Source organism: Bos indicus, chromosome 20 (genome assembly GCF_029378745.1).
Source record: "Bos indicus isolate NIAB-ARS_2022 breed Sahiwal x Tharparkar chromosome 20, NIAB-ARS_B.indTharparkar_mat_pri_1.0, whole genome shotgun sequence".
NCBI classification, from domain to species: domain Eukaryota; kingdom Metazoa; phylum Chordata; class Mammalia; order Artiodactyla; family Bovidae; genus Bos; species Bos indicus.
In genome coordinates this window covers 14,950,138-15,526,853 of record NC_091779.1, presented here as the reverse complement: position 1 = coordinate 15,526,853, position 576,716 = coordinate 14,950,138, and the positions used below count along the sequence as shown (strand labels likewise).

Below are 576,716 nucleotides of genomic sequence, written 5' to 3'. Positions count from 1 at the left end.
CCAGTGGTTAAGACTGTGCTTCCAATGCAGGGGTGTGTTCGATTCTGGGTTGAAGAACAAGGATCCCACATACTGAGAGCTGTGGCTGAGGAATAAATAAATAAGTAAAATAAAACAATTTGGAGATAATTTTTACACTTTCAAAAATAACAAATTCAGAGTTTCAACTGAGGATCTATGTGGACCATATTTAACTTTTACTCCAGCTGCAAGTTTGATGGTAGAATTCCACCTGAGTCTAGAGGCAGGGGACAGGTAAACTGGAGGAAAGAAACAGTGGGAGACAACATAAGAGACCCTCTCCCGAGAAGATTTTTGCCTGCTTAGAAGAGGTAGAAGCAAAATTACACAGACACACATACAAAAAAAAAAAAAATAGTCTTTAATCCTAAGGGAAAATACTATAATTCCCTGCCCTACTCCACCTCAGGCATATAGAGAAGGTTCAGAATTGGAGGCTGCTGAAGCTGGGACTCAGGGGTGGCATCTCTTCTCACTTGGGAGGGAAAAACAAAGACCCAAGAGAGGCCTTGGGATAAGACTTGAAGGATGAACTCCTCTGGGAGTCTGTTCCCTGTTCTGTTACATCTTCACGAAAGTGCTAGGATTCCTTTGACATTGTTGCTAGATTAGCCATCCCAACAGCTAACACAACACATGCCTTGCTTTAAACAAGCTTATTGATCCACTGCAATTACTATGCCAAAGGGATACAGCCAGCCCAAAGCCACCACACCCACAGGAAACCAAGAGAAAAGCCATACCCCTATCATACTCTGCTCTCTTTCCCTCTGATGCTCTGCCAGGGCCCCCCATTGACAGACCTAGAGGGTAAGGGTCTCCGTGATGGGGTTCATACCTGTCAGATTCTTGGAGACAGAGAGCAGGATGGCAAAGGAGGTGATCCAGCTGGAGACAGATGGAGGCTAGGTAGTATATTTACTTTGAACTGAAAATCTCTGGCCCTTTCTACAGTGAGTGCCATAGGACTGTGCTCTTAGAGGTCTTTACACACTTACAATCTGAGTATGAAACTAGATTATGTCATTGATCATCCATATAGTCCTAAGCAAATTGTTATCTTCCCAAGCCTATTTCCTCATCTGAAAAATGAAGAAAATAATTGTTAATTTTCACTGTGTGTCTCATATATGCCAGGCACAGTTCTGAGAGTTTTAAATATTTATATATTAAATCAGTTCATCTTCACAACAACACTGTTATTATTATTCCCTTGGCTTCCCCAGTAGCTCAGCTGGTAAAGAATCTGCCTGCAATGTGGGATACCTTGGTTCAATCCCTGGGTTGAGAAGATTCCCTGGAAAAGGGAACGGCTACCCACCTCCCTGGGGAAGGGAACAGCTACCCACCCCAGTATTCCTGCCTGGAGAATTCCATGAACAGAGGAGCCTGGCAGGCTACAGTTCACAGGGTCACAAAGAGCAACATGACTGAGCAACTTTCACTTTGACCTTCCTTTTTGACAAATAAGAAAATTAGGCAAAGAAAGATTAGGGAAAATGCCCCCCCACACAGCTAATCTTATAAATGACATAACCAGAAGGCAAACTCAAGAAGGTGAGCCCTAAAGTTCATTCTTTTTTTTTTTTCTAATTTTATTTTATTTTTAAACTTTACATAATTGTATTAGTTTTGCCAAATATCAAAATGAATCCGCCACAGGTATACATGTGTTCCTCATCCCGAACCCTCCTCCCTCCTCCCTCCCTATACCATCCCTCTGGGCCGTCCCAGTGCACCAGCCCCAAGCATCCAGCGTCGTGCATCGAACCTGGACTGGTAACTCGTTTCCTACATGATATTTTACATGTTTCATTGCCATTCTCCCAAATCTTCCCACCCTCTCCCTCTCCCACAGAGTCCATAAGCCTGTTCTATACATCAGTGTCTCTTTTGCTGTCTCGTACACAGGGTTATTGTTACCATCTTTCTAAATTCCATATATATGCATTAGTATACTGTATTTATGTTTTTCCTTCTGGCTTACTTCACTCTGTATAATAGGCTCTAGTTTCATCCACCTCATTAGAACTGATTCAAATGTATTCTTTTTAATGGCTGAGTAATACTCCATTGTGTATATGTACCACAGCTTTCTTATCCATTCATCTGCTGATGGACATCTAGGTTGCTTCCATGTCTTGGCTATTATAAACAGTGCTGCGATGAACATTGGGGTACACGTGTCTCTTTCCCTTCTGGTTTCCTCAGTGTGTATGCCCAGCAGTGGGATTGCTGGATCATAAGGCAGTTCTATTTCTAGTTTTTTAAGGAATCTCCACACTGTTCTCCATAGTGGCTGTACTAGTTTGCATTCTTTTAAGCATCATGCCATGTTGCATCACAGTAATGCTGCTGCTGCTGCTAAGTAGCTTCAGTCGTGTCCGACTCTGTGCAACCTCATGGACTGCAGCCCATCAGGCTCCTCCGTCCATGGGATTTTCCAGGCAAGAGTACTGGAGTGGGGTGCCATTGCCTTCTCCGACAGTAATGCTAATATACCTGTTTATTTATTTATTTATTTATTACATTTTGTTTGTTTGCCTTTTTTTTTTAATTGGAGGCTAATTATTTACCTGTTTAATGAGTGAATGAGTGAGTGAAATTGCTCAGTCACGTCCAACTCTTTGTGACTCACATGGACTGTAACCTGCCAGGCTCCTCTGTCCATGGGATTCTCCAGGCAAGAAAACTGGAGTGGGTAGCCATTTCCTTCTCCAGGGGATCTTCCCGACTAAGGGATAGAAACTGGGTCTCCCGCATTGCAGGCAGACTCTACTGTCTGAGCCACCAGGGAATTCAAACAGTTCAAAAAATAAATATGTGAGAGCAATTGGTGCTTGACAGGTAGGGGGCTCACAAGAGATACTACCTAAAAGTAACCCTATCATTTTTGTAATTTCCCAAGGTTTATTTTTCAATAGCTAGTCATAGTAGACAATGTTTAAAAGATCCCCCAAATCAGATTGCATCACCTTGGGGAAACGGCAGGAAGGAAAACAGTCTGGGAAACAAAAACATGAAGGTGTTCTTTCATATGTAAAAATATACTGAGACTTAATATAAACACCTAGAAGCCAGCTTAAGTCTGCTTTCTTTCCCAGGATGTGTCAGGACCAAGATTAAGAAAGTTACTGGCTCAAAAATGCTCATAGAGGGTTTAGTAGAGGAAAACAATTACACTTCTGGGTTTCTAGGAAATGTAGTTCCCCCTTTTTGCTTCTGTAACTTGTGTTTCTGAAAGAATTCCCACCTTCTTTCTGAGTTCATCTTCTTGGCTTTTATTCCTGTCATGTTACTGATGCATGAGACAAACCCAGGCTTCCTCCTATTCGAGAGGGAGCATCCTCCTTCTCATCGCTCCTCTTCCTCCTCTTGACTAGGAGGAAAGAAGATAGCTGCCAGAGAAAAAAGTTAAGGAGTTGCCTCTCAGAACTTGCTCTATCATAAGTCACAGGAGAAAAGGAAAAGGAAATTCTAAGAACTCCCAATGATTTCAACCCAGTTCCCTTAAAAACTTGGGGCCAAAAGCTAGCAACAAAGACTAAGCACTTACATCTCTGAATCCTCTATGCTTAATATCTTCTTTGGGAGCTCTTCAGAGGTTTAACTGTGGCTGGTCAAGATCTGGGGATCTGGGGACTGAATTCAGTTATCTAATCGCATCTAAAAATGATTTACAACACACCATTCAAACCTCCCTCATTCTAAATGCCCACATAGAATATTAACACTTAAAACACTTTGATCTATTGACCTAGAATAGACTGCCAGGTATTTCCCCAGCAAAGATGGGTTTATTCAGGATCAGCAGAGAAATTTCAATTCAGAATCTGTGGCCACAGTGAGCAAAATGCAAGTGCCCACCCAACAAGGAAAGGAGGTCTTTATACAGAAGAAAAAGAAGTTGGGAGGGTTGGAGTAAGAGGGTCCCTGGCTTATCTTGCCAGGAAAGAAGTCTTTTCTTTTTCTTGTTGTGTTTATTTATGATTCCAGGCTGTGAGGTTGTTTCCCTATTTTGACTATTATAAATAATGTTGCTATGAACATTGGGGTGCATGTATCTTTTTGAATTAGGGTTTTCTTTTTTTTTTTTTGGATTTATAACTAGAAATGAAATTTTTGCTGGGTCACATGGTAGCTCTATTTTTAGTTTTTTTGAGAAACCTCAATACCGGTTTCCACAGAGGCTGCATCAAATTAAATTCCCACCAGCAGTGCATTAACATTCTCTTTCTCCACACCCACATCAGCATATGTTATTTGTGGTCTTTTGGATCACAACCATTCTGATAGGTGTGAGATAATCTCTCACACATTTCTCTGATGATTAGTGATACTGAGCATCTTTTCATGTGCACAGATTCACTTTCACAATAATATAGCTTACTCCATTTCACCCAAAAGAACACTTCCAATCAAGAAAGCCTCCAGTAGTAATGACCTGTTTGTTTCCTATCTTTGCTCTCAGTTCAGTTCAATTCAGGTCAGTCGCTCAGTCATGTCCAACTCTTTGTGACCCCATGAATTGCAGCACTCCAGGCCTCCCTGTCCATCACCAACTCCCGGAGTTTACTCAAACTCATGTCCATTGAGTCGGTGATGCCATCCAGCCATCTCATCCTCTTCTCATCCTCGTCCCCTTCTCCTCCTGCCCCCAATCCCTCACAGCATCAGAGTCTTTTCAAATGAGTCAACTCTTCGCATGAGGTTGCCAAAGTATTGGAGTTTCAGCTTTACATCAGTCCTTCAAATGAACACCCAGGACTGATCTCTTTAGAATGGACTGGTTGGATCTCCTTGCAGTCCAAGGGACTCTCAAGAGTCTTCTCCAACACCACAGTTCAAAAGCATCAATTCTTTGGCACTCAGATTTCTTCACAGTCCAACTGTCACATCCATACATGACCACTGGAAAAACCATAGCCTTGACTAGATGGACCTTTGTTGGCAAAGTAATGTCTCTGCTTTTCAATATGCTATCTAGGTTGATCATAACTTTCCTTCCAGGAGTAAGCATCTTTTAATTTCATGGCTGCAGTCACCATCTGCAGTGATTTTGGAGCCCAGAAAAATAAAGTCTGACACTGTTTTCACTGTTTCCCCATCTATTTCCCAGGAAGTGATGGGACCAGATGCCATGATCTTCGTTTTCTGAATGTTGAGCTTTAAGCCAACTTTTTCACTCTCCTCTTTCACTTTCATCAAGAGGCTTTTGAGTTCCTCTTCACTTTCTGCCATAAGGGTGGTGTCATCTGCATATCTGAGGTTATTGATATTTCTCTCTGCAATCTTGATTCCAGCTTGTGCTTCTTCCAGTCCAGCGTTTCTCATGATGTACTCTGCATATAAGTTAAATAAGCAGGGTAACAATATACAGCCTTGATATACTCCTTTTCCTATTTGGAACCAGTCTGTTGTTCCATGTCCAGTTCTACTGTTGCTTCCTGACCTGCATATAGGTTTTTCAAGAGGCAGGTCAGGTGGTCTGGTATTCCCATCTCTTTCAGAATTTTCCACAGTTTCTTGTGATCCACACAGTCAAAGGCTTTGGCATAGTCAATAAAGCAGAAATATATGTTTTTCTGGAACTCTTTTGCTTTTTCTATGATCCAGCGGATGTTGGCAATTTGATTTCTGGTTCCTCTGCCTTTTCTAAAACCAGCTTGAACATCTGGAAGTTCACGGTTCATGTATTGCTGAAGCCTGGCTTGGAGAATTTTCAGCATTACTTTACTAGCATGTGAGATGAGTGCAATTGTGCAGTAGTTTGAGCATTCTTTGGCATTGCCTTTCTTTGGGATTGGAATGAAAACTGACCCTTTCCAGTCCTGTGGCCACTGCTGAGTTTTCCAAATTTGCTGGCATATTGAGTGCAGCACTTTCACAGCATCATCTTTCAGGATTTGGAATAGCTCAACTGGAATTCCATCACCTCCACTAGCTTTGTTCATAGTGATGCTTTCTAAGGCCCACTTGACTTCACATTCCAGGATGTCTGGCTCTAGGTCAGTGATCACACCATCGTGATTATCTGGGTCATGAAGACCTTTTTTGTACAGTTCTTCTGTGTATTCTTGCCACCTCTTCTTAATGTCTTCTGCTTCTGTTAGGTCCATACCATTTCTGTCCTTTATCGAGCCCATCTTTGCATGAAATATTCCCTTGATATCTCTAATTTTCTTGAAGAGATCTCTAGTCTTTCCCATTCTGTTGTTTTCCTCTATTTCTTTGCATTGATCACTGAGGAAGGTTTTCTTATCTCTCCTTGCTATTCTTTGGAACTCTGCATTCAGATGCTTATATCTTTCTTTTCTCCTTTGCTTTTCATTTCTCTTCTTTTCACAGCTATTTGTAAGGCCTCCCCAGACAGCCATTTTGCTTTTTTGCATTTCTTTTCCATGGGGATGGTCTTGATCCCTGTCTCCTGTATAATGTCATGAACCTCTGTCCATAGTTCATCAGGCACTCTATCAGATCTAGTCCCTTAAATCTATTTCTCACTTCCACTGTATAATCATAAGGGATTTGATTTAGGTCATACCTGAATGGTCTAGTGGTTTTCCCTACTTTCTTCAATTTAAGTCTGAAATTTTCCAATAAGGAGTTCATGATCTGAGCCATAGTCAGCTCCTGGTCTTGTTTTTGTTGACTGTATAGAGCTTCTCCATCTTTGGCTGCAAAGAACATAATCAATCTGATTTCGGTGTTGACCATCTGGTGATGTCCATGTGTAGAGTCTTCTCTTGTGTTGTTGGAAGAGGGTGTTTGCTATGACCAGTGCGTTCTCTTGGCAAAACTCTATTAGCCTTTGCCCTGCTTCATGCCGTATTCCAAGGCCAAATTTGCCTGTTACCCCGGGTGTTTCTTGACTTCCTACTTTTGCATTCCAGTCTCCTATAATGAAAAGGAAATCTTTTTTGGGTGTTAGTTCTAAAAGGTCTTGTGGGTCTTCATAGAACTGTTCAAATCAGCTTCTTCAGTGTTACTGGTTGGGGCATAGGCTTGGATTACTGTGATATTGAATGGTTTGCCTTGGAAACAAACAGAGATCATTCTGTCGTTTTTGAGATTGCATCCAACTACTGCATTTCAGACTCCTTTGTTGACCATGATGGCTACTCCATTTCTTCTGAGGGATTCCTGCCTGCAGTAGTAGATATAATGGTCATCTGAGTTAAATTCACCCATTCCAGTCCATTTTAGTTCACTGATTCCTAGAATGTCAACATTCACTCTTGCCTTCTCCTGTTTCACCACTTCCAATTTTCCTTGATTCATGGACCTAACATTCGAGGTTCCTATACAATATTGCTCTTTACAGCATCGGACCTTGCTTCTATCACCAGTCATATCCACAACGGGGTATTGTTTTTGCTTTGGCTCCATCCCTTCATTCTTTCTGGAGTTATTTCTCCACTGATCTCCAGTAGCATATTGGGCACCTACCAACCTGGGGAGTTCTTCTTTCAGTATCCTATCATTTTGCCTTTTTATACTGTTCATGGGGTTCTCAAGGCAAGAATACTGAAGTGGTTTGCCATTCCCTTCTCCAGTGGACCACATTCTGTTAGACCTCTCCACCCATCTTGGGTGGCCCCACACGGCATGGCTTAGTTTCATTGATTTAGACAACTCTGTGGTCCCTGTGATCAGATTGACTAGTTTTCTGCAATTGCGGTTTCAGTGTATCTGCCCTCTGAAGCCCTCTCGCAACACCTACTGTCTTACTTGGGTTTCTCTTACCTTGGACAAGGGGTATCTCCTCATGGCCACCCCTCCTGACCTTGAACGTGGAGTAGCTCCTCTCTTCCACACAGAGAAGCAGACTTAGAAATAACTTTAAATAATCAAGCATTGGCACGTCCACTTCAGGAATGACCAAATGATCTGGAGGCCCCCTGTGATGCCAAACTTGACCTTCTCCTGGTTGAAATGGGAGGGGTTGGCAGGCTATTTGAGCATATTGGCACTCATAACCCTTGGTTCAGATGGTAAAGAATATGCCTACAATGCAGGAGACCCAGGTTCGATTCCTGGGCCGGAAAGATCCCCTGGATAAGGGAATGGCTACCCACTCCAGTATTCTCTCCTGGAGAATTCCACAGACAGAGGAGCCTGGGAGGCTACAGTCCAGGGGGTCGCAAAGAGTCAGATGCAACTAAGTGACTAACACGGCTATCTACACTATTATCAGACAAGGCAAGTTAGAGGTTCTGCTCAAAGGATATTCAAATTACTGAGACTGAGGACCCAGAAATCTGCTGGCTTTTTATTTCTTCTCTCCTAGTGGTATCTCCTGGTGGTAGTATTACAGTTCTAAGTATTGAATTAAGACCTGATATGTTTGAGTTCTGAGTCAAACACTCAGCTACATGTATGTAAGGATTAAGTCAGAAAGGGAAAGAAATCATATCACAGGCTAAACTCTATGTCAGTTAAAATTATGCCAGGAGATTCTCAGCTTCAGATGCACATGGTAAGTTTTAAGGAACTTCATAAAAATACAAACACCCAACCCCCATCCAAGCCTACTAAAGCTTGACCTTCAAGGATATTACCAGGCAGACATTAAGTCTTTAAAGAAATAATAATAAGGTGAAAAGCCACTCGACATATAATTCCCAAGTACAGCCATAGTTAGGAGCCACTAATGTAGCCAAAATTTCTAAGTGTACACACACCTCCCTGTCTCCTCATTTCATCAGTATTATCAAAATGTTGGAAATCAAAATGTCCCCTGTACTTAGTAACTACAACTTAGGCAGTGACTCATGATTAAAGCTTTTTCCAGTCCTAACAAAAAATAAATAAATAAACGAACAAAAGTACACAGAATTTTATCATACTGCTGGCTGCAATATACTTTATTACTATGTCGTGTGAATTTCATGTCTTTGGGGTTCGATATTCATGTCTAATTATTTTTGCAATCGTTTTACATCTAGACAGAATGAAAGCATCATTATTTTTGGTATCCTGGTCATGTCTCATAGCCCTGAGTAGAGCAGATGTTTGTAAGAACAAATAATGAGAATGGTCTGTGGAGGGAAAATGCAGTGAAAAAAATGCTGCTAACTTTTCCCTTATGCAAGGGAAATATAAAGACACCATAAGTATGTAAGTGCTGCTTTATTAAACTCCGGGAATTGAAATCCATTTTTTTTTTTTTTTTTTTGCCTTGAAGGCTTAACTGTTTCTCTTTAGACTTGTGAGTGTACCTCTTGTAAAATGTAAAATCTGAAGACTTGAATATTTCACATGAAAGTATGAAACAAATAAATTACACAGTTAAATGAATCATTCAGAACTTTTCATCTCTCACTGGCCTTCTAAATTTAATCTCCAGTTGGATGTTGAACTCATAAATTCTGCAAAACCTGACAATAAAACTATTTAGCCATTTATCAGCTACTTATTCATGACTTTCCTCCTCTTACACTTTTGAGAATCAAATATTTAAAACTTTAAAAACCTACCAGTTTGAAATTTGAATTTTAATTAAGTCTAAAGGTTCTGAATGTTTTACCTTCCACAAAATATTCTTTAGAATATGTGTTGAATAATTGTTTGAAATATGAAAAAGTGTAATTGTATATGTAAGTTGGTTAATGGGCTTCCCTTCGTGGTGGTAAAGAATCTGCCTATGATGCAGGAGACATAGGTTCAATCCCTGGGTTGGGACGATCCCCTGGAGAAGAGAATGGCAACCCACTCCAGTATTTTTGCCTGGAGAACTCCATGGACAGAGGCACATGGGGGACTAAAGACCATGCTCCTAAGTAACAAGTTGGTTTAATATTTAATAAATTCTACTACCATATTAAAAAAAAATGAAGATTACATCCAAATCTCTGGTCAATGTGTTACCAAACCCAGGTCCAGCTGCTTGTTGCTCAAAGACCTTTAAACAGGCCAACCTGGTGGTAAGGAAATTTTGCTTTATTTTGGATGCTAGCAAATGAGGGTGAGGGAAGAGGGCAGACACCAGTTCAAAGGTCAACTCTTCCCTACTGACAATTAGTGGATAAGAGCATTTATAGACAGGGGTTGGGGGGCTACATGCAGAAACAGCACAGTCAGCTCTTACAAGCATCTTGAAGTTAGTCATAGGTGGTCAGACCAGTGTCATCTTGATTGTTTCAAGTACAGTTAGTCTTCAGATCCAGGATTGGTTTGTTCCCAATTGAAGCCAATTCTTGGAATTATGGCAATTTATGCCATGGCTACAGTCTGTTCATCATGTTGTCAACTTCTTCCACCTGGTGGGAGTTTCCGTATCTATAAAACAGCTTATAGGATATGGCTCAGAACATTATCTATAACACTTCAGGAGGAACTAAAGGTCCTTGACTATGCTTAATGACTGCATAATTATTATTTGGTTTCCTTTGACTGTTTTCCTTTGTTTCTGCATGTTCTCATTTCTCTGATTAAACTTGCTTGCATGCTAACTTGCTTTGCTGCTGCTAAGTCACTTCAGTCGTGTCCGACTCTGTGCGACCCCATAGACGGGAGCCCACCAGGCTCCCCCATCACTGGGATTCTCCAGGCAAGAACACTGGAGTGGGTTGCCATTTCCTTCTCCAATGCATGAAAGTGGAAAGTGGAAAGTGAAAAGTGAAAGTGAAGTCGCTCAGTCGTGTCCGACTCTTAGCGACCCCATGGACTGCAGCCCACCAGCCTCCTCCGCCCATGGGATTTTCCAGGCAAGAGTACTGGAGTGGGGTGCCATTAACTTGCTTTAGCTGTGTCCAGCTCTTTTGGACCCCATGGAATGTAGCCTGCCAGGCTCCTCTGTGCATGGGGATTCTCCAGGCAGGAATACTGGAGTGGGTTACCATGCTCTCCTCCAGGGGATCTGCCAAACCAGGGATTGAATCATTGTCTTTTATGTCTTCTGCTTTGGCAGGCAGGTTCTTTACCACTAGTACCACCTGGGGAGAACCTGATGAAACGTACTCTCTGGCAAAAGTTTTTCCTACAGACAAAAGGCAAGCTGAGGACATGGGGGTGGGGCAAGGACCACGAATTCTGCACTGTTTCAAGCCCGCATTTTGCATTAGCCCCAAGAATTTCCTTCTAAATTTCCTTCTCCATCTAATTAACCCAGTGCCCATTAATGACACTTCTCAATTAGAATAGAACACCTGACATTTGCAAAAACCTGCCTTATATGGTCCAGATCAAATCACATAAATCACTTTGAATGAACCAAGCAAAGGAGGAGCAATCTTATTGTGGCAGACAACCATTATTTTTAACTATGTAACCATGCAAAATAATCAATGATTTTAACATTTCACATCTTGACCAGTGCTATATTTTGATTTTTTGTTTGTTTGTTTCTTTGACACTTGGTAGGCATAAAAAATTCTCACAGAAAACATGTTAAAAAATATTCATTTCAGAGGCAAGAGTATACAATGGAGAAAAGACAATCTCTTTAACAAGTGATTCTGGGAAAACTGGTCAACCACTTGTAAAAGAAAGAAACTAGAACACTTTCTAATACCATACACAAAAATGAACTCAAAAAGGATAAAAGATCTAAATGTATGACCAGAAACTATAAAAACTCCTAGAGGAAAACATAGGCAAAATACTGTCCGACACAAATCACAGCAGGATCCTCTATGACCCACCTCCCAGAGTAATGGAAATAAAAGCAAAAATAAACAAATGGGACCTAATTAAACTTAAAAGCTTTTGCACAACGAAGGAAACTATAAGCAAGGTGAAAAGACAGCCTTCAGAATGGGAGAAAATAATAGCAAATGAAGAAACAGACAAATAATTAATCTCAAAAATATATAAGCAGCTCATACAGTTCACTACCACAAAAATGAATGAATCAAAAAATGGGCCAAAGAACTAAACAGACATTTCTCCAAAGAAGACATACAGATGGCTAACAAACACATGAAAAGACGTTCAATATAACTCATTATCAGAGAAATGCAAATCAAAACCATTATGAGGTACCATCTCACACTAGTCAGAATGGCGGCTATCCAAAAGTCTACAAATGATAAATGCTGGGGAGGGTGTGGAGAAAAGGGAACCCTCTTACACTGTTGGTGGGAATACAAACTAGTACAGCCACTATGGAGAACAGTGTGGAGATTCCTTAAAAAACCGGAAATAGAACTGCCATACAACCCAGCAATCCCATTGCTGGGCATACACACCAAGGAAACCAGAATTGAAAGAGACACGTGTACCCCAGTGTTCATCACAGCACTGTTTACTATATCTAGGATATGGAAGCAACTTAGATGTCCATCAGGAGGCAAATGGATAAGAAAGCTATGGTCAGATCAGATCAGTCGCTCAGTCGTATCCGACTCTTTGCGACCCCATGAATTGCAGCACGCCAGGCCTCCCTGTGCATCACCAACTCCGGGAGTTCACCCAGACTCGTGTCCATCGAGTCAGTGATGCCATCCAGCCATCTCATCCTCTCTCGTCCCCTTCTCCTCCTGCCCTCAATCCCTCCCAGCATAAGAGTCTTTTCCAATGAGTCAACTCTTCGCATGAGGCGAAAGCTTTAGCATCATTCCTTCCAAAGAAATCCCAGGGCTGATCTCCTTCAGAATGGACTGGTTGGATCTCCTTGCAGTCCAAGGGACTCTCAAGAGTCTTCTCCAACACCACAGTTCAAAAGCATCAATTCTTCGGCCCTCAGCCTTCTTCACAGTCCAACTGTCACATCCATACATGACCACAGGAAAAACCATAACCTTGACTAGACGAACCTTTGTTGGCAAAGTAATGTCTCTGCTTTTGAATATGCTATCTAGGTTGGTCATAACTTTCCTTCCAAGGAGTAAGCGTCTTTTAATTTCATGGCTGCAGACACCATCTGCAGTGATTTCGGAGCCCAGAAAAATAAAGTCTGACACTGTTTTCACTGTTTCCCTATCTATTTCCCATGAAGTGATGGGACCAGATGCCATGATCTTCGTTTTCTGAATGTTGAGCTTTAAACCAACTTTTTCACTCTCCTCTTTCACTTTCATCAAGAGGCTTTTGAGTTCCTCCTCACTTTCTGCCATAAGGGTGGTGTCATCTGCATATCTGAGGTTATTGATATTTCTTCTGGCAATCTTGATTCCAACTTGTGTTTCTTCCAGTCCAGCGTTTCTCATGATGTACTCTGCATATAAGTTAAATAAACTCCTTTTCCTATTTGGAACCAGTCTGTTGTTCCATGTCTAGTTCTAACTGTTGCTTCCTGATCTGCATACAGATTTCTCAAGAGGCAGATCAGGTGGTCTGTTATTCCCATCTCTTTCAGAATTTTCCAGTTTGTTGTGGTCTACACAGTCAAGTGCTTTGGCATAGTCAATAAAGCAGAAATAGATGTTTTTCTGGAACTCTGTAGCTTTTTCAATGATCCAGCAGATGTTGGCAATTTGATCTCTTGTTCCTCTGCCTTTTCTAAAACCAGCTTGAACATCAGGAAGTTCACGGTTCACATATTGCTGAAGCCTGGCTTGGAGAATTTTGAGCATTACTTTACTAGCGTGTGAGATGAGTGCAATTGTACGGTAGTTTGAGCATTCTTTGGCATTGCCTTTCTTTGGGATTGGAATGAAAACTGACCTTTTCCAGTCCTGTGGCCACTGCTGAGTTTTCCAAATTTGCTGGCATATTGAGTGCAGCACTTTCACAGCATCATCTTTCAGGATTTTATACACAATGGAACATTACTCAGCTATTAAAAAGAATGCATTTGAATCAGTTCTAATGAAGTGAACAAAACTGGAGCCTATTATACAGAGTGAAGAAAGTCATAAAGAAAAACACCAATATAGTATATTAACGGATATATATGGAATTTAGAAGGAAGGTAACAATGACCCTATATGCAAGACAGCAAAAGAGACACTGAGATAAAGAACAGACTTTTGGACTCTGTGGGAGAAGGCGAGGGTGGGATGATTTGAAAAAATAGCATTGAAACATGTTTATTCAGTTCAGTTCAGTTCAGTTCAGTGGCTCAGTCATGTCTGACTCTTTGTGACCCCATGAATTGCAGCACGCCAGGCCTCCCTGTCCATCACCAACTCCTGGAGTTCACTCAAACTCATGTCCATCGAGTCAGTGATGCCATCCAGCCATCTCATCCTCATGTTTATTACCATATGTGAAATAGATCGCCCATCCAGGTTAGATGCATGAGCCAAGGCACTCAGGGACAGTGGGCTGGGATGACCCTGAGGGATGGGATTGGGAGGGAGGTAGGAGGGGAGTTCAAGATGGAGAACACATATACACCCATGGCTGATTCATGTCAATGTATGGCAAAAACCGGTATAATATTTCAAAGTAATTAGCCTCCAATTAAAATAAATAAATTAATTTTAAAAATATTCCTTTCTGGCTTGTTTAGTTTGTTTATTTACATCCTTACTATGCTGATAAATAATTTATGAACTAGAGACTAGAAAGCTGTTCAAGAAAATTAGAGATACCAAGGGAACATTTCATGAAAACATGGGCTCAATAAAGGACAGAAATCATATGGATCAAATAGAAGCAGAAGATATTAAGAAGAGGTGGCAAGAATACACAGAAGACCTATACAAAAAAGATCTTCATGACCCAGATAACCATGATGGTGTGATCACTTACCTAGAGCCAGACATCCTGGAATGCAAAGTCATAGGGGCCTTAGGAAACATCACTATGAACAAAACTAGTGGAGGTGGTGGAATTCCAGTTGAGCTATTTCAAATCCTAAAAGATAATGCTGGTAAGGCTTCCCTGGTGGCTCAGATGGTAAAAGTGTCTGCTTGCAATGTGGGAGACCCGGGTTCAATCCCTGGGTCAGGAAGATCCCCTGGAGAATGAAATGGCAACCCACTCCAGTACTCTTGCTTTGAAAATTCCTTGGATGGAGGAGCCTCATAGGCTACAGTCCATGGGGTCACAAAGAGTTGGACACAACTGAGTGACTTCATTTTTTCACTAATGCTGTTAAAGCGCTGCACTCAATATGTCAGCAAATTTGGAAAACACAGCAGTGGCCACAGGACTGGAAAAGGTCAGTTTCCATTCCAATCCCAAAGAAGGGCAATGCCAAAAATTGTTCAAACTACTGTACAATTCCACTCATCTCACACCCTAGCAAAGTAATGCTCAAAATTCTCCAACTGAGGCTTCAACAGTATGTGAACTGAGAACATCCAGATGTTCAAGCTGGATTTAGAAAAGGGAGAGGAACCAGAGATCAAATTGCCAACATATGTTAGATCATGGAAAAAGCAAGAGAGTTCCAGAAAAACATCTACTTCTGCTTTATTGATTACGCCAAAGCCTTTGACTGTGCAGATCACCACAAACTGTGGAAAATTCTTAAAAAGATGGGAATACGAGACCACCTGACCTGCCTCCTGAGAAATCTGTATGCAGGTCAAGATGTAATAGTTAGAACCTGACATGGAAAAAAGGACTGGTTCCAAATTGGGAAAGGAGCACGTCAAGGCTGTATATTGTCACCCTGCTTATTTAACTTATATGCAGAGTACATCATGCGAAATGCCAGGCTGGATGAAGCACAAGCTGGAATCAAGATTGCTAGGAGAAATATCAATAACCTCAGATATGCCGATGACACCACCCTTATGGCAGAAAGTGAAGAGGAACTAAAGAGCCTCTTGGTGAAAGTGAAAAAGGAGAGTGAAAAAGCTCGCTTAAAACTTAATATTCAAAAAACTAAGATCATGGCATCTGGTCCCATCACTTCATGGCAAATAGATGGGGAAACTATGGAAACACTGACAGACTTTATTTTTTTGGACTCCAAAAAATATGGACACCATCACTGCAGATGGTGACTGAAGCCATGAAATTAAGACGCTTGCTCCTTGGAATAAAAGCTATGGCAAACCTAGACAGCATATTAAAAAGCAGAGACATTATTTGGCCAACAAATATCCATCTAGTCAAAGCTATGGTTTTTCCAGTAGTCATGTATGGATGTGAGAGTTGGACCATAGAGAAAGCTGAGTGCTGAAGAATTGATTCTTTTGAACCATGGTGTTGGAGAAGACTCTTGAGAGTCCCTTGGACTGCAAGGAGATCAAACCAGTCCATCCTAAAGGAAATCAGTCCTGAATATTCATTGGAAGGACTGATGCTGAAGCTATAGCTCCAATACTTTGGCCACCTTATGGGAAGAACTGACTCCTTGGAAAAGACCCTGATGCTGGAAAAGATTGAAGGCAGAAGGAATAGGGGACAACAGAGGATGAGATGATTGGATGGCATCACTGATTCTATGGACATGAGTTTGAGCAAGTTCTGGGAGTTGGTGATGGACAGGCAAGCCTGGGGTGCTGCAGTCCATCGGGTGTCAAAGAGTTGGACACCACTGAGTGGCTGAACTGAACTGAACTGAACTATATTCATAAATAATTTAAGGTAGCTTTTAAAAATACATACAATAGAATTTTTTTAAAAAAGGTCTGGAAAAGAGATAATAACATCAAGATGGTATGTTAGAATAGAATAGAAACTCTATTGCTTAGAGATAGACCAGGAACTAGCTCTGAACTTTCTAGCAGCCAAAACAAGGAGAAAAAGTATAAGTTATGTGACCCCCCGCCCCCCGCAGTATGTTATGTGACCCCATAAAATAAAAACACATTAGTTGAGTCACATATTATGTGACATAAAAGCAAGCCTACTATGGCAATTATATTGCAATATGAATGTATCAACTCAACACATTGTACAGCTTAAACTTACAGTGTTGTTCTTTAGTCACTAAGCCATGTCCAAATCTTTGTGACCCCATGGGTCATAGCCTGTGGGGCTCCTCTGTCCATGGGATTTCCCAGGCAAGAATACCGGAGTAGGTTGCCACTTCCTTCTCCTGGGGATCTCCCCGATACAGGGATTGAATACACATCTTCTGCTTGGCAGATGAATTCTTTACCACTGAGCCACCTGAGAAGCAACTTACACAATATCTTATGTCAAATACAGCTCAATTAAACAAACAAACAAACAAACACCAATTGCTTAAAAAAAAAAAATTATTCCTAAAACTAAGTCCTGTGAGACAGTCGTGCCATGAGTCCTTATGTAAAAAATTGTATGAAATGTAAATAACAGGATTCCCAACAACAATCCTGCAGTAAATGCAAAATAAGACACTCAGGACCTTCTAACAAAGTCCCTCAAGGCAGGCCAACAAAAACGCAAGGCAAAAACAAAACCCAGTTGATTAAGAGCACTTGGTAAGAAAGGGGTATTAAAATGATGCAATACAAGCAAGTAGCCCTCTCTTGTCTACCAACTCATCAATTCATTTTGTAGGATCTAGCAGTTCTAATGAGGTGGATGAAACTGGAGCCGATTATACAGAGTGAAGTAAGCCAGAAAGAAAAACACCAATACAGTATACTAACGCATATATATGGAATTTAGAAAGATGGTAATAATAACCCTGTATGCAAGACAGCAAAAGAGACACTGATGTATAGAACAGCCTTTTGGACTCTGTGGGAGAGGGAGAGGGTAGGATGATTTGGGAGAATGGCATTGTAACATGTATAATATCATATAAGAAATGAATCGCCAGTCCAGGTTCGATGCAGGATACAGGATGCTTGGGGCTGGTGCACTGGGATGACCCAGAGGAATGGTACGGGGAGGGAGGTGGGAGGAGTATTCAGGATTGGGAACATGTGTATACCCGTGGTAGATTCATGTTGATGTATGGCAAAACCAATACAATATTGTAAAGTAATTAGCCACCAATTAAAATAAATAAATTTAAATTAAAAAGAAAAGAAAAGTAGTTGGACTGTATCCTTCAAGAAACACTCCATAAATTTGTGAGTGGTTGTGAATTGAAGACATTATTTTCTAACAAGTAAAGTGAAAGTCGCTCAGTCCTGTTGGACTCTTTTCGACCCCATGGACTATATAGTTCATAGAATTCTCCAAGCCAGAATACTGGAGTGGGTAGCCATTCCCTTCTCCAGGGGATTTTCCCAACCTCGGGATTGAACCCAGGTCTCCAACGTTGCAGTTCTTTACCAGCTGAGCCACAAGGGAAACCTATAAATATTGGAATGGGTAGACTATCTCTTCTCCAGGGTATCTTCCTGATCCAAGAATTAAACTGGGGTCTCCTATATTGCAGGCAGATTCTTTACCAAGTGAGATATCAGGGTAGCCCTCTAACAAGTAAAAAGAAAAAATTTTTTTTCTAACAAGTAAAAATATAAGTAAATGATTCAAAGTTTCTCAACAGATCTTTATCTAGATTTCATTCAAAGTTCCTTTTATCTGAAAGTTCCCTTTAGGTAAAATATCAGAAGTAACTAATATTTTTACCAGAGCGAAACCTTCAGATGCACCTCTTTGCCACATTCAGCTCACTCCAGACATGTGAAATGACATGGTACTTGATCCTCACCTGTTCTTTTACCCATCCTTTACATTAAGAGCAAAGATGTGCATGCGTGCATGCTCAGTCGCTTCAGTCATAGTCAACTCTTTGTAACCCTGTGGACTGTAGCCTGCCAGGCTCCTCTGTCCATGGGATTCTCCAGACAAGAATACTGGAGTGGGCTGCCATTTCCTTCTCCAGGGGATCTTCCTGACCCAGAGATTGAACTCTCTGTCTCCCACATCTCCTGCATTACAGATGGATTCTTTACCTGTTGAGCCACCTGTGAAGCCTCCAAGAGGAAAGACAGATTATTTGAAACATTAACACATAAGGAAAAAGATCCAACACCCCACTTACCCTCATTTTTCATTTGGAATTAATTTAAAAAGTAACAGGAAAGCAGCACCATAGATGCCACTGTTCTTACCTCTCTGGGCTATTTGGTGCCAAACCAGTCATGTGTAGCCATTCACAAAGCTCTAGGACCAGATGGTAAGGGCACAGCTTGCTTTGCAAAGCACTAGAAAGTATTATCACAGCCTTGTGGTCCATGGGCTGCCCGACATTTGTCCTGCCTACAAATAAACACAAGTACAAGCCCTACTCATCAACCGCTCCTACAATGGACCACTATCTTTTGTTGGCTCTCCCTCAGGCCCAAGTCTAGATCCTGATTTGTCTCAGAACAAATAATTATGCCTAAGCTTACTAGGTAAGCACTACTTTCACAATAAGCCAAAGGTAGAAGGGAGATTTGATTGAGTCAGTTTTGGTAATCTATATTTTTTTTTTACTGAAACTTGCCTTTCTTCCAGCCCAAGGCAACTGGGCTCAACAACTTAAGCTTTACTTTGAAATGGGATGCTGGTTGATTCCAAAAAGTTATTATAAAATTACCACTTACTGCCCAGGAAGCAATCTGAAAGAGTTGTAAACTCAGGGTAATTCCAAAATTCAATATTTCCAACTCATCAGCCCAGTGTTAGGAGTGCTTTCTCACTCGGTGTCTTGGAAGGAAATATAGATGCATTCAGCAGGAATTTTGAAGGAATTATTTATTCACAGAAGTGAGGCGAGGGTTAAGAACACACAAGGAACTCTGAGAGCACTAAGGGATTAAAATAGCAGAAAATTATCTCCACCTTCAGGCCCCAAAAGAGGGTAGAGAAGAAAACCAGTGTAACCAAAGACACATCAGAACTGCAGGACTTGTCATCTCAGAAGGAAATCTCCATTGCTGGAATAGATAGAGCTGAAAGGAGGGGGTGGTGACAAAGAAACATAGACATTGTGACCTCTTTCCCCTGTGACTCTATGTCTGCTGGGGAAACTGCCTGTTGCCATAACTTAACTAAAAGTTAAGGGCAGGGAGCTTACTAACACAGCCTAGAAGAGAACAAGCAAAAAAAAAAAAAATGGGCAGAGGGTGGAGAAGCTTAAAGACCTTGCAAATCAATGTCATTTCTTAGGCTTCCATGTAGAGATAAGGACTGCCTTGGAAGTCCTGTGGATGTAATTGGTATAAGGTCAAAGGCACCCAGATAATCAACACTGTGTCTAAAATTCCTAACTGTTCTTGGTCTCCTTCTCCCTCAAGGGGAAAAAACACCTTTACAGTATGAAACAGAATTTTTCACTGATGGTTCTGAAATTACTTGCTGATATCATAAACTGATTTCTAAAGGGAAACATTTTTATATCTCTCCTGGAATGGCAGAGCACTACTTGAGAATACTAGAAATGTGAGGGTGGCCAGCAATGCACCCCTCAATTCCATGCTAATGAAAAAGGGAGAAAGATTATTCAATCCAGCTGTACCCTGATCCTTATTATAGACTCGAGTTTCAATTCCTTTTAATTGATGATGCACAGAGAACCTCATTTAATTATTTGGGAGGATAAAGGAGTAAAAACAAGGGAGAGAAGATTGATGGAAGGATGTTAGCAAAGATTCTTCACCTGCATACCACCATTTTAACATCCGAAATGTAATTTGCACATATTCAACAAGGAAACATGTTTCAGAAAGTAATTTAAATTTAAGCTAAACAGCTGGTCTGCAACAAAAGCTATCCTCCAAGCATTTTTTTTAAATGTTAAATATAAGCTTGGAAGAACAGTTCCTAAAACATCCCACAGCATACACTGTTAATGAAAATTATATGTTGCGGTGGGTGTGGTGATATATACTCACCCAATATTGCTCCATATAAAGAAAAAGGAAACCAAGGTCAACAATAATAATTTAAAAACATTAAAACATAAGAATTAGTCCAGAAACCTATGAATACCCAGGCTAAAATTTGGACAGTAAATGGGAGTATTCCTTTTACCAGCAGATAAGAATACCCTAGAAATTTCTAGAATACCCTAGAAATCTATATTAGAAGCCCCTAACTGTGAGAGGTCGTGACTAGGAAAACAAAAATTACAATTATATGAGGTATGAATTGCCCTGAGATGTGTAAGGTATGTGTTATATCATAATTCCTTAAATGTTTCAAGTGAATTAGAAAAAGATCAATTCGCTACTCACTCAGATTAGCAGGAAGACGTATCAGTCATTTTGGGCTTTCTGCACCCTGTTAAGATTGCCAGAATATTTCGATAGATAAAAAACTGACCTTCCAGCCTACTAGCGTTTTGAGCTGAAAAACGCCTCGGTCTGTGGCTGCCACAATCGCCATTCATTCTTTGGGGACACATGCTACTGTAAAGCTCTAGTTTCTCACTGCTTGTCCAAGCTGTCATGCCATCTGTGACCCGAGCCAACAAGCTCCATTTGTGGATGGGCAGCTTCACTCACTTTCAGGCCCAGACTGGCCACAGGGGGGCTTTGCCTGCCCCTAAGGGCATGGCTCAGAATTCACAGCGTTCCCCTCAGATTCCTGACCCTCGGAGTTACCGCATCTAAATGGGTTCAGGACTTTCTACCTCCCAAGAGAACTATGATCTTTTCCTCATCTTACTCCTGGGGACAAACCCAGGCAGACTTTTTTTTTTCTCCTTTTGACACTATAAATTTAGATTGATTTGTTCTCCTCCCTTTTTGTAAAAATTCCCTGGTGGCTCAGATGGTAAAGAGTCTGCCTGCAGTGTGGTTCAATCACTGGGTTAGGAAGATCCCCTGGAGAAGGAAATGGCAATCCAGTCCAGTATTCTTGCCTGGAAAATCCCATGGACGGAGGAGCCTGGCAGGCTCCATGGAGTCACAACAGTCAAACATGACTGAGCAAATTCACTTTCCTTCTTTCTTCTTTTTTGAAAAATTAGACCTAATTAATTTAATTGCCTTAAACACACACACATATAAACGCACATGATACAAGTCTTCTTAATGGCTTTTATTTCCCCAGAAGGGTCTGCACTAGCCTGCTTGCCACCATCACCAAAGGGGAAGAGCTCTGTGGGTAAGGAAAAGTCAAGCGTTAGAAGTCCAAAGATTCCTGGGGGAGAAAAATGTAATCTTCCTTCCTCCCTGATGAGACTGCTCAAGAGAAAATGAAGCACATAATTTTTCTGAAGTCACCCTGCTCTATAAATTATATCTATTTGTTCATTCACTTATTCAAAAGTATTTACTGAGCTCCAGCAGCAACTATGCTTTAAGCAGTGTGAAATGTAGGTGGAATAGTGAAAAAATAAAATTTGTTCCTGCTCTTATGGAGTCTATAGGTTCATGTTACAATATACAAACTGATAGAATCCTTTCTGGAGAAACAGAAGCAGTGCAAGACACGAGCCCCGTGTTGGAAGCTCGAGTAGGATCTGTACATAAAACCATATGTACTGAAAATCAAAAGTTTGTACAGTAGATTCCACACACAATTCTCAGAGTGCCTGAACAATTGCAGGATTTGAGGGAATCAGAAATGATTTCAGGAGGGATAGACATTTGAGTCAGAATCTGAGGAGCATGAAGAACCTTGAAAAATGGGGAAAAAAAGAGAGAGAGAGAGAGAGAGAGAGAAAGAGAAGAGGAAACTCCCAAACTCCATAAAAAGTGAGAAAGTGCCTGAAAATTCAAGATATTCAAAGAAATTTTAAGGGGAACAGAAAGCATGTTCTTGAATTTTGTTTTTAAAGGAATGTTTAAAATACACAAACTCAAATTTTATCTACCATTTCACTCTTTAGGGAGCTGCTCTTAGCTATGTTTTCAACCAGGAAGTATTAGAGGAACCCACAATCCACAAAACTATCCCTAATATTTTCCTTTGTCAAGAAAAATTATGCTTCTTTCTGCTTCTCCTCATCTGGAAAAATTAGGTAGAAAAACTCCTCCACCTTTCCAAAAACAAATCTTTCCTACAATTCTAGTGGAAGAGTAAATTGGCTTGATCTTTATGAAAGATAATTTGGCAGTTAGCATTGAATGTTTAAAAATGGTCAAACCATCTGGACTGATAAATCTACTTTTAAGAATTTATCTTGAGAAATAGTAAAAATATTCACAAAGATTTTGGAGAAGGATATTTACTGTAATGGTATTTGCAAAAATAAAATAAGTTTAAGACAATTTAAATATCAAAAGTCACAGATAAGGCTAAATATAATATAGTCATATGAAAGAGTGATCTTGAAATATTTAAGAATATAATAAAATGCTCACAAGGTGAAAAAATCAGGTTATAAATTATTATCTAAAGTATTTAAAATATTATGTGTATCTAATATATACAAATGGAAAGAAAAAATATCAAAAAAAAATGAGAAGTTACCTACTGCTGATAGCATTATGAGTGAAGTGTATTTCCTCCTTGTACTTTCTTGTATTATTTCAAATTTTCTATAATACATATTTATTGGGAAAGACAGTCTTGTGATATAGTCTTTTGACCGCCATTTAGCCGCCAAGAATGAAAGCAGGCCTTGGACCTGGAACACCTCCTTGCCAAGACACAGTGTCCTCTCAGGCTGTGCTGGACTGAGTGGCTTGTGTGAGAGTATCTTTCCCTGTTTCAGACCCAGTCTATACTCTTTTGTTTAGCATAAGCTTGTCTATCATATGGCACCTGGCAAACCGCACTGCAATATCTATTCTCTGGGGAGAAAGCACGGTCCATCATTCTGCCACACAAGGGGGATATGAGCAAATCAACTGCCTTGCATCAGTCATACTGGTATACACATAAATATCAATGGTCTAAATACATCAAGGGGCTTCCCTGGCGGCTCAGTCAGTAAAGAACCTACCGGCAGTACAGGAGATCTTTGTTCCATCCCTGGGTGGGGAAAATCCCCTGGAGAGGGGAAAGGCACCTCACTCCAGTATTTTTGCCTGGGAAATCCAATGGACACATAAGTCTGGTGGGCTACAATCCATGGAATCGCAAGAGTTGGTCATGACTTAGAGACTAAACCATCGCCATAATACATCAATTAAAAGAAATTTTGAGATTAATAAAAAAACAAGATCCAATTCTATGCTATCTATAAGAAATCTACTTTAAATATAAAGACACAGATAAATTAACAGCAAAAGAGAAAATTATATGCTTTCTTATCACTACCCAAATAAGGCTGCAGTAGCTATATTAATATCAGATATAGAGAATGAGATATATGATCATGAGTAAAGACAAGAGACACAAGAGATATGGGTTTGATCTCTGGGTTGGGAAGATTCCCCTGGAGAAGGGTGGCAACCTGTTCCAGTGTTCTTGTCTGAAAATCTCCATGGACAGAGGAGACTGGCGGGCTACAGTCCATGGGGTGGCAAAGGTCAGACATAACAGACCACAGGGACAGGGACAGCTGAAGCCATCTATCCAGAATGGAGACACAGCACTTTTGGTCACAGCAGCTAAATGTATAGCTCAGTATGTAATCTTGACCATGGAAACTGAGGGCCAAGTTACAGATAAACATCAAAGAATCAGTAGCACGTGTTCCCCATCCTGAACCCCCCTCCCACCTCCCTCCCCTCCCTCTGGGTTGTGTACACCCATGGTGGATGCATGTTGGTGTATGACAAAACCAATATAATATTGTAAAGTAAAAAAAATAAATAAAAATTAATATAAACATAAAAAAAAAGTGAATGGCATAGTAAAAAAAAAAAATCAGTAGCTAATTTCATGGCCCATGTAAACAAAGCCTGGTGTATGAAATAAGGGACAGTTAAAGATGTGTCATGATTTAGTTCAGAAACACAAAACACACGAATGTGTCCTTTCACATGGTGTTCAGCAAGTGCCTCACAGGCAACCAAACGGGATTAACGGACCACATTAACAGCAGAAGCCTGAACTACATAGCTAATCAGAAAACTGTAGGTTTTATTCCTTCTTATCCTGTGGGAAGGGCCACTATTTCTCTTCAAGCTTCATCTCACTCTTTCTCTAGGCGAATTTTGCATTACCTCATTTTTCCAGTTTGAAAAAGGACTCACTCCTGTCCCTTGGCTTCAGTAAGTTGCTGAGGCTTCCCTGAAGGGTCTCATAGCCACCATTCTGACAGACCCTGTATCTAACCCAGTAAATTTAGGTCAGTAATTTTGTCACTACTCTCTTGGTCAAGGGTTTCTCCCTTTAATCCCTGGTGTTGTTCTGTGTCAGCTGCTCAGTTGTGTCCAATTCTTTGCAACCCCAAGCACTCATCTGGGGAGGAGGCACCTCTGCCCATGGGATTCTACAGGCAAGAATACTGGAGTGGGCTGCCATGCTCTCCTCTGGGGAATCTTCCCAACCCACAGATCGAACCCGGGTCTCTGTATTGCAGGCAGATTCTTCACCATTTGAGCCACCAGGGATTCCTAATCCCTGTTGCATAGAATAAAGTAAAAGGCACACATCTCTCTACCATTCAAGAGGCCAGGATAATTTCTTGGCATGAAGATGATGGATTCATAATGAAATTTATAAATTCTTCTTCCTAGCTTACCATACATCTTATGACTTTATTCTTTCAAATACGCAAACAAGGTCTAACTATACCAACTGCTTTACCTCTCCGTTCATAAATCACTAATCTCTGCATCCAAGTGACTCCTCGTATCCACTGAATCCAATCCTATCAGCTTAAAAAGCCATGCTCATCTCACTTCATGCAGAAGGTGGAATGAGTTGATTCCCTGGGTCCCTTTAGATTCGTCTGTACTGATCTTCTGATGCAAATTGTGTCACCTACATCACTTAACATTGTGTTATTTATTTCATTTCATTCTGTCTAATTGTTTCTTGTGTGTACTCTTGTCTCCATAACTAAAATATTATGGAAATAAAATTTTAATGGGTTATAACTACATATACAATACATCCCACATGACAAAACATATTTGCTTTGGAGTCTCAAAAGTTATAACAAACATAATACAAATTTTCTATAAATACAAAGTATTTCCTACCACTAATTAAATTTATTTTTTTATCTATGTTATAAAAAGTCATGACAGAAAAAATTTTAATCATCCTCAGTCCTACCACAGAAAGTTAAACATTGTTAGCATGTAGATATATATCCAAGACTTTTTGTTATTCATATGCATAAATATTTCTTCATGTACAATATTTTGTAACTTGCTTTCCTCATTAACAACAGATTGCTAATATCATTCAAAACCAATACATATGTGCTTATGCATTCTTTTTCAATTACTTCATAGTATTTCATTGTATGGGTTACCCTAATGAATTCACTCAAACCCCTATTATTGAACATTTAACCTCTGTCCAGTTCATCAGCAATATTAACAATGCTATAAGAACCATCTCTATAAATGCATGCTTCATCAGTGGTCTGATTATTTCCACAGAAGATTTTACTAAAAATGGAATTAATGAAACAAAAATGACACACATTGAAAGGTTTGTGATGCATAGCACCAATTTCGCTTCAGAAAAATGTGTGCCAATTGACATTTTATTAACTGTACATATGAATGTTGTCACCACATTTTCACTAATAATGAATGTTATTCTTTTAAAAACATCTCATTAGCCTTTTATGTAATGATTTGGTTCAGTAGTATGCATTTCTCAAAGTCATTATTAGGATTAAGATTTTGCTTCTAGTCACTACCCACTTCCCACCCATGCCTTCAACTTGAACTTGGAAGGATATTTTTTAGAGATTTTATTCAGATGATTTTACACAGACCCCCTTCCCACCATCTCCTCTGCAGCCTCACTGTTCCAAGCCACCATCTCCTAAGCCCTTGGGACAACTCTGTAAAAAGCCTCCTAAGGGACCTTGCTTTATATTCCTACCTACCTATGTGGTCCATCCACTGGAGAGCTGCCACAGAAATCCTTCTATAATACATGGCACATACCAGTCATAGCATTGTAGTTCCTGCCCCAAACCTTCCAAGACTCCCCAGATCAACAACAAAAAAAGCTAGATGCCCTTTCCAGAGCCTATAAATTCTTCCTTGTTGATCCTGAACCTCTGATTCAGGAGCGAATCCAAACTTTAAGGAACCTCAAGTTTATGCAATCTGATGGGTTCAAGTCAAGAAAAATAATACAAAATTCAGTTCGAGGTCTTACAAGAACCGATGCAAATGTGGGGCCCTGCAGCTTACAGTTTACACCTTAGCAGTAAAGTTGCACCTACTTTGACTTCACGTCTTGTAACTCTCTCCTTCACTCCTCTTCAGCCACGCTGGACCATTTTGGCTCTTCTTAGCCCTTGCATTTGTTACTGCATCTGCCCGAAAGGCTGTTCCTCTGAATCTTCTTATGGCCGATTCCTTCCTATTATTCAGATCTCAGCACTACTGTCCTGTCTTCAGGGAGGTCTTCCTGACACACAATAAAATAGAGATTCGTACTACCGCTGCTAGTGCTGCCCCCCAGGAATCCTCCTTGTTATAGTATTCTATTTTGCTTTTTGTAGTACTGAAAGTACCTTGTTTGTTTATTCATTGACTTCTGGACAATGTCTCCCCTCACTAGACCTCATGAGAGCAAAGATTGTGTTAATACTATTGCCTTTGTGATCTTTGAAGCTGAGTGTGCATGCTCAGTCTTGTCCGATTCTGCAACCTCATGGACTGGAGCTCACCAGGCTCCTCTGTCCATGGAATTCTCCAAACAAGAATACTTGAGTGGGTTGACATTTCCTACTTCAGGGGATCTTCCCAATCCAAGGATCAAACCTGTGTCTCTTGCACTTCCTGCCCTGCAGGCAGATTATTTACCCCTGGGCCACCAAGGAAGCTTTAATGTCTCAAAAATATGAGACACATTATATACACTCAATAAATATTTGTAAACTAAGTGAGTAAAAGAATGGATGGATGGATGGAAGAATTAATTACATTCTAGGCATGTAGAAACCTCCCTCAGATCTGGTACTATTTCTATTACATCTTTCAGAAATTTCTCAAAATATCTAGTTCATTGATGGTCAGTTTTACCTCTTCATCCCCACTGATATAATCTATGTGGGTATTTTTTTCTCTTTTTCTATGTCATGTTGATTGTGTTAAGAATTCAGGAAAGGTGAGAATTAAATGTGGGGATGAAAATGACTATCGTTAACTAGAAAATTCTTGTACAATTTTAAAGTTTTCCATTTTTAACTTTAACAAATTAGATTGCAGCCTTGATGGGAACAATCAATCTATAAACACAATTTAATAGCGAATTTATTAGAATGGTTATACTTCAACAACATTAACATCTATCATGATATAGTACTTGTTCTAATCATCTAATTCCTTCAAAATTAGTCCTTAATTTTCCTCAGAGAATTTATTTTTGTCAAATAATTTGTATTTATAAGTATGTCCTCTTAAAATAATGGCAGATTAAATAAATTGTTTCACCTAGGTTAGTGCACATCTCTGGACTTAGTGCTTAAATTCATCTCTAGTGCACTGAGTGTATCTCTAGTGCTTAAATTCAAATTTAAGAACAGTAGGACCAAATTTAAGGACCAAAGATATAGGACATCAGGAGGTCAAAACTATTCGCCAAAAGGACCACTGACCTACATCCCTGCTCCTTGTTAATATTTCCTGTTTATTCTTGAGTTATTACATGGATCAATCACCTTCCTCATTCCACAACTCCAGGAATGTGATTTATCATGAGCAAACTTAAATTTACAGCCTTAAAGATTTGTCTATAAAGGTCATTTTGCAAAAGGTACATATATATCTCCTTCACGACCCTGGGCAGTAAATATTCTCTCAATGACAGGGCCTCATTCTGGTTAACAGAGGATGTCATTAACCTTTTCAGCTCTGGCAGTCATTTTTAACTTCACAAGATCTAAAATCGATACATTTGTATAATGTAGATATCCTAAATATTAATCACTTTTTAAAAGTCCATTTACAGCTAGTTTCTGTTTATGCTGAGTTCTAAATTGTTTGCTATATTGTTGGTTCCCAGAAAGCTTCTTATCATAATAAGCAGGAGACCAAGAGCAAAGTTTTATTGGCCTTTTCTCATTTTTTTCTCAAAGGCAGAAGATAGCCCCAAATATCATATTTCTCTGTTATAAAGTCTCAGACTCATAAAGTTAACATCATCATGAAGCACACAACACATCTTTATATATGAAGAGTTTTCTGATATGCCCTTAAATATTTTCTAACCTCTTTGTATCCATTTTCTGTATTTTAAAATCACCCAAGGAGGTTTTGTTGTTGTTGTTAATAGTGATTTCTCAGGCTTAACTCCAGACTCAATGAATCAGAATCTCCAGGTGGTAGTAAGTCATTCATATATTTAAAAACTCCCCAATAATTCAAATTAGCCAGAATTAAGAACAACCATTATAGTATAAGCATTTACAAACAACTCTGCCCACTTCAACATGCTACTTCAGTAAATGGTATGGGGAGTCTGGGTCACAACTCATTTCCTCACCATCCAACTACATAAATAGCTTGAAAATACTGCTGTGTGTCACTTCATCCCCTGATTTTCCTTGTCTTCCTACATTTCAGTGTTTTGCCCACCGTTCACTACGTGGCCAATTCCTAGGAATGTCTCCTTTATGCTGGGATATGGACAGCCCCCACTCTTGTCAGCCATTTCTCTCTGCGGCTAGGCTACCCTTTCTCCTTATGGGTACTCCAGAATTTACCCCAGTCTACAGCCTAGATAATAAGCGTTTAATTGCAGGAAATGTGTATGAAAACTGTGTGCCTCTTTAGAGCATCCGCAGTATTGGAAACCTGGCAGAAGCTCTGTAAAAATATTGAAAACAAATCCTTACTCCAGTTTGTAGACCCTAAATTTCAGGAAACTTTTGACTGACAAATAGTTAATCAGATGAAAGGCTTTGTAACTTTTCTCTGTGCCTTCATTTTCAAAGGTTTGCACAAGTTGTTGGAACATATTTAAATATAATTTACTCTGAATAATCAATATTCCTACAAAGTTTACATTACAGCCCTGCTTGAATTAAAATTACTTACCTCAGCTATACAAACAAGGTGTTATCTCATAATGTTAACGGTTTCCTAGTTAAAGCATGAAGATTTAGCTCCTGGCCAAAATAAGACAGTAGAAGCAACTTTGAGATGAAAATGACAGTGGATTCCTCCTGTAGGTTAAATATTCTGAAAACCACTGACACCATTATCCAGGGTTAACATCACAGTTACTAGGCATCAATGCTTTTTCCATTTCTCACTTAAATCTGTACTCTGACTGATGGCACTCTGTGATAAATGCAATCATTATTCAATAGCTGAAAGAGGAGTCATAACTTAGAACCTGAAGAGGAAAAACGTGGAAAGGCCATATTGCTTGAGCTGTCCCATTTTAGCATGGCTACATTAGCCGAATTTATAGGATTAATTTGGGATTAACTTTCCTTGAATGCCGTGATTAATGCTAAATGTGAACTTCAAGTTAACACAAGTGAATTTAATTCTACATCAATAAAGAGGTATGTTTTAATTCAAATTATTATCTGAGATAATTCATTGTTAACTATTAAATAGATGGTGACCTTATTCTCCTTGGGTTTTTCATTTAATTGAGGAGACAGGAGAAGCTGAGAGAAGACAGAGCAGGCTTTTTTTGCACACTAGCACTGCTAGCCTGTTTTCTTTCTAAGGACTTAAAAGGTCTGCCTCTTAATCCTCTCCTTCATTAGATTGGTAGATATGCTCATTTCTTGGGGGGTTCAGTGTTCTGTGGACAGAGAACTAGACTCTCTAATCAGCCATGTAAACTTAGGATAATCACTTAAATTCTCTGTACCTGTTTTGAATCTGTAGAAAGGCAGATTTATTTGGAAACTCTTCCACTTATATATCCCAGGGATGATATAAGACTTATATAACATTCTAATGGTGAAAGCTCCTCGATCAACTAACAAGTATTACAAAAGAAAGGTGGAGTCTATGGCATTTTTATTCTTAGACTCTTCCTCAATACATGCAGTACCTCTTTGGTAGCCATCAAAGTACTGCCAATATTTTTTTTCTAAAACATGAGAACACATACCCATCCACCTAGATCAAAGCTACTCCACCCTGGTACTATATGCATGCATGTGTGTTCAGTCACTTCAGTCATGTCCGACTCTTTGTGACACTATGGATTGTAGCCCACCAGGATCCTCTGTCTGGGATTCTCCAGGCAAGAGTACTGGAGTGGGTTGCCATGGCCTCATTCTGAGGATCTTCCTGACCCAGGAATCTAACCAGTGTCTCCTGTGTCTCCTGCATTGCAGGCAGATTCTTTACTGCTAAGTCACTGGGGAAGCCCAAGTTTATATAAGTCCAAGCCTATATATATATATATATATATATACACATACATATACACACACACACACATATATATATATATATATATATGTTAAAGTGAAGGTCACTCAGCCATGTCTGACTCTTTGCGACCCCATGGACTATACAGTCCATGGAATTCTCCAGGCCAGAATACTAGAGTGGGTACCCTTTCCCTTATCCAGGGGATCTTCCCGACCCAGAGATCAAACTCAGGTCTCCTGCATTGTAAGCGGATTCTTTACTAGCTGAGCCACAAGGGAAGCCCAAGAATACTGGAGTGGGTAGCCCATCCCTTTTACAGTTGATCTTCCCAACCGCATTGCAGGTGGATTCTTTACCAACTGAGCTATGAGGGAAGCCCATATATATGTATGTATATATATATATCAGTTCAGTTCAGTCGCTCAGCCATGTTTGACTCTGTGACCCCATGAATCACAGCAGGCCAGGCCCCCCTGTCCATCAGCAACTCCCAAAGTTCACTCAAACTCATGTGCATCGAGTCAGTGATGCCATCCAGCCATCTCATCCTCTGTCGTCCCCTTCTCCTCCTGTCCCCAATCCCTCCCAGCATCAGGGTCTTTTCCAATGAGATATAAACATTTATAAAAAAATCAGTAATGGTGCTGTCAAACCCATTATTACCACACTGCTGCTGCTGCTGTTAAGTCGCTTTGGTTGTGTCAGACTCTGTGCGGCCCCAGAGACTGCAGCCCACCAGATTATCAAACTATGACTTAAGGGTAAGAGGTATAGTAAACCAAGTAATATGAAAATTTACACAAAAAACTATCAAGCAAGGTAAGAGCACATTTGAAATTCATACCAACTGAATGCTCAAATATGATTAGATACCACTTCCAGCCTGAGAAAGTACTCCGATGCATTGACTCCTCAATTTTGGATCATGCCAAATGTAGTGGAGAAGTAAGAAAAAGAGACAGGCTAGGAGGAGCAGAAAAAATGCTCTCATGTGCTGTAGCTTAAAGGTCAGCACAAACTCAGAGGCAACGTTCGCCAAGCACTGCCGCAGCCTCCAACTCCACTCAGCTTTATCTGGCATTCTATCTGGCTCCCAGATAACAGATGTCCTTGCATTTTGATTGTTCACCGGGGGCATCCATCTAAATGTGTAACTCTGGAATGAAACTACACAGCTTCTTCCTTCCTCCCCAAAGCTGGATTATATCTCTACTTTTTCACACATTCTCCCTTTACCTCCTATATCACAGAGTATCTCCATCTCAAAATGAAACCCTTCAGCCTCCTGCCTTCGTCAAGACTTCACTCCAATTACTCCTTCTTTCTCCAGAATATTTTCTTCCTGCCTTCAATCTTCCCTCTTTGTTATTTCCATTTCCTTAGTCACTATTGGCATGCACTGGTTTCCTTTTATCGAAAAGAAAAAAGAAATGTTTATTTCATGTAATCCTTCCCTTTAGTTCTTATAACAGCATAACCTCTCCTGGTAGTGTTCCACATGCAGTGACCTCTTGACCGCTCTGTGCCCCCTTATCTCTTATCAGTTTTGCTGGTTTCTTATTCTTTCCTGTTACTCAAATTGAATTCTGTAAATTTATCAAAGACCTATTTCTTCTCTCCCAGAGTAGTACCTTCTGCTTGTTATTTCCCTATTTCTAGTCTATTCCACTCTCTAAAATCTCTAAATGTGCTTTTTTCTTCTTTTTTCTTTTTCCTTTGGCCTGTTTCAGACCCAATCCATCTCTAAGACCTCTCAGCTCTTTCTTTGCAGACCTCTATTATTAATCACTCCCTTATCAGTCTTTCCTCCATAATGCTAGTCTAAGCCATTCCAGCTGCAATAGCCACCTAAGTATACTAAAGAACTCTTGAAAAATCTCATGTAGTAATACAGGAAAGGTTCTTGGCCACTTGCATTTTATTTTCATCTACCTACATGTATAAGCACATGGGCTGCTATTAGAAACTGCTATTAGAAAAATGCAGTATACCTAGGATCAGATGGTTTCATTTCCCTGGAGATAATGTTTATGTGTTATAACCATGGAAATATACCATATCACAAGATATTCTACAGTATTTTTATTTTTGCATACTGTCATTATTATTAGCAGTGTCTTTATTAAAGAATATGGAATGCCTCCTCTCTCAGCTGTCCAAAGGATAAAAAAAATAAGTTGTCATTGTTCACCATCATTGCCAGTCAACTTAGTCAATTTTGTTTTTCTTCTGGACTGGCCTGCTCCTCGGCTACCTTTGGTATGATCTAAAATTAAGAGAATGGGGAATAAAAATGGCCTGTAGGAGACTTTAGATGTATGACAGGCGGTGCAGGTTTTGAGAGGCTAATGGGGAAAGCACAATGGAAGAAAAAGCCGCCTGAAAGAAAAGAAAAGGCATTGAAAATCAATGTTCCTACTTTATAATTTTCCCCAAAACCCAAGAAATAGCCAAGCTGTTTCCCAGGGGCCTACCTATAAAGGCTGTCTATAAAACTAAAGCCAGAGAAAAACTGTCTCTGGGCTTAGGCACCAGAGATGGACTCCAGCTCCTCTTGGATGCCCAGCACTATTCAGAACATACACTGCGTGTGTGTCATCCTGACTTACGTCCATTCCTTCCCAGCAGGTTAGCGACCTTGCCCAGAATGGAAAGAAGTTGGCAGTCAGTCACTTCAGTTATCTGGAGCAACCTTCCTGACAAAGTCACTGACAGGATTGCAAATTTTTCGCTCAGTGTATTACTTATGGATATTTTATATTGATCAGAATAGACTGTTCTATAAACAATCCCCAAAATTTCAGTTTAATTAAGTCAAACTCAGGTTTTATTTCTGTTCATATCACAATCAAAGGTTGCATGGGGTGTGAAGAGGAGAAGAATCTGGTCTACATAAAGAAGGTATCCAGGGGCCCTTGTACCTATGGTTCCATCCTCCTCCAGGTGCAGAGAATCCTCTCCAGCTACCGAATGGGAAGAGAAGATCACTCTGGAGGTATTTACAGTCCAACCTTCAAAGGAAAGATATTAATTCTGTATGTATTATTTTAGCCTAACATCAGCCTCATTAGAAAGGAGGTTGAGAAATGTAATCTAGGACTATACCCAGGAAGAAAAAGTCTTGGATACTGGTGAGCATAATCACCACCATCTAAAACATCTTTAATCCATAACAGGATGTTTTAACCAAACAGAAACTATTAACACTGGTGTCAATGTCATTAATGATCATTAAGGTTATTTCTAGAATTGTGGATACCCACCCAGATTCTTTACAGGAACTAAAGTGCATTAGGGGCTCTCTAACACCCTAATGCATGGTCAATCCCTCCTAAACCTTGAAAGCCCTGTGCATGTTCATAAATAGATCACCATTACACAACTGCATTGTGATATGCATAGAGCATGTTTAGTCATTATTAAAAATGATGTATCTATACAATACAGTATACACTCTCAAACACTACATTGTCAATATTTACAACTAGACTCCTGTTTCTATTAATACTGTTCTTTTAAAATTAAAACTAGCTTTCAAAATTTCCTTTCTCTCTTTTTAATTCTTGCAAAGACAGACTAATTGCTTCCAGGAACCATGAAGCACACTATATTTCATAGAATGCTTCCCCTGCAAGGACTTTGGAGAAGTTTCAAAACTTCCTCATCAATCTCCACAGCCAGCCAAATAACAAGATAGGTGAGTCCTGTTGCCTCCTCTTTTCTTCCCCATTTCTTCTTCTCCCAAACTACTTCTTTTTCTTTCTTCAAAGATGAAACCATATGAGACACAAAAGGACCACTTGCCAAAGCAAGACAGCTCCTTGAAATTTTGTCCTGGCAAATTTTGTGGCAGTCTGAGCAATTGTTCAGGATTACAGACAGGGAGCCTGGAAATACCTGAGATAGGATTAGATTTGGAATTACCTGTGGATCCGACTCATTTCCCCATCCTTGCCTTTGCAAAGTGATTTATTTGGAAAACAAAATTCACTGGATACTTCAGTCTCATGGATCTAGATTTTCTAGAAAGATCTAGTTCAAGGATAAAATAGGTCTGCTTTGATTCTTAATAAGTGGACTTGAAGAACAAACTGGATTGCTCTCTTCTTCACTTGGTCAATTGTGCAAAACCAGTCTTCTGGGTTTCAAATATCCCTGCCTAACATCTGAGATTGGGACACTCTTCTTGAAAGGCTGCTATAGTCCCTTGGAATTGTGCTCTCTCCAAAAAAACAATGAACATATTCTACTTTTAAAAAATGCATCAATAATCAGTACAACCATTGATCTAGGAGGTGACATTCTTCACATAATCATCCAAATGACAGATTGTTCAAATGCCATACCATGTGTATCACTACCATTATCAGCAGTTCCCTGCCATCTGGGCTGGGAATGCTTTTTAGTAGAGAACAAAGCTTTTTCACATTTATAGATAAAGCTGAAAAAACAAAGACCCATAGGAAAAGCAATTCCTGACTTTCCTTCTTCTGTTATTTGCTCAAATCTCCTTGGCTCAAAACCTCATCAGCAGACTTTCCTGATGGTAGAGTGGGTGAGAATCCACCTGCCTGTGCAGGGCACATGGATTGGATCCCCGGTCCAGGAGGATCCAACACGCCTCAGAGCAACTAAGCCCATGCACCACAGCTACTGAGCCTGTGCTCTGAGAAGCCACCACAATAAGAAGCCCACTTACCACCACGAAGAGTAGCCCATGCTCCTCACATCTAGAGAAAGCCCTCATGCAGCAATGGAGGCTCAGCACAGCCAAAAATAAATAAGCCAATTAATTAACAAAAGATTAGAAGAATCTATAAAACAAACAAACAAAAAAACCTCATCAGCATCTCCAGCTCCCTCTCTCCTCACATCCAGGCACCAAGTCTTGCCAGTTCTTTCTCTGATGTATCTTTCAGTCTTACCAGCATCCCACATTCAGGCGTTTATTGTTTCACACCTGCATCATTGAAATTACCTGCAAACAGTACACATCTTTCATTAATAGTGGTCCCCATGAATGAAAACCATAGGTCGAGTTTTCAACCTGGTATTATAATGATTCCATATATGATCTCAAGCATTACTGAATGTACCCATTAGTGTAGGAATCTTCTGCTTTGGCTAAAATGGTCTAATTAGTATTTCCAGAAGGATCTGCTATCTCAAATTTATATGTTTCTTATGGGTAAAAGTTGCTCAGCCATATCAAACTCTTTACAACCCCACTGATCCTCTGTCTATGGAATTCTCCAGGTAAGAAAACTAGAGTGGGTTGCCATTCCATTCTCCAGGGGATCTTCCCGGCAAGGGATCAAACTTGGGTCTCCTGCATTGCAGCAGATTTTTTACCGTCCAAGCCACCATGGCCACCCACCTAAAAATTCTTGAGGCTTCCCTTGTGCATCAGACAGTAAAGAATCTGCCTGCCATTGGGAGACTCAGGTTTGACCCCTGGGTCGGGAATACCCACTGGAGAAGGGAATAACTATGCACTGAAGTATTCATGCCTGGAGAATTCCATGCACAGAGGAACCTGTGGGCTATAGTCCATAGGGTTGCAAAGAGTTGGACATGACTCACTGACAAACACTTCCACTTTATATGTGAAAACCACTGGGCAAAATCACAAACATTACATAAATATGAGTTATTATCTTGTACCTACCCCTGGTCGCCCTGTTATCACTCTTAAATGATTTGATGAATTTCTTCTTATTCATGCACTCTGCCTCTTACTCTGCTCAGAACATTCTTCCTCTATCTAGCTACCCTAATCCCCATTCCTTTGATTTTAGATTCATCTTCTCTCTCTTCCCAGATTCTTCATGTTGTTATAACTCATGGGAAGTTTTGAGTCTGCATCTTTCTCTAGAATCACTACCTTCATAATCAATCCAGACTGATGCATGTAAGGAATCCAGATAAAAATTTCATTACAAGCCCTCACTTGATATAGGGAATTGGGCTGTCTTTGTCACCTCGTGAAGAACATCTGCCCTTTTCTATCACTCCTCATGTGCTCAGAGCTCAATCCTGGATGCTCTACGCAGTTTTCTTTACCCAATCTTCCCTACCATCCCCCAGCCCACAATGGTCATTGTCCTCCAAATTCTTAGAACCACTCCTGTATTTAGATAATAACTATGTTCTGCTGAGTGTTTACTTATTAGCCTTAGTAGTATATTCTTGAATACCCAAGTAGGTTGAAAACAGGGTGTCTATAGCAGCTTATATTATAGTCCCATATTTCAACATTATCCAAAAGAGCCTGACACGTGACAGTTGCTAATTGTTTATCTGGGCTTGTTAGTCACACTGGAAGCGACTGATTACAACACTCTCTTTCTTAATTGGAGTGTTAACACGGGCTCAAGAAGCCCTGTAGAAAACAGAAAGCCACCATCTCCTTGGAGGAAAAGATGACAGAGCATAAAGCAAAGGCCAAGAAGGGCGATATCCACTATCTGGAAGACAAATGCATCATTTTACTCAAGGTCAGGGATGTCCTCATGTAATACTTTTCAAATGAAAAACTCCAGACAGTTCTTGTTATCTCGATTCCTATCTTGACTTTTCATTATCAGAATATGTATGTACATACATTGCCTAAATTAGGCTTCACAGTGTCCTCTTCTCTGGCCATAATAGCTCTGACTTTGTTTCCCCCTTGAGGCTTACTTGGGTTTACCTTGCCCTACAACTATCATTCTGACACCAGAAAACAGTGAAATTAACAAACATAACATGGGAAACAAGAGGCCTTACTGATGATTCCACAGGGAAAAGAGAGCATTTGAATCAATCTTAATGTAGTAATAGATCTTCCATTAAAAAATCCCACTATCAAGTGAGACCCAGCCAGAAAGGAAAATGCCCCTTCACTTTTAATTAAGTGACAAACCTCAAAACAATGTGTTGCTTCATTTGAAACCAGGGAGGCTATTTTCTTCCAGCTGGACATTGTGGGGAAGACAGGGAAGGGGGCTTATCACTGTCAACTGTGCTAAAAAGGCAACACAGGCCCCTGGCTCTTCTACTAGAATCTGCATTTCTCTTCTGCAAGTCCCCCACCTTGTCCATATTAATTAGACAGACGTCTAAATCTTCACTGTAGATGTCAGTCAGGGAAAATGTATGGTTTCAAGGTTAAAAGATGAAATGCCACGTTCTCTTTCCAGAGACAGGAATTTTTAAAAAAGAAACTAGCATGAGTTTCTGTGCTAAAACAAAATTTATTTCTCTAGGTGTCAGATCCCTGATGTGTATAGCAGGATCTTCTCCTGATAACAGTATTTTTTTTTTAACTTCCACTTTAAAATTATACAAATAAATACAAGCAGACAGTGCTTATGATTAAAATAAAGATGTATATGTTACTGATATCAGTTTATTGTAGCATGACCATTATTAAAGTTCTTTATTGTCACAGGGAAGAGTGAAGGCCAACTTTGATGCATATATACTTTACCTTAATGCAATAATTTAAAAGAAAAAAAAAGCATCAGGGGCTCTTTAGTGCTATGTAGCTCTTTTGCACTTATTCCTCAAATCTCGCTATGGTTTCGGCAATTATACTCTAATTAAATGTTCCTTCCCCATTCCTGTGTAAATCCTCCAAGGCAGGAAGAACAGAGGTCCCAAAGCCATTGACAAAGTTCTGCAAAAGACACAAATAAATAGAAGTCTCAAGACTCCAAATGCTGATCAAGGTAAAATTTGGATGAGCAATTTAGGACTTGAATTATTTTATCTAGAGAATTTGTCCTTAAAATATAGGAAGACATACAGCAAAGATTGGTTTTTCATATAGCTCTACTTAAATTACTGTGAGCAAAAAAAAAATAAAATAAAAAAGAATTTTCAAATAAATAAGTGATGGACTGGAAAAATCTCTCTCATTTTATCCACCATAGCCCCTTTTAAGCATTATTTATGCCAAGCTTCCCTGGCAGGTTCAGTGGTTAGGACTTCCCCTTCCAATGCTGGGGGTGCGTGTTTGATCTCTGGTGGTAAAGCTAAGAATCCCACATGCCTCCAGCCCCCCCAAAAAACAAAACATAAAACAGAAACATACTGTAACAAATTCAATAAAGACTTTAAAAAATGGGCCACATTAAAAAAAAAAAAAAAACACCTTAAAAAAAAAGAAGCATTACTTATGCATAGAAAAATCATCCACTGAGTTCCCAGAGCACTTACAGTTTCTCTCTTTTAAGGGGATGTGATGCTTACTCTTGGTTTAGGTCTGAGAAAAAGATACCAAACAGAGGTTCCGTTTGACAAACAATAAAAGGGCTACAAGTGATAGAGTTGTCTTTTCACTTTCTTCATTTTAAAACAAGAGAACTTTTTTCATTGGCAACTTTTTTTAACACAATTCTCAAAATAGCCCAAGGAATCATTCCTAAGGTAAGCATGAATGGAGAAGGGAGTAAGAATCATTAACTTTGTGCAATTAATGGAAAAGAAACCATCATTCAACAGAAAATTAGAGGCTAGCTCTAATTATAACAAACTTCTTGATCCTGGTCACATGGATGGAAACTTACATTCAAATGGAGCTGAAAATCTTCCCTCCAGGGGGCAGTAAAGATAACCGGTTTTTCAGCAGGAGTGGCAAGGCTGAAAGGACTTTTTAAGAAGAAAGCTTGGAGTGCTCCATACATTACAATGACAAGAGGCCGGTTTCTGGGCAAACCTGTGTTGCAGGACAGTCAGGGCAAGGAGCTGTGTACAGGAGTCCCCTGGACTCCGCAGAGAAAGCACCCCTAGTGAGTCCTTTATTGTTCGGTCGCTAAATCGTGTCCTACCTACTGTTTGCGACCCCATGGACTGCAGCATGCCAGGCTTCCCTGTCCTTCACCATCTCCCAGAGTTTTCTCAAACTCCTGCCCATTGAGTCAGTGATGCTATCTAACCAACTCATCCTCTGCCGCCCTAGGGCCTCTATTTAACATGAGCACTTCTGAGGTCACAGATAGTGCTAAACCTGTGGGGGCCCATTCTACTGAAAGCCCCGATTTCCCTTTTGGAAACAAAATCTTGGTAACCAAGTGTCCTGGACATTCTGCAGAACAAATCTTGTTCAGTGTCAGGGTGCGCAAAACAGATTTATTTCCCATTCGGAAAAGGAGGAGAGAGTGAATTAGGAGGGGAAAAAATCTGCTTGCACTGGATAAACTTCTCCTTTCAGATTCCAAGGGAGGGCCAGCCAGAGCTCGGGCCCACCTGGACAATGGCACCCTTGGGACTTCTTAGTCTTTCTAGTCCCTAGAGCTGCTCTGGAAGCTGTGGCTTCCATTAACTTTAACTGTTGGGCGTCCCTGGTGGCTCAGACAGTAAGAATCCGCCTCCAGTGTAGGAGACCTGGGTTTGATCCCTGCGTCGGGAAGATGCCCTGGAGAAGGGAATGGCAACCCACTCCAGTATTCTTGCCAGGAAAATCGCAAGGATAGAGGAGCCTGGCGGGCTACAGTCCATGAGGTCCGAAAAACCGGACTGAGCGACCAAGCCCACACACCCTCGCTTGAGTAAGTCCTGGGGCGTAGGCGGGATGGCTCCAGTTGGGATTAGTTTTCAGTGCACCCGCCCAGCACAAACCAGACCTCAGACAGTCGCGAAGGTGCGCGGATCCTCGGCACTCGGCGCCCCCGCCCGGCTCACACAACGTGGCCGGCTGGCGCCACCCACAGTAGGTAAGTGGCGATGCCAGCTCGTAGACTCGCGGGCCACCTGTCCGAATAAATCCGCTCTCCCTTCCCAATGAATGTCAGTTTCTTTGGTGAGTGCTGACAAGGCAGGCAAGGATAAATTCGTTCCGCTCTCCTTCTCTCTCCCTTTGGCCCAGCCTTGTACTTACTGATCCACTCAGACAACCTCTAGCCACTTGTTTTGAATCCAAGAAAACAAAGCATGGGGCTGTTTTCGGGAGAGTTACTCTGGGAGCCCACGCCAGCAGGCGGAGACTCCCCGGGACACCTTAGGCACCAGGAAAAGCAGACCCTCCCAGCTTTTCCGACTAGCAAATTAGTGTTTTAGGACTGGCGAGGGCATAAAGGGAAGATGGGGAAGGAAGGATGAGATGACAGCGGGACGGGGCGGGGGTGGGAAATGAAGCGAAGTCCTGAACCTTAAGTTCAAGGTGTAGCAGTGAGGCGATCGCGTGGGAGAGCCTTTTCTGGGCGCAGCGGCTGGGTGTACAGGTTCTTTTTTCGTGTGGATTTTTTTTTTTTTTTTTTTTTTGCCTTTAACGGCTGAAGCTTAAAGTTCCGCCGCGAAGATTACGGGGCAGAAGAAGCAGGAGGCAATTGCTGGAATCAAACGGATTCTGAAGCCAGTTTGAGCCAAGGTCTCCTCTCACAGAGCGGAGGAGTTTCTCTCTTGCCCAGAGGCTAGAGCCTCTTTACGAAGAGCGCCATCCTTCCCCGCTGGGGACTGAGGCTTGGGAGAGGCTTGGGTGGATGAGGTCTGGAAGCAGCGCGCCTAGCAGCTGTGAATGTCAGAGGGAAAGTAGCAAAGGCTTTGATTCCAGAGGACTAGGGGAGGCAGAATGAATGGGATGGGCCTACTCGCCGCTACTCCATCATCATCGGCGGCAGAACTTGCACTTGATGATCTTCTTAAACGCGTTTTGGAAGTCCTTGTTGAAGTAGGCGTAAATGACAGGGTTAAGCAGAGAGTTGGAGTAGCCCAGCCAGTTGATTATGGCCCCCAACAGGGTAGGCATGTGGCAGCTGCTTTCGCAGAAGGGCAGGACTAGGGCCACGATGAAGAAGGGCAACCAGCAGAGGATGAAGGTGCCCATGATGATGCCCAGAGTCTTCACCGTCTTCCTCTCGCGGGCCAGGGCCATCTTGCGCTTGGCCTCGGCGTTGCGCTCATTTTTCTTCTCGAAGGAGGCGGGGACGTAGGGGACAGCACCGCCTTCGCTGGGTAGCGGAAGGTGCTCTTTGGAGTTGCCCACCCGGTGCACTTCGATCACCTCCAGGGCGGCGCCTTCTTCGCCCTGCCTCACGGCTCCATTGGCGCACGGAGCCCCTGTTACCTTGTTCTCCGTGCCCTGCCTCCAGTCTCTGCTATCCGACTCACCACTCACGCTCTTTCTGGGCTGCGGGGCCGGCGATGCCGCAAGACGGTGGTTGGCTGCCTTCTTGTCCACCTTCTTAACTGTCTTGCGAATGCGGAATCGCGCGGCTCGAAAGATGCGCCCGTAGAGAACCAGCATGAGCAGCAGAGGGATGTAGAAAGCGCCGAAGGTGGAGTAAATAGTGTAGCCGTGGTCCTTGCTGATAGTGCACGCGTCCGGGTCCGAGCGGTCTTCCGGGGTGCGCCAGCCCAGCATGGGCGGGATGGAGATGAGGAAGCCAATGAGCCAGGTGAGCGAGATAAGCGCAGCGGCGCGCCGGGGCGTCCTCTTGTTCACGTAGTCGATGGGGTCGGTGATGGCCCAGTATCTATCCAGAGCGATAGCGCACAGGTGCAGAATGGACGAGGTGCAGCACAGTACGTCGAGGGCGATGAACAGGTCACAGGTGACCTGTCCCAGAGTCCACTTGTTGAGCACCTGGTACAACGCGGCCATGGGCAGAACCAGCACCGACACCATGAGGTCGGTGATGGCCAGCGAGCCTATGAGATAGTTCGCCACGTTCTGCAGGGAGCGCTCCAGGGCGATGGCCGCCACTACACACGCATTGCCCAGCACCGCGCAGAAGATGAGCGTGCCCAGCACTAGAGAGGTGATTACTTGATAGCTGAAGGTCACGTCGGAGATGCCAGTAGCGTTGCCGCGTGTCCCGAAGGGACCCTGGGACGACGTGGTGTTATTGCCCTGTCCGGGGCTGAGCACATCCATGCTTGCGCGCCGGGCAGGGGAGGGGGAGGGGAGAAAGAGCTGCTTCTGGTTCCCCCTCGCCCCTCCCCCTGGGGTCTCCCGCCCCTGTTTCCTGGGGAGTTTCAGCTAAGAGAGGATGCAGGGACTCAGGCAGGAAGTTCTTACTGCTCAGGCGAAGGCATCTTGCAGAAGCAGCTAGCTTCTAGGCGCTCCCTGGGCTCTGGTAGTGCAGCGCGCTCAGAGACTCCAGCTGGGAAACGAATTGGCTGGAGAAACAGCTCCGGGATCTCCGGGCGGCGGAAAGGTGTCTGGAACGTCTGTCTCTTGCTGTCCATTATACTTTGCCGCTGCCTAACTGGCTGCCATACCACCCAGAGTCTCCCCACCAGCAAAGAGTCTCCAATCTTAAAAGTATCTGGAATAGAGAAACACCATCTTCCACAGTCACTCTGTAACCCTCCTCTTCCTTGCTTCTCTCCCTCCTCTCCTACTCTTTCCTCTACTCTCTTCTCTTTTTCTTAAGCCTCCTCCGTCTCCCTGTTTCTCCCACTAGTCATCCCCTCTGTCTCCCTCTCTTCTCACTCTCCTTTATCTCTCCGGTGTTGCTCCGACAGCCAGACTCCCTCCCTCCTACACTAACCCTCCGTTCCTAACACTTCTCCAACCCTGAGTGCCTCTTTCCCCTGGTTCCCCGCCCTCCTCTCCCTCTAGCTCTGCCTCTCTGCGTTCAAGTCCCTTTTTGTCGACCGAGACTCAGAACTCACTTACACACACTCGATCTGCCGATCAGACCAACATTACAACAAATAACTCCGCCTCCCACCCAGCCAAACTCGAGAGAAAAAAAAAAAAATCTAACTACATACATTGCTTCATATTTGTCAAATTCCTTAGTAGACTCAGCATCACTGAGTGGTAACAGGACAAGAGAAGAGGAGGCATAAGGAGCCTGAATGGGGACGTGGACAGTCCTGGGTCAGTCTGTAAATTATTACTAATAGATGGAAAGAAGATGGAATGTGTCTTAGCTTTTTAAAAATCACCCCCTTTTGTCAACTCACAGTCCAGCTTGTCTCCTTTGCCTCTGACTTTTTTTTCTAACCTTGAGAAATTGGGTGAGAAAGCAATTAAAAAGGACACGTCAAAGGAGAGGTGAAAAACTGCATTTCAAAGTGAAGAAAACCCAATTCGGTATGTGTTCTACACACACACACACACACACACACACACACTTGCCTTTCCATTCAGTTCAGTTCAGTCGCTCAGCCGGATCTGACTCTTTGCGACCCCGTGGACTGCAGCACTCCAGGTTTCCCTGTCCATTACCACATTCCAGAGCTTGGCTTTCCATAACCATTGCCTTTTTAATTTCAATGAACATTGTCATCTTGCACAGCTTTGTATCAAGTAAATTTAGGGGAGAGAATTTGTTTGACTTTGTGTTATAAATGAGGTTGGGCATTTTTTTAACGGCCCTTTCCTACCGGTTTTCCAGCATCTACGGAGAACTTGGTGGAATTCCTGGTCGCTGGTTGCTTCTTTGGGCTCAGAAACTGGGTTCAGCACCTGGGACAGCTCTAGGCAATAAGGACTTATGTCGCCACCTACCGGCAAATGCTTTAGAGCTCCATCTAGAAACCCTTGTCTTGCAGAAAATAGCATGTATTGAGGAAATCCCACAGCTTCAATAAAGAAAGGTTATTAAAAGAAAAGTAACTTTGAGTTTTCTATTTTTTCTATTTTATTCAAATGTTTCTTTTAGTATCATCTGTTGCTTTTAATCGTCTCTATCAAGTCCATTATGTTTTCTGGCTTTTTTTGAAAGCCTGCAACATGTCATTCACAAGTTCTGTCTAGAAATGCGATTTCAATAGACCTAGGAGAACACCTTCACTTGTGCTGATTTTGTGCTAACATATGCTGAATTTTGGAACTCATACATTTGCACACATTCATCAATGGGGAAAAAGCATTACTGGATTTTCCGAATGGGGATTACTTAACATAGAAGATAAAGACTGCTATGTGCTGGTTATCTAAGCTGTTTCCTTTACCAAGGAAACCAAATTTAATCCCATTTGCACCTAGGTAAAGAATGGGATTTCTACTCCACTAGAATAACATATAACAAAATTCACTTATACATTCTGATTTCAGGACTGAAGTAAAGTACAGAATGCAGTCCCAAAAGTAGATAACTCTAGATAACATGCACAGATTTACTACAGAATAGCAATAGTCTTAATATTGTGTTCAAATTTGAGGTCTAAATGCTCCAAGACCAAACAAAAGAGCAATCATAAAAGTGTCAGAGAAAATCTTGTTGTACAGGACGATGTATTTGGAGATGGATTGTTTTACAATGCCGGGCTGGGCACAGTTCCCACTCAATCATTTCAGCATGCCACAACAATGAACCTGACATTTATAATGACTCATGGCATTGAAAAGAAAGAGATAAGTACATATGGTGATACTGGCTACAGACTCTGAAGAAGTCTTTTTAAAATTTGTCTGGGTACTCATTCTCCCCTTTAAAATCTCCTCACAAATACAAAGCTAAATAACTTTATTAAAATACAGTTGCAGTTCCAGTAAAATTTAATAGAAAAATACTTATAATCTAGATTCTCCAAAAAGAAAACTTGGGAAAGTTAGCTGATAACATAAAGAGTAAAATTAAAAAAATTGAATTAGAAAATATTAACATGTTAAGTACAAACTTGAATAAAAATTTTGTCAAACTTAGCACATGTCAACATAGGGTAAGTCAGTAAATGTGTTGGTCAGCAACTGTGCATTCATTATTACTAAACACAAGTTGTTTAATAACTGACAAATTTATTTTTCTGAAAGCTAAAATGCTGTTAATTTAACGTTAATATTTCTGAGATCTGGCACTTGCTATTCTGCCTTAATATTTTACAGCACAGCTTGTTCTTTATTCAAGTTGAAAAATCTCTCAAGTAGCTCGTTTTTCTTAGAAATAGTGTATATAATATCACAAACATTTCATTTCAGTGAGAATATATAGAAAGTTTATAAACACTAGGAAGAAAATAGAAGTATAAAGGACAGGCAGCCCTGACTATGGTCCTACAACCTTCATATGACTAAAATAGATAATTATGTAAAACTTTTATTAAACTAAAAATATTGTGATATATGTTAAAAGCACAATGATATTGCATTTTCCTTATGTTCACACTTTACCAGTTCTTCTACATTTAACTCTTAATGATACAGAATCCCAGATATTCCAGAAGAGATGGTACAAACAGAAGATCCTAAAAAAGAGTTAGGCTGTTATTCTTTGAGGACTGAAATTAGCCTAAAGAAACACTAGCTTGAGAGCGAATATTATTGATGACATCATTTGAAAACAAAACTTCTAGTCATTCTGCTTTTATGGATCTAGGGTTTGATGCATCATCTATTATGTGACATTTCTCTAAAATAGGTTATGGGAGATAAAGATTTTTAACATCTTCACAGGAAATTTGATACAAGCCAAGCATTTCAATGTAGTTCTTTAACCAGGGACATAAGATTAAAAAGATGTTAGGCTGGAGTTTTTCTGTAAATCTGACTGCCTCATCATTACCAAAAGTTCAGTAGTGGTTGGGTCTTCTCAATAATTGGTACGTTCATCCATAATCCTCAAATTGTGGCTGATTTTTCTATCAGTGAGGGAATAACCTATAGAAGAAATAATTGAAAATTGGCTTAAATTACAAAAATAAATTTTTGAACTATTTTAAAGCATTTTTATATTTTAAAATAATTACATAATAAAACTAAGATTATTTTTTGTTTTTTAATTTTTACAATGTCATGTTGGTCTCTGCCATACACAGCTGGAATCAGCCATAATTATACATACATCCCCTCCCTCTGAGCCTCCCTCCCTTCCCCCATCCCACCTCTCTAGGTCATCACAGAGCACCAGACTAGGCCGCACCAGCTATCCATTTTACACTCCATAGTGTAGATATGTTGACGCTACTTTCTCTATTCATTCCACTAGGATAGATTATTTTTTAATTAAAAATATCATTCTGAATTTAATTCACCCCAATCTTCAAATACTAAAGCAGCAAGGCAATTGTAGTTTTTCCAGAACTGTGAATTTTTTTTTTTTTTTACTGGAATTTGTTAGGGATTAAAAAAAAAAAACTTCAAAGAGAAATTTTGTTTAGATAATTTAGGAAATGTGGTCTTCTGATTATCAGCGAGGATTAACTGGCCCTTTATAAGAAATGCAACCAAAATGCAAGAGAAAAAATTCTTTAAAACTAAGCCCAATTTTTTTGTGTGTGTATATAATTCTCACCGTGCACCCTCCTCAGATGGTAGCATTCCTTAGCTGCTATTTCTATATGCCGGACACTTGTGCAATACCCAGAACCACACTAGGTTTTTAGTGGGAAAACACAAATGATGGAAGCCTCAGTCTCTGCCTCAGTAACTGTAAGGTTGATTTGGTTCATTTAACACAATGTTGAAAACACAGCATGTAGAGAGGGAAAAAAAAAAAGTAATTCCTATTCATTTAGTGTGTGACTTTGGGCAAATTAATTAACTCTTGTTTTCTCAGTAGTAAAATGAGTGCAAAATAGATTTGTGAAAAAGTGATTTTGCTGGCCCATAAAAAAACACCCAGTAAAGGTCAAGCAATAATAGTAGTAATAGTGTTGCAAAGTAATAATATTAATTCTCTCTCTCTCTACTGATAATTGCTGAGAAGTGCAGAGAAAGAGAATTAGGTAGGTTCAGTGAAAAAGCAAGTGCTTGAATAAATAAATAAATAAGGCCCATTTAGGTGAGGATTTATTTTGAAAACAATTTTCATGTGGATGAGTTACCAAACCAAACTTGGGTCTGCTAGCCCGCTATGTGCAGCAAAGCCAATCTACTTACACCAAGTTGTGGTGAAAGAAAGTAGAGCCCCTTATTGCGAGTTGCCCAATGTGAGGCTGAGCAAGGAGACCCAGCAGCTCATGCTCAAAGTACCTGAACTCTTTGATGGCTCTCAGGGAAGGATTTTTAAAGACAGTGTGAGGGAGAGGGTTGCAGGGTGACTGATCAATTGGAAAACATTCTTCTAGTTTATTGGTGGTGAGGGAACTGCACGGCATTTCTGGAGTCAACATCATCCCTTCTAGTCCCAACTGGTCTGGGGGTCTTTTTATGGGCCAGCAAAATCACTTTTTCACAAATCTATTTTGCACTCATTTTACTACTGAGAAAACAGAGTTAATTAACTTGCCCAAAGTCACACACTAAATGAATAGGAATTACTTTTTTTTTTTTTTTCTCTACATTCTGTGTTTCAACATTGTGTTAAATGAACCAAATCAACCTTACAGTTACTGAGGCAGAGACTGAGGCTTCCATCATTTGTGTTTTCCCACTAAAGACCTAGTGTGGTTCTGGGTATTGCACAAGTGTCAATAGTTAACTTTTTCCACCTGCTGGGGCTTTTAGTATCTGCAAAACAACTCAAGGATATGACCCAAGGTATTATCTACAGCCCTTACAGAGAAATTAAAGGCCTTTGACTTTGTTTCATGGCTAAACTATTATTATTTTGTCTGTTTTACTGTTTACCTTTGCTTCTGCATTTTCTTAGTTCTGTGATTAAATTTGTTCATTGCAACTCGTGAAGGTCTAAGACCCTAAAGCTTTTCTACAAACAAGAGACAGGGACACCACCGGGGTCTGTCCCTTGGATGGCCCGGCAGGGTCCTGCTCAGTTTCAAATGTGACATTCTCTCTATTCTTCAAATTATTTGGTAATCTTCCAATTCTTTAGGAAACTCTGAGTACAAATGAAGAAAGATGTGCCCTCTGCATTCTGGAACTTCTTGACTTAAAAATTATTGGGAATTCCCTGGTGGTACAGGGTTAGGACTCCATGCTTTCACTGCCAAGGACCCGGGTTCAGTCCCCAGCGGGGGAACTAAAATCCCACAAGCCACAGAGTATGGCCACAATAAAAAAGAAAAGTTATTGGGGGGTGGTGATGAACATATCAACAAAAATTCAGTAATCACTGAGGAAAAGGGGTCTGCTCTTCTCTGGGAGTTCAACCATTTGTTCAAAAGTATAAATAAATAATTGAAAATCATAGATCTCAATAAAATGCTTAAAAGTGCAGCAAAACCCAAAAGGCAGTAGTTTTCATCAGGTTAGCATGACAGGTGTTAGTAAATGTGCTTTCCTGAGTTCACCTCCTCTACATTGCTCTCTTTCTGACAATATTTTCATGGCTCATTTCTGAAAGGATAAGTTGAGATGAGAAAAATCTTTGGAATGCTAACTCAATATTTTCTGTTAATCAAAGGATAGTTGAAAATTAAATTTAGTATAATATTTATTTGAAACAAGATTTAATTACTGTATTTAACAATAATTGGGGGGTAAAGACCTAAGTATTATTTTGCTTTGGCAAGTAACCTTTTTTGTTATAAAATTAAAACCAATGCCAAATGAGTCATTTTAATCTTGTTTTAAAACATGCTACATATAAAAGCAACTATTGTGAGTGCAAAATATGAGTCTGTAACTGTGCCCTTAGGCCTGTTGAGATAGTAATTTGTTAGGTGGGTATAGCAGCTCAGGGCCACAGTTTTGGATTCAAATGGCTATGCTGCCATATACTAGCCTTGAATTTTTCTTATTTCTTTCCATTGTATTATGCAGATGTAGTATAAATATTAATATATGAAATACTTACATACTTAAGAAAACTCATGAGAAAGAACAGTATGATTCCATTGAAGCTCTCTTTACTCTTGAATTTAGGGGTTTTCATTCCCATGAATGATACATGTCACTAAGCAATACAGAAATGGTATCATTCTCTCTGTAATTTTATGCAAATTCCTTTTCTTGCTTGACATTATCTTTGTGAAATTCACTTGCATTGATAAAAGCACCACTAGTTCATTTATTTTCACTGTAGATTTAAATTATATAACTAATGCCACAACTTATATATCCATTCTCTGATTATTGAATGTTTAAGTCTTTTTCAAACATTTGCTTTTATAAATAATACTGCTATGAGTGTTAATGTTTATATCTCTTTTTAAAAAAATCTGTGTAACTTAGAATAGACTAGTGTTTTTCAAACAAAGCACATGGGGATTTTGTTTAAAATACAGATTTTAACACCACAGGTATGGAGTAGAGCCCAAGACTGCATGTCTGCCGCGTTCCCGTGACAGTGATACTGCTGATTCATAGACAATACTTAGAGTAGCAAAATTTAAGCATCCAGAAATGAAATTATGGGATCCTTTGATATACCCAGATTCAATCTTTGTAGATATGGCCTAATTCTTCTCCAAACTGGTTGTGTAAAATTTCATAACCACTTTTGTAGGTTGAATTATGTCACCCAAAAGGATAAAGGATTCAGTCTCTGGGACTGTGACCTTATTTGGAACTAGGATCTTTGCAGATGTAATTAAGTTGAAAGGAGGTCATACAAGATTAGGGCAAGCCCTAATCAAATGACTAATGTTCATATAAGTTGAGGTGAATTTGGACAGACACACAGGGAAGGACCCCAACTGAAGACACAGAAATTGGCATTATACTGCCGCAATCCAAGTAACGCCAAGGACTGCTGCCAGTCACCAGAAGCTTAAACAAACACGTGGGATGGACTCTCCCCTAGAGCCAGCAGAGTGTTTGTGCTGGGCCAACACTTTAATTCAGATGTCTCCCTTCCAGAATTCTGAGACAATACACTTCTGCTGAGTTAAGTCACCAGGTTGGGGCACTTTATTTTGGCCCCCTGGGGAAACTAACACAGTCACTAATAATGTGTAGGTTCCCATTGCTTCATCAAGGTTGAGTGTTGTTTCATTTTTCTTAACTGTGAATTACTTATTCTTATCTTTTGCTTACCTTTAAATTGGGTTCTTTGTGTATGTGTGTTGTGGTTTTTTGTTATTTTGAACATACCCTGTGACAACTGGGATCTTAGTTCCCTGACCAGGGATGGATCCGGATCCCCCTGTATTGGAAGCATAGAGTTTTAACCAGTGCATCACTAGGGAAGTCCAATTTGTTTTTTTGTTTTTTGTTTTTAATAATTATTACTAATCTTTAATGTCCATTATCTACTATAGATGTTAATCTTTTGTCCTTTGTATTATTGAAAATATTTTTTCTCAATCATTGGCTCAAATTTTTACCTTATAAAGGTGGTTTTTAATGAATTTACATTTTTCAGTTCAATGTAAATATTTCTCTTTGTTCTGTGCATTTTCTGTCTTGTCTACTTAAAAGTTGTAATGATATCAATCAACATTCCTTTGAGTTTTATATTCAGTTCATCAGTTCTAGACTTGAGTTTTGAGTATATTGTGTGAGACAGGAATCCAGGTTAAATGTTACTGTCAGAAAAATTATCTAATACCATTCATTTTATAGTCTATTCTTTCACCCCCTGACATACAGTCTCTTCTGACATACATCTTGTTTTCACGTACACGTGAGTTTGCTTTTGGGTTCTCTATTCTCTTGGTCTATTTGTCTATTTCTGTTCCAAAAGTTACAATGCCCTAATTTTTGCAACAAATGTGCTGTGTGCTAGGTCATCCCCTACTTTATTCTTCCTTAAAAATCTCTTGACCATACTTGGCCTTTTACTGTTACATATTAACTTTGAATCAACTTTTCCATCTTGTACACATATCTATATCCAAAATTATTATGGAATTTTATTGGAATTGTATTGAAATTATAATTTCAAAAGAACAAACATCTTTATGTTACTCATCTTTTTTAACCATCATGAATATGATGTAACTTTCCATTTATTTAGATCTTACTTGCCTTTTAATAAAATTCTTAATTTTCTCTATTAATGACATAAACAACTTGTGGTAGATTTTTTTCCATAGGTGCCTTACTTTGTTCCTATTGTAGTGCTTTTATGGATGGTAGCTAATGTGAATGGCATATTTTTAAATTGTGTTTTCAATTTTTGCAGGTGTATAAGAATGTCATTAAGTTATTTAACTGCTTTTACTTCTGTGTACTTGATTAATGTTAATAATATGTAGATTTTCTTTGTTTTTCTATGTTGACAACTAAATTATCTGCAAATATTACAACAAAACTTACTAAATTTTTTGCACTTAATTACCTTTTTATTTACCAATGAACTGGCTAAAATTATAGTATAATATTTCAGAGATGAGGAAATAGAGTATATACTCATCTCATTCATGATTTTAGAGAGAATACTTCTAACGCTACACCACATAGTGTATTTCTGAAAGGTATGCTTGATCAGCCTAAAGAAATTCTACTTCCTACTCTATTCCTTTCTTATACTTTGTTTTAGGTTTAAGTTACTAATGCTAAGTTGCTTCAGTTGATCCGACTCTCTGAGGTGCTATGGACTGTAGCCCACCAGGATCTTCTGTCTGTGGGATTCTCCAATCAAGAATATTGGAATGTGTTGTCATGCCCTTCTCTAGATCTTCCCAACCCAGGGATCGAACCTGCCTCTCTTACGTCTCCTGCATTGGCAAGTGGGTTCTATACCTGTAGCGCCACATGGAGAGCCTAAGTTACTAATACTTTGTTTTAGGTTTTGCATCTAAATCCTTGAGTGAAATTTGTCTACACATTTTCTTTCTTGTGCTGTCTCACTCTGATATCAGTGCCAAAAGTTATCAGCACAGTTTAGTTCAGTTGCTCAGTCATGTCCGACTCTTTGAGACCCCATGGACTGCAGCACGCCAGACTTCCCTGTCCATCACCAACTCCCAGAGCCTACTCACTAATGTCCATCGAGTCAGTGATGCCATCCAACCATCTAATCCTCTGTCGTCCCCTTCTCCTCCTGCCTTCAATCTACCAACCTCATAAAAATGAAATATGGCCTATTACCTAGTTTTCTATTCTCTGGAATAGATTTTAGAAGATTCAATTATCTGTTCTTTGACTGTTTATAAAATTTATCTGTAAAACATGGAACTTGGTTTTTCTTGATGGGTATGTGTTTAATTCTTGATGTAATTCATTTAGTAACTATAGAATAATTCAGGCTTTCTAATACTTCTAGAATCAATGTTGTTATAATTTTCTTTTAAAAGTGTTCCATTTTTTAAGTTGTTTAAAGTAATTAACTTTCCAATTATCTGCAGTAAATGTCTTGTTTTGATCTTTATGAATTATTTGTGTGAGTCTTTTTCCTCTTATTCTTAGTCAGTAAAATCAAAGGTTACTTATACTTAAAATTCCATTTTATACTTTCTATTGTGATTTCCAAATTGTGTAATTTGGAAGCATTCTTCTTGGTACCAATTAAGTGAAGTTCTTCTTAGTTATCTTTTATTATTATTTATAACTTAATTTCATTGTTCTCAAAGAATGTGAAGTAAAATACACCAGTTCTTTTACAACTTGAGATTGCTCTTATTGCCGAGTACTGCCTTTCCCTCCTTCATTCTTTTCTCTCCTAAAATTCTAAATACACTAAAAGAACTTTCTCCTATCCTCTGTATCTCATAATTTCTCGGTCATATTTTTTATTTTTCCTCCTGTGCTTTATCGTGGTTAATTTATTCATATCTATCTTCTAGGCTATCAGTTCTCTTTTAGGTTTTGTCTGATATGCCAAACGATTGGTTAAATCCTTGTTCTTGCATTTCAACTACATATTTTCCTTTCATGAGTTTTGCTTTATTCTTCCATTGTAGCTAATTATATTAGTACATCTTTGTTTCTTGCTCAAGTTTATAATTTTATTATTTCTGTTAACATTTTAAGCATGTTTGCTTTATATTCTGTCTCTGATTATTCCACTATCTGTAACCCCTGTTTTCTAATTCTCTTTCTTGCTGAGTCTCACCCACGCTAGCTTGGTTGCTCTTGTGATTGGTGGTTTTATACTGTGAGTTTATATTTGACCAATCTCTGTTTATGGGAATCCTGAGAATCTTGGTTCAATGGACATTATTCCAGGAATATTTGTATTTCCTTCTGTTATATACAATAGTAGGTTTACTATCCTATGTGAGGGGATCGTTTATGGCTAAATATTATCAGAGGAACCTTTATTCCTGTGTACAGTTCAAACATGGCAGACACATTGTTTTTTTCCCTGAAGCTCTTTGAAGATTCTAGCTTTCTGTAGCTGTCTGCATTCCAACCTCCTCCCCATCACCACCACCACACCATCTTTTATATGCCTTAGGAGTTGTTCTGTTTCATTGAAGAGATAGTGAAATTTCAGGATTTAGGTACCATCGATTAGCAAATGTCTCTAAAGTATCTGACTGCTGCTGCTGCGTTGCTTCAGTCGTGTCCGACTCTGTGCGACCCCATAAACCGCAGCCCACCAGGCTGCCCCGTCCCTGGTATTCTCCAGGCAAGAACACTGGAGTGGGTTACCATTTCCTTCTCCAATGCATGAAAGAGAAAAGTGAAAGTGAAGTCGCTCAGTCGTGTCTGACTCTGAGCGACCCCATGGACTGCAGCCTACCAGGCTTCTCTGTCCATGGGATTTTCCAGGCAAAGTACTGGAGTGGGGTGCCATCGCCTTCTCCGATCTGACTGCAGTGCTGGCTTATTACTCTGGCTTTTGTTCCTGTCATCTTGGGGTTCTGAAGATTCTCCTGAATTTCTTGAGAGCTCAGCTGTCCCTGTTAGTTGTAACTTATCCATCATTCTTTAATGTTTTGCAATGAGAAAAAGTTTTGAATACAGAATCTATTAGATTTATCAGAACATAGAAAAATTTCTACTTTATTAGGTTGCATCAGTATTAAATAAGAAAATGCAACTAAAGAACTTATATCTTATAAGTTCCTTATATCTTAGGGTGCAATCAATGTTAGTAAAAATAAAATTTTAATTAACTTTCCAAAATATTTTCTATCTTGGGCCTTCTTCCTCTTTTCCACTTATATGAAATATACCTATCCTCCAAAAAGAAAAGAAATGTAATTTAATATGACTAAATAATAACTAGAATTTTTATGTTTTATATTTTGTATTTTGACAGAAATACATAGCTTATTTAATGTAAAATAAATATAGAGAAATTATACTAGATCACATTACTTGAGTTTATAGTCAATGACTTAAAAATTCTATGGAAAAGAACTTCTTTAAACTAAACTAAAATCAGTCAAAAATTTCTATTAATGTTTTATCAAAAGCCATTTCTTATTTTAAATTATCAAAGAACTAACATTTTGAAAATTTAGAGCTCATTGTCAGTGTGTTTATTTTTAAGTAAATGATATCTCTCTTCTAAAGTTATTATATTTTCAGTTTCCAATTCCACCTTGAAAACTAGAACTAAACAGTATTTTTAAGCATGAGCCACATCTTTCAATAATTTTTATTATGAATGAGAAAGCATTTATCCCAGACTCATCACTTAATGGGAAACAACACAAAAACAAACAAAACAATGATTCTTGAAAGACATAAGTGTTCAAAATATCTACTTTTGTTACATGAAGGAGATGAGTTAGCCATAGTATCTGATTGTTACTAAATGTAGTGTTGAGATAGTTTTAATGTCAAACATTGTAATATCAATGTTTTTCTGTAAGAAATATATAATTGAAATTTGCTTCTAGACTGAGTATCTCCTTGTTTTGGTTTATTTTTGGATTTTGCAGCTTTTCCAAATTGTTGGGGAAACACAGCTGGGTTTATTAATATACTGAAGCTTTTCAATTGGAGAAGAGGAGCCTCATGGTGTGCAGCTCTGGATCTCTTCCCATGGACTTCATAGCCAACTACTCTATCTTCCCTAGAAAGAAATGGAATCAAATGCCAGTATTTAGGATTAAATATTTTGTTTTCTACCTCATGACTTGGATAATATAATAATAGTGGTAGCCAGCATGATTGTTTATCATATGCCTAACTCTATACTAGGCCCATCCCATGAAATATTTTATTTAATGTTCACAACAGCTTAAGCCTGTTCAGCTTTCCAAATAAGTAAATAGAGGCCTGGAAAGGCCATCTGCTTGTTTGTTTCTAAAATGCTTGAGGACAATGAGAAAATATAATTTTTTACTACTTCCACCTGCAGCTGCCTGACCTTAGCAACAGTTGTTGCTCATTTATTCACGATCACTAGCTGGTGAGAAGGTACTGCTCAGCAGTAGGGGGACAAAGAGAGAGGAAAACATAGGTGTCCTAATAAGCAGAAAGTCCAGCCGCCCTGAAAACACACCCTGAGGACTGCCTGGATCATTGCTAGTCATCCAACATGTTTTCAAAAAGCAGCCTCTGGTCTCCCTTGGACGATCCTGGCTGCCACTGGATTTTCTGGTTGATTAGTTCCTTAACATTTCCTCTCTGACTTTCTGTCAATTTAAATAGCAGATTTCACAATGGTCAGGGACTTCAGAACTCACCAGACTCAAACTTCATTTGCGGAAAAACTGAGGGTTCTCATAGTTAAGTTTTTGCCCTAGATCACAGAATGGATTCCTCGTATTAGCCTGACTGCATCAGTTAAAATACTCCCAACATTATTATCCCAGGTTTCAGACTAAATTGCTACCACCTCCAGTTGAAGATTTCCAAAACTTGAAACAAACCAAATAAGTTTAAACTTATGTTCAATTATCTCTATATTCCTTCCTTTTCTCCTTCCTTCCTTCTTCTCTTCATTCAGTCACACAAGTATTTATTGTATGTATGCTATGAGGCAGTACATCATTCACTAAGACTATAAAGCTAAAAAGATAGAGTCTTTGCCTTAATTCATCCACTGAAGCATGTTCCCCAGCCACACTAAATGAAGCCTCATCTAGGAATGGGGATTATTCAGTCCTAGTCACAGTTTTCCCACCAATCTGGTGTGTTTATTGAGTACTTACCATTTCTAGGCTTTTTGTGCATAATGATTAAGAAGCCCTACAAGTATTCCTGTACTCGGTCACTTTATACTGAAAATAGTAGAAACAAACTATAAACAGGTAAAGAAATAAAATAAGGAATAATTGCAAGATTATTACTATAAATGTTATGAGAAAGATAAAATTGAGTAGGTATGGTAGAGTGGCTGAAGGGGGTTACACTCATGGGGTTGGTGAAGTGAGCTGCTCTGAAGCATTCACATATATAAGTTGAGACTCAAAGGGGACAGTTATTCAAAGATCTCATTGAGGGTATATTGCAAGAAACATTGACCATTTCAGCCTTGGGGCAGCAGGGCAGAGCCTTGGGATAGAAAAGCCCCTGACCCCCTCTAGTGGTCAACAGCCTCCTCTGTTTACTCCAGTGTGTTGTAAAAATACTACCATTTTCTGTGTGTTGCATGATATGAAGAGCCTGGGGAAACATTCTGGTGGAAGAGAAAATCCAAGTAGAAGAAAAGCAAGGGAAACTAAGAATGGTGTGCAGGTAACAGAAGGAGAAGAGTGCATGAAAGAGAGACGGGGAATGAGTCAGATCCTTTGGATCCTTGTAGCCTTGATATGCGGAGAAGGCAATGGCTCCCGACTCCAGCACTCTTGCCTGGAAAATCCCATGGATGGAGGAGCCTGGTAGGCTGTAGTTCATGGGGTCGTGAAGAGTCGGACACGACTGAGTGACTTCACTTTCACTTTTCACTTTCATGCATTGGAGAAGGAAATGGCAACCCACTCCAGTGTTCTTGCTTGGAGAATCCCAGGGATAGGGGAGCCTGGTGGGTTGCCGTCTATGGGGTCGCACAGAGTCAGACACGACTGAAGCGACTTAGTAGCAGCAGCAGCAGCAGCCTTGATATGGTTATAAGGATGGATGTAAGAGTTATAGTCATCTATTTTGAAAAAGGAATTAAATATATTACTATGTTAAAGTGAAAGTCCCCGAGTCGTGTCTGACTTGCGACCCATGGCCTATAACCCACCAGACTCCTCTGTCTGTGGAATTTTCCAGGCAAGAATACTGGAGTGGGTTGCCATTTCCTACTTCAATGTTAAAGTACATATTAAATAGGATAATAAAAATATGTATTTTAAAAAATATTAAAAATGATACAAAGAGTGGAGAGAGGAAATTTTACCTGGAGCCTGATGTGAATACTAAAATGAACTAAAATTCAAATGACTTAAAATGAACACCGAGAATGAGCACTAGTAGCCAAAGTCTAAAGTGCAACATTTTGGACCATGTAATTTTCTTTGTCTCATTAAAGGAAACATGAACTTGCATTAGGACACACAGACTTTTTCTTGATACCCAAGAGGAAGAAATGTATTCCAAGGTTTATTACCAAATGGTTTAGTAAATTATATATTCCCTGCCATTTTTGCATACATTTAGGAATATTTCTAGATGTCATCATGAAAGCTAAAAACTAAAATTTTACTTTAGTGAAGGTCTTTTATCAGATCTGAGTTTTTGATAGATATAGATATCTCCATGTACATTGTTTTCTGGTGATGAAACCTGATTAAAGTTGCATCTTTTTGCCTTCTAGACCTCTCTATGCCCATGCCTCTGCATCACTGCTTACAGTTCTCTCAAGCTGGCATATTCATTCCCATCTTTTGCACCAAAGAAATTCCTACTTCTGATGCAAAACAATGCTCAACCCCAAACCCTTGGTAAGTATATGGTAGTTCTCTAGTTTGAAGTTCCCCAAACCAGAGCACTCAGATGGCTCAGAGTTTTCAGTTCAAACTAGAGAACTCAGATGGCTCAGATAACTCGGAACTACTAGTTCAGATAGTAAAGAATCTGCCTGCAATGCAGAAGACCTGGGTTTGATCCCTAGGTTGGGAAGATCCCCTGGAGAAAGGAATGGCTACCCGCTCCAGTATTCTGGCCTGGAGAATTCCATGGACTGTACAGTCCATGGGGTGGCAAAGAGTTGGACACAACTGAGTGACTTTCACTAAGGTAGCTTTTGGGGCTTCTCAGGCAGGGCAGTGGTAAAGGATCCACCTGCCAATGCAGGAGATGCAGGAGACTCAGGTTCAATCCCTGGGTCAGGAAGATACCCTGAAGGAGGACATGGCAACCCACTCCAGTATTCTTGCCTGGAAAATTCCATGGACAGAGGAGCCTGGAGGCCTATGGTCCATGGGGTTACAAATGAGTCGGACATGCCTGGGCATGTATCCATTCCAGGTAGCTTTAAAAATAGACAGATACCACCCTAAACCAATTGAATCAGAATTCCTGGAGAGGAGGGCCTGTGTGCTGACACCTTTTAAGCTCTCCAGGTTTGAGTGAGACAGGGTTAAGATTTATTGAGCTTAGTTAGCCCTCCCCCTACTTAAAGTGAGCTCCAAATAGAATGAGGAGTTTCACCCTTTCTTCTTGGGTTTGATGGATTTCTCTTCCCAGAGATGGAAAAAAAAGATCACTAACCAGCTACAACAGAGTATGCCACAAACAACAAAGTCTTTGTGGTCAGCTACCATGGAAGGTAAGTGAGCAATTACCTCCTTGACCTTGTAATTTAATGAGAAAGGCTCCATAGAAAATCTGCTTTGGTTCTGGCTTCATTCAAAAGCTGTATGGGAGTAGATATTTCATTGAGTCCTTTTCACCTTCTCATTGAGAAAAGAGGAGAAAACGTTATAGAAAGCTTCTAGAAGGGAACAAATGAAAAGTGACTCTTAAACTTGAGTGTGTATAAAAACCACTTGAAAAGCAGACTTCCCTACCATGCCCCAAACATTGCTAATTCTTAGAGTAGTTCTGGTGTTGGTCCCAGGGATCTGTGTATTTAACAAGTCCTCTAAATCAGGGGTCCCCAACCTCTGGATCTAATGCCTGATGATCTGAGGTGGAGGTGATGTAATAATAATAGAAATAAAATGCCCAGTAAATGTAGTGCGCTTGAATCATCCTGAAATCACCCTCCCCTCCAACCCTTCCAACTCTGGTTTAAGGAAAAACTGTCTTCCACAAAACTGGTCCCCGGTGCCAAAAAACTTGGGAACCACTGCCCTAATACACAGACCAATGCAAAACAGGAGTTTACAAAAAGCTACCCCTTTTTGATAATGTATAAATATTCCTTCTTGACTCTCATGCAAACCCAAGGGCCCTTTCACCACTATTGAAAGGAAATAGAATTAAGAAAATATAAGTTTGCAGGCAAATTTTAAAGACCACAACAGAGTCATGCCAGTTGGAGTAAAAGGACAGGAGAGAGAAAAGGAGCCCAGGCAGCAAATGGAGACAGCTGGGGAGAGGGCTCTGACTTGAGGAACGTACCCAGGTATGGAGGCCAGATCCAGGCTGAAGAAAAGAGTCATGCTGTCAACTGGAGCAGATTCTCTGCAGTGAGCAGGCTGGAGAATAATGTTCCAGCTGCTGTTCTGGTAAGTCAGATGTAATAATCCTGCCCTTCTTAGAGGCAAACTCTTCTAATCAAGCTGTGAAAAATATACTAACTTTGGTTTGCTATTGTTGGCCACAGGCTAATTTAGTCGCATCCCAGGGCTTCAATTCTCACATCCCTATCAGAAAAAAACTGCCTTGAGTTTAGGAAATGTGCGTGTCAGGAAGTTCACTTTGAAACACACACTGGCCTCTCTGTGAGGCAGAGAAAGAAAGGGGAGCAACCAGCAGTCCAGCTTCTCTCGTGAAGCCATAAGATAGATCGTGGGTTTCCAGCATACAGTCCCTGGAGTCAATGAAAAGTAACAGAATGCAAAGTGCAGTAAACCATAGCATGCCAAGTACATAATAACTATTCCTTCACTCATTGCCCCATTTGTTTATCCATCATTTATTCTTTCATTCCAAAAAAAATGTTTAAACACTATGTGTTTTCCCTTAAAAGCAGAATCTGAGACAAAGAATTGGATAAAAGTAATGTCAATTCCTGGGTCGGGAAGATCCCCTGGAGAAGGGATAGGCAACCCACTCCAGTGTTCATGGGCTTCTCTCGGGGCTCAGATGGTAAAGAACTCACCTGCAATGTGGGAGACCTGGGTTCGATCCCTGGATTGGGAAGATCCCCTGGAGGAGGACATCACAACCTGCTCCAGTGTTCTTGCCTGGAGAATCCCCATGGGCAGAGGAGCCTGGCGGGCTACAGTCCACACAGCATCAGACGCGACTGAGAGACTAAGAACAGCACAATGTCTTTGGGAGGTGACACCAAGGAATGGAAGTGAGAAAATGGAAAGAAAGGGAAAGGAAAAGGAAAACCAATGAATGTAAGGGCCTACTATGGAAGGCATCACTGTGAACCATGAAATTCAGTCCTACTGGGACTCTTTTCTGAAATTATCCTCTAAAGCAGGGGGCTCCAAACTCCAGGCCACTGACTGGTACCTCATGTCAGATCAGCAGCAGCCGTAGATTAGAAATAAAGCGTGCAATAAATGTAATGCACTTGAATCACCCCAAAACCATGATCTCCACCCTCCTGGTCCATGGAAAAATTGTCTTCCATGAAATCAGTCCCTGGTGCCAACAAGGTTGGAGACTTACGTTCTAAAGGATGGTAGGATGGATCAAGTGATTTGCGGAGCCCTGTCTCTGGAAGATTCTAAGTCTTGCCATAGTAAATTAGTTGCTAAAAGAGGAAAGTACACCAAAATAATATAATACCTGACATCTATAAGCTTGTGTGCACGCTCTCTCCCTTCTCTCTCACTCTCATTCTGTCAGAAATCCAAAATATCATTTTTGAGTCTAAGGCATGATTTTGATTATCTATACATCTTCCATTTAGGCTCTGCCCCTCAGACCAAACAACTTCTCCCTGCCAGGGCCTTGGTGCCCAGTACAGCAAAATATATTCAGTGCCACCTAGATCAAGGTCCTAGATATCATGCCCAGGCCCTCTTCCTCAACCACTGCCCCCATGAGCTTCTCTAACTCTGCTCCATTTCCAGAGAAGCTGGCTTCCTAGAAATCAGACAAAGTTTGAATGATTTAAAACATCTGTCCTAGCCGCCACCTCTGCATAAATAAATCTCCAAAATCATCGATAATAATAACTGAGTAAATACCACGCACCAAGGACTAAGTGCATGAATGTACATGAATTATTTTTTCTACTTTCACCATCTTTTAGGAGGTAGGTAGTATGTTGTTATGGGGCTTCCCTGGTGGCTCAGTAGTAAAGAACCTGCCTGTAATGCAGGAGACACGGGTTTGATCCCTAGGTCAGCAAGATCCCTTGAAGGAGGGCATGGCAACCCACTCCAGTATTCTTGCCTGAAGAATCCCATGGACAGAGGAGCATGGTGGGCTGTAGTCCACAAGGTTGCAAAGAATTGGACATGACTGAAGCAACTAAGCACAGCACAGCACAGGATTTTCTTATACTCATTGCAAAAAGGAGAAAACTGAAGCAGTAAGTAACAAGGTCACACATCTAATAAGCAGTGGAACAATACTTAAGACCCAGAAAGCATGTCTAGAGGCTATATTCTTTATTTCTCTGCTCTGCTGGCTCTCAGGTTTCCATCTCAGGTCAATCCCTCTTGTCAGTTTCTGTTTGATACTCTGTAAGGTACATCTTGTAAGTTAAATAAGCAAGGTGACAATATACAGCCTTGACGTACTCCTTTTCCTATTTGGAACCAGTCTGTTGCTCCATGTCCAGTTCTAACTGTTGCTTCCTGACCTGCATACAAATTTCTCAAGAGGCAAATCAGGTGGTCTTGTATTTCCATCTTTTTAAGAATTTTCCACAGTTTATTGTGATCCACACAGTCAAAGGCTTTGGCATAGTCAATAAAGCAGATTTCTGGAACTCTCTTGCTTTTTCCATGATCCAGTGGATGGTGGCAATTTGATCTCTGGTTCCTCTGCCTTTTCTAAAACAAGCTTGAGCATCTGGAAGTTTGCGGTTCACGTATTGCTGAAGCCTGGCTTGGAGAATTTTCAGCATTACTTTACTAGCATGTGAGATGGGTGCAATTGTGCAGTAGTTTGAGCATTCTTTGGCATTGCCTTTCTTTGGGACTGGAATGAAAACTGACCTTTTCCAGTCCTGTGGCCATTGCAGAGTTTTTCAAATTTGCTGGCATATTGAGTGCAGGACTTTCATAGCATCATCTTTCAGGATTTGAAATAGGTCAACTGGAATTCCATCACCCCCACTAACTTTATTCATAGTGATGCTTTCTAAGTCCCACTTGACTTCACATTCCAGGATGTCTGGCTCTAGGTGAGTGATCACACCATTGTGATTATCTTGGTCATGAAGCTCTTTTTTGCACAGTTCTTCTGTGTATTCTTGCCACCTCTTCTTAATATCTTCTGCTTCTGTTAGGTCCATCCCATTTCTGTCCTTTATCGAGCCCATCTTTGCATGAAATGTTCCCTCGGTATCTCTAATTTTCTTGAAGAGATCTCTAGTCTTTCCCATTCTGTTGTTTTCCTCTATTTCTTTGCATTGATCGCCAAGGAAGGCTTTCTTATCTCTCCTTGCTATTCTTTGAAACTCTGCATTCAGGTGCTTATATCTTTCCTTTTCTCCTTTGCTTTTCGCTTCTCTTCTTTTCACAGCTATTTGTAAGACCTCCTCATGAGAGGGTAACAGGCAGGAAGGCCAGGGGTCTCCAAACAGAGGAAATAGCCTGCAAGTGTCAGACATTTTATCTCTCTTAAGCGCCAGGAGGAAACAAACTAGCGATATTTTTTCCTTCTCTATACAAACTTAAAAGGAGGTTTCTCTTAAAATACTGTGTTGCCATAAGGACACCTGGTTTCACTTGAAGTTAACTATTCTCAAACCTAGAGATAACCAATGCCTTTTTCTTATGGAAATGTTTGTCTTAAGCTATGCTAATGTACTATGCATTTACCCCAAACTCTGTCTTCAAGTTCCGCCTCTTGGCTCAGAACCTACTTGACAAACCAGTATGTTATACTCAGATATTGTTCCCCTAATCTATGTAAATGAAACTATTTGTATGGTGGTCTGCCCTTCTTCAAGATTCAAGTTAATTATTTTATGGCCCAGGATAAACCATTTGGTGCCAAGATTATCCCAAAATGCATCTTATGGGTGAGGGACCTGGTGCCATTCTGAATTTTAAGACATTCCTTTCTTTCATTAACAGACTGCTAGTGATTATATAACATCCAGCTGAAGACTAGCAGGGCGGTACTCTTTCTGCCCCCTTTTGATGCTATGTCAGAAGCTTTCTCTCTCTCCTTTATACTTTAATAAAACTTAATGACACAAAAGCTCTGAGCGATCAAGCCTCGTCTCTGGCCCCAGATTGAATTCTTCTCCTCCAGGGGTCAAGAATCCCAGCGTCTGTGTGTGATTCAACAACAACCTTTCACTCAGACAGCTATTTTGCTTTTTTGCATTTCTTTTACATGGGGATGGTCTTGATCCCTGTCTCCTGTACAATGTCACAAACCTCCATCTATAGTTCATCAGGCCCTCTGTATATTGTCACCCTGCTTTTTAAACTTATACGCAGAGTACATCATGAGAAACGCTGGGCTGGAAGAAGCACAAGCTGGAATCCAGATTGCCAGGAGAAATATCAATAACCTCAGATATGCAGATGACACCACCCTTATGGCAGAAAGTGAAGAGGAACTAAAAAGCCTCTTGATGAAAGTGAAAGAGGAGAGTAGAAAAGTTGGCTTAAAGCTCAACATTCAGAAAACTAAGATCATGGCATCTGGTCCCATCACTCCATGGGAAATAGATGGGGAAAGAGTGGAAGCAGTGTCAGACTTTATTTTTCTGGGCTCCAAAATCACTGCAGATGGTGACTGCAGCCATGAAATTAAAAGACGCTTACTCCTTGGAAGGAAAGTTATGACCAACTTAGATAACATGTTGAAAAGCAGAGACATTACTTTGCCAACAAAGGTCTGTCTAGTCAGGGCTATGGTTTTTCCAGTGGTCATGTATGGATGCGAGAGTTGGACTGTGAAGAAAGCTGAGGGCCGAAGAATTGATGCTTTTGAACTGTGGTGTTGGAGAAGACTCTTGTGAGTCCCTTGGACTGCAAGGAGATCCAACCAGTCCATTCTGAAGGAGATCAGCCCTGGGATTTCTTTGGAAGGAATGATGCTAAAGCTGAAACTCCAGTACTTTGGCCACCTCATGTGAAGAGTTGACTCATTGGAAGAAACCCTGATGCTGGGAGGGATTGGGGGCAGGAGGAGAAGGGGACGACAGAGGATGAGATGGCTTGATGGCATCACCGACTCAATAGACATGAGTTTGAGTGAACTCCGGGAGTTGGTGATGGACAGGGAGGCCTAGCGTGCTGCGATTCATGGGGTCACAAAGAGTCGGACATGCCTGAGCAACTGAACTGAACTGAAGGTACATCTATCTCATTGGAGCTTCCAGATTCAAAATCACCCTTTCATCTTCTTTCTCTTACCAGAGCTAAATCTACTTCCTTTGAGACTTTTTCACAAGAAGATATTTCCATTCATCTGGAAATGTTACTGATTAATGTATTGCCAAGAACCAAGTCATAATTATACTTTTAGCAGTCCATATGACAGTTCTCTGCATTTATTCACCTTGGCACTACCCCTTGATCCAAGCCACTTAACAATATTCAACTGTGGTCTGTATTCTACTCACCCCAATAATGCTTTCCTCCCAAGGCAACAATCTTCCAGACTGGAATTTTGAACACAGCATAATCACTGAACCACGGTCTTTAACTGAGTTGAATTGATCAGGCATCATTTCATTTCTCTTTCACCACCATTTGGTTGTTAACTAGTCTGTCACAGCTAAAGTGAAAGTGAAGTCGCTCAGTCGTGTCCGACTCTTAGCGACCCCATGGACTGCAGCCTACCAGGCTCCTCCATCCATGGTATTTTCCAGGCAAGAGTACAGTGTCAAATAGCTCTCAGATTTTCTACTTTACCTTTAAAGGTAACCACTGTATCCCCCTGACTCCTTTGCCTCAAACTGATACTTTCATTTTATACTTACATAAGAGAAATATTAAGTATTTTCAATATTTGGAAAAATTTCAGTGCTTACTGGAACTTGTCTTTTTGAAGGAAAATTAGTCAATAACTGTGACAAAAGTACATTTTTTTTTTCCAAACCTCCGCATATGGAGGGCTAACAAAGAATTTTTTTTCCTCTCAATACTAACAAAAATCACTAACATTTATTGCTGCTCATTACATACCAGGCACTGCCAAGTGCTTTTCATACACTGTTTTATTTTAGGGTTGAGGAAACTGAGGTTTAGAAAAGTTAAATACCTTGTTCAATCAACATAACAGCTGGTCATTATTCCAGAGTCTCTGCCTTAAGCAAGTTCAAGGGACTCTACTAATCTCCTTCCTCCATTACTACTTCAATATATATTGAACATGAGAAAATATCTTGAAAAAGAAAAGGTAACCATTTTCATAAGTTTTTAAATGTGATCTTATATCTGTGGAATTTTACAGTTGTATTTCATAGATATTCTTGTTCCATGTCAGCTGGTGGAGTAAATCTGTTTTTTGAATGTTATCAGCTTCCCTGGTGGCTCTAGTGGTAAAGAATCCACCTGCCAAGGCAGGAGACGCCAGAGATATGGGTACGATCCTTGGGTCCAGGAGATCCCCTGGAGGAGGAAATGGCAACCCACTCCAGTATTCTTGCCTGGGGACTTGCATGGACAGGGGAGCCTGCAAGCTATGGTCCGTAGAGTCCTAGAGAGTTGGACACTGCAGAGCACACATGCCTAGCCTAGCCTGTTGAGGTCTAACACCCTTTAGCTTTGAGCTGCAAGTGATATATAATTAAAGCTAAAACTAATTTAAAAGATCCAGGAACTTAAGGGACATTTTTACTTTCAGTGTGCTTTTGGTTCCTCATTTTATTAGCTATTCCTCAGAATTGCTTCCTTTAGAACCTGGGGCAAATAACTTCCTTTTTCATACCCAACAGCAAAATAAAATGGAATAGAATAAAACAAAGCAAAATAAAATACTTCAAATATGGCTAACATCTTTTCCTTTAGCTCAGTGGGCCAGCCTTAGTTATATGCCCACCCTTAGAAAAAAAACAGTGTATGATCTCAATCAATCCCTGCAAAAGAAAAAAATATCATGATAACATCCAGTACTTGTTTTTTGTATAAAACAATATATTCAGACTTCAATCATAGAAAGCACTTTCTTTGCCTGATAAAAATTAATCTAGTCTTAATTTATAGCCATAACCAATAACAATTCTTACTGGTGAAACTTCAGGAACATTCTCAGTAAAGTCAATCATATACTAAAAACCCTAAGCAGTACAAAAAGATAAGCAAAGAAATAAAAGCCATAGTAATTGAAAAGTTAAAGACAATAGTAACATTTGCAAATAAATATCATCTACACAGAAAGTAAAAAGCATCTATTAAACCATTAATTGGAAAAGGAAATGGCAACCCACTCCAGTATTCTTGCCTGGGAAATCCCATGGTCAGATGAACCTGGTGGGCTATAGTCCTTGGAGTTGCAAGAGTTGGACATAACTTAGCAACTAAACAACAACAAATCACCTATACAGAAAGTAAAAGAACATCTATAAAGCATTAGTGCTAATGAGACAGTTCCAAACAGTTATGAATTTTCACTGACACATAAAAAAGAACATTCATATATACCAGGAATCAATAAGAAATGTAATAGAAAATATTCATAGTAATAATAAATATATAATGTACTCATGAATAACTTTAACAAATGAGATGAGAAAGCAAGTTCAGAGTAGTATTATGGAAGAACATAAAAATGACCTAAATGAATGAAGATACAGATATTTACATGATGTTAGATGGAAAAGTCAGGATATTAAAGATATCAGTATTATTGAAGTTTTGGTCAGAATGGCCATGATTAAAGTCTACAAATAACAAATCCTGGAGAGGATGTGGAGAAAAGGGAACTCTCCTACCCTGCCAGTAGGAATGTAAATTGGTACAGACACCATGGAAAACAGTATAAAGGTTCCTTAAAAATCTAAAAATAGAGTTGCCATATGATCCAGAAATTCTCCTTCCAGGCATACATCCAAAGAAAACTCTAATTTGAAAATGTGCATGAACTTGAGTGTTTCATAGCAGCACTATTTACAATATATATGGAAGCAACCTAAATGTCCATTGATGAATGGATAAAGATGATGTGGTATATATATATACACAATGGAATCCTGCTGCTGCTGCTGCTAAGTCGCTTCAGTCGTGTCCGACTCTGTGCGACCCCATAGATAGCAGCCCACCAGGCTCCACCCTCCCTGGGATTCTCCTACTCAGCCATAAAAAAGAATGAAACAATGTTATTTGTAACAACATGGATGGACCTAGAGATGATCATTCTAAGTGAAGTAAGTCTGAAAGACAAATACCATATTATATCACTTATTTGTGGAATCTAAAATGACCAAATGAACTTATTTACAAAACAAAAACAGACCTACAGAAGTAGAAAACAAACTTATAGATACCAAAAGGGAAAGAGGATAGGGGAAGGATGAATTAGGAGTTTGGGAGTAGCAGATACAGATGACTATATACAAAAAAGTTAAATAACAAAGTCCTTAACTATATTCAACACCCAGTAATAAACCATAATGGCAAAGAATATGAAAAAATATGTATATATATATGTACAACTGAATCACATTTCTGAATCACCAGAAATTAATGCAACATTGTAAATCAACTATATATCAATTAAAAAAACATTGTTATAAATTCAATGTAAAACAATTTTAAAATTTCAGCAAACTTTAACATAAACTATTGGAATTTGCATAAAACATGTGACAAGAGTAAAAACTTTTTAACCTAATGAAAGTAATATATTTGGTATGAGATATATATATATATATATGTTGTTCAGTTGTTCAGTCATGTCCAACTCTTTGTGACCACATGGACTACAACACAACAGGTTTCTCTGTCCTTTACTATCTCCCGGAGTTTGCTCATATTCATGACCATTGAGTCAATAATGCCATCCAACCATCTCATCCTCTTTATCCTCCTTCTTCTCCTACCCTCAAGCTTTCCCAGCGTCAGGAATTTTTAATATTCTAAATGTGAAAGAAATCCAGTAAGTCAATCATAAAAAAAAAACCCTTAACCCCCTGGAAAATAGACAAAGAATATAAATAGGCAATGCACAGGTTAGGAAATCTAACTGAATAATATATGGAACATGTTCAACTTCTTAAATGATCAAGGAAATGCAAAATTAAAACAGTAGTGAGACCGTGTCACATCCATCAGATTGGCAAAATGTAAAGTTTGACAACGCCAAATATTGGCAGGTTTCTAAGGAAACGGGGACTCATAAATCACAGATAAGATATATTTACATAGCTACTTTGAAGAGCAACAATATTTAGCAAACATGCCAAGTCTGCTTTTAGGCATACACTGCAGATAGATAAACATGTATTCCCACAGGCATGTATAAAATTGCTAATTACAGCATTAATTATAATAAAAAATAAAATGGGGTACACTATAATAATTTATGGGCTTCCCTTGTGGCTCAGCTGGTAAAAAGTCCACCTGCAATGCGGGAGCTGGGTTCAATCCCTGGGTTGGGGAGATCCCCTGGAAAACAGAACAGCTACTCACTCCAGTATGCTGGCCTAGAGAATTCCATGGACTGTAGTCCATGGGGTCACAAAGAGTCAGACATGACTGAGTGACTTTCATTTTCACTTTCATAATACTCTATAGCAGTTAAAATGAAATAACCAAATTTAAATATGGCTACTAAACAGATCTCTAAACAATATTACTGAAAAATATAACTAACATGACAAAATTTATAGAATTTTGAATACCCACATACCAAAAACATACATTATTGATGGATAAATGTATGTGATAAACATGAGCTTGAAGAACACATACTAAATTCAGGATAGTACTTGTGGGAGAAGAGTGAGAAGTAGGACTACAAAGGAATAAATGCAATCAATTCTAATATTGTTTCTTTTATTAAGAATATATCTGAAGGAAAAATGGAAGTTTAATATTAATTGCTTTGAATGGTAGAATCATGAAAACCTGTTAATTTAGCTTCTGTACTTTTCCATATCTTTAAAGCCTTCCAAAAATGTTTAAAAAGTGCTAAATATCAATATTTTTAAAGTGACAGTAATTATAGTTTCAAGAAAAAAAATAAAAGCCCATAAAACCATTTTTTACATTCATTTTCCACCTCCACAGATAAATGAATGAAGTAATTGTTTAAACAGTTTGGACTTAATCTCACCTTGAATCTAGAGGCTTATAAGCATATTTGCACCTATCATATATGGCTTGATTATTTCCAAGATCAATGAAAAGGAAAGTATCCCTAACAAAGTAAGCAAGCTGCCTGAGAACCATTTCTTTACAAACTATTACTTCCAAGAGCTGTTACCTCTGCTTTTGTTCAATTTACCATTGAGGTTGAGTTTTATGATGCAGTAGAAATGTACTTGCTAATTTAAAAAACTCCAGGACATCTGAGTTTTTGGAGGGAAAGCTTGTATTTAGCATATGGAAATTAAAATATATCAGTGTCTCAGAAAACCCTTCAAAGCATCTATGTCCAAAGAAACCCTTGCCCTCTGAACTTTTACTCCCAATTTCACTTTATCCAAGATTCTTTCCAGGAAAGGCAAGTCACTTAGATGGAATTTGAAGGTGCATTTTCTCTCTAAGAATAACACTACTTTAAACTCGGTGGTATTTGCAGCCAGTCACATCCCAATAACCAGGGCAGAGCAAGTCCTTAGGATTCCCCCAGAAAAAATAAAATTTATGACCCAGCAAAGCATGCAAAAGCATACTTAAATTTTTCTAGTGGATACAGATGCCTCACTTAATCTGTATCCCTCCCCTAAATATTTTTTTTGGTAATTTTTAAACTTTGAATAATTTCAGACTTATAGAAAGTTGTAACAATAGGATGAAGAACCCCTGGATATATTACCACACACAGGCACACACTATTACAATTTTTCAGGGCCATTTGACAGTAAGTTGCAGATATGTTGCTGTTTAACCGTAAATATATCAGTGTGCATTTCCTAAGAAAAAGGACATTCATTTACATAATCACACTGAAATATCAGTATTAGGAAATTAGTGATGTTATACTACTATTTGATTTGTTAATATTTTGCCAGTTACTACAATAATGACCTCCATAGCTATATATATATATATATATATATATATATATATATATATATAGAAAGAGAGAGAGAGAGAGAGGAAGAAGATAGCAGAGTTCAATTCAGGATCACACATTCCATTTAGTAATCAGGTCTCCTTGTGGTGGTTTAGTCACTCAGTTGTATCCAACTCTTTGTGACTTCATGGACTGTAGCCCAGTAGGCTCCTCTTTCCATGGCATTTCCCAGGGAAGAATACTGAAATGGGTGGCCATTTCTTTCTCCAGGGGATCTTCCCAACCTGGGGATTCAGCCCAGATCTCCTGCGTTGCAGGTGGATCCTTTACCACCAGTGCCACCTGGAAGCCCACAGTCTACCTTAATCTGAACAGTTCCTGTCTGTCTGTGCTTTTCATTCCCCTGACAATTTTTGAAAAGTTTGAAAAATAAAGGGCAATTATTTCATAAAAAATCTTTCTCGGTTTGAATTTAATGTTTCCTTGTGATTACATTGAAGTCATGCATCTCCAGCAGGATATCAGCATTTTAACCCCTGCTTTTTCAGTTTCTTTTTTCCTGTTTGTGCTCATCCCTTTATTTTCAGCCTTTCTGAATCACTTTGGGTTAGATGCACCTCTTTTATTTATTTTTAAAAAAATCTTTATTGAAGTATAGTTGATTTATAATATTGTGTTAGTTTCAAGTACATAGCAAAGTGAGTCAGTTATACATATACATAGATTCACTTTTTAGTTTCTTTTCCTATAAGGTCAGTACCCAATACTGAGTAGAGTTCCCTGTACTAGACAGCAGGTTCTTATTAGTTACCTAGTTTATACATAGCAGTGTGTATGTGTCAATTCCAATCTCCCAGTTTATCCCTCCCCTCCTGAGCCCCTCCTAACCATAGTTTGTTTTCTGCCTCCATGACTCTACTTCTGTTCTGAATAAGTTCATTTCTGCCCTTTTTTTGATTCCACATATAAGCGGTATCATATGATTTTAGTGTTTCTGTGTCTGACTTGCTTCACTCAGCGTGACAGTCACTAGGTCAGTCCATGCTGCTGCAAATGGCTTTGCTTTGTTCTTTTTATGGACAGTATTCCACTGTTTATACAGCACATCTTCTTTATCCATTCCTCTGTTGATAGGAATTTAGGTTTCTTCCCTGGGCTGGCTTTTGCAAATAGTGGTGCAATGAGCATAGGGTGCATGTGCCTTTTCCAATTATAATTTTCTTCAGATATATGCCCAGAAGTGAGATTGCTGTATCATATGGTGGCTCTATTTTCAGTTTTTTAAAGAATCTCCATACTTTTCTCCAAAGTGGCTTTACCAATTTAAATTCTCACCAACAATGTAGGAGGTTTCCCTTTTCTCCATATCCTCCCCAGCATTTATTGTTTGTAGACTTTTTGAGGATGGCCATTCTGACTAGTTTAAGGTGATACTCACTGTGGTCTTGATTTGCATTTCTCTAGTAATTAGTGAGGCTGAGAATCCTTTTTATGTACTTTTTGGCCATCTGTCTTCTTCAGGGAAATGTCTATTTAAATCTTTCATCCATATTTTGATTATTTTTATATTAAATTTCATGAGGTGTTTGTATGTTTTAGAGATTAATCTCTTGTCAGCTGTTTCATTTGCAAATATTTTCTCCCATTCTAAAGGTTGCTTTTTTTTTGTTCCCATAGTTTGCTTTGCTGTGCAGAAGCTTTTAAGTTTAATGAGATTCCATTTGTTTATTTTATTTTCATTACTCTAGGAGGTAAATCAAAAAAGATTTTGCTGTGATTTATGTCAAAGAATGTTCTGCCTACGTATTCCTCTAATAGCTTTATAGTGTCTGGACTTGCATTTAGGTCTTTAATCCATTTTGAGTTTATAAATGTGCATGTTTTACAAAGTATATATATGAACTTCCCTTTGTGAGTCAAATTGTAAATAATTTTTCCTCCAATAAATGAATTTAGCTTCATTCATATTTATTGATATGGCTGATATATTTGATCTCAATTCTGTCCTTTTAATTTCATGTCATAAATTCTACATATACAGTGTTTGCTGTGTATTTTCTCAGCATTTTCTCAGAACCTCTTGAGTTCTTACAGGTTTAAAATGGAATTTTTCAGTCTTGATATTTGAAGGACATCTTGGCAGAATATAAAATCTTTGGATCATAATTCACTTCTTGAGTTTTTTGAAAATGCTCCTTCATCATTGTTTTTCTCGAAGTTTCTTGCTCTTAGAACTCACTAGATCGTTTTGACTGAAAACACTGGAAAGTATTTGGACTTTAAACCTCCAGGAGTCTTCACTGTGTATCCCTTAGATTCGATCATGCTATGTCCGTTTTCTTAGGTACCTAGTGGACCCTTTCAATGCATGGACGCAGGTTTTCTTTTGTTTCTGGAAAACTGCTGTAGATTATTGTTCTAAATACTACTTCTGTTCCATTGTTTTGCTTTTCTCCTTTGAGGACTTCGATTATTCATGTATTGGATATTCTCTTTCTGTTTTCCATTCTAATTACTTTCTTCCTGGCCTTTTTCTTTCTTTCATTATATAATTTGTATTCTCTTGATTATTGTTCTCTTCTTCATTGACACTTATTAATTTTATTTAGTTTATTCATCATGGAGCAACTTGTAGTTTAGAACCTTTTCTTTGTATTTCTTTCCTGAATGTAAGAAATATGTACTCATTTGTTTATCCTCTCCTTGTTTCTATTTCTGCTCTTAGAAAAGTGATTCAAAATAATTTTTTCATATTGCCAAATATTCATTTGAGGATGTTTATTTTATAGAATTATATGGCAGTTTATTTGCATTTGTGGTTGACTTTTAGAGACAACTGTTATCAGGTGAAATGTTTGATTTTAATTCTCTGTTTTCTTCTCAGCATAAATGGAGACTGCTTACATCTCCATATTCAGTAACTAGGGATGAAAAACTAGGAGATTTACAAGATCCCTAGTTTTACCTCACCCTCTTCTGTCAGTGTAGCAAAGCAAATGGTCTTTTAGTGTGGGTGCAAAGTGGAGGAAAATGTCTTATGATATTTTTTACTTGTATTTATCTTACAAAATCCTAAATTTTCTGATCTTGCTGCTTTTTACTCTTATTATACAACTTCCACAGAAGTTCTTTTCCCTTGCCCTATTCCCTCTTCTGCAAAGTTTTCAATACTTTTCTCGCTGGAAATCTTGGGGTGAGGAGTTGGCAAATAGCTTCACTAGAAATTGGTTGTTGTTTGTTCATTTGTTTATTGACTGAAAGATTCTTTAAATTCTATAGTGCTTTACAATTTTCAAAAGTTTCACACACATGATTTAATATAATCTCATAACAATCCTTTTTAATCCTCGACGTCTATATTGTGCCCCCTACCCACTATTTTTTTCTCTATATCTGTGGGTCTGCTTCGTTCCTGTTTTGTTCACTAGTTTGTTGTATTGCTTAGATTCCACATATAAATGATATTATACAGTATTTTTTTTTCTGTTGACTTATTTCACTTAGCATAATTCCTTCCAAGTCCATCCATGTTGCTGCAAATGACAAAGTTTCTTTGTCTGAGTAGTAATCCACTGTATATACCACATCCTCTTTACCATTCATCTATTGATGGAAATTTAGATTGCTTTTGTGTCTTGGCAATTGTAAATTATGTCGCTATGAACATTGGGGTGAATGTATCTTTTTCGAATTAGTGTTTTTGCTTTTTTTGGATATATACCCAGGAGTAGAATCACTGGGTCATAGACAAAATATGTGTGTGTGTGTGTGTGTGTATATATATATATATATATATATACTGGAGGATGTGAAGAGAAGGGAAACTTTGAACACTGTTGTGGGAATGTGAATTGGTACAGCCACCATGAGAAACAGTATGGAGGTTTCTCTGAAAACTGAAAATGGAACCTGGTTTTCATTTTTCTACTTGCAGGTAAATTGGGCAGTATAGTTTACTCGTACTTATAGTCATTCTGAGGGTCTTCCCAGTTGTCTGAGTGGTAAAGAATCTGCCTGCCAATGCAGGAGATGTGGGTTTGATCCCTGAGTCAGGAAGAGCCCATGGAGTAGGAAACGGCAACTCACTTCAGTATTCTTGCCTGGAAAATCCACAGACAGAGGAACCTGGTGGGCTACAGTCCATGAGGTCACAAAGAGTCGAACACAACTGAACCCACATGAATGAGCACGCATAGTCATTCTGAAGAATGGGATTTCTGTAGGTTGACATTTTACTTTTGTTGATTTGCACAGCTTGTACAGAATGTATTGGAACATTCAGATTTATGTAGCCACCATTTCTTGACCTCTCTCTCTCCTAATTCTTGATTCCTTCAAATTCCCATATTGATAGCAAAAATAATGTTTTGAGATATTAACCATCCCAACTTATTTCTTTAAATATTAATCTGTATTCAATTTTACAGGCATTTAACATTTTATTGTTAATCTTTATTCAGGTATATATGATCTGATGTTACTAAAATACTCAGTAATGTTCACTTGTCACTGTCAATCTCTGTAAATATCCCTCTCTCTGCTCCCAACCACACCCCTTATGACCTTTCCCTACCCAGATATAAGATGTCTCTTAAACAAGAAACTTTGCATAATATTCTTGCCAAAAGTTTGCTATGAATGTTTGGGGAACATCCTCAAAAACTTCCATAGGAAGTCCACAGAATCTCAATCTCTAAAATAAGCTAGTTCTGTTCACTGAACACCATTAAGCACAGAGAATGGGGTGGTGGAGGATGAGATGGTTAGATAGCATCACTGACTCAATGAACATGAATTTGAGCAAACTCCAGGAGATAGTGGAGGACAGAGGAGCCTGGCGTGCTGCAATCCATGGGGTCATGAAGAGTCAGACATGACTTAGAGACTGAACAGCAGCAACAACATAAGCTGAGAGAAATACCAGAAGATTCAAAATGCATTTTACTGATCCATTTTAGCTTATCTGCCTCACCCCCCATTCCCACTACTGTTCATTTCCCATTTATAGCAGACAATTTTCATATACCTCCATATTCCCTCAACATTCATCATTCCAACACATGCTAATGGTTCTTACTGCAATTATTCACAATCATTTTATTTATAGCTTTCTATGGCCATAGGAACCATAGTTTATCTCTTTCCTAGGGCAGATCCAAAATGTCTACCCAGGAGAAACTCTCAATCAATGATGTATGGGAGCTAGCAGAAATATTCTAGTTTCCTGGACGCATAACAACTCCAAGGAATATTCTACACAGCATCTCAGAGTCCTGCATCAGGCATTGAGCCCCCATCTACAGTGATAATATATCCTTTCTTGGCTCACATCTCCTTGCCCAGGTAGTGCTTCATGTCTTACAGAAATCGTTTTCACTCAAATCCTTTTCTCAGGACCTGCTTATGGTAGAGCCACCACAGTTTAGAAACCAGCCAGTGAAAATTAAAGTATAGCCTTAAACTGTGGTGGCTCATACAGAACTAAACTACTCTCTGCGACTTCCTTAATGGTCCAGTGGTTAAGACTCCACAGTCTCAACGCAGGAGGCATTGGTTCAATCCCTGATCAGGGAACTCGACCCTAGTCAAAATCCAATATGCCATGTGGTACAGCCAAAAAAAAAAAAAAAAGAAGAAGAAGAAAGAAACAGAAACAGAACTTAAAAATCAAAAGCAAAACAGAACAAAAAACTAAAACACTCTCTCCATCATTAAGCAGTAATTTTAGGTATTCTTTCCACTGAGCTATCCAGAACCATTTTGGTATTCAGTAATTTCTGAAAACATGAAGAGATTGCATAGATAAGCTATCCATTTTGATTAGCCTAAATTCATGGGCCAAATCTTCTCTAGTTACATAACAGATGCTGCATGGAGGAATGAGCTTGTCAGTGATAATTAAACTTCCTTTCTGAACTGAGAAACTGGGCTTTGAAACCAGTTTCTCTTGAGTCGAAAATATTGATTCAAGGGAGAATCTAACATAGAATGAAGAGAAAAGAATCAAAGTATGCTAGTGGAAAGAAAAGGAGTTAAATGTGTAAATATGGCAGAGTGTGGGCACGCTAGATCTTGAGAAGAAATAGAGGCAAACAAGAATAGCAAAGGCAGGAGAGTGGAACGGTTTGCATTCTTTTAACCATAAGAGTGAAAATAGCTAACAGCATAGCAGAAAGCAGACCAAATAAGAGATCAAACAGCACCATACTCTCTCCACTCACATTTGAAACCTCACCTTATGTGATAGGTTAAAAAGAAGAAAATTACATGGAACATAGCCAAGAGCAATTCTTAGTGAGCTCCTCCTGGAGGAAAGTCTGGAGAAGTTTGGGGAGGAGTTTGTAATGTAGAACAAGGAGGGTGCAGTGAGCGGGTGGACTACAACATTTGAAATCTCTCATTCAAAAAGAGAAAGGGACCTTCTATGACTTCTGCTGATCAAACTGGTGTTAGGTAATAGCAGCATCTTTGCTATCTACACTGTCTTAACTTGGTCTACTCATCTACTTGCTTCTTGGAAAGAAATATCAGAAATCAGGAACTCTGGGTAAGAAAAGACAAATGGCATTCTCCACATGGAAAGGCTCAGGGCAATCTTGGTCTACTGCCAAGGTCATTTTCTAAACTTGGCTTCATCCCAGAGGCTAGGCCAGGTGAGTTAATACAGTGAGTGAACAATTGAAAAGAATAAGCTAAGAATAAAATTTATTCATCTTTAGACTCAATAGGATAAGAAGCAGGTCTAAAAGGCAAAAGGTGAATTGATCTTGGTCAGATTGGAGTAGCTCTCCCAGTTTTCTGCGGCAGCTCATAATTCTCAGGGCTACTTGGCTACAGAGAACCACTTGAGCAGTCATGACTGGCCTGAGTGATGTATTCAATCCACCGAAGGGGCCTGCTGGTTGATTTGGCTGGTTATATGCAGAGACACTGCCAGCATCTGCACAAACAGAAAAGGAAAAATAAAACTGATAAAGGAAATCAGGATCTAGGTTGAAATCAGCTTTCCAATTTACCAGAAAATTTGTTCCATTTCATTTTACTTGTGCATATAAAGCCTGGCAGATGCAATCTTTGAACAAGTTGATAGCTGATGAGAGTCATCTTGGTGCAGTAGCTAAAGCATAGATTTGAAAAATCAAACAGATCTGCATTTAAAATTGAGTTCAGTCACTTACTAGCTATGTGATCACTGACAAGTTATTGAATTTCTCTGAGCCTTGACTTCATTTCCATATATAATGAGTAAAATAATTTTTCCCTTGAAGGGCTTGATAAGGGGATGAGCTTAAAGCATCTAGTGTACGAGTTCATTAAATGGCCCCAGTGGTGGTAGCAGGAATGACACTTATGAATGGATGTATAATGTTGGTAATTATTGTTTTTAGTTCTACTCTTTTAAAGATGTCATTTTTACATTTTTGTAATGAATGTATTACCTCTTTCATGGATTTAAAGACAATTCTGATATTTTTATTGATTTTCTTCCTGCCTCAGTGGAGTGGGAAGGAAAAGGATGATACCAAAAATCCAACATTTCCAGGATTCTCAGTAAATAGTTACCTTGTTATCTTACTTTGGATGTGGACACTTAAGCATTTGAGGCTGCAAATTTCCCCAGCCAAGTTCACACTCCATGCTAGTAGAATGAGAGATGATGAGAGAATATAGTGGTCTTTTACTATGGGTCCTGAAACAATCAAACAAAAAATACAATATAGTTTTATTGTGCTCCAAATTATAATAACTGTTGAGTACTTACAGAATAAGTTAAAATTTCATTTAATGACAGTATTAGCTTACACAGTTAAGTAAAGCTGGTGCCTTACCTCAGCCTAACAGTGAAATGCAGGGTGAGAAGCAGGAGTAAACAGAATACTGGCCTCAAAGTGGCTGACAAATAGGAAACAATCCACAAAAGGATGATGATAATTTAAGTTTCATTCCAGGAGGATAGAAAATCAAATAAAGTGGCCCTAAATGAAAAGACTGGGTCATGGAGCCCTCTTTGGCAAGAACAATGGGAACATCACTTGAGAGTTGGATGATCCAAGGGAATTTGTCTGTAAATAAGGAAAGAATTGATATTGAGCCTGATCATTGGTTTACAAGACTGAATGTAATAAAACTGACAAGGCCTCATTGTGCTGGAGAGAATACAGTGATGGGCTGAAAACTCAGAGCCGGCAATGGAATGTGTTACTCTGTACCAGCAAGGACCGTGGGGGTGTTGCCCAGAGAGTTGTAAAACCATAGAGACTTGCAGTCTCAGGGCAGGAGCAGAAAAACATGATGCACTAAGATGCCCAGTCTCTGATTCCAAAAAACAAAAAAGATGGCATGATGCACAGCTAGCTGAACACTCAACACAAACAGTTGAGATATGGCTAGGCCAGGGCAGAGATCCACATTGAGCTAAACATGACTCATTTGTGCATTCAGGTGCATCTTATACTTTTTCATTTTGATTGATCTATAATGGTGAGAAGAAGGAAATGCTTACTCTTCAATGATATCTAGAATCTAGAACATTAGGCTGGATAGTTTGTGTTGACTTATGAGTCTGTTTGGTTGCTATTTGGCTAGTCATGGTGGAAAAGAACATTTCAAACCCACAGTATCAACTCAATGTCTTCCAAATACACTAAAAAGAAAAATCATCATAGCCTAACTGGGGCATGCCCTTACCAGTGTTGAGCAACTGGAAAGATATTTAAGGGCTCAAAATGGAAAGGAAATTTTCCTTGCCTTTGTAAAAAGGTATCACTCCAACTTCACTGCCATTTCAGAGAAATATTAAAAGGAGATACTAATTGTAAAAACTGAACTTTAATAAACATTAGAATTTTTATATCTAAATGAATGTCTGCTTCTCCAAAGCAGTTATTTTGGGAAACTCTATGTTAATTTCAGAGGTGTCAGTCACTTCCTCCCATTTACAACTCTTCTCAGAGAACCTGTATCATGAACAATCTGGGAAGATGCAGCCTTATTCGCTCAGTAACTTCACTCAGTTCCCTGGTTCTACGGGTCTGGCTGGAGTTGAGATGTGGCAAGACAAAGCCACTCCATCTCGGAATTTACTTACTAGGGAATCCAAACTATGATATAGGAATTTAGAACAAACCTTTTGGACCTGGAGCTCATATTACTTTGGTTTGCAAGTTTTTATATCATAGAATCCCAATGGCAAAGTATAGTTCTATTGTAAGCAAAACAATCTATAGTCTTTTTGTTTTCTTTAAAAAAAAAAATACTTGAATTTTGTACTGTATTAACATATATTCAGTTGCTGTAATATTGCATGATACTTTCAATAATATCACTATTAGCTTTCTCCCCAAAATCTTGAAGTAAAATCAAAAGCATTCCCACTCCCAGGAAAACTTGTCCTGAGGTTCCTCAAACCTTTTCTCTACTGTGTATTTCCCAGAAAAATTATTTGAAGATTTTTGGCAATACTGAAGGAGGAGGAGCAAGGAAAATGTAGAAAATGAGAGGAAGGTAGTGAAAGAAAGAAAGAAGGTAGTGCAGAAAGAAATCACAAATTGACCTTGTAAGACTGGACCACATGGTCATCATTTTCTGATATGTTCTCAAGTTAAGCTGAAATTACTTCAACTCAAAGCACAAGGGGATAGCATGTTCTTGACTTTTGTTTCTTCTGTAGTCTCTGTGTGCTGTAGGTGGAAGGAAGGGAACACGATCTACATTGTCAATTTCAGGAAATCTCACTCTAACAATCAAAAAGCTCAAACCTCTCTGTTGGTATCAAGCCAAATCAATCAGCGTTACCTTATTCTTCTATTCATTCTAGGAAGGCTACCCTGGAAATGAAAGAAACTGAGATAAAATCTTTAGTGCAAAAAAAAAAAAAAATTCTAAAGGGAGGGCCAAGTCAAGATAAAAAAGCAAAAAGTGGTAATGCTTCTGCATTTTAAATAACCTTAACACTTTATATCAGAGGATGATGTAGAAAAAGTGACAGCTCCTAGCTCCTAGAACTGTTCTTGAAAGTGCTTCATTTTAGAAACAGTCAATCAACTAAGTCTTAATTAATAAAATATTTGAATAATAACTTCTCTTTGGCTTTCTATTGTCCAGTGTCAATCACATTTGCAATGATTTTGAATATTAAGCCCTGAAGCAATGTTAGATTTTCCAGAGTGTCTTTTGTAGCCCTTAAAATAATCATGAAGAAAAATTTCCAATTATAATCTACAGTTATGAGAAGACTGGAACAATGATAATATTCTTTAAAAGACTACAAAAGATACTTCAGAGTAGATAGAAACAGGGGTACTATAACCAATTATTAACAATTCACTTTATAGTATACATTCAGTTCAGTTCAGTTCAGTTCAGTCACTCAGCCGTGTCTGATTCTTTGCGACCCCGTGAATCGCAGCACGCCAGGGCCCCCTGTCCATCACCAACTCCCGGAGTTCGTCCAAACTCATGTGCATCGAGTCGATAATGCCATCCAGCCATCTCATCCACTGTTGTCCCCTTCTCCTCCTGCCCCCAATTCCTCCCAACATCAGGGTCTTTTCCAATGAGGCAACTCTTCATATGTGGTGGCCAAAGTATTGGAGTTTCAGCCTCAGCAGCAGTCCTTCCAATGAACGCTCAGTACTGATTTCCTTTAGGATGGACTGGTTGGATCTCCTTGCAGTTCAAGGGACTCGCAAGAGTCTTCTCCAACACCACAGTTCAAAAGCATCAATTCTTCGGCACTCAGCTTTCTTCACAGTCCAACTCTCACATTCATACATGACCACTGGAAAAACCATAGCCTTGACTAGATGGACCTTTGTTGGCAAAGTAATGTCTCTACTTTTTAATATGCTATCTAAGTTGGTCATAACTCCTTCCAATGAGTAAGCGTCTTTTAATTTCATGGCTGCAATCACCATCTGCAGTGATTTTGGAGCCCCAAAAAATAAAGTCTGACATTATTTCCCTGTTTCCCCATCTATTTCCCATGCAGTGATGGGACCAGATGCCATGATCTTAGTTTTCTGAATGTTGAACTTTAAGCAAAATTTTTCACTCTCCTCTTTCACTTTCATCAAGAGGCTTTTTAGTTCCTCTTCACTTTCTGCCATAAGGGTGGTGCCATCTGTATTTCTGAGGTTATTGATATTTCTCCCAGCAATCCTGATTCCAGCTTGTGCTTCTTCCAGCCCAGCGTTTCTCATGATGTACTTTGCATATAAGTTAAATAAGCAGGGTGACAGTATACAGCCTTGATGTACTCCTTTTCCTATTTTGAACCAGTCTGTTGTTCCGTGTCCCGTTCTAACTGTTGCTTCCTGACCTGCATATAGGTTTCTCAAGAGGCAGGTCAGGTGGTCTGGTATTCCCATCTCTTTCAGAGTTTTCCACAGTTTATTGTGATGCACACAGTCAAAGGCTTTGGCATAGTCAATAAAGCAGAAATAGATGTTTTTCTGGAACTCTTGCTTTTTCCATGATCCAGTGGATGTTGGCAATGTGATCTCTGGTTCCTCTGCCTTTTCTAAAACCAGCTTGAACATCTGGAAGTTCACGGTTTGCGTATTGCTGAAGCCTGACTTGGAGAATTTTGAGCATTACTTTACTAGCATGTGAAATAAGTGCAATTGTGCAGTAGTTCGAGCATTCTTTGGCATTGCCTTTCTTTGGGATTAGAATGAAAACTGACCTTTTCCAGTCCTGTGGCCGCTGCTGAGTTTTCCAAATCTGCTGGCATATTGAGTGCAGCACTTTCACAGCATCATCTTTCAGGATTTGGAATAGCTCAACTGGAATTCCATCACCTCCACTAGCTTTGTTCGTAGTGATGCTTTCAAGGCCCACTTGACTTCAGATTTCATGATGTCTGGCTCTAGGTGAGTGATCGCACCATTGTGATTATCTGGGTCATGAACATCTTTTTTGTAAGGTTCTTCTGTGTATTCTTGTCACCTCTTCTTAATATCTTCTGCTTCTGTTAGGTCCATCCCATTTCTGTCCTTTATCAAGCCCATCTTTGCATGAAATGTTCCCTTGGTATCTCTAATTTTCTCAAAGAGATCTCTAGTTTTTCCCATTCTGTTGTTTTCCTCTATTTCTTTGCATTGATCACTGAGGAGGGCTATCTTTTTTTTTTAATTTAAATTTTATTTTATTTTTACACTTTACAATATTGTATTAGTTTTGCCAAACATCGAAATGAATCCGCCACAGGTATACCCATGCTCCCCATCCTGAACCCTCCTCCCTCCTCCCTCCCTATACCCTCCCTCTGGGTCGTCCCAGTGTACCAGCCCCAAGCATCCAGTATCGTGCATCAAACCTGGACTGGCGATTTGTTTCATACATGATATTATAAATGTTTCAATGCCATTCTCCCAAATCTCCCCACCCTCTCCCTCTCCCACAGAGTACATAAGACTGATCTATACGTCAGTGTCTCTTTTGCTGTCTCATACACAGGGTTATTGTTACCATTTTTCTAAATTCCATATATATGTGTTAGTATACTGTATTGGTGTTTTTCTTTCTGGCTTACTTCACTCTGTATAATAGGTTCCAGTTTCATCCACCTCGTTAGAACTGATTCAAATGTATTCTTTTTAATGGCTGAGTAATACTCCATTGTGTATATGTACCACAGCTTTCTTATCCATTCATTTGCTGATGGGCATCTAGGTTGCTTCCATGTCCTGGCTATTATAAACAGTGCTGCGATGAACATTGGGGTACACATGTCTCTTTCCTTTCTGGTTTCCTCAGTGTGCATGCCCAGCAGTGGGATTGCTGGATCATAAGGCAGTTCTATTTCCAGTTTTAGGCAAAACACTCTCCGACATACATCACAGCAGGATCCTCTATGACCCACCTCCCAGAATATTGGAAATAAAAGCAAAAATAAACAAATGGGACCTAATTAAACTTAAAAGCTTCTGCACAACAAAGGAAACTATTAGCAAGGTGAAAAGGTAGCCTTCAGAATGTGAGAAAATAATAGCAAATGAAGCAACTGACAAACAACTAATCTCAAAAATATATAAGCAACTCCTACAGCTCAACTCCAAAAAAATAAATGACCCAATCAAAAAATGGGCCAAAGAACTAAATAGACATTTCTCCAAAGAAGACATACAGATGGCTAACAAACACATGAAAAGATACTCAACATCACTCATTATCAGAGAAATGCAAATCAAAACCACTATGAGGTACCATTTCACGCCAGTCAGAATGACTGCGATCCAAAAGTCTACAAGCAATAAATGCTGGAGAGGGTGTGGAGAAAAGGGAACCCTCTTACACTGTTGGTGGGAATGCAAACTAGTACAGCCACTATGGAGAACAGTTTGGAGATTCCTTAAAAAAATGAGGAAGGCTATCTTATCTCTCCCTGCTATTCTTTGGAACTCTGTGTTCAAATGGTAATATCTTTCCTTTTCTCCTTTGCTTTTCACTTCTTTTCCTTTCACAGCTATTTGTAAGGCCTCCTCAGACAGCCATTTTGCTTTTTTACATTAAAAAAATACATTTGCATTTATCATTTTATAATTACAACTTTGCTGATCATACTAATTGAGAAGGAAATGGCAACCCACTCCAGTATTCTTGCCTGGATAATTCCATGGACAGGGGAGCCTAGTATGTTCCTACTACCCCTAGTAGCCCATGGGGCCTCAGAGAGTCAGACACAACTGAACAACGATCACTCACTCCTCACTGATCATACTAATGAGTTGTGGTTCTGTTCATCAGTCAGGCCATCATATTTGACTGAAAAAACTAGTTTATCTTAGAGGCTTATTTGGCAATTGTATAACCTTCAGTCAGTCAGTTCAGTCACTCAGTTGTGTCTGACTCTTTGAGACCCCATGGATCGCAGCACACCAGGCCTCCCTGTCCATCACCAACTCCTGAAGTTTACTCAAACTCATGACCATAGAGTCGGTGAAGCCATCCAGCCATCTCATCCTCTGTCATCCCCTTCTCCTCCTTGGGTGGGTACTAAATCCTAAGCAATTCTTGTTCTTAGCAAAATATACAACTCTTAAGAGAGGATCAGCCCCTCTGATGGCAGAAATCTACTTACCCTTTTCTAACCTGGCACAGCTTGAATGCCTCACAAGGACTTATTAATTCAAAAACCTTCTCTCCAAAGGATTCTTGGGCCTTGAAGTTCTCACAATAATCAAATCCATCTAGAAGCATTACTAATTTTAAGAAAATTTACTGCACACTATTCTTGTTATAAATTTATAGAATTTATAAAGCATAATTTTAAGGGCCACACTTTTGAGTAAGTAGAGTAGCTTTCTACCTCCCTGGCTTTTAACAGGAAGGGAAGAGAAAAGATGTTCAGAATCACCCTATAAGTTTTTAAATGTGTTCATGCCAAGACAACCAAAGGCAATGAGTGATATATGATTGCATCAGAGCATAAAACAAACAAACAGGAAATAAATATGAAGACTATTTTAGGGACAAATAAGAAATTTGAATATGGGATGCATATTAGAAAGTGATTTAACAATGTCAAATTCCTTAAGTGTGATAATTGTATTCTAGTAATGTGGGATAACAGTCTTGGGTGATACAGGTTTAATTACTTTGGAGGGGAAGGTAAACTGTCTTGATATCTACCATTTACATTTCAGTGATTTTTCTTGTAATTTCATCAAGACAGGAAATACTCCCAAAGGCTCAGGCATTTTGATTCTTTAAAAGAAACTGAAATCTGATACCAAGAGCAATGTAAGAGCAGTGGAGAAATTTGAGAGAAATAGTGAAAATAAAAAACAAAGAAAAGAGTCCTGGCACTAACATTTTGAATTCATGGTAGAGGAAAAATAATGCAGAGAGAGAAGTCAGTCCAGGGGAAGTGGCAATAGAGTCTGCTTATGAGATGCTTCAAATATACCCTTGAGCTTTGATCCTGAAGAATGTAAATGACTCTTGGAAAGATTGGGGAAGAAGAGACAAAAATCAGTGATCATTACATTTCTGTTGAAAGGGAAAACGGAGATTTAAAGGAGTCTCTGAGACCCTTTAAACAAGGACCAAGAAAGTGAACTTTAAGATCACTTAAGAAACAGAAAATTGTAGCATTTTTTTGCCAACTGTAAAATTGTTGATGTCTCCCCAAACGACCTAGTTCTCTTTCTGTTTCAGTTAACTGGCTCCAAATACTTGTATTTCATTGCCTCATGTTATATAAGAAAAAAAAAGTGTGTACCTACCAAGCTTTATCAACATAGACCAGGAAGACAGTCACTTTCACATGCCTAACCGTATGCCATGTTCTGCCCCAGATCCCATTTTCTGCCTGTTTCTTTCATTCATTTTGAGTAATAATACTATATTTACTGCAATTCCATTCTCTCAGTCACAGTGCTAGACACTGTATATATATCTTATGAATAATTATCCTATGAAGTATCATTACTATCCCACTTATTATGCTGAAGGAAACAAAATTAGAGATGAAGCAATGCGCCTAGTTCAGCCTTAGAAATGCTAGGGCTAGGATTCTAAACTCAGCTGACATCTCTGCTCTGACTGCTTCCTGTGTGAACAAAGTCCCCTATGTTCCTGCCTTTCTGGTCTGCCTGTCTGGTAGCAGACATCAATCCTGCCTGGAACACCCTACTTGCCCTGTGTCATAGCTGCACAGCATCACTGACAGACCCTAGAGAAACTCCCCCTTCTTAGAGACAGTACTCAGGATATAGAACAGACTTGCTCCTGTCCCTGGAGGACACAAGAGGTTGTGAAAATCAATGTCTTATTACTGACTGCCCTTCTCCTGATCTGCTTGCCCATATCTGGTTCTATTAATCTTTTCTACATAATCATATCCAATATGTTTTTCTGCTTTTTTCAATAAAGGAGTCTTAATCAATGATAATTATAATTCTCTAATTAGTTTCTTAATAACATTTTTTGTAGAAGAGTACAGAATTCTGGAAACACTTTTCAGCAGTTAGAAATATTTTTGCAAAAAAAAGAAAAAAAGCTCAAAGCATCTTACTTGCCGTTTTATATTCATACAGTATATTTTTAGTATTAATTGAGTTGGCAGATCAAGTTTATCCACACTTTCCACGCTCTTTAAGTTTCGTTAATGTCTTACCATCCTTTAGCATATATTTCTCTGCAACCTCTCACACCTGATTAGGTTCAATCAGTTGTCTCTGAATATTTAATACTACTCTGTTACTTCGTAGTGCTTAGTTCTCTTTTTAAAATATTATTGACCTATGCGTGCATGGCCAGTGAATTGACAAATTTTTACCCAAATTTTTAGAGTTAATTGTGTTAGACATGCTTGGGGGAATATGCTGAATGTCTGCCTTTTTCTCTGAAAGTTGTCTTTGTTTCCTCTGCTGAAGTGATGAGCTTGGGAAGTCGTGAACTGCCACAGGAGCCCTTGCTTTGAGCATTCCTGATTGGATCAGGAGTCGGACACTTCTTCTGGTGGGAACCAATCCATAGGCCAGTCTATGGTAGACAAAAGTGATGAAGGGCAACACTAACAGGCTTGTGGAGAAAGCTAGTCCAGAAAAAACAAAAATGTTGCAGACATGGAGTGAAGGGGAAATGATGAACTGTGTGGTCACCCTAAGAGAAAAATATTATCTCATCACTTTCCTGGTTCTATGAGGCTTAGCTCTACTTCTAGTAGGTGGATGCTTTGTGAGTTTCTTTTGTCCTGTTTTTAGCCCTCCTTTCTTTACTGATAATCAGAATGATTATCATCAGTACTAGGGATACAATACAGCATCCCTGGACAGTAAGTAGAAGAGAACAAAAGTGGTTTCAAGAATCTAGATGTGGCCACAGCCAGGAAATCAATCACTCTCGGCATAGGAAATATATGTTTTTAATTTAAGAATGGGAAGTGAAGCAGAGACTGGGGTTCAAGGAATCAGCATGAATATAAAGAAAGAGTGTATAAAGAAGGTACTAGCATGCAAGCCATGCCATGAAATATTGATTAAAATAGGTTAAGCCTCAAGCCAGAAGCTTAAGCAACACAAAAACATGAGGAAATTCTAACTACATGGCAGCCAGAGAGCATTGCATGAAAGGGGTCGCTTAAATAAGTTATTAAGGAGGTAGATGTCCCAGGAAGCTGAAATAGCAGTCAAAATCATCTTAAAACCAAGGCCTGTAAGAGAATACCACTAGAATTATAAACTAAGGACAGAAGTCACAGGTAGGGGTGAGTATTCATGCTTCCATACATTAGAGTCTGGAATAGGGATCCAGGCAGATCCTAAGATTTGAGGAGATATTTTGACTTTTCTATAAATATGAACATATAGCACACCTTGAGTGACTCAGGCTCCAGATATAATAGGTCATTTGGTCACTGTCAATGGAATCTGAGCCTGGAAAATGCAACTCAAGACAGAATGAAAGCTCAGTCCTTATTCTGAAAGTCAGTATCTCTCTCATGAACAATCAGTTGGGCAGGTGAGATATGGCAGGAAAATCTGACAGTGTCTGTGGTCAGGGGCCAGATATGGAGTAGCTGGCTTCTGTTTTGTGTGGCAGATCTTAGTTATTGAGGGGAGACACCTAGTCAAACCAAGACAGGATTCTATAGTACCAGTCACCTGTCTGGACAGGTGCAGAAAGGAGCTCCATCCAAGAAGTTGAAGTAGCACAATCAACCAAAATTAGTGTTGAGGGGACATTTCAGCCGGTGTCATGAACATGAACCAGGCACGGGAAAGAGGACGAAGAAAGGGAGTGATGGATCTCAGAGGCAATGTGGGAACCAAGCTGACTCTTTCTGAAGGAACATATGTGTTCTATGCTTCCAAACAACTGGCTCCCAGCCTCTATCCCCTGTTTCTTTCAGAAAAAGACAGACAAATGCAGGCAGGTCTCCTACATTCCACACCAGAGTCGAAGTAAGGGATTGTTGCTGTTGTTTAGTTGCTCAGTCGCGTCTGACTCTTTTGCCGCTTCATGGACTGTAGCCTGCCAGGCTCCTCTGTCTACGGGATTTCCTAGGCAAGAATACTGGAGTGGGTTGGCATTTCCTTCTCCAGGGGATCTTTCCAACCCAGGAATTGAACCCACATCTTCCGCATTGGCAGGTGGACTCTTTACCATTGAGCCAGGGAAGCTCAGGAGGAGTAAGAGTTAGGGGCTGAAAATTGGAGAGCTGGTGAGACTTTTCCTGATGTGTATAATGTGAACAAGCAAAAAGAAGTTCACTGTACTGATTTTCTCTGGGGTAAGTGGTAAGGAGACCTGTTTTCTTCAAGGATCTTCATGCTTAAGGATATTCTATTTCCCAAAGTACAGAACACGTTGTAAGTTTCAATACTGACATTCAATTTCCCAGAGGCAGTTTTGACCACCTCTTAGAGTTTTAAATGCAAATTAATTCAGCTGGATAACAGACATGCAGTTATTTATGGTGTATTCACACCTACACAAATTGCCCCTCTCCTAGCCAGTAAAGGGCGTCAGTCCCTTAGGCTTTTCATACTTTGTCACCTTCAATTAACATCAAGTTCCTCCATGAAATGATGCCTCTGATCTCTGGCTCAAATTCTTCACCATGTTACAGACTATATTTTATTCAGCCTTTTAGACTATGCTGTGTAAGCCACAAAGGGGAGACCTCCTTACTTAATGTCTTACATTCTGACAAAAATCAAGAATGTGACTACTTAAACTTCTTCTCTCCAAACACCCACCCACACACACAAAATCGTCACCATTTTAGAAACATCTAGTGGGCTTATCTTCCCTGGTCTTGCTAAGACTGTGCATTGCTACCATATATGCGATTGAATAATGACTAATCTTGAAGGAGGTATTTTCTGATTACAGTAGTCCCCCTTATCCACTGTTATACTTTCCTTATTTTCAGCTACCTGCAGTCAATCTTGGGCCAAGAGTATTAAATAGAAAATTCTAGAAATAAGCAATTCTTTTTTATCATATAAATATTTTTAATCAAAATATAGTTGATTTACAATATTTTGTTAGTTTCAGGTGTATGGCAAAGCCATTCAGTTTTATATATACATATTGATTATTTTCCAGTATAGGTTATTATAAGATTTTAAAAAGAGTTCTATCTCTGTGCTGTACGGTAAATTCGTGTCGCTTATCTGTCTTACATAAGGCAGTTTGCATCTGTTAATCCTACACTGCTCAAACCTCCCTTCTGTTTCCCGTTTGGAAACCGTAAGTTTATTTTCTATGTCTATGAGTCTGTATCATGTTGTTGTCATTGTTCAAGTCACTAAGTTGTGTCTGACTCTTTGTGACCCCATGGACTGCAGCATGGACAGTTACCCATCTATCACACTCTCCTGGAGTTTACTCAAATTCATGTCCATTGGTGATGTTATGCCAATTGGATGGCATATCCAATTGTTATGCCATAACAATTGCCATTGTTATGGCAGTCTCATCTTCTGCTGCTCCCTTCTCCTTTTGCATTCAATCTTACCCAGCATCAGGGTCTTTTCCAATGTTTCAGCTCTTTGCAACAGGTGGCCAAATAGTGGAGCATCAGCTTCATCATCAGTCCTTCCAATGAATATTCAGGGTTGATTTCCTTCAGGATTGACTGGTTTGATCACCTTGCAGTCCAACGGACTCTCAGGAGTCTTCTTCAGGACTGTAATTCAGAAGCATCAGTTCTTCAGCATTCAGCCTTCTTTATGGTCCAACATTAAATGGCAACTCACTCCAGCATTTTTGCCTGGAGAACCCCATAGACAGAGGAGCCTGGCGAGCTACAGTCCATAGGGCTGCAAAGAGTCAGACACAACTGAAGCAACTTAGCATGCATGCATGTTCACATCCATACATGACTACTGGAAAAACCATAGCTTTGAGGATTCAGACCTTTGTCGGGAAAGTGATGTCTTTCTTTTTTTAATATGCTGTCTAGGTTTGTCAAAGCTTTCCTTCAAAGGAGCAAGCATCTTTTAATTTTATGGCTACAGTCCACAGTGACTTCAGAGCCCAAGAAAATAAAATCTGACACTACTTCCACTTTTTCCCCTTCTCTTTGCCATAAAGTGGTGGGACTGGATTCCATGATCTTAGTTTTTTTGAGTGTTGAGTTTCAAACCGGCTTTTTCACTCTCCTCTTTCACCCTCATTGGGGGCGGCTTTACTTTGTCTTCATCTTCTGCCGTTAGAGTGGTGTCATCTGCGTATTTGAAGTTGCTGGTATTCCTCCTGGCAGTCTTGATTCTAGTTTGTGATTTATCCAGCCCAGCCTTTCACATCATGTACTCTGCATATAGGTTAAATAAGCAGGGTGACAATATACAGTCTTGTCATATTCCTTTCCCAATTTTGAACCAGTCCATTGTTCCATGTCTGATTCTAACTGTTGATTCTTGAGCAGCATATGGGTTTCTCAGGAGACAAGTAAGGTGGTCTGATTTTCCCATCTCTCTTTCTAAAATTTTCCACAGTTTGTTGTGATCCACACAATCAAAGGCTTTAGCATAGTCAATGAAACTGAAGTAGATATTTTCCTGGAATTCCCTTGGTTTTTCTATGATCCAACAAATGTTGACAATTTGATCTCTGGTTCTTCTGCTTTTTCTAAATCCAGCTTGTATATCTGAAAGTTCTTGGTTCACATACTGCTGAAGCCTAGCTTGAAGAATTTTGAGCATAACCTTACTAGCATGTGAAATGAGTGCAACTGTATGGTAGTTTGAACATTCTTTGGCATTACCCTTCTTTGGTATTGGAATGAAAACTGATCTTTTCCAGTCCTGTGGCCACTGCTAAGTCTTCCAGATTTACTGACATATCAATCCTTATTGAGCAATAGGAAAGATGTGAGGAATGGAAGACAAGGAAATCTGTGCTTCTTACTGCTTCTAGTGAAAACAAAAATAGAATTTTAAAGCTCTATAATGATATAAATTTATGATAAAATTATAAAGGAATAGAGAAAGAAAACAAGACAACCAACACAGGGAAAAAAGAAACTATGCCATGTGATTATTTTTTCCAAAGTACAAAAGATTATCTGTCTAAAAAGTTATTTTCTATAAAAATTCCCTGTCTATAAAATTATGCTAGAGTCATATCATCTCTAGCAATAGGGGTAAAAATAATCAGAGAAAAATCATAAGCAACTCATGAGACTTATAGCAAGGCAGTGTGTTGATCAACAGCAAGGACATTATTACGATCTACAGGAAGGCACCCTCTGGAGTCCTGTAACAAGGTGGCCTAGCAAGAGACCAAATAAAAGAAATAGAGTAGGCTTCTCTGTCAACAAGCTTTCTGAATGACAATATTAAAAAAAGATAATATTAAGAATTATATGTACCAGTAGCAGATAATGTGTACCATTAATTCTTTTATTTTATTTTATTTTATTTTATTTTTAAACTTTACATAATTGTATTAGTTTTGCCAAATATCAAAATGAATCTATAAGCAGTAAGTTCTTTTATAATTGTGCGACTTCTCCAAGGTTTATTTTCAGTGACTGGAAAACATTACCCATGTTATGAAAACAACTATAAATAGAGAAAAGTAAAAATTGTGTCCTACTCTTTGCAACCACATAGACTGCAGCCCGCCAGGCCCCCTCTGTCCATGGAATTCTCCAGGCAAGCATACTGGAGTGGGTAACCATTGCTTTCTCCATGAGATATTTCTGACCCAGGTCTCCTGCACTGCAAGCAGATTCTTTACTGTCTGAGCCACCAGGGAAGCCCATAAGTAGAGAGAATGTAAATAAATCTCACAAGTCACAGGGAGGGCTACTAACTCCAAAACCAGATCCACGATCACTCCCAAACATTCAGGGATTTGGACTAAACCAATGGTCAAACCCAATGGAGCCATCTGTTGGGGTTGTTTCATTTTAGGTGGGAGCTCTGTGGCACCTGAACTCCCTAGGCAGTTTCAACCACTTAGATAATACTTCTCAAGTCTTCAGCAGCGCTCTCAGTTTATGGGATAGAGGATGGCTGTTACATTTCACAAATCTCATGGTAACTAAATGATCAGCTTAATTCAAATTAGTTTAGACGTGAGCAAGATCCTAAATACCAAAGATAGCCTGCAGCATTGGGGAAAAACTTCTGAAATGGAAATACACTGAGTTACAAAGAGGATTCTAATGTGTAAATACTCAAATTTTATTTAACAACTTCACTGGAGAACCATAAGCAAGAATAAAAATTAAGGTTATAGAAATGCAGAGGAGAAGGTACATTTGAAGTCACTAAATTACAAAAAAAAAGCATTATGAGAGAATTTCCAGAAAGGAAATCTCCAGAAACAAGAAATAAAATTAGATTCGAAAAGGTATGGTATAAACACGTGAGTTTAAGAGAAAGTAAATTTTTGATACAAAAGTCTTGAAACAGGTGTGTCTGAACAGTCCTAGCAAGAGAATCACAGATTAATTTGCAACATGATCATGGTACCCACGCCCAGTGTTGTCTGGGTTGCTGAAGAGGAAGTGACCTGTTCTGTCCAGGAGAAGAGCCAGTTAAGTCATGAGGCTGTGATACTTCTACTCTGTCTGTCTGCACTTGTGGCTCCCTCCTCTTCTACCATGGCTGACAGAGAGGGTCACGTAAGACCAAGACCAGCCCTTCCAGTCCTGAGAGGAGATCAATGGCAGCTGAGATTGTGAACTTGGGATGCAAACACAAGCGGATTCATCTCTTGTGCTTTCCTTGAAGCTGCTTCTGTGAATATGTTGCTTTTGCTTCTTTGGCTTGCTCTGCTGCATCAGGACTGCAATTAAAAAATACTTGAGATATGGTACTTTAATCCAAAGTAAGGCAATTTCAATGGTAGAATTTCAGATGCTATGACAGATCGATGGGAGTAATATACTTGGGTGAAGGAGACTGGCATGCCTAGAAACTTGCCCAGAAATAATTGTCTTCCTTGCTATGCAGAAGCCTGCTGCCTAGATGCTAGGACAGAATAGTAAGCAATTGTCAAGTTGGAAAAATAAAGCTTTGTTCTCTTTTTCTTTCTATGTTACTTGTTCTACTTGGTTAGAACCTGTACATCATTAGTCTTGACTATATACTTCCCATGCAAAATTTGGTGCCTAAAATAATCCTTTTCCATACCCCTTGCCAAACTGCCATTTGTATCTCAGCAAGATTAGAAAAGGAAACTGGGAGGGAACAAGGATGAGAGATGCAAGATTTTGGAGCCTGTGACCCTGTCCTCCAAAGGGATGTCACTGGGAAACTTTGTACCCTCAGTGGGTATCACAAAGACCAGGTCTCCCAAGGAAGCCCCAAGAAGGGGATTGTTCTACCAGAAAAAGGAGTGGAGAAGGTGCTATCGGAAAGGTTGACCTTCTCTACAGCTGTGTGTTGAAGGGAGTTCACACCCTTGAGATCTCAGGTTCCCCTAGCTTCCTAAGAGCCAATCTTATCTTCTAGTTATTTTCAGTCATAGAAAATATATACTTCAGGACTTACTAGTTTAATCCTTATCAAGTTCTACATGCCCAGTCTGCCTACCTGAGTTGGTAACTTCAACTGATAAATACTTTCATTTATGAAATGCAGCTGTGTTCTTTTAACTCCAAATAATGTAATTATCGTTTACAAAACAATTTTCCTGCAAATCCACACACTCTTTAGGGCCATATAGTTCTTTGATTGCTTTTGATTCATTTCAGTTTTCAAGCTCCTCCCCTCCTCTTCAAGGGTCAGTACTTCCAAGGCCATTGTGATGAAATGAAGGCAATCCTACAGCTCGCTGGTGTCATTTGTTGAGGGGAGGGCAGGGGCCAGCCTATGAAGTTGCCAGAATAGAGGTACTCACAGATTCTCTGTCTTAGACATGGAATACTCTGTTCCATCCCTTATTTAGTGTTCCATTTTCCAAATCATCTGATTCTTACTTTTCTCTGGGTTGGCTGTACCTATCTATCCAGCTTCACTATCATCCCAGACCTACATCCCTATGATTGCCTGCATCCCTATCTTCTCATTAAGTCTTTCAACAGCCCTCCCAGTGACACACACTTTAGTTGGTTGTAGCCCCAAGATTGCTCATATTACCCACATCACAGTGACTCAAAGGGCCCTGCTAAAGCCAGATGTGCTCCCTGATAGTGAGAAAGTTATGCCATCCATGTGGAAGGTGAAAGTGGGCTCTGCTGGCAGGACACAGTCCACATGTGTGCACACAAACAGGCACACACACACACACAGAGTCTAAATGTAATACACGTTCAGCACAAAATATATACCATGTCCTGGCCTTACAGCTATTTACAGCATTATGTATAATATGCATAGGTGTATGTTTATATAAGCAGGGTTACCAGACTAGGGAGGAAAATCAACTGTTTGTACCCTCACTTTGACTCTTCTATGTACTTCCATTTTCCTTTCTGGATGACTACTGTAATGAGGGACTTAATTTGAGTACCACGTCTGCCGCTGCTGCTGCTGCTAAGTCGCTTCGGTCGTGTCCGACTCTGTGTGACCCCATAGATGGCAGCCTACCAGGCTCCTCCATCCATGGGATTTTCCAGGCAAGAGTACTGGAGTGGGGTGCCATTGCCTTCTCCAGGTACTACATCTAGCCCTTCCTATTTAGCCTGATGCTGCATGGTACGTTGGGAGAACTGGAAATGTACAAAACGTAATACCTAACTTTCAGAAGGTTATTTTCCATTAGGAAAATACAGAAAATAAAGACTTCCTTGGGCTTCTGATTTAGAAAAAACTTCTGGGGCAAGCAAATTTGGGGGTTCTTATTTCAAGGAGAGGGTTAGAGGTGTCGAATAAATGTAAAAAGATTGGTAACTTGCAGGCTGTTAGAGAAAGGTCATCTCAAGGCAGGAGAAGAACTGAAATTGTTGCCTCAAAGAATAATAAATAATGCAGTTAGACTGCAGGTGGGACCAGGCTCCCAGGTTTCATTTGTATTGTCAGTTTTCACAGAAAAATATAGTTCTTCAGGGTTTTAGCTTTTAATAGTTTAATGTCGTTTCAAAACACAAACAACAGATTATTGCTAGTGAGGTAGAGAAAAGACAGACAATAAAACAATTACAGGGAAAACAGACAACAGCAATTATCATTTAAAGCAGCCAAACAGCCTTGTGAAACTGTTCTTGTTGACTGGGGCAGTATGAACTCAAGCATGGAAAAAGAACAAAGTAAAATACACCTGTTTCTTCAGTGATAGCATTATACTTTATTTGGCAGTGGTACACACAATTTCTCATCAAGTAACAGTCTTGTCAGAGATATCTGTGGCCCAAATGACTATGAAGTCCCTAATTTCTATCATTTAGGGCCTTTTATCCTCTTTGCGGCCTCACTGTTAACAAAGTACATGCTCACCACAGGTTTTTGCTCAGTGGAAAATGGGTAGAAAATGGGTCAATAGTACCATCTCAGGTTTCTGACTAAATTTAGCAAAGTCTCAGAATCCTGAGATCAGCTCAATTTTCACTACCAGGAAAGAAACACAGATTTTGTAACTGGTCCAGAACAGACTGATCTCACTGAGGTCATGGTGTCTTTTATGTGTAGAAGTCAATGGCTCTGTCTAAGGTGTGATGTGAAGAAACCTAAAAGTTAATTCTGCCTCCCCAGTCAATCCTCCACAGTAACTCAAATTCCCACCATGAGAGGGACTTATTTCAGTAAATACTATGCTTCTCCAACATATGACCCAAGAGAGGTGATATATTATACACATATCACACTCTTGAAAGTGAAAGTGTTAGTCGCTCAGTCGTGTGTAATTCTTTGCCACCCCATGAACTATAGCCTGCCAGGATCCTCTGTCCATGGGACTCTCCAGGCAAGAATATTGGAGTAGGTTGCCATTCCCTTTTCTAGATGATCTTCTGAATTCAGGGATCGAACCTGGGTCTCCGGCATTGCCAGCAGATTCTTTACTATCTGAGCCATGAGGGAAGCCTTATTATACTCTTATGTGAGCATTATTGAGTTTATAGGATGGGAGAGTCAGTCATCCAGAAGAACCCCAGTGGATAGGGATACAGCTCTCTCATCTAAACTAAATTATCTACCATATCTGTGACTCAGTTTCCTTATCTAGAAAGAAGGGATCCCTATGTTTGTTTATTTATTTTAATTTTATTAGAGTATAGTTGATTTACAATGTCATGTTAGTTTCAGATGTACAGCAGTTATTCAGTTATACATATATTCATTTTCAGATTCTTTCCCCATGTGAGTTATCACAAAATATTGAACAGAGTTCCCTGTGCTATAGAGTAGGTCCTTGTTGGTTATCTTATGTATAGTAGTGTGTGTTGTTAATCCCAAGCTCCTGATTTATCCCTCCCCCACACGTTTCCCCTCTGATAACATGTTTTCTCTGATAATGGTAAGTCTGTTCCTGTTTTATAAATAAGTACATTTGTGTCTTTTAAAATTAGATTCCATGTATGAATGATATCTATGATATTTGTCTTTCTCTGTCTGACTTACTTCACTTAATGTGATAATCTCTAGGTCCATTCATGTTGCTACAAATGGCATTATTTCAGTCTTTTTTATGGATAAATAATAGTCCATTGTATATATGTACCATATTTTTTTATCTATTTCTCTGTTGATGGACATGTAAGTTGCTTCTATGTCTTAACTATTGTAAATAGTGCTGCAATGAACATTAGGGTGCATGTATATTTTTGAATTATAATAATCTCCAAATATATGCCCAGGAGTGGGATTGCTGGATCATATGGTAGTTCTACTTTTAGTTTTTAAGAAACCTGCATACTGTTCTCCATAGTGTTTGTACCAACTTACATTCCCACCAAAAGTGTGGGAGGGCTCCCTTCTCCCCACACCCTCTCCAGCATTTATTATTTTTAGACTTTTTGATGATGCCCATCCTGACTGGTGTGAGGTGATACATCATTGTAGTTTTGATTTGCATTTCTCTAATAGTGATGTTGAGCATCTTTTCATATGCTTTTTGGCCATCTGTATATCTTCTTTGGAGAAATGTCTATTTAGATCTTTTACCCATACTTTTTTATTGTGTTGCTTGTTTTTTTTATATAGAGCTGCATGAGCCTTTTGTGTATTTTGGATTAATCTCTTGTTGGTCACTTCATTTGCAAATATTTTCTCCCATTCGATGGGTTGTCTTTTTGGTCTTTTTTATTGTTTCCATTGCTATGCAGAAGCTTTAAAGTTTAATTAGGTCTAATTTGTTTATTTTTTCATATTATTTTCTTTGGGGGGTTGATCAAAGATGATCTTGCTGTGATTTATGCCACAGTAGTCTCCCTATGTTTTTCTCTAAAAGTTTTATACTGTGCAGACTTACATTTAGGTGTTTGATCCATTTTGAGTTTCATTTTTGTATATGGTGTTAGGAAATACTCTTAATTCATTCTTTTACATGCAGCTATCCAGTTTTGGCTCAGACAGTAAAGCATCTGCCCGCAATGCAGGAGACATGGGTTCAATCCCTGAGTCAGGAGGATCTCCTGGAGAAGGAAATGGCAACCCACTCCAGTACTCTTGCCTAGAAAATTCCATGGATGGAGGAGCCTGGTGGGCTACATCCATGGGGTCACAAAGAGTCAGACATAACTGAGCGACTTCACTTATAACTTCACTTATCCAGTTTTCCCAGAACCTCTTATTGATGATACTGTCTTGTCTCTATTGTATAGTTTTTCTATTGTATATTCTTGCTTCCTTTGTCATACATTAATTTACACTAGGTGCAGGGGCTTATTTCTGAACTTTCTATCCTGTTCTAATGATCTTTATTTCTGTTTCTGTGCCAGTACCATACTGCTTTAATTACTGTAGCTTTGTAGTATAGTCTGAAGTCAGGGAGTCTAATTCCTCCCACTCTATTTTTCATTCCTAGGATTGCTGTGGCTATTTGGGGTCTTTTGTGTCTCCATGAAAATTTTTAAATTTTTTGTTCTAGTTCTGTGAAAAATACCATTGGAAATTTGATAGAGATTGCATAGAATCTGTAGATTGCCTAGTGTAGTATATTTTCTTGGACAATATTGATTCTTCCAATCCAAGAAAGAAGGGGTCCTTTTAAAATGACAACTTTGGCAACCTTTTAAAACTTTAAAATCTAATTCTATTAAAAACAAATAAACTGTTGCTATTTTTCTCCTGTACTTTGGTTTTATCTTCTAATCCCAATACTCTGTCAGGTTCTTAAACTTTTGAGTGCAACAGAATCACCTGGAGGATTGTTAATATTTCTGGACCCCAACTCCAGAATTACTGATATAGTAGATATGAAGAGGATCTACATTTCTAATAAGCTTCCAGGAGAAACTGATGCTGCTGGTCCAGGGACTAGACTTTGAGAACAATTGCTCTAAATGTTAAGAATGGATTTCCTGTGTCATACTTCACAGTGAAGCACTGGAAAAAAAAAGTCATATTCCCAATTATCCCAGACACTTACATCATAATTCTTACAAAATTACTCCATAAACATTTATATATTTTTTTACTTTTGTTCAAAAAGCATTATTGTTTCCATTTGGTCCAAGGCTTGAGAAAGAGCTCCAAGGTGTTAAAAAGCTGCCTAGTGCTTGCAGAGAGGGGCTTCAGGCAGCCCTAATGTCATGGGGTTCCTCAATGGCCACTGGTCTTCAGAGGCTCCTTGTTGTGCTTAAGGGTGAGCCTTTGGAAAGATATTTGTCCAACCCAGCCTGGGGACCAGCCAGCCTGCAGAGGTTGGTCAGGTAGTCACCCATCTTCTTGATGAGTTTTACCTCCTCATCTAGGAAGTGGTTCTCCAGGAAGTCACAAATGTGGGGGTCTGCATGGGTAGAACCCAGGTCATGCACCCAGAAGAACCTGGCTCAGGTTCTTCTCTATGAGAAGGGTGGCTTCCAGAGCATCCTGGGTTTTACCCACTCATCTTGAGATGGCTTCTGCACATCCAGGAAGAGGGCACAGCCACCATTCTGGCTTTGCATTTTCAAGAGACTCTGCACTCTTGTGTTTCTCCTTGGCCAATTCCCAAAAAAAGTGGCCCACATACTCCAGAGCCACATTGTCATGCTCAAAAGAAGCCCAGAGAGAGCTAGGTATAGGAGGCCCCAGAGGCATGTTAACCAGGTGGCTGACAATGGCCTCCATCTTGGTGGAATAACTCTGATGAATCTGGGAGCTCATGGTTGATGATAATAAGGAATTAAGCTCAAAAAATGGTGGCTGCTTCTGGTGATTGTGGACAGCTGAGTGGCTGATTTTGAAGGTTGTGACTGGAGAAAATGTTGGAGGGTGGTCAGAGGCTATAGCAAGGGGTCTCCCTGCGTCTGTTCAATCCAACCACTTTTGAAGTAAAAGACCTATCCAAGGGACTGCCAAGCACACTTTCACTCCATAAACTTTTCACATATCAGCAAAGCCCAGGGTAATTTATCAGCAGGAATGGTGCCCAGTCATAAATCTATCCCAGAGAGCCTGGGCCACAGAGCTGACTAGAGGTTATATACGTGCTGATTTTTCACAATGATTATTGTGAAAGAGGCCCAAAGATTAATTTATAATGCTGTGAAATCTGCCATAGCTCAGGCATAAGGATTATATAATAAAAAATGCCACAAATGGGTTCATTATTCACTCATGCATTCCTTCCTCAAAACCTTTTTGAACACCTACTTTATGCCAAGTATTAAGATAGATGCTAGGGGAAACTGAAAATCTTTCAATCTAATTTGAGAGGAAAGTCAAATAATTACAAAACAAAGTTGGTACAATAATAAACATTTGTTTAAATATTAAAGTATATAAAGCATTTTCATATTTTATCTCTTGTGATTCTCTGTGGATATCTGGGAGGTAAGTAATATTCCTGACTTTTGTGAAATTAGGAACTCAAGGCTCTGAAACAGTAAGTGGCTTTTTCATTGTCATTTGACTGCTAAGGGAGAGTCAGTGTGCAACCAAGACCTCAAGATCCCAAAGAACATGGTCTTTGCCTGGCACTGCACTGAAGTTCAGATCCTACAAGATGCATCACAAGGGTGCTAAAGAACTAAGGATGAGAAGGCCTTCCTCCCAGGAATCTGACCTGTGGGAGAAATCAAAGTCAGTGATTATGGGAATTGATAGAAGAAAACCTCCATGGCCAGAAAAGAAATGGCTGAAACGCTCCCTTTTACAGTTCCTTGAGCCATGTTTCTTGATCAAATATTACATTAAGTTTTTTCTTGCAAATTCCCTATGTGTTTTAGCTCATAAAATTCATTCAACTGTGTCACCAACATTTTTTGCCAGTTATATTATTTTCAGCATAATAAGCAGAGAGAATCAGAGATTAAATCCACTGCATCATGTTACAGAGTCCAAACTCACTTTTGCTCACCACATGACAGGCCAATAAATCCTAGAGACAAGGTACTGAGGCGAGGAATAAGATTCTATTTGGAAAGCCAGCAGACTGGGGAGATAGCAGACTAATGTCTCAAATTAACCATCTTATTAGGGTCTGAATGCCACCAGGTTCTTTTTCTAATCAGAGATGGAGGAGGTGAGGAAACAAAGTAAAAAGGCCATCGATCCTGCAAATATCTCCTAGAATGGCAAGCTTCAGGCAGGGCATGTGCTAAATTCTTCCTTCCTGCCATCTTCAGGTAGACAGGGTCCTGAACAAAGGAACTTTAGTTTAATAGTCAGGAAGAGGGTCAGGATTCTCTGAGGCAGGCCATTATGTATGATTACAATAACAAAAGCAAGTCAAGGAAATGGTTCCAATATTGAGTCAAAATTGCCTTTCCCTGCAACAATCAGAGGATTCTATATAGGAGCTGTACCTTCCTGAACAAAATAAAGAGCATTTAATAGTACATGCCGCCTCTTTTTCTGGCCTTCTAGTCTTTTTCCTATGGAAAAATAAAATTGCACCTGTTTTCCCCTTGGATGGCATTATCTCATTCCTTCAAAGAGAAAACAAATGTTGCTTTAAATGACCCCATACTACTCTGCCTTTCATGGAAAGGCCACAACTCTATGGAGTTCCTAAAAATAATGAAGCTGATTCTCTCCTATGCACGAAGCTGAAAAAAAACAAGCATTCTTCTGATTGCCAAGGAGCATTCTTAGGTTAGTGAGAAGCCTGAGGAAAAATGCCATTTAGCTGACTTTGATGCTGCTAGGATAACTTTCTGCAACCACCAGGCAGGAAGCCAAGAGTTCTCAAAAGATTACAACTCTGGAACTCAGGTCTTTTCAAACCTGTCTAGTAGAGTAGACATTCCTCATCACTTGAAATCCTTTATTTAAATCCAAAGATTATAATACTATCAGATCAGATCAGTCACTCAGTTGTGTCCAACTCTTTGTGACCCCATGAATCGCAACATGCCAGGCCTCCCTGTCCATCACCAACTCCCAGAGTTCACTCAGACTCACGTCCATCGAGTCAGTGATGCCATCCAGCCATCTCATCCTCTGTCGTCCCCTTCTCCTCTTGCCCCCAATCCCCCCCAGCATCAGAGTCTTTTCCAATGAGTCAACTCTTCACATGAGGTGGCCAAAGTACTGGAGTTTCAGCTTTAGCATCATTCCTTCCAAAGAAATCCCAGGGCTGATCTCCTTCAGAATGAATTGGTTGGATCTCCTTGCAGTCCAAGGGACTCACAAGAGTCTTCTCCAACACCACAGTTCAAAAGCATCAATTCTTCAGCACTCAGCCTTCTTCACAGTCCAACTCTCGTATCCATACATGACCACTGGAAAAACCATAGCCTTGACTAGACAGACCTTTGTTGGCAAAGTAATGTCTCTGCTTTTGAATATGCTATCTAGGTTGGTCATAACTTTCCTTCCAAGGAGTAAGTGTCTTTTAATTTCATGGCTGCAGTCACCATCTGTAGTGATTTTGGAGCCCAGAAAAATAAAGTCTGACACTGTTTCCACTGTTTCCCCATCTATTTCCCATGAAGTGATGGGACCAGATGCCATGATCTTCGTTTTCTGAATGTTGAGCTATAAGCCAACTTTTTCACTCTCCTCTTTCACTTTCATCAAGAGGCTTTTTAGTTCCTCTTCACTTTCTGCCATAAGGGTGGTGTCATCTGCATATCTGAGGTTATTGATATTTCTCCTGGCAATCTTGATTTCAGCTTGTGTTTCTTCCAGTCCAGCGTTTCTCATGATGTACTCTGCATAGAAGTTAAATAAACAGGGTGACAATATACAGCCTTGACAAACTCCTTTTCCTATTTGGAACCAGTCTGTTGTTCCATGTCCAGTTCTAACTGTTGCTTCCTGACCTGCATACAAATTTCTCAAGAGGCAGATCAGGTGGTCTGGTATTCCCATCTCTTTCAGAATTTTCCACAGTTTCTTGTGATCCACACAGTCAAAGGCTTTGGCATAGTCAATAAAGCAGAAATAGATGTTTTTCTGGAACTCTCTTGCTTTTTCCATGATCCAGCAGATGTTGGCAATTTGATCTCTGGTTCCTCTGCCTTTTCTAAAACCAGCTTGAACATCTACAAGTTCATGGTTCACGTATTGCTGAAGTCTGGCTTGGAGAATTTTGAGCATTATTTTACTAGTGTGTGTGAGATGAGCGCAATTGTGTGGTAGTTTGAGCATTCTTTGGCATTGCCTTTCTTTGGGGTTGGAATTAAAACTGACCTTTTCCAGTCCTGTGGCCACTGCTGAGTTTTCCAAATTTGCTGGCATATTGAGTACAGCACTTTCACAGCATCATCTTTCAGGATTTGGAATAGCTCAACTGGAATTCCATCACCTCCACTAGCTTTGTTTGTAGTGATGCTTTCTAAGGCCCACTTGACTTCACATTCCAGGATGTCTGGCTCTAGGTGAGTGATCCCACCATCGTGATTATCTGGGTCGTGAAGATCTTTTTTGTACAGTACTTCTGTGTATTCTTGCCATCTCTTCTTAATATCTTCTGCTTCTGTTAGGTCCATACCATTTCTGTCCCTTATTGAGCCCATCTTTGTATGAAATGTTCCTTTGGTATCTCTGATTTTCTTGAAGAGATCCCTAGTCTTACCCATTCTGTTGTTTCCCTCTATTTCTTTCCATTGATCGCTGAAGAAGGCTTTCTTATCTCTTCTTGCTATTCATTGGAACTCTGCATTCAGATGTTTATGTCTTTCCTTTTCTCCTTTGCTTTTCACTTCTCTTCTTTTCACAGCTATTTGTAAGGCCTCCCCAGACAGCCATTTTGCTTTTTTGCATTTCTTTTCCTTGGGGATGGTCTTGATCCCTGTCTCCTGTACAATGTCACAAACCTCATTCCATAGCTCATCAGGCACTCTATCTATCAGATCTAGGCCCTTAAATCTATTTCTCACTTCCACTGTATAATCATAAGGGATTTGATTTAGGTCATACCTGAATGGTCTAGTGGTTTTCCCTACTTTCTTCAATTTAAGCCAAATTTAAGAATTTGGCATTAAGGAGTTCATTGTCCGAGCCACAGTCAGCTCCCAGTCTTGTTTTTGCTGACTGTATAGAGCTTCTCCATCTTTTGCTGCAAAGAATATAATCAATCTGATTTCGGTGTTGACCATCTGGTGAAGTCCATGTATAGAGTCTTCTCTTGTGTTGTTGGAAGAGGGTGTTTGTTATGACCAGTGCATTTTCTTGGCAAAACTCTATTAGTCTTTGCCCTGCTTAATTCCGTATTCCAAGGCCAAATTTGCCTGTTACTCCAGGTGTTTCTTGACTTCCTACTTTTGCATTCCAGTCCCCTATAATGAAAAGGACATCTTTTTTGGCTGTTAGTTCTAAAAGGTCTTGTAGGTCTTCATAGAACCGTTCAACTTCAGCTTCTTCAGGATGTTGCAATATCAGAGAGGTGATACAGAGATAGTGAATTATGTATTGACCCAGTAACAAATGTGCTCGTACTTAGTAGTTGTGCTTAATTGTTGAGTCATATCCGACTCTTTGTGACCCCATGTACTACAGCCCACCAGGCTTCTCTGTTCACGGGGTTTCCCAGGCAGGAATACTGGAGTGGATTACTGTTTCCTTCTCCAGGGATCTTCCTGACCCGGGGATGAATCTGAGTCTACTGCACTGCAGGCTGTTTCTTTACCACTGAGTCACCAGGGAAGCCATAGTACAAACTGATTAAGCAAACAAAACTGGCTAATATTGTTATCCTCGCTTTACAGCTGAACAAAAATATCTAGGGAGATTAAGGTGCATGTTCAAATGATTTATTGAGGAGTTAAATGCAGACTAGAGATGTTTCCATTAAGGAGGAAGAAGAGGAAGACAAGTTGAGTGGTGAACCAACAGAACAAGGACTCTTGGAAAGCTCATTGGTGTCATATATGTTTCAATTTTTTTTCATTGTATTACCATGCTTAAGTGTGAGAATGAATTTGAAACAGGTAAAATTGCTTTTTTTTCTGAACACCTCTAATAAATTCATTTGAATTAACTTTGTATTGTTTATGCACTAAAATGAAGTAACATTTCTCTGGTTCAGCTTAGGGTCAGTTCAACCTGGGATGGATCTGGAGTTGTTTGGCAGATGCAGGCTCCAGAGAGTCAGAAACTGGAGCAAATAAAGAGCAAATGCCAATGGGCTTTAGTTTTCTTATGTCATGCTAAAGGAGGAATTTGGACATGTTATTATCCAATAAACTGAGATCTTTACAGCAGTCTTTTTAGAACTATCAAAGATGGTTTCTCATTAAAAGAACATATATATTAGAAGTGGAATATACATTAGAAGTGAAAACATCACTCAAACCAGAGATAAATTTGTGTATAATAAAGTAGAAATGGATGGGTTCATAAGTTTTATATTTTCTAAGGAATTTCTTGTATTAAACACTGTTGGTTTCTCAGCTTTATAAAGCAAGACTAGCAACTGAAAAGATTTTTGAACACATCTCTTCTGCTGTGCATTAGTTAACCACTGCTGCCTAACCAATCACCACAAAATTTAGATTTATAAAGCAATGATATTAATTTCTTGAGTCAGGAATTTTTGGATCAGTTTAACCAAGTGTTTTTGGCTTGGTAACTCTAATGAAGTTACTGTCAGATGGTGGCTTGGACTAGGGTCCTCCAAGACTTCTTCATTTGGGTATCTGGGGCCTCAGTTCAGAAGGACTGGGCAGGGCCTGGAAGAAATAGGACTTCTTAGGTATCTCTGTCTCTTTGTGGTCCTTCCTCATGTTTTTTCTAGTGACTTTGCAGTAGCCAGGACTCTTCCATAGCCTCTCAGGGATACAAAGGAGCGTGTGACCTGGGTCATATCACATTCTATAAAAAAATCTCAGAAGTCACACAGGAAACCTTCCTCCACATTCTATTGATCAAGGAGAAGAAGGGAACTGATTAACTTGTCAGAAAAGTTGTAATATCACATTGGAAGGATAACCTGTGAAATTTTCCATCTTTGTAAAGTATACACTGCATAAGGATTCTGGTAGATGCATTTTTGATGCATTTGTGGGGGGAGGTGATCTTCATGTCGTCTTACTCTACCATCTTAATCCCCCAGTGCCTGTGTATCTTAGTGTGCTAAGTTGCTTTGCATTGCTCATTATATTTATGGTAGTCCCCAGCATCTGATACAGGGCTTTATTCAGAGTGCTTGCTTGATAAGTGTCTATGGGCCTAGTCGTGATGTGTTCCAGGGGAGAAAGAACAGTCACAGATGGGTTCTAATTTTTATCCAACACAAGTTATTGTGTGAACAGATTTGATCTCTCTGTGCTTTTACTAATTTGTAGCATGAAGATCATGTTAACTTCCCTTTCTATGTCATATATTTTATGAGAATAATCCATGTATTCGCAATCCACACAAATTTAAGAATAAAATAGGAAACCTAAAATGGTAGCTTGTTCCTTGAAAGATGCTTGTTCCTTGGAAGAAAAGCCAGTACAAACCTAGATAGCATATTAAAAAGCAGAGACATCATTTTGCTGACAAATGTCCATATAGTCAAGGCTATGGTTTATCCGGTAGTCATGTAGGGATGTGAGAGTTGGACCATAAAGAAGGCTGAGTGCCAAAGAATTGATGCTTTTGAATTGTGGTATTGGAGAAGACTCTTGAGAGTCCCTTTTATAGCAGGGAGATCAAACAATTCTATCCTAAAGGAAATCAACCCTGAATATTCATTGGAAGGACCAATGCTGAAGCTTAAGCACCAATACTTTGGCCACCTGATGTGAAGAGTCAGTTTATTGGGAAAGATCCTGATGCTGGGAAAGATTGAGGGCAGGAGAAGAAGGGAATGACAGAGGATGAGATGGTTGGATGGCATCACTGACTCAGTGGACATGAATTTGAACAGACTGCAGGAGATAGTGAAGAACAGAGAAGCCTGGCATGCTGCAGTCCAGAGAATTGCAAAGATCAACCGTAACTTAGCGACTGAACAGAATGGTAGCAGAACCATATTTTCATAGAATTCAGAAACTCCATCCCTATTCAAATTACTCCTAGTTTGGAAAGTTCCAGAGGGATGATTGGCATACACTGTACTGTTTTCTTCTCTACAGTTTCCAAATGTGAAATATTAGGATTTCATTCTTATGCTCCAGTGGGAACACCATTAGCCATTTCTGTCAGCGTAGCTTACTCATAAAGAATGTTTCCTTATGCTTCTTAGGATTCAGCTATGGGGCTGTGGCAAAAATAAATAGGGCCTAGCAAATGCCACCCTGCTTTCAAAACCACTTTTTCACTTTAACAATTCTTGTCCTGCAATCAAGTTGCTGTATATTAACCCCTCTTACTTTTGGAAGAGCTCCTTTCCAATAAGCTCTTTACTCCTCCATATAAGTAGAAACCAGCTGACCTGCCTCATGGGCACTCCAAGCATGGCTAGACTCTCTACATCTCCAGATTAGTTTAGGCTTTGCTGATTTCACCTGCTGCCAATTCCAGCTGGTTAGGCATAGTGAAATGGAATAACCTAGAGGAGAATATATGGTCAGGAGAAACAGTGCCTTGAACAATTAATATCATATGCCAAAGGCACAAGAGGAAGGAAATAATAGCAAGAAGCCTCAGTGTCCCTAAAGCTATGTGTGATCCAAGGGAAACTGTGTAGGATTCTTACACTGCTAGTTAAGACAACTGGAGATAATAAGGTGAGAGAGTCACCAAGACAGTCTGAATGGTATCTAGGATCATGATCTGGGGATGAGAAGATCAAAATAGAAAATACTATGTTATCCATGAAAATAATAAAATTATTTTCAAATAAGTTATTTTTCCTGATTACAAAATTATATGCTTAATATAAAAAACTAGAGGAAAAATATTTCTAAAATTATAATTTCATACAACTCCCCCATCCCATCCATTGTTGATATTTACATGCACTCCTTTCCAGTCTTTTTCTATGCATACGCCTAAAGTGTGTGTGTTAAACTGAAGTCACAACCTAAGGCATTGTTAACATTTGAAATAGTCAGGAGTCCACTCTCAGGACTGGAGCTATGAAAGAGTCTTCAGATATCAATATCTGAATCTTCACTAGAAGGTTCATATATTATTACAAAGAACTTTGGAAGTAAATTTTCACTGGTGAAATAGTATTGTTCAACATACGTCTTGGCTAGGAAAATTTTACAGGCACCTCTGTCCTTGTGTGGATGAAGTCTAAAATTCTGCTGAGCCCAGTAGGCTACCACTTTCAAAGTAACCCCCATGGTCTCAGACTCTATTTCATCCTGTGTCCATCCATTTAATGCTGATTCTGTTTCCTAATCCAACTGGGCTAGCTAACGCTGCTGACAGAATATTGTATTTTCACAAAATGAATGATTCATGTAAGGTCCTTGTCAGAGTTCCTAAAAGGACAAGAAGCAGAGGTTTCAGAGTGTTTGTAGGAAAAAGGTGTTTTGTGCCTGCTGACTAAAGTAATATACTATTTTGCTGGATAAACTGATTTTCATTCCAACAGTTTATGTAATCGCGGCATTGTACAGAAGTCATATGGTTCCCAGATCTCTTTAACTGTCAGACATCCACTTTACCAGAGTAACCTGACGATTGTAAATAGTCAGTTGGCCAAATCAATCTACAAGTCAAGTACAGCACAAGACTACTGATTAATAAAATGCAATATGGAATTTATCAGTTTCTCTATAAAACTTTATCAAGTGACAAATTTGGCTAAATAGGAATCTCATTTATAGTATTTAGAGACACTTACCTGTTTTGGTGCATCTACTTTCAGACATCTGCAATCTCTCTCAGATATTCTAGAGATTTACAATTCTGAAGTACCAGTACTTCTAAGATTTTAATCATTGTAATTAAAAATGTACACCACCACAAGAATGTCTTTTTTCCCTCTGTGTTTGGTGTGTGATTATAATAAAAATGGGACACCTTCCTAAGCCTCAATTTTCTCATGGTTGAAATGAAGAATTAAACTAATTTCTATGTTTCATACCATTTCTTGTCATTTATAAATGTATTCATTACAGAACCATTTATTGAAGACCTATCCACTTGAGTTAATACACTAGGCAAGAGGTAAATCAGGGTGGGAGAAATATAAGAGTAAAGACAGAGAGATCCTGAGTCCAAGAAGTCTATGATGTAGCATATGAAAAGTCATGAAACAGATGAAACCAACATTTGGAAAACTAGGAGGTAGATTGTATTACTGTCAATTTCTCCCTTTACTATTTGCTTTATGTATTTAGGTGTTTTTGTATTGGGGGCATATAGATTAACTATAAGTGTGATATCCTCTCCTTGTATTGATTCCGTTATCAATATATAATGCCCTTCTTTGTCTTTCATTACAGCCTTTGTTTTAAAGTCTATTTTGTCTGATATGAGTATTGATATCCCTGCTTTCTTGTCATTTCTGTTTGCATGGAACATCTTTTTCTACATCCTCACTTTCAGTCTCTGTGTGTCTTTAGCCCTGAAGTGACTCTATTGTAGGCAGTATATTGAAGGGTCTTGCTTTGTTTTGTTTTTATCCAGTCAGCTACCCTATGCCTTTTGGTCAGGGGATTTAGTCCATTGACATTTAAAGTAATAACTTTAGGCATGTACTTACTTCCATTTTACTACTGGTTTTCTGGTTGTTTTGGTAGTTTTTCTCTTTGTTTTTTTCTTTCCTTGTTTTTTGTTTGTTTGTTTCTTCCCTTGTGGTTTGATGACTTTATTTATTAGTAAGCTTTTGTTCCTTTCTTTTATGTGTCTGTGTGTACGTATTGTAGGCTTCTGATTTGCAGTTACCATGGGATTCATGCGTTAATCCATAATTATATATACTTGCTTTAGTAGATCAATTTATTCTAAAGGAGGCTTTCAAAGATTTTGAAAGGAATGGACAATTAGATTGAAAAATCTTCAAGGAAATATAGAATTTTAATAGATGCAAATGGAAACAGGAAAAAAAATGCTTATTAAGCACATGCAGCCCATATGTGAGTGCATATAGCAAAGAAACATATCTCCTTCCCATTCATCCCCTGGCCTTTTCTTGAAAATTCATGTTACTATTTTTATTTGTGAATGTGGTTACAGATTTATTCATGGAACCTTTGTAAAATTTTAAAGTCAACTATGAAAATCTTACTATTAAGAAAAAGAAAGAGCAGAGGTAATCATGGCCTTAGACATCAATATATCAGTTTATTATTGTATTGATTTTCCCTCCTGAGACAGTTTCAGATGAGATCCAGGACTGTCAGTATTTCTCAGCAGATAGTGACTCAAGAAAAAGGGAGGAAAGGAGGGAAAATGTTGCTAACATTTTATATAAGGAAAAGCATATGCTACTCAAAAATGAAAAATCTAAAAAAAATACTTTTCTTTTTCTACTTTACAAGAATGACCCAGAATTCACTACATTATATTATGTGTAGAAAATATAGAGTGTCATGGGCCATCTCTGCATGTGTGATAGTGAAACCAAGCAGATTCATTTTAAATAAATTACTTTTCTTAACTTTATTTATTTTAAATAAATAAATTAGAGTGATCCCTACACACACACACACACACACACACACACACACAGAGCTATATGTATATGTCCTATTTTAAGTGTTTAAAATGTACTAACTATGTTCATCCTCCTACAACTTTATAAGGTAGTGATTATTATCAGCCCCTTTTATTGATGAGGAAATTAAAGCACAGTAAGATTAAATAATTTTTCTATGGTTATTATTAAAAAATCGGAGACCAAGGTTTCAAACCCATGGCTGTCTGGTTCTAGAATATGCTCTCAATGCCCCTACACATGATTGCTTCTTAATATTTCCCTAATTAACAGAAACAGATGCCAAGTTCTATACCTGTTCTATCACACATATAAAGACAGCATCAAGCAAACAGAAGGGTGAGATGTACACATAATAGTTTCTTCTCCTGAGATTCAGTAGCTCTGGTGCAAATAATCAGAAAATGTATTTAACATTCCAAGAGATTTCAACAAAAAGCTGAGTGGCAAGCTGCAGATATAAATCAGGTAAAACTTGATTCTTATAGGAGCCATATAAGTATTTCTGAACCTGAAAATGTTAATGCTAGCAAAGAGATTGAGACAAACAAGATGGTAATTTTAAACATACTGCAGAGAGACTAAATTAAGAAAAGTAAAAGCTGGCATCTAGAAAATACACATAGTGTTAATTTTAAAAGTCTGAGACTATTAAATACAATTTTCAAAAACTAAATCTTTGTTGAAAAAAAGGAAATAACAGGATTTTGGCACACAGAAAGTCATAAAAATAACAAAAGTGCTTGGAAAGTGTTATGGTTGTGAAATCTTCCAAGAATTCAATAGTTGAAATAAAACTGATAAAGACTTAGTATATAAGAAACTGTCAGAATGAATAAATTCTCTGCCTAGTATTATAAAATCAGAAGAGTTGATGAGGGTGTTTACTGATTCTTTCAGGTCATACATAAAAAAATACTGAAAGATTAACAATTTGATACTAAAATACTTAAGAAAAAAGACTGACATTTTGTGGAAATATTAGATAATAAAAACATGAATTGTAGTTCTATGACTTTCCATGTAAAAAAATATTTCCTGTGATAAATAAAAAGCAACACTAATACAAACAACATTCTCAAAGTTATGCTATTTCTATCTACTATTAGAAGCATCCTCATAATAGTTGGGAAAAGATGATTTTAAAAGCAATAATTATGCATATAATTATAACACAATGCTCCAAAAAGAAGTTGTATCAAGACTTCTGGACAGCCGATTGAGTATATAATTATCATTTAATCTTAAATTTAAAAAATAACCTATAGAAGCTATGAAGACTATCATTGAAAAATATATATTAAGGTAGGAAAAAAATCATCTATATTACACATTAAAAAGGAAAGACAGTAGTGTCCCTAAATATAATGGACACTGAGCACACTTTTAAGATAGAGTGAGACTGATTTTTAAACGCATAGCTGATGAGATTGATGTTTTGCATGCCTAAAGCAAACCTCTACTGTGTCCAGCTAGTGACTTAAAACTCTAAACCTCATTTTAATTGTCTGTAAAAAAGGAAATAATACCATGCAGAAAAAAAATTAAAGGACAATATCAAGGGCTTCCCATAATACTGGGGACATAGTGTTAAATAAATACTAACTAGTTCTCTTCCTCCCATTCTGTTCAAAGTTATCTCCTCTGGAAAATAAAATTAATAAAATTTTAGCTTTCAAGGAACTTGCGATGTTGTTAGAATGATGATTCTTAAACTCAGGAATCAGTTCAAAAATAGAAGCAACATATGTATAAAAATGAGAAGTATAAACACGTTTCAAAAAGGAAAGAAATCAAAGAAAGCATAAATTATTGTCACCCGTAAGGCTTCAAGGAAGAAATAGGACCTAAAGAAGATTCTGAAACACAGGTGAAGGTGAAATCGCTCAGTCGTGTCTGACTCTTTGAGACCCCATGGACTATAGCCCACCAGGCTCCTCCGTCCATGGGATTCTCCAGGCAAGAGTACTGGAGTGGGGTGCCATTTCCTTCTCCAGGGGATCTTCCCGACCCAGGGATCGAACTCAGGTCTCCCACATTCCAGGCAGACGCTTTAACCGCTGAGCCACCAGGGAAGCCCCAATACACAGGTAGGATTAGATAAATGGATGGGCAAGAGGGACCATTTACAAACCAGTTGGAGCAACAAGATCTGGAAATTGGCCCTGGGTCTTCATGGGATAGGGAAATGACTTATCCAGGCAACACAAAGCTTAACCTGAGGGAGCAGCAGTACCAGACACCATCTGCTTGCCAGTTACTCAACTAGCACATCAGTGGAAATCAGACATATGAATAGATCTGGACAGTAGAGTATATGTAAGAGCTGCATTCAACAACATGTGGTTATAGGAGCTGAAGAAAATCTTAGGCCAGAACCATCTGTGTATGTCATTAATTGATCCATGAGCATCCCCAAATACTGAAAATTTATTCAGAATTTTTCTGCAGAATGTGACCTATAGGGCTGAAATTACCAAGTTTTTCTTTCCAAGTGAAAAAGGGATGCATTCAATCTGTTCACTTTCTGAAACAGGATTATACATGGCAACAGACATCTCAAAATTATGGCTTCAGTCACACAAAGATTAGTCTTATGCACAATGTGGAAATGTCAGTTGATTCTGGATCAGAGATTCAACAACAGCCACACATAGTTATTGGACGAGGAATGTCAAAATGCTGATCGTGACAGGTAAGTGTTTATGAAATGAGAGGTCCCTCCCTTTGCATGCAATTGTACACAGCAAGCAAAGGTGAAGAGCGATGTTATATATAGCTCAGGCTCACTAATATGCATACCAAGTGTCATGTTTCAATCCTAAAATGAATGCAAATTGCTCTGAGTACTTTTTAGACTAAAAATAGATGTAAAAATATGGTAATGAATGTCATTTCTTTCATTTGTAAACATATTACTGCTGACCCAGCATTAGGAGGGCACACACTTGAGGTCAGTCCACACAGTGTTGGGTAGTGATGGATTTGCAGGCTGTCTGTGACCAAATAGCACACGTTTTTGATGTGACTGGACAAGGAAACAGAGCAGAGCAAATCAACCTGAGCAGAAATGGCGAGTATGCCTTTGGCCTCATCAGAGCTTGTATTGGTACTTCAAGGTTATGGTGAGACTCTACCAACTACTTCATAACCCTGACCTCACCTCCAGCCCATCAAAACCCCCAATGCTTGGAAATAAGGGAAATAACATTGCCTTCTGAGTGTTCAGCTCTAATACTAACATTTATTAATGACAGCCTTGAGTCAGGAGATGCCAAGTTACTTTGGAGGTAGAATGGCCTCTGGGTCTGTAGGGTTTAAGTGCTAGATTTTTCTGACTTAGGAATGTTTTCAGTCTTCCAAACAAGAGATTTTTAGTTTTCTAGCTCACCTTCCCCATTGCTTCCCACATGTATTCACTTCCTATGGGAGCAGACCAGTCCTAGGCTTTTAGTATTACAGGAAAGGGAGAATGGTAAGAGAGAACCAACCTGGAAAGCCAGGGAAGGATTTTCACTTGCAGGGTGAATACCAAGGTTCCTAGGCTCCCTTTCTTATGGGGAAACTGACAATGGGTCCAAATATTGGAAAACATTTTTTTTTCTCAAGAAATAAGTACAGATCTGAGAATAGGGCAAAAAGTCAGATGGAAGAAAGGAGGTTTCTTTCGTGAGCCTCTGGATGAGTTTGGAAGAAAAGAGAGATTTAGAAGTGTTATATAACTTTTGGATTGGGTCCCAGTTAATGCTGTGTGGTTTTCCCAGGTGGCGCTAGTGGTAAAGAACCCATCTGCCTATGCAGGATACATAAGAGACACGGGTTCAGTCCCTGGGTGAGGAAGATCCATCCCCTGGAGGAGGAAATGAAATGGCAAGCCACTCCAGTATTCTTGCCTGGAGAATCCTCATGAACAGAGGAGCCAGGTGGGCTACAGTCCATGGGGTCGCAAAGAATCAGACATGACTGAAGTGACTTAGCACAGCACACACTGTTGTGTGAGAAATGAATAAAAGAAGGGAATTCATTTTTAAATCATTTCTAGTAACTGAAGATTTCATTAAAGATAACTGTATGTGCAGAATAAGCCACTTGAGGCCAAAGGCTGTTTCATTCTGAGCACATTTGAGGCTGTGCGCTCCACTGTACATGTTCAGTAGAAGAGAACATACTTCTGTTCTAGCATTCCTAGAAGAAACCCAAAGATACACCCTAAGAAGACTGCTTAAATAAGAAAGTCACACACACACACACACATATATACACAGCCTATATTGTGGATATGTGTGTGTGTACTTGTTTATTTATTGTAAGGAATTTGCTCTGTAGTTATGGAGGCTGGAAGCTGAGAAGTCCCAAGATCTTTAGTCAGCAATCTGGAGGTCCAGGAGAGCTAACTAGTATAGTCCCCAGTCTGAGTTCAAAGTCCTAAGAGCCAATGATATGTTTCAGTTCAATACAAGTTCAAATACACAAGAAGATACTCTGTCAGCTTGAAAAGTCACACAGTGAATTCTCTCTTACTCTGCCTTTTGTCTTTTTCCTCCATTTAAGCTTTGAAGGTATCATCTGAGGCCCTTCCTCACTGGGGACAGCAACCTGCTCTATTCAGTCTGTAGATTCCACCATCACTTGCCTGCAAGCTCAATCGCTAAGTGGTGTCTGACTGCAATCCCATGGACTGCAGCCTGCCAGACTCCTCTGTCCATGGGATATCTTTGGCAAGAATACTGGAATGGGTTGCCATTTCCTTCTCCAGGTGATCTTCTTGACCCAGAGATAGAACCCATGTCTCCTGGGTCTCCTGCAGTCACACTGGCAGGCAGATTCCTTACCATTGTGTCACCTGGGAAGCCCATATTCCACTGTTAATTTCATTAAAAAAAAAAAAAAAACACCCTCACAGACACACCAATAATAATGTGTAACCATATACTCGAGCACCCCATGGCCCAGTTAAGTTGACACAAAGAATTAACCCTCATAGTTGCTATGTTAGCAATTAAAATTTTTCAATAGTTATGAACAATTATATTTCTGGTAGAATTTTAAAACACTGGTTTTCTGCTTTATAAATGTTGTTCAGCTGCTAAGTCATTTCTGACTCTTTGCGACCCATGGACTGCAGCATGCCAGGCTTCCCTGTCCTTCAATATCTCCCAGGGTTTGTTTAATCTCATGTCCACTGAGTTGGTGATGCCATTCAACCATCTTATCCACTGTCACCCCTTTCTCCTCTTCAGTTCAGTTCAGTCACTCAGTCATGTCTGACTCTTCGTGACCCCCATGGACCACAGCACTCCAGGGCCCCCTATCCATCACCAACTCCCAGAGTCTACTCAAACTCATCTCCATGGAGTCAGTGATGTCCAACCATCTCATCCTCTGTCATCCCCTTCTCCTCCAGCCCTCAGTTTTTCCCAGCATCAGGATCTTTTCAAATGAGTCAGCTTTTTGCATAAGTTGGCCAAAGTACAGGAGTTTCAGCTTAACATTACTCCTTCCAATGAACACTCAGTACTGATTTCCTTTAGGATGGACTGGTTGGATCTCCTTGCAGTCCAAAGAACTCTCAAGAGTCTTCTCCAACACCACAGTTAAAAAGCATCAATTCTTCCACACTCAGCTTTCTTTATAGTCAAACTCTCACATCCATACATGACCACTGGAAAAACCATAGCCTTGACTAGATGGACCTTTGTTGGCAAAGTAATGTCTCTGCTTTTGAATATGCTGTCCAAGTTGGTCATAACTTTCCTTCCAAGGAGTAAGCGTCTTTTAATTTCATGGCTGCAGTCACCATCTGCAGTGATTTTGGAGCCCCCAAAAATAAAGTCTTCCACTGTTTCCACTGTTTCTCCATCTATTTGCCATGAAGTGATGGGACCACATGCTATGATTTCAGTTTTCTGAATGTTGAGCTTTAAGCCAAATTTTTCACTTTCACTCCTTTTCACTTTCATCAAGAGGCTCTTTAGTTCTTCTTCTCTTTCTGCCATAAGGGTGATGTCATCTGCATATCTGAGGTTATTGATATTTCTCCTGGCAATCTTGATTCCAGCTTGTGCTTCATCCAGCCCAGGGTTTCTTATGATGTACTCTGCATATAAGTAAAATAAGCAGGGTGACAATATACAGCCTTGACGGACTCCTTTTCCTATTTGGAACTAGTCTGTTGTTCCATGGCCAGTTCTAACTGTTGCTTCCTACCTGCATACAGATTTCTCAAGAGGCAGGTCAGGTGATCTGGTATTCCCATCTCTTTCAGAATTTTCCACAGTTTATTGTGATCCACACAGTCAAAGGCTTTGGTATAGTCAATGAAACAGAAATAGATATTTTTCTGGAAATCTCTTGCTTTTTTAATGATCCAGCAGGTGTTGGCAATTTGATCTCTGATTCCTCTGTCTTTTCTAAAACCAGCTTGAACATCTGGAAGTTCACAGTTCATGTATTGCTGAAGCCTGGCTTGGAGAATTTTGAGCATTACTTTACTAGTGTGTGAGATGAGTGTAATTGTGTGGTAGTTTGAGCATTCTTTGGCATTGCCTTTCTTTGGAATTGGAATGAAAACTGACCTTTTCCAGTCCTGTTGCCATTGCAGAGTTTTCCAAATTTGCTGGCATATTGAGTGCAGCACTTTCATAGCATCATCTTTTAGGATTTGAAATAGCTCAACTGGAATTCCATCACCTCCACTCAATCTTTCCCAACATCAAGGTCTTTTCCAGTGATTCAGTTCTTCCTGTCAGGGGGGCAAAGCGGAACCATTTACCACAGATTGGAACTTGAGCCCATGTGCTAGGATTCAAACCCAGCCAATACCTAGTTTGGAACTTGAACCCACAGGGCCAGGACTCCAACCCAGCCAAAACCCCACTTGGAACTCAAACCCATATGACTGGGATTGGAATCAGGCCAAAATCCTGCTTGGGACTTGAACCCATGACCTTTTCATTAGAATCACTTATCTGGTGTCTGGATTTACTGAGGCTCAGATTCTGTCTCAGCACAGAAAAAACTCAGTGAAAGGCAAAGTGATAGGTAAGAAGTGGATTTATTTCCGAGAAAAACACATGCCACAAAGTGTGGGCCGTTGCAGAGAGCAAGTGAAGACTCAAAATATGGTGTGGTTAGCTTTTATGGACTGGGTAATTTCATAGGCTAATGAGTGGGTGGATTATTCTAACTATCTTGGGGAAGAGGTGGGGATTTCCAGGGGTTGGGCCAAGCCACCCTTTTATGTTGATTGACCTTGGAACTGTCATGGCATCTCTGGGTATGTTATTTAGCTTGCTGATGTGTTACAATGAGCTTATAGTGAGGAGCAAGTTCTGTTCGAGTTGGCTTGTCTGTCATCTTGGACCCATTTTGTTCTAATCAGTTTCTATTGTGCCTTCAAGCTATGTCATTCTTTCAGAAGTTTTGTTCTGTCCCTTTCCCTCCTGTTTCAAAAGGATTGGAACTTCAACTTCATCATCAGTCCTTCCAATGAATATTCAGAGTTGATTTCCTTTAGGATTGACTGGTTTGATCTCCTTGCTGCCCAAGGGACTCTCAAGAGTCTTCTCTAGCACCGCAGTTTGAAAGTATCAATTCTTCAGTGCTCAGCCTGCTTCATGGTCCAACTCTCACATCCATACATGACTACTGGAAAAACCATTGACAAGACGGACCTTTGCCACAAAGTGATATCTCTGCTTTTTAATACTCTGTCTTTGTCATAGCTCCAATATGCATGCATCTTCTAATTTCATGACTGCAGTCACCATCTACAATGATTTTGGAGCCCAGGAAGATAAAATCTATCAGTGTTTCTACTTTTTTCCCATCTACTTGCCATGAAGTGATGGGACCTAATGCCATGATCTTAGTTTTTTGAATGTTGAGTTTTAAGCCAGCTTTTTACATTCTCCCCAAAAGGTTCTTTAGTTCCACCTCACTTTTTAGAGTGGTATCATCTGCATATCTGAGGTTGTTGATATTTCTCCCAACAGTCTTGATTTCAGCTTGTTATTCATCCAGTCTGGTATTTTGCATGATGTGCTCTGCATATAAGTTAAATAAGCAGCATGACAATATACAGCCTTGATGTATTCCTTCCCCAATTTGGAACCAATTTGTTGTCTCATGTGTGGTTCTAACTGCTGCTTCTTGTCCTGCATACAGGTTTCTCAGAGGACAGGTAAGGTGGTCTGGTATTCCCGTCTCTTGAAGAACTTTACATTTTGTTGTGATCCACACAGTCCAAAGCTTTAGCATAGTCAATAAAGCAGAAGTAGATGCTTTTTTTTTTCTGGAATTCCCTTGTTTTCTCTATGATCCGCAGATGTTGGCAATTTGATCTCTTATGCTGTGTGCTTAGTTGCTCAGCTGTGTCTGACTCTGCATGTGAAATGAATGCGATTTGTGGTAGTTTGAGCATTCTTTGGCATTGCCTTTCTTTGGGATTGGAATGAAAACTGACCTTTTCCAGTCCTGTAGCCACTGTTGAGTTTTCCAAATTTGCTGACATATTGAGTGAAACACTTTAACAGCATCATATTTTAGGGTTTGAAATAGCTCAGCTGGAATTCCATCACCTCCACTATCTTTGTTTGTAGTGATGCTTCCTAAGGCCTACTTTACTTCACACTGCAGGATGTCTGGCTCTGGGTGAGTGACCACACCATTATGGTTACCAGGTCATCAGGACCTTTTTCTGTAAATTTCTTCTCTGCATGCTTGCCACCTCTTATTAACCTCTTCTGGTTCCATTAGGTCTTTGCTGTTTCTGTCATTTATTGAGGCCCATCTTTACACGAAATATTCCCCTGGTATTTCAATTTTTCTTGAAGAGATCTCTAGTGTTTTCCATCCTATTGTTTTCCTCTATTTCTATTTTATCCACTGTTTTAATTTATTAATTGAGGTATTATTGCTTTACAGAATTTTGTTGTTTTCTGTCAAACCTCAACATTAATCAGCCATAGGTACACATATATCCCCTCCCTTTCGAACTTCCCTCCCATCTCCCTCCCCATCCCACCCCTCTAGGTTGATACAGAGCATCTGTTTGAGTTTCCTGAGCCATATAGCAAATTCCCATTGGCTATCTCTTTTACATATGGTAATATGTTTCCATGTTACTCTTTCCATATATCTCACCTTCTCCTCTCGTCTCCCCGTGTCTATAAGTCTATTCTCTATGTCTGTTTCTCCACTGCTGCCCTGTAAATAAATTCTTCAGTACCATTTTTCTAGATTCCATATATATGTGTTAGGAAACAATATTTATCTTTCTCTTTCTGACTTACTTCACTCTGTATAATAGGTTTGAGGTTCATCCACTTCATTAGAACTGACTCAAATGCATTCATTTTTATGGCTGAGTAATATTGCCTTGTGTATATGTACTACTACTTTATCCATTCATGAGTGAGATTGCTGGGTCATATGGTGGTTTTATTCCTAGTTTTTTAAGGAATCTCCATACCATCTTCCATAGTGGCTGTATCAATTTACATTCCCACCATCAGTGCAAGAGTGATCCCTTTTCTCCACACCCTCTCCAGCATTTATTGTGTGTAGGCTTTTTAATGATGGCCATCTGACTGCTGTGACCTCATTGTAGTTTTGATTTGCCTTTCTCTGATAATGAGCAATGCTGAGCATCTTTTCATGTGTTTGTTAGCCATCTGTATGTCTTCTTCGGAGAAATGTCTGTTTAGGTCTTTTTCCCACTTTTTAATGAGTGGTTTGTTTCTTGGTATTAGGTTGTATGAGCTGCTTGTATATTTTAGAAATTAATCCTTTGTCAGTTGTTTCATTTGCTGTTATTTTCTCCCATTCTGAGGGTTGTCTTTTCACCTTGCTTATAGTTTTCCTTTGCTGTGCAAAAGCTTTTAAGTTTAATCAGGTCCCACTTGTTTAGTTTTGTTTTTATTTCTGTTACTCTAGGAGGTGGGTCATAGAGGATCTTGCTTTGATTTATGTCATTGAGTGTTCTGCCTATGTTTTCCTCTAAGAGTTTTATAGTTTCTGGTATATTTCTTTTTACTGTTCACTTAAGATGACTTTCTTGTCTCTTCTTGCTATTCTCTAGAATTCTTCATTCAGGGCATATCTTTCCCTTTCTCCTTTGTCTTCTGCTCCTCAGCTATTTGTAAAGGCCTCCCCAGACAATCACATTTGCTTTCTTGCATTTATATATGTGAATTGCTGTTAATGTGATTAATGTAAAACAGTACCTGAAAAGTAAATTTGTTTTCAGTGTGCTGATGATTATAGAACCTGAGTCTCTAAGACTTGTGTTTAGCTATGAATGCATTCATGAAGATAAAGAAAGTTGCCTAGAAGATAACCAGCTGGCCTTTCTCTGAGGAGTGTAACTTCCCTGCTGTACATTGTCTTTATTAATATGCAGACTAGCTTAAAAGACAAATTCAAAATGAAGCAATGGATTAAGCAACTATCCAGTAAAATTTGAAGGAAATAGTCACTCAATATTTTAAGTGCTATACCCAAAAAACAGTTAACTCTTAGTGTAGAAAAAAAAAAAAGGAAATTAAATGTAACAGAAAGAATGCCACAAATATTTTAGATCTTGTAAACCAAATGGTTCGTTGATATTATCCTTAAAGAACAGTTGTTGTTGTTATCCTTTATTTGCTAAGTTGTGTCCAACTCTTCTGTGACCCCATGGACTATAGCCTGGCAGGCTCCTCTGTCCATGAAATTTCCCAGGCAAGAATACTGGAGTGATTTGCCATTTCCTTCTCCAGGGGATCTTTCTGAACTAGGAATCGAACCCATGTCTCCTGCTTAGCAGGTGGATACATTGTCACTGAGCCACCTGAATAGCCTAAGAAAATAATGTTTTTGTTCAGTCGCTCAGTCATGTCTGACTTTTTTGTGACCCCATGGACCATAGCATGCCAGCTTTCCTGTCCTTCATATTCTCCCAGAGTTTGCTCAAACTCATGTCCAACAACACATCCTATTAAAATTATATCATACTTCTGTCAGAGGGGGAAAAGTAGATAAATTATGAATTATTCAGAACCTTGAATAAAATTTTAATACTCTTTGGTGTTGAGCTTTGACACATACTTTTTCATCTTTAAGACAAAAGATCTTAAAATTTAATGGTCAGGTATAAATTATTACATCTTGCATTCAGAATAATTAGAAGAGATGCTGAACTTCAGTTCTCTCAGGATAAAAATACATGCGTACGACAACTGGCTCTTCATCTCCCTTTAGTTCCAATACTTGGAGTTAGGAAACTTCCTTTTATTTATTATAGATTGATATACTCAGCAACCTATGCTAGAAACAGAACCACAGTGACTCTGTAAATACCCTTTTCCCTCATAAACTTGCTCTTCACTTAACGATTTCCATCCTCTCCATGTTGTCCTAACTGGTCTGTGACTTCATCTTTATTCCCTTGAGTGGCCTTGTTTATCTATGCTGAACTGCAGAAGCCTAGATTTCTCAATGAAGGGCGTTATTATAAGAGCTTGAGGTGTCTCTGGAGCCTGGGATTGTGTATGAACATAAAGGTTGATACCAGTTTATCACTTAGAGAACACAATGGCATAGAGGTTGACCAGTTTGGCCTCTCAGTGGAAAAACAGAGAGAGCATTGGTATGAAATCTTGAACCGTGATTATTATTTGCTATAGCAATAATGTGTGGTAGATACATACCATGGGATATTACTCTGCCACAAAAAACGAAATAATGCCATTTGCAGCAACATGGACGGACTAGAGATTGTCGTACTGAGTGAAGTCAGATAGAGAAGGACAAATATTGTGTTATATTGCTTACATGTGGAATCCAAAAAATGGTACCAATAAGCTTATTTTAAAAACATAAATAGAGTTACAGATGTAGAAAACAGTCTTATGTTTATCAGAGGTTAAGGGGGAGAGGGAAAAATTGGGAGATCAGGTTGACACATATACACTAGTATATAGAAAACAGATAACTAATAAGGACTTACTATATAGCACAGGTAACTCTACTCAATACTATGTAATGATCTATATGGGAAAATAATCTAAAAAAGAATGAAGTGAAGTGTTAGTCACTCAGTCGTGTCCAACTCTTTATGACCCCATGGACTGTAGTCCACCAGGCTCCTCTCTCCATGGAATTTTCCAGGCAAGAAGACTGGAGTGAGTTGCCATTTCCTTCTCCAGGGGACCTTCCTGACCCAGGAATTGAACCCAGGTCTCCCGCATTGCAGTCAGACTCTTTACCAACTGAGCCACCAGGGCATATTTACAACCGATTCACTGTGCTATACAGAAGAAAGTAACACAACACTGCAAATCGACTGTGTGCTTGCTGCATGCTAAGTCACTTTAGTCATATCCAACTGTTTGTGACCCTATGGACTGGAGCCTGCCAGGTTCATCTGTCCATGAGATTCTCCAGGCAAGAATACTGGAATGGGTTGCCTACACTCCCATTTAAAAAAAAAAAAAAGAATGTATGAGTTTTCTGTGGCCCAATTAGAGGCTATACAGAGTAGGTAGGCTCACGTTATTTTGAAATGATTCTGCCCAAGAGGGCAGCTAACCAGGCAAGAGAGCTTTAGAGTGAGAGGTAATAGAATTCATAACAAAGGAGAATCAGAGAGGGTTTAGCTGTAAGAGTTCCAAACTGCTTGTATCAAGGAACTATATAGCATGAGCATTTTTCAGAACAGCCAAAGAATTCATGTTTCTATCCAATTAAAGAGTCAGACTTTGGATGCCCGCCACACAGACAGATTATAACCACACTGGGGACAGAGACAGTTACTCTTGTCCCTCTAACGCCCTTTCCCCCTGCCCCGCCCTAAGGGAACCAGAAAAAGCAAAGAAGGAATATGAGGAAGTGTAAAAAAACAAACCACACTTCCTTGGTATGAACTTAAAGTTTCCATTTAGAATGCACAGGCCCTCTCAATGCCTGAAAATGCAATGTAATTATGGAGACCATGTTCATAATGGAAAACATCAAAAAAAGCTAAGGTGTTTTTCCAACATATCACAAAGGGAATAGAAGGGAGATTCAACAGAATACATTTGAAGGCAGTAGCTGTTTAAAAATAGTCATTTTCTGTTTGAACCCCATCAATTTCAGATTATTCCATTAAAAATGATTCTATATGCACATACACACATAGAACATGGGCTAGATTCTTTTTTCAGTTAATACTATGTAATGAATATTTCTCATGACATTAAATGCTCTTCTATATCCTTTTCCTGGCTTTATAATATTCCTTTTAATAAACATACTATAATATATTTAATTGATTCGCTATTATTAGACATTTAGATTATTTCCTTCATTTTGATATTATAACCAATGCAGTAATTAATAACTTTATATATTAAGCTTTTCCCATAACTGTGATTAATTTGGGGGAGAAATCTCTAGAAGTAGAATTACTAGACCCATAATTATACACATGTTTAAAGCTTTGGATATATATTGCCAAATTTCAAAATGGATAATCTATTAATGAATGCATCTTTAATTAATATTCATATAAATAACTCCTCAAAATCTTACAGTGTTTATATGAATTTTATTTACCAAAACTGAAAATTAAAAATTAAACATCCTAGGTACCAAAAATTATGTTGTATATCACTTAGGTAGTAAAAGATATTCAGTACTAAATTAAACCTCTAAATTTTTATTAAATTGATTTTATTAAAATCAACATTTCAATGAATGTTTAAACAATTCAAATCAAACTACAGTCTACCATCACCTTCATAATAAAAATCCATCACATATTCATTTAATTTCTGGGCTGTCAGGTAATATTTTTTTTAATAACTACACTTGATATATATTTGAAATGTCCTCCCCAAAAAACCTATAGAAAAGGGTCTTTCTTCTATGTCTAGGGGCTTTTGGGGTATTAGTTAGATTTCATGAATACTTGGGTTAAAAATCAGAGCTCGATCCAAATAACAAAAATTATAAGACTTCAGTACCCTCATCCTGTGCTTTCTGGGAAAAGATAAAAACAAAGTTAACTGACACTTAACATGATTAAACCGGCTAACTACCAAATACGTAAAGCGTCATCATATCTTCTGAACTTAGAAGAGTTCAGTGGTCATAATTATTGGCCTGTGAGTGATAATAACAAATCTATTTGACTTAATGTTTATAAGGAGTGCATAAAGCCTTTGCACATGTCCCGTCTCATTTGAATCTCTTAACACCCATGCAAGATAGATTTTCTTATTTCATATGTGAGGACACTACAGCTCAAAATATTAGTTGGCTTACTCATTGGCATACAGATCTAGTACAAACATAGGTAGGAGTCACAACTGTACCTTAATTTTAAATCCAAAATTTTTCTACCATGCCACCCTGCCTCTTGGTTTGTTTGTTTATCAATACTTTGAACATCAATACATACCAGGAACCATTCTAAATACAGTAATAAAACTGGTGGGGATTGGTAAAATTCTACCCTCTCATATCTTGGGAGAGTTGGGGTGGTGGAGTGTGACAGGAAGGCAATAATTAAAAATTAATTTGTGATATCTCAGGGAAAGGTTGGAGAAGGCGATGGCACCCCACTCCAGTACTCTTGCCTGGAAAATCCCATGGATGGAGGAGCCTGGTAGGCTGCAGTCCTGGGATCGCGAAGAGTCGGACATGACTGAGCGACTTCACTTTCACTTTCCACTTTCATGCATTGGAGAAGGAAATGGCAACCCACTCCAGTGTTCTTGCCTGGAGAATCCCAGGGATGGGGAGCCTGGTGGGCTGCCGTCTATGGGGTCGCACAGAGTTGGACACGACTGAAGCAACTTAGCAGCAGCAGCAGGGAAAGGTAAGTGTTGTCAAAATGATTTAGGGTTAGGGGAGAGAGAATGATGAAATATACTACTTAAGATTATGTTCTCAAGGAAAGTTGCTGGAAAAAGTTTCACTGTTAAGTAGTTTGCATGCATGATAAGTTGCTTCAGTCGTGTCTGACTCTTTATGACCTTATGAACTGTAGCCTGCCAGGCGTCTCGGTCCATGGGATTCTCCAGGCAAGAATACTGGAGTGGATTAGCCATGCCCTCCTCCAGGGGATCTTCCTGACCCAGGTATTGAACCTGCATCTCCTATGTCTCCTGCATTGGCAGGCAGGTTCTTTACCACTAGAGCCACCTGGAAAGGTCCCTTCACTATTGAGTAGAGACTTGAGTTAAATGAAGGGTCCAGCTTTACAGACAACAAGGGTGGGAGAATTCCAAGAAAAACTTGGGAACCTAGGCCGTAGTTGCTATCCTCACAGAATAACTCATGTCAGCTTTGCATTCTATTAAGATAATTCCAGTTGCAGGGAAAATTCATTTTCCTTAAATAAATAAGACCCCTATGAAGAGAGGCAAAGACCAAATAGCATAATCACAGCACAGAAGCAAGAAAACGACAGCTGCTCAGATTTCTACCTCTAACTGACCTGGCTTTTCAATATTCATAGCTTTCTTCACAGGACAGCACTGGGGACATAGCCTTTTGTTTCATTCTTTGAAAATAAAATCTTGAAAATTCGTCATAGAATCAGATCACATAAACTGCATTCACAAATTTGCAAATACTTTTTGACAACATTTACTAAGAGAAGGGAGTTCAAAATTTTATACTTGTGTTAATTTTTATTGACATTCTAGAAAAGGATTTTAACCATTTTCCACCAGCTGTCTTTAAATCTTTAGCACCAATCAAGGGGGTATAATATTGCCCACTTGCCTCTTTAGTATGAGATACTAGAGATTTTAATCATCTAATTATTTAGAGAAATCAAATATGTTAAGGAAAAATTCTAATAACTTAGGAAAGGCCTCATAGAAATTCTTATTTCAGATACTAAGTGAAAGAATCATCAAGAGATGCCAAAGCCTTAATTTTATTATATGTATGACCTTATGACATAGAGTGTGTAATTGCTAAAATCTACCACCCTGATGATTACTATCATTTCTCAGTCTCTTTCTGTGTGGCAGAGCACGTTCTAGGCACTTCACATGCACTGTGGTAAAACCATCTGAAGCATTTTTCCAAAGAAGACATACAGATGGCTAACAAACACATGAAAAGATGTTCAACATCACTCATTATCAGAGAAATACAAATCAAAACCATTATGAGGTGCCATCTCACACTGGTCAGAATGGCTGCTATCAAAAAGTCTTCAAACAATAAATGCTGGAGAGGGTGCAGAGAAAAGGGAACCCTCTTACGCTGTTGGTGGGAATGCAAATTAGTACAGCCACTATGGAGAACAGTGTGGAGATTCCTTAAAAAACTGGAACTAGAACTGCCATACGACCCAGCAATCCCACTGCTGGGCATACACACCGAGGAAACCAGTATTGAAAGAGACACGTGAGGGGAGGAGCCAAGATGGCAGAGGAGTAGGACGGGGAGAACACTTTCTCCCCAACAAATTCATCAAAAGAGCATTTAAACGTCGAGTAAATTCCACAAAACAACTTCTGAATGCCGGCAGAGGACATCAGGCACCCAGAAAAGCAATCCAACTCTTCGAAAGGAGGTAGGAAAAAATATAAAAGACAAAAAAAGAGACAAAAGAGGGAGGGACGGAGTTCCGTCCCGGGAAGGGAGTCTTAAAAAGAGAGGTTTCCAAACACCAGGGAACCTTCTCACTGCCGAATCTGTGCCGAGCTTTGGAAGCACAGAGGGCAACATAACAGGAAGTAAAAATAAATAAACAATTAAAACTCGAAGATTGCGAGTCCTACGGTAACTCCCCCAGCGGAGAAGCCCCGCAGACGCCTGCATGCGCCATTAGCAAGCGGGGGCTGGGCAGGGAGGCGCAGCGCGGGCTGCATCGCTTAGAGTAAGAATCTGGCCTGAATACCCTGAGCACTATCTGAGCGAAATAATTTGGGCTAGCAAACCAGACTGTGGGATATCTACCACGCGAAAAGCCAGCCCTAACCTAAGACACCGCCAGGCCCGCGCACGGAACAAAGAATTGAACAGAGATAGCCGGCTGCAGACCTTCCCCCTCCGGTGACAGGCAGCCAGAGCCGGAAGGGGGCAATCGCAGCCCCAGAGAGACATTATCTATAAAACTGTAAGCAGGCTTCTTTGCTAACTAAAACTTCTTGGGGTCTGGACTGAGAAGGTGCGCCGGTTTTACGCCCAGATAACCGAGTGGCGGGGAGGCGATAAGTCGCAGCATTGGCGCTCGCCGAACACCTCATCACTTGAGCTGCTCGGACCTGGGAAGAGCACAAAACTCAGGCCCAACTGAGTCTGAGGCTCTAAGGACTACCCGAGTGCCTGAACCTGAGCGGCTTGGACCTGGGAGGTGCATGCAACCCAGGGCCAGCCTCGGATTGTTCCCGGCGGAACAACCTAGAGCCCGAGCAGTGTGGGCAGGGAGGCTACACCCGCCGTGAGCGGGGGCAGACCCAGTGTGGCTGAGGCACTGCGAGCGCACGCCAGTGTTATTTGTTTGCAGCATCCCTCCCTCCCTCCCTCCCCACAGCGCGACTGAACAAAGAGAAGAAATACAACTCCACCCATCAGAACACCGACACAAGCTTCCCTAACCAGGAAACCTTGACAAGCCACCTGTACAAACCCACACACAGCGAGGAAAAGCCACAATAAAGAGAACTCCACAAACTGCCAGAATACAGAAAGAACACCCCAAACTCAGCAATTTAAACAAGATGAAGAGACAGAGGAATAGCCAGCAGATAAAGGAACAAGATAAATGCCCACCAAACCAAACAAAAGAGGAAGAGATAGGGAATCTACCTGATAAAGAATTCCGAATAATGATAGTGAAATTGATCCAAAATCTTGAAATTAAAATGGAATCACAGATAAATAGCTTGGAGACAAGGATTGAGAAGATGCAAGAAAGGTTTAACAAGGACCTAGAAGAAATAAAAAAGAGTCAATATATAATGAATAATGCAATAAATGAAATTAAAAACACTCTGGAGGCAACAAATAGTAGAATAACAGAGGCAGAAGATAGGATTAGTGAATTAGAAGATAGAATGGTAGAAATAAATGAATCAGAGAGAATAAAAGAAAAACGAATTAAAAGAAATGAGGACAATCTCAGAGACCTCCAGGACAATATTAAACACTATAACATTCGAATCATAGGGGTTCCAGAAGAAGAAGACAAAAAGAAAGACCATGAGAAAATACTTGAGGAGATAATAGTTGAAAACTTCCCTAAACTGGGGAAGGAAATAATCACCCAAGTCCAAGAAACCCAGAGAATCCCAATCAGGATAAACCCAAGGCGAAACACCCCAAGACACATATTAATCAAATTAACAAAGATCAAACACAAAGAACAAATATTAAAAGCAGCAAGGGAAAAACAACAAATAACACACAAGGGAATTCCCATAAGGATAACAGCTGATCTTTCAATAGAAACTCTTCAAGCCAGGAGGGAATGGCAAGACATACTTAAAATGATGAAAGAAAATAACCTACAGCCCAGATTATTGTACCCAGCAAGGATTTCATTCAAGTATGAAGGAGAAATCAAAAGCTTCTCAGACAAGCAAAAGCTGAGAGAATTCTGCACCACCAAACCAGCTCTCCAACAAATACTAAAGGATATTCTCTAGACAGGAAACACAAAAATGGTGTATAAATTCGAATCCCAAACAATAAAGTAAATGGCAACGGGATCATACTTATCAGTAATTACCTTAAACGTAAATGGGTTGAATGCCCCAACCAAAAGACAAAGACTGGCTGAATGGATACAAAAACAAGACCCCTATATATGTTGTCTACAGGAGACCCACCTCAAAACAGGGGACATATACAGACTGAAAGTGAAGGGCTGGAAAAAGATTTTCCATGCAAATAGGGACCAAAAGAAAGCAGGAGTAGCAATACTCATATCAGATAAAATAGACTTTAAAACAAAGGCTGTGAAAAGAGACAAAGAAGGTCACTACATAATGATCAAAGGATCAATCCAAGAAGAAGATATAACAATTATAAATATATATGCACCCAACACGGGAGCACCGCAGTATGTAAGACAAATGCTAACAAGTATGAAAGGAGAAATTAACAATAACACAACAATAGTGGGAGACTTTAATACCCCACTCACACCTATGGATAGATCAACTAAACAGAAAATTAACAAGGAAACAGAAACGTTAAACGATACAATAGACCAGTTAGACCTAATTGATATCTATAGGACATTTCATCCCAAAACAATGAATTACACCTTTTTCTCAAGCGCACATGGAACCTTCTCCAGGATAGATCACATCCTGGGCCATAAAGCTAGCCTTGGTAAATTCAAAAAAATAGAAATCATTCCAAGCATCTTTTCTGACCACAATGCAGTAAGATTAGATCTCAATTACAGGAGAAAAACTATTAAAAATTCCAACATATGGAGGCTGAACAACACCCTGCTGAATAACCAACAAATCACAGAAGAAATCAAAAAAGAAATCAAAATTTGCATAGAAACGAATGAAAATGAAAACACAACAACCCAAAACCTGTGGGACACAGTAAAAGCAGTCCTAAGGGGAAAGTTCATAGCAATACAGGCACACCTCAAGAAACAAGAAAAAAGTCAAATAAATAATCTAACTCTACACCTAAAGCAACTAGAAAAGGAAGAAATGAAGAACCCCAGGGTTAGTAGAAGGAAAGAAATCTTAAAAATTAGAGCAGAAATAAATGCAAAAGAAACAAAAGAGACCATAGCAAAAATCAACAAAGCCAAAAGCTGGTTCTTTGAAAGGATAAATAAAATTGACAAACCATTAGCCAGACTCATCAAGAAACAAAGGGAGAAAAATCAAATCAATAAAATTAGAAACGAAAATGGAGAGATCACAACAGACAACACAGAAATACAAAGGATCATAAGAGACTATTATCAACAATTATATGCCAATAAAATGGACAACGAGGAAGAAATGGACAAATTCTTAGAAAAGTACAACTTTCCAAAACTCGACCAGGAAGAAATAGAAAACCTTAACAGACCCATCACAAGCACGGAAATTGAAACTGTAATCAAAAATCTTCCAGCAAACAAAAGCCCAGGTCCAGACGGCTTCACAGCTGAATTCTACCAAAAATTTAGAGAACAGCTAACACCTATCCTGCTCAAACTCTTCCAGAAAATTGCAGAGGAAGGTAAACTTCCAAACTCATTCTATGAAGCCACCATCACCCTAATACCAAAACCTGACAAAGATCCCATAAAAAAAGAAAACTACAGGCCAATATCACTGATGAACATAGATGCAAAAATCCTTAACAAAATTCTAGCAATCAGAATCCAACAACACATTAAAAAGATCATACACCATGACCAAGTGGGCTTTATCCCAGGGATGCAAGGATTCTTCAATATCCGCAAATCAATCAATGTAATACACCACATTAACAAATTGAAAAACAAAAACCATATGATTATCTCAATAGATGCAGAGAAAGCCTTTGACAAAATTCAACATCCATTTATGATAAGAACTCTCCAGAAAGCAGGAATAGAAGGAACATACCTCAACATAATAAGAGCTATATATGACAAACCCACAGCAAACATTATCCTCAATGGTGAAAAATTGAAAGCATTTCCTCTAAAGTCAGGAACAAGACAAGGGTGCCCACTTTCACCATTACTATTCAACATAGTTTTGGAAGTTTTGGCCACAGCAATCAGAGCAGAAAAAGAAATAAAAGGAATCCAAATTGGAAAAGAAGAAGTAAAACTCTCACTATTTGCAGATGACATGATCCTCTACATAGAAAACCCTAAAGACTCCACCAGAAAATTACTAGAACTAATCAATGATTATAGTAAAGTTGCAGGATATAAAATCAACACACAGAAATCCCTTGCATTCCTATACACTAATAATGAGAAAACAGAAAGAGAAATTAAGGAAACAATTCCATTCACCATTGCAACGAAAAGAATAAAATACTTAGGAATATATCTACCTAAAGAAACTAAAGACCTATATATAGAAAACTATAAAACACTGGTGAAAGAAATCAAAGAGGACACTAATAGATGGAGAAATATACCATGTTCATGGATTGGAAGAATCAATATAGTGAAAATGAGTAAACTACGCAAAGCAATTTATAGATTCAATGCAATCCCTATCAAGCTACCAACAGTATTCTTCACAGAGCTAGAACAAATAATTTCACAATTTGTATGGAAATACAAAAAACCTCAAATAGCCAAAGCGATCTTGAGAAAGAAAAATGGAACTGGAGGAATCAACCTACCTGACTTCAGGCTCTACTACAAAGCCACAGTTATCAAGACAGTATGGTACTGGCACAAAGACAGAAATATAGATCAATGGAACAAAATAGAAAGCCCAGAGATAAATCCACGCACCTATGGACACCTTATCTTTGACAAAGGAGGCAAGAATATACAATGGATTAAAGACAATCTCTTTAACAAGTGGTGCTGGGAAATCTGGTCAACCACTTGTAAAAGAATGAAACTAGAACACTTTCTAACACCATATACAAAAATAAACTCAAAATGGATTAAAGATCTCAACGTAAGACCAGAAACTATAAAACTCCTAGAGGAGAACATAGGCAAACCACTCTCTGACATACATCACAGCAGGATCCTCTATGACCCACCTCCCAGAATATTGGAAATAAAAGCAAAAATAAACAAATGGGACCTAATTAAACTTAAAAGCTTCTGCACATCAAAGGAAACTATTAGCAAGGTGAAAAGACAGCCTTCAGAATGGGAGAAAATAATAGCAAATGAAGCAACCGACAAACAACTAATCTCAAAAATATACAAGCAACTCCTACAGCTCAACTCCAGAAAAATAAATGACCCAATCAAAAAATGGGCCAAAGATCTAAATAGACATTTCTCCAAAGAAGACATACAGATGGCTAACAAACACATGAAAAGATGCTCAACATCACTCATTATCAGAGAAATGCAAATCAAAACCACTATGAGGTACCATTTCACACCAGTCAGAATGGCTGCGATCCAAAAGTCTACAAATAATAAATGCTGGAGAGGGTGTGGAGAAAAGGGAACCCTCTTACACTGTTGGTGGGAATGCAAACTAGTACAGCCACTATGGAGAACAGTGTGGAGATTCCTTAAAAAACTGGAAATAGAACTGCCTTATGATCCAGCAATCCCACTGCTGGGCGTACACACTGAGGAAACCAGAAGGGAAAGAGACACGTGTACCCTAATGTTCATCGCAGCACTGTTTATAATAGCCAGGACATGGAAGCAACCTAGATGTCCATCAGCAGATGAATGGATAAGAAAGCTGTGGTACATATACACAATGGACTATTACTCAGCCATTAAAAAGAATACATTTGAATCAGTTCTAATGAGGTGGATGAAACTGGAGCCTATTATACAGAGTGAAGTAAGCCAGAAGGAAAAACACCAATACAGTATACTAACGCATATATATGGAATTTAGAAAGATGGTAACGATAACCCTGTATACGAGACAGCAAAAGAGACACTGATGTATAGAACAGTCTTATGGACTCTGTGGGAGAGGGAGAGGGTGGGAAGATTTGGGAGAATGGCATTGAAACATGTGAAATGTCATGTATGAAACGAGATGCCAGTCCAGGTTCAATGCACGATGCTGGATGCTTGGGGCTGGTGCACTGGGGACGGCCCAGAGGGATGGTATGGGGAGGGAGGAGGGAGGAGGGTTCAGGATGGGGAACACATGTATACCTGTGGCGGATTCATTTTGATATTTGGCAAAACTAATACAATTATGTAAGGTTTAAAAATAAAATAAAATTAATTAAAAAAAAAAAAAAGAAAGAGACATGTGTACCCCAATGTTCATCGCAGCACTGTTTATAACAGCCAGGACATGGAAGCAACCTAGATGTCCATCAGCAGACAAATGGATAGGAAAGCTGTGGTACATATACACAATGGAATATTACTCAGTCATTAAAAAGAACACATTTGAATCAGTTCTAATGAGGTGGATGAAATTGGAGCCTATTATACAGAATGAAGTAAGTCAGAAAGAAAAACACCAATACAGTGTATTAATGCATTTATATGGAATTTAGAAAGATGGTAACAATGACCCTATATGCAAGACAGCAAAAGAGACACAGATGTAAAGAACAGACTTTTGGACTCTGAGGGAGAAAGTGAGGGTGGGATGATTTGAGAGAATAGCATTGAAACATGTATATTACCATATGTTAAATAGATCCCCAGTCCAGGTTCAATGCATGAGACAGGGTGCTCAGGGCTGGTGCACTGGGACGACTCTGAGGGATGAGATGAGGAGGGAGGTGGGAAGGGGGTACAGGATGGGGGACACATGTACACCCATGGCTGATTCATGTCAATGTAATGCAAAAACCACTACAATATTGTAAAGTAATTAGCCTCCAATTAAAGTAAATTAATTAATTAAAAAGCAAACAAATGAAAATCCATCTGAAGATCTTATGAAAACCTTCACTGTAATAATTTTACTGTGTAATAACTGTGTAATAATCTTAAGATCTTTACTGTAATAATTTTACTGTATAATGACTGAACAATAACTACGGTAATAATTTTCATTGTACTGGTAAGGAGGGGTTAAAGAAGTCTACCCAAGGTCTTTTAACTGGTAAATAGCACAGACAGGATTTGAACTCACTGTAAGAGCCAAGGCTCTTAGACATTCGCTAAAGTGACATCCTGCCAGATTCTAGATAGTACACCTGGTCTCTCTGCTGAGTTCCAACAACTTTGGATGCTGATTAAACACAGCATGAGATTTAATAGCCATGCATAATCCAGTCCCTTCGATTCCAAATTTGAGGGTATCTCAAGCAGTTCAGTGCATGAGAATTGGAAAAAGAGATATAGGATCAGCTCCCTTTGGAAGTGAGTGAGATGTGCTGAGCTCCTCTGAAGTAGGAGCTGCAAACTAGAGCAGATTTATAAAAGACACAGCCCCTGCCCTTCTACTTGATGCTAAGCTGTGTCACTCTGACTGTGTCTTTCACCAAGTGCAACGTGATGCCTGGGGTACTCAATAGCCAGCCCTCATCGGCTGACAAGGAAAGGAAGGGACAGAGGACAGAAGCTCCTGTGGAGAAGACAAAGCCTACACAGAGAATAAGACTTCAGTTCTCTTGTGCAGGATGCCATCACCCAGTGCAAACTGGCACAGGCTATCTTTGCATCCTCAGGAGCTGGCCCGAACTCAGAGGCAGTCATTAGCGCCAGCAGGTAATCTCTGACTGCTGAGAGTCAACCCAGAGCAGGTCCGTTCTGGCACAGCTTTTCTAGCTCCCTGCTTCCTTATCAGTACAGGGCCTGCCAGCATCTCCTCCAGGGTCTGGGGAAGTGTTCTGACATGTTTTTATTGTCTATTAATTATTGTCTTCTCCCTGAAGAGAAATATTTTTTTGACAAGTTAAAAACCTCTCTCTGCAATAAAAATGCCTTCAGGCTTTCTGAGCAATCTCTGCATTTGAAGAATATCTCTGGGAAAGATGCTACAGTGGAATCTTCCAGTCGTTTGTCAGACCAGTATCTGTCCATCAACCAGGAGCAGCAGTTTTTACTTAAGGCTCAAAGTGGGATATAAGCGTAACCCTTGGCAACCGTGAAAGAGTCTCAGTTGCTCCTGTCCTGGGTTCCTGGGCTGACAGTACACAATTCTAGGAGAGAAATTTCAGGAGAGAGAAGGGTCTCACATGTAAGTTTGTGTGCTTGTGTCTTGTTGGTGTGTCTTCACCCCAAATTTTTCCTTCTACCCCAGGTATCCTGAGGACAGTGGCAGCTATGTTATAAAGCTTGTATAGCCATATTACCAAGTATTAAAACAGGTCCAGAGAGGTGTGAGTAATGAATAGGGATGAAGACTCTAAAGGGGCAATAGTGTCTGCAGAAAAGAAAAGGGTAGGAGTGGAGGGGCATAACATGGTCTGTTTTCTGAAGATAATGAACTTCAAAGAGGGTTAGTAAAAAATAAACATCATGCGAAACAAACATGGTGAGAAATAAACCAAAGGGAAACAACAACTGAATGCAATGAGTAAAACCTAAGCAGATCCTGAAATTAAAAAAAAAAATTAATATATTTGGGAGATTATTGGTGAAATTTAAAATTTTGAGAGTATTCCACCATGGTGCTAAATCAAAGAAAAAATTTGATTCAAAAATCCAATATAATTGCTTAAACAGAAAAAAGTAAAAATGTTGGAATGTTTCAGCATTAAATACTATTCTACTCTTTGTAAATCACTTCTCAGAGTAGCGCTAAACCTGTATTGTCCATCCCACTCCATGTGAATCATAGCTCATCATTGGAACTCAGCCTATTGGGGTTGGGAAGGGAAGAGCAGAACGGAGGTCTGTCAAAGCAAGAGTGAGGCACAAAGGCTAGAGAGAGGAAGATCTAAATGACCAGGTAAAAGTCAGTCAAGACAAGCCCAGAAGGAACAAACCAACTTCTGTTCCCAGCAGTGCACTGCAAGGAGCCATGGTCCCCTGAACCAGCCATGGGATGCATTGTTAGAGCTAGCTGAATCTACAAGTAGTGATTATAACATCATAAGTTCAAAACAATAAATCCATTGTTCATGATGATAACAGAGAAATGGAAGGGGTGGTTGTTTTAAAGGAAAAAAACAGTAATGATCTAGATGATAGATCTACATCTAATAATGATCTCCCTACCCCACCCAGCCCTGATTCTGGCCAGCCTGGCCCTAGCTGGGATTGAGTCTGCAGGTGCGAAGGAAACTGGGCGCACATTTGTCAGAAGAAGAGGAAAGTGACGACAGGGAATCTGGTAAGAACTGAAACATTGAAGAAGCATAAACTTCCTTCTCTGTCCTTCATCCTCTGATATTTTTACTCAAGGAACTAAATGCCCAGGATGATTTGTGAGCCATGATGGCCCATTCCCAAGTCTGTGCCCACAGGATGTAGGAAGGAGAGTTCCTGGAAAACAAAACATTGAACATAAGTAGATAGAAACTCCAACAGCTTATTAGGGAGATCCTGTTACCTGCAAACTAAAAAGCAAAACATATGACTTCTATATATAGCACTAATTATGATGGTAAATGTTGCACACATAAACAGCATCAATATCAGCAGGAGGGAGGTTTCCTCATGAGCTAGTGGGGAGAGGAAAGCAGCAAATATTTCATTTACCACTGAGGTTGGTATTACAGGCAGACTTGGTCTGTGCCAGGAGATTTCTACCAAGAGTAACGAAGTATATGATGCATATGTAAGACCAAGGCTAAGACTTTACAGACAGCAAAGGGCCCAGATGTCTCTGTGATATCATAAGGCACAGTCTTGTAGAGTCTGCTGCTACTGCTACTGCTAAGTTGCTTCAGTTATGTCTGACTCTGTGAGACCCCATAGACAGCAGCCCACCAGGCTCCCCCATTCCTGGATTCTCCAGGCAAGAACACTGGAGTGGGTTGCCATTTCCTTCTCCAATGCATGAAAGTGAAAAGTGAAAGTGAAGTGTGTCTGACCCTCAGCGACCCCATGGACTGCAGCCTACCAGGCTCCTCCATCCATGGGATTTTCCAGGCAAGAGTACTCAGTGACTATTATTTGGGCACCTCTATTTACCAATGGAGAAGGCAATGGCACCCCACTCCAGTACTCTTGCCTGGAAAATCCCATGGATGGAGGAACCTAGTAGGCTGCAGTCCATGGAGTCACTAAGAGTCAGACACGACTGAGCGACTTTACTTTCACTTTTCACTTTCATGCACTGGAGAAGGAAATGGCAACCCACTCCAGTGTTCTTGCCTGGAGAATCCCAGGGACGGGAGAGCCTGGTGGGCTGCCGTCTGTGGGGTCGCACAGAGTCGGACACGACTGAAGTGACTTAGCAGCAGCAGTGACTTCTCCCCTGGAGAAGGAAATGACAACCCACCCCAATATCCTTACCTGGAGAATCCCATGGACGGAGGAAACTGATAGGCTATAGTCCACGGGGTCGCAAAGAGTTGGACACGACTGAGTGACTTTTTACTTTTACTTTACTTTACTATTTACCAAACCCTGTGCTCATTGCTAGGATGATACTTTTTCTTCAGAAATTCATGGAATTTGTCCAAGTTCCTTATCACAAAGTCTCTTTACCATACTGAGTGTCTCCTGGCAAGAAAATAATATGAGCAAATGAACAGTTTGGGGGAACATGCATTAAGATTCAGTGGTCTTCCATATACACACACACACACACACACATGCAGACACATATACACTTTTTCTTTAACCAGAGGCACTCTTTTGTCAAGCAAAACATACATGTAACTCAAAAATAACAAGTCCCCGCAATATCTTTGCAAGTTTTAAGTTTGGTTTGAGCTCCTTAACTTCCTACTTGTGGCAGGGCAAAGCCCTTGTGCAGACACCTGCGACCTCCTGGGGGCTAGGTCATGCACAGTCTGCTTTGCTTGAAGACTCCTCTGTCAAACAAGCTGCTCCTATTCTCTGTGATGTTGATGTGAAAACATTCCCATCAAGATTTTCACCACTAAGCACATTCACACAGATCATTTGGGGTTATTTTCTAGTTACTGGTGAAACATAATGATGCATATTTTTCTTACTGAAATACAGTCGCTTTACAATTTTGTGTTAATTTCAAGTGTATAGCAATCAAGTGTATAGATAATTTCAAGTGTTATACATAGAGATGTGTCTATTATTTTTTAATTTCTTTTATAGGTTATTGCAAAATATTGAGAATAGTTCCCTGTGGTATATAGTAGGCCCTTATTTATTGTCAATTTTATATATAGTAATGTGTATATGTTAATACCAAGCTCCTAATTTATGCCTCTCCCCCACTTACCCTCTGGTAATCATGAGTTTATTTTCTATGTCTGTTAGTCTATTTCTATTTTCTGAATAAGTTCATTTGTAGAATTATTTTTATATTCCTTATACCACTTTTAAAAGTGATATATCATAGTTGTCTTTCTTACTTCACTTCGTATGATAATCCATTCTTGTTGCTGCAGATGGCATTATTTCATTCTTTTTCATGGCTGAGTAATATTCCATGCTGTGTGTATGTGAGTGTGTGTGTGTGTGTATGCGTGTGTATATACACATGTCTTCACTGATACCTCTGTTGATAGACATTGTTTGCATCCATGTTTCAGCCATTATAAATAGTGCTGCAATGAACATCGGGGTGCGTGTACTTTTTCAAATTATAGTTTTCTCCATATATATGCCCAAAAGTGCACTTGCTGGATCATATGGCACTTTTATTTTTAGTTTCTCCATAGTGGCTGTACCAACTTACATTCCTACCAACAAATGTAGAATTCCCTTTTCTCCACACCCTCTCCAGCATTTAATTTTTCTAGATGTTTATGATGTTGGCCATCCTGACTGGTAGGAGATGATACCTCATTGTAGTTTTTATTTGCATTTCTCTCATAATTAGCAATGTTGAGTCTTTTTTTTTTTTGTATTGAGCTGTATGAGCTGTTTGTATATTTGGAAAATTAATCCCTTGTCGGTAACATTGTTTGCAAATATTTTCTCCCATTCTGTAGGTTGCCTTTTAGTTTTGTTCATGGTTTCCTTTGCTGTGCAAAAGCTTTTAAGTTTAACTAGGACGTGTTTACATGCTAAATGGCTTCAGTTGTGTCTGACTCTGTGAGACACTGTGGACTGTAGCCTGCCAGGCTCCTCTGTCTATGAGATTCTCCAAATAAGAATACTGGAGTGAGTTGCCATGCCCTCCTCCAGAGGATCTTCCCAACCCAGGGATCAAACCCGTACCTCTTAAATCTCACACTGACAGGTGGGTTCTTTACCATTAGGACAGCCTGGGAAGCCCTCTTAATTAGGACACATTTGTTTATTTTTGTCTTTATTTCCATTACTCTAGAAGGTGAATCCAAAAAGATATTGCTACTATTTATGTCAAAGAGTGTTTTGCCTACATTTTCCTCTAAGAGTTTCATAGTGTCTGCCTTGCATTCAGGTCTTTAAACCATTTTGAGTTTATTTTCATGTTGTATACGGCGTTAGGTAGTGCTCTAATTTCATTCTTGTACATGTAGCTGTCCCAGCACCACTTATTAAAGAGGTTGTCTTTTCTTCACTGTATAGATATGTATGCCTCTTTTATCATAGATTAGGTGACCCTATGTGCATGAGTTTATCTCTGGCTTTTTATCCTTTTTATCCTGATGTAACAGGTCTAAATTTTAGTGCCAGTACCATACTGTCTTGATTATTCTAACTTTTATATGGTCTGAAAGAGAGTCTGATTCTTTCAGCTCCATTTTTCTCTCTCAAGATTGCTTTGGCTATTCACAGTCTTTTGTGCTTCTACACAAATTTTAAACATTTTTGTACTAGTTCTATGAAAAATGCCATTGGTAATTTGATAGGGATTGCACTGCATCTGTGGATTGCTTTGGGTAATCTAGTCATCTTGACAATATTGATTCTTCCAATCTAGTAACAAGGTATATCTTTCTGTATCATCATCAATTTCTTTCATTAGTATCTCATAGTTTTTGGAGTATAGCTTTTTTAATTTGTTGGGTATGTTTATTCCTAGTTTTTTTTGTTTTTTTTTTGTTTTCTTTTTTATGTGATGGCAAGTGAGACTGCTTCCTTCATTTCTCTTTCTGATCTTTCATTGTTAGGGTATAGAAATGCAATAGATTTAGGTGTATTTTTATCCTGCAAGTTTTCCTAATTAATTGGTGAGCTCCAGTAGTTTTCTGATAGAATCTTTAGGATTTTCTATATATAGTATCATGTCATCTACAAACAGTGAAAGTTTTAATTCATCTTTTCTAATTTAGATTCCTTTATTTCTTTTTTTACCTGTTTGTTGTGGCTGACTTCCAAAACTATGTGAAATAAAAGTGTTGAGAGTGGGGATCCTTGTCCTGTTCCTGATCTTAGAGGAAATGCTTTCAGCTTTTCACCTTAGCATGGGATGTTAGCTATGAGTTTGTCATAAATGGCCCTTATTATGTCAGTTGTGTTCCCTCTGTGCCCACTTTCTAGAAAGTTTTCTATTGTAAATAGGAGTTGATATTTAAATCAAAAGGTTTTTAGGCATCTATTGAGATGATCATATGGTTTTTATGCTTTAACTTGATGAAGTTTTTTAAGCTTTTTGTTGTTCATTCACTGTCATGTCCAACTCTTTGTGACCACATGAACTGCAGCATGCCAGGCTTCCTTGTCCTTCACTATCTCCTGAAGTTTGCTCAAATTCATGTAATTTTTTTTTTTTTTCCTCTGAACCCTCCTCCCTCCTCCCTCTCCACACCATCCCTCTGGGTCGTCCCAGTGCACCAGCCCCAAGCATCCAGCATCGTGCATTGAACCTGGACTGGCATCTCATTTCATACATGACGTTTCACATGTTTCAATGCCATTCTCCCAAATCTTCCCACCCTCTCCCTCTCCCACAGAGTCCATAAGACTGTTCTATACATCAGTGTCTCTTTTGCTGTCTCATATACAGGGTTATCGTTACCATCTTTCTAAATTCCATATATATGCGTTAGTATACTGTATTGGTGTTTTTCCTTCTGGCTTACTTCACTCTGTATAATAGGCTCCAGTTTCATCCACATCATTAGAACTGATTCAAATGTATTCTTTTTAATGGCTGAGTAATACTCCATTGTGTATATGTACCACAGCTTTCTTACCCATTCATCTGCTGATGGACATCTAGGTTGCTTCCATGTCCTGGCTATTATAAACAGTGCTGCGATGAACATTGGGGTACACGTGTCTCTTTCCCTTCTGGTTTCCTCAGTGTGTATGCCCAGCAGTGGGATTGCTGGATCATAAGGCAGTTCTATTTCCAGTTTTTTAAGGAATCTCCACACTGTTCTCCATAGTGGCTGTACTAGTTTGCATTCCCACCAACAGTGTAAGAGGGTTCCCTTTTCTCCACACCCTCTCCAGCATTTATTATTTGTAGACTTTTGGATCGCAGCCATTCTGACTGGTGTGAAATGGTACCTCATAGTGGTTTTGATTTGCATTTCTCTGATAATGAGTGATGTTGAGCATCTTTTCATGTGTTTGTTAGCCATCTGTATGTCTTCTTTGGAGAAATGTCTATTTAGATCTTTGGCCCATTTTTTGATTGGGTCTTTTATTTTTCTGGAGTTGAGCTGTAGGAGTTGCTTGTATATTTTTGAGATTAGTTGTTTGTCGGTTGCTTCATTTGCTATTATTTTCTCCCATTCTGAAGGCTGTCTTTTCACGTTTCTAATAGTTTCCTTTGATGTGCAGAAGCTTTTAAGTTTAATTAGGTCCCATTTGTTTATTTTTGCTTTTATTTCCAATATTCTGGGAGGTGGGTCATAGAGGATCCTGCTGTGATGTATGTCAGAGAGTGGTTTGCCTATGTTCTCCTCTAGGAGTTTTATAGTTTCTGGTCTTACGTTGAGATCTTTAATCCATTTTGAGTTTATTTTTGTATATGGTGTTAGAAAGTGTTCTAGTTTCATTCTTTTACAAGTGGTTGACCAGATTTCCCAGCACCACTTGTTAAAGAGATTGCCTTTAATCCATTGTATATTCTTGCCTCCTTTGTCAAAGATAAGGTGTCCATATGTGCGTGGATTTATCTCTGGGCTTTCTATTTTGTTCCATTGATCTATATTTCTGTCTTTGTGCCAGTACCATACTGTCTTGATGACTGTGGCTTTGTAGTAGAGCCTGAAGTCAGGTAGGTTGATTCCTCCAGTTCCATTTTTCTTTCTCAAGATCGCTTTGGCTATTCGAGGTTTTTTGTATTTCCATACAAATTGTGAAATTATTTGTTCTAGCTCTGTGAAGAATACTGTTGGTAGTTTGATAGGGATTGCATTGAATCTATAAATTGCTTTGGGTAGTATACTCATTTTCACTATATTGATTCTTCCAATCCATGAACATGGTATATTTCTCCATCTATGACATGGTAAAAGCAGTCCTAAGGGGAAAGTTCATAGCAATACAGGCACACCTCAAGAAACAAGAAAAAAGTCAAATAAATAACCTAACTCTACACCTAAAGCAACTAGAAAAGGAAGAAATGAAGAACCCCAGGGTTAGTAGAAGGAAAGAAATCTTAAAAATTAGAGCAGAAATAAATGCAAAAGAAACAAAACAGACCATAGCAAAAATCAACAAAGCCAAAAGCTGGTTCTTTGAAAGGATAAATAAAATTGACAAACCATTAGCCAGACTCATCAAGAAACAAAGGGAGAAAAATCAAATCAATAAAATTAGAAACGAAAATGGAGAGATCACAACAGACAACACAGAAATACAAAGGATCATAAGAGACTATTATCAACAATTATATGCCAATAAAATGGACAACGAGGAAGAAATGGACAAATTCTTAGAAAAGTACAACTTTCCAAAACTCGACCAGGAAGAAATAGAAAACCCTAACAGACCCATCACAAGCACGGAAATTGAAACTGTAATCAAAAATCTTCCAGCAAACAAAAGCCCAGGTCCAGACGGCTTCACAGCTGAATTCTACCAAAAATTTAGAGAAGAGCTAACACCTATCCTGCTCAAACTCTTCCAGAAAATTGCAGAGGAAGGTAAACTTCCAAACTCATTCTATGAGGCCACCATCACCCTAATACCAAAACCTGACAAAGATCCCACAAAAAAAGAAAACTACAGGCCAATATCACTGATGAACATAGATGCAAAAATCCTTAACAAAATTCTAGCAATCAGAATCCAACAACACATTAAAAAGATCATACACCATGACCAAGTGGGCTTTATCCCAGGGATGCAAGGATTCTTCAATATCCGCAAATCAATCAATGTAATACACCACATTAGCAAATTGAAAAACAAAAACCATATGATTATCTCAATAGATGCAGAGAAAGCCTTTGACAAAATTCAACACCCATTTAGATAAAAACTCTCCAGAAAGCAGGAATAGAAGGAACATACCTCAACATAATAAAAGCTATATATGACAAACCCACAGCAAACATTATCCTCAATGGTGAAAAATTGAAAGCATTTCCTCTAAAGTCAGGAACAAGACAAGGGTGCCCACTTTCACCATTACTATTCAACATAGTTTTGGAAGTTTTGGCCACAGCAATCAGAGCAGAAAAAGAAATAAAAGGAATCCAAATTGGAAAAGAAGAAGTAAAACTCTCACTATTTGCAGATGACATGATCCTCTACATAGAAAACCCTAAAGACTCCACCAGAAAATTACTAGAACTAATCAATGACTATAGTAAAGTTGCAGGATATAAAATCAACACACAGAAATCCCTTGCATTCCTATACACTAATAATGAGAAAACAGAAAGAGAAATTAAGGAAACAATTCCATTCACCATTGCAACGAAAAGAATAAAATACTTAGGAATATATCTACCTAAAGAAACTAAAGACCTATATATAGAAAACTACAAATTCATGTAATTTTTAATTTTTAAGCTTATTGTGGTCTATATTAGATCATGCCACTTGTATGTGATGGTCAAAGCCTTTTATTGAAATATAGTTGATGTACAATATTGTGTTAGTTTCAAGGACACAGCAAAGTAATTCAGTGTTACATGTACATATACATATATATACACATATATATAGAATAGGCATATATAGCAAAGCATTTTGGACTATAATGCAAGATGTATCAATGTGCAATAGAAAAAAACAGTTGGCGAAATATTTGTGTAGCATTTACACTTTTTGTACTCTTATGATCAAAAATAATAAGGATAAAAATAGAATAAAATAATATATTGAAAGAGACAAAATGGCCCTAGCTTCATCAGAAGAATTTTGGACTTTTTGTTTGTTTTAGTTTTTGCATTTTTCTTCTAACATTTGTCATAACCAAAGATACCGTAAACGCTCTTCCCCAGAGTCTCATTTGAATCTAATCTATAGACTGTATTACTATACTCACATAGATTACTCAAATCTTGACTTAAACATCCAGAGGCAGCCTAAAATAGCAGAGACAACATAGTGTATGGTCTGGGAGCATGGACTCTGGAACTAGACAGCCTGGGTTTGATTTCCGTTTCTACCACTTACAAGCTGTGTGACCTTAGACAAGTTACTTAATTTCTCTGTGCTTTTGTTTTCTCATGTTTAAAGATACTACTGACCTGGAGAGATTATTCTGATAACTAAATGAGTTCATACTTGTAAAGTGTTGAGATCAGTATTTGGCAAACAGTAATTGGTCAGTCAGTCAGTTCATTCACTCAGTCGTGTCCAACTCTTTGCAATCCCATGGACTGCAGCACACCAGGCTTCCCTGTCCATCACCAACTCCCAGAGCTTGCTCAAACTCATATCCATCAAGTTGGTGATGCCACCCAAATATCTCGTCTTCTGTCGTCCCCTTCTCCTTCTGCCTTTAATCTTTCCCAACACCAGGGTCTTTTCCAATGAGTCAGCTCTTTGTATCAGATGGCCAAAGTATTGGAGTTTCAGCTTCAGCATCAGTCCTTCCAATGAATATTCAGGACTGATTTCCTTTAGGATTAACTTGTTTGATCTCCTTGCAGACCAAGGGACTCTCAAGAATCTTCTCAAACTCAATTCAAAAGCATCAGTTCTTCAGTGCTCAGCTTTCTTTATAGTCCAACTCACATCCATACATGACTACTGGAAAAACCATAGCTTTGACTAGATGGACCTTTGTCAGCAAAGTAATGTCTCTGCTTTTTAATATGCTGTCTAGGTTGGTCAGAACTTTTCTTCCAAGGAGCAAGTGTCTTTTAGTTTCATGGCTGCAGTCCCCATCTGCAGTGATTTTGGAGCCCAAGAAAGTAAAGTCTGTCCCTGTTTCCATTGTTTCCCCATCTATTTGCCATGGCAAATTTGGAAAACTCAGAGGTGGCCACAGGACTGGAAAAGGTTAGTTTTCATTCCAATCCCAAAGAAAGGCAATACTCAAAACAAAGAATGCTCAAACTACCGCACAATTGCACTCATCTCACACGCTAATAAAGTAATGCTCAAAATTCTCCAAGCCAGGAGAATTCTTCAGCAATATGTCAACCATGAACTTCCTGATGTTCAAGCTGGTTTTAGATAAGGCAGAGGAACCAGAGATCAAATTGTCAACATCCGCTGGATCATCGAAAAAGCAAGAGAGTTCCAGAAAAGCATCTATTTCTGCTTTATTGACTACGCCAAAGCCTTTGACTGTGTGGATCACAATAAACTGTGGAAAATTCTGAAAGAGATGGGAATACCAGACCACCTGACCTGCCTCTTGAGAAACTTGCATGCAGGTCAGGAAGCAACAGTTAGAACTGGACATGGAACAACAGACTGGTTCCAAATAGAAAAAGGAGTATGTCAAGACTGTATATTGTCACCCTGCTTATTTAACTTATATGCAGAGTACATCATGAGAAATGCTTGACTGGAAGAAACACAAGCTGGAATCATGATTGCCGGGAGAAATATCAATAACCTCAGATATGCAGATGACACCACCCTTATGGCAGAAAGTGATGAGGAACTAAAAAGCCTATTGATGAAAGTGAAAGTGGAGAGTGAAAAAGTTGGCTTAAAGCTCAACATTCAGAAAACGAAGATCATGGCATCCAGCCCCATCACTTCATGGGAAATAGATGGGGAAACAGTGGAAACAGTGAGAGACTTTATTTTTCTGGGCTCCAAAATCACTGCAGATTGTGACTGCAGCCATGAAATTAAAAGACGCTTACTCCTTGGAAGGAAAGTTATGACCAACCTAGATAGCATATTGAAAAGCAGAGACATTACTTTGCCAACAAAGGTCCGTCTAGTCAAGGCTATGGTTTTTCCTGTGGTCGTGTATGGATGTGAGAGTTGGACTGTGAAGAAGGCTGAGCGCCGAAGAATTGATGCTTTTTAACTGTGGTGTTGGGGAAGACTCTTGAGAGTCCCTTGGACTGCAAGGAGATCCAACCAGTCCATTCTGAAGGAGATCAGCCCTGGGATTTCTTTGGAAGGAATGATGCTAAAGCTGAAACTCCAGTACTTTGGCCACCTCATGTGAAGAGTTGACTCATTGGAAAAGACTCTGATGCTGGGAGGTATTGGGGGCAGGAGGAGAAGGGAACGACAGAGGATGAGATGGCTGGATGGCATCACTGACTTGATGGACGTGAGTCTGAGTGAACTCCGGGAGTTGGTGATGGACAGGGAGGCCTGGCGTGCTGCGATTCATGGGGTTGCAAAGAGTCGGACACAACTGAGCGACTGAACTGAACTGAACATTAGTGTTCATGTGCAGGGCATTATGTTCGCTGTTGAAAAATGGTAGCTTTTTTCATGGAGCTAACATTTTAATGGTGTTCAGCAGTCTACAAATAACTAACTATAGGAAGAGCTCAGTTTCCCAGGATAATTGGGACCAGGTAAGGCCTTTTAATGCAGGGAACAGAAATTCATAGTAACTACAGTTTTTAAAAATGTCTTTAAAAAATGAAACTCAGAACTCAAAGTCATGTAAAAAAAATCCATTCTAGTTTATGTTTAATAAAATATAGGATATAATTGCAACAAAGAATAACTCATGTGTTAGGTTTTAGTGTGTGACTTTTTTCTGCAAAACGTTTGTTCTACAACCTTCACTTCCGATTTGAATTTTTATAACACTATCTTAAAGAGAATCTCCTTTGTAAAAATATTAACCAGCTTCATCTATTTTCCTGATGTTTGGGTGTGAAAATTATTCTCCTTTGATGATTTTGTTATCATCCTTGTCAATTTTCTCTGCTTTTCAATCCAGTCAATAGTTTTGTGAGTGATTTAAGCATTTACCAGGACTTCCTCATTTCCAGTATTTTTTGTAGTTCTTGAAATTTCACAGCAATGTATTCACATTACATCTGAATTGTATTATGAGATATTTACAACATTAAGGAACCAGAGAAAGTGTAAAGATATTATGGTAATGAATAGATATCACTTACAATAAATGAAGAGAAGAGTTGGGATTCATATTATAAATTGTCAGCTAATTAGAGGCTATTTATATGTCTCAAATTTGCTTTTTCATACAGACTCAAAACTTTAGAGATTAAGTTAATTAATAATAGTACTTTCTGTATTAATATAAGTCAGAAAAAATAAATATAACAACCATAGTATACACCAGGTTCAATAGGAATAAGCAAGAAAGAACAGTCAGGAAATGGCGTGAGCTACAGAAGAAAATAACTCTGGTTTCAGTGTGAAGATTGAACTAGAAAGATTAAATATTGGAGGCAAGAAGTCATATTAGGAAGCTATTTTAAATCGCCTTATCATATCTGAACCAGGCTTACCTTAGAATTCTATTTATTCTTTCTTTCTTCTTGGCTCTGCTTCTCTCTTCCCCCATCTCTATTCCTTTATTTCTTCCCCACATCCATGCTACCCCTTACTTCTGTAAATAATTCTGAGTGTTTTAGCCCTAAATATCCAGTAGGTAAATAAGGCCCAGAGAACGGTAAGAAAATGCGGGGAAAGGCCACTAATGACCTCTGAGCCAGCATTTTAAGGAAAAGGGAAGCAATGATTTCAAGGTGCTTACACATACCAAACTCTAAGCTGACACTTGACAAATCTTATTTCACTGAATCTTAAAAGTCTCTGAGTTAGGAACCCTTGATTTCATTTTTTTAGGTGAATAAACTGTAACATAGTTGGAAACCAAAAATTCACATCCAATTCCACTTGACACCAATCTGTGCTGTTTCTAACATATCCGTCCTAAGTAGTGAAGGAGGAATGGGCAAAATGAGACTCTGATATGAAAATAACAGTTGGAAAGAGAGATCCAAGCATTAAAAGATACATTAATATTCTAAGTCACAAAGTCCTTACTAGTTTTGTTGTTGTCACTACAGTTGACCTTTGCTTTTATCTTTTTCCCAAGACACATGGTAGGATATTAGTCTGGGTCAGGTATCTGAGTCAAGTCCCTACTGGAACTTTTTCAAGAAACTGCATCCAAAGTCCTATGTTGAAGGCATTACCTCTTGCCCATTCCTTACTTATCCCAGGCTTACACTGTTTTAAAAGTTACCTAATTTCCTCAAGGGCTTCCCAGGTGGTGCTAGTGGTAAAGAACCTACCTGCCAATGCAGGCAGACATAGGTGATGAGGGTTCGATCCCTGGGATGCGAAGATCCCTTGGAGGAGAGCACAGAAACCCTCTCCAGGATTCTTGCCTAGAGAATCCCATGGACACAGGAGCCTGGTAGACTGCAGTCCATAGGGTGGCACAGAGGTGGACACAACTGAAGTGACTTAGCACGCACACATAATTTCCTCAAGAAGCAGACATCCTGGATTAAGTTCCCGGAGTGAAAATTTTGGAAGAAGGTCAGAAAAATGCAGAGGGAATATATTATATTTAATTTTGTTAATTAATTTATTCAAGGAATATTTTGAGAGCCTAAAATAGATCAGGCATGACATTAAGCTCAGGGGATAGAATGATGATAAAACAGTTGGAATTCCTTTATTTGTGGCATTTATGTTTTAGTAGAGGAGCCAGTAGAAGAGTCACATCTCTAGGAAATAAAGTAGCTTCTTCCCACTACCATCCCATTGCAGCCGAGGAGCACCAGCTGGAGAGACTCTAAGAAATATTAGTGAGGACACAGGAAGAGCAGCTGTCCCTCTTAAAGAAAGAATGTTAGCAGGCAGACTCTTCTTCCCCTGTCTCCTGCTTTTCATTTCAAGCACATCCTCCTCAAGCATTCATATATTATAGGAACTTCCTTTAAAAGTCACCGTCTATTTGGTCTTCAAGTTAAATGAAGGATTTGGTCAAGGAAAATCAGGCCATCCATACTCACGATTGAGTAAATTCCTTTCAATATCATTTAATTTGAAAGCTCACTGTGCAAGTGACTTCAAACATGGAAATAAGATTAAGTTAGTCAAAGCCATAATCCTTAAATCTCAGGGAGTTATTTGACATTTCAATAGTATGTCCAAAGAGGTAACACAATGTTGGAATAGTAACAGCTTCTTGTATAGTAATTCTAAGAAGGTAGCAGGAAAGGGTTTCTGCTTTGTGGACATGAAACAAATAGCAGAGAAGCAAGTAAATTATAAAAGCTCAGGAATTAATCTCTATCAGAAATTTTTGACACAGCACCAAGCAAACTTTGGTGTATCCTGTGGTCAAGAAACTGAAAGTGTTAGTCGTTCAGTTGCATCCAACTCTTTGCAATCCGTTGGACTGTAGCCCACCAGGTACCTCTGTCTATGGAATTTTCCAGGCAAGAATACTGGAGTGGATAGCCATTCCCTTCTCCAGGGGATCTTCCCAACCCAGGGATCAAACTTGGGTCTCCCACATTGCAGGCCGATTCTTTACTGTCTGAGCTACAGGGAAGCCCCTGTAATCTAAGAGGAAGAATATTTCTTAACTCCAGATACCCAGGAAATGTTTCTAGCATTTTTGAAAGTAGAAATTGAATTCTTTATTTCCCCCCTAGATAGTGTTTTTCTTGAATAGAAGAAAAGAGTCTCAGCTTTCACCTCTAAGGCCCAACATAAGGTTCCCTCAATCAACTGCCATCATTGCTTCACACTCTACTCTTATTCTCCTTGTTTTCTAAGCTCCAGCCCCTGACTCATCTTCACTGTTACTCAAATACACCCGTTCGTGCTCCTGCCTCAGGCTTTCTTTCCACTTGCTGTTCCCTTGACCAGGTGTAACTCCCCTCTAGTTATCCACATGACTTTCTCACTCCTGTCAGGTCTTTGTGCAAGTCTCAGTGCCTCACTGCCCCCATTATAGACTGCAGTCCCTTTTCCAACACTTCCTCCCTAACATTTGATCAGGATTTAACATGCTATTCAATATTTGCTTTGTTTATTGACTGAAAAAAATAGGCTCCAAAAAGGCAGGGATTTTTGCCTGTTTTGTTCACTGCTGCATCCTCAGAAGCCAGAATTGAGTTGGGCACATAGCATGTACTCAGTAACTATTTGCTGAGTGAATGAATAAATACCATGGTAAGCCATGGCTGGAGAAGCCATGATGGAAGCACTTCCACCTTCTGGAAATTATGGCTTCAAGAACCCTGGACACCTCCTTGAAAAAGAACCACTGGCCTCCTCACCATTCTTCAAACACACCAGAAGGTAAAATATTTTTGAAACCAGCCTAGGATGTCAATACATTTATATTCAGTTTGCACCTCTAAACAGTCTTTATTAGGAAGAATACCTATGTGAGAACATGAGTATTTGCCCATCCAGTTCAAAATAAAACTATACTACACAGCCATCAAATTTTGACTGGCATGAAACACAAATCACCTAGTGAGTTCATAAGAGTCCAATGAGCTCCAGACATCAGGGTGGGTATTCTTTATGAGCAATCTCAATAGCATGTTTACAGGGAAACATTAAATTAGCCATAAAGTACAACTATAAACAAAGATGGCTACGGCACCTCTTGGTGAACTAAAACTATACAGTTATCATGAATACAGCTTTTCAGTGAAAATGACAACCATTCTCATAAACATTTTATTTACACTGTTAAGAGCAAACACATCAATGGAAAACATATATGACTTTAGAATTGACTTATATATCAAATAAAAAGGTGATGTTCAATATTCAATGCCCATTGAGGGCTCTGGGCTCCCCTATGGCTAGTTTAAAAATCACAGCATGAGGTTAAAAGGCCCTTACACTTAAGAAAGTACAAATGCAATGATATTTCCAGATGTAAGTTGTCTTGACTTTGAATTAGTATAAGTAGGGCAGAATATAGTCAATCTACTAGGTTGTCCCCAAAATAACTGCTCCATTTATTAGGTTTCTAAAACCCTTATTGGGTATAAATGCCATTTACAGAGGCAGATTTTTCTCACACAGTTATGTATAAAGTTTCTCAGCAAATATTTTGAGAAGGGTAACTGCTGCTAAGTCACTTCAGTCGTGTCCAACTCTGTGCGACCCCATAGACGGCAGTCCATCAGGTTCCACCATCCATTTCCTTCTCCAATGCATGAAAGTGAAAAGTGAAAGTGAAGTCGCTCAGTCGTGTCCAACTCTTAGCAACCCCATGGACTGCAGCCTACCAGGCTCCTCCATCCATGGGATGTTCCAGACAAGAGTACTGGAGTGGGATGCCATTGCCTTCTCCGAGAAGGGTAACATGTTAACTTAAATTCACTAAAGTGATGTCTGGTCTCAAACCTTTTCCTTAGAACCTGTTTTGATAGTAAAGAGAATACAAGGTGTTCTTTCTCTCTTCTTTCTTTTACTCTCTTTTAATGTCTTGTTTTTTGGTGGTGGTGTTGTTAGAGAAATAAGAATACAGTTTGTTCTGTTGCCAAGAGAAGCTGAAAAATAAAATCAACGACTGTGAACATATCAGATGTGTAATCCTGGCTACTGGTGGAAGAGAATTAATAAAAGATAAGAAATAGGAGAAAAATCACACAAAACAATGAATGTCAGAATATTTTATAAAGTATAAATACAAATTTAATGGAATGTTATTTAAGAAGAGACTTGGAAAGGTAAACTTCATTAATTTCACTTATTCTTAAAATATAATTGTTCCTTTGTCTGAGGGCCTTAAAACTTCTTAGTTCCTGTATGGTGAGTAGATTGTATCTGGAGTGATAAATTGGCTTTTCAGACATACTTTCGGTTCTTAAGGTTGTTTTTTTTCCCCCCCCTTGAAAAATGTATAAACAACCTGGCCACACAGATAAACTACTCTGTCTTCAAAACACCTTCCGCAGAGTAAAGGACTGAGTCATCTGAGATGCTTGCTAAAATGGAAAGGAGCTCACATTTCTTCTCATCTGTCCTTTTGTCTCCTCCTCTACTGTCTAAGACCATCAGCTGTGTCTGTTCCTAAATGATTTCACTGCTCCAATGTGGCTGTTTAGGAAGAATAGTATGTGAGTCTGGGTCCCAGCCTCACCCCTGTGTAATGGTGCCACCAAGGTTATTTGTCCTTCCCCAGTCTCAATGTCTCATCCAAAAGGTAGAAGTTTTCCTTCCTACCACCTATCAGAAAGAAAAATTACCAACTGCCCTATAGCCACTGCTTGTTTGTAATAGGAAACTTTCAGCTGTCCAGGAATGGGTCTGGGATTTTAAGAAATCATTTTTCAAAAACTCGTCTCATTTTCAGTTTTCCTAAGGCAACTCTAAGAAGCAAACCAATACAAGAAACCTATACATGTAGAACTGAGCCTGTCCCCATTTACATGGTTTAAATGATCTATTCCGAGAAGGAGAATATAAACTTCTAAGGGTTATCACTTTATTTTTCTTTAAAAGGACACTGTGACCCACATTAAGAAAGTGACTGAGATAAAATAATACGTGGCCAAAAAAATGTTATTAACTTTAAATCAGTGCTAATAAAATTCATAGGACATTGAATGTTTTAACTGGGGGCTGAGGAATGAGAGTGTTTAACTATGAGGCATTCAGGGAAGAGGGAGTATTTGATGCACATCTGACTGTCTTCCTCAAAAGGAAGGTTTTATATAACACAAAGACCAGAATAATTTCCTGTAATCTTTAGAGTAGAGTAGCCATGGGAAATAGTGAGAGAGATGGGGCAGCAGAAGAGAAAAGTGGTGAGGGGGAAAAAAAAGGATTTTGTGGTTCCTTTGGATCATTCAGCTGGTAGGTGGCTATGAGTCCTGACAGATGGGAGCTGTGTGTCTTTCTATAGATGCTTGTGTATTGCTCTGAGACGCTAAGCCCAGTGGATCTGAAGTATGCCTATCCTGGTGGGTACAAGTGTTCTCTGGCTCAGGGTATAGAGATACACACCCCTACCTGGGTCACAGATTGGCTGAGACACCCTGCCTTGGTAGGGAAGGTTCTTTTTCCATTGGGATTCACACAGTCAAAAACAAAACCAAAGCTGAGATCAAAGCAGCACAAGCTTTATTCAATGAGCAGAGACTAGAATAGAGAAAACTTAGTTCCCAAGTCAACTTCTGGGTCTCATCATGGGAAGGATTTACTTTTAAGGAGTAAGGACAATGCAGGGAGGAGTAAGACTGGTGGTGGAGACGCATATGCCTGAGTTTTCTGGCAAAGAGACAAAGATTTCCTGGAAGTGGGGTGCAACACCTTTTCTACCCTTTTTTGGCCTATGACTTCTGGGCTTGGGTAAATGTGTCATTTCCTACAATAATGTAGTAAAATCAACATAGAAAGAGACTCAAGATCTGTTAGAGGCCGGATTCATTGCCATCTTGGTTTCATCTGGTTCTATCGCAATTTTTTTTTTTTTCTTCTCATAAATTCCTTTGTGTCCAGACCCTGTGACTTAAAGATATAGATTAGTTCCGATTTAAGGGAGGGATTGGCAGGTTTTGAGCAAGGGTCTGGTGGCAATTCTGGTAACAGAAAGGACTGAAAGTTGCTTTTTTCCCACATAAACTCCTCACTCAAACATCATTTTCCTGTCTCTAGAAACCCTGCCAGCCTAAGCTACTTTCAGATAGGTAACAAAAGTTAAAACTTACTGAAGAAAACAAAATTAAGTGGAGGAAATCTATCAATGATCTGAATGTTTGTGACCCCCTCCAAAATTCATGTGTTGGATATTAACTCCCAGAAGTGATGGTATGAAGTGGTGGGACCTTTGAGAGGTGTGCGGGGTGCTTAGGTCATGTGGGTGAAACTTTCGTGAATGGAACAAATGCTCTTATGAAAGGGATTCCAAAGCGATTCCTAGCCCCTTCTACCATGTGAGGATGCAGTGAGAAGACACTGGCTATGAACCCAGAAGAGGGCCCTCACCAGAATGAGACCAGGCTGCTGCCTTGATCTCAAATTTCCAGCTTCCAGAACTCTGAGAAGCTTCTGCGGTTTATAGCATACCAAGTCTGTGGTGTTTTGTTACAGCAGCCTAAACAGGCTAAAGCTAAGACCAAGTTAAATATCTAGAGGAGATGAATCTCTCTGAGAAAGAACTGTTAGGAAAGACACTTGAGAACTTTCATTAGAAACAAAAAATAAATAAGAGCGCTCAAAAGATTAATTTAGAACACAAGATGATTTTCTACAAATTAAAATTATGATTTTTAAACTTTAAAAGTAAATAGAACAGTATTTACTTTTAGAAAGTAAAGCAGAAGAACATCTATTGGTAAGAACCAAATTTGTATCCAGGAAAACAAAGTGGGGGAAAAAAAACCTTCCAATATATAATAAACACAAAAGTATTTAAATTATGCAGGAAGATACATGACACTGGAAAGTCAGATGAAATAGTGATGGAAGATCCAGATGGCGAAAAGAGAGGAGATGGGAATGTGATAATTAAGCCAAAAGGCACATAAACAGTTCAAGGCCTGAGAGGACTCTGACAGAGGCTAGGATCCCCTTCCATCGTGATGAAGGACTTCAATGTGGAGGTGCTATACCATGCTAGGGTGGAGTAAGCAAACCACCCTCTCCTTCCCAATGAATACAAGTAGAAATCTTTTGCCTAGAAAATCCCATGGACGGAGGAGCCTGGTAGGCTGCAGTCCAGGGGGTCACTAGAGTCGGACACGACTGAGTGACTTCACTTTCACTTTTCACTTTCATGCATTGGAGAAGGAAATGGCAACCCACTCCAGTGTTCTTGCCTGGAGAATCCCAGGGACAGGGAAGCCTGGTGGGCTGCCGTCTATGGGGTCGCACAGAGTCGGACACGATTGAAGCGACTTAGCAGCAGCAGCAGCAGAAATCCTGAACAGCAGGCAGAAAGCAACTCTGTGAGGATTCTGAAAAGTAAATAAGAACGAGCAGATAAGGGAGAAAAATCAAAATACAAAGAATACCAATGTGTGTGTGTGTGTGTGTGTGTGTGTGTGTGTGTGCCTTTGTAGCACAGATTTCTCTCTGCCTTTTTTGAACCCTCCTATGCCTCCAGGCATAGACTCTAGAGCAGCTAGAATTCTGAAACTACAGAGGGTGTAAATAGAAAAATCTGGAGAAAAATTTTCTGGCCTGAGGAGCTCAGGGAAGTAGGTTGAGCAGAGGGGTTACTGCAAGGAGACTCCAGGCACATTCCTGGGTTGCCCCCTGCATTTTTATTATCCAATCTTTCCCACAGGCAAGTCTCAGTTAGGAAGGTACTTGCAGCAGCTCTGCCACAGAAATACCTAAATATCTAAGAGAAAATTCTGAGAACAAAGAAAAGGAGTCACTGCTATTCAGAGTATGGGGAGTAGGAAATGCTCATTATTTTTCTCACCCCCTTTTCTCTAGCAGCATCATGTGAAGGCAGGGCCAGTCAAAGGAAACCCCTGACAATCCATGTGGCTAAAACCCCAGCTTTTTAGCCAGAGGACCAGAAAAAGGGGTTGTTGAGTGTTAGGGGGAATCAAAGTGTGAAGAGAAGTAGGCAAGGAAGAGACCTAACATAAAGTCCTAAGCTCACTCCAGAGCTAACATTTGAAATGAAGAATAAAGCAGACAATAATGGTGGCAAAACAAAAGGCTTGTTTCCAGACAATAATGACAACAATATTTTTATTATTACCTCAACCACACACTAAGTGGATTAATGACTTACTTGTGAAAAGAAAAACTAACAATTTTAAAAGATTATTACCTCAGAGTTAAAAACAACACAAAAAATTTTTTTAAAAAGAAAAAGAATACTACATTGGCCACATTTAAACTACAACTTCCACAAAGCAAAAACCACCACAAATAAATGAAAAGACAAGTTGCTAACCAGCAGAAGGTATTTGCATCATACACAGTCAACAATGGCTTTCCAGGTGGCTTCCCAAGTGGCTCAGTGGTAAATCAACTGCCTGCCAATGCAGGAGATGCGAGTTAGCTCGTGGGTCAGGAAGATCCCCTGGAGTAGGAAATGGCAACCTACTCCAATATTCTTGTCTGGAGAATTCCATAGACAGAGGAGCCTGGTGGGATACAGTCCACGGGGTCTCAGAGTTGGACAGCAGTGAGCATGCACACAAGCATGCACAAAATCAATCAAAACTATTATGCAGAATTTTAAAAATAACTTCAAATCAATAACAAAAAGAGAAGCAACACAATAGAAAAAGTAAATAGGAATGGAAAATGCACAGAAGAGGAAGTCTAAACACAACCTCCAGAGCAGTCAGGATAATGCAATTTAAAACTGCTATTGGATGTTCTTTTTGACTGATAAAAATTAAAGGAGCTGAAATATCAGATATGGAGCAACAGGAACCCTCATATATTGCTGTGCTACTGGTGGAAATATATATTCTTAAATCAATTTCTATAGCAATTGAGAAATTTCCTGTAAAGTAGATGAGATACACCCTACAGCCTAGCAATTCTACTTTCCATAATACACACCCAAAAATAGGCTCAAACTTGTGGAAAAAAGAAAGAGCATGAGCAATAATGTACTTTACCACATTATTTGTAATGGTGAAAAATAGGACACCACATAAACATCCATCAGGAGCACATTGGAAACCCTAACAATGATGTCATCAACATGGCAGATGACCATCTTTCTCCAAACAAACACCAATTTTGACAATCACCAATTGATAAGAGGCTTGTGGAAGCTTCCTAATGGGCAGGACTGGCTGTAGGGGAATCTGGGTCTTGCTCCGATGGGCTGGGCCATGCTCAGGAAATCTTTAATCCAGTTTTCTGTTGATGGGAGGTGGGGAGCCGGGGTGTTCCCTCCCTGTGGTTTGGCCTGAGGCAAAACTATGGTAGGGGTAATGGAGGTAATGACAACCTCCTTCAAAAGGACTTATGCCCAGGCTGTTGTATTCAGTGCAGCCAACAACACAGCATGCCACTGTTGACCCAAGCCTCCACCACAGACTCCTTAGACACTCACAGGCAAGTCTGGCTCAGTCTCTTGTGGGATCACCGCTCCTTTCTCCTGGGTCCTGGTATGCACAAGGTTTTATTTGTGGCCTCCAAGAGTCTGTTTCCCCAGTTCTGTGGAAGTTCCATAATCAAATCCCACTGGCCTTCAAAGTAAAATTCCCTGGGGGTTCTCAGTCCCTTTACCAGATCTCTAGATTGGTAAATCTATTGTGGGCCCTAGAACTTCCCTAACTGTGAGAACGTCTTTGATATAATTGTTCTCCAGTTTGTGGGTCATCTGCTCAGTGGCTCTACGGTGGGGCTAATGGTGATGTCCTCCAAGAGGACTTATGCCACATGCCTCGCCTCCCAGGTCTGCTGCAGCCAGAGCCTCTGTCCCCCTGGAAGGCCACTGCTGACCTGTGCATCTGCAGAAGACACTCAGACACTCAAAGGCAGGTATGGCTCAGACTCTGTGGGGTCTCTGGGTCCTGGTGTGCACAAGGTTTTGCATCTCTAAGCATCTCTGGTGGGTATGGGGTTTTATTCTAAACACAATTTTGCCCCTCCTACCATCTTGCTGGGGCTTATCCTTTGCCCTTGGACAAGGGGTATCTTTTTTGGTGGGATCCAACATTCTCTTCTTGATGGTTGTTCAGCAGCAAGTTGCAATACTGAAGTTCTCACAGGAGAAGATGAGCACATGTCCTTCTACTAAGATCGTGGCATCTGATCCATCACTACATGGCAAATAGATGGGAAAACAATGGAAATAGTGATAGACTTTATTTTCTTGGGCTCAAAAATCACTGCAGATTGTGACTGCAGCCATGAAATTAAAAGACACTTGCTCCTTGGAAGAAAAGCTATGACCAACCTAGATAGAATATTAAAGTGGAGACATTACTTTGCTGACAAAGGTGTGTCTAGTCAAAGCTATGGTTTTTCCAGTAGTCATATGTGGATGTGAGATTTGGACTATAAAGAAAGCTGAGCACTGAAGAATTACAGCACATCTCCCTTCCCAGTGGACAGCATAGCCTAATGTCAGGAGAGACCTCTGCCCACTATTTCTCCCATAAGGAAAGTGAGAAAGTGTAAGGGCCCTCTGACTTCTTCAGCTGCACAGGATGCTCCCTATGAGGCCCATTTCTCTTTAGCCCCATCCAGCATACTTGGCCATGAACTGCATGGCCAGGGGACAGTAAGTGACTGGTAGACTAGTAGTCCGAACTGAGAACCTTATGCCTCAAGTGGACAAAAATCATACAAGCTGTTCCATCATGGATCTCTGGGGCCACCAACCTGAGAATCCCTCCCTCCTCACCCATAGGCACCCTCACTGCCCTGTGTTATTCACCTGCACCCCAGCTCCCCAGGCTCACCCTTAAGAATAGTGAGAATGAGCCTTTACAGACAGCCAGTGAGAACTGCAGAAGCCAGACCAGCTCTGCAGGACTGAGAGAATACACAACCCTATGTGTATGTATAGCCTCACTCTCAGGAAAGCAAATGCAGGGTTGTCAGCACCTGGCCAGGCTTTGCAGACATATGATCTTGAGAATTTCCTCTCAAGGGGAAGTAAGAAATATGGAACAAGCATATCCATAGAAAGGAACTGAGAAAACCACACAATCCCCAAAAAGGCTAATAATGTACATTTTCTTATCTCTTTCAGATAGGCGTTACCAAGTGACTAAGATCTGATCAGTAAAATGTGTTTATAAACTGTTGAGTGGGACTTTTATAGGTTTCTTTAAGTGGAGACAGATAGCTGAGGGTGATGATCCCTTTTCTCCATACTCCTTTCTTTTGGGCATGAACCATTAGGAAGTCATGGAGCTACCTTATTAGCTTTGGAGTATCTACTCTAGAATTCTTTTAGATGAAAGAGAAGATCTCTACGGGGAAGAAGAAACTCCAATCAAAACTAGAGGTCGTGGAAATGAAAATTAAAGAAATTAGATATATTTTTTTACCCTCCCTCTCCCTAGGATTAGCCCAAATTAAAGCCTGCAAAATCACTTGATGTTGTTGAGGCAATAGAGATTCTCAAAATTTCTGGTGGAGGTGAAATGCTACATTTCTTCTTTTTGAAATACAATCTTGAAAATTCCATTAAAATTTAATGCATATAAACTATTTGATCAAGCTTGCCCACTTTTAGGAAATTCTATTATTTAAAACATCAGTATAAGGATATGTTTTTGAAGATAATACATATCAATGCAGTGTTAGTCATAGTGGCAAAAACTAGAAATAATGTGAATTTTAATAGAGAAATGGTTAAATAAATTTCAAGACCTGCATATTATAGAATACCATGCAACAGCTAAATAGTGTATTAGATTAGGGGAAAAAGTGGTCAAGCTTCATAGTAAGATTTAAAGAGTGTTCTCAGTGTGTGTGTGTGTGTTTAAAAAAAAAAAAAAAAAAAAGGGAAGAAAAATTCCAGCCTCTAGAACTGTGAGAAATAATGTATACTTTGTGGTAGCTTGTTTTTGGCAGTCCTAAGAAACTAATACAATGGCTGAAACTTTCTTTCTGATTCATGCAATTAGCAGCATCTTTAAATGCATATAGGATGCTTTTTTTTTTCTTGTTTATATTCCAGAAAAATAAGTTGTTTTGGTGGCTTGCTTTGAAAGTTCTTATAAGAAACTCTATATGAGATATTTCTTTGTAAGCCTTCGTTTCTATGTCTATATAAGAAAAAGAAGAGATCCTCAAGAAAATAAATTCCAAAAGATGGATTCTAATGTTCAGCATCATAGAAAGTTATAGAAAGTTAAAATTACCTTTTTGTTGTTGTTTGGTGACTCAGTCATCTGACTATTTTCAACCCCATGGACTGCAGCACACCAAGCTTCCCTGTCCTTCACTGTCTCCCAGAGTTTGCTAGAACACATGTCCATTGAGCCAAGGATGCCATCCAACCATCTCATCCTCTGTCACCCCTCTTCTCCTCAAAATTACCTTAAAGATTATTTTCTGATTTAGTTCAGTTGGATACAGCTATTGAATGTGTGCCCCCTCTATGCCAGGCACTGTGCTTGGGAGTGGGGATATAAGAAGACTCAGTCCCTGCTCTTAAGGAGCTTACAGCCCAGTGGAGAACACAGCCAGTGCTATGACAAGGATAAAAATACAGAAAATTTCCCTTATCCCTGGCTTCACTTTTCATGGCTTCAGTTACCTGACGTTAACTTCAGTCTGAAAAATATTAAATGGAAAATTCCAGAAAAAAAAAAGTTTAAAAGTATATGCCATTCTGAGGGGCATAATGAAATCTCAAGACATACACTCCATCCAGCCCTGGACATGAAACATCTCATTGTGCAGCATTTCCCACTGGTTTAGTCACCTAGCAGCCATCTTGGTTATCAGATCTATTATTAAGTCAAGAAACCCTTATTTAACTGCATGGTGGCCCTGAAACATTAGAGCAGTGATGCTGGCAATTTGGATATGCTGAAGAGAAGCCATAAATTCCTTCTCTTATGTGAAAAAGTGAAAGTTCTTGGTTTAATAGGGAAAGAAAAAAATCATATGCTGACGTTGCAAAGATCTATGGTAAGAAAGAATCTTTTATTTGTGAAATTGTGAAGAAGTAAAAAAGAAGTGTGTGCTAGTTTTGGTGCCACTACCCACACCACAGAAGTTATGACCACAATGCATGACTGCATAATAAGCTCTTAGTTAAGATGAAAAAATAATTAAACCTGTACAATAAGCTATTTTTGAGAGAGATCATATTCATATAACTTTGATCATGAACTCCTTATTGCCAAATTCAGAATTAAATTGAAGAAAGTAGGGAAAACCACTAGACCATTCAGGTATGACCTAAATCAAATCCCTTATGATTATACAGTGGAAGTGAGAAATAGATTTAAGGGCCTAGATCTGATAGATAGAGTGCCTGATGAACTATGGAATGAGGTTCATGACATTGTATAGGAGACAAGGATCAACATCATCCCCATGGAAAAGAAATGCAATAAAGCAAAATGGCTGTCTGGGGAGGCCTTACAAATAGCTGTGGAAAGAAGAGAAGCAAAAAGCAAAGGAGAAAAGGAAAGATATAAGCATCTGAATGCAGAGTTCCAAAGAATAGCAGGGAGAGATAAGAAAGCCTTCTTCAGTGATCAATGCAAAGAAATAGAGGGAAACAACAGAATGGGAAAGACTAAAGATCTCTTCAAGAAAATTAGAGATACCAAAGGAACATTTCATGCAAAGATGGGCTCGATAAAGGACAGAAATGGTATGGACCTAACAGAAGCAGAAGATATTAAGAAGACATGGCAAGAATATACAGAAGAACTGTACAAAAAAGATCTTCATGACCCAGATAATCACGATGGTGTGATCACTGACCTAGAGTCAGACATCCTGGAATGTGAAGTCAAGTGGGCCTTAGAAAGCATCACTACAAACAAAGCTAGTGGAGGTGATGGAATTCCAGTTGAGCTATTCCAAATCCTGAAAGATGATGCTGTGAAAGTGCTGCACTCAATATGCCAGCAAATTTGGAAAACTCAGCAGTGGCCACAGGACTGGAAAAGGTCAGTTTTCATTCCAATCCCAAAGAAAGGCAATGCCAAAGAATGCTCAAACTACCGCACAATTGCACTCACCTCACACGCTAATAAAGTAATGCTCAAAATTCTCCAAGCCAGGCTTCAGCAATATGTGAACCGTGAAATTCCTGATGTTCAAGCTGGTTTTAGAAAAGGCAGAGGAACCAGAGATCAAATTGCCAACATCCACTGGATCATTGAAAAAGCAAGAGAGTTCCAGAAAAGCATCTATTTCTGCTTTATTGACTATGCCAAAACCTTTGACTGTGTGGATCACAAGAAACTGTGGAAAATTCTGAAAGAGATGGGAATACCAGACCACCTGACCTGCCTCTTGAGAAATTTGTATGCAGATCAGGAAGCAACAGTTAGAACTGGACATGGAACAACAGACTGGTTACAAATAGGAAAGGGAGTATGTCAAGGCTGTATATTGTCACCCTGCTTATATGCAGAGTGCATCATGAGAAACACTGGACTGGAAGAAACACAAGCTGGAATCAAGATTGCTGGGAGAAATATCAATAACCTCAGATATGCAGATGACACCACCCTTATGGCAGAAAGTGATGAGGAACTAAAAAGCCTCTTGATGAAAGTGAAGAAGTGGAGAGTGCAAAAGTTGGCTTAAAGCTCAACATTCAGAAAACAAAGATCATGGCATCCGGTCCCATCACTTCATGGGAAATAGATGGGGAAACAGTGGAAACAGTGAGAGACTTTATTTTTCTGGGCTCCAAAATCACTACAGATGGTGACTGCAGCCATGAAATTAAAAGATGCTTACTCCTTGGAAGGAAAGTTATGACCAACCTAGATAGCATATTGAAAAGCAGAGACGTTACTTTGCCAACAAAGGTTCATCTAGTCAAGGCTATGGTTTTTCCTGTGGTCATGTATGGATGTGAGAGTTGGACTGTGAAGAAGGCTGAGTGCCGAAGAATTGATGCTTTTGAACTGTGGTGTTGGAGAAGACTCTTGAGAGTCCCTTGGACTGCAAGGAGATCCAACCAGTCCATTCTGAAGGAGATCAGCCCTGGGATTTCTTTGGAAGGAATGATGCTAAAGCTGAAACTCCAGTACTTCGGCCACCTCATGCAAAGAGTTGACTCATTGGAAAAGACTCTGATGCTGGGAGGGATTGCGGGCAGGAGGAGAAGGGGACGACAGAGGATGAGATGGCTGTATGGCATCACTGACTCGATAGATGTGAGTCTGGGTGAACTCTGGGAGTTGGTGATGGACAGGAAGGCCTGGTGTGCTGCGCTTCATGGGGTAGCAAAGAGTTGGACACGACTGAGTGACTGAACTGAACTGAACTGATGCACTATTTGTATAATTGTCCTATTTTATTATCTATTACCGGTAATCTTTTGCTGTGCCTAATTTATAAATTAAATTTTTATCTTGTTATTTTTCAGTCACCAGTCATGTCCGACTCTTTGTGACCCCATGGACAGCAGCACGCCAAGCCTCGCTGTCTCTCACCATCTCCAAGAGTTTGCCCAAGTTCATGTTCATTGCATCAGTGATGGGATCCAGCCATCTCATATTCTGATACCCTCTTCTTCTTCTGCCCTCGATCTTTCCCAGCATCAGGGATTTTTCCAATGAGTCATTTGTTCACATCAGATATCCAAAATACTGGAGCTTCAGCATCAGTCCTTCCAGTGAATATTCAGGGTTGATCTCCCTTAAGATTGACTGGTTCGATCTCCTTACTGTCGAGGGACTCTCAGGAGTCTTCTCCAGCACCACAGTTTGAAGGCACCAATTCTCTGGAGTTCTGCCTTCTTTATGGTTCAGCTCTCATAACCATATGTGACCTCTGGTAAGACCACAGCCTTGACTATGCGGACCTTTGTCAGCAGAGAAATGTCTTTGCTTTTCAACACACTGTCTAGATTTGTCATCGCTTTCATGCCAAGAAGTAGTCATCTTCTGATTTCATGGCTGCAGTCACCATCCGCAGTGATTTTGGAGCCCAAGAAGAGGATAACCATCACTACTTATACCTTTTCCCCTTCTATTTGCTATGCAGTAATGGGATCAGATGCCGTAATCTTAGTTTTTTTGAATATTTAGTCTTAAGCCAACTCTTTCACTCTCCTCCTTCACCCTCATCAAGAGTCTCTTGAGTTCCTCATAGCTTTCTGCCATTAGAGTGGTATCATCTGCATATCTGAGGTTGTTGATATTTCTCCCACATGTCTTGATTCCAGCCTGGCATAACTAATCCAACCTGGCATTTCTCATGATGCGATCAGCATATAGGTTAAATAAGCAGAGTGACAGCAGACAGCCCTGAGCAACTCCTTTCTCAATCTTAAACCTATCAATTGTTCCATACAGGGTTCTAACTGTTTTGACTAGAATACCAGTTTCTCAGGAGACAGGTAAGATGGTCTAGTATACCCATTTCTTTAAGAGCTTTCCACAGTTTGTTATGATCCACACAGTCAAAGGCTTTAGCGTATTTGATGAAAGAGAGGTAGATGTCTTGCTGGAATTCCCTAGTTTTCTCTGCAATCCAGCAAATGTTAGCAATTTGATCTCTGGTTCCTCTTCCTTTTGTAAACCAGCTTGGACATCTGGAAGTTCTTGGTTCGCATAATGCTGAAGCCTAGCAGGCAAGATTTTAAGCATGACCTTTACTAGCATGGAAGATGAGTGCAACTGTCCAATGGTTAGCACATTCTTCAGTACCTCCTGATCCACTGGAGAAGGGAATGGCAAACCACCCCAGTGTATTTGCCATGAAAACCTCATGAACTGCATAAATGGCCAAAAGGATATGAAACTTTATTATAAGTGTGTGTGTGTGTGTATATGTGTATATATATATAGTGGTTGGCAGACTTATTTTTGGGGGCTCCAAAATCACTGCAGATGATGACTTCAGCCATGAAATTAAAAGATGCTTGCTGCTTGGAAGAAAAATTATGACCAACCTAGATAGCATATTAAAAAGCAGGGACATTACTTTGCCAACAAAGGTCCATCTAGTCAAGACTATGGTTTTTCCAGTAGTCATATATGGATGTGAGAGTTGGACTATAAAGAAAGCTGAGCGCGGAAGGATTGATGCTTTTGAACTTAGTGTTGGAGGAGACTCTTGAGAGTCCCTTGGACTGCAAGGAGATCCAACCAGTCCATCCTAAAGGAAATCAGTCCTGAATATTCATTGGAAGGACTGATGCTGATGCTGAAAGTCCAATACTTTGGCCACCTGATGTGAAGAATTGACTCATTTGAAAAGACCCTGATGCTGGGAAAGATTGAAGGCAGGCAGAGAAGGGGATGACAGAGGATGAGATGGTTGGATGGCATCACTGACTCAATGGACATGAGTTCGAGTAAACTCCAGGAGTTGGTGATGGACGGGGGGCTTGGTGTGCTGCAGTCCATGGGGTCACAAAGAGTCAGACACGACTGAGAGACTGAACTGAACTGAACTGAACTGTAGTTTCAGCATCCACTGGCAGTCTGAGGTCATCTCCTGCAGGTAAGGCAAATGACTGTAGTAAGAGGTGGGAGAAGAGCCATGGCAGGGAGAGGAGCTGGGGTTTTTAGGAAAGGTCTCCCCTGAAGGAAGTAATGTCAAGTTTGACCCTCAAAAATAAAGAGTTGATGAGCAAGTGAATGGAGACACATTGAGGGCAAAGGTATTCTGGAGGCAGGGTTGGCATGTGCAATTTCTAGATATTCCAGGGCATAACCTTTTCACAGTACGGTAGGAACACAGGATGTGCTGGAAGAATTGATGAGTTAAAGCTAGAGAGTAAGCAGAAATTTGCAAACTATGTTAAGGATTTTAGACTTTATTCTAAGGCAGCATAAAGCTTTAAATGGATCTTAAATGTGGTGGTGACATAGTCATATTTTGCCTATAGAAAATAACCCTCAATGGTGTTGAGATGGATTAGAAGAAACAATTCGATAAACAGCAATCTGGACAAAAAGAGGATGAAGCTGGAAAGAGGAAGATGGAGTGAGGACAAGAAAGATGGGATGGACTGGAGACTGAAAACAGAATTGATTTGGTAATTGGCTGAATGGGAGAACATGCAAAATAGGGTCAAGTTTCTGACTTGGGCATCTGCATGCAGAGTGAAATCATTCGCTGAGATGAGGCATGCAGAAGAAAGTTTAGAAAAGAAATAATCTGTTCCATTTTGGGTGTGGTGAATTTGATTTCCCTTTGAGACAGATAAGTGAAAATGTCTGATACAACAATGTCTGATTCAAGGAAAGGAAAATGTGTATAACTCTCAAAGAAAAACTGGGTTACAGATTCAGTTTAGAAATCATCAGTATACAAAAGCCTGGTAGGAAATGATGTTTCCCAGGAAAAATGCATAAAGTGCTGGGGTTGATGGATGGGGTCAGAAGGTACAGGAAATGACCCTCAGGAACACCTGGCCAGGAAGAGATTGGGAAGACATGAAGAAAGGAGGCCAGGGAGGCCAGAGGAAAACCAGGAGAGTACTGCTCTGTGAAGAGACAAGTGTTCTCAGGAAGGAGGAAATAGACCACAGTACAGACTGGTTCCAGGAGGTCACCTTAAATGAGAGTTGAATAGTACTTATTGGATTTAGCAAGAAGGCATGCAGGGTTTCCCAGGTGGCTCAGATGGTAAAGTACCTGCCTGCTAATGCAGGAGATCAGAAGATGCAGGTTTGATCCCTGGGTTGGGAAGATCCACTGGAGAAGGAAATGGCAACCCACTCCAGTATTCTTGCCGGGAGAATCCCCTGGACAGAGGAGCCTAATGGGCTACAGTCCATGGGATCACAGAGAGTGATCAGACACAGCTGAATGACTAAGACTTTCATTTTCATTGCCTCGATGCCCTGACAAGAGCAGGTTTAGAGAAGAGCTAGGGACACAAAGCAGATTGCTGTGTAATGAGCAGTGAAAGAGGGGAAACCAAGAGGCAGCAGGTTCAGCATTAACAAGGGCGAAGGGCAGCTTGGTGCTGATTGTAGAGGCCAGAGAAGTTTGTAGTTTTGCTGGTAGATCCAGTTGGCAGCTGCATTTATACATGAGAAAGCCAAGTCACAGTGAAGTGATGGGGAATATTCAACTCAAAGGAGGCATGTTAAGTATTGCATTGCATTAAAATATTAATGTTCCCTTTGTGTTGCTTAAAATACCATTTTTTGAACCAGTGAGTCAGTCAAGATTGTTAAGCACAAGAAAAAGTACATATTTTCTTTCAAGGAGCTTCAATTCAAGGGAAAGAGAGAATGCAAAATTTTGAGAATTCAAAGATGACAGAAACAGGTCTACAAACTTTTAGAGGGAAGATGATATTAAACTATGCAGAAAATAAGAATGAGGATGATCAGATTTCAATAATGGTTGGTGTGTGTTACCTGGAATCAAGTAGACACAGTCTGCAAACAATTTATATTAATAATTGTGAAAATACAACATGGTGCTTCAGAGATTCTCAGGGGACAATATCCCAAAGGGCCCACAGGTGGAGATAATATGACAAAAGATGTCTGTCAGACTAGTGGCTTGTCATGATCACCAACATATGTGAGTGACATAATAAAATATTAGCTGTATGGGAGTGTACCAATAAGTGTGTTTCTGAAAAAAGGTGACACCCTCACTTTCCAGCAGGTTTCCTTTTCTTTTCTTTTTTGAAATAAATGATACACTTGTTGTTTTGAACTGAATAATTATGAATGTTTGCTTTTTTAATTTATCCCGAATTTTTGAAATGTGGCTACACTGTTTTTCTAATTAACAATAAGTGTATACATTTTAAAAGGTGGAAACGCAATGAGGCATGTCCCCAACACACTCTATTTCTAGGGATTAATTCAGGATTAAAATGTGGTATTAAGATATGTTTATATTGAAACTGTAAAATTTCTAGAAGAAAGCACAGCTGATAAACACCTTGCCATTGGTCTTAGTGGTAGTTTTTAATTTGACTCCAAAAGAAGGGCAAAAAGAAACAAGTGAGACTACACTGAACTAAAAAGCTTCTGCACAGCAGAGGAAATCGTCAACAAAATGAAAAGGCAACCTACTGAATGGGAGAGAATATTTACAAATCATATATCCTATAAGGAACTAAAAATATATAAAGAATTCATGCAACTTAATAACAAAAAAATAAGCATTTTGATTAAATGACGGACAAAGGCTCTGAATAGACATTTTTCAAAAAGAAGACAGAGGTGGCCAACAAGCACGTGACAAGATGCTCAACTTCACTAGTCACTAGGAAATCCACAGCAAATCAAAACCACAGTCAGGTATCACCTCACACCTGCCAGAATGGTTACTATCAAGAAGAGAAGAAGGGACAGGAATTAACAAAGATGTGGAGAAAAGGGGACCCTTGTGCACTGTTGGTGGGAATGTAAATTAATCCAGGACCTATGGAAAAACACAGCAGTTCCTTAGAAAACTAAAGATAGAACTACTTTATGGCTCAGAAATGCTACTGCTGGGCATTTATCTGAAGAAAACAAAAACACTAATTTGAAAAGATATGCAATCACTTGTTCATTTACAGCATTATTCCCAATAGTCCAGATACAGAATCAAACTAAGTGTCCATCTGTGGATGAATGGATAAAGAATATGTAGTATATACACATGATGGAAAACTGCTCAGCCATAAAAATAATAATAATAATGAAGTGCTGCCATTTGCAAAAAGTGGATGGGCCTAGAGGGTATTATGCTAAATGAAATGTCAGACAAAGACAGATACCATATGATTTCACTTACATATGCAATCTAGACAAGAAAACAAACAAAGCAAACTCATAATACAGAGAATAGAATGACGGCTGCCAGAGGGGAGGGGTGTTGGAGGGGTGAGCAAAATCGGTGAAGGGGACCAGGGTACAAGCTTTTAGTCATAAAATAAGCCATGGGATTGTAATGTATAGCATGGTGACTATAGTCAGTAATATTGTATTGTATATTTGTAACTTTGTATGGTGATAGAGGGAAACTAGACTTATTGTGATGATCATTTTGCAGTGCATACAAATACCAAATCATTATACCATACATCTGAAATTAATATGTCAATTCTACCTCAATTAAAAGAAATGATATACTATGTCAAAAAAGATTTTTTTTATAAATGTATGTGCTCAGTAGTTCAGTGGGATCTGACTCTTCACGACCGCACAGACTGCAGCCCACCAGGTTCCTCTGTCCATGGGCTTCTCTAGGCAAGAATACTGGAGTCGGTGACCATTTCCTCCTTCAGGGGATCTTCACAACCCAAGAATCAAACTCATGTCTCCTGCATTGGCAGGTGGATTCTTTGCTACTTAGCCACCTGGGAAGCCCTTATAAATGTATGTATGGCCTTTATAAATTTGTTAGATACTTAAATTATATTTGCCAAGCAATGAAAAATTTGTCTATTACAATTACTGGAACACACATACTCAAAGCAGTTTTGTGTTGAATTTTGCATAAAATTTAGTGAACTTTTAAAAAACTTTTTTTCTTTGATTTTTGGAAAAAAACAATAGAAACAAACTTCTTTAGGAGTATGTGTCCTGTGTGTCTCTGCCAATGAATAGTTACACTATAGTGCTGTTACCAGCTAGTAATGCCTGGGACACTTACCTAGATCCAAACTACCTGTGGCAAGGCCCCATAGATATTGCCTGCTCTGGAGCCAGTGTTGTGGCTGGACCAGTCTTACTGGTTCTTATTATAATTGCAAGGTGGACTTCAACATAAACCACCAGGGAACTATGAGAGGCGGCTTATTACACACAGGTACTAGAAGATACCCAGCACAACTCAAGGCCATACAGTGAGATCAAGGGGAGAGAGAGGGGGAAGTTTGTGGACCTGGGGCTCTGCTTTTATTGGAGTACAAGGGTGGGATGCCTAGGGTTTTCATGATTTCATTCTTTATTGGTTAATTTAAAACCTAAGGGTGAGAATTAGGGAATGGGAAGGGAAAAGTGGAATCAATCAAGTGGTCAGTTATCCAAGTTACCCAGGGTTTTCTAGAAAGGCAACTTCTTGGGTGGAGGCAGCCTGGTTCCTTGTCTAGTTGTTTTACTAGTAGCTGTGACATATAGCTGGCAATGTTTATTCCAGACAGATGTCTTTGAAATGGATGCCTTGATAATCAACAGCTTCATGTCAGGGATTTACACTATAGGGTATTTGTTCAACAGGATTTTTTTTTTTTTTTTTTTTGGTCTATTTAGTTTTATTTTGTTACTTGTTTCTTTCTTTATCTAAATAGTTTTCATACAATTTAGTATTAGGTAGGTATAACTGTGAATGGCCTTATAAATGCGTGAAAAGTTGATGAATGTAAATGTACTTTTATCGGTTTGTTGGTTGGTTGGATGAATGGGTGTTTGGGGGCCGGTATGTTGATTTTGCCTGAAATTGGTTTTTAGGTTTGCAGGAATATCTTAAATGAGCCACTTGTATCAACCATTTGAAGAATTTCAAGAGCTATCCTAATTTAATGCTAAAAGAGTCAGACAAATTATTGCCTGAATGATGTTATGAGTGAAAAAGTAACTTATCAACAAAAGCACTCCAAAAAGAGATAACATTATTTTAGGATAAAATAACTTTTATGGATTAAACTTCCAGTATCCCCTTTGTTTGGAGGAGCAATACACATCTCTTGTTTAATATTTCTAAATGTGGACTTCTTGAGAATCTTCTCATTAGAAGTTTTCCCATGAAAAGTAGATCCAGGGCAAGTTCTGGGAAAAGAGACAAAAGATTTCACTCAAACATTGGAATCTATTCTAGAAAATATATTTCTTTAACTAAATCTCTTCATTAAGAGCAATTCCAAGGACTAAAAGTTACAATTGTAAGAAGTCTTCCTAACCATGCTGTTGTTATTCAGTCGCTCAGTCGTGTCTGACTCTTTGGGCTTCCCTCTCCTTCACTGTCTCCCTGAGTTTACTCAAACTCATGTCCATTGAGTCAGTGATGACATCCAACCATCTCATCTTCTGTTGCCCCCTTCTCCTCCTGCCTTCAATATTTCCAACATCCGTGTCTTTCCCAATGAGTCAGCTCTTCACGTCAGCTTCAGCATCAGTCCTTCCAATGAATATTCAGGACTAATTTCATTTAGGATGAACTGGTTTGATCTTCTTGCAGTCCAAGGGACTCTCAAGAGTCTTTTCCAGCACCACAGTTTGAAAGCACCAGTTCTTCAGTGCTCAGCCTTCTTTATGGTCCAACTCTCACATCCATACATGACTACTGGAAAAACCATAGTTTTGATTATCCAGATCTTTATCAGCAGAATGATGTCTCTGCTTCCTAATACACTATCTAGGTTTGTCATAGCTTTTCTTCCAAGGAGCAAGCATCTTTTAATTTCATGATTGCAATCACTGTCCACAGTGATTTTGGAGCCCCCCAAAATAAAATCTGTCACTATTTCCACTTTTTCCCCATCTATCTGCCTTGAAGTGATGGCTTCGGATGCCTTGATCTTAGTTTTCGGAATGTTGATTTTTAAGCCAGCTTTTTCACTCTCCTCTTTCACCTTCATCAAGAGGCTGTTCAGTTCCTCTTCATATTCTGCCATAACAGTGGTGTCATCTGCCTATCTGAGGTTGTTATTTCTCCTGCCAATCTTGATTTCAGCTTGTAGCTCATCCAGAAAGAAATTTCACATGATGTACTCTGCATGTAAGTTAAATAAGCAGGGTGACAATATACAACTTTGATGTACTCCTTTCCAAATTTGGAACCAATCCATTGTTTCATATCTGGTTTCATTGTTGCCTTCGTAACCTGCATACAGGTTTCTCAGGGGACAGGTAAGATGGTCTTTTATTCCCATCTCTTTAAGAATTTTCCACAGTTTTCTGTGATCCACTTAGTCAAAGACTTTAGCATAGTCAATGAAGCAGAAATAGATTTTTCTTTTGAGTTCCCTTGTTTTTTCTATGATCCAACAGATGTTGGCAATTTGATCTCTGGTTCCCCTGCCTTGTGTAAGTCCAGCTACAGAAAAGGTCTTAATGACCCAGATAACCACGATGGTGAGAGCCAGACATCCTGGAGTGTGAAGTGGGCCTTAGGAAGCATTACCACAAACAAAGCTGGTGGAGGTGATGGAATTCCAGCTGAGCTATTTCAAATCCTAAAAGATGATGCTATTATCTGTGCTCGGTGGGCCAGCAAATTTGGAAATCCCAGCAGTGGCCACAAGACTGGAAAAGGTCAGTTTTCATTCCAATCCCAAAGAAGGGCAATGCCAAAGAATGTTCAAATTATGGTACAGTTGCTAACCTTACCTCTTGACAAAGTCTTCCATATCATGCATGCGTGCATGTGCATGAGGTTGTGTTTGACTATTTGCAACCCCATGGACTGTATCCCACCAGTCTCCTCTTTATGTGGGATTTTCCAGGCAAAAATACTGGAGTGGGTTGCCATTTCCTACTCAGTTGCATATCTAATGTGGTGTCTAACTTCAAAAGCTCTTTGACTACTATGAAAGGAAAATAAAAGTGACATTAATATTGCTAAGAAAGCTTTCTAAAATGGATCCAGGAGGCCCTTGATGAAGTGTGGCTTACACACATCTCAGGCCAGACAAAATCTGAAATTTGACCACTTATTTTCTTAACACTGGCATTTAGAACCTCTGCCCAATGTTCCAGAAACTCAAGATACTTATTGGCCCTTTACCCTAAAATAACTCATAATGGCCTACCTACTGATTGGATTTTACCTTAAATAACTAATGATAGCCTATACCCTAAGGAAAAATATTTCTTTCCTGCATCAGAGTCAATCAGAATCTTTGCCAGATACCTTTAACAACCTTATGGTTTTTGTCATTATAAGCCCCTGACTCCTCTTTCCCAGAATACTCTTCTAGTTTTACCTATATATATACATATATATATATATATATGTGTGTGTGTATATATATGTGTGTGTGTGTGTGTGTGTCTTTAGAATTGCCCTTCTTAACGTCCCAAATACAGCTCTTTGTTCTTTGCAGCCTCACAAGATTGCAGTAACGGATTACTGTTCAACACTGTAAATATAGTATGAAATGCCATGTTCTATGCAGTGGAAGGGAAAAAAGAAAATTCGTACCTTGTAAACTTTTTTTAGCTAAAATGGGAGCACAGACTAATATCTGGATCAGCTGTTAGTTCAGCTCTGCTTGATCAAACACAGTAATTATGTGGAATTGGGGTAATGAAGCTGCTGCTGCTAAGTCGCTTCAGTCGTGCCCAACTCTTAGCGCCCCCATGGACTGTAGCCCACCAGGCTCCTCCATCCATGGGATTCTCCAGGCAAGAGTACTGGAGTGGGGTGCCATTGCCTTCTCCAATGCATGAAAGTGGAAAGTGAAAGGGAAGTCGCTCAGTCGTATCCGAATCCCAGCGACCCCATGGACTGCAGCCTACCAGGCTCCTCCATCCATGGGATTTTCCAGGCAAGAGTACTGGAGTGGGGTGCCATTGCCTTCTCAGGTACTGAAGCTACTGCCAGCCAACTGGTGGACATTACGTTACATCTAGTTGCTAAGGAAAGTGGAATTATTATACCAAACCACATTCAAGTTAGAGTGTGGCTTTGTTTTTCCTAATTTAATGAATTACTTTAGTCCTTAGTTTCCTGTGGTCTTTTTTTGTTAAGTGTCCTGTGATCTTAATTCTGAGCTACCGTCTTCCCTGTAAGAATGTCCTGGGACGGAATATTGTCATCTTTGAAATCACTACAAAAACAGATAAGACCCAAGAAATCATGTTCAACTGACTCCCACTGTCAATGATAGGTTAGAACAGTTATCTTCAACCCTCTAATTTTACCATTTACATTTCAGTTGTCAGCATCTGTCAGTGGATATTTTCTTCTCAAGCCAGAGGGGTAAAAACCAAAATTCTTTTTAAGAATAAACTACCCCAGTATTCAGTATCATCGCCACCATTAATGTTTGGTTTCTATTTGTTGCTTGAAGAAGGTAACTCTCTGTTATTTTCATCCTACTATTTAGCTGAAATATTGGCACCTCTGCACTGTGTAGATGAAGCAATTCCCCAAAAAATTCAGGAAAAAGAGTATTTTTGTTTCATTGGATGAATGCTTTGGGCTATGGATTTTGAGGATATTAACACAAAACCTGTTTCTAAACCACCCCATGTTTTGTTTAAACGTACTTTAAATGTTATATTCTGTGGAAGCTTAAGATCTCTTGAGGGAAGGCAACAATCAAAGCAGTCTAATTCTATACCATTTGATCAAGGGATTAATTACTTGCATTAAAATTCTCGATAATTGAATGGCAAGGAAAACTTGCAGCCATTTAGAAGTCAGCTGGCAGGGAAGCACAGATGGGGAATTTGCAGTGTCACGAGGTTTCAGGAGTAGAAACAGCTGCAATGCCTTTTTAATAGTGGAGCTGAATAATACCAGAAGAGTCTCATTCTATGAAATGTGAGGTATAATTCCAAAATTCTGAAATATAATCCATGCTTTGAACATTTGTGCAGAACCACTAATAGGACATTAGATGAATGGCACATTAGAACTAACAACATGAATTATAACAATAATTTCTAATGCTTATTTAGTACTGACAATTTTTAGGTGCTATTGTAAGGTTGTCCTCACTCTCTCCCCTCTCTTTCTCTTTCTCTTCTTCTCTCTCCCTCCCTCTCCCCCTCTTCTCCTCTACCTCTATATTTCAGATCAGATCAGATCAGTCGCTCAGTCCTGTCCGACTCTTTGAGACCCCATGAATCGCAGCACGCCAGGCCTCCCTGTCCATCACCAACTCCCAGAGTTCACCGAGACTCACGTCCATCAAGTCAGTGATGCCATCCAGCCATCTCATCCTCTGTCATCCCCTTCTCCTCCTGCCCCCAACCCCTCCCAGCAACAGAGTCTTTTCCAATGAGTCAACTCTTCACATGAGGTGGCCAAAGTACTGGAGTTTCAGCTTTAGCATCATTCCTTCCAAAGAAATCCCAGGGCTGATCTCCTTCAGAATGAACTGGTTGGATCTCCTTGCAATCCAAGGGACTCTCAAGAGTCTTCTCCAACACCACAGTTCAAAAGCATCAATTCTTCGGCCCTCAGCCTTCTTCACAGTCCAACTCTCACATCCATACATGACCTCTATATATACGTACTCCATTTCCACAACACCCTTATAAAGCAGTTACTAGTATTACATCTGTTTCTTTTCTTTTTCCATTTAAAGTATAACATGCATAAAGAAAAATTAGTTTATGGGACCTCCCTGGCAGTCTAATGGTTAAGACTTCGCTTTCCAATGCAGTTGGTGAGTGTTTGATCCCTGCTGGGGGTGCTAAGATCCCACATGCCTTGTGGCCAAAAAACCAAATGGTAAAACAGGAGCAACATTGTAACAAATTCAGTGAAGACTTTTAAAAAGGTCACATAAAAAAAACTTTAAATAAAAGCAAAATGAGTTTAGACAGATGTGTGCAAGATACAAAAGAGTCCATCATCCCAAAACTTTCCCTGATGCCCTCTTTGAAAAAGTCCTCTTTTCCTGAACCATCTCCAGAATCAGCCACTCTTCTGACTTCTATCACCATTCTTTAGTTAACCCTGTTCTAGAACTACTTATAAATGGAGTGATATGATATGTGTTCTTTTGTGTCTGGCTTCTTTTGCTCAGAGTAATGGTTTTGAGATTCATCCATTTAGTAACATACATAAACAGTGAATTGTCATGTGAATATACCACGATTTGTTTTCCAGTTTTCTTATTGATAGACATTTGTGATATTTCCAGTTGTGAGTTACTGTGAACAAAACTGCTGTCAATAATCTTGTACAGATCTTTTCATGAACATATGATTTCAGTTCTCTTGCAATGAAATTAGAATTGTTGGGCCATAGGTTAGGTGTTTGTTTTACTTTATAGGAACTACCAAATATTTTCCCAAAGTGATTGTATCATTTAACATTCCCACCAATATTGTATTTTGCAGTTGTCGCATAGCCTCATCAATATTTGGTTTTGTTACCCTTTAAAATGTAACCATGCTTATAGGTATGCAGTGATACCACATTTTGCTTTCAATTTTTATTTCCCTGGTAAATAGTGATATGGAACATATTTTCATTTGCTTACTAGTCATTTGTCTTCTTCCACTGTGAAGTGCCTGTTCTTTGTCTGTTTATAATTGAGGTTGTTTGTATTATTATTATTGAATGGTGGGAATTACTTCATATCATAAATACAAGCCCTTGGCCAGTGGGATGTGTGTCAATAATTTCTTCCTGTGTGTGTTTAGCTATTCACTATGTTAATGAAGGGTTTTAATGAGTAAAAGTTTTGTGTTTTGAGGAGGCCTAACTAGTCTTTTAGGAGAAGGCAATGGCAACCCACTCCAGTGTTCTTTCCTGGAGAATCCCAGGGACGGGGGAGCCTGGTGGGCTGCCGTCTATGGGGTCGAACAGAGTCGGATACGACTGAAGTGACTTAGCAGCAGCAGCAGTAGCAACTTGTCTTTTATCTTTCAGGGTGAATGCTTGTGGTATTCTGTATAAGACTTTTCTTACACCAAGGTAAGGAAGATATTCTCCTATTTTATTCTAGAAAGTTTATAGATTTAACTTTTATGTTTTGGTTTATGATTCATCTTGACTTATTTTTTTTTTTCTTTTTTAAGTATGTTGCAAGGCAGGTGTCAAAGTTTATCTAATTTTTTTATATAGAGATTCAGTGATTCAATTGTCATTTAGCAAAAAAAAAAAAAAAAAAAAAAACCTTCCCTTGCCTCAATTGCTTTCATGTCTTATTCCAAAACTAACAACGGAAACAATTTAGCTGTGGTATGGGTTCTATTACAAGATTTCCTATTCTGTTCCATTGATCTATCTGTCTATCCATGTTGATGGTTTTCTTTTAGGACTTTAACAATGTAGATGCAATGTCTTCTGGCTTGCATTATTTCTAATAAAAAGTACAGATTATTCTCATTGTTCATATATATATGTACACAATCTTCACAATCTCTTGTTCTAGTTTTTTTAAAAAGATTTTCCCCTTTATCTGTGAATTTTACCAAATTGACTATAATGAGCCTAGATATGGTTTTCTTTGTGTTTAACCTTAAATTCTTGGGATTAAATTAAGTGTCTTCGCTGTGGGTTGATAATATTTTTTATCAAATTTGGGGAACTTTAATCATTATTTTTTCAAATTCTTTTTCAGGAAAATTTTCATTTCAGATGTTATATTTTTTCTTTCAAAAATGTCTGTTTTTTTTTAAATAGTTTTCATTTCTCTGTTGAGATTCCCTATGTAAATATTATGACTATTTTCTTTTAAATCCTCAGATATATTTGAACAGCAGTTTTAAAGTGCTCATATACTAATTTCAACACATGTCTCACCTCTGGATCTCTATTAATTATTCTCCTGGTTATAAATTACATGTCCTTGATTTTTCTATGTGCCAAACATTTTGAATGATACAGTTTGGGGAGCTTGAATTTGTCTTACTTTACACACTGTCGAGATTTATTCTGTCAAGCAGTTAATATATAGATGCAACAACATGATGCTTTTGAAACTTTTTCTTTTAGTCTTTGTAAGAGCATCTAGACTCTCCCTTACCATAAGACTAGATAAGCCCTACTCCTAAGTGTTTTTTCTGTGATATCAATGGAATCTCCAGGGTTTTCAGTGAAGTGTCTATACTAACTCCAATCCCAGTGTCTCCCAGAACAGGGTAATATATTCAGCTCACATAAAATCATATTTGGCTCACAGTTCCCTGATAGCTGCTCTTTTCTAGGTCTTGCTCTAATCTTATACATCTGAATATTCAGTCAAATATTCAAGGAGATCCATATGCATATTTATATATCTTATTGTGTGCATAACCCCTTCTAATCTTCTTCCTTACAAATTTCACTCACCTCAGCACTCTCAAATCCTCTCCTTGTTTCTTTGGCACAGCTAAATGTGTCGGTCTCTGTTGAATTCCTCTTATGAGAACCACAGTTTGGAAAGTTTCTACCCCAAACAGAAAGCTATGTTTTCCTCCACTCAAGGACCACAGCTTCTCTTGTCTATTGTCCAGTACCCCTAAACAGATGCTTCATACATGTTTACAGTATTATAGTTGTTTCTTGCAAGAGAATTTGCCTAATACCATTTTAGATCATATTGGAAAGCAAGTTTTTTTACTTCATCTTTTAAAGTTGAATAAGCTGAGACAAAAAGAAGTTAAATAATTTGTCACATCTCCCACAGGTTAGCAGAACTGGATCTGATTCATTCTGGCTCCAGACTGTGGTCTAATAGAGAGCGTGGCAATAATGTTTGGGGATTTTTTTTCATGACCACAGTTTCCTGAAGTTAAAAATGAAAGAAAAAATAGTGTAATGTGGTAGGACGTGAATAAGTATATTGAATGCCTGGTGACTAAGAAATAGAACATGATGCTATATAACCAAGGTGACAGCAAGTAATAATTTTAGTCTTTTCCCCAGCCAAAAAATAAAAAAGCTACAGTAGAGTTTCTTTGCTTTCCTAACCTTTGGATTGCTCAGTCTATGTATCCTTCTATGCATATTGAATGTCAGTTACTTCCATGAAAAACCAGACATGCAAGTAACTGCATCAACTCGATCATTTGTATCCTTAATGTCATTTATCTCGTTTACTGGCCCAGAAATAAACCACAGTGAAAGCAACTTCAGACAACCTGATGTTGTCAGTTTTGTCAGTCTTTTATCCTGGACCAGTCCTTCATGATTTTGTTTAATACACTTAGCCTCTAACTTGTATTATCAATCTTTTTGTAATAAATTTCTCTATAAACTTCAAATTAATTAGAATTCTAGAACTTAAGCAACCTAAGAGATACTTTCCACAATGCTACCAGGCTCACAAACATTTCTAGTTGCACTGCTGACAAGAACATTTATGTTCTTCTTAATGAAATACCACAGATAACACAAACTTTCCCTGCAATGGGAAATTAAGATTTTTGCTTCGGCATTATGTTTTTAGACTCTGTGAACTCAGATTTTTATTGCTAAGTTAAAAGTCCTTTCCTTGATTTACTAGTTATAGATCAATATGTATTTGAAGGAAATATTATGTGTCCCAGAAATTACCATCAGAAAGCAGAAAAATACATCCACTTAGTCATCAAGATAGCCCAAGATGACAGGCATTACATCAGTTCTTCCTTGTGCATGCATGCTAAGTCACTTCAGACATGTCCAACTCTTTGTGACCCTACGGACTATAGCCCACCAGGCTCCCCTGTCCATGGCATTCTCTAGGTGAGAGCACTGGAGTGGGTTACCATGCCACCCACCAGGGGATCTTCCCAACCCAGGGATCAAACCTTCATCTTCTGTGACTCTTGCATTGGCAGATGGGTTCTTTACCACTAGCACCACCTGGGAAGGCCCAGTCCTTCCTCAAGGACTGCCCCCTCACCCCCAAACCCCACCTCCCACTCCTGGCCTTGTTGTGCTCAGTCATGTCCAACTCTTTGCAATGACATGGACTGTGGCCTGCCAGACTCCTCTGTCCATGGAATTTCCCAAGCAAGAGTACTGGAATGGGTTGCCATGTCCTTTTCCAGGGGATCTTCCTGACCCAGGGATTGCACTGAAGTCTCCTGTGGCTCCTGCATTGCAGGCAGATTCTTTACCCACTGAGCCATCTGGGAAGCAGTCTTTCTTCAAGGGAAATCAAATAAACAACCTTGGTATAACCCCAGCTATGAACAGATATTATTCCTAGCTTTATGGAAGTAACTGTAGAAAAATTACGATTATAAACTCACAAAGGACAAATTTTTTTCAGTTCAGTTCAGTTCAGTCGCTCAGTCGTGTCCGACGCTTTGTGACCCCATGAATTGCAGCACATTAGGCTTCCCTGTCCATCACCATCCCCCGGAGTTTGCTCAAACTCATGTCCATCGAGTCAGTGATGCCATCCAGCCATCTCATCCTCTGTCGTCCCCTTTTCCTCCTGCCCCCAATCTCTCCCAGCATCAGTCTTTTCCAATGAGTCAACTCTTTGCATGAGGTGGCCAAAGTACTGGAGTTTCAGCTTTAGCATCATTCCTTCCAAAGAAATCCCAGGGCTGATCTTTAGAATGGACTGGTTGGATCTCCTTGCAGTCCAAGGGACTCTCAAGAGTCTTCTCCAACACCACAGTTTAAAAGCATCAATTCTTTGGCGCTCAGCTTTCTTCACAGTCCAAATCTCACATCCATACGTGACCACTGGAAAAACCATAGCCTTGACTAGACGGACCTTTGTTGGCAAAGTAATGTCTCTGCTTTTCAATATGCTATCTAGGTTGGTCATAACTTTACCTCCAAGGAGTAAGTGTCTTTTAATTTCATGGCTGCAGTCACCATCTGCAGTGATTTTGTTACTTTCAACAATATTTGTGAAAAGTCTTTTCGATATATGAGATTGTACTCACTGTATTCATTTACTCTCATGAAAGGAGGCAATATGTAACGCTTTGAAGCTAAATAGTGATAAACCTTGGTCAAGGGCACAAACCTAACTGGACTCATCCTTCAGGTAAAGGAACGAAAGTGCTAGGTATGATTAAATATAAGAGACGTGTAGAGGCGTCTGCCTCCCTGTTGCCTTCTTCTCTGAGAGCTACCTGGTTCTAGTTGCAGACCATCGCAGCTGAGTTCGTACCCTGTGACCTCAACACCACAGCTCATTGAACTAGGAGTGTGCTTTAAGTATCAGACTCTAAGTATCCAATCCTCTAACCAGCTAGTAATCAAACATATTCTCTATACTTATTTTACACTAAGAAGTGGTATGGGGAAATACAGTGATATGTGCAACCTCAATAGACATAGAGGCTGGCCTGAGGCAGTCATTTTTAGCTCTATGCTTGCTGACAATTAAGCAGAGAAAGGAGATCTGTAGTAGTGAGAAGCAAAAAGGAATGAGTAAGCACTTAGACACAAGCAGAAGCAAAAACCAAACTCCGTAACAGGTAGATGAAAAAGCCATGATTTCTTTCCAATTCCTGGTTTTACAAGCCTACAAGCATTTCAGATTTTAGACCCTTGAGGTTGCCTGTGCAATCTGTAAAATTAATCTCTTCAGTGGAACTAACTTGAATAGCTTCCTTGCAGTGAATATTCCCTGACTACGATGCTCAACCATATAGACCTGATTGTCTTTTTTAAAAAACTCAGAACAAAGTGGCTTATATTTTAAAACCTTCTTTGGAAATAATTATCCTCAAAAGCAAAGAGGTGGCCCATCCACCTATCTAAACAAGCTCTGTGGTCCCTTCTAAAATAAATGAGGCAACATAATTAACCATGTATAAGAAATAAACAGCTATTTTGCATTACTTTGGCAATTAAGAAATCGAGGCCAAGAGACTGACAATACAAGCACCTATTGGTGCTTGAGAATCAGCACAATAAAATCAGACTCGATAAAGTAAATGGAGGTGGGATCTGCTATTTGGATTTTAGGAATCACACATTTTAGGAATCACATATTAACTTTTCATCCTGTCAGGCCAAGAGCTATATTAAAATATATATATTAAAATCAGGTTTATATGGTTGAGCATCGTAGTCAGGGAATATTCCCTGCAAGGAAGCTATTGAAGTTAGTTCCACTGAAGAGAGATTAATTTTACAGATTGCACGGGCAACCTCAAGGGTCTAAAAACTGAAATGCTTGTAGGCTTGTAAAACCAGGAATTGGAAAGAAATCACGGCTTTTTCATCCACCTGTTACGGAGTTTGGTCTTTTGCTTCTGCTTGTGTTTAAGTGCTTACTCATATATTAAAATAGCAATAGTTCAGTTCTTCTGTCTTCTATTCCTGTTGTGACATGTATATAATCTTCACTAACAGAGCTTTCTATGTTTACTCAAGTGACTTCATTAGGTTTAGATATTGTCAAGTGTTGATGTACCAAAACAGAGTTTTAAATAATTTATTTCCTTTACTTTATTGCATTTTCAAGCATTAGGAACAATCAGTGTAATTGCCTATTTGCAAGAACAAGACATCTTCTGATAGTATCACTTCAACTGGTTCTAAATCTAATAATACCTATTGTTTGCCCAGCATTTTAAAGTTTTCCAAGCACTACCCCATGTGATGTCTCCTTTTGTTCTCTGTAGGAAAGGAAGATGGAATTATTCCTACTTTGCAAAAAAGGTGATAAAGGCCAGCAAAGTCCAGTGTACTTGTTGTCTCTGAGCTATGTAACAAAGTACCACAACTTCCGTGGTGTAAACAATATAAATTTATTTTTCTATATTTCTGGGGGTCACAAGTCCAACACAGTCCCACCAGAATAAAATCAAGGTATTACCAGAGCTGCATTCCCTTGTGGAGAGTCAAAAAGCAAGCAGCTCTGTTTTAATTTCTGGGGTTGTGCCTACAACTCTCCTACTAGGACTTTTCTAGTGGCCTCCTTTTCGACCACAGGTACTTCTAATACGCTCATGCCTATGACTCCAGTGTCAGGGCTGCTTGTATTTCAGCCCCAGTCTGCGGCGGGCTTTTCCTGTCTTCGACCCCACTCAAAATTAGCAGACATTCACTTCACGCATACAGTGGTCATAGCAGAATTCTCAAGTGCTACCCCAAACACCAAAGAGGATTACCAAACATTTGGCTTCTCTCTTAATGGTAGGAGGCACGGGGTACAACATCCTGTCCTTTACTTCTGAGAGGATGTCTTAGGATACTTCAGCTTCCATGCCATGTGCTCAGTCTCTTCAGTCGTGTCCAACTCTTTGCAGTCTTTGAGTGTGGTGCTAAATCTCTATAATCTTCCCTGGAATGAGTTGGGTTTTATTGGCATTTCATTTGCTTGGTGATTTTTTGTTTGTTTGTTTTTTAAATTTTTATCAGAGTATGGTTGCTTTACAATGTTTTGTTAGTGGAATAAATGGTGATTTGACTCACTGTGTTGGTAAAGGTAGGCTGGGGATACTTTTAGGGCTTCTACTTGGCCTTTCCTGGTACAATAAGTTGGATTTAATGGGACAAAGAACACACTTTGAGGGCTCCATTATGAATACACACTTAGAAACCAGAGACATGGCCACCAGGTGTGTCCGTGGACCTAACGGACCCTCCTTGAGATAGATGTGGGCTAGAGCGCCATTTATTTCTGGGCCCTGATAGGTCTCTATTCTAACAGGAAGTCAATGATGGCACTTTGAGTACCCTTCCATATGTTAATTCGGTCCCTGTATCAAGACCCATCAAAAGGTATGGTATTCTCTTTTCTCTGGTTTATTTTCACCTTGTAAATAAATGGTTGCTAGTGTCATTTGGTGGAGAAGGCAATGGCACCCCACTCTAGTACTCTTGCCTGGAAAATCCCAAGGATGGAGGAGCCTGGAGGGCTGTAGTCCATGGGGTTGCTAAGAGTTGGACACGACTGAATGACTTCACTTTCACTTTTCACTTTCATGCATTGGAGAAGGAAATGGCAACCCACTCCAGTGTTCTTGCCTGGAGAATCCCAGGGACGGGGGAGCCTGGTGGGCTGCCGTCTATGGGGTTGCACAGAGTCGGACACTACTGAAGTGACTTAGCAGCAGCAGCAGCAATGTCATTTGGCAGAGGATTGGGAGAATCAAATGACTACATCACTGCACACTCCTGCCATAGTATTGTAAGGTCCTTCCTCATGGGGATGGAGCCTCTTCTTTAGCTGATGGATTCTGGGTGCAGGTGGGTTCAGACACTGAAACTGTCTAAAAAGTCATGACTCTCCATTGCACAGCTGTCCTGAGCCTTTTAATCATCAAGTCTTGACTTCTTCAGCATATATGTGGTCTCAAACAGAATCTAGCCTTGGCCTGACCCATGTACCTCTGAAGGCTCTAGACCAGTGTGACCCAATAGGAATATAATATTGGCCACATGTGCAAAAAGAAACAAGTGAAACTATCTTTAATATATTTTATTTACCCCAAAATATATGAAGGGGAGATAGGTGTGAAACTTCCTAGATGTCTCCGGGAGAAGTGGCTCTCACTAGTCAAAGGCAATTCTCTGAAGAAGGTAACGGCCATAAGTCGTTATCCACAGCATGCGTGCATGCATGTATACATGCTATGTCGCTTCAGTCTTATCTGACTCTGTGCAAGCCCATGGACTGTAGTCTCCCAGGCTGCTCTACCCATGGGATTCTCTAGGCAAGAAGACTGGAATGGGTTGCCATGTCTTTCTCTAGGGGACCTTCCCAAACCAGGGATGGAACCTGCATCTTTTACCTATCCTGCATTAGTGGGTGGGTTATTTACCTCTAGATTATCCACAGCATTTGCAGCTATTATAGAACAAGTTCATTGGCTGGAAGAGGGAATCTGGCTGGAAGCTCCATGGTATCCACTACACTAAGTTAACTAAAATCCTTTCTATTACTTGTATCCAAAATCTTAACTTGCAACAGAATACCTGAAGTGTGACTCTTTATCTCATGCTCTTATTTTTAAGAAGTCTTCTTAATGTGAGCTACTCCCCAAAGCTGCAAGTGCTGGGCAGTTTAAAATGAAAAAGGGAACAGGGCAAACCTAATATATCCAACTGGGAAAGTCTGCCAAGTAAAAACAGAGCCTGAAGTTAAAGCAGGGCCTTTCAGAATTTGCTCCCAGCATCACCTGGGAATTCATCAGAAACGCAAATTCAGAAGCTCCTGGGTGGTGGTTGGTGGGGGGGGCAGGGAGGGGGGGCAAGAATCCCTGCCCCACCTCCAACCCTGGGATAAGCAGCCCTCCCGGTTATCCTGATGGACACTCTAGACGGAGAACCATGGAGTTAAATGCCTGCTTCCTTTAGGAAGGCAGCCTCAGCCCTAGCACAGCAAAGGGAGACTCATCAAATACCCATGTTCCTGACCCCGTTAAGGAAAGCAGACCAGCTGCCTAGATGAACAACCCTAATGCTGCGTGTAAGCTCTATGAGAGACCTGGGAAGAGAGAAAGGCCTTCATACCTGATGCATTCATAATTAAGATAGTACAACTTCCTGCTTCTGTATGGTAGAGCGCTCTATTTTCAGAGTTTATAGCACAGGACTTCTGAATTTCTACCTGATGTATTTCTGTGGGAAAGTGCAGCCCAGTATGACACCTACTGGTATAACAGACCTAACGCAATGTGACAGAGATACAGAGATGACAGCCAGGTAGCCAGGCCTAAACCCTCTGCCAAGACGCCCTAGATTTGCTAAAATTCAGGGCCAGGAAAATCTGGGGAGCTCACAAACCGCTAATCAGTTTTCTGTCTAGGGAAGCAAGCCTCCCAGTCAAGTTACAGAGAACAAACTAGTGGTCAGGAGATAAAATAAGTTCAATCAGAGGCCAGACACAGAAAAGTCATCAAAATAGCGCCAAGGGACAAAATACATTGAAGATTGTCCCTAACTTCAAATAAAGAACTTTTTTATTTAGTTGGTAGTTTTAGTCACTTAAAGATTAATCATCAGACCTTCCTTATAAAAATAGGACAAAACCATGCTAGTGTTTCAGCACAACGTTTAATTAGTATAATGCACATTCCTGTTCCCACAGTTACCATCCATGCTATTTCGTTTCCATTCTAACCAATCGTGAAACTCTGCGAAAGTTGTTGCAAATATTTGTAAATATTTCTACTCTAAATATTTAATAAAGTATTAATTAAGCACCGATATTAAAATACACTTCTCCATGTAATCCATCATGATAAGCCTTTCAGTACAGTGGTTCACTGAGCATTGATACATAGAGATTGTCCCACACACTGTGGCTTGTTAAACAATTTTAATAGATTACCCTACTAAAATGTGTAACATTTAAAAGCCAAACTGAATAAGGCAGATGTGTATATATGCGTATGTGTGAGAGAGCATTTCAGGTACCAGTATTACTAGATTATGACCATGGCCATTTTCTGTGATTGTACTGTGTATGTGTCTTTGTGCCTATTAGCAGAGATTACATTGGGATAGATTGGAATCCTTTTACCTCCTTTTGCCAGTTGCATGGCTTTGAGCAAGCTATCTAACTTCTTTATGCCTCAGTTTTCTGCTCCATGAAATAGTGATAATAATCATACCTACTCATACACAATAAAACAATTTGAACAGTATCTCAGATAGGATAAGCACTCTATGTCCATGGAATTCTCCAGGCAAGAATACCGGAGTGAGTAGCTGTCCCCTTCTTCAGGAGATCTTTCTGAGCCAAGAATTGAACTAGTCTCCCACACTGCAGGCAGATACTTTACTGTCTGAGCCACCAGGAAAGCCCCATATGAATGTTAGGTACAATTATTAATAAAATGCTAGAACATACAGTTCACCCTATATTTTTTCTATAGAGATGTATAGGCAAACCTGAAACCAATTATTTTATAGTCTCTTAAGATATTATTTTGGATAAGATGGAAAAATAAGACTAGATGGCAGTTCAATTAAGTGAAATCACTAAAAAACTAAATCATAAGCATTTTTGGTTAGTGAACCGATATTGGTGATTTGGGAAATCTCTAGTGAAATTTTCAGAATTCTCCATCTGCCCTTGGTGTGTCCAATATATTATTGATGATCTGAATAAAATGGAAGAGTATGCTTATCAAATTTGCAAGTAAAATTGAAAGAATCTATAATACAGTGTCTATAACAGAATCAATAATAACAATAATAGTAGCAGTTACTCATATTGAATATACTATGATGGGTAATTTACATGTATTATCTGTAACCCATAGGACAATCCTAAATTAGGGATTATAGTTCCCATAGAAGGACATTTGTGATTACCTACCTTTCCCTTCTTAATAACAAATCCCTAAGGGAAACTACCTGCCCTATATGGGCCCCAGCCTCAATTTCTATCCCAGGGCTAAGGTTTTCCTAAGCCAGTAAGTAGTTCCTTAACTGTGGTCTCAACCAACAACATCAGTGTCATCTGAGAATTTGTTAGAAAAGGAAATTGTGTGGCCTTACATCAGACCTGGGCTTCCCTGGATTCTCCACTTGCCAATGCAAGAGACATGGGTTTGAACCCCGGGTTGGGAAGATCCCCTGGAGAAGGAAATGGCAACCCACTCCAGTATTCTTGCCTAGGAAATCCCATAGACAGAGGAGCATGGCAGACTACAGTCCATGGCATCACAAAGAGTCAGACAAAACTTAGTGACTAAACAACAGCATCCGACCTACTGAATCAGAAACTGTAGGGTTAGAATCAATAAATCTGTGTTTTAACAAGTCCTACAAGTGATTCTGATACATAACTAGTTTGAGAGCACTGGTCTTAACCAATCTGATTACCCCTTGTCAGGGACTGACTTAAATAAGGTCATGATAGACTCCTGGAAAATGAAATGTGAGAGGAAATCTGAGGGCCTTCTAGAAAATGTTTACTTTTTTTTTTTTTTTGAAAGAACCTTTTGAGAAGGAGTCCCTCTTTTGCCGGTGGACATTTTCATGTCTATCTGTGATGCCTGGAGCAGTGTCAGCCATCCTGAAACCATGAAGATTGGAATTAGCCAGAGGAGAACACACTGCATGTAGCAAGATGGAAGGATAGAAGGAGCATGGATCTTGATGACAGCACTTAGCCACCAAATTTACCAAAACTAAAATTGTATTACCTTCAGACTTATTATTTTAATATATCCTCATTAATTAGCCATTTTGATTGGGAGTTTCTAATATCTATAATAAAAAGTGTCCTAAGCAATACCACAGTTTTGCAGTAAAGAACACCAAAGCTCTGAGAGAATGAGTTACTTTCTCAAGCTCAAAATTCAAAACTCTTTCATGATGACCTGGAGGGATGGGATGGGAGGGAGAGGAGGGAGGCTAGGGAGGGAGGGAATATAGAAATAATCAAGGCTGGTTCACATTGTTGTATGGCTGAAACGATTACAACACTGTAAAAATTATAAATAGGCACATTGGGAATAAAAAGATTCTACTAGGATCCTCGGTTTGAGGCTCTCTATTGGAAAAAATTTCAAAACTCTTTCAATAGACCAGATAAGTCTGTGTGCTTAGGAAAGGACTAGAAGTAAAGGTAGAGAGGTGAAGAGGTGAGGCATAGCCTCATAAGTTCATTTTAGAAAGCCCTAAGAAATTCAGATGTTGCATAAACCAGTAGGATGGCAAAGTACAAAAAGGGAGGAAAGAGGTTTAAAGCAATGTAGGGTTCAATCAGTGAAAATTGACCAGGGGAGAATAAACAAGGAAGGGAAAGGTTACACCACATTGCACACTAGTACATTGTAATCTCATCTGAAGTACTATGCTCAGTTCTAGGTACCTCAACTGTTTCCATGGAAACAGTTGAGAACAAACAGATCATAATATGACTAGGAGAGGAAAAGGTCAGAGAATCAAGCTGTAGATTTTTAGCTAAGAAAAGGTAAGACTTACAAAACTGTAACTGCATTATTTAAGTCTCTTTGGGAACAACTAAGGGAAACTCAACTCAGACTGACTTACATACAATCTTTTGGCTCGTGTATCTAAAACTTCAGGAAGTACAGCATAAGGTGTGGGCTGAGTCCACGTGCTCTGACAATGTATGTGGTAGGGCTTTGTTTTATTTTCAAGGCACTGTTTTCTTGGGTTACCTTCATCCTCAGACAGGATCTCTCCCCATGTCCCAACCTCATATTCCAGTATTTTAGCAATTCTGTAAGATGGAGAGCTTCTCTTCTCCAGTATTTTTCATAGAAGTCCCAGTATAGCATCCTACTGAATCCATTTGGATGACTAGCCTGAAAGTGAAAGTCGCTCAGTTGTATCCAACTCTTTGTGACTCCATGGACTATACAGTCCATGGAATTCTCCCAGGCCAGAATACTGGAGTGGATATCCTTTCCCTTCTCCAGGGGATCTTCCCAACCCAGGGATTGAACCTAGGTCTCCTGCATTGCAGGCAGATTCTTTACCGATGGAGCTATCAGGAACTAGGACTAGTTGATTAGCCTAGGACGGAAATAATCACTGTGGCCAGGGAAATTGAATATGCTAAATGAGAAGATCTCCATTATGTGCACATCCTAAAGGGTATGGATAAGAAAGCGTTCATTCCTTGGTAAATTCCATCAGTGGAAAATAGGATGGAGATAAATTTACCATTGGAAAATTGATTATTCTGAGAAGAAAGGAAAATGGATCCTGGAAAGGCTAAAATAGAGATGACCACTTCAATAACACCTGTCTTTAAATATTTGAATGTCTGATAAATGAATAGATTCAGCTTATTTTATCAAGTTTTACTTGATATAATAAGAACTAATACATAGAAGTTACTGGGAAGCACATTTCTAATCTACACAGGAAAGAATGTTATCTTTACATCTCTCAACAGTGAACAGGCTGCACCAGAAACAAGGATGTCTATCATGAGAAGTTTGCAGGCCAAGGCCAGATGACCATCTTAGAATGATGTAAGTTCAGTTCAGTTCACTTCGGTTTAGTTGCTCAGTTGTGTCCAGCTCTTTGTGGCTCCATAGACTGCAGCATGCCAGGCTTCCCTGTCCTTCACCAAATCCCAGAGTTTGCTCAAACTCATGTCCATCAAGTTGGTGATGCCATCCAATTATCTCATCCTCTCTCATCTTCTTCTCCTCCTGCCTTCAATATTTCCCAACCTCAGGGTTCTTTCTAAGGAGTTGGCTCTTCCCATCAGGTCACCAAAGAATTGCAGTGTCAGCTTCAGCATCAATCCTTTCAATGAATATTCAGGACTGGTTTCCTTTAGGGTTGACTGGTTTGATTTCCTTGCAGTCCGAGGAACTCTCAAGAGTCTTCTCCAACACTACACTTCAAAAGCATCAATTCTTCAGTGCTCAAATTTCTTTATGTTTCAACACTCACATTCATACATGACTACTGGAAAAACCATAGCTTTGACTAGACAGACCTTTGTCAGCAAAGTAATGCCTCTGCTTTTTAATCCACTATCTAGGTTGTTCATAGCTTTTCTTCCGAAGAGCAAGCGTCCTAATTTCATGTTTGCAGTCACCATCTGCAGTGATTTTGGAGCCCAAGAAAATAAAGTCTGTCACTGTTTCCATTGTCTCCCCATCTATTTGCGATGAAGTGATGGGACCAGATGCCATGATCTTCGTTTTTTGAATGTTGAGCTTTAAGTTAGATTTCTCACTCTCCTCTTTCCCTTTCATCAAGAGGCTTTTTAGTTTCTCTTCACTTTCTGCTATAAGGGTGGTGTCATGTATTTCCTGAATTGTTATAAAGGAGGAGTAGATGAAATCTAAGGTCCTTTCCATTTCTAAGTCTATATAATATACTCACTCTATAAGCAATCTGGCTAAAGATCATCTATTGCTGTTGTTTTTCCCATAAATGACTCTTCTAAACTGTACTGGTATTTCTGGAATACCTCTGTCTGATACAAACAGACTGAATGATGAATTTTTGACCAACTTTTATATTGTTATGCTAACTAAAGAAAGGGGCATAGCAAAAAGGGCTGGCTGGTGATCCTAATCTTAAATAGTAATGGCTGCAAATGATGAGGGGACTCATAGTATGTAATAACAATACTAAAAAGTGTGGTCAGCTCATCACTTGAAGAGTAAGAATCAAGATGGGATATCTAATCACAATGATATATTGTGATTATATAGAATGACATATATAGAATGACAGAAATATCAAACATGCATGCTAACCTAAACATAAGAAAGAAAGATTAAAGAACAATGAATAGATCCTGGTGCAAGATGTGGTTCAGGGTCATAAAAGGGACTTGATTTGAATCAGTAACTTAATGATTCATAAATGGTATATATTTCCAACTAACTGAATTGGAATCAAGATTGCCAGGAGAAATATCAATAACCTCAGATATGCAGCTAACACCACCCTAAGCCTCTTGATGAAGATTAAAGAGGAGAGTGCAAAAGCTGGCTTTTTTTTTTAAATTTTATTTTATTTTTAAACTTTACATAATTATATTAGTTTTGCCAAATATCAAAATGAATCCATCACAGGTAAACATGTGCTCCCCATCCTGAACCCTCCTCCCTCCTCCCTCCCCATACCATCCCTCTGGGTCGTCCCAGTGCACTAGCCCCAAGCATCCAGTATCGTGCATTGAACCTGGACTGGCATCTCGTTTCATACATGATATTTTACATGTTTCAATGCCATTCTCCCAAATCTCCCCACTCTCTCCCTCTCCCACAGAGTCCATGAGACTGTTCCATACATCAGTGTCTCTTTTGCTGTCTCGTACACAGGGTTATTGTTATCATCTTTCTAAATTCCATATATATGCGTTAGTATACTGTATTGGTGTTTTTCCTTCTGGCTTACTTCACTCTGTATAATAGGCTCCAGTTTCATCCACCTCATTAGAACTGGCTTAAAACTCAGCATTCGAAAAACTAAGATCATGGCATCCAGTTCCATCACTTCATGGCAAATATATGGGGGAAAAAATGAAAACAGTGACAGACTTCATTTTCTTGGGCTCCCAAATCACTGCAGACGGTGATTGCAGCCATGAAATTAAAAGATGCTTGCTCCTTGGAAGAAAAGCTATGACAAACCGAGACAGCATATTAAAAAGCAGAGATATTACTTGGCTGATATAGGTGCATACACTCAAAGCTGTGGGTTTTCCAGTCGTCATATATGGATGTGAGAGTTGGATCATAAAGAAAGCTGAGCACTGAAGAATTGATGCTTTTGAAGTGTAATGGTGGAAAAGAGTCTTGAGAGTCCTTTGGACTGCAAGGAGATCAAACCAGTCAATCATAAAGGAAATCAATCCTGAATATTCATTGGAAGGATTGATGCTGAAGCTCCAATACTTTGGCCACCTGATGTGAAGAGCCAACTCATTAGAAAAGACCCTGATGCTGGGAAAGAGTGAAGGCAGGAGGAGAAGTGGATGACAGAGCACAAGATGGTTGGATGGCATCACCAACTCGATGGACATGAGTTTGAGCAAGCTCCAGGAGATGGTGAAGGACAGGGAACCCTGGTGTGCTGTAATCCATGAGGTCACAAAGAGTCGGACGTGACTGAGTGACTGAACAACAACAACAACTGAATATTTTAGTGAATTAAATGTAACATCAGGAATGATTTGAAACACAAGTGTGATGCTACTTGAATAGAGGTTGAGCCCCTCCCACGTGTACAGTCTTGGGATTAAGCAGTGGGGAGGGTACTCAGTCTGCCTAAGTCAAACAAAACATATTGACCAAGACAAAATACAGTGAGCTCTAATCAGTTGTCTAAACGGTTCAAAATTTATCTGGATGAGAGAAAAGATTAATTTTTAACTTAGTGAAAACTGAAATTAAACTCACTTTAGCATAATTGTTTATAAACTCTCCTTTGAATGAACCTTTTTCCACATGCTTAACTGTTTTCTGAACACAAAATAATTGCACTAGATTTGAAACTCTTTCATGACTGAGTAGAGGGATCTCTGAACTTTCTAAAATTGTATATGAAATTGATGTCTATTCACTTTGTTCAGAGATGTTCCATAGCTCCTATCAGATTTTTAAAGAAACCGTCACCCATCACAAACCCTAATTGAATCCCTCTGACACAAAATTAGCTTCAGAAATGTATTCCCTGAATTTTTTGAGAACTCCAATATTTCTGTAACACATATAAGAAAAGGGAAAAGTAATTAAAGCAAATTGCTACAGTGAGCTAAGGAGTAGTGCACGGATTATAACACGTTTTCACAGAGTTCCAGCTGGCATAGACAAATTAGAGCAGCCTTCCCTCTTAGACTTAGCACACAGAGAAGACTTGAATCGCTACTGGACCAACACTCACCGTTAGGGGACACTCCAAGCGTCTTGAAGTTTGAAAACATATTTCTGAACTAACTCAAAAAGGCATAGAGCTAAGTAAATGCATTTTCATTACACAAATTACTAAAAATAATGTAGGATATACCTCTGAGTTAGAAGTTTTCTGCAGATTTATTCAGCCTACAGGATTTCAGAAGAGTAGATAGATGCATTGTAATTAGAGGTAGGATTACATACAATAATGGAAATAAGAAACCATTAAAAAATTATAGATTCTGAAATTTTAGGCTTCTTGCTAAGCTCTCTGAAGCTGCAGCTGTCTTTTTTAAAAATTACATCAATGCTTCTGTTTAGGAAAATGGCTGGGAATGAAAATAAATCTTTGTGTCACTAAGTAAGATATTAAAAAATCACAGAAAAAATGGTTGTTCCTGATGCATATAGTTACTGAGCACATGTGATTTGAAAATAAGATATTCATTTCTGCATGGCTCAGCAACACAAATGCGATTTCAAAAGAGTAACCTGTGAACAGAAATTTCTGGTATGTCATCTGACTGCCTTCACCAAAATATTTTCCAGTGAATTATAAAATGTAAATTACCCTTATGCCTTCAGCCGTGCATGAACTGAATCTCATTCTAGATGTGTGTCTATTGCTGAAATCCTAAGCTCTATTGCTCCATTAGTTCTATTGCTCCAAAACTTGTTTTCTTTTTCTCTGTGGCCATTTTTGTACTCCTCTTGCTCCCTAAGTCATAAAGTCCTGACATTCTGCAGCTGTCTGGAGCCTCTTGCTTCCCCACAATACACCAATGACTGCCATTGCTACCTTTAGTCCCAAAGCAGGTGCGCTTTCTCTCACTTTCCATTCTAAGACCATTAGACCTCTTCCCAGGTCACTATACTTCTGTCTCCACTCCAGATGCCCTCTGTAGTGACTCCATCACTGTTTAACATTGCATTCTCTGGATGAACAGTTCCAACTACTTTCATTTTTACTATTCTTTCTTTCTACTTTTAGGACTTCCCTGATAGCTCAGTTGGTAAAGAATCCGTCTGCGATGCCAGAGACCCTGGTTCTATTCCTAGGTCAGAAAGATCTGCTGGAGAAGGGACAGGCTACCCACTGCAGTATTCTTGGGCTTCCCTTGTGGCTTAACTGGTAGAGAGTCTGCCTGCAATGCAGGAGGCCTGGGTTCGATCCCTGGGTGGGGAAGATCTCCCGGAGAAGGGAAGGGCTACCAACTCTAGTATCCTGGACTGGAGAATTCCATGAACTGTATCGTCCATGGGGTCACAAAGAGTCAGACACGACTGAGCAACTTTCACTTCACTTTCTACTTTTACCAAAATATCCATCTGCAAATGCTAACCATTAACATTTGCTCTGCCTGATCAGTAAAACCATTATGGTAAGGTGTGTTTTCAGGCTTCAGTGGTAGCTCAGCTGGTAAAGAATCCATCTGCAATGCAGGAGACCCCCGTTCGATTCCTGAGTCAGGAAGATACCCTGGAGCAGGGATAGGCTACCCACTCCAGTATTCTCAGGATTTCCTGGAGATTCAGATGGCAAAGAATCCACAGGAGGCCTGGGTTCGATTCCTGGGTTGGGAAGATCCCCTGGAGGAAGGCATGGCAACCCATTCCAGTATTCTTGCCTGGAGAATCCCCAGGGACAGAGGAGCCTGGTCTACAGTCCATAAGGTCGCAAAGAGTTGGACACGACTGAGCGACTAAGCACACAGCACACACAAGGTGTGTTTTCAGGTCCTTCAATCTATACCATTGCTGATACACGTGGTTTCTAAATGAAACACTAAAATATTTAAAATCATCCAAGGCCATTGGCCTTTTTACAATATTATTAGTCCCAGCAATTAGTTTTCATCTTGTATCTAACTATTCCTTTTGTTTTGTTCTTAAATTTAAAACCTTGGTTTGTCCTTGAGGAATATTTATTAAGTTAACCTTTTCATTTAGCTACAAAAATTTTTTGGAGGACGGAGGAAAAGAAAATAATGCCTTCTTTGCCATGTATCCTCTCCTATCTCTATTTGCACCTCTATATTTTCTTCCTTTTTCTATTCCCATTTAATAGCAGTTGTTGATTTGAGTACAAGGATAGTGAAACTGTTGGTATGAGAATATCATATAACTTTTTGAAATATTTTTCTATACTTGGCCATAGACCATTTTCAGTGGTGATTATAAGACCCTTCTGGTTTACTTGAACAAGACGAATTTTGTTTCGATGTAATGTTTGTTCACAGACTTCTGATATGAACTGGTCTCTATCTACTCCAGTGATGTTTCATACCTCTTCTCAGATTTACACTGGAGGGAAGGATGATGTGCACCCCTCCCAGAGGAGCTCTCAGCTTCTTGCTTGCGGGCTTTCCCTTAGTTCACCTCTGCTTTCCTGAAGCAGCATCACTGCCTACCCTCACTGCCCCAGCTTGGGTTACTCTGAACATCAACCTCAAACTCAGCCTCTCCTGCCTCACCTGTTGCCCAAAGCATTTTACTTAGTAATACACTGCCCAAGGGCAATGCACCCCTACCAGTATTTAACCACTTCCCCTTTCCATGAATTGGCCAGTCATTTTCGGCTGGAAATATTCTTGATAGGAATAGTAATTTGGTAGAAAGAAATGGTATTTGAAGGTGGCATGTTGGACAAGGTGGCATGCAATTCAGTGTCTTTGGGTTAGGGAGACAGCTGAGTGATTCAGATCCTGGGGCTCTGGGTTTGGGAAAACAAGAGCAATGGTTGGAAGTAAGAAGGGTCTTATTACTTTTTTTTCTTGGTGTACTGTAGTTTATGAATCAGAGCCTTTATAGGCCATGAGAAAGACTCCTAATACTGTACCCCCTCATTGGTCTCAGTTCTTGGAAGTGATGGGAGTTTACCCATTTTCTTGTCTCTTTCTTTTAGTGGAAAGTTAGAAAAAAAATGGAGAGTGGCTGTAACTGAAGTGCTAGATAAAACGCTGTATTAAATGAGGAGGCTTTCCTTAGGAGCTTATCTTCTCAAAGTGCCTTTGAATTATAATCCCTTTTATTCAGGCACAAATAATTTTTTCTGAATTTGGTGTTATTTATGAACCTGATTACTATGCATAGCAGATCATATTTTCCAAAGATGGCCACAAAAATATCTTGGCATCTCCCAAGCTCTCTTGCAACACGACCTTGACATTCCCTCATCAAGAAGGAGAGTTGATTTCTCCACCCCCTTGAATCTGGGTAAGACTTGTCCTTCTTGATGGATTATAGCAGAATAACACTGTTAAGGTATAGCCTTTCCTGACCTGTCATTTTTTTCTTCTTGTTTTTTGAAAACTTTCTCTAGGAATGTTCACACTGAGCCTAGCTGCTACTCTATGAGAAACCCAAGCTACAAGGAAAAACTACATGTGGTTGTCCCAGAGCACCAGGGAGCGAGTTAGGATCAGCTGTCACCATGAGAATGAGTCATCTGAAATATCCAGTCCAGTGGAACTTTCAGATCATGATGCCCTGGCAGCCATGTGATTTCAATTAATATGAGAGTCCCAAAGTAAGACCCACCCAACTGAGCTCAGTCAATTCACAGAACTATGAGAGAAAATAATTTTATTCTAAGCTGCTAAGGTTTGGCATGATTTCTTAAGCAGTAAGAAGTAACCAGAATACTATATTAAATGGAACCAGATCCTGTGAAACATCATCTGTTACAGTCAGCTTAAACTTACCTACAGTTATTTCAATGGTAATTTTTTGGAAAACATCCTGCAGGTTCAACGTAACTTTAAGATTAAGGGAGATTGAACTAACAATATTAATACTACATGCATGTATGCATGTGTGCTCAATTGTGACCGACTCCTTGCAACCCCATGGACTGCAGCCCGCCAGGCTCCTCTGTCTATGGGATTTTCCAGGCAAGAGTACTAGAATGGGTTGACATTTCCTCCTCTAAAGGATCTTCTCGATCCAAATAGTGTGTAAAAGTGTATGTGGGCTGCCATAACAAATTCCCACAAACCTGGTGGCTTAAAATAACAGAAATATATCCTCTCATGGTTCTGGAGTTTGTAAGTCTGCAATCAAAGTGTGTCAACAGGAACATGATTCCTCTAAAACTTCTAGGGGAGAACTCTTCCTTGCCTCTTCCAGCTTCTAATGGCTCCTGGCATCCCTTGGCCTCCTTGACTTAGGCTGTGTCACTGCAATCTCTGCATCTGTCAGACTGCCTTCTCTGTGTGTGTGTCTTTCCTGTCTCTCTCTAATCAGATAATACAGGATTATCTCCTCATTTCAAGATTTTAACCTAAACATATCTGCAAAGACCTTTTCCTCAAATAAGATAACATTCTTAGTTTCCAAGGATTTGACATGGATATTTTGGGGGAGTCATTTTTTGGTCTATTGTGATTGGCATGGGAACAGGAGCAGTAGAAATAAGTCCCTATCACCCTAATGTTACAGGGTAGGTAAATAAAGCTGGTAATTCTCAAGCAAGTGAGTCAGTTCTTTGCACAGTTTCTAAAACAGATGGTAGTTTATGCTGTGGTGTGAATTCCTTCCATAAGATTGATGACCAAGCTCAGGTTACTCTCTGTATTTGCCTTCTGTTCAGTTATTGTGATCACTAATTACATATATTAGTATGAAAGAAATGTAGCAAAATTAAGTATTTGTAAATGTATTCAGATCAAGCTCAGTTAAGAATAATATGGATACTAAGAAGGTTAACTTTGTCTAACAATGAAGGACGACTTTTTGTTAAACTACTTTGGAATTTCCCTGGCAACCTGCTTACACTGACCACATAGTAGTTGGTGTTAGCCATTCCCCAACTTTTAATCATCTCCTTAATTACCACAAATGTATTGCATATTTCCTTCAATTGAATTCTGATTTTTTCTTTCCTCTGCATCATTCCAGCACTATCCTGGTACTAGAAACAATCTAAGCTTCTTACTCAGTTTATAGTCTCTAAAGGAGAACGTTTCATAGGAAAAACTCAGCTAATATTCTCACACTAGATATAAGGACTAGTTAAGTGAGATACCAACCAACCTGCCAATTGGCAGGTAGTATGATGTCTGCTGGAAAATAACACTGAAATACTCAGGTCAATTAACATTGGCAATTATGTTGCTGTCATGTTATAACTCTTAAATTTAATCACCATTGATTGAAATCATTCAATATCTGAGTTAAGAATAAAAATATAATTAACTCCATCTGTGGAGCCATCTATATAATCCATTAAATACTTTCACTGGTCAAAAAAGTTGATTTTAAAATATAGATATTCTAATATGTAAACTCTCTTCTCTCTCACACACACACACACACATGCGCACACACAGTGGAAGAGAGAGTAGGCTATTACGTATACCTCTTTGCATGTCTTTGAGTGACAAACAGATGATCAGAGAGATAGATGTTAATAGCCATGATGTCTACTGGAAAATGCACTGAAACATCTGTTCATTTAGTATGAAAATCTCCAGGTCCATCCGTGTTGCTGCAAAGGGCATTATTCATTAGTCTTTATGGCTGAATACTATTCCACTGTATAGATACATAGATATACCACATCCTTATCCATTCCTCTTTAGATGGACATTTAGGTTCCTTCCATGTCTTGGCTATTATAAATAGTGCTACTATAACCATAGAGGTTCATGTATCTTTTCTAATTATACTTTTCTCCAGATATATGCCCAAGAGTAGAATTGCAGGATCATAGGGCAACTCTATTTTTAGTTTTTTAAGAAATATCCCTACTGTTCTCCCATAGTGACTACACCAATTTACATTGCCCACCAACAGTGTGGGAAGGTGCCTTTTTCTCTACACCCTCTCCAGAATTCATTTGCAAACATTTTTGAGATGGCCATTTTGACTGGTATGAAGTGATAACTCATTGTAGTTCTGATTTGCATTTCTGTAGTAATCAGCAATATTAAGAATTTTCTCATGTGCTTTTTGTCCATCTCTTCTTTGGAGAAATGTCTGTTTAGATCTTCTGCCCATTTTTTATTGGGTTATTTTTTTATATATATATTGAGCTGTATAAGCTGTTTGTGTATTTTGAAAATTAATCTTTTGTCAGTTGCATGGTTTGCAAATATTTTCTTTCATTCTGTAGATTGTCTTTTCAGTTTACTTATGGTTTCCTTCACTGTACAAAAGTTTTTAAGTTTAATTAGGTCCTATAAGTTTATTTTTGTTTTTCTTCTCATTTCTCTAGGAGATGGATCCAAAAAGATATTGCTGTAGTTTATGTCAAAGAGTGTTCTGCCTATGTTTTCCTCTAGGAGTTTTATAGTATCTGATCTTACATTTTGGTCTTTAATCAACTTTGAGTTTATTTTTTTGTAGGGTTAGAGAATGTCCTAATTTCATTCTTTCACACATAGCTGTTCAGCTTTCCCAGCACCACTTTTTAAAGAGATTGTATTTTCTCCATTGTATATTTTTGCCTCCTTTGTTGTAGATTAATTGGTCATATGTGCCTGAGCTTATTTCTGGGATTTATATCCTGTTCCATTGATGTATGAGTCTGTTTTTGTGCCAGTATCTTACTGTTTTGCTTATTACATCTTTGTGCTTAGTTACTCAGTCATGTCCGACTCTTTGCATCCCCATGGACTTCAGCCCACCAGGTTCCTCTGTCCATGGAATTCTCCAGGCAAGAGTACTGGAGTGGGTTGCCATGCCCTCCTCTAGTGGATCTTTCCAACCCAGGTATCAAACCCAGGTCTTCCACATCGCAGGTGGATTCTTTAATGACTGAGCCACCAGAGAAGCCTTTCCCTCAAATAGTTGAAATAATCCTTCCATTCATTAGCCTATGAAATTACCCAGCCCATAAACACTTACCACTGCGTATCCGGGGCTGTTCTTGAGAGGGAATCAGAGTTCTTGTCTGTGGAGCCAAAGAATGGAATCCACAAACACAGACACTCACGGTAGAAAGTGAATAGGATTTATTAAAGAGGAGGAAAGTACAAAGCTCTCAGCATATACACTTGAGAGGGGGTAAAGAGTGCCATCATAGCTTTGTAGTATAGTCTGAAGTCAGGGAGCTGATTCCTCCAGCTCCAGTTTTCTTTCTCAAGACTGTTTTGGCTATTTGAGGTGTTTTGTTTTACCATACAAATTAAAAGAATATTTTGTTCTATTGTGAAAAATTTCATTGGTAATTTGATAAGGGTTGCACAGACACACAGAGAAGGCAATGGCACCCCACTCCAGTACTCTTGCCTGGAAAATCCCATGGACGGAGGAGCATGGTGGGCTGCAGTCCATGGGGTCGCTAAGAGTCGGACACGACTGAGTGACTTCACTTTCACTTTTCACTTTCATGCATTGGAGAAGGAAATGGCAACCCACTCCAGTATTCTTGGTGGAGAATCCCAGGGACAGAGGAGCCTGATGGGCTGCCATCTATGGGGTCTCACAGAGTCGGACACGACTGAAGCGACTTAGCAGCAGCAGCAGCACAGACACAACTTGGTGGCTGAACAACAACAAGCATTGAATCTGTAGATTGCCTGGGGTAGTATAGTCATTTGGACCATATTGATTCTTCCAATCCAAGAATGGAAACATGGTTTGTATATCTTGAAAATTAATTCTTTGTCAGTTGCCTGGTTTGCAAATATTTTCTCCCATTCTGTAGACTGTCTTTTCAGTTTGTTTATGGTTTCCTTTGCTGTGCAAAACTTTTAAGTTGAGGAAAGCAGTTCAGGCCATAACACCCTCCTCTCCCTTATTTTTAGTGAGCAAAGAGGAAATTCCACATCATCCCTCATCATTTGATAGGGTGGAGATGTTAGTCTCAGCTCCAGTTTGGTAGATTCATAGATGAAGCCTGGTAGCTCCTTTGCACTTAGCACCCTGACCTTGGAACCAAGACAGAACTAAACTGTACCCAAATGACCAAGAATTAAACAGGGGACCAGTGATCTCCCAACTGAAAATAGAAAATGGGTACTCAGGAATTAAAATAACACCTGCCAACTACATCTACATTTAAGAAACTACAGAGTAAGACATTAATACATAAACAGCTATTAATGTTATGTCTATCTGTCTCTCTCTCTGTCCCTCTGTTTCTCAGTATCTATCTATGGGTTGGCCAAAACTTTATTTGAGATTTTCTGTAACACCTTATAGAAAAACCTAAATGAACGTTTTGGCTAACCCAATATCATTCTATCTATCTATGTACCTACCTACGTAGCAGCTTACAAATCTATCTATCTACAAATAGACACACAACACAAACACAAATAGTGGTGTGACGGTCAATGTTTAACTGGATCTATAGGGAAATTATTAAAAGCTTTTGTTTATAGTGTTTTCCAATTTCAATAATGCAAGTGCTCCACCGCAGCTGAAGTCTGACTACCAACATGATGTCACTGAGTGTGGAACTGGTGTGAGGTGCATGCTCACAGTCAGCTCTTATCAGCCAGTATGAACTGTCTCCAGCATACCACTGTAATAGTTAGAGAAAAACAGGGAGAAGTCACTTCCATTTGAGGTAATCAGAGGAGGCATAATGTAGAAGGTGGTATATGATCTGACCTTTATAAGATGAGTAGGAAAAACAAAAAGATGAGTAGGATATTTGCAAGTTTATTGAACATGTGACAGAATAAAAAAGTAAATAAAGGTTTACTTTGATCTTAAAGGGGCTTCCCTAGTGGCTTAGATGGTAAAGACTCTTCCTGCAATGCAGGAGACCTGGGTTCAACCCCCAGGTCAAGAGGATCCCCTGGAGAAGGGAATGGCAACTCACTCCAGTTTTCTTGCCTGGAGAATCCCATGGACAGAGGAGCTTGGTGGGCTACAGTCCATGGGCTGACAAAGAGTCAGACACAACTGAGCAACATTTCCTCTTCCTCCTCCTTGATCTCAAAGAATTAGAGTTGGAAAAGTGAGACATTTCAGGAAACTAACATGAGTGTGTTTTTAAATGTTTAGATTATATCAGCTTGAGCCTCATATCAAGGTAACCTTGACATATTTCACAAGGGAGGAGTGGTTGTAGTGGGGAAGAAGACTTCTTTATCCTCAGGGTCCCATCAGTAGAATTTAGAATTCATGCTAATGCTCTATCTTCTAAAGTCATCTTGTTTGAGTATTTCAACTCCTCTAATGTCAGACCTGATTTATGTACAAATGTGAACATAACTACAGTCACTTCAATTAAAAAACACATAGTCGTGTTGCCTAGAGAAATGTACTAGGAAAAATAACATGAAATGAAATAAATTTGCATAAAGAAGACTTTCAGTTTCAGCTCTGACATACAAAGAATTTGGAAATCATCACTCCCATCCTTACAACAAGAAACAGCTGAATAAATTGAAAATCAATGACTTTTCTTGGACCCTCCCTATCAGAGAACAGAGGTTACAGGGCAAACTAACACCCCAAAATTTGGAGAGAAAAATGAGTCCAGAGAGCCGCAGTCACTATGTGATTACCTGGACAAATGCCACTAGATCCATAAACTGGTCGAAACACTGTGATCATTTTGATGCCTTGTTGGAGGCTCAATATGGACAAGCATGAGTAAGAGAAACTTCTTGAGGTCACCATTGTGGAGATCACCCATACATGCATGAGTTTACCTCCAGGAATTCCACTGTAAATTCTCACAGTAAAGATCTGAGAAAGATTAATCAATACGAGTTGGGTCCAAAGCATTCTCACAAGAAGAGCCTACTCAGTAAGGAAAAGACTTTACAGAGCTTGAACCCAGCTGAGAAGGATATTCCCCACCTTCTGCCTACTCTATTGTCTCATCTAAGGAGGAGGATAAAGGCTATACCATGGGAAAATAATTGTGAAGATCACAGACCTAACACACAAGTCCTCTGATCATATTATATTAATAGAATGCTTCACCTCTCTTACATTTTACCACCATACTGAGAGAGTTCCAATGTAACTATTGTGGATTATAGCTCAAACAACTGAAAAACGCTGACTCTCTCTGAGGAGGATTGCTTTTTGCTGTGCTTAGTCATTCCGTCATGGCCCACTCTTCATGACCCCATGGACTGTAGCCCACCAGGCTCCTCTGTCTGTGGGGATTCTCCAGGCAAGAATACTGGAGTGGGTTGCCATGTCCTCCTCCAGAGAAACTTCCTGACCCAGGAATCGAACCTGGGTCTTCTGCACTACAGGCAAATTCTTTAACAGTTCAGCTACCCAGGAATACCAAGGAGGAATGCTGAGGGAAGCCTAACATCAAGAGAAGACAAAACAAGGACATTCGAGGAAATTCAGGACACTGCACCTGCAGCTGTAACAAACATTAAACATAGTTCAGTTCCTAGCCAGCTCATCATTAATCTTCACATTAAAGGCCTATTTACCTCATTTTCTATTTCCTATACAAACGACTCTGACCTTCAACAAAAAAGTTACATAGCATGACAAAATACAAGGAAAAAACTCAAACTGAGGAAACAGTGATCACAAAAATCCAACTCTAATATGACAAAGATGTTAAAATTATCAAAAAGAGAATTTAAAATAAGTATGATTAATATGCTAAGAACTCTAATGGAAAGAGTAGACAATATGCAAGAACAGAAGGGTAATATAAGCAGAGAGGTGGAAACCCTAAGACAAAATCAAAAGGGAATTCTAGAAGTTAAAAACACAAATGAATACTTCAGAACAAAAATGATGACTGCCTTTGCCTTTGATACAATCACTAGTAGACAACATGGCCAAAGAAAGAATTTGTGAACATGAAGATAGGTCAAGAAGTAATACACTCAGAGTGAGGTTTAAGCAATGGATAGTTCAACTTTTATTGAGAACTCAAGAAGACATCCCTTAAACCCAGTACTTTCAAGAACCAATTCTAATGAAAAGTGATAGTGGACTGGAATAAGCAGAGTTGAATTTGACTTTTTTCCTACCCCTACTGTACTCCACCAGGATCTTCAAGCTCCCTCCCCTTCCAATCATTATTTAGCATGATCTCTGAGTCTTAAGGGCTTCCCTGATAGCTCAGTTGGTGAATAATCTGCCTACAATGCAGAAGACCCCAGTTCTATTCCTAGGTCGGGAAGATGCACTGGAGAAGGGATAGGCTACCCACTCTAGTGTTCTTGGGTTTCCTTGGTGGCTCAGCTGGTACAGAATCTGCCTGCAATCCAAGAGACCTGGGTTCAATCCCTAGGTTGGGACGATCCCCTGAGAAGGGAAAGGTTACCGACTCCAGTATTCTGGCCTGGAGAATTCCATGGACTGATAGTCCATGGGGTCACAAAGAGCTGGACATGATTGAGTGACTTTCACTTCACTGAGTCTTGTATTAGGTTTTTATAATTTTATGTGAATAAACTTAATTTATGTTCTTATCTCTCTTGAAATATATTTCAATAAACATTTTATATAACTGTGCATCTAAGGCCTTGCCTCCTAAAAGAGCAGACTCCAGAGAGTAAATAAGCAATAGAGGAGCTTCTTATAAACCCTGGAATCAAATTTCTGTCCCTACTCACAAGGGGGCCCTTGCTGGAGATTGTTATGTGCACTGCTCTCCAGACACAGATGAGCATAGAGTAACAGGATTAGGAGGGTGAGCAGTGGGATGCTGCAGGATAATGGGCAGGTGCAGCCTGGAGACTGAAGAGCCAGAGCTCCTATAGTATCAGGACAACCTCACTGAGTTATTACATCCAAGGGCAGGAGGAGTCTGGAAACAACTTCAGGGAGATCATGGAGGTGAGAAAATCAAGCCCTATGTGAAAAGGTTACATAAACTTGGATTGGTCAGCTGAGAAAAGAGACAGCAGTAAAGACTTTTAACACAATAAAAAAAGAAGAAAATGATAATCAGCCTTTTTCAGAGACCAGAACTAAGAAGCAGGCTTTAGAGCATAGTGGGGTAGATTCAGAGCATATACTGTTACATGTTGAAATGGGCTACCTAAAGGATTATGGAAACAATCAATTCTTATAAACTGTGGAAGGTTTTGACCTTTTTTGAAGGCCAGAGGAGAGAAACCAGATTCCAGACATTGATTAGAAGATGTGTACTGGTGTACATTGTGCTAACAATCTACTTTCATTTCATCAAGAAATTTTGGCAACTAATTTTTTCATCTGTCAAATGCAAATAGAATGAAATCTCTTTCCAGAACCATTCATTACTGAGTAATTTTCCTAAAGAAGTCAGTCTGTCTTATACCCCATTCAAAGAGTGCTTACTTACTGTCTAGTCAATAGAATCACATTGTAAGAGATTCTTATCTATAAAGCAACCAATGGTACACAGGGCTTCCCAGGTGGCTCAATGGAAAAGAATCCACCTGCCAAGCAGGAGATATGGGTTTGATCCCTGGGTCAGGAAAATCCCCTGGAGAAGGAAATGGCAATCCACTCCAGTATTCTTGACTGGGAAATCTCATGGACAGAAGAGCCTGACAGGCTACAGTCCATAGGGTCACAAAGAGATGGACACAACTTAGCAACTAAACAACAGCAACAATGGTACACAACTCAGGGATGATACTAGTGTTCTTCCACTGGAAACATCTTGCTGTTGCAAATAGAATCACTACTAGGAAGTGCTGCCAAGATCTTCGAAAGGGAAAATGATTCTTACCAGATAACCAGACCCTATTTCACAGCTTTCATCTGTGAAAGCTTCAGACGTAATACCGCCTTAATGTATTCAGGGGACCTTCAAGCATTTATCCAGTAACCCTTGAGGATAATTCTGTTTCTTACATCATTTATTTTTTAAAAAAAGAATATAATAGCTTTCTAGGTTTCAGTCAGTGGCTTGGTTTCATGGGAAATTGTTCATCTTGTTTCATTACCCTTCTAAAATTGTTGAAATTGGAAGACACATTTTAGTCAACTATTTCATGCAGAAGCATGAAAGAACTTTTCAAACTTAAAGGTGTTTTTTTTAAATATTGTCTCAAACAAAAATGTTATTTACCTCAAATCCATATCTATTTCATAAATATGTATCTCTCAAGACTCCTAGCCAGATTTTTAATCAAAAATTCTGATGAAAAAAGAAAACGATAAGTTTTAGAAATCTTAGACTTGGTTCAAAAAAATCTCTTCAACCCTCACCTTCTGTCCTAATGAGAATAATATATCAAATGGACAGTATAGAAGAAAGAAGATCATTAAACCTTAACATGAAGCAAAAGGTATGAAGTATGAACTATTCTTAATCACAACAAGGAGCATTGACTGATGGGAACAAAAGATGAGTGATATCTAAAACAAATGTTGCAGAAATAATCCAAGATAATTAACTGAATGATGGCTACCCATTGCCATTGGTGGATGTTTTATTTATCATCTCCTTAAAGATAGGCTCAAAGAGATGCCAGAACATTCGCTGTCCATAATAGATTGGCCATGCTTTAAGAATACATAAGGACAGAGATTTGTGTTATATTTGTTCAAAGTTTCTGAATAGGAGTTTTCTCTTATTTGATAGAAGAAATGTGGTAGATGTAACCAATATAAGCAATATTACCAGACACTAGATTAGGACTTAAAATCTACATCTACCTGGAATAAAAGAAAACAAGCATGTTTATTCAAAGTTGCCTTAAATTCTGTTTTGAAAATAGATGTAATAGAAAAACAAATTAAAAACTAGCAAAACATAACAGAAAGTAATCACATAAACTAATTCTTCGAAAGTCTGCACTGAGCAACATGAAGCAGTGGGGCGAGCGCAGTGGACAGGGCACATAGTGCTCATCTCACCGTGCCGCTCTGGACCTTAGTTCATGCCCATTATCAGGGAGTTGTTCTAAAGCTCTAAAATTGTGACCGTGGACACTGCTATACTAAAATACTACATTTGTGCAGAGTTTTATCATTTACTCTGACTCTTTACAACAACCCTGTGAGAAAAAAAGGTATCCTCTCTAATGTAAGTACTAATGAAGAAATGAAATTGAGTAAAATAACTTGAGGACGATGACCAGATATTCTTCAGAGCAGAGATGAAGAAACTTGAACTCAAGCCAACTAATGTCAAATCCCATGTTCTTCTCACTGCATCATTCTGCATACCAGGCATCTCTTAATAACATAGGGTGCTACTTTGAAGCCCCAAAGTGATCCCTACATGCAAACAAACAGAAAGAGGGTTTCTAGGACCTTCAGAGTTAGCATATTGATTGAGCCTTCAGCTTTACTAAAAGAGTATAAAATTTTGAACATTTTGCTTATCAAACTTACAAATTTACCTTGGGTGATAATAGTAATAGAGGAGCTGTCTCAACCTTTTAAGTTCATTCCTACTGTAAAGCTTTGGACTCCTTCACTTCCTGCTCTCTGGAGAAATTTACAATCGACTATCACTTCTCCTCTTTATATATTCATCCTCTCTTTCTCAACAGTCTTTCTCATCAGTTTTTAGACACAATAACATCCCTAATACATGTAAAACCCTAATTTGTCTATACTCCCCATTTCAGAAAGCCCCCTAACATTCTCTTTTCTTTCACATTCTCATTTCTCAAGATGTTTGACAAAACTCCCCAGTTCCACTTGCTCACTTTCCACTTGTTAGTCCATTACAATCTGGCTTCCATCTCCACTAATCCAATAAGACTTGTCTCATAAAAATCACCTTTGAGCAGATGATACAGATTTTTATATTCTTGCCTGACCTCTCTCTGACTGACTACTAACCTTGACATTGCCTCAACTTTCTGATCTCCATAACCTTTCTCCCCAAACCTGGTCTTCTTTCTATATACCCCAAATAAATGACTGAACACATTGCTTATGTTAACCAAAAGCCTTGGAGTCATCTTTGACCTCTCCTTCTTACCCCTCCTAATCAATAATCTCCAAATCCTAAAAATCTCCTCATGAACCTGTCCTTTTCTTTCCATTTCTACTGCCAACAGCATGAGAAGTCCCAGCTAGGGTCTTCTCTTTCTTGCATCACTGCAATGGTTACCTGAGTGGTTACCTAACATCTGCTCTTGCAAGCCTCAGCCACTTGTTAAATTGAATCTATTAATATGCAAATCTTACTCTGTTTATTGTTTTCCCAAAATGTAACCATATTTTCCTGGGTCTTAGGATAAAGAAAAACCTCCCTATTGTTTCCCATAATGCTGCAGGTTTGGTCCCTACCTGTATCTCCAGCCTCACTTGGTACCACTCTGCTCCCTCTCCTTCTCTCCACTCCAGCTACACAGGCCTTCTTCAGCCCCTCGTTTGTACCACATTCCCTCTCAGCACGGGACCTTCGCCTAAGCGGTTTTCTCACTGTTTCTCTTTTGTCCACCTTCAACTAGGTAATGCCTGTATGTTTCAATCTCTCAGTGATGCCATGTGTATAGAATAACATGAAAACAATAAAGTAGACATAGAACCTATCCTGGAAAGGAGTCAAAGAAGCCTTCCTAAAAATCTCAGACCTCTAGTCTAATTCATAAAGAAGCCAAGTCAGCTGAAGAGGGAAGAAAGAGCATTCCTTGTAGAGAAACAACAGAGGCAATGGAACAGAGATTGACACCGATGGAGGAAACACGGAGGAAGCAGTGGAAATTAGTAGAAGTAGAGGGGATCTGTTTACACAGGTCTGGGAGCTTTAAACTGTGTTCTGCTGTCTATAGGGGAGCAGTAGAGAGTGTTAGGAAACAAAAAAGAATAATAGACTTGCTTTAAGTGAGCTGCCAATAGTAACAATTTAGTTACAGAATCTTAACTAAGACCTCAGTTTCCTGACACTCAGACCAAATGTCATTCTACAAGCCTACCACATCAGAATAACCTGAGGGCTTATTAAAACACAGACTGCCAGACCCCACCAACAGAGTCTCACCAGATTTGGGGTGGGCTTGTGAATTAGCGATTCTATTAAGTTTCCAGGTGCTACTGATGCTGCTATCCAGTGACTACTCTTTGAGAATCACTGAACTATACCATATTTCTCAGTAAATTAAAAAGAGAACCATTCAAAAAGATTAAGCTCTAAAAAGTATAAGAAAGAAAACTGGAGGCATAAGAACACCAAAAAGATGGAATCATTTGTATTTAGTTTGGGAGCATTTTTTTCTCTTAGCAGCAAATATAATCTTGAGTCACAAATTAATTAATTTCCTTGTGTCTTATTTCCTCGCCTGTAAAATAAAGTCATTGAACCAGAATAACTCTAATGTGTCCTCCTGTTCTAAACTTTTATAACCTTACAATTTATCTTCTTAATTATATTTTGTTAAGGTTCTTGTTAAATTACTTTTTACTCCATAAATACACATTTGGATACAAATTAGGAGAGGAGAACAGTCTAAGAGATCCTTAGGAAATGGGTAAGAGTTAAGACAGAAGTCTTACTGATAGCCAGCAAAAAGAGGTTGGACTATCACAATGAACACACATACCTATAAAAGATGGTCATCAATAAAATCAAGAAAAAAGTGTATACTTTGTTAACATTTCTAAACTGAAATGTTTAATAACTCAAATGTTTGCGGCATCCTTCTAAATGTTTGTCTTTATTTGAAAGATAATTCAAATGTTATTGTCCTTTATCAAACATCCTGAACAAGATTTCGTTACCAGAAATGCTATCTTATTAGCTGATTCCCATGGTGAGACAAATTTTAAAGTATCACACAAATAATAAACAATGTCCAGAGCCTATGTAATATTTATGAATGGGTCATTTTCCTTCCAAAGCAACATCAAAATACTTTAATATGATTTTATATAATTTCAATTTTCTTACTTTCTTTTGCTTTAGACTATTTTTAAATTGCTTAAGATCACCAGATTATTTCTTTGTTATATTTTTATTTCTTATTGATTAGGTATTGAGAATTAAATAATATTCAATATTTTCACTGTGGGTATTGATTTTCTGTCACATTAATACCCTATACATAATCATGTGTTAATTCACATTAAATATTACAGCTGGATTTTAAACAGATGATATTAACTTTGTCACAGACCTAAAATTGTACATAATTAATAATGATCTGGGGGCAAGTTTGGAGGGTGGCAAAAGATGGATAGCAGTGACTCAGGAAATACAGCACATTCAGTTCAGTTCAGTCGCTCAGTCGTGTCCAACTCTTTGTGACCCCATGGATTGCAGCACGCCAGGCCTCCCTGTCCATCACCAACTCCTGGAATTTACTCAAACTCATGTCCCTTGAGTCGGTGATGCCATCCAACCATCTCATCCTCTGTTGTCCCCTTCTCCTCCCGCTTTCAGTCTTTCCCAGCATCAGAGTCTTTTCAAATGAGTCAAATACAGCACATTATTGAGAATAAAACTCATAACTTCAGGAGGAATTTATTTTTCCATCAGTGAAATAGATTTATTGATTAATATCTTCTGTCTGTTATGTGTACCCATCTTAGACTCCTTTATAACAAGAATGAATTCTTTGTTCTTTTTAAATGCTTTTCCCCAGTGTACTCCCCTCCTTCCCCTTTGGCCCTGAATGACTTTCTTTTTCAAAATTACACCCTCTAAAGGGTCTCTGATGCTGAGGGTAAAATTCAAATATGTGGAGGTTATTACAGATGAAAAATGATAGAAGCCTAGTTTGAACCAAGTTATGCAAAATAATTTATTGAAAGGCTATCAGGATAACTTCCAGAAATGAAGGAAGAACTGTAGGACTAAGGAAACCCAGATTAATTTTTTGGCTAGACCAGAGTCCTAAGTAATACCACTTCTCTCTTCCCTCTCCTCTCTGGGTTCTTCTTTGCACAGTTTTGTAGCTCAGCTGGTAAAGAATCTGCCTGCAATGCAGGAGACCCCAGTTCGATTCCTGGGTTGGGAAGATCCCCTGGAGAAGGGTTAGGCTAACCACTCCAATATTCTTGGGCTTCCCTGGTGACTCAGTTGGTAAAGAATCCACCTGCAATGCAGGAGACCTGGGTTTGATCTCTGAGTTGGAAAGATCTCATGGAGGAGACTGTGACAACCCACTCGAGTATTCTTACCTGGAGAATCCCTATGGACAGAGGTACCTGGTGGGGCTACCAGGGCCTCCAGATGGCCACTCTGAGGAACCGAAGCTCCTGTTGATATTTCTGACTCTCTGCTCTCCAAGGACTGTTTCCCGTTCCCTCCACAGTTGTATAGCTCAGTTTTTTCTGTGAAAACTCCAGAGGGAGTTCACCATAGAACTGTGCTGTGCTGGCAGTAACAAAGCTCCATAATTCTTCCAAGGAACTTCCCTGAAGTGCCCAATAATTGCATTAGGAAAGACAGCCCTTGAAAGGCATTAACACCTGGTGCTGTAACTTCACTGTCTCCTTGGCAGCCTTTTACACCCCCTTCAGGGGAACACAGATTCAGGACCCTGGGCTCAGGGAGCAGCTTCATAATCCCTAAATGCACCCCAAAGGCTGGGGCATGGAAAGTTCTGCTGCAGCAGAAAGAATGTTTTCTGCATCCAAGTTTGTAGAAGACTCTTCAAGAGCCAAATTTAGGCTTCATTTGTCTCCACACAGGAAAGCAAATTATATTTTCCCAACCCCAGATTAGCATTTGATATATTTCTGAAAGAGTATGTTAGAAATTTATGCCATTCTAAAAATTCCAGAATAGTTTTAAACACACTATATTCCTCAATATGTAAACACTTTAATAAAGTGTAGCAACATAAGTGCAGATCTACTGCCTCAATTTATAGCCAAAGTTTTTTATTTTTAAGTCGAAACTGCAAAAGCTATTTGCTGCTGTTAATAAAAACAATAACAAAGAAAAACAAAGAGGAGAACATTGAGGGAATTGATGACTATGTTAGGAGGTGTTGACAGACTATGCTTAACCCAAGGACAGTGAAGGCCGCTGTACATTCATTTCTTTGACATGTTCAACAATGAGGTCAGATAGTCAATTATTAACAGTAGTACTGACACCAAAGGCTGTAAAATACCTTTATGGTTACTTTTATTTGGTGTTCTTCTCTCTCAAAGTGCTTTTGTGTTATTAGCTTGTGATCTCCCTATTCCTTCCCTATTACTCCCTATTACTATCCCTATTACCTATTACTCCCTATTGCTTCCCTTGTAGCTCACACAGTAAAGAATCTGCCTGCAATGCATGAGATCCAGGTTCAGTCCCTGGGTGAGGAAGATCCCCTGGAGAATGGAATGGTAATCCACTCCAGAATGCTTGCCTGGAGAATCCCATGGATGGAAGAGCCTGACAGGCTACAGTCCACAGCGTCACAAAGAGTCAGACACGACTGAGCGACTAACACTTTCACTTTTCCCTATTACTGTTCTGGGTATGCTAAACATCCACACATTTCCAAAGAATTATTTCTTGATCAACAGAATTACAGAAAATTTATTCAAGTGCCTCTGTAAACATAATTTTCTTTCTAGTTTATGTAACTGATATTAACAGATCACCCTATAAAAATATAAATCACTCCAATCTACCTTTTAATGATCCAAAATGAAGAACTGCCTGTTAGTCTGCTAAAGACTTGCTCTCATTTCCCCAGCATTTTGATAGCAATCAGATTATGTCATTAATACTCTATCATATTAAAACAGTTAAAATAGCCTATCTTAATCTTCATTCTTTAGCATGCATTTAGTATACTCCATACCTCAATAAAGTCTCAAGCAGTGATCTGATTTTTACACTTACTGTCATTTGGTGCTATTTCATTAGGACGGAACACAATATTGGAACAGTGGAAAGTACATTGGCCCTGGTAGCAAATGATTCTCTTTCAAGTCTTACCTTGCTCACATGCTATATGCCCTAAGAAAAAGCAGATTAGTGCCAAATCAGTGACTTCTAAACTTTGCTGTACATTACAATCACCTAGAGAGGTTTTTAAAATTCCAACCACTAGATCATGGCCATATCAATTCCGTCAGACTGTCTGGGAGTGGAGTCAGAGTGTACCAATGTTTGGGAAACTTGGGACCACCTTACTAGAATTCTGTGTCTCTACAGCTTATCATATGAGTCTGAATATTTAGTAAAAAGAATATTTAACAAGGAGAAAGAAGGGAATTAATGCCTTCCTCACTAAGTTTAATCATTCTAGCTTTTGATTTAAAGTGAGAGACATGTGACTCTTGCTTTCTACATGAATACTTAGTGGCTATTGTAAGGCTATTAATTGGCCTAATTTCAATATTGTTGTGTCTCAGGGTTTAGGGAGGCTCAAGGGGAGGAAGATATCAGGGAACAGCCAATAGGTGAAGCAGTCACAACACAACTTTCATCGACTAAATTCACTATCTTACATGGTTGCAGTTTGTGGCACCCAAAAATAATTACAATAGTAACATCAAATACCATTGATAATAGAACACCATAACAAATATAATCTTAGTGAAACTGTCTGAAACGTTGCAACTACCAAAATACGGCACAGAGACAGGAAGTGAGCAAATATCGTTAGAAACACGGCACTGAGAAACTCGGTCAGTACAGGGTTACCATGAAACTTCAATTTGTAAAACATGCAGTATCTGTAAGATGCAATCAAGTAAGGCATAATAAAACAACAGTATGCCTATATACTTCTTTTTGTCCAAGTCTTCTAAAATTCCTCTCAGCAATGATATATAAAGTTCAGTGTACAGGTCATTGATATGTTTTATCAGAGTTGTATTTCGCATATTTTGAAGCTGTTATGAATGGTACCGATCTTTTAAACTTCATTGAACTAATTTACGACAGTGAAGTGTTAGTCCCTCAGTGGTGTCTGACTCTTTGTGACCCCAGGGACTGTAGCTCACCAGGCTCCTCTGTCCAGGGAATTTTCCAGGCAAGAATATTGGAATCGGTTGCCATTTCCTTCTCCAGGATCTTTCTGACCCAGGGACTGAACCTGGGTCTCCTGCATTGCAGGCAGATTCTTTACCACTGAGTAAACAGGAAAATCCACACAGTGTAGTTTTTATATCACAAAACTGTTGCCACCCCTTAGGCCTGAAGGGGCAAGGTAGTGGTCATTGTTACCAGACGTGGCAAGAGCTGGACCCACAGATGTGCTATCTGACGGGAGCTGTGGCTGTAGAGGAATGTAGGACCATCCTGCTGGTTAAAGAGTGAGAGAGGGGATTAAACATCTAAACCTATTTTTCACCCTACCCTCTGATGGCCTGCCAATGCTTTCACAGACTGACCGGAAGCCATAAGATTGGGAGCACAGATAACAATCTGATAATGATATACTATGAAGCAAAGGGGTATATTTGTTTATTTCTTATTATCTATCTTCTATCTACTAGAAAGCGTGTGCTAAGACAGCAAGGAACTTTATTGTATTCACTACTGTGTCTCTACCATGCAAAATAATTCCTGGCATATGGGAAGCATTCAATAGGTATTTGTTTAAAGATTGTTTGCCTGGGTACAAGTTTGAATGGCTGCTGTTTTCCATATAAACTTCTTGTAATAAAGAGGCTTTAAAGCACGTTCCTAAATTTAAACAATTATTTAACAGCTGCATAGAGACTTGAAAAATAATGGGAACAGAACTTAAACTGGATTAAAACAAACACATAGAGGCCCAAAACTTCTGAGCCAGTGATTGTCTCGGAATACGTGTGGGGTGAAACAAGGAAAACAACAGCAATAATTCATGGTGAAAGATTTAGCCAACATCAGGGAACCACACAATTAATCTCCCGAATGTATCCTTTTCCCAAACTAATACAAGGAACCAGAAAGCCTCAACATGAATAAACTTCCAACAGTCCTTTGATGTGAGGCTTGCAAAAGAGCAGCAGTGAACGATGAAGTCTGACAGCTTTTCAGGCAAAATCTACTTTGGCCAACATAATTAATGTCAAACAAAATAAAAAGCCAGGCAACTACTCACACAGCTCAGAGAGGAATAAAGAACTCTTTTTCCTCCTTTATTTAAAGACACCTACATATAAAATAGCTTTTAAAATGATATGATTTTTTTGGGGGGGAGCCATTCCATGAGGCTTGTGGAATCTTATTTCCCCAACCAGGGACTGAACTTGGGCCCTCAGCAGTGAAAGCACTAAGTCCCAAGTGCTGGACCACAAGGGAATTCCCTGAACATATAAGGTTGTAATTTATTCGATGTAAAAGTGACTGAAATAAAAGGCCCATCATTTTATTTCATGTAAATTATATTATTTACTCATTTAATATTTACTGAGCACTCACAATAACTGTCACCAAGCACACAGAGGTGAGTAACATACAGTCCCTGCCATGTAGGGCATGAAGATCATACGATAGAAAGAATATGAAAGCTGATGATCAGCTACATGACAAGGGCTATATGCGAGGCAAACAGGGGCATCATGAAAACACAGAAAAGGGAGTACTTGGCATTGCCCAGAGACATCAAGAAGGGCTTTTAGGGAGGAGGGGAAACATAAACTGAATCTTAAAGGCTATATACAAATTTTCTAGCTGAATAGGAGGTGGTGGCTCAGAAGGTAAAGATTCTGCCTTCAGTGAAGAAGACCCAGATTTGATCCCTGGGTGGAGAAGATCCCCTGGAGAAGGAAATGGCTACCCACTCCAGTATCCTTGCCTGGCGAATTCCATGGACAGAGGAGCCTGGAGAGCTACAGTCCACTGGTTACAAAGAGTCAGACACGACTGAGCAACTAACAGCACACAGGGATGGGGAAGGCGTGGCAGGCACTCTGTAACACCTATTACTACTAGCAGATATGTACATCATGAGAAACGCCGGGCTGGAAGAAGCACAAACTGGAATCAAGATTGCCGGGAGAAATATCAATAACCTCAGATATGCAGATGACACCACCCTTATGGCAGAAAGTGAAGAGGAACTCAAAAGCCTCTTAATGAAAGTGAAAGAGGAGAGTGAAAAAGATGGCTTAAAGCTCAACATTCAGAAAATGAAGATCATGGCATCTGGTCCCATCACTTCATGGGAAATAGATGGGGAAACAGTGGAAACAGTGTCAGATTTTATTTTTTTAGGCTTCAAAATCACTGCAGATGGTGATTTCAGCCATGAAATTAAAAGACGCTTACTCCTTGGAAGGAAAGTTATGACCAACCTAGATAGCATATTCAAAAGCAGAGACATTTCTTTGCCAACAAAGGTTCGTCTAGTCAAGGCTATGGTTTTTGCAGTGGTCATGTATGGATGTGAGAGTTGAACTGTGAAGAAAGCTGAGCACCGAAGAATTGATGCTTTTGAACTGTGGTGTTGGAGAAGACTCTTGAGAGTCCCTTGGACTGCAAGGAGATCCAACCAGTCCATTCTAAAGGAGATCAGCCCTGGGTGTTCTTTGGAAGGAATGATGCTAAAGCTGAAACTCCAGTACTTTGGCCACCTCATGTGAAGAGTTGACTCATTGGAAAAGACTCTTATGCTGGGAGGGGTTGGGGGCAGGAGGAGAAGGGGACGACAGAGGATGAGATGGCTGGATGGCATCACCGACTCGATGGACATGAGTTTGAGTGAACTCTGGGAGTTGGTGATGGACAGGGAGGCCTGGCGTGCTGCGATTCATGGGGTGGCAGAGTTGGACCTGACTGAGCGACTGATCTGAAGGAGAAAAAGTCAAAAACGGAATGAACAGAAAAGGATACAGTCATGCCACTTGAAGACCAGATCATTACAGAGGGAGCTATATGAACGACACTTTCACAGTAGTTCAAATAGAGAAAGTATTAGGGATTCCCAGGGGGCTCAGTGGTAAAGAACGCACCTGCCAATACAGGAGATGAGAGAGTTTAATGCCTGGGTTGGGATGATCCCCTGCAGAAGGAAATGGGAACCCACTGCAGTATTGTTGCCTGGGAAACCCCATGGACAGAGGAGCCTGGAGACTACAGTCCAGGGGGTCAGAAAAAAGTCAGACATGACTTAGAAACTAAACAATAACAAATAAGAGAATAAAGTAATCATATTTACATTACATGGCAAATGGGCACTTAAATATCAAAGCTGCAACAAAGTCAGAAGCTATAGAATATCACTTATAGTGATATTCAGTTTTAGCAACAACTGCTGCCACATTGAATTAATGTTCTTAATTTGATCTCATCTTGTGTTGTAGCTCTAAATATCACCTATAGAGTATATCTCTAAAGATTTTATCACTATCCTAGATTTCTCCTCTCATCTCCAGTTTGGTATATGCTCAGTAGGCATCTCAAATATTTCCAGATAACAACTCAATCTCCTCTGTACCTTTATTCTTCCAACCTGCTCTTCCCCCAGACTTCTCCATTTCAATAACTGCCCATCCTGTTTGTTCAGCCATCCAGTCACCCTAAAGCCCTCTGTTCTCATCCCTCGTTCAAACCATCGGCAAATTCTCTACTTTCGAAATATACCTAGAACCTGACCATATCTGACTACCTCTGTCTGCCATGCTGGTCCAAGTGGTTGTCACTCCTTGCTGCCTAACAAGTGTCCCCTCTTGTCTCTTGCAACACCTCCTGTCTGTTCATCATATAATCTTCAGAGTGATCTATTTAAATATATCATCAGATTTCCCCTTTATTCAAAACTCTATTAGCTCCCAAGCTGTTTCAGATATGTGTGTGTGTGTGTGTGTATAATTGCCTACAGTTCAGTCGCTCAGTCGTATCTGACCCTTTGTGACCTCATGGACTGCAACACACCATGCTTTCCTGTCCATCGCCAACTCCTGGAGCTTGCTCAAACTCAAGTCCATTGACTACAAGGCCTTGTGTAATCTGCTTCCACCTGCCCTTCCACACTTAGCTCTCTAACATGCACCATACTTCTTCCCCCATAGTCACTCTGCTCCAGTGCTTCAGCCACACTGGCCTCTTGATGTACTTCAAACATACCAGGCAACCTCTGGCTTCAGTGTTTATTGGTCTTTCTCTGTTCCACAAGGCCGCATATTTATGCCTGTTTCATTCACTGCTATATCTCCAGTGCCCAATGTCTCTAGCACACAGAAACTGCTCAATAAACAGTAGTTAATTGTTTGAAAATGATGCTTTTTTATTACACACTGCTTTTGACAAAAAAATGCAATTATGATGTTTTCTGAATTCGTTAACAAGTAGTATTTTGTTCAAACCAGAAGGGGGCAGCAAAGCTTCACTAGCTCAGCAAATGGACAGCGATGCAGAGGGAACAGCTAACCAGATAAAAAGGATCAAGCTGGCCCCAGAAGCGTGAGCTGAAGAGGATGAGTCATTGAGCTGGTTAGGACCCTGTCCTCACCAAGAAGCAGGGAAAGAGGCAGGAAGAGGAGACAAGGCTTGTCCAGAAGAATGTGCCCTACACTGGGGGCCCATGGAGTGAACACATGGGTTGTTAGGGAACCTAATCAAAGAATTAGGCAAATTATCCCCAAGTCAGGAAACCTCTTGATAGTACCACAGCAGGGGGGGCACTTCTCTCAAATGACAAGGTTTTTAATCTTTGTAGCCAGAACCAGGAATCCAAATATACCTATCTCTAAGAAGACTGTCCTTTATTGTGCCCACCTTTGCATGAAAAGTTCCCTTGGTATCTCTAATTTTCTTGAAGAGATCTCTAGTCTTTCCCATTCTACTGTTTTCCTCTATTTCTTTGCATTGATCACTGAGGAAGGCTTTCTTACTTCCCCTTGCTATTCTTTGGAATTCTGTTTTCAAATGGGTATATCTTTCCTTTTCTCCTTTACCTTTCATTTCTCTTCTTTTCATAGCTGTTTGTAAAGCCTCCTCAGACAACCATTTTGCCTTTTTGCATTTCTTTTTCTTGGGGATGGTCTTGATCACTGCCTCCTGTACAATGTCAAGGACCTCCATCCATAGTTCTTCAGGCACTCTGCCTATTAGATCTAATCCCTTTAATCTATTTGTCACTTCCACTATATAATCATAAGGGATTTGATTTAGGTCATACCCGAATGGTCTAATGGTTTTCTCTACTTTCTACAATTTAAGTTTGAATTTGGCAATAAGGAGTTCATGATCTGAGCCACAGTCAGCTCTTGGTCCTGTTTTTGCCGACTGTATAGAGCTTCTCCATCTTTGGCTGCAAAGAATATAATCAATCTGATTTCAGTGTTGACCATCTGGTGATGTCCATGTGTAGAGTCTTCTCTTGTGTTGTTGGAAGCGGCTGTTTACTATGACCAGTGCATTCTCTTGACAAAACTCTGTTAGCCTTTGCCCTGCTTCATTCTGTACTCCAAGGCTAAATTTGCCTGTTACTCCAGGTATTTCTTGACTTCCTATTTTTGCATTGCAGTCCCCTATAATGAAAAGGACATCTTTTTTGGATGTTAGTTCTAGAAGGTCTTTTAGGTCTTCATAGAACTGTTCAACTTCAGCTTCTTCAGCTAATAACCTAGATAGGTTATTAAAAAGCAGAGACGTTACTTTGCCAACAAAGGTCCATCTAGTCAAAGCTATGGTTTTTCCAGTAGTCGTGTATGGATGTGAGAGTTGGACTATAAGGAAAGCTGAACACCAAAGAATTTATGCTTTTGAACTGTGGTGTTGGAGAAGACTCTTGAGAGTCCCTTGGACACAGGAGTCCCTTGTTGCAAGGAGCAACCAGTCCATCCTAAAGGAAATCAGTCCTGAATATTCATTGGAAAGACTGATACTGAAGCTGAAACTCCAGTACTTTGGCCACCTGATGCAAAGAGCTGACTCATTGGAAAAGACCCTGATGCTGGGAAAGATTGAAGGCAGGAGAAGAGGATGACAGATGAGATGGGTGGATGGCATTACTGACTCGATGGACATGAATTTGAGCAAGCTCCGGGAGTTGGAGATGGACAGGCAGGCCTGGCGTGCTGCAGTCCATGGGGCTGCAAAGAGTTGGGCACAACTGAGGGACTGAGCTGAACTGGCTACATGTGGTGTTTTAGCACTGAAATGTGATGAATGTAATTGACAAACTGATTTTTACAAATTCATTCAGTTTTAATTAGTTTACATTTAAAAGCTCATACTTCACTTTTGGGGAAAGTTTAAGTATGTCTAGAATAAAATTGAGTGCACAAATCTACTTTCTACTGTAAATTTTATAAAATACACATATGTGTGTATTTCTGATGAAAAGTTCAGTTCAGTCACTCAGTTTGTGTCCAACTCTTTGCGACTCCATGAATCGTAGCATCTGAATTAAGATATTCCTCAAGTATAAAATATACACTGGATTTTGAAGACAGTACAAAAATACGTAAAATATCTAATTTACAATTCTTATATAGATTGTACATTGAAGTGACAGCATTTTGGATATAATGGTCAGCTGAACTATATTATAAAATTAACTTTATTCATTTCTTACTTTAATGTGGCTGCTAGCTAGAAAAAATTTAAATCACACAATTGTCTTTATGTTTCTCTTGCACACTCTAGTCTAAAGGCTTGCTATTCAAATTTTAGTCTGTGCATCAACCGGCAGGATGTCACTTGGGAACTTCTTGGAAATAGAGAATCAGAATCTGCATTTTGAAAAACCCCTGAGCAACTTGTTTGACCATTAAAGCTTGAGATGCGGTAATCTACACCGTGACCATCATCATCATCCACCCACTTTTTTCTCTGTATCTCTCATATACAGAAGTTGCTCAATCAACAGCATTTAATTTGAAAACGATTTTGCAGCTTATTACACATTTGCCGTTGCCCTCAACTGGCTGCCGTGCTAGACCCTGGCCAAGCTATCTGCTGAACAGCACTGGTCTAGGGAGCTTGCTGTTCCCATCTTCCCTGGTCTTCCCTGCCCTTTAATTCCCCATAAACAAATCCTAGCTCTACATTTACATATTATAATCAAAGACTTATAGAATGCAGACAATGGTTATCACAGGATTCTTGTCCTGGACGCAGAGCCTGAGACAGGGTTTTCTATTCAAGTGAGTTTTCAGGGAGAGATCTCAGAAAAGATGAGTGAAGGAAGTAGAATGGGTACGGAGAAAGCACAAAGCAAGGACGGAATCCCCACTTTACCCTGATTCTGCAGAGATGGTCTGGAGCCCAAGTTGTGCTACAGTGTTGTTCTCGCCTTGAGGCAAGGGTGGTCCTTTTGGTACTTTCAGGCTAGTCAGTCAGTGGCTAACATCGGAGGATTAATGCATGACCTCCATGCTAAGCGGCTCCCTTTAAACTAAATTGTTATGGAAGTGGACAGTTGTCAGTTGTTACCAGCTAACTACTTCCCGGGTGGCTCAGACAGTTCCCTGCCAATGCAGGAAACTCAGGATTGATTCCTGGGTCAGAAAGATCCCCGGGAGAAGGAAATGGCAACACTCCAATATTCTTGTCTGAGAAATCCCATGGACAGAGGAGCCTGGCAGGCTACAGTCCATGGGGTCTGAAAGAGTTGGACACAACTTAGACACACACACACACACCAGCTAACTCTCAGTGGCTGGGCAGAGGGTGCATCAGCCTTTAAAGGGAATTGGATTAAGCACTGATAATCAACTATAGTCAACTCCGATTAGACAGGTCCAATTCACTAGCTGTTCACATTAACTTTACTCCTTCTAAGCACAGCTTCTCCAGGATTCTGGCGGGACACAATTTCTGAGCAATCATACAAAAAGAGGATTCTAAAGTGAAATATAGTCCCAACTGTTATTGGGTCTTGAAGCCAAAACTCATACCTCCTTTCAAGACCATTCTAGAATCCCCTTCTGAGCTTCCCTGGTGACCCAGTGGTTAAGCCTCTGTGCTTCTACTGCAAGGAGCACAGTTTCAATCCCTGGCTGGGGAACTAAGAGCCCACATACCGTGAGGCTAAAAATAAACAAAAATTAAAAAGTACTTAGAATCCTCTTCTTCTGCCCCAACGGACTTGCCTAGACGCTTGGCCCAGAGCCTCGCTGCTGAGGGGGCTGGGCTCCTGGTTTTCATGCAGTTGTCAGGCTGTGATTTCTGTGTTGCTTATGTATAAGTACAACTGGGCACAAGTATAGCAAAAGAAGCCCCATTAAGCCGCCAAAACACCAAATATTCTCCATCCTATTCCCATTAGGTAGCAGCATCTCTACCTCCTCAAGATGGTTGGGATCAATTACCCTTATGATGCAGGGAGTACTTTCTTCATTTCCTGTCTACTGTCAAGGGAATCCCAATGTGACAGAACCATAAATTTAGTTTGGTGGGATGTTTACTGTGAGCCCTATGAACTAGGACCACTAAAACCCCACAAGTCCAAAGTTAATACCCCAAGTGAGTGGCTTGGAGTGACTTCTACCTTAACACTTTGATTTCTGGATGCATACACTCTACCTGTTGGAGACGCCTTTGATGGAATATATAAACTGCCTTCTGAGGACTGTGCATCATCCTGCATGGCATCATTCCCAAGCTGGAACCTCAGCAGTGCCTTCAAGAAACCATTTCTTTGCTTTATCCTGAATCAGAAATGAGAGACCCTAAAAATGTCATGGTTCTGGGAGGCCCGAATCTCTGTATAGTTTATCTCCCACCCTCACGAGAACATATATTAAGATACATGCTATCCACTTGCGTCATGTTTACCAGGTCCAATGAACACATCAGTGTTGTGGGCTAATTTGAAATTCAGTGGGATGATCAGATGGATAAGATCCCTGCAACCTGTATTACGACAGAGAGCAGAAGGATTAACATAGCCTTGAGACAAGACCATGCATGTGCACTGTGGCCCATCCGCTGTGAACACAAACTGCTTCTGATCCTGTTTCTGACATGTGCCCTCCCAAAGGACATGGTCTGTTGTTGGCTTTTCCATCTTTAAAAAATATTAGAACCAGACAAGCATTCCCACGTCTGCAAGCCTTTTGTTTTCTTCCTCAACAATTTGCCACAGCAGGTCTGGCATCTCAGCATCACTTAATGTAGGCCGTCACCCTTTCCAAATGTCTGAGAGTCATTCCAGAAATGTTCTAGAATCACTCAGTACTATTGCCAGGGGTTTAAATTGTGTATCACAGGTGCTCCCTTATCATCAAGCTGTCCCATATCCAGCCCTCTGTTCCTCCCCTCTTGATTCAGCATCCTCGGGATTCTCAGTCAGACGCTCCTGGTTTCTACTGGTATGTGTGGGCCAGGAGCTACAGCAACTGTGGCACAAACCCCTCTCCTCTCTTTACCTTACTCAGCATCTCCCCAGTCAGGATTTGCTGAGATCTGATTTTCTGCTGGTCAGTATAAGAGCTAGGGAAGATTCAGAGGAGAGTGGAGGTTATTATGTTAGGCATCCACTTTATTTGAAACTTCTGCATAGGCTTTAAGCAAATAGACAGGGATCTCCCAACAAGGAGAGTAGGCCAATTCTGCAGGTGTTGAGCATTGAAGGGAACGCAGGAGTTCAAGTTTCTCAAAGGGTCTCATGTGAGTTACCCACAGGGCCCCCTCCCAAGTCTCAAGGTCCCACTCTTATCAGGGGACTGACGTTAAGACCCTTGCCAGGGATGAGAATTCATTCTTCTCTGAGATTCTGCTCTTCTTGCAATTAGGTCCTGAGCCTCACCTCCAGTGTATGTCCTCTGTCTGAAGAAAATACGGGTTTCTTTAAACGTTGCCAAAGAGTGCCTCACCCTCACTCTTCTCACTCTTTGCTTCCTATTGCTGATAGGTCATCTCTCAAACAGATTAATGGCACATAGCAAGAGCCACTCAGCATGAGCCCTTATAGTTATTTCCCTGCATTGCTCAATCCCACTGGACGTTACACCAGCTAGTAGATTCCTTCTCATCTATATCCCATCTCAGTTCTGCGAGCGACTGTTCGACTGCAGCATGCCAGGGACTATCAAATTCCACTTATCATCAGTGAGAGCATCCTCACTGTTAGCCACTTTCAGAATAATCCGGGATGAATGAACTAACCACAGTAAGACGTCCTTAGAGTCTGCAGAAGATGAGAATTCAAAGATGCCTCTCTTAATCCATTTCCCTGGAAACAGAACCTGAGGCAAGAATTCCTGTTCAAGTGATTATAGGTGAGGGCTATGAGAAGAAGAGGGAAATGAGATAAACTTGGGAGCCGGGGAAGGGGAGAAAGGGAGCTATTAGAGATTCACTTCTGATCCCACAGGGAACTTCTAGAGCTCAGATTGCACCCCAAAATTGATTCCAGCTTGAGGTAAGGAGCTGGCTGGCCTTTGTACCACATGCCAATTAGTCATTGGTTGACCCTGTCTTGCATTGGGGATTTGGGTTGGTGATGTGCTTGGTCTCTCAGACATGGTGGCTATGATTTCCTTGAAGGATTTCATTTAGAGAAGAGGGCATCTGAGAGTTCTATTTATGAACACTGACAGCAGCTGAGAGATGAGTGAACTGACCAGTAAAGGGAATCTGACACAGTTAATCTAAGGCCTTAAAAATTAGCTAACCCAGTGATTTAATTTTTTTCCCCTTTTGTATCACACTTCTTTGAGAAGTCATTGAAACTCGTGAATTTGCTCCACAAAAAAAATACACACACATAAAGATAAATGTTTATGCTAAGAAAAGTTTGACAGATGAGATTATGAAGCTTCAAATAATTTATATGACTTGCTCAAAGTTACGCTGTAAGTTAAAGCAGAATGAGATGGCTAAACAACCAGTTCTAAACACCAAAATATTTTGATGGAAAAAAATTTTATAATTTTATAATCACAATACACATACTTGAGGTATTGAACCAATGTGAGGTATTGAACCACTTGAGGTATTAAACCAACAACCAGTTCTAAACACCAAAATGTTTTGATGAAAAAAAATTCTATAATTTTATAATCACAATACACATACTTGAAGTATTGAACCAACTAGGTATCTGAAACATTTTCCATCACATAAATTCACAGATATGTTAAAGTCATACATGTGATTGTCAAAATATTCTTTGTATTTAAATATTGCTGCTTGAAACTTTAAAGCAATCATTAATTTCTACTTAGAGAGGGTGTTTTATGCTACTGGGAGTAGAGGAAAGGATAAACAGTCAAATATAACCAGGGCCCAGAAATGTCTTGTTCTTAACAAAAGTGCAAACCTTGATGTTTTTTGCTTTAATTTTATTAAGAATGTCTAAAGAATGAACTAAAGTTTGCAAGTTCCAAATATTTTTAAGAATGTAAGTTTTAAATTATGTCTTCTCATTAGTGATATTCTCTATAATACAGGTACTGTTATAAGACAAGGAGGCTTTGGTTTTTAAAAATACTTTAAATAGATATTTTTCTATGTTATATTTTTTTTCTAATTTTTATTACTTAATTTTATTTTTATTACTTTATTGCATTGATTAAAACTTAAAAGATCACATATTATCAAATTTTGTAATCATGATGATACCAAAAGTGTCAAAAAGTTTAGTATAATTGGTCTAATATTATCTTAGGTAAATAGTTTTAGAGGGAGAAATGTATTTTTAGTGTGTTTTTTAGTCTTTTTATTGTTTTTTTTTCTAATTTTATTTTATTTTTAAACTTTACATAATTGTATTAGTTTTGCCAAATATCAAAATGAATCCACCACAGGTATACATGTGTTCCCCATCCTGAACCCTCCTCCCTCCTCCCTCCCCATACCATCTCTCTGGGTCGTCCCAGTGCACTAGCCCCAAGCATCCAGTATTGTGCATTGAACCTGGACTGGCAACTCGTTTCTTACATGATATTTTACGTTTCAATGCCATATTTTTATAATGAATAATTATTGACTATTCCTTTTTAAATGGCATTTGAATGTTAACTTGCAACTTTGGAAGTCATGAGGGGAAAATAGGGAAAAATACAATTTTTTTTAAACAAATAACTAATTTCACTGACAATTTGAGCCCTTTGGGATCTTAACCATTTTTGTTTGACATTTGACCTCAAAGTAAAATAATTGTCTGTTTTTCATAGATAGTATGGATCTGTGAATGGAAGTGGGGGTTGTGGTTTCACAGTAATTTGAGACCCAGGAAAAATGGCTCTAGTTCCAGAATTTGAAATGATAAACTTTATCTAAAGATGATATGCATGCTTTCATGCATATCATGTATACAACACTCAACTCATTTTCCGTAGCCTTCTGTACCTCAGCACACCTAATGAAAAGTGCTTGTGTTTCACACATGTGGCAGGGTGAGTTTTCACACTGTTAGCTTCCCTGGTAAAGATTCTAGTACCCACTTCTGACGTGAGGATAGGTGGTTTTCCCACATGACTAGGCAATTATCAGATACCAACTGGCCATCTTACAATTCAACTCAATACTGGCGCTACCTACCCAGAGGTAGCATCAGATCCCATGGGTTAAGGACTCAGTCCCACTGTCCTCCGCTTCAGGTGCCAAGAGAAAGCTGAGTCTGTTACCTGTGCTTCTTACAAACAGGCTCTAGATTAAAGGTTCCCATGTGTCCTCCTTGGGTATAATTTGTCCAATTATAATTAGTATTAATTTGTACCACTAGCATCATCCACAGCTAAAATCTCCGTGGGAAACAGCTGCTCCATCTGGAGGGGCTCTGTGTTCGCTTACTTTCTTCTATATCCTTTTCTACATAAAAACACATGCATCCTCTAAATGTGCCCATTTTCTCTTTCCACCATTCATAGCACTATCCACTATGAAGACCTTGTGTGTGTAATAATCAAGTCATACTTCCTAAAAATTGAGTGGAGGAGTAAGGAGTTGAAAAATAAGGTATTATTTGTTAAAAGGGCCTAGCACATGGTGGGGAAGGCAATGGCACCCCACTCCAGTACTCTTGCCTGGAAAATCCCATGGACGGAGGAGCCTGGTGGGCTGCAGGCCATGGGGTCGCTGAGAGTCGGACACAACTGAGCAACTTCACTTTCACTTTTCACTTTCATGCACTGGAGAAGGAAATGGCAACCCACTCCAGTGTTCTTGCCTGGAGAATCCCAGGGATGGGGGAGCCTGGTGGGCTGCCGTCTCTGGGGTCGCACAGAGTTGGACATGACAGAAGTGACTTAGCAACAGCAGCAGCAGCACATGTTAATACTTAATAAATATGTGTTATTTTACCTTCTATCAGAGAAAGCATTTTTTTCATTCTTTTCCTATACTGGAAAACATTTGAAATCACTTAATTTACATTTTCAAAATTATGATTTTATTACACTTAGACCAAGAGAAGAACTTTGCACTAGGGATTAATTCATTTCAGCATTCTGACCTTGATCATGTCTTTTGTCTCCAGTTCCTATCATATTTGATTTCTTTGGGAAATATATTCTATTTCATCTCTTTTATTTCTATTTCTTTGTTCTTAACTCCTCCTTGGGCTCTTTCTCAATTGCAATAAAAATCCAGAAATACAGGACTACTGTCCTAGAAACACACACAGCATTTATAAGCAAATTTTTCCTTGTATCCCTTGCCTTAAGCTATAACACCTGTAAAAAATTAATGTGAAACCAAAAAATATATATTTTGCCATATTTTTAAAAGGCTCAGTCCAAATTCTGATTTCATTTAAAATTAAAGCTCAATAGAATTATTTATAATTGCCTTATTTGCTAAAAAGCCTTCAAATGAGTGAATAGTATCAATAAGCAAATAATGTAATAAGAATTTTTATTGCTGAAAATTATTCTAGTTTAACATAAAACTACTACTGTTCACTAAATGTAATTATATGTTTTGAGAGTTGGTTTATAATTCTGGATTTAATAACTGACCACTGAAAGATGTTGATTATAAATATTGTAACCTAAATGTTGAGAACAGTCCTAAGGCAATTTGATCATTCCTAATTATTAGGTGGGGCTTCCCAGGACGCTCACTGGTAAAGAATCTACCTGCTAATTAATGCAGGACATGTGGGTTCATCTCTGAGTTGGGAAGATCCTCTGGAGAAGGAAATGGCAACCCACTCCAGTATTGTTGCCTGGGAAATCTCATGGACAGGGCAGCCTGGTGGGCTACAGTCCATGCAGTCACAAAAGACTTGGACATGACTTGGCAACTAAACAACAATTATTAGGTACTTTTGGTAAAATACAATAACCCGGTTCAAAAAGATACGTAAGGATACCAGGTGTCCTCCACCAAAGCCTTACAATGGACTATTACAGTGAAAGCAAGTCTCAGAGCAAAATTCGCCACAGCTACAAATACTGGAAAATGAGTAGACAAAAAAAGAAAACAAGACAGAGAGAGAGAAAGAGATAGAAACAAGTGACAAGACTATGCAGTCTTTAAAAGGAAGGAAATTCTGATACATGATTGAACTTGAAGGAAGCTTGAGGACATTATGCTAACTGAAATAAGGCAGTCACAAAAAGACCAGTACTGTATGATTCCACTTACATGAGGTACTTAAAGTATATAAAATCCTAGAGACAGAAAATAGAATGTTGATGGTAAGCGGCTGAGAGGAGGGAATAACTATTGTTTAGGGGTAGAGAGTTTCAGTTTATAACATAAAAGAGTTCTGGAGATACATGATGGTGGTGGTAGCACATTATGAATATATTTGGTATCACTGAACTATACATTGAAAAATGGTTTACATGGTAAATTTTATGTTATGTGTATTTTACCACAACACAAAAAAATAGGAAAGAAACAAAGGTAATTAACCTATTCTGTAAATTCAGTGCCATTCCGGACCTCTGTTCTTTCAAGCACTTTTCAAGAAAGATTCACTCACAGCAGATGCAATAATATTCTGCACTCAATATGCCAGAAAATTTGGAAAACTCAGCAGTGGCCACAGAGCTGGAAAAGGTCAGTTTTCATTCCAATCCCAAAGAAGGGCAATGTTAAAGAATGTTCAAACTACTGCACAATTGCATTCATTTCACATGCTAGCAAGGTAATGATCTAAATCCTTCAAGCTAGGCTTCAACAGTAGTGAACCAACAACTTCCAGAGGTACAAGTTGAATTTAGAAAAGGCAGAGGAACCAGAGATCAAATTGCCAGCATCAGTTGGATAATAGGAAAAGCAAGAGAATTCCAGAAAAACACCTACTTCTGCTTCATTGACTACACTGAAGCCTTTGACTATGTGTATCACAACAAACTGGAAAATTCTTAAAGAGATGGGAATACCAGATACCTCACCTGTCTCCTGAGAAACCTGTATGCAGGCCAAGAAGCAACAGTTAAAACCAGACATAGAAGAAGGAACGGGTTCAAAATTGGGAAAGGAGTATGTTAAGGCCTTGTCACTCTGCCTATTTAACTTATATGCAGAGTACCACATGGGAAAATGCTGGGCTAGATGAAGCTCAAGCTGGAAACAAGATTGCTGGGAAAAGTATCAATAACTTCATATATGCAGATGACATCACTGCAATGGCAGAAAGTGAAGAAGATCTAAAGAATCTCTTGAGGAAGGTGAAAGAGGAGAGTAGAAAAGCTGGCTTAAAACTCAACCTTCAAAACCCTAAGATCATAGCATCCGATCCCATCACTTCATGGCAAATAGAGGGGGGGAAATGGAAACAGTGACAGACTTTATTTTCTTGGGCTCCAAAATCACTGTAGACAGTGGCTGCAGCCATGAAATTAAAAGACACTTGCTCCTTGGAAGTAAAGTTATGACAAACCTAGACAGTGTATTAAAAAGCAGACACATTACTTTGCCAACAAAGGTCCATCTAGTCAAAGCTATGGTTTTTCCAGTTGTCATGTATGGATGTGAGAGTTTGACCATAAAGAAGGCTGAGTGCCAAAAATTGATGCTTTCAAATTGTAGTGCTAGAGAAGACTCTTGAGAGTCCCTTGGACTGCAAAGAGATCAAATCAGTCAATCCTAAAGGAAATCAACCCTGAATAATCATTGCAAGGACTGATGCTGAAGCTCCAATACTTTTGCCACCTGATGCAAAGAACTGACTCATTGGAAAAGACCCTGATCCCTGATCCTGGGAAAGATTGAGGGCAGGAGAGGAAGGGGGCGACAGAGGATGAGATGGTTGGATGGCATCATCGACTCAACAGACATAAGTTTGAGCAAACTCTGGGAGATAGTGAAGGACAGGGAAGTGCTGAAATCCATGAGATCACAAAGAGTCGGATATGACTGAGCACCTAAACAACAAAAAGGATTCTGCCAACCTCCTGGTAAGATCAGATGATGGATGCCTCCAAAAATGTCCAGACATTTGACTCAGTGAGTCTTTAGGCATGGAGTCAAGTTGTTCTCAACAGCACACCCTCTTGGCATTGCTAGAATCTTGTTTCCTATTCATGCAAATGTAGAGGTAACTGTGAAGTTCTTTTTGCCAATCTGTATACTTTGAATACTAATGACCACGTGAATGAAGAATCATTTCTACCATCCATATACTAATTATCAAATCTTTTCATGTGGATCAACGATAATGCTGGTCATTCTGGTTAGTCTTTCAAACACTACCTAAACACCTCTGGGATATGTATTCTTTATTATTTCAATTATTAACTCTGGAGTATCGACTAAAACTAATATGCATATCACACTATTTCTCTACCCACAGACCAATAGCCCTTATTAATTTCTGGATTGTTGTTGCTTAGTTGCTAAGTCATATCCTACTCTTTGCAACCCTGTGGACTGTAGCCCACCAGGCTCCTCTGTCCATGGGATTTTCCAGGCAAGAATACTGGAGTGCATTGCCATTTCCTTCTCTAGGGGATCTTCCCAACCCAGGGATCAAACCCACGTCTCCTGCACTGGGGGACAGATTCTTTACCACTGAGGCATGAGGGAAGCCCAGTTAGTTACTGGATTACCCTTCATTAACTGTTTTCAAATAACATATAGGTTATTATGTAAGCATTTTAGGGGCAGAAAATGTCTATCTTTGTTACAAACTCTCCAACTAATTCATCTCCTCCACTCCTCTTATTTTTTCAACTTTATTCATTTCCCCCTTCAACCTGATCTTTCAGTATTTCAGGGATCATATACATATTAAGCCCAATTTTATACCATTCTCTTCTTTGCAGTGGCACTGAGACACTGAGAAAATAGGCTGATTTTCCATCTATGTGTAAGGAATGAGAGAATGTTGCAAATATTTTACAATAAAAATATTCATTATGGGGACTTCCCTCATGGTCTAGGGGTTAAGACTCCAGGCTTCCAATGCAAGGAGTTCAGCTTCAGTTCCTGGTTGGGGAACTAAGATCCCACATGCCGTGCTTCACAGTATATATACATATATATATATATATATATATATATATATATATATATATATATATATTCATTATGTATTTCATTCTAAATTCATCGTAAATTTATAATCTCTCACTGCCCTACAAGAACAGTTGCTGATACCTGGAGGATCCTTTGTTGGTGAGCTCTGTGAGGTATGAAAGTTCAGCAATACAAATTGGAAAAAAGTAAGTTGCTCTGTAGAAGGAAAAGAGGGAGGGCGGAGGGAGGGAGATGGAGAGAGAGGGGGAGGAGATTGAAATACCTAAGGAAAGAAGGGCTAGGAAAACAGCAATCATGGGGAGGTGAGTTGAGACCTGTGAAGTGGTAGGCGCAGAAAGAGGAATCCAGTGATTGTGAAGCTGGGGGCAAAGACTCAGGAAGGGACAGCCAAGTGAGCTTTTAAAAGTGATATGCCTTGTGAGGTGCAACGTGATCCCTCTGGGATCCACAAAACTACAAAGACTGCAGTGTACTTGGTTTGGTTGAATTTCTTGTGGAAACAGAGATAAGAGCTGACTGAGAAGAAGAGGGACAGTTGAACTGTAGGTTATATAGAGATTAATAAGATGCCTTAGAACCCAGCTCTGAGTATGAGTGACTGTGTTTGGAACATTGTATAGGACAATGGAGGAGATGCAGCCACGTTCTGCATACACCAGGGATATAGCAGCTGACTGTTCTGGTGTCTTTATACTGGGTACCAGAGAAGATGTACTGTAAAGCAGTAACAGGACTTTCCTAGATTTACCAAAGAGCAATAATCATGTAGCATTGGCGCACAGCATTCTCTGCTTAGTGCTTTTGCAAGTAAACATTTAAAGCATTTGGTACCTTAAAAATCTGTTATTTCTTCACTTTTATCTACTTTTTCAGCTGCCCAATTCTATCTTCTAGGTCTATCCCACCAAAAGCACACAGCAGAAATAGTAAAGACACATATACCAAGAATAAAGAAAATAGGAAGGCATAATAAGGGCAGCCAAAAATATAAAATATATGCTAAGAGTTCAGAGAACAGTCCCCGCTTGGAACGTGCTGTGCCAAATTACAGTCAGTATCCATTTATTATTTGAGGTTTCCAAACTGAGCACCTGATTAGGATTTAGCACCATCTAGTTTAATGGTCACCAGTTTGGATGAATACACAGAAAGCACATCATCAAGTTTCAGAGAGCTCAGAAGTAAAAACAGTTACTGTAACTCCAAATAATAGAATCAGTGTTTTTGATACAGGGGTAGATTTGTATCATTAAACAAAACCAATATGATAGTTATCAGCCATGTGGGTTGCCAGTTACATAGAGTTGTGTCTTTCTGAGCTGCAGGCTTATGTTTCCGTCTACCTCGTTGACCTCTTTTCTTGGAATATCTTATGCAGATCTTAAGTTTTATATATTCAGAACCAAATTCTTGCTCTTCCTCTCTAACGTATGTTTCTCTTCCAATGTTGTCTATGTTATTTGAGTGTTGCATCCAGTTAATGATGCAAATAAGAAATATAGTGCAGTCATCACAGATACCAACTTCCCTTTTCTGCCCATTTCACCTCAAGATCTCTCAACTATGAAGGTTACTCTAGTTCTACCTATAATTCCAACATTTCTCAGTAGCTTCCTAATTGGTCTTCTTGGGTTGATTCTTAACTTCTTCTAATTCATTCTCCACACCATGGCTAGATTGATATTTCCAAAACACAAATCTGACCAATTCACCCAGTTATTTGAGCTCTTCAATGGATTCTCACTGATTTGGGAACAAAGAATAAAATGGTTATCATATCCAGTGAATCTCTGTGTGATATAACGCTTTTTTATCTTGCTAGCCCAATTTTATATAACATTGTGTTATATGTGTACTCTGTACACATATATATGTGTGTATATGTGTGTTATATGTGCTCTCTGTGTACTAGTCCCAACAGTTTCTTTCTGAACTGACAAGTCACAGAGCTTTTCACAGACTTATTTGTGTGATTATTTAGTTGTCTTCTATATGAGGCTGGACCTCCCAAAAGGGTAGAAACCATTTTTGTTTGATTTACTATTAGACTCCCAGTAAGTAGCACAATATTTGACACATAGTAGATACCTATAACAGAGAAGGCAATGGCACCCCACTCCAGTACTCTAGCCTGGAAAATCCCATGGACGGAGGAGCCTGGTGGGCTGCAGCCCATGGGGTTGCTGAGGGTCGGACACGACTGAGTGACTTCAGTTTCACTTTTCACTTTCATGCATTGGAGAAGGAAATGGCAACCCACTCCAGTGTTCTTGCCTGGAGAATCCCAGGGACAGGATACCTATAAAGTATTTGTTTATGGTAAAAAAAAAAAAGATAAAAGTTAAAGGAAATACATGTTAAGGTTCTGTATTTTGCTGCAACATTAATGAGTTAGAAGAATTTGACTTTATGACAAGCTCAGTATAAACAGAGTGTTACTGTCACTAGAAAGCTACTGCAATCTTTGACTACACTAATGGACATATGTATAATGAGGTGGTCAAGGAAGATCCCCTGGAGAAGGAAATGGCAACCCACTCCAGTATTCTTGCCTGGAGATTTCTATGGATAGAGGAGACTAATGGACTACAGTCCATGGGATCGCAAAGAGTTGGACACGACTGAGTGGCTAACAAAACAAGGGAGATGAAAGCTCCTCTGTGCTCTATACTACCAGACTGTGTCTGCAGCAATATGTCTGCACTTGCTGCTCTTGCAATACTCATGTTTTCATGAGTATTACCCTTATCCTTATCCACATAATTTACCCTTATCTCTTTCAAATATCACTGCATTTCTCAGTGTTCCAACAGGAAACAGCATACTTTAAATAGAATAATGTCAAAGAAGACTCATGAACAAAGGGACTGTTTTCAAAAGTGTGGACATAAAGGAATGACAAAGGAAAGTCCAATAACCTAGAGCCCACCATGCCTAGGCCTAAAGGGACAAAAAAGGGAGTGGTTACCAGAGACAGAAGAAGAGAGAATCTTGCAAAGCCAACATCCTTGAGAGGAATCAAACTTCCAGGAGAGGGACACAGTTAACCAGAAAGTCCTCGCTAAGTGATGGCCAAGGAATAAACATCTTGACCTCACTGTCCTCCTTCCCTCTGATATCTCACTAGGATTCACAACAGTGAATCCAAACAGGGAGCCAAGAGGCAGGGAGACTGCTGATTGACTGCATATATCAGCCTCCTGAGATGGAGACTAGGTGGGATACGAGAAGAGAGCAGAACTAGGGGGTCACCAGAAGATGAGGGGCAGTCACCTCACAGTGACTCCCTGATCACTATTTTACATTGTAAACCCCCCAACCTCACCCTCAGAGTGTTCTATATCCCTTCACTGCTCTGCTTTTTTTTTTTTTCCTATAGCATGTATTACTTTCTAATATACTCTACATTTTACTTTTTTATTTGTTGTCTTTCCCAATAAGAATATAAGTTCCACAGGGCAAGGACTTATATCTGTTTTGTTCACTGCTATATCTTACGCTTAGAGACAGGTCGTGTGTTCAATGAAAAACATCTTGAGTGAATGAAAATACTAAGTCCTGGGTTCTCATTTTAAAGTCTCCTACATCTTTAAGGGGAACATCAAGTATTAGAAAAGAACACTAGGATAGTGAGAGGTGTGGTCTGCATGTGCCATAAATGGTTGAAGAGCCTGATCACACTTGGCCTAGAAAAGACATGGCAAAGGGTTGACTTCAAATCTGTAGAGTGCTAGACTTCAAAGGTTGTGCTATTAATATGTTACATCAGAGAACAGAATTTAGGGCACTGGATGAAATTTTATTAGGCAAGAAGATTTCAGGTCAACATAATAAAACATATTTGGTTAATTAGAGCTTTTTACTAACAAGGGCTTCCCTGGTGACTCAGATGGTAAAGAATCTGCCTGCAGTGCAGGAGACCTGAGTTCTGTCCCTGGGTTGGGAAGATACCCTGGAGAAGGGAATGGCTACCCATCCACTATTCTAGCCTGGAGAATTCCATGGACAGAGGAGCCTGGTGAGCTACAGTCCATGGGTTTGTATCACAGCTACTAAATTGCTCATGTGGGCACTACAGGGCACGTTTGCGATACTAAATGCTGACCTGCATTTGAAGTTGTTTGAGAGGCAAGCTCTGTTTTGGCTGGTTTTGCCAATACTGGATACTACAGTTATATTATTAATCTTTCCTTCGTTTCTAATAGTCAACAGCCAAAGTTATACCCTCTAACTTGCCTAACTTATTCCCTGTTAACTCTGAAAGATTCTATTATTGGAGATGTATGCAATTTCAATAATATACTTAAACACTAAAGCCTCATGCCCTGACTGAGCAAAACACTCTCATACAGACTTAATTTACTTGCCCTTACTTTTTTTTTCTTTCTTTCATGTTCTCATTCATTCACATAGTCACTTGAGAGAATTCTTTTCCTTAAACTGTGGATCTATTAACATATCAAAATAATATTTATTAACCGATTTTCAAAATAAACCGAGATGTCTCTATATTATCAGAAATGACACTCTAGTCAGTACTTGACATTTTGGGCCTCCAAAGACTGAGGCCAAAGTTAAAGATGGATTCTGCCTCAAGACTGATTGCATAAGACTGTGCTGAACTTTCAGGCATCTCTGATTTTTAGGGTGCCTTCCAGTCCTAAAATTCTATTATTCTGTTACTTTTCAGATAAGGAAACTGAAGTTAAGGCAGGTTAAGTCGTTTGACCAGAAATAGCACATAGCTAATGAGAGAGCCAGGCTTGGGGCTTTCATTAAAGTAACGTTTATTTGCACCATTATACATATTACAAAGGATAAAGCTATTAAATATATAGTTAAGATATCTAATATAACGGATGCAATGTGTCTAGAACTTTGTTGTATAACTGTCAAGGCAAGTCTTAAATCAAATTTTTTTTTTTGAATTATAGACATGGGCTTCTTTACTTACAGAGTACTGACAGAAAAGTTAGCAAATGAAGCTAATGGACTGCAGATGGTGATCCTTTCAGTAAAAGACAGAAGTGACAGCCACTCTGATCATGACAAAATAGGCACAGAGAAATATATAAAATAATATTCACGAGTATGAATGATGTTATTTTGGTAAATTGGTGAATTCCATGCCCACAATGCCCAAGGCTATAAAATTAAATATTAAAGTGCACTGCAGGTTTGACCTTTTGCAGGCAAGTAATAAGCTGTCTGACAGATTGAGACCTTGCTGTTGCCAAAGAGTAAGCTGGAGTGAGAAGTGTCACAATATTAAAAGGTTCTATTTGTTTGGATTCCTTTGGGAAGACAGTACATATAAATCACAAATTTTTTCTCTCCTTTCTTTTTATTCAGTTTAGTTCAGTCACTCAGTCATGTCTGACTCTTTGTAACCCCATGGACTGCAGCATGCCAGGCCTCCCTATCACAAACTCCCAGAGTTTACTCAAACTCATGTCCATTGAGTCGGTGATGCCATCCAAGCATCTCATCCTCCGTCGTCCCCTTCTCCTCTCTCAACCTTTCCTGGCATCAGGGTCTTTTCAAATAAATCAGTTCTTCGAATTAGGTGGTCAAAGTATTGGAGTTTCAGCTTCAGCATCACTCCTTCCAATGAATATTCAGGACTGATTTCCTTTAGGATGGACTGGTTGGATCTCCTTTCTGTCCAAGGGACTCTCAAGAGTCTCCTCCAACACCACAGTTCAAAAGCATCAGTTCTTCGGCATTCAGCGCTCTGTATAGTCCAATTCTCACATCCATACCTGACTACTGGAAAAACCATAGTTTTGACTAGATGGACATTTGTTGGCAAAGTAAAGTCTCTGGTTTTTAATATGCTGTCTAGGTTGGTTATAACTTTTCTTCCAATGAGCAAACGTCTTTTAATTTCATGGCTGCAATCACCATCTGTAGTGATTTTGGAGCCCAAGAAAATAAAGTCTGTCACTGTTTCCACTGTTTCCCCATCTATTTGCCATGAAGTGGTGGGACTGGATGCCATGATCTTAGTTTTCTGAATGTTGAGTTTTAAGCCAACTTTTTCACTCTCCTCTTTTACTTTCATCAAGAGGCTCTTTAGTTTTTCTTCGCTTTCTGCCATAAGGGTGGTGTCATCTGCATATCTGGGGTTACTGATTTTCTCCTGGTACACTTGATCCCAGCTTGTGCTTCATCCAGCCCAGTGTTTCTAATAATGTACTCTGTATATACGTTGAATAAGCAGAGTGACAATATACACCCTTGACGTACTCCTTTCCCTATTTGGAACCAATCTGTTGTTCCATGTCCAGTTCTAACTGTTTCTTCTTGACCTGCATACAGATTTCTCAAGAGGCAGGTCAGGAGGTCTGGTATTCCCCTCTCTTTCAGAATTTTCCACAGTTTGTTGTGATTCACATAATCAAAGGCTTTGGCATAGTCAATAAAGCAGAAATAAATGTTTTTCTGGAACTCTTTTGATTTTTTGAATATCCAACGGATGTTGGCAATTTGATCTCTGGTTCCTTTCCCTTTGCTAAAACCAGCTTGAACATCTGGAAGTCCATGGTTTACCTACGGTTGAAGCCTGGCTTGGAGAATTTTGAGTGTTACTTTCCTAGAGTGTGAGATGAGTGCAATTGTGTGGTAGTTTGAGAATTCTTTGGCATTGCCTTTCTTAGGGATTGGAATGAAAACTGACCTTTTCCAGTCCTGTGGCCACTGCTGAGTTTTCCAAATTTGCTGGCATATTGAGTGCAGCCCTTTCACAGCATTATCTTTTAGGATTGGAAATATCTCAACTGGAATTCCATCACCTCCACTAGCTTTGTTTGTAGTGATGCTTTCTAAGGCCCACTTGACTTCACATTCCAGGATGTCTGGCTCTAGGTGAGTGATCACACCATCATGGTTATCTGTGACATGAAGATTTTTTTTGCATAGTTCTTCTGTGTATATTTGCCACCTATTCTTAATATCTTCTGCTTCTGTTAGGTCCATACCATTTCTGTTCTTTATTGTGCCCATCTTTGCATGAAATGTTCCTTTGATATCTCTAATATTCTTGAAGATATCTCTAGTCTTTCCCATTCTACTGTCTTCCTCTCTTTCTTTGCATTGATCACTGAGGAAGGCTTTCTTATCTCTCCTTGTTATTCTTTGGAATTCTGCATTCAGATGGATATATCTTTCCTTTTCTGCTTTGCCTTTTGCTTCTCTTCTTTTCACAGCTACTTGTACTTCTTTTGATTACTCCCTGCTGCTGCTGCTAAGTCGCTTCAGTCATGTCCGACTCTGTGCAATCCCATAGATGGCAGCCCACCAGGCTCCTCCATCCATGGGATTTTCCAGGCAAGAGTACTAGAGTGGGCTGCCATTGCCTTCTCCTTATTACTCCTTAAAAAATAACAATTGTCTTCACAGCCAATTTCATTGAAATGATTAATCCAAACAACTAACATTTGGAATGAGTCCCATAACAACATCTGTAAATGGAATGTGTATGTAACCTCTTTGACTAGTAATATTCTCAATGTTAGATTAATTAACTGATTGTACAAAATTTCTTTGAATCATTAACTTAGAAAAGATAACTCTAACGGAAGGGACAGCCAACTCAAATTCATTGGGAAATTACTTCAATAATCTGAAAGGAACTACTTAAATGAAAAGCTAGTGTTAAAATATGTGTGAGTGTGCTTAGTCACTTAGTCATATTCAACTCTTTGTGACCACATGGACTGCACCCACCTGGTTCCTCTGTCCATGGAATTTTCCATGTAAGAATACTGGAGTGGGTAGCCATTTCCTTCTCCAGGAGATCTTCCTGACCCAGGGATCAAACCTGTGTCTCCTGCATTGTGGGCAGCTTCTTTACCATCTTGAGTCACCAGAAAAGTTAAAATGTGTATTTTAGCTTCAGCATAAGAAGCATCAGAAGAAAAGAGAAAGACAAAAGAGAAAGGGAAATATATAGCCAACTGAATGCAGAGTTCCAGAGAACAACAAGGAGAGATAAGAAAGCCTTCTTAAGTGAACAGTGCAAAGAAATAGAGGAAAACAATAGAATGGGAAAGATTAGAGATTTCTTCAAGAAAATTAGATACCAAGGGAATATTTCATACAAAAATGAGCACAATGAAGGATTGAAACAGCAAGGACCTAACAGAAGCAGAAGAAATTAAGAAGAGGTGGTGAGAATACACAGAAGAACTATCCAAAAAAAGCTCTTAATGACCAGCATGACCATGATGTTGTGGTCATTCATCTAGAGCCAGGCATTTGGCTTTAGAAACTATTACTACAAACAAAGCTAGTGGAAGTAATAGAATTCCAAGTGAGCTATTTAAAATACTAAAAGATGATGCTGTTTAAGTGTTGCATCAATATATCATCAAATTTGGAAAACTCGGCCATGGCCACTGGATTGGAAAAGGTCAGTTTTCATTGCAATCCCACAGAAAGACAATGCCAAAGAATGTTCAAACTACTATACAAGTGTGCTCATCTTCACATGTTAGGAAGGTAACACTCAAAGTCCTTCAAACTGGGCTTCAGCAGTATGTGAACCAAGAACTTCCAGATTTTATTATTTCTCTTGATAATCGTAACAACTGACTAAGACATATCATTTAAGATAAACCACTTGTGTAGTTGGTCACCACTTTTATGACTCTGCTTTAAAGTCATATCTTGCCCAAGATCATGCAGTTGAAAAATCATGAATCTCAAATCTTCTGTAATATTTTCATAACATCATGATTTTCTTTGAACAGTCTTTCCTCTTAGGTGTTTTATAAATTGGAAAATTACCATAACTGGTAGAATATATTCTGCCTTGATTTTTATTAATACTAACATTAATCATTTCATTAGGTATTTTATTATGACATATATTTATATAACTTATTATATAGCCATATTACATATACTTATAACTAATAATAATAATAAATCAGTAAACTCCTGAACTGGTGCAGTGAAAGTGCTGCACTCAATATGCCAGCAAATTTGGAAAACTCAGCAGTGGCCACAGGACTGGAAGAGGTCAGTTTTCATTCCAATCCCTAAGAAAGGCAATGCCAAAGAATGCTCAAACTACTGCACAATTGCACTCATCTCACACGCTAGCAAAGTAATGTTCAAAATTCTCCAAGCCAGGCTACAACAATATGTGAACTGCGAACTTCCAGATGTTCAAGCTGGATTTAGAAAAGGCAGAGGAACCAGAGATCAAATTGCCAACATCCGTTGGATATTCAAAAAAGCAAGAGAGTTCCAGAAAAACATCTATTTCTGCTTTACTATGCCAAAGCCTTTGACTGTGTGGATCACAATAAACTGTGGAAAATTCTTCAAGAGATGGGAATACCAGACCTCCTGACCTGTCTCTTGAGAAATGCAGGTCAGGAAGCAACAGTTAGAACTGGCATGGAACAACAAACTGGTTCCAAATAGGAAAAGGAGTACATCAAGGCTGTATATTGTCACTCTGCTTATTTAACTTATATGCAGAGTACATCATGAGAAATGCTGGGCTGGATGAAGCACAAGCTGGAATCAAAATTGCTGGGAGAAATATTAATAACCTCAGATATGCAGATGATACCACCCTTATGGCAGAAAGTGAAGAGGAACTAAAAAGCCTCTTGATGAAAGTGAAAGAGGAGAGTGAAAAAGTTGGCTTAAAATCAACATTCAGAAAACGAAGATCATGGCATCCGGTCCCATCACTTCATGGCAAATAGATGGGGAAACAATGGAAACAGTGGCTGACTTTATTTTTTGGGGCTCCAAAATCACTGCAGATGGTGACTGCAGCCATGAAATAAAAAGATGCTCACTCCTTGGAAGAAAAGTTATGGCCAACCTAGATAGCATATTAAAAAGCAGAGATATTACTTTACCAACAAAGGTCCATCTCATCAAGGCTATGGTTTTTTCCAATAGTCATGTATGGCTGTGAGAGTTGGACTGTGAAGAAAGCTGAGCACTGAAGAATTGATGCTTTTGAACTGTGGTGTTGGGGAAGACTCTTGAGAGTCCCTTGGACTGCAAGGAGATAAAATCAGTCCCTCCTAAAGGAAATCAGTCCTGAATATTCATTGGAAGGAGTGACGATGAAGCTGAAACTCTAACACTTTGGCCACCTGATATGAAGAGCTGACTCATTTGAAAAGACCCTGATGCTGGGAAAGATTGAGGGCAGGAGAAGGGGATGACAGAAGATGAGATGGTTGGATGGCATCACCGACTCAATGGACATGAGTTTGCGTAAACTGGAGTTGGTGATGGACAGGGAGGCCTGGCATGCTGCAGTCCTTGAGGTCACAAAGAGTCAGACATGACTGAGTGACTGAACTGAACTGAATATTTGTATAATTTATTATATAGCCATATTACATATACTTATAACTAATAATAATAAACCAGTAAACTCCTGCACTTCACTGCTCTTACTTACTAATCTCTAGAAACACTGCCCTTCTCAATGACTCTAGCACTAATCTCATAACTTGACTAGTGCAGGAACATTCACAGACATACTTTACTTTTCTGGTCTTATTGCATCTCTGCCCAATCTGGCCCCAAGAATTGACATTTCTACCATTCTTTTATGATTCTTTCTTTCCTTTAATCCTTCTCCTTTAGTCATGTTCATTTTCCCAAACCAGAACCTCACATAAATTACATTATTGCACATCATTTGTTCTTCTTCCTGGGGTGCTAAACATCCCACAGAAACTACATACAGATTTCTACCATCATTCAAGGCTCAGCTGGGGTTTCTCTGAGGTTCAGTAATCGTTCACTCTGTGTTTGATTAACTACACTCATCACTTATAATGTACATCTTTTATTTTTGTCTGCCCAAATATCCATTTCTGTGTTCTGATAACAGCACATGACATTCTTTTGAGGAACTATGCCTTTCCCACTTTCAGTCTATGTGGTCTGAGTAAGAAAATTGATTCCCCCCAACAACACATCCCAACACACACACACAGAGTTTTATGGGTGAACAAATAGTAGTCAATTGGCCAATCTGCTTGTTATCTCCTTCTAGCCACAGTAATTAATGGGGATGGGCATGCAATCCAGGTCTTTATGTGCTAAGTCACTTCAGTTGTGTCCGACTCTTTTTGACCCTATGGACTTTGGCCCGCTAGTCTCCTCTGTCTATGGGATTCTACAGGCAAGAATACTGGAGTGGGTTGTCATGCCCTCCTCCAATCCAGGTCTATATACTAAGACTCAGTTCCAGAATCTTGCTGCAACTCTTGGGAAAGAAGTGTTCCTTTTCCACCGTGTTTGCTAACTTTGTAACTGCTAACAGTTACAGTTGAATTTAATCCTAGCATCCCTGGTGGCCAATCTTGTTATGATATAGACTGTTCTTGCCTAAAAATAAAGCCAACACAGAACCAAAAATAGAGGCCAAAGATGGAGATATTCTGCCCGTAGAATCATTTGATCAGTTAGATCCGAATGTGTGTGCTCAGTTGTTCATTTGTGTCTGACTCTTTGTGACCCCATATAAGCAGTAGCCTGCAGGCTCCTCTGTCCATGGGATTCTCCAGGCAAGAATACTGGAATGGATTGCCATTTCCTCCTCCAGAGGATATTCTCCAACTAGGGATTGAATGTGAATCTCTTGCGTCTACTGCAGGCAAATTCTCTACCACTGAGCCCCATGGGAATCCCAGAGGTACATAAAACTATAATAGACTTATTCTTATGAAATAGTGAATATTTCCCCAGGGCCAACTAGAGTTGGATTTCTGTCATTTCACTGAAATGAGTCCTAACTAATTATTACTCTACAGAAACTATTTTCTTAAATGTTGTCAAATAATAATAACTGTTATTTATTATTAACTATGTGCCATATATTTTAAGCACTTTAATGGGTAAAAGCAGAAAAATCTCCTACTTCTATAATCTTATTATCTTCTACTTAGAGATAAAGAAACTAAGACACAGAAAGAAAGAAAATTTTCCTAAGGTTTTATGATTATAAGCAATAGAGTTGGGAATCAAGCCAGGGCACTATGATTCCTGAGCCCCACATCTGAGCTATTATATTATGTTGCCTAGTGGGTCAGCTAACCCAGTCAAACTCCTTAGATTCTGCTACATTTGGCACTATCTGTTTTCTTCACGCTGTCATGGAAAGCAAAGGCTTTTAGAATAGGTTAGGTCTACCAGGATAATCCAGGATAGCCTCCATATTTGCGGTCATAACTCTGTATCAGCAAAGTCTCTTTTACTGTGAAATGCAAGGCTTCAGGGATAGGATGTGGATTTTTTCTGGTGGCCATTCCAACCAAGTTGTCTTGGGTGTAACCTTCATCTGTCTCCTCTAACAGACCACTTACCTCACCTCTTTGTAGTGGAGGGGCAAGTTTTTCAATTGTTTTCTGAGAAAGAATGCATGAAAAGAATGCTTAAAACTTTGCATACTGAAAATGTCTTTTTTTTATAACCTTAATTAACTTCTGGATTGGAAATAAGTTTCTCTCAGAATTTGTCTTTACTTATGCTTCTTCAAAAATTCCAATGCCATTCTGATTTCTAAATCTCTGTAAATGATCTCTTTTTTTCCTCCCTCAGTTCAGTTCAGTTCAGTTCAGTCGCTCAGTCGTGTCTGACTGTTTGCGACCCCATGAATCGCAGCACGCCAGGCCTCCTTGTCCATCAACAACTCCTGGAGTTCACTCAGACTCACGTCCATCAAGTCAGTGATGCCATCCAGCCATTTCATCCTCTGTCATCCCCTTCTCCTCTTGCCCCCAATCCCCCCCAGCATCAGAGTCTTTTCCAATGAGTCAACTCTTCGCATGAGGTGGCCAAAGTACTGGAGTTTCAGCTTTAGCATCATTCCTTCCAAAGAAATCCCAGGGCTGATCTCCTTCAGAATGGACTGGTTGGATCTCCTTGCAGTCCAAGGGACTCTCAAGAGTCTTCTCCAACACCACAGTTCAAAAGCATCGATTCTTCGGCACTCAGCCTTCTTCACAGTCCAACTCTCACATCCATACATGACCACTGGAAAAACCATAGCCTTGACTAGACAGGCCTTTGTTGGCAAAGTAACGTCTCTGCTTTTCAATGTGCTATCTAGGTTGGTCATAACTTTCCTTCCAAGGAGTAAGCGTCTTTTAATTTCATGGCTGCAGTCACCATCTGTAGTGATTTTGGAGCCCAGAAAAATAAAGTCTGACACTGTTTCCACTGTTTCCCCATCTATTTCCCATGAAGTGGTGGGACCGGATGCCATGATCTTCGTTTTCTGAATGATGAGCCTTAAGCCAACTTTTTCACTTTCCTCTTTCACTTTCATCAAGAGGCTTTTTAGTTCCTCTTCACTTTCTGCCATAAGGTTGGTGTCATCTGCATATCTGAAGTTATTGATATTTCTCCTGGCAATCTTGATTCCAGCTTGTGTTTCTTCCAGTCCAGTGTTTCTCATGATGTACTCTGCATATAAGTTAAATAAGCAGGGTGACAATATACAGCCTTGACGTACTCCTTTTCCTATTTGGAACCAGTCTGTTGTTCCATGTCCAGTTCTAACTGTTGCTTCCTGACCTGCACACAGATTTCTCAAGAGGCAGGTCAGGTGGTCTGGTATTCCCATCTCTTGAAGAATTTTCCACAGTTTATTGTGATCCACACAGTCAAAGGCTTTGGCATAGTCAATAAAGCAGAAATAGATGTTTTTCTGGAACTCTCTTGCTTTTTCCATGATCCAGCAGATGTTGGCAATTTGATCTCTGGTTCCTCTGCCTTTTCTAAATCCAGCTTGAACATCAGGAAGTTCACGGTTCACATATTGCTGAAGCCTGGCTTGGAGAATTTTGAGCATTACTTTACTAGAATGTGAGATGAGTGCAATTGTGCGGTAGTTTGAGCATTCTTTGGCATTGCCTTTCTTTGGGATTGGAATGAAAACTGACCTTTTCCAGCCCTGTGGCACTGTGGAGTTTTCCAAATTTGCTGGCAGATTGAGTGCGGCACTTTCACAGCATCATCTTTCAGGATTTGAAGTAGCTCTACTGGAATTCCATCACCTCCACTAGCTTTGTTCGTAATGATGCTTCCTAAGGCCCACTTGACTTCACATTCCAGGATGTCTGGCTCTAGATGAGTGATCACACCATCATGATTATCTGGGTCGTGAAGATCTTTCTTGTACAGTTCTGTGTATTCTTGCCACCTCTTCTTAATATCTTCTGCTTCTGTTAGGTCCATACCATTTCTATCCTTTATCGAGCCCATCTTTGCATGAAATGTTCCCTTGGTATCTCTTTTCCTCCCTGGAACCTATTAAAATCTTTTCCCAGAACCATGTCCTTTGAAATTTCATAATAGTACACTTTGACATAGGTAATTTTTATTTATTAATCTGAGAACTTTTGTCCTATTGCCTCTCAGTGCTAAAAACTATTGTCCTGATTTTCTTCAAAAATTATTTCTTTTGTTTGCTTTATTTCTATAAGATATCTGACCTTTCCTTGCTTACTTGCTCTGCTCAGAACCTGTAGTACAATGTCCAATAAAAGTAGCAAGAGTGGACACATTTTTTCCTATCCTTGATCTTATGTGAAATTATTCATTCTTTTACCAGTGATTATGATGTTAGCTTCCTTTTTTTTTTTTTAATTTTAAAAATCAGATTGTGGATGTCCTTTATCAGATTGAGGGTGTTCTCCTCCTACCTAGTTGAGTGTTTTTAGTCATGAAAAAGAGCTAGGTTTTGTCAAGTGCTTTTTCTTCAACTATTGAGATGATCCTGTGGTTTTTGTCCCTTTTTTTAAAAAAAAAGAAAGTGTATTACATCCATAATTCATTTTATGCTAAACCACCCTTGCACTTACTAGCCAAATCCCTCTTGTTCATGTTGTAAAATGCTTTTTCTACGTTGCTGGATTTGGTTTGCTAGGTTTTTTGTTGTAGATTTCTGTATTAATATTCAAAAGGTCTGTAGTTTACTTTTCCTATCATGTGTTTGTGTGGTTTTGTTGTTTATTATCGGAGAAGGCAAATGGCACCCCACTCCAGCACTCTTGCCTGGAAAATCCCATGGATGGAGGAGCCTGATGCGCTGCAGTCCATGGGGTCGCTAAGGGTCATTTCATTTCATCAGAGTTTCACTTGGGAAATCACTGCATATTGTGTAAGTCAGTAGAGTGCTTGCCTACTAAGAAGTAGGAGATGCGGGTTCCATCCCTGAGTTGGGAAAATCCCCTGGAGAACAAAATGGCAACCCACTCACTCCAGTATTCTTGCCTGAAATTGTAGCCTGGCAGGCTACAGTCCAAGGAGTCGCAAAGAGATGAATGGGATTGAGCGTGCACGAAATTCTTGGAACAAGACTCTAAAGAAACCACATGGGCAAATGGCGATTTCTGTATCTAGCAGAGAAAGCTGTGCAGTCTTTTGAGGTCCTCCCACTCAGCTTCCTTCCCCTTCCTGAAGCAACCTAATAAAACTTGCTTTTTTATATTCCAAACCTTACTCACAGTCTTTTGATCACCTATTTTCATTGCTCTGAATCCAGAGTTCACAACCTGCTGACAAGTCCACCTTTACCAAGCGAGTCCTCCAGTTCCCTGACTAAGCACTTTTGATTTACCTCCTGTCATCAACTCACCTACCAGCTGTAATTCATCAAGAAAGGAATCAAAAACCCTTTGGTAGTTAATCCCAGGTGTACTCCGACGGCACCTTCGGCATAAGGTAAGCAACTAGGACAGTGACATCAGAAGGGAAAAGTAAACTCAGAGTGGCGGTGCCTTAGAGTCTAGGTGTGGAGAAGCATCTGGGGATATGAGTGGATCTCAGCTGGTAATGAGCCCAGCAGGTGGGCTCAGAGCTCCGAACTGTGGGTGAGGCCGCGGCAGAAGCAGGCACGGCAACTTCTGATGCTCTGGTAAAGGGATGACCAGAAAGCCCAACTTTCCCACGGTGCCGCCGGACGGGCGCAGCTGGCGCTGCTCGCCAGGCTGCGCGGGGTCAGGACGGGGCGCCGCCCACGCGCCGCTCGGGCCGGAACCCGCCGAGGTGGGTGCGCCGAGCCGGAGGCAGCGGGGAGCGCTGGGGCGCCGATACCGAGGCCGCGGGCTCCGGGCCGCCGGCGCAGCTCGAGCGCTTTCCGCGGGGTTTGGCTCCTGTCGCTTCCCGTCTCGCCGAACCGGCATCGCCGCCGCGGGAGCCGCCGCCGAGAGTCCTCAGAACCGGGCTGCGGGCGGCCGGGCGCCCCGGGAAGCGGACGCAGGTGAGGGTCGGCGGTTGGGAGCCCGGCGGGGCGCGGCCGCCCGAGGGGCCGGCGTCGGCCCGACCGGGCGCGGCCCTGCCCTGCCTTGCCCGGCCGCGGCGGCTCGGGCCCCGGGCTCGCGCCGGGCGGACGCGCCGCGGGCTGGACTGCGCTGGCCCGGCCGCCTCCCGCCCCGGCCTCAGGTGATGCGGTGGCGGTTTAACTTTCGCACCTGAGGCTCCCGGGGCGGCGGCGGCGGCCTCGGGGCGCGAGCCGGCGGGAGGGCGGAATTACACGGGGTCTGGAAGCGCGAGGCGGGCGGCGCCGGGGGCGTGCGGGGAGGGCCGCGGGGCCGGCGCGGGCCGCCCTCCAGGTGGGAGTTGGGGAACCGCGTGCGGTTTCCTCTGAGCTCGTGGGGAGAGTCGCATACACCCCCCTTCCACGGCCCGTTCCCTTCGCCCAGATCCACTTTCTTTTGTCTGGTCCATTTCGGTATCGGCGTCTCAGCTGCTTTTGTTGCAGCCGCGGGTCCGGAGGGTTCAGACTTGTTGTCAGAGGTCGTGGGTAAGCTCTGAAATGCAGCGGGGCGGAGGTGGGGGGAGAGGGTCCCTAGGATGGAGAAGATTTGTCATTAGTGTCCTAATTAGCACTAACATGTCACCGCATTCTTTTCGAGATAGGACGTACTCAGTATTTTTGTAGAATCGAATAGTTTTAAGTGTACACGGGAGAGCATTCATTAGTAATTTCAAAGGCGCATTGTGTGGGCAGGTTACTATTAAATTACCCATTTTATAGACCAGACAGCTGAGGCACCCACGAGGAAAAGAGATTACATCAAAAACAAGCCGTCAGCCCTTGTGGGAACTGGGGTTAGAACTTGTCTGAGAGTTGTTCTCAGTACACTCAACCTCAAACAAAATTTAGCGCTGAGAGTCCCCCTAATTCGCATATTTTTATTTATTCATTAATTACCAAAACCTTTCTTAAAAATAGACTTGAGTTCTTTCATATTTCTAAAGTAGTACCCCTAAAAGTGATACTTAAATGACTAGAGTCATTCCATTTTTTGAATAGGATCACTGGAATCGTAGTAAGGATGAATTTTTTTTTTTTTTTTTTTTGTCTTTCCTCTGTCAAACTGTTAATTTCCTATGTGAATCCACTGGGAGCTCAGTTGTACCTAGTGATTAACATAGCAGAGACTCGAAATGTTTATTTAATGGATAAGTGGAATGGTAGTATGCCTGAGCAGTAAGTTTTCTTTTCTCCTACAAAAGAATTAAACATTTAGAAGAATAATTATTTTAATAATTTCAATGAAAATTAACTTGTAATCAGGTGCATATTATGTTGTCCTTTCTCTCCAGTGCTGTCAACAATGCACCCCTTTCCCTACTTTTAACTGATTTTGCCAACAGATCTTTTATTGCCCCATTTTTTTCCTCTGTTACATTTATATGTTTGGTTTTTCAAAGTGAAGATTTTTTTTCTTTTAAAATTCAAAGAAAGTAGTCTTAAAAAAAAAAAAAAAACAAGCTTTTTTCTCTTTAATGAAATAGACTTAACTAGGCTTTTATGAGTATATCTGAGGATAGACACCTGCTTCTTTAATTAGTAATTCCTGTATGTCAAGCAGGAGTTCCTCTAGGCAAGTATCCAACGAATTAATAATAATATATCCCTGTAATATTTTATGAGGCATCTACCTCGTATAATGCCTTTTTATCAACAGAATAAAGCTAAACAAATTCAGTTAAATTTTGCTAACTACATAGCACATTTTAGGGCACAGTTCGCCCAGACTTAATTAGTGACTCATGGAATAAACACTAACAATTCTCTTTCCCTTGCACCATCTTCGCTCAGCAACTGGAAAGAAAAAGAACTGTAATCTATCTTTTCTCTCAGAAGGGATATTTAGAGAATTAATGAAGTAATGTCTGGAGAATATTTTAATCTCCTTGGAAGAAAGCTGCTTTGTGACTTCAAAGTGTGACTATAGGGTCATGAAACACTGCCACTGCCCCTCAAATGCTGTCATTTATGTTTTTAGAGTGGTCATTCCAGGTAGTTACTTTAGGAGGCTAGATGTTTATTTAAAAAGTGCTGCTGCTATTTAGTTATTTTAAATATTTGAAAAATTTAGTCAATTTTACAAGCGACATAAAAGTATGATTTTAGAATCTTTTATAAATACTTGTTTTTTGTTTGTATTTTTGTAATCCAAAACTATGTAGCTCAGTTTGAACATCTTTTATTTGCTAAACTTGGCAGAATGATTTCTGCATGGTTGCAAAACAGCCCTGCCTTCAAGATTTTACTGCTCTTAAGGATATTTAAACAGTTATCATGAAGGCTATGAAGACAACTGTGAAAGGTGTCTTAAAAATCGTTTTAATTAATGGCAGCATTATTAGAAAGTGTTTGTAACCTTCTCAGAGTGACTACTCTGTAATGGACACTGCTTGCTTGTAGGCTTGTATACATTTGTAATGCGATGGTGGTGTAGCCACTAAGCCGAATCCCGGGGAGCGGACAAGGATATCTGTTTCATGTTTAACATGAATTTTTTTTTCTCACTTTGGAAGGTTCATATTTCATTTTTAAGATCTCATCAAAATTCCCTGCATCAGAACAGCTCAAATAAGTAGGCAGTCCCCAGTAAAATGGTGACATAAAAATGCCCATATTAAAAACATCTTCTTTTGGCCCTAGTATGCAATAATGTGTACAAAAATGTTATATTAACCAAATAATATTATATTAATCAAACTAAGTGGTACAGTAAACGTTAACCATGTAATTAACAAGGTGTTTTATTGTTTTCCTTGATTTAAGAAAATGAGGAAATTAAAGATGGTAAGTCTTTTAAAATACTTACCAATAGACTTATCAATCTTACCAGCTTAGAAAATTAGAGATATTGCATTTTTTTCTTAATAAATTTCTCTGTAGCAAGCAGAAATATTAGAAATTATTCTGTTAATGATGGAACTACCTTTAAGTTCTGTAATCTCTTTCCCTGATTAGTTCACTGATAGTCTGACAGGTGGAAACCTTGGAAACAAGCAGTAGGTCATTAGCCGAGATTTTAACAGCAACTTCAAAACATCGTTCATAAAATAGCTGAGATAAGAATGAGGCTTATTCTGATTGACAATTTCCTGGCCTATTCAGAAAACTGTTAAATTTTTTTTCCCCCTAAGGGGCCAGAGTTGAAATACAAACACCAATTTAGACAGCATGAAATGAATAGTATATATATAAGTGGGCTCTTCTGTGATCCCATGGACTGTAGCCCACCTAGCTCTGTCCATGGGATTTTCCAGGCAGGAATACTGGAGTGGGTTAGCATTTCCTTCTCCAGTGGATCTTCCCAACTCAGGGATCAAACCCGCATCTCCTGCATTGGCAGGCAGACTCTTTACCCTGAGTCACCTAGGAAGCCCACTAGTCTCCTGAAAGATATATAAATTATAGAATTAGTATTTTTGTGTAGCTTCACTTGTCTGACTTAGAACTAGCTAAGGCTGTAGAGTCCTAAATAAAGCTTGCTATATGCTCTAGTCTGGTATTATACTTTTTGCTCACCCAACAACCATAACGTTTCCCATTTAGTGTTTTGGTTTATATTATTTTCCTTACTCAAGATGCCCATTCCTCTCCACTCTACTTGCTAATGCTATCTAAATTCTCCCTGTGCTTTAGGACCCAGCTGGAATACTTTTTTTCCAGAAACCCTTCCCTGACTCCCCAGTTCTTATTTTTTAGTTCACCATGTCTGTTTGTTAATTACTCCTTGTTTTTTTATTATTTCTTCTATTTTGGCCTTGAATTTGTTTTTCTTTAATTTTTATTATAGTTGCTTTACAATGTTGTGTTAGTTTCTGTTGTACAGCAAAGTGAATCAGTTCTACATATATCTCCTCTCTTTTAGATTCTTTCCATCACCAGGAAAGAATCTTTCCAGGTCATTACAGAGTATGGAGAGTTCCCAATACAGTAGGTTCCTATTATCTATTTTATGTACAGTAGGGTGTATATGTCAATCCCAGTCTTTCAATTTATCCCCCCCACCAGTTTTTCCCCTTGGTAACTAGAAGTTTGTTTTCCACATCTGTGACTCTTTTTCTGTTTCATAAATAAATTTGTTTGTACCTTTTTTTTTTTTTAAAGATTCCACATATAAGTGATAGCAGATGATACTTGTCTTTGTCTTTGACTTCCCTCAGTATGACAATCTCTGGGTCCGTCCATGTCACTGCAAATGGCATTATTTCATTCTGGTTTTTTTTTTTTTTTTTTTTTTTGAGTGTATCAAAGTTTTACTCATTGAAACCAAAAAAGGTTTTTTGTTCATTTTTATTGGAGTGTAGTTAATTTACAATGTTGTGTTAGTTTCTGCTGTGCAGCAAACTGAATCAGTTATACATATATCCCCTCTGTTTTTTAGGTTTCCTTCGCATTTAGGTCGCCACAGAGCATTGAGTAGAGTTCCCTGTACTACATACTAGGTTCTCATTAGTTTTCTGTTTTCTGCATTGTAGTGTGTATATGTCAGTCCCAATCTCCCAATTCATCCCACCCCCATTTCCTCCTTTGGTATTCATAATTTGTTCTCTGCATCTGTGTCTCTATTTCTGTTTTGCAGATAAGTGCATCTGTACCGTTTTGGTAGAGTCCACATATGTGTGTTAACATACTATGTTTGTTTTTCTCTTTCTGACTTCTCTCGTATGACAGTCTCTGCTGCTGCTGCTGCTGAGTCGCTTCAGTCGTGTCCGACTCTGTTCGACCCCATAGACGGCAGCCCACCAGGCTCCCCCGTCCCTGGGATTCTCCAGGCAAGAACACTGGAGTGGGTTGCCATATCCTTCTCCAATGCATGAAAGTGAAAAGTGAAAGTGAAGTAGCTCAGTTGTGTCCGACTCTTCGCAACCCAGTGGACTGCAGCCTACCAGGCTCCTCCGTCCATGGGATTTGCCAGGCAAGAGTACTGGAGTGGGGTGCCATCGCCTTCTCCACCATGTCTCTGTAAATGGCACTATTTTGTTCATTTTTATGTCTGAGTGGTATTCCATTGTATATAGGTACCACAGCTTCTTTATGCATTCACCCTTTGATGGACATCTAGGTTGCTTCCATGTCCTGGCTGTAGTAAATAGTGCTACAATGTATATTAGGGTACATGTATTTTTTCAGGTTATCGTTTTCTCCAGATATATGCCCAGGAGTGGGATTGAATTTGTTTTCCACCTAGGTTTTTTTTTTTTTTTTTTTTCCTTTCCCCTCAAAGGTACAAGTGTGTGTTAGTCGCTCAGTTGTGTCTGACTCTTCGCAATCCCATCGACTGTAGCTTGCCAGGCTTCTCTGTCCATGGGATTCTCCAGGCAAGAATACTAAGAATACTGGAGTGGGTTGCCATTTCCTTCTCCAGGGGATCTTCCTGATCCAGGGATCGAACCCTGGTCTATCACACTGCAGGCAGATTCTTTACTATCTGAGCTACCAGGGAACAGATCATATATTCAGTATATATTTTCCTCAATCATGTACAGCACCTGTAATGCTGTATACTAGCTGGAAATATTAAGCTTGTAAGGTTATATCTACCAAAAAGCATTCTGCTTAGAGACAGGGTAAAATATCTTCATGCTTTATAATTGTGTCAGTCAGTGTTCCGGTAGAAAATATGTAGCAAACTCAAAATGGAGTGATTTTAAAAGTGTGCCTGGGGTAAAATAAACCAACAATGGATGGTGAAGCATCTCAGGACTAACAGTAATGAGAACTATTATCATCCCTAGGCCTAAAGGAGTGAGAGAATAGGATCATGACTAAAACCCAGAGAGGGTAGCTATATGGGGGAGGCTGCCTGGCTAGACCTCTGGCCTTTCTGAGATTGAGAGGCGTGGAGGAGTAAATACCCCTCTTCACTCCTTTCTAGCCCTCTGATTTCCAGGTGATGCTTCCCACTGGCAAATTTAGCTGGAATGCCGAAGGTGGGAGGGGGAGAGGGAGTATTCTTGTAGGTCAAAAGTCGGCCTCCTGGGAATTAGAGCACAGTAGACTAGGTGAAAAATACCTCTGGAGTGTGGATGAGAGAGGACAAAGGATATCCAGAGCTGGAATCACATTATCTGGAGTGGGTGTTTTCATTACAGTTACATAAGCCTTTTTGTGCTTTCTCTATTTCATAAAAGACAAGCATGTTTGTTTCTAGCCTAATTCAGTTTTATGATTGATGTATGATTTATGACACTTTTTGATGGATGTATTTCATAAGAACCGCTGTCCCTCTTTTATGGTTTAGCTAATATATTGTTATGCATGTTTTCTCATGAGAGAAAATATTTCTCATCTGTGAGAAATGAAACAATGAAAATCCGTTTCATTTTTTCTTATTTTGTGTTTTGCTTGTAAGGTAGCCAGGTGGGAGACATAGAGCTGTCTACGTAGCCACTGGGAAAACTGCCCTTTCATGATGCTAATCACGTGATTGGTCTGAATTGGTGGTGGTTGCTCATTTTCTTTTGTGCCATTTTCGTAGATCAGTGGTTGTCAGTCTTGGTGTATGTGATTCTCACTGCAGATACTCTGATTCAAGCAGGTTTAAGATAAATCTTGAACATGTGTTCTTTTAAAAAGGCTTCATATATTTCAGATGCACAGATGTGAGAATCACTCGCACAGGTAGTCATTTTGGTCATAGATTCCCCCACACTTTAATGTATATGTAGCACTCTTTAGTATAATAATTAAGCCTCCAATAGAAAGCCATTTTTAGTTTATGTACTCTTCAAAACAAATGTTTTTGATTTTTTCACATTGAGAAGTTTTCATGATATAAGATGCAAAACGTGACTTCCATATTATTAAAGCAAATAAGTTTAAATTTTTTAAAGATATAAAAACATTTAAATATTAACATACAGTATAGAAAATAGTATAATAAACACCCATGTTCCCACCATGTAACCTTATAAAGTGTTAACATTTTATTTTTTCAGATTTTTTAAAGAAAAAAATACAGGTAAAATTTAAGCCCCCTTAGATACCTTTCTGGAGAAGGCGATGGCACCCCACTCCAGTATTCTTGCCTGGAAAATCCCATGGGCAGAGGAGCCTGGTAGGCTGCAGTCCATGGGGTCACATAGAGTCGGACACGACTGAAGTGACTTAGCAGTAGCAGCAGCAGATACCTTTCTAGAGATTGCTGCTGCTGCTGCTAAGTCGCTTCAGTCGTGTCCGACTCTGTGCGACCCCATAGACGGCAGCCCACCAGGCTCCCCTGTCCCTGGGATTCTCCAGGCAAGAACACTGGAGTGGGTTGCCATTTCCTTCTCCAGTGCATGAAAGTGAAAAGTGAAAGTGAAGTAGCTCAGTCCTGTCCGACTCTTTGCGACCCCATGGACTGCAGCCTACCAGGCTCCTCTGCCCATGGGATTTTCCAGGCAAGAATACTGGAGTGGGGTGCCATTGCCTTCTTTACCATTATCCTAAACTTGGTATTTATCATTCCTTTACTGATACATGTGTATGTAGCTTTTATACTTTTGCTACATATTCATGTATCAGTAAAGAAACTATAACATGGTTGCACATGCTTTTTTGTTTTGTTTTGTAGCTGTTCCGAATGTAGGATAAGTAAGTGCATCAGATTTCTGGAAACATTTAAAGAAGGCAAGCTAAACCATGCATACATACTTTAGGAGATTCTAAGGACATCACTGAATGGGAAGACAGAAGAAAACTAGTGTAGCATGGCTGTTTCAGGATTATAAACCAAATCTTCATCTTAGTACAGCATCTAAGTATCATTGAATTCTAGGGAGATCCATGCTGAAGGACTATTTAGAACAGCTATCTGCAGATACATTTGCTGCCAGACAGTGGTAAATTTGTAGGACAAGAGAATAAATGATAGCAAATTGGGTACATTGGGTACATGATCTAGATCCCGTAATTACAAAAAGCAGGGAGTAAGCAAAGGCAAATCAAACGTAAAAGTAAAATACACTAAAATTCATGTGGTTGGATAGAAGTGTATGTAGTTTTTTGAGGACTCTGTTAATTTATTTGGCCCTGATTTATTTTTAGAATGACTCAAGAAGAGTATTTCTGATGTCACCCAAAAGCTGATCAAGACAATGTAGATCCTGAAACTTAGAGCTTCCATACCCTACCCCCTGCTTTTCTTAACTGTAATCAGCTCAGATACTAGCAGATAGGTGAGGGCAGCCAATGATTTCATTGACTCCTCTGTTCTGGTAAATGACTTTCTAGAGAGCAGTTACCCCCATCCCGACTTTGAACTCTCTGTAAGGGCTTCAGTCTTCCTCATTCCTCTTGTCCTTCAAGATGTCAAGAGTCTAGAAAATAGGAACTTCCTCTTCATAAAATGATAGACATACTTTGGGAAATTAGTTTACTCTCTAGGCCTTCGTTTCCTCATTTATGAAACAATTAACAATCCCTATATCACAGGAATGTCCTGATGGTTAAAGGAGCTAGTGCTATTTAATAATCACTGTATTCAAGAGTAGTAGTTAGTATTTAAAATAATTCCAACCCCTTGAATTTGTGTTTTATATGTAGAGATTTTAATTTAAAAAATATAGAGAGTATGCCACTTTCTGTCCCATTGCTGATTGAAAAGAGAAAAGTACTATTTTCTGATAGATACCTTCATAAATAAAATTATAAATAATCTGAATATCTCCAATGAGATATAAGATATGTCATCAAACCACATAAGGTGTCATGAAGCTCAGATCGTATTCTAAAATGAAGCTTCTAAAAAGTCAACCTCTGTGACAGCTTTATGAGGCGGAGACTAGCTTCCTCCAATGGTGTTTGCTAAATTTACCCTGGTGATGCCAGTAAGTTGTGCCCTGACTTCAAGCAGAGTTAGGAAAGAATGACTTTTTTTTGTCTGCCTATCCTTGCTTACTTATTCACTCATTTATTCAACTGATCAGTGCTTAGCACTGTTATAAACTGCTAAGGATTTTGCATCTCAGCAAGGAAGACAAACATGGAATGAGTAGTTAAAAGCATGATGAATGTTCTAAAGGAGAATTAGAAAGGTTGTTGGGGGAAAATGGGGTCGTGATGAGTTGGACACGACTTAGTAACTAACACTAACACACTGGGTGAAAATAATAGATCAAGGATGACCCACTCTCCTTTCTCTTCTAGAAAGTGGCATTTTAGCTAAGACTTGAAGGATATGGTTCTATTCCCTAGAGACTAGAGGCAAGCTTCCCAGAGATCCAGAGTTAGGAGCAGGAGGAGTGAACCAGTTAAGTGGAGGAGTGGAAGGAAACCTGGACTGCTGGGATGTAGAGTAGATGGGCTGAGCACTGGCAGCAGCCTGACAAGCCACTCATTTCAGTTCAGTTGCTCAGCCCTGTCTGACTCTTTATGACCCCATAGACTGCAGCATGCCAGGCTTCCCTGTCCTTCACCATCTCCTGGAGCTTGCTCAAACTCATGTCCATTGAGTCGGTGTTGTTATCCAACCATCTCGTCCTCTGTTGTCCCCTTCTCCTCCCACCTTCAATCTTCCCCAGCATCAGGGTCTTTTCAAATGAGCCAGTTCTTCACACCAGGTTGCCAAAGTACTGGAGTTTCAGCTTCAGCATCAGTCCTTCCAGTGAATATTCAGGACTGATTTCCTTTATGATTGACAGGTTTGATCTTGCAATCCAAGGGACTCTCAAGAGTCTTCTCCAATACCACAGTTCAAAACCATCAATTCTTGGGCTCTCAGCTTTCTTTATAATCCGACTTTTACATCCATACATGACTACTGGAAAAACCATAGCTTTGATGAGATGGACCTCTGTTGGCAATACCCCACTCCAGTACTCTTGCCTGGAAAATCCCATGGATGGAGGAGCCTGGTAGGCTGCAGTCCACGGGGTCGCGAAGAGTTGGACATGACTGAGCAACTTCCCTTTCACTTTTCCCTTTCATGCATTGGAGAAGGAAATGGCAACCCATTCCAGTGTTCTTGCCTGGAGAATCCCAGGGACAGGGGAGCCTGGTGGGCTGCCGTTTATGGGGTCACACAGAGTCGGACACAACTGAAGTGACTTAGCAGCAGCAGCAGCAGCTTTTTAATATGCTGTCTGTTCTATATTCTCCAATCACGCCACAAAACACTCTCTCATTCCACATGCTTTTTTTTTTTTTTTTTCGATTAAAGGATAATTGCTTTACATAATTGGGGTTTCTGATAAACATCATGCCTGGAAAATCCCATGGATGGAGGAGCCTGGAAGGCTGCAGTCCATGGGGTCGCTGAGGGTCGAACACGACTGAGCAACTTTACTTTCACTTTGCACTTCATGCATTGGAGAAGGAAATGGCAACCTACTCCAGTGTTCTTGCCTGGAGAATCCCAGGGACAGGGGAGCCTGATGGGCTGCCGTCTATGGGGTCGCACAGAGTCGGACACAACTGAAGTGACTTAGCAGCAGCAGCAGCCAAACATCAACATGAATCAGCCATAGGTCCGCATGCTCATCTTACAGCATGATACAGATTCTTGTCCCATCTTGTTCTTTCCCTTGATTATGGGTAAAACTTTGGGACTGCTTCAACCAATAGAATATAGCAGAAGCAACTCTGTGTGACTTCTGAATCTAGATTATAAAAAAACCATGCAATTCTGCCTCACTCATAGAGCATCCAGCTCTATGAACTCATCTGTCACTGTATAAGGAAGCACAAACTAGCTCATGTGACAAGACCACAGGGAAAGGTTATATGTAGGTGTCCTAGTCAACAGACAGGTCTGTGAATGAAGACCACACAGGGGAGTCTAGCTGTTGGCCATTGAGTCATTTCCACCCTTTGAGTCTTCCCAGCTGAAATCCCAGACATCATAGGATTGAGAAAGCATTTTCTTCTGGGCTTGTCTGAAATTCTGACCCAAAGAATCTGTAAAAGTAATAAAATGGTTGTCTTATACCCCCCCAAAAAATAATAATAATATGCTATCTGTTTTGGTCATAGCTTTTCTTCCAAGGAGTAAGTGTCTTTTAATTTCATGGCTGCAGTCACCATCTGCAGTGATTTTGGAGCCCAAAATAATAAAGTCTGTCACTGTTTCCATTGTTTCCCCATCTATTTGCCATGAAGTGATGGGAAGAAATGCCATGATCTTTGTTTTTTGAATATTGAGTTTTAAGCCAGCTTTTTCACTCTCCTTTTTCACTTTCATCAAGAGGCTCTTTAGTTCCTCTTCCCTTTCTGCCATAAGGGTGGTGGTCATCTGCATATCTGAGGTTATTGATACTTCTCCCAGCAATCTTGATTGCAGCTTGTGCTTCATCCAGTCTGGCGTTTGACATGATGTACTCTGCATATAAGTTAAATAAGCAGGGTGACAATATACAGCCTTGACGTACTCCTTTCCCAATTTGGAACCAGTTCATTTGTCCATGTCTGGTTATAACTGTTGCTTTTTGAACTGCATACTGATTTCTCAGGAGGCAGGTCAGGTGGTCTGGTATTCTCATCTCTCGAAGAATTTTCCACAGTTTATTGTGATCCACACAGTCAAAGGCTTTGGTGTAGTCAATAAAGCAGAAGTAGATGTTCTTCTGGAACTTTCTTGCTTTTTCTGTAATCCAGTGGATGTTGGCAATTTGATCTCTGGTTCCTCTGCCTTTTCTAAATCCAGTTTGAACACCTCAGAGTTTTTGGTTGAGGTACTGTTGCAGCCTGGCTTGGAGAATTTTGAACATTATTTTGCTAGCGTGTTGTGTGGTAATTTGAGCATTCTTTGGCATTGCCTTTCATTGGGACTGGAGTGAAAACTGACCCTTTCCAGTCCTGTGGCCACTGCTGAGTTTTCCAAATTTGCTGGCATATTGAGTGCAGCACTTTCACAGCGTCATCTTTCAGGATTTGAAATAGCTCAACTGGAATTCCATCACTTCCACTAGCTTTGTTTGTAGTGATGCTTCCCAAGGCCCACTTGACTTCACACTCCAGGATATCTGATTCGAGGTGAGTGATCACACCATCATAGTTATCTGGGTCATTAAGATCTTTTTTGTATAGTTCTATATGTTCTTGCCACCTCGTTTTAGTATATTCTGCTTCTGTTAGGTCCATAGAAGAAGATTAATGATTTGTTTTGTTTTTTTCTACAAGGATGCCTTTAAGGTGGAGAATAAAATGCTTCAGATTTTCAAAAAGTAAAACCTTGGTGACCAGAACCACAATTTTTGGCCTAGAATTTTTTAGGTGACACATTTGCTTATTGTCTATAGACTATATGGGACAAAATATCTTCCTCTTCCTGTATCTCTTTCTTGGTCTCTTAGATTCTATCCCATTCCACCTTTTTGAAAGAGCTGGCAAAATATCTTTAGTCCTGGACCCATTTTAATCCTCCTTTCTCACTTTGCCCTTTCCCTTCTGGATTCTGATGTTTTCAGAACAAATCCTAAGGAACATGATTATTTTTGTTTTGTTGTTTGCTCAGTGATGTCCAACTCTTTGCAACCCCATGGACTGTAGCCCACAGGCTTCTCTGTCCATGGGATTTTCCATGCAAGAATACTAGAGTGGGTTGCTATTTCCTCCTCCAGGGGATCTTCCTGACCCAGGGATCACCCTTTCCACCTTTCTGAAAGACCTGGCAAGGATTCTTTCCTCCTCAAAACATTTTCATCCTTCTTTCTCCCTTTGCTCTTTCCCTTCAGGGTTCTGTATGTTTTCAGAACAAATCACAAGGAACATGACCAGAACTCTGAGTGACAATGCCAAATAACTAGAATTAGAAATTTTTCTTACAGTGCTTAACAGAGAGGAAGCACCTGGTTATGATAATCTGAAGAGCTATGCTGCAAATATTAGAACTTATCTAGAAATATTTGATTATGTACTACACAAATGCATAGATGAGCTTGTAACAAGGTATTTAAAAGAGAGCTGAGAGCTAAAAAGAAGAAAGGTGGAGAGAGCTTGGCAAGTAGAAACATGACATAAAATCTACCCTTAGTGTTAGAACGAGCTTGTGAGGCTTACTGATACAGTGGCTTGGGTTTTGATACTCATAGTTAAAGAGGAGACCAAGGCCTTGGGTACAGATGAAGCAGGGAGTTGGGAATTGAGACCCCTGAGTAAAGTCAGGACTTGGAAAGGGCAGTATTGTCAATAGAATAGTAGATTAATAATAATTTTTAAAAAATGGTCCAGTGATACAGATAATGAGGAAGTCTATATTGGCATAGCCTCTGAGTAGATGGTAGTGTATAGTCTCATCTGAAAATTCTATTTATTCAGTTTTTAAAAAAATATTTTTATGAAAAATTTCGAGCATACACAAAAGTAGAGGACTGGTATAATGAATCATTATGTATCCATCAGCCAGCTTTAATAGTTACTCTTCCATTTTTGTTTCATTTTTCTGCGTTACATATGATTTGTTTCTACATTATATAATTTTTCTTGTAAATAGTCAAAATTAGAATATTTATCTCTAGCCTGCTGCTGCTGCTGCTGCTGCTGCTAAGTCACTTCAGTCATGTCTGACTCTGGTCTAAGGACCTTTAAAAAACAGAACAGTTTTCTATATTATGTCCAATGAAGTTAACAGTTCTTTAGTATCATCTAATACCTAATTCATGTATAATTTTCCCTGGTTGTCTCAAAAATATTTTTCTTAAGACTTGATTTATTTGAATTAAGAGTCAAACAAGGTCTATGCATTGCATTTGATGGATGTCTTAAATCTCTTAAGTTTCTCCTCTCTCTTTTAAAATTAATTTGCTGATAAAGCCAAGTTGTAGAATTAACCACATCCTGTACTAGACTAGTTTTAAAGCCTCATAATGTCATTTCAACTACTGCACAATTTCACTCATCTCACACACTAGCAAAGTAATGCTCAAAATTCTCCAAGCCAGACTTCAACTGTAAGTTAACTGTGAACTTCCAGATGTTCAAGCTGGATTCAGAGGAACCAGAGATCAAATTGCCAACATCTGTTGGATCATTGAAAAACCAAGAGAGTTCCAGAAAAACATCTGCTTTATTGACTACACCAAAGCCTTTGACTGTGTGGATGTAGCAAACTAGAAAATTCTTCAAGAGATAGGAATACCAGACCACCTTACCTGCCTCCTGAGAAATCTGTATTCAGGTCAAGAAGCAACTGTTAGAACCGGACATGAAACTGGACTGGTTCCAAATTGGGAAAAGAGTATGTCAAGGCTGTATATTGACACCCTGCTTATTTACCTTATATTAAAAGTGCATCATGAGAAATGCTGGGCTGGATGAAGCACAAACTGAAATCAGGTCTGCTGGGTGAAATATCAATAACCTCAGATATGCAGATGACCACCACCCTTATGGCAGAAAGCAAAGAAGAACTAAAGAGCCTCTTGATGAAAGTGAGAGAGGAGAGTGAAAAAGTTGGCTTAAAGCCTAGCATTCAGAAAACTATGATCATGTCATCCAGTCCCATCACTTCATGGCAAATAGATGGGGAAACAACAGAAACAGGGAGAGACTTCATTATTTTGGGCTCCAAAATCACTGCAGATGGTGACTGCAGCCGTAGAAAAGCTATGACCAACGTAGACAGCATATTAAAAAACAGAGACATTACTTTGCCAACAAAGGTCCATCTAGTCAATGCTGTGGTTTTTCCAGTAGTTATGTATGGATATAAGAGTTGGACTATAAAGAAAGCTGAGCACCAAAGAATTGATGCTTTTGAACTGTGGTGTTGAAGAAGACTCTTGAGAGTCCTTTGGACTGCAGTGAGATCCAACCAGTCAATCCTAAAGGAAATCAGTCCTGAATATTCATTGCAAGTGTTACAGGAAGGAGGACCCCTTCCAGTGCCCAAAACTGGACTCTTGTCTAACACTTAGAAATGAATTGTCCAAGGAGACACATGTGCTGACAGAGTAAGAGACTTTATTGGGAAAGGGCACCTGGGAGGAGAGCAGTAGGGTAAGGGAACTGAGGAGAATTGCTCTGCCGTGTGGCTCACAATGTCAGGTTTTATGGTGATGGGATTAATTTCCGGGCGGTCTTTGACCAATCATTCTAATTCAGAGTCTTTCCTTGTGGCGCACGCATCACTCAGCCAAGATAAATGCTAGGGAGAGGGATTCTGGGAAGTGGACGGACATGCAATGTCTCCTTTAGACCTTTCCCGAACTCTTCCGGTTGGTGGTGGCTTATTAGTTCCATATTCCTTATCAGGATCTCCTGTCATAAAACAACTCATGCAAATGGTTACCATAGTACCTGGCCAGGGTGGGCGGTTTCAATCAGTGTGCTTCCCCTAACAGAAGGACTGATACTGAAACTCCAATTCTTTGGCTGCCTGTTACGAAGAACTGACTAATTGGAGAAGACCCTGAGTCTAGGCAAGATTGAAGGTGGGAGGAGAAGGGGATGACAGAGGATGAGATAGTTGGATGGCATCACCGACTCAATGGACAAGAGTTTGAGCAAGCTTCAGGTGATGGACAGGGAAGCCTGGTGTGCTGCAGTCCATGAGGTACAAAGACTCGGACATGACTGAGTGTCATTAAACACATTCATCTATTCATATAGTAAATAAAGTGGTTCTTAGATTTAATTGTTTGATTCAGTTCAGGCCATTATGGTTATTATTTTAAGAATACTTTAGAAATGGTGCTAAATACTTCCAATTACATTTTATCAGGAGGCACAAGATGTTTGGTGGTTGGTATAATCTGAATTGTATCCCCTCCAACTTCATATATTGAAGAGTTAATTCCCAGTAAGTCCCTCAGGGTGTGACTGTATTTGGATATAAGGCCTTTAAAGTGTGAATAAGTTGGAATGAGGCTGTTTGGCTAGACTCAATCCTATCTGACTGCTGTCCTTGTTTTGTTGTTCAGTCACTCAGTAGTGTCTGACTCAGACCCCATGGACTGCAGCACGCCAGTCATCCCTGTCCTTCACTATCTCCTGGAGTTTGCTCAGACTCATGTCCATTGAGTGTCCTCATAAGTAGAGGAAATTTGGGCTTGCAAAAAGACCCCAGGATACGTGCCTGCAGAAGAAAGGTCTTGGGGGGATGCATGAGAAGGCAGCCATCTAAAACCCAAAGAGAGAGCCTTCAGAGAAACCAACCCTGATGGCCCCTTGATCTTAGACTTCTAGTTCCAGAACTGTGAAGGAAAAAAAAAAATCTGTTGTTAAAGACACCCAGTCAGCAGTATGTTGTTATGTTAACCCTAGCTAACCAGTATGCTAATGCTAAGTAACTTCAGTCGTGTCCGACTCTGTGCGACCCCATAGATGGCAGCCCACTAGGCTCCTCTGTCCCTGGGATTCTCCAGGCAAGAATACTGGGGTGGGGTGCCATTTCCTTCTCCAATGCATGAAAGTGAAAAGTGAAAGGGAAGTCGCTCAGTTGTTCCTGACACTTAGCGACCCCATGGACTGCAGCCCACCAGGCCCCTCCATCCATGGGATTTTCCAGGCAAGAGTACCGGAGTGGGTTGCCATTGCCTTCTCCAGCTAACCAGTATAGTTGTTCTATTTTCAGTGATGTTAAGATTGATCTTTGAGTTCAGGTGGCAACAGCCTGAGTCACTCAGTCATGTCTGACTCTTTGCAACCCCAAAGACTATAGCCCGCCAGGCTCCTCTCTCCACCAGCTTCTCCGGGCAAGAATACTGGAGTGGGTTGCCATTCCCTACTGCAGGGATCTTCCTGCAGAAGATCTCAGGTCTCCTGCATAGCAGGCAGATTCTTTACCATCTGAGCCAACAGGGAAGCCCAGCCTTATACATATATTATGAAATGCTCATCCCTTTTCCCTAATTTTTTTAGAAGTAGCCATTGATTTCTTCCCCTAAATCCATCATTTCATTAGGAGTTGAAAATGGTGATTATATTAATCATCCTACATTTATTAGCATGATCTGTAAAGGATTTTTCCTAGTTGATTATCCAGAAATGGTCTATAGATTCTTTTCCTATATTTATTCATTTTTAATTCTGACATCCTTCAAATCACCTGAGAATCCTTAACTTCACATTTTAGTTCTTGGATTTATCCTAATAGGGTGAGCCAAGGAGCTCCAAACTGAGAAACTTACCTAAAAAACTATTCCTGTTTTGGTGATGTCCCTTACGCACCTGGCAAATACAGTGTGAAACTGTTCTTTCTGGAGGGGCAAGTCCTCAACAAAGTCCCATGTTTGTCTCATGGTAAAGATAAATTCATATTCTAAGATTACAAAACTCAGGAGGAAGTAAATGAGACATAACTGAATGGAAATTTAGATCCCCAGAAAATTTATGTGAGCCCAGGGCTAAGGATTCTATTCTCTTCTCTATCAGTACTTAGAACCTTATAGACCTCATCCTTTTTCATGACTTAGAGAACATCTGTGTTTAAAGCTCCTGCTCAGATACTCGTCAAAACTCCAGATTCTTGAATCCAACTTATACTCAACACATCTATGTGAAAGTTGAATAGAGGTCTCAATACATCCAAAACTCGTCATGTGCCCCTTCTGTTCTACCTGTGTCTGTCCCCATATCTGTTGATGGCAGTTCTGTCCTTACAGTTGCTTTCATTGGAACCATTCTTGATTTCTGTTTCTCTTAGAACCCATATTCAATCTGTTTGGAAGTCCTGTCTGTTCTGCCTTCAATATATATCCATAATTTGACCATTATTTACCATTACCACTGCTTTCACCCCAATTAGAGCTTTATGTTTTGACTGGATTACTGTAGGAACGTTTTTCCATTATAATGGAGTTTATCTAGTAGAAGAGTTAAATTGGTAGTTTTATAACAACAGTTCTGCCTTGTACTCAGAGAATCTTACTTAAAACTAAACCTAGTCATTTAAAAAGTGCTACTTTAATCTATGTATAAAATAAATAAACAGCAAGGTTCAACAGTATACTACTGCTGCTGCTAAGTCACATCAGTCGTGTCTGACTCTGTGCGACTCCAGAGATGGCGGCCCACCAGGCTCCCCCGTCCCTGGGATTCTCCAGGCAAGAACACTGGAGTGGGTTGCCATTTCTTCTCCAGTGCATGAAACTGAAAAATGAAAGTGAAGTCTCTCAGTCATGTCCAACTCTTAGCGACCCCATGGACTGAAGCCCACCAGGCCCCTCTGTCCATGGGATTTTCCAGGCAAGAGTACTGGAGTGGGGTGCCATTGCCTTCTTCCAACAGTATACTACAGGGACTATATTCAGTATCCTGTAATAAACCATAAAGCAAATGAAAAAAAATAATGTAAGTATCTTTTTAAAAAGTACAACTTTATCCAATTTTTCTTTTCTAATCTTAAGTAACTATGAGTAAGAAAGAGCTTAGTAGGGTCGGGGCAGAATCTTTTGGAAGCATCTTGTATATTAGGACAAACTATGGACTCAACCAGAATAATATGAAAATGTTAATTATATTTTAGCCTCTGAATTGAACTGTTTCCCCATATAATGCAGTAATGTAATTAGTCATAGATTTGACTCATAGGTGAATTTAAATGAAATGAAGAATATGGTTTATAGATGATCTTTTAGAATTTCCTTTCTAACAGAAAGGAACAGTGCCCAAAGTGAGAAAATCCGTTGCCTCTAATTCAAACCAACAATGTTCTATTCATGTAAAAATCATCGTAAACTATTATAAAGGTTTATATGGTTTATCCACTACTCACGTAGGGATGTGAGAGTTGACCCGTAAAGAAGGCTGAGTGCCGAAGAATTGATGCTTTCGAATTGTGGTGCTGGGGAGTCCTTTGGACTGCAAGGAGATTAAACTAGTCTATTCTTAAGGAAATCAACCCTGAATATTCATTGGAAGGGCTGATTCTGAAGCTCCAGTATGGTGGCCACCAGATGCAAAGAGCTGACTATTGGAAAAGACCCTGATGCTAGGAAACATTGAAGACAAGAGGAGAAGAGGGCAGCAGAGGAAGAGATGATTAGATAGCATCACCTACTCAATGAACATGAATTTGAGCACTTCAGGAGATAGTGAAGGACAGGGAAGCCTGGCATGCTACAGTTCATGGTGTCACAAAGAGTCGGACCTGACTTAGTGACTGAACAACAGCAATGTAATTTCAAACTTTTTCTGTATTGTCTCCATAAGAAAGTAGTGTGTGAAAAATAAGTGAATATATGGGTACTACATACTATTACTTCCATCCGTCTTAAGAATGCATTCCTTCTTCTACCGGAGTCAGATCAGAGCAGTTGCTCAGTCGTGTCCGACTCTTTGAGACCCCATGAATCACAGCATACCAGGCCTCCCTGTCCATCAACAACTCCTGGAGTTCACTCAGACTCACGTCCATCGAGTCAGCGATGCCATCCAGCCATCTCATCCTCTGTCGTCCCCTTTTCCTCCTGCCCCCAATCCCTCCCCGCATCAGAGTCTTTTCCAATGAGTCAACTCTTCACATGAGGTGGCCAAAGTACTGGAGTTTCAGCTTTAGCATCATTCCTTCCAAAGAAATCCCAGGGCTGATCTCCTTCCGAATGGACTGGTTGGATCTCCTTGCAGTCCAAGGGACTCTCAAGAGTCTTCTCCAACACCACAGTTCCAAAGCATCAATTCTTCGGCGCTCAGCCTTCTTCACAGTCCAACTCTCACATCCATACATGACCACAGGAAAACCCATAGCCTTGACTAGACGAACCTTTGTTGGCAAAGTAATGTCTCTGCTTTTCAATATGCTATCCAGGTTGGTCATAACTTTCCTTCCAAGGAGTAAGCATCTTTTAATTTCATGGCTGCAGTCACCATCTGCAGTGATTTTGGAGCCCAGAAAAATAAAGTCTGACACTGTTTCCACTGTTTCCCCATCTATTTCCCATGAAATGGTGGGACCGGATGCCATGATCTTCATTTTCTGAATGTTGAGCTTTAAGCCAACTTTTTCACTCTCCACTTTCACTTTCATCAAGAGGCTTTTGAGTTCCTCTTCACTTTCTGCCATAAGGGTGGTGTCATCTGCATATCTGAGGTTATTGATATGTCTCCCGGCAGTCTTGATTCCAGTTTGTGTTTCTTTCAGTCCAGCGTTTCTCATGATGTACTCTGCATATAAGTTAAATAAACAGGGTGACAATATACAGCCTTGACGAACTCCTTTTCCTATTTGGAACCAGTCTGTTGTTCCATGTCCAGTTCTAACTGTTGCTTCCTGACCTGCATACAAATTTCTCAAGAGGCAGATCAGGTGGTCTGGTATTCCCATCTCTTGAAGAATTTTCCACAGTTTATTGTGATCCACACAGTCAAAGGCTTTGGCATAGTCAATAAAGCAGAAATAGATGTTTTTCTGGAACTCTCTTGCTTTTTCTATGATCTAGCGGATGTTGGCAATTTGATCTCTGGTTCCTCTGCCTTTTCTAAAACCAGCTTGAACATCAGGAAGTTCACCGTTCACATATTGCTGAAGTCTGGCTTGGAGAATTTTGAGCATTACTTTACTAGAATGTGAGATGAGTGCAATTGTGCACTCCGGAGTGGTGGCAGTTAAAATGGGCAAAATTAATCAAAATACATAAGTTATGAAGTATCTACATTTCTTCAATGATTTTTAAAAAATAATTCTTAAAGGAGTCACTTGGATTCAAAGACTGCAATGAGCATTCAAGACTGAGTATCTGTGAAGAAAAGGAGACACTTCAAAGAATAGAAAGTTGGTATTCAAGTGAAGTGTGTGGTTTTAGAAGCTGTGTTGAGAGTGTAGAAGAACTTGGTAGCCACTCTAGCATCAGTTTTAATTACCTTGTCTCTTTAAGGTGAGATATGCATTATGTTATGTCTAAGAATTCAGCAAGCCCAGGGGAGGTGGAAGAGAAGAACAGGGAGGGTGGGTGAGAGGTGACTAGCTGGCAATAAGATCATTTGAACTACTGAGTAATTTTTTTAATCAATGAAAGTTGGGTGCTTTTCATGAAAAATATTTCTGGATGTGAATACTAAAGTGTATATAGAATCATTAACAGTTAGAGTTGTTGGAAGTTGACTTTATCATGTTCAAACCCCAAAGTATGTAACACCGACAGTTACTGAAGAAAATTGAGATGCCTGCCTGTAATTCATGATTTAGACAGATGTAGAGTTAATAAATTGGAACCTTCAATTGTCATTTTAATCACTTAAGTTACCAAGGTTAGAATTACAGAAGTGACAGTTAGAAATCACAATGGAGTATTACTCAGCCATTAAAAAGAATACATTTGAATCAGTTCTAATGAGGTGGATGAAACTGGAGCCTATTATACAGAGTGAAGTAAGCCAGAAGGAAAAATACCAATACTGTATATTAACGCATATATATGGAATTTAGAAAGATGGTAACAATAACCCTGTGTACGAGACAGCAAAAGAGACACTGATGTATAGAACAGTCTTATGGACTCTGTGGGAGAGGGAGAGGGTGGGAAGATTTGGGAGAATGGCATTGAAACATGTAAAATATCATGTATGAAACGAGATGCCAGTCCAGGTTTGATGCACGATACTGGATGCTTGGGGCTAGTGCACTGGGATGACCCAGAGGGATGGTATGGGGAGGGAGGAGGGAGGAGGGTTCAGGATGGGGAACACATGTATACCTGTGGTGGATTCATTTTGATATTTGGCAAAACTAATACAATTATGTAAAGTTTAAAAATAAAGAAAAAAATAAAAAAAGAAAAAAAAAAAATCACCTGATCCAGTCTCCTATTTGTACCTGTAAAGTATCCGATACCCTTGTCAAAGATTGAAAGCTAATATGAGAGGGATCCTGAATTATAAGCCAGCTTGCACTAAATAATACATGTTCTAAAAATAGCTATTGAACTACATAAGGCATATAAATTCTACAGGAATCTAATTATATTTGTAAAACCCTGTTTTAATTTCTGCCTAATGTAAGATTAATTTTGGAGTCCTGATGTGTTTTTAACCAGTTTACAAACAAGTGTAGTGACTGCTGCTTCGAAAACTCAGTCATTTGTGTGTTTGTAATTTTTTACAGACCATTGACTGCAGTCTTAATGCTTCTTTTCTGTAGATTTCTTGGAGTTGAACACATTTTATTCCAGTTCCTCTGTGTTCACAACACACTTGAATTGAGAAGATTCAGCATCAGCAGGGGGAGGTGACATGGTATCAGTTTTACAAAATAATATCTGTGCAGCTTATTCCCAACAGAGTTAGTACATATGATATTTGTGAGCAGTCACTGGTTTCAAAGCCCACTTCTGCAAAATAGTTATGGATTACATCTGATGTTACTGTGTCCCACATAAAAATGAGATTTCTTTTACACTGAGAACATTTCTTTGTCTTACAAAAGAAATACTGCTTCTTATTTCATGGAGATATAATCTCACAAGCACTTCCAGTATACAGCCTTTAGATAGACTGTGCCTCAGTCTAATGGCTACAAATGCAACAGGGTGCTTTTAAGCAAAGAAAAGTACATACTCATTTTTAATAATACAAGCCCCCTGGGGGGTGGGTGGGCAGCATTTCTTAATCAGTAATAGAATATTCTTTTTCTGTAGGTAATTTTCTCTCTGATTTTAGTAGTCGTACCCTCCAAAATTCTGCGACAGTACATTTTTATATGTATAGGAAAGTATGTATATAAAAGAAATAGATTTCCTCAAACAGTTCTGACTTTTTACTACTGTCATCATTGCAACAGACTAAGGCTGACAGACTGTATTTTTCTCCATGGCATCATTCCTTTATAAGTGCTTGCGTCTATAGTTTGGTTGCACATTAAAGAGGAATCCCATCAGCAGTAAACGTGCTCTCATTGGCGTATGTATCCATAGACCTCCTATTTTCAAACCAACCTTGAGCAGACATTCAATACAGGTGCTTTATCATTTAGGTAGTGACTGCTGCTTATTGAGAGTCAAGGTTGACAGTAGCCTTTATCTGTAGTGCATTTTAGCTAGCTTTTCCTTAAAAAAAATAAATAAAAACAAAAGACCCCTAAATTAGAAATATTATTTGTCTTGAAATGGTCTGAATCAACATTCAGTTTACTGTTCTACTTTATTTCTAATTTGATATGCATTGCTCCTTCCACGCTTTTATCAGTTTGACCTCCATTGGCTTTTTGTCTTTACCTTGTTCCAGTTCTTAAGAAATATATGGATAGTATGTTAGTTGCTCCGTCATGTCTGACTCTGTGGCTCTATGGAGTCTGTAGCCCACCAGGCTCCTCTGTGAAATTCTCCAGGCAAGAATACTGGAGTGAGTTGCCATTCCCTTTTCCAAGGGATCTTTCCAATCCAGGGATAGAACCCAGGTCTCCTGTATTGCAGGCAGATTCTCTACCATCTGAGCCACCAGGGAAGCCCCAATTGATAATTGATAAGAGAACTCCAAATTCTTTGGTCATTTCACCTTTGATTTTTCTTTCTTGTTCACTTGCATGACTTTTACATTTTGAGAAATTTTAAGCTCAGTATTTTTCTCTTTTAATCCAGGACTTTTGTTCTATGAATTCAGTAAAAGGAAATACATACAATAAAACATGGGCTTTCTCATATGTTAAAACTGAGAAGACTACCTTGTCTTTCATAGGTACTGTTATGGACTGAGTTAGCTGCAGATATGTTTTATCCTTAAGAAAGGGGGAAAATGACCCTGAAAGTAATTCAGAGATCAGCAGGACCGCCATTGCCTCCACAGGCACAGAGCACACAGCTCCAGAGGGTAAAGTTGTCCCCTCCTGAGATTCAGAGTGGAGTCACCTCCTCAGTTGCAGTGCACCTTGTCCCTGCACATGGCCTCAGGGACAAGGCTGCCTCCCATGGCCAAGGGTATGAGGCCACCCATGACAGTGGGCAGAAGACAAAGCCGCCACCTTAGTGGGCCCCAGCAGGCAAAGCTCTGAACCAGAGAGAATCATTGTTGAACCCTAAGTGTAATGGATTAGCTTGCTGCAAATATAATTGTGGTTTCGGACCATAAATTTGAAATCACTATAACTTGGCTCAGACATATCTTTATTAATCAAAATAGGAGCCATTACAATCAACACATTTTTGCCAACAAGAAATAAGTTCGTTTTTCACTGTAGTGTTAAAAATCTGTGCTTCAGGATTCGATGAGCTCTTAGAAAGCATTTTCTGCCTCCTGCTGGGTGTGGAAGCATTTTCCCTGCAGAAAGTTGTCGAGATGCTTGAAGAAGTGGTAGTCGGTTGGCGAGAGATCAGGTGAATGTGGTGGATGAGGCAGAACTTCATAGCTCAGCTCATTCAACTTTTGAAGCATTGGTTGTGTGACATGTGGTCAGACGTTGTGGAGTATTGGGCCCTTTGTTTTGACCAATGCCAGCTGTAGGAATTGCAGTTTTAGGTGCATCTCACTAATTTGCTGAGTAGATTCTGGAATGGGTTAAGACTTTTGAGGTGGTTAGGATAGTTTGAATATATTTTTCAATTGAGGACATGCATTTTGGGAACCAGAAGGAGGAATGTTCTACAGTGAACTGTCCCTCCCAAATCCATATATTAAAGGCGTTAGCCCCAATATAACGGTATTTGGAGATAGGCTTGTAATGAGGTAATTAAGGTTAAATGAGCTCATAAGTTGTGCTTTAGTCACTAAGTTGTGTCTGTGTTTGTGATCTCAGGAACTGTAACCCACCAGGTTTCTCTGTCCATGGAAATTTCCCAGGCAAGAACACTGGAGTGGGTTGCATTTCCTTCTCCAGGGGATCTTCCCAACCTAGGGATTGAACTCACGTCTCCTGCATTGACAGGCAGGTTCTTTACTGCTAAGCCACCAGGGAAGCCTGAGCTCCTAAGGTGACCTAGTATAATTGGGGCCTTAATCTAATAGGACTGTTATCCTTGTAAGAAGAGAAAGCAACACCAGAACTGCGCATGCTCAGAGGAAAGGCCATGATAAAATAAGTTTCTGTTGTTAAAGCCACCCAGTCTGTGGTATTCTGTTATGGCAGCCCAAGTAATCTAATAGAGGTATCATACTGAAAACAGAAATTTTCTTACATTTAGAAAACCAATGATGATGTCAAATTTCAAAGGAAAAACAATTTTTAATTATTTAAATAACCAAGACAAAAGTATTTTTTGTTAATGAATAACTTTGAGTAGATAATGCTATTATATGTCAAAATAATATTTTTTTAATTAACAGACTTTTTTAGAGCAGTTTTATCTTTACAAAAATATTGTACAGAAAGTATACAAAGCTCTCATATACTCTCTCTCTCTCTCTCTGTACAGTTTTTCCTATCGTTAACCACTTGTGTTAGTGTGATACTGCTGCTGATGCTGCTAAGTCACTTCAGTCGTGTCCGACTCTGTGCGACCCTATAGACGGTAGCCCACCAGGCTCCCCCGTCCCTGGGATTCTCCAGGCAAGAATACTGGAGTGGGTTGCCATTTCCTTCTCCAATGCATGAAAGTGAAAAGTGAAAGTGAAGTTGCTCAGTCGTGTCCGACTCTTAGCGACCCCATGGACTGCAGCCTACCAGGCTCCTCCGTCCATGGGATTTTCCAGGCAAGAGTACTGGAGTGGGGTGCCATTGCCTTCTCCAACACTTGTGTTAGTGTGATACACTTTTTACAATTGATGATTCAATATTGATGTATAAGTCTATAGTTTACATTAGGGTTCACTCTGGATAGTTCTATAGATTTAAAAAAATATATAATATCTGTACCCACCACTACATTATAAACTATAGTTCCACTCCCTTAAATTTCTACTATGTTTTATCTATTTATTCTTCCCTCTCTCTGCCCAAATAATTAGACATTAATAAACTGATCTTTGACATAAATCACTTTTATAATGAGAGTAGCAGGGACACATTCCTACATCTTCCCCATTCACCAGTTTTTCCTTGGTGGTAGATAAGTAATCCCCACTGTAGGCAGAGGTGGGAAAATACATCTGTGATTCCTTCTCTCAGTGAAATTCCTTGACTTCCATGTATCATAAAAACTGACAGTGTAACTAGGACCAGATGATGAAAGTTGTTACTGTAGACATTACTGCATATTCAGAATTCTTTACCCACTGTTCTCAAACAGAGGGAAGTGTGGAGTTGTATTGATGAAATAACATACATACAGAAGGATAAACAGATCACAAGTGTACAGCTTGATGAATTTTCACAAGTTTTCACAAGTGCCCAGACTAAGAAGCTGATAGTACTACTATAGAAATGAGCAATATAGTTCGAAGAAGATGGAAATGTCTGCAGCGCCTCCCCCTAAATGGTGTCACAGGCACTTAATTTCTTTTTTATTTATTAAATCTTCCAAATCCTTATACCTCTAATTTACTTTTCCTCTATTGTGTTCTAAAACTGAATAATATGCATAAATAGTGAGCATCAATGTCACTTTGTTTTCTTCATAACCTTCATGGAATGTTTATTAAAGTCAGGTGTTATAACTGCTAAACTGTGGAAAATTCTGAAAGAGATGGGAATACCAGACCACCTGACCTGCCTCTTGAGAAACCTATATCCAGGTCAGGAAGCAACAGTTAGACCTGGACATGGAACAATAGACTGGTTCCGAATAGGAAAAAGAGTACGTCAAGGTTGTATATTGTCACCCTGCTTATTTAACTTATATGCAGAGGACATCATGAGAAACACTGGGCTGGAAGAAGCACAAGCTGGAATTAAGATTGCTGGGAGAAATAACAATAACCTCAGATATGCAGGTGACACCCTCCTTATGGCAGAAAGTGAAGAGGAACTCAAAAGCCTCTTGATGAAAGTGAAAGTGGAGAGTGAAAAAGTTGGCTTAAAGCTCAACATTCAGAAAACGAAGATCATGGCATCTGGTCCCAGCACTTCATGGGAAATAGTTGGGGAAACAGTGGAAACAGTGTCAGACTTTATTTTGGGGGGCTCCAAAGTCACTGCAGATGGTGATTGCAGCCATGAAATTAAAAGATGCTTACTCCTTGAAAGGAAAGTCATGACCAACCTAGATAGCACATTCAAAAGCAAAGATTACTTTGCCAACAAAGGTCCGTCTAGTCAAGGCTATGGTTTTTCCTGTGGTCATGTATGGATGTGAGAGTTGGACTGTGAAGAAAGCTTGAGTGCCATAGAATTGATGCTTTTGAACTGTGGTGTTGGAGAAGACTCTTGTGAATTCCTTGGACTGCAAGGAGATCCAACCAGTCCGTTCTAAAGGAGATCAGTCCTGGGTGTTCATTGGAAGGACTGATGCCAAAGCTGAAACTCCAATACTTTGGCCACCTCATGCGAAGAGTTGACTCATTGGAAAATACCCTGATGCTGGGAGGGATTGGAGGCAGGAGGAGAAGGGGATGACAGAGGATGAGATGGCTGGATGGCATCACTGACTCGATGGACATGAGTTTGAGTGAACTCTGGGAATTGGTGATGCACAGGGAGGCCTGGTGTGCTGTGATTCACAGGGTGGCAAAGAGTTGGACACGACTGAGTGACTGAACTGAACTGAACTGATAATTGCTAAGGTTTTCAGTAAGTCTCCTTTTTAGCTGGTTAATGAAATTTCCTTCTATTTATGGAGTGCTAAGTATTTGTGTCTTTTTATCGTATCTAAATGTTGAACTTTATTGAAGGTTTTATTTTCTGTCTTTCAAGATAATTATGTGTTTTTTCTTTTAATCTTACAGTTTGTAAAATATATTGAGTAGGTTTTGGGTTTTTTAAAAATTATCCTTGAATTCCTGAAAATAATCTCATTTGGCCAAAATGTATTGTTCTTTTAATTCATTAATGGATTCTATGACTAACAATTTGTTTAAGATTTTATTATATATTCATAGATTGATATTTAATTTTCTTATATTTTCTTTATCTAGTTTCATATCTCCTTGTCTAGTTAACATGTCAAAGTTATGTTTCATTTGCAGAGGTCAGCTTCCTTTTATGTTTTCTGGACCCCACAATTATATGTTACAAAGAGTATCCATTTCTTAAAGAGCTAGTTTACAACTTGTTATTCCCTCAGTCATGTCCGATTCTTTGAGACCCCTGCCAGACTCCACTGTCCATGGAATTCTCCAGATAAGAATACAAAGTGGCTAGCCATTCCTTTCTCCGGGGGATCTTCCCAACCCAGAGATTGAACCTGGGTCTCCTCCACCCAGGTGGAGGAAAACTCTGCCATTTGAACCACCAACGAAGCCCAAAATTTTGTTGATTTATTCTTATTTTCTAATTTTAGATAAATTTTAATAATTTAGAGTTTTGTCCACTTCATCTCAATTTTAAATCCATGAATAAGGAGAAGAAGGTGAGCAAACTTTAGGGACCCAGAAGTGTAGAATTCGATCTGTGCCACTGGCTGATGTTTTACCATAAATAAGTGGTAATAGCCAGATGAAGGAATGAAATGCCCTTGTGTAGGTTATAATTCCAGTAGTTGACTTTATAGAAAATTTCCACCAAATTTATTGTAAACATTTTTCTCCAGGGTGACTGAACTATCCTTCTTAGATATTTTAAAAGATATTGATGGAAAATAAGATTTACATTGGCAACATTTTGAGAACAGCTGTTTTGCATGAAGCACTAGTTCTCAAAATGTGGTCCGCACTCCCTGGTGGAGCACAGAGAGTCAGGCAAAGTATTCTTGGTAATACTAAGATGTTATTCACCTTTTTAAATTCTGTTAACATTTTCATTAATCATGAGAAAGCAACAATGAGTAAAACTTCTTCTCCTTTAGCAGAATCAAGGCAGTGGTGACAAACAGTATTAATAGCCACTTAATCTTCACTGCCATATACATGTAGTGTGGTTTTTTTTTTTAACTGTTTATTGAAGCAATAACTAGTATTGACATTATTAAACCTTCATTTTTCAATATCGACTTCCCTGGTAGCTCAGCTGGTAAAGAATCTGCCTGCAATGTGGGAGATCCTGGTTCAATTCCTGGTCAGGAAGATCTGCTAGAAAAGGGATAGGCTACCCACTGCAGTTTTCCTGGGCTTCCCTGGTGGCTCAGATCGTAATGAATCTGCCTGTAATGTGGGAGACCTAGGTTTGATCCCTGGGATGGGAAGATCACCTGGAGAAGGGAAAGGCTACCCAATCCAGTATTCTGGGCTGGAGAATTCCATGGACTTTATAGTCCATGGGGTTGCAAAGAGTCAGACACGACTGAGTGACTTTCAAGGCAATGATGACAAACAGTATTAATAGCCATTTTATTCTTCACTGCCATACACGTGTAGTTAAAAATCTGCCTATTGAAGCAGTAACTAGTACTGATGTTATTAAATCTTTATTTTTAAATACATATATTTCTAATAGTTCATGTGAAAAAAGTGGGAAGAATGCATAAAGCACATCTGTAGTACACTGAATGCTGATGGTGGGCAGTGTTGAAGAAAAGCCAGTGTTCAGTAGTTTCATTTGAGAGCTGAACTCTCCACCTTTCCATGGCATACCATTTTTACTCATATGATTGACAAACTATGGTTTTTCAGACCTGGATGTTTGGCAGTATTTGTTGTAAGGGATAAAATTTGACTTTTAACCAAAAATTAGCACTTTGAAAAATTTGTATCCACTGTGATGAGCTTAACTACTGTCCAGTAATTAAAGAACTTTGCTCATGTTGGCAGTGGTCATTGTGAGACATTCATATGTGTTCAGCAGTTAAGTTCATTTTCATGTTATGTTTCCCAAGGTCACTTCTCTGTTTGCTTTGATAGTTCTCTAGTTGCTGCCCCCAGGCCCTCAAAGTGTTAAAGCCATGTGATATATGCTGCTCAAAATTGCTTAGACCCCAACAGAAAATGGGGGCTTCACAGGTGGCTCAGTGGTAATGAGTCTGCATGCCACTGCAGGAGATGTGGAAGACTCAGGTTTGATCCCTGGGTTGGAAAGATCCCTTGGAGGAGAAAATGGCAACCCACTCCAGTGTTCTTGCCTGGGAAACTCTATGGACAGAGGAGTCTGGAAGGCTGCTGTCCATAGGGTCGCAGAGAGTCAGGCACGACTGAGCACACGCACTCACAGACAGAAAACAGTTTTCAGTTCTTTACTTATACAGGTCCCTCTTTTCTAGAACCCATACCAGTGTCTAGAGAGCTAGACAGGGATGGATTTGAGCTAGCAGTCAACAACCACGCTGTATTCAAATTAGCTCAAAGACTAGGATTTTGTTAATAGGTTCATTAACCATGTTTGACCTCTTCTTTCAGCATAAATTCTCTGAAAGAAATCACCTCAGCTGTCCTATAAATATATCACCATTGGGTAGCCTCCAGTTCTTCTTTCAAGTTTAGATCTATATAAACACAGCTTTATTTCTTCCCTTGGTCTCCTAACATCTCTTGCTAAAGGACTTCTGTTTGGGTTGCCATATTAGTTATCCATTCATACTTAATACTTGGTATTAAAAAAAGAATTTTTATAAGCTGATGGCGCTCATGCACTGTCGCAGCCGTGAAGAGAGACTCCACGTCCAAGGTAGGAGAAACCCAAGTAAGACAGTAGGCACTGAGAGAGGGGATCGGAGGGCAGACAGACTGAAACTACAATCACAGACAACTAGCCAATTGAAACTAAGCCATGACATGTGGGGCCACCCAAGATTGCCAGGTCATGGTGGAGAGGTTTGACAGAATGTGGTCCACTGGAGAAGGGAATGGCAAACCATTTCAGTATTCTTGCTTTGAGAACCCCATGAACAGTATGAAAAGGCAAAAAGAAGGACACTGAAACATGAACTCCCCATGTCGGTAGGTGCCCAATATGCTACTGGAGATCAGTGGAGAAATAACTCCAGAAAGAATGAAGGGATGGAGGCAAAGCAAAAACAACACCCAGTTGTGAATGGGACTAGTCATGGAAGAAGGGTTCGATGCTGTAAAGAGCAATATTGCATAGGAACCTGGAATGTTAGGTCCACGAATCAAGGCAAATTGGAAGTGGTCAAACAGGAGATGATAAGAGTGAACATCGACATTCTAGGAATCAGTGAACTAAGATGGACTGAAATGGGTGAATTTAACTCAGATGACCATTATATCTACTACTGTAGGCAAGAATCCCTTAGAAAAATGGAGTAGCCATCATAGTCAACAAAGGATTCTGAAATGCAGTACTTGGATGCAATCTCCAGAATGATCTCTGTTCATTTCCAAGGCAAACCATTCAACATCACAGTAATCCAAGTCTATGCCCCGACCGGTAACACTGAAGAAGCTGAAGTTGAACAGTTCTATAAAGACCTACAAGACCTTCTAGAACTAACACCCAAAAAAGATGTCCTTTTCATTAGAGGGGACTGGAATGCAAAAATAGGATGTCAAGGAACACCTGGAGAAACAGGCAAATTTGGCCTTGGAGTACAGAATGAAGCAGGGCAAAGGTTAATAGAGTTCTGCCAAGAGAACGCACTGGTCATAACAAACACCCTCTTCCAACAACACAAGAGAAGACTCTACACGTGGACATCACCAGATGGTCGACACCAAAATCAGATTGATTATATTCTTTGCAGCCAAAGATGGACGAGCTCTATACAGTCAGAAAAAACAAGACTGGGAGCTGACTGTGGCTCAGATCATGAACTCCTTATTGCCAAATTCAGACTGAAATTGAAGAAAGTGGAGAAAACCACTAGACCATTCAGGTGTGACCTAAATCAGATCCCTTATGACTATACAGTGGAAGTGAGAAATAGATTTAAGGGACTAGATCTGATAGAGTGCCTGATGAACTATGGGTGGAAGTTTGTGACATTGTATAGGAGACAGGAATCAAGACCATCCCAAAGAAAAAGAAATGCAATAAAGCAAAATGGCTGTCTGGGGAGGCCTTAGAAATAGCTGTGAAAAGAAGGGACACAAAAGAGAAAAGGAAAGATATACCCATTTGAATGCAGAGTTCCAAAGAATAGCAAGGAGAGATAAGAAAGCCTTCCTCAGTGATCAATGCAAAGAAATAGAGGAAAACAATAGAATGGGAAAGACTATAGAGATCTCTTCAAGAAAATTAGAGATACCAAGGGAACATTTCTTGCAAAGATGGGCTCAATAAAGGACAGAAATGGTATGGACCTAACAGAAGCAGAAGATATTAAGAAGAGATGGCAAGAATACATAGAAGAACTGTACAAAAAAGATCTTCACAACCCAGATAATCACGATGGTGTGATCACTCACCTAGAGCCAGACATCCTGGAATGTGAAGTCAAGTGGGCCTTAGGAAGCATCACTGTGAACAAAGCTAGTGGAGGTAATGGAATACCAGTTGAGCTCTTTCAAATCCTGAAAGATGATGCTGTGAAAGTGCTGCACTCAATATGCCAGCAAATTTGGAAAACTCAGCAGTGGCCACAGGACTGGAAAAGGTCAGTTTTCATTCCAATCCCAAAGAAAGGCAATGCCAAAGAGTGCTCACACTACTGTACAATTGTACTCATCTCACACGCTAGTAAAGTAATGCTCAAAATTCTCCAAGCCAGACTTCAGCAATACCTGAATCATGAACTTCCAGATGTTCCAGCTGGTTTTAGAAAAGGCAGAGGAACCAGAGATCAAATTGCCAACATTTGCTGGATCATTGAAAAAGCAAGAGAGTTCCAGAAGAACATCTACTTCTGCTTTATTGACTACCCCAAAGCATTTGACTGTGTGGATCACAATAAACTGTGGAAAATTCTGAAAGAGATGGGAATACCAGACCACCTGACCTGCCTCTTGAGAAACCTGTATGCAGGTCGGAAAGCAACAGTTAGAACTGGACATAGAACAACAGACTGGTTCCAAATAGGAAAAGGAGTACATCAAGGCTGTATATTGTCACCCTGTTTATTTAACTTATATTCAGAGTACATCATGAGAGACTCTGGGCTGGAGGAAGCACAGCTGGAATCAGGATTGCCGGGAGAAATATCAATAACCTCAGATATGCAGATGACACCACCCTTATGGCAGAAACCAAAGAAGAACTAAAGAGCCTCTTTTGAAAGTGAAAGAGGAGAGTGAAAAAGTTGGCTTAAAACTCAACATTCAGAAAACTAAGATCATGGCATCTGGTCCCGTCACTTCATGGGAAATAGATATGGAAACAGTGGCTGGCTTTATTTTTCTTGGCTCCAAAATCACTGCAGATGGTGACTGCAGCCATGAAATTAAAAGATGCTTACTCCTTGGAAGGAATGTTATGACCAACCTAGACAGCATATTCAGAAGCAGAGACCTTACTTTGCCAACAAAGGTCCATCTAGTCAAGGCTATGGTTTTTCCAGTGGTCACGTATGGATGTGAGAGTTGGACTATAAAGAAAGCTGAGCGCCAAAGAATTGATGTTTTTGAACTGTCGTGTTGGAGAAGACCCTTGAAAGTACCTTGGACTGCAAGGAGATCCAACCAGTCCATCCTAAAGGAGATCAGTCCTGGGTGTTCATGCTGAACCTGAAACTCCAATATTTTGGCCACCTGATACAAAGAGCTGACTCATTTGGAAAGACCCTGATGCTGGGAAATATTGAGGGCAGGAGGAGAAGGGGACGATAGAGAATGAGATGGTTGGATGGCATGACCGACTCAATGGACATGGGTTTGGGTGAACTCTGGGAGTTGGTGATGGACAGGGAGGCCTGGTGTGCTGTGATTCATGCGGTCTCAAAGAGTTGGACACTACTGAGTGACTGAACTGAGGTGCCAAGACTTGTTGATTTGATTTCAGTGAACACTTGTGACTGTGATTTTTGGTGCCAGGTACAGTATTTGATTGTAAAATGCAGGTTTGAATAGAATATGGTGCTTTTTAGGATACCACCATTAATTAATAAGACACATACACACATAAGTGTACTAGAACTTGACTAGTACTGCTGTTGAGGCACATGCAGCATTGCATGGAAACACAGAAGAGGGAAGAATTGTTTTCTGGGGAGTGTCTGTAAAAAAAGATTTTGAGCTCAGCCTTAAATGATAGAAAGTATTTCTTAAAGTCAGAGGAAAAAGAAGTGATTTACAAGAAGAGAGAATAGCAAATTTGGAAGTGGGAAAGCAGAAAAAGGTATTTTTAGAAACTGCACAAAAATCTGCATAGTGTTTATATGGAGTGTTCATGGAGGGGACACCAAGACTTGAGAGCTAGTTTGGAGTTGGGTTTTAAAGGATTTAAAGGGACTTTTTGTTTTTTAAAGAGGAAAGACTAAATGATCTTTTTATTCTTTTTAGAAAATATTGCAAAATTGTGGTATGAAGAGGCAATTAAAAATTATGCAGCTAAAAATATAGGGGAAAGATATAGAAGATTATACACATATGTCAGGACAGTTAAATTGGTAAAAAAATGTAATGAGTTTTTAAAATTTTGAGGTTTTAATGTCCATGGTAAAAGTTTCTTTTTAACTCTTTGAAATATGTGTAGGTTCAGTTGTGAATTATGAATTACAGATTCACAGAGAAATCCTGTATACCCTTCAAACAGTCTACTTTATTCAGATTTTAACAGTTGCACACACTTGTGTTTGTGTATATTTAGTTCTATGCAGTCTTTTCACATGTGTGGATTCATATGAGCAAACCACAATCAGATACATAACAGTTCTGTCACAGGAATCCTTTGTGCTACCTAATGAACCTTTTTTGACATCTTAAGAAGCTTAGACTGTTTGTTTTTAATTAAAGTGTAGTTGCTTTTGGCTGGTCAGGTGGCAGTAGTGGTAAAGAACCTTCCTGCCAGTGCAGGAGGCTAAGAGACGTGGGTTCCATCTCTTGTGTTGAGAAGATCCCCTAGAGGGAGGGCGTGGCAACCTACTCCAGTATTCTTGCCAAGAGAATCCCATGAACAGAGGAACCTGGCAGGCAACAGTCCATAGGGTCACAAAGAATTGGACTTAATGTTTGTTTCATGTGTACAACATAGCGATTCAGTATTTTTACAGATTATATTTATTTAAAGTTATAACCATATAATGGCTGTTTTTATCTGTGCTGTACAATGTATCCTTGTTGCATATATATGTTATGCATAGTGGTACCTCTTACTCCCATAGTCCTGTCTTTCCCCCTTTCCTTCTCCCCACTGGTAACTACTGAATTTGTTCTCTATATCTGTGAATATGGTTTTCTTTTGTTATATACATTGATTTGTTTTATTTTTTAGATTCTACAGGTAAGTGATAGCATAGGGTATTTGCCTTTCTCTGTCAAATACTTATTCCACTAAGGTTAATACTCTGAAGGTTTGTTCATGTTGTTGCAAATAGAGCTTAGACTGTATTGTGTCCCCCCGAGTGTGATCTTCAGATCACCTGTAATAGAATCACCTAGTATGCTTGTTAAATACACAGAGTCCTACCTTAGAAACATTGGATTAGATTTTCTGGAACTGTGACCTACATTTAAATAAACTCCCTAGGTGCTTCTAAAGTGCTTCTTAAACTGTACTTATGAGGATATGACTTTGAGGTGATATTCAAAAAGTAAAAAGAAACATGAAATATTTTTACAGTATATTTTTAACAACATATTAAAATTTTGATTTCAACATGAAATAAATATGAACACTATTAAGATATTTAACATTCCTATTTTTCTATATGGTATTCAAAATCCCGTGTATGTTTTACACCTACTGTGCATGTCAGTTTAGATTAGCCACATTTCGAGTGCTTAATAACACGTCTAACAAGTGGCTACCATACAGGGTAGACAGAGCAAACAGCCAGCACAAAGGCCCTAAGGAAGATTCATGTAGAGATAGCATTTGACATTCAGAAGTTGAAATTATTGGTCTAGAGCTTTGGGAAAAAAAATCAAACTAGATATATAGATTTAAAAATCATTGCCATAAAAGAGTTGTCACACAGTATAATTCTCAGATTTTCAGTGAAAACTTATTAGAATCACCAGTAGGGCTTTTTCTAATTGCATGATCCCACTGCAAGAGGGTGTGGAACCGCCTGGAGGAAGGGGAGAAATGGGGAGGTGTGGATGGATCTCAGGGAGAGGGAGAGCATAGGCAGGTATGGAGTTTCTCCTTTGTTGATTCTGATAGCCCCTCCCTACAAGCCCCACTCCTGGTTGGGAACTACTGGTGGTTTAAAGGGAGTTGAGTATAGATGCCAATAAGACAATTGAGAGATGGATGGAGTGCGAGTGAAGCTAAGTAAAGGAGGAGGAGGAAGAGGTCAGGGTATTTGCAAATTCAGATGTTATTGATGGTCATTGAGGACGGACTTTAAATGGAGTGTTCATCTGGGCCAAGATGGGTTCTGAAGATGCCAGTGAAGACTGAACTGCTGCCTAGCACTTGAAGGTCAGAGCTAGATTGGCTTCAAGAGTGGCATGCTGTGCCCTTCCAGGCAGAGTTCCTCAAATCCGTCCTTTAAATTTGGCTAAAGTCCATCTATATTGCCTCTCTTGTCCTTTCAGCTGTTATTAGTACATTTTAGTTAATTGTTTGTGTATTAACACAGCCTGTCCTCATCCTGGCCACATTAGAGGATCACCTGGGGAACTTTTTAATAAAATGTACCTGTTCCTAACTCCCTCTCCATCTCAGAAAAAGTCAAAATTGCTATGAGTGGAACTTGGCCTGGACATCATTATTTTTTAAAATTTAAGTGATTCTAATGAGCCAGGGTTGAAAGCTGTTGATGTAGAAAGCATAGTGAAGTCTGTGACAGAAAATAAGTTTTGCTCATCATTGTGCCTCCAGAGTTTGACTCATTGTGTGGCATATGGTTGGTTAGCTCTCAGTAAATGTTTGTTAAATAAATGAAATACTAAAGAGCTAGCAAATGAGGAACTGTGGCCAAGGAACTAGGCAGGCCCTAGTGTACAGCTTAATAAATTAACAGTTCCTTTTTTAATGATGATTAGTTACCAGGCAGATTCTTAAATACACTGCAATTTGGAATCCTTATTAGTGTGAAACTTTCCTCAAACTCATCTAAATCTCAGTACTGACATAAAATCTCAGGTATAAAAATAGGCTAAAAAATGTTAGGGTTATTATCTAAGTCTTTTTGTTTGATTGCACATACCACAAGATGTAATATTGTTCTACTGAATACAGTATACAAGAAAAATTATTGCATTTAGGATACAGGATTTTTCCCATTAATTTGAAGCAATTACTTCCAGTTTTCACAGAAATAACTATAACTCAGTAAATCCTATTATATTTAAAATTTAATAAACATCCTATTTATAAGAATAAAATTATTTGTTATGACCCTTTTAACCACAGTAACTTTAATTAACTCTTTGGCAGTTGCCTTTTACAACTTCTAGTGAAGACAGATGGAAAGAAATAAAATGTTTTGCAAAAGTAAGCTGGTAGTCACTAATATACTGCATGATTATCATGGGTATAGTTTATAGAGCACCAATAGCCTAATAGTAGTAGGTACCTCAATAAATGATAATTCTTTCTGGTACACATGTAGCTGATGCTGTTCAAAGGGTTTAGAAAATCAGGTTTAATCTGACATGGTTTAACATTCTAAAAATGCATTAATTTTTCCACAGATGAAGAGAAGCAAAGAATTGGTAACTAAAAATCATAATCAAGAAGACATAAGTATTCTTCGTTGTTGGAAATGTAGAAAATGTATAGCAAGTTCTGGTTGTTTCATGGAATATCTTGAGAATCAAGTGACTAAGGTGAGTACTGCTAACTGTACCATGTTCAAATGATTTCCTAGTATAGGAATGCTGGGGACACGTCTACACATGGACCCATATCCCTTCCATACCTGACGGCTTTTACCTTATTTTACCTTATCCACAGAAAACAATTCAGAGTGGATTTCAAAAGGCATCCAACCTTCCGCAGTTACCATCATTTTACCTCCAGCTACTAACAATAATGTGACCTTAAAGTTTTTTTTTCAATATAAATTTATTTATTTTAATTGGAGGTTAGTTACTTTACAATATTGTATTGGTTTTGCCATACATCAACATGAATCCGCCACAGGTATACACGTGTTCCCCATCCCGATCCGCCCTCCCTCCACCCTCCCTGTACCATCCCTTTGGGTCGTCCCAGTGCACCAGCCCCAAGCACCCAGTATCATGCATCGAACTTGGACTGGCTATTCGTTTCATATATGATGTTATACATGTTTCAATGCCATTCTCCCAAATCATCCCACCCTCTCCCTCTCCCACAGAGTCCAAAAGACTGTTCTATACATCTGTGTCTCTTTTGCTGTCTCACATACAGGGTTATCGTTACCATCTTTCTCAATTCCATATATATGAGTTAGTATACTGTATTGGTGTTTTTCTTTCTGGCTTACTTCATTCTGTATAATAGGCTCCAGTTTCATCCACCTCATTAGAACTGATTCAAATGTATTCTTTTTAATGGCTGAGTAATACTCCATTGTGTATATGTACCACAGCTTTCTTATCCATTCATCTGCTGATGGACATCTAGGTTGCTTCCATGTCCTGGCTATTATAAACAGTGCTCTGATGAACATTGGGGTACACGTGTCTCTTTCCCTTCTGGTTTCCTCAGTGTGTATGCCCAGCAGTGGGATTGCTGGATCATAAGGCAGTTCTATTTCCAGTTTTTTAAGGAATCTCCACATTGTTCTCCATAGTGGCTGTACTAGTTTGCATTCCCACCAACAGTGTAAGAGACTTCCCTTTTCTCCACACCCTCTCCAGCATTTATTGCTTGTAGACTTTGGATCTCAGCCATTCTGACTTGCGTGAAATGGTACCTCATTGTGGTTTTGATTTGCGTTTCTCTGATAATGAGTGATGTTGAGCATCTTTTCATGTGTTTGTTAGCCATGTGTGTGTCTTCTTTGGAGAAATGTCTATTTAGTTCTTTGGCCCATTTTTTGATTGGGTCATTTATTTTTCTGGAATTGAGCTGTAGGAGTTGCTTGTATATTTTTGAGATTAGTTGTTTGTCAGTTGCTTCATTTGCTAGTATTTTCTCCCATTCTGAAGGCTGTCTTTTCATCTTGCTTATAGTTTTCTTTGTTGTGCAGAAGCTTTTAAGTTTAATTAGGTCCCATTTGTTTATTTTTGCTTTTATTTCCAATATTCTGGGAGGTGGGTCATAGAGGATCCTGCTGTGATATATGTCAGAGAGTGTTTTACCTATGTTCTCCTCTAGGAGTTTTATAGTTTTTGGTCTTACATTTAGATCTTTAATCCATTTTGAGTTTATTTTTGTGTATGGTGTTAGAAAGTGTTCTAGTTTCATTTTTTTACAAGTGGTTGACCAGTTTCCCCAGCACCACTTGTTAAAGAGATTGTCTTTAATCCATTGTATATTCTTGCCTCCTTTGTCAAAGATAAGGTGTCCATAGGTGCATGGATTTATCTCTGGGCTTTCTATTTTGTTCCATTTATCAATATTTCTGTCTTTGTGCCACTACCATACTGTCTTGATGACTGTGGCTTTGTAGTAGAGCCTGAAGTCAGGCAGATTGATTTCTCCAGTTCCATTCTTCTTTCTCAAGATTGCTTTGGCTATTCGAGGTTTTTTGTATTTCCATAGAAATTGTGAAGTTATTGGTTCTAGCTCTGTGAAAAATACCATTGGTAGCTTAATAGGGATTGCATTGAATCTATAGATTGCTTTGGGTAGTATACTCATTTTCACTATATTGATTCTTCCAATCCATGAACATGGTATATTTCTCCATCTATTAGTGTCCTCTTTGATTTCTTTCACCAGTATTTTATAGTTTTCTATATATAGGTCTTTAGTTTCTTTAGGTAGATATATTCCTAAGTATTTTATTCTTTTCGTTGCAATGGTGAATGGGATTGTTTCCTTAATTTCTCTTTCTATTTTCTCATTATCAGTGTATAGGAATGCAAGGGATTTCTGTGTGTTGATTTTATATCTTGCAACTTTACTGTATTCACTGATTAGTTCTAGTAATTTTCTGGTGAAATCTTTAGGGTTTTCTATGTAGAAGATCATGTCATCTGCAAACAGTGAGAGTTTTACTTCTTCTTTTCCAATTTGGATTCCTTTTATTTCTTTTTCTTCTCTGATTGCAGTGGCCAAAACTTCCAAAACTGTGTTGAATAGTAGTGGTGAAAGTGGGCACCCTTGTCTTGTTCCTGACTTTAGGGGAAATGCTTTCAATTTTTCACCATTTAGGATAATGTTTGCTGTGGGTTTGTCATATATAGCTTTTATTATGTTGAGGTATGTTCCTGACCTTAAAGTTTTAAGTGCAGTATCACAGACCTAAGTTGAAGATAATAGTCCATGGTTTGTTTTTTTTTTTTTAATCCCTACTGTGAGTGAACCTTAGTCATCACCACACAATTAAATTTAAAAAAAAAGTATAAAATGTTTTTATATGTATATTATATATATATATATATTAAACATATATTGTTGTTGATTTTGTTGTTATTTAGTCACTCAGTCATGTCTGACTCTTTTGCATCCCCTTGGACTGTAGCCTGCCTGGCTCTTTTGTCCATGGGATTTCCCAGTCAAGAATACTGAAGTGGGTTACCATTTCCTTCTCCAGGGAATCTTTTCCACCCAGGGATGGAAGTTGTGTCTCTGTGTCTCCTGCTTTGGCAAGTGGATTCTTTACCACTGCGCCACCTCTGAAGCCCCAGTATATATTAGACATATATTGTATGTACACCTGTATGTTTATATAGGTGTATATATTATACAGTCAAAGGAGAAGACTCTTGAGAGTCCCTTGGACTGCAAGGAGATCCAACCAGTCAATTGTAAAGGAAATCAGTCCTGAATATTCATTGGAAGGACTGATGCTGAAGCTGAAACTCTAATACTTTGGCCACCTGATGTGAAGAACTTACTCATCGGAAAAGATCTTGATGTTGGGCAAGATTGAAGGCAGGAAGAAACGGGGACAACAGAGGATGACATGATTGGATAGCATCACCAACTAGATGGACATGAGTTTGAGCAAGCTCTGGGAGTTGGTGATGGACAGGAAAGCCTGGAGTGCTGCAGTCCATGGGGTTGCAAAGAGTCAGAGAGGACTGAGCAACTGAACTGAACTGATCACATGTGAATACATATGAATATACTGAGAGCAATATGCAAGAGGAAATATCAAAGAAGTCCATACTAGATAGTTATCCGTGGACTTTACAGGGAAATCTCAGTTTAGCAGAGAGTGGTTATAATTACCTGTCATTGTTTTCCCCTTCTTTGAGTGACTGTTTTGTTTTCTTTTTTGCCTCATTTGATCATGATTATTTCCTATCCACTCTCACAGATTAGCCAACTTGAACTGGTAATAGTGAAAGACTTTGGTGGCATGCTTACTGCATGTCAGATACTTTTAAAAAACTGAAAACATTTTAATTGGAATAAAAGTTTTCATGGTGAGTATTTATTGGGTATAGTATAGCTTGATAAATTTTTTCAGCCCTGCTATTAATCAGATCAAGATGTATGATGTTTTCATCACCCCAGAAATCTATCTTGTCTGTTTTCAGGCAATATTCACCCCCTCACATGGAAACCACTGTATTAATGTCTATCACTGCCGACTGCTTTTGCCTATTCCTGACTTCATTCAGAAGAAATCACATACTCTTTTGTACCTGACTTATTTTGCTCAGCATAATGTTTTAGAGGTTCATTTATGTTTTATACGTAGTGGTTTGCTTCCTTTTTCCTGAGTAGTATGCCATTAATGAATATACCACAGTTTATCAGTTTTTTATGCTGATAGATATAGTTTTCATTTTTGGGTTATGAATTAAACTGCTATCAGTATTCTTATAAAAAGACTGTGTTTGTGTTTTGTTACTTCTTTTTGATATATATATATATAGGAATGATGAGGGAATTATACAGTAGGTGTATTTTAAAGTTTTTAGAAACTGCTTGTAGTTTTCCAAAGAAAATGTTCATTTCCAACAGAAATGATGAGAATTCTAGTTGCTCAATATCTTTCTCTACATGTGGTATTTTCAGACTTTGTAATTTTGGACATTGTGGTAGATATAGTGGTATATCATTATGTGTTTAATTTGATTTTCCCTAGTGAAAATGATGTCCAATACATTTTTTGATGCTTATTGTTTAGTTCAGTTCAGTTCAGTTGCTCAGTCATGTCCGACTCTTTACGACCCCATGGACTGCAGCATACCAGGTTTCCCTGTCCACCACCAACTCCCAGAGCTTCCTCAAACTCATGTCCATCTAGTTGGTGATACCATCCAACTATCTCATCTTCTGTGGTTCCCTTCTCCTCTTGCCTTCAATCTTTCCCAGCATCATGGTCTTTTCCAATGAGTCAGTTCTTCGCATCATGTGGCCAAGGTACTGGAGTTTCAGCTTCAGCATCAGTCCTTCCAGTGAATATTCAGGACTGATTTCCTTTGCAATTGACTGGTTGGATCTCCTTGCACTCCAAGGTATTCTCAAGAGTCTTCTCCAACACCACAGTTCAAAACCATCAGTTATTTGGTGCTCAGCTTTCTTTATAGTCCAGCTGTCACATCCATACATGACTACTGGAAAACCCATAGCTTTGACTAGATGGACCTTTGTCAGCTAAGTAATGTCTCTGCTTTTTACTATGCTGTCTAGGTTGGTCATAGCTTTTCTTCTAAGGAGCAAATGTCTTTTAATTTCATGGCTGCAGTCATCATCTGCAGTGATTCTTGAGCCCAAAAAAATAAAGTCTCTCTCACTGTTTCCACTGTTTCTCTGTCTATTTGCCATGAAGTGATGGGACCAGATGCCATGATCTTAGTTTTCTGAATGTTGAGTTTTAAGCCAACTTTTTCACTCTCCTCTTTCACTTCATCAAGAGGCTCTTTAGTTCTCCTCCACTTTCTGCCATCAGTTCAGTTCAGTTCAGTTCAGTTGCTCAGTCATGTCCGACTCTTTGTGACCCCATGAATCACAGCACGCCAGGCCTCCCTGTCCATCACCAACTCCCGGAGTTCACCCAGACTCACGTCCATAGAGTCAGTGATGCCATCCAGCCATCTCATCCTCTGTCGTCCCCTTCTCCTCCTGCCCCCAATCCCTCCCAGCATCAGAGTCTTTTCCAATGAGTCAACTCTTCACATGAGGTGGCCAAAGTACTGGAGTTTCAGCTTTAGCATCATTCCTTCCAAAGAAATCCCAGGACTGATCTCCTTCCGAATGGACTGGTTGGATCTCCTTGCAGTCCAAGGGACTCTCAAGAGTCTTCTCCCACACCACAGTTCCAAAGCATCAATTCTTCGGTGCTCAGCCTTCTTCACAGTCCAGCTCTCACATCCATACATGACCACAGGAAAAACCATAGCCTTGACTAGACGAACCTTTGTTGGCAAAGTAATGTCTCTGCTTTTGAATATGCTGTCTAGGTTGGTCATAACTTTCCTTCCAAGGAGTAAGCGTCTTTTAATTTCATGGCTGCAGCACCATCTGCAGTGATTTTGGAGCCCAGAAAAATAAAGTCTGACACTGTTTCCACTGTTTCCCCATCTATTTCCCATGAAGTGACGGGGCCGGATGCCATGATCTTCATTTTCTGAATGTTGAGCTTTAAGCCAACTTTTTCACTCTCCACTTTCACTTTCATCAAGAGGCTTTTGAGTTCCTCTTCACTTTCTGCCATAAGGGTGGTGTCATCTGCATATCTGAGATATGCAGTTATTGATATTTCTCCTGGCAAACTTGATTCCAGCTTGTGCTTCATCCAGCAAGGCATTTCACATGATGTACTCTGAATCATGTGAAATAAGCAGATGACAATATATAGCCTTGACGTACTCTTTTCCCAATTTGGAACCAGTCCATTTTTGCATGTCTGGTTCTAACTGTTGCTTCCTGACCTGCATGTAGATTTCTCAGAAGGCAGGTAAGATGGTCTGGTATTCGCATCTCTTGAATAAAAAATTTTTTCCACAGTTTGCTTTGATCCACGCAGTCAAAGGCTTTGATGTAGTCAATAAAGCAGAAGTAAATGTTTTTGTGGAACTCTCTTGCTTTTTTGATGATCCAGTGGCTGTTGGCAATTTGATCTCTGATTCCTCTGCCTTTTCTAAATCCAGCTTGAACATCTGGAAATTCATGGTTCATGTTCTTTTGAAGCCTGGCTTGGAGAATTTTGAGCATTACTTTGCTAGTGTGTGAGATGAGTACAATTGTGTGGTAGTTTGAGCATTCTTTGGCATTGCCTTTCTTTGGGATTGGAATGAAAACTGACCCTTTCCATTCCTGTGGCCACTGCTGAGTTTTCCAAATGCTGGCATATTGAGTGCAGCACTTTCACAGCATCATCTTTTAGGATTTAAAATAGCTCAACTGGAATTCCATCACCTCCACTAACTTTGTTTGTAGTGATGCTTCCTAAAACCCATTTGAATTTGCATTCCAGGATGTCTGGCTCTAGGTGAGTGATCACACCATTGTGGTTATCTGGGTCATGAGGATCTTTTTTGTATAGTTCTCCTGTGTATTCCTGCCACCTCTTCTTAATCTTCTGCTTATTGGTTAAACATTGTTTTAAGTGTTTTATATTATTCATTCCTGATAATATAAAGATAGAAAGATTGTCTTGAAGGAAATAAGCTATCGTCTCCTTTTTATAGATAAGGAAACCGAGCCACAGAAGATTAAATATATTGAATCTGATTGTACTCTTACTAAGCAGTGCAGTTAAAATTGAATCTGACTGTGAGAGTTCTGACCCCCACACTCTTTTTCGTGCCTTTGCTCCTCCCTCAGGGTATCATGAGCAAGAGAAATTCAAACACTGCACTAGGGTATAGAGGGATAGGTTGTGGAAGAGAGTGATACAGAATTGAAAAATCTTTCTGGTTCTCTAGGAGGTTTTATATTATATGCACATAAAACATACATATTTTAAACCTATTAAAAGGCTGTCTCAGGAATAATTCAATATCACTGTTAACTCCAGGGAGAAGGAGGAATGTGTAAATAGAGGGGGATCCTGAGAGGGTTTTTAAAGTAGTGGTAATGTACTCATTAAACTGGGTAGTGGGTGTATGTATTGGTGTTTGTGTCTCTTTAAAGATTTCTTTAAACTATACAAACATCTTTTGCATTAGGACACATATATTTGGTATAAATATTAAAGAGGAACATAGAAGGATCTGTTTTAATTAAAGGAAACAATAAAATAAAATATTGGAGTCTAAAAGTAATTTATAAGATGCTGGGCTGAAAGAGGGGCTTCCCTGGTGGCTCACATGGTAAAGAATCTGCCAGTAGTGGGGGAGACCTGGGTTGGATCCCTGGGTCAGGAAGATCCCCTGGAGAAGGGAATGGCTACCCACGCCAGGATTCTTGCCTGGAGAAGTCCATGGACAGTGGAGCCTGGCGGGCTGTGGTCCATGGGATCACAAAGAGTCAGACATGACTGAGCACTCATATTTTTACTTCATGCTGAAGGAATGCTAAATTTATCACCTATCCAATTATCTTAATTTATTACCTATTAACAGTATAATTTAAAATATATCTATGTATAAAATAAGTGTTTTGCTTGTTTCTGAAAGTGGTTTTTTTTTTTTTTTTTTTTGGTCTACTTTCTGTAGATGAAATCACAATGTAGGTAGGCATTCTGCTGGAAATTGCTGCTTTTAGTAATATCAGCCTGTAGCATAGCTCATTTTTCCCTTCTATATAGTATTCTAGTGTATTAATATATCACAATTTGTAATGCATTCTGCCACTGAGTTCTATCTAGCTGTTGTGCTCTGACAAGCTGTGCTGCTATGAGTCTTCTTGTCCGTATCTTGGTAAACATGGGCAGGGGTCTGCACTGGAAGTGGAGCATGCATCACAGCACATGTGCATCTTCACCTTTACTGGGCGATGCTAAGTTGTTTTCAAGTGTCAGTCTGTGAGTAGTGGTTAAACATTGCTGTGATTCCACATCTTTTCCAACATTTAACATCTTCTCATTGTTTAAGTCTCTATGTGTTTCCTGCAAAATGTCTTTTTTTTCCCCTTTTCTGTTTTTCTGTTGTGCAGTTTTGATTTTGGGGAGCTCTTTACATATTCTGAATACTAATTTTTGTTATTGTACTGCAGACATCTTTTACTAGTTTATGTAACTTTTATTTCACTCTTTGTGGTATCTTTTGATGAACAGAATTTTTGATATAAGGTAGATGGATTTATTAGTCATCTCCTTTATGTTCTATACTTCTTTTCTTAAAAAATTCTTCAGTACCCTGAGGGAAAGTTTTTCTTTTTTTCCCCTTTCCTCCTACTGAATAACAAAATTGAGACAGACAAGCTTTTTCTTTTGTTTTTCTGAACAACAGGTTTATTTCTCATTCACCCTTATGCTGATGTTATAACCCTGCTTTTTGTAGGAGTTCCCCCTTAGAGTCTCCCAACCCTGAGCAAAGCCTGGACTTTGTCTCCTTTCTTCATCATCCCACGCGCTATGAAATGGCCCTCAGAAGGACATAGAGGATCAGGACACTGAGGAAATAGCATTCACTGAGGAACTGTTGGTTCTAGGACCACAGTTGTTTAGCCCTGACCAGTGCCAGAAAATGAAAGCCTCACACTTGGCTCTCAGTGCCCACAGAACTAGGAATGAACTGCAGACCAACCAAATACCTTCAGAGTTAACCTTGTTAAAAGAAATAGCAGAAATATTCTCATGATTTCTTTTTTCATAATATTGATCCATGTATCAGATTGGTGGAAGCTGGGTCATACGTGGAACTTGAACTGTAAGAGAATCTGGGACATTTGAGCTTTAGTTTTCCAGCCACTGGCATGTAATAAGGCATGTGACTGGGAATTTAGAATGGAATTCTGAGACAGTCTACAATGTTCACAGGTACAAAAATGAGCTTCTTCTCTACCTTCAGGCTTGAGATACCTGCAATGTGGGCAAGAACCAAAACAGAAAGCAAAATAACAATGAAAACCCTAAAAGCAGAACATAACAAAGTTGACCTCCGTTTGTGAAGTCTGATGGGGTGGGGTTTCCGGGTAGAGATGGTGTCCTCAGTTTTAATTTCTTAGCTTTGACACAGTTTTGGACAAGTTTCTGTGGCCTAAAAGACATTTAAATAGAGAGATCTAGGAGGCTGCTGGGTCTATGGATATGGGATTCAGAACAGACATCTGAACTAAAAATGTGGTTTTGGGAGTCATCAGCATTTAAATGGTGAGTGAAAGTAGATGAGATCACTATGCAGAGTGTGCATGGAAAGAGAAAGGAAGGAGCCTAGGAACATTTAAGGGATGGACAGAAAAAAAATTACAAAATAGGAAAAAAAGAATAGTGAGAAATACAGGAGTGAAAATCAAGATACAGTGTTAATGGAAGTCAAGCAATGAATGTCTTCCAGAAGGAAGTATTGGCTAGTAGTATTGAATGCTATAGGGAGATGTAGAAGACCAGATACTGCTTAATGTGCAAGTTGTATACTACATAATTCTAGAAGGTGCTAGTCTGTGAAAGGTGCCCCCAGATTTGTACAAAAATGTACAAACTGTATGGCCAAATGTAGAGATTCTGAATGAGAATTTAAAGCGTGCTTTGGTTTTAGCAAAGAGGAGATCATTGGTCAGTATTCTTTGTAGTTGTGAGTTCTAAACCCTAAAGTGACTGTATCTGGAGACGGGTCTTTAGGAGGTTATTAAGGTTACATGAGGTCATAAGGATGGGGCCTTAATCCAGTAAGACTGTGGCTTATAAGAGAAAGAGATTTCTCTCTTTCTCTTTCCATGTGATGACACAGAAAGAAGGCAGCTATCTACAAACTAAAAGGAGAGTTCCTACCAGTACCAAAGCATGCTGGAGCTTTGATCTTCAGCTTCTAGCCTCCAGGATTGTGAGGAATACATGTCTGTTGTCTAAGCCACCCAGTGTGTGGTATTTTGTTATGCCAGTTCAAACCAACTAAGACATGACGGGCCCTGAAACGGGCTCAGGAAATTCAACAAAGAGCAGAAGAGAAATGTTCTTTCCTTTTGAAGCTTTCAGGATAGTGTTCAATCATAAATATTAAATTATTAGCTGCATAAGTGGGAAAAAAGGAATCATATACGGGGCCATGAAGGTAGGACGTGCACAGGGGATTGTTGTAAGGTAAAGGCTTTCCTGAGGAAGTGACTTTTGTGGAGATATGGTAGATGAGTAACCCAGGTAGTGCCAGACAGAGGACATTCCGAGCTTTGGGACCAGCATATTCAAAGGCCCTGTGGTAGAAAGAATGTGATATATCTCCATGAAACTAGAAGATTTCTATGATTGAAGTGCAGGGATCAAGAGGGAATTTGACCAGATTTGAGGCTAGAAAGATGGGTGTTGATTAGATCATTTCTGTTTTTTTAAGACAAATCAAGGACTGATCATTTTCCTGAAAAAGCTGGAAAGTCAATGAAAAGGAGTGACATGACCCTTGAATTCTTAAAAATCATTTTGGCAATTATGAAAGAGTGAAATTAGAAAGTTAGCAAGAATATATGCAGAGGATGGTCTGCCTTTAAGGCTTTTGATTTCTTCTTATTCATTCAGACCTTTTGAGTAAAAAAAAAAAATCACTCTTGAAGTACTTTCTCAAAGTGCATATAGGAAAACCAGGCAGTCCAGCTTTTTATTATCTGACCTTTTTACTATAATGTTTATAGCTGCAGTATTTAAATAATATAGTTGGCTCACTTTTAATGTTTTGGCTAGGGGAATGTTATTACTAATGTTGCAAATGTGTTAAAGTGTTAAACATCTTTCAAAATAGCATGCAATAATATTACATTAATTTAACTGCCAAGAAATTATTCATCAGCAATCAGAAACACAATGATAGAAGAGGATACAGACATACCCAAATCAGTCAAAAGGATTTCAAAAAATATTCAAATGTAAATTGATGATGCAGTATATTGTTAAAGTATGCTGAAAGATTTGTCTGCTCTGGGAGATACAGGAGATTCAGAGTCGGATTAATTCTTGATTTTGATAGAAAAATCGACATCAGTAGGATACTACTAAATGTGTAAATAAAAATATTTCTTTTCAAATTAGCATAACAACACTGCATATTAGTTCTCCCCTCTGCTTTGGCCCTAAAAAGTTTCAAAGCCAAAATTGTGTTATAGCTCTAGAAAGTATATGAGACCTTGAAACATGGTTTTTGTAAACTACCATCATTCCTGGTTCTATTTTACTTTTTCTGTCCTTTTTCCTTAATTTGGATCCAAATTAAAAAATTGAAACAAAATAGCATACAATAATATATTATGCCAACTTTATACATTTAACCTGTTCTGCTCAATTAAAACTTTTAACAATCATTAAATGATAAGATAATGCATACAATTTGTAATTTTAAAATTAAGTTCTTTGTACATAGCCACTGAAAACATATCTACACATAAAGAAAAAATGAAATAACAATGCATTAGCTCCCCCTGCTGCTTGAACAAAAGATTTTATTTACAAAATATTTTGTCAACATTTTTTTCTGACAGCATTAAGTGAAATTTGCTGTTAGTTACTTCTCTTCCTTCACTTCCTCCTTTGTCCACATGATAAACTTGAGACATAAAAAAACTGTCTAGTGAGGTTTGTAAAATCCTAATTTTACCATGTTCCTAATTTTCAGGCTATATTTTCCCCAAGGAGATAACCTGACATGCAGCTATTTTAAGCCTTTAAATTCCTTAAATGAAATTGCTTCATGTTTAAGAATTCATCCTGAAATACATTAATTAAAACTTGTTTTATCACATGTATTTGTGTTTTTTTTTCCAAAATTAAGTGACTATAGATTTTATAAACTTAATAGATTGTCTTATTTTACCTGTAAAATTAAATTGAAAGTAAATATCATGAATATCATATATTTCTAAGACTGTGTAATTACAGTTGAAATAGTTGTCAGTCTCATTTATAATTGAGGCTTCTGTGTTAATCCTAGCTTTCTTTGTTTGCCATATCTAATTTTCAGAAAAGGAAACAATACTATATATTCTTTACCCAGCCTTTTATGCTCCTCCCACCGTTATCAACTGCTGTAACTGATCTTTGTCTTTTTTGTTGGTGCGAGAATATACTTTAACTTTTAAATATTTAAAGAAAAATATGTGCTTGCTTTATGTTGTGTGAGTGCATGCTAAGTCACCTCAGTCATGTCTGACTCTTTGCGAGGCTATGAACTGTAGCCCCCCAGACTCCTCTGTTGATGGGATTCTCCAGGCAAGAATATTAGAGTGGGTTGCCATCCCCTTCAGGGGATCTTGCTGATCCATCCAGGGATCGAACCCGAGTCTCCTGTGGCTCCTGTGTTGCAGGTAGATAGATTCTTTACCGCTGAGCCACCTGGGAAGCCTTGCTTTATGTTAATAGTTCTCAAATCTAAGAGATTGGTTTGGGGGGGGTCACATATCAGAATCAACTGGAATTTTTTTCTAAACCTTGCTTTTTTCTACATGTTAGTGTATTATTTTTGTTTAATTTAAAAGTAAGTTATATTTCCAATTTTTTTTGTTTTGTTTTGCTTTTCTGGTAACCCTTTGGAAGACTAGTAATATTGTGCTTTAAACCATACTTAGGCTAACATGTAAGGGAGATGAAAGTGTGAAAGTATTAGTTGCTCAGTTGTGTCTGACTCTCTGTGACTCCATGGACTGTAGCCCGCCAGGCTCCTCTGTCTGTGGGATTCACCAGGCAAGAATACTGGAGTGGGTAGCCATTCCCATCTCCAGGGGATCTTCCCAAGCTAGGGTTCAAACCTGGTCATTTGCATTTCAGGCAGCTTCTTTACCCTCTGAGCCACCAAAGAAGCCAATTGTCCCATAAAAATAGTATTGATTTGGTATAGGAAGTAACGGTGGAAGCTCAGTGAGTTGAGTTCTGAAACCAGACTGCCTGGATGGAAATCCTTGCTTTGGTGCTTCCTATGTGACCTTGGACAGGTTACATAAAAGTTAGTTTCTCTTGTTTCAGTTTCCTTATTTGTAAAAAAAACAAAACCCTTGAAACAGTACCTGGGCATAATAAGCACAGTACAAATGCTTGTTACCTGGTAAAAATAAGATGTACATTGTAAAACTTCCTTCACCTACCTAGATCTATGACTCCAGTGTTTATTCTCATAGGATTGCATGTAAAACATCTCTGGAATTTATAACAGACGGTTTCCTAGTATTGTAACCAAAATATGTGATTAAATATGATCATTTTATCTGATGAAATGAAATAACAGAATATGAACAATGAAATAGAAATATGAGATAATAAGTGTAAGGTAAAATGCAGTCCCTGCCATATAAATGATTTTCTTTACTCCTTTTGTATTGTCAACATTGCGTCTAGTCATGACTTAATAATTACTCATAGGTTCATTGCCATTATTTTACTTTGATGTAATTTTCTATTCTTTATACCAATGTAGAAATTCCCTGGTGGCTCAGCAGTAAAGAATCCACCTACCAGTGTAGGAGATCTGGGTTTAATCCTTGGGTCAGGAAGATCCCCTGGAGAAGGAAATGGCAACCCCCTCCAGCATTCTTGCCTGGGAAATCCCATGGACAGAGGAGCCTAGTGGACTGCAGTCCATGGGATTGCAGAGTCGTACACTACTGAGCAACCAAACAGTAACAACAACAAAAGAAATATTTACTTACCTCAGAGATAGAACCTTGAAAAGTCAGAAAAAGTTTCAGATCTAATAATGAAGTAAAGACAGCTATATTTGTCAATTTCAATTTGTGTTCACTATGGACATGAGTCTGAGTGAACTCCGGGAGTTGGTGATGGACAGGGAGGCCTGGTGTGCTGCGATTCATGGGGTCGCAAAGAGTCGGACATGACTGAGCGACTGATCTGATCTGATCTGATGAGAACCTTTTAAAGAATTCATTAGTTATGCTAATCTGTGTACCTGTCAGTGCGTCAGCTCTTAATGAAAGGGGTTAATGTATATAGGTATTGATGTTTACAAAATTAATTCTGTTCTTCAGAAGTTAAATTTAGGTAAAGTAGGAGAAGTTACACTGCTTATAATTTTATGAGTCACTTCCTGTCATTTTCCCAAGGTTCCTTAAAAAATAAGTTTATATGGTTCATTTAAATTTGTTATAATGGACCTTGGCTAATATGAGTCAATTGTTAAAAATTCAGTTTTTTAAATGAATTTTCTCTAAGAATATAGAGAGTAAGAATGAGCAGACTATTATCAGTGCACATTTTTGGCAGTCTTCAGGCGTTTGAAGGAAATACTTAAAAAATAACGGGCTAGAAATTGTAACTGATAATGAGTATATTGAAAAATCGATAAAATCTGACATAGAATAGACATTCTTTCACTCAAAAAGGATTCATTAAGTCCCTGTTATATTTTAGGTATTGTGCTGTGATCTGAGCATACAAAGAGGACGAAGATAGTACATACTCAAGGAACTTAGCAACTAAAAATTTGAGGATTCCCACATTTTAAAAACATTTTTATTGGGGTATGATTTACAATGTTGTGTTAGTTTCAGGTGTACAGCAAAGTGAATCAGTTATACGTATACATATATCCGCCACTCATAGTCATTCAAAAGAGTTTTGAGTAGAGTTCCTAGTGTCATACAGTAGGCCCTTACTAGTTATCTCTTCTATAATTGGTAGTGTTCAGGTGTCAGTCCCAGTCTTCCAATTCATGTCTCTCCCTTGCAGATGTTTCTTGATTGCTTTTCTTTAAGGATATTTTTCTTTACTATTTTTTAAAATCAGTTTTATTAGGATATAATTTGCGTATAATGAAATGCAGATTTCAGTGAGCTTTGACAAATGTGTACGTACTCCTGTACCTGCCACCATTGTTAAGATGTACATTTGGTCTTTTCTAGAGGCTCCTATATAAGTTATCATATATATTCTTTTATATCTAGCTTTTTATGTTCAGCATAATGTTTTTGAGATTGATTCATATTGTTGCATATGTCAGTAGTTCATTCCTTTTTATTCCTGAGTATTACTTAATTGTACAGATTTCACAGTTGTTTATTGTCTGGATGCCCTAGTTGATGGAAATTTTAGGTGTTTGCAGTTTTGAGCTTTAATAAAGTTGCTATGAAAATTAGTACACAAATCATTATGTGAACATACATTTTTATTTCTCTTGGTTAATACTAGGGGTTGCTTTGGTTTTATGGTGAGTGTAGGGATAGCTGTTTTAAGAAACTGATGAACTGTTGTCACAAGTGGCAGGATTTCATTCTTTTTTATGGCTGAGAGACACTAGTGTGTGTGTACACCACATCTTCTTTCTTTATCTGTTGATGTTTTATTGTTTCTGTATTTTGACTGTTTTAAGTAATGCTGCTGTGAACTTTGGGATGCATGTATCTTTTTGAAGTATTGTTTTTATTTTCTTCATTTAAATGCCCAGAAGTGGAATTGCTGGATCCTTTGGGAGCACTATCTTTTTCTTCTTCTTCTTTTTTTTTTTTTTTTTTTTTGAGGAATCTGCATGCTGTTTTCAGTACTGGCTGTACCAATTTACATTGCCACCAGCAGTGCATGAGGGGTTGGTTCCTTTTCTTCTAATCCTTATCAACACTTAACTATTTCCCATCTTTGTGATGATAGTCATGCTGACAAGTGTGAAGTGATACCTCATTATGGTTTTGATCTGCATTTCCCCAATGACTAGGGATGTTGAACGTTTTTCATGTGCCTATTATCTGTCTCTATGTCTTTGGAAAAATGAGTCCTCTGCTCATTTTTTGAATTGCGTTGTTTGTTCTTTCTGATATTTAGTTGTATGAGTTCTTAATCTATTTTAGATATTAACCCTTTATGAGTTATATCATTTGCAGGTATCTTCTCCCATTCATTTGGTTGCCTTTCCATTTTGTTGATGGGTTCCTTCACTGTGCAAAAACTTTTACAGTTTGATTAGATCCAGTTTGTCTGTTTTCACATTTGTATTCCATGCCTGAGGAGACAAATCCAAAGAAAATATTGCTGAGGCCAGTGTCAAAGAGCATACTGCCTGTATTTTCTTCTATGAGTTATATGGTTTCAGGAATTTATATTTTGGTCTTTAGTACATTTTGAACCTATTTTTTTATATAGTGTGAAAAAAAGTTCTAAGTTCCTTCTTTTACGTGTAGCTGTCCAACCTCCCAACATTGTTTATTGAAGACACTGTCTTTTTCCTATTGAATACTCTTGCTTCTTTTGTTGTAGGTTAATTGGCTATATGGATATGCGTTCATGTCTATTACACCGCTCTCTGTGTCCGTTTCTGTACCAGCACAGTACTTTGCTAACTGTAGCTTTGTAGTGTGGTCTAAAGTCAGGAGGCAGGATACTTTCACCTTTGTTTTTTTCTCAGAGTGCTTTACTATTTGGGTTCTTTTGGGGTCTTTAGCTATTTGGGGTCCATACAGATTTTAGAATCGTTTGTTCTAATTTTGTGAAAAATGTGGTAGGTGTTTTGGTAGAGATTTCATTAAATCTGTATAATTCTTTGGGTAGTATGGGCATTTTAATCATGGTAACTCTTCTACTCATGAACACAGGATATCATTCCATTTATTTATATCATCTTTCTTTCTTTAGTGTCATATAGTTCTTAAACTACAAGTCATTCACCTCCTTGGTTAAATTTATTTCTAGGTCTTTGATTCTTTTTGATATGATTGTTAATGAAATTTAACATTTTGATTTCTCTTTCTGATCATTTATTATTAGTCTCTAGAAATGCAACAGATTTCTATATATTTTTCTTACATCCTGAAACTTTATGAATTAATTTATCAGTGCTAATAGTTTTTTGGTAAAGTGTATAGGGTTTTCTGTATAGTGTCATATCATTTGAAAACAGTGACAATTTTACTTCTTTCCTTCCAATTTGGATTCTTTTTCTAGTCTTATTGCTATTGCTAGGACTTCCAGTACTGTGTTGAAAGAGTTTACATACTTGTTTCTTTTTTAAAAAATTATTGAAATATAGTTGATTTACATTGAAGTGCCTGTCCTGTTTCTAATCTCAGAGGAAAATCTTTGAACTTTTCACTGTTGAGTAGAATGCTAGCTGTATTTGTCATAAATGATGTTTAATATGTTGAAGTGCTCAGTTGCTCAGTTGTGTCCAACTCTTTGCAACCCCATGGACTGTAGCCCACCAAACTCTTCTGTCCATGGAATTTTCCAGGCAAGAATACTGGAGTGGGTTGCCATTTCCTTCTCCAGGGAATCTTCCAACCCAGGGGTCTAACCTGCGTCTCCTCAGCCTCCTGCATTGGCAGGTAGATTCTACCACTGAGGCACCCCGGAAGCCCCAGTATGTTGATGTATGTTCCCTCTATATCCACTTTGTCAAGGTTTTGGTTTTTTTTTTTTTTTTTATCATGGATGGATGTTGGATTTTGTCCAGTATTTTTTCTGCATCTATTGAGGTGATCTTGTAATTTTATTGTTTTGTTAAGGAGATGTGTTACACTGGTTTGTTGATGTTGAATCATCTTTGTGTTGCTGTTGTTCAGTTGCGTACTCATGTCTGACTCTTTGTGACTCCATGGACTTCAGCACGCCAGGCCTCCTTGTCCCTCGCTATCTCCCAAAGTTTGCCCAAATTCATGTCCATTGCATCAGTGATGCCTTCCAGCCATCTCATCTTCTGACGCCCTCTTCTCCTTGTGCCCTTGATTTTTCCCAGCATCAGGGACTTTTCCAGTAAGTTGACTGTTCATATCAAGTGACCAAAATACTGGAGCTTCAGCTTCAGCATCGGTCCTTCCAACGAGTATTCAGGCTTGAGTTTCTTTAAGATTGACTGGTTTGATCTCCTTGTTGTCCAGGGGATTTTCAGGAGTCTTCTTTAGCACCACAGTTCAAAGGCATTAATTCTCTGGTGTTCTACCTTTTTTATGGCCCAGTACTTACAACTGGGAAGACCTTAGCCTTGACTTTATGGACCTTTGTCGGCAGAGTAACATCTCTACTTATCAATACACTGTCTAGCTTTGTCTTTGCTTTCCTGCCAAGAAACGTCTTCTGATTTCATGGCTGCAGTCATCATCCACAGTGATTTTAGAGCCCAAGAAGAAAAAATCCATCACTACTTCCACTTTTTCCCCTTCTGTTTGTCATGCAGTAATGGGACTGGATGCCATGATCTTAGCTTTTTAAATATTTAGTCTTAAGCCAGCTCTTTCACTCTCCTCCTTCACCCTTATCCAGACACTCTTTAGTTCCTCTTTACATTCTGCCATTAGACTGATATCATATGCATATCTGAAGTTGTTGATATTTCTCCCGCCTATCTTGATTCCAGCTTGTAACTCATCCAGCCTGGCATTTCTCATGATGTGCTCAACATATAGATTAAACAAACAAGGTGACAGCAGACAGCCCTATCACACTCCTTTCTCAATCTTGAACCAGTCAGTTATTCCATACAGGGTTCTAACTGTTGCTTTTTGACCCACTTACAGGTTTCTTAGGAGACAGGTACGATGGTCTGGTATTCCCATTTCTTTAAGAGCTTTCCGCAGTTTGTTATGATCCACACAGTCAAAGGCTATGATCCAGCAGATGTTGGCAATTTGATCTCTAGTTCCTCTTTCTTTTCTAAACCCAGCTTGGACATCTGGAAGTTCTTGGTTCGCATAATGCTGAAGCCTAGCAGGCAAGATTTTAAGTATGATCTTACTAGCATGGGAGATGAGTGTAGGTGTCCGATGGTTAACACATTCTTTAGTATTACCGTTCTTGGGAATTGGGATGAGGATTGACCTTTTCCAGTCCTGTGGCCACTGCTGAGTCTTCCAGATTTGCTGACATATTGAATGCAACACCTTAATGGCATCATCATTTTGGGTTTTGAATAGTTCTACTGGAATGCCATTGCACCCACTAGCTTTATTAATAGCAGTTCTTCCTAAGGCCCACTTAACTTTGATCTCCAGAATGTGTGGCTCTGGGTGACTGACCACACCATCGTTGTGATTGGGTTCATTATACATTATCACATACTACTTTTTTGTACAGTTCTTCCATGTATTCTGTACTTCTCCTCTTGATCTCTTCAGGCTCTACTATATCTCTACTGTTTCTGTTCTTTTAGTGCCCATTTTGGGCAAAATGTTTCCTTGATATCTCCAATTTTCCTGAAGAGATCTCTAGTCTTTCCCCTTCTGTTGTTTCCTTCTAGTTTTATGCACTCTTCATTGAAAAAGGCCTTCTTGTCTCTACGTGCTGCTTTTTGGAACTCTGCATTTAATTGGATATACCTTTCCCTTTCTCCCTTGCTTCTCACTTCTCTCTTCAGTTATTCGGAAAGCCACCTCAGATAACCACTTTGCCTTCTTGCTTTTCTTTTTGTTTGTGAAGGTTTTGTTCGCTGCCTCCTGTACAGTATTACAGACCTCCATCCGTAGTTCTTCAGACACAATATTAACTAGATCTAACCCCTTGAATCTGTTCGTTACCTCCAGTACATATTCATAGGGGATTTGATGTAAGTCATACCTGTCTGGCCTAGTGGTTTTCTTTGCTTTCTTTAGTTTAAGCCTGGATTTTGCCATAAGAAGCTGATGATCTGAGCCACAGTCAGCTCCAGGTCTTGATTTTGCTGACTGTATACAGCTTCTCCATCTTCGGCTACAAAGAACATCTTCAGTTTGATTTTGGTATTGGCCATTTGCTGATGTCCATATGTAAGTTGTCTCTTGTCTTGTTGAAAAAGGGTATTTGCTATGACCAGTGCATTCACTTGGCAGAACTCAGCCTTTGTCCGACTTCATTTTGTTCTCCAAGGCCAAACTTGCCTGTTACTCCAGGTATCTCTTGACTTCCTACTTTTGCATTCCAATCCCCAGTGATGAATAGAACATCTTTTTTTGGTGTTAGTTCTAGGAGGTCTTCTAGGTCTTCCTAGAACTAATCAACCTCAGCTTCTTTGGCATCAGTGATAGGGGCATAGACTTGAATTACTGTGATGTTTTGAATGGCTTGCCAGGGAAATGAACTGAGATCATTCTGTCATTTTTGAGGTTATGCCCAAGTACTGCATTTCAGACTCCTTTGTTGATTATGAGGGCTACTCCATTTCTTCTATGGGATTCTTGCCCACAGGAGTAGATATAATGGTCATCTGAATTAAATTTCACCCATTCCTATTCATTTTAGTTCACTGATTCCTAAGATGTCGATGCTTGACCACGTCCAATTTACCTTGATTCATGGACCTAACATTCGAGATTCCTATGCATTACTGTTCTTCGCCGCATCAGACTTTATTTTCATCACCAGACACAGTCACTACTGTGTTGTCATGGATAAACTGTCTCTGTATCCCTGGAATAAATCCCACTTGATCATGGTGTACCATTTTATATCTTGTTGAATTTAGTTTGCTGATATTTCCTTGATTATTTTTGCATCTGTGTTTGTCAGAGATCTTCAGGGATTTTTTTTTTTTTTTTTGGTGTCTTTGGTTTTGATATCAGGGTTATTCTGGCCTCATAGAGTGAATTTGAAAGTGTTCCCTCCTGTTCAGTATTTTGGAATAGTTTGAGAAGGATAGGTATTAAGTCTCCCTTAAACTTTTTGGTAGAATTCCCCTGTAAAGCTATTATGTCCTGGACTTTGGGTTTGGGGGAGTTTCTTGATTACTGATTCAATTTTAATATTTGTAATTCGTCTGTTATATCTTGTATTTCAATCTTAGTTGATCATACATTTCTGAAAATTTATCCATTCTACATTGTCCAGTTTGTTAGAATATACTTGTTCATAGTATTATCTTATGATTGTATTTTTCTGATACTGGTTGTAATTTCCCCTTTTTAATCTCTAGTTTTGTGTGCTTAGGCCCCCTTTCTCTTTTTTTTTTCCCTGCTGAGTATGGCTAAACATTTGTCAATTTTATCTTTGAAAACCAGCCCTTAGTTTAATTAATCTTTTCTTTCTTGGCCTCTATTTTCTTTATTTTCACTCTAACATGTATTATCTTATTATGAGTTTGTCCATTTCCTTTTTAAGTTCTGTCTGAATGGCTTGCCTTGGAAATGAACTGAGATCATTCTGTCATTTTTGAGGTTGTGCCCAAGTACTGCATTCAGGTATTTTGAAGTTCTTCTATTAGGTATGTACGTATTTACATTTGTTATATCTTCCTGATGAAATGACTCCTTTCTAATTATGAAAAGTTAATTTTTTATCCTTGATAATTTCATTGTCCTGAAATCTACTTTGATACTAGTATATTAACTCTAGCTTTCCTTTGATTTACTTTTTCATGATAAAATTTTTTATCCTTTAAATTTCAAACCTATGTGTGCATTTGTGTTAAAATGAATTTCTTGTATATGATGTATTGTTTGGTCTCTGTTGGTCTTCCCTGGTGGCTCAGTCGGTAAAATTATGTCTGCATTGCGGGAGACCTGGGTTCATTTCCTGGGTCGGGAAGATCCCCTGGAGAAGGAAATGGCAACCCACTGCAGTATTCTTGCCTGGAGGATCTCATAGACAGAAGAGCCTGGTGTGCTACAGTCCATGGTGTCACAAAGAGTTGGGCATGACTGTGACTAACATTTGGTCTTTGTCATCCAGTCTAATATCCTTTGATTTGTAATTGGAGTATTTAGACCATTAGATTTAATGTGAGTATTAATATGTTTGAGCTTAAATGTAATATGTTACTTATTCTTTGCCTCATGTTCTATCTTCTGTTATACTTTTACTGACTTTTTAGCTTAATTATTTACAGGATTTCTTTATGTCTTCTGTTGACTTTTTGTGTGAAGCGTGAAAGTCGCTCAGTCATATCTGACTCTTTGTGACGCCATGGCCTGTCCATGGAATTCTCCAAGCCAGAATACTGGAGTGGGTAGCCTTTCCCTTCTCCACGGGATCTTCCCAACCCAGGGATTGAACCCAGGTCTCCTGCATTGCAGGCAGGTTCTTTACCAGTTGAGCCACCAGGGAAGCCCAAGAACAGTGGAGTAGGCAGCCTATCCCTTCTCCAGGGGATCTTCCCGAACCAGGAATCCAACCAGGCTCTCCCGCATTGCAGGCAAATTCTTTACCAACTGAGCTACTGTTTAGGGTACTTTTATTCCTTAGTGGTTGATCTTTTGGTTTACAACATATATCCTTAGTTTATCACCATCTTCCTTTAAATTGTATTATGCCACATTATATATAGAGTGAGAGTCTTGGTATACTTTCTTCCCTCATGTCCTAGTCTTTGTATTGTTTTCATACATTTAATTTTTGCATTTAAAACTCCACAGGATATTTTAATGATATGCTTTAAAAAGTAAGTTTTCTTTACGGAAAACTAAAAAAAATAAATAAAATTTACATTTGCCAACATATTTGCCATTTGAGGATCACTAATCAGTATTTTTCTTGTATTTCAAGAACATGTTGTTTATCACAAGTTGGTGATAAATTTCTTTTTGGATTTGGGCTTCTCTAGTGGCTCAAATGGTAAAGAGTCTGCCTGCAATGTAGGAGACCCGGGTTTGATACCTGGGTCAAGAAGATCCCCTGGAGAAGGAAATGGCAACCCACTCCAGTATTCTTGCCTGGAAAATCCCATGGACAGAGGACACTGACGGGTTATAGTCCATGGGGTTGCAAAGAGTCAGACATGACTGAGCAACTAACATAACACTTCACTTCACTTGCCTTATGAAAAAGTCTTCATTTCACCTTCATTTAAAACATGTTATATACAGTAAAATTACTCTTTGGGATACAGTTGCCAAGATTTTGACAAATGAATAGGGTTGAATATTCATAATTTCACTTAAGATACAGAGCAATCACATTATTCCCTAAATTCTCTCACACTCCCCCTTCATGTTGTTCATTCAGTCCCTCAGTCATCTCCAACTCTTTGTGACCTCATGGACTAAAACATGCCAGGCTTCCCTGTCCTTCACCATCTCCTGGAGTTTGTTCAAACCCACGTCCATCGAGTTGGTGATGCCATCCAACCATCTCATCCTCTATCATCCCCTTGTCCTCCTGCCTTCAATCTTTCCCAGCATCAGGGATTTTCTAATGAGTCAGCTCTTTGCATCAGGTGGCCAAAGTATTGGAGCTTCAGCTTCAGTTCTTCCAATGAATATTCAGGATTGATTTCCTTTAGGATACTGGTTTGATCTCCTTGCAGTCCAAAGAACTCTCAAGAGTCTTCTCCAACACCACAGTTCAAAACCATCAATTCTTCAGCACTCAGCCTTCTTAATGGTCCAACTCTCACATCCATAGATGCCTACTGGAAAAAACATAGCTTTTACTATGTGGACCTTTGTTGGCAAAGTAACGTCTCTGCTTTTTAATATGCTGTTTAGGTTGGTCATAGTTTTTCTTCTAAGGAACAAGCTTCTTTTAATTTCATAGCTGTAGTCACCATCTGCAGTGATTTTGGAGCCCAAGGAAATAAACTCTGTCACTGTTTCCATTGTTTCCCCATCTATTTGCCATGAAGTGATAGGACTGGATGCTATGATCTTCATTTTTTGAATGTTGAGTTTTAAGCCAGCTTTTTCACTCTCCTCTTTCACTTCCATCAAGAGGCTCTTCAGTTCCTCTTCACTTTCTGCCATAAGGGTGATGTCATCTGCATATCTGAGGTTATTGATGTTTCTCCCGGCAATCTTGATTCCAGCTTGTGCTTCATCCAGCCTGGCATTGTGCATGATGTACTCTGCATATGAATTAAATAAGCAGAGTGACAATATACAGCATTGATGTACTCCTTTCCCAATTTGGAACCAGTTCATTGTTCCATGTCCAGTTCTAACTGTTGCTTCTTGACCTCCTTACAGGTTTCTCAGGAGGCAGGTAAGGTGGTCTGGTATTCCCTTCTCTTGAAGAATTTTCCACAGTTTGTTGTGATCCACACAGTCAAAGGCTTTGGTGTAGTTAGGAAGCAGAAGTAGATGTTTTTGTGGAACTCTTGCATTTTCTGTGATCCATCGGATGTTGGGAATTTGACCTCTGGGTCCTCTGCCTTTTCTAAATTGAGCTTGAACATCTGAAAATTTTCATTTCACTTGCTGTTGAAGCCTGGCTTGGAAAATTTTGAGCATTACTTTGTGTGCAGTTGTGCAGTAGTTTGAACATTCTTTGGCATTGCCTTTCTTTGGGACTGGGATAAAAACTGACCTTTTCCAGTCCTGTGGCCACTGCTGAGTTTTCCAATTTGTTGGCATATTGAGTGCAGCACTTTCACAGCATCATCTTTTAGGATTTGAAATAGGTCAGCTGGAATTCCATCACCTCCACCAACTCTGTTCATAGTGGTGCTTTTTAAGGCCCATTTGACTTCTCACTCCAGGATATCTGGCTCTAGGTGAGTGATCATACCATTGTGGTTATCTGGGTCATTAAGATCTTTTTTGTATAGTTCTTCTATGTATTCCAGGGTCCAGCCCCGGTGGATCCAGGGAATTCGAAGTGGGGACGGCGTTGGCGAGATCAGAAAACAACTGCTTAATTAAACGTTTATTAAGGATATAAAGAGTGGTGAAATAAGGATAGCTCAGCGAAGAAATTCAGTGAAGACAAGAGGCTGAATAAAATTCCAAAGCAGGGAATTTACGTCACCTACGAAGGCCGCAGGCATCCTCCCATTCTCCCGAAGGAGAGGAGACACTAAGGCCTCCCTGGTCAGATCTTAGAAGCCCAGGCAAAATTAGTAGGCTTGATGAGCTTCCCTGCCTCAGAGGAAAAGTTCAGCTAGAAGGTGAAAGAAAGAACGACATGGGGAGACCAAATTTCCGTGAACAAAAAGAACGTACTTTATTTTCGAAAGTAGTTTTATACCTTAAGTTGTGCATAGAGGATAATGGGGGAAGGGGTAGAGTCATGCAAGGACAGCAGTTCCTGATCCTTATCGAAGCCAGGGTTTCAAACTTATCATATACAAAAGTTTAGGTGATTTACATCATCTTCTGGCCAGGAGGCCTGTTAATATTTTAAGAAACTTATTTTTCTCTGAAGGTGATTATTCTAAAGTCAGGCGCCAGCCTCCAAAAAGCATTGGATAAAGGGCAAAGGTGAGGTGGGCTCAATCAAGAAAAGAATTAACTCAAGGGTCCAAGGTTACAAACATTGAGGCTACTACTTACATTTCTATACACCCATTATATCAATCAATACACTGCCAAGGACACAGTAGGTAAGGGATATGGAGACTTAGCAGCAAACATTGGCCCAACAAGTGAAAAACCCTTCACCAATACAATTTCTAATCAATCTTTTAACTACTCAAAGGAATCTGTGTTTAGACAGTTTAGAACATCTCCTGCCTCTCACAGTTGGGAGGCTCTGAACAATCACATGTTGCCGGAAAAAACCTTTTCAGGCAGGCTAGAGGACTTCCAAAGGAGTTTGTAGGTTGAAACATTGTCACACCCAGGAATTATTAACTGGAGCTGTAAGCTAACTCTTTTTTCAGAGAGAGGTAGTGGGGGACAGCCCCCCGTAAAGTCAGAGGTGTAGGTGAAAGCACAAAACAGAAAGTAGGCAGACTCTGGTTTTGGGGGTAGATGCTCGAGAATTTCCAGGGAGACTCCTGAGGCTTGATCCCGCCTTTGCGTATGCCAAGCCTCCTTCCTCATGACCTTTGCCAGGGGCGGAGCTCGCTCCCCGCATCTGCCATCTCTTCTTCATATCTTCTGCTTCTGTTAGGTCCATACTGTTTCTGTCCTTTATTGTACACATCTTTGCATGAAATGTTAGTCCCTTAGTATCTCTAATTTTCTTGAAGAGATCTCTAGTTTTTCCCATTCTGTTGTTTTCATCTATTTCCTTGCATTGAGTATTTAGGAAGGCTTTCTTATCTCTCCTTGCTTTCTTTGGAACTCTGCTTTCAGAAGGATATATCTTTCCCTTTCTCCTTTGCCTTTTGCTTCTCTTTTTTTTTTCAGCTATTTGTAAGGCCTCCTCTGACAACCATTTTGCCTTTTTGCATTTCTTTTTCTTGCAGATGGTTTTGTTCACCGCCTCTTGTACAATGTTCGGAACTTCTGTGTGTAGTTCTTCGGGCACTCTATCAGATCTAATCCCTTGAATCTATTTGTCACTTCCACTGTATAATCATAAGCGATTTGATTTGGATCACATGTGATTGTGGTTTCCCCCTTCATATTCAGTCTTTTCATCCCCACCCCAAACCTGACAATTGCTGATCTCTTCTCTATCCCCATAGTTTATTATGCTGGTTCACCTTGAAGAGGGAGAACAACTTCAATAAGCCTGTAACTTCTCTACCTTCCCCTGGATTCTCATTTGGCCTCCACCTCCTGGGTCAGATAAGTGTATTAACATATTTGTCGCTGTGATGAAGGGTTCTAGTTTCTCTATTATCTACCCAGACTCTCAAGATCAGAGACAAACTGATGTGTGTTTCAATTCATCTTACCGGTACCATCTTTTCCTTGCTCTTCCCTAATTTACATCCGCCTTGCTTGCCTGACAGCCTCTGTCTTAGCAGGCACTGTGTCCCTGGGTCATAGGGGTTTGCCCATCTAGGTGCTCCTGTCCCTTTCAGTTATAGTTCTGGGTCCAGCATTGTATTCCTGCCACTCTCTCAGGAGTAGAGGATTTTGTTTTTCATCAGTGCTCCAAAGGTCATAATGTGTATTGTCCTTTCCCTAGTAATTTAAGGCTTTTCTTTGGTTGGAGAGACAAGGAGAAGAGATCTGGATAGAGCTTTATGCCTGACACACACATAGTGGCTGCTATTCCTCTCCACCCAGGCCTGCACCATGTTGGATTTTTAATTGGATACCAAAGATTATAAATTTCATTTTGTAGAGTATTATATTTTGTTTTATTCTTTTAAAGGATTTTATGTTTCATTCTGCCTAATAGTTGTTGTAGATAAGTTTGATAATTTAGAAACTTATTTTTAGGTTTTTTAGGGTGGGTTGAGAGTAGTCCTTATTCTAAGGCTTAATTTGCCCCACTTTTAGGGAATGACCCTTTGGGTCACTACTGAATGCCTCATTATTGAATGAGTCCTTTTCCATCAGACCGGTTGGAACATAATGATTCCTGGCCCTGTGTGAGCTCTTGAAAGTGTTTGGCTTATAGCCTCTGTAATTGTTCTTTCCCCTGTAGGTGTTCTTAGCACAGTCTCCTGGAGTTTTACTCTAAGCATGACCAGATTAGAATTTGATCAAAGACTCAAGGGGAAACCATATACAAGTTTCTGAGGCTTTTTTCTTCTTATTTCTCTTGGATACTGTGCCCTACAAATTTTAGTTTGCCTTTACCTCTAAAAAATCTGATTCCTATTTCCTCAACTCAGAAAGCTGACCAGACTCTGTTGGGGTTCCTTCAATTGTCTCCAGAATAAAAGTCTATATGACTGTAAGCTCCGTTAATTTATTTCTCTCAGAAGTCACTGTCTGTTGTCCCACTGACTGAGAATAGTTGTTTGTTACATTTTGTTCGGTTTCCTAGTTGTTTGTTGCAGGAAGCTAATTCTAAACTCCTATTCCTTTATGGTGCTAAGTGGAATTCCAAAAATCATTGTTTTCTTCTTTCTCCTGTTTGTAGGATACTTATTTTCTCTTGATGCTTACTTTTGTCACTGAATTTCAGCAATTTTATTAAGAGCCGTAGTTTCCCTCGTGTTTATGCTGTTTAAGAATCCTTGAGTTGCTTTGATCTATACTGCTACTGCTAAGTCACTTCAGTCGTGTCCGACTCTGTGCAATCCCATGTCCGGCAGCCCACCAGGTTCCCCTGTCCCTGGGATTCTCCAGGCAAGAACACTGGAGTGGGTTGCCATTTCCTTCTCCAATGCAGGAAAGTGAAAAGTGAAAGTGAAGTCGCTCAGTTGTGTGGCCTTTGGAAAATTTGGCCATGATTTATCCTACTGTCCTGTCTTTTCTCCGCTTACACGTGTTGCTGTTGTTTGTCAGTTGCTAAGTTGAGCCTAACTCTTTGCAACTCTGTGGATCACAGCAGGCCAGGTTCCTCTGTTCTCCACTCAAATTCATGTCCATTGAGTCAGTGATGCTGTCTAAACATCTCATCCTCTGCCACCCTCTTTTCCTTTTGTCTTCAGTCTTTCCAAGCATCAGAGTCTTTTCCAGTGATTCAGCTTTTTGCATCAGGCGGCCAGAGTATTGAAGCTTCAGCTTCAGCATCAGTCCTTCCAATGAATAGTCAGGATTGACTTCCTTTAGGACTGACTGGTTTGATCTTGCAGTCCAGGGGACTCTCAAGAGTCTTTTCTAGCACCATAATTTGAAAGCATAAGTTCTTTCACACTCAGCCTTTTTGGTCCAAGTGTCATATCCGTACATAACTACCAGAAAAACCATAGCTTTGACTATATTATTTTTGTCAGCAAAGTGATGTCTCTGCCTTTTTTTTTTTCTTTAATGTCTCTGCTTTTTAATACACTGTTTAGGTTTGTCATAGCTTTCCTCCCAAGGGGCAAGTGTCTTTTTTTTTTTCCGTTTGTTATTTTTTTTGCCAGGCCCAGGGCCCCTGACCTCTGGACAAAGTCCATGGTAGGCTGTGGTGGGGGGAGGTGGGGCAGTGGGGGAAGGGATGTACAGGTTGTCATCCTTACTTTCGTCTCAAACCACAGGCCAGCAGAAGTGTTTCAGGGTTCACACTTCAGTTCATTACAATGCTGACAAGTTTCTACTTTTATAATTGCTTGAGAAAAAAACTCTCCAAAGTGCTGACGTGTGCCTGGGTCCACCCCCGCATTCCTGGCCCCTCGCCACAGATGCTTACTTGCCAGGCACACAGCCGGCATGGGCACCCCAGGCCTCTGCCCCCACCAGGACAGGGCTGCTCTGCCACGGGACTTTGGAAAGCAGGGCAGTGGTGGGCGCAGGACAGGGGTCCACCCTGACCTCATGGCCAACCCCCGGCCTGTCTCCTCTTGTGAACAGTGGGCTGGCAACACTTAGGGCTGCTCTGAGGATCCCCAGGCTAGGCTGGGAGGCAGGGTGCTCCAGGGGTCCTGTCAGCCACCCTATCATCATGGTCAGGTCAGGAAGGGAGAGGAGCAACCATCTTTTAATTTCATGGCTGCAGTCACCGTCCACAGTTGATTTTAGAGCCCATGAAAATAAAATTTGTCTCTGCTTCCATTTGCCCCTTTCTATTTGCCATGAAGTGATGGGACCAGATGCCATGCTTTTATTTTTTTTTAATGTTGAGTTTCAAGCCAGCTTTTTCAGTCTCTTTCACCTTCATCAAGAGGCTCTTTGGTTCCTCTTTGCTTTCTGCCGTTAGAGTGATATCATCTGCATATCTGAGGTTTGATATTTCTCCCAGCAATCCCTCCACTCTTCCCCAGGAGCATATTGGACACCTTCTGACCTGGGGAGCTCATCTTGTACCAGAGGTGTTTCAGGATTCACACTTCAGTTCATCATGACGCTGACAAGTTTCTACTTTTATAATTGCTTGAGAAAAAAACTCTCCAAAGTGCTGACGTGTGCCTGGGTCCACCCCCGCATTCCTGGCCCCTCGCCACAGATGCTTATTTGCCAGGCACACAGCCAGCATGGGCACCCCAGGCTCATCTTGCATCTTATCATATCTTTCTGCCTTTTTATACTGTTCATGGGGTTCTCGAGGCAAGAATACTGGACTGGGTGGACCATGTTTTGTCAGAACTCTTTGCTATGACCCATTAGCCTTGGGTGGCCCTGCACAGCATGGCTCATTGAGTTACTGAAGTCCCTTTGCCACGACAAGGCTGTGATCCATGAAGAGGCATTTACATTTATGTTACACTATTTGATGTTTCCCATAAATCACTTCAATTTTGCTCATTTTTTTCCTCTTTTTTCTTCCTATGCTAGATTTTTTTCCATCATTTTTACTTCTATATGTTCATGTTCGCTGATATTTTCTTCTACAGTATCAATTTGCTAATAAGTGAAACTTTTAAGTTCAGAAGTTTTTTCTCTAGGTAAACCATTCATTTAGTATTAAGGTAATTTATCTTCTCATTATACTCATGAAAATATGTGTCATAGCTGATTTAAAGTCTGCCTGTTTATTCAATCTTCTCCATTTTGGGGGAGATTTTTTTTTAATTTATTTTTTAAGTGAAGGATAAATGCTTTAGAGAATTGTGTTGGTTTCTGCCAAACATCAGCATGATTTTTCTACCAAACGTCAACATGATGGAACGTGGGGGATATTTCCATTGAACAATTTTTCTCCTGGTTGTGGGTCACATTTTTTTTTTTTTTTGCTACATAATCTAGTAATTTCTCTTGTAGGTACAACATTTGGATTTAACATTACTGAGTGTCTGGATATTATTCTTCCTTTAAAGAATGTTTTAGCAGACATAGGGGTTATTTGTGATTGAATTTCATTCTTTGGAGGGTTATATTCAACTTTATTAGGGTTGCTTTTTAGTAGCCTTTACTCTTGGGCTAATTTAGCCCTACTTTTAAGACAGAACTCTTCTGGAATCGCTCCTAAATATTCCATATATTCCTTGAGATCCTTCTGCTCTGGCTGCTTGGAACTTGAACATCTTCCCAGCTTTACTGTGAGCCCTGTGTGAATAGTTATGCTTCATTGGAAGATGTCTTTTCCAGGGTAAATTTTCTTTATCAGATTGTCTGATATCTCACCCTACATACCTCCATAATAGTATTCAACCAAAAATTTAGAGGAATTACTATACAGATTTCTGGAACTTTTTTCTAATTACAGGCCTCTCCTTGCTGGTACAACAGTCCTGTAAATTCTAGCTGTTTAGCCTTTATAGCCTCTGATCTTAGTCTTAAATCAGCAAGGCTGCCATACACTAATTGAGTTCCTCCTCCCTACACCAAGGTTCTGAAAGTTCCCTGAAGCAGATATCCAGGGTTATTTTTAGGCTAACCTCATTTATTTGACTTCTCTGAGAGATCACAGCCCTGTGCTTTTTTTCTTCTTCTTTGGTCTAATGTCTTAAAACAATAGTATATTTTGCCTAGTTTTATCAGTTGTAATGGTGAGAGCATGTCTAATACCACTTACTTTAGTATTGTCAGGACCAGAAGTAATCGATGTATTTTATTTACATCAATTTTAAATAAAATTTTAATTATGTAAGTATAACTTATTTTCCCATTAAAACAATTTTCCATGAAAGTTAGTTTCCTTTTAGTAACTTTCCTAATCTTGAACTTCTTTCTTTCTTCAAACCATGTGATATCAATTTGGTACACAGCCTGTAAGGTACCTTTTCTATTTATATACATATATTTCCATAGAAAAGTTATAATATTGATTTTTTTAGGTTGTGTATGCTTATAATATCATAATTCAGAGTATATTTACTTTTTTTGCACTTGCTTTAAAAAAACAGTGTGTATTAGAGATGTACCTTATTATTAAATTTATTTCACATTATGTGTTGAGGTAGTTAACATGCTAAATAATGTGATATTTTCATATGATAGTATTTTCAGCCAGAATATAGACTGGTCCTCAGTAGCTCATCTCCTGGACTTATTGCAAATGCTTTCCATTTTTTTCCAGGCCTTTCCAGCCATATTTAGAAATGTTGCCCTATTTCTCTCTGTCCCAAGTACTGCTCTTGCCTGGGGACAGACAGGCTTCAAATCCACCCCAAATAGTTCCCCAGGGCCCTTTTTGTTTCCGTTTGTCACAACTTTGGCATAGGCCATTCTTTGTGTTGTTCCCATCTGCTATGTACTTGCCCTGTTCTTGTCACTCAGCCCTTTCTGTCATCTCATAGAATGAAATTCTGTAGACCTGGAAGGGACCTGAGCCAGTTATCTAGTGGAATTTAACGGGAAAAGAAACAGAGACTCAGAGAAGTAAAGCAACTGTCCTAAGGTCACAGAGGACACAGAGGTACTAAAGACCCAACTGGGAAGTCATAGTGTCTCAACTATGCTGCTGCTACTGCTAAGTCGCTTCAGTCGTGTCCGACTTTGTGCGACCCCAGAGACTGCAGCCCACCCGTCCCTGTGACTCTCCAGGCAAGAACACTGGAGTGGGTTGCCATTTCCTTCTCCAATGCATGACAGTGAAAAGTGAACGTGAAGTCGCGCAGTCGTGTCCGACTCTTAGCGACCCCATGGACTGCAGCCCACCAGGCTCCTCCGTCCATGGGATTTTCCAGGCAGGAGTACTGGAGTGAGGTGCCATTGCCTTCTCCAGTCTCAACTATAGATCACATTTATTTCTGCAAATCTACTTCAAAAGGCCAAAATTGTCCCTGAAATTTTTGCCATACTTACACAGCTGAAATTTAGGGCCTTTTTAGTTCCCTGCACAATTACTCCTCTCCCCCAATCCTCTAAAGCTTTTTTCTTCTCTTTTTTCTTTTGCTGTGCCACATCAGGATCTTAGTTCCCCAAACAGGTATCAAACCCAGGCCCTCAGCAGTGAAAGCGTGGAGTCCTAACCATTAGTGAAAGTGTGGAGTTCCCCTTTTAAACTTTTCTTGAGCATCTTGATGGCGAATATAGTAACTCCTTTATTCTGTTATTAGAATCCGAGATTGAAGGCTGGGGAAAGTTGTCATGAATAGTTTTTCTCACACACAGAATAAAATAGGGTGCCAGATTTGTCCATTCAGTGACTTTGTGCTCATGTTTTAATTTGATGGTCTCAATGAAGTAGAGGGATTTTTTTGTCTGTTTTTTTGTTAATTTAAATGTAGCTATTCTGTGAAAAAAACAAAACAAAACTTTATAGATTTGTCTTGGCAATGGGAATAAGGAGAGAAGGACAGTATGTATTTCCTTCCTACCTAAAAGTGAATTTATATTTTTGTGTTTTACTTAAATATGAATTTTGTGAAATATAATCTGAACTAGTCATGACTAATATCATACATTTTGATATAACAGAATACAAATGATTCAGCTGATGATGAAAATATTTGTCATGTGTGGCACATGAATATAGAAGCTCTTCCAGAATGGATACACTGCCTGATACAAAAAGTAAGTTCCTTAGTTTCTGAGTAAATTTAGGAATATACTACTTTCAGAATGTTTTTGTCCTCATATTAGAGCTATTTTTCTTGAATGCATTGTTTCAGGAAACATGAAAGGGTATGTAACCCTTGATTACACTTACTGCTTTCATTATTACTGGAGTGCTCTGAGTACTTCTATAACTCAGACTTTGCACTTTAAAATTCCCCTTCTTTGAATTCTCTTTCCACCACTACCTACTTGTTCCATCAATTTCTTAGGTCTTTATTCTTAATTGAGGCATCGCCTAGCCAATCTATCAACTGCCTCTCCCAACTATTACCACCAAACACTTCCTTTCTCCCTTCTCTACTTTATATATCTATCTATGTTTTACACACACATTTTACAAGATATGTAGAACCTGTAAATATGCTTAAGTATGTATAACATACATAAATTATTATGCACATCCATACATATATGCACATACATATACATACACATCCACATACATGAATGACTTACTGATCATGTTAATCACCTAGATGCTCTACTAGGATATAAACTCCATGAAGTCAAAAGTTTTTGTTTTGTTCATTATGTATTATATCCCCCAGTACCTAGAACAGTCCCTGTGAAGTGAATGAAATATCCTGTGGGTATCACTCATGTATGCACACACATGTAAAATAAACTTGAAAATTAATGACTCTTACTGGCACAATCAGAATGAAAAAAACCACACTTTTAAGAATCCTTAATGAAATAGTATAAGAGCAGGAACTTGTTCAATGTGGCCTCATTATTTCTCCCAGTTCAAAACACCTAAGTACTAGAAAAGTATAGAAAATCATATCAAATATGATTTGGGGGAAATATAGTTGCTTTTCTCCACTGACTAGCTTACTTTTTTGGTTAAAAAATACCATTAGCTAGATATCTCTTGCATTCATTCTCACATTGTAGTGATTTCCTGGGAGAATGCCAGGGTACTGCTTATGTGTCCTGAACTTTGTAAAATGTATTAGCACATTTCAGATATTCCACTATTTCTGTTAAAAGATATTTTTAAGCTATTTCACTATTTATTTGTAATCTGAGTAGAGAAAATGAACTAACTGATACATGCAACCAATATCTTCCAGTTGTATGTAAAAAGGCAGGAAGAGCTTTATTCTGCTGTTTGGGTAAAGTTCCCTCCCACAGTGCTTGGTATGCAAGAAGTGTATCAAAACAGACACTTTTCTCTGAGATTTTACTTGCAAATTAAGCTCTGTAGACCGATTTGCTTCCTGGTTCCATAGTGTATTTTTCTTTTCATTAGTTCACACTGTATCCATATTCAGTCTATTGTCTAAAAGACTCTTTAGAATCTTGGGAGTATTGTGTAGACGGGTGTGATGTGCACTATGTTATCATTCTAGACCTTTGGAGCTTCTTATCTCTGTTTATTGGAAGGTTTGTTTCCATTTACCGTTCTGTCTACTAATCAGAAAACAGAAAGCTGGCCTTTTCTGTGGCATAGAAAACTTTCATGTGGTCGGCTTAAAAAAAAACAACAAAAACTCACATTCTCTTTGGTTACTTTACAATGAAAGCATTGTTTTTATTTTCCTTTATTACCTGTAGGCCCAGTGGACAGTTGGAAAACTGAATTGCCCTTTCTGTGGGGCCCGTTTAGGGGGCTTTAATTTTGTCAGCACTCCAAAATGCTCCTGTGGCCAGCTTGCAGCTGTACATCTCTCCAAGAGCCGTACCGATTATCAGCCAACACGGTCAGGCCGACTAATGAGACCATCGCTGAAATACTTGTCACATCCTAGAGTTCAGTCAGGTTGTGACAAGGAAACTCTGCTGACAGGTGGCGCCTCCAGAAACAGAAATCACAGGTTTTTAAACATGGGCCCAAATAATAATGGTCCTGGAAGATTAACTGAAGCACTCTGCCTGGAGGTACGGTCAACATATTTCAAGATGAAGAACGAAAAACTGCTCTTCAAAGCATCAGATCCAAAATACCAGCTTTTTGTTCCACAGCTAGTGACCACCAGATGCGCTCCGAGAGCTTTTCATAGAAAATCACATAGTTTGGATCTGAGCATCAGTGAGAAACTGACTTTATTACCCACTTTATATGAAATCCATAGTAAGACTACTGTGTATCCTGGGCTCAATGAGACACAGACTGTTGACCTTCCGAGCTTGCCTTTAGAATCGAATAAAAATAACTGTTCCTTTCAGATTTCATCCAGTTTTGATCCTAATATGCTGCTGCAAAGATTTTCAGTGGCTCCCCGTGAGACCCAGACACAAAGAGGAGGAGAATTTCAGCGTGGTCTAGAAGCTTCTGCCGTGTATTCTGGCCATGGTAGTCCTAACAGCCTGACTTTCCTGATGGACCTGCCCGCAGCTGGCAGGAGCACACTGGAGGCCGAGGACCAGGAAGAGCACCTCTCTCCTCTGAACTTCCTGCACTCGGGCAGTTTTTCACTGGGTGCAATTAATCAGAGGCTCAGTAAGAGAGAGAAGAGCAAGCTGAAGAATCTGAGACGGAAACAACGAAGGCATGAGAGGTGGCTGCAGAAGCAGGTAATTTTTAATAGAGTTTCCTAAAAACCCTATATTATAAATGTCAGATGTTGGGGAGAGGAGCAAACTTTGAATACCTTTATTATAAAAACTTAGGTCTGAGTGATTTCTGAAATGACATTTCACCAAGTGAACTTAATAATCATACAGCTCTGTTATAACTGGCAGGTATAATCATGTCTCTGTGCTTACACATATTTAGAAAATGCCCTTTTGTGAGGTTTTCCCCAATTTTGCAAATACTTCAAAGGAACATTCCTTTCATGATATTGAGGCTAGGTTGTCATACACATTTGAAATATATTCAAGTTAGGATTGTTTTGCAGTATTGATTTTTCAGGTTAAATTGAAATAAAGTCTCCCTGAGTAAATGCAGTATAGTAAGAAATTCATTCATTTTCATTACATTTAGTTTAAATGGATATTTTCAATGAGCCTGGTTTAATTATGTGCCCAAATGAGCCAGATATGGTTAACTGGGCTAAACTGTGAAAATTATCTACAGGATAATTGACCATGTAATTTTATGGGAGAGGGTGCTTCTCTGTGGTTTGAACTCCTGTACCCATAATGACACATTCAGGGGTGGGGTGTGTGAAGGAAACCAATGTTAAGTCCTTCAATTAAAGACAGTGGATGAGGTGCTCATGAAAATTTGGAAGTTTGAGGACTGGCTTATTTCTATATAAACTGTTTTTGCAAATTGGCTTTATTATTTACTTGGTCATAGATTGCAGTCCTTATTAATTAGCATATTAAATATTAACAGTGTTCTCAGAGCTAAAATATAGAAAGCTACAACTTTATGTAAATAGTTCATTCTTAGTTAAGCAAACTCATTAGTGTTTATGAGCTTAGTTATGGGCCAAATAAAATTACTGCATTAAGTGCTTCAATCAGGTTAAATGTTTTCATCTTTTGGTTAGATTGTTTACTATATTTTTGGCTGGTTTCTGACAAAAGCAGTTTAGTTTGGTTTCTTTGCAAGTAATATGTGATATCAAAGCATATATTGTAGTATATAAAAAGTGAATATATTTTATCACCATTATAATATACTTTATAGTTTAATTTATCAGAGCTGTAAAGTTCAAAAATTTATTGAAACTTTGACTGAAACCTAGATAAATTAGAGATGATCACATTAGCTATGTTAACAGAAATAATACCTTAAAAACAGTGTGGAGAGCTCTAAAATAATTCTCTTAACAAACAGAAACTTCAAAGAAGTATGGGAATTATCCTTGTTCTGTATTGTAAATACATACAAATAGCATCTTTACAGTTTTCAATATGTGTTTAATTCTTAGGCTAGGTTCATCTAAAAACCTCAGTTACATTTTTAATCATTTTCTAGTGTAGGAACACACTTTTTTCACACAGTTTAAAGCAAAGACCAAAACTAATGGTCTTTTTGTTTTTTAATGAAGTTGCATTTATTCATTCACACACATGTGACTTAACCAATCTGCTTAGATGATTGAAATGAATGAGTCTTAGTCAGACCTGTGACAAGTCTGTACAGGAATGGTATAGTGGGACCCCATTTGGTTGCTTGCACAGGAGCTGCAGGCAAACAGATGCCCAGTGTGTCCTTAGCAAAGACAATCTGAAAGCGTGTGGCTGCATAGAAATGACACACACCCACAATGTGAGTACACACTGTGGTTTGAGTCAGAAGGAAGAACAGTATTTAGTAATCAGTTTTACTAACTCAAGGAAAAGGATCAATCCTAGAAAGAGTTAATATTCAAGATGAATTAATGGCTCAAATATTCGGTTCATTTAGTGTTTAATGAAGATTAGTTGATTTTGTAAACATTCATCAAATATCTGTTTTGTGTATCATGCCTTAGGGTTATGACTCAAAAACAGATCCTGCTCCCTTTTTAATGAGAAAGATATGCATACAAGATATAAATAAAAAGTTACCTATTATTAATGATAATCTTTAAAGGTTAAAATAATTGGTTGGAATAATAGATTTCTGACTTTCATTTGATATTTTAAATTATTTTTTTGTGTAAACTAGAAATCTTTCGGTGGCAGATACCATGATAGAAAATGTTAATGATGCTACAAAAAGTTATTTACATGTTTGAAGCTTAGGGATATAAATAAGATTAATGTTAAAGCAGAAACTGCAGCCAATTTTCAGTATTTTTGTTCAGCAGATGTTAACTGAGCATCTACTTTGGGAAAATCCTTTTTTTTTTTTTTATTCAATGTAATCTTTTGGGTGTATTTTTTAACGCATGCAATAAACTTGATTTATTCTTGGCATACAACTCTATGATCTAAATATATCTATAAAATTCATTTAACAACCACCAAAATGAATGTTCAGAACAGTTCCATCTCCCCTCAAATTTCCCTTGTGCCTTTATAATTATACTATGATTAAATCTTGCAATAATACCCTTGTCCCATCCCTTACTCGCAAAAACCACTGATCTATTCTGCATTACTTCAGTTTGTCTTTTTGGTAATTTTATAAAATAATAATGTGATGTTCATAAAATTAGAATATATAGTATGTAATGTTTTGAGACTTACCTGTGAGATCCATCCATGTTGTTGTATATGTCTATACACATCTATAGTTTGTTGTATACATATACATATCTATAGTTTGTTGTTTTTTTGCTTAATAGTATTCCATTGTATGAATGAACCACAGTTTATGCGTTTACTTGTGGAGGACAGGTAGGTTATTCCAGGTTTTGGCAGTTAGGAATAGAGCTGTTACGAACATTCACGTACAGGTTTTTGTGTGAACCTAAGCTTTCATTTCTCTAGGGTAAATGTCCGGGAGTGGGGTTGCCGGATTGTATGGTAAGTGTGTATTTAAACTTTACAAATAACTGTCAAATTGTTTTTCTGAGTAACCATACCATTTTTCAGTCCAAGCAGCTGAGTCTAAGAGTTCCTTTTGCTGTGCGTTCTCATAAACACCTGATATACTCTATTTTTAAAATTTTGTCCTTAATAAATATGTGGTAGTGTCATATTGTGATTTTAGTTTGCATCTCCCTAACGACGTTGAACGTTTTTCAGGTGCTTATTTTGCCATTTGTATATACTGTTCAGTGAAGTATCTTTTCAAATCTTTTAGTCATTTTCTTAATTGACTTGTGTTCTTCCTGCTGGATTTTGAAAATTCTTTATACACTTTGAATGTAAGTTCTTTGCTGATTTATGGTTTGTAAAGATTTTCTCCCAGTCTGTAGCTTGTCCTTTTATTTTCTTAGAAAAAAACCTTTTATTTTTTTTCTGTAAAGGAAACTATATTTAATTTTGATGAAGTTACTATTTCTCAAATTTATTTTTAATGAATTATGCTTTTGGTGTCCTATCTAAGAACTCTGCCTAGCTCTAGTTTATGAAGATTTCCTATGACTTCTTCTGAAAGTTATATAATTTTAAATTTTATATTGAGGATTATGATGCATTTTGAGTTTTTTTTTTTTTTTAAATAAGGTGTGGGATTTAGGTTGAGGTCCCTTGTTTTTCATAGAGATACTTGAATGTTCCAGAACCATTTGTTGAAAACACTGTTCTTTCTCCATTGAAATGCTTCTGCAGCTTTGTCAGAAATCAGTTGGCTGTATATATGTGGGTCTATTTCTGGACTCTATTCTGTTCGGTTTATTTTTGTGTCTCTCCCATTGCCAATAGCCCTTTTTCTTGTTTCTTGTAGCTTTATACCAAGTCATTAGAATAGGGTACTGTAATCCCTTCAACTTTATTTTTCTTTTTCAGAATTGTTTGTTATTCTAGCTCCTTTACCTTTCCATATAAAATTTAGAATCAACTATTTTTCTCTTTAGAAAAAATAGACCAACTTGGGGAGAAAGGAAATCTTATTTTTTCCCGTCTGTGAACACAATATGTCTCTCCTTTTACTTAGGTCTTTGATTTCTTTCATCAATTAATATTTTGCAATTTTCAGCATTCAGAACTTGCACATACTTTGTTAGATTTATACCTAACTATTTACTTTTTGTGTTATTGTTAATTTAAAAGATTGTTTTATTATTGCCTATCACTAGTTTGGCTCAGACGGTAAAGCGTCTGCCTACAACTCGGGAGACCCGGGTTCAATCCCTGGGTTGGGAAGATCCCCTGGAGAAGGAAATGGCAACCCACTCCAGTGTTCTTGCCTACAGTTTCCCAAGGATGGAGGAGCCTGGTGGGCTACAGTCCATGGGGTCGCAAAGAGTTGGACACAACTGAGCAACTTCACTCACTCACTCATCACTAGTTTACAGAAACATAATTGACTTTTATTTTGACTTTATATCTTGTGATGTTAACAGTATATGTCTTTGACACCTCTTGTCAGATTTATCTCTAAGAATTCATATTTTTATATTGTTGTTAAATAGTATTACTTTATTAAACTTTAATTTCAATTGTTTCATTAATAATATATAGAAATAAAATTGAGTTTTGTATGTTAACCTTATATCTTGTTGTTCAGTTGCTCAGTTGTGTCTGACTCTTTGCAACCCCATGGACTGCAATACACCTCGCCTTCCTGTCCTTCACCATCTCCCCAAAGTTTGCCCAAGTTCTTGTCCATTGCATTGGTACAGTCTTACATCTTAGAACCTTTCTAATCTCGCCTGTCAAGAATAGCAGAGTTTCTGTATATTTCTCTAGGTTTTCTACTTAGATCTTACCTGCAAAAAAAAAGCATTTTTTCCTTTCCAATTTGGTTTTTTCTTTCTTGTGTTATTGAGTGAGCTAGAACATCGAGTACAATGTTGAGTAGAAGTGATGAGAGGAGATATCCTTGTCTTTTTCCTGATGTTAGGAGGAAAGCATTCAGTCTTTCATCAATAAGTATTATCTTAGATATCGGTTTTGGGGTAGATGCTGTTTATCAGGTTGAGGATGTATTTTTCTATCCCTAGCTTGCTGCAGGTTTTATCATGAATGGATGTTGAATTTTTTCAGATGCTTTTTCTGTATCAATTGATATGATTATGTGTTTTTAACATGAATTTTAAGTGATTATCAAATATTGAGCCAATTTTCATTCCCACAGTAAATACTTTGTTATGTTGTACTTTTCTTTCTGTATATTGCTGGATACTCTTTGCCAATATTTTTTGAGGGGGTCTTTCAGTTTGTTTATTTTCTTACTTCTGTACATGAAGAATATTATCCTGTAGTTTACTCTGTTTTTGTACAGTCTTTGTCTGTTTTTTTGATAGTTCTGGCTTTAGAAAATGAGTTTATAAATTATTCTTTTCTCTTTTGTAGAAGATGCTGTGGAGAATTAATATTACTCTTTTGTAAATATTTGATAATGAAACTATCTGGGCCTAGATATTTTGTGGGGTAAGGGAGGTGAATTTAACTATGAATTCAATTTCCTTAATCTCTGTAGGACAGTTCAGGTTATCTATTTCATATTGGGTAATTTTGGTAGTTAGTTGTTTTCAATGAATTATCAGTATTATGAATTAATGAATTATTCAATATTCTTGCCTTGAGAACCCCATGAACAGTATGAAAAGGCAAAAAAATAAGGCACTGAAAGATGAACTGCCCAGGTCAGTAGGTGCCCAATATGCTCCTGGAGATCAGTGGAGAAATAATTCCAGAAAGAGACAGAACCAAAGCAAAAACAACACCCAGTTGTGGATGTGACTGGTGATGGAGGCAAAGTCCTATGCTGTAAAGAGCAATATTGTATAGGAACCTGGATTGTTAGGTCCATGAATCAAGGAAAATTGGAAGTGGTCAAACAGGAGATGGCAAGAGTGAACATTGACATTTTAGGAATCAGCAAACTATAATGGACTGGAATGGGTGAATTCAACTCAGATGACCTACTACTGTGGGCAAGATGATCTACTACTATGGGCAAGAATCCCTTAGAAGAAATGGAGTAGCCATCATAGTCAACAAAGGAGTCTGAAATGCAGTACTTGGATGCAATCTCAAAAACGACAGAATGATTTCTGTTCATTTCCAAGGCAAACCATTCAATATCATGGTAAACCAAGTCTATGCCCTGACCAGTAACGCTGAAGAAGCTGAAATTGAATGGTTCTATGGAGACCTACAAGACCTTTTAGAACTAACACCCAAAAAAGATGTCCTTTTCATCATAGAGGATTTGAATCCAAAATAGGAAGTCAAGAAATACCTGGAGTAACAGTCAAATTTGACCTTGGAGTACAAAATGAAGGAGGGCAAAGGCTAATAGAGTTTTGCCAAGAGAATGTACAGGTCATAGCAGACACCCTCTTCCAACAACACAAGAGAAGACTCTATACATGGACATCACCAGATGATCAACACTGAAATCAGATTGATTATATTCTTTGCAGCCAAAGATGGAGAAGCTGTATACTATCCATAAAAACAAGACTGGGAGCTGACTGTGGCTCAGATCATGAACTCCTTATTGCCAAATTCAGACTGAAATTGAAGAAAGTAGGGAAAACCACTAGACCATTCAGGTATAACCTAAATCAAAACCCTTATGATTATACAGTAGAAGTGAGAAATAGATTTAAGGGACTAGATCTGATAGACAGAATGCCTGTAGAACTATGGACGGAGGTTTGTGACATTGTACAGGAGACAGGGATCAAGACCATCCCTAAGAAAGAGAAATGCAAAAAAGCAAAATGGCTGTCTGAGGAGGCCTTACAAATAGCTGTGAAAAGAAGAGAAGCAAAAAGCAAAGGAGAAAAGGACAAATATACCCATTTCTATGCAGAGTTCCAAAGAATAGCAAGGAGAAATAAGAAAGCCTTCCCCAGTGATCAGTGCAGAGAAATAGAGGAAAACATTAGAATAGGAAAGAAAGACTAGAGATCTCTTCAAGAAAATTAGAGATACCAAGGGAACATTTCATGCAAAGATGGGCTCAATAAAGGACAGAAATGGTATATACCTAACAGAAGCGAAGATATTAAGAAGAGGTGGCAAAAATACACAGAAGAACTGTACAAAAAAGATCTTCACGACCCAGATAATCAGGATGTTGTGATCACTCACGTAGAGCCAGACATCCTGGAATGTGAGGTGGGCTTTAGGAATGTGAAGTCAAGTGGGCCTTAGGAAGCATCAACAAACAAAGCCAGTAGAGTGATGGAATTCCAGTTGAGTTATTTCTAATCCTAAAAGTTGATGCTGTGAAAGTGGTACACTCAATATGTCAACAAAGTTAGAAAATGCTGCAGTGGCTACAGGACTGGAAAAGATCAGTTTTCATTCCAATCCCTAAGAAAGGCAATGCCAAAGAATGCTCAGACTACTGAACTATTGCACTCATCTCACACACTAGTAAACTAATGCTCAAAATTCTCCAAGCCAGGCTTCAACAGAACGTGAACCGTGAACTTCCAGATGCTCATGGTCATTTTACAAAAGGCAGAGGAAACAGAGATCAAATTGCCAACATCCACTGGATCATAGAAAAAGCAAGAGAGTTCCAGAAAAACATCTATTTCTGCTTTACTGACTGACTATGCCAAAGCCTTTGACTGTGTGGATCACAACAAACTTTGGAAAATTCTGAAAGAGATGGGAATTCCAGGCCACCTGATCTGCCTCTTGAGAAATCTGTATGTAGGTCAGGAACCAACAGTTAGAACCAAAATGAAACAACAGACTGGTTCCAAATAGGAAAAAAGGATGTCAAGGCTATATATTGTCACCCTACTTATTTAACTTATATGCAGAGTACATCATGAGAAATGCTGGGCTGGATGAAGCACAAGCTGGAATCAAGATTGCCAGGAGAAATATCAATAACCTCAGATATGCAGATGATACCACCCTTATGGCAGAAAGCAAAGAAGAACTAAAGAGCCTCTTGATGAAAGTGAAAGAGGAGAGTGAAAATGTTGGCTTAAAGCTCAACATTCATACAGTATACTAATGCATATATATGGAATTTAGAAAGATGGTAACAAGAACCCTGTATATGAGACAGCAAAAGAGACATTGATGTATAGAACAGCCTTATGGACTCTGTTGGAGAGGGAGAGGGTGGGATGATTTGGGAGAACGACATTGAAACATGTATAATATCATGTATGAAACGAGTCACCAGTCCAGGTTCGATGCACGATACTGGATGCTTGGGGCTGGTGCACTGGGATGACCCAGAGGGAGGGTATGGGGAGGGAGGAGGGAGGAGGGTTCAGGATGGGGAACACACGTATACCTGTGGCGGATTCATTTCAATATTTGACAAAACCAATACAATATTGTAAAGTTTGAAAAAAAAAAAAAAAGCTCAACATTCAGAAAACGAAGATCATGGCATCCAGTCCCATCACTTCATGGGAAATAGATGGGGAAATTGGAAACAGTGGCAGACTATTTTTTTGGGCTCCAAAATCACTGCAGATGGTGACTGCAGTCATGAAATTAAAAGATGCTTATTCCTTGGAAGGAAAGTTAGGACCAACCTAGACAGCATATCAAAAAGCAGAGACATTACTTTCCCAGCAAAGGTCCGTCTAGTCAAGGCTATGGTTTTTCCAGTGGTCATGTGTGAATGTGAGATTGGGACTATAAAGAAAGCTGAGTGCTGAAGAATTGATGCTTTTGAACTGTGGTGTTAGAGAAGACTCTTGAGAGTCACTTGGACTGCATGGAGATCCAACTAGTCCATCCTAAAGGAAATCAGTCTTGAATATTCATTGGAAGGACTTGTGTTGAAGCTAAAGCTCCAGTACTTTGGCCACCTGGTGCGAAGAGCTGACTCACTGGAAAAGACCCTGATGCTGGAAAGACTGAAAGTGGGCAGAGAAGGAGAGGACAGAGGATGAGATAATTGGATGGCATCACTGACTCATTGGAGATATGTTTGAGTAAACACCGGGAATTGATGATGGACAGGGAGGCCTGGCGTGCTGTGATTCATGGGGTCGCAAAGAGTCGGACACGACTGAGCGACTTATCTGTTCTGATCTGATGAACATGCTATGCGTATATTTTCAACAATTTAAATAATTAATTCAGTTCAGTTACTCAGTTGTGTCCAACTCTTTGTGACCCCATGAATCGCAGCACGCCAGGCCTCCCTGTCCATCAACAACTCCCGGAGTTCACTCAGACTCACGTCCATCGAGTCAGTGATGCCATCCAGCCATCTCATCCTCTGTCGTCCCCTTCTCCTCCTGCCCCCAATCCCTCCCAGCATCAGAGTCTTTTCCAGTGAGTCAACTCTTCACATGAAGTGGCCAAAGTACTGGAGCTTCAGCCTCAGCATCATTCCTTCCGAAGAAATCCCAGGGCTGATCTTGAGAATGGACTGGTTGGATCTCCTTGCAGTCCAAGGGACTCTCAAGAGTCTTCTCCAACACCACAGTTCAAAAGCATCAATTCTTCGGTGCTCAGCCTTCTTCACAGTCCAACTCTCACATCCATACATGACCACAGGAAAAACCATAGCCTTGACTAGATGAACCTTTGTTGGCAAAGTAATGTCTCTGCTTTTGAATATGCTATCTAGGTTGGTCATAACTTTCCTTCCAAGGAGTAAGTGTCTTTTAATTTCATGGCTGCAGTCACCATCTGTAGTGATTTTGGAGCTCAGAAAAATAAAGTCTGACACTGTTTCCACTGTTTCCCCATCTATTTCCCATGAAGTGATGGGACCGGATGCCATGATCTTCGTTTTCTGAATGTTGAGCTTTAAGCCAACTTTTTCACTCTCCACTTTCACTTTCATCAAGAGGCTTTTGAGTTCCTCTCATAGTATTCCTTTATTATCCTTTTAGTTTCTGTTGGTTCTGTAATGATATTCCCCTTTCAATCCTGATAATGGCAATTTGTGTCTCTTCTCTCTTCTGTTGCTTTTAGTTTTGCTAAAGTTTTATCAATTTTATTGGTCTTTTGAACTAGCTTTTGATTTCCATTATTTTCCTCTTTTATTTGCTATTTTCAAAGTCATTTATTTTTGGTCTTATTTTTACCTTCATTTTGCTTGCTTTGAATTTATTTTCCCTTCTTTTATAAGATATTTTTTATGGGAGAAACTTAAGTTATTGATTGGAAATCCTTTTTTTCCCCTCATCTATGCTTTTATTGTTATAAATTTCCCCTTAGTTTCTGCATTAGCTACATCCCATGACTTTTATGTTGTATTTTTTCATCAGTTCAAACTGTTGTCTAATTTCCTTTGAGATTCCACTGGGCAACCTAGTTTAAGTGGCTAGTATAATCACGAAGAGACTGAAATATTAGCATTTTGAGGAAATTTAAAAACTTCATCATGTGGAAAAGTTATTTCTTCCTCTGGATTGAAAAATGTAAAACTGTCACTAGTATAGCTGTGTAATATTTTTAAATAATTCTATTTAAACATTTTGTTCTACTGTGTTAACATCTTAACTTTGGGTTTATTTAATATAAATAAAAGAAAGCTATTGTGAATGAGTTTACTTTACATTTATATGGAATGTTGTGTATGAGAATATAAAATATTTGACCAGTATTATGCTTTTTAATAAATCACTGAATGATTATATTACATTGTTCTGAGTGAGCTAAGAGAGTTAAGACTACTTATATTATTACAAAAGTGTCATTTAGGCACTGGAGTGAACAAGGGCTAATAAATTATATTAAGACCTACTTATTTAGATTTGCATAAAGAAGATATTATTTTTCTACAAAGGCATTAAGTTTCATTTTCTTGAATTTGCATATAGGGATATTTTTACACAGATTTTGAAGGAGTCCACTTAATGTTTTATAACTTGATTCGTGTTCAAATCACACACGTATCATATTATAACTATATTTTTGGTTATCTTTTTAAAAGAAAAAATTCTGTGCTTCTGAGTTATAATAACAATTTACATATTGAACAGTTATTTATTAATTTTCAAAAAGAAAATTAATGGTTTATTGAAATAAAAATCTTCAGTTGTGAAACTTCAGAAATGAAAATACTACAGTTTAATTAGATGACACAGATTTTACTGTAATATCCCATTTTGTGTGTGTGTATAGACACACACGTACCACAACTCTTTATCTGTTCACTTCTTGATGGACACTTGATAGTCAAGATACGGAAGTAAGCTGATGAACACTTAGGTTACTTCCATATCTTGGCTATAGTAAATATGCTGCTGTGAAGTTGGGGTGCATGTATCTTTTTGAATTAGTGTTCTTGCATCCAGGACTGGAATTGCTGGATCGTATAGTAGTTTTATTTTCAGGTTTTTGAGAAACCTCCACACTTTTTTCTGTGGTAACTGCATTAGTATACATGTTTAGCAGCTTTGCTCTGAGGGGTCCCTTCAATCTACATCTTTGCTAACTTGTATTATTTATGAACTTTTTGATGATAGCCATTCTGACAGCTGAGAACTAGAACTTTATTGTGGTTTTGATTTGCATTTGTCTGATGATTAGCAACATTGAGCATCTTTTCATGTGTCTGTTGGCCATCTGTGTATCTTCTCTGGAAAAACATCTATTGAGGTCTGTGAGAGTTGGACCATAAAGAAGGCTGCGTGCTGAAGAACTGCTGCTCTCAAGTTGTGGTGATGGAGAAGATCTTGAGAGTCCCTTGTACTGCAAGGAGATTAAAGCAGTCAATCCTAAAGGAAACCGACCCTGAATATTCATTGGAAGGACTGATGCTAAAGCTGAAGCTCTAATACTTTGGCCACCTGATGCAAAGAACTGACTCATTGGAAAAGACCCTGATGCTGGGAAAGATCGAAGGCAGGAGGAGAAGGGAACAAGAGAGGATGAGATGGTTGAATGGCATCACTGATGCACTGGACATGAACTTGGGCAGACTCAAGGATATAGTGAAGGACAGAGTAGTCTGGTGTGCTGTAGTCCATGCGATTGCAGAGTCAGACATGACCTAGTGACTGATCAGCAACAGTGTTGTGTAAGGAAGGGAGAAAGTATTATCATCAGTAAACTAGTCCCAAAGTGACATAGAAAACTGTAGTGCATCACATATGACTGAGCTTCCTCTAGCTGTGTTTGTTGAGTAGCACCAGGCCCTGCAATTCAGCCCTTTGGGCCTAGTGTGCACTGGGATGACTGCATGGTTGATATTCTAAACCTTCACGTTTCATTTATTACATCAACCAAGATTTTCACTGCCCACCTGTTGTTCCGCCTCATTGCTCCATCTCTGCCCTCACATATTATAAAAATCATAGTCATTTGCTGGCAATGAATGCTTCCTTGTCTTGTTCAAACTTCCTTAAAACAGATGCTGAGATGTCTCACCTATTCTTCTAAGAGATGGGAACCTCACAGTATCAACTTCCATGTGCCCAGAAATGGGGCAATAGCTGGAATACTCTTTCTGGCTCTGCACAACTAATTGTGATTGCCGTCACTTGAACGTTCTTTTACAAAGTAATATTTTGGAGTTAATTTTGAAGTTAAGTCTTTGAATGTAATCAAGGACTATGAGGGAACTCCAGCTCTGTTTTTCTTCTTAAGCTGGGTGGTATTATCACAGATGTTTTATTCTATTTTATATGCTTCAATATTTTATAATACATTGAAAAATCAATTATAAATTATACTTCCTTAATAATGCCTTACCCTTTTTTTATACCCTTTTAATTCACTATTTCTGTTGCAGAATCTTAGCTTATTTACCTTTGTTCTCCTTGTAAAGCTAGAGACTTCAGCACATAACATAGGAAAGTATATTTTTACCTAAGAAGTTCATTTGTTGATAATGCTTTTATAATTTATAATGCTCCATTAGAATAAGTTGAATATTTAATAATCCATGAGAAAATTTTTCCACTAAAAAATAATTATATATCTGTGCTGCACTAGGGTATGCTGTTCAGCTTTAAAATTCTATGCTTTTAAAATGACCCTCACAGGAGTTTGTAGCACTATGGCACCCCACTCCAGTACTCTTGCCTGGAAAATCCCATGTACAGAGGAGCCTGGTAGGCTGCAGTTCTTGGTGTCGCTAAGAGTCGGGGATGACTGAGAGACTTCATTTTCACTTTTCACTTTCATGCATTGGAGAAGGAAATGGTAACCCACTCCAGTATTCTTGCCTGGAGAATCCCAGGGACAGAGGAGCCTAGTGGGCTGCCGTCTATGGGGTTGCACAGAATCGGACATGACTGAAGTGACTTAGCAGCAGCAGCAGAGTTTGTAAAGATCTTTGGTCATATTTTTCAACACAAGAGGGCGCCAAATTTCCTCTTGCAACAAACTGTCAAAATTATCTTTCCATCAAAGAATTTCATATACTGGTGGAATGGTAAATCTTTAATTTTTTGACATATTAAAATAAAGAGAATGTGTGCTTTGTGAGAAAGAGTTTATAGATCATGGTAAGGCTTTCTCTTGTCATCAGGCAGGAATCTGTTAGTGCCTTAACACAGCTGCTTTTCAGAAGTATTGTATATTTGTTAGAGGAAATAAAGCAGCTACTCTGGGGTAATGCTTGGGATAAATTATTTTGAAGGAGCTATAGATAATCCACCTGTTCTGTCTGTGAGTTTCAGGTGCCATGTGCAGTTTTCTGGAAATGGGTATGACCCCTTAAATCAGGATAAAATCAATGGCAAATGTTGTGCTTCCCTGGTTGCTCAGATGGTAAAGAGTCTGTCTGCAATGCCGGAGACCCAGATTCGATCCCTGGGTCAGGAAGATCCCCTGGAGAAGAAAATGGCAACCCACTCCAGTATTCTTGCCTGGAAAATCTCATGGACAGAGGAGCCTGGTGGGCTATAGTCCAGGGGTCACAGAGTCGTACACGACTGAAGTGACTTAGCACGTATGGAGTAGGGTACTGGCAGAAGGGCGTTAAATGATGCAAACCAGTAAATCACAGTGAACGAATCACACTTTGATGTTTAATAGTTTTGTTACCTTGGTTCGGTAAGCCATCTGCTCCCATGCTTGAATAAGAGAGTACTGGGAACAAAGCCACACAAGCCAGTGCTCCTTTTTACTAATTGTACTCTTTTTGTCCAGTTTAACTTATAAAGATATTTTTACAGTGTGTGTGTATGTTAAATTATTTCTAGTCATTAGACCTCCCCCCCTTTTTTTCTCCAGTCATAAGAATTGATTATCTATTTTGATTTTCTGCTGCTGGTAAGTCGCTTCAGTCATGTCCAACTCTGTGTGACCCCATAGACGGCAGCCCACCAGGCTTCCCCGTCCCTGGGATTCTCCAGGCAAGAACACTGGAGTGGGTTGCCATTTCCTTCTCCAATGCATGAAAGAGAAAAGTGAAAGTGAAGTCGCTCAGTCGTGTCTCTTAGCGACCCCATGGATTGCAGTCCACCAGGCTCCTCCGTCCATGGGATTTTCCAGGCAAGAGTACTGGAGTGGGGTGCCATTGCCTGCTCTGATTTTGATTTTCTAATCAGAAACAAATACAAATGAACAACTTTTATAAAGCAGCAACATAATCCTGTATGGAAAATACCAAGCAAGTATTTTAAGGAAATTAAGATGCTAGCTCCCTCTGTGTACTTTGCTGAAATTACCATATATTTAGTTGCTTACTACAATACAAATATATTATAGTTCTGGAGATCAGAAATTTGAAATGGGTCTCCTGGGCTAAAATCAAGGTTTGTCAGGGATGTATTCCATTCCAGAGGTCTTGGGGACAGTTCACATTCTTGCCTTTTATAGCTTCTAGACTGGCAGCCCACTCCAGTACTCTTGCCTGGAAAATCCCATGGACGGAGGGGCCTGGTGGGCTGCAGTCCATGGGGTCGCTAGGAGTCGGACATGACTGAGTGACTTCACTTTCACTTTTCACTTTCATGCATTGGAGAAGGAAATGGCAGCCCACTCCAGTGTTCTTGCCTGGAGAATCCCAGGGACGGGGGAGCCTGGTGGGCTGCCGTCTGTGGGGTCGCACAGAGTCGGACACGACTGAAGCGACTTAGCAGCAGCAGCAGCAGCAGCAGCAGCAGCAGCAGCAGCAGCAGCAGCAGACTCTGTCTGCTTTAGTTGGTTCACGGCCACCTTCCAACTACAACACCAGTGATGGCTAGTCAAGTCTTTCTTATATGTTCTCTCTCTGCTTCTGACTCTTGTGTCTTTCTTCTTCCTATTTAACAACCCTTGTGTTTACATTGGGCCCAGCCCATTTAATCCAGTATAATCTCCTTATTTTAAGGTCAGCTAATTAGCAATTCCATCTGTAGCCTTCCCATTGCCATTTAAATGTAACATATTCACGGTTTCCAGGGATTAAGATGTGGGCACTTTTGGAGGAGGAGGGATTGTTTTGCCTATCAGAGATGGTTTAACTGGAACCTATGGGTCAGGCCAACCTTGAGAGAACCTTTTCCTTGGAATTTCTACATTACTTGCTGCTGCTGCTGTTTCTATATTACTTACTTCTATAGTTTTTCTTGGAGTTCTGAAAATGAATATTTGTTCTGAAGACATGATAATTCTGTATGTATTAGACATTAGCATAATAATTTGACAGAAATGATTAGATAAGTCGACCAGGGTCTTTCCTAAATACAACTCTTTCGTGTCCAACTCTTTGTACCCCATGGACTGTCACCCACCAGGCTCCTCTGTCCATGGGGATTTTCCAGGCAAGAATACTAGAGGGGATTGCCATTTCCTTCTCAGGGAATCTTCTTGACCCAGGATCGAACTCATGACTCCTGCATTGGCAGGCAGATTCTTTACCTGCTGAGCCACCTGGGAAGCCCCTTCCTAAGTACAGTAAAGGGCAGTTAGACTTTCCAGGTGGCCCTCATGGTAAAGAATCTGCCTACCAATTTAGTAGTTGCAAGAGATGACACAGATTTGATCCCTGGGTCAGGAAGATCCTCTAGAGGAGGCAGCAACAACCAACTCCAGTATTATTGCCTGGACAATTCCATGGACAGAGGAAACTGGCAGACTACAGTCCATAGGGTTGCAAAGAGTTGGACATGACTGAACATTATTTGAAAAGTCCTGGGTAGGGAGCGTGATCAGAAAAGGTAAGAGGTAGAAGGCATTGTTTGAAAGGGTTAGTGAGCTCAGGACAGAGAAAACAACTTGAGGGCAAAGGGCCGCTTGGGTAGAAAGTGTTACACTGAAGATGATACTGACCCCCTAACAACATTGCCTGGAGCCAGGACTCTGAGTAAAGGAACATTAAACGATAAACCACATCTTCTTGGTGCATAAATCACTTCCAAGTAGCACAAGGCTATACCAAGATCTATTAGGGCTCATTTCATTTTATAGAAATAACAGTCACAGACCACAAGCGTATTAATGTTAAAAATGACAGCTTTCATTTATAGTGCCCATGTCAGTTTTTGTGCCTAATAATGAACTGTGTACCCTAAAAGCCCAGTTTTCCTAATGTTTCTTTTTTTATTTACTTTGAGTCAACTAAGTTCTTTATGTGAAGAAGGAAATGACAGCCCACTCCAGTATTTTTGCCTAGAGTATCCCATGGACAGAGGAGTCTAGTGGGCTGCTGACCATGGGGTTGCACAGAGTTGGACACGACTGAGGTGCCTTAGCATGCATGTATGCATTGGAGAAAGAAATGGCAACCCACTCCAGTATTCTTGCTTGGAGAATCCCAGGGACAGAGGAGCCTGGTGGGCTGCCATCTATGGGGTCTCACAGAGTCAGACACGACTAAGCGACTTAGCAGCAGCAGCAACAAGTGCTATCTGAGGGCTTCCCTGATGGCTCAGACTGTGAAGAATCCGCCTGCAATGCAGGAGACCTGGGTCGATTCCTGGGTTGGGAAGATCCCCTGGAGGAGAAAATGGCAACTCACTCTGGTATTCTTTCCTGGAGAATCCCATGGACAAAAGAGCCTGGTGGGCTTACAGTCCATGGGGTCGCAAAAAGTTGGATGTGACTGAGCAACTAACACTTTCTTTAAGTACTATATGAAAGAAAGACACTCTTAATTTTTTTTCTCATGTAAATTAAATGATAAATAGATTCCATAATAGATTCTAGGAAATAAACTCTGAATATTGATTGAATATTGAATATCGGTCATTGGAAGGACTGATGCTGAAGCTGAAGCTCCAATACTTTGGCCACCTGATGTGAAGAGCTGACTCATTGGAAAAGACCTTGATGCTGGGAAAGACTGAGGGCAGGAGGAGAAGGGGGTGAAGAGGATGAGATGGCTGAATAGCATCAATGGACATGAGTTTGAGCAAACTCTCTGGGAGATTGTGAAGGACAGGAAAACCTGGCATGAGGCAGCCCATGGAGTCCCAGAATCACACACAACTGAGCAACTGAACAACTCCAATAAAAAGATACCTACTGAGTTTGACAAGGAAGAGTAAGTTCTTTTTCAGTGAACTCATTAGTTACATAGATCCCTAATCATTATGCTAACTATTGGAGCAACACCTGTGAGTTAGCTTAAAGAAAGAAGTTAGCTTAAACTTAGTTTAAATAAACTCCTTAACTGTTTGGAAAATAGTGTATGTTATGATATGATAAAGAGTTTCTGTCTCCTCAGAAGTGAATTACTGAATTCTGCTCTTCCAGCAGGCTCAGGAACTTATTTAGGGAAGAAATGGAGATTTTAATCCCTCTGGGTTGGTTTTCTCTGCACCTTAAAGAATTATGTAGTGCTGTGGTTCTCAAGTGCTCATTTGTGTGCCAAATGCTTCAGAACCACAAGGGAAGCTTTGTACAATTCCACTAGAGATTCTAGTGCCATAAGTCTGGGACAGGCCCCAGATAATTTTTTAAAGTTCCCTAGTTAATTCCAATATTTGGTAACTCTTAGTTGCATATGCCAAAGTGAACTGGAGTTAAAGCTTAGATCATTCTCATTCTGTCCTTGATGTTACTGTAATACATCTTTTGAAAGTCTAAAGATCAATATTGAAGAAAGAATACTAGTAAATGGTATGTCACATTTGAAGGACTGACTTTAAGGTAGTGGTCGTTGTTTAGTCGCTGTTGTATCTGACTCTTCATGGACTGCAGCACGCCAGGCTTCCCTGTCCTTCACTAGCTCCTGCAGTTTGTTCAAATTCATATTCATTGATTCAGTGATGCCATCCAACCATCTCATTCTCCTTTGCCCTCTTCTCCCCTTGCCCTCAATCTTTCCCAGCATCAAGGTCTTTTCCAAAGAGTTGGCTCTTTGCATCAGGTGACCAAAGTATTGGAGCTTCAGGTTCAGCATCAGTTCTTTCAGTGAACATTCAGGGTTGATTTCCTTTAGGATTAACTGCTTTGATCTTTTTGCTGTTCAAGGGACTCTCAAGAGTCTTCTCCAGAACCATAGTTGGAAAGCATCAATTCTTTGGCACTCAACCTTCTTTATGGTCCAACTCTCACATCCTTACCTGACTGGAAAAACCATAGGTTTCACTATATGGACCTTTATTTGGCAAAGTGTGTCTGCTTTTTAATACACTATCTAGGTTTGTCACAGCTTTTCTTCCAAGGAGCAAGTGTCTTCTAATTTCATGGCTGTAGTCACTGTCTGCAGTGATTTTGTATTCCAAGAAAATAAAATCCACCACTGTTTCAATTTTCCCCATCTATTTGCCATGAAGTGCTGGGACCAGATGCTATGATCTTAGTTTTCTGAATGTTGAGTTTTAAGCCAGGTTTTTCACTCTCCTCTTTCACTTTCATCAAAAGGCTCTTTAGTTCCTCTTCACTTTCTGCCATTAGAGTGGTATCATCTGCACATCTGAGGTTGTTAATATTTCTCCCAGCAATCTTGATTCCAGCTTATGCTTCATCCAGCCCAGCATGTTGCATGATGTACTCTGCATATAAGCTAAACAAACAGGGTGACAATATACAACCTTGATGTTCTCCTTTCCCAGTTTTGAACTAGTCTGTTGTTCCATGTCCACTGGTTCTAACTGTTGCTTCTTGACCTGCATACAGGTTTCTCAGGAGGCATGTAAGGTAGTCTGATATTCCTATCTTTTAGAATTTTCCACAGTTTCTTGTGATCCACACAGTCAAATGCTTTAGTATAATCAAGCAGAAGTAGATGTTTTTCTGGAATTGGAATTCCCATGCTTTCTCTATGATCCAGCAGATGTTGGCAATATGATCTCTGGTTCCTCCGCTTTTTCTAAATCCAGCTTGAACATCTGGAATTTCTCCATTCATATACTGTTGAAGCCTGGCTTGAGGATTTTGAGCATTACTTTGCTAGCATGTGAAATGAGTGCAGTTGTACGGTAGTTTGAACATTCTTTGGCTTTGCCTTTCTTTGGGATTGGAATGAAAACCAACCTTTTTCAGTCCTGTGGCTACTGCTGAGTTTTCCAAATTTGCTAGCATATTGAGTGCAGCACGCTAACAGTACCATCTTTAAGACTTGAAATGGCTCAGCTGGAATTGCATCACATCCACTTGCTTTGTTCATAGTAATGTAGTCTTACTTTCGAGTCAAAGAATGATATTAATGATAATAATAAACAACAGCAACAAAACAATAAACACTTCCGTAGCACTAGCTATGTGCCAAGTCCTGCTCCAGGCCCTTAGAGTATACTGTATTAATCACTTAATTTTCATGGCAACTGTTGAGGTAGTTACCTTATTATTGCTGTTTTATAAATGAATGGTACATACCTTGTCCAAGATCACTCAGTTAGTAGGTGTAGGAGCTGGGATACAAAACCAAGCCTTGAGCCTTAAGAAGCTATGTTCTGTCTACCATATTTCATTTTTTTTCATGATTCCATTCTGCTATGGAATGCATATATGTGACAGGAAATAGAAGAGTAAGTTGTTTAAAACCATGGACTTACAAGCAGTCTGTGTATGGTACTGGCTGAATTAGGTGAAATACTTACCTTCTTTGGGCCATGGTTTCCTCATCTAAAATAATAATAATAATAGTAAACGGATTTGAAAATATATCCCTAGGACTTCCCTAGTGGTACAGTGGTTGAGTCTTCCAATGCAAGGGGTACAAGTTTCATTCCTGATCAGAGAACTAAAATCCTGCATGCCATGTGGTTCAGTCAAAAAAAAAAAAAAAAGCATGTATCCTTGTAACATGTTGCAAGATTAAGAAATGTTTGCAAAATGTTGGGCATATGCATTTTACATAATAAACACCCAGTAATTAGATGTTGTTATCATTATATCATTGTATTGTAAGTTTTGAGGCATTAAACGGTCAAGAAGCTTAAAAAATGAAAAAAATATGGCAAACGTGACTGTCTAGAATATATTGGCAGGTTAGATTTTAGCAAATATAGGGTTACATGGATAATTCAGCAAAGATTCTCAAGTGAGACAAAAGTCCTTAGTGATATGCAGAGATAATCTTGATGGACCAATTTAAAGCTTCAGTAATTTTTAATATTCTTGTGGTTTGGATAGTCTTGCTAGATGGTGTGTCATGAAGTCTAAGACCGCAGATTCAAGCATCGAGGGTACTGGTGGTCCATCCTAGGGACTCTGTTGTGGGAGAGCACCAACAGGCCCTGGAAGAATTCAACAAGGTTGCACTACCCCAAGAAGATTTGGTGACAAACGGTGAGAACACACAAGGAGGAGAGGACATACTGAGGACTGTATAGCCTTTGAGTGGTTCTTAGTGATAAGTTGAGTGAGTCTTGTTGATCCTGAGCAGTAAGGAGGAAGAAAAGCCACCAGGGCTTGACATCTTACTTACAAGTAGTTGTTTTTTCTGTAGCTAAGGAGCTGTGCAGAGCAGCATCACTCCAGTACCTAAGACTGAGTTTCCTTCGCTTCCACCCATGTACCTTCATAATTCTACTTCTTGCTCTTGTTACTCCCAGGGTTATTTATTAAAGCAGTATATAATATACCTCTCGTTTAGACTTGGCAGTAGCCTTCCAGCTATCCTTTCTTAGTTTTCAGTATGTATTACTATGTCTGCAGCTCCATTTGTTTCTTTTACTATTATGTTCCCAAACCTCTTTGACTATAATTGCCTACTGAATAATTAATATCTAGGTTGCCAATCCATTCCTTTGCTTGTATCCCGAAGTTTCTGTACATGTGTACTATGTTTCAGTCAAGTTGGACTGTTTATTGTACCCCTAACACTTTTCACTCTTAGCTGTATCTTGTGGTTTTACTCCTGAACCTAAGGCATTCTTTTAAAATGATGATCATCTCTTAAGGTACAGTTAAGAGAACAGTTGTTTTCTTGGAGTCTTCCGTACTTTTTCAGGAAGAAATTATTACTCCTTTGCACTGTGCTTAGTCACTCAGCTGTGTCCGACTCTTTGTGACCCTATGGACTGCAGCCCGTAAGGCTCCTCTGTCCATGGGGATTCTCCAGGCAAGAACACTGGAGTGGGTTGCCATGCCCCACCTCCAGGGGATCTTCCCAATCCAGGTTTTACACATTATGAGCAGATTCTTTACCGACTGAGCCACCAGGGAAGCCCAAGAATACTGGAATGGGTAGCCTATCCCTTCTTCAGGGGATCTTCCTGATCTAGGAATCAAACCAGGGTCTCCTGCATTTCAGGCGGTTTTTTTACCAGCCAAGCTACAAGGGAACTCTCCAAATTTGTCTCACCTCCTCTGCTCTATTACATCTTCCTAAAAGTAGGTGAAAAAGGATTGAAGCAGACATCTTTGAATCTTCTTGGATAACATTGACATAGTGCTTTATATATAGGCACTCAATAAATAATAAATGAATAGATTAATGGAAGAGACATTTAGTAAACTTTTGTGAAAAAGCAGTGTATACTGAAACTTTACATCATTTTGAATAATTTCATGAATTCATCCACAAAGTACATAGTTTGTGTTAGAGCGACTTTTTAAAGTTTTGAGACTTATGAGCTTTTTCCCATAGGAAGTGGGAAATCCTCACATTTTTAAATATAGAATGTTCATGAAATTATGATATCAATCATCTTTACAGTAGCTTATCGTATAATATAAAAGATCTTTTCTTACAGTTTGATCCTCTATTCCAAGTTCTAAACTAAATATATGTTACTGAATTATTATCAGAGAAAACAGAAAAACTCTGTCTGCTAAATTATACTTATGGCTGTTTTTCTTGTCTTTTAAAAATACATGGACAAGTATTTCAAGCACATAAATATTATTTTAGGTAAACTAGGGAAGAATTTACTTTGTCTTTAATGTTTATGTCTTTAATGTATTTAAATGTTAAATATTAAATAATCACTAAGACTATTGGATTAGTTATCTTTCACTATAATGCTGCCTAAGATTTCGCTATAATCTTTCACTATAAAACTTACTGGCTTACTATGGAGAACAGTGTGGAGATTCCTTAAAAAACTGGAAATAGAACTGCCTTATGATCCAGCAATCCCACTGCTGGGCATACACACTGAGGAAACCAGAAGGGAAAGAGACACGTGTACCCCAATGTTCATCGCAGCACTGTTTATAATAGCCAGGACATGGAAGTAACCTAGACGTTCATCAGCAGATGAATGGATAAGAAAGCTGTGGTACATATACACAATGGAGTATTATGCAGCCATTAAAAAGAAAACATTTGAATCAGTTCTAATGAGGTGGATGAAACTGGAGCCTATTATACAGAGTGAAGTAAGCCAGAAGGAAAAACACCAATACAGTATAATAACACATATATATGGAATTTAGAAAGATGGTAACAATAACCCTGTGTATGAGACAGCAAAAGAGACACTGATGTATAGAACAGTCTTATGGACTCTATGGGAGAGGGAAAGGGTGGGAAGATTTGGGAGAATGACATTGAAACATGTAAAATATCATGTATGAAACGAGATGCCAGTCCAGGTTCGACGCACAATACTGGATGCTTGGGGCTAGTGCACTGGGATGACCCAGAGGGATGGTATGGGGAGGGAGGAGGGAGGAGGGTTCAGGATGGGGAACACATGTATACCTGTGGCGGATTCATTTTGATATTTGGCAAAACTAATACAATTATGTAAAGTTTAAAAATAAAATAAAATTTAAAAAATAAAATATAAACATGCAAAAAAATAAAAAAAAATAAAACTTACTGGCTTAAAAAAAAATCTATTTTATTTGTTCTCCATCCTGTTGGTCAGCATGTTGAGCTGGGACCAGCTGGTCAGTTCTACTGGGTTTTCCTGCATCATCAGGCACTCACGTGGGCCTGGAAGGTCCAAGATGTCCACACACACACGTGAGGAGGTTGATGCTGGTCTCGGTTTGTTCTCTTTCTCCATGTAGTGTTTTATCATTAAGGATCTTCTCGTGGCAGCACTGTCTTCTAAGATAGCTAGTGTGGAAGCTGAAGACTGCTTGAAGCCTAGGCTTTGAAGTCAAAAGACATCATTTCTACTACATACTGTTGCTCAGAGCAGATTATAAGTTTAGAGCAGATTTATGGGTGGGGAAATGGATTTTTCCTTTTGATGAGAGGAACAGCGAAGTCACATTGAGAAAGCACATGCACACAGACGTGGGAGGATTTGTTAGGCCCATCTTTGCAGACAATGTATATTACAAGTTTTATGAACTTCAGAGTGCTGTGGGTTAATCCTCAGTTGTCTTTTGTTTTCTCTGAAAAGGTCCATGGAAAACTGGTTGTTTCCAAAGTTTTTTGCTCTGTGATGACTATACTGCCTTTGGCTTAAATAGATTTTGTTGGGGAGATTTAAAAATAAGACCTCTGTTCTACCTACACCCATCCCCTGATGCCCTGCAAAGAATCTTGTTCAATTCATCTGGAGTGGGCCTAGTCATTAGCATTTTTAAAAAGCTTTCTGTATTGTTCTAATAATGTGCAGCCAGGGTTTTTAACCATTATACCAGACAGTGTTCTCTTTGTACTGATGATTATCTGAATTTTAAAAAGTAGGCAGTGCCTATCTTATATCAGAAATTACGTGATGGACAGAGCAGTTTGTTGCCTTATTGATTTTCAAATTATCCCTCTTATTTAAAACAAAATGAAATACTAAAAATAAGAATTAAAACAGCCAGTGCAAATAATTTTTAAAGGGAACCGTAAATAAAAGACATTCAAAAATTAAAATAATGAGAAAGTAGTAATAATTACTATTGAGAAGAATAATAGTTATAAGTGACACAGTGGGCCAGATTTTGCCTATGGGCTCTTGTACACATCCTCCACTAATAATTGATAAGGGAATCACATTCACGCCTCTGAGAAGAGACTTTAGACCAATGGGTATAGGGTGATATGGACCAAAACTCTGTGAAGGAAAATGGGTTGTGGTGGTGGCTAAAAGAAATGAGTACCGCAATTGTGCTGAAGAGTGCGGAGTCACAGAATGTTAGAACCAAAAGGCCCACGGAAATGATCTAGTTTGCCACTCTGTCTGTTTTTTTTCACCACCGTTAGAATTGAGACTCACTGTCCTAAATAATCGCCTTTCATTCTGAATGAATGCTGTGAACCATTTCAGAAAACCTGTTTTTCTGCTTGGCCTGTAGTTGAGGGGAGGTAGCATAGCACACTGGACAGAGAACCAGAAGCCCCAACAGGCCGAAATTTGAATCCTGGCTCCGCTGACAGTGTAGCTCTGTAGCCTTGGCTGCTTACTTCACCTGATCCTTGGTTTCCTCTACGTGTTTAGTGCCTCATCCACAAAAAGTAAGATTTATGTGGATATATGTAACTGACATCTCTTCCTCTCCATTTGCCATTCAGTTAGTAAAGAATTTTTTCCTATTAATGAAAGATTAATAGCTTGGTCACTGGCTTTCAAAGTCATGGTCTTAACTGGCTGGGCTTTCCGGATAACAGTTACCCTTTCTTATTTTACCTTAATTCTGAGAATATGTTTGTTTAAAATAATTTTAAATGCTGTCTCATAATGTTAAATGAAAAACAGAACAGGCTATACATGTATGTTTACAGATAATTTAATTGCCACCATGAAAAAAAATGAAAGAAAACATACCAAAATTTTACAGAGATTTCCTTTTTCTTCCAAATACCTAAAATAAATGTGATTTCTTTTCATAGTGATGTTGAATCCACCTGCAATTCTAAAGTTTTCTAAGCCAACCAACCCCAGTGTTGACTTCTTACTCCTTTTCCTGAATTTTCTATCTAAATTTATAGTGCAAGCATGCTAAGTCACTTCAGTCATGCCCAATTCTTTGTGACCCCATGGATTACAGCCCACCATGCTCCTCTGTCTCTGGAATTCTCCAGGGAAGAATACTGGAGTGCATTGCCATGCCCTCCTCAAGGGGATCTTCCCAGCCCAGGGATGGAACTCACATCTCTTACATCTCCTGCTTTGGCAGATGGGTTCTTTACCACCAGTGTCACCTGGGAAGTCACCAAATGTATCGTATCTTATAAGCAGTTGTCAGAGAAACATGGACGTCTGTTTTCTCTATTACCCGTGTTATTACACTTTTACACACTTGGTTATTAAATTTGATTTTTTTCTACTTTTAAACTGTATCTTTTCTTCTACTCCCACTGTTCAAGGCTCTTGTTCAAACCCTTATTATCTTATTCATTGTTGTTGTTTTGTCACTAAGTCACGTCTGACTCATTTGCAACCCCATGAACTATAGTCATCCTCTTCCATGGGATTTCCCAGGCAAGAATACTGACATGAGTCACCATTTCCTTCTCCAATCTTATTCTTGATTTACATCTAAAACATACCTGGTCACCATAGTCTTTTACTTAAAAATCTGTGAATCTCCACTTATGAAGGATAGTTTCTAAACCCTAGCAGAACACTTGTTGTTGTTCAGTCACTCAGTCATGTCCAACTCTTTGCAACCCCATGGACTGCAACACATCAGGCTTCCCTGTCCTTCACCATCTCCCGGAGCTTGCTCAAACCCATGTCCATTGAGTTGCTGATGCCATCCAGTCATCTCATCCTCTGTTGTCCCCTTCTCCTCCTGCCTTCAGTCTTTCCTAGCATCAGGGTCTTCTGCGAAGAGTCAGCTCTTCACATCAGGTGGCCAAAGTATTGGAGCTTCATCCTCAGTCCTTCTAATGAATATTCAGGACTGATTTCCTTTAGGATTGACTGGTTTGATCTCCTTGCAATCCAAGGGATTCTCAAGAGTCTTGTCCAACACCACAGTTCAAAAGCATCAACTTGCTCCTGTCCAAAACATCTATTGAGACTTTCAGTTCATGATTCATTAAATAATACAAACGCTTAACTTCATCAAAAGGTCCTTGAAACTAGTCCTGACCAAAATGTCCATGGAGACATTTGGTCCATGATATCTTAAATAATATAAACACTTAACTTCATTAAAATTGTATTTATGAAAAACAAATTGTATTTATGTTATTTTTATTGTGCTTCATGATGAATTTTCGATTTTATATTTATTCTTGTTCTTCTCCATCATGAAGTTTGGCAAAATTGCTCTTAAGTTGTTGAACAGTTACTCTCAAGTATACTGTGCAAGACAGCAAAAGAAACACAGATGTATAGAACAGTCTTTTGGACTCTGTGGGAGAGGGCGAGGATAGGATGATTTGGGAGAATGGCGTTGAAACATGTATATTATCATATGTGAAACGAATCGCCAGTCCAGGTTCGATGCATGATACAGGATGCTCGGGGCTGGTGCACTGGGATGACCCAGAGGGATGGGATGGGGAGGGAAGAGGGTGGGGGTTCAGGATGGGGAACACGTGTACACCCATGGCTGATTCATGTCAATGTATGGCAAAACCACTACAGTATTATAAAGTAATTAGCCTCCAATTAAAATTAAATAAATTTATATTAAAAAAATTCAACAGTGAAAAAAATTAAAAAATAATGTATTTTATTGACATAAAAAACAGTATACTGTATATCAACTTGATTATTGGCTTTATATTCATTAAATTTCTTAACAATTTCATTGTTACAAATTTGAATTTGTCAGTATTATCATGAAGTTGCTAGCTATAGTTGAATGTGACCAGCAAGAACCTGAGTGATTGTTTATTACTTCACTGTTGTCTATTAATACTTCAGTAAATCTCCAAGTTCAAGAATGATGCTCTGCCATCAGCTTGTGAAAGTTGCTTTGCCAACCTTTCACTGCATGTTCATCCTGTGATTGCTGTTGGGTACAAATATATAAAGATTCCAAGTTTCTGATGGAAATCATAGAGCTTATGGTTTTGTCTGCCCCTGCCAAATCTTCCTTGGCTATACACTTTCTCAACATAATCCACTAAGTCATCTAAATTTTCCTCTGTTTTCTCCATAATATACTCAAAAACTTCATTTATGTCTTGTACAAATGGGAGCCCAAACAACATGGATTCACACTTACAGGTATAACTTTCCATTGTCGTATACTCAGCTTCTTAGACCCAAAGAAACTATTTGATTACAGTGATTGTGAAAAGTGAAGCAAACATTCTTTTGCTTGTGTGTTGGATAGAAGTAGTTGAATTACATTCATGTTTATAATCTCAGAATTCCATCATGCATAATGAACGATTAACGTTGAGATTTCTTTTCCACACAGATGCACATACTTTGTCACATAGACGGATAGATAGACCAGGCAGTCTGTGTCTTCTCACGTTCGTATTGTTAGCATATAAATCACTGATGTAAGATAATACAGGACTGCAGTGTGCATAGTAAATAGCTCAAGTGAACTGTGTTAGTGCCCTCTTGAGGTGCTGTCACTGACTGAGGTTTCAGCTCTATGAATCATTTTTTCAAGAAGTTTGGGGCTTCCCTGGTGGCTCAGATGGTAAAGAATCTGCCTGCAGTGTAGGAAACCCAGGTTTGATCCCTGGTTGGGAAGATCCCCTGGAGAAGGAAATCGCAACCCACTCTAGTATTCTTGCCTGGAGAATTCCATGGACTGAGGAGCCTAGCAGGCCATAGTCCATGGGATTGCAAAGAGTCAAGACACGACTGAGCGACTAACCCTTGGGAAGAAGAAAAAGCAGCATCTAATGTGCCAGGGAACTTGGTCAGATAGCAGTGTGAGGGGAACAGATCATGGCCCTGGTTACAATTTTACTTAGCTCAACAGGCTAAGAGCTCAGCCTGTTGATTTAAGGGGTTTGTTTGTTTGTTCACTACAATCATGAATTAGTATTTCTCTGATTTAGGGTGTGAAGGTATTCTTACATTCTGCATGTATGAGAGTAGCAAAAAAGGAAGAGTTCATTTATGCCTTGAGAATACATGGTTACAGTCAGAATTTTTTTCAGAGCTCTCTAAACTCTTTGACCCAAATGATGGATTTCTTGACTAAATTGATATAAATTGATTTCTTGACTCACTAATGGGTTGGAATCTGCTGTTTGAAAAACACTGCTTTGAAGTTCTTTGATAAATTGTGATTGTGGCTTCTCCTTTTGGATCCTACATCTTATACCTCTTTTCAAAATGAGCCAGGCCAGTCAGTTTGTGAGTATTAAAAGTCATTTGATTTTCCTGCCTCTGTTGCTGCTCAAAATTGTACAGCAGTACTTCTCAGTAGACTTATTGCAAAAAAAAATAAGTTCAAGTGAGGAATTCAGTTCAATTCAGTAGATTTGTTGAGCAAGCTCCTGCCATGTGCTAGGCCCTATACTGGGCACTGAAGATGTGGGCATGAATTAAGCATGATGTTTTTCTTCTGGGGAACCTAGGTTACTGAAGAGGAAAAGATGGAAATAAGTGTAATGATGGGTCTGTTATGAGGTGCACAAGGAGTACAAAGGAGGTAGTCAGTTTTCCTTGAGAAAGACTGAAAATGTTTCACAGGGAACATGCTTGAGCTGAGTCTGGAAAATGAATAGATAGTAAGTTATCTTTAAAGATGCAAGGTTTTTGCTGACTAAACAGGGTGGCAAAGAGCAGCCCAGGCAGTGAGAGTAAAGTCTTCACAAACGCAGAGGCACGAGTTAGCCTGGTGCTTTCTTGGTCCTCACTCTTGTTCACTGTGAGAAGACAAAGACTGGTAGCTGGTGGGGACGAGCTCAGTGACGAACTTAACAGGCTTTGCTGATGGGACCAACAGGTTTAAATTTTAGGACGATTATTCTTTTGGGCACACGTGGAGATTGAGACAGATTGTTTGGAATCCAGAATATCAAAAAGGAGACTGTTAAATAATCTGAGGAGGGCTTTAAATAAGGCAGTATTTGAAAGGATGGAGAGAAACAATGGTAGAGGACCTAAACCAAGGTCAAATTTGAGAAATAAAGAAACATCAATGTTTCAAACTTGAGGTAGCCAAACATATATTAATTGAATATTCTAGAAACTGAAAATTGATCATCCTTAGCAGTCCATTGAAGCACCATATTACCAAGAAAATTGTCTCAGCCACAGATTATTATAATTTTGACTGAGTCTGATATTATTAACTAATAATATGTTTATATCTTCTGATTTGTTCCTAGAAAGATCTGAAAAATACAAATACATATCAGAATATATTTTTTAGTAAGGAAATATGTGGAAGGATAAGCAAGGATAGCTGAAATAAGATGAAGCTATGGGAAAGGTTGGTACACAAACTATAAGTAGCCATTACAAAGAGAAATGACTTAGATACACAACTCACAGTACCCATGAAATGAAAGCCAATTGCTTAGGAAACGCATATTTTTGGTACCGCGGAGAAGTCATCTCTCTTAAGTCCGTCATTTAAAAAGAGGATATTTGAAGTGGTTAACCATGTCATTAGTAGCGTTCTTTGTAGTAAGTAGAAAAATAAATTTTGGAGAGCTGTTTTCATAGTGAGCGTTAAGGTAAGTCCAAATCTGCAAGGAACCAAAAGTGTCATCAAAGTACATAACTCTTGTCCATTTATCCAGGAGTGTTCAAGTAACCACGTGATGTCAGGTTGTGTTGTGTGCTAAACACTGAGAATACAACAGAGAGCAACACAGGCAGGTGCCTATTGCCCTCAACAGAGCATGGGCTCTATTAGCGGAAATATTGTATTTGTAGAGAATATTAATTTTGTATTGTATAGTGTAGGGAACAGTATTACATGGGCAGTATGGGGAGTACTTACAGCCATGGGGTTTAGGGGGTCTCAGATTTAGTCCCTGAGGAAGTGTTGCTGTGGTAGAAGCTGTTTTTTTCACCAGTGCAAAAATAGTGCTCCAAGTAGAGAGTGGCAGGGACTTCAGGGTTATACTCTCTTGCTAATATTCTAGTAACCAGTTACGGACAAGTCTTTGGGTTTTAACTGTGAACCAAACTGGAGATAGGGTCCCAGTATAATAATTAGTTTGCTGCTGCTGCTGCTGCTGAATCACTTCAGTCGTGTCCGACTCTGTGCGACCCCATAGATGGCAGCCCACCAGGCTCCCCCATCCCTGGGATTCTCCAGGCAAGAACACTGGGGTGGGTTGCCATTTCCTTCTCCAATGCAAGAAACTGAAAAGTGAAAGTGAAGTTGCTCAGTGTCCCGACTCTTCGCGACCCCATGGACTGCAGCCTACCAGGCTCCTCCACCCATTTAGATAAATTTAAAATATGAAGAATAATATTGGCAACATTTGATTGCATCATCTCATTTTTAAGGTACTTTTAAATGTCTTAATTTGTTCTCTGAAAACAGTCTGTATATGTCCTTAATCCTGATGTAAGAATGATGCACTCTTGTTAAACAGCATATAGGCAGTCATGACTAGAACAGTAAATGAGGACAGGCAACAGGAGGCATCACAAATGGTTAGTTATTAATATATAGTGCCTACCTTGCCTCACTTTCTGTGTTGGTTTACTGTTCTGCTTTTCTCCTTAATGACACTTTCTTCTTCTTTTCTTCCTTTTCTTATAGCAGTTTATATCTCCCGTCAGTATGCCTTAAGAATCTATGCATATTTTTTCTCTCTTGGACTATCTTTCTCTATATTTATATAATTATTCACTTGTCTATTTCTCTATAATTTAAGTAAACAGTCAACTGTTTAGTCTTTATTATATTATAGAAAAAATGAAACCTTATTGTAAAAAGAACACAGAAAGCAAAAGGACAAATGAAATCAACTGTGATCCCACCAGTAATAACTGCTATTAACAAAATTTCCTGTCATTCTATATTTTGTACATTTTCTGTTGCTCCTTTTTACAAAATGAAGTCAAATTGTATGTATTATTTTAAAACTGCTCTTATGTCAGTAATTATATTATGATCTCTTTCCATGTTAGTATATATGCTTCTGTGATGTTTTAAGTAGCCAGATGGTATTAAAACGAATTAAAGTATATTGGGCAATTGTTGAATGTATTTAAATGACATACTTATACCTAAAGTTATTGTGTGTATCTAGGATTATTTCCATAGAATAAATTCTGTCTAGACATAAAATGATTCATCAAGTGATATGCAGAATTTGAAGGCTGTTGATACTCATTGCTAAATTGCCGTGGAAAGATTGCCATAGGCGGTCTAACTGCATGAAGTATCTTTATATTACTATGGATTATGAAAACATTTTAAGTCTTCCCACATGGTGAAGCAATGTCATTATGAGATAATATTAGAAAGTAAAGCTAATAGGGTTAAAGGATCAAAAATCATTAAAATGGCATTGCAGAAATCAGTAGTGGCCTTGGCAGTGTAAACAATGTGTGCTGCTGCTGCTGCTAAGTCACTTCAGTCGTGTCCGACTCTGTGCGACCCCACAGACGGCAGCCCACCAGGTTCCCCCGTCCCTGGGATTCTCCAGGCAAGAACACTGGAGTGGGTTGCCATTTCCTTCTGCAGTGCATGAAAGTGGAAAGTGAAAGTGAAGTCACTCAGTCGTGTCCGACTCTTTGCAACCCCATGGACTGCAGCCTACCAGGCTCCTCCATCCATGTGACATAAGCTTATTTATAAAGTTTCTATTCTATAAATAGAAAAAATGATATTTCTGATTTTATAGTATTCTGCATTTACCCCCCATTTACATATGAAAGAACTGATATACGAAGAGGTAAAAACATGTCCAGTGTTCTACTGTTGATACATGGCAAAGCTGTGGTTCCAGACCACATCAGTCCAATTTCAAGGCCTGTGTCTCTTCCTGAGAAAAGTTCAGGATGACTGCCTTGCCATGCTGTTGAGGTGATTAAATGATACATGCCTTGTGTAGTAAAGGCCTTCAATAGTTACTGCTACTATTGAAAGGAAAGTAAAAATAAGAAATTTAGTAAAACCTCGAGAGTTGAGAGGCATATAGAATACTGGAAATTGAGATTTAAAGGTAAGAGATTATCAGTTCTCTTGTTTTTCTTCTTACACGTTCCATCTCCAAGTAACACCAGACAGCATAAACTGCTATTCCAGCCTTTGTATCTGGACAGATTGATTCTGAATTTTATCATTTTCAGTGATTTAGAAGACTGACAGATCTTCTGACAAGACACATTGGATCTGATTTGCTAGACCTAAAGAGGAAAATTCACAGATCTCTTTCAGTTGATTTGCACAAAAATACCACTCGCTCAGCTGGTAAAGAATCTGCGTGCAATGCAAGATACCCTAGTTCGATTCCAGAGTTGGGAAGATCCCCTAGAGGATGGATAGGCTACCCACTCCAGAATTATGGGAATTCCCTGGTGGCTTAGATGGTGAAGAATCCACCTGCCATGTGGTAGATCTGTGTTCGATCCCTGGGTTGGGAAGATACCCTGGAGGACGGCATGTATTCTTCAATTTTTGTATACATGTTTTCTCCGGTATTCTTGCCTGGAGAATCCCCATGGACAGAGGAACCTGGTGGGCTACAGTCCATGGGGTTGCAAAGAGTCGGACACAATTGAGTCACTAAGCACAGCACACACATCACTAAAAGTATATGGAAGAATCCCTAAATAAGCAAAAGCAGTCCTTGTGCAATTGGTGTTAGGTGCTTTATGCATCATAATATTAGTAATATATTTAAATGGCAATGATGGTGATGATAGCTGTTAACACCTACTGAACACTTCAATGACAGGCGCTGCTCTGAGGTTTTATAGATACAAAATATTTAAAGGAGTGATAAAGAATCTGCCTGCCACTGCAGGCACCCAGGTTGGATCCCAGGGTCGGGAAGATACCCCATAGGAGGAAATGGCAACCTGCTCCAGTATTCTTGCCTGAAAAATTCCATGGACAGAGGAACATAGTGGGCTACAGTCCATGGGGTCTCAAAGAGTTGGACACGACTGAGCACACAAGCACTAGGGCCTTTGGATCAGTCAATCAGTTCAGTCACTCAGTCATGTCCAACTCTGGGACCCCATGGACTGCAGCACGCCAGGCTTTCCTGTCCATCACCAACTCCTGGAACTGATCAAACTCATATCCATTGACTCAGTGATGCTATCCAACCGTCTCATCCTCTGTCGTCTCCTTCTCCTCCTGCCTTCAATTTTTCCTAGCCTCAGGGTCTTTTCCAATGGGTCAGTTCTTCATATCAGGTGGCCAAAGTATTGGAGCTTCAGTATCAGTCCTTCCAATGAATATTCAGGATTGATTTCTTTTAGGATGGACTGGCTTGATCTCCTTTCAGTTCAAGGGACTCTCAAGAGTCTTCTCCAACAGCACAGCTCAAAAGCATCAATTCTTCAGTGCTCAGCTTTCTTTATGGTTCAACTCTCACATTCATACATGACTACTGGAAAAACCATGGCTTTGACTGTATGGACCTTTGTCAGCTAAGTAATGTCTCTCCTTTTTAATATGCTGTCTAGGTTGGTCATAGCTTTTCTTCCAAGGAGCAAGTGTCCTTTAATTTCATGGCTGCAGTCACCATCTGCAGTGATTTTGGAGCCCAAGAAAAGAAAGTCTGTGACTGTTTCCATTTTTCCCCATCTATTTGTCATGAAGTGATGGGATCAGACGCCATGCATGATCTTAGTTTTCTGAATGTTGAGCTTTAAGCCAACTTTTTCACTCTCCTCTTTCACCTTCATCAAGAGGCTCTTTAGTTCTTCACTTTCTGCCATAAGGGTGGTGTCATCTGCATATCTGAGGCTATTGATATTTCTCCCGGCAATCTTGATCCCAGCTTGTGCTTCATCCAGCCCAGCATTTCTCATGATGTACTCTGCATATAAGTTAAATAAGCAGAGTGACAATATACAGCTTTGACGTGCTCCTTTACCAATTTGGAACCAGTCCATTATTCCATGTCCAGTTCTATCTGTTGCTTCTTGACCTGCATACAGATTTCTCAGGAGGCAGGTAAGGTGGTATGATATGCCCATCTCTTTAAGAGTTTTCCACAGTTTGTTGTGATCCACACAGTCAACAGCTTTGGTGTAGTCAATAAAGCAGAAGTACATGTTTTTCTGGAACGCTCTTGCTTTTCTGTTGATCCAACAGATGTTGGATCTCTGATCTCTGGTTCCTCTGTCTTTTCTCAATCCAGCTTGAACATCTGGAAGTTCTTAGTTCACGTACTGTTGAAGCCTGGCTTGGAGAATTTTGAGCTTTGTTAGCATGTGAGATGAGTGCAGTTGTGCAGTAGTTTGAACATTCTTTGGCATAGCCTTTCTTTGGGATTGCTCATATAGTATTGGTAATAGACACTGAAAAGTACAATGGATCAGGGTTGCTTATTCATAAAACTCAGTGTTTGGCCCTCAGAAAAGGACTTGATAATTCCCTCTAGTTCATTCTCAACAGATTGGAGCTATACATTTTTCAATATATTCTAATTTTTTTCCTAACAATTCATTTATTCATCAGCTATCTAGTAATTTACGTAAATATTCTAAGTTTACATTTTTAGCTCTTTATGGTTCCACATGCTTTATACCCTCTAAGCACATTAATCTTTTCAGGCCTGCATTTATGTTTTTCAGATTTTGAAGCATGACCTTTGCTTCTAGTTTTTAGGAGTCAGGATAAAATAATAGTGTTAAGCATGGGCTCTGGACACAGATTGTGGGTTTTATTCCTGCCTATCTTCCATTATTTAATTAACTTTAAATACATATAAAATCTCTGTGCCTTAATTTCTTTGCTAAAATGGGGCTAATACTACCTACCATTTATGGTGGCTTATGAGGATTTCATGAGCTAATAAATATAAAGTGCAAAAAAACAAGTTAGCCACAGTAACAGTAAGCAACCAATATAATAAATATAATAATAGAAAACTAATACTGATTCTTAATGAAAAGTATCTTGGAATATTTGTATCTTTAAGACTTTTTAGTTTTCAAGTAAATAGTAGCTTTAATTGTCTGAGAGAAAGCATTAATAAGGAATCTACCCTTAAGCCATGTCTTTAGCTTGATGTACATCTGAGGGATTCTAACCAGTACAGAGACTGTTAAGGGAAGATGTGCCTCCTCTTCCTCGGTATGAAAAAAATAAAATTATTTGGGGGAGTTATTTATTAAGATAATAAAGCCTCCTATTCAAATTTAAATTTTCAACCTATGTGTATTTGCTCTATATTATGTTTTGAAGTTTAAACGTAGAATATAAACTTAATTTTTGTCATTGTATAATATATGTAAGAAGTTTTGTTTTTGTTTTATCAAAGCAAACTGAAGTATCACTTAGCTTTTTTCCCTTGTCCACATGTGAACTCCTGGTCTGAGCCACTGTAGGAAGACGTCATTTGTTATTTGGTGGCATCTTTTACTGGAACTCCTAGAAGGCAGCAATTCTTCAGTTGTATTTTTACCTAAACCCTATTAGGAGCTAAATAAATATCTTTTAAGTAGATCTGTTGAAGGGAAAAATACTTGAAAGATATTAAAGGGTCACTTTTGGGGAAAAGTCAAGTATATTATTACTTTCAAGGCTTAAAATATATAGTACAGAGTACAACATGCATCACTGCTGAAGAAATCTTAACAATTTGATTTGCAGATGTATTTTTATAGTTGTTGCATGTATCCTGAAGGAGCTATCTGAATAAAGACCCAAATAAATAAATTCAACTTAATTTATATCTTTTTCTGGGGTAAAAGCTGTATCTCCTTAAAACCCAATATACAGGAATAACTGATAGGGAATTTTCTTTTAAACATTAAATCTTTGTTTTTCTTTTAGAATATTGACTTCCTGTAACCCTCCTAATGCGTCTTATATTCAAAACCTTTAGAAGAACAGTTAGTTCCTATTCAATCTCTAGGTATACCTTCAACTTTTTAAAATTTGATGTTCTAGAGTGTTTTCTGTGTCATTAAACATTTCCCTTTATAATTAAATATCATATGAGAATATGTTAAATACGATTTCATCCATACCCCACTATTGAAAACTTAGATTATCTTCAAGTTTTGGTTATTATAAGTTGGCATCCTTAAATTTAAATCTTTGTATTCTGAGTATCTTGTCCACTTTGCTTAAGGTAAATTCCTAGGTTCAGGATTGTTAGGATGCTAGTTTAGTACATATTACCAAATTATATCCTAGAACGATTAAACCAGTTTATTCTCTTATGAGTAGTCATTGTACTGCATGTTTAAAAATACTGAGTAACTGTGTATAGAGTTCTGCCTTAACTGCCGTTTGACCACTTCAGGGTGTTTTTGTTCTGATTTAGAGCCTTCCCTGTGCCCACTATCTCCAAAGGTCCTGAAGCTAATATGCAGACCCAAGAGTCAAAGCAGAAATCTGGTGATAACTTATCATCTTCTTAGACATGGCATCAGCAAGAGATCAGTTAAATCATTTAAAAAAGAAAAAAACAGCCAACTCTACTATCAGTCAGGTTCTGTTTTAAGCATTTTACACATATTAGCACATATTAGTTCTTATAGCTGCCCTGTAAAGTTTGTGCTGTTATTATGCCTTCTTTTTCGATGAGAAAAGTGATTCATATGTAAAGGGACTGAGTAGCTTACTTAAGATCTGAATTTGGGAAATATAAATCTAAAACCAATGTATTTGTGTTCTGGAAAAATGTGTTTATTCATTTGCTTTTATTAAAGTAATTTTATTTAAAGCCAAATAAAACATTCAGATAAGGGGACAAAACAAATTATTTTCTAATGTTTGCATATATTTAAGTAGAATAATTTTGCCCATACTATCTCTAGCCTTTTTTCTTATCAACAGTATTTTGTAAACATTCTCCCATGTCATTAGCTGTAAAGCTATATATATCAATATTTTATTCACTACCTAGTATTTTACTTTATAGATGAAATAAAATAAAATAGTATATTTTATGGACATACCATAATTTATTTAGCCAGTCCCCAACTTTGGTCACTTTGATAACAAGCACAGATTTTTTGGCTGACATAACTTAATTGTATACATATACCTTTAATCTTGTCACTTCCTCAGATTAAACTCCCACGTGTTGTTTAACTTCCATCCTTGCTCCTGTCCAGTTGTTACACTATATTTATCCTCTGAAAGATTGTCAAGTCTTTTAGGTGGACATCTCCAGTTTACATCTCCGGCTAGGGAGATTGGATCTCCTCATTAAGAGACTTCAAAGTTCTTAATATTCAAATTTGTCTTTTTTTCCCCCAATCTCAAATATAAGTTGAAATTTTTATAATTTTGAAGGTTAACTTTATATGGTGATTGATACTTTGTGGGTATTTTGTTTGCTTTAAGTTTTGGAAAATTTACCATTGCTTTTCCTACCAGTTAAATATAACAGTATTTTTTAAAGAAACAACTAGGGTATTATCTTAACTCATGTAATATAGGCATCCCAGATGCCTTTGCAAATAGTGTATTTTAGGACTGCTTACCCAAAGCCAGATCCTTGGACAAGTACCATCAGCATCATCTGAGAACTAGTTAGAAATATACTATCCTGGGCCCCTCTCTACTTACTGAATCAGAATCTGCATTTTGGTAAGCTCCCCAGGTAATTCATGTGTTCTTTAATGTTTCAGAATCATTACTTTAGGTTGTTTTTTCCCAGCTCCCATCTGTTGTTTATAGATAGCTCACTTTGCTCATGGATGTAAGCAAAAGATGTACGGCTTTTGCTGTACGCTGCATTTTCCTGTACGCGGCATTTTCCTGTCTGCTAGTAAATACTGCCCCCTTTTTGGAAGAACTTGACTTTTTTTTATATGTCTGATTCCAAACAAGAGAGAACTGTTTTATGAGGTAATTGTCTTTTAAAGTATTGTTCCCCAGTTGAGTTAGAAGCTGTTGTATTGATTGTGGCATTTGAGAGCAAGCTGAATTATTAATTTGGCTTCATTTGGCAGGTAAAAACATTTTAAAATCAGAGATCTTATGAAACATGGTGCCCTCTGTCACGGAGCTGTTCTCTTTCTCTTGAAGATATGCTAGTGCTAATAAATATTTTATAATGTCTCTGCCTGGATATAAGTAAGTAACCATCATTGTAGAACAACCATTATATTCATGCTTACTTTGAAATGCTTACTTGGAAAATGCTTACTTTGAAAATTCATTGTTTCAAAGCAAACAAATGGGCATTTTTAATGAGAAATATGATAAAAGTTCTATTTGAGATTACAGTTATTTACTGAATATAACAAAGTATATTTGAGGGTGTTACCTTTTCAAATCTTAGATGAAACTGCTAAAGCACTGCTCATCCATCAAAATACACAGTTATCCTCCCCCCGTCCCCCGCTTTAAATCAGAAACTAAATAAATTTGAACACAGGTTTGATGATAGTTTCTCTGTGGGTTCTTATTCCTCACTGTCTGAACTCAGGAACCAGATACATTCAAATAGCAAGTGGTACTTATATCCTTCTTCCTCATTAACCATCAGCGTAATAAATACACATGGGACTGTAATATATAGCAGCATTTCACAGTTAACCTTCCACAAAAATATTAGCCTGTATTTTCATATGTACTGTGCTAAGTCACTTCGGTAGTAGTATATCAAATATGAAAATATTCTGTAAACTATATCTTTTTTGACACTCAAAACACAGATCAGTATAGTTAAGACTCTGAATTAATCATCTGTGAAATAAAGCTGTTCAATTGTGTTTTAATCAAGCATTCTAACACAACTATAAAATAAGGGCCAGCAGGTCATATGCCAAAATGAAGTGGACCTATTTTGTCTATAATAGAGACTATGAGAGCCTTAGGGACTTCTGTGGTAGCTCAGCTGGTAAAGAATCTGCTTGCAATGCGGGAGACCCCAGTTCAATTCCTCCGTCGGGAAGATCCCCTATAGAAGGGATAGGCTACCCACTCCAGTATTCTTAGGCTTCCCTGGTGGCTCAGATGTTAAAGAATCCACCTGCAATGAGGGAAACCTCGGTTGGGAAGATTCCCTGGAGGACGGCATGGCAACCCACTCTAGTATTCTTGCCTGGAGGGTCCCCATGGACAGAGGAGCCTGGCGAGCTATAGTCCAGGGGGTCTCAAAGAGTCAGACATAACTGAGCAACTAAGCACACACAGCATGAGATCCTTAACCAGGATGAGCCTCAGATACCTCATTCATAAACTAGATTTTAGAGTTAAATATGCTGATATGTGTCAGAGTGCCTGATACACACAGGCACTGGTTTTACCTTCCCATTGGAAACTTGGTGACGGCTGCGTTAGAACTTTAACTGGTGATTATTCACTTAAAGTGGGATTTACTGTACAATCATCCCTGGTTTCTCTCTGATGGAATCACTGGTCACTTGTCTCCTCATCCTCTCTGCTACAGCAGTGCTGGTCCCCTCAGTGTCTTTAGCACACACCAAGCATTTATTGTTCCTTCTACCCAGAAGGATCCACCCTGGAATATCCATGAGTGTCCTGCTTCATTCACGTCTCTACTCAAAAGGCACTTACTTAGAGAGACCTTATCTGATGACCCTAAGTAACCCTTCACATACGTTCTCTATTTTCTTACAGTTTATTTTTATTTATGGTGCTTATTACCACCAAGTATATATTTGTTTTATTTTTTGTCTATCCCCACTAGAGTATAAGCTCTACAGGAAAAAAAGATCTTTTGGGGTTGTATTCACTGCTGTGCATATAGGAATTCAGTATGAATAAATGAATGAGCAACAAACATTTTATTAAAAATATAGAAATTAGATTTCTTTTGAGGCTTCTCCTAGTTGTATTTTTAGCATCTAATACATAATTTTGGAGCTGTATCAAATGCAATCATGACAGACCTATTTAGTACACTAATTTAGTACCTCTTTCCAGCCTCCTCCTCCCTTGCCTGCCTTTACTTTGGAGGACCCCTCCACCCCCAAAAATAGAACAAAGCACATCCTGAAAACAAACTTTTCCAATCTCCCTTGTAGCTCATTGACTATGGGACATAATACAGGTCAATGAGAAATAGGCAGAAATCTCCCAGGACCTTCCTGAAAAGCTTTTTCTTGTGTGCAAAAGAGACAGATGTGGCTGGTCTGGATGCTTCCCCTTCTTCTCGCCTTAAACATCACAATGTCTAAAGCTAGGACAGCCATCTTGTAGCCTGCAATTTCAGATTTCTTAATGGATGAGAAAATAAACCCCTATCTGTTTAAGCTACATGTAATCAGTTTTTCTGTTTGTTGTATTTGAAAGCTTTCTTAACCATACAGAAATCTGGGAGATGAGGATAAGCTCAGCACCTGGCACACAGGAGATAGACTTTTAATTACAGCAGCTATTATTATACCGGTTTATGCTTTTGAGTGTTAAGGAATGAAAAATGGTCACATTCTAAATAGTTTTAACCACCAAAGCAACCTAATGAATTTGCTGTCCTTAATTTTTAGTGTTATACTAATGTTCTAAATTAAGGATATAAAAAAATTAACTTTCCTGGACGTGAAGTTTATCAGTTATGTAACAAGTTCAGAAGTCTCATTGCAGTGGGTGGTCTTACAAGGGGACGGATGTTCCCCTTGTATGTGTCCCTTCTTGATTTTTTTTTCCTCCACCACTTAACTAGATATTTCTACACATGCATTGTCCACAAGTAAAGGGCATAAACAATTGAGAAAAAATACGTTAATGTAGTGGAACTTTGGGGGTCTTTGCTTGCTTGCTTGTTTTGTTGATGATGATAATGATGCTGATGATGTTTTTAATTCTCTGTGAAACAGTAGTCTTGAAAGCAAATGACTTGGATTTGTAAGAACTGGGCTCTTTGACAGGAAAGATTTTTGAGAATCTAAAGATAAAGTCCTGAAGGAGTTAAATGTGAACTCTGGCATAAACAATTCATCGAAAAGGAAAGAATGATTGATACAGAAGCTCATTTTTCTGGCACTTGGAAAGTGCATAAAAACCTTTCTTATACTATGAAAAGGAGACCAGCCCTCCCCCACCCAAAGTCTGAATTGGCAAAGGACACCCATAGACCATTTGCCCTGCTCTCTACTATCTCAGATGCCCTGATTCAGGTAAGCTCTGTGCCTCCCTAAGTCCTCTCAGGGATCAAGGATGGAAGAAAAGGAGGAGAAAATCCTGTTTAGCAAAGAGAAACTAAGCTTTGAACTGGAAGCAGATTCTTTGCCCTGAAAATTGTTGTCCTAGTTTACAGAAAGAAAATGAGAGCTAACTCTACTAGTTAGATTCACTTGCTGTGAAACTGTCGTGTTTTGCACATCTCAGTTTGGTGACTGAAATTTATACTTGGTAGACTATAAACACTTAGGAGGCTAAAGACTTTCATTCTACAAGTTGTTCTTAATGTCATAGTTTAAGGTATGTCAGTAGAATTTATGTCTCATGTAAAATGTTTTATGTGAAACTTGTCAGTTGAGCTTTCAATTTCTTTTTTGCCTCATTTCCAACCCTCTCGTCATTTAACCATCACAACGGAAATAGTGTTCTCTAAATTAGTGGAAAACTAACATTCCTTTTTCTTCAAAGACAAAAATAAAAACTTGAAAATTTCACAGGAACCTCTTACAGTTTTGAAGAAATAAATATGTTAAAATTTGATCCTCTGAGGTTTAACATTTTGTTCAGATCAGATCAGATCAGTTGCTCAGTCGTGTCCGACTCTTTGCGACCCCATGAATCGCAGCACGCCAGGCCTCCCTGTCCATCACCACCTCCCGGAATTCACTGAGACTCATGCCCATCGAGTCAGCGATGCCATCCAGCCATCTCATCATCCTCTGTCGTCCCCTTCTCCTCCTGCCCCCAACCCCTCCCAGCATTAGGGTCTTTTCCAATGAATCAACTCTTTGCATGAGGTGGCCAAAGTACTGGAGTTTCAGCTTTAGCATCATTCCTTCCAAAGAAATCCCAGGGCTGATCTCCTTCAGAATGGACTGGTTGGATCTCCCTGCAGTCCAAGGGACACTCAAGAGTCTTCTCCAACACCACAGTTCCAAAGCATCAATTCTTCGGCGCTCAGCCTTCTTCACAGTCCAACTCTCACATCCATACATGACCACAGGAAAAACCATAGCCTTGACTAGCTGGACCTTTGTTGGCAAAGTAATGTCTCTGCTTTTGAATATGCTGTCTAGGTTGGTCATAACTTTCCTTCCAAGGAGTAAGCGTCTTTTAATTTCATGGCTGCAGTCACCATCTGTAGTGATTTTGGAGCCCAGAAAAATAAAGTCTGACACAAAATATTATGCAGGTAAAAGTAGACTCTGATGTGTTTTATTTATTCCATGAACCCGGTAAATTCCGTGGAGTCCTAGGAGTTTTATGGGCAGGGAAAACTGAATATCTGTAACAAATTAGAGTAAAAGGTGTAATTGGTAGTGGAGTAGCTTTCACTTTTCTCTTGAATCTTTATCCTAGAAGTGCTCTTAGTAAGTGAACGTCCCTCATTATAACTTTCATGTCACCTATAAAAGTAGGAAAAACCCTGAATAAAATAATGCAGACATATTCTACTTTTATACTGAAGTATAGTTGATTTACAGTGTTGTGCCATTCTCTGCTGTACAGCAAAGTGACTTAGTTATATACATATATACAGTTTTTTATATTCTTTTCTATCATGGTTTATCACAAGATACCAAATATAATTCCCTCTGCTATACATTAGAATCTTGTCATTTATGCATTCTAAATGTAATTTACCAACCCCAAACTCACAGTCCATCTTTCCCTAGACAACCATGAGTCTGTTCTTTAAGACATATTCTACTTTTTTTAAAATTATTTATTTATTTATTCATTTATTTTTAATTTTATTTTTAAACTTTACAATATTGTATTGGTTTTGCCAAATATCAAAATGAATCCGCCACAGGTATACATGTGTTCCCCATCCTGAACCCTCCTCCCTCCTCCCTCCCCATACCATCCCTCTGGGTCATCCCAGTGCACCAGCCCCAAGCATCCAGTATCGTGTATCAAACCTGGACTGGTGACTCGTTTCATATATGATATTATACATATTTCAATGCCATTCTCCCAAATCATCCCACCCTCTCCCTCTCCCACAGAGTCCAAAAGACTGTTCTATACATCAGTGTCTCTTTTGCTGTCTCGTATACAGGGTTATTGTTACCATCTTTCTAAATTCCATATATATGCATTAGTATACTGTATTGGTGTTTTTCTTTCTGGTTTACTTCACTCTGTAACAAACTTGATGTGTCAAAGTCTGAATTTATATTATAGCTGATTTATCCTTAGATAAATTATTTCTTTTGCTAAAGTATTTGCATTAGATTTCCTTGAAATAACAGTCTTGTAATCTAATGAAAATAGACATTTTCTGTCAACCAAGTATAGTTGATTATATCTTCAAAATGTGTCCTGAATCCATTTGTTTTTCTTCATCTTCCTGTAGTAGTCAAATCACCATTTTCACTTGCTTAGACCACTGCACCAGCTGCATATATCTTACTGCTACTGTTCTTTCCGCGACAGTCTACTCCTCCCTACCCCAGAGCAGGCAGGTAAATCAGAGCATGTTATTTGAAACAGAGCATGTATCAAAATGTCCTATGGCTTCCCACAGCCATATAGTGAATTTGCCAAAGTATAAAATGTTAATGCCTTATCAGTTCCTCAGAATGCTAATGATCCGACCCCAGAAGAACCGAGCAGCCCATGTTCTTGACCATTCCTCCACCGTTCTCCTTACTCACGTCACTTTGACTACACTACTGCTTTTGCGGTTTTCTCCCTATATTCAAGTATAGTCTCGCCCTCAGGTCTTGGCCTCTGCTCTTCCCCCAGTCTGTATGGCTGGCTGTTCTTGTTTTTGGTCAAATGCTGTCTTCTCAGAGAGGCCTTTTCTGACTACTCGTAGCTGTTCTTCTTTCTTTTTTTTTTCTTGGTAGCACTTATCTTTATTTGCAATCATCTTATTTTTTTCATTTGTTCACTTGTATATTATCCCTCACTTTCATTAGAGGATAAGCTCCATTGGAGTGTTTTGTTTTTATTATTCCTGTAACCCTAGCACTTAGAACTGTGCCTGGCACATTATAGTGCCTGGCTTAATAAATATTACTTGAACAACTAAGTTGTAGGTATGTGGCCGAAAAGCAAAAATCATGTAAATCATAATACTTGTAAGTCAAATCATTTTAAAAGCATTAAGCAAAAAAAAAAGCTACTTATCTGCTTGACTCAATTTTTTTACATTGCCCAGCACATTACTGAGCATGGATGATCACCTGGGAAATTTCTTGATCTGTCAGTCTTTTCTCTGTACTATGGCCAGAGTGGTCTTTGTTACATAACATAGACATACACTCCCTTCTTAGAAACCTTCCATGGATTCTCTGCTCTTATGTAAATTCTGACATGGACTGAGGATCCCAGCCTGGTCAGTCCCTGTCTGCCTCTCTAGCCTTAAGCTGCTGTACTCTCCCACTAGCTCTCTGTCCCTCCTCGGGGGCTTTGTAACCTTTGCCCGTTTTATTGCCTTTTTAATCCGGCTCATCCTTCATATGTCGGCTGGAGGATTCCTTCCTTGAAGGCTTCCTGCACCCATAAGATGAGATCAGATTCTTTTGTCATTTATTTCAATGAACTTTCTTTCTTTCAGAGCATTTATCTCAATATGTAATTAATCCTTCATCAGTAGAATTACTTAGTTAACATCTTCTTCCCCTCTAGGCTGTAAGCTACAGGAGAGAAGTGGCTATGTCTGGTTTTGCTAACAGTCCTATCTCCAGCATCTGTCCCATGGCTGTCGTATTTTAGGGGTTCAATAAGTATCTGCTGGATGATTGGATGAATGAATATTTAGAGCCTAAATGTGTTGTGCTATATATTCAGTCCTGGGAATACAAACATCAAGACTGGATCTCTACCCTCAAAGAGTTTATATTGAAGGCAGACATAAACGTTCGTTACAGGCTATGAATATGGGGATTCGTTTTTTAATTGGGATATAATTGACATATAACACTATTAGTTTCAAATGTACAACATGAATTATTTGCCATTTTAAAAAGCATTTATCTATTTCCTGGGCTGCTTCGAGTCTTGGTTGACGTGTGCAAGGTCTTTGTTGTGCCATGTGGGGTCTTTAGTTGAGGCATATAGGATCTAATTCCCTGACCAGGGATCGAACCCAGGTACTGCGCATTGGGAATGTCAGGTCTTAACCATTGGATCACCAGAGCAGTTCCGGTATATATTGTGAAATGACCGTCACAATAAGCCTAGTTAACATCAATTATCGTACATAGTTACAACATTTTTTTTGTAATGAGAAGTTTTAAGATCTACTCTGTTAGCACCTTTCAAACATGCAATACAGTATTATTAACTGCAGTCACATGCTGTACGGATGGTCAAAAGGTACAAGTTACCAGTTATAAAATAAGTCCATCCATAGGACTCATGGATGGACATCCTGTGGATGAACTTACTTATTTTGTAACTAGAAACTTGTACGTTTTGACCATCTTCACCCATTTTTTTTTTTTTTTTAATCAGATATCAGATGGTTAGGAATCAAAGAGGCTAAAAACCTTAGCATGCTGCCAGCCAAGAATTTGAGGTCTGGCTCTTCCTTTTAGTTACTCTTTGTCAGGTACCTCAGTGTCTCTGGGATTCAGTATCCCTGTTGGTAAATTGGAGATAATACTGCCTGTATCCTAATGTTATTGTAGGGATTAAATGAGGTAATATATTTTAATTTTACTACAAGACCTTGTATATAGTAAGTATTTGACAAATACAAGGTGTTAAAGTTAAAATTATTTTTATATGTAATTTGCTTTTACCACTAAGAGGAGATCCTCTCTTCCTGAATCTTCACATATTCTTAATACACTAATGTAATCTTAAAAAGTAAAAAAGTAACATTTGAGTATTCTGAATCTGAAAACTAGACCCAGAGCTCATGACTTCACCTTTAATACATGGAAGATACTTTAAAATTCTATTTAGTTATGTAAAAGGTTAAAAAATTAAAAAATAAGGAAGAGTAGTCACTTTTGAGCTTAAAGAGGGCCAACATCTTAGACAACTAATACCTTTAGAGAAATAAAACTATTTAAAATTCACCATTAGCTATTTTGCTAGACTCAAGATTGCTGAGAGAAATATCAATAACCTCAAATATGCAGATGACACCACCCATATGGCAGAAAGGGAAGAAGAACTAAAGAACTTCTTGGTGAAAGTGAAAGAGGAGAGTGAAAAAACTGGCATAAACTCAACATTCAAAAAACTAAAATCATGGCATCTGGTCCCATCACTTTATGGCAAATAGATGGGGAAACAATGGAAACAGTGACAGACTTTCTTTTCTTGGGCTCCCAAATCACTGCACATGGTGACTGCAGCCATGAAATCAATAGACACTTGCTCCTTAGAAGAAAGGCTATGACACACCTAGACAGCATATTAAAAGCAGAGACACTGTGCCAACTAAGGTCCATCTAGTCAAAGCTATGGTTTTTTCAGTAGTCATGTATGGATGTGTGAGTTGGACTATAAAGAAAGCTGCTGCTGCTGCTGCTAAGTCACTTCAGTCGTGTCCAACTCTGTGCGACCCCATAGACTGCAGCCTACCAGGCTCCTCCATCCTTGGGATTCTCCAGGCAAGAAGGCTGGAGTAGGTTGCCATTTCCTTCTCCAATGCATGAAAGTGAAAGTGAAGTTGCTCAGTCATGTCTGACTCTTGGCAACCCCATGGACTGCAGCCTGCCAGGCTCCTCCATCCATGGGAGTTTCCAACTCTACTGGAGTGGGTTGCCTTCTCTGAAAGAAAGCTGAGTGCTGAAGAATTGCTGCTTTTCAACTGTGGTGTTGGAGAAGATTCTTGAGAGTCCCTGGGACTACAAGAAGATCCAACCAATCCATCCTAAAGGAAATCAATCCTGAGTATTTATTGGACGGACTGATGTTGAAGCTGAAGCTCCAATACTTTGGCCACCTGATACGAAGCACTGACTCATTGGAAAAGACCCTGATGCTGGGCAAGATTGAAGGCGGGAGGAGAAGAGGACGACAAAGGATAAGATAGTTGGATGGCATCACCAACTGGATGGACATGAGTTTAAACAAATTCCGGAAGTTGGTGATGGACAGGGAAGCCTAGTGTGCTACAGTCCATGGGGTTGCATGGAGTCAAATATGACTGAATGACTGAACTTTACTGAACTGAACTGAACTTTAGCTATTTTATAGGAAGTTGTCATTTTAGGAGCAATACCAAAATGATGGTGATAAATGGGGCTCGGCCACCAGATAAAAATGAAAATTGTGGAGGTTGTGTTTCATCTAATGATTCCTTCTGCTTAGGGACTGATGGAAACATAAGTGATGCATTATAGTTCATGGCTCTTCAATAGGAATTGTTTGCTTTATTTCTTTTATTTAAATAACAATAAAGTATTTTTTGCCTTGGAGACATCAGAAAACCACTAGCATTTTGTTTGTGTTATGTTACAAAAATCATTTAGGAGGGCTTGAGCTGGAGGAAAATGAGTTTATAAATGGGCTTATCAAATAAAGCTGGCTTTTGTAATGATTCGGTTGTAAAGCAAGTCATTGTAAAAATATGGGATAGTCTCTTAAGACTATCCCATGTTTTTATTAATATGTAATCTTTTTGTTTGGATATTGTATACCATAATAAATTTAGCTAATTATGGCAAGCTTTAAGCAAAATGCATAAAATAAGTCTTAGAAAATGTATAGAGCAATAAAAAAGAAAACTTTAATTCTCATGCTTTATATATCCTATCCTGGTTTCACAGGTTAAGGGATCTTAGAAAATCACTTGGTAAATACAGCTGAGCCATCTGATATGACATCTCAGGGAAAGAGAACCCAGTCTCATAAGACAGCATCTGTTATTCCTTACTACATTTTTGTCCATAAATAAATCATGCTTTCCATATTTCTAAAGAGAGATTACATTGTTTTGGACTAAATTTTTTTGAAAACATTTCTCAAAAAAATAATCAGCCATTAGGTGAACTTTGGATCCTTATTTTTTTTTTTTAATCCTTAAACCATTCATCTAAAAAGTAAAAAATGTTGACAATGAATAAAACTTCCAAATTCTTAATATATTTCATTTATTGAGCATTTACTGAGTATTTTCCCTCTACAAGCTCAGGGTCTAATCACTGAGATGGTTGGAAGGCAGTAATGATGTTAAAATTATGGCAGGTACCATAAAAGAAATATGCACAGGATATTGGAGTAATAGCCAACTCTGCAGGAAAGGTGAAGGATCAGAAGGCATTTCCTCCTGAGAATCCTCATGTGAAGTCTGTGGGACAGTCAGTCAAGAGCTTACTAGGAGAATAGGCAGAGAATTAAAGGAGAGGACATGGCCTCTTGTTAAGCATAAGAAAATGGTAGCATTGGGAGGATGAATAAGGAGATGTTTGTGACTGAGGGTCAAGATGGGAAGGTACATAGAGGCCAGAACCAAAAAACAATTTTATGCCTTGCTAGGAAATTTAAAACAAGATTAAGAGTGACCTGATAAAGTTGTGTTTTTGAAGTATAGCCAGAGTGTAGCGGGTAAATAGGAGAATGAATGGAAAAGACTTAGAGAGGCATCTAAACCTGGTTAGATTATTTTGGAAATTATGACAAGAGAGGTTAAAATGACATTGGAGATCAACAAATTTGAGAGAGACTGAATCCCAACAGCACTTAAGAACTAATAGATGTGACGGTGAAAGAGGAAGAGAGAGAATCACTGGGTTTTGGTTAATGAATTGAGGATGCCATTTCCCTGGGCCATACATAAATACAAGTTGAGCAAGACTGGGAAGGGAATAAGATAAGGAATGGGTAGACATGTTGAGACTAACATGTTTTGGAGATATATAGGCAGATACATTCAACAGTTGGTTATAAATATGTTCACTTATTTATTTATTCATATGTTTATAGATGTTAAGACTTCCCCTGCTGGCTCAGAGGGTAAAGCGTCTGCCTACAATGTGGGAGACCAGAGTTCAATCCCTGGGTCAGGAAGATCCCCTGGAGAAGGAAATGGCAACCAACCCCAGTACTCTTGCCTGGAAAATCCCATGGACAGAGGAGCCTAGTAGGCTACAGTCCATGGGGTCGCAAAGAGTTGGACACGACTGAGCGACGTCACTTTCACTTTTATAGATGTTAAAGTTTAGAGTATATCCTGGACTAAGGTACAGTATTCGTTGCTGTTGTTGTTCAATTGCCCAGTGGTGTCCAACTCTGCAATCATGTGGACTGCAGCATGCCAGGCTTCCCTGTCCCTCACTGTCTCCCAGAGTTTTCTCAAACTCCTATCATTGAGTTGGTGATGTCATCCAACCATCTCATCCTCTGTCACCCCCTTCTCCTCCTGCCCTCAGTCTTTCCCAGCATCAGGGTCTCTGACAGTGACTCAGCTCTTCGCATCAGGTAGCCAAAGTATTGGAGCCTCAGTTTCAGCATCAGTCCTTCCAATGAATATTCAGTGTTAATTTCCTTTAGGATCAACTGGTTTGATCTCCTTGCACTCCAAGGGACTCTCAAGAGTCTTCTCTAGCACCACAATTCAAAAACATCAATTCTTCAGCACTCAGCCTTTTTTATGGTCCAACTCTCACATCCATACATGACTATTGGAAAAACCATAGCTTACCTTAGTCAGCAAAGTGATGTCTCTGCTTTTTAATATGCTGTCTAGGTTTATCACAGATTTTCTTCCAAGGAGTAAGCATATTTTGATTTCATGGCTGCAGTCAGCATCCATAGTGATTTTGGAGTCCAGGAAAATAAAATCTGTCACTGTTTTCATTGTTTCCCCATCTATTTGACATGAAGTGATGGGACCAGATGCCATGACCTTTGTTTTTTGAATGTTGAGCTGAAGCCAGCTTTTTCGATCTCCTCTTTCCTCTTTATCAAGAGACTCTTTAGTCCCTTTTCACTTTTTCTGCCAAAAGGTCCTGTCATCTATATATCTGAGTTTGTCGATATTTCTCCTGGCAGTTTTGATTCCAGCTTGTGATCCAGTCCAGCATTTCGCATGATATACTCTGCATATAAGTTAAATAAGCAGGGTGACAATATACAGCCTTGATGTATTCCTTTCCCAATTTGGAAACAGTCCTTGTTTCATGTCCAGTTGTAACTGTTGCTTCTTGACCTGCATACAAGTTTCTCAGGAGGCAGGTAAGGTGGTGATCTGGTATTCCCATCTCTTTAAGAATTTTCCACAGTTTGTTGTGATTCACACAGTCAAAGGCTTTCCAGAGTCAATGAAGCAGATCAGTTTCTTTAACACAGACATAATTTGTTTTTTCAAAATTAAGTTAGCTGTCTGTTTTGTTTTGAATATTAGATATTATTAATACATGCCCTTATAAAAATTCAAACACTATGAAAAGAATCAAAACCTCCGATAATCCTATTTCTGGCTTCCTTACCTTTAATAGACATTTCACATATACAGTTTTGTAACACAGAACATAAATAAGTGTAAGAACATGTTGAATAGTGTATGTCTATATGCATATTATATGATACACAGATTTATTCATATAGACATTATATAGACATTTTGCTGGAAAGGCATAACTGTGCATAGTCTTATAAACTGCTTTTATCTCCACTTAAGATAACCTCATAGCAGTTTTTTAATCAAGTCTGTGGCTTACATCATCATTTTCAGTGACTGAAAAAATATTCTATTGTATATCTTGTAATTTTTCTAATCATTCCCATATTATTGAATTTTTTATTTTTTCCAATGTTATAGCTAATTTCAAAGAGTTATTCATAAAAGAATAGTCTTTCATTTGAAATGAATAATGTCAAATTAAAGTAAGAAATAAATTAATTTATATAATGTTTGGTTAAATCTTGGGTTCCACTACTAATGTTATCTGAGTAGGTCACACTACTTCCCTGGCTTCTGTTTCCTCATTTGTATAATTATCTATTCATTTAAAATAATCAGTCCCTCAGTTCCTCTCAGTGTTGATTATTATGTGATTTGTTTTGCTCTGATGATAACTACTTCTAAAGAGGTAGTTATAAATATTAGTATGGAGCAATGACTTTGGAATGAGATCAATTCAGGATCGACCCCTGGTTGCACAACTGACTAGCTAGGTGACTGCATGTGTGCTAAGTCACTTCAGTCGTGTCTGACTCTTTGTGACCCTATGAACCGTAGCCTTCCCGGCTCCTCTGTCTATGGGATTTTCCAGGCAGGAACAGTGGAATGGGTTGCCATGCCCTCCTCCAGGGGATCTTCCAACGCAGGGGTCACACCCGCATCTCTCAAGTCTCCTGCATTGACAGGTGGGTTCTTTACCACTAGCACCACCTGGGAAGCCCCTAGTTAGGTGACTAGATCAGGTTTATTTAACATCTCATCTTTGAGCCTCAGTTTCCTCATATGTAAAGTGGGAATGGTAGTTCTTATCTTAAAAGGAAAATTATATCCAATTTTCCTAGCACAGTGCCTTCCACATAACAAGTGCTATTGTTTGTGTTATTGTGTGTTTCTTCCTTCCCTTGTTAGCAAATTATCCAGAGTATTGGTTCAGCCTCCTCTTTTCTTTCTTATGGGTCAGATTTAATCCAGCAGTCGTATTCATTCTGAATGCATACTGAATGCAAAGAAGCATTTCAAAGCCCCAAATAGGAAAGAAAATAAAGAAGATATATTTCATTGATGTCATACAGATTTATTTCAGTACATGCAGAAATAGAAGATTTAACAATTTTAGCTTTCTAGTGGTTCCGTTTTAAGCTGAAAACTCATTTCACTAATCGTTCAACATATCATGCTTCTGCCCACAACAGCAACCTTGGGTAGAAGTGACTTCATCTGTCAATTGTGTCCTTTTATATACCTCTAATACAAATGCTGTTTATTCATTGCTTCTCAGAATATTATAAAGATTTTCTGTGATATAGCAAAATACTTTTCCTTTTATCTGAAAAAAAAATTACTCTTAGATGCAGTAAACTCATTGGCTCCCCTTTTCTCTAGTTTCATTTCTTTCTGAGAATGCCATTACTTGATTAAATGCTGTAAATACATATCTTAAATAGCAGTTGGTGGGCAGGGGCTCTCTTGTATGTGAATACCATGTGAAAGTAAATGAAAATCACCCAAATCAGAATATGCAATGGCTGTTTATTCCAGACTTGCTAGATAGCAAGGGAGTCAGCCACCATCACTTACATTTGGCAGACTCCAAAGGCAGGCAGATGAATGAAGAATCTTTACAGTTAAAAAACAGGATGGCTTCAGGTATATCCTGGGAGGCTGTTGGCATGGAGGAGCTGTAGAGGGACTGACTAGAAGCAGAGCATCCTATGCAGTTGGTAAGGGGTACATAGTTGGCTTTCTTCATTTCCTAAATTTCCTAAATTACAAATGGGAGCAAAAATTAGAGAACCTGTCTATTATTAATCAAACCCTAGCCATTTAGGGCTGACTGTTTCAGGGGTCATTTCTTGACTAGTTGCTGAAATAGTGGGCTGACTTCCTGGACTGATTACATTAGGTAATGGGCTGATTTCCTGGGCTAGGAGCTGCAAATTATGGATCAGAGTTTTGTTTTGTATGTACGCCTGTGTGAATTATTCAGCCTGTCAACGACCTTTTTAGACAGGGAAGTACTATATACACTTATCCCACAGCAGTGTACTTTAGGAAAAATCTTCTCAAGTCATTTATTATAGTTAATAATTTCTTGCTACTTTATACTATAAATAGTACTTTTAGAAATATTTTAATATCACTTAATATAGTAGAATATAAATTAGCAAAATATGTATTTGTTAATTATTAATGATAGTGTTATATTAACTATATATTAATAAGTAAATAATTATATTAAAGCAACTTTTCATATTTTAGAAAAGATTGGTGGCTGGGTATATATAGTGAATAATAAAAAATTTAAGGACATTTTGAACAAACCTTATGATTAACATTTAAATATTGTAATATGCTAAAGAAGTAATAATAAGAACACATGTAACTTTTACTAACTTCTAGGCATTACCAGTTAAGCACTATTTGAATATTAGCTAATTCAATCTCTCATCAATCCTATGAGGAAGATACTTTTATTTTTCTTCTTTAGTAAATGAGAAAACACAAGCATAGAGAAGTTAAGTCGTTGTCCAAGGTTATTCAGCTGGTAGTGATAGAACCAAAATTTGAACCCTGAAAACTTGGCTCTTTTTATCTTCGTGTATTCATACAGCTTGACAACTAGATTATCCTACTTAATTGGCACAGTTTGATCAGAAAACAAAGCTATGTTGTAATTGACCTCATGGCCAACTTTACCCCTGTTCTCAAGAAGTCCTTTTGAATTGCCATTTTTATACTTACCCCCAGTTTTTCCACACGTACATTACCCTTCACAACTTGTATACCTCAGGTAGTATTCTCGCATGATCTTTCTGTACTTACAATAGTAACTTACTGAAAGGATGCGTACTATTTTAATATAGTAAACAGGAAGTTGAAAAGGAAAAGTAATATATGCATTTCAAAGCTAATGTAAGGCTGTTGCATTATCCATTTTAAAAAATCAGCTCCCTCCCTTTGCTTAATACATAATTAAAAGCAGTCTGGGGGAATCAGGAGAATGGCAATACCATCATTTACCTTATGTCACCTATGTTCTGGGCACCTAGATGCTTTAATGTACCAGCTTATTTGTATATTGCTTTTTTCATGTGTCAGAATTGAAGGGTAGAATCAGTGCCCACAGCTTGCTAAGGGGTTTGCAGATATTGATGACTCATTCATATCACCATGGCACACAATCCAAACAACTAATGAATGTGAGTTTTAAATATGCAGCTTACTAGTAACATGTTGTTTCATCATGAAGGGTCTCAGTAGTTGCTTCAGTTTTCTGAAAAATGAAAATATTTAGATAGCATTAATTTTCAGAAACACAATGGCATTGATGAATGGGAAACATTCACTCATTAAGAGACCTTTCTAAGAGGAGCAGGGCATTTTTATTGCATAGTTGTCATGCTGAAACTTCATTTTAACCTTGAGTGATTTATTTTGAGCATTAAAGCCTACAAAATGTGTCCTTCAACATTTTTGTGAGCTGCAAGTACTTTTTATTTTCCCTCCAACCTAGAGAAGCCGGAGGGAAAAGAATGTTTGTGATACGTTGGCAGTGATATCTCTGCCCAACCACAAACTCCCACTGCAAGATAAGTGCTTCTGTAAAGGCTGCTAACTCAAATAAGCTGTGCTATGGCAATCGCAACAAGATATAAAACTAGGAAATAAATGTGGCAATAAGAATGACTTTGATTAGTAGTATTTTAGATAAGTCCTGGCTCTAAAACTGGCTCTCTCTGTGATTTTGAGTAAGCCACCTGTCTGAGAATCAGTTTCCTGAGAGGGAGCATGAGAGGGACGTTCTGAGTGTTAGTAAAGTTCTATTTCTTCAGCCAGATAGTGGTTAGACAAGTGTTTTCAGTTTGTTAGAGTTCATTGTGCATTTGTAAATTATTTTCTATGTGAGTTACACTTGAGCAAAATCAGTGCTGTGCTGATAAGTATTTCTCCAGGGGAGAAGAAACCCTGCCTTGTAGCACTTGCCGATATCCATGACATAAATACATGGTTTAAATCACCATGGCTGATTTCAAGCAACCAGTATGAAATCATCACTGAATGAAGAACTGGGAAGAGGTGTACAAATTTGGCTCTTTAAGCTGGCTCTATCACATTGTTAAATAAAATGTACTTGAAAGTTGACTAAAGAGACTTTTAAGTACTAATATTTCTTAATTTATCCTTTCTTATACTGTGATTCAGAGAAGGCAATGGCAACCCACTCTATTACTCTTGCCTGGGAAATCCCATGGACAGAGAAGCCTGGTAAGCTGCAGTCCAAGGGGTCTCTAAGAGTCGGACACAACTGAGAGACATCACTTTCACTTTTCACTTTCATGAACTGGAGAAGGAAATAGCAACCCACTCCAGTGTTCTTGCCTGGAGAATCCCAGGGACGGGGGAGCCTGGTGGGCTGCCGTCTATGGGGTTGCACAGAATGGGACACAACTGAAGCGACTTAGCAGCAGCAGCAGCATACTGTGGTTAGCAGCTATGAAGTGAAAAATCACTTGTCACAATGGCTTCATCAAGACCTATTAACTTTTTTTAAAATGTATAACATTTCTTGTTTCCTTAGTTGCCCAACATTGAATTTTTCTTTATCCATGCAGTTCAGTTCAATCATTCAGTTGTGTCCAACTCTTTGTGACCCCATGAATCACAGCACTCCAGGCCTCCCTGTCCATCACCAACTCCCAGAGTTCACTCAAGCTCATGTCCATCGAGTCGGTGATGCCATCCAGCCATCTCATCCTCTGTTGTCCCCTTCTCCTCCTGCCCCCAGTCCCTCCCAGTCCATGACAAAACATATTTAATTTCTGCACATTTACTTATTATATTTCATTTTACTCATTTGGGGAGTTTTGTTGTTTTTAATAATGTTTTAATGAATCCTCATGAAACTGCTGCTCAGCCCAGGAACTAGAATATCCTCAGTGAAGCATTCTTCTTGCCTTGTGTTAGTTTCATATCTCAAACATATGTGTAATCAATATTAGTTTTATTTAGTTTTGAATTTTTTATGTATTGTTTAATTGGAGGATAATTGCTTTACAATGTGGTGGTTTCTGCCATACAACAATGCAAGTGAGTCATAATTATATATACCTCCTCTCTTTTAAGCCCCGCCCCCATCCCACTTGTCCAGGTCATCACAGGATGCCAGGTCAAGTTCTCTGTGTTATATAGCAACTTCCCGCTAGTTACCTATTTTATGCACGATCGAGTATGTATGTCAACGCTACTTTCTCAATTTGTCCTGCCCTCTCCTTTCCCCACTGTGTCCACATGTCCTTTATCTACACCTGTGTCTCCTTTCCTTCCCTGCAAATAGATTCATCAGTACCATTTTTGTAGAGTCCATATATATGCATTAATATATTTGTTTTTCTCTTACTGACTTACTTCACTCTGTATAATAGACTCTAGATTCATCCACCACATTAGAACTGACTCAAGTGCGTTCCTTTTATAGCTAAATAATGTTCCATTGTGTATGTGTACAGTATCTTCTTTAGCCTTTCATCTGTTGGTGGACATCTGGGTTGCTTCCATGTCCTGGGTACTGTAAATAGTGCTGTAATGAACATTGGGGTACTTCTAAGTAGATTCTTCTGTATGTTTCTTTAAATATAGTTTGTTCATTTTTGTGGTTAATTCTACAGACCTTTAACCCAGTGCTTTCATTGTTTGGTTTATGTCAATCTTGTATAAAGTTAAAAGTTAAATTGCTCGCTCAGTCGTATCCAACTCGTTGCGACTCCACGGACTGTAGCCCACCAGACTCCTCCATCCATGGGATTCTCCAGGCAAGAATACTGGAGTGGGTTGCCAGCAGAGTGGATATATTGTGGTTTGTTTATTTTATATACCTTTTTTTTAAGCAGTTTGATTTATTATAAAATGTGTATCTTCCACTTTCTCTTCTTGCTTTTCTTTCCATTATCTGTTTTCTTTAGTAAATGAATGTATTTCCCCCCAAATGGGTCATAAGTCGTTGAAATATCTTAATGTGTATCACTGCCACACACACACACACACACACACACACACACACACACACAAAATGTGCTGAAGGAATCTATGATGATTACCAAAAAAATTCTATTAATAGCTAAACTGAGAATGAGCCCAGAATATTATGGGTGATTAGCAACCAGAAACATTAGAGTCCTCATTACAAGGAATGTAGCCCACTCAGAATGATTACCAGCTATCAAAATTTCATCACCAAATTTTCCTAAATTATAAGAAAAGACTTAAAATGACCTTCTGCTATAACCAAACTTTTAAGAAAATCTTGCTACTGATGAAATTTAAATGATGCTGAGTAAAAAAAGTTATGTTCAGAATTATGTGGGGAAAGTAGATAAAAATAGGGAAAATGACAGAACTGATGAATATTTATTCATCTATACAAAAATAGGACAGCAGCTCCTATCACAATTGTGAAATTCAAAAGCCATTGAAAGCCAAAATTTTTGTTTTCATAACTCATTTGATTGCCAGACTTGTCCTGATCTGAATTACCTGAACTGAAGTAAAGGGAAACTAAGTGTTGTTTTTGTTTCATTTGTTGTATATTTTCATGTTCTACTGGAAAAAAATATGTAGTGTTCAATTCCAGAAAACTGCCCTAGACTCTGCGGAGACAGAGCTTCTCTACCTATCTGAAATTTTAAATATTCTGATTTATGAAAAATATATGGCCCTAACAGATTGTGAACTGTAGTAAACTAATTGCATTTATTTTACACTCAGACCATAAATTCTTAACCTTGTTTGTCCCATAGACCTCTTTTGCAAACTTAAAAAAATATTTTAAATGCATAAAAGAAAGTGCATGAATAAGTTCAGTTCAGTCGCTCAGTCATATCCGACTCTTTGTGACCCAATGAATCGCAGCATGCCAAGCTTCCCTGTCCATTACCAACTCCCAGAGTTCACTCAAACTCACATCCATCGAGTCGGTGATGCCATCCAGCCATCTCATCCTCTGACGTCCCCTCCTCCTCCTGCCCTGAATCCCTCCCAGCATCAGAGTCTTTTCCAATGAGTCAACTCTTCGCATAAGGTGGCCAAAGTACTGGAGTTTCAGCTTTAGCATCAGTCCTTCCAAAGAACAACCAGGGCTGATCGCCTTTAGAATGGACTGGTTGGATCTCCTTGCAGTCCAAGGGACTCTCAAGAGTCTTCTCCAACACCACAGTTCAAAAACATCAATTCTTTGGCACTCAGCTTTCTTCACAGTCCAACTCTCACATCCATACACGACCACTGGAAAAACCATAGCCTTGACTAGACGGACCTTTGTTGGCAAAGTAATTTCTTTGCTTTTCAATATGCTATCTAGGTTGGTCATAACTTTTCTTCCAAGGAGTAGGTGTCTTTTAATTTCACGGAAGAAATCACCATCTGCAGTGATTTTGGAGCCCCAAAAAATAAAGTCTGACACTGTTTCCACTGTTTCCCCATCTATTTCCCATGAAGTGATGGTACCAGATGCCATGATCTTAGTTTTCTGAATGTTGAGCTTTAAGCCAACTTTTTCACTCTCCTCTTTCACTTTCATCAAGAGGCTCTTTAACTCCTGTTCACTTTCTGCCATAAGGGTGGTGTCATCTGCATATCTGAGGTTATTGATATTTCTCCCAGCAATCTTGATTCCAGCTTGTGCATCTTCCAGCCCAGGATTTCTCATAATGTACTCTGCATATAAGTTAAATAAGCAGGGTGACAGTATATAGCCTTGACATACTCCTTTTCCTATTTGGAACTAGTCTGTTGTTCCATGTCCAGTTCTAACTGTTGCTTCCTGACCTGCATACAGGTTTCTCAAGAGGCAGGTCAGGTGGTCTGGTATTCCCATCTCTTTCAGAATTTTCCACAGTTTATTGTGATCCACACAGTCAAAGGCTTTGACATTGTCAATAAAGCAGAAATAGATGTTTTTCTAGAAGTCTCTTCCTTTTTCTATGATCCAGCGGATGTTGGCAATTTGATCTCTGGTTCCTCTGCCTTTTCTAAAACCAGCTTGAACATCTGGAAGTTTGCGGTTCATGTACTGCTGAAGCCTGGCTTGGAGAATTTTGAGCATTACTTTACTAGCGTGTGAGATGAGTGCAATTGTGCGGTAGTTTGAGCATTCTTTGGCATTGCCTTTCTTTGGGGTTGGAATGAAAACTCATCTTTTCCAGTCCTGTGGCCACTGCTGAGTTTTCCAAACTTGCTGGCATATTGAGTGCAGCACTTTCACAGCATCATCTTTCAGGATTTAGAATAGCTCAACTGGAATTCCATCACCTCCACTAGCTTTGTTTGTAGTGATGCTTTCTAAGGCCCACTTAACTTCACATTCCAGGATGTCTGGCTCTAGGTCAGTGATCACACCATCGTGATTATCTGGGTCATGAAGATCTTTTTTGTGCTGCTCTTCTGTGTACTCTTGCCACCTCTTCTTAATATCTTCTGCTTCTGTTAGGTGCATACCATTTCTTTCCTTATCGAGCCCATCTTTGCATGAAATATTCTCTTGGCATCTCTAATTTTCTTGAAGAGATCTCTAGTCTTTCCCATTCTGTTGTTTTCCTCTATTTCTTTCCATTGATCGCTGAAGAAGGCTTTCTTATCTCTCCTTGCTATTCTTTGGAACTCTGCATTCAGATGTTTACATCTTTCCTTTTCTCCTTTACTTTTCACTTCTCTTCTTTTCACAGCTATTTGTAAGGCCTCCCCAGACTCCATTTTGCTTTTTTGCATTTCTTTTCCATGGGGATGGTCTTGATCCCTGTCTCCTGTACAATGTCACGAACGTCCATCCATAGTTCATCAGGCACTCTATCTATCAGATCTAGTCCCTTAAATCTATTTCTCACTTCCACTGTATAATCATAAGGGATTTGATTTAGGTCATACCTGAACAGTCTATGGTTTCCCCCACTTTCTTCAATTTATGTCTGAATTTGGCAATAAGGAGTTCATGATCTGAGCCACAGTCAGCTCCCAGTCTTGTTTTTGCTGACTGTATACAGCTTCTCCATCTTTGGCTGAAAGAATATAATCAATCTGATTTCAGTGTTGATCACCTGGTGATGTCCATGTGTAGAGTCTTCTCTTGTGTTGTTGGAAGAGGGTGTTTGCTATGACCTGTGCATTCTCTTAGCAAAACTCTATTAGCCTTTGCCCTGCTTCATTCCGTACTCCAAGGCCAAATTTGCCTGTTACTCCAGGTGTTTCTTGACTTCTACTTTTGCATTCCAGTCCCCCATAATGAAAAGGACATCTCTTTTGAGTGTTAGTTCTAAAAGGTCTTGTAGGTCTTCATAGAACCGTTCAACTTCAGCTTCTTCAGTATTACTGGTTGGGGTATAGGCTTGGATTATTATTGATATTGAATGGATTGCCTTGGAAATGAACAGAGATCATTCTGTCATTTTTGAGATTATATCCAAGTACTGCATTTCGGACTCTTTTGTTGACCATAATGGCTACTCCATTTCTTCTAAGGGATTCCTGCCCACAGTAGTAGATAACTATATTGAAAACATTATCAAAATAATAAAAATTTGAAATGTAGTTAATATATGTGCTTCTTTATTAAAGCTTTATGTAAAAGGACCCAGTAGTTGGTCTAATTATTGTAGTAAAGTCATCAAAGTGATGAGTGTAAATGATATTTAGGAATATCTGCACTGTTTCATCATGTGAAAGTCTTTAATATTCTCTTGGTCACAAAATCACAGTTACTTCTAATACATGGAACTCATCTCCTACATTCCAACTTGAAGGAAATGATTAACTTCAAATAGAGGTTAGAAAAAATTGATATGTAATTCATTTTCCCATCCTAGTTCATAGAACCCCAGCCACATTCTATCCATGGATCATAGTATAAGAAACTTTGGTTCAGATACTGTTAATCATAAATTTATCTGTTTTCCTTACTCGTTTCCAATGTTGGTTCATTTAAGTTCACAAGATGAGGAAGCTGGAGTTCAAGTCATGCCTTTACTTTCAGCTCACGTTATTTCAAACAATTTCCTATCTTATTTTGAGTTTTATTACATAATAGACAAAGCATCTGAATGTGTTATTTATAGGTTGAATTCTAGCTGTAGTACTTTAGAATTTATCCTATTCTAGCCATGTTATAAATTAGGAATGTAATATTTATATGCAAGTCTTTGTTCCTTTTTTTAGTATAGATGATGTTCCACTTATTTTTCCATTTCTGTTACAAATTTCTGAATATCTTAGGTAGGGAAAATTTGTGTGGAGGGGACAGAAACATCTGTATATCCTCTGCTGGCATCTGTATATCCAAAAACATCTGTATATCCAAAAACATCTGTATATCCAAAAACATCTTTATATCCAACTGCTGTCCACGTGCAGTTATTTATTATTACTACTACTAATAAATAACTCTAATGTTTTCTGCACACCTACATCCAAATAGCTAATCCCCACAACTGTAGCCTTGCTCACACCATTCCTAGCTCTCATGTGCCCTTTCTCTCCTTTCTTTAATAGTTGATATTTCACTTTTGTTTTTTAAGGGATGTTTTCAGACAACTCCTGTCTGAATCTGCCTGCAATGCAGGAGACTTGGGTTTGATCCCTGGGTTGGGAAGATCCCCTGGAGAAGAGAACAGCTACCCACTCCAGTATTCTGGCCTGGAGAATTCCATGGACCGTATTGTCCATGGGGTCACGAAGGGTCAGACACGACTGAGTGACTCTCACTTTCACTTTTCAGACAACTCATTCAGTTACATATGGTGAAATTAACTATAACCTGGTCTAGTCACTTTTTGGACATGGCTTTACTGTTTTTATGTTGTATGCCCTGATACATTCTCCCCATAAAAAATTATCACCTCTCTGTTATAATTTTTAAGAAGAAATGAAGGATGATTTTGTTTTCCTTAATGCTTCCCTTGTGCTGGGTTGTCATTGCCAGCTACAGCCCACGTGCAGCAAACTTGAGGTGCCTCTTTTGTGTTTCCTTGTGCCTCAGGAAGCACTGCAGCCTCTTTGTGTTCCTTCATGTTCAGGTAAAAGCTTGAACATTATTTGTTCCTTTCTCAGCAGAAGTAAAGATGATTTTCAAAAAACCTCCTGAAGGCCCTGAGGTATTTGTCTGAGATAAATTGCTCTTCTAATAAGCCACTGTTCAGCTGAACTGTGGGATAGCAGAGTATATCACATGTGCCCTTGGAAATTGTGTTCAGTGCCACAGTTGTCCACCTCTGACTTTATTTTCTAACTTCAAAGTTTATTTTTGAAATAAAGCTGACTTTCCAGTGGAGCAGCAATAGTCTTGGCATATGCAAAGTGTGTGTGTGTTAGTCGCTCAGTCGTGTCCAACTCTTTGTGACCCCATGAATTGTACAGCCCACCAAGCTCTTCTGTCCATGGGATTTTCCAGGCAAGGATACTGGAGTGTGTTGCAATTTCCTTCTCCAGAGGATCTTCCCGACCCAGGGATCAAACCTGGGTCTCCTGCCTTGCAATTGGATACTTTAGTGTCTGAGCTACTAGGGAATAACCTACTATTAAAACTCTAGCTTAGAACTTAGAGGTACCCATCAGTTTTCAGTTACTGCAGGCATTCAATGCCTGACTGAAATTCATGGGCTGGATATGTGATATAGGACCAGCATAGTGGCATGCTCCTTCCTAACTACTGTTGTTTAGTCACTAAGTCACGTCCAACTCTTTCACAACCGCATGGATGTAGCCTGCCAGGCTTCTCTGTCCTTGGGATTTCCCAGGCAAGAATACTGGAGTGGATTACCATTTCCTTCTTCAGGGGATGTTCCCAACCCAGGGATTGAATCCACATCTCCTGCTTGGCAGGTGAATTCTTTACCACTGAGCCACCTGGGAAGCCCTCCCAATACTGCCACAAAAACAAACAAACAAAAACATTTCTTTAATATATTTTTTATGGAACTAGTATATTTCACAGAAAGACATAATGACGTCTTTGGAATAAATGGGTGTACCACTGAACTGTATTTGTTTTGTTTGTTTTTATCGTATTTTAGAGGGAAGTATTATTATCAATAACTAGGAGAAGGCGATGGCACCCCACTCCAGTACTCTTGCCTGGAAAACCCCATGGACAGATGAGCCTGGTGGGCTGCAGTCCATGGGGTCTCAAAGAGTCGGACACGACTGAGTGACTTCACTTTCACTTTTCACTTTCATGCATTGGAGAAGGAAATGGCAACCCACTCCAGTGTTCTTGCCTGGAGATTCCCAGGAACGGGGGAGCCTGGTGGGCTGCCGTCTATGGGGTCGCACAGGGTCGGACACGACTGAAGCAACTTAGCAGCAGCAGCTTTGCCCAACTGAAGAGAAATTAAATGGTGGGCTTCAGCATTGCCGCATTCACACCATCAAAGCAATGTTAGTCTGTATCCTCTTTTCAATTTGGTGGTAATAGCTGGGGAAGGAATAGGGAGGTTAACTAAATGTACCATTCATTTCCCCATACACCCATCTAACCTGTAAACTAATTGCAGCAAAGTATTCTTATCTGTCTTTCCTAGGTATTTGAGGTTAGATTCTGAATTGTATTTGCAGAGTATGCCATGGCCTTAAGTGTTATTTCTTTAATGTGCTTTATATTAGGGTTTTTGGGCTTCCCTGGTGGCTCAGAGGGCTTACCCTGGCTCAGTGGTAAAAGATTTGCCTGCCAATGCAGTAGACATGGGTTCAATCCCTGGGTCAAAAAGGTCCCCTGAAGAAGGAAATGGCAATCCACTCTAGTATTCTTGCCTGGGAAATCCCATGGATAGAGGAGCCTAGTGGGCTACAGTCCATGGGGTTGCAAGAGAGTCATATACAACTTAGCAACTAAACAACAACATCAGGGTCTTTATTTTGGGGGCACTTTATATATAAGATCTCATTTAATTCTTACAACATATCTATGAGGAGAATGGTATTAGTCCCAACATGCATTTGAATAAATTGAGACTCAGAGAGGTTAAATAATTTGTCTAAGTTCACAAGATACATTAAGTGCCAAAATAGGAAATTCAGTTTATGCCTTTCTGAAGCATAAATTTTTAAGGATTTAAAAAAGTATTTTTGTTTTAACTATAATCAGATTTTTACTTATTTGTTTATTTGCTTCTTCCAATTAGATTTTGAGCTATTGAGGAAAGGATTAATTTAGAAATCTTGCTCATACTAAACATCTTTCTGAAGGTAAATGTATATGTTTTGATAAAAATAAGGAATTTTTTGATGTCCATGAAACTGGAATAAAGCATATGCCTAGTATTTTCTTTTTATGTAACCATCAAGTACAAGAAACATAATATCCCCTAAACTTGAAGCACTATTTTGGAGAACTGGATTGTTCTACTTTCTGCCTGTTATAGTTACTTATCAAGAAAACTTGCTTATTCCCAGAGGGAAGGTTAAAACTAGGACACCACGAAGTGGATACAACAGAGTGAATAAAATGTGACTTCTCTTAGTCACATGTTGCTGACTAAAGAGGCATAATGTGTCTCATGATTATTTCTCTTCTTGTAAGAACTTTGTTTTGTGCTTTGTTTTTTTTTTAATAATAAGCTATTAGCTGACAATCTAGAGCAACAATTCTCGGGTGTCTCTTTTCTTTTCTCCTTTTAGTGTGACACAAATGAACAATTTTGCCCAGATTCTTAGGAATATCTCCAGGTTTACTAATAGTTCCCAAGTCTTCAGCTATAACCCTTCCCCTTTCGCCCAAATCAAGAAAGAAAATAAGAATGCAAATAGATTTAGAGTATAGGGAGAATAAAATAGAATACATTAGAATAAGGAATTTAAAAGATAAATATTTTAAACATTGGTAATTCATCAAATATGTATTATTATATCTCATTCATTCAACATAAGTTAATTGAATGGCTACTACATTCAATCAGCTACTACCAGGCACTGTATTACGGACAGAGTTTAAAGTCCAGTAGGAGTGGGACACATCAATCAAGCTCTCATACACAAATATGTAAAGTTCAAACTCTGATAAATTCTGTGAAGGAGAAATACATGTTACTATGAGAGCATATTGAGTGGGTGACCTATTTTAGATTAAAGAGACAGAAAAGTCTGTCCTAAAAACATGTCTTTTTTAGCCAAGATCTAATAAATGGGCTTCCCTGGTGGTTCAGATGGTAAAGAATCCACCTGCAATGCAGGAGACCTGGGTTTGATTCCTGGATTGGGAAGATCCCCTGGAGGACATGGCAACCCACTCCAATATTCTTGCCTGGAGAATTCCCATGGACAGAGGAGCTTGGTGGTCTACAGTCCACAGGGTCACTAAGAGTCGGACACGACTGAAAAATAAGCACAATAAATGAGTAGGAGTTAAATAAAAGAGGTATGATCACCTAACATGCCAGATAAACAGATTGACATGTACCAAGATCTGTATCCTGAAGGACGGTGGTACATTTCAGAAAGCAAAAAAATGACAGGGTAGAGCTCAGAGGGCAAGAGCATAGGCGGTAAGGGATGAAGTTGGTGAGGTTGGAGGCGGCATAGGAGGGCCTGTGGTCTAGATGTTGGCTCTTTAACTGAGGCCCTGGAGGTTTTTAAACCATAGGCTAGCATGATAAGAATAACAGTTGAAAAAAAATTTTGGCAAAGTTTACAAAATCGTTAGATACAAAAAAGGATGTAAGGACCAGCTAGTTGTCTATTGAAGTATATAGTCCAAGTGAAGAAAGAATGGTAGTTGTAATACAGAAAGGCAGAAATGGATTTGATAAAAATTCAAGGACTAGGATAAATAGGATTTACTGATGAATTAGCAAGAAATACGGTAACACCTGGACTACTTACCTATAGATCTGGTTGGATTCAGTTGATTAAAGAAAATTAGAAGTGATTCAGTTATGGAGCAGAGACAGTGAATTCAGTTTGAAGCATACTGAATTGAGGTGTCTTTAAGACATCACAACTGAAATATCAAACAGACACTTAAGTATATCTTAAGTATATAGTTTTAGAGCCGAAATGGGAGTCTCAGGCTGGACTTATAAATCTGAAAGTCATCTCTGCAAAAGCTATAGGTTCGTTGCCCAGGGAAATGTATAGATTGAGAAGAAAAATCAAGACAGCAGTTTAGAACTAAGCATCAGAGAACTCTAGTTTTATGGGAGGGAAGAGGAAGATTCATTTGAGGAATGAACAGGAGAAAAATGTGTCATAAAAATCAAGATAAGTGACAAATATTTCAAGATATTTAAAATCTTTGAAGAAGAGAATAATAGTGTCAAATACAAGCCTAGAGATCAAGAAGAGTGAAAAACAGAGACAGTTATTCTGAAAAGTTTAGCTGTCACAGGAAGGAGAGAGAGGGAAGATAGTAGCTAAAACAAAATGCAAGACTGAGGGAATTTGGTAGTTTTTTGGTTTGAAGTTTTTTTCTTTTCTGTTTGTAGTGTGAGAAGCCATTAGAGAAAAAGAACTTGTAGATCCAGGAAGAATTTGAAAACAATGGCAAATGGCAAAGGTTATAGAATAAGTCATATCAGAGAGTCGGTCAGTGACTTAATAAATTATCCAGAATTAAGACTGAATTGTTCCCACAAATTTGATGCTAGAGTGAACTGCCAATCTAGAAGAGTATGTGTGTGGTCAGTTGCTCAGTCTTATCCAACTCTTTATGACCCCCTAGACTATAGCCCACCGGGATCCTCTGTGCATGGAATTCTCCAGGCAAGAATACTGGAGAGGGTCACCATGCCCTCCTCTGGGGATCCTCCTGACCTGGGTATTGCATCTCTTGTGTCTCCTGCATTGGCAGGTGAATTCTTTACCACTAGTGCTACCTGGAAAACCCCAGAAGAGTATAATGCAGTTTAATTATTAGAGAAATATGTAGAATTATTTATTTATTTTTATTTATTTATTTTATTTGAAAGACTTTTACAGAAACTTTGATTTTAGTGATGAATTAGATGATTTTCTAAAATTCCTTATAGCCCTACTCTTATATAACATATAACAATATTAATTAAATTTTCATGTTTTATATTACATCTCTAGTCTTTATTTATAACTGTAATTTTGTATTAATACTTTTTGATTGCTTTCATCCAATTCCCCCTCCTCCAACTGCCTCTGGTAACCATAAGTATCATCTCTTTTTCTGTGAGTTTGTTTTTAGAAGGAAGTCTTTATCTTGCAACTCTAAAATAAGCTGAGAATCTTACAGATTATTTATTCCATATGTTACCTTTAGCAGTTTTTTCTAATTTCTTCTTTCTGTCTTCTTTAACCTTATTTTTTTTCATGTTTACAATCTCCATTTGCATTCTTACTCAAATTCGCTTTTTGTTTTCATTTCATATATTTTTAATTGTGGTTGACTTACAGTATTAATCAGTTTCAGATGTGCAAGTGATTCAGTATTTTTATACATTGTACACTGTAGTTATTATATTTTTATAATATATTCATATTATCTTATTATATTTTTATTTTATCCTGGTCTCTAATTAACCATAAAGAAAGAAAAGTCGCTTAGTCTTGTCTGACTCTTTGTGGCGCTATGGACTGTAGCCCACAAGGCTTCTATGTCCATGGGATTCTCGAGGCAAGAATACTGGCGTGGGTCGCCATTTCCTTCTCCAAATTAACCATATTCTTCTTTTAAAATCTCCTAACAATTATTTTTAAGTTTCTTACATATTTCCCCGTTATATGTAGTTTTTTAAAAAGTGAGTTCTTTCCTTTCATACATCTACCCAGTACTTTTTCATTGACAGTTTGTTTTCTGACATAATTTGTAACTTTTGACTATGAGCTTATCCTCAGTGGGAGTTGTTTGTGTGTGAATCTCAGATGCTCTGAATTGCGGAAGAAACCCCTTAAGACAAGTTTTGTGTGTGACTTTGCTGTGGTTTTATGGCTTTGACTAGTATGCATTTATTTTAATTTTACTTTCTCTATTGAGGGTTTCCAAGCTCTTAGGATGTGCTAGTTCATACCTCACACCTACAAACAGCACAGGTTTAGAGTACTGGTGTCCTGCCAACTCTTAGTCTAGATTAGCTGGCTCTGTTCCATATTGCTCAGACCAATCTGCCTTTCTAGCTCACTGCTATCCATAGAGCTTAGAATCTTCACTCCTAAGTTACATCATCAACATATGTATTAGGTTTTTGAACATTTAATCTAATATTTTTGTTTAAATAGAGCTGAAGGGAGACACTGCATTTGCTTGTTTCCCTATATTGACTAAAAGTCTTTTTTTGTGTGATATAAAAAAGTTTCCCAGTTTTTTCTTAAAATATATTTTTGATGACTGTTATGGAAGCTAGCATATGTTAGAAGTCCAAAACCATTCAATTTGGAATATGTATTTATGCAAATTTGAAGTCATATTCTGAGTAGAAATACAGATTCTTATGCACAACAATGACATTTATAAAAACTTACATTTTTTTAAGAATCAGAAATGAAAAGAATGCTGTACCATGTATATCTGTATATTTAAAGTAACTCCCATATGTTGTTTCTTAATCATTTCTATTTTCTGATAACTTTGACATCTGAACTTTTACCATAACATAGCATGGACTTTGTGTCAGCTCTAAAGTAAATGCAATAGACAAGATTTAGAGAAAACTAGGTGTACTTCAAATTTATGTGAAGAAATTAAATGATATAAGGAAAATGTGGGAAAGGGAAGATTATACTCTAGGAATGACTTATAATCCATAAACTCATATATTCAGGGAATGTAACTTTACTTTTAGTTAAAGGTGTTTGTACATATAAGTTACACACTGATTATTTGTTGAATGAATTAGTGAGTTTGATTTCTATTTTGAGCACTCTTTCTATTGGAGGCTGGAAAATAAAGCTCAATCAGCCAAGGATTTACCCTCTTTGTACCTCTAGGTCTGTATTCTAAGTTTCATGGACCTTCCATGCTGAAGGTGGTATGAAATTTGGCCTTGCTGATACCTGCTGAGTTAATACTCAGAAGTACTGAGAAAGAAAGGTATTTATTTTCTTTCTTGTATTGACTGAAAGGTCTTTGCTGCCTACTTGGTGCCAGGTCAGTGCCATTCTACCTTACCGTGCCGCTCCTTTACCATGCTAAGCATGAGAGAATTCTGAGACCTTGCATCCTCCTTGGACTGTATGCTGGAGATTGGAAGCTATGGGCTTCCTGCTATCCAAACTCCAAATGTGATGGAATTTTCTGTTGTGTCCATCCTCCTCCTCCAGGTTTTAAGCTAAAGTGAACGTGTCGCAGAGTACCTTTTTGGAGGTCCACTAGACTCTTATTCCAATCCCATAGAAATGTTTAGCCAGTATGTCTTCAGTAGAAAGGGATAGGGATAGGAGGAGTAGGAAAAAGATCTTCTCAATCTATTGTTTATACTCAGAATCCTAGGCTTTTGAAAATCAAATGCCAAATATTTAAGGATTTAACTCCTTTTTTATCTACATACTACTGTGCCATCCATTCTTTAAACATCTGTTTCTGCCTACATTAAAAAGAAGGGTTATGGATAAGGAAAATTTGGAACAAAAAGCACATTAATTAATATACAATATAAATGTTTTTCTGTGGCAAAGAAAATAAAGCAGAATGAAATAAGGCAAGAAAGTGCTTAAGAGTGAAGAGAAAAGTGTGAAAAAGACCACTTTGCTCTCCAAACTAATGTGTGACCTACGTGGCTTAGGAGTAACTGAATTTATTGTATCTGAAACTGATGGACAGGTGTAAAGATTGTTGCTGGAGGCTTAAAAATGGCTTTTGATGTAGACTTGTGTTCTTTCTGTTGTGGCCCAGTGGGACTTCTCACCTACCTGGAATTCAGAAACTAAGATCCTTGACTTATTTTTAAAGTCTTCAAAAGAAAGGAGAATGCAAATCAAAATAAAATTGTGAGTTCAGAGATTTTAAGACTTATGAAGAAAAACTAAAAATTATTTAGTATGAAACCAATGTATCCTCTTCCACCCAAATGAGAATTAGCTTCTGCTGATCTTAGTTTCAAAATGCCTTAAATTCTCAATACAACCTCTTTGATTCAGTACCTTGGTACCCTGTGTCTTGCTTTTTGCCTCTTTCTGACACTTAGCACTCACGTTCTTGAAACTATCTTCTCTTCACATTCTTTTTCTTTTTCTTTTTTTTTCTTTTTTTTTTGGCATCTCGGCCCCCAGACCTGAACTGGACGCCCCCACCTTATGCCCGGGGCCAAGACCCCATGAACGTACCCCTCCCCTAGACCCTTCCCCTCTTCCTTTTTCGCCCTCTCAACCCAGCTTTTCCCGACTCCGGGAAGAACCGGGAAGAGAAGGCCTCTTTTTCGTTTTTAAAGAATTAATTTATAGGACTTGCTTGTTACGTTCACCACAACATCCCCAGTGCCTTGATATGTTCACTGCAATATTCCTAGTGCCCCAAAATTCATTGCTTGGAGCTCTAATCCCACTGTGACTATATTTGAAGATAAGATTTTTAGGAGGTGATTGTTAAGGTTAAGTGAGGTCATAAGAGTGGTGTCCTAATCTGATAGGATTGGCAGCCTTATAAGAAAATGAAGAGAGATCTCTTTCCATATCCACAGAGGAAGCCATGTGCTTACAGTGAGAAGTTTGGTGTTTGCAAGTCAAGACATTTTTCACCATAACCCAACCATGCTGCCACCCTGATCTTGGATTCTCAGCCTGTAGAACTGTGAGAAATAAATGACTGTTGCTAAAGCTGCCCAGTCTATGGTACTTTGTTATCACAGCCCAAGCAAACTCAGAAAACCACAAGGCCTAAAATAATTCTTTGCTCACTCAATAAATATTTGATTGATAAATAAATCACAAATGTTTATTGTGGTGGAAATGAGCAGTGCTGTGTTACATTCAGAAACATAATGAGACATCTCAGGCTGGCAGGCAGTGGTGTGTACCATCAACTTTACTGACTGTACAGTCTCTATCACAGCTACGTAGTTCCACTATGGTGGCACAAAGCCATGCACAGCATAGAGACCAGTGAGCTATGTTCCGTTGAAATTTGATTTACAAAAAATATAGACAGCAGGTGGTATTAGGCATATAGGCTACATGCTTGACCTATAGCAAATGACCCACATTGGGTCTCAAGAAAGATTTCATACTCCTTATTGGAAAAGCTGTCATCCTGTCAGATTGACAACTGCTTCACCCACAAACTCCATAATTTCCCCAAGTTGTCTCCTTATCTTTAATTATGTCTCCACTTGTCTCTTTGATTCTTATTTCTGTTCTTCCCTCTAAGTTCAGGAATTAAGGAAACAGAAATAAAACATAATCCATTCCAAATGTAATAAAGGGGGACATATGTAGACAATCCATATAGGTATAACAGAAGGTGTAAAAAGAAGAGTACAGCCATAAAGGTGGAAGAGGTAGAACATTTACAGAGGTAGAGTAGTAAAAGGTGGTGATTAGGCTTCATAGAAAAAATGATGAGGTGCAAGATGGAACACTATAGGAAATGAGACAGGGGAGACTGGGAGGAAGAGCAAATCTACAGAGAGCAGGGAGGAGGAAGGCCAGAAAAAAGAAGAGAGAGAAAAATTGAAATACAAAAAGCAGGTAACAGCTCATCCTACTTATGTAAAATATGTGTGTCCATAGATTAGAAAAAAGAGTAAGAATCAATATCTAATGTCTTACAGAGACATCCATGATATGTTGGTTAGTGAGAAAAGTGACAGCAGAGTATTTATGTACTCTTGTGCTTTTATATTTTGCATGAACCAAGAGAAGTTATGAAAGGATTTACCAGTGTTGACTCAGGGATGGTTGCATGTGGAAGTAGGAAGTGGAAAGAGTAGAGATGGTTATTGTGATTTTAGCTATAAGAGAAACTTGACTGACAGGAGCTTGACAGGTCAGTGTTTATTTTTCTTATACAAGTCTAGAGCTTGTCAGTTTGTGCAATCAAGAGTGCAGACTCTAACTCTGTCTCTGCTTTCTTTTATTCTCATGCATGTTGCCTCATGTTGCTAGATGGCTGTAACAGAGATAATATAAGATCATCATGTTCAAGGAAAGTGAAGGGGGTAGTGTTAGTTCTTCCTGCCCTTTTCATTGAGAATGCCAGACACTCTTAGCATACTTTCCTTATGTCTCATTGGCCATAGCTGGGACAACTATGAGATCAGATCAGATCAGATCAGATCAGTCACTCAGTCGTGTCCGACTCTTTGCGACTTCATGAATCGCAGCATGCCAGGCCTCCCTGTCCATCACCAACTCCCAGAGTTCACTCAGAGAAAGTCTAGATAAACAACTATTTAGGCTTTCTGGGCTCAGTAAGGGAAAGCATTTCTTATAAAGACCAACAGAGTTGGAGAAAGTGTTAGGTTATCCAACCAATAGTGTCTGCCACACTTTGCTTTGCTAATAAGTTGTTATATTGTTTCATTTGTTGCCATAAATATCAGATCAGATCAGATCAGTCACTCAGTCGTGTCCGACTCTTTGGGACTCCATGAATCGCAGCATGCCAGGCTTCCCTGTCCATCACCAAGTCCTGCAGTTCACTCAGACTCACATCCATCAAGTCAGTGATGCCATCCAGCCAGCTCATCCTTTGTCGTCCCCTTCTCCTCCTGCCCCCAATCCCTCCCAGCATCAGGGTCTTTTCCAATGAATCAGCTCTTCGCATGAGGTGGCCAAAGTACTGGAGTTTCAGCTTTAGCATCATTCCTTCCAAAGAAATCCCAGGGCTGATCTCCTTCAGAATGGACTGGTTGGATCTTCTTGCAGTCCAAGGGACTCTCAAGAGTCTTCTCCAACACCACAGTTCAAAAGCATCAATTCTTCGGCGCTCAGCCTTCTTCACATTCCAACTCTCATATCCATACATGACGGACCTTTGTTGGCAAAGTAATGTCTCTGCTTTATGTTCCTTTTAAAATTAGAAAATAAAGCTCCAGATTCAAACTTGCCACCAGCCTACTAGCTGGCCTCTAATCTAAAAGTATCATATTTCTGATTAACATAATGTGAAAAAAGAGAAGAAGATGGTGGCAGGCTTGCATTTTTAACATATGACCTCACTCGGTAGTTAGTGGCTTGGTCAATTATCTGTAAACTAATTTACCTGATTTGTAAAACCTTTGCCTAAGGCTTGGTAGAATTTTACCTGGATGAAAAAAGTGAAAATTTCTCTTTCTTCTAAGAGACACAGACAGCTATGTATTCCAGATTCCATATATTTTTATTAATTTTTGTTGGAGTATAGTTGATTCATAATGTTGTGTTAGTTTCTGCTGTACAGCAAAGTGAATCAGTTATACATATATCCACTCTTTAAAATTTCCTTCTCATTTAGGTCACCAAGAGCACTGACTAGAGTTCTCGGTGCTATATAGTAGGTTTTCATTAGTTATCTATTTTGTACATCAGTTCAATTCAGTCAGTTAGTCATGCCCGACTCTTTGGGACCCCATGAACTGCAGCACACCAGGCTTCCCTGTCCATACAATCTCCTGGAGCTTCCTCAAACTCATATCCATTGAGCTGGTGATGCCATCAAACCAACTCAACCTGTCATCCCCTTCTCCTCCTGCCTTCAGTCTTTCCCAGCAACAGGGTCTTTTCAAATGAGTCAGTTCTTCACGTCAGTATTGGCCAAAGTATTGGAGCTTCAGCATCAGTCCTTCCAATGAATATTTAGGATTGATTTGTCACGCGAGTATAAATTTCACGCGAGTGTAGATGTCACGCGAGTGTATGCTCCTAGGTTTTTGTCTTGTCACAACAAAGATTTGGAGTGACGAACATTAAAGACAGCTTATCACAGCTCTCAGGTCTTGGACAGACCGTGTTATAGCTCTCAGGTCTCGAATGGACTGTGTTATACCTCTTGGACAAATCAGTGTTATAGGTCTATTTAGAAGATAGCAGGAAAATCCATCTTCGAGGCATGAGGGCACCTCAATCCAAAGACGTGAAGAGAAGAGCACCCCAACACGTGGGGGAGAGGGAGAGGGAGAGAGAGAGAAAGAGCACACGCACGGGGTGGGGCGGGGGAGCGCCCTTTAGCTCCTCTTTTTATGTTTTTTTCTTCCCCCTGGGCCTGCCCTATGCAAATTGGTTTTAGTCAGGAGTGCTGTTCTACCTGAAGTCCTCACTCCGGTCGGTCCTCGGACCTTCCTTTGACCTTCCTCTGTTCTATTTTCGCGGGCTTTTCCCTTAGCCACTGCCATTTTGGACTCATTTTCCCTATTCTAACTACCGAACAGATTTCCTTTGGGATGGACTGGTTGGATCTCCTTGCAGTCCAAGGGACTCTCAAGAGTCTTCTCCAACACCACAGTTCAAAAGCGTCAGTTCTTCGGTACTCACCTTTCTTTATGGCCCAACTCTTACATCCATACATGACTACTGGAAAAACCATAGCTTTGGCTAGACGGACCTAAGAGGATAACAGGCAGGAACGCCAGAGGTCCCCAAGCTTCAGGAGGAAATAAACTGCAAGTGGCAGACCTTTTCTTTTCCTTCTCCACACAGAATTAAGAGACTTCTTTTAATTCTGTGTTGATGACACCTGGTTCTGCCTTGAGCTAACCAATGGGTTTTTCTTATGGAAATATGTCTCTTAAGCTTTGTTAATGAAACTTTGTATTTCCTTTGGAATTTGCCTCTCTTCAAAATGGTTCCACCTAAAAATAACTTTCTTTTCTCAAACCTTGGGCTGATAATGGCTCAACCAAATCAGTATTCCGGTCTGCTGTTTTATGGCGAGGGGGTGGGGTGGGGGGGATGACACACCTTCTGCCATTCTATCTCAGAAATGCATATTGTGGGGGAGGGGCCTGGTAAAACTCCTTCAGCCTTGAGGTGTCTCTCTTATCTGATTAATAGCTTTCTAACAGACATAAAACACCTTGCTAAAAACTAGCAAAGGGCACTCTTTATGTCCTCTTCTGATCTCTAAGTCAGAAGCTTTCCCTATCTCTATTGTACTCTAATAAAACTTTTCTACAGAAAATCTCCAAGTAATCAAGCCTGCTTTGAACCCAGATCGAAATCCTCTCCTCCAGAGTTCATGAATCCTGGTGTAAGACAAGGCTCCCAGCAGCAACATTTCACACCTTTCTCGGTAAAGTAATGTCTCTGCTTTTTAATAGGCTGTCTAGGTTTGTCATAGCTTTTCTTCCAAGGAGCAAGCTTCTTTTAATTTCATGGCTACAGTCACCATCTGCAGTGATTTTGGAGCCCAAGAAAAGAAAGTCTGTCTCTGTTTCCATTGTTTCCCCATCTATTTGCCGTGAAGTGATGGGAACAGATGGCATGATCTTAGTTTTTTGAATGTTGAGTGTTAAGCCAGCTCTTTCACTCTCCTCTTTCACTTTCATCAAGAGGCTAAGTTCCTCTTTGCTTTCTACCATAAGAGTGTTGTCATCTGTGTATCTGAGGTTATTGATGTTTCTCCCTGCAATCTTGATTCCAGCTTTTACTTCATCCAGCCTGGCATTTCACATGATGTACTCTGCATATACGTTAAATAAGCAGGGTAACAATATACAATATTAATGTACTCCTTTCCCAATTTGGAACCAGTCTGTTGTTCCATGTCCGGTTTTAACTGTTGCTTCTTGACCTGCATACAGGCTTCTCAGGAGGCAGGTAAGGTGGTCTGGTATTCCCATCTCTTGAAGAATTTTCCACAGTTTGTCGTGATCTACACAGTCAAAGGCTTTAGTATAGTCAGTGAAGCAGAAATAGATGTTTTTCTGGAATTCTCTTGCTTTTTCTATGATCCAATGGATGTTGGCAATTTGATCTCTGGTTCCTCTGCCTTTTCTAAGTCCAGCTTGTATATCTGGAAGTTCTTGGTTCACATACTGTTGAAACCTCACTAGGAGAATTTGGAGCATTACTTTGCTAGTGTGATGAGTACAATTGCATGGTAGTTTGAGCATTCTTTGGCATTGCCTTTCTTTGGGATTGGAATGAAAACTGACCTTTTTCAGTCCTGTGACCACTGCTGAGTTTTCCAAATTTGTTGGCATATTGAATGCACCACTTTCACAGCATCATCTTTTAGGATTTGAGAGAGGTCAACTGGAATTCCATCGCCTCCACTAACTTTGTGATGCTTCCTAAGGTCCACTTGACTTCACGCTCCAGGATGTCTGACTCTAGGTGAGTGATCACACCATCGTGGTTATCTGAGTCATGAAGATCTTTTTGGTATAGTTCTTCTGTGTTTTCTTGCCATCTCTTCTTAATATATCGTCTGCTTCTGTTAAGTTCATACTGTTTCTGTCCTTTATTGTGACCATCTTTGAATGGAATGTTCCCTTGGTATCTCTCATTTTCTTGAAGAGATCTCTAGTCTTTCCCATTCTACTGTTTTCCTCTATTTCTTTGCATTGATCACTGAGGAAGGCTTTCTTAACTCTCTTTGCTATTCTTTGGAACTCTGCATTCAGATTTTGTAAATAGTAGTGCATATACATCAGTCCTAATCTCTCTATTTGTCCCACATCCCTTCCCCCCATGGTAACTGTAAGTTTGTTCTCAGCATCTGAGATTCCATTTAGAAAGATCTGTCTGGCAGATTTATGTGGCATTACTATAGAGCATGAACTATGTGGATGGTGAAAAAGAAGGAAACTCTAAGCCCACACAAGAGTTGAACTGAAGCAGTAACAGTGGGAAGGGAGAAGAGCAGTAAAATACATGCTTGTTAAACAAGTGGAATTTATATGAACAGATTACTGGAAAGTTGTAGAACATTAAAATAAAGGAAAAGTATGAAAGAAATGGTAACTTTCTATTTTGGATGAGTAACAATTGGATCATGGTCACTATGACACTGGATGAAGCTCAAGTTTAAGGGAAATTTTAACTTACCTTTGAACATGTTATATTTTCCTATGCCTGGGTGGAAAATCCATAGAGATGAAAAGTGAAAGTGAAGTCGCTCAGTCCTGTCCAACTCTTTGCGACCCTGTGGACTGTAGCCCACCAGGCTCCTCTGTCATGGGATTCTCTGGGTAAGAATACTGGAGTGGGTTGCCAAATCTACTAAATTAATAGATATCCATTATTGAATGGATTTGTGGTTTAGAAGAGTGATATGGGCTAAAGGTAGAGATTATTAAGTCATCAGCATATCAGGTAGTAGCTAAAACTATAGAAAGTAAAGATGAGATTGCTCAAGGAGAACATGTAAAGGTCCATGGCTAGGCAATACACAATACCAACATTTAGTGTGTGGCCAAATGAAAAAAAGCCAGAAATGGAAACAGGGTTAGAAATTAAAATGAGATTCCATGTAAGTGGCATTCTTAAAAAGGATAATTTTAAGAGAAGAAATTAGCCAACAATGTTAAATGCTGCAGAATTTTCAAGTACAATGAGGACTAAAAATAGACTATTGAATTTGGCAGTTGGATCATAAATACACAACTTTTGGCTAGAGCAGTTTTAAATGAGTTGTAGGAAAGAATAGGGAGAAATTCTATTCTTTCCTCTGCAGGAACTTGATTCTAAAGGGAAAGGAGGAAGTGTTTGTAGCTAGATGGAAACATAGCATCCAAAGGGGGTTTTTTTTGTTTGTTGGTTTTTAATAGAAGAGATCTGTACACATGTATCTCCTTTAGGAAAGAATATATCAAAAGAGAGGATAATCTTCATTTTGATTTTTTTTCATTTTGGAGGAATTTTTTAGTTGATGTATAAATGACATAACATTATATTCGTTTCACATGTATTAATATAATGATCCTATATTTATGTGTATTGTGAAATGATTAGCTCAATAAATCTAGTTGACATCTGTTATAATACATAGTTTTGTTTTAATGAACATGTGTCAGTAATTTTATTTAACTAATTAAAGAGGAAGCCAGCAAGGTGTTACAATGAGAATTAATAGTACCATACATATAGTCAGTAAGCAATGCTGAAATGAATATACAAAGTTATGCCAAACAGGTAAATCCACAGTGTAATAATAAAATGTATTCCACATTACACAAATCATGCTTTTATATATTCAAGAATTATTTGCATTGAATCAGTTTTCCACCACTTCCAGAGTTGTAAAATAGCTCAAAGACAATAAACAGCACAACAGAATCAGACCTATAGGGTGTGCTAGACAATCCCAAGTCTGCAGTAGAATACAGCCAATATTTTTTTGTTCCATTAAAAAAATCTGTCATTTATTTGGAAATTGTTGTGAATACATACATAGGACTTAAAAGGTTTTTTCCTTATGATAAAGATTTTATGATCTAGTTTCTTAGTGACTTTCCATCATACAAATACAGTATTATTAACAATAGTCATCATGCTGTACATTGCATCCTCATGACTTAGTTATTTTCCCTTCAGCCATTTCTCCCACCCTTCCCACCTCTGACAGCCACCAGTTTGTTCTCTGTATCCATGACCTTGATTTCTTCTTGTTGTTTAAGTTTCACATAAAGTGGGATAATTTGGCATTTGTCTTTCTCTGACTTATTTCACTTAGCATAATACCCTAGAAGTCCATTCATGTTGTCACAAAGGGTAAGATTTCATTCTTTTTTATGTCTGAATAGTATTCCAGTGTGTGTCTGTGTGTATTTATAAATAACCCAATTTCTTTGTCCATTCATCCATCTTTGAACACTCAGGTTTTTTTTCATACCTTGGATATTGAAAATAATGCTGCAGTGAACATGGGGTGCACATATCTTTTTGAATTCGCTTTTGTTTTCTTCAGATAAACACCCAGAGGTGAATCAATGGGTCACACTGTAGTTCTATTTTTAATTTTTTAAGGAACCACCATTCACATTTCCATAAGGGCTTCAACAGTTTACATTCCTACCAACAGTGCACAAGGGGTTCCCTTTAATCCACATCCTCACCAACACTTGTAATTTCTTGCCTTTTGGACAAAGTCATTCTGACAGATTTAAGGTGATATCTCATTGTGGTTTTGATTCATGATGTACCTGTTAATTAGTGACATACCTGTTTTCCATTTGCATGTCTTCTTTGGAAAATGTCTCTTCAAATCCTCTATCCATTTCTTAGCTGGATTGTTTGTGGGGTTTTTTTGTTTTTTTTTTTGCTATTTGAGTTGTATGAATTCTTTATATATTTTGTATATTATCCCCTTATCAGTTATATGATTTGCAAATATATTCTACCATCCAGTGGATTGCCTTTTCATTTTGTTGATAATTTTCTTTGCAGTGCAGATTTTTAATTTGATATATTAATTTTGTTTTCCAAAAATTTTTAAAGGTGTTTCAATACATAGGAAAAAACACTAGGAAGATAAATATGTATATAGTATTATCTGGCTAATAGTGGCTTTAATTTTTACTTTGTATTTTTCTGTATCTTTTAATTTTCCACAATAAATAAATATTGAGTCTCTAAACATAATTGAGACTGTTTTAAGTTACCTGTAATTTCTACTTGTCCCAGTTTTACCCAGCTCAGCCTCACATTGCATCTGAACCAATCCTTCCTAAGCTTGTTAAATTATGAGGTGCCAGAGTATAGGTCAAAAGCTGCCTTGCTACCAAATATAGTCTGTGCCTTCTGTTGAGCTGCCCACCTGTAGACTTCCTGATTTCCACTCATGTTTGAGCTTAGACTGGAGCTCTGATTTACATAAATCATGCCTTACTAACTTTGTATCTGTCTTTCATCTCTTTCTTTTGAGTGCCAGACCCTTTCATCTCGCTCCTACCATGTCTGAAGGTTTACGTCAAACACAGAATCCCTGAAATGCCATGACTGTAATCACTGCCGTGGAACATTTACCACCCTATTTTTCATATCTAGTCCTTTGAATACTGATACCAGGTTAGATTAAAGGCATTGTAACCCTGGGTACTGTGATTTGGATAACTAGCCACCCTCATTTGGGGGTGTTTAGCAATTGAGATCCTGTCCCACTTGCTGTCTCCAGCTGAATGAAAGATTATACCCCACCTCCTAGTCAGCCTCCAGGTGAGAAAATAAAATTTAAGCATTGTTTTTATGAATAATATCCACTATCTTTGTTTCAAGCATTTTATTTTTTAAATAATTTAATTTGAACAGCATAGAAAGAGAAAGCCAGCCTATGAAACAAGTGGATAGTTTCATCCACAGTCCACTTTTATTGAGTTTGTAAAATAAGTTCACTGTTTGTAAAAAACAGTATTATCATCATGATAATGATAGGTGGAGAGCTATTTTAATTTTATTTAATATCTTTTTTCTTTAGACATTTGAAAATTTAGATAAAAGGTACATATTACATGCCATGCTCAGTTGCTCAGTCATGCTGACTCTTTGTGACCCCATGAACTGTAGCCCACCAGGCTCCTCTGTCTGTGGGATTCTCCAGGCAAAAATACTGGAGTGGGTTGCCATTCCGTTCTCCAGGGGATCTTCCTGACCCAGGGATTGAACCTGTGTCTCTGGCATTGGCAGGGAGATTCTTTACTACTGAGCCCCCTGAAAAGCCAAATTATAGGAATGTTCTAGACGTAATAATCTATGTATGTAATTTCTAGTTTCCACAAAATAAGATACATGTCCTCTATTGAAAAGGCCATATGTTTAAAAAAGTTATGAGATTTTCCTTACATTGCAGTGATTCAAATAAAGTCTTTCCAATACTACTTTCTACTAAAATGATATAACTTCTTTCTACTGTTAAATTACTGCTATCTACTATTAAAATGATATAAGTTCTTTCTACTTTCTACTAAAATGGTATAACTTCTTTTCACCTGTATATGTTTAGTAGAGATGTAAATAATGAGAGTAGTAACTGCATTCTGTATGCACTCATTAGACAAATGCTTTAATAGAATGATTGATGTTTCTAGATAAGAAGGAGTCTGGTATGAACATCATAAGTGCACAAGCAGAAACCAAGATGGAGACCCCCAAGAAAAGTTATCACTATATTTATACAGTCTTAAAAAATATTAAAATATATGTAAAAATGCTGTTTGCTAACCATATGTCTTTAAAATGTTGAACTGGCTATATAAAATAAGAATCACTTAGAAAGACTAATAGACGAATGTTAAATTATCAGAACTCAAATGTTGCTTAAATGTCATTTTGTTCTTATCCCACATTTCTCAAATGAGGAAAATTGGAGAGGTAGCTTAACACTGGGTCATAGTTGTTAGTGGAAAAGTTACAAGGAAATTTTCTAATCTAGAAAAAATTTCTAAGATGACACACTTGACTCAAAAATTTAATGATATAGCATAATTTACATTCGGTTCAGTTCAGTTCAGTCACTCAGTTGTGTCCAATTCTTTGCGATCCCATGAATCACAGCATGACAGGCCTCCCTGTCCATCACCAACTCCCGGAATTCACCCAAACTCATGTGTATCGAGTCGGTGATGCCATCCAGCCATCTCAACCTCTGTTGTCCACTTCTCTTCCTGCCCCCAATCCCTCCCAGTATCAGGGTCTTTTCCAATGAGGCAACTCTTCGTATGAGGTGGCCAAAGTATTGGAGTTTCAGCCTCAGCATCAGTCCTTTCAGTGAAAACCCAGGACTGGTCTCCTGTAGGATGGACTGGTTGGATCTCCTTGCAGTCCAAGGGACTCTCAAGAGTTCTTCAACACCACAGTTCAAAAGCATCAATTCTTTGGTGCTCAGCTTTCTTCACAGTCCAACTCTCACATCCATACATGACCACAGGAAAAACCATAGCCTTGACTAGACGGACCTTTGTTGGCAAAGTAATGTCTCTGCTTTTGAATATGCTGTCTAGGTTGGTCATAACTTTCCTTCCAAGGAGTAAGCGTCTTTTAATTTCATGGCTGCAATCACGATCTACAGTGATTTTGGAGCCCCAAAAAAGAAAGTCTGACACTGTTTCCACTGTTTCCCCATCTATTTTCCATGAAGTGATGGGACTGAATGCCATGATCTTCGTTTTCTGAATGTTGATCTTTAAGCCAACTTTTTCACTTTCCTCTTTCACCTTCATCAAGAGGCTTTTTACATTAGCAAGTAAATATTTTGGAAACATTTATTTTTTTGGCATGCTTCCCTTGTGGCTCAGCTGGTAAAGAATCCACCCGCAATGCAGGAGACCAGCGTTCAATCCCTGGGTTGGGAAGATCCCCTGGAGAAGGGAAAGGCTACCCACTCCAGTATTCTTGCCTAGAGAATTCCATGGACTTTATAGTCCATGGGGTCGCAAAGAGTCACACACAACTGAGCAACTTTCGCTTTTTTTGACGTACTAACAATCAGTACTATGGAGAAACTCGAAGTCTCCGGGTTGATGCCATAGAGTTGCTGGCCTGTGACATGACCTACACAAAGAAATGAGTTACAAAACAAACAAACCCCCAAAAAACATGGTAATCAGTAGACTTGAAACTAAATCTCTATGATTGATGAACTAGCAGGCTATAAAAATTTAATAAATTCTTAATTCCAATACGCTAATCAATCATACAGAAAAAAGGCAGTATAATCATTATATAAGAGAAAGATAAAAGGAAATGACATAAAATGGTATAAAGATGAGAAATCAGAAAACGTATAAGAACTGGGAAATTCAGGATTGAATCACTTCTAAATTATTGACTTCACTCTACTGGTCACTTTTTTCAGGCACATTAAATCTTTTAAAAAGTCAGAGTTTTGATAATCTGCATCTTTTTTATTTAGGCTGTATTTACCTCATTCATTCAGTGAACACCCACCTCCTACTATTGTAGAGCACTCTATTTTAAAAGCTTATAATGACACAGTGTTGAGAAAGGCATGGTTGCCTCTCAGCTTACAACCTAATAGAGGGGCTAGCTTATATGCAGAGTACGTCATGAGAAACGCTGGACTGGAAGAAACACATGCTGGAATTAAGATTGCCGGGAGAAATATCAATAACCTCAGATATGCAGATGACACCACCCTTATGGCAGAATGAAGAGGAACTCAAAAGCCTCTTGATGAAAGTGAAAGTGGAGAGTGAAAAAGTTGGCTTAAAGCTCAACATTCAGAAAACGAAGATTATGGCATCCGGTCCCATCATTCATGGGAAATAGATGGGGAAACAGTGGAAACAGTGTCAGACTTTATTTTTCTGGGCTCCAAAATCACTGCAGATGGTGACTGCAGGCATGAGATTAAAAGACACTTACTCCTTGGAAGGAAAGTTATGACCAACCTAGATAGCATATTCAAAAGCAGAGACGTTACTTTGCCAACAAAGGTTCATCTAGTCAAGGCTATGGTTCTTCCTGTGGTCATGTATGGATGTGAGAGTTGGACTGTGAAGAAGACTGAGCGCTGAAGAATTGATGCTTTTGAACTGTGGTGTTGGAGGAGACTCTTGAGAGTCCCTTGGACTGCAAGGAGATCCAACCAGTCCATTCTGAATGAGATCAGCCCTGGGATTTCTTTGGAAGGAATGATGCTAAAGCTGTAACTCCAGTACTTTGGCCACCTCATGGGAAGAGTTGACTCATTGGAAAAGACTCTGATGCGGGGAGGGATTGGGGGCAGGAGGAGAAGGGGACGACAGAGGATGAGATGGCTGGATGGCATCACTGACTTGATGGTCATGAGTCTGAGTGAACTCCGGGAGTTGGTGATGGACAGGGAGGCCTGGCGTGCTGTGATTCATGGGGTCACAAAGAGTCGGACACGACTGAGCGACTGAACTGAACTGAACTATCAATATGTATATGAGAAACTGAATAGGAAATCTACAGGAGGCACAACAAAGAGCTATTACAAGCAAAGGTTACAAAGGCTTGAAAACAGGACCTATTCCTTGCAAAGCAAATCACCTGTAGGAAAATAGTAAAGGAGGCAACCAAAAAGGTAGATTCATTGAAAAAGATAGAAAGCCCTAAATGGTAACCTAAAAAATGTCCAGATTTATTTTTGTATTGATACAAGTCTGCTGCTGCTGCTAAGTCGCTTCAGTCGTGTCCGATTCTGTGCGACCCCATAGATGGCAGCCCACCAGGCTCCTCTGTCCATGGGATTCTCCAGGCAAGAACACTGGAGTGGGTTGCCATTTCCTCCTCCAATGCATGAAAGTGAAAAGTCAAAGTGAAGTCGCTCAGTCGTGTCCGACTCCTAGCGACCCCATGGACTGCAGCCTACCAGGCTCCTCCATCAAAAATCAGGTTACTAGGGGCCAATGAAGTCAGGAAAACCCAATGTAAATATAAGGTAGCTAGTATTAATGGTTTACTAAATTCCTCTACCATTACTGAGTAATCCTCAGAATGGACTCATTTCTAGTCAGTTTCCAGAACATCAGTTGACCCACCATTTCAGGTGGAGAATTCTCTACACTTTCTGGGATATGCAAGAGTACATCTGGAAAGTGTGCCTGTTTCTTATATCTGCAATTAATTGTGTCTGAGATAACAGAGAAATTCATATCTTGTAAAATAGAGATCCTAATTTCAGGATAATGTGTATTAAACTTCCTGGGAAAATGTGAGGGTCTCACAGTGTCCGAGTACTTCAGGAGTGCTACTCGGCATACAGGTAGGTGTCTGGAGCTCTTTCTTACCCTCCTCTTCATTCCAGGTGAAACATGATTCTGTGTCCTGTTCACATATTCTGAGATTGATCCCTATTATTTTGTTTGTTTGCTTTAGTTTTAAGTCATGACTTAAACATCAGTTAATATCATAGTGATCTACCAGATAAAGAAGTGTACCAGTGGAAATCAAAAGTTATCAGTGACACTAAAGAAAAGTGAAAGTATCACATTTACTTTTACTGGATATATTTCCTCTGGGAGTTGGGGTTGGGGGAGGGGGCATTAATTTGTAATTAGAGAGAACAAACTCTCCAGTATGAAAGAAAGTGCTATATGTGGAACATTAATGAATGCAATAAGATGAAGAAAATAAAGTATAAGGTAAAGAAGAGAGAGTTGTTGTGTAAAGAAACTGTTTGTAGGCTTTAACAGACAGTAAAAACTTCTTGGGGGAGTGTTAGTGTTTTTTTTCTCCTGTGAACAAACATCATGTATATATTTACTTAGGCCTTCAAACTTTTAAAGACATTTCTGTTAGTTTGAAATGGCAGGAAAGGATATAACTGAAGCTCATTTAAAAATCTATTAAAACACAGCTCCTGCTTTTTCCTTAATTCTCATGAGAACATTATTTTGAGTTAACCGTTTTTATTACCCATGGTAAGTCTGGAACCTTATCAGTAAGCAAATCAGGAAGTAAGTATATTTAAGTTTTATAGCACTTTTTAGAAACCATATGAAAGTTGTTTTATGTATTACATTACAAGTTAGTGAGCTATGATATTTACACAAAAAAGCCAATTACCAGCCAAACTATTGAGACCATAAAATATTTTTATATTGTAATACAAAGGCTTTTTTTGTTGTTGTTGGTATAGACTTTCCATGGAGATAAAGCCTGTACCAAGTTGCTGGTCTTCTATCTTCTTATCTCTAATCATATTATCCTTTACTAGGATCTCAAGGCTGTTTTGATAGCTGGAGGCAGGAATTTACTCAGAGAAGCTAAAGTAATAAGGAACAAACAAACCTGTGTTAGAGATTGTTGTGGTCTGGGCATGGGTTGGAAAAGAATTTCCAGACATGAGACAGAATGAGAGGGATATAAAGTTTATTAGAATGGGAGACGCTGTTAGAACAGCAGGCCAGCTCAAGGGAGAACCAACTTTGAACAGGGGGTCCTTAGTCTACTTTTATACTCAGGGTACAAGGAGTGGGAGGGGTCTTGGGAGTCATTTGATGATTGGATGAGGCATGTATACTGGTTGGGAGAAGAGTAAGACAAATACCTTCTCCCTGTGTGGGGTAGGAGGGGAGAAGAGTTATACTGCTCTGGAGAACCTGAAATCTGTTAATAGTTACAACACTGGGGAGGGAAGGATGATAAGAATCTGGTTTTTCCATTCCTGTGTTCCAAGACCCTTCTTGGTTTTATCTGCTCTTTAGTCCTTGGGTCACCACAGAGACGTTCTTGTCCTTGGCACTGCTGGACAAAAATGCTGTGTGTGTGTGTGTTACAGCTACCATAAAAAAGTCATAATAACATGCTATACTGATAAAACTATTTTAGATTACCAAACCTTTTCAAATATCATGTTATTAAAGCCATGAGTATAAGTAAATTAGTTTAAAGAAAAACCAAATTACTTGTTTATGTACAGGAAAGATGAAGCCTAAATTGATGAAGTGATAAAGAGTTAAATTTTGTGTGTGTGGTTGTGGGGAGGGATGAGAAGGTGCTGTTTTCATTTAGACAGAATCTTCTGGGAAAGACTCCTAGGTAACATTTGAACTGAGACCTAAATGAATGAGAAAAGATTCCTTTTGTTTCTTTTTCTTTGATTGCCATGGCTAGGGCTTCCAAAACTATGCTGAATAATAGTGGTGAGAGTGGGTACCTTTGTCTTGTTTCTGATCTCAGAGGAAGTGCTTGCAATTTTTCTCCTTTGAGAATGATGGTGGTTGTGGGTTTGTCTTATATGGCCTTTATTATGTTGAAGTAGGTTCTCTGAGGATCCCCTGGAGGAGGCCAGGGCAACCCACTCCAGTATTCTTACATGGAGAATCCCCACGAACAAAGGAGCCTGGTGGGCTATGATCCATAGGGTCGCAGAGTCCAGAAGCAATTGAAGTGAATTAGCACAGCACAGGTTCTCTCTATGCCCACTTTCTGGAGAGTCTTTATCATAAATGAGTACTGAATTTTGTCAAAAGCTTTTTCTGCATCTATTAGATTATTATATTATTTTTATCCCTCAATTTGTTAATATGGTGTATCACATTGATTGATTTGCACATTTGAAGGATACTTGCATCCCTGGGATAAACCAGACTTGATCATGGTGTGTGATCTTTTTAATATGTTGTTGGATTCTATTTGTTAATATTTTGTTAAGGACTTTTACATCTATGTTCATCAGTGATATTGACCTGTAATTTTCTTTTTTGTGTGATACCTTTGTCTGGTTTTGGTGGCTTTGTAGAATGAATTTGGGAGTATTCCTCCCTCTGCAATTTTAGAGTTTGAAATGGATAGGTGTTATCTCTAAATGTTTGATAGAACTGGCCTGGGGCTTTTGTTTGTCAGATTTTTAATCATAATTTCAAAGAATTGTCACAGTGACCAAGCATTTGAGGCAGAGAAAAGTTATGTGAAATAATTAGAAAGAGAAAAGACTACTCTAGCTAATAATTGATGTTTATTTAAGCAAACCATAGTACATCTAGAATTACAGTATGATACAGGCTTTAAATTTACTGTTTATTCAGAGATTTAATCTTATGAGAAAATTCTTAATCTATCATAATAAATGAAAATGTAAAGAGTCAATAATTTCAACTGTATAACTATATCTAGTACTTAAAATAAAAATATAAAAGAAAGCATATAAAATATTAACAGTGTTTTTATTTGGGAATTGGGGTCATAGGTGATTTATTAGTCATCTATCATTATTTTCCACATTTTCTGCAATTTATTTCTCAAATTCATTTCAAAGAAAGTATTCAAACATCTTTTGCCAAGAAGCAGCTTTATTCTGAATCCTGAAATTCAGTTAAATATGGTGTGCATTACATGTTTTTTTCTGAAAAGTAAATAAATATATTAGAAAGTTAAAATATAGCTACTAAAGACTCATCAGTACACCCTTTTAAAAAGCTTTAAATATTATACATAATCATTTTATAACAAAAATATTTTAAAAATAAGATTATAGTTATGTATGCATGACTACGCACCTACATACTTCAGAAATACCTGCAGGTATTAAGTAGAAAGAGTTTCAAAGATTGTAGACCTTTCTTCTAAATACCCTCCAACACTTTTGGGAACTTTTTGTTTGTTTTTAACCAGTGACATTTTTAAATTCTCTGTTGCAGAAGAAGTAAAAATAGTTTGGGATACAAACTGCCATATACTAACTGAATTTGAATCTATTTACACTTTAATGTAACTTAAAATTTTTCTATAGAAAAAAATTTATTTTTTCCTGTTTTCAAATGATTAATATAAATACTGTACTGATGCATTTTTCTATGTTTTTAAAGGATTTTTTTCTTTAAAAATTATAACATTATTTTAAAACTTTAAAAATGCTAAAGACCTTTTAAACAGCAATTCTAATCTAGGTGTTTTTTTTTTTTTCTACTAACCACAGAAGTAGTCAACATTAGAAGATTATTATATATACCTTATAGCCTTTTAAGAAAAATAAATTACATATGCATAAACATAATAAATACATATACAGAGAGAGAGAAAAGGGCTTCTCTGATGGCTCAGTTGGTAAAGAATCCACCTGCAATGCAGGAGACCTGGGTTTGATCCCTGTGTTGGGAAGATCCCCTGGAGAAGGAAAAGGCTACTCACTCCAGTATTCTGGCCTGGAGAATTCCATGGACTTTATAGTCCATGGGGGTCACAAAGAGTCAGACATGACTGAGAGACTCACTTTCATAGAGAGAGAAATATATATACCCATAGAAAATATATAGCATTGTTCTGTGTTATTTTTGTAAAAAATATGCCACCATAGTTTATTCCTGTTGTCTCATATTCAGTTGCATTAATATGCCAGATTTTTGTTTGTATTTTTGTTTTGATGTGAATTTTACACACAACAAAATGCACAGATCTTAGATGTTCATTCCTTACTCCCCTTCCCAGCTGATTTCAGTCCCATCCCCAGAGGGAACCACTCTTATGATTCTTTTTAACTATAGACTAAACCCACTTGTTCTAGAATTTTACAGAAATAGAATTATGTACTTTTTTACTTAAGATTTCTTTTAATTAAGCATTGTTTTTGAGATTCATCCATGTTGTTTGGTATATAAGTTTATATATATATATACATATATTTTTTGTTTGTTTGTTTTAACAAGTATAGTTGATTTACAGTGTTTCAAGTGTATAGCAAGGTGATTCAGTTATATATATATATATATATATATATCTATATATCTCTCTCTCTCTCTCTGTGTCTGCTCAGTCACTCAGTTGTAGCCAACTCCTTATGATTCCATGGACTGTAGCCCACCAGGTTCCTCTTTCCATGAAATTTTCCAGGCAAGAATATGGGAGTAGGTTGCCATTTCCTACTCCAGGGGATCTTCCCTACCCAGGGATCAAAGTCATGTCTCTTGCATTTCCTGCATATATTTTTTTTCAATTTAATTTCCATTATAGGTTGTTACAAGATATTGAGTATAGTTCCCTGAGCTTTACAGTATGTCCTTGCTGTTTATCTATTTTATAACTAGTATCTTGTATCTATTAATCCCAAATTTCCAATTTATCCCTCCCCCTATTTCTTTTTCTGAACTCATTTGCCTGTATTGGCTTTGAAATAAACCTTTGGACGAAAGTAAGAAAATCTTCTTCTTAAAAGATATAATTGCTGTTCTCAGTTCAGTTCAGTCACTCAGTCATGTCCAACTCTTTGCGACCCCATGGACTACAGCACGCCAGGCCTCCCTGTCCATCGCCAACTCCTGGAGTTTACTCAAACGCAGGTCCATTGAGTTGGTGATATCATCCAACCATCTCATCCACTGTCATCCCTCCTCCTACCCTCAATCCTTCCCAGCATCGGGGTCTTTTCAAATGAGTCAGTTCTTCGCATCAGGTGGCCAAAGTATTAGAGTTTCAGCTTCAGCATCAGTCCTTCCAGTGAATATTCAGGATTGATTTCCTTTAGGATGGATTGGTTGGATCTCCTTGCAGTCCAAGGGACTCTCAAGAGTCTTCTCCAACAACACAGTTCAAAAGTATCAATTATTTGGAAGCTGGAAAAACCATAGCTTTGTTATTTATTTATTTATGCTATAAATAAGTTCATTTGTATCATTTTATCCTGGTGGCTCAGACAGGAGAGGATCTGCCTGCCATGCCAGAGACCCAGGTTCAATCCCTGGGTTGGGAATATCCCCTGGAGATGGGAATGGCAACCCAGTCCACTATTCTTGCCTGGAGAATTCCATTGACAGAGGCGCCTGGAGGGCTATAGTCCATGGGGTTGCAAAGAGTTGTACATGACTAAGTGACTGACACTTTCACTTTCATGTTCAGTAAGTGATAATATGATGTTTGTCTTTCTCTGTCTTACTTTAGTAGTATGGTAATTTCTACGTCTGTCCATTTTGCTGCAAGTGACATGTGTCATTCTTTCTTATGTCCGAGTAATATTCCTGTGTGTGTGTACACAATATCTCCTTTAGATAGTGTTGCTGTGAACATTGGGGTACATGTAATTCTTTGAATTAGAGTTTTTCTCTTTTCCTGAAAAGTGCCCAGGAGTGGTATTGCTGGATCATATGGTAATTCTATTCTTAGTGATGTAAGGAACCTTCTTACTGTACTCCGTAGCATCTGCACCAATTTACATTCCCACGAACAGTGTAGGAGGATTCCATTTTCTCTAAACTCTCTCCAGCATTTATTATTGTAGACTTTTTGATGATGGCCATTCTAACCAGTGTAAGGTGGTACCTCACTGTAGTTTTATTTGCATTTCTCTAATAATTAGTGATATTGAACAGGGCCCAAAACAATAAAATCAGAAATGAAAAAGAAAAACTTATAACACCACAAAAATATAAAGGATCATAAGAAACTACTGTGAGCAACTAAATAAAGGAAAGTGAAGTTGCTCAGTCGTGTCTAACTCTTTGCGACCCCATGGACTGTAGCCCACCAGGTTCCTCCATCCGTGGAATTTTCTAGGCAAGAGTACTGGAGTGGGTTGCCATTTCCTTCTCCAGGGGATTTTTCCAACCCAGGGATCGAACTCAGGTCTCCAGCATTGCACATAGAGGCTTTACCATCTAAGCCACCAGGGAATCATGTAAGCAACTATGTACCAATAAAATGTGCAACCTAGAAGAAATGGGCAAATTCTTAGAAAGGTGCAATTTCCCAAGACTGAACCAGGAGGAAATAGAAAATATGGACAGACCACTTACCAGTACTGAAACTGAATCAGTAATGTAAAAACTCCCAACAAACAAAAGTTTAGGACCAGATGTCTCCACAAGTGAATTCTACCCAACATTTAGAAAAGAGTTAACACTTATCCTTCTGAAACTGTTCCAAAAAATTGCAGAGGAAGAAACACTTTCAAATTCATCTTGTGAGGCCACCATCACTCTGATACCAAAACAAGACAAATATATTACCAAAAAAAAACAAAAAGAAAATTATAGGTCAGTATCACTAACGAACATAGGCACAAAAATCCTTAACAAAATACTACCCAACCAATCCAATAAGGCATTAAAAGGATCATATACCATGATAAAGGTGGGTTTATCCCAGGGATGTGAGGACTTTTCAGTATCCACAAATCATTAAGTGTGATATACCACATTAACAAATTAAAGAATAGAAACATATGATCATCTCAATAGATACAGAAAAAGCTTTTGATCAAATTCAGCATCCATTTTTGATAAAAAAAAAATAACTTCTTCAGAAAGTAGGCAAAGAGGGAACATACCTCTATATAATAAAGGCTGTATACGAGTAATTTATATTCTGTATTGCTGAGTAGTATTTCATTATATAAATGTACTAAAGTATATTTATTTGTGCCTCAGAAATCCTCTTAGCCTCTCACTTATCTCTAGGCCTTTGGTCACTTTTCTGGCCTAGCTACCATCTCAGAGGACAATTCAGCTGGCACTTCCCAGCAGTACACCAACAAGCAGATTAACAGTCATTCCATCTTGGGGCTTCTTAACCACCGGTGAAGCATGAGATGCAGTGAGACTCACCTGGTTCTCATGTGTGTGTAACTTGGGTGTGGGGAGGTGTTAATACTCCCTGGGGCAAACATTGGATGAGTAGGAGATGGGCACCAGAAAATAAATTCTTTTGTCTTTATTCCTAAACAGACTATACTACATACAGTTGGGACATCGACCCTTTCTGAAGATTGTATTTGATACCAATTAAATGTCTACTGAGAAATTTATCTCCTCATGTTTGTTCTCCCTTTTCCCACATCTGAGTTTTTTTCTCACCTCTTCATTCCCTAATAAAATAGTGGTATATAAACATTTGCCTCAGGCTCTGCATCCTGGAGAGCTCCAGCTGATGAATCCAAATTTAGACATTTATGTTGTTTTTATTTGACTTTCTTGTGTCTACCTGAAGTGTTTCTCTAGAGTCCTACCCATATGACAAGTATATTCTTCTCCTTTAACAATATTAATATTCTCTAAGTTTACTTATATTTTCTGAGCATCTTCTATGTGCCATGCACTCTCCGAAGTAATGATATAATGGTTAAACATAATACTTCTGATTCCTGTTTGATGGGTAAAAGTTATAAAGAAATGGTAGGTGTGAGGTATTGGGCTTTTAGCCACTTCCATTTACTTCTCTTACCTCACTCCCATTGCTTTATTCTGCCGATAGCAGAAATATAAATATTTTCAGAAACTTGAATATTGGTACATTTGTAATATACTTAGATTCCAATACCTTTTTTCCTAATGTGACTACAGGCTCTATCAGACTACAGTGAGAGGAACCTAAAAATGGACAGTACACATAGAGAAGATCTGTAGAGCACCTAATTTCACACAAAGTAAAATTTCTCAAGTAAGGCTTGAGAAACGCTACTGACATATCAGGATTGACAGCCTGATATTTATCCCATATTGTTTCCTTTCTGGTTTTGTTCGTTAATTAAAAAATGGGGGTTGAAAAAAAGGTATAGTTCAGAATGGTGTCGTTGAATATGGCTGACATGGATGTATTCTTATCAATTCAGTTGCTCAGTCTTGTCTGACTCTTTGCGACTGCACGCCAGGCCTCCCTGTCCATCACCAACTGCTGGAGTTTACTCAAACTCAGGTCCATTGAATCAGTGATGCCATCCAACCATCTCATCCTCTATTGTCCCCTTCTCCTCCCACCTTCAATCTTTCCTAGCATCAGGGTCTTTTCAAATGAGTCAGGTCTTTCTATCAGGTGGCCAAAGTATTGGAGTTTCAGCTTCAACATCAGTCCTTCCCATGAATATTCAGGATTGATTGCCTTTAGGATGGACTAGTTGGATCTCCTTGCAGTCCAAAGGACTCTTAAGAGACTTCTCCAATACCACAATTCAAAAACATCAGTTCTTTGGCGCTCAGCTTTCTTTACAGTCCAACTCTCACATCCATACATGACTACTGGAAAAACAATAGCTTTGACCAGATGGACCTATGTTGGCAAACTACTGTTATTTAATATACTATTTAATATATTAAAAATCTGCTATTTAATATGCTGCCTAATTGTCATAACTTTTCTTCCAAGGAGCAAGCGTCTTTTAATTTCATGGCTGCAGTCACCATCTGCAGTGATTTCGGAGCCCCCCCAAAAAAGTCTATCACTGTTTCCACTGTTTGCATCTATTTGCCAAGAAGTGATGGGACCAGATGCCATGATCTTAGTTTTCTGAATGCTGAGCTTTAAGCCAACTTTTTCATCTCCTCTTCCACTTTCATCAAGAGGCTCTTAGTTCTTCACTTTCTGCCATAAGGATGATGTCATCTGCATATCTGAGGTTATGGATATTTCTCCAGGCAATGTTGATTCCAGCTTGTGCTTCATCCACTCTAGCATTTCTCATGATGTACTCTGCATATAAGTTAAATAGACAGGGTGACAATATAGCCTGGAAGTATTTCTTTACTGATACGCAGTATTTGTTTACTGATACTGAAGCAACAGTTCTAACTGTTGCTTCCTGACCTGAATGCAGTTTTCTCAGGAGGCAGGTCAGATGGTCTGGTATTCCCATCCCATCTCTTGAAGAATTTTCCACAGTTTGTGGTGATCCACACAGTCAAAGGCTTTGGCGTAGTCAATAAAGCAGAAGTAGATGTTATTCTGGAATTCTCTTGCTTTTTCCATGATCCAACAGATAAGATCAGATCAGTCTCTCAGTCGTGTCCGACTCTTTGAGACCCCATGAATTGCAGCACACCAGGCCTCCCTGTCCATCACCAACTCCCGCAGTTCACTCAGACTCATCCATTGAGTCAGTGATGCAATCCAGCCATCTCATCCTCTGTCATCCCCTTCTCCTCCTGCCCCCAATCCCTCCCAGCATCAGAGTCTTTTCCAGTGAGTCAACTCTTCACATGAGGTGGCCAAAGTACTGGAGTTTCAGCTTTAGCATCATTTCTTCCAAAGAAATCCCGGGGCTGATCTCCTTCAGAATGGACTGGTTGGATCTCCTTGCAGTCCAAGGGACTCTCAAGAGTCTTCTCCAACACCACACTTCAAAAGCATGAATTCTTCAGCGCTCAGCCTTCTTCACAGTCCAACTCTCACATCCATACATGACCACAGGAAAAACCATAGACTTGACTAGACAGACCTTTGTTGGCAAAGTAATATCTCTGCTTTTGAATATGCTATCTAGATTAGTCATAACTTTCCTTCCAAGGAGTAAGCGTCTTTTAATTTCATGGCTGCAGTCACCATCTGTAGTGATTTTGGAGCCCAGAAAAATAAAGTCTGACACTGTTTCCACTGTTTCCCCATCTATTTCCAATGAAGTGATGGGACTGGATGCCATGATCTTCGTTTTTCCGTGATCCAGCAGATGTTGGCAATTGGATCTCTGGTTCCTCTGCCTTTTCTGAAATGAGCTTGAACATCTGGAAGTACACGGTTCAAATACCATTGAGGCCTGCTTGGAGAATTTTGAGCATTATCTACTAGTGTGTGAGATGAGTGCAACTGTGGTGTAGTTTGCCCATTCTTTGGCAATGCCTTTCTTAGGGGTTGGAATGAAAACTAACTTTTCTAGTCCTGTGGCCACTGCTGAATTTTCCAAAATTGTTGGCATATTGAGCACACCACTTTCACAGCATCATCTTTTTGGATTTAAAATAGCTCAACTGGAATTCCATCACCTCCACTAGCTTTGTTCATAGTGATGCTTCCTAATGCCCACTTAACTTCACATTCTAGGATGTCTGGCTTTAGGTGAGTGATCACACCATCATCATTATCTGGGTCATGAAGATCTTTTTTGAATAGTTCTTCTGTGTATTCTTGCCACCTGTTCTTAATATCGTCTACTTCTGTTAGGTCCATACCATTTCTGTCCTTTATTGAGCCCATCTTTGCATGAAATGTTCTCTTGGCATCTCTGATTTTCTTGAAGAGATATCTAGTCTTTCCCATTCTATTGTTTTCCTCTATTTCTTTGCACTGATCACTGAGGAAGGCTTTCTTATCTCTCCGTGGTATTCTTTGGAACTCTGCATTCAAATGGGTATATCTTCCCTTTTTTCCTTTTATTTTCTCTTCTCTTCTTTTCATAGCTATTTGTAAGGCATCTTCAGACAGCCATTTTGCCTTTTTGCATTTCTTTTTCTGGAAATGGTCTTGATCACTGCCTCCTGTACAGTGCCCTGAACCTCCATCCATAGTTCTTCAGGCACTCTGTCTATGAGATCTAATCCCATGAATCTATTTGTCTTTTCCACTATATTCTTATAGATGCTTGATTTAACATTAGTAGCTTTAGATAGTTGAGTATAACAAATTTTGTTCACTTGGGACTAAAATTCTATCTGTCAAATTTTAGGATTAAAATTCTTTCTGCCAAAGATGGAGAAGCGCTATACTGTCAGCAAAAACAAGACAAGGTGCTGACTGTGGCCCAGGTCATGAACTCCTTATTGCCAAATTCAGATTTAAAGTGAAGAAAGTAGGGAAAACCATTAGACCATTCAGGTATGACCTAAATCAAATCCCTTACGATTATACAGTGGAAGTGAGAAACAGATCTAAGGGACTAGATCTGATAGACAGAGTGCCTGATGAACTATGGACAGAGATTCATGACATTGTACAGGAGACAGGGATCAAGACCATCTCCAAGAAAAAGAAATACAAACAAGTAAAATGGCTGTCTGAGAAGCCTTACAAATAGCTGTGAAAAGAAGAGAAGCAAAAAGCAAATGAGAAAAGGAAAGATAAACCCATTTGAATACAGACTTCTAAAGAATAGCATGGAGAGATAAGAAAGCTTTCCTAAGTGTCAATGCAAAAAAATAGAGGAAAACAATAGAATGGGAAACACTAGAGATCTCTTCAAGAAAATTAGAGATACCAAGGGAACATTTCATGCAACGATGAGCTCAATAAAGGACAGAAACTGTATGGATCTAACAGAAGCAGAATATATTAAAAAGTGGTGGCAAGAATACACAGAAGAACTATTCAGAAAGTTCTTCACAACCCAGATAATCACGATGGTGTGATCACTCACCTAGAGCCAGACATCCTGGAATGTGAAGTCAAGTGGGCCTTCAGAAGTATCACTAAGAACAAAGCTAGTGGAGGTGATGGAATTCCAGTTGAGCTATTTCAAATCCTAAAAGATGATGCTGTGGAAGTTGTGTGCTCAATATGCCAACAAATTTGGAAAACTCAGCAGTAGCCACAGGACTGGAAAAGGTCAGTTTTCATTCCAATCCCAAAGAAAGGCAATATCAAAGAATGCTCAAACTACCACACAATTGCACTCATCTTACACACTAATAAAGTAATGCTCAAAATTCTCCAAGCCAGACTTCAACAATACGTGAACCGTGAACTTCCAGATGTTCAAGCTCACTTTAGAAAAGGCAGAGGAGCCAGAGATCCAATTGCCAACATCCGTTGGATCATCAAAAAAACAGGAGAGTTCCAGAAGAACATCTAGTTCTCTTTTATTGACTATGCCAAATCCTTTACTGTGTGGATCACAGTAAACTGTGGGAAATTCTGAAAGAGATGGGAATACCAGCCCACCGGACCTGCCTCCTGAGAAATCTGTATGCAGGTCAGGAGGCAACAGTTAGAACTGGACATGGAACAACAGACTTGTCCAAATAGGAAAAGGAGTACGTCAAGGCTATATATTGTCACCCTGCTTATTTAACTTATATGCTGAGTACATAATGAGGAATGCTAGAGTGGATGAAGCGCAAGCTGGAATCAAGATTGCCGGAAGAAATATCAATAACCTCAGATATGCAGATGACACCACCATTATGGCAGAAAGTGAAGAGAAACTAAAGAGCCTCTTGATGAAAGTGAAAGAGGAGACTGCAAATGTTGGCTTAAAGCTCAACATTTAGAAAACTAAGATCATAGCCTCCAGTCCCATCACTTCGTGGCAAATAGATGGGGAAACAGTGGCAGACTCCAAAATCACTGCAGATGATGACTGCAGCCATGAAATTAAAAGACGCTTGCTCCTTGGAAGGAAAGTTATGACCAAACTAGACAGCATATTTAAAAGCAGAAATGTTATTTTGCCAACAAAGTTCCCTCTAGTCAAGGCTATTGTTTTTCCAGTAGTCATGTATGGATGTGAGTGTTGGACTATAAAGAAAGCTGAATGCCAAAGAATTGATGCTTTTGAACTGTGGTGCTGGAGAAGGCTCTTGAGAGTCCCTTGTACTGCAGGGAGATCCAACCAGTCCATCCTAAAGGAAATCAGTCCTGAATATTCATTGGAAGGACTGATGCTGAAGCTGAAACTCCAATACTTAGGTCACCTGATGCAAAGAATGGACTCATTTGTTAAGACCCTGATGCTGGGAAGGATTGAGGGTGGGAAAAGAAGGTGACAACAGAGGATGAGATGGTTGGTTGGCATCACTGATTCAATGGACCTGAGTTTGAGTAAACTCCTGTAGTTAGTGATAGACAGGGAGGTCTGGCATGCTGTAGTCCATGGGGTCCCAAAGAGTTGGACACGAGTGAGAAACTGAACTGAACTGAAAATTCTATCTGTGTGGTAAAAGAAGTTAATTGGTGTTCCAGCTTTTTAAGGTGTGTGAATCCCTTTGATATCACTGTGAATCCCTGTGATATTTATGAAAAATAGCATATATAGAATGCATTTCAATTTGGAGTGTTGGGGGATTGGGGAGAGCCATAGCTTTCAGAATACCTGGAAGCAGGATAATAAAAACAAATAAAAACAAGGAAAAGAATTAATAATCAATGTTAAACATGCTATTGCGTATGTAATATCAGTGTTTTTGCAACCTGTGTGCTCTTGTCCGAGACTTTTGGAGAAATATATAACTAGAGCTGCTGCCACCCTCCCCGCAAGATCTGTACTGTCTCCTTGGCCATAGAAAGTAGTATCTTCTGTACTTCTCTTGAAATGGAGGTTTTACTATGAATGGGAAAGTTTCTCCTATTTATGAAGTTCTCACATACTGCCTGTTTGATTTTCCATTAGAAAAAGAATGACTTTTCTAGCTATACCTTGTTACTTATACAGAGATAAGCTATCTTTATTGTGTGTGTTAGTTACTCAGTCATGTCTGACTCTCTGCAACCCCATGAACTGTAGTCCACCAGACTTCTCTCTCCATGGAATTCTCCAGACAAGAATACTGGAGTGGGTTGTCATTCTTCAGGATGGCAAAATGTTGCCAGATGTTATAAAGATAGTAATATAAAAATACGTTGGACATACATTTCAGTCAATATCAACTTTAATGAAATAATAGTTCAAAAATAACTAGAAATAATAGTTCAGGACTGAAACAATTAAAAATATGAATATAAATTTTTGTGTTCATTACTCTTATCAAGTGGTTCAGGCCCAAATATATTGTTCTTTTAATATTTTGTACATTGGTTGAAATGGCTTAGTTTCTCTCCATAGTTTTTTGTTTTGCTTTGTATAGAAATATTTTGGAAAATTTCTCACAGAAGAACTTGTTATTTTTTATTATTATGTATTTCAGTGCATTATAGAAAATTCCAAGGTTTATGTGTCCCGTGGTCTCTCTGTAGACTAAATTACTTTGTACTTGACTGTGTTCACTTTTATTTCCAATTTTCTTAAATCCTTCCATATTTGGGTGGAATATCTGTTTCTTGGAAAAGTTTCTTAAAACTGGAAAAAAAAAAAAAATCAGTTTTGGTCCATAGCAGGGAAAAATAGTCTTAACTTCAGAAGTGAGTTTCTTATTCAGTCTTTAAGGGTCTTTGGGAGTAAGTTTACAAACTTGATTTCTTGAAATGAGAAGAAAATAAGAAAGTTAAAAAGTTGTAAAAAAAAAAAAGTGTGTATCAGTTTATGGTAATGAAATATGTATTTAGGCTGTGTTGAAAGTTTAATTATATAAAAGAGTATTTTCTTATAACTAAGCCCAAGCCCTACAATTTTAAAACAGTTAAATATTTTTATTGAGGAAGCACAAGCTGGAATCAAGATTGCCGGAAGAAATATCAATATTTCTCAGATATGCAGATGACACCACCCTTATGGCAGAAAGTGAAGAGGAACTAAAAAGCCTCTTGATGAAAGTGAAAGAGGAGAGTGAAAAAGTTGGCTTAAAGCTCAACATTCAGAAGATGAAGATCATGGCATCCAGTCCCATCACTTCATGGGAAATAGATGGGGAAACAGTGGAAACAGTGTCAGACTTTATTTTTGGGGGCTCCAAAATCACTGCAGATGGTGACTGCAGCCATGAAATTAAAAGACGCTTACTCCTTGGAAAGAAAGTTATGACCAATCTAGATAGCATATTCAAAAGCAGAGACATTACTTTGCCAACAAAGGTCCGTCTAGTCAAGGCTATGGTTTTTCCACTGGTCATGTATGGATGTGAGAGTTGGACTGCGAAGAAAGCTGAGTGCTGAAGAATTGATGCTTTTGAACTGTGGTGTTGGAGAAAACTCTTGAGAGTCCCTTGGACTGCAAGGAGATCCAACCAGTCCATTCTGAAGGAGATCAGCCCTGAGATTTCTTTGGAAGGAATGATGCTAAAGCTGAAACTCCAGTACTTTGGCCACCTCATGGGAAGAGTTGACTCATTGGAAAAGACTCTGATGCTGGGAGGGATTGAGGGCAAGAGGAGAAGGGGAAAACAGAGGATGAGATGGCTGGATGGCATCACTGACTCAATGGATGTGAGTCTGAGTGAACTGCGGGAGTTGGTGATGGACAGGGAGGCCTGGCGTGCTGCGATTCATGGGGTCGCAAAGAGTCGGACACAACTGAGCAAATGAACTGAACTGAACTGAACTGAATAATTCCAAAAATAAAATATATATAATGCCTTCATCTCACTAGCATACATTAATTTTTCCTGGTATCTCAGAGTCATGATTTATCAGAATACTCATCATCCTATGACCTCAGTAATTACTGGGTTATTATTATACACATATACAAATACACAAATTAAAGCATTAATCTAGTTGTCTTTCTTTAACCCTTATTATTTAATTATAGAAAATGTTTTAAAACAGCTTTTTGATTTTAAAATGCCAAAAATTCTTATTTTTTGTTTGATATACTATTATAAAAATTTTTTAATTTACCTATAACTAGCCTCCAAGGCTGATGATTCTTAAACAGAGGTGTGTGTTAGGATCATCTTTTAAAAGTATGTTTTTCCAGACCTTAGCCCAGAAGATTTTGATTCAGTCTTTCTGTTTTGGAACTTGAACATCATTTCTTTTAAGCCCAAAAGCAAATGTTCATGAGTATTCATCTTTGAGGAATCACTGATCTAAGGAAATGCATTGTTCAGATATCTACAGATTAAACCTCTAGGGCCCAGATCTCTAGCATTTAAATACTAGTGATGGTGGCACAATCACTGGATTCTCCCATTAATTCCTATCCTCCCCCTCCTTGCACACATAGAGAAGAGATGCTTTAATGCTTCAGTTGCACTATGTAGAGGGTCATTTTATTCTCTAGAAAATTTTATCTATATACTTTACTAGCTCTTTTCCTTACTGTATCCCTTATTCACTGACCTGTTTGTTTTTTGTTTTTTTTTTTTGATCACAGTTTTTATTCAGGATATTTTAAAATTATTTTATCTTTTTTATTTAAAAAAAAAATTCTGGTGCTTGTCAGTATTCACAGAAAGATTCGTCCTTTTATTTTTTAAATTATTTATTTTAATTGGAGGCTAATTACTTCACAATATTGTAGTGGTTTTTGCCATACATTGACATGAATCAGCCATACATGTGTTCCCTATCCTGAGCCCCCTCCCGCCTCCCTCCCTGTCCCATCCCTCTGGGTCATCCCAGTGCACCAGCCCTGAGCACCCTGTCTCTTGCATCGAACCTGGACTGGCAATCTGTTTCACATATGATAATGTACATGTTTCAATGCTATTCTCTCAAATCATCCCACCCTCGCCTTCTCCCACAGAGTCCAAAAGACTGTTCTGTACATCTGTGTCTATTTTGCTGTCTCGCATATAGGGTTATCATTACTATCTTTCTAAATTCCATATATATGTGTTAGTATACTGTACTGGTGTTTTTCTTTCTGGCTTACTTCACTCTGTATAATAGGCTCCAGTTTCACCACCTCATTAGAACTAATTCAAATGTATTCTTTTTAATGGCTGAGTAATATATTGTGTATATGAGGTTCATCCTTTTAGAGGCAGTAACGACCAACCAGAGTATGACTTTACATTATATTAAAACCTGACTCTTCTTGGATGATTTTGTTAAATCCTGTGGTTAATAATGAAGTAAGACATTAAATATATATGGCCCAAGTAAATATTTTTAAATGCATGGGTAAAAGCTTTGAAACTCAAGAATAAAAGGACAGAAACACAATTATAATAAAAACTATTAATTTACTTTTATTACTCCATGGTAAATTTTATACATAAAAACAAAATTAAATAACAGTATGGTAAACCTCAATTCTCATTGTTCTCAAGCATTATCAGTAATTTTCTGAAAATTACTGATTCATTCTCAGAAACACTGCCAAACCCTGAAAGTTCCAGAAAGCTAAATTCCAGGTTGCTTAGGGTCTTCCTGTTTGTTCACATGTTTCTTACAAAATCATCCTTCTCTCAGAGTGCTGTATGTGTATTGTAAAAGCAGTAAAGATTCAGTGGTGAATGGGAAAAAAAATACAATTCCCGAAAATACTGTTTCACCTAGCCCTTCCTACCGAATAACAGGAAGAACAACAAAAATGAACAGTCAAACCCAGTTTATTTAAATGTATTCAGTACGCTATAAATACAGTTAGAATCGCAAATTCATGGCAATTGTTGAATCCTGATAAGCATTATGAACCTTGTGTGTATTTGTTAGTCGATTAGTGGTATCTACTCTTTGCAACCCCATAGACTGTAGCCCTCCAGACTCCTCTGTCGATGAAGTTCTCTAGGCAGGAATACTGGAGTGGGTATCCATTCTCATCTCCAGGGGAATTTTCTCAATCCAGGAATCAAACCCAGGTCTCCCGTATTACAGGTATATTCTTTAGCTCTGAGCCAACAGGGACATGATCTTTTATGAACCTTAGTCTCTACAAATTTGACCTGCAACAATCAGAATTTCAAGTTTGAATTTAGTTTACTGAGTCTTGTAATATTTTACTTTCAGTGACTTTATATTTAGTTTCTGGAAACTAACCAAATAACTAAAGAGATGATTTTTAAAATTTTAGAATTTGCAGATGGCTTCTGATTAACTATTTTATTTTTTATTCCATATTTGTTAAAGTACAGTTAGATCTGAAAAATACATTGAAAAAAATATTTCTGTTAAAGGACTTTCTGACAATTTCTTCCTTTAGTTTAATGTTCAGACATATGGCTTCATATTCAGCAGGGACACTTTTTAAATAAATCAATTGGAAATTAGAACTGTGTTTGCTTTTAAAAAAATTTTAGTTAACTATTTGCTATATAATATGTATGTCATATCATAAAAAAGTATATTACAATTTTCAAATTATTTTTTTCTTGATACCTTAAATGGTTTTTATCAGATTATTCTGGGAAATACAATTTTCTTGGCAGAGGAGAGTCATGGAAGAACCAAAGGCTGACTCATAAAGTTTCTACTCAGGAGTTCCACACAGTACTTCCACTTACTTTCTATTGGCCAAAACATGTCAAATGGCCAACCCTGAAGTTATTGGAACAGAAAACTAACATTTTTTTTTTCTTTTTGTGGAGAGTGAGAACAAATAATTGAGAGCAATAAAACAACTTACCACAAATACTACCTATTATATCTGTGACCCACTTTGTCAGAAATATTTGCTTTTCCTTCTTACACATGCAAAATACCCACTCTCCTCATGAATACTCCTAATTCCTACCCCAGACCCAAATGTAGGATTTGATAATAGTTTTTATATTTAGTCTGGATTTCTTACCCTTCTTGATCCAGTGGGCTACAAACTAAAGTGACAAATTATCTGCCCAACACATATCCAGTGAACAGTGCTGGAATGGGGATAGGATAATCAAAATAATTCCAATTCAGAAAGGAAAAAATGAGAAGCATGTAAGAATCACTGGTGACTTGCAGTTTTGAAATCACACTGAACATATATTGCAAAGGTTTCCTACATTGGAATAGGAAATACTATTTTTTTTTTTTTTTTTTTTTAGTTCTGATTCTGTTCTCTGGCATTACCTCCCTAGTTCACTGCCTCTGTGGTTTCTGACTCTGACTTTTGGGTAGCCCATCATTTCTTAGTATCTTCCTGGGCCATATCAGAGGAAAATATTTCAAGTGTATGTCTGTTTACAGCTGAGCAGCTTTGTCTGCCTGCTTAATTTCCAAAGCATATTGAGGCCAAATGTCATTTTAAGTCTCAGAAAGTTCTAGTCTTTCCTAGTCAGTGCTAAATAAAATCTTGTCAGTATGATGTCTAGAACTTGGCGTTTTATCAATTTTCTTCAGTGTCTACATGTGTCAATACGCACACCCGTAGTTATTTTGAAGACATGCTCAGCTCTCTTTAGAGTTGATTACGAACACCCTTGGTTTATCAGACTTTCATGAGGAAACATACATAGTCTCTTTTCTGTGATCCACTTTGTGCGAGGATTTATAAGGGCCATGTTTATTCTAAAAGTATTATTGGGTGCCACTTTTAAATTATTGAGTATAACAAGCCTGTAGGGATCTGGTAGTTATGTACTTGGTTTGGTTTTTAACCTTAAGTCAGCCTTTGGTTCTGAGAGCATTTGTTAACCTTATCTTTCACTGGATGAGTATAAGAAAAAATTGTTCATTTCAACCTCCAAGTCAGAATTTCTGAATTCTCTCCTTGTCCCTCCGTTGATGCTTGAAGCCAGATCAGTTCTTTCTGAACTAACTCATCTCTTGCTTGTTGTACCATTGTAAATGAAGCCAACAGCAACCAAGATATTATTACTGTCCCTATGCTTGTTTTGTTCAACATATGCCTTCCAGTTTACCACAAAGGACAGTTTTACTAAATGCATCACAACTGCACGACATGAGCTGCCATTTTTCCAGCCACTAACAGTTATCTCACTATGTTACACCAGTCTGTATTACAGAAATATGTAAATTCCTGATACCAATTTTGGTATTAATTACTATGTTAGTGAAATGACATACTACCCCTAAATCTCAGTGTCTTATAAGCAACAGAGATTTATTTCTTTTTTGTTACGTGTTGGCTGTTGCTCTACTTTAGTGACTTTTTAACCGTAAGTACTAGAATGATGGAGCAGACACTATCTTTTACATGATATTATTAGGACCCAGTAAAAGTCATGGCCTTCTGATGCAATGACTTAAAAAAATCTGATTAGACAAGATTTTCATCACTTCCATTCATACTCTGTTCACTAAAATGAATCTTATAGCTAAGCTTGATGTTGAATCCTCTCACAGGGATTAGAAGTAGATAATTGGGTATAAAGAAATCTAATCTAATTGAGTGTGGAGAAGTAGCTACACTTTATTTCCATAGTTTTTAATGAAGTAACTTGTAGTTATTGGATTTGAAAACAGCTAAGCTAAATCCTCAGATACATTTTTTGAGGCCTTCTTGAATTAGAATTATCATCTGTTTTCTGTAAGGTTGTTTTATTTATTTACAAAATAGTAACACTTTTTATTATTCAGTTTGAGAATATAAGAACAATATTTGAAAGAATTTTGTACTGATAATATCACAGTGGGAAGGCAGGTTGAATAGAGAAAATTATGAATGTTGGAAAAATTTAGATTCTAATTTTTTAAATAAAATAAAAAAATACTATTGAAGCCATAAAAAGAAGCAACAGAGAGGAAAAATACAGAGTCTAGCAAGCATAGCAGTAAAAACGTTTTGGAAAGGGAAGTAAGTTGAAATTAATTGGGGTAAAAGAAAAACAGAAAATGTCATGGGGCCTATATGTAGGAAGAAAACACATATTTCCCAGTTTCCAAAAAAAAATGACTGATCTTCAAATGGATAAAGTAATAAAAAAATCTCTAAATCTTCCTAAAAAGCAGAACAGTGGGTCAAAAGATAGCAAATACCTCACATGCTTCCTATCATTTCTTCTTCTTTACCTTTTGCAAGAATTATGCTTTTCCCATATAGCATAGGGCAAGTGCAGACCTTTAACATAACACTCCAAATGCTTCAGGAAATCATCATTTGTCTTAAGATATGTAACTTATCTACTATTTCTGACACAGCCTCATTTAATGAGACTTGGTTAAACTGCATTTGAAAATCAAAGTGTTAATAGTTTGACATCTTTGATTCCAAATGTATATTTGACAAAGAGGAAATAAAGACTAATTAAAAGACACAGTCTAAGCCTTTACTATCTGAATGGAAAAAATATAATTTTAAAGCATCCAGAGAACATACACAAAGCAACTGTGTTAATCGGTATAAATCTGACTTATACAGATACAGCCACTGAAACAATATGCTGAATTACAAGAAGCAATAGGTTGAGGCAGGTAAATGTTTCTCAACAAAATGAATTTTTCATTGGGCTCTGAAGGAAAAATATTAATTAATGGAAGGGGAGTAGAAAGGGCATCCCTAGGGGAATCTAAGAGTATGAATCAAATACAAACTTGGCCTCATGAACAAGATACAAATTAAGTATAAGAAGGAACCCAGGGCATTCATATTGCAGTGCAGTTATGCATAGGAAGAATGAAAGGTGAAGTTGGAAGATGAAGAAAGCCTATCTTATAGAAGACATTGAATAACTGATTCACTAGATCCATATTACTCATGGATTCCATATTTATGAACTTAACAACACACTGAAATTTATTTATATCCCTGAAATCAGTAATCACAGTGCTTTCACGGTCATTCATGCACTCACAGAGAATGACAAAAATAATTGAATTGCCTGATGTGCATGTTCCCAGCTGAGACTAAATAAGGCAATGTTCTGCCTTCTTATTTCAGTTCTCATACTATACATGAGTGTCCTGTTCATGGTCTATTTTTACCCCCTTTTTGTTTAATCAAGGTGACTTTAAACAGAAACACACATTCAGCATGGTTATGTATTGATGTGTTGATGAGATGTTGTGACGAGAGGCTCAAAGGAACCTGATTCTGTATTTCTTCTGGAAGTATTGATTCAGTATTTGCTAATTTGATGTTCATAATGACTTTATAGAATGTAAATACCACAGATAATGATAATCAACTGTATATATCGACTTATAGAAAGGCCTCTTCTTCATAAATTTACGTTGTAGTATATCCATGTCTTCAGAACCTCCAGTGTTGTTACTTCCTTTAATACGTGAACAAATTGGTGAGCCCTCATGGCTATAATGTGAGAAGGCTGAGATTCACTATAATATTTCTGACAGTTTCTGGAGAGTGTGTGCTTGGGGGAGAATATATGTTTCCTATCATCTCATTTCTTAATACTGTAGATGACTTTCTTCTTTCACTCCAGCCTTGCACAGAGTAAGAACATAGAAGAGGATGTTTCTATGTTTCTCAGTTACCAATACCTCAAGACTGGAATATGAAGCAATCTTTTACTAAGGAATTAGGGATAACTGTTGAGTATTTATCAACAGAACTATAAACTTTATAAAGTTGAATATTAAATATCATTATCCTTTTTTTCTTCAGCCAGCCTCTGTTCTAATTGGTTTAAGCCCACCCTTCCATTCTGCTTCCGTATCTCTGTCTCCTATCTCTTTTCCTCTGAGATCTCAATGTCCAGTTTCAACTCTGAAATTCCTATGTTTTTTGTAATGAAGGGAATTTAGTCCTCTTTTTCTTATTCCCTCCCATTCTGAAATCCTTTTTCTAGACTAATCTTAATACCTATCTCCACATAACCAGAAGGTCTATTAAAGTATTTCCTCAAATAAAAAGGCATTTGTATACCTTCAATGTTAAGGAATCTAGCTTCAATCTAGCACTTTTGAAAATAAGAAAAGGTTTTTCCATTCACTATATTATTATAATTTTATGATTTTATTTAATTGTCAAGAAGACATTTCTAGAATCCAGAAGAAGACTTACATGTTCAGGCTGCATCATGAAAATTGTTGTCATCCCATAAACTTATTAGGAATTGATTTAGACTTATTTTTTGTATGTAAAAAAGCCAAAACGATATTTCCTTTTGTATTTAAAAAAATGTATTGAAGTATAGCTGATTTATAATGAGTTACTTTCAGGTGTACTGCAAAGCAGTTCAGTTACATGTACATATATATCTTTTTTCAGATTCTTTTCCCTTATGGGTTATTACAAAACATTGTGTCAAGTTCCCTGTGCTATACAGTGGGTCCTTATCGGTTATCTATATGTTAGTGTATATATTGTAATTCCAAACTCCTAGTTTTCCCACCCCCTTTACATTCCCCTTTGGTAACTGTAAGTTTGTTTTCTGTATCTATAGGTCAATTTCTGTTTTATACATAAGTTCATTTGTATCATTTTTTTTTAGATTCCACACATATGCAATAAGTAAGTAAGTGTTAGTCGCTCAGTCTTGCCCGACTCTTTGCGACACCATGCACTGCAGCCCACCAGTCTCCTCTGTCCATGAGATTTTCCAGGCAAGGATACTGGAGTGAGTCACCATTTCCTTCTCCAGGGGATCTTCCCAACCCAGGGATCGAACCCAGGTCTCCTGCACTGCAGGCAGATTCTTTACCAACTGAGCTACAAGGGAAGACCATATATACAATATCATTTGATTTCTGTCTTTGGCTTACTTCACTCCAAAGAATGATAATGTATAGGTTCATCCAAGTATTGCAAATGGCATTATTTAATTCTTTTTATGAATTAATGATATTTCACTGTGTTAATCTTCTTTATCTATCCCTCTGTAGCTGGACATTTAGGTTGCTTCTTTGTCTAGGCTATTGTAAATCATGCTGCTGTGAACATTGGCATGCATGTATCTTTTTGAATTGTGTTTTTTTTTTTTCCAGATTTATGACCAGGAGTGGGATTTTAGAATCATATGCTAGCTCTAATTTTAGTTTTTTAAGGAGCATCTATACAGTTCTCCATAGTGACTGCACCAGTTTATATTCTCATCAACAGTGTAGAAGGATTGCTTTTTCCCCACAGGCTCTCCAGCATTTATTGTTTGTACATGTTTTGATGATGGCCGGTGATGATGACAGGTGTGAAGTGATAACCTCATTATAGTTTGATCTGCATTTCTCTAATGATTCATGATGTTGAGCACCTTTTCAATGTGCCTTTTGGCCATCTGGATGTGTTTGTTGGAGAAATGTCTGTTTAGATACTCTGCCCATTTTCTACTTGGGTTGCTTTCTTTTGATATTGAGTCACATAAGCTGCTTGTATATTTTGGAGATTAGTCACTTGTCAATTGCTTCATTTGCAAATATTTTCTCCCATTCTGTAAGTTGTCTTTTCATTTGTTTATATATTTCTTTGCTTTCCAAAAGTTTTTAAGATGAATTCAGTTCCACTTGTTTATTTTTGTTTTAATACAAAACTTCCAATCAGAGTTTATTTATCAATAAATAATTAATACAAAAATTTCTTTTTCTTCTCTGATTGCTATGGCTAGGACCTCCAAAACTATGTTGAATAAAAGTGGCAGGAGTAGACACTCCTGTATTGTTCCTGATTTTTGGAGAAAAGCATTTAACTTTTCACCATTGAGTATGATTTTAGCTGTGGATTTTTCACATATGGCCTTTGTTATTTTGCGGCATGTCCTCTCTATGCGCACTTTCTGGAGAGTTTTTATCATAAATGGATGTTGAAATTTATCAAAAGCTTTTTCTGTATCTACTAAGATTATTCAATTTGTTAATGTGGTATATCACATTGATTAACTTGTGGCTATTAAAAAGTCCTTATGCCCCTGGGATAAACCTCACTTTATCATGTTTTATGACCCTTTTCATGTATTACTGGGTTGCTTTGCTAGTATTTTGTTGAGAATTTTTATGTCTATGTTCATCAGTGAAATTGGCCTATATTCTTTTTTTTTTTATAATATCTTTGTCTAATTTTGGTATCAGAGTGATGGTAACCTTACAGAATAAGTTTGAAAGTGTTCCTTCCTCTACAATTTTTTGAAATAGTCTTGGAAGGATAGGTTTAACTCTTCTCTAAATGGTTGGTAGAATTGACCTGTGAAGCCATCTGATGTTGAACTTTTGTTTTAAATCATAGATTCAATTTTAGTATTTGTAATCAATCTGTTTATATCTTCTATTTCTTCCTAGTTCAGTCTTGGGAGAGTATACCTTTCTAAGAATTTGTCCATTTTTTCTGGTTGTCCATTTTCCATTTTATTGGCATATAGTAGCCTTGTAGTATTCTCTTATGGTCTTTTGTATTTCCATGGTTCTGTTGTAACTTGTTCATTCCTAATTTTATTGATTTAGGCCCACCTCTTTTTTTGATGAATCTACCTAAAGCTTTATCAATTTTGTTTATCTTTGCAAATAACTAGCTTTTAGTTTCATTTTTCTTATCTGTTGTTTTCTTAGTTTCATTTATTTCTGTTCTGAATTTTATGATTTCTTTCATGGGTTTTGTTTGTTCATGTTACTTTAGGCATAAAATTTGGTTGTTTATCTGAATTTATTCTTGGTTCCTGAGGTAAGCTTGTATCACTATAAGTTTCACTCTTAGAACTGCTTTTGGTGCATCCCACGGGGTTTAGAATGTCATGTCACACACAAATATGATATCTAAATCTGTACTCATGGGGGAGGAGCAGACAAATGTAGGGTATTTGAAACTCATTTGAATGAGATCAGCAACTTCAAACTTATATAGACTGCTATTTCAAAATCTCATGGTAACCACAAAATGAAGATTCACAATAGATACACAAAAAAGAAAAAGGAATCCAAGTACAACACCAGAGTTAGTCATCCATTCACTAGAGAAGAGGACAAAAGAGGAAGGGAAAAAAGAAGGAAAAATGAAGACCTACAAGAACAAATCAAAAACAATTAACAAAATAGCAGTAAGAGCATACATATCAATAATTACTTTAATGTAACCTGATTAAGCAGAGAAGGCAATGGCACCCCACTCCAGCACCCTTGCCTGGAAAATCCCATGGACGGAGGAGCCTGGTGGGCCGCAGTCCACGGGGTCGCTAAGAGTCGGACAGGACTGAGCGACTTCCCTTTCACTTTTCACTTTCATGCATTGGAGAAGGAAATGGCAACCCACTCCAGTGTTCTTGCCTGGAGAATCCCAGGGACGGGGGAGCCTCATGGGCTGCCATCTATGGGATCGCACAGAGTCAGACATGACTGAAGCAACTTAGCAGCAGCAGCAACCTGATTAAGTGCTCCAACTAAAAGCCATAGACCAGCTCAGTGGATATAAAAACAAGACATATGTATGTGTGTGTGTGTGAGTGTGTGTGTGTGTGTGTGTGTGTATGTCATATATATATGATCTCCAGAAGAGACCCACTCCACATCTAGAGACATATAGAAACTGGGGATAGAAAAAAGTATTCCATGCAAATGGAAATCAAAAGAAAGCTGGAGTAGCAATACTCATATCAGACAAAATAGACTTTAAAATAAAGACTGTTACAGGAAACAAAGGACACTACATAACAATCAAAGATCAATCCATTGTAAATATATATGCACCCAACATAGTAACACCTGAATGTATAAGGCAAATGTTAACAGATATACAAGGAGAAATTGACAGTATAATAATCATGGGGAACTTTAACTCCTCACTTACATCAGTGGACAGATCATCCAGAGAGAAAATCAATAAGGAAACACAGAGTTTAAATGATACATTAGACACATGACTTAATTGGTATTTATAGAGCATTCCATTGAAAAGTAGCAGAATACATATTCTTTTCAAGTACATGTGGAACATTCTCCAGGATAGATCACATGCTGGGCCACAAAACAAGCCATGGTAGTTTTTGACAAAATTGAAATAATATCATGCATCTTTTTTTCTTCTTTTTTATTTTTTAAATTATGAAAGTATGATAACACAATTACAGGAGACTTGGAAAATACAGAACAAAGTTACATATAGTTCCTTCCACTGTCAGTTCAGTTCAATCACTCAGTCGTGTCCGATCTTTGCAACCACATGGCCTGCAGCATGCCAGGCCTCCCTGTTCACACCAACTCCTGAGGTTTACTCAGACCATGTCCATTGAGTCAGTAATGCCATCCAATCATCTTATCCTTTGTCATCCCCTTCTTCTCCTGCCCTCAATCCTTCCCAGCATCAGGATCTTTTCCAGTGAGTCAGTTCTTTACATCAGGTGGCCAAAGTATTGGAGTTTCAGCTTCAGCATCAGTCCTTCCAATGAATATTCAGGACTGATTTCCTTTAGGATGGACTGGTTGGATCTCCTTGCTGTCCAAGGGACTCTCAAGAGTCTTCTCCAACACCACAGTTCAAAAGCATCAATTCTTCGGTGCTCAGCTTTCTTCACAGTCCAACTCTCACATTCATACATGACTACTGGAAAAACCATAGCCTTGGCTAGATGGACCTTTGTTGGCAAAGTAATGTCTCTGCTTTTCAATATGCTGTCTAGGTTGGACATAGCTTTTCTTCCAAGAAGCAAATGTCTTTTAATTTCATGGCTGCAGTCACCATCAGTGTGATTTTGGAGTCCCCAAAAATAAAGTCTCTCACTGTTTCCATTGTTTCCCCTGAAATGATGGGACGGATGCCTTGATTTTAGTTTTCCAAATGTTGAGTTTTAAGCCAACTTTTTCACTCTCCTCTTTCACCTAGATCAAGAGGCTCTTTAGTTCTTCTTCACTTTCTGCCATAAGGGTGATGTCATCTGCATATGTGAGGTTATTGATACTTCTGCCGGCAGTCTTGATTCCAGCCTGCGCTTCATCCAGCCCCGCATTTTGCATGATGTACTCTGCATATGAGTTAAATGAGCAGAGTGAGTATATACAGCCTTTAATCAATTCAAAATCTTATTTGATACTTTTCTGAGTTAAATTACCTTTCTAGGGTAATCTATTCAGTTTGGCATTTAAGTGTCTAACAACACTTCTTAGATCTATCAAATAAGTGAAGTCACAGAGCAAACAACTGTCCAAAAACTGGTAAGAAAAGCAAGCAAATACAGAGAATCAATCACAACTTATAGGAGCAGAAACCCACAAGCAGAAACCTGTGTGCGATAGGAAAACCTGAAGTAAGGTTAATGAATTGCTGGAGGCTCAATATGGACAAGTCTGAGAGCTAAAAACTCTAAAGGAATGCAGTCGTAGGGAAATCCACCATTCTTCTGTGAGCTTTACTTCCAGGATCTCTACCAGGTTCTCACATTGAATTTCAGAGAAAAATCTCCTTGCACTTCTGGCACATGGATAGCGGAAAATACCAGAGGGAAAAATATCTTACATCTGTAGGAGCAAATATAAAAGTTACATCTGACTCCTCAGAAACCATGCAAGCAAGACAAAGTGGAATAAAACATTTTAGTGTTTAAAGGAAAAAGCACCAACCTTGAATTCCCTATTCTGAAACATGATCCCTCAGAAATGAAAAAGAAATAAAAACATTGTTAGAAAAAAAAATAAAATAAAATCGAGGCAATTGGTTACTAGTAGAATTGCCTTGCTAAAAGTGTTAAAAAATTCTTCAAAGAGAAATAAAATAATTTAGGTAAGAAACTCATTTCTGCAAAAGGAAGGATGAGCATTGGAGAAGGAATAAATGAAGGTAAAATAAAAACTCATTTTTGTTACTCCCCTTATCTAACACATAACAATTTGTTACTAATAGTAAATATATATATATATATATATATATATATAGCAAAACATATATATGAATCAAAAATATGTACTTGGCTGTATTATTTAAGTATACATGTATATTTTTACTGAAGCTAAAGCTCCAATTCTTTGGCCACCAGATGCAAAGAGCTGACTCATTGGAAAAGACCCTGATGCTGGGAAAGACTGAAGGCAAGAGATGGGCGTAGCAAAGGATGAGATGGTTAGATAGCATCACCAACTCAATGAACATAAATTTGAGCAAAGTCTGGGAGGTGGTGGAGGACAAAGGAGCCTGGTGTGCTGCATTCCATGGAATTGCAAAGAGTGGGACATGACTTAGTGACTGAACAACAAAATAACTTATGCAGAACAGATAGTCTTTTTAAAATAACTCTTAGCACATCTTTGGTTTTCAAAGTTAAGAAAAGATATTTTGAATTGGTGACAGTCAATACAAAATAGTGCAAATGTTTTATTTCAAATGCCAGGAATGGGGGTGATAGGCAATATATTTTATATAAAGCAAAAGTCATATGTTTTTCCATAGAAAGTAGTATAGTTTAGAGTCACATATATGTTCTGCTGCTGCTGCTGCTGAGTCGCTTCAGTCGTGTCCTGAAGGGAAACCAAATGGCAGAAACATATTCTTTCATATTTGCTAGAGAAGAAGGAAGGTTTCTGTTCTAACTAATTGGTTTTAGTCTCCAAACAGAGTAATTTGCAGGACTTTATAAATCCTAACCTGAGCATTTGCAATCATTTTTTGTGACTGGGAGTCACAAATGAGTTCTTTGAATGTAAAGTCTATTTCTTAATGTTTCTGTTTATTTAGCTTGGTTATATCATAAGTAAAAGGATTATTATTTTAACATTCATATTTATTAAGAGGGCAGATAGATGTATTGACTATGTCATGCCCCAGAGCAACTTTTAATGGAATAGAAGTCTTCAAATTGCAATTATAGGTATATCTTTCTTTAGAACTTTCTATTTCACATATATGTCTCAATAGGGGGCAGTTTTATCACTACATAGAGTGATAATCAAGCAGCATAAAGAATAAATGGCCTCTGAATAACTCTGTCCTATGGCCTGGACAATAATGTTGAGAATTGTGTTAACCTGCAAACACCCAGAGAAGTGTGATGGTGACTGGGGAAAAGAATACTGTAAACCAGCACTGGTGAACCACTCAGAGGCAATGTAAAGGCTTCAGTTAGTCCTTTCCTTCTCTTGGGTATATGGTATATACAGGAATTAATATTGAGAAATTCCCAATCAAGCTTTTGTATTGCGCAGCTCTTTTTTTAATCATAGTCTGCATGGACTTAGTCTGTTTCTTCTTTTGTAACTACTAACTATGAACACACATTCTAGATTGTGGGATTTTATTTTGGTTTTGTTTTTTAATTAGAATGAGCACTTAGATTCTTTTGACATAGATTCCTAGACCTAACTCTGATCTAAAGCTGTATTTCTGTCTTACAAAATGATGATGTAAAAAAAATTCTGAAACAGTAATTTACAGTCTATCTAGAATGGCCTATTAATGAGATATTCTGATTAGTTGAATATTTATATTAAGCAACCCATATGAATCACCAATTTTCAAATAATGTAAAAATATAACTAAAATTGCACTGAAGATTATTTCATCTTTCCTTGATACTATAGAGGTAGTATAATGGTAACACTTTTCATTTTAAATGATTTACTATCTAATAGAACTATAAAATTAATCAAATTTATAAAATATCTGTTGAAACATATATCTAGGTATGGCTTTTTGAAATAAGTACTATATATTTTTCATTCCCTGTCCTCCTCTCTAAAAACTACATATGCTAGCATTTTTTAATCCTATGTCTCTGAACTTTTATTTCTCTGGATCCTATATAGACGAGAACTTACCATAATTTACAACCCATATTGCATTTTCTACCTAAATTATATTGTTTAGTATTATCACTGATAAGCTTATTCACAAAAGTGCCAATTCAATAAATTCCTACATATATTCAATATCTAATGTATGCCTAGGGGCCCAGTCACCTTTGCTTGCTATTTCCCAATATATCTGCCTCACATTTTTTAAGCTTGAGATCCCTTTAAAATCTTAAAAATTATTGAGAACTCCAAAAGCTTTTGTATATATGGATTATGAAAATTTTCTCTCTATTCAGTTGCTGAGTGATGTCTGACTCTTTGTGATTCTGTGGACTGCAGCACAAGAGGCTTCCCTGTCCATCACCAACTCCCAGAGCTTGCTCAAACTCATGTCCATCAAGTTGGTGATGCCATCCAACCATCTCATCCTCTGTCATCCCCTTCTCCTCCTGCCTTTAATCTTTCTCAGAATCAGGGTCTTTCCCAGTGAGTCAGTTCTTCGCATCAGGTGGCCAAAGTATTGGAGTTTCAGCTTCAGCATCAACCCTTCCTATGAATATTCAGGATTGATTTCCTTTAGGATTGGCTGGTTTGATCTTACACTCCAAGGGACTCTCAAGAGTCTTCTCCAACACCATAGTTCAAAAGCATCAATTCTTCAGTGCTCAGCTTTCTTTATAGTCCAACTCTCACATCCATACATGACTCCTGGAAAAACCATAGCTCTGATGAGATGGACCTTTGTTGGCAAAGTAATGTCTCTGCTTTTTAATATGCTAAGTTGATCATAGCTTTTCTTCTGAGGAGCAAGTGTCTTTTACTTTCATGGCTGCAGTCACCATGTACAGTGATTTTCAAGCCCAAGAAAAGAAGGTCTGTCACTGTATCTGTTTCCCCATCTATTTGCCATGAAGTGATGGGATTGGACGCCATGATCTTAGTTTTTTGAATGTTGAGTTTTAAGTCAGCTTTTTCACTCTCCTCTTTTACTTTCATCAAGAGGCTCTTTAGTTCCTCTTCACTTTCTACCATAAGGGTGGTGTCATCTGCATATCTGAGGTTATTGATATTTCCCCAGCAGTCTTGATGCCAGCTTGTGCTTCAACCAGCCCAGCATTTCACATGATGTACTCTGCATATAAGTTAAATAAGCAGGGTGACAATGTACAGCCTTGACGTACTCCTTTCCCAATTTGGAACCAGTTCGTTGTTCCATGCCTGGTTTTAACTATTGCTTCTTGACCTGCATACAGGTTTCTCAGGCGACATGTAAGGTGGTGTGGTATTCCCATTTCTTGAAGAATTTTCCAGTTTGTTGTGATCTACGCAGTCAAAGGCTTTGGTGTAATCAAGAAAGCAGAAGTAGATGTTTTTCTGGAATTCTCTTACTTTTTTGATGATCCAGCGGATGTTGGCAATTTGATTTCTGGTTCCTCTGCCTTTTCTAAATCCAGCTTGAACATCTGGAAGTTCACAGTTCATGTACTGTTGAAGCCTGGCTTGAAGAATTTTGAGCATTATGTTACTAGCATGTGACATGAAGGCAATTGTGTGTTAGTTTGAGCATTCTTTGGCATTGCCATTCTTTGAGATTGGAATGAAAACTGAACTTTTCCAGTCCTGTGGGCACTGCTGTGTTTTCCAAATTTGCTGACATATTGGGTGCAGCACTTTAACAGCATCATCTTTTAGGATTTGAAATTGTTCAGCTGGAATTCCATCACCTCCACTAGCTTTGTTCATAGTGATGCTTCCTAAGGCCCACTTGAGTTCACATTCCAGGATATCTGTCTCTAGGTGAGTGATCACACCATCATGATTATCTGGGTTGTGAAGATCTTTTTTGTACAGTGTCTTTTTTGTACACAGATCTGTGTATTCTTGCCACTTCTTCTTAATATCTTCTGCTTCTGTTAGGTCCATACTGTTTCTGTCCTTTATTTTGCCTATCTTTGCATGAAATATTCCCTTAGTATTTCTAATTTTCTTGAAGATATCTCTAGTCTTTCCCATTCTATTGTTTTCCTCCATTTCTTTGCATTGACACTTAGGAAAGCTTTCTTATCTCTCCTTGCTATTCTTTGGAACTCTGTATTGAAATGGGTATATCTTTCCTTTTCTCCTTTTCCTTTAACTTCTCTTCTTTTCTCAGCTATTTGTAAGGCCTCCTCAGACAACCATTTTGCCTTTTTTGCCTTTCTTTTTCTTGGGGATGGTTTTGATCCCTGCCTCCTGTACAATGTCACGAACCTCTGTCCATAGTTCTTCAGGTACTCTGACTATCAGATCTAATCCCTTGATTCTATGTCTCACTTTCACTGAATAATCATAAGGGATTTGATTTAGGTCATATCTGAATAGTCTAGTGGTTTTCCCTACTTTCTTTAAGTCTGAATTTTGCAATGAGGAGTTCATGAACTTAGCCACAGTCAGCTCCCAGTCTTGTTTTTGCTGACCTGTATAGAACTTCTCCATCTTTGGCTGCAAAGAAGATAATCAGTCTGATTTCAGTATTGACCATCTGGTGATGTCCATGTGTAGAGTCTTCTCTTGTGTTGTTGGAAGAGGGTGTTTGCTATGACCAGTGCATTCTCTTGGCAAAACTCTGTTAGCCTTTGCCCTGCTTCATTTTGTACTCCAAGTTGAAGTTTGCCTGTTACTCCAGGTATCTCTTGACTTCCTACTGTTGCATTCCAGTCCCCTGTGATGAAAAGGACATATTTTTGGGGTGTAACTGAGAAAATTTTTAAATATTTTTTTATTAATTCACATGAAGATAATAAACCATTACTTGTTAAAATAATATTTTATGAAAAATAATCCTATTATAGAACAAAAATTTTGAGAATGACATCATATTACACTTTTGCAAGTCTCTTTAACATTTGGCTTAGTAGAAGACAGATGTATCCACATATCTGCTTTTGCATCCCAACTGTTGCCGTGTATTAATATTTTTGGGTTGACTAATATTAAGAAAACCCAGCTAGATAGGTAGTTAGAAAATGGAATATATTATAGTAGCTTTTCAAGATAATTTTGGATGGTTGTCTTTGATACTACACCAGAACTTGACAAGTGTAAATTATTAAAGGCTAGTTTAATGTGGAATCTAACTATTGATGTGAACTTTAAGTACTCTTACAGTAAAATCTGTTGGTCTGTCATGCACTTTGGTTCATTTACTTATGGATGATTTTATATTATCATGCATTGAACATCTCACAACTAATGGTTAGCTGAATTATGCAACTTTCCTAAACATTGATGTATTTCATTATGCAATATAAAAAAATTGTTAATATCACCATTAGTCTCTTCAAGAAAGTCTTCAAGTATTTAGAAACTATAAGCAAATACAGGTTTTCCAAAATTCTGGTTTTTACTTGAATCTCAAATTTCATCATTTTGATTGCCAACAAATACTGTCAGTTGTTTTTTCTTGACGTGACAGATTTACTTTGTTCATTTTTGTGAAAATGTCTGCCAAGTAACCAAATCTGAATAATTACTTTGACAGTTGTTCTTTTACATAAAAATGGTATTTTGTGGTAAAAGCAGCTAGTTCAGTTCACAACGCAAACAATTACAGAGGAACTTTTTCTCAAAATAACCATTATGCTTTTGGTATGCAGCAGAAATGTTTTGTATGTACTTCCTATTTTTGTCACATGTAATATTAAAAGATACATTTTCAGTGGTGGATAGTTAATAAAAATTTGTGTTTTTCTTGCTTCGTAGAGGTCATTCTTAATAGAAATTGGCTTTGTCTCCCGATTGGGGGAAGATACACACATACATGGAGAAGGCAATGGCAACCCACTCCAGTACTCTTGCCTGGAGAATCCCATGGACACAGGAGCCTGGTGGGCTGCAGTCCATGGGGTCGCTAAAAGTCGGACACGACTGAGCAACTTCACTTTCACTTTTCTCTTTTATGCATTGGAGAAGGAAATGGAAACCCACTCAAGTGTTCTTGCTTGGAGAATCCCAGGGATGGGGAGCCTGGTGGGCTGCCGTCTATGGGGTCGCACAGAGTCGGACACGACTGAAGCAACTTAGCAGCAGCAGCAACACACATACATATACATATATACAATAAATGAGGTATAACTTTTAACTTATTTTAATTGTATTTACCACTTACAATTTTTAGTAAAAGAAAAATGTATTAATTTCAACTGATACTATTAAATAAAGCAGAATTATAGAAAAGGTTTATTTTTAAAGAATACAGACATATAACAATGCTAGAAAATAAGAGAGCATTCCATCATTAAACCAAAATCTTTTCAGAATTTCTAAAAGGTAGAAAGCAATTGGGTTTGTATTTCTTTAGAAAATGAAACAAATCAGTGGTTTATTTTTTAAGCCCAAGCAAGGAAAATCATATAGAATTAAGAACAGTTCTCATTAGAGACGTGGCATAATTTCAAGATCAAAACTCAATTATGAGGCGCTTTGAATGCATATTGAAAAGTGAAAGAAGCCAGTCTGAAAAGAAGGCTACATCCTGTAAAATTCCTGCCCCATGACATTTTGGAAAAGAAAACAACACACAGATCAGTGATTGACAGGGCTTGTGGGAGAGGGAGAGAGGAATGAATAGAGCCAGTGAGTTTAGGGCAGTGGAACTATTCTGTACGATACTGTAATTGTGGGTATAAGACATTATGCATTAATCAGAACCCAAAGAATGCAAAACCAGGAATGGACCCTAAGGTAAACTCTGAACTTCAGTTAATGGTAATATATCAATATGAGTTCTTTTATAAAATTGTACCACAATAATGCATGTGTGTGTATGTGTGTAGTAGGAGGGGATTATGGAAATTCTCTATTTCCTATATAATTTTTATGTAAACCTAAAACTACTCTGTCTCTGCTATGAAGATGTACTGTCTGACTTTTAAGAAACACAAATAATATGAAAGGTAAACATAAAAACTGATCCCAGAGGAAATAGATTTATCCAGAAAACAAACAAAAAAAAATACTACATTTTGTTTATAATATTTTATAAACAAAATATTATAAAATTTTATTAATAGTTATTATTTTATGATAGTAAAGAAAATATATCTTGAGAGAAACAATAGCCTACTATTAAACAAATGAACACTAAGAGGATAAGAAATGATTCATGAAAATTGAAATGTGACTTTTAAAATGAAAAAAAATAGCATGAAAGCTGTATAACAGAATGACATAAAACATAAGCCTTGAAAGCAAGTGTCCTGAAGAGATATATCTTATATTATGTTCACTGATTTATAACCAGCACCTGGAACGGTGTGCAGTCCTCAGCAGGCACTCAGTAAACATTTGTTAAGTCAAAAATTGAACGATTTTGTATCTTGAAAAATACTGCTGAGGAACTTTCCTGAACATAGCATAACATAAAGAGATAAGAAATGGAACACAAAATTGAGTGTGGAAAATAGATCCAAGGGGTCTAATTTGTGTGTATTGAGAAGTAAAAAAGTAGGAACAGAGAAAATAGTGGTGATTGATTAGGGAAAAATGAAATTTCTGCTGAACTGCAGAAAGACATAGTCCTTCAGATTGAAAAAGACTACTGAGTACTGAATAGAAGTGTCTATAAGGATACATAACTAGTAAAATTTTTCAAACCTAAGGATGAAAAGGTTGTAAGACTTCCAGCAAGAAAGAAAGCACAAATAAGATAGACATGTTTTTCATATTCAGTGATAGATGGTATGAAACAGTGGATCAATCTTCCTTTTTTGAATTTTAAGTCCTCTTTATTTTTGAAAGATATTAAATATGCTCACCAGATACAGATAGATGTTCAGGTAGATAGTTGTGTTTTTTTAACCCAGTACTTTAAAGATTTTGAGGCATGTCTTTTTTTTGCCCTTCCATTTTTGTTTAAATATAATTGATATACAGCACTGTAAAAGATTAAGTATACAGCAGTATTATTTGGCTCACAAACATCATAAAATGATTACCACAAGGAGTTTTATGAATATCCATAATACTATCTAGATATAAAATGAAAGAAAAGAATATATTTTGTGATGAGACTTCTTAAGATTAACTCTCTTAACAACTTTCATATGTAACATACATCAGTGTTAACTATATTAATGATGTTGTCCATTATCTCTTTGGTACTTAACGTATCTTATAAGTTTGTACCTTTTGACCACGTTTATCTAGTGATTAGATATTTCTATACAGAACAAAATGATCACAAGTGTAAATCTAGTAACCACCTGTCACCATACAAAGATGTTACATTATTATTGACTGTTTTCCCCATACTTTACTTTTCATTCTCATGACTTGTTTACTCTGTGACTGGAATTTTTTACCTCTTCGTTTTCCCTCACCTTATTTCACTCTTCCCCACCCCTTGCCCTGCTGATAAACCATTTGTTTGTACTCTGTATCGGTGACTCAGTTTCTGTTTTATATGTTCATTTGGTTTTTTGTTTTGTTTTGTTTTTTACACTTCACATATAAGTGAATTCATACAATATTTATCTTTCTCTATCTGACTTATTTCACTCAGCAAAATACTCTTTAGGTTCATTCATGTTGTCACAAATGGAAAGATTTCATTTTTTTATGGCTGATTAATACTTAATTTGGTATATATGTACCACATCTATATTCATCTATTGATGGGCACTTAGGTTGCTTCCATATCTTGGCTATTATGAATAATGCTGCAGTGAATACAGGGGTGCATATATCTTTTCCTCAAAGTGTTTTAGTGTTTCCTAAAGTACTTTTGTGTTTCCTGAAAACAGTACAAACTTAGTGTTTTGGTTTCCTTTGGAAAGCTACCCAGAAGTAGAATTGCTGGATCATAGCTTTATTTTTAATTTTTTGAGGAACCTTTGTTCTCTCTTCCATAGCATCTGCACCAGTTACAATCCCACCAACAGTGCACGAGACTTCCCTTTTTTCCATATCCTCATCAACACTTGTTATAATCTTTTTGATAATAATTATTCTGACAAGTGTGAGGTGATCTCATTAAATTTTGATTTGTATTTCACTGATGATTATGTGTCTGTCATCCATCTGTATGTCTTCTTTGGAATGTGGGTATCCTTGTCTTGTTCCCAATCTTAAAAGAAATACTTTCAGCTTTTCATCATTGAGTATGATGTTAGCAGTAGGCATATCATATATGACCTTTATTATATTGAGATATATTTCCTCTGTATCCAATTCTGAAGAGCTTTCATCATAAATAGATGTTGGATTTTGCCACAATCTTTTTCTGCATCTGTTGAGATTGTCATATGGTTTTTATTCTTTAGTTTATTAGGTGGTGTATCACACTGATGTGTGGATATTATGCTGTCCTTGTTTCCCTGGGATAAATTCCACTTGATCATGGTATTGTTGTTCAGTTGCTAAGTCATGTCCGACTCGCTGTGACTCCATGAACTGCAGCATGCCAGGCTTCCCTGTTCTTCACTATCTCCTGGAGTTTGCTCAAACTCATGTCCATTGAGTCAGTGATGGCATCCAACCATCTTATCCTCTGTCACCCTTTTCTCCTCTTTGCCCTCAATCTTTGATGATTCTTTTAATATGTTGTTGAATTTGAAGTGCTTATGTTCTGTTGAGGATGTTTTGCATCTCTGTTCATCAGTGATAGTGGCCTGCAATTTTCTCTGTTTTTGGTGTCTTTGTCTGGTTTTGATACAGATTGATGATTTCATAAATGTTTCTTCCTCTTCAATTTTTGGGAATAATTGGAGAAAGATTGGCGTTAACCATTCTTTAAATGTTTGAACTTAACTGTGAAGTCGTCTGGTCCTGAACTTTTGTTTGGGGGAGTTTTTTAATTATCATCACTGATTTAAGTTCATTATTGAAAAGGGCCTGTTCATATTTTGTATATTTCTACAAATTTATCTATTTCTTCTAGGTTGCTCATTCTATTGGCATGTAATTTTTTGTGTGGTCTCTCATAATCTTTTGTATTTCTATGGTATTGATCATAATTTTCCCTTTTCATTTGTGATTTTATTTGGGTCTTTCCTCTTTTTTTCAAGATGAGTCTGACTAAAGGTTTATCAATTATTGTTATCTTTCCAAAGAACCTGCTCTCAGCTTCATGGATCTTTCCTTTTTATTTTTCTGGCCTCTGTTTCATTTATGTCTACTCTGACCTTCCATATTTCCTTCTTCTCCCTTTGTGTTTTGTTTTTCTTTTTCTAGAGCCTCTAAGCATATGGTTAGTCTTCTTTTTCTTCTTTTTCTTTTCTGAGGTAGATTTGTATTGCTATAAATGCCTCTTTTAGGACTGGTTGGCTATATCTCATGAATCTTGGCTACTTATGTATTTGTTTTCATTTGTCTCCAGGTATTTTTTTCCTTTTATCTTTAATTTTGTCAGTGACCCACTGGTTGTTTAGTAGCACATTGTTTAACATCCATGTGCTTGTGTTTTTACAATTTTTGTTTTATGGTTAGTTTCTAGACTTATACTTTTGTGTTCAAAAAAAATGCCTGATATAATTTCAGTCTTCTAAAATTTACTGTGACTTGTTTGTGGCCTAGCATGTGATCTATCCCAGAGAATGTGCACTTGAAAAGAGTGTATATTTTGCTGCTTTTGAATGGAATGCTCTGTATATGGCTATTAAATCTATCTGATTAATATGTCATTTAAGCTCAGTGTTTCCTCTTTGATTCTAATTGGATAATCTATTGATGTAATTGGGATATGAAAGTCCTCTACTATTATTGTATTAATGTCACTTTCTCTATTTGTGGTTGGTAATATTTGCTGTATTAAGTACTCTTAGGTTGGGTGTTTATGTATTTACAATTGTTATATGTTTTTGTTGAATTGATTCCTTTATCATTATGTAGTGTGTCTTTGTATAATATTTTAAATATATTATGCTACTTCCTTCTGGCCTGCAGAGTTACTCTGAAGTCAGCTGGTAGCCTTATGGGAGTTCCAGTAAAAGTAACTTATTGCTTTTCCCTTGCCATTTTTTCATATTCTTTTTTTATCCTTAATTTTTGCCATTTTAATTACAATGTGTCTTGGTGTGGTCCTCTTTCAGTTGATCTTGTTTGAGACTCTCTGTGCTTCCTAGACCTGAATGTCTGTTTCCTTTCCCAGGTTAGGGTTTGTTTTTGTTTGTTTGTTTTTAACTATTGTATCTCATATATGTTCTCTACTCCTTTCTCCTTCCCTTATGCTTCTAGGATCTCTATAATATGAATGTTAGTATGCTTGATGTCTTTCCAGAGGTCTCTTAAAATGTCATTTCTTTTTTATTCTTTATTCTTTTTGGCTTCAGTGGTTTCCACCAATCTTCCAGCTCACTGATCTGTTCTTCTGCTTCATCTAAACCACTGTCAGTTACTTCTAGTGTATTTTCTAATGCTTTGTTAAACTTCTGTGGTCATCCAGTCTTCAACAAGTTAGTTGAGCATTTTTATGATCATTACTTTGAACTTTTATTGGGTAGACTACTTATCTCCATTTCATTTTTTTCTTCACCTAGAGTTTTCATTCCTTCATTTAACCCTTTTTTAACCTCATTTTGTCTCAGTCTTGCATTTATTTGTAGGTATTAGGTAGGTTGGTTACATTTCCTGATCTTAGAGTAATGGCCTTTTGTAGGAGATTTCTTATGGGGCCCAGCATCTCACTTCCCTCTGGTCACCAGAGCTGGTTACCAGGGTAAGGCCCTAGCATGACTGGTTATAGGTCCCAGGAATCCCAGGGCTGATTATGGCCTATTTGTGAGCAGGGCCAAAGAGTTGGGTTGAAGGACAGCTAGCTGCAGGTGCCAAAGGTCTAGGTGCTTGTGCCAATCTGCTAATGGGTGGGGCCGGGCCCTGCTGCAATTGACTTCAGGCCTGGGGGTTCTGGGGCTGGCCTTGGCCTACTTTTGGGCAGTGTTAGGTCCCAAGGAAGCTTGCTGAGGGTTGTGGGGGATCCTGGGGCTGGTGGACAGGGCTAGATCCCCTCTTGACTGGCTCCTCTGCCTGGGGTTTGCCAGAACTGATACCAACTGGAAGGTTAGAAGGGCTGGTTCCCAGGGCCAGTGGCTAGAGGGGGGACTCCAAAATGTTACTTGCCAGCATGATGGAGCTCCCCAAATGGTTGCTGTCAGTGTCTGTGTTCCCAGGGAGGGTCTTAGATGCCTCCACCTCTTTGAGAGGCTCTCCAAGATCAGCAAATGTGTCTGATCTGGTCTGCTTTCAAATTACTTACTCTGTACAGGGTCTCAGAGCCAGTGAGAATTTGTGTGCACCCTTTAAGAGCATAATCTCTGTTTCTTACTACCCTATAGCTCTCCTATATATAAATCCCACTGGCTTTCAAAGCCAGACATTCTGGAGGCTTCTTTCCCCATGCAGGACCCAGGACTGGGGAGCTCTAGGTGAGGCTGGGATCCCTTGAACCTTGGGAAGAACCTCTGCAATTATTCTTCCCTCTATGGGTCACCTACCCCAGGGTGTGGGTCATGATTATATTGCATCTCTGTCTCTCCTACCCATCTCATTGTGATTCCTTTTTTTAACCCTTAAAAAATATTTTCTGTTGGTCTTCAGGTCATCCTTATCAATAGTTGTTCTACAAATAATTGTAATTTTGGTGGTGTGCCCCTGGAGAAGTAGAGCATGAGGTCTCCCTACTCTGCTTTTGGTCTCCTCTCTCTATCTCTAAAGTTTTGAGTGAAAATATGTTGTTATCTAGGACTATACTTAGATAAAATTCAAATGTGAATACAGAGGAAACTTCAAACTTTCCAGAACATACAGTTTACCATTCACATACATTTCCTGAAAAAAAAAAAAAAAAATTATCAAGGACAGATTACAATAAAACAAAAAATGTAATTCAAGAGAGAGGACAATAAGGGATACAAGAATGCAGTGTTAAATAAGCGGAAGAATAAAAATAAGCAGACAGTAAAGCATAGTTAAATATAGATTAATTGATTTAAAGAATGTACTGACAAAGTAGAGGCATAATATGTTTAAGCAATTAACATTTTAGACATAAAATTCAGATAATCTCAATAACATATGAGCTATATTTGTGTTTTTGAGTGGGGACTAAAATGCATTCAATTCATAGGTCTCATTCGGAAAAGGGAGATTATTAACGTTAAACTTCAACTGTTTGTGTTAAAAGTTAAGATTAATCATTAGAAAAAAGGAGACAGGATTTAATAGCAGCAAATACTTGGATAGCACTTTTTATATTCCAGGTACTGTTCTGAATGCTTTGTATATATTAATTCTCTTAATGCTTTTAACAGCTCTATGAGCTACTGCAGTTCACTTGTTCAGTCGTGTCTGACTCTTTGCGACCCCATGAATCGCAGCACACCAGGCCTCCCTGTCCATCACCAACTCCCGGAGTTCACCCCGACTCACATCCATCGAGTCAGTGATGCTATCCAGCCATCTCATCCTCTGTCGTCCCCTTCTCCTCCTGCCCCCAATCCCTCCCAGCATCAGAGTCTTTTCCAGTGAGTCAACTCTTCGCGTAAGGTGGCCAAAGTACTGGAGTTTCAGCTTCAGCATCATTCCTTCCAAAGAAATCCCAGGGCTGATCTCCTTCAGAATGGACTGGTTGGATCTCCTTGCAGTCCAAGGGACTCTCAAGAGTCTTCTCCAACACCACAGTTCAAAAGCATCAATTCTTCGGCGCTCAGCCTTCTTCACAGTCTGACTCTCACATCCATACATGACCACAAGAAAAACCATAGCCTTGACTAGCTGGACCTTTGTCGGCAAAGAAGTGTCTCTGCTTTTGAATATGCTATCTAGGTTGGTCATAACTTTCTTTCCAAGGAGTAAGCGTCTTTTAATTTCATGGCTGCAATCACCATCTGCAGTGATTTTGGAGCCCAAAAAAAGAAAGTCTGACACTGTTTCCACTGTTTCCCCATCTATTTCCCATGAAGTGATGGGACTGGATGCCATGATCTTCATTTTCTGAATGTTGAGCTTTAAGCCAACTTTTTCACTCTCCTCTTTAATTTTCATCAAGAGGCTTTTTTAGTTCCTCTTCACTTTCTACCATAAGGGTGATGTCATCTGCATATCTGAGGTTATTGATATTTCTCCCAGCAATCTTGATTCCAGCTTGTGCTTCTTCCAGCCCAGCGCTTCTCATGATGTACTCTGCATATAAGTTAAATAAGCAGGGTGACAATATACAGTCTTGACGTACTCCTTTTCCTATTTGGAACCAGTCTGTTGTTCCATGTCCAGTTCTAACTGTTGCTTCCTGACCTGCATACAGGTTTCTCAAGAGGCAGGTCAGGTGGTCTGGTATTCCCATCTCTTTTAGAATTTTCCACAGTTTATTGTGATCCACACAGTCAAAGGCTTTGGCATAGTCAAGAAAGCAGAAATAGATGTTTTTTTCTAGAACTCTCTTGCTTTTTCCATGATCCAGCGGATGTTGGCAATTTGATCTCTGGTTCCTCTGCCTTTTCTAAAACCAGCTTGAACATTAGGAAGTTCACGGTTCACATATTGCTGAAGCCTGGCTTGGAGAATTTTGAGCATTACTTTACTAGCATGTGAGATGAGTGCAATTGTGCGGTTACTTTTTGAAAAAAAAAAAAAAAGGCAAGAAATAAAACCAAATATAACAGTAATCACAATAATTGTAAATAAACTAAATGTCACTGCTGCTTTGTCTTTATTATTAACAAAAAATTTTGACCTAATTTTTTGAATACTTTTTAAAGGTTGTTTGTATTATTTATCTATTTATTATCTCATTATCTTTGACTTGAAGCCCCTGGAGAGGAACATGAGAGACTGAATATATTTGGTTGACTTTGTAGGATAATTTCTATGGGGCCAAAAGCAGTTGCACAGTTGAACACCTATTATATTCATTTGTTGATTATGATGATGATGTCTTGATATTTCTAACTTCCCTATAAATCCTATCTAAATTTCATTTCCTCTTTACATATATTATCATCATCAGTTAACTTTTATTATTTGCTGGGACTATTCAAAGTATAGTAACTCACTTAAGAATGTGGTGATAGAGTGTTGCTTCAAATCCATATTGGCTGGGTTGAAATTCCACTCAGTTTCAATAAGTGAGCTGTCTCTATTTCACTTTCCTTTGATATGGAAAATGATGATAACAATAGTATCTACTTTGTAAGGGTTTAGTGCTGAAGAGGTTAGTTAATACGTACAACTTTGGTCACCGAATTTCTAAGTCCCAAACAATTTGGTAGGAAACATCAGGTAAATGTTTAGCTCTGTGGCAAACATACTATTTAAGATTAAACACTTTATGCTGGTGTTATATCACTTTGGTTGATGAATAGATATTTCTTTTATTTTCTGTTTTAGTCGGCGTTCTCATATCTTTCATTCCTTTTTGGATCTAATCATAGGAACTACACAGAGAAAAATTATGATCTCTCTTTCACAAATACTTGAATATCTGGTCTCCTGTTAATATTTTTCTGAGTGAATATCCTCAGTCTTTTAAAAGCACATTGTATGAGAAAGTTTCAGAAATCATGCTGCCCTGGCCTTCAGGGTATTTCTGTGGATAACTATAGTTTGTCTGGGGCCCTCAAAGTAGCTGCAGTTATGGTGTGATCATATAAAGTGGTTGGAACATCAACCCACTTTTTAAGTAGCTGCATCATATGTTGAGCTTCCAGTCAGTTAAAATCTCTGTCTCTTTACATGAACTGCTCTCAGCTAAGTATCATCCATCTTCTATGTGTGCAGTCTGTTTGGATTCTTAATGAGGGATTTATATTTCTCAGCTGGTAAAGAATCTTCCTGCAGCGCAGGAGACCCTGGTTTGATTCCTGACTTGGAAAACTCCCTTAGAGAAGGGATAGATTACCCATTCCAGTATTCTCAGGCTTCCCTGGTGGCTCAGATGGTAAAGAATCTGTCCACAATGCAAGAGACCTCAGTTTGATCACTAGGTTGGGAAGATTTTAAATTTTAAAATAAATTTTAATAGAAATTTATTTTTAATTTAAAATTACTTTTTCATTTAAAAAGTAAATTTTAATGAAAAATAGGCAAATAAAAATTATGAGGAAGCAGCTAAGTGGTAGTGACAGAGAACAACTTTAGATAGAATAACAGTGAAATCCTTTGGAGAAGTTGATATTTAAAATTTTTTAAATTAGGTAAATTGAGCCATGTATAGACAAGAATGTGTCAACTAATTTTTGTTATGTAACAAAACAAATTTAGTTGTTTAAAACAACAACCTATATTCACTCACAATTTTCTGAGTTGGCAGTTGGGGCTGGCGTTCAGCTATAATGGTTTGTCTCTAATCCACATGATATCATCTGGGCTCACCAGTACATTTGCAATTAGGTGACAATTATTGGCTGTACCCACACATGTCCGATGGTTGGCTTGTTGTTAGCAGACACAATGGAAGCAGCTGGACCATATGTCACTTACTATTCAGCAGGCTAGCCTCGGCTTGTTCACATCTTGGGACTTGTGAGTTCCCAAGATCAGCAGGAGAGGACTATTCCAGTGTACAAGCTTTTTTTAAGCCTTTATTTGCATCACATTTGCTTACATTCCATTGACCAAAGCAAGTCACATGGCAGAGCCCAAATTCAGAGTGTAGAAAACTGATCTCTGCATCTCGATGAAATGCATATAGGTGTATATGGAGAGATAGGAGAATTTTATCTTATTTTGTAATCATCCAAATGGAGTAAGCACTTTTTAAGAGAAACAAAGCATCATGTCTTAAGGCCTTATGGTGAGAAAGTGTTCAATGTGTTTGTTGAGCCAGAAGATCAGTGAATTGGAACGTGGCTCAATATGGAGGATAAAAATGAAGGCTGGAACTGGATCCTGCAGAGTTCTATAGAGCATTGTAATCCAAATTACATCCAAATGTAAGAAGGCAGCATCAAGTAGGTGGCAAAAAAGAGGTCCTGGTCTACTTATGAAACGCTGCTGAAAGAGTAATGAAGGTAAGTTAGGAAAGCATCCTAGGTTTGGCAGAAAGGACTTTAAGATGAAAGGATTTCCTTTACCAGATATTGAGGCTTATTATAAGGCCACAATAAGTGAAAGTCATTCAGTCATGTCCGACTCTCTGCAACCCCATGAATCACAGCACGCCAGGCCTCCCTGTCCATCACCAACTCCCGGAGTTCACTCAGACTCACATCCATCGAGTCTGTGATGCCATCCAGCCATCTCATCCTCTGTCGTCCCCTTTTCCTCCTGCCCCCAATCCCTCCCAGCATCAGAGTCTTTTCCAGTGAGTCAACTCTTCACATGAGGTGGCCAATACCACCTCATGTACTGGAGTTTCAGCTTTAGCATCATTCCTTCCAGAGAACACCCAGGACCGATCTCCTTTAGAATGGACTGATTGAATCTCCTTGCAGTCCAAGGGACTCTCAAGAGTCTTCTCCATCACCACAATTCAAAAGCATCAATTCCTTGGCGCTCAGCTTTCTTCACAGTCCAACTCTCACATCCATACGTGACCACTGGAAAAATCATAGCCTTGACTAGACGGACCTTTGTTGGCAAAGTAATGTCTCTGCTTTTGAATATGCTATCTAGGTTGGTCATAACTTTCCTTCCAAGGAGTAAGCGTCTAGGAATAGACAATAACATAATGGAACAAAATAGAAGTCAACATACTTGGCCTCTTAATAACAATGCGGCACTTTAGAACAGTGGAGGGAGAGTAAGGTCTTCGAAATAAATGGGTTACACCAATTAATAAGTACATAGAAATTATAATGAAATTTACCCCTAATATACACCATACTGAAAATCAACTTCAGGTAGATGATTAAATATTATTAAATGCAAAATAATACTCTGTTAATGACCTTGGGAAAAGGTAAGTGTTCTTATATAAGACACAAAAATTACTAACCATAAAGGAAAAATATTCTTTAAAATTAAGAACTTCATTTCATCAAAAGACACCAAGAGAAGTGTGAAAAGGCAAACCAGAAGAAAGGAAAAAAATTTGCAACACATTTAACCAATAACAAGTAACCAGATTAAGTAAAAATGCTTACAAGTATATAAGAAAAATCAGAAAGCCAATTAAAAAAATGAGCTAACAACTTGAATATGTCCTTCCTAAAGAGAGAAATTACCTACAGGGGGCAGAAAGAGGCTGACAGGAAGTAAGGCCATCTGGATAAATCAAGTAACAGTTTATCCAGTTGAAAGGCTTTTCTGTATCTTCAAGGCTCTGTTTGCCTCTTTTCTGTAACTTTTACATTTCATGTAACCTAAAAATATTTAGAAAGCCCAAAGGCTACTCAAATATTAATCGTTGATCTCCATTTTTCACTTTCATCAAAGTGAGGAGAAAAGCATCTACACCATTTGCCTATTTCCCAAGGCTCTAACCAAAACTATTGGGCCTGTGAGAAAGGTAGGAGGGAAGGATGGCTGTGGATAATATTTATTGAATATTTGTCGTATGCCAGGCTGTGCTGTGCTCAATGCTTTATGTGGATTACCTCATTTAATTCTCACATAGCACCTTCACAGATGAGGACATTGTGATGTTAAGTAACAGGAATTGTGCCACCAGACTCTGTGCTGCTAACCTGAGTGCCTCTTTCCTAGCTACCTGTTAATAGCCTCTTTCTTAACTATTCCATTTGGGAGAGAGGAGCAGGCTAGTATTTTCCAGCTGCAAGGCTGATCCCAGAATTACTACAAGTTTCTTTGCAATATCTCTTTCCTGACATACCTTGGGCTTTGGCCTTTTATTGTCTCTCAGGTCCAGGAAGGTGCAAAATGTGGAATAAAGAATGCTGCCTGCGTAGTGTGAAGCTGAAGTTTGACTTCCTCTTGCCCTCAGGTCTCAGTTCAGTTCAATCATTCAGTCTGTCCGGCTCTTTGCGACCCCATGGACTGCAGCACGCCAGGCTTCCTTGTCCATCACCAGCTCCCGGAGCTTACTCAAACTCATGTTCATTGAGTCAAGTGATGCCATCCAACCATCTCATCCGCTGTCGTCCCCCTTTCCTCCTTCCTTCAATCTTTCCCAGCATCAGGGTCTTTTCAGATGAGTCAGTTCTTCGCATCAAGTGGCCAAAGTGTTGGAGTTTCAGCTTCAGACAAAGGAGAAAAGGAAAGATACACCCATTTGAATGCAGAGTTTCAAAGAATAGCAAGGAGAGATAAGAAAGCCTTCCTCAGTGATCAATGCAAAGAAATAGAAGAAAACAATAGAATGGGAAAGACTAGAGATCTCTTCAAGAAAATTAGAGATACCAAGGGAACATTTCATACAATGATGGGCACAATAAGAAGAGGAGACACAAGAAGGGCACAATAAGAAATGGTATGGACCTAACAGAAGCCCTCAGATCTATTCATGTGCAAATGCCCATATAAGGCTGGTAATCTTGTGATAGTAGCTTGTTTGCTGTGGTGGGAGTGGGATAGATGGGGAATCTGTCATCCTGGGACCTAACACTTAATTAACTAGTTCTGGTTAAATAGAGATAAAGGTTTACTTAATGTTTTTTGGTACTATACTTTAACATTTAACATTATATAAAAATGGTAAAATGAATAATTAAGACTTCTGGGTTTTTCATGTACGTTTCTAGTTTCTTCTCACTTTGCAAGGTAGCATTTCTGTCACTGATTATGCACAAAAACAGATAAACCTGCTTCTCATAAATATTTTCATTCACTTTAACAAAGTATGAAATCAATTTCTCAAGGAAACCAATCTCATACTGAACTAAGAGAAATTGTTTTTGCTTATATTTTGCAGACTTTGGATAATGAGATGAGTACAGATGATGACAATGAATATGCAGAAGAAAAGGAGAGCTACATCTGTGCAGTGTGTCTGGATGTTTATTTCAACCCCTACATGTGTTACCCTTGCCACCACATCTTCTGTGAGCCCTGCTTACGGACGCTTGCCAAAGACAACCCTGCCAGCACTCCCTGCCCGTTGTGTCGGACAATTATTTCCAGAGTCTTTTTTCAGACAGGTAATTGTTTTCTTGCATTAACATGATTGCCTAATTATTTTGACTACCTCTTTGTTCCAGTTCTAAAGGTACTTTATGAATTATTATGAGAAAGTTATTGAAAATCATATATAGCATAATTCGTTACTCTCCAGTTCATAGAAGAGTGCTTGCCAATTCGTTAGAACTTTGTTAAAATCGTAGAATCAGAGATGAAACCAGTTCCTCATCTCTACTCCTCTATTTAATGCTGAGATCTTTTCTAAAGCATCCTAACTAGTTTTTCAGTCGTTACTTGGATATCTCCAGTGTCAAGGACATTCCATTAAAATTTGGAGCAGCCCTATTGATTATTTATTCCTCAAGTCTAACTTCTGTTTCTTCTCATCCTTCGCCCTTTGTTTTTCCCTCTGGAGTCTCAAAGAATAAATCTATAGATGTCTGAGGATGACTACTATGTCTTCCCCTCAAACTCCAGATCTTCTAAACCTTCTTGTGGTTTTAAGGTCTTTATTCTTGAAGACAGTAAAATTGGAACAAGGATTTGTTTACATAATTACTGTGCAAAGATGGGATATAATACAGTATTTTGATACAAATAGAAACAGGGAAAACTAATGAATGTGGAACATGGAAACCTGCTAAGGAGAAAGGGAAAAATGATCGAAGTAAGCAGAGCTGTTGGACTGTAAAGAAAGCTGAGCACCAGAGAATTGATGCTTTTGAACGGTGGTGTTGGAGAAGACTCTTGAGAGTCCCTTGGACTGCAAGGAGATCCAACCAGTCCATCCTAAAGGAGATCAGTCCTGGGTGTTCATTGGAAGGACTGATGTTGAAGCTGAAACTCCACAACTTTGGCCACCTGATGCAAAGAGCTGACTCATTTGAAAAGACCCTGTTGCTGGGAAAGATTGAGAGCAGGAGGAGAAAGGGACGACAGAGGATGAGATGGTTGGATGGCATCACCAACTCAATGGACATGAGTTTAGGTGAACTCCAGGAGATGGTGGTGGACAGGGAGGCCTGGCGTGCTGCAGTCCATGGGGTTGCAAGGAGTCGGACATGACTGAGTGACTGAACTGAACTGAAAGCAGAGCTGATATTTATTGAGTGCACCAGTGTGTGCTAAACCTTTGAGAAGGAAATTTCTGTATCCACATTCTCACCTCAACCATAGGCCAACTAAGATCAAACTATGTACTTTATTCATAGTAAAGATGAAGAAAACACATAGCACATTTTTCTTCCCCTAAAGAAAATCCAAGAACCCATCTGCAAAGAAGAATGAGTTTATAAAAATGTTTTGTATACCCAATCAACTGCATGAATGCTTGCAAACCTGCCATACCAGCTCAGTAATCAAACAATGAGATACCACTTCACATTCACTAGGAGGGCTGTAGTTAAGAAGATAGATAGTAATAAGTGTTGACAAGGATATGGAAAAATTGAAACTCATATATTACTGATAGGAGTATAAAATGGTAAAGTCAGTTTGGAAAATAGCAGAATCAGCTTTGCACATAGAAGATTCTAAGCCTGCTTGTGAGATGGGGAAAAAATTCTTGTGTCCCAAATTAACTAAGAGTTTAACTAAGAGTTCTTTTGTCTATGAAGATGGAAAAGACTCCAGGATGGGCTGGGCCAAGGAAGAAGACCTTTGGCTAAGGGCAACCTTTCCATTTCTTGACTGACACCCTCATTCTTCCAGACAAGGAGCTCCCACATCAGCACCCCAATAGCAGATCTGTTCAGGGATGTCAAATATGCTGCATGACAGAATCTGCCAGCCACCTTCATCAGGAGGCCAAGGAAGGGGAAAGGCTATGGCTTATAAATGTTAAATGGAGTGAGGGTCATCCAAGAGAGTAGGGAAGAATCCCTTAGCCAATGAGATCATGATTTTGTTTTCAGGGAAGACATCATATTTTCTTGAATCGATTGTATGACTGAAGCCTTCAAACCAAGCATGGCATTGCCCTTACTGCAGACTGACTCTGGGGGACCCCTGTATAAGCCCTACTATAGACTTCAGGAATCCCAGCCCATGGTCATATGGAAGATGTAGATGTCTCAAGTATTACAGAGAGAGCCACAGGGTCAGTGCAACTGAACTCTCAACTGTGAAGTCACTTGCTGCTCTCACCCCATTCAGATGCACCCGAACCTCAACAAGGAGAACTTCTACCCTCCTTCCATTATTTTCCTGCATTCAACCTCTGTCTCCTTTTAGACCACTGACCCCATGCCACTACTCCGCTGCCTTCACATGGTGGAGCTAGGTGCTGATAAGCAGTGGTGCTGGTGAACTCCGCTGGAAACGGGAAAATAAATGGCTGAGTCTTCACCTCATGTATGAAAGGAAGAAAGTGAAAGTGAGGTCACTCAGTCGTGTCCGACTCGTTGCGACCCCATGGACTGTAGCCTACCAGGCTTCTCCATCCATGGGGTTTTCCAGACAAGAGTACTAGAGTGGGGTGCCATTTCCTTCTCCAGGGGAATCTTCCTGACCCAGGGATCAAACCCAGGTCTCCTGCCATGCAGGCAGATGCTTTACCCTCTGAGCCACCAGGGAAGAAGTCCCTAAGTAAATAAATGAAATTTAAACTAATCTAGAATTTTAAGTATGAAGCAGGTTTATGATTTTTTCACCAGGAATATTCTGGCTGCCACAGTAATAGGAGGATGCTACTGGTATCTAGTCAACAGGGCAGGGATAACAGGTACCCTGCAGTGTTTGGGCCAGTCCCACACAGTGAAAAATTGTCCTGGATTCAGTCTGAATTTTAGATGTCCTGCTGGGCTTTGTTCAGGACATATAGCTCATCCAAAAGATCACACTTCCTCTTTTTATCTGCCGTAATAGCCTGTAATTGGTCTTGGTCTGTTGTCTCTGTTCCCATTAAGGGTATTTCATACTTTCTCTTATTCTGTACCAAACAGTCTGGACTGTTAATTCATATGCTAATAGTGATTTTATTCTTGCATTTACCATGCCTCAACTTTTTCATTTTTACATTCATCCTGTACAATATAGTCATTGCCTCTGAAATCAAAACTCATTCTTTTCTTTATTGAAATATAAAAAGATTTACAGCGTTGTGCCGATCTCTGCTGTACAGCAAAGTGACTCATTATATACATATAGACGGTCTTTATTTTTATATTCTTTTCCATTATGGTTTACCACAGGATATGGAATATAGTTCCCTGTGCTGTACAGTACGACCTTGTTGTTTATCCATCCTATAAAATATAATAGTTTATATCTGCTAATCCTAAACTCCCAGTCCTCCCCTCCCATTTGCTCTCCTCTTTGGCAACTTCAAGTCTGTTCTTGGTGTTTGTGAGTCTGTTTCTGTTTGCAGATAGGTTTATTTGTACCATAGTTTAGATTGCACATGTAGGTGGTATTATATGGTATCTGTCTTTCTCTTTCTGACTTCACTTAGTATGATAATCTCTAGTTGCATCCATGTTGCTACAAATGGCATTATTTCATTCTTTATTATGGCTGAGTAATAATATTCCATTGTATATGTGTACAAATTCATTCTTTACTAGTAGGCATATCTATTTCATAATGCCTTTTAGTGTAGTCACTCTTGAGCTTTAATATATGGAAATAAATATTTTATTATAAAAAAGAAATAGAAAATTAAGCATAATGATTAGAGCATTGTTTCTCAGGTTTCTGTCATTTTCCTACCACCTTTTCAATTTTCACTATATCCACATACCACCTGAATTATTTTTTTACTTAAGGGTTTTCTTCATATCAACATAGTTTTAAAATATACTTATTTCAGCCTTATCTTTAACAATGTATTTGTGAATGTGTATATTTGATGTTCTTGTTTATTATATACATTAAAATAATAACTATGAAAGTTTTTATTCACTTTCACCCTAAATCCTTTAACATATGGCTCACGGTTCAGTTCAGTCCAGCCGCTCAGTTGTGTCTGACTCTTTGCGACCCCATGAATCACAGCATGCCAGGCCTCCCTGTCCATCACCAACTCCTGGAGTTCACTCAGACTCATGTCCTGCCAGGGTCCAGCCCTGGTGGATCCAGGGAATTAGAAGCGGGGACGGCGTCGGCGAGGATCAGGAAACAATTGCTTAATTAAACGTTAATTAAGGATATAAAGAGTGGTTAAATAAGGATAGCTCAGTGAGGAAATTCAGTGGAGAAAAGAGGCTGAATAATTCAGCCAGAAGGTGAGAGAAAGAACAACATGGGGAGACCAAGTTTCGGTGAACAAGGCCCGCACTTTATTTTCCAAAGTAGTTTTTATACCTTAAGTTATGCATAGAGGATAATGAGGAAAGGGGTAGAGTCATGCAGCGAGCCAGGCTTTCTTCCTGCAAACTTATCATATGCAAAAGTTTAGGTGATTTGCATCATCTTCTGGCCCAGAGGCCTGTTAACATTTAAGACCCTTTCTTCAGAAAACTTATTTTTCTTTAAAGGTGATTAGTCAGGCGCCACCCTCCAAAAGCATTAGATAAAGTTGCATTCCTATAGGGCAAAGGTGTGGTGGGCTATAACAAGAAAAAGAATTAACTCAAGGGTCCAAGGTTACAAACATTAAAGCTACTACTTCCACCAATTATATTAATCAGTACACTGCCAGGGACACAGTAGGTAAGGGATATGGAGACTTAGCAGCAAACATTGGCCCAACAAGTGAAAAACCCTTCACCAATACAATTTCTAATCAATCTTTTAACTGCTCAAAGGAATCTGTATTTAGACAGTTTAGAACATCTTATGTCTCTCGCAGTTGGGAGGCTCTGAACAATCACATGTGGCCGGAAAAACCTATTCAGGCAGGCTAGAGGACTTCCAAAGGAGTTTGTAGGTTGAAACACTATCACACCCAGGAACTTTATTAACTGGAGCTGTAAGTTAACTCTTTTTTTCAGAGAGAGGTAGTGGGGGACAGCCCCCTGTAAAGTCAGAGGTGTAGGTGAGAGCACAAAGCAGAAAGTAGGCAGACTCTGGTTTTGGGCGTAAATGCTCGAGAATTTCCAGGGGGACTCCTGAGGCTCCATCCCGCCTTTGCGTATGCCAAGCCTCCTTCCTCATGACCTTTGCCATGGGCGGAGCTCCTGCTCCCGGCAATGTCCATGGAGTCGGTGATGCCATCCAGCCATCTCATCCTCTGTCGTCCCCTTCTCCCCCTGCCCGCAATCCCTCCCAGCATCAGGGTCTTTTCTTTTCTAATGAGTCAAGTCTTTGCATGAGGTGGCCAAAGTATTGGAGTTTCAGCTTCAGCATCAGTTCTTCCAATGAACACCCAGGACTGGTCTCCTTTAGTATGGACTGGTTGGATCTCCTTGCAGTCCAAGGGACTCTAAAGAGCCTTCTCCAACACCACAGTTCAAAAGCATCAATTCTTCAGCGCTCAGCTTTCTTCACAGTCCAACTCTCATGGCCATACATGACCACTGGAAAAACCATAGCCTTGACTAGATGGACATTTTTTGGCAAAGTAATATCTCTGCTTTTCAATATGCTGTCTAGGTTGGTCATAACTTTCCTTCCAAGGAGTAAGCATCTTTGAATTTCATGGGTGCAGTCACCATCTGCAGTGATTTTGGAGCCCAAAAAAAGAAAGTCTGACACTGTTTCCACTGTTTCCCCATCTATTTCCCATGAAGTGATGGGACCAGATGCCATGATCTTAGTTTTCTGAATGTTGAGCTTTAAGCCAACTTTTTCACTCTCCTCTTTCATTTTCATCAAGAGGCTTTTTAGTTCCTCTTCACTTTCTGCCTTAAGGGTGGTATCATCTGCATATCTGAGGTTACTGATATTTCTCCCGCCAATCCTGATTCCAGCTTGTGCTTCTTCCAGCCCAGCGTTTCTCATGATGTACTCTGAATAGAAGTTAAATAGCAGGGTGACAATATACAGCTTTGATGTACTCCTTTTCCTATTTGGAACCAGTCTGTTGTTCCATGTCCAATTCTAACTGTTCCTTCCTGACCTGCATACAGGTTTCTCAAGAGGCAGGTCTGGTATTCCCATCTCTTTCAGAATTTTCCGCAGTTAGTGCCTTGTAAACCAAATCTTGAAAAACACTGCCTTGCACTTATGGATGTTAACACCAGGAAAGAAAAAAAAAAACAGCAAACGGGAATATTTAAAACAGTCCCTCAGAGTTGTGAGTGGAGCTGGAGATAGAAGGAGTGGAACAGATCTTCACTGTTGTTTTGTTTTTGGTGTTTTTTTTTTAATGCTCTTTTACATCATTGGATTTCTTAAACCATGGGAATGTGTTAATTTGACAGTTTTTAAAAATAAATAAGTAAATCAAGATATATAGCATTAAATATGATGTTGGGGCAGGGAGGATGAAGTCCTGTTTCTTTTCATACAGAAGACAGACAATCATGAATTCTTTGAAGCTGAGGATGTATGCTATGATAACCTTTTGAGGATCCACTAGTATCTTTAAATGCAAAATAATAATAGTATACATCTCAACACTAAAAAGTACTTAGCACTTTGTCTTTATCATACCGTGTCTATGCTTGTGTGCTTAGTCGCTCAGTTGTGTCAAACTCTTTACGACCCCATGGACTATAGCCCTGATCACTGAGAAAGGCTTTCTTATCTCTCCTTGCTATTCTTTGGAACTCTGCATTCAGATGGGTATATATTTCCTTTGCTTTTTGCTTCTCTTCTTTTCACAGCTATTTGTAAGGCTGCCTCAGAGAGCCATTTTGCTTTTTTGCATTTCTTTTTCTTGGGGGTGGTCTTGATCCCTGTCTCCTGTACAATGTCATGAACCTCCATCCACAGTTCATCAGGTACTCTGTCTCTCAGATCTAGTCCCTTAAATCTATTTCTCACTTCCACTGTATAATTTTAAGGGATTTGATTTAGGTCATACCTGAATGGTCTAGTGGTTTTCTCCACTTTCTTCAATTTCAGTCTGAATTTGGCAATAAGGAGTTCATGATCTGAGCCACAGTCAGTTACTGGTCTTGTTTTTGCTGACTGTATAGAGCTTCTCCATCTTTGGCTGCAAAGAATATAATCAATCTGATTTTGGTGTTGACCATCTGGTGATGTCCATGTATAGAGTCTTCTCTTGTGTTGTTGGAAGTGGGTGTTTGCTATGACCAGTGCGTTCTCTTGGCAAAACTCTATTAGCCTTTGCCCTGCTTCATTCTGTACTCCAAGGCCAAATTTGCCTGTTATTCCAGGTGTTTCTTGACTTCCTACTTTTGCATTCCAGTCCCCTCTAATGAAAAGGACATCTTTTTGGGGTGTTAGAATACTGAAGTGGTTTGCCATTCCCTTCTCCAGTGGACCACATTCTGTCAGAACTCTCCACCATGACCCTACATGACATGGCTCATAGTTTCTTTGAGTTAGACAAGGCTGTGGTCCATGTGATTAGATTGGTTAGTTTTCTGTGATTGTGGTTTCAGTCTGCTGCCCTCTGATGCCCTCTCTCAGCACCCACCGTCTTACTGAGGTTTCTCCGACCCTGGACGTGGGATATCTCCTCTCAGCAGCTCCAGCTCCAGGCAGCCGCCCCTCGCCACTGCAGTGCTGCACAGCCACCACTCACTGCTCCGGAACCTTCATTCCTTTGTACAAATCCAGCTTTCCATCTCGGATCATTTTCCTTCAGCCTGGAGTAACACTTCTTTTACAGGTTTGGGGAATTCCCTGGCGGTTCAGTGATTAGGACTCAGTGCTTTCACTGCCGGGCCCCAGGTTTGATCAGCAAGTCGCTTCCAATCACTATAGTGTCTTACCACCGATCCTCGCACATGTAGAAGCTCAGTGTTGTTAAAACGAAACAAGATGTCTGCCACTAAGTCAGAGGAAGTCCCGCCGCTGCAAGGAGGTCTCAGGCGCTCTAGCTCCATCTCTCGGAAATTAGATATACCAAGGGAACATTGCATGCAAAAATGGGCTCAGTAAAGGACAGAAATGGTATGGACCTAACAGAAGCAGAAGATATTAAGAAGAGGTGTCAAGAATACACAGAAGAACTGTACAAAAAAGACCTTCATGACCCACATAATTATGATGGTGTGATCACTCACCTAGAGCCAGACATCCTGGAATATGAAGTTAAAGTGGGCTTTAGGAAGCATCACTACGAACAAAGCTAGTGGAGGGGATAGGATCCCAGTTGAACTATTTCAAATCCTAAAAGATGATGCTGTGAAAGTGTTGCACTCAATATGCCAGCAAATTTGAAAAACTCATCAGTGGCCACAGGACTGGAAAAGGTCAGTTTTCATTCCAATCTCAAAGAAAGGCAATCCCAAAGAACCTACTGCACAATTGCACTCATCTCACATGTTAGTAATGCCCCAAATTCTCCAAGCCAGGCTTCAGCAATACGCGAACCATGAACTTCCAGACGTTCAAGCTCGTTTTAGAAAAGGCTACATATTTAGTTGGAGAATGGGGCTTCTTAAGCTAGATTTTAACTCTAAACAGTTCAATAGGAAAGGATATTAAATCAGGTTAAATTTTATATTCAGAGGCTACATAGATAAGTATTCATCAGTACCGAATGACATATTCCTGGTTGGCTTCTCTTTCTCAACACTCAAGAGTTCCTCTGACTGCGAATCACATAGGACATTCAGTTACTAGGAGACCATGCAACCGCCCTAGGGTGAGAACCTGCCAGGTCTGAAAAGTTGAATCTGAGACTTATTGGTATTTCTTGAGTCCAAGTAGTCAGATCCTGTTAAATGCAAGCTGTAGTAGCAAACTCAAGTTTTCTCTCACTGGCATTGTTCCCCTTATAGACAAACATTTCTGGGTGCTCACATGGGTACAAAATGCGTTTCACTAGGAGAGCTGGGGTCCCTTGCAAGTGAGACTTTTTGCCCCTCTTGCAGAAGTGTAAATCAAGCATTGCCATTGAAACTCTGAAGACAATTTTAAGATAGTTTATAGATTTTCACTGATACAGAGTAAAGTGAAGTCAAATATCAAGCTTTCATAATAATGAGATGTAATTTTAAGTAGGGAAACAAGGACTTTAGTCATCTAAATGAGATAGCTGGACACATATATCCTATCCTTTTAATACCTATCCTTTTAAAACATAATACCACTGGGTGCCTCTAAATAACTGTGCCCTGTATTTATAATTTGTCATTGTTGTTCAGTCACTAAGTCATGTCTGACTCTTTGCGACCCCATGGAATGCAGCACACCGGGCTTCCCTGTCCTTCACTGTCTCCCTGAGTGTGCTCAAGCTCACGTCCGTTGTCAGTGATGCCATCCAACCATTTCGTCTTCTGTTGTCCCCTTCTCCTCTTGCCCTCAATCTTTCTCAGCATCTTTTCCAGGGTCTTTTCCAGTGAGCTGGCTCTTCGCATCAGGTGGCCAAAGTTTTGGAGCTTCAGCTTCAGCATCAATCCTTCCAGTGAATATTCAGGATTGATTTCCTTTATGATTCACTGGTTTGATTTCCTTACAGTCCAAGGGACTCTCAAGAATTTTCTCCAACACCATAGTTCAAAACTATTAGTTCTGCACTCAGCCTTCTTTATGGTCCACCTCTCATATCCGTACTTGACTACTGGAAAACCATAGCTTCAACTATATGGATATTTATCAGCAAAATGATTTCTTTGCTTTTTAATATGCTATTTAGGTTTGTCATAGCTTTTTTGCGTTTATAATAATAATCTCATTATAGTCCCTCCTTAACAGGACCCAAAGGCCTGAATTAACCTGCCAGACCCCTCAGACCATGGAACTTTCCAAGCAAGAATACTAGAGTGGGTTGCCATTTCCTTCTCCAGGGGATCTTCCAGACCCAGGGATCAAACCCACATCTTCTGCATTGGCAGGCAAACTCTTTATCACTGAGCCATTACCTCACAACTTAGGGTTACCTATTTACTCAGTTCAGTTGCTCAGTCGTGTCCGACTCTTTGCGACCCCATGAATCGCAGCACACCAGGCCTCCCTGTCCATCACCAACTCCCAGAGTTCACCCAAAGTCATGTCCATTGAGTCAGTGATGCCATCCAGCCATCTCGTCCTCTGTCGTCCCCTTCTCCTCCTGCCCCCAATCCCTCCCAGAATCAGGGTCTTTTCCAATGAGTCAACTCTTCACATGAGGTGGCCAAAGTACTGGATTTTCAGCTTCAACATTAGTCCTTCCAGTGAACACCCAGGACTGATCTCCTTTAGGATGGACTGGTTGGATCTCCTTGCAGTCCAAGGGACTCTCAAGAGTCTTCTCCAACGCCACACTTCAAAAGCATCAATTCTTCGGCACTCAGCTTTCTTCAAAGACAACTGTCACATCCCTGCATGTACTATGTCTATTTCACAATTTGCTTTTGTAAATCGAAAATTTTATTGAAAAATTATTTAAAGTTTTTATTTAAAATGAGATTTTCACATTAAAAACTTCTGATATTATGATGCAGCATTGTTCTCGGCACTGTTAGTTTTGTGCACTGTTTGAAGAAAATGTTTTCTAAATATTTTTTAATAGACTTTATTTTTAAGAGCAGTTTCATATTCACAGCAAAATTAAGTAGAAGACAGAGGGATTTCTTATACACCTCCTGCCCCCTCACACACATCCCCCATTACCCATACTCTCTACTCTCTACCCATGTTCTACAGTGGAACATGTGTTAAATTCTGTCAGCCTGTATTGATACATGATTATCATCTAAAGTCCATAGTTTACATTAGGGTTCACTCTTGATGTTGTACATTCCATGAATTTGGACAAATGTATAGTGACACATATCCATCATTAGAGTATCAAAGAGAATATTTTCACTGCCCCAAGAATCCTCTGCTCCTCATTCATTCATCCCTATTCATCCTTCACCCCCAACCCCAGATCTTTTCACTGTCTCCATAGTTTTGCCTTTTCCAGAACGTCATGTAGTTGGAATCATACAGTATGTAGCCTTTTCAGATTGGCTTCTTTAACTTACTAATATGCATTTAATATTCCCCCATGTCCTCCTGGGGCTTGATAGCTTATTTCTTTTGGGGGACTTCCCTGGTGGCTCCGATGGTAAAGAACCTGCCTGCAATGCAAGAGACCCAGGTTTGTTCCCTGGTTGGGAAGATCCCTCGGAGAAGGATATGGCTACCAACTCCAGTATTGTTACCTAGAAAATTCCACAGACAGAGGAGTCTGGTGGGCTACAGCCCATGGGACCACTTTAGCACTAAATAATATTCCATTGTCTAAAGGTACCAGTTTATCTGTTCACCTGCTGAAGGACATGGTTGTTGCTTCCAACTTGGAAATTATGAATAAAGCTGTTAAAAACATCTATTTGCAAGTCTTTATGTGGACCTAAGTTTTCAGCGTCTTTGGCTAAATACCAAGGAGCATGACTGCTAAATTGTATGTAGTAAGAGTATTTTTAGTTTTTTGAGAAGCCACCAAACCATCTTCCAGAGTGGCTGTACCGTTCTGTATACCTGCCAGCAGTGACTGAGAGTGCCTGTTGTCCACATCCTTGCCAGAAATTGTGTTATCTGTGCTCTGGATTTTGGCCATTCTAATAGGTGGGCAGTGGTATCTCATTAATATTTTAATTTGCATTTCCCTAATGACATATGATGTATAGCATCTTTTCACATGTTTATTTGCTGTCTGCATATCTTCTTTGGTGAGATGACTGTTAAGGTCTTTGGCCCATTTTTTTTAAATTGAGTTATTTTCTTGCTATTTAGTTTTAAGACTTGTTTGGGTATTTTTGGATAACAGTCCTTTATCGGATATGCCTTTTGCAAATATTTTCTCCCAGCCTGTGTGAGTCAACTGTTCATTCACTTGACAGTGTCTTTTGTGGAGCAGAAAAGAATGTTTCACAGTTTTAACTCTTATACTTAGCAGAATGCTTAAAATATTACTAACAAATATTTGCTTAATAATTATAAATTATAATATAACTTAATTATAACCAGCTTTGAAATATAAAATTGCCCATATTTAAGCATAAGTGAAATGAAGTGAAAGTTGTTCAGTCGTGTGCAACTTTTTGTGACCCCATGGGCTGTAGCCCACCAGGTTCCTCTGTCCATGGAATTCTCCAGGCAAGAATACTGGAGTGCATTGCCATTTCCTTCCCCAGTTTAAGCATAAAGCAGACATCAAAGTTATACCACCCTGTCGGTACTGCTTGTAGTTCAAAATTGTGCTTTGTTTGTGGTTGTCCTTATTTTATTATTTATGGTACAATACAGTGAAACTCACGGTAATACACCCTATAATAAGTGAATTATGTTCTTATGTATTTGGTAATTGACTCTTGCACTCAGCCAAGTCAAGAAGACTATAACTTTTAACACTTACTTATTATTTCTATGGTAGTGTCACACAAAGATGCTGCTGTTTTCCACTGGTACTGCCACCACATTTAAATGTACCATCTGAATAGACTTTAGACTTTCTAGGATATTCAGGGATTTGTCCTTCTCCATCATATTGAATGATATGAAATATTGATTCATTCAATACATTATAATATATAGTATAAGAAGCCTCTGCTCCCTAATAGGTAGAGTTGACAAAGGAGGAGAGAAAGGTAGTTTTTATCACCTTTTACTCTGAGCCCTGCATCTTGGTCTGCCTTCAGATTTTTCTTAGTGCTTCTTCTAAATAATTCAGAGAAAGTTAGTATTGAATAGTTATCTGTTGCAAAATCCTGCAGTACCAAGTTCAAATACCACTAGAATGAAGCAATGTAGTTCTGTAGAAAGAACAGCATCCTTGGGTAAGGTTTGTACAGTTTATAGCAGATAAACTGTAAGAGATAAGGTTTAACTTATTTAAATAAATTCAGGTGCTTTTAGAATAGAAAAGGATTTAAGGTCATTTCATCTAGTGGTTGACTGTGCATTAAAATTATCCAAGGTGCCTATAGAAAGTACAGACTGCTAGGTCACATCCACAGCAATTCTGCTTCAGTAATATCTGGGCAAGGTCCTAGAAACTGTCTTTTTAACAAATCCCCTCAGCAACTCTGATGCATAGCCAGGCTCCAGACGGGTATTTTGGAATCACTGATCTAGTACAGTGCCCAGCAGACAGGAATTAGATTTAATTAATTTCTGTATTTCTAGCTAGACCAGCAAAGTGCCAGGCACATAGCTATTGCAGGATAAGCGTTTGCCAGAGATGAGGCAGAAAGCAAGTACAAAGAGAAGTTCAACAGCTTATGAAAGGTGCCACCATTAGGAAGCGTTAGAACCCAGTTCTTATTTGGCCCAGCAGATGGAGGGACAAGGGCTTTTGGATCCACTCTTCTCCAAAGGTCTTTCAGATCAAGTGTAGAATCTTCCAACATTTCATAAGACTATGTTATGGACACATGTATTTATGTTCAACAGAACATTGTAGGTACATCTCCCATCCCATTTTGTACATTTAATAAAGTAATTCCTCTGATCATAATTTTGTTAGGTATTATAAATAATTTTTGAAACCTTTCCTTCTTTGGTTTCCATTTGGGTTTGTTATATGTTAGAAGTGCATCATGTATTAAGTTCTTGAAGCTAGAAGAAAAAATCACAGTTATCATTATTACTTTTATCTCCGTCATCTACCCTCTAAGACAAATCTGATTTGTGACCAGCTCTCAAAACTGCACTTCTGGATGACTCTTACAAGAATGTCTTTTTGATCTGGTTTACTGAATGCAGTTACACTTCCAAGTAAGTTTTCATTTTAAGAGAGGCCAGTGCAGTGATATCCTCTGGGTTTTGCATCAGCATTTTAGGGCAAGGGTACAAGCTCTCCAGAGGAAGGAGGAGGTGGAGGGAGAGGAGGAAAAGAAAGGAAAGGAGGAAGAATTTGGGGGTTGCAAACTCTTCTCCTTGGTTCATATTATCTCCCACAAGAAATAATTTACCCACCACACTGGTCTTACTTTTAAAGGCATTTAGGAAGTTGTGAGTCCAACAGTTAATTGTTAACACAATCCTGCTTATTTCATAGGATTTTTAACTTCTCAGAAAATACCGTGATTTATAGTTATCACTGCTTAGGATAAGCCCTACAAGAAGACAATTGTTATGTAAGTAAATGTGTTGTAAGTCATTGGATAACTTCTTCCATTCTCTTCATCACTATGAATGACACTGATGAGCCATTTTAACCAAGTAGTAGTGCCATGACCACCTTTTACTAAGGGGCTGTTCACAGGCAGTGGGCAAAGTGGACTTTGATAAAATACATGTGCACTGCTGCAGAAAACACTGAGAATATCCAATCTGAAATGATTTAACTATTAAACGTGTGAAAGTTAAAACATTCACTGGCCATAACAACCTCCAACATACACAATGAGTACATAGACTATGAAAATACTTTTCTCTATCGTGTGTGCTTGAATTACTGGCCCTTGGGTGTAGACTGGGGAAGGGAGTTAAAGAGAGTTGCAGGTTTATTACTTAACCTTCCTTATTTGGCCTTATTTCTTTTGTTGTTAAATGTAAACTTCCAAAATGTTTTCCCTGTCCATTGCTTGCTGCTGCTGCTAAGTCACTTCAGTCGTATCCGACTCTGTGCGACCCCATAGACGGAAGCCCACCAGGCTCTCCATCCTTGGGATTCTCCAGGCAAGAACACTGGAGTGGGTTGCCATTTCCTTCTCCAATGCATGAAAGTGAAAAGTGAAAGTGAAGTCGTTCAGTCGTGTCTGACTCCTAGCGACCCCATGAACTGTGTCCATTGCTTAGATAAGAATAAATCCAAGTGAGTAGTTAGAAAAAATAGAGAAAATTTGATGTAACTGGTTAGAGAAGAAGCTCAAAGCCTTTGAAAGGATGGAAGCTGAGAAGATAGTACAGGAATAATTGTGGGATGAAAGTAAGAGGGCACCATTGGCGGAAAGACTTGTGTACTTCTCAGCCAGTAGTAACTAGCTCTACACTGGCCTCCCTGGGAAGAACTTGTCCATCAAATAGTTCAATTCAGATTATGCCTTGCTTTCCTTGGCTCATGTTCTAGAGACTCTTTTTTAAAGTGAATATCATCATATTTGTTTTTTGATTGGTATTTGTGTACTTCAAATGAATATTTTCCTTTTCTCTTTAACTCATGAACAAGTTTCTGAAGTGTTGAGAATTTATTTCTACATTTTTTTGACTTCTTCATATCAGCAGCATTAGATTCTACACAGTCAGTCCATCACATATGGAATGAAATAAAACTATAAAAGCTTCTAGTGATTTTTCCTTTTCATGATCACTCCTGAGCCATGATTGCACTCTAGTTACTCTGTTGCTGCACCCATAACATATTTTCCCCCTTTTATGGTGTACCTGTTTATTACCATCTTTTATACTGCAGTCTTCTTGAGGGCAAGGACTATATCTCAGTCATCACTGTTTCTTTCATTTCTGGTGTTTTATCTGACATAGGAGCTGCTCAGTAGGTGTATGTTCCATGTGTAGGCATATCAAAGTTGCATCAAATTCAGAGAAATTTTGTTTGCTTGGGTTAAAAGCAAAGTTGACTCCACTTTTGTCTTCACTGTCTTAAAAGAGATCTGAATTTATTATCAGAATACTGCAACAATAATTTTTTGGGTTCTTGCCATTTTACTCAAATTAATGTTTTAAAATGCTATTTTCGTTTGCTTTGCTCTAGAACTGAACAATGCCACAAAAACATTCTTTACTAAAGAGTATTTGAAAAGAAAACAAAGCTTTCAGAAATCCAGCTCTGCAAAGTGGCCCCTACCAAACTGCAGAAAAGCATTCCACCTTTTTGGAGGTAAGGAAACTAATGTAAAAAATGAAAGAGAGAAGGAAAGAAAAAAAGTCTGGTAACATTGTCTAGCATTGTTTTTTAAACCCATTTTCTTTCTGCCTTAGATATGTTAGTAGAAAAATATTTCTGCACTGGTCAATTTTAAGCAAGGATTTGCTAGTGTCTTCTTACTGAAAGCTACAGGTGTATGTATGAAAACCTTGGAGACTATACCTTAAGAGCAAAATCTGACAGAAACTCATGATCAAATTTATCTTGCCTTGCCATCAATAATGTTTAATATGTGGATAATGAACTTCATTTCAAAAGTAACAGATTTAACAGAAGCACTAGTATTCTTTATAAGTATTTTTAATAACTCATCATAATTTAAGTTTGTTTTATAGATTATAATCTCATTTTTATTTTTATTATTTTTTAATTGAAGTATAGCTGATTTAGAACATCATGTTAGTTTCAGGTGTACAGCAACAGCAATTCAATACACACACACATATATATGTATGTATTATTTTTCAGATTCTTGTCCCTGATAGTTTATTATAAGATATTGAATCTAGTTCCCTGTACTATACAGTAGGCCCTTGTTAGTTATCTATTTTATGTATAGCAGTGTGTATATGTTAATCCCAAACTCTTAATTTATCCCTTCCCCCACCTTTCCCCTTTGGGGAACCGTAAGCTTGGTTTCTATATTGTGGGTCTGTTTCTGTTTCATAAATAAGTTCATTTGTTACCTTTTTGAGATCCCACGAATCAGTGGAATATGATATATTTGACATATGATATTTGTCTTTGGCTTACTTCACTTATTATGATAATCTCTAGGTCCATCCATGTTGCCACAGATGGCATTATGTCATTGTTTTTTATAGTTGAGTAATATTACACACATATCCACACACACACATATATGTACACACACACGTGCACATATAATATACATATATGCATACATACATCACATCTTTATTCATTAATCTGTCAATGGACATTAGGTTGTTTCCATGTCTTGGCTATTGTAAATATGCTATGAACATAGGGGTGTGTGTGTATATCTTTTTTAATTAGAATTTGCTCTGGATATATGCCCAAGAATGGGATTACAGGATCATATGGTAACTCTATGTTTACTTTTTTAAGGAACATACATGTTGTTCTGTATAGTGGCTATACCAATTTACATTCCCAACAACATTGTAGGAGGGTTCTATTTTTTCCTGCACCCTCTCCTGCATTTATTATTTGTAGACGTTTTGATGTGAGATGATGCTTCACTATAGTTTTGATTGGCATTTCTCTAGCAGTTAGCCATGTTGAACATTTTTTTATGTGCCTATTTGCCATCTTTATGTTTTTTGTAGAAATACCTATTTAGGTCTTCTGCATATTTTGTGCTATTTTTTTTCTAATACTGAGCTGTTTGTATATTTTGGAAGTTAATCCCTTGTCAGATTTGTCATTTGTAAATATTTTCTCCCATTCTGTAGGTTGCCTTTTTGTTTTGTTTATGGTCTTTTTGCTGTGCAAAACTTTTGTGCTTAATTTAGTCCCATTTTTAAATTTTTGCTCTTATTTCCATTGCTCTAGGAGATAGGTCCAAAAAAAAAAAAAAAAAAAACTACTGCTGTGATTTAAGTTGAAGAATGTTCTGCTTATGTTTTCTCTAGGACTTTTATAGTATTTGGTCTTATGCTTAGGTCTTTAATGCATGTTGAGTTTATTTTTGTATATGATATTAGCAGATGTTCTAATTTCATTCTTTTACATGTAGCTATCCAGTTTTCCCAGCACCACTTAATCAAGAGAATGTCTTTTCTCCATTGTATATTCTTGCCCCCTTTGGTGGACGGGTTTATTTCTGGACTTTCTATGCCCTTTTATTGATCTATATTTCTATTTTTGTGCAAGTACCTTACTGTTTTGACTACTGTAGCTTTGTAGTGTATGCTAAATTCAGGGAATCTGATTCTTTCATTCTATTTTTCTTTCTCAGGATTGCTTTGCATCTTAATGTATTGTTGGAATCAGTTTGCTGGCATTTTGCTGAGGATTTTTGCATCTATGTTCTTCAGTGATATTGGCCTGTAATTTTCTTTTTTTGTGGTATCTTTGTCTGGTTTTGGTATCAGGGGGATGGTAGCCTCATAGAATGAGTTTGAAAGTGTTTCACTTTCATAATATTTATTTTAATATTTTACAGCTGTCTTGCAAGTTTAGGACAAGGAGAAAGTGTCAGTACTTTAATGTAGAGTGTCTCATCCATGAATAACGGACAAGGAATATCAGTTTCTGGGTTCACATCTAACTAAATGCATGACCTCAGGGATGTCATAGAAACACCTACTTTTGTTTCTGTTTCTGACCTGTAAGATGGTAATAGTTATATAACCTAATTAATGTAGTTGTAAGGATCAAATGAGCTGATGTGAAAGTGCATTCTAAATTGTAACTGTACTATAGATAAAAGGAATTATCAAATTAGGGCAAGGCAATCTCTAGTACCTTTTTCACCTTTGAGAATTTGTTATGTGTAATGATCATACAATGTAAACATAAAATATAGTTTTGTCTTTGATAAAACCATGGTCTATCAGAGCATGGACAACTGTATAGTTTTAGTACAGATGAGGGGTCTGGTTGGAGCAGCTCAGATGTGGGGAGCTCTCATCTTCAGGGAACAAGAGGGCCTTCCATATAAGAAGACTGATAATATCAATACAGCAATGATGTCAAGCAAAAGGAGGTAAAAACAGAGCCTATATGGTTGAGGCAGAAGATAAATTGAATTACAAAATCCTCATAGTTTGAAGAAAGTAGTTTATAGACAGATATAACTGTATATAATAGTTTGAATAAAGAAACTTAGTTTAAAGACATTTTATCAGCACTATAAAACATACTATTTTCTGTACTATTTACTATAGAATATTAATAAATAGTACTCCTATTTATAAGAACTATAAAATAGTACACTCATTATAACGCTATTTTGTAAAGTCATAAACAACTGAAGAAACCCACCATCCATTGTTGTTCAGTCACTAAGTTGTGTCCAACTTTTTGCGACCTCATGGACTGCAGCACGGCAGGCTTCCCTGTTCTTCACTGTCTCCCAGCGTTTGCTCAATCTCACGTCCATTGAGTCAGTGATGCCATCCAACCATCTCATCCTCTGTTTCTCCTTTCTCCTCTTGCCCTCAATCTTTCCCAACATCAGAGTCTTTTCCATTGAGTTGGCTCTTTGAATCAGGTGGCCGAAGTACTTGAGCTTCAGCATCAATCCTTCCAGTGAATATTCAGGGTTGATTTCCTTTAGGATTGACTGGTTTGATCTCCTGGCTGTCCAAGGGACTCTCAAGAGTCTTTTCTAGCACCATAGTTCCAAAGCATCAGTTCTTCAGTGCTCAGCCTTCTTTATGGTCCAACTCTCATATCCATACATGACTACTGAAAAAAACATAGCTTTGACTGTATGGACCCTTATTGGCAAAGTGATGTCTCTGCTTTTTTAATACACTAGCTCTAGATTTGTCAGAGCTTTACTTCCAAGGAGCTAGCAGCTTTTCATTTCATGGCTGCAGTCACTGGCTACAGTGATTCTGGAGCCCAGGAAAATAAAGTCTGTCACTATTTCCATTGTTTTCCCCATCTATTTGCCATGAAGTGATGGGACCAGATGCTATGATCTTCTGTTTTTGAATAATAAGTTTTAACCCAGCTTTTTCACTCTCCTTTCAACCGCATCAAGAGACTCTCTAGTTACTCTTCACTTTCTGCCATTAAAGTGGTATCATATACATATGTGAGGCTATTGATACTTCTCCTGGCAGTCTTGATTCCAGTTTATGATTCATCCAGCCTGGTATTTCACATGATGTAGTCTTCATAAAGTTAAATAAGCAGGGTGACAATATACAGCCTTGACATGCTCCTTCCCTAATTTTCCATGTCTGATTCTAACTGTTGCTTCTTGACCTGCATACAGGTTTCTCAGGAGACAGGTGAGGTGGTCTGGTATATCATCTCTTAAAGAATTTGTAATATATAGCTCAGTTGGTAAATAATCTGCCTGCAATGCAGGAGACCCCAGTTCAATTCCTGGGTCAGGAAGATGCCCTGGAGAAGGGACAGGCTACCTACTCCAGTATTCTTGGGCTTCCCTTGTGGCTCAGCTGGTAAAGAATCCACCTGCAATGCAGGAGCCCTGGGTTTGATCCCTGGGTTAGGAAGATCCCCTGGAGAAGGGAAAGCCTACCCACTCCAGCATTCTGACCTGGAGAATTCCATGGACTGTATAGTCCATAAGGTCACAAAAAGACAGATATTACTGAGCAGCTTTCATTCACTAAAATGTATTACATTTAGACCAAAATATGATATAAAATTAAATATAATAAAGACAGTGTTATTCACAGGATTTCATGTGAAAGAAGAGAAAATTTAATGTACAGATTATGTGCTTTAAAAGATTCCTTTGAATCCTACCTTCTACCCTATATGCAGATTTTTTTAAAAAATGAATCATCATTCTGATAACCCCTTAATTTCCTTTTGTCTTTTTATATTCTGGGGTGCTAAAGCTATAAATTAAATATTTGTTTCTTTGTGACTTCATGTTATTTCTCCTCATAGAACTTCCACAGAACTCAAGTTTCTATAATTTTTTATGGAGGAGGTTCAAAGTAACTTTATTACTCAACCTAACTTGGAGAATTTTAAGCATTACTTTACTAGCATGTGAGATGGTGCAATTGTGCAGTAGTTTGAGCATTCTTTGGCATTGCCTTTCTTTGGGATTGCAATGAAAACTGACCTTTTCCAGTCCTGTGGCCACTGCTGAGTTTTCCAAATTTGCTGGCATATTGAGTGCAGCACTTTCACAGCATCATCTTTCAGGATTTGAAATAGCTCAACTGGTATTCCATCACCTCCACCAGCTTTGTTCATAGTGATGCTTCCTACAGCCCACTTGACTTCACATTCCAGGATGTTTGGCTCTAGGTGAGTGATCACACCATTGTGATTATCTGGGTCGAGAAGATCTTTTTTGTACAGTTCTTCTGTGTATTCTTGACACCTCTTCTTAATATCTTCTGCTTCTGTTAGGTCCATACCATTTCTGTCCTTTATTGTGCCCATCTTTGCTCCTCAGACTACCACTTTGTCTTCTTGCATGTCTTTTTCTTTGGGATGGTTGAAGTCACTGTCTGATGTACAATATTATGAACCTCCATTCATAGTTCTTCAGGCACTCTGTCTACCAGATTTAATCCACTGAATTATTCTTCACTTCCAGTGTATAATCATAAGGGACTTGATTTAGGTCCTACCTGACTGGCCTAGTGGTTTTCCCTACGTTCTTCAATTTAAGTCTGAATTTGACAGTAAAGATGCTCATGATCTGAGCCACAGTCAGTGCCAGGTCTTGTTTTTGCTGACTTTAGAGTTTCTCCATCTTTGGCTACAAAGAACATAATCAATCTAATTTTGGTGTTGACCATCTGGTGATGGCCATGTGTAGAGTCATCTCTTGTGTTGTTGGAAAAGTGTATTGCTATGACTAGTATATTCTCTTGATAAAACTCTGTTAGCCTTTCCCCTGCTTCATTTCATACTCCAAGACCAAACTTACCTGTTATTCAGCATATTTCTTGACTTCCTACTTTTGCATTCCAATCCCCTGTGAAGAAAAGGACATCTTTGTGTGTAGTGTGTGTTATTTCTGGAAGATGTAATCTTCATAGAACCAGTCAATTTTGGCATCAGTGATTGAGGCATAGATTTGGACTATGTGAATATGGTACCATTTATTCTCTGTTGATGAGCAAATGAGTTATACAGTTTCTGTTATTATAACACCATTGTTATAAATATTTTCATGTCTCTTGGAGCATGAGAGTTCCTCTAGAAAAGTGCCAGTAAAAAACAGCTGGGTCATAAGAAAAACATATTTTTAATTTGATTGCCTAAACCAAACCATTTTCCTAAATGACTGCTGATCTGTCACCAACTTTGTTTACCACATTTAGTGTTTTCAGTGGGTATAAAATGATATCTCCTTGGGGATTTAATTTCAATCTATCTTATTACTAACAGGGATTGAAAATAGCTTTGTATATGTATCAGTTATTGAATTTCTTCATTTGTGAAATTCCTTTTCAGATTTTGTCCATTTTCCTATCAGTTGTATTTTTCTTGTTGATTTTTGAGAGTTTTAAAATATTCTGCTGTTTCCTTTTCTTGTTAATTATATGAATGGCAGCTGTCTTCTCTCACTTGTTTTTCTTTTCACTTTATCATGTCTTTAATGAATTGTAGTTTTTCGTTGTTTAGCATCTTTCTGGTATGTATCATCTGATTTGAGAAATTCTCTATCCTCAGTGTCATAAAGATATTTTCCTTCGTATTTTTCAAATATTTTGAAGGTCTTTGGAAGTAATTTGTGTTGTTGATACTTTCTGGATTTTGTGGTGGTGAGGGGAATGGGTGTTATGTTATAGGGTAGGGATCCAATTACTTTGGGATTTTTTTCCTATTTTTTCCAACCACGATTTAATAATTCATTATTTCCCCACTGATCCACAGTGCTAATCTGTCATGGTTTATTTTTTTTTATTTTTTTATTTTTAATTTTATTTTATTTTTAAACTTTACATAATTGTAATAGTTTTGTCAAATATCAAAATGAATCCGCCACAGGCATACATGTGTTCCCCATCCTGAACCCTCCTCCCTCCTCCCTCCCCACACCATCCCTCTGGGTCATCCCAGTGCACCAGCCCCAAGCATCCAGTATCGCGCATCGAACCTGGACTGGCAACTCGTTTCTTACATGATATTCTACATGTTTCAATGTCACTCTCCCAAATCTTCCCACCCTCTCCCTCTCCCACAGAGTCCATAAGACTGTTCTATACATCAGTGTCTCTTTTGCTGTCTCGTACACCAGGTTATTGTTACCATCTTTCTAAATTCCATATATATGCGTTAGTATACTGTATTTCTGTTTTTCCTTCTGGCTTACTTCACTCTGTGTAATAGGCTCCAGTTTCATCCACCTCATTAGAACTGATTCAAATGTATTCTTTTTAATGGCTGAGTAATACTCCATTGTGTATATGTACCACAGCTTTCTTATCCATTCATCTGCTGATGGACATCTAGGTTGCTTCCATGTCCTGGCTATTATAAACAGTGCTGCGATGAACATTGGGGTACACGTGTCTCTTTCCCTTCTGGTTTCCTCAGTGTGTATGCCCAGCAGTGGGATTGCTGGATCATAAGGCAGTTCTATTTCCAGTTTTTTAAGGAATCTCCACACTGTTCTCCATAGTGGCTGTACTAGTTTGCATTCCCACCAACAGTGTAAGAGGGTTCCCTTTTCTCCACACCCTCTCCAGCACTTATTATTTGTAGACTTTTGGATCGCAGCCATTCTGACTGGTGTGAAATGGTACCTCATTGTGGTTTTGATTTGCATTTCTCTGATAATGAGTGATGTTGAGCATCTTTTCATGTGTTTGTTAGCCATCTGTATGTCTTCTTTGGAGAAATGTCTATTTAATTCTTTGGCCCATTTTTTGATTGGGTCATTTATTTTTCTGGGGTTGTTCTGTGAGTCTTTTTCTGAAGTCTTTATTTGGTTCCTTTGGTCTGTATGTCAAGTTCTACCCCCATACTATAGTATCTCAGTTACTGAAGCCTTATAAGAAGTCTTGTTATCTTTCTTCAGACTTGTTTTGCTGCATGAGTCTCTTGACCATTTTTTGTTTGTTTGTTTGTTTATCTCTTTGAATCTTAGAATCATCTTGTAAAGTTCCACGAAAACTTTACAAAGGTGGGACGAATTTAGAGAGTGCATTTAAATATATACATTACCTTGTATAAAACAGATAGCTAATGGGAAGTTTCTGTATAGCACAGGGAGCTCAGCCTGGTGCTCTGTGACAACCTAGAGGGGTGGGATGGAGTGGGAGGTGGGAGGGAGGTTCTAGAGGGAGAGGACATATGTATATATATGGTTGATTCATGCTGATATATGGCAGAAACCAACACAACATTGTAAAGCAATTATTTTTCAATTAAAAAGAAAAAAGAAAACCATTTTGAATTAAGGGAAGAAGTTCTATTCAATGCATGAGTCCATGTGGGGAGAATTGACACCTTAATAACTTTCCCTATCCACTAAATGGTTTTTCTTTTATCTAGATCTTCTAACTCTTTCATGTCTTATAATAAAATTTGATAATTTCCTTCACTGATGTTTTATACACATTTTAGTTAGATTTATTCACATATATTTGCTGTTGTTACACTCTTTTCTCCTCCTCTGAACCTTGGGTGAGGCTAGTTACTCCAGTTCTACTTCTTAATTAACTGCTACTGTCATCACCAGTCCACACACTCATTTGTTTCCTTTTATCCTTATGTCCTACTTTCTATTATGTTGAATTTATTTAATCTGTATCTTTTCATTTTATTTTTAAATCATATTTTTTGTTTGCATATATTTTAATTTATGGGAATGGTGTCGTTATATTATTGCACTGTTTCTTATCTTTTTCGTCTAGCACTAGACTTTTAGATAAATCTTGGTGCCTATGTGTACTTCTAAATCCTGTTCTCTGAAGGTATGCATGTACCGCATTTTATCCAGCTGTTCACTGATTGGAGCACAGAATGCCTCCAGCTCCCTGCCACTACATGTAATACTAATGAATATCGTAATGTGGGCCTTGTGAGGATTTATTTGGCATATAGACTCAGGAGCAGAATGTCTGGGTCATATATTTGACTAAATAATGCCAACAGTTCCCCCAAATGCCAGTGTAGATACCTGTAACAATGCATGAGGCTTGGGGGAATTGGAGCTATGGAAAATGACAAAGAATGGAAGTGAGGAACTCTCATTATTAATTTAATTTGCTTTTATCTGATCTCTAGTAGTTTAAGATCCTTCAAATACTTATCAGTCTTTCAGATTCCTTTTCTGTAACCGCTCTCCTCATTTTCCTAAGGCGGTTTCTGCCTTTTATCAGTTTTACAGAATTTCTTGTGTATTCAGGATACTAATTCTCTGTCTGCTTTAGATATTATAAATGTTTTATCCCATTTTATAATCTGTATATTAAGTTTATCCATGATGTCCTTCACTGAAAGAAATTCAACTTTGACATAATTAAATCCACCTTAATTTTGTGTTCTCATTGTATTTTAAAGTTTTATTTAAGAAGTTCTTCCCCATTCCCAGGTTACAAAAGTTTTTGCTTAGGTAAAACTATAAAGTTAATATTAAAAATTACTTCTCACTTAGGTCTTTATCTAGAATCTACCTCTTATTGTGTGTTACAGAGGATTCATGTCTCCCTTCAAACAAAATAGCCTACTTTTCTGAATATTAAATAATGATTCTGGGTTTTTTAAGTTATTCCTTAACTGCATTGTATAGAAATGGCCTTGTGGGATTTTGATCCCATATTCAGCAGCCTTACTAAATTACCTTCAGTTTCATTATTTATAGTGTTTGAGGGGCTTTGAATGAAGACCATCATATCTGCCTTACCTGTAAATAAAGACAGTTTTATATGTTTCAAACTAATATGTATGCTTTTTCCTTCTCTTTTTTTTCTTGCCATACTTTCTGAACAAGGACTTCTGTTTGATTTTGAATAGAAAAGTGATAGCAGCATCTCTGATATTAAAAGAAATATTTTAATATTCCTGATGCTGATATCCATATTATATCATAGTACTCAACATACCATGCCATCTGTGCCATGTTAATTGTTTTCTCAAAACAGTTTCTTTTCAGCTAAATGTTCAGAGGTTGGTAGAAGGAAGTCAGGTGGGAAAAGAGGATATTATGGAAAAGAATGGACATTCATGTAGACACCTTGGGCTTCATACAATTACTATTCTTTCCACAAAAACAAAACAGAAGTTGCTTGGTGGTGCCACTCTGCCTGCTGGGGGTACACGCAGCTTTGGGTTGGCTCCATGCAAAACAAACATTGAAGCCAAAATCCGTTTCAGATTTATTTCAGTTAGTAAAAAGAGATGCTAGTTCATACTTTTCATACAAGCAAAGTGGCATAAAGCGGGAAATTCTGCTTTTGTCTGAAGTTCTTTTATTTAACATCTATATTTATGAGTAAGATTGCCCCATGTTTCCGTTTTCAAAATATCTTTGTTCTCAGTTTATTTTTAAGTCAATTTATATGATATCTCTCTTCCAGGGATTAATTTTTTCTGTTTTAATATTTGTTGACAGAAAGCTGTTTATATTGTTTAATCTCTCCTGTGTCTATAGCTCTCTTCTCTGTATATTATCAATATTGTTTACTTATGCCCTGCTTTTTTCCTGATTTTGCCAGATATTTGTAAATTTTATTATTCTTTTTAAATAATGAATTTGTGAAATTGACTCTATTGTATCTTTATTTTAGTTTCATTAATTTCTGCTTTGTTAAATCCTTACTGCTATTCTTTTTTATTTATTCTGTCCTTTTTATACCATAGTAAGGTGCCTTTCTAGTACCTTAATTTTTATCCTTTTAATTTTTAAAAAATTATTATTTAAGGTCATCAGTTTCCCTCTCAGTAATCTCAGTAATACATTACTTGCAGTATTTTTATTAGTCTTCATTTCTGATTATTTTTCATAGGAATAAAGCACACTTAATTTGATACTGATTGAATTATCTTGATTTAAAGTAATAAAATTGTACAAAAATTAGGATAGTTGAAAATTGAATATGGATATAATATCCATATTATATACAGATACATAATAGTATCCATATTATACCACAGTATTCAACATCATACCATCTGTGCCACATTAATTGTTTTCTCAAAACAGTTTCTTTTCAGCTTAATTTTCAAAGGTTGGCAGAAGGAGGTAAGGTGGGAAAAGAAGATATTATGGAAAAGAATAGACATTCATGTAGACTCCTTTAGCTCCATACAATTAATATTCTCTCCACAAAACCAGAGCAAAAACATTTTAACATAGTTTTAGATTTCCTAATCAATGAAGTTCATGTAAACTTTTTAAAATTCGTTCATCCGTAAAGCTCACTCACACTTATCCCTTTCTCCTTGTCAAGTAGTGTCTTAAAAGATATTAATGAATAAGCAGACATGTTTTAAATTTATTTCTTACAAATAGATGTTATATGCTTATACATAAAATGAGTTATGTGAAAAGAAATGGAAACATTCTAGATATATGAGAGCTAGCACTTTACATCTCTTATCAGGTGCCAAAACATGTTAACCCTCGCTCTTAGTTTTTTCCTCTGAAGTATCTATTATTTCCAAGCATGGCATCCTCAGTTTATCAGTATCTAATTGACTTGATTTTCAGGCTTGCCATGTTTTAGTTGGTTTCCTAAGAAACCAATTTTGTATATATTAACAAGCTAAGAGGTTTTACTAACATGTTTTGCCAAAATAAAGTTCCATGTTATTGAATTTTTTTCTAAATATACTCAAATCAAAGAAATGGAAAAAAAAGCGCCATGATTTAAATCTAATGTCCTAATTTTTTCTGGTAATAACAAGAACATGCAGCTAAAATGAAGGTATCTGAGACATATTTATGACCAATCCATTTGTTTTATTGTAAAGCCTAGGGAATTGTTCTATTTGGTCATTAGCTCATCTGAAGGTGTTAGATTGATTCTGCAAGTTTAAACATGCTCAATATAAATGAAGGAATATCCACATGTAAAAGAATGCTTGTCTCTAATAGAGAACAAAACAATATATGATCAAATAGCAGGAGTTTGAATATCACCCAGAAATTTGCTTTCTCAGAAAGTTGGAGGTAAAATCAGAGAGATTTTACAATGTGCTGTAGCCTTGGTGCTGTCTTACTAGAAAGTTCATTAACCTTTTCACAATGTAATTTTTCAAAAGGGCCTAAGAATTTTAGTTTCTTTTTCTATTTTTTTTCTAATGGCAGAATCAGGCCCTGTTTTTGCTGTACAGTTTAATAATAAGTTTAAAATTTATTTTGGAAGCCAAATCAGCCCTACAATATAAGAAATTGCTTTAGAAATACGTAGTTACATGCAATCACACTAAAATGTAAAATCATAGATTCTGAAGAGTTAGAAAATATACATAATGTAACTTCTCCGACCAATACAAGAACAGCCTCAACAATCATGCTCAGAGATAGACATCTAGATTCTGCGTATCACATGCTTATCACTTACTACCTGAATAAGTACATTTGTTCATTTTAACAACTCATTCACATAAATTTCTGTGTAAATGAAATCTGGCTTCTCATAATTTCCTTTTATTGGTTCAAGTCTGTTTTAATCTTCCTCCATGTGACTGTTCTTCAAACATGCAAAGACACATTTGATGTTCTAGACAGGTCTTTATTCCACACAGACACTATATACATTCCTTCAGCTGTTCCTCATGGATCCTGGTTTCTAGTTCCTCGTTGCCTGTTTCAGAGATACTAGTGGGACTAGAAACCACATCAGCTGGATACTGATACACTAAGATGCAATGCCTGGAAATGGTAGATACTTCAGAGGAAGAAACTAAGATTGACAGAATCATCAGTGCAACTAACACTTGGTAAGAGGTCTAAGAGCTAGCTCACTTTTACATAAAATATTTCCTTTCCTCTTCACATGACCTAGTGTTATTCTGGTGTTGGGTCATGAATTCATGGTCTCTGTTGAAGGCTAAATAGCTCAGTTGGGCAGTGGAATAAAAACTGAAACACTGTTTTCTTCTGGAAAAACCACAGCTTTAACTATATGGATTTTTGTTTGCAAAGTAATGTCTCTGTGTCTAGGTTTGTCATAGCTTTTCTTCCAAGGAGCAAGCGTCTTTTAATTTCATGGCTGCAGTCACTGTCCACAGTGATTTTGGAGCCCAAGAAAATAAAGTCTGTCACTGTTTCCATTGTTTCCCCATCTATTTGCCATGAAGTAATGGGATTGGATGCCATGATCTTAGTTTTTTGAATGTTGAGCTTTAAGCCTGCTTTTTCACTCTCCTCTTTCACCTTCATCAAGAAGCTCTTTAGTTTCTCTTCACTTTCTGCCATGAAAGTAATATCATCTGCATATCTGAGGTTGTTGATATTTCTCCTAGCAGTCTTGATTCCAGCGTGTGATACATCCAGCACAGCATATAACATGATGTACTCTGCATATAAGTTAAATAAGCAGGGTGACAATATACAGCCTTGACGTACTCCTTTCCCAATTTTGAACCCTTCCCTTGCTTCACGTCCGGTTCTAACTGTGGCTTGTTGACCTGCATACAGGCTTCTCAGAAGGAAGGTAAGGTGGTCTGGTGTTCCCATCTCTTTAAGAATTTTCCATAGTTTGTTGTGATCCACACACTCAAAGGCTTTTGGTAGTCAATGAAGCAGAAATAAATGTTTTTCTGGAATTCCCTTTGTTTTCCTGTGATCAAATGGGTATTGGCAATTTGATCTCTGGTTCCTCTGCCTTTTCTAAATCCAGCTTGTACTTCTGGAAGTTCTCAGTTCACGCACTGTTGAAGCCTAGCTTGACAGATTTTGAGCTTTACCTTGCTAGCATGTGAAATAAGTGCAATTGTATGGTAGCTTGAACATTCTTTGGCATGCCTTTCTTGGGATTGGAATGAAAACTGACCTTTTCCAGTCCTGTGGCCATTGTTGAATTTTCTAAATTTGCTGACATATTGAGTGCAGCACTTTAACAGCATCATCTTTTAGGATTTGAAATAGCACAGCTGGAATTCCATCACCTCCACTAGCTTTGTTCGTAGTAATGCTTCCTAAGCGCCACTTGACTTCACACTCCATGATGTCTGGTTTTAGGTGAGTAACCATACCATTGTAGTTATCTGGGTTATTAACAGTTATTAGCTGTTATAAAGTACAGTTATTCTGTGTATTCTTGCCACCTCTTCTTAATCTCTTCTTCTGTTAGGTCCTTACTGTTTCTCTTCTTTATTGTGCCCATCTTTGCATGAAATATTCCCTTGTTATCCCAGAATTGATTGCACAGACTTAAAATGTTGAAACAGGTAATAAGATGACTTTGGTACTTGACACTGAAATTTTTCAGCCTTTGATCAAGAGAAACCAAGAAGGAAGTTAAGGAATTCAGCACAGCCAAATTCAAATTTGACTGTTACTATCTAATAAATGGTGCTATTTAATTTATTTTTTTATTTTTTAATATAAATTTATTTATTTTAATTGGAGGCTAATTACTTTACAATATTGTATTGGTTTTGCCATCCATCAACATGAATCCACCACGGGTATACACGTGTTCCCCATCCTGAACCCCCCTCCTACCTCCCTCCCCGTACCATCCCTCTGGGTCATCCCAGTGCACCAGCCCCATGCATCCTGCATCATCCATCAAACCTGGACTGGCGATTCATTTCATATATGATATTATACATGTTTCAATGTCATTCTCCCAAATCATCCCACCTTCGCCTTCTCCCACAGAGTCCAAAAGACTGTTCTATACATCTGTGTCTCTTTTGCTGTCTCTCATACAGGGTAATCATTACCATCTTTCTAAACTCCATATATATGTGTTAGTATACTGTGTTGGTGTTTTTCTTTCTGATTTACTTCACTCTGTATAATAGGCTTCAGTTTCATCCACCTCATTAGAACTGATTCAAATGTATTCTTTTTAATGGCTGAGTAATACTCCATTGTGTATATGTACCACAGCTTTCTTATCCATTCATCTGCCGCTGGACATCTAGGTTGCTTCCATGTCCTGACTATTATAAACAATGCTGCGATGAACATTGGGGTACATGTGTTCAGAAATGTGCAAATGCTTTAAGCTTTGACCACTGTATGACATTGTTAGGGCAATGGGTAATATGTGTATTCACTGTGAATTATCCTAGAAAATTGTGGTCAATCTTGGAATAAACAATGAAGATTGAGGAGCTTGGAATTAAGAGAGGTAATGGAAAACTTACTCTGTCTCTGAGAGACGCTGTAGTCACCTTATCCTATTCTATAATCATGGTGAGTGGCGTACCCTTATGGGTGATGATCGATATGCACCCTAGCATACAGAGGTTGGCAAGGTGTATAAAGGTACTCTGAGGACAATTCTGGGTTTGTGCAGTGGCTGCAGGTTATACTTTGTGTTTATTACACCTTTTATCCCAGACAGTCTGAATATTACTTGAAAAATCATATGCTCTGGACCTGTTCTGTATGTGAGATACAGCACTACTACCTTAGCTCAGCACTGGAAGAGTAGCAGTCTTGTTTGATCATCAGCAACAGAGTTAGAATTAACAGATGAGGAATATAGGGATATTCCCCCAGTATAGAGGGATGCTATAGGACTTGGTTTTGAGCACACAAAAAATGAGAAAATAGCCACAGAACTCTGAGAAATGCAAGAATAAACACAGGTCAAGCTTATTATTTCTGACAATAACAGCAGCGGTGATTTCTTTTTCTAGAATATATAAGATATAATAAGATATATTAGCATATAAGTTGTAGCATCATCATTCTCAATGGGAATAAAATGATAATTACAAAAGCTCTATTTATAAATAAATAAAAGAGCTCTGGAATTAAAGAAGTCTTGATGAAGAAAATTCCAGTAGCGGGAGAGTCCCCAGTGAAGCTAATACTGCCAACTACTTGCTTCTCTGGAAGTATTTTGAGTCTGAGAGTTATCTGAGGATCATCTTGCCATAGGCAGAGGACTCTATTAGGGGAAGAGAAATCAGCTGAGGTTTTTCACAACCATATATGGACTGACATGTCAGGTTGGACAAAGAGTCTGAACATATGGCCATTTTCCCCATGAGACATTTGCTGAGAGCTGTGGCAGTACAAGAGGCTACATAGTTGGCTAGTTGGCCCAAACAAGCAAAATGAAACCTCTGGCAATCTCACAGAGGTCAGGAATCATCCACAGAATACAGAAGCCTACAACAAACACAAAGGAAGAGTCCTCCCAAAGATATTTGCCACATTTTAAATCTGTGTAGGATGGAAGATGAAAGAGTTACTTTCACAACCTCTGAAAAGCAGAACTTTCAGATTAGAGGAGATAGAGACCTGTTAAACTATTAACCAAAAAACCCAAAGGACCACGCTCAAGGAGGGGTCAAGACCCGAAAGCAGAGTTCAAATCCGCAGTCCCATAGTGAACTCCATAGGGTTTAGGAGATCACGTCACAGAAAAGGAGCATGCAGTAAACACAGAATGGGCCGTGCCTATAAGTATGGATGTGAGAGTTGGACTGTGAAGAAGGCTGAGCACCGAAGAATTGATGCTTTTCAAGTGTGGTGTTGGAGAAGACTCTTGAGAGTCCCTTGGACTGCAAGGAGATCCAACCAGTCCATTCTGAAGGAGATCAGCCCTGGGATTTCTTTGGAAGGAATGATGCTAAAGCTGAAACTCCAGTACTTTGGCCACCTCATGCAAAGAGTTGATTCATTGGAAAAGACTCTGATGCTGGGAGGGATTGGGGACAGGAGGAGAAGGGGACGACAGAGGATGAGATGACTGGATGGCATCACTGACTCAATGGACATGAATCTCAGTGAACTCCGGGAGTTGGTGATGGACAGGGAGGCCTGGCGTGCTGCGATTCATGGGGTCACAAAGAGTCGGACACAACTGAGTGACTGATCTGATTTGATAAGTCACTTGAAATCAGAGGTTGAGTGAATCTAATAAACACTGCAATGTAAGGTCAACCTCAACCCAGCTTATTAATTATTGAGTTGAGACAATGAGCTTCTTACGTTACCTGCCTGACAAAAGGACCAGGCCTCTGTGGAGAGAAATAATATCTACTTCAGTAATTCATACAATAAAAAATGGGACATAATTAAGAAAGGAAGGTTAAGAAATTGTGACTAATAATTAACTAAAATGTTGACCTAAAATGATAGAAACAATCATTTATTTTACTAGCAAAACACTTTATTCAGAAAGAACAAAAGATTACAATTCAGGACTTGCACTTTATGGCAAACCACAGGCAAGTCCAGAAAATAAGGGGGAGAACTGTCCTTTTGAAGAGGAGAAGGGGCTGTTAGAGAGTCCACTGGAGGAGACTGAGTTCAAAGTGTATTGGCTTTTCATTGGCTAAATTGTGACAGCCTGTTATTGCCCGCTGTTGCTGGATTAGGAAAAGTTCTTCCTCTTGATGGGTAAGAAAGTAGCAGCCTTCTTTCTGTTAGAAATGCAAAGGTACATCTCTTCCTGTTGGGTCTGTAATTGACATGGAGTGGTGAGGCATAAGAACTCCCCTTTCTGACCTCCTGACTGTTTTAAGTGAGGTTTCTCTGTACTAGTTTTCACATATGAGTGGTAACAGAAAACAGATGCAGATCCCTAGATGATCTAGATGTTGGATTAGCTGACTAGGATTTAAACTGTTAGGAAAAAATGTCAATGAAAATAGAGAAAAAGATGAGCAAAGTAGGTAAGAGGGTGGACAATGTCAATAGAAAAAGGAAACTATAGAAAATAAAAAAGTGGACACTGCAGCTTGACAGTCAGTGAGCCATACGTCGTTAGCAGTTTAGGTCATGGTGTTCAGTATCACTGCCACGGAGGGACATGCCCTGTTTCCACTTCTGCCTCCTCTACTCAAGCACAGTTGATGCCCTCAAACCCCTTCTCTCAGAGCCCAAACATGGTTGGTTGGTTGGTTTTTTGCCAATCCACTGTTCTCATTCTCTCCTGCCTTTTGCAGGTTGAATGATACAAATCTGCCATACTTCTCCATGTTCTACTTTCATGCAGCTGAGCTATTTGAGTAAGTGGATGGAGAGTTCAGTCTGTAAGCAGAGTCCTACCTCTTACTTGTATATAGAATCCCAAGAGAGAAGGGATCAAGAAGCACCTTATTTTTTAAGCCAGTTTACTTTAAGTCTTTGATTTTCTAAATTACCAGTAATAGACTGTATTAATGAAGCAGTGATCCATTTGCCAGAATATAGATGATATAATTTGCAAGGTATAACCACATAATCCTCAGCTTGTAGCCCCTTAGACGACTTTTAACCTACCTCATCATGGAGAATCATCCGCCTGGGTTTACCTCCTAGATGCTTCCAAGTTAGGAGAGCAGTGGAGAGCTTTGAAATCAGGGATGTCACACTGCACAACCCCAGGAAGCATCTTTCCATATAGTCATCTCTGTGAAGGGTCCTCTCTGGAGTTCTGCAGTGCATAGCATAAGTAAGCCAATATGATAATTCTGCATCTTTTCTCATTTCCTTATTCAGGTGCATATACTTAGTGGCTGCTTGATCCTAAGGACAGTCTCTCCATCAGGAAAGATAATATCCACAAAAGTATTTCATGCCTCTTGCATAGGATGCCTCCATGCATAACATTATCAGAAAGCACCATGATACCCCAATATTTATACAAAAGAAAAATAAACAGGGAAGTGCTCATTATATAAGATAAATTTAAAAGGTTAATTATTGATGGATTGAAAAGATGCAGTCTATAGTCTCATCGGTGTCTTAATGAAAATTTCCTCAGTGTTCAGATAAAAATGATCTTAAAACTAAAGTCAAGGTCACTTCCAACCAAGAACACTTGTAACACCTGTCATGACAAATGCAAATAGGAACAGACTATAAACAATTTTTCTATATATAAGTTAAAGATTGTATAATCATCCTACATTATTCATATTACTGACTAAAAGCCCTCCATTGTGGATAGCCATTATTTTATTTGTGTGTGTGTGTGTGTAATAAAGTTTTATTAAAGTATAAAGGAGATAGAGAAAGCTTCTGACATAGGCATCAGAAGGGGGCAGAAAGAGTGCCCGCTTGCTAGTGTTAACAATGAAGTTATATAATCCAAAGAATATCTGGAGGTTGTAAAGACCTCATGAGGTATAGTTGATCTACATTGTGCCAATTTCTACTGTACAGAAAAGTGACCCAGTTATAATTATATATATAATTATTTTTATATTCTTTTCCATACTCTTTTCTGTTACCACAGGGTATTGAGTATAGTTTGCTGTGCTCTCCACTAGGGTCTTGTTGTTTATCCATGATAAATGCATTAAATTGCATGTACCAACCCCACTCCCAGTGCATCCCTTTCCACATCCTCCTGCCCTTCGGCAACCACAGGTCTGCTCTCTGTGTCTGTGAGTCTGTTCTGTTTTGTAGATAGGTGCATTCATGCCATACGTTAGATACCACAGATATTTAGTTTCATATCGTATTTGTCTTTATTGTAAATGTGTGATTTTAAATATTATAAATTTATTTTAGACTCAAAAAATCCTGAAGTTATGGAAGGAATTTTGGGGTTTTCTTTTTTTATTTGCTGAGTATGCTTATATTTGTGAAGTTAAAGTATTTCTCAGAATGACATAAACTAAATAACTTCTAGAGAAATGACAGATTGCATCACATATTCCTTTGAGAAAGTAAAATGTAAACTACTTAGTCTCATTTTGACCAATCAATAAAGAATTTAGGCTGACGATACTAATGAAGGCATAAAGAACTTCCAAGAGAGAAAACCTCAGCACTCATAATTTTAATCCAGAATTTCAGAAATAGGGTGCCCTAAAATAGATTTACTACAAAATAAGACCATTATGATGAAACAGAACTTTTGTCTTATCTTGGAAAATCGTCAGTTAATGTAAACAGATGAAAAAAATTTTTTTTTTACATAAGGGAGAAGTGATAAGTTTTTGTGTTCTTTAGTTTCTTTCTTTTTTAAAGCAGAACAGTTCTGGATATAGGTTTCTGTTATTATACACTATGACCTTAAATTAATCCTAATCCCCTGGTGATATCTCAGACCATTAAATCAGAGTTTCTGGAGCTGATCTCCAAAATCAGTAGTATATAAAGAGCCCCAGGACAGTCCAAAATGCAGCCAAAGTACTAAGGTTGATATACATTACTCTAGAAGCTGCTAGGACTTGCGACTATATAGCAGAACAGAATGTGGACTCAGAATGGAAAGGTACTGTGAAAGATTATTTTATTTATTCTCTGACTTCCAGGCAGTATCATATCCAAGCTTTTATGAAGAATGAATTAACCAGACAGAATGCAATGTTATAAATAAAGGAGAAGACTGGTGTTTTCCTTACATTGAAATGAAGTTAACTGTGGCATAATGCAAAGATAGTTTAATAGTGCATGGCAGTTGTCCATTTGTTTTGGATAGTAAACATAAATTTAATTCTTTTTTTTTGTTTGTTTATTTTTTTCAGAAAACGTATTGTTTTATTTCTTTTTTTTTTTTCATGTATGAATTGGTGTTTTTAATTGAATTTTTTTTTAATTTTATTTTATTTTTAAACTTTACATAATTGTATTAGTTTTGCCAAATATCATAATGAATCCGCCACAGGCATACATGTGTTCCCCATCCTGAACCCTCCTCCCTCCTCCCTCCCCATACCATCCCTCTGGGTCGTCCCAGTGCACCAGCCCCAAGCGTCCAGTATCGCGCATCGAACCTGGACTGGCAACTCGTTTCTTACATGATATTCTACATGTTTCAATGTCACTCTCCCAAATCTTCCCACCCTCTCTCTCTCCCACAGAGTCCATAAGACTGTTCTATACATCAGTGTCTCTTTTGCTGTCTCGTATACAGGGTTATCGTTACCATCTTTCTAAATTCCATATATATGCGTTAGTATACTGTATTTGTTTTTCCTTCTGGCTTACTTCACTCTGTATAATAGGCTCCAGTTTCATCCACCTCATTAGAACTGATTCAAATGTATTCTTTTTAATGGCTGAGTAATACTCCATTGTGTATATGTACCATAGCTTTCTTATCCATTCATCTGCTGATGGACATCTAGGTTGCTTCCATGTCCTGGCTATTATAAACAGTGCTGCGATGAACATTGGGGTACACGTGTCTCTTTCCCTTCTGGTTTCCTCAGTGTGTATGCCCAGCAGTGGGATTGCTGGATCATAAGGCAGTTCTATTTCCAGTTTTTTAAGGAATCTCCACACTGTTCTCCATAGTGGCTGTACTAGTTTGCATTCCCACCAACAGTGTAAGAGGGTTCCCTTTTCTCCACACCCTCTCCAGCATTTATTATTTGTAGACTTTTGGAAATTTAATTCTTGCCTGGAGAATTCTATGTATAGAGGAGCCTGGAGTCCGCTGAGTCGGACGCGACTTAGCAACTAAACACCAAAACCAATTTGAAACTACAGTGCAAATTTATGAAATCTGCAAGTAATGGCAGAAATTAGAGTTTAGCCAATATGTACCTCTCTGGGGTAAATGCAGTGGGATTTAGGAGACAACAGAGTGTTTATTATTTCCATATTGTATCCAAGGCAGAGGAACCAGAGATCAAATTGCCAACATCTGCTGGATCATGGAAAAAGCAAGAGAGTTCCAGAAAAACATCTATTTCTGCTTTATTGACTATGCCAAAGCCTTTGACTGTGTGGATCACAAGAAACTGTGGAAAATTCTGAAAGAGATAGGAATGCCAGACCACCTGATCTGCCTCTTGAGAAATGTGTATGCAGGTCAGGAAGCAACAGTTAGAACTGGACATGGAACAACAGACTGGTTCCAAATAGGAAAAGGAGTATGTCAAGGTTGTATATTGTCACCCTGTTTATTTAACTTATATGTAGAGTACATCATGAGAAACTCTGGACTGGAAGAAACACAAGCTGGAATCAAGATTGCCAGGAGAAATATCAATAACCTCAGATATGCAGATGACACCACCCTTATGGCAGAAAGTGAAGAGGAACTAAAAAGCCTCTTGATGAAGGTGAAAGTGGAGAGTGAAAAAGTTGGCTTAAAGCTCAACATTCAGAAAACGAAGATCATGGCATCTGGTCCCATCACTTCGTGGGAAATAGATGGGGAAACAGTGGAAACAGTGTCAGACTTTATTTTTCTGGGCTCCAAAATCACTGCAGATGGTGACTGCAGCCATGAAATTAAAAGACGCTTACTCCTTGGAAGGAAAGTTATGACCAACCTAGATAGCATATTCAAAAGCAGAGACATTACTTTGCCAACAAAGGTTCATCTAGTCAAGGCTATGGTTTTTCCTGTGGTCATGTATGGATGTGAGAGTTGGACTGTGAAGAAGGCTGAGCACCGAAGAATTGATGCTTTTGAAGTGTGGTGTTGGAGAAGACTCTTGAGAGTCCCTTGGACTGCAAGGAGATCCAACCAGTCCATTCTGAAGGAGATCAGCCCTGGGATTTCTTTGGAAGGAATGATGCTAAAGCTGAAACTCCAGTATTTTGGCCACCTCATGCGAAGAGTTGACTCATTGGAAAAGACTCTGATGCTGGGAGGGATTGGGGGCAAGAGGAGAAGTGGACGACAGAAGATGAGATGGCTGGATGGCATCACTGATTTGTTGGAAATGAGTCTGAGTGAACTCCAGGAGTTGGTGATGGACAGCAAGGCCTGGCCTGGCGTGCTGCGATTCATGGGGTCGCAAAGAGTCGGACACGACTGAGTGACTGATCTGATCTGATCTGATCCAAGGCACCAAATCTATTTGCCTATTTTTTCATCTATTAAGAAAATACATTAAAAAAATCTGTTAAAAAAGGAATGTGGGCTGAAATGATTATCTTAAGAGAGGAAAAGAAGTTGCACCAAAAAAAAAAAAAATGACAAGTATGTAGAGAAAGGGGTAGGGACAGTTCCACCTTCTTTCCTTTGGGGACATTAAGGAGTTCACTAATGATCTGAAGATATACTTGAATGTTCCAGGCCTTTTTTTATCAATGGTGGAACTACTGCCATTTGTGATTCACAATATCATAATTACAGCTGCATGTTATGTTTTTACAGTGAACATGAAGTGGAAAGTCTTATTTATTATGGCTTTAAAAAGATGAATATTAAATGAGATGTAAAGTCACAAATTTCCACAGCTATTTGAATATTATTTCATTAAAATTAATAAGATAATGAAACCATTTTAATGTTTCTAGACTTATAATTTGCTACTAAAACTTGCAAACAACTTAACAGATGTAAACCTCAAATCTTTACCTTCACTAATATCAGGCTTGTGCTATATTAACATATTTAAAACAGAAACTTCATAACTATGCAGACAATGAAGTATCTTTTATTAGCAAAGTTCTATCCTGTATATACGCATTTTAACTTTTTTAGAAAGTTGAGAAATTTTAGGTACTACGCATTGGTGAACAGTTCTCTTATTTTGGTAATACAGTAGAGGCTCTAGTGTCTTCCACTGTCACTTAAAATACATGTTCTACTGCATTTCTGATGGGCTGAAATATTATGTTGATGTAAAGCAAGATTATATAAAAATTATATATTTTGTAGTAAATTTGAAAATATAACCTATCTTGGAAACAGTTTCTAACCTGTTAATTTTACCTTCATTACTATATTTAAATATCCTTTCTCCTAAAATATTAAAGCAAGAAAAATAATAATATATGGCATAGGAACTGCTCTTTCAGTTGTTACTTCTTCTGGTCTGAGAAAATGAAAGGCTATTAGGATAGTTTCTAAAAATATTCCAAGAAAATAATTGTCTTTCTAGAAACATTCAGTCACTCTGAAATATGTATTATGCTTTCAGTTTATTTAACTCTACATTGCTTATGTGGTATTTCCTAAGATTTCACACAGAACAAAAAAGAATAAGGTCATGAGTTTATTTTCAACAGAGCCTGTACAAACAACTAGTGGCCAAGTATAAGGCTTCCCAGTTGATTTGAAAACATGACTTCCTGGCAGATGGGTGCTGATTCCTCAGGAATAGTGGCAGAGCTTTGAAAAGATAAAATGAATCTGAATTAATCATGCCTTTAATCTCAAAGGGAAAATAACCTCTCAAGCAGATAAAGTACTTTTTTCTTAAATTGAGTTGTCATTAAATTAATGGAGTCTGACTTTCCTGAAAAATATTTCCTATCAGGTTGATCTTCAAAATATTTAACAGCTAGTAACATAGTATTCCTACATACATGAATCAAAAATTAGAAAATATATTCCTTTTCATTCACTTAAGTGACTATAAATATAAAATTGATAATCAGTTCAGTTCAGTCGCTCAGTCGTGTCCGACTCTTTGTGACCCCATGAATCACAGCACGCCAGGCCTCCCTGTCCATCACCAACTCTTGGAGTTCACTCATACTCATGTCCATCGAGTCAGTGATGCCATCCAGCCATCTCATCCTCTGACGTCCCCTTCTCCTCCTGCCCCCAATCCCTCCCAGCATCAGAGTCTTTTCCAATGAGTCAACTCTTCGCATCAGGTGGCCAAAGTACTGGAGTTTCAGCTTTAGCATCATTCCTTCCAAAGAAATCCCGGGGCTGATCTCCTTCAGAATGGACTGGTTGGATCTCCTTGCAGTCCAAGGGACTTTCAGGAGTCTTCTCCAACACCACAGTTCAAAAGCATCAATTCTTTGGCGCTCAGCCTTCTTCACAGTCCACTTTCACCTCCATACATAAGCTGATGTAATTCATAGCATAAATTATTAACCAAATCATTCCAATAATTTCTGTTGTAGACTTAGTGTTAAAAATAATTTTTTGTTTGATATAGATATGGCTACTTAAATGATGCACTTTCTGAGCTACACACATCAACATTTTAGGAATCAGTGAACTAAAATGGTCTGGAATGGGTGAATTTAATTCAGACCATTATATCTACTACTTTGGGCAAGGTTCCCTTCAAAGAAATGGAGTAGCCCTCATAGTCAACAAAAGAATACAAAATGTAGTACTTGGATGCAATCTCAAAAACAACAGAATGATCTTTGTTCGTTTCCAAGGCAAACCATTCAGTATCACAGTAATCCAAGTCTATGCCCCAACCAGTAATTCTGAAGAAGCTGAATGGTTTTATGAAGACCTACAAGACCTTCTAGAACTAACACCCCAAAAAGATGTCCTTTTCATCATAGGGGACTGGAATGGAAAAGTAGGAAGTCAAGAGATACCTGGAGTAACAGGCAAATTTGGCCTTGGAATACAAAATGAAGCAGGGCAAAGGCTAACAGGGTTTTGCCAGAGGACACACTGGTCATAGCAAACAACCTCTTCCAGCAACACAAGAGAAGACTCTACACATGGACATCACCAGATGGTCAATACCGAAATCAGATTGATTATATTGTTTGCAGCCAAAGATGGAGAAGTTCTATACAGTCAGCAAAAACAAGACTGGGAGCTGACTGTGGCTCAGATCATGAAGTACTTATTGCCAAAGGACAAATTATTGCCAAATTCAGACTTAAATTGAAGAAAGTAGGGAAAATCACTAGACCATTCAGATATGACCTAAATCAAATCCCTTATGATTATACAGTGGAAGTGACAAATAGATTCAAGGGATTAGATGTGATAGAGTGCCTGAAGAAATATGGATGGAGGTTCATGACATTATATAGGAGACAGTGATCAAGACCACCCCCAAGAAAAAGAAATGCAAAAAGGCAAAACAGTTGTCTGAGGAGGCATACAAATAGCTGAGTAAAGAAGAGAAGTTAAAGACAAAGGAGAAAAGGAAAGATATAATGATCTGAATGTAGATTTCCAAAGAATAGCAAGGAGAGAGAAGAAACCCTTCCACAGTGATCAGGTCAAAGAAATAGAGGAAAACAATAGAATGGGAAAGACTAGAGATCTCTGCAAGAAAATTAGATACCAAGGGAACATTTCATACAAAGATGAGCTCAATAAAGGACAGAAATGGTATGGATCTAACAGAAGCAGAAGATATTAAGAAGAGGTGGCAAGAATACACAGAAGAACTGTACAAAAAAGATCTTCATGACCCAGATAATCACGATGATGTGATCACTCACCTAGAGCCAGACATCCTGGAATGTGATGTCAAGTGGGCCTTAGGAAGCATCACTATCAACAAAACTAGTGGAGGTAATGGAATTCCAGTTGAACTATTTCAAATTCTAAAAGTTGATGCTGTGAAAGTGGTGCACTCAATATGCCAGCAAATTTGGAAAACTCAGCAGTGGCCACAGGACTGGAAAAGGTCAGTTTTCATTCCAGTCTGAAAGAAGGACAATGCCAAAGAATGTTCAAACTATCGCACAATTGCACTCATCTCACATGCTAGCAAAGTAATGCTCAAATTTCTCCAAGCCAGGCTTCAGCAGTACATGAACCATGAACTTGCAGATGTTCAAGCTGGATTTAGAAAAGCCAGAGGAACCAGAGATCAAATTGCCAACATCCATTGGCTCACAGAAAAAGCAAAAGAATTCCAGAAAAACATCTATTTCTGTTTTATTGACTATTCCAAAGCCTTTGACTGTGTGGATCACAATATACTGTGGAAAATTCTTAAAGAGATGGGAATACCAGACCACCTGACCTGCCTCCTGAGAAATCTGTATGCAAGTCAGGAAGCAACAGTTAGAACCAGACGTGGAACAATGGACTGGTACCAAATTGGGAAAGGAGTACATCAAGACTGTATAGTGTCACCCTGCTTATTTAACTTGTATGCAGTGTACATCATGAGAAATGCTAGGCTGGATGAAGTACAAGCTGGAATCAAGTTTGCTGAGAGAAATATCAATAACCTAAGATACGCAGATGATACCACCCTAGGGCAGAAAGTGAAGAAGAACTAAAGAGCCTCTTGATGAAATTGAAATAGGAGAGTGGAAAAGCTGACTTAAAACTCAACATTCAGAATACAAAGATCACGGCATCTGGTCCCATCACTTCATGGCAAATAGAGGAAAAACAATGGAAACAATGACAGACTTTATTTTCTTGGGCTCAAAAATCACAGCAGATGGTGACTGTAGCCATGAAATTAAAAGACGCTTGCTCTTTAGGAGAAAACCTATGACCAACCTAGACAGCATATTAAAAAACAGAGACATTACTTAGCCAACAAAGGTCCATCTAGTCAAAGCTATGGTTTTTCCAGTAGTCATGTATGCATGTGAGTGTTGGACTGTAAAGAAAGCTGAGCACCAAAGAATTGATGCTTTTTAACTGTGGGGGTGGAGAAGACTCTTGAGACTCCCTTGGACTGCAAGGAGATCCAACCAATCAATCCTAAGGAAATAAATCCTTAATATTCATTGGAAGGACTGATACTGAAGCTCCAATACTTTGGCCACCTGATGCCAAGAACTGACTCACTGGAAAAGACCCTGGTGCTGGGAAAGATTGAAGGCTGGGAGAAAAGGTGACAACAGAGGTCGAGATGGTTGGATGGCATCACCAACTCGATGAACATGAGTTTGAGCAAGCTCAGGGAGTTGATGATGGACAGGGAAGCCTGGCGTGCTGCAGTCCATGGGGCTGCAAAGAGTTGGACACGACTGAGCGACTGAACTTAACTGAGTGTGATCTGACAAAGTAGATGTATCTGATAACAAGTTTTAGTTTTGAGTTTAACTACCCCTGAGTTATTTTCTTAATTTCTTATTTAGTTTCAAATAAGAGACCCCTACTGTGTTTCTTAAAAGGATTCCTGTTGTTTTTTTGGTCAGGACAGTTCTTCATTGTATGAGACTTACCCAACATTGTTGAACAATTGAGCACACCAGACCACAAGTAGACCCTCCTTTTATTGTAATTAGCAGTATTCCCCCATATATTTGCAAATATGTCCCAACATCAACCCCATGGAGGTTACACACAGATTCAAACACTAATAAAAGTTGCCCATTCTTTTTTTCTTTTGGCTTTTTTGGCAGTTTCAATGATGCCACCCCCAAAAAATTAATTTTAAAATGTACAGTGTGATAATTTGATACATGTATGCACTGTGAAAGATTCCCTCCACAGCTAGTCGGTTAACAGAGCTGCCATCTCACATGGCTTTTTTTTTTTTTTAAGTTTGTTTTTATTTTCGGTGTGTGTTTTTGGTGAGAATATTTAAGTTCTACTTTCTTAACAGATTTCACTTATATAGTACAGTGTTATCAATTATAATCACATTAGTTCCTCAGACTTTATTCATCTTATAACTGAAAGACTGTACCCTTTTACCAGCCTCTCCCTATTTCCCCCACTCCTCAGCTCCAAGCAACCATTTATTTACTCTGTTTTCATAAGGTTTTTCTGGTTTGGCTTTTTAGGTGTTTTGTTTTGTTTTTTCTGTTTTTAGATTCCATAGATAACTTATAACATGCAGTATTTCTTTCTTTGTCTTGCTTATTTCACATAAGACAATGCTCTCCATATTTATCTATGTCAAAATCACAGATTAGGATTTCCTTCTTTTATAAGGCTAAATATAACTCCAGAGGGCTTCCCTGGTGGCTCAAGAGCATAGTGAATCCACCTGCAATGCAGGAGACCCAGATTTGATCCCTGGGTCAGGAAGATCCCCAGAGAATGGAATGGCTACCCACTCCAATATTCTTGCCTGAACAATTCCATGGACAGAGGAGCATGACAGGCTACAGTCCATGGGTCACAAAGAGTCAGACACAACTGAGTGACTGACACTTTGACTTTCATTCAGTTCAGTTCAGTTCAGTCGCTCAGTCGTGTCCGACTCTTTGCAACCCCATGAATTGCAGCACACCAGGCCTCCCTGTCCATCACCAACTCCCGGAGTTCACCCAGACTCACGTCCATCGAGTCAGTGATGCCATCCAGCCATCTCATCCTCTGTCGTCCCCTTCTCCTCCTGCCCCCAATCCCTCCCAGCATCAGAGTCTTTTCCAATGAGTCAACTCTTCGCATGAGGTGCCCAAAGTACTGGAGTTTCAGCTTTAGCATCGTTCCTTCCAAAGAAATCCCAGGGCTGATCTCCTTCAGAATGGACTGGTTGGATCTCCTTGCAGTCCAAGGGACTCTCAAGAGTCTTCCCCAACACCACAGTTCAAAAGCATCAATTCTTTGGCACTCAGCTTTCTTCACAGTCCAACTCTCACATCCATACATGACCACTGGAAAAACGATAGCCTTGACTAGACAGACCTTTGTTGTTTCATGCAAAGATGGGCTCGATAAAGGACAGAAATGGTATGGACCTAACAGAAGCAGAAGATATTAAGAAGTGGTGGCAGGAATACACAGAAGAACTGTACAAAAAAGATCTTCACGACCAAGTGGAGGTGATGGAATTCCAGTTGAGCTCTTTCAAATCCTGAAAGATGATACTGTGAAAGTACTGCACTCAATATGCCAGCAAATTTGGAAAACTCAGCAGTGGCCACAGGACTGGAAAAGGTCAGTTTTCATTCCAATCCCAAAGAAAGGCAATGCCAAAGAATGCTCAAACTACCGTACAATTGCACTCATCTCACATGCTAGCAAAGTAATGCTCAAAATTCTCCAAGCCAGGCTGCAGCAATACGTGAACGTGAACTTCCAGATGTTCAAGCTGGTTTTAGAAAAGACAGAGGAACCAGAGATCAAATTGCCAACATCCGCTGGATCATGGACAAAGCAAGAGAGTTCCAGAAAAACATCTATTTCTGCTTTATTGACTATGCCAAAGCCTTTGACTTTGTGGATCACAGGAAACTGTGGAAAATTCTTCAAGAGATGGGAATACCAGACCACCTGACCTGCCTCTTGAGAAACCTATATGCAGGTCAGGAAACAGTTAGAACTGGACATGGAACAACAGACTGGTTCTAAATAGGAAAAGGAGTACATCAAGGCTGTATATTGTCATCCTGCTTATTTAACTTATATGCAGAGTACATCATGAGAAATGTGGGCTAGAAGAAGCACAAGCTGAAATCAAGATTGCCAGGAGTAATATCAATAACCTCAGATATGCAGACGACACCACCCTTATGGCAGAAAGTGAAGAGGAACTCAAAAGTCTCTTGATGAAAGTGAAAGTAGAGAGTGAAAAAGTTGGCTTAAAGCTCAACATTCAGAAAACGAAGATCATGGCATCTGGTCCCATCACTTCATGGGAAATAGATGGGGAAATAGTGGAAACAGTGTCAGACTTTATTTTTCTGGGCTCCAAAATCACTGCAGATGGTGACTGCAGCCATGAAATTAAAAGACGCTTACTCCTTGGAAGAAAAGTTATGACCAACCTAGGTAGCATATTGAAAAGCAGAGACATTACTTTGCCAACAAAGGTCCATCTAGTCAAGGCTATGACTTTCATTACTCCATTATATATAACACCTTGTCTTTATCCATTTAGCCATCAATGGACATTTAGGTAGTTTACATACCTTGGTGTATATCTCTTCCAGATAGTGATTTTGTTTACTTTATATATGTACCCAGAGTTAGGATTACTGAATCTATGGTAGTTCTATTGTTATATCTTTGAGGAACCTCCATATTGTTTTCCATAGGGCTACAATAGTTTTTTCCTCACATCTTATCCAGTTACCCCTTGCATTTTCAATAATAATCATGCTAACAGGTGTCAGTTGATATCTCATTGTGGTTTTGATTTGCATCTCCCTGATAATTAGTGAGGTGGCTCAATGGTAATGAATTGGTATTACCATCAGTGGTAATACCTACTCCAGTATTCTTGCCTGGAAAACCCCATGGACAGAGGAGCCTGGTCGGCTACAGTCCATGGGGTCACAGAGTCAGACATGACTGAGCAACTGAGTATGATAATTAGTGAGTGATGTTAAAAGCACCTTTTTATGTACCTGTTGTCCATTTGAATGTCATAAAGTTATCTTAAATTTTGTCAGATGATTTTTCTGCATCTATCAAGGTGATTATCTGATTCTTATCTTTCATTTTGTTAATGTGGTATATCATATTGGTTCACAAATGTTGCACTGTTCTTTCATCCCTGGAATAAATCTTATTTGATCATGTTACCTGATCTTTTTAACATTCTGTTGCATTTATTTTGTTTACATTTTGTTGAGGATTTTTGCATCTATGTGTATCAGGAATATTGAACTATAATTTTCTTTTCTTGTAGTATCCTTGTCTAGCTCTCATATCAGAGTATTGCTGGGCTAGTAAAATGAATTTGGGAGTGTTCCCTCTTCTTCAGTTTTTTGAAGGAGCTTATAAAGGATTAGTTTTTCCTCAGGTTTTTGGTAGAACTCATCAGTGAAGCCATCTGGTCATGGATTTTTATTTGAATTGAAGTTTTTGATTACTGATTCAGTCATCTTACTATTATTTGAGCTATTCATATTTTCTGCTTCTTCATGAATCAGTCTTGGTAGGCTGTATGTTTCTACAAATCTAAATTTTATCTAGGTTGTCCAATTTGGGGGCATATAATTATTCAGTCTCTTTACTCCTTGTATTTGCATATTATCAGTTGTAAGGTCTTTTTCACTTATAATTTTATATTTTGTCTTTTTTTTGGTAAACCAATCTAAGGGTTTATATCTACTTTATCTTTTAAAAAACAACTTTTAGGTTCAGTGATCTTTTCTTTTGTCTTTTTAGTTTATATTTCCTTTAATTTATATTTCAGTTTTACTTCATTTAATTCTGCTCAGATCTTTGTTATTTCCTTCCTTCTACTCACTTTGGGCACAGTTTCTTTCTCTAGTCCTAAAAATGTAAAATTAGATTGTTTATTTGAGACCTTTTATCTTAATGTAGACATTTATTACTATAAACTCCCGTCTTAGCCCTGCTTTTCCCGTGTCCCATAAGTTTTTATATGTTGTGATTTTATTTTCATGCATCTCAAGGCAATTTCTGATTTCTCATTTTGCCACTAGCTGACATCCCCTAACAAAATGACATAATTCAATGAAAGCAGTCAGCACTCCATGTCTGTAGATGTGAAACCTGTAGATACAGAGGGCCAAAGGCATCCTCTTGTTGAACTGGCCCCTTTATTATAATGACCTTCTTTGTCTCTTGTTATAGTCTTTGACTTAGCTTATTTTGTCCAATCAAAGTATGACTACCCCTGCTTTTTAAAAGTTTGCATGAAGCATCTTTTTCCATCCCTTTAAGACTTTGTGTGTCTTTAAAGCTAAAGTCTTTGTAGGCAACATATATACACTATGTTTTTGAAGAATTTAATCCATTCACATTTAAAGTGTTGATAGGTATTGACTTATTATTGCCATTTTGTTATTATTTTCTGTTTGTTTCATTTTTCTGTTGTTCCTTTATTTCTGTCTTATTCTCTTCCCTTGTAATTTGAGGGATTACCATTTTCCTTCGTAATGATTTTCTGTAATGGTATGTTTTGCTTGCTTTGTCTTTATTTTTTGTATATCTACCAGAGATTGTGTGTGTGTGCTTGATCTTACAGCATAAGCATATATTTTATTATCTTAAAAATATTTTATGTTTATTAATTTCTTTCCTTAGAGTATTATTGTGATATAATGGACATGAAGCACTATATGAAGTTCAAGGCATGCAGCATAATGATTTGACTTACATACCTTATGAAATGATTACCACAGTAAGTTTAGTGAACCTCTATCATAAAACAGAAAATAAAAGAAAATTTTTTTTTCTTTTTGGTAAAGCTCTTGGGATTTACTCTAACAACTTCCATATATAACATAGAGCATTGATTATATAAATCATGTTATATATTACATCTCTAGTACTACTTATCTCAAAAGGATGTTTGTACCTTTTGATGACCTTCATCCAATTCCCCCTCCCCTCACCCACTACTCCTCCACAGCTCTGCTCTCTTTTTTTCCTATGAGTGAGTTTGTTTGGTCTCTTTTGAAGTATGATGGACCTGCAACATTATTTTAGTGACTGGTGCACAACATGTTGATTAGATATTTCTATACAGTACAAAATAATCACAGTATAAGTCTAGTAACTGTCCGTCACCATACAAAGATATGACATTTTTATTGACTCTTTCCCCCATGATATAATTTCTTTTTCATGACTCATTTATTTTGTAACCGGAAGTTTGTAACTCTTCACTTTCCCTCAATTTATTTCTCTCTTCCTCCATCCCCTCCCCATCTGGCAACAATTTGTTTGTTCTCAGTATCAATGACTCTGTTTCTGTTTTGTTTTGTTCATTGGTTGTTTTTCTCTTTTTTACATTCCACCAAGGAAGTCCAAAAATAATTTTTCTGTCCTTGTGTATGCTAAGTCACTTCAGTCATGTCCAACTCTTTGTGACACCAGGCTCCTCTGTCCATGGGATTCTCCAGGCAAGAATACTGGAGTGGGCTCTCATGAGCTTCTCCAGGGGATCTTCCCAACCCAGGGATCGAACCTGTGTCTTAGGTCTCTTGCATTGACAGGCAGATTCTTTACCACTAGTACCACATATAAGTAAAATCATATGGTATTTTACTTTCTCCATCTGACTTACTCCACTTAGCAAAATACCCTCCAGGTTCATCCATGTTATCACAAATGGTGAGATTACATTTTATATGGATAAGTAATAGCCATTATATATATATATTTATATATATATATGTATATGTATGTCTGCATCTTTTTTATCTATTTGTCTGTTGATGGGCATGTAGGTTGCTTTTATATATTGGCTATTGTGATTATGTTACAAATAATATAGGGATGCATCAGTTCAGTTCAGTTGCTAGTCATGTCCGACTCTTTGCCACCTCATGGACTGCACCACACCAGGCCTCCCTGTCCATCACCAACTCCTGGAGTTTACCGAAGCTCATCTCCATTGAGTCCCTGATGCCATCCAACCATCTCATCCTCTGTCGTCCCTTCTCCTCCCGCCTTCAATCTTCCCCAGCATCAGGGTCTTTTCAGATGAGTCAGTTCTTCGCATCAGGTGGCCAAAGTCTTGGAGTTTCAGCTTCAACATCCTTCCAATGAATATTCAGGACTGATTTCCTTTAGGATGGACTGATTGGATCTCCTTGCAGTCCAAGGGACTCTTAAGAGTGTTCTCCAACACCACAGTTCAAAAGCATCAGTTCTTCAGCACTCAGCTTTCTTTATAGTCCAACTTTCACATCCATACATAACTACTGGAAAAGCCATAGCTTTGACTAGATGGACCTTTCTTGGCAAAGTAATGTCTCTGCTTTGTAATATGCTGTCTAGTTTTGTCATAACTTTTCCTCCAAGGAGCAAGCATCATCTAATTTCATAGTTAGATGAAATGGTCCATCTGCAGTGATTTTCGAGCCCCTCAAAATAAAGTCTGTCACTGTTTCCACTGTTTACCCATCTATTTGCCATGAAGCGATAGGACCAGATGCCATGCTCTTAGTTTTCTTAATGTTGAGCTTTAAGCCAACTTTTTCACTCTCCTCTTTCACTTTCATCAAGAGGCTCTTTAGTTCTTCTTCACTTTCTGCGACAAGGGTGCTGTCATCTGCATATCTGAGGTTATTGATATTTCTCCTGGCAATCTTGATTCCAGCTTGTGCTTCCTCCAGCCCAGCGTTTCTCATGATGTACTCTGCATATAAGTTAAATAAGTAGGGTGACAATATACAGCCTTGAAGTACTCCTTTTCCTATTTGGAACCAGTCTGTTGTTCTATGTCCAGTTCTAACTGTTGCTTCCTGACCTGCATACATTTTTTTCAAGAGGCAGGTCAGGTGTTCTGGTATTCCTGTATCTTTAAGAATTTTCCAGTTTATTGTGATCCACACAGTCAGAGGCTTTGGCATAGTCAATAAAGCAGAAATAGATGTTTTTCTGAAATTTATTTCTTGTTCTATGAGCCAATGGATGTTGGCAATTTGATCTCTGGTTCCTCTGCCTTTTCTAAATCCAGCTTGAACATCTGGAAGCTCACGGTTCATGTACTGTTGAAGCCTGGCTTGGAGAATTTTGAGCATTACTTTGCTAGCATGTAAGATGAGTGCAATTGTGCAGTAGTTTGAGCATTCTTTGGCATTGCCTTTCTTTGGGATTGGAATGAAACCTGACCTTTTCCAGTCCTGTGGCCACTGCTGAGTTTTCCAAATTTGCTGGCATATTGAGTGCACCACTTTCACAGCATCATCTCACTAGCTTTGTTCACAGTAATGCTTCCTAAGGCCCATTTGACTTCACATTCCAGGATATCTGGCTCTAGGTGAGTGATCACACCATTGTGATTATCTGGGTCATGAAGATCTTTTTTGTATAGTTCTGTGTATTCTTGCCACCTCTTCTTAATATCTTCTGCTTCTGTTAGGTCCATACCATTTCTGTCCTTTATCAAGCCCATCTTTGCATGAAATGTTCCCTTGGTATCTCCAATTTTCTTGAAGAGATCTCTAGTCTTTCCCATTCTATTGTTTTCGTCTATTTGTTTACACTGATCACTGAAGAAGGCTTTCTTAATCTCTCCTTGCTTCTTTGGAACTCTGCATTTAAATGGATATATCTTTCCTTTTCTCCTTTGCCTTTAGCTTCTCTTCTTTTCTCAGCTATTTGTAAGACCTCCTCAGACAGCCATTTTGCCTTTTTGCATTTCTTTTTCTTGGGGATGGTCTTGATTACTGCCTCCCGTACAATGGCACAGACATCCATCCATAGTTCTTCAGGCACTCTGTCTCTCAGATCTAATCCCTTGAATCTGTTTGTCACTTCCACTGTATAATCAGAAGGGATTTGATTTAGGTCATACATGAGTGGTCTAGTGGTTTTCCCTACTGTCTTCAATATAAGTCTGAATTTGGCAATAAGGAGTTCATGATCTGAGCCACAGTCAGCTCTTAGTCTTTTTTTTTTTTGCTGACTGTATAGAGCTTCTCCATCTTTGGATGCAAAGAACATAATCAATCTGATTTCAGTGTTGACCATCTGGTGATGTCCATGTGTAGAGTCTTCTCTTGTGTTGTTGAAAGAGGGTGTTTGCTATGACCAGTGCGTTCTCTTGACAGAAATCTATTAGCCTTTGCCCTCCTTCTTTCTATACTCCAAGGCCAAATTTGCCTGTTACTCCAGGTGTTCCTTGACTTCCTACTTTCTCATTCCAGTCCCCTATAATGAAAAGGGCATCTTTTTTGGATGTAAATTCTAGGTCTTGTAGTTCTTCATAGAACCATTCAACTTCAGCTTCTTCAGTGTTACGGGTCAGGCCATAGACTTGGATTACTATATATTGAATGGTTTGCCTTAATGAACAGAGATCATTCTGTCATTTTTGAGACTGCATCCAAATACTGCATTTCAGACTCTTTTTTTGACTATGAGGGCTAATCCATTACTTCTAAGGGATCCTTGTCCACAGTAGTAGATGTAATGGTCATCTGAATTAAATTCACCCATTCTAATCCATTTTAGTTCACTGATTTCTAAAATGTTAATGTTCACTCTGGCCATCTCCTGTTTGACCATTTCCACTTTGCCTTGATTCATGGACTTAACATTCCGGGTTCCTATGCAATATTGCTCTTTAAAGTATTGGACTTTACTTCCATCACCTGTCACATCCACAAGTGGATTTGGTTTTGCTTTGGCTCTGTCTCCATTCTTTTTGGAATTATTTCTCCACTGTTCTCCAGTAGCATATTGGGCACCTACTGACCTGGGCAGTTCATCTTTCAGTGTCCTACCTTTTTGTCTTTTCATTCATACTGTTCATGGGGTTCTCAAGGCAATAATACTGAAGTGGTTTGCCATTCCCTTCTCCATGTCTGTAGGGATGCATACATCTTTTCAAATTGTGTTTTCCTTTCTTTGGAAAAATACTCAGAACTGGAATTGCTGGACCATATGACAAGTTCTATTTTTAATTTTTGTGGAAACTCCATACTGTTTTCCATAGTGGTCACACCAATTTACATTTGTACCAACAGTGTATGAGGGTTTCCATCATTCTAATCCTTGCCAACACTTGTTGATATCTTTTTAATAATAGCTATTCTGATGGGGATAATGTGACAATGTAATGTTGAAGTATGTTTCCTATATACTTACTTTGGGAGTTTTTTCAATAAATGGATATTAAAATTTTTTGGATATTTATCAGAAGCTTTTCAACATCTATTAAAATGATCATGTGGTATATCACAACAACTAATTTGAGGATACTGAGCCATTCTTATATTGCTGAGGTAAATCGTAAATGATCATGTTCTCTGATCCTCTTAATGTTTTACTGGATTTGATTTCCCAACATTTTGTTGAGGTTTTTTTCATCTGTATTCATCAGGGATATTGACCCATAATTTTCCTTTCTTGCAGTGTCTTTGTCTGGCTTTTGAATCAGGGAAATTCTGGCCTAGAAAAATGAGTTTGGAAGAGTTTGAAAAAGATAGGCTTAATTCCTTTTTAACGTTTGATATAATTCACTTATGAAGCCTTCTAATTCTGGACTTTTGTTTGCTGGAGTTTTTAAATTACTGATTCAGTTTCACGACTGAGTTTGGTGAGTTCATATTTTGTGTTTCATTCTGATTTGGTCTTGGAAGACTAAGTTTCTAGGAATTCATCCATTTCTTCTAGGTTTTTCGTTTTATTGGCATATAATTGTCAAATTAATCCCTTTTGATGCTTTGTATTTCTGTGGTGCTGGTTTTAACTTCCCTCTTATTTTTTTTTATTTTATTGGGTTGGCCAAAAAGTTCTTTTGGATTTTTTGATAAACCCCTTTCAGAGAAAGACAGGCTATTTTGTCTGCTTCATCTGCAACTGAGCCCTGGTGGGATAGCCAGTTAAGAATTGCTACTTTGTTTGCTGTCGTCCTGTAGGACTTGTGAATGGAAGCCCTTTAAATATTTATCAGGTTCAGTTGATCAGATCAGATCAGTTCAGTTCAGTCACTCAGTGTGTCCAACTCTTTGCGACCCCATGAATCGCAGCACCCCAGGCCTCCCTGTCCATCACCAACTCCCAGAGTTCACTCAGACTCACATCCATCGAGTCAGTGGTGCCATCCAGCCATCTCATCCTCTGTCATCCCCTTCTCCTCCTGCCTCCAATCCCTCCCAGCATCAGAGTCTTTTCTAATGAGTCAACTCTTGGCATGAGGTGGCCAAAGTACTGGAGTTTCAGTTTTAGCATCATTCCCTCCAAAGAAATCCCAGGGCTGATCTCCTTCAGAATGGTATGGGGACCCATACCTTGTTTGGCAGACATAAAATCTGGTGTGCAGATGTGTGTACCTGCTCAGGTCAGTACTAGTGACTTGAATCAGGCTGGACAGAGAAGGCAGGAGAGGTGTATCCGCTGATGCTGTCTAATTAGAAGCCTGGCCCTAGGCAGCAACGTGTAAAGTATGCAGATAAAGTTCTATTCAGGGAAAGACTGGCATATGAATGATCCTGCCTAATCCTTCTGCACTGAGCCCTTGGGAGATAGCCATGGCAATGCTAGTATGCCTATTAAGAATTGCTTCTTTGTTATTATACCCTGGATCTCATGTACATAAGCCCAGTTAGATTTCTGAGGTGGGTGTTTTGAAACTCCCTCTTATTGAAAGTCTCAAATGTATTGGAGTACTAGATGTAGAGTCCAAACCCTTTGTTCCTCAGGGATGAGCTTGGGGGTCATTCCCAATTATACAGTACTGTGTGAGGAAGGGGTTTATGGCAAGAGTGTGCCTTGGCCTTTCAAACCCACTTCAGTGTGGCTATTTTTTCATTCATCTGATGTGTAGCATCAGAGGGAATTTCTCCATGTGTATATCTACATTCATTTTGGGATCAGGAAAGCTCAGGAAACTCCTGCATTGCCCTTTTGGTTGACTCCTACCTCAGTGTCTTCTAACTAATCAGGTTACTCAGTATTTTAGTGTCAGAGAAAAGATTTTTAAAATAAGGTAGGATATATCTAAATATGCAGCAAAATGGATTACTTAAAATAATTATTTTCCCAAAAGGCAGTTTCAAATAGTTTCAACATAAAATGTCAAGCTAATGAGAGAATTTTGCATTATCTTACATTTTGAAATATCTGGAATTTAATGTAGTATCATAGATATAGTAACAAAAACTAGCTTTATGATCCAGCCTCATCACTTCCAGTATGATCCATGGCAAACCAATAAACTGTCAAAGCCTCAAGCTCTTTTTGTATTTTTAAGAACATATCTATTTTAAAGGATTTACTGACAATTATCATGATTCAATACACTGTTTCACAACCTAAATGATTTTCTTTGTAATATTTCCTGGCAAGAGACAACTTTTGTAATATGTTGGATATTAGGTTAAAATCTCCAGACTAAATTTACTGTAAAAATTTACCACTGAACCTCAATTTTTAGCATTACAGATGTGTAACTAGACTCACTGATAAAATCTAGTTATTCTGAATTCCATGTTATTATAAATCAAGGAAAATAAGATTTTATTTTAAATAAGAAAACCATTAAATCTTGTTACATGGAAAATATTCTCAATTTTTAGCATAAGTCATTACATTATATCTAATTGAACATACATTTTATATAATACTTTTTGTTTAAAATAGACAAAAATTAGGGATTGTCTAAATTTTAGACAACCACTCACTCAAAACTAATACCACTAAATGATTTTGTAGTGGTTATTCACTTTTTAATAGGTGGTTTTCTGGTGTTTATTATATATTTATCCTGGAATCATAAATAAAATATATCACATCTAGCTCAATTATGGCCGGTTAGAAATAGAATAATATAAACCCATGGTGGTGGTGGTTTAGTCACTAAGTCATGTCCAACTCTTGTGACCCCATGGACTGTAGCCTGCCAGGCTCCTCCGTCCATGGGATTTTCCAGGCAAGAGTACTGGAGTGGGGTGCCATTGCCTTCTCCATTTAAAAGGGAAGAACTAAACATTTTTCCAGAGAGGACATAAGAATAGCCAACAGGCATATGAAAAGATGCTTAACATCACTAATCATCATGGAAATGCAAATCAAAAACATGATATCACTTCACACCTGTTGCTGCTGCTGCTAAGTCACGTCAGTCGTGTCCGACTCTGTGCGACCTCATAGACGGCAGCCCACCAGGCTCCTCCATCCCTGGGATTCTCCAGGCAAGAACACTGGAGTGGGTTGCCATTTCCTTCTCCAATGCATGAAAGTGAAAAGTGAAAGTGAAGTTGCTTAATTATGTCTGACTCTTCGTGGCCCAATAGACTGCAGCCTACCAGGCTCCTCCATCCATGGGATTCTCCAGGCAAGAGTCCTGGAATGGGGTGCCATCACACCTGTTAGGATGACTATAATTCAGAAAATAGAGGCAACAGATGCTTGTGAAGACATGATGAAAAGAGAACCTTTATATACTGTTGGTGGGAATTTAAATTGGTCTAACCACTATGGAAAATATCATAGAGGTTTTAAAACATTAAAAATTTATCATCTAGCAATTCCACATCTGGTATATACCTAAAGGAAATGAAAACAGGATTTTGAAGATATATATGTATACCCATCTTCACTTCAGCATTATTCACAATAGCCAGGATATGGAAACTTAAATGCCCATCAATAGATGAATGGATAAGAAATATATAATGTATATATACAATGGAATTATATTCAGCTATGAGAAAGGAAGACGTCCTGTGATTTGTGACAACATGGACGGACTATTCAACATGGACCTTAAGTAAATTATGCCAACTGAGATAAGTCAGAAAAACAAATACTGTATAAATTGACTTGTGTGGCCTCTAAAAAAGTAAAAATCATAAAAAAAGAGTAAAATGATGGTTAGCAGTGGATAGTGGGAATGTGGAAGAATAAGATAGAAGTTGTTTAAGGGTCCAACCTTGTAACAAGTAATGAATAAGCCAAAGAGATCTAGTGCACAGCCTAATGAATATCGTACTACAGTCGAACTTGTATTGTACTACAATCAAACTAAACATTATCCCTCACACTGAACAAAAGGGATAACTATGCAGTGTGATAGAGGTGCTAAGTATTACTGCAGTGGCAATCATATTACAATGTATAAGTGTATTAAACTGATACCTTAAATTTATAGAATGTTATATGTCAAATATGAAGTGAAAGAGTTATTGCTCAGTCGTATCCAACTCTTTGCAAGCCCATGGACTGAGCCCACCAGGCTCTTCTGTCCATGGAATTCTCTGGGCAAGAGTACTGGAGTGGGATCTTCCTGACCCAGGGATTGAACCCTGGTCTCCTGCATTGCAGGGGAATTCTTTACTATCTGAGCCACGGAAAGCCCATATGTCAAATATATTCAAAATTTAAAAACTGGAGAAAAAAATATTTCAAGATGAATGAAAATATAAAACATAACAAAACTTATGAGATGCAGCAAAACAGTGCTCAGAGGAAATTGTATAGCTATAAAACACCTACATTAAAAGAGACAAAAATCTCAAATCAATAACATAATTTCATAGCTTGCAGAACTAGTAAAAGAAGAGCAATCCAAACCCAAAACTAGCAGAAGTAAAGAACTAAAAAAGATTAGAATGGAGGTAAATGAAATACAGAATAGAAAAAACAATGGAGAAAATCAACAAAACCAAAAGTTGATCTTTTAAAAGATCAAGAGTTGGCAACCCTTTAGCTAGATTGAAAAGGAAAAAGAAGATGCAAATAACTAGAATCAGAAATAAAGTAGAGGCATCACTACCAACCTTACAGAAAAGAAAAATAGTATAAGAGAATACTATGAGCAGTTATATGACAACAAATTAGATAACCTAGATGAAATGAACAAATTTCTAGAAACACAAAGTAGCTAAACTTCTTAAGAATAGAAAACCTCAACACACTTACAACATGTAAAGAACTTGAGTCAGTAATCAAAAATGCCAGCACCGCCCCCCCCACAAAAATCAGGGAACAAATGACATCACTGGTGAATTTTACCAAAATTTAAAGAAGTAACACCATTCTTTCTTAAACTCTTACAAAAAATTGAAGAGAAGAGAATAGTTCCTATCTCATTCTAGGAGATCAGTATTGCCCCAATTTGAAAACTGTATAAAACATCACAAAAAAAGATTACAGACCAATATCCCTTATAAATATAGATGAAAAATCCCCCAAAATTACTAGCGAACTGATTGTACAATATGACTAAATAGTATTTATCCCAGGTATGCCCAGGGTGGTCTAACATAAGAAAACCAATGTAATATACCATAAAATGCATAAGGGCATTTGACAAAATCACCTTTTCTTTTTTTAACAAAAAATTCAGAACACTAGGAATAAAAAGGAACTTCCTCAACATAACAAAGGGCATTTATTTAAAAAAAAAATACAGCTAACATCAAATTCAGTGTGAAAGACTGAAAGCTTTCCTCCTAAGATTCAAAACAAGACAAGGATGCCTGCTTTCACCACTGCTATTCAACACTGTGTTAACAATTCTAGCCATAACAGATAGATAAGAACAAGAATTTAAAGGAATTCAAATTGGAAAGGTAGAAATAAACATATCAAAAAAATCTCAGGGAATCTAAAAGAAAACTACTAGAGCTAGTAAAATATTCAGCAAAGTGTCAGGTTACAGCATCAACACACAGAATTAGTTGTGTTCACCAATAGAGAACAACCTGAAAAGGATATTAAGAAAGTAGTTTCACTTATACTAGCATCTAAAATAAATAACTAGGAAAAAATTTAACCAAGGATGTGAAAGACATATAATGAGAAGTATAAAACATAGCTAAAAGAAATTAAAGAAGACCTAAATAAAAGGAAAGATATCCTGTATTCATGGATTAGAAGACTTAATATTGTTAAGATATCAGTACTAGCTATAGCTATCTATAGATTCAGTGCAATGTCTATCAAAATTACAAGACCCCTTTTTGTAGAAATGGAAAACTTGGTCCTTAATATCAAAGGGCTCTGAGTACACAAACAAACAAAAACCTAGAAAACAAACCACACTGTTGTAGGCTCACATTTTCATTTTCAGAACTTACTATAGGAATCAAAACAGAATGATACTAGCAAAAGAATATGAAATAGAAATGGAATTGTAATTATAGAAATAAACCTGTATGTCTATGGCCACTTGATTTTTGGAAAGGGTGCTAAGGCCATTCATTGGAGAGAGTCTCTTCAACAAATAATGCTAGGACAAGTGGATTTCCACATGGAAAAGAATAAAATTGGACCATTTAACCTCATATTAAATAAAAACTAACTCAAAATAGATCAGTGGCCTAAATATAAAACATAAAACTCTTAAAAGAAAATATAATGGTAAATATTCATGGCCAGTAGATTCTTAGATATGACACCAAAACATAAGCAAATAAATTGAACTTCATCAAAGTTAAAATTTTGTGCATCAGAAGGACATTTTCAAAAAGGTGAAAAGATAGCCCATACAATAGGAGAAAATGTTTGCAAATCATATCTGATAATGGTTTAATACCTGCAATATATAAAGAACTCAAGAAGACAAATAACTCAATTAAAAAATGGCAATGGACTTCAATAGACATCCTTCTAAAGAATATACACAAATAGCCAATAAGCACATGAAAGATTATATAACATCATTAGTCACTAGGGGGATTAATGTAAATCAAAATGACAGTGAGAATCATACCTATTACTATGATTATAATTTTTTAGAAAAAGAAAATAACAAGTGTTGGCAAGGATGTGCAGAAATTGGAACCCTTGGGTATTGCTAACAGGGATGCAAAATGATATATTTTGCTGAAAAAAAAGTTTGGAGTTTCCTCAAAACGCTAAACATAGAGTTACCATGTGACATAGCAGTTCTACTCTTGGGTATATAACCATAGGAATTAAAAAGAGGGACTCAAAACAGATACTTGTTTGCCAGTGTTCGTTGCAGCATTATTCACTATAGCCAACAGATGGAAACAACCCAAGTACATAAGAACAATTAATGGATAAACAAAATGTGGTATATACATACAGTGAAATATTATCAGCCATAAAAAGAATGAGGTTTTGATATATTATGTAGTATCAGTGAACCTTTAAAATGTTAAGTGAAATAAGCCAGCATAAAGGATGAATATTGTATGATCCCACTTCTATGAAATATCTTGTTGTTGTTTAGTCACTCCATCATGTCTGACTCTCTGCAACCCCACAGACTGTAGCCCACCAGGCTCCACAGTCCATGGGATTTTCCGGGCAAGAATACTGGAGTGGGTAGCCCTTTCCTTCTCCAGGGGATCTTCCTGACTCAGGGATCAAACCCATGTCTCCTGTATTGGCAGACATATTCTTTATCAATGAGCCACCTAGGAAGCCCATGAAATATCTTCGAATAGGCAAATTCATAGAGACAGAAAAGTAGATTAGAGATGCCAGGAGCAGAGGAGAGTAGGCAGTTGGGGAATTACTGCATAATGGCTACAGAGTTTCTCTTTGTGGTAATGGGAAAGTTTTTTAGAAAAAAATAGTGGCAATAATTGTATAACTTTGTGAATGTAATTAATGCCACTGAATTGTATATTAGAAAAGTCAAATTTCATATTATTTGTGTTTTATCACAGTTAAAAATACTCTTTTTTAAAAAAGACATGATTCTCACTTCATACCTGGTTACAGAAACAAAACTTTTAAGAATTATATAATACAGCCTGATAACTTTATAAATATATTCAAAGTAAATCATGTGTTATAGAATATGTTGCAATCTGCAATATATATTAATCTATATAAAAAGTTAATTTGGCAGGATTAATAAATGATTCTGGGATCCTAAAGATATAGAAAATAAAAAGAAATTTAAAATTCATTTTGCATTAACTTTTCATGTCTATTAACAGAGTAACTGTATACCTGCTTATGACTAAAAATATCCACCACTGCTAAGGCTTGCTTATATCAATCAAATTTTGACACATCAAAACTATTACATAATATGCAGAACAATAAAACACCAAGCTTTAATATTTCATCTGTCCCATCACAGATAAAGGGTAGGATATACCTCCTTTTTTTCAGCAGTACGTGAACCAAGAACTTCCAGATGTACAAGCTGGTTTCAAGAGACAGGGGAACCAGAGATCACATTGCTAACACTCTTTGGATCATAGACAAAGCAAAGGAGTTCCAGAAAAACATCTATTACTGCTTCATTGACTACACCAAAGCCTTTGACTGTGTGGATCACAACAAACTATGGAAAATGCTTATAAGAGATGGAAAAACAAAACCATCTTACCTGTCTCCTAGAAACCTGTATGCAGGCCAAGAAACAACAGTTAGAAGCAGAAAGGGAACAATAAACTGGTTCAAAATTTGGAAAGGAGTAAGACAGACTGTATATTATCATCTTGCTTTATTTAACTTACATTCAGAGTACAGCATGAGAAATGCTGGGCTGGATGAATCACAAGCTGGAATCAGAATTGCCAGGAGAAATATCAAGAACTTCAGACATGCAAATGATACCACTCTAATGGCAGAAAATGAAAAGGAACTAAAGACCCTCTTGATGAGGGTAAAAGAAAAGAGTGAAAAAGCTAGCTTAAAACTCAAAATTCAGAAAACTAAGATCCATGGCATCTGGTCCCATCACTTCATGGCAAATAGATGCGGAAGCAGTGGAAACAGTGACAGATTTTATTTTCTTGGGCTCCAAAATTATTGTAGATGTTGACTGCAGCCATGATATTAAAAGACCCTTGCTCCTTGAAAGGAAAGATATGACATAACTAGCCAGCATATTAAAAAGCAGAGGCATCACTTTGCCAACAAAAATCTGTATAGTCAAAGCTATGGTTTTTCCAGTAGTCATGTACGGATGTGACAGTTGGACTGTAAAGAAAGCTGAGTGCCGAAGAATTGATACTTTTGAACTGCGGTGTTGGAGAAGACTCTTGAGAGTCCCTTGGACTGCAAGGAGATCCAACCAGTCCATCCTAAAGGAAATCAGTCCTGAATATTCATTGGAAGGACTGGTGCTGAAGATAAAACTCCAGTTCTTTGGCCACCTGATGTGAAGAACTGACTCATTCGAAAAGACCCTGATGCTGGGAAAGATTGAAGGCAGGAGAAGGGGATGACAGAGGATGAGACGGCTGGATGGCATCACTGACTCAATGGACATGAGTTTGAGTAAACTCCAGGAGTTGGTGATGGACAGGGAGGCCTGGCGTGCTGCAGTCCATGGGGTCACAAAGAGTCAGACACAACTGAGTGACTGAACTGAATTAACCTCTAAAGAATTTTTTTCATAAGAACTACAAAATGTATTTCAAAATATATTCATAATAATATTCAGTACATGCTGAAAATATAGTTGAGAAGCTTGATTTGGGACATTCTCAAAATATGCTAATGATTCATTCTGTTCTCTGAAGTCTATCCTTATATACAGACATTCACCCATCCACTCAACGAACATTCTGCAAACAAACATTCCATCCTCAAAGCACTGTGCAGGTTACTAAAATTACAAAAATGAAATAGATAATTGTTGACAGTCTTTCTGTCTCTGAATCTTCAAAATATAGTACTTTATGGTCTTCGATGGCAAATATAAATTTGTACTGTATTTTGTGGAGAAAAAGTCATGCTTTGTTTTTTAGAACACAAGAGAAATCCTTCTGAGGTAAAATGGTTTTGGCAAAAATAGAATTTATGAAGAGGCAGAAGTACCTGTATGAGATTCTGGAATGCTGGTTCTTTTTTATATTTTTTCTAAATCTGATGGTGACTTGGAGATTTTCTCCACAGTTCTTTATTACTGTTTGATTTCATGCAATGAGTTTGTCCAAGAGCTTTATCTTTTTCACCCCCAGTGAGAAAACAAATCCGTTTCAACTTTGTGATTATCATCCTTTCCTTTAATAGTTCTAAAATCACTTCATTATTTCCAGTCAGAATTAATTTCTCTCTTAACCCCTGGGTGCTCTGCTTCACATCATCCTAAGCTTTAGGACAGAGAAGCCTCTGCCTGATACATTACAGGTTGTTGTGGAAGAGGGGGAGAAACTGCTGCAGCATCTCAAACTGATGAATATGCTACCCAGAAACAATGCACACAATATTTTCTTTGGACATTCATTTTCATTTGTCAAGTCTCGTGCCATGCCTAAATCATAAGGGGCAGAGAAGTACAAATAAGCCAGGCATTCAGGAGACCAGAACACTTGTGAAAAGCTCCAAATGTACCACAGTCAGGGAAATTTTAGTCTAATTCACTTAAAAACTTGAATAAAATGGATACTGCTATATAAAAATTACCAAACATACTCAAGAATAACTAGAAAACATTAGTATACCAACAACTATTCACGAAATTGATATTTAAAAATCTATACCACACCTGAAAAGACTACAGGCTTTATAGGTTAGATTTATCAAACCACCAAGAATTCTAATTTTATGCAGACCATTTTTGAGAGTAAAAAGAGAACACAGGATTGCCAGTGTCAGAACAGAGACAGCCAGTGCCTCTTGCTTGCAAGATATGCAGACACACAGATCCACAGAGAACTGTCACCTAACTGCCAGCATGTTTTATGAAGACAATAAAATCATGAGATACAATCCAGGCAAATATTGCATAAAACAGAAAATTATAGACCAATCTTCCTTATAAACATAGGCATAAAAATGCCACGTAAAATATATGAAGTTGAATTCATCAATGTGTAAAAACCAGTATCACGAACACATGGAATTTATCCTGGATTTAAAGGAATGATGAAACATGGAAAATCTATCACCTTAATTCATCACTGTAACAGATCTTTTTAAAATTATTCAACATTTTTTAAAAATCTACTTTTGAATTCATCACATTAACAGATTAAAGAAGAAAATCATATGAATATATTTATCTCAATACAGAGGAACTGTTTTGACGTGATCAGAAATTGAGTATGTTCAGTATTGGCACAAAAATCCAAATTTTCTGATTCCTTGAAGAGTATGATTTCCACTGTAGTGGAAAAGTGTCCTTTACCTTGAAATACCATAGTTAAAATGTGCTAATAATACTGGCTATTCTTTAAACCATGTCTTAATAACAAATTCACTTTATCAAGTTATCACTAAATAGTAAGTTGTGCTTAAGTCTGAGGATTTCCTGGTGCAGAAACTTCTGTCCATTAATTCCAATTCAAATCCAATTTTGGAATGAAGTGGTTATATGTAATATATACATTGACTGTTATATGCTTTTCAGTGTGCTGTCTCCTAGGCCAGGCACTTCTAATGGGGGCAAAAACTGGTTCTTGGGGCACCAAAAAAATCTTAGCTGTAACAGTAGTTTTTGGCCCTCACGAGCTCAACCCTACCTGAAAAAAATTTATTCCTTATTTTAAATTTCTCTCAGTAGAGGGAAATTGGATTTAAGCTAATTTGATTTACTGATTAGAATATTTCAGATAAATTTTAATTCAACTATTTTTTTCCTCCTTACATGGGTGATAATGCAATAAACAAAAAAAAGATTGATAAACTGTTGTAGAGTATGAGTTTCTTTAGACAGGAACCATGTCTAAAAATATCTTTAAATCCTCAGCCTCTAAGTGATAGTACATATAATCTTCATAAATTTTAATATTCCATAGTTTCACTATCTGATACTCTGACAGTTTAAAGTTAACAACTGCCTTAGAGAAATCAACTCATATTTGAAGGAAACAGTTTCTCACCATTTGTCTGAACAAACAATATATTGATTTATTCACAAAAGACAGACATAATATGAAGAACAAGAACTGAGAAAAGCAGCTGCTTTTCATATTGAAAGTAACAGTTACAATATTAAATTAAAAATAAGAATAATTTATTGAAACTTTAGTATTGGCCAGGAATGTGCTTAGCATGTATTAATTTATATTTACTGATTTACTGATTAAAAGAATTTTTACTGATTAAAAGAATATAGGGGTAGGGGAGGAAGAGGTACAAACTACAAGTGAGAGGTATAAAATAAGAGATAAGGATATATTGTACAACATGGAAAAAATATGGCCAATATTTTAGAATAACTGTATATGGAATGTAACCTTTAAAAATTGTAAATCACTTTATTGTATACCTATAACATATTACTATATAACTGACAACTATACTTCAATAAAAAATGAAATTTAAAAATTATTAAGATGCCTGTACTACTCAAAGCAAAAACAGACTCAGTACAATCCCTATCAAAATACCAATGGCATTTTTCAAAGAAACAGAAAAATAACAGTTGTAAAATTGGTATAGACTCACACTGTTGTTCAGTAGCCAAGCTGTATTCAACACTTTGCAACTTTATGGGCTGCAGCACACCAGGCTTCCCTGTCCCTCCCATCTCTTGGAGTTTGCCCAAATTCATGTTCATTGAATCAGTGACGCCATCTCATCCTCTGTCACCCTCTTCTCCTTCTATCTTCAGTCTTTCCCAGCATCAAGGTCTTTTTCAGTGAGTCAGCTGTTCGCATCAGGTGGCCAAAGTACTGGAGCTTCAACTTCAGCATCAATCCTTCCAAAGAGTACTCAGGATTGATTTCCTTTGAGACTGACTGGTTTGATCTTGCTTTCCAAGGGACTCTCAAGAGTCTTCACCAGCATCACAGATTGAAAGCATCAATTTTTTGGCATTCTGCCTTCTTTAATGTCCAGCTCTCACACCCATACATGACAACTGGAAAGACTATAGCCTTGACTATTCAGACCTTTGTCAGCAAAGTCATCTCTTTGCTTTTTAACATGTTGTGTAGGTTTGTCATAGCTTTCCTGCCAAGAAGCAATTGTCTTCTAATTTCATGGCTACAGTCACCATCTGCAGTGATTTTAGAGCCCAAGAAGAGGAAATCTGTCACTTCTTCCACCTTTTTCCATTCTGTTTGCCATGAGGTGATGGGACCAGATCATAAGATCTTAGTTTTTTTAATATCCACTTTTAAGCCAGCTTTTTCACTTTACTCCTTTGCCCTCATCAAGAGGCCTCTTAAGTTTCTCTTCACTTTCTGTCCTTAGGGTGGTATCATCTGCGTATCTGAGGTTGTTAATATTTGTCCTGTCAATCTTGATTGCAGGTTGTAACTCATCAAGCCTGGCATTTCACATGATATGCTCTGTGTATAAGTTAAATAAACAGGGTGATAATAAACAGCCTTATCGTACTCCTTTCTCTATCCTGAATCAGTCAGTTGTTCCATACAGGGTTTTAACTGTTGCTTCTCCAGTTTGTTATGATCCACACAGTCAAAGGCTTTAGTGTAGTCAATGAAACAGAGTTAGATGTTTTCCTGGAATTCCCTTGCTTTCTCTGTGATCCAGAGAATGTTGGCAATTTGATCTCTAGTCCCTCTGCCTTTTCTAAACCCATCTGCCTGAACATCTGGAGTTTTCAGTTCATGTAAGGCTGAAGCCTAGCCTAGAGGATTCTGAGCATAACCTTCCTAGCATGGGAGATGAATGCAATTGTCTGATGGTTTGAACCTTCTTTAATATTGCCCTTCTTGGGAACTGGAATGAGGACTGACCTTTTCCAGTCCTGTGCCCACTGCTGGGTTTTCCAAATTTGCTGACAGATTGAGTGCAGCACTTTAGTAGCATCATCTTTTAGGATTTTAAATAGTTCTGCTGGAATTCCATCACCACCTCAAGCTTTATTGGCAGCAGTGCATATATGGAACCACAAAAGATCCCAAATAAAAGAACCTTGAGAAAGAACAGAGTAGAAGGTATCACGTGATGATTTCAAGTTATATTACAAGGCTATACTAATCAGAACAGTATGGCATTGGTATAAAAATAGACTCATAAACCAATGGAACACAGTGGAAACCTCAGAAGTAAATCCTGGTATACATAATCAACTAATTCTTAGTAAGGGAATCAGGAATATATTCACAATGGGGAAAGGAAGGATACTCTTTTCAATAAATAGTATTGGGAAAACTGGATTGCCACACACAAAAGAGTGAAACTGAACCCGTGTGTTACACCAGACACAAAAATCTATTCAAAAATATATTAAAGAGTTAAATGTAAGATCTGCAACCATAAAAATCTATAAGAAACCATGTAGGATAAGCTCCTTGACATGGGCCTTTCCAGTCATTATTTTTGGATATGACCACAAAAGGTCAGGCAACAACAGCAAAAATAAACAAGCAGGACTATATCAAACTAAAAAGCTTCTTCCGCATGGCAAGGGAAACAAGCAAAATGATTGTCCATGGTTTTGGAAAAAAAAATATACGAACCATATATCTCAGCAAAGATAGTGGATATTTGCTAAGAAAGTAGACAGAAGGTACTCTCAAAACCACAAAAAAGGAGATGGATATGTCAGTTAGCTTGATTATAATAATCATCTCACTAAATATTATATATCAAATCATCCTACTTTACACCTTAAAATATACACAATTTCTGTTATACAGTATAAAACATATGTGAACAATAATTTAAGATTGTTCTTGATCAAAGAAACTTGACTTTAAGTAACCATAATGATAACTCAGGTAGATGCAACCTTTCTATGAGAATAAGAAACCTGATGTGGAGCAGAATATTCAACATTACTTTTGTTTTTATTAAATGAGTTATTAAAAAGAATGAATCAGAATCTACTTCAAGCTTGAGCCTTACAGAAACTTTATCACCAGAGTAACTAGCATATGCCAGAATATATCTTTTCTGCTCAGTTTATTATATTATCCCCACCCACTCAAACTAATAACCACATTAGTAGACAGTAGATAAGTACAAAGCAAAGGCTAATATTAATAATCGTATTCAGTTCAGTTCAGTCGCTCAGTCATGTCCGACTCTGCAACCCCATGGACCGCAGCACTCCAGGCCTCCCTGTCCATCACCAACTCTCGGAGTTTACTCAAACCCATATCCATTGAGTCGGTGATGCCATTCAACCATCTCATCCTCTGTCGTCCCCTTCTCCTATGGCCTTCAATCTTTCCCAGCATCAGGGTCTTTTCAGATGAGTCAGTTCTTCACATTAGGTGACCAAAGTATTGGAGTTTCAGCCTCAACATCAGTCCTTCCAATGAACACTCAGGACTGATCTCCTTTAGGATGGACTGGTTGGATCTCCTTGCAGTCCAAGGGACTCTCAAGAGTCTTCTCCAACACCATAGTTCAAAAGCATCAATTCTTCAGTGCTCAGCTTTATTTATAGTCCAACTCTCACATCCATACATGATTACTGGAAAAACCATAGCCTTGATGGGACAGACCTTTGTTGGCAAAGTAATGTCTCTGCTTTTTAACATGCTATCTAGGTTGGTCATAACTTCCCTTCCAAGGAGTATCTGCATTTCGTGGCTACATTCACCATCTGCAGTGATTCTGGACCCCAGAAAAATAAATCAGCCACTGTTTCCACTGTTTCCCCATCTATTTGCCATGAAGTGATGGGACCAGATGCCATGATCTTAGTTTTCTGAATGTTGAGCTTTAAGCCAACTTTTTCACTCTCCTCTTTCACCTTCATCAAGAGGCTCTTTAGTTCTTCTTCACTTTCTGCCATAAGGGTGCTGTCATCTGCATATCCAGAGAAGGCAATGGCATCCCCCTGTAGTACTCTTGCCTGGAAAAATCCCATGGATGGAGGAGCCTGGTAGGCTGCGCTCAATGAAGTCATTAAAGTCAGACACGACTGAGCAATTTCACTTTCACTTTTTACTTTCATGCATTGGAGAAGGAAATGGCAACCCACTCCAGTGTTCTTGACTGGAGAATCCCAGGGACAGGGGAGCCTGATGGGCTGCTGTCTATGAGGTCTCACAGAGTCAGACATGACTGAAGTGACTTAGCAGCAGCAGCATCTGCATATCTGAGGTTATTGATATTTCCCCCAGAAATCTTGATTCCAGCTTGTGCTTCATCCAGCCCAGCGTTTCTCATGATGTACTCTGAATAGAAGTTAAATAAGCACGGAGATAATATACAGCCTTGACGTACTCCTTTTCCTATTTGGAACCAGTCTGTTGTTCCATGTCCAGTTCTAACTGTTGTTTCCTGACCTGCAAACAGATTTCTCAAGAGGCAGGTCAGGTGGTCTAGTAGTCCCATCTCTTTCACAATTTTCCACAGTTTATTGTGATCCACACAGTCAAAGCCTTTGGCATATCATATTATTCATCTTTAAAAAGCCTTTAACGTCTAAAAAGACCTAACTTTTTTAGGTCTCTAAAAAATAAACTTCACTATTTGTCAGCTAAACCCTGGTTGTCATTGGGCAAATAATTAGCATGTAAATAGGAAGCATTAATATAAACATGGCTAGTGAAGGTGATGAAATTCCAGCTGAGCTATTTAAAATCCTAACAGATGATGCTCTTAAGTGCTGCACTCAACATGTCAGAAAAAGTGGAAAACTGAGCAGTGACCAAAGGACTGGAAAAGGTCAGTTTTCATTCCAATCCCAAAGAAGGGCAGTGCCAAAGAATGTACAAACTACCATACAATTGCCCTTATTTTGCATGCTAGTAAGGTTATGCTCAAAATCCTTCAAGCTAGACTTCAGCAGTAGGTGAACTGAGAACTTCCAGATATACAAGCTGGGTTTAGAAGACAGAGGAACCAGATATCAAATTGCCAACATTTGTTGGATCACAGAGAAAGATAATATTTTAAAAAATCTACTCCTGCTTCATTGACTACACAAAAGCCTTTGACTCTGTGGATCACAGCAAACTGGAAAATTCTGAGAGATGGGAGTACCAGACCACAATGGATGGTGACTGCAGCCATGAAATTAAAAGATGCTTTCTCCTTGGAAGAAAAACTACAACAAACCTAGACAATGTATTAAAAAGCAGAGACATTACTTTACTGACAAAGATCTGTAGAGTCAAAGCTACGGTTTTTCCAGTAGTCATGTATGGATGTGAGAGTTGGACCATAGAGAAATCTGAGAACTGAACAATTGATGCTTTTGAACTGTGGTGTTAGAGAAAACTCTTGAGAGTCCCTTGGACTATAAGGAGATCAAACTAGTCAATCCTAAAGGAAATCAGTCCTGAATATTCATTGGAAGGACTGATGCTGAAGTTGAAGTTCCAGTACTTTGGTCACCTGATGTGAACAGTTGACTCATTGGAAAGGACCATGATGCTAGGAAAGATTGAAAGCAGGAGATGGGGATGACAAAGAATGAGATGGTTGGATGGCATCACCAACTCAATGGACATGCATTTGAGCAAGCTCCAGGAGTTGGTGATGGATGAGGAAGCCTGGCGTGCTGCAGTCCATGGGGTCACAAAGAGTCAGACATGACTGAGCAACTGAACTGAACTGAACTGATCCATGTTGCTGCAAATGGCATTGTTTCATTGTTTTTGATGGCTGAGTAATAGTCTATTGTGTATATATAACACATCTTCTATATTCATCTGTAGATGGACACTTAGGTTGCTTCCATATCTTGGCTATTGTAGACAGCACTGCATTGAACACTGGGGTGCATGTATCTTTTTGAACCATGTTTTTCTTCAGATACATGCCCCAGAGTGGGATTGCTGGATCATATGGTAGCTCTGTTTTTAGTTCCTTAAGGAACGTCCATACTGTTCTCCATAGGGGGTGTTCCAATTTACATTCCCACCAACAATGTAGATGTGTGTGTTGGTCGCTCAGTTGTATCCAACTTTTACAACCCCATGGACTGTAACCTACCAAGCTCTTCTGTCCATGGAATTCTCCAGGTAAGAATACTGGAGTGGTAGCCATTCCCTTCTCCAGGGGATCTTCCCGATCCAGGGATAGATCCCAGGTCTCTTGCATTGCAGGCAGATTCTTAACTTTCTGAGCCACTAGGGAAGCCCCAACAATGTAAAAAAGGATCCTTTTTCTCCACATGTCCCACATTTGTTATTTGTAGGCTTTTTGATGATGGCCATTCTAACTGGTATGAGGTGATATCTCACTTTAGTTTTGATTTGAATTTATCTAATACTGACGTTGAGCATCTTTTCATATGCCTCTTGGTCAACTCTAAGTCTTCTTTGGAGAAACATCTATTTAGGTCTTTTGCCCATTTTTTCATGGGTTGTTCTTAAAATATGTATGGAGACACAAAAGACCCCAAAGAGCCAAAACAATCTTGAGAATGAAAGACAGACTTGGAGGATTAGGTTCCTTGACTTTAAATTACACTGCAAAGCTACAGTCATTAAAGCAGTATGGTGCTGACACAAAACCAGACATAAAGATCAGTGGAACAGGGTAGAGAGCCCATGTAGCACCTATGATCAATTAATCTATGACAAAGAAAGCAAGACTGTACAATGGAGAAAAGATAGTCTCTTTTAATAAATGATGCTGAGAAAACTGGACAGCTACATATGAAAAATGGAATTAGAACATTCTTTAGCACCATACACAAAAATAAACTCAAAATGAATTAACAGCCTAAATGTAAGACCAGATACTATAAATTCTTAGAGGAAAATATAGGCAGAACACTCTTTAACATAAATCACCACAATATCTTTTTCAATCTTCTCCTAGAGTAATGAAAATGAAAACAAAAGTAAACAAATGGGACCTATTTAAACTGAAAAGTTTTCATAGCACAAGAAACCATAAACGAAATGAAAAGACAACCCATAGAATGTGAGGAAATGTTGCAAACAATGCAGCCGATAAGGAATTAATCTCTAAATCTTATAAACGGCTCATGCAACTCAATATCCAAAAAATGAACCTCACAAAATTTTAATTAAAAAATCAGATGATATAGGTGAGAAATCTGAAATCAAAGAGATCAATAAACTTGCCCCAAGTAAATGACAGAACAAAATTAGTCTCTTAAAATTTCTGCCAGTTATATGACCAATAAGGAGTTCATATCCAAAATATATAAAGAGCTCATACAACTCATTATCAAAAAAATCAATTAAAAAATACACAAGACCTGAACAGACATTTCTCCAGAGAAGACATACAGATGACCAATAGGAAAAGATGCTCAACATTACTAATCATCAAAGAAATGTAAATGAGGTATTATCTCACACCTGTAGAATGGCTACCATCATAAAGACCACAAATAACATTGATGAGAATTTAGAGAAAAGGATATCCTACTACATTGTTTGTAGGAATGTAAATTGGTATAGCCACAATGTAAATTAGTATAAAGTTTCCTCAATAAACTAAGAATAGAACTACCAATTGGTCCTCCATTTCCATTCTTGGATATATTACTGAGGTTAAAAAAAAAAAAACAGTAATTTGAAAAGGTATATTCATGAGACAGGGATCAAGACCATCCCCAAGAAAAAGAAATGCAAAAAGGCAAAATGGCTATCTGAGGAGGCCTTACAAATAGCTGTGAAAAGAAGAGAAGCCAAAAGCAAAGGAGAAAAGGAAAGATATTCCCATTTGAATGCAGAGTTCCAAAGAATACCAAGGAGAGATAAGAAAGCCTTCCTCAGTGATCAATGCAAAGAAAAAGAGGAAACAATATAATGGGAAAGACTAGAGATCTCTTCAAGAAAATTAGAGATACCAAGGGAACATTTCATGCAAAGATGGGCACAATAAAGGACAGAAATGGTATGGACCTAACAGAAGCAGATGATATTAAGAAGAGGTGGCAAGAATACACAGACAAACTGTACAAAAAAGATCTTCATGACCCAGATAATCACGATGGTGTAATCACTGGCCTAGAGCCAGACATCCTGGAATGTGAAGTCAAGTGGGCCTTAGAAAGCATCACTATGAACAAAGCTAGTGGAGGTGATGGAACTCCATTTGACCTCTTACAAATCCTAAAAGATGATGCTATGAAAGTGATGCACTCAATATGCCAGCAAATTTGGAAAACTCAGCTGAGGGAACAGGACTGGAAAAGGTCAGTTTTCATTCCAATCCCTAAGAAAGGCAATGCCAAAGGATGCTCAAACTACCACACAATTGCACTCATGTCACATGCTAGTAAAGTAATGCTCAAAATTCTCCAAGCCAGGCTTCAACAATACATGAACCGTGAACTTCCGGCTGGTTTTAGAAAAGGCAGAGGAATCAGAGATCAAATTGCCAACCTCTACTGGATCATCTAAAAAGTAAGAGAGTTCCAGAAAAACACCTACTTCTGTTTTACTGACTATGCCAACGCCTTTGACTGTGTGGATCACAATAAACTGTGAAAAATTCTGAAAGAGATGGGAATACCAGAACACCTGACCTGCCTCTTGAGAAATCTGTGTGCAGGTCACGAAGCAACAGTTAGAACTGGACGTGGAACAACAGACTGGTTCCAAGCAGGAAAAGGATTATGTCAGGCTGTATATTGTCACTGTGCTGATTTAACTTCTATGCAGAGTACATCATGAGAAACGCTGGGCTGGAAGAAGCACAAGCTGCAATCAAGATTTCTAGGAGAAATATCAATAACCTCAGATATGCAGAAGACAGCACCCTTATGGCAGAAAGTGAAGAAGAACTAAAGAGCCTCTTGATGAAGGTGAAAGAGGAGAGTGAAAAAGTTGGCTTAAAGCTCAACATTCAGAAAACGAAGATCATGGCATCCGGTCCCATCACTTCATGGCAAATAGATGGGGAAACAGTGGCTGATTTATTTTTGGGGGTTCCAGAATCACTGCAGATGGTGACTGCAGCCATGATATTAAAAGATGCTTGCTCCTTGGAAGAAAAGCTATGAGCAACCTAGATAGTATATTAAAAAGCAGAGACATTACTTTGCCAACAAAGGTCCATCTAGTCAAAGCTATGTATGGTTTTTCCAGGAGTCATGTATGGATATGAGAGTTGGATTATAAATAAAGCTGAGCACCTAAGAATTGATGCTTTTGAACTATGGTGTTGGAGAAGATTCTTGAGAGTCCCTTGGACTGCAAGGAGATCCAACCAGTCCATCCTAAAGGAGATCAGTCCTGAGTGTTCATTGGAAGGACTGATGTTGAGGCTGAAACTCCAATACTTTGGTCACCTAATGTGAAGAACTGACTCATTTGAAAAGACCCTGATGCTGGGAATGATTCAAGGCCAGAAGAGAAGGGGACAACAGAGGATGAGATGGTTGGATGACATCACCAACTCGATGGAGATGAGTTTGGGTAAACTCCAGGAGTTGGTGATGGACAGGGAGGCCTGGCCTGCTACAGTCCATGGGGTCGCAAAGAGCTGGACACAACTGAGCGACTGAACTGAACTGATGTACCCCAGTGTTCATAGCAGCATTATATACAATAGCCTATGTAAGGGTCCATCAACAGATGAACAGATAAAGATGGGATATACATACACACAATGCAATATTCCTCAGTCATTGAAAAAAGAATGAAGTTTTGACACTTGCAACAATATGGATAGGCCTGGAGGACACTATGCTTAGTGAAATAAGTCAGAAAAATACAAATACTGTATGTTATCACTTATATATGGAATCTAAACACTAAAATGAGTAAATATGACACAACAGAAACAGACTCATATAGAGAACAGACTAGTTGTTATCAGTGGGGACAGGCAAGGAAGGAAGACAGGAGGAGGTAGGAGATTCAGAAGTATACACTACTGTGTATTAAAATAAGCTACAGGATATATTGTGTAGCACAGGAAATATAGCCAATATTTTATTATAACTTTAAATGGAGCATAATCTATAAAAATATTAAATCGTATGCTATATACTTGACACTAATATTGTAGATCAACTATACTTCAGTTTTTAAAAAAGAATAGTCTCTTGACTCCATATTCCATGCTTTTCGCTAATTTTACTGTCCCCCTTAGAAGCTTTAACTGAAAAAGACTTCTGATAGTTGCTTATCATTAAAAAGAAAAACTGTATGAATACAATATATGCCCCTCAGTGAAATCAGGATAATGCTCTGGTCATGATACTCATGTTCATAATGCAGCTTCCTTTCTGAGCACTTATCTGAATTTAATGGGCTTTCAATTGCATGTTCATATATCTTCTAGGTTTCCACAGACGTGCAGCTCCAGTTACAAGAAGGCAGTTCCCACACGGTGCACACAGGATGGATTACCTGCACTTCGAGGATGACAGCCGTGGATGGTGGTTTGACATGGATATGGTGATCATCTATATTTATTCAGTGAACTGGGTCATTGGATTCATTGTTTTCTGCTTTCTTTGCTATTTTTTCTTTCCATTTTAGGAATTTTCATACCTTAATACTGTTGCACAATTACAAGTGATGTAGATAACAATACTTAAACATTTTTAAAATGTGCTTTGAAGTTTTTATAATGTATTATATAAATTGTTGGTGTTTATAGAAAATACGAGAATGGATTTATTTATGAATGTTTCATGTAACAAACTGAACTTGACTTAAGATCTAATCTATTAGCACTTAGCAACAATGCACTATTAATTTTACAGTTCTCCTTGATTTGGGATTTGTGGTTCTAATTTTACAATGTCACTTTTACACATATTGTAAAGACTGAGGTTTTCCATCCACTTAAAAATACAAAATGAAATGATAATATGAGTAGATATTATCTTTAATTATAAACTATCTAGTAATCGTCACCTATTCTCAGGCAAGTTATATACATTAAAGGTAAACCATCTTCTCTGGGAACTAATCTAGCAGGGTATATTCAGTTTTGCTTTCCAGTGATCTCTATTTATGTCCTTAGTTTCCTTTCTATTACCAACACAGCTGACTATACTTTGTTTTTAACAGACCTAATAATATCATTAGTGCAATGTTTTAAACTATTACAAGAATAGAATAGTAAACACAAACAAAATAAAAAGGAAAAATAAAACTAATTCACACCAACAAAGACTTAGAAAATTACATTAACATTTTTCCAATTGCAGGATTACTCACCTGAAGAAATTAAAAAGTTACTTTCAGAGCAATGCATGTCTAAGCTGTAATTAATTTAGTGATTCTTTTAACTTGGAGGTTGTCAAATATATTGTAAATGTACAATAAAGAGTGGCTTTTAAATTTTTTCATTGTTATTAACTAATTTTATGTCTGAAATAAGAATTGTTGAAAACAGGCTTAAGGGTTTATAGAACAAAAACTTGGCTTATTATTATTATTACTACAGTATTCCTTGGAATTAGTTTTCCCATATTAATTTTTTTTAATTTTATTTAACTTTACAATATTGTATTGGTTTTGCCATATATCAAAATGAATCTGCCACAGGTATACACGTGTTCCCCATCCTGAACCCTCCTCCCTCCCCATACCATCCCTCTGGGTCGTCCCAAGCATCCAGTATCGTGCATCGAACCTGGACTGGCAACTCATTTCATACATGATTTTATACATGTTTCAATGCCATTCTCCCAAATCATGCCACCCTCTCCCTCTCCCACAGAGTCCAAAAGACTGTTCTATATATCAGTGTCTCTTTTGCTGTCTCGTATACAGGGTTATTGTTACCATCTTTCTAAATTCCATATATATGCATTAGTATACTGTATTGGTGTTTTTCTTTCTGGCTTACTTCACTCTGTATAATAGGCTCCATTTTCATCCACCTCATTAGAACTGATTCAAATGTATTCTTTTTAATGGCTGAGTAATACTCCATTGTGTATATGTAAATATTCTTTAAAAAGGAGATCTGAATTATCCCAGTACAAAAGAAAATTCGGGTAGGTAGTCCAGTATTAAAAGTGAAAAAACTAAAGCACAGAGAAGTAAGCTTGTTTATTTCTATCATTTAGGTGGTCTTTGTGTAACCTAGAATCAAAGTTTTTATTATGAACTACTAATTCAACATTTCTACACTATGATACCATATACTTGGTAAGGCAGTAGGCATATTTTAACATAAGGTAAGTGACCCTCTCATGGCACTAAAACTACTACTGCCATTCAAACAAATTGAGATTGATCAGTCTACAGAAAGTCCAATTGTGTCCCAATTGCTGACTATATTTGAATAAAAGCATTTAACTGACAGTATGTGATGTTCTAAGAAAATATGGAAGAGTGATAAAAATTTTATTCTAACATTGCTTACTGTGTTTTAAATTATATCTGTAAAAGAAAATAGTGTAAATCAGATACCATCAAATCCAGAAATCAGAAGACTAAATACATTTTAGAAACAGTCTCATATACTATAGTTAAATATATGTATGTATATATAATGCTTGCAGTCTAGTGACTAAACTATATCCTGGTGAAACTGCACTGTTGGCAAACTTCAGTATTAGTTTACAAAAATAAAAATGGGTATTTATAATCACTGATTTCTACCAAAGTAAAGATGATATTGTTAAGGCAAAATATTGCCTTCTTAAAATATATGTCAGGAGAAATTAACAAGACACACGTGAGAAGCAATGTTTTAAGAACTTTGAAATAAATCGTAGCCATTTCCCAAGCAACTCCTGGCTTATAAGCTCTAGCATATATGGCTTCATTCATTTCTAATTTACTTAAAAATTTATTGTAATTATACATGAAGTAACAGTCAAAAAACTAAGATCATGGCATCCAGTCCCATCACTTCATGGCAAATAGATGCGGAAACAATGGAAACAGTGACAGACTTAATTTTCTTGGCTCCAAAATCACTGCAGATGGTGACTGCACCCATGAAATTAAAAGACAGTTGCTCTGTGGAAGAAGAGCTATGACAAACCTGGACAACATATTAAAAAGCAGAGACATTACTTTGCCAACAAAGGTCCATATAGTCAAAGCTATGGATCTTTTGATGTATGGATGTTAGAGTTGGACCAAAAAGAAGGCTAAGCATCAGAGAATTGATCTTTTGAAATGTAGTGTTGGAGAAGACTCTTGAGAGTCCCTTGGACTTCCAGGAGATCAAACCAGTCAGTCTTAAAGGAAATCAGTCCTGAATATTCATTGGAAGGCCTGATGCTGAAGCTGAAGCTCCAGTACTTTGGCCACCTGATGCCAACTCATTAGAAAAGGCCCAACTCATTAGAAAAGTCCCTAATGCTGGGAAAGATTGAAGGCTGAAGGAGAAGGGGATGACAGAGGATGTGATGGTTGGATGGCATCACTGACTCAATGGACATGAGTTGGAGCAAACTCCGGGAGTTGGTGATGGACAGGGGAGCTTGGCATGCTGCACTCCATGGGGTCGCAAAGAGTCAAACACGACTGAACAACAAAAGTAAAATAAATTTTATTATAGGTAAAGATTTCTCAGAGATTTTAATAAAGTTGATTCCCAAAATATATTTATTAGGTCAGTGGTACATATCAGTTTATGAAGTGAAGTGAAGTCACTCAGTTTTGTCCAGCTCCTTGCAACCCAATGGACTATAGCCTACCAGGCTCCTCTGTCCATGTTATTTCCCAGGCAAGAGTACTGGAGTGGGTTGCCATTTCCTTCTCCAGGGGATCTTCCCAACCCAGAGATCGAACCCAGGTCTCCAGCATTGCAGGCAGATGCTTTACCCTCTGAGCCATAGCTCTGTATATACAAGCTAAATCCAAATATATATATATATATATATCCAACCTAGATAGCATGTTCAAAAGCAGAGACATTACTTTGCCAACAAAGGTCTGTCTAGTCAAGGCTATGGTTTTTCCAGTGATCATGTATGAATGTGAGAGTTGGACTGTGAAGAAGGCTGAGCACCGAAGAATTGATGCTTTTGAACTGTGGTGTTGGAGAAGACTCTTGAGAGTCCCTTGGACTGCAAAGAGATCCAACCAGTCCATTCTGAAGGAGATCAGCTCTGAGATTTCTTTGGAAGGAATGATGCTAAAGCTGAAACTCCAGTACTTTGGCCACCTCATGCGAAGAGCTGACTCATTGGAAAAGACTCTGATGCTGGGAAGGATTGGGGGCAGGAGGAGAAGGGGACGACAAAGGATGAGATGGCTGGATGGCATCACTGACTCGATGGACGTGAGTCTGAGTGAACTCCGGGAGTTGGTGGTGGACAGGGAGGCCTGGCATGCTGCGATTCATGGGGTTGCAAAGAGTCGGACATGACTGAGCGACTGAACATCCTTACTTGATGCTGGGCAAGACTGAAGGCAACAGGAGAAGAGAGCAGCAGAGGATGAGATGCTGAGATAACATCTCTGACTCCATGGACATGAATTTGAGCAAACTCCAGGAGATAGTGAAGGACAGGGAAGGCTGGCATGCTGCAGTCCATAGGGTTGCAAAGAGTTGGACACGACTTATTGACTACAACCCTTGCATAAACAGAATCCCCTTTTCAAAAGGAGTCATAGTCTGGAGGAGCATTCTCAAGTCACATCTGGTCATTGATACAGAGCTTGAGCTAGGAATTTAAATCCCTGTGTTCATCTTTTTTATAGGCCAGTAAGAGATGTCTGTGTACCCATGATTTTATATATATATATATATATAAAATCTATATATATATGTATGTGTATTCTGAAAGAGATGGGGATACCAGACCACCTGACCTGCCACTTGAGAAACTTGTATGCAGGTCAGGAAGCAAGAGTTAGAACTGGACATGGAACAACAGACTGGTTCCAAATAGGAGAAGGAGTATGTCAAGGCTGTATATTGTCACCCTGCTTATTTAACTTACATGCAGAGTACATCATGAGAAATGCTGGGCTGGAAGAAGCACAAGCTGGAATCAAGATTGCTGGGAGAAATATCAATAACCTCAGATATGCAGATGAGGTTATGCCACCCTTATGGTAGAAAGTGAAGAGGAACTAAAAAGCCTCTTGATGAAAGTGAAAGTAGAGAATGAAAAAGTTGGCTTAAAGCTCAACATTCAGAAAACTAAGATCATGGCATCTGGTCCCATCACTTCATGGGAAATAGATGGGGAAACAGTGGAAACAGTGGCAGACTTTATTTTGGGGGGGCTCCAAAATCACTGCAGATGGTGACTGCAGCCATGAAATTAAAAGACGCTTACTCCTTGGAAGAAAAGTTATGACCAACCTAGATAGCATATTCAAAAGCAGAGATACTACTTTGCCAACAAAGGTCCATCTAGTCAAGGCTATGGTTTTTCCTGTGGTCATGTATGGATGTGAGAGTTGGACTGTGAAGAAGGCTGAGCACCGAAGAATTGATGCTTTTGCACTGTGGTGTTGGAGAAGACTACTGAGAGTCCCTTGGACTGCAAGGAGATCCAACCAGTCCATCCTAAAGGAGATCAGTCCTGGGTGTTCATTGGAAGGACTGATGCTAAAGCTGAAACTCCAGTACTTTGGCCACCTCATGCGAAGAGTTGACTCACTGGAAAAGACTCTAATGCTGGGAGGGATTGGAGGCAGGAGGAGAAGGGGATGACAGAGGATGAGATGGCTGGATGGCATCACTGACTCGATGGACATGATTTGAGTGAACTCCGGGAGTTGGTGATGGACACGGAGGCCTGGCGTGCTGCAATTAATGGGATCGCCATCAGACATGACTGAGCAACTGAACTGAACTGATATATGTATATGTATTATATATAATATACATGTATACATGCAGGTACATATACATGTATACATATATACATGCATACATATACATGTGTGTATATACACATGTATATACATATATATAATATATATGTGTGTGTTTGTGTAGTATATACACATACACAAAACAAGGAAATGAAATGATTACATGGTTTTGAGAATCAGTTTACACAAATCCAGAGTCCATAGGGAAGGCAGTAAGAAATGTAAGAACACAAAAGTCTAGGATTCAAAAGACCATGGCCAAAGCTGTTGTCCATAGGTAGAGTTTCCTTCCCAGGGAATGTCTAAACCTTCTTTTAAGACCTTCCAATTGATTATCAGGCCCACCAGGGTAACCTCCCTAATGACTGATGAGGGACTTTATATCTGAAAAAAAGTCTTTTCACAGGAGAAGCCTCACTGACGTTTTATTAAGTAATTAAGAGAAGGTGTATATATGCTAGACTAGCTCATGCTTTCCTTCCCTCTTTCCAACTCTTATGAAAGCATAATTCTTATAGCCTACTTATTGATAAATACATTGCAAAGGAAATTCTAAGGACTGTAATTTAGCCTCGCCAAGTTGACATACCACAAAGCCATCGCACATGTGATGTCCTCATGTCTGAGGTAGATCTCATCTCTGAGCTATAAATACAAAAGGATTAATCTTAAAATCAGTATAAACTCAAATTAAAAGTTTATAGCATCAGTTCAGTTCAGTCGCTCAGTTGTGTCTGACTCTTTGCGACCCCATGAATTGCAGCACACCAGGCCTCCCTGTCCATCACCAACTCCCGGAGTTCACCCAGACTCATGTCCATCAAGTCGGTGATGCCATCCAGTCATCTCATCCTCTGTTGTCCCCTTCTCCTCCTGCCCCCAATCCCTCCCAGCATCAGAATCTTTTCCAATGAGTCAACTCTTCGCATGAGGTGGCCAAAGTACTGGAGTTTCAGCTTTAGCATCAGTCCTTCCAATGAACACCCAGGACTGATCTCCTTTAGGATGGACTGGTTGGATTTCCTTGCAGTCCAAGAGACTCTCAAGAGTCTTCTCCAACACCACAGTTCAAAAGCATCAATTCTTCGGCTCTCAGCTTTCTTCACAGTCCAGTTCTCACATCCATACGTGACCACTGGAAAAACCATAGCCTTGACTAGACGGACCTTTGTTGGCAAAGTAATGTCTCTGCTTTTTAATATGCTGTCTAGGTTGGTCACGGAGAAAGCAATGGCAACCCACTCCAGTACTCTTGCCTGGAAAACCCCATGGACAGAGAAGCCTGGTAGGCTGCAGTCTATGGGGTCACTAAGAGTCAGGCACAATTGAGTGACTTCACTTCCACTTTTCACTTTCATGCATTGGAGAAGGAAATGGCAACCCAATCCAGTATTCTTGCCTGGAAAATCCCAGGGACGGAGGAGCCTAGCGGGCTGCCATCTATGGGGTCACACAGAGTCGGACACGACTGAAGCAACTTAGCAGCAGTAGCAGCAGCAGGTTGGTCATAACTTTCCTTCCAAGGAGTAAGCGTCTTTTAATTAGCATAACCTTTAATAATTCTTCTCTGATACCATAGAAGTTTTAAAATGTTCTACATAGGTGGTCTGGTTAGCTATTGCTGAATAACAAACTACCCTAAATTTAATGGTGTAAGAAAACAATCATTTTACTCTATCTCATACTTTTGTGGATCAGGGGCTCAGACAGCACTCAGCGGGACGATTCTGTGTTCCCTGTAGCTTCAACAGAGGTCACTTGGTGATATTCAGCAGGCAGCAGACTGGTCTGGAGGGTTCAAGATGGCTCCACTCATATGGCTGGTTTCCCTGGGAGAGGTGGCTTAAAATCTAGGCTCAGCTGAAGTGATCAAATGGAGCACCTCCATGTGGTCTGACAAGGCAGTCTCACAGTGATCAGACCTCTTGCATGGTAGCTCAGGACTCCCAGAGGGAATGTTCATGAAACCCAGGCAGAAAAAGCAGAGTTGCAGATCACCAACCTCAGCAGTCCAGCTGCTTCCTACTGATCAAGAATGTCGCTAAGACCAGTTTAGATGCAAGAAAAGGGGAATCTGATTCTAAGAGACCAAGTAATAATCTATCACTCTAGGAAATCTTTGTGGTGGTGGTTTAGTTCCTAAGTCATGTCTGACTCTCATAACCCCATTGACTGTAGCCCACCAGGCTCTTCTGTCCGTGAGGTTCTCCAGGCAAGAATACTGGAGTGGGTTGGCATTTCCTTCTCCAGGGGATCTTCCTGACCCAGGAATCAAACACCGGTCTCCTGCATTGCAGGCAGATTCCCTACCAACTGAGCTACAGGGGAAGCCTAGGAAACCTTTGTAGGGGTTAATAAATCTAAAAATGTAACCCTTGGTAAAAGGATTTAAAACTGAAAAATGTATCAACTGTGTAGCCAATCTTGATTACCTCAGCCAGGAAAGTATCAAGGAGCTTAATACTTAATAAATAATGTTACCCTCAACATGCTACATATGTATCAACATATATGATATGTATCAGTGCTTCTCATGCTTTAATATCCATGTTAATTACCTAGGGAAAGTGAAAGTCCAAGTCACTCAGTCGTGTCCAACTCTTTGCGACCCCATGGACTATACATTGAATTCTCTGGGCCAGAATACTGGAGTGGGTAGCCTTTCCCTTTTCCAGGGGATCTTCCTAGAGATTTTGTTAAAAATGTGGATCTAGGATAGGGCCTGGAATTCTGCATTTCTAATAAGACCTCATGTGATACCAATGCTTCTAGTCAGATGAACAAAGTAATGGATTTCATGGGTCAAGAGACTTTCTGCAAAGGGCTATATAGTAAATATTTTGTGGCTTTCAAAGAGTATTTGTCACATATTTTTAAAAATCTGACCACAGATACATATGCAAATTTGGCTGCATAATAGAATCATTTGGGAAATTCTTAAAAGTACTGATGCCTAAGTCCTACCCCAGGTACTCTAACTGGTATAGGGATAGGGATCCTTAAAGTTTCTCTAGGTTAAATCCAGGGCTTCCTAGATTAAATCTTCTCTAGGTTAAATCTGTTGGCTCAGTGGTAAAGAATCCACCTACCAATACAGGAAGACACAGTTCAATCCTTAAGAAGATCCCCTGGAAAAGAAAATGACAACCCACTCCAATATTCTTGCCTGGGAAATCCCATGGTCAGAGGAACCTGCTGAGTTACTATTCATGGGCTAGCAAAAGAGTCATACACAACTTAGCAACTAAACAACAACAGGTTAAATCTACTATGTGGTAAAGTGTGAAAACTAATGATCTAGATCACTTCCTATTTCTACCTACTTGTATCTTTTGGGCCATTAAATCTTCTTCAGTACATCTGAATGAGTGAATTAATACAGATCTCTCTTCACTTGAATAGGAAACTGACAATCTAATTAAAAAATAACAACCCAAAATCGATGCTGTCATCAGCACACCCCTGCTCCCACTAGGAAGACTATCCCCAATGGACTTCATGTTATTAATAGTAAAATAAAATGAAGTTGGATGCCAAATTTAGAAATGATAGAAAGTGATGAATAAATAGGTTGCTGGGGCAAAAAAAAGTGAAACACAGAAAACTTCAAGTAAGTAGAGTGGTAAATTGCCAGGCTAGTAAAAGTAGAAATTACCATAAACCTCATCAGGATAATAAAGAAAAAACTGTAAGAGGCTTCACCTAGACTAGCATTTTGCTTAAAAACTAGAGTTATGAACTTGTCAATCTCTAAGTGCATGAGAAGTTTACTTAAAATGTTCTCTTAAATATTTTTAACTCTCATACTTTTATACGATGTATCTCTGCATTATACAGGGTTTCCAAAGAAAGCTATGAATTCTTACTCAGTTCTGTCTGAATTAATATGCTTTTTAAATAGGCAGATACTTAAAAAGCAAATAACTTTAACTGTGAAATTCCTATTTTAGTAATGCAACTTGGAAAGTCACTTTACATTTGCCATCTTTCCTAAGCAAAATTTTGTCTATAACATTATAATGTATTTGTTATGTCAATAAATTATTAAAGAAAATAGTAAGTTATTCTGTACCCAAGTAATATTCCACTTTTCACTACATGCTATCTTTTCTCTTTAACCTTCCTGAAGTTTTTGTTTCAGCTCTTCCCTGTGAATTAGCTCCCTTAGGTTTAACCTTCTGGACTGCATTTCTCTCTGCTTCTAAATCTTCCATATAACATCGTACATCTTCATACAGTAAAATGCAACTGTAAGACGTAGTTAATACGATCTCCTCATTCATTCGTGCATTCAACAAACAAAAATAGTCACTAGTTTTAAAGACAGGCTTGAGTAGAAATGCCCACTGCTACTTACTAATGGTGTGGTCTTAGACAAGTTTCCCAACTTTCAGTTTTCTCATCTGTCAAACGAAGATGATGTCACCTACTTTACATGATTATTAGGAGGAGAAACTGAATGTATGTAATTATGCAAAAACATCTTTGTACAATCTTGGCATAAAACTCAATGAACTGTACTTATTATTAGTCACTAGTATTTTTAAAAAGCACATTAGTACAATGAGAGATTGAGCAGTTTGGTCAACATCAGTAAAGATCCCAAATGCAGAGAATACCAGCTTCCCCTCTCACTCATTTGAGAGCCACAAAAAAGGTATGTGGTCACCCCACAGTAAGCAAAGATACAAACAAAATCCTGCTTAGGCCAGCTGGAAAACTCACTGCTTCTAGTGCTACATTTCTAAAAGGAATTAGGAAGAAAAAGGAAAACAGGAGATGAGAGAAGACAGTGAGTATATTCCATTTTCTTCACCAACTCGGGCAATGCCTGACATTAAAGTCCCCTTCAGATTCTCATCTTTTCCTTTCTGATCTATCTCCAGCAACATTATAACCGCAGTGCTAGAATGGCACCTAAAGCGTCTGCCTGCAATGCAGGAGACCTGGGTTCAGTCCTTGGGTGGGAAGATCCCTGGAGAAGGAAATGGCAACCCACTCCAGTACTCTTGCCTGGAGAATCCCATGGACGGAGGAGCCTGGTGGGCTACAGTCCACGGGGTCACAAAGAGTCAGACACGACTGAGTGACTTCACTTTCACTTACATAAGCAATACTGGATTCTCTTGTATTTTCAACAGGAACCCAAAGTTCCCAAAGTCCTCTGTTCATACCTACCTGTTTCAAAGAACATTTCAGGTTTTTGTTCTTCCAAGCTCCCAAGGCTGAATTTTGAATAGGTGATTTATACTGAATTCAATTATCTTTAGTCATATAAGCTGGCAAATGTGCTCTCATACTCTGTTGTCACAGAATACTGTTATCTCTGGTAGAAATACACCTCACACTGGCATGGGGGAGGAGAACAAAAGGAAAATAAATCTCACCCTTTTCCTCTTCACTTTTCTGACCTCCTTGTTTTTATTTTCACTTTATTATATCTACTTTCAAAAATCTAAATTTTTCTTGGTAACTGTCTGAAGTAATGTCCCTCATGTTCAACTTACCATTAAACATTCCATATATTTTTGCATATCTCCTTAGAGAGATTTCATTCCTTATCTTTTGTTTCTTTCTCATCTAGACCCTACCTTTGTAGATAGACTATAGAAACAGACCAGATAGATACACCACATAGACAGACAATCAGGTAAATTATTGTGGCTTCGTTTTTTCAGAAGACAAGACAAAGCTCTGTGTGGTGACAACAATGTAAGAAATAAATAAATCACTCTTTACTTTCTTGATGTGTTGTTTTTATCTTCTTGCATCACATTAAAATACAATAACTGCAGTATCTTTTTAAAAATGAGCCACTCTATCAAAAATCTTTTCACTATCTCTTAGTTGACTGCTCTGACTGCCTTAACTGCCACTCTTTCCCAATAAATTAAACAATGATCACTTGGTATTTAGTTCATTTAAAAACTTCTGATACTATTGATGCTCAAGGGAATTTAAAACGCAGCAAAACTTAGTCATGACTTTTTCCAAGCCAGTTTTGTATAGTCACTGAGGGCTTTCCACAGGTGAGAACTTGCCAAATAACCTTTGTTTTCAAGAAATTTAAAAAAAAATTATTCTTATTTTCCTCTACCCAATGAGAACTTTAAGAATTTCTGTTTCTCCTACTACTGAGACTTCTATTATATCAGTTTCCATTTTCAGTGCTAATACAGTGGTAGTACTACTTATACATGTGTGTTTAGGGATGTATGTGTACATGTGTGTGTGTGTATATGTATTTTGTTAAGTTTTTTCTGTTAAAAATTTTAGCTATCTATGTAGTGACAGTGTTAGTCTCTCAATCATGTCTAACTCTTTGCTACCCCATGAACTGTAGCCCACCAGGCTCTTCTGTCCATGGAATTCTCCAGGCAGAATACTGGAGTGGGTAGCTGTTTCCTTCTCCAGGGGATCTTCCCAAACCAGGGATTAAATCTGGGTCTTCTGCATAACAGGCAGATTCTTTACCATCTGAGCCACCAGGGAAGCCCAGTTATCTATGTAATCCCTAAGAAAAGTAAATAATTACAGCTTCTGGTTAGTTATTATATCAACATGAACAAATGACTAGAAATATTTTTACCAAATACATAGACTGCTAGTTGGGATGATCTGACTTAAAATAATGCTATTATAGCAAATACAAATTTCACTTGGGCAGTTTCCAGGGGAGAACCATAAAAGAGATGGGCAGAAATTCTCCAGAGTACTGAAACCAAGGTATCAGTTCAGTCGCTCAGTCGTGTCTGACTCTTTGCGACCCCATGAATCGCAGCATTCCAGGCCTCCCTGTCCATCACCAACTCCCGGAGTTCACCCAGACTCACGTCCATTGAGTCAGTGATGCCATCCAGCCATCTCATCCTCTGTTGTCCCCTTCTCCTCCTGCCCCCAATCCCTCCCAGCATCAGAGTCTTTTCCAATGAGTCAGCTCTTCGCATGAGGTGGCCAAAGTACTGGAGTTTCAGCTTCAGCATCATTCCCTCCAAAGAAATCCAGGGCTGATCTCCTTCAGAATGGACTGGTTGGATCTCCGTGCAGTCCAAGGGACTCTCAAGAGTCTTCTCCAACACCACACTTCAAAAGCATCAATTCTTTGGCGCTCAGCTTTCTTCACAGTCCAACTCTCACATCTATATGTGACCACTGGAAAAACCATAGCCTTGACTAGATGGACTTTTGTTGGTAAAGTAATATCTCTGCTTTTGAATATGCTATCTAGGTTGGTCATAACTTTCCTTCCAAGGAGTAAGCGTCTTTTAATTTCATGGCTGTAGTCACCATCTGCAGTGATTTTGGAGCCCAAAAAAAGAAAGTCTGACACTGTTTCCACTGTTTCCCCATCTATTTCCCATGAAGTGATGGGCCCAGATGCCATGATCTTAGTTTTCTGAATGTTGAGCTTTAAGCCAACTTTTTCACTCTCCTCTTTCACTTTCATCAAGAGGCTTTTTAGTTCCTCTTCACTTTCTGCCATAAGGGTGGGTGTCATCTGCATATCCGAGGTTATTGATATTTCTCCTGGCAATCTTGATTCCAGCTTGTGCTTCTTACCACACAGCCTGGTAGGCTGCAGTCCATGAGGTTGCTAAGAGTCTGACATGACTGAGCGACTTCACTTTCACTTTTTACTTTCATGCATTGGAGAAGGAAATGGCAACCCACTCCAGTGTTCTTGCCTGGAGAATCCCAGGGACGGGGGAGCCTGGTGAGCTGCCATATATGGGGTCGCACAGAGTCAGACATGACTGAAGCGACCTAGCAGCAGCAGCAGCAGCATGGGACACATTAAGTAAGGAGGAAGTGATCACACAGTGTAATCAAAATTACGACAACTGTGAGCCCATGGAGTTACAAGAGCATAGAAGAGCAGTACCAAATCCAGGCCTGGAGGAAACAAGGTTAGACCCAATCTTTCATTTTTCTCCAATAATCACTTCTGATTATAGATATTTCTTGTATTGCCTTAAGCCTTTGGTAATTATAAGGTATAACTGGAGACAGGGAAATAAAAAGAGATTTATTCTCTTGCAGAGTCCACCTTCTGAATTCCTAACCTCAGTCTTGTGCAACCTTCTTGGTGGATTGGTTGAGCCCAAGTTGGTTCCACAGCTTGGGCTCTAATTTCCTCCCCTATTGCACCTTCCCTTCCCATTCATTTTCAGAGTAAAAGGAACCAGCCTATTTTGTACCTAGATTTTCAGCTGGTACTAGTCAATCATAATTAATTCATTCACAAATGTAATATAAAGAATAATGAGTAAAAATAATACTCAATTTTATCTTGCTAGAAGGTGAAAGAGGAGAGTGAAAAACCTGGCTTGAATCTCAACATTAAAAAAGCTAATATCAAGGCATTGTGTCCCATCACTTCAGAGCAAATAGAAAGAGGAAAAGTGGGAACAGTGACAGATTTTATTATCTGGGCTCCAAAATCAAGGTGGACAGTGACTACAGCCATGAAATTAAAAGATCCTTACTCCTTGCAAGGAAAGCTATGACAAACCTAGACAGTATATTAAAAAGCAAAACATCACTTTGCTGAAAAAGGTCCATCTAGTCAAAGCTATGGTTTTTCCAGTAGTCATGTATGGATGTGAGAGCTGGACTATAAAGAAGGCTGTGCGCCAAAGAACTAATGCTTTCAAATTGTGGTGCTAGAGAAGACTCTTGAGAGTCCTGAAGCTCCAGTACTTAAGCCACCTGATGAGAAGGGCTGACTCATTGGAAAAGACCCTTATGTGGGGAAAGACTGAAAGTAAAAGGAGAAAGAGGTGGCAGAGGATAAGATGGTTAAATAGCATCACCAACTCAACGGACATGAATTTGAGCAAACTCCAGGAGACAGAGAAGGACAGGGGAGCCTAGCGTGCTGCCGTCCATGGGGTCACAAAGAGTCGGACTCAGTTTAGCAACTGAACAACAGCAAGAACTAGATCCATGATGAGATCCAGGCCTTCTAACTAATAAAATTCTCCTTGTAAGTTTTGATGCAGTGAAAAGTGCTAAATCCAGCATCAAGATTAAGCTGTTAGCTAAAACAGCACTGATTATTTTAATCTTAAAAACAACAAAAATAAGTTGATACAAATAGATAGATATTTGTATATTTATACAAATAGATAGATCAGGCTTCTAATCTATCTCCAGATCACTAATACAGGACTCACTTCCTGCCACACCACACACACATATACAAACACAAATGGGTGGGATCAAAGAGAAACAAATCAACACAGATAATAAAAAAAAATTTCACTTGATATTCTCTGTAATTAGTATACTAATAGAAAGTAAGAACTGGCATACATGTAATAATTTACACAAAAGCAGATAAGCGTTAGAAAAATAGTTTCAGAATGTACAAAGAAGAGGAAAAATGAGAAGCAAATAGGGTTGATCATGAGCAAATCTACTGGCAGTGAAAACACAGCCATCAGCAATGGTGACAGAGGTGGCAAGAAGCAGGCTCAGCCAATGGGAAGATGCCAGCAATAAAAAGAAAACAGGAGTTCTGCAATAGGGCAGAAGAAAGCAACAAAGCCATGCAAACTTTTCTATTTTCCCTCCACCAGTGTATGTAATGAGACACCAGAAGCAACCAGTAACTCAAGAAAGAAAGGGAAGAAGTGAAAGAAGAAGAAATAAGGGAAAGAAAGGAATTAAGAAAAGGAAAAACAGACCATACTTGTATAAAATAATTTAGGTTGATCAAGGATGGTCACACAATCATTATCCTCAAAGTACCAATGGCATACAAACTAGTACTTTTTTGCAATCCAAGGAGGAAGATTACATGGAAGAACACTCTCTTAAATATAAGTATACTTCAGTTTCCCTGGCTTCCCTGGTGGCTCAAACAGTAAAGAATCCACTTGCAATGCAAGAGACCTGGGTTCAATCCCTGGGTCGGGAAGATCTCCCAGAGAAGGGAATGACAATCCACTCTAGTATTCTTGCCTGAATAATTCCCCAGACACAGGAGCCTTGAGAGCTATAGTCCATAGGGTCCCAAAGAGTTGGACATGATTGAGAGACTAACACACATGCTACACTTCAATTTATCCCACTAAATGCAATGAAAAAGCAATAAAATCCAGACAGATTAGATAGAATATATATTTGAAAACTCTGAAAAGTTAATTGGTCCAGATAGATTCTGGGAGAAGAACAGTATTTAAAATACTGACACGCTGGTTTACAATTTTTTTCTTCACCTATCACCTAAACTCAATATGCTTAGAGTAGATACCAGGATACAGACAGAGAGAGCTCCAGGAGAAGCACTCTTAAAGTTTTCTTGAAGAACAGAAAGGGAGATACTAATGCTCCGAAAGAGTGCTTTGTTCCCTCACACCTGGACCCCAATTAACCCTGTGGTTGTGGCAACAGGCAGAGGCAATGGGAGCGTGTGAAAACCAAGCTAGAGAGCAGAGGTTTCTCTGTTTTGAGGACCTGTGGTTAAAGTAGTATGAGGCAAACAGCCATTGTTTTTTCCCTCCCTCGGTCCCCCTGCCAACTGCCTCTTGGCCCTAGACGCAAAGGTACTTACAGAAGTACACAGCCATGTATGGCAACTAAAGTCCTAGTTTTCTGGGTAGACAATTTTTAAAAGAGGAACACAAAGACACTGGAAAGTTTGAGGGTAATTTGGGGCTGTGAAAGCTCAGGAAAGGAAACCCATAAAGTCATTTATGAACTCCTAAGCTCACCTCTGACCTGCATCCAAATTCATTCTGAGGCCAGCATCACTCCAATAACAAATGAAAGATAATACAACACAAAAAAATTATAGGCCAATATCACTGATGAACACAGGTACAAAAATCCTCAACAAAATATTAACAAACTGAATCTAACAATACACTAAAAGAATCATACAAAATGATCAACTGGGATTTATCCCAGGGATACAAGAAATTTTCAAATCTGCAAATCAATATGATATACTACATTAACAAATTTAAGAATAAAAACTATGATTATCTCAAAAGATATAGAGTTTTTGACAAATTTTAACACCAATTTATGATTTAAAAAAAAAACCTGCCCAGAAAGTGGGCATAGAGGGAACTTACCTCAACATAATAAAGGCCATATATGACAAACCCACTGTTAAAATCATATTTAACAGTCAAAAGCTGAAATTATTTCTCTAAGATCAGGAACAAGAAAAGGAGGCCCATTCTCACTACTTTTATTCAACATAGTATTGGAAATCCTAGCAACAACCATGAGACAAGAGAAAGAAAGAAAAGGAGTCCAAATTAGATCCAAATTGAAATAAGTAAAACTGTCACTGTTTGCATTGACATGATACTCAGAATCTCAAAGATGCCATCAGAAAGCTCTAGAGCTCATCAGCAAAGTCAGTAAAGTTTCAGATGTAAGATTAATACACAGAAGTCTGTTTCATTTCTATACACTAAACAACCACCAGAAACAAAAATTAAGGCAACAATCCCATTTACTATTACATCTCTAAGAATAAATTAACTTCAGTCAGTTCAGTCGCTTAGTCGTGTCCGACTCTTTGCAGCCCCAACTTAAGTAGGTAAAAAAAAAAAACTGTACTCTGAAAATTATGAGATGTTGATAAAAGAAATTAAAGGATGACATAAAAAGATGAAAATATATACTGTGTTTTTGCACTGGAAGAACTAAGATTGCTAAAATGACCATAATACTCTTCGTAATCTACAGATTCAATACAATATCTATCAAAATACCAAAGGAATTTTTCACAGAACTGGAATAAAATTTGTTTTATAATTTGTGTGGAAGCACAAAAGATCCCAAGTAGCCAATATAATCTTGAGAAAGAAGAACAGAGCTGAAGGAATCAGGCTTCTTGACTTCAGACTATATTACAACATTAGAGTAATCAAAACAGTACATCACTGGCACAAAAATGAACTCAGAGATCAATGGAACAGAAGAGAAAGCCCAGAAATAAACCCACACACGTACAGCCAATTAATATGTAATAAAAAAGGCAAGAATATACAATGTGGAAAAGACAGTCTATTATAACCCACTCCAGTATTCTTGCCTGGAAAATCCCTTGGACGGAGGAGCCTGGTAGGCTACAGTCCATGCGGTTGCAAAGAGTTGGAAATGACTGAGTGACTTCACTTCACTTTATAAGTATAAAATATAAATACTTTATATTTTATAAATGGTGCTTGGAAAACTAAACAGCTACATTTAATAGAATGAAATGGAAACATTCCCTAGTACCATATACAAAAATAAACTAAAAATGGATTGAAAACCTAAATACCAGAAACCGTAAAACTCCTAGAGAAAAACATAGACAGAACAGTTTTTAATGTAAATCATAGCAATCCTTTATCAGCTGTGTCACCTAAAGCGAAGGAATTAAAAACAAACAAATGGGACCTAATCAAACTTAAAAGTTTTTGCACAGCAAAGGAAACCATTGATAAAATGAAAAGAAATTCTACTGAATGGGAAAGTATTTGCAAATGATATGACCAATAGGAGGTTTATATATAAATAGCTCTCACAACTCAATATCAAAAAAATAAATAAACAATCTGATTAAAAAACAAGCAGAACACTTGAATAGACATTTTTCAAAAGAGAGCATGCAGGTGGACAGGAGGGTACATGAAAAGATGCTCAGCACTGCTAATCATTAGGGAAATATAAAGCAAAACCAAAATGAGGTATCACCACACACAACGGCTACCATCCAAAAGAACACAAATAAATATTGCTGAAAATTCGGAGAAAAGAAAACTCTTGTGTACAAGAATGTCAATTTTTCACAGTGGTGCAGCCGTTGTGGAAAACAGTATGAAGTTTTCTCAAAAAATTAAAAATAGATCAAAAAAACACTAATTTGAAACAAACATATATAACATTGCACCTCAGTGTTCATAACATTAATTACAACTGCCAAGATGTAGGAGCATCCTAACTGTCCATTAATAGACGGGTTGATAAAAATAGATATGATATAGATATACACAATGGAATACTCCTAAGCCATAAAAAGAATTACTTTTTTTAAAAAGAATTTTACCATTGCAACAATATGGATGGACTAGGAGGATATTATGCTAAGTGACATAAGCCAAATAGAGAAAAACAAATACTGTACGATATCACTTATATGGAATCTGAAAATACAACAAACTAGTGAACAATAAAATAAGCAGAGTCACAGAGAACAAACTAGAGGTTACCAGTGGAGAGCATGAATGAGGGGGCAATTTAGGGATAGACGATTAAGATATAAAAACTATTATGTAGAAAAATAAGCGATAAGAATATGTTGTGCAACACAGGGAACATAGCCAACATTCTATAGTAACTATAAATGAAGTATAACCTGTAACAAATGTGAATCACGGACTACCCTGGTGGCTCAGTGGTAAAGAATCCTGCCAACGCAGGAGACATGGGTTCAATCCCTGATCTGGGAAGATCCCACATGATGCAGAGCAACTGAGCCCATGCAGCACAACTGTTGAGCCTGTGCTCTAGAGCCTGGGAACCGCAACTGCAGAGCCCACGTGCCGCAACTACTGAAGCCCACATGCCCCAGAGCCCATGCTCCACAACGAGAGAAGTCACGGCAGTGAGAAGCCTGCCCACCAAAACTAGAGAGTGGCCCCTGCTCTCCCCAACCAGAGAAAGGCATGCACAGCAACAAAGACCCAGAATAGCCAAAAATAAATCAATAGAAAGAAAGTAAAATCACTTTGTGTTTAAAAAAGAATTGTGAATCACTATAGTGTATACTTGTAACTTATATAATATTATGCATCAACTATATTTCAATTAAAAATTCAAAAACTGAACTTCTAATCACAGCTCAGGTCAAGATTGATCACTAGATGGCACACGCATGAGAAAGCAACATAGTGCTACAAAGATTGTGAAAAATGCAGCTGACATTGGAACATAAGTCTATATGTGAGTGGGAAGCGGTTCCCTGAACATAACCAGATTGACTGCTTGTTGAAACAAAACTATTAACAGTATCCACAGAAATGAAATTATATCATAGTCTTATAATAATCAAAATGTCCAGAATATAATCCAAAATTACTCATCATTAAAATAACCAGCAAAATCTCAAAGTGACTGGGAAAAAATAAAGGATGCCAATGCTGAGATGACAAAGATGTTGGAATTATCAAAGATTCTAAAGTAGTCGCTATAAAAATACTCCATGAATCAAAAACACTCTTGAAACCAATGGAAAAATAGAAAATTTCATCACTTACACAGATAATATAAAAAAGAAACCAAATAAATATTTTGAACTGAAAACAAACAAAAATTCACTGGATAACCTCAATAGCAGAACAAAGATAACAACAACAAAAAAAGGAATCGGTGAACTAGAAAATATACTGTTAGGTAGTTAGGATAGGAAAAAGGAGTCCAGAATGGCAGTGGCTAAAAGACAAGGAAGGGAAAAGCCCACGAACATAGAACAAAGGAAGGTCCAAGGACCAGAGTGAGGACCTCAGGCAGAACAAACAGCACTCCTGGCTAGCCCAGTTTACACACGGCAGGCCCAGGGGGAGGAGAAAGAAACATAAAAAGAGGAGCCAAAGGGCTGGGGGTCTCTCTCTCTTTTTTCTCTTCAAGTCTTTTGGGTCAGCATGCCTTCATGCCTTGAGGATGCATTTTTCTTTATTTTCTAAATAAAACTGACCTGCAACATGGAACTGTATCACTGATCTGTCCGAGAGCTGTGACATGGTCTGTCCAAGGGCTGTGACGCTGGTCCATTGCTTCAAATTTCTGTTGTGACGAAACAGAACCGAAGAAATTACACACTCCTCTGACATATACCAATAGAAATTATTCAGAGGAAAAAAAAGTGTGTTTTTTTTAAATGAACAAAACCCTAGGGACTTAAGCAACTATAACAAATGAGCTACTGTTTGTGTCATCTGTATCCAAGAAAGAAAGGATAAAGTGTGGTGCTAAAAGAACAAAAGGTACTTAAAGAAATAATGAGTGAAAACTCCACAAATTTCATGAAATAAATTAATAGAGTCAAAAAGCTCAGAAAAACCCAAACAAGAAAAACCCAAAGAAATTATTCCCAGGCATATCATAAACTGCTAAAAATAAAATACAAAGGAAAGCAACTAGATATATTAACAACACTTTACATTTAAAGAAAAAATAATTTGAAAGACTTAAATTTTTCATCAGAAACACTGGACTCCAAGAGAGTGGAGCACCATATTTAAGGAAGTAAAAGAAAAGAACTGTCAACTTAGAATTCTATATCTATCAAAACTTTCAAGAATGAAGAATAATAAGAGCCTTTTCAGATAAATAAAAATTAAGAGAATTCATTGTCAGAAGATATGCTTTCAAAGAAATGTTGAAAGAAATTCATACAAAAGGAAATAAATTTACCAGAAAATGAATTTGAAATATCAAAAATTAAGAAAAAGAAGTAAAAATGAAAAAAATCTAGGTAAACTGGGAGACTAGTCTTTTCTTCTTGGTGCTTTAAAATATGTTTACCAGTTGAAAGCAAAATATAACAATGCGTGATGGGATTTACAATTTAACTAGATGTATATGGCAACCCACTCCAGTGTTCATGCTTGGAGAATCCCAGGGACGGGGGAGTCTGGTGGGCTGCCGTCTATGGAGTCGCACAGAGTCAGACACGACTGAAGCAACTTAGCAGCAGCAGCAGCAGCATAAGGCAATGACATGAAGAAAAAGTACATAGTATTATATGACTGTAAGGTCTTTACCTTTCTCATTAAGTGCAAAATACTGATTCTAAAAAGGTAGTGAAGAGTTAAAAATGCATATTGTAAGCCCCAGAACAACTACTAAGAATATAAAGAGATACAATAAAAACACTATACATTAAAATTGAACACTAAAAAATATGAAACTAACCCAAAACAGGCAGGAAAAGAAAAATAAAGAACCAAGAAACATATAGATGAACTATAAATACTGAGATACTAAAATTTTAGACATAGCCCAAATATATAACTATATTATATACAGATGCTCAAAATAAAAAATGAAGAGAGAGATCATGATTTTTTTAGTTTTTAAAAGACTTTTCCTAACTATCCTTCCCCCTCTGGCAACCATAAGTTTGATTTCTAAGTCTGTGACTCTCTTTCTGCTTTGTAAGTTCACTTGTATCATTTCTTTTTAGATCCCACATGTGAAGAATATCACACAGTATTTCTCCTGTGACACTTCTCTCAGTATGACACTCTCTAGGTCCATCCATGTTGCTGCAAAAGGCATTCTTTCTTTCAAGTAATATTCCATTGTACATATGTTCCACATCTTCTTTATCCACATCTCTGTGGATGGACATTTACATTGCCCATATAATGGCTATGTAAACAGTGCTGCAGTGAACACGGGTTCATATATCTTTTAGGATCATGTTTTTTCTCCAGATATATGCCCGGGAGTGGGAGGTCAGTGTCATATGGTAGCTCTATTTCCAGTTTTTTTAAGGAACCTCCACACTGTTCTCCATAGTGGCTGTACCAATTTACATTCCCATCAACAGTGTAGGTGGGTTCCCTTCTCTCCACACCCTCTCCAGCATTTGTTGTTTGTGGACTGGGAAGGTCATGTACACACTGCTATATTTAAAATAGATAACAAACAAGGACCTATTGTATAGCACGTGGAACTTTGCTCAATGTGATGTGCCAGCCTGGATGGGAGTGGGGTTTATGAGAGAATGGAGACATGCATATGAATGGCTCAATCCCTTCACTGTTCACTACCACAACATTGTTAATCAGCTATACCCCAATACAAAATAAAGTTTAAAGTTTGGAAAAATAAAATTGCATTACAAAAAAAAAAAAAAAAAAAAAAACATTGCCACACTAAAAAAGAATTTTCCTTCAATAATAAGGGAGAAATTAAGATATTTCTTTGCCACTAGACCTGCTTGCCTTCCAAGAAATGCTCAAGGTTGTCCTGAGGGTGAAATGAAAGAACATTAAATGATAACTCAAAGCTGTATGAAGAAATAAACATCTTAGTAAAGATATGGGCAATTATAAAAGCTAGTATTGTTGTAAAACTGGTTTGTAACTCCATCTTTTATTTTACACATGCTTTAAGAGACAAACATATATTTTTCAAGTTATTAGTCTAGAAGCTAGTGATATGCTTCCCTGGTGGCTCAGATGGTAAAGAATCCATCTGCAATGCAGGAGACCCGGGTTCAATCCCTAAGTTGGGAAGATCCCCTAACTTTAGTTTATAATTCTATGTATCTACATAATTTAAAAGATTAAGCATTTGAAATAATTATTAGTTTATATTTGGGGGTAACACACTGTATAAAGATGTAACTTTGTGTCATCTACACCAAAAAGGGTGGAGATGGGCCTGTAAAAGAGTAGAGTTTTGTATGTTATTGAAGTTAAGCTGGTGTGAATTCAAATTAGAGTGTTATAAATTTAGGATGTTAAATGTAATCCCCATGGTAACCACAAAGAAAATAGCTGTAGAATGTACACAAGAGAAAATGAGAAAAGAATTTAGACACATCCTACCAAAAACTCAACTAAGCACTAAAGAAAGCAGTAATGCAGGAAATGAGAGACAAAAGAGCTATTAAGCATACAGAAAACAAAGAGCAAAATGATGAAAGAAGTCCCTCATCAGCAATTACTTTAAATACAAAGGATTAAACTTGCCAGCCAAAGCACAGAGATTGGCAGAATGGATAAAAACACATGAGCTAACTCCGTGATATCTATAAGATATTCATTTTAGCTTCAAAGATGCAAATATATTGAAAGTGAAAATACAGAACAAGATATTCCATGCAAATAGTCACCAAAAATGAGCAGGGTGGCTATACTAACATCAGTCAAAATAAACTTTAATGGAAAGAGTTCACAAGAGACAAAGACATTATATATCAAAAAAGGATTCAATACATCAAGAATATATAACAATTATAAACATTTAAGAACCAGTAATAGACAAGAAAATGTATGAAGCAAAAGCTGACAGAATTGAAGGAAGAAATAGTTCTTCAAAGTAGTTGAGGACTTTAATATCCCACACTCAATAATGGATAGAACTAGACAGAGGTTAATTAAGGAAAAGAAAACTTAAACAACACAGTAAACCAATCAGATCTAATAGACATAAACAGAACACTATTCCCAACAAGCTCCTTGGAAGAAAAACTATGACCAACTTAGCATATTAAAAAGCAGAGACATTACTTTACCAACAAAGATCTGTCTGGGCAAAGCTATGGTTTTTCCAGTGGTCATGTATGGATGTGAGAGTTGGACTATAAAGAAAGCTGAGCACAGAAGAATTGATGCTTTTGAACTGCAGTATTGAAGACTCTTGAGAGTCCCTTGGACTGCAAGGAAATCCAAGCAGTCAATCCTAAAGGAAATCAGTCCTGAATATTCATTGGAAGGACTGGTGTTGAAGCTGAAACTCCAGTACTTTGGCCACCTGATGTGAAGAACTGACTCAATGAGACCCTGATGCTGGGAAAGACTGATGGCAGGTGGAGAAGGGGACAACAGAGGAGGAGATGGTTGGATGGCATCACCAACTCTATGGACATGAGTTTGAGTAAGCTCCAGGAGTTGGTGATGGACAGGGAAGTCTGGTATGCTGCAGTCCATGGGGTTGCAGAGTCAGACTGGACTGAATAACTGAACTGAGCTAATTCCCAACAATAGCAAAGACATATTTTTCTTAAATGCCTATGGGAAATTTTCCAGGATAGAATATCAATCAGTTCAGTTCAGTTGCTCAGTCGTGCCTGACTCTTTGCAACCCTATAGACCACAGCACACCAGGCTTCCTTGTCCATCACCAACTCCCAGACATTGCTGAAACTCATGTCCACCCAGTCTGTGATGCCATCCAAGTATCTCATCTGTTATCCTCTTCTCCCCCGTCTTCAATCTTTCCCAGCATCAGGGTCTTTTCCAGTGAGTCAGATCTTTGCATCAGGTGGCAAAATCTTAAAGTTTCAGCATCATTCCTTCCAATGAATATTCAGGACTGATTTCCTTTAGGATTGACTCATCTGATCTCCTTTCTGTCTGAGACTCTCAAGAATCTTCTCCAACACCACAGTTCAAAAGCATCAATTCTTCGGTGCTCCGCTTCCTTTATGATTCAACTCTCATATCCATATGTGACAACTGGAAAAACTATCACTTTGACTTTATGGACCTTTTGTTGGCAAAGTAATGTCTCTGCTTTTTAATGTGCTCTCTAGGTTAGTCATAGCTTTTCTTCCAAGGAGCAAACATTTTTTAATTTCATGGCTGCAGTTACCATCTGCAGTGATTTTGGAGTCCAAGAAAAGAAAGTCTGCCATTGTTTCCACTGTTTCCCCATCTATTTGCCATGAAGTGATGGGACTGGATGCCATGATCTTAGTTTATTGAATGTTAAATTTTAAGCCAGCTTTTTCACTCTCCTCTTTCACTTTCATCAAGAGGTTCTTTAGTTCTTTTTTGCTTTCTGCCATAAGGGTGGTTTCATCTGTGTATCTGAGGTTATTGATATTCCTTCTGGCAATCTTGATTCCAGCTTATGCTTCATCCAGCCTGACATTTCTCATGATGTACTCTGCATGTAAGTTAAATAAGCAGAGGGAAAATATACAGCCTTGACATGCTCCTTTCCCAATTTGGAACCAGTCCATTGTTCCATGTCTGGTTCCAACTGTTGCTTCTTGACCTGCATACAGGTTTCTCAAGAGGCAGGTCAGGTGGTCTGTTATTCCCAGCCAAAGACTTTAGCATAGTCAATGAAGCAGAAGTAGATGTTTTTTCGGAATTCTCTTGCTTTTTCTATGATCCGATGGATGTTGGCAATTGACTCTCTTTTGCCACACAGTCTGTGTTGGGCCACAAATTAAGTCTCAGTAGATTTTAAAAGATAGATATCATACAAAGTATATTTACCAATCACAAGATATCATATAAAGTATCTTCACCAACTATAGTGTAATGAGCTTAGAAAGTTAGTAACAGAAATAAAATTAAAAATCTAAAAACTTTCAGAAATTAAATAACATACTTTCAAGTGATCAATGAATTGAAGAAATCACAAGGAAAATTAGAAAATACTTAAATGAATGAAAATGAAAATGCAACATACCAAAACACTGGGTTATAGCGAAAGCAGGGTTGGGGGGAAATTTATAGCTATTGGTACTTACATTAAAAAACAAGAATTATCTGATAACAATAATCTAGCTTTACAACTTAAGGAACTACAGGAAAAAATAAACAAAGCCCAAAACTAGCAGAAGGAGCATAACAGAGGTAAACAAAATAGAGAACAGAAAAATGATAGAGAAAATCAATGAATCCAAAAATTGGTTCTTTGAAAAAGTCAACAAACTTTCAGCTAGATGGATTAAGAAAAAAAGACTCAAACTGATATAACCAGAAGTGCAAGTGGGAACTTGACCAAGATCATGGAGAGGAAGACCTGAGATCACCTTCTCTCACAGGCGCACCAAACTTAAAATTATTTATGAAGCAGCCATTGATAAAAAAGACCAGAACTTACCAGAAAAGATCTTCTACAATGAAAGCTATAAAGATAAAACCACAATAAGGTGAGTATGAGGGCTGGAATCCTGGTATAGTAGTCAAGACCCATACCCTCTGGAGAGTGACCTAAAGATAAGAGGATAATTGCAATTGGAGAGGTTCTCACTACAGAGCAATGGGTCTGCGCCCCACACTGGGCTCCCCATTCCGGAGCCCTGCACTGGGAAAATGAGCCACCAGAATGTCTGGCTCTGAAGGCCAATGGAGCCTACTTTTGTGAGGTGCAAAGTGTGGTGGGAAATAGAGCTCCACTCTTAAAGGGCACATACAAAATTTTACATGCTCCAACCCCAGGGAAGAATTGGTAATTTGAATGGAGCATGGTTTCAGACCCACCCACTGATCTTGGAGAGTTTCCCAGAGAGGCAGCTTGAGCTCATTGTGGGGACACAGACTTTGGTAGCACCCACTATGCTCATTCTATCATATGGACACTTGTGCTGGCAAGTGCCAATTTGGAATACTCCCTGTAGCTTATAAGCACCAGGACCAGGCCTCACCCATCGGCCTTTTGGCATCAGCACTAGGACATCTCAGGCCAGGCAACTAGACAGGTGGGGACAGAACTGTGTCCATCAGCAGGCAGGCTGCCTTAAGACCTCCTAAAAGAGCCTACAGCTTCTCTGGGACATGACCCTACCCACCAGAGGGCACAGTACCTGGCCACACATACCAGTGTACAGGGACTAGCCCCAGTACCCCCCAAGTCCTGCAGATAAAGACCCCGGACCCCATCTTTACCCATCAGTGGGCAGGCACAAGCTCTAAGAGCCCCTGGGCCCCAAGCCCTGACCATGAGCAGGCTCAAACAACAACCCACAGATCCCCAGAGTCCTGTAGCAACAGACTTTATAATCAAGCTCCACCCATCAGAGGGATAGCACAAGCTTCAGGACACTCCAGCTATGTCAAGAGCCAGCACCTCCCAGCAGTGGGGCAGCACCAGCTCTAGGACCCCCAAGGGTCTTCAGCCAGAGATAACAAGTCCTGGCACTGCCCACCCATGAGGAAGCATCATTGCTAGAACTCCCTAGTCCCCAACTTGCCCACTGACAGACTCCAGCCCCAGGATCACGACAGCTCCCACAGCCTCCTTTGTCAAGACTCAGCCCAACACACAAGCAGGCCAGCACCAGCTCCAAGATATCTTAGACTTCTCACCCACCAACCCCAGGATCCAGCCCCACTTACTGACCCTACCAATCAGCTGCTGGCAGCCTCCACACCATCAGGGACCAGCAACCAACTGGACCAGGGCCCAGCCATGACTACCAGGAAAATATTAATGAAACTAAGAACTGGTTCTTTGAAAAGAGAAATAAAATGAAGATGAAGATTCATCAAGAGAGAAAGAGAGGCTCATATCAATAAAATTCTAAATAAAAAAGGAGAAATTATAACCTATACCATGCAAATACAAAGGATAGTAAGAAACAACCACAAGAAAACTATATGTCAATAAAATCGACAACCTACAAGAAATGGAAAAATTCCTAGAAATATCTTGAAAATGGAAACACAACACATTGAAACATATGGGATGCAGCAAAAACAGTTCTAAGAGGGAGGTTTAGTGATAACAAGAAAGATCTCCAATAAACAACCTAACTTTAAACCTCAAAGAACTATAAAAAGAGGAACATGCTAAGCACAAAGTCAGATGAAGAAAGGAAATAATAAACATTAAAACAAAAATTAGAGAACAGGAAAGCAATAGAGAAGATTAAGATTTTTAAAAAGATAAAACTAAGAATTGGTCTTTGAAAAGATAAACAAAATTAACAAACTTTCAGCTAGATTCACCAAGGAAAAGAGAGAGGACCCTAATCAGTAAAATTGTATTTGAAAGAATAGAAGAATATTTGTACATTAATACTACAGAAATACAAAGGATAATAACAAACCACTGTGAGCAACTATATGCCAACAAACTTGACAGCCTAGAAGAAATAAGTTACCTGAATCATACAATCGACCAAGAATGAATGAGGAAGAAAAAAATCTAAACAGACCAATAAGAAGAAGAATGAATCAGTACCAAAAATCTCCCAGGAAAGAAATGTACAGGATCAGATAGCTTCACTGGCAAATTTTCCCAGATGTTTAAAGAAAAATTAATGCCATCCTCTCAAACTCTTTCAAAATAATCAAATGGTAAGGACCACTACAAAGCTAATTCCATGAGTTGATTACCAGATATTAAAGACAGCTAAGGACACTATAAGAAAAGTACAAGGCATCTTAGTTCCCTGACCAGGGATCTAATGCATACCAATACCTATAGCTGATGCATGTTGATATTTGGCAGAAACCAACACAATACTGTAAAGCAATTATCTTCCAATTATAAATAAATTTAAATAAAAAATTTTAAAATAAAAGCTATTTTCCTTAAAAAAAATTCTTAATGGAATTTGCAAAGATTAGAGAACAATCCTAAAATTCATATGGAACCACAAAAGACCCCAAATATCCAAAGCAATCTTGGGAAAGAAGAAAAATGGAGACACCACACTGCCTTATTTCAAACATTTTAAAGCTATCATAGTCAAAGCAGTATGGTACTAACATAAAAATTGATATGTAGGCCAACTTAACAGACTCAAGAGCCCAGAAATAAACCTAGCTATATACAAGTGCATCAAGAACACACAATGGGCAAAGGACATTATCTTTAATAATGGTTCTGTGAAAACTGACTCTCCGTATGCAGAAAAATGAAACTGAACCCCTATCTTACAGCACTCACAAAAATTAACTCAAAATGGATTAAATACTTGAATGTAAGAACTGAAACCATAAAACTCTTTGAGGAAAACACAAGTATGATACAAATAGTTCAGGCAACAAAAGCAAAAATTAACAAGTAGAACTCCAACAAACTAAAAAGCTTCTACACAGCCAAGGAAATAATCATCAAAATGAAAAGGCAGCCTATGAATTAGGAGAAAATACTTGCAAATCATCTACATCTTAAGGGGTTAATATCTAAAATTTATAAGGAACTCAAAATGGCAAAAACACAATCCAATTAAAAATGGGCAAAGGACCTGAATAGACGTTTTTCCAAAGACAACAAACAAATGGCCAACAGGTATGTGAAATTATGCTCTACATCATTAATCATCAGGAGAGTGCAACTCAAAGCCACAATAAGTTACCACTTCACACCTGTCAGAATGACTATTATCAAAAAGACAAGAGATAACAAATGTTGACAAGGATGTGGAGAAAAGGAAATCCTCATACACTGTTGGTGGGAATATAAACTGGTACAGCAATCATGGGAAAGCATGGTGATTTCTCAAACAATTAAAAAGGAAACAACCATATTACCTAGCAGTCCCACTTTGGGCTATATATCCAAAGAAATGGAAAAGAAGCAAACTACTGACATATGTAACAACTTGGATAGAGCTCAAGGGCATCAGGCTGAGGGAAAAACGCCAATCTCCAACAGTCACATTACTGATGATTCCATTTTTAGAATGAGAATATCTTCGAAATGAAAACCAATTATAAGTTAGAGTACAGAGCAGCGGTTGCCAGGACTTCGGTATAGCAAGGGGACGGGTGTGACGATACAGGGTACGCAACATGGGGCAGATTTTGTGGCAATGGACTAGTTCTGTATCACCAGTTTGGTGGTGGTTATACCAATTCACACACACAGTGAAAGGGCACAAAACTGTACACACCTATTACACAGTATCAAGTTTCTGGGTTTTATCATGTACTGTAATTATAGAAGATGTAACATTGGGATGAACTAAGGAAAAGGTATAAAGGACCTCTCTCTACTATTTTTACAATTTCCTGTGAATCTATAATTACCTGTAAAATGTTTACAAAGAGAAAAATCTGGAAAAAATGACCATTTTTCATGAGATCCTACACACAGATTCTTATTTTATCCTTTAACACTTTGCCTGTATTTAAAAACCAAAAAAAGACATTTTCAAAGATAAAACTTTTAAAAGCTGGTGGCTTAGACAGTAAACGATCTGCCTCTAATGCAGGAGACCGAGATTCAATCCCTGGGTCGGGAAGATCCCCTCGAGAAGGAAATGGCAACCCACTCCACTATTCTTGCCTGGAGAATTCCATGGACATAGGAGCCTGGTGGGCTACAGTCCATGGGGACAGAAAGAGTCAGACACGACTGAGTGACTAACACACACATATGAAATGCATGCTTAAATCAAATTAATCATTTCCTGTTCTTTATAAATCGTTCTCAACGAGGGAGCCTGAGAGTACCCATATTAGTCTGCTCGGCTGAGATAACAAAACACCACAAGCTGAGTGGCTTAAGCAACGGTACAGGCATAGCTCGGTTTGCTGTGCTTCACTTTACTGTAGTTTTTACAAATCGAAGGCTTTTGGCCACCTTGGGTCCAGCAAGTCTACTGGCATCATTTTTCATTCCCACATTTGCTCACTTCACATCTGTGTTAAATTTTGGTAATTCTCACAACACTTCAAACTTCTGTATCATTATATTTGTTACAGTGATCTGTGATCAGTGATTTTTGATGTTACCAATAATCAACTCACTGAAAGCTCAGATGATACTCAGCATTTTTCAGCAAGCGTTTTTAACTTAAGGTGTATACATTGTTTTTGGGCTTCCCTGGTGGCTCAGTTGATAAAGAATCTGCCTGCAGTGTGGGAGACCTGGGTTCCATCCCTGGGTTGGGAAGATCCCCTGGAGAAGGGAACAGCTACCGACTCCACTATTCTGGCTTGGAGAATTCCAGGGACGGTATAGTCCATGGGGCTGGAGAGTCGGACACAACAGAGCCATTTTCACCTCAGATTGTTTTTAAGACAATGCTACAGCATACTTAGTAGACTACAGTACAATATAACATAAATTTTAGATGCAGTAAGAAGCCAACAAATTTATGTGACTCTCTTAATTGTGATATTTGCTTTATTGTGCTGGTCTGGAACTATACCTGCAATATCTCCAAAGTATGTCTGTAATTTACTGTCTCAGTTCTGGAGGCTAGAAGGCCATGGTTGTCAGCAGTATTGAGTCCTACTGAGGGAAGTGATGGAGAATCTGTTCCATGCCTCTCTCCTAGCTTCTGGTGACTTTCTGGCAAACATTGGCATGGCATTCATTGGCATGTAAGTCTCCACCGCCATCTGCACACAATGCTCTCCTCATGTACATGTCTGTGTTCCAAATTTCCCTTTTTATAAGGACACCAGTCATATTGGATTACTGGCCCTCCCTACCTCAGTATCTTAACCCTACTCCAGGAGATCTTCCCAACCCAGGGATCAAATCCAAGTCTCATGCATTGCAGGCAGATTCTTTACCATCTGAGCCACCAGGGAAGCCCAGTATCTTAACAGCTCTATTTCTAAACAAACTCACTTTCTGAAGTACTGGGCATCAAGATTTTAACATATGAATGGGGAGCAGTTCAACCTAAACCAGTGTCTGACCTTTAGTCCAAATACAGTTGAAAAATTAGGGAGGGAAATGTGCATGCAAATTCAGCTTATTTAGGTCTCAAGTTACTTTCTAGATTTTGGGCTTTGATATTTTAAGGGAAATGGACCATTAAAAGTAGAGACCCTTAGAGTTGATGCAATCTTATCAGTAAGTATAATGGCATTATGGAAGAATTTATGCCTTTTCCCCTTGATTCTTTCCTCCCTTCTTTCTTTCATTCTCCGCTGCCTTCTTTCCTTGCACAAAAATTTTAGAATACCTAATGCATATCAGGTATTACTCTAGCAACTGGAAATACAAAACAAATAAAAATCTCTGCCTTCGCAGCGTTCTGCAATAATGGCATACATAAAGTTTTATGTTGGATAGTCATAAATGCAGAGGAGGACAAAGTGAGTATGTAATGTTACAGTTGCATTTGATGGAAGGTGACCAGATAACATAACTGACAAGGTATTTTTGAGTCAACACTTGTATAAAGTGAGGGAACAAGCTATGCTGCTATCTGAAGAAAAGCATTCCAAGTAGACACACAAGTGCAAATGCCCTGAAGCAAAAGGAATTCCTTTTTCAAGGAATCACACTGACAAAAAGGCCAGTGTGATTGGAGCAAAAGAATCAGGAGAGTAGGAAAAGATGAAATCAGAAAAGTAACAGAGAGCAGAGTATATAGGACCTTGTGTGTAAAGATCTGTTTTTACTCTAAATAAGGCGGGAACAAACACTGGCGGGTTTGGGTCAGAGAAGTTATATGAGCCCTAACTTACATTATAAGAACAGCTCAACACAGACTATCCCCTCTACAGCTTTAAAATTATGATGAAAAATATATCTATTTTCTTGATACTTTACAACTTCTAGTCTGGCAAGTGCCACTAAATCATGTCCTTGGCAAGCTTAAAACAGCTTCACAATTTTCCCTGGGCTAGACTATAGAGTCCTATAAAAGTTTAGAACATTTCACCACATAGGATTCTAGAGATACACAATTGCCTTATTTTTTCTCTTAACCCTGTTCTTTCAGTGTTTTTGGCCTCGATTATATGCAATATGATGTACCCAGACATAAAGATATTTGTCTTCAATTCAGCTATCCCTCTTACAACAGACATGACACAGACCTGTCCAGATATGTGCAAATGCAGTTATCAAATAATCATTTTTGGTCTACTTATAAATAAAATAGGAGATAAGAAAACAGTTTTGAGGAAATAAACAGATGGGCAAAGAAACAACAGATTATCAGATACAGAAAATGCGGTGAATGTTAAGAGAGAAAAGGATAAAATAAGTCAAGATTGTTAACATATTTTGTTGATTAATTAAATTCATAACTAGGAGACCCAATTTACTTGCCCCCCAAATACCTATATTTCTTGTCTCAAAGCAATATTAAATATATCTGACAATGTCTCCAAATCCAAATCTGATTACATACAAATATAATTAAACTGTACTTGGTGCTGATTATATCTTAGAAACATCACTTACATATATCCTCCGTGGCCTTTCTATAGGCTATTCTCTACCTTGTCACTGCCACCAGTTGTTTTTCTAAAATACACATCAGATCACTGCTTAAAATCAAATGACAATTCCCCTTAACCCATAGTAAAGGTCTCAAATATTTAGGAGATATATTCCCACATTGGCCCTATCTTGCCTTTTCAAACTCATACCACATTCTCATATGCATTACATATTTCTGCTATTCCATTTTTGATAACACTTCATTATAACTCCTACCAGATTTATATACATACCTATATATGTATATATGTGTACATAGACATATATACGTATGCATATGTATACATGGGCTTCCATGATGGCTCAGATGGTAAAGACTCTGCCTGCCAGTGCAGGAGACCCGGGTTCAATCCCTGGGTTGAGAAGATCCCCTGGAGAAAAGAATGGCTACCCACTCCAATATTCTTGCCTGTAAAATTCCATGGACAGAGGAGCCTGCTGGGTTATAGCCCATGGGGTCACAAAGGGTCAGAAATGACTGAGCAACTTGAATTTTCACTTTCATGTATGTATACATATATATGTATACATACCTTATACTATGCTGTAAAGGCTACACAGACACAAAACATGCCCTATTCATTTTCAGACTCCAATTATAGGGTCTAGTACCCAGCAGGCACTCAATAAACATTTGATCAATAAAATGTTGTGATAACCTAGTGATATTATCATTTTGTTATCTTTTATAATCACTAATTTATCTTTTTAGAATCATAGGCTTACCAAAGAATATCAAAGCTATTAATTTACAACAGAATTCTAGAATTTACTCCAAGGTATTGTTGGTGACTAGGAATATTTTTTTTTTACCATTTTTCTACTCCGCTAATCTATGGAAAATGGTGTTATTCAAAGTATAAAGACACTTGATGAGAATTGATCCATCTATGAAACACCTAGAACTTTTGATCTTATGGTATAGAGATGATATTTTGAAACGATGTTGACAAGTGGGAAAAGCCCACAACAGTGGTGGGTCCCTGTTCCTCTCCTGGTCTCCCTCTGGCTGCCGCTCACCTCTGTCCTCGACACTCACACCTCTGCCCCGCCTTGTGGGGAGGGCTGCCCCTGCCTTAGTCCTGGGGCCACCTAGACAGACGGCAGGCTTCTCACCTGCTGCAGTGTCAGAGCAATAAATGTGATGCTTGGGGTCCCCCCAGGGAGCTGCCAATGGCTTTATTTATGAATCTGGTTTTTGGGTAGTCAGGGAAGGAGACAACTCCACTTCAGTGCAAATCCCCATCTTCCAGGAGCCATGACTCAAAAGAAAAGGGTGCTTGGACTTTTGTTATACACATTTGCTTTGTGTAAATAAATGTTTACAATTTTATATTAAAGATGGAATAAGCGTTAGAGCCTCTGACTGTATATTTTTTACTTTTATAGATTTAAAAACTATGATCCTTTATATATGTGTTTTGGGGGGCTATAAGTTTTATGACAAACAGTTGGTATTGTTAACTTTTTACTGTCATCAAAGTACATAAAAATTCTATTAATTCCCTTATTCTTTTACTTCCTTAACTCTGGTATACACCAAAAAGAAGTCTTTACTTTCCTGTTTTATCACTATAAAATAATAAAAGTATTTTGCTAGTATGGAAAAAATAAATAAATAAAATAAAATTAAAAGATGATAAAATTCTGCAGGAAAAGCTACTTATGAAAAGCTTTAGTTTTCATCTACTAATTTTACAGAAGAGCAGACATGCTATACTGCCTACGATGTCTTATGATTGTTAAGAGTCTCATTCCACCTTTGTGAGAAAAAAGCAAAAAACCAAAAGTAAGAGTATTTAATCCCAATGGAAATACATACCCAAGAGATACATACACCCAAAAAATTAAAACATAGGTACACAAAAAAACTTGCGTATAAATGATTATACATTATTTAAAAATAGAAAAAGCAGAGCAGAAATAATCAAATATTCATCAAATGGTAGATAAATGTGTACATGTATACTCACATACGCACAAAATGAAGTATTCATCATCAACAAAAGGAATGAAATACTGATGCATGCCACAACATAAATGAATCTTGAAAATATTTGCTGAGTCAAAGAAGCCAATCTTTAATGTCACATTATACTGATTCCATTTATATGACACGTTCAGAATATCTTAATCTACAGGAAAACAAAGTAGACTGGGGTTTGGGGAAAACTAGACCCTGTAATTGGAATCTGAAAATGTATAGGGCATGTTTTATGTCCAATGTGGAGTTTACAGCATAGTATGTGTATGTATATATATGTATACATACGTGGAAGTGAATGTATTAGTCACATCAAGGGAGAGACTGCTAATGGCTATGGGGGTTTCTTCTTGGGATAGTGAAACTATTCTAAAATTTACTATGCTGAAGATCATACAATTCTGAAATACTAAAAAAACTTTCAATTATGTGAATTAAATGGGTGAATTATATGTTTTATGAATTGCTGCTGCTACTGCTGCTAAGTCGCTTCAGTCGTGTCCAACTCTGTGCAACCCCATAGATGGCAGCCCACCAGGCTCCCCAGTCCCTGGGATTCTCAAGGCAAGAACACTGGAGTGGGTTGCCATTTCCTTCTCCAATGCATGAGAGTGAAAAATGAAAGTGAAATCGCTCAGTCGTGTCAGACTCTTAGCAACCCCATGGACTGTAGCCCACCAGGCTCCTCCATCCATGAGATTTTCCAGGCAAAAGTACTGGAATGGGGTGCCATTGCCTTCTCCGGTTTTATGAATTATGTGCCAATAAAGTTTTTAACAACACACTTTTTCCAAATTGGGAAAGGAGTATGTCAAGGTTGTATATTGTCACCCTGCTTATTTAACTTATACGCAGAGTAAATCATGAGAAACGCTGGGCTGAAGGAAGCACAAGCTGGAATCAAGATTGCCGGGAGAAATATCAATAACCACAGATATGCAGATGACAGCACCCTTATGGCAGAAAGTGAAGAAGAACTAAAGAGCCTCTTAATGAAAGTGAAAGAAGAGAGTGAAAAAGTTGACTTAAAACTCACCATTCAGAAAACCAAGATCATGGAAACTGGTCCCATCACTTCATGGCAAATAGATGGGGAAACAGTGGAATCAGTGACTTTATTTGGTGGGGGGAGCTCCAAAATCACTGCAGATGGTGACTACAGCCATGAAATTAAAAGACACTTGCTCCTTGGAAGAAAAGTTATGACCAACCTAGATAGCATATTAAATAGCAGAGACATTACTTAGCAAACAAAGGTCTGTCTGGTCAAAGCTATGGTTTTTTCCAGTAGGCATATATGGATGTGAGAGTTGGTCTATAAAGAAAGCTGAGCACCAAAGAATTGATGCTTTTAAACTGTGGTGTTAGAGAAGACTCTTGACAGTCCCTTGGACTGCAGGGAGATCCAAGCAGTCCATCCTAAAGGAAATCAGTCTTGGGTGTTAATTGGAAGGACTGATGCTGAAGCTGAAACTCCAATACTTTGGCCACCTGATGCAAAGAATTGACTCTTTTCAAAAAAAGACCTTGATGCTGGGAAAGATTGAAGGCAGGAGGAGAAGGGGATGAAAGAGAATGAGATGGTTGGATGGCATCACCGACTCAATGGACATGAGTTTGAGTAAACTCTGGGGGTTGGTGATGGACAGGGAGACCTGGTGTGCTGCAGTCCATGAGGTCGCAAAGAGTTGGACACGACTGAGCTACTGAACTGAAGTGAAAGCTTTTAAATTTTTTAAAAAATTGTTATGGGAGTTTTTTCAAGAAAAATCAATCCAGTAGGTATGCTTTTCAACTCAAGTGAATTCTTAACATGAGGGCTTACACTCTGATACTTGCATTTCCACATGATACCTTCAAGGTTAAGTGGTGCTGGTGGTAAAAAGAATGGGATTTTGAGATGGATTTTGTTGAATCTGTAGACAATTTGGGGGGGTACTGACATTTTAATATTAAGTCTTTAATCTATCAACACAGTTGTTGTTCAGTCACTAAGTTGTATCCAGCTCTTTGTGACGCCATGGACTGCAGCATGCCAGGTTTCCCTGTCCTGTACTCCCAGAGTTTGATCAAATTCATGTCCATTGAGTCGGTGATGCCATCCAACGATCTCATCCTCTGTCGTCCCCTTCTCCTCCTGCCCTCAATCTTTCCCAGCATCGGGACCTTTTCCTGATGAGTTGGCTTTCCCCATCAGGTAGCCATAGTACTGGAGCTTCAGCTTCAGCATCAGTCCACCCAATGAATATCTGGGGCTGATCTCCTTTAGGACTGACTGGTTGGATCTCCTTGCCGTTCAAGGGACTCTCAAGAGTCTTCTCCAACACCACAGTTCAAAAGCATCAATTCTTTGGCTCTCAGCCTTCTTTGTGGTCCAACTTTCACATCCATACAAGACTACTGGAAAAACCATAGGCTTGACTATACAGACCTTTGTCAGCAAAGTGATGTCTCTGCTTTTTAAAACACTGTCTAGATTTGTCATAGCTTTTCTTCCAAGGAGCAAGCACCTTTTAATTTCATGGCTGCAGTCACCATCAACAATGACTTTGGAGACCACAAAATAAAGTCTGTCACTGTTTCCATTTTTTCCCCATCTATTAGCCATGAAGTAATGGGACTGGGTGCCATGATCTTAGGATCTAAGGTACTATAAAATAATTTTAAAACTATTTTTAGTTTTGACTCCAAAAATCATCCAGTTCCTACTATGCTTCCAACTCTTTTATCATGAACTGTATACAAAGAAAGCCAATTATACTACTATAAGTTTCTCTTTCAGTACATTCTCCACACATTAGCATCAGGTTGGTTTGCTAGTAAGACACAATTTACTCAATATACAAAAAACCAATTGTATTTCTTTACACTCTGAATGAACAGTGTAAAAATGAAATTAAGAAAATCAATTTTCTTAATCCAAAAGAAATTTGGGAACAAATGTAACAAAAGAACTGTAAGATTTATAATCTGAAACCATAAAACCCTACTTGAAGAACTAAATAAATGGTAAGACAAATTGTGTTGATGTGAAATCAGTGCAATTGTTTGGTATTTGAACATTCAACAGTACGTGAACCAAGAACTTCCAGATGTGCAATCTGGATTTAGAAAAGGCAGAGGAATCAGAGATTGAATTGCCAACATTCGTTGGATCATAGAAAAAGCAGGGAATTCCAGAAAAACATCTATTTCTGCTTTATTAATTATGATAAAGCCTTTGACTTATGTGGATCACAGCAAACTGTAGAAAATTCTAAGAGATGGGAACACCAGATCACCTTACCTACCTCCTGAGAAACTTGTATGCAGGTCAAGAAGCAACAGTTAGAACTGAACATGGAACAATAGACTGGTTTCAAGTTGGGAAAGGAGTAAGTCAAGGCTGTATATTGTCACCCAGATAATTTAACTTATATCCAGAGAACATAATGAGAAATGCTGGACTGGATGAGTCACAAGCTGGGATCAAGACTTCTGGGAGAAATATCAATAACCTCAGATATGCAGATGATACCACTCTAATGGCAGAAGGTAAAGAGAAACTAAGATCATGGCATCAGGTCCCATGACTTCATTGCAAATAGATGGGGAAAAAGTGGTAACAGTGACACATTTTATTTTCTTGGGCTCCAAAATCACTGGAGATTGTGACTGCAGCCATGAAATTAAAAGATGCTTGCTCCTTGGAAGAAAAGCTATGACGAATCTAGACAGCAGAGACGATTAAAAGGCAAAGACATTACTTTGCCAACATGGTTTCTCCAGTAGTCATGTAGAGGTGTGAGTTCAGTTCAGTTCAGTTCAGTCACTCACTCGTGTCTGACTCTTTGTGACCCCATGCATTGCAGCACGCCAGGCTTCCCTGTCCATCACCAACTCCCGGAGTTCACTAAGATTCATGTCCATCGAGTCAGTGATGCCATCCAGCCATCTCATCCTCTGTTGTCCCCTTCTCCTCCTGCCCCCAATCCCTCCCAGCATCAGAGTCTTTTCCAATGAGTCAACTCTTCGCATGAGGTGGCCAAAGTACTGGAGTTTCAGCTTCAGCATCATTCCCTCCAAAGAAATCCCAGGGCTGATCTCCTTCAGAATGGACTGGTTGGATCTCCTTGCAGTCCAAGGGACTCTCAAGAGTCTTCTCCAACACCACACTTCAAAAGCATCAATTCTTCAGCGCTCAGTTTTCTTCACAGTCCAACTCTCACATCCATACATGACCCAGGAAAAACCATAGCCTTGACTAGACGAACATTTGTTGGCAAAGTAATGTCTCTGCTTTTGAATATGCTATCTAGGTGGTCATAACTTTCCTTCCAAGGAGTAAGCATCTTTTAATTTCATGGCTGCAGTCACCATCTGCAGTGATTTTGGAGCCCAGAAAAATAAAGTCTGACACTGTTTCCACTGTTTCCCCATCTATTTCCCATGAAGTGATGGGACCGGATGCCATGATCTTTGTTTTCTGAATGTTGAGCGATGCCAATGTTTTCACTCTCCACTTTCACTTTCATCAAGAGGCTTTTTAGTTCCTCTTCACTTTCTGCCATAAGGATGGTGTCATCTGCATATCTGAGGTTACTGATATTTCTCCCGACAATCTTGATTCCAGCTTGTGTTTCTTCCAGTCCAGCGTTTCTCATGATGTACTCTGCATATAAGTTAAATGAGCAGGGTGATAATATACAGCCTTGACGTACTCCTTTTCCTATTTGGAACCAGTCTGTTGTTCCATGTCCAGTTCTAACTGTTGCTTCCTGACCTGCATACAGATTTCTCAAGAGGCAGGTCAGGTGGTCTGGTATTCCCATCTCTTTCAGAATTTTCCACAGTTTATTGTGACCCACACAGTCAAAGGCTTTGGCATAGTCAATAAAGCAGAAATAGATGTTTTTCTGGAACTCTCTTGCTTTTTCCATGATCCAGCAGATGTTGGCAATTTGATCTCTGGTTCCTCTGCCTTTTCTAAAACCAGCTTGAACAACTGGAAGTTCACAGTTGGACCATAGAAAAGACTGAGCACAAAAGAATAGATGCTTTTAAACTGGTAATAGAGAAGCCTCTTGAGAGTCCCTTGGACAGCAAGGAGATCAAACCAGTCAATCCTAAAGGACATAAACCCTGAACACTGAATATTCATTGGAAGGCCTGATGCTGAAGCTCCAATACTTTGGCCACCTGATGCAAAGAGCCAACTCATTGGAAAAGATCCTGATGCTGGTAAACACTGAGGGCAGGAGAAGCAGGCAACAGAGGATGAGACGAGAGGATGAGAGGATGGATGGCATCACTGACTCAATGGACACTAGTTTTTGAGGACTCCAGGAGACAGTGCAGAACAGGGAAGCCTGGTGTGCTGCAGTATGGGGTTGCAGAGTCAGACATGACTTAGCGGCTGAACAACTGTGTTGATAGATAAAAAACTTAATATTAAAATGTCAGTATTCCCCAAATTGTCCTAGATTCAACAAAATCCATCTCAAAATCCAAGTTCCCCTTTTCCCCCAGAAATTGGCGAGATGACTTTGAAATTCATATGGAAATTAAAGGGGTCCAGAATAGCCAAAAGACACTTGAAAAGAGCAAAGCTGGAAGACTCTCATTTCCTGATTTCAAAACTTACTACAAAGCTAAGGCATTCAAGACAAAGTGATTTTGCCAATAACAACAGACATGTAGCGCAATGGAACAAGATTCAGAATCCAGAAATAAACCCTTACATTTATGGTTAATTGATTTTAGACAAGGGTGTCAAGACATTTAAATGGGGGGAAATTATTTCATCTATTTTTTCTGGAACAACTGGACTTCCGCAAAAAGAAGACTAAGGTGGGACTGCTTCATTATACCACACACAAAAATTCACTCAATATAGATCAAACGTTCAAAAGTAAGAGCTAAAACTACTTTTAAATTCTTGGAATAAGCATAGACATAACTGTTTGTGATTGAGAGTTAGGTCATGGTTTCTTAGATATGACAACAACAAAAAAGCCACAAAATAGAAAAACTGGACTCCTTAAAAATTAAAAACTTTTGTGCTTCAAAGAATACCACTAGGAGAGTAAAAAGAAAATATAAAATGTGAGAAAATGTTTGCAAATTCTTTATCTGACATGAGACTTCTATCAAAAAGCGACAAAGAACTCCTGAAACTGAATAATAAAAAGACAACACAATTTTTATAAGGGCAAAGGATATAAGTAGAAATTTCTCCAAAGGAGATATGCTAATTGCCAATAAGTACATGACAAGATGCTCTACATGAATAGCCATCAAGGAAATGCAAATGAAAACCACAATGAGCTACCATTTCACATCTACAGATGTGAATTAAGATGGTATTATCAAAAATGCCTAAGGGTAACAAGAAGAAGAGTAATATTCTGTAGGTGGGGAAATAAATTATAAACCAAATAGTCTGGCAGTTTCTCAAAAGGTTAAAGTAGAATCACCATATGACTCAGCAATTCTGTTAAGAATAGAATTTTCTCTTACACCCAAGAGAAAACATATGTTCACACAAATACTTATACATGCGTTTTCATAGCACCATTATTTATAATAGCCCCAAAGCAGAAACAACCCAGATTTCCGTTAATTGATGAATGAATAACACATGGTATTATTATCCATATAATGGAATATTATTCCGCAGTATAAAGGAATGAAGCACTGAAACACACTGCACTTAGGTGAAACTCGCAAGTCCAGGGAGCCAGGGATAAGGCCACACATTACATGATTACACTTATATGAAGTGTACAGAACTGGAAAATCCATAGAGACAAAGTAGCTTAGTGGTTGCCTAAGGCTGGAAGGTTGAGAAGAAAATGGAGACTGACTCACAATGATTACAAAGTTCCTCTTTTGAGGGTGATAAAAATGTTCTAAAATTGATCATGGTAATAGTTACACAACTCTGAACATACTAAAAGCACTGAATTGTACACTTTAACTGAATGAATTATATGGTATGTAAATGATATCTTATCAAAGCTTTTAAAACAAAACGTTTTGTTACACTTTATAAAAGCAAATGATTTTTCTAGAGCCTCTCTCAAGATGGTTGGTCTCACTTTGTTTCAGCTTCTTAACTCCTGTCACTATGATATCCTCTATTCTGTACCATATAATTATTACAATATTGAGCTGCTGCCTTGTCACATATTTTTGGTTTAAGGGTTAGAGGAATGAAGAAAAACACCCCAATCCTTTAAGCCAACTATTTCATTCTCATTTACCTAAGAATTCTGCACTGAGATTTGGTATAAACCCAGCCCAGAAAGTATTATTTCTTGAATAAGGAAAGGAAGAAAACAATTATAGGCTTAAATATTGAACTTAAGAACCCACTCAAATAAACCCATATACAACTAAAAACAACCCTAATTTTAATAGGGAGTATAATTTTTATAGACCAGTACTTTGCCAACCGCAGAATATTTATTAAAAAAGATAATTTGACTAGTTCTAGATACCACTCATAGACATTTTAAATATTTATATATTTACATGTTTCAAATGTTGAAACATAATTTGGAGTTTTCTTTCAGTTTTGTTACATACACAAAAAAGGTAGTGCATGCTTATTAGAAATGTATACAGTATATACCTCCATCTAGAGTTAGGTATTTATAAATTCCATTTTTAAGAGCTTCAAGCAGTTGTGAACCTATTACTCTGATAACTTAAACCTGGTCCACTCTGGGAAGGACAGCCAAAAGACCCTGCAAAGTGAAACTGCCTCCCTCCCCCAGATGCATTCCTTCAGATCAGAGAGTGCTTATAGGAATTGAAGAGGGAAGAAAATGGTACTATGTTGATTTAACTTTTTCCATATAATGCCACATTTTTGACAGCATTGAGTTCAAAGCTTCCGAGTTAGGTACCACATTGCCAGAATTTCCATCTCCCATGTTTTTTCCATTCCCTAATCAAAGTTTCTAGTCCCTCCCTCACATTTGCATGAGTGCTCAGTCACTCAGTTGTGTCTGATCCTTTGCAACCCCATTTACCGTAGCCCACCAGGCTCCTCTGTCCATGGGCTTTCCCAGGCAAGAATTCTGGAGTAGGTTGCTATTCCCTTCCCCAGGGGATCTTCCCCACCCAGGAATTGAACCTGCCTCTCAGTCATTGGCAGGCAGATTCTTTCCCACTGAGCCACTAGGGAAGCCCCTTCCTAAGAACTACTTCCATTTTAATCAAGCAGTTACATCTTTGGAAGATTTATTTGCATGTTAGCCACTATTTCCTGTTTAATTACAGACACAGAACTGCAAAGTGACTAGCACTCTCCTTGCCTTCTGACAGATCAGGTGACCCTAAGCAAAGATCTTTTTTTTTTTTTTTGGCAGTTCAATAACTTTATCGGACCATCAGCAGTTAGTTCTCATCCATATTGACTGTTCCAAGATTTTTGAAGGTGGTGACAGGCACGTACATAACCAAAGTGTAGAGCTTGTTTGGCAAGTCTTCATCTTCCATTTTTGAAGCTTGGTAGCTCAGACAGTAAAGAATCCACCTGCAAAGTGGCAGACCTGGGTTCGATCCGTGGGTTAGGAAAATCCCCTGGAAGAGGGCATGACAACCCACTCCAGTAGTGTTGCCTCGAGAATCCCCCTGGACAGAGGAGCCCGGCAGGCTATAGTCCATGGGGTCACAAAGAGTCAGATAAAACTGAGTGACTAAGCACAGCACAGCATCAACTCCAAAGACTTCCTAAGGAAATCATTCAATGATCTAACAAATCTCACTCTTAGGAACTGTTTTCACAAACTAACCTAAATTATTCGTGTGGAAAATTAAGATCACTTATATTTTCAGTGAAAACATCATTATAAGAGGTTTTTGGTTAGGATATTAAATGATGTCACATTTTCAACTTTTCAGATAATTAGTAGAAGACATGTAGTAAGTGTAACTAGACACAGTTACAGTGTCTAAAGTTTTGGATAATGGCATATAAACCAAGGTTGGTCTTAAAGAAGGGTTAATCTCCTATTACCCAGGGAGATTTTTAGTATTTTATAACCTGCAATAAAAATAATTAGGTTATAGAGCAGATTCCCCATTTGCCCTATAAAATTTCATTGCCACTTCCTCCCATTGCACTGGTAAGAAGGAAAAAAGCAAGAACTTTTATGAAAAGTTTCAATTCACAGCTTTTCACACAATCAAGGCTTGAACGCACACCAAGTTTAAAACAGATAAATGACAAGGCCACTTATTCAAAATCTCATCAAAAACAAAGTCAAATTTTTTAAAACTTGATGTTTACAATTTTCAAATAAACAACTTTCTAATTCTGAATGCTGTATCTGAGCATAACAGAAAATAATACCTGATCCCATTAGTGAATGGATGGGATTTCTAAGTAGGATTTGCATATAATAAAAACAGTCTACTGTCACTATTAATTTTGAAAAGCTACTTATAGTTATTTCTTAATGTGTATTTGTTCATTTTTTTATTTATTTTTTAACTTTACAATATTGTATTGGTTTTGCCATATATCAACATGAATCCGCCACAGGTATACACGTGTTCCCCATCCTGAACCCTTCTTCCTCTTCCCTCCTCCCTCCCCCTACCATCAAATACAGTACTTGCCCTACATAGGAACAAGTTTCATTCTAAGAGTGCATTTGTAAGCCCAGTTTGTGCATAAGTCCAAAAAGTTAGCCTAGGCACCCAATTAACACAATCGGCTATATACTACTGCTTTTATGTTTGCTTCTGGACACCTGGGCTTGAAATAAAGAAACTGTCCTCTATACAGTACTGTAAAGTACACAAAACCACAGTCACTTGTAGAGAATGCACACACATGACAATGTACCCCACATACATGAACTAATTTAAATGACTGGACGTGAGAACACACATTCTCATCTTTGAAAGTTCACAACTTGAAGGCTAACATGGAAGGGACTTACTGTGATGAAATCACCTGAATTAAGTAGTGCTTCATCAGCATGAGTGGTTTCCTACATTGCATTAGTTAACCAAATTTCCAAGATGGCACTCAGATCTATAGTAATATCATAGCCTTCTAATTTCATGTCAGCTGGGCAGAGAATTTTTTCTAATATGTACTAAAAGAAAACATAACCTATCTAAAAGCCAATGCTTCTCCTATTATTAATTTTTCTTCTCTCGACTCTTTCTTCTTTACCTCCAGCTCAAAATCAGATAACTTAATGACTCTTCTCCAAATATCAAAGTACTAAAAATATATCAAATACTTCCTATTTCAGCAATCACTTACTTTTCAGAGCTATTTAGGAGGCTAAGTTATCGTAAATTTTACGACCCTACTTCTATACTAAGAGAATGAGAATACAAGCCACAGACTGGAAGAAAATTTTTGCAAAAGACGAAGTTGATAAAATAGTTATACAAAATATACAAAGAATTTAACAAACAACAGTAAGAAAAAAACCTGATTTTAAAGTCAGTGAAAAAAAAAATTAAAAATAAAATTAAAAAAAAATAAAAAATAAAATAAATAAATAAAGTCGGTGAAAGTCTTTAACAGATACTTCACCAGAGAAGATATACAGACAGGAAATAAGCAGATAAAAAGGTATCCACATGTCATCAGGGAAATGCAAATTAAATAATGAGATACAATTATTACAAATCTAATGTGCTGTGCTTAGCTGCTCAGAGTCATGTCTGACTCTTTGTGACCACATGGACTGCAGCTTGCCAGTCTCCTCTGTCCATGGGGATTCTCCAGGCAAGAATACTGGAGTGGGTTGCCATGCCCTCTTCCAGGGGATCTTCCCAACGCAGGGACTGAATCCATATCTCTCGCACTGCAGGTGGGTTCTTTACTGTCTGAGCCACCAGAGAAGCACTGACAAATCTATTAGAAAGGTCAAAATTCACATCATATGCTAAGCAAGGGTACAGAGCGACAGGGACTCTCATTCATTGCTGGTGGGAAGTCAAAATGGTATAGCCACTTGGAAAGACAGTGGATGGTTTCTTACAAAACTAAACATACTCTTAAATTGGATCTGGCAATTGTACATTGGTACTTACCCAGATGAACTGAAAACATGTCCACACAAAAACCTGAGTGTGGATATTTAAAGCGGTTTTACTCACAATTGTCGAAACGTAGAAGTAACCAAAATGTTTTTCAGTATATGAATAGAAAAATAAACCGTGGTACATCCTGACAATGAACGATTATGCAACACTGAAAAAGAAATGAGCTGTCAAGCCACAGAAGGACATGGAGGAAACAAATTCATATTACTAAGTGAAGAAAGCTAATCAAAAAGTCTACATATTATTCGAACTATATGACATTCTGGAAAAAGTAAAACTATGGAGACAGTAAAAAGATCAGTGGTTACCAGGGGTTGTGAGGAGGGAGGCATCAGCAGGTGGAGCACAAAAGATTTTAGGACAAAGAAGGTACTCTATATACTGTAACGGTGTACATTTGTTATTATACATTTGTTCCAACTATAGAATGTACAATGCCAAGAGTGAATCCCAGTGTAAACCATGGACTCTGGCTGATGATGTCGCATCTATGTAGGTCCGTTAGTTGTAACAAATGCTCCATCTGGTGGGACATGTGCATGTGGGGGTAAGGAATACATGAGAAATCTCTGCACCTTCCTCTCAATTTTGCTGTGAACCTAGAACTACTCTAAAAAATAAAGTCTATTAAAAAAACAAAACAAAAAAATGTTATGATAATAAAGGTATGTTAAAAGTCTGGTAGTTGGTCATAAACAACACAATTCCACTGGTTGTAAATTTGAGTAATCTAACTTGGAAAAGAGTGACATGCCATTTCCCTCTCTATTATTACTGCATAAAATGGGCTTTCATGGTGGCTCAGTGGTAAAGAATCTGCCTGCAATGTGTGAGACGGCTTATAATGCAAGAGACACGGGTTCAATCCCTGGGTCGGGAAGATCCAATGGAGAAAGAAATGGCGACTCACGTCAATATTCTTGCCTGGGAAATCCCATGGACAAAAGAGTATGGTGGGCTACAGTCCATGGGGTCACAAGAGTCAGACACGACTTAGTGACTAAAATCACCACCATCACCTTACAGCATAACTATTGAAACTGCAATATTAACAGTCCATGACTTATTAAACAACTTACGAGACCTTAAGAACAATGAATACCATGCAAATAAATATCTTAATTCATATGCTCAATAGATACCATTGAGAAAAACCTCAGTGCCAGGCCCTACACTTAGTCTTAGACATATAGCAGGTACAACTCAGACAAAAATGTCTACCCTCATGGAATGATAGGCAACAGATAACAAACAAATTAGGTAAAATATATCCTCTATTATAAGCTAATAAATGCTATGAAAAAGTAAAACAAGAAACGCAGATAGAATGTCAAGATAGAGGATATAATTTAAAAGAGGATCCTCAAAGGAGGCCACTCTGAGAGCCATTCATGTGAGTTTCTGGGAGAAGGACTTCCCTGGCAAGAGGAAATATCAAAAGCAGAGACCTCCTGTGGAGAATATACCTGGTGTTATTGAAGAATAGATAAAAAGGTTATTGAATAGCTGTGACAGAGTGAGTGACAAGGCCGTAGTAGATAGAACCAAGGATGTAACAGAGCTAGATCAGATGGGGTCTGATGGTCACAGAAGACTTTGACTTTTACTCTAAATAAGTTCAGGAAACACAGCCCATATTGGATAGAAAAATGACATTGTCTGACATTTTCAAAGATTTCTCCGGTGAAAACGGACTTCAGGAGGACAAGAGCAGAAGGAAAACCATTAAGAGAGTATTGTAATAATCCAGAAAAGACACGAAGGTGCTTGGAGATGCCAGGTGGTAGAGGGGAGGTGCCAGAGAGAGGACAGTTTCTGGATATTTTGGAAGTGAAGTGAAGTAACTCAGTCGTGTCCGACTCTTTGCGACCCCATGGACTGTAGCCCACCAGGCTCCTTGGTCCATGGGATTTTCCAGGCATGGATACTGGAGTGGCTTGCCATTTCCTTCTCCAGAGGATCTTCCTGAACCAGGGATCGAACCCAGGTCTCCCACATTGTAGGCAGACGCTTTACCGTCTGAGCTGAAGGCACAGCCAATATGCATTTGATGACAGACTGATTTGAAGATATAAGAGAAAGAAATCAATAATGATTCCTAAAGTTTTTGACGAGCAACTGGAAGGATGCAGATGGAATTATATTAGCTAAGAAGGGTACAAGTACAGAGAAGAATGTTTTGTTGGGGAATCGGGATTTAATTTTGGACTTATTTAACATTGAAGCGCTTAGTCGTTCAGTCATGTCTG

The 576,716-nt window shown here is 38.7% G+C and overlaps 2 protein-coding genes and 1 pseudogene across 5 annotated transcripts; 1 reads left to right on the top strand and 2 right to left on the bottom strand.

Moving 5' to 3' along the window:
- Window positions 1-38,498: 38,498 nt before the first annotated feature.
- Window positions 38,499-43,876, bottom strand: HTR1A (5-hydroxytryptamine receptor 1A). Its single transcript, XM_070774634.1, has one exon. The coding sequence runs from the start codon at window positions 42,979-42,981 to the stop codon at window positions 41,713-41,715; it is 1,269 nt and encodes a 422-aa protein (XP_070630735.1). The 5' UTR covers window positions 42,982-43,876; the 3' UTR covers window positions 38,499-41,712.
- A 55,801-nt stretch (window positions 43,877-99,677) lies between these two features.
- LOC139177967 (ferritin light chain pseudogene) lies at window positions 99,678-100,223 on the bottom strand (annotated as a pseudogene).
- Window positions 100,224-247,505: 147,282 nt separating this feature from the next.
- RNF180 (ring finger protein 180) lies at window positions 247,506-529,335 on the top strand. Of its 4 annotated transcripts, none has more exons than XM_070774633.1 (8): window positions 247,506-247,669; window positions 285,167-285,301; window positions 318,456-318,551; window positions 320,157-321,116; window positions 323,916-323,951; window positions 453,656-453,881; window positions 469,505-469,630; window positions 501,916-502,025. In XM_070774633.1, the coding sequence occupies exons 2-8, from the start codon at window positions 285,167-285,169 to the stop codon at window positions 501,981-501,983; spliced, it is 1,647 nt and encodes a 548-aa protein (XP_070630734.1). In that variant the 5' UTR covers window positions 247,506-247,669; the 3' UTR covers window positions 501,984-502,025. The 4 variants fall into 4 exon arrangements, with proteins under 4 accessions (XP_070630734.1, XP_070630731.1, XP_070630733.1 ...); XM_070774630.1 differs by lacking the exon at window positions 501,916-502,025 and adding an exon at window positions 528,322-529,335 and having other exon boundaries at window positions 247,512-247,669; XM_070774631.1 differs by lacking the exons at window positions 247,506-247,669; window positions 501,916-502,025 and adding exons at window positions 248,099-248,212; window positions 528,322-529,335.
- Window positions 529,336-576,716: the final 47,381 nt, after the last annotated feature.

Excerpts from the sequence above, each read along its gene's own strand:
- HTR1A (XM_070774634.1), bottom strand. The coding sequence starts at position 42,981 with ATGGATGTGCTCAGCCCCGGACAGGGCAATAACACCACGTCGTCCCAG.
- RNF180 (XM_070774630.1), top strand. The coding sequence starts at position 285,167 with ATGAAGAGAAGCAAAGAATTGGTAACTAAAAATCATAATCAAGAAGAC. Across the intron at positions 285,302-318,455 it reads TTGAGAATCAAGTGACTAAG|AATACAAATGATTCAGCTGA; the intron begins GTGAGTACTGCT and ends TTGATATAACAG. Across the intron at positions 321,117-323,915 it reads AGAGGTGGCTGCAGAAGCAG|GGTAAATGTCCGGGAGTGGG; the intron begins GTAATTTTTAAT and ends TCATTTCTCTAG.